This window comes from Salmo salar, chromosome ssa04 (genome assembly GCF_905237065.1).
Source record: "Salmo salar chromosome ssa04, Ssal_v3.1, whole genome shotgun sequence".
Lineage (NCBI taxonomy): Eukaryota > Metazoa > Chordata > Actinopteri > Salmoniformes > Salmonidae > Salmo > Salmo salar.
In genome coordinates, this window is record NC_059445.1 from 70,610,889 (window position 1) to 71,187,604 (window position 576,716).

At 42.2% G+C, this 576,716-nt stretch overlaps 11 protein-coding genes and 1 pseudogene across 35 annotated transcripts in view; 5 read left to right on the forward strand and 7 right to left on the reverse strand.

Moving 5' to 3' along the window:
* The first annotated feature begins 14,483 nt into the window (after window positions 1-14,483).
* LOC123742360 (putative nuclease HARBI1) lies at window positions 14,484-15,780 on the forward strand (annotated as a pseudogene).
* A 60,589-nt stretch (window positions 15,781-76,369) lies between these two features.
* On the reverse strand, window positions 76,370-97,810 carry dtx2 (deltex 2, E3 ubiquitin ligase). The gene is made up of 8 exons (XM_014197867.2): window positions 96,971-97,810; window positions 95,784-96,369; window positions 88,569-88,627; window positions 84,067-84,134; window positions 82,730-82,891; window positions 81,299-81,460; window positions 79,683-79,772; window positions 76,370-78,508 (listed from the first exon to the last, which is right to left on the reverse strand). The coding sequence occupies exons 1-8, from the start codon at window positions 97,281-97,283 to the stop codon at window positions 78,242-78,244; spliced, it is 1,707 nt and encodes a 568-aa protein (XP_014053342.1). The 5' UTR covers window positions 97,284-97,810; the 3' UTR covers window positions 76,370-78,241.
* Window positions 97,811-98,366: 556 nt separating this feature from the next.
* Window positions 98,367-151,653, reverse strand: gtf2ird1 (GTF2I repeat domain containing 1). Of its 4 annotated transcripts, XM_014197864.2 has the most exons (27): window positions 151,334-151,653; window positions 140,814-140,946; window positions 139,712-139,853; window positions 139,204-139,380; window positions 138,758-138,941; window positions 137,776-138,107; window positions 137,350-137,445; window positions 135,695-135,778; window positions 135,126-135,309; window positions 134,258-134,283; window positions 133,700-133,826; window positions 133,318-133,361; window positions 132,819-132,899; window positions 132,008-132,124; window positions 129,823-129,870; window positions 125,956-126,033; window positions 125,486-125,669; window positions 124,850-124,911; window positions 114,441-114,506; window positions 108,933-109,200; window positions 108,746-108,774; window positions 108,539-108,586; window positions 101,304-101,381; window positions 100,866-101,058; window positions 100,611-100,648; window positions 100,386-100,495; window positions 98,367-99,843 (listed from the first exon to the last, which is right to left on the reverse strand). In XM_014197864.2, the coding sequence occupies exons 2-27, from the start codon at window positions 140,937-140,939 to the stop codon at window positions 99,775-99,777; spliced, it is 2,991 nt and encodes a 996-aa protein (XP_014053339.1). In that variant the 5' UTR covers window positions 140,940-140,946; window positions 151,334-151,653; the 3' UTR covers window positions 98,367-99,774. The 4 variants fall into 4 exon arrangements, with proteins under 4 accessions (XP_014053339.1, XP_045573248.1, XP_045573249.1 ...); XM_045717292.1 differs by lacking the exon at window positions 129,823-129,870; XM_045717293.1 differs by lacking the exon at window positions 114,441-114,506.
* An 852-nt stretch (window positions 151,654-152,505) lies between these two features.
* clip2 (CAP-GLY domain containing linker protein 2) lies at window positions 152,506-236,880 on the reverse strand. 6 transcript variants are annotated; one of them, XM_014197855.2, is made up of 19 exons: window positions 236,381-236,880; window positions 230,928-231,132; window positions 208,171-208,712; window positions 184,339-184,463; window positions 180,600-180,813; window positions 179,079-179,276; window positions 177,013-177,116; window positions 174,297-174,357; window positions 173,771-173,866; window positions 170,590-170,640; window positions 169,425-169,808; window positions 168,683-169,270; window positions 168,254-168,311; window positions 167,956-168,039; window positions 167,216-167,372; window positions 160,260-160,419; window positions 159,516-159,707; window positions 154,951-155,013; window positions 152,506-154,161 (listed from the first exon to the last, which is right to left on the reverse strand). In XM_014197855.2, exons 2-19 carry the CDS (start codon window positions 231,049-231,051, stop codon window positions 154,150-154,152), a joined length of 3,213 nt encoding a protein of 1,070 aa, XP_014053330.2. In that variant the 5' UTR covers window positions 231,052-231,132; window positions 236,381-236,880; the 3' UTR covers window positions 152,506-154,149. The 6 variants fall into 6 exon arrangements, with proteins under 6 accessions (XP_014053330.2, XP_014053329.2, XP_014053332.2 ...); XM_014197854.2 differs by having other exon boundaries at window positions 173,762-173,866; XM_014197857.2 differs by lacking the exon at window positions 170,590-170,640 and having other exon boundaries at window positions 236,381-236,879.
* A 5,892-nt stretch (window positions 236,881-242,772) lies between these two features.
* Window positions 242,773-319,206, reverse strand: rasa4 (RAS p21 protein activator 4). 5 transcript variants are annotated; one of them, XM_014197849.2, is made up of 21 exons: window positions 318,829-319,203; window positions 307,317-307,373; window positions 303,141-303,254; window positions 298,447-298,508; window positions 289,301-289,427; window positions 280,255-280,336; window positions 279,981-280,115; window positions 279,239-279,330; window positions 273,087-273,204; window positions 271,010-271,163; window positions 268,300-268,364; window positions 257,823-257,935; window positions 257,260-257,452; window positions 252,651-252,788; window positions 252,322-252,466; window positions 247,525-247,697; window positions 246,835-246,972; window positions 246,011-246,146; window positions 245,253-245,373; window positions 244,871-244,929; window positions 242,773-244,210 (listed from the first exon to the last, which is right to left on the reverse strand). In XM_014197849.2, exons 1-21 carry the CDS (start codon window positions 318,891-318,893, stop codon window positions 244,083-244,085), a joined length of 2,415 nt encoding a protein of 804 aa, XP_014053324.1. In that variant the 5' UTR covers window positions 318,894-319,203; the 3' UTR covers window positions 242,773-244,082. The 5 variants fall into 5 exon arrangements, 4 of the variants coding, with proteins under 4 accessions (XP_014053324.1, XP_014053325.1, XP_014053326.1 ...); XM_014197850.2 differs by lacking the exon at window positions 307,317-307,373 and having other exon boundaries at window positions 318,829-319,204; XM_014197851.2 differs by lacking the exons at window positions 257,260-257,452; window positions 257,823-257,935 and having other exon boundaries at window positions 318,829-319,204.
* A 13,895-nt stretch (window positions 319,207-333,101) lies between these two features.
* LOC106603775 (myelin protein zero-like protein 1) lies at window positions 333,102-352,935 on the forward strand. Of its 2 annotated transcripts, none has more exons than XM_014197847.2 (6): window positions 333,102-333,395; window positions 338,665-338,837; window positions 341,323-341,536; window positions 341,829-341,958; window positions 348,782-348,902; window positions 351,107-352,935. In XM_014197847.2, the coding sequence occupies exons 1-6, from the start codon at window positions 333,323-333,325 to the stop codon at window positions 351,206-351,208; spliced, it is 813 nt and encodes a 270-aa protein (XP_014053322.1). In that variant the 5' UTR covers window positions 333,102-333,322; the 3' UTR covers window positions 351,209-352,935. The 2 variants fall into 2 exon arrangements, with proteins under 2 accessions (XP_014053322.1, XP_014053323.1); XM_014197848.2 differs by having other exon boundaries at window positions 348,782-348,890.
* A 59,224-nt stretch (window positions 352,936-412,159) lies between these two features.
* On the reverse strand, window positions 412,160-420,524 carry klhl35 (kelch-like family member 35). Of its 3 annotated transcripts, XM_014197845.2 has the most exons (8): window positions 420,361-420,524; window positions 420,133-420,230; window positions 418,294-419,186; window positions 417,634-417,818; window positions 416,995-417,113; window positions 416,584-416,772; window positions 413,372-413,560; window positions 412,160-412,789 (listed from the first exon to the last, which is right to left on the reverse strand). In XM_014197845.2, the coding sequence occupies exons 2-8, from the start codon at window positions 420,151-420,153 to the stop codon at window positions 412,592-412,594; spliced, it is 1,794 nt and encodes a 597-aa protein (XP_014053320.1). In that variant the 5' UTR covers window positions 420,154-420,230; window positions 420,361-420,524; the 3' UTR covers window positions 412,160-412,591. The 3 variants fall into 3 exon arrangements, with proteins under 3 accessions (XP_014053320.1, XP_014053318.1, XP_014053321.1); XM_014197843.2 differs by having other exon boundaries at window positions 420,133-420,363; XM_014197846.2 differs by lacking the exon at window positions 420,361-420,524 and having other exon boundaries at window positions 420,147-420,354.
* A 3,745-nt stretch (window positions 420,525-424,269) lies between these two features.
* LOC106603773 (transforming growth factor beta activator LRRC32) lies at window positions 424,270-434,352 on the forward strand. 7 transcript variants are annotated; one of them, XM_014197835.2, is made up of 4 exons: window positions 424,633-425,402; window positions 426,210-426,275; window positions 426,505-426,601; window positions 429,666-434,352. In XM_014197835.2, the coding sequence occupies exons 2-4, from the start codon at window positions 426,226-426,228 to the stop codon at window positions 431,586-431,588; spliced, it is 2,070 nt and encodes a 689-aa protein (XP_014053310.1). In that variant the 5' UTR covers window positions 424,633-425,402; window positions 426,210-426,225; the 3' UTR covers window positions 431,589-434,352. The 7 variants fall into 7 exon arrangements, with proteins under 7 accessions (XP_014053312.1, XP_014053310.1, XP_045573250.1 ...); XM_014197837.2 differs by lacking the exons at window positions 424,633-425,402; window positions 426,210-426,275 and adding an exon at window positions 424,270-424,553; XM_045717294.1 differs by having other exon boundaries at window positions 424,634-426,275.
* Window positions 434,353-461,330: 26,978 nt separating this feature from the next.
* Window positions 461,331-486,767, reverse strand: emsy (EMSY transcriptional repressor, BRCA2 interacting). 3 transcript variants are annotated; one of them, XM_045717296.1, is made up of 21 exons: window positions 486,546-486,765; window positions 486,404-486,434; window positions 481,389-481,497; window positions 481,153-481,252; window positions 480,933-481,007; window positions 478,521-478,696; window positions 477,790-477,939; window positions 477,330-477,589; window positions 476,863-477,106; window positions 476,401-476,625; window positions 476,133-476,282; window positions 475,259-475,432; window positions 472,219-472,355; window positions 471,671-471,847; window positions 470,258-470,447; window positions 469,746-469,919; window positions 468,731-468,889; window positions 466,135-466,292; window positions 463,238-463,780; window positions 462,166-462,594; window positions 461,331-461,989 (listed from the first exon to the last, which is right to left on the reverse strand). In XM_045717296.1, the coding sequence occupies exons 2-21, from the start codon at window positions 486,404-486,406 to the stop codon at window positions 461,792-461,794; spliced, it is 3,831 nt and encodes a 1,276-aa protein (XP_045573252.1). In that variant the 5' UTR covers window positions 486,407-486,434; window positions 486,546-486,765; the 3' UTR covers window positions 461,331-461,791. The 3 variants fall into 3 exon arrangements, with proteins under 3 accessions (XP_045573252.1, XP_014053309.1, XP_014053308.1); XM_014197834.2 differs by having other exon boundaries at window positions 481,389-481,485; window positions 486,404-486,767; XM_014197833.2 differs by having other exon boundaries at window positions 486,404-486,766.
* A 2,599-nt stretch (window positions 486,768-489,366) lies between these two features.
* LOC106603770 (NHL repeat-containing protein 3) lies at window positions 489,367-501,695 on the reverse strand. Its single transcript, XM_014197830.2, has 7 exons — window positions 501,437-501,695; window positions 496,630-496,785; window positions 496,248-496,398; window positions 492,829-493,029; window positions 492,271-492,362; window positions 490,933-491,045; window positions 489,367-490,789 (listed from the first exon to the last, which is right to left on the reverse strand). Exons 1-7 carry the CDS (start codon window positions 501,527-501,529, stop codon window positions 490,534-490,536), a joined length of 1,062 nt encoding a protein of 353 aa, XP_014053305.1. The 5' UTR covers window positions 501,530-501,695; the 3' UTR covers window positions 489,367-490,533.
* LOC106603771 (zinc finger protein 525) lies at window positions 501,688-533,458 on the forward strand. The gene is made up of 2 exons (XM_014197831.2): window positions 501,688-501,948; window positions 532,136-533,458. The coding sequence occupies exons 1-2, from the start codon at window positions 501,756-501,758 to the stop codon at window positions 532,945-532,947; spliced, it is 1,005 nt and encodes a 334-aa protein (XP_014053306.1). The 5' UTR covers window positions 501,688-501,755; the 3' UTR covers window positions 532,948-533,458.
* Window positions 533,459-568,821: 35,363 nt separating this feature from the next.
* Window positions 568,822-576,716, forward strand: part of dcps (decapping enzyme, scavenger) — a 7,960-nt gene continuing 65 nt past the window's right edge. Inside the window, exons 1-7 of one of the 2 annotated variants that reach the window (XM_014197828.2) lie at window positions 568,822-569,112; window positions 569,559-569,709; window positions 574,098-574,243; window positions 574,951-575,064; window positions 575,250-575,360; window positions 575,764-576,064; window positions 576,180-576,716. The exon at window positions 576,180-576,716 is cut by the window's right edge and continues 65 nt beyond it. In XM_014197828.2, coding sequence (XP_014053303.1) covers window positions 568,909-569,112; window positions 569,559-569,709; window positions 574,098-574,243; window positions 574,951-575,064; window positions 575,250-575,360; window positions 575,764-576,030 — 993 coding nt within the window. In that variant the 5' untranslated portion in view covers window positions 568,822-568,908 and the 3' untranslated portion in view covers window positions 576,031-576,064; window positions 576,180-576,716. Of the gene's footprint in view, window positions 569,113-569,558; window positions 569,710-574,097; window positions 574,244-574,950; window positions 575,065-575,249; window positions 575,361-575,763 lie in introns of both variants that reach the window. The other variant, XM_014197827.2, reaches the window with a different exon arrangement.

A 576,716-nucleotide genomic window follows, 5' to 3' on the forward strand; every position in this document is an offset into this window, starting at 1 on the left:
AAGGTGAACCTTCGCCCCAGTCTGAGCGCTCTGGAGCAGGTTTTCATCAAGGGTCTCTCTCTCCATTGCTCTATTCATCTTTCCCTCGATCCGGACTAGTCTCTGCAGCTGAAAAACATCCCCACAGCATGATGCTGCCTTCACCATTCTTCACCGTAGGGATGTTTCCAGGTTTCCTCCAGACGGGACGCTTGGCATTCAGGCCCAAGAGTTCAATATTGGTTTCATCAGACTAGAGAATCTTGTTTCTCATGGTCCGAGAGTCTTTAAGTGCCTTTTGGCAAACTCCAAGTGTGCCATCATGTGCCTTTTACTCAGGAGTGGCTTCCGTCTGTCGACTCTACCATAAAGGCCTGATTGGTGGAGTGCTGCAGAGATGGTTGTCCTTCTGGATGGTTCTCCCATCTCCACAGACGAACTGTGGAGCTCTGTCAGAGTGACAATCAGGTTCCTGGTCACCTCCCTGACCAAAGTCCTTCTTCCACGATTGCTCAGTTTGGCCGGGCAGTCAGCTCTAGGAAGAGTCTTGGTGGTTCCAAACTTCTTCCATTTAAAGAATGATGGAGGCCACTTTGTTCTTGGGGAACTTCAATGCTGCAGACATTTTTTGGTAACCTTCCCCAGATCTGTGCCTCGACACAATGCTGTCCAGGAGCTCTACGGATAATTCCTTCGACTGCATGGCTTGGTTTTTGCTCTGACATGCACTTTCAACTGTAGGACCTTATATAGACAAGTGTGTGCCTTTCCAAATCATGTCCAATCAATTGAATTTACCACAGGTGTACTCCAATCAAGTTGTAGAAACATCTAAAGGATGATCAATGGGAACAGAATGCACCTGAGCTCAATTTCGAGTCTCATAGCAAAGGGTCTGAAAGCTTACGTAAATAAGGTATTTATGTTTTTTATTTTTTATAAATTAGCAAAAATGTTAAAAAAAATAAAAATGTTTTTTCTTTGTCATTATGGCGTATTGTGTGGACAACCATCTCTGCAGCACTCCACCAATCAGGCCTTTATTGATCAGGCCATTTTAGAATAAGGTTGTAACGTAACAAAATGTGGAAAAAGGGAAGGGGTCTGAATACTTTTCACACACATATACAATGGCCTTTATTTTTGTTTGCTTTTTAAATGTGTTCCAGAAGACATTGGGTGAAAAATAGCGCTAATTTAGCCAGAGATAGGTTTCCAGTTCGGTTGGTGAATCAGACAGGGTACCTACTACAATAAGTGCTTTTGAGCCAGCATGGTCCTTCGAGCCAAATTACATCTGAGTATAACCAAATCTCATGCAGGAGTGGGCTAGGTTTCGATGACAATGGCCAGTTCTTACCACTGACATTAAAAGCCAAATTATGGTTGCTCAGGCAATATGATCCGGAGGCTATGTACTGAGGATGTGACGCAATTGCGGAGCCTCCAGAGGCTTGCAGAGGACAAATTGAGCTCCGTACTGCATCGCCGTGCTCCTCCCAAATGTTTTAACAATGTGGAGGGCTCCGTATAGCTCTGTATTGACATGATTGCTTGACGGTAGGTGGGGGCGGGAGGTCCTGTATAAACACAAACTCACTTCCTTGACAACTTCCTTCACAACAGCTTTGCTCTGCTCAGAAAAGCGCAAGAAGTATGAATGAACTTCTGCAGAGGCTGTATCACATTAAATGCTGTATGGCTACTACAGTCATCAGATTGACCATGCAGAGCCTTTTAGATAGGGGTGCGAAAGCATGTACCATTAACGTAAACTAGGCTAATTCAGAAATAGCCTTTCTCAAACCTGGTCTCAAAAATAGGAGGTCCCCGTACTATTTGTAAATGAGAATTTTGTATTATTTTTTACAGAAAATATCTTCCTTCATTTGGAAACAGCCTGCATGGAAGTCTGAAAATATCAATTCTGGTCAAAGACTAAGATCCAGTATGTGCCACTGCCCAATGTCATGGCTCTTGTATAGAGAATCCATTTTCACCCTAACAGATTTATACTAGCCACCGAAGGAGAAACAAAATAATAATTTTGATTTGTGCCAGTGGTCTTTCGGTAACATGCTTAATAAATCTCATAAACCATAATGAAAGTTAACTCTTGCTTAAAAAAATGACATAGACTACGTTTTTTATTTTATGAGGTACTGTTTTATGTTTTATGTCTGCACGATAGTCAGATTTATGGCAAGAGGTAAGAACACTTGATTTGAACAGAAGAAATAACATTATTCAAGAATCACAAATATTAAGGCTTTACTCATATTAAAATGAGCTTTGCCATGTATGTTAAACTAATTAAAATTATCTCTGTGTTTTTTAATAGTTTCACATAGAATAATGCCCCACCAAAGCTTCAACTGCAAGGCTATCCCCCAAAAAACATCCTGATATTATCTGTTATTCACAAACTCAAAATTATAGTCAAAACACAGATTCATTTTTTAGAAACACTTTTTTAAAGCTGATTATTGTTTTTTTATGTTCAAAGGCTGATCAAGTGATCTCGCTGAAAATATTCAGACGTTTCTAACTGTTGTCGCTTGTAGAATGAGGATTTAAATTGGAAACCAAGAAGCCCGGCCATCCATCACAATTACTTGATTTTCCATTGAGAACTTTGTAATCATGATGGATTGCCTTCCCAGCACTCAGTCCATGGTCATGTCGAGAGTGGCCTGTGTCAGACATGTTTGCACTATCATCAATCTGAATGGCTGATAGACAAATTATGTCTTAAACGTTGACCTGTCATGATCTGTCTTCCCTTCTGACGGAGGCAGTCTTTAGACTTTCAAAGACCACACAACTTTGCCCTCAGGGAATTTGCTGGATCAATTGACACGGTTCTGATTTAAATTCAGTGATGTGAAGCTACATAGCAGTAATCATGTCAACCGTCATTTAGCTTCCAAATATCAGAGCTACAAGCCTAAACAACTTGCTTCTCAGGTGTGTGTGCACGCACACGTGCATATGGTTATCCTTTTGGTTATCCTTTTGTTTGAAGGATTTTCATACCATACAGTACACAAATATTCAGTATGCAAGTGTGCAGGACACTAGTCTGCAATTCGAGACAACAGGAGTAAACACTCGAGGAAGCATTGTTATTGCTTGTGACCCCATTATCTTTTATGATGGACATTCTCTTGTACTTTGACTTCAGTGACATTGTGTTTTTTTTGGTTGTTGTTGTGCTGAGTACATCTTTTCCTCATGCATCTTATTAAGATGGCAAGGGTAATGCTTAATTGTACACTCCTGGCATGCACAGTCAAGGCTAGTCCCAAGGGAACAGAACAGTGTGTTTCTCCAAGAGAAAGAGATGCTGAATGGGGGAAAATTCTCCACACCTCTTCTATAGCCGACGACTGTGCTTCCCTTCCTGGAACTTTTCGACATTCTCTCATCTTTCTCTCAATGTTCGATTTCCTAACTGAGAAACCAAATCAAATAGCTCAGCTTGACCCTGTGAGGCATGCAGAGGGGGTGGCTGGGACACAAACATGAACCTCACACAGATAAGCTTTGACCACAGCTTTCGATTCCTGTACTCTGAATGTCATTACCCGCATATACAGCAAGTCTTCACTGCTTTCCATGCAAGGCAAGCAGCCAAGCAACAAAAAGCATATATCCGGTATGCAACAGAGTCTAACACCTTTCCTTGCCACCTTTGGTATCTCTTTAAAAAGGGCCCCATCTGGTCGTGTTACCAGGAGAGATGTAGCCAAAGCATACACTATCGTGTCAGAGCTACGTGACTATCGGGACTGCTTCATGTTGAATTAATGAGGCCTATAACCAGAAGATTCCTCGGGAGGGTGGAGATTGTGCATATGGCACAGCATCCAACCCCTGGACGCTGATCTCGGTCCCAAATGGCACCCAGTTGTCTATATCAAGGGTCTCCAACAGGTAGATCATGAGCTACCAGTAGCTCGCAGCTCACCTACTAATAGCTCGCCAATCATTTCTGAAAGTACATGCATTTTTTCATGTGTTTCATAAACATAAAGCTCCCGGCTACTATCCAATCAAAGGCACATTGACATAATCCCCCCCTGGTTAGTCACTATTGGTTTAAAAAGCCAAACGTAACACAATATATGCCATATGTGGGTAGACAAAGACTTTCCCCAAAAACCTTCTCAATTAAATGTTAACAGCAAAGTAGGCTTACCTGACAGAACTATATCATGATTACTTGTATCAATTGGGTGGCCAATGGATGCCAAGGCACACTGTCATTCTTTATCAGTGGCTGGCTAAACGCCCCCCTGCACTCTGTCTGCTCTCATTTCCATGAATCATTAACTCTCACTTCGGCTGCTGAAAGTCAAGTAACTTGCACAGAGACAGGGGAGGAAAGAGAGAGGGAGGGAACTGGAGTGAGATTTGTCACTTTGGACGCATATCGACTTGTTTTCGCAGCAGAACACAAAGAAAAGGGAGCTTCAGTGTTTTATGTGGAGACAGCTCTTGTAGTATCTCAGTTTTTTTGTCATATTCATTTTTTAATCGACTCTTTGATGGTCCATTCTCAAAATGGGTAAAAATAGGAAAAGTACATGATAGTTGAGCTCAATATTTGGGTGCAGATGCAATGTTTGGTAACAGAATGACAGCACAAACAGTACAAACCATCATTCTGTTCCCAAACTTAGCATCTGTATCTGTTCTTCAAGTAAATATGTTTCTTATAAAATGTTCTGTGGAAATTGTTAAAAGTAGTCCTAGTGCATAGAGTTGGTTTGTTTAACTTTGCAATCATTGGTTTTAGACATACATTTTAAAGTGAAAAAATCTGAGACTCAGTATAATTATTTTATTAAGGATATTGCTCATGAGCGTCTCACACTCAGTTAGGCATCAAGCGTAGCAGGCCAGTTAGTGTATGCATTGTTTTCGCTTAGTCTTCTATTTCATTGCTTGTCTTTGTGTTAAGATCTCTCCACCTATCTAAATAACAGCGGTGTAAGCGTCAACTCTACTCCCCACGTGACTCCCTAGACTTCTTGCTGCTGCAGGGTTGCCTTTAACTGCAGCCATAATTATTTTAATCTTAAGAAATAAAGTAACATTATCTAATTTATTCACAAAAAAGGGCAATCGCCCAGTGTGACTGATGGAGTCTACTTCTCCAGGGACAAGAGGAGGCTGATCCACTGACTAATGGGCATTCCACACGAGATCGGCCCAAATATATTTCTGATGTTTTAGATCTTCAAGAAATGAAATCCATAAAAAGGTCCTTTGGGGGAAGGATGTGTGGCATACCTTTGAAGTCTGTATCCAAAATGATTATTGAGAAATAACTGATTAAAGTTAGAAATGTGTAACATATTTTCTGGAATGCCCCTAAATCATTGTGCTCCACTTAGATCCAGTAATGCCTGGGTAGAAAATGTGTGTCCTAATCTGGACACGATCATAGGGCAAAACAAATGGTAATCCTAATTATTTGTTTAAGGAACTTTATGTTTCTGGCTACATTTTGTTGTCCCAACATGTTGCTGGAGATCTTTACGACTATAATTGATTTTGCTTTTGCCAAGTCACAGCTTTATCTTGTTTCACTGGATCTTTTAAAAGCATAAAGCTATAACACTATGAACATGAAAAGGAGAACTTTCAGTCAAGTTAAGGCGGGAGGAAACAGATGTGCTGGGCAACAGTTGATTGTTGAAAATACTGTCCATTACATTTTCAGCAGGTTTTACATGGGTGGGGCTTTTAAAAAAAATCTAGAACCAATAGAAAATCGTTCACTGCTTATGTTTGCCTGACTAGCCAATAGTATCAGTTTCACTACAACCCTGATGTTTTGCAATTCACAAGTTTCACCTTCACTCTATCTCCAGAGAGTTCAGTTTTTCCAGCACAGACAATGAAAGTTTGAAAGGAGTCAATTACCATTATGCATTGGTCATTAATCATATTGAAAGCCATGAGTTGTGACGGTTCTATCCCTGAGACTGACAGGTCAACAACCCACAGGTCTGACAGGGCAATCCCCCCCCACACACACACGCAAGTTTATCAATAATCCTTAATGCTAACTTCCGTAACTCAAATAAGGTACTGCATTTGGTGCTGTACTGTTCTCCAAGTTCTTGGCTGACTTATAGGGAAGAATGTTTACTATGCATGCACTTACCTGTTAACAATCAATACAAAGGCAGTGGGAATTACTGCAGAAAAAGAGGTAATTCATTAGTAATTTTTTTTCGATCTAACATTCACTATTTACTCTGACTTTCAAGTCCCCCCTCCCATGAGATGCCCATTGCATTACACCTGGAAATACCTTTGTGATTTAATTTGTACTCATAGTGAATTAAGGGGATTTAACATTAGGAATTCTTGCAGAATACTTGATACACAGCCTCTCTCATTCCATTTCCAATTGAATGTTAAAATGTTTATCTCCAGCTTACTTCCCTAAATTAATCAGGATAAGGCTTCATGCTGTTGCCTTGAGGTGGTGACAAGAAGATGAAGTATAGCGGGCTGCTGTGTCAGTCAGACACACCCAACATTGATGTAATAATTTTATATGAAAATCCACTAACTGAATCTCAGAAGGTATGTTGTTGGTCTATGGCAAAACATATCCTATGAATATTTTTTATTGAAACGGGCAGCTTAGAATCCCTACCTGTTCTTTTGCTGTGTATCTTTACACTTATTCGCCTAATACACTGTGCAACCATTTAATTGCAAGGCTGTAAATAATTTGATAATCATGGTCGAGTTGTTGTCCAGTTTGTTGTGGCAGAATGGAGGTTCACTAATGCTAAGGCACATTTCCATCTAATAAGAGCATTTCCAATTTGGTGTCAAATGAAAGCTAAGATTCTATATTTTTGAGAAATTAAGGCATAGATACATTTTTCAACCATTTTCCATTCTAAAATTATGAATAAGCAAGAGCTTTGATTGCTGGTCAAACAGATGGTTACTTCTGTGTGTGTGGGGGGGGGCAAAACAATTACATTTCTCCCATGTCAACATGAAGACAAAGACTATTTGAAACTAAAGGGTTAGGTTTAGGGTTAGGGTAAGTGGTTAGTTGTTAGGTTTAGCGTTTGGATTAGAGTTACGGGTTAAGGTTAGGATAAGGTTTAGGGAAAATCGAATGAATGGATATCAATTTTAGGTCTCCACGGGGATAGAAGAACAAAACATGTGCGTGTGTGTATGTTTGTGTATCCACTTGCCTGTCACAACTTTTCTTAAAGGTGCCTATTAATCCTTAATTCCAGTGCTCTAAACAGAATGATTTATTGAAATCTATTCAGTTTCATAGGACCTAACACCACATTTCAGCAGTAAAGGAGTTGATGAAAAACTATAGCTAATTTTCAGCGCTCTCACTCATCGTTCGTTAGTGGAGAAGAATGACCTGTCCGTGAGCGAGATCTTGTTGTTAACAAAAATATGTAAAACCTCCTGAGTCCCAAATGGCACCCTATTCCCTATATGACCAAATGGGGCTCTGGGTCAAACATAGTGCACTATACAGGGAATAGGGTGCTATTTGAGACGCAGACACTGGCTACCAGAAACAACGCTTCTGGAATCCACTGGGTAAAGATGGGTGATGATGTTGTGGAGAATTAGAGAAGAATTAGAGAAGCCACCAGTGCTGGTGATTGGTAAGTGGTTGGAATAAGCTGTCAGAGCTTTGGAGCTCTTATAATACATCTGTGAGGTTGTGCACCATGTTAAATAAAATAATTTTATAGAACCACGTACACACACATACATACACTGACATCCCAACACACACACTACATACGCCCACACACATAACATGCGCACACATGCATACTGACATCACAGACACACACTTTCACACTCTCCACATACTGTACGCTGCTGCAACAGCTCAGTCTATTATCTATCCTGTTGCTTAGTCACTTTACCCCTACCTAAATGTACATACTGTAGCTACCTCAATTACCTTGTACCCCTGCACATCGACTTGGTACTGGTTCTCCCTGTATAAGCCGTGTTATTTTTACTCGTTATTCACTGTGTATTTATTCCTCATGTCACTATTTAAATGTTTTATTTTGTAATCTTTATCTCTATCTCTGCATTGTTTGAAAAGGACCTGAAAGTAAGCATTTCACTGTTAGTCAAGGGATGATTACAACCTTCTATAAAAGGCTCTGTGTGTGTGTGTGTGTGTGTGTGTGTGTGTGTGTGTGTGTGTGTGTGTGTGTGTGTGTGTGTGTGTGTGTGTGTGTGTGTGTGTGTGTGTGTGTGTGTGTGTGTGCACATGCATAACCGTGTGTATTTTGTCTGCCCATGTTTATGTGTGTGCACATCTGTGTGTCGGTGCACGTGTGTAATCTCCCGCATCTGGGAGCCCAGAGAATGAATAATTCATCGATATGCCAGCCCGTGCATATCCAATGTATTGCAGCACGTGTGCTTATAGCTATGCTGATTTGTTGACGTGGCTATATATTGCACCACCACCAAAGCAGTGAAGTTCTTCACATTTCTATATGTCTCCAGGGCATGGTATTGGATGACAAGAAAATGATTTACCAATTATGTCCATGGGATGCAGAGTTAAATGGATTCAATCAAATGAGCTTAGACTCCAAGCAAAGTAATTAGAGGTGCGGATGAAAAACAAATCATTATGACAGACAATGTACCAACTGCTCCTCAGCATCTTGTGTTGTCCCAGCCAGGTTTGATGACAGAATGCACAATATCATTTTCAAATGCATTATACAAATTCCGACTGTACAAAATGAGCTGCGTTCAGCTGTTTTAGATGTCAAATGTAACATATCTCCATTGGTCAGATAATGTAGAACTGACGTCAATGTAATATCATGACTGGCGCCGAACACGGTTGATAGTGTATTTTGGTTAGAGGAAATACCTGAGTTTGTCCTTCTAAGTTACCTTGAGTTGGTCCATTCTGATCACAAGGTTACACCTTTGTTAATGCACTTTACTGGTTTGAGGTCATTGAGTATATACAATGGATCTCAATTTGTTATATCACATGACCCATTGTCGTAATGTGAGTTTAGACATAAAATACAATTTTAGAGTTAACAATACCAACATTGTGGAGGCCTGGGTAATCTGTAAATATCAATACCTTATAATGGGCATACAGTGAGGGAAAAAATTATTTGATCCCCTGCTGATTTTGTACGTTTGCCCACTGACAAAGAAATGATCAGTCTATAATTTTAATGGTAGGTTTATTTGAACAGTGAGAGACAGAATAACAACAAATAAATCCAGAAAAACGCATGTCAAAAATGCTATAAATTGATTTGCATTTTAATGAGGGAAATAAGTATTTGACCCCATCTCAATCAGAAAGATTTCTGGCTCCCAGGTGTCTTTTATACAGGTAACGAGCTGAGATTAGGAGCACACTCTTAAAGGGAGTGCCACTAATCTCAGGTTATTTTGGGACACCTTAGAAAAGACTATAAACATATTTCAAGCAGGTATATGTACCACATAATGGGCATGGACTCAGACTTATTAAAAAGTAATGTTACTTAAAGACAGATCATCGAAAGGAATACATTTTTGTTCTGTTGCCATTTAGGGATCATACTAACAAAATGCAACAAGCATTCCAGATAGCTCAGCCGGTGCAGTGATTCTATAGGTCAGAACCCATGTGGATTGTCACAGCACACAGCTTTGATATCCACTGAAGATTTGTTTACTGAGGTGGCTATTGTTCCATTTATCTATTCATGTAACGGCTCTCGTTGGTGGTAGGAAGAGTAGACCAAAGCGCAGCGTGGAAAGTGTTCATGATTCCTTTTATTCACAAAACACTAAAACAAAATACCAAAAGGCGAAACAAAAGCGCACAGTTCTGTCAGGCACAGACACTAAACAGTAAACAAGATCCCACAAAAACACAAAAACGAAAATGACAACTTATATATGATCCCCAATCAGAGACAACGATAGACAGCTGCCTCTGATTGGGAACCACACTCGGCCAAAAACAAAGAAATAGAAAACATAGACTTTCCCACCCGAGTCACACCCTGACCTAACCAAACAAAGAGAATAATAAGGATCTCTAAGGTCAGGGCGTGACAGTACCCCCCCCAAAGGTGCGGACTCCGGACACAAACCTGAACCTATAGGGGAGGGTCCGGGTGGGCATTTACTCTCGGTGGAGGCTCCGGTGCGGGATGCAGACCCCGCTCCACTTGAGGCTCCCCCCACTTCGGTGGCGCCTCTGGTGCAGGGATTGTCGCCGGGACCTCCGGACCGTAGATCATCGTCAGGGACTCCAGGCTAGGAACCCCCGGACTGGGGACCGGACTGGGGACGCTGGAGGCTCCGGACTGCAGACCGTCGCGGGAGGCTCCGGACTGCAGACCGTCTCTTGAGGCTAAGTACCATGGATCATTACTGGAGGCTTCATGCCATGGATCACCACTGGAGGCTTCATGCCATGGATCACCACTGGAGGCTTCGGGCCATGGATCACCACTGGAGGCTTCGTGCCATGGATCATCACTGGAGGCTTCGTGCCATGGATCATCACTGGAGGCTTCGTGCCATGGATCATCACTGGAGGCTTCGTGCCATGGATCATCATTGGAGGGTTCGTGCCATGGATCATCACTGGAGGCTTCGGGCCATGGATCATCACTGGAGGCTTCGTGCCATGGATCATCACTGGAGGCTTCGTGCCATGGATCATCACTGCTGGCTTCGTGCCATGGATCATCAATGCAGGCTTCGTGCCATGATTCATCACTACAGGCTTGGTGCGTGGAGCCGGCACAGGGCGTACCAGGCTGGAGAGACGCACTGGAGGCCGGGTGCGTGGAGCAGGCACAGGGCGTACCAGGCTGGAGAGACGTACTGGAGACCGGGTGCGTGGAGCAGGCACAGGATGTACCGGGCTGGGGAGACGCACTGGAGACCGGGTGCGCGAAGCTGGCACATGATATACTGGGCCGTGGAGGCGCACTGTAGGTCTGGAGCGTAGGGCTGACACAACCCGTCCTGGCTGGATGCTCATTTTAGCCCGGCAAGTGTGGGGTGCTGGCACAGCACGCACTGGGCTGTGAAGGCACACTGGCGACACAGTGCGTAAAGCCGGCGCAGGATATCCTGGACCGAGGAGGCGTACTGGAGATCACTTTAGCCTGGCAAATGCGGGGAGCCGGCAACGAGCGCAACGGGCTGTGAATGAGATACAGTGCACATCACTGCATAACACGGTGCCTGACCGGTCACACGTTCCCCACGGTAAGCACGGGGAGTTGGCTCAGGTCTAAACCCTGACTCCGCCAATCTCCCCGTGTGCCCCCCCCCAAAAAAAATTGTGAAAATTCACCCCTTTTTATTTGATACCCAGAGTTATTTACAACGTGACAAAGGTGGTTTTCAACACAACATACCGTTTCCTCATCTTCTCTTTTTATTTTTAGACCCTAATAATATGATGGCTAATTAGCGGCTAACTACAATGACCTAATAATGATGACACCATTATCTATGAAAATACCACTGTACTCTAACTTGAGGTTCGATTTTCAGCATAATCTCAATGTGAAATAAAATCGGAAATGTAAGCCTGTGTGGACTTAAAGTAACACAATGTAACTATCAAGCATTTACTGTTGGCCTATAGGCTAACACTCAACTTAGAAAGGTTCAAAAGCAAAATTAAAATGTCTTGAGGCATCTTTCAAGTTAGTTCTTTCTTTTATTGTCTTTCATTATCACCTCATCCCCAGTGTGTTGAAGGCAACAAAGCCGTCAATATGGGACTCAAAGCAACACAGCCCACGGACTGTAGAGTAGATTACTATTACTGGGCTTTTTGCTCCAGTTACTGGAGCCATCAAATCCCAAACACTTTGATTTCATGATAATATGCAGCTGTTTAAATGGCAAATTCACAGAGGAAACCATAACAAAACAGACACCCCGCCTCTGTTATGGTAAAAAGCTGAGGGTTGGGCCTGGAGAAATGTAACCACCCTCAGATTAATAGACAGAGCTACGGATGCAAGGACTGACCTCCATGATGTCAAAATTATTGTTTTAACCATGTTATGAGGCTATACAGTGTTTGTTTACATTTACAATGTTTACAAACATTGGAGAAAAACAAGATAATATTTTGGGTTCTCATGGAGTGTAACAGTTGAACTAAGCTCACCCCGCTGATCCCCAACACTGGGGCCCCACAAGGGTGCGTTCTCAGCCCTCTCCTGTACTCCTTGTTCACCCATGACTGCGTGGCCATGCACGTCTCCAACTCAATCATCAAGTTTGCAGACAACATTACAGTGGTAGGCTTCATTAGCAACAATGACGAGACAGCCTACAGGGAGGAGGTGAGGGCCCTCAGAGTGTGGTGTCAGGAAAATAATCTCTCACTCAACGTCAACAAAACAAAGGAGCTGATCGTGGACTTCAACAGATGCACAATCGAGAGCATCCTGTCTGGCTGTATCACCGCCTGGTATGGCAATTGCACCACCCTCAACCGCAAGGATCTCCAGAGGATAGTGCGGTCTGCACAACGCATCACCAGGAGCAAACTACCTGCCCTCCAGGACACCTATAGCACCCGATGTCACAGGAAGGCCAAAAAGATCATCAAGGACAACAACCACCCGAGCCACTGCCTCTTCACCCCGCTTCTATCTCAAGGCCATCAGACTGTTAAACAGCCATCACTAGCATAGAGGCTGCTGCCAACATACAGACTCAAATCACTGGCCACTTTAATAAACAGATGTAATAATGGTATCACTAGTCACTTTAAATAACGCTACTTTAATAATGTTTACATATCCTACATTACTCATCTGAAATGTATATACTGTATTTTGTACCATCTATTGCATCTTGCCTATGCTGCACGGCCATCGCGCATCCATATATTTATATGTACATATTCTTATTCCATTCCTTTATTTTGTGTGTGTATAAGGTAGTCACTGTGAATTTGTTAGATTACTTGTTAGATACAACTGCACTCGCGGAACTAGAAGCACAAGCATTTCGCTACACTCGCAATAACATCTGCTAACCATGTGTATGTGTCCAATAAAAATGTATTTGATTCATATTCTTCAATAATCAATGGATATATAATTTGTGTCCAGAAATTGATGTAGCAACTACAGATTGCCCCTTTAAGTCTATCAAAAGTGTGTGAGTTTGAGCAGGTGTCCATTAGGCCTGTGGATACATTTTTTTTAATCAGCATGAATTAGATTGAAGCAATAAAAGCCCCACTTTTATTCCATAGGCTGTGATCCACACTATGCAGCTGTTACAAGAGCGCATTTGTCACAGGCTGTCCATTTGTTTAAAAAACAATGATTGATAGGCAGTTTAAACTTCTTTAATTCAACCATTATTGGGTTCAAATACACATTTAGATTTGTGAACAGCCATCCACAACAACCACAACCCGTAAGGCACAAATAGCTCAATGAGAGACCAGCTGTGTGATTCACATCAATGCGCTACATAGATATCAATAATAAGTCATATCCGTATCGCCATAGACTACACCACTGCTGTCATCCTTACCTCCAAGCGTTTATTCAAATTGGATAATCTTTGGACGCCGACAACAGTTGCACCATTGAAAGACATAGCTTGGACTGTAGCCTACAAATGCATATTCCTGCTCTTTTCCCACGATCCATCAAACACATTTGGTGTGTCATCATAGTTTTCTCTGACTTGTGGTCAGACTTGCTCAGGTGGAACTAATTTAAAATGTGCGCCTTTTTTCAATGCTGATTTGAATGTCATTGAGGAAACAGAGTAGTGCCAAAGATTTTTTTCCGCCAACATACTTTCTGAATTTAAGAGTAATCCTCGAAGTAATCATCTAGTTTTTCACAAGTATCTGTAATCTGATTATAATATATTTGCTGGTAATGTAATGGATTACAGTTAACGTTGTTTTGCAATCCCTTAAATGTAACGGATTATATGTAATCCGCTACTCCCCAAACCTGGATGTACATTATTTTAGTTTGGATGTTGAGTCACAGGTGGAGATGGTTACCTGCGGGGTATTCTAGTCATTAGTGCACACCGTTGCAAAACGTTTTGCAACTGAAAATGTTTTGTAACAAAAATGAGCGTTTCTTAATAGATAAATTCAGGGTTAGTACCTCCCCTTTTTGGACATTTGCTTCTGTTTGGTTCGTAGTGAATACACACTTGTAGGATAACAAGAAGGAACCTGGGCCCTGTTTCAGAAAGCGGGATTTGTGAAAACTCAGCGGTAGTTGACTCAGAATTGAAGGAAACTCTGGGTTTTCGGTTTCACAAAACCAGTTCAGCTTAACTCTGAGTCAGTTATTATGGAAACATACACCGTGAAGCTAACCTGCTCGCTGGTAGGTTTTCTTCAACTAACCCTGAGTTTCTCCTCCTCTTTAGCTGACACCTGCAGACTGAAGGAACTGTCAGACATGTCATGTCCTTTTCTTAAAGAGCCAGTTGATATTGAAGCACAAACACCCTGCAGAAATCTTAGTCGGGAGAGGGTGATCAGACCCTGCTTGGATGTTTTATCATTCCCTGATGATTATCTGTTTGAGCGTTTCTGTTTTTTCATCTGAACAATATTCTCAGCCCTCATATCGTTCATATGACACATCGTAGACATGCTGTCAATTCTTTGTGTTGCACTTCATTTTTTTGCCAACAGGGGTTTTCTATATAACATCGGTGACGCTGAGCATATTTCCAAGGCAGCTAACTGTCTGTCGGGCTGTCAGAAATGTAACTCTTGCACTGAAATGTTTACTGTACACTTTTGTGTGGTCCCAAGTCACAGACCCACAAGACTCATCAAAGAAGATTTCCACAAAATTGCAGGTATCAGTCTAAGCAATAATTAATTAATTTAGTATGATGCTTTGAGACTTGAACCACTAATCAGTTAATTTGATATAGTTTAAGGTTTCCAGGTGTGATTGGCTGCATAGATTGCACTCATATTCCTATCACAGCTCCTTCAGTAATGATGGAGATTATGTGAATAGGAAGTCTTTCCACAGCATTAATGTGCAGGTAGGCCTAAATAGTAGCCTTTAGCAGTCCAAATGAAAGATACTTCACTACTTCCCTAAGATACTTCACTACAGCAGCTAATTACTGTTCTGCACTGTGAAAATAATATGTGATGCAGCCCACATCTTCAGCAACGTGGAAGCAAAGTGGCCTGGGTCTGTGCATGACTCGCACATTTTTCGTGAATGTACACTGAGCGCTAGATTTGCCCGTGTTGAGTTTATAATAGGATATAGCTATATATATATATATATATATATATATATTCAATATTTTGTTTCATCCTATTGCAACTGAAAATGTAAACTGTATCCTCGTATTATCATAGGAGAGTTCGATGGTTACCTGCTCGGTGACAGAGGGTACCCCTGCCAGCCCTATTTGCTGACCCCTTACCCTGATCCCGGCCCGCAGCAATGTTATAACTTGGCTCACTGCAAGACACGAGCCAGGGCAGAGATGACCATTGGGATGCTCAAGGCCCGGATCCAGTGCCTTCGTAGGCTCAGGGTCACCCCAGAAAGGGCTTGTGATATTATTGTGGCATGTCTGATTCTCCACAACATTGCCACAATTAGAGGAGAACAATGTCCTACTCAACCAGTAAATGATCCGGATTACGATCCTGACCACCCCTCTGATGCACGACATGGAAGAGCAGTGAGAGACACAATATACTACCATAACTTTTGATTGACCCATCACCTCCCCAGTATCAAATAAAGAGAATATGCCTTTTCTTTTTATGAAGTCTTCTTTATTTCCTGAAAGTACAAATGTAGTACAGTAGTTAATATTTTTTATATTGTTCAAACAAGTAAAATCATCCACCTGTGGGCACCTCACACACCTTTAACTGATGTTCCAGCAGTTGTATTTCTATTTTTATCTTTTGCATCTGCAGCCTTATGTGGTCAATTTCTAAATTACATTTTTCCATTTGTTTCTCTAAGTACACCTTGTACAACTGTTTCACAGGGAGCTATAGGAACACTAAAAAATGACATTTAATTTCACAGTGCCAGGTGTACTTAGTTTCATTGTAAGTCATGGGCCAATGCTGAACAACATCTTATCACCAAGTTGTGTTGTGGAGGTGGATGGACCCTCTTCCTCAATGTAATTTCCAGCATTGCTCTGTTAGAGAAAAAGAAGGTGCAAGTTTTATTATGGTACAACAATATCATCAACTGTTAGATGGGATTTTTAAGGTGTAAACCTCAATAGGCCTCTCTGTATCTTCCCTCTCTGTGGCAGCTGACAAGATGTCTTCATCATCCTCCTGTAATGAAAATGAACAATTTTGGTGTTCTACTCCAACCCATTATGAAACATCTGTGGAGTATTAAGAGTACATCCAACTGCATGGAGGTCTGTTATGGCAGAAGGCTCCACCAGACAGATTACACCATCAGTAACTGGTAGAAGATGAAGAAAATTAGACAGTTAAATTAAAACTTTACCCAGAAAAGTGCCCCACCTAATTTGACATTTGTTTTTACAACAGTGTGCAGGCCACATCACCATTTTTCAAATATATAACTCTGAGTCACCTTAAAATAGATTATGATGTCTGAAGGACAACTAAGTATCTGAAAAAGTAACAGCAGTCAATTACAAAGAATTATACCACTGCAAGAAAATCAGCGTGCCAAGTTGTGTCTAAGATGGATGTGCAGGCATCACTGAGGTAACACTGGCAAAAGGATGAATGTACATATATCATTAGTTTGAATAACTAACCTCTTGTGTAGGCCCTTGTGTCCTGGGGGGTGGTTGGGTCAGATGAGCTTCCTCCAGACATGCCTTCAGCAATACAGTGAGGGAAAAAGGTATTGGATCCCCTGCTGATTTTGTCTGTTTGCCCACTGACAAAGAAATGATCAGTCTATAATTTTAATGGTAGGTTTATTTGAACAGTGAGAGATAGAATAACACCAAAAAAATCCAGAAAAACGCATGTCAAAAATGTTATAAATTGATTTGCATTTTAATGAGGGAAATAAGTATTTGACCCCCTTTCAATCAGAAAGATTTCTGGCTCCCAGGTGTCTTTTATACAGGTAACGAGCTGAGATTAGGAGCACACTCTTAAAGGGAGTGCTCCTAATCTCAGCTTGTTACCTGTATAAAAGACACCTGTCCACAGAAGCAATCAATCAATCAGATTCCAAAGTCTCCACCATGGCCAAGACCAAAGAGCTCTCCAAGGATGTCAGGGACAAGATTGTAGACCTACACAAGGCTGGAATGGGCTACAAGACCATCGCCAAACAGCTTGGTGAGAAGGTGACAACAGTTGGTGCGACTATTCGCAAATGGAAGAAACACAAAAGAACTGTCAATCTCCCTCGGCCTGGGGCTCCATGCAAGATCTCACCTTGTGGAGTTGCAATGATCATGAGAATGGTGAGGAATCAGCCCAGAACTACACGGGAGGATCTCGTCAATGATCTCAAGGCAGCTGGGACCATAGTCACCAAGAAAACAATTGGTAACACACTCCGCCGTGAAGGACTGAAATCCTGCAGCGCCCGCAAGGTCACCCTGCTCAAGAAAGCACATATACATGCCCGTCTGAAGTTTGCCAATGAACATCTGAATGATTCAGAGGACAACTGGGTGAAAGTGTTGTGGTCAGATGAGACCAAAATGGAGCTCTTTGGCATCAACTCAACTCGCCATGTTTGGAGGAGGAGGAATGCTGCCTATGACCCCAAGAACACCATCCCCACCGTCAAACATGGAGGTGGAAACATTATGCTTTGGGGGTGTTTTTTTGCTAAGGGGACGGGACAACTTCACCGCATCAAAGGTACGATGGACGGGGCCATGTACCGTCAAATCTTGGGTGAGAACCTCCTTCCCTCAGCCAGGGCATTGAAAATGGGTCGTGGATGGGTATTCCAGCATGACAATGACCCAAAACACATGGCCAAGGCAACAAAGGAGTGGCTCAAGAAGAAGCGCATTAAGGTCCTGGAGTGGCCTAGCCAGTCTCCAGACCTTAATCCCATAGAAAATCTGTGGAGGGAGCTGAAGTTTTGAGTTGCCAAACGTCAGCCTCGAAACCTTAATGACTTGGAGAAGATCTGCAAAGCTTAGTGGGACAAAATCCCTCCTGAGATGTGTGCAAACCTGGTGGCCAACTACAAGAAACGTCTGACCTCTGTGATTGCCAACAAGGGTTTTGCCACCAAGTACTAAGTCAGAGGGGTCAAATACTTATTTCCCTCATTAAAATGCTAATCAATTTATAACATTTTTGACATGCATTTTTTAAAATGTTATTCTGTCTCTCACTGTTCAAATAAACCTACCATTAAAATTATAGAATGATCATTTCTTTCTCAGTGGGCAAATGAACAAAATCAGCAGGCGATCAAATACTTTTTTCCCTCACTGTAGATCAGCCACTGTTTTGACTGAGGGCCATCTCTTCAGCCACATGTTTTTCGGGCCTCAGCCTTTTTTCTATTGGCTATAAATGAGGTAAAAAAAACACACATTTGGAGACTTGCATGTACAAAAGGCATTTAGGTGTTACTTTCAAATAGACAATATTAAATACTGGCTGTGTTGGGATGGCTGAAAGAGTACTTTTATTTTGCTTAGACAATTTCACTAACTACTTAAATATATCACATGTTGAATGTAGCCACTGAATGCTGTTTAATTACGTAGGGTAGGCTAAACAACATCACAATTGCTTGTAATGAAATTATACCTTACCTGTTTGAAGTATATTTTTATATTTCATCTTCAGTTGCTGCCAAGTATGTTTTGTGCCTGTTGGGTTGCACCTGCATAAATATTAAACAAGCGCGCACACACACAAACCACACATAGATATATACTGCTCAAAAAAATAAAGGGAACACTTAAACAACACAATGTAACTCCAAGTCAATCACACTTCTGTGAAATCAAACTGTCCACTTAGGAAGCAACACTGATTGACAATAAATCTCACATGCTGTTGTGCAAATGGAATAGCCAACAGGTGTAAATTATAGGCAATTAGCAAGACACCCCCAATAAAGGAGTGGTTCTGCAGGTGGTAACCACAGACCACTTCTCAGTTCCTATGCTTCCTGGCTGATGTTTTGGTCACTTTTGAATGCTGGCGGTGCTTTCACTCTAGTGGTAGCATGAGACGGAGTCTACAACCCACACAAGTGCCTCAGGTAGTGCAGCTCATCCAGGATGGCACATCAATGCGAGCTGTGGCAAGAAGGTTTGCTGTGTCTGTCAGCGTAGTGTCCAGAGCATGGAGGCGCTACCAGGAGACAGGCCAGTACATCAGGAGACGTGGAGGAGGCCGTAGGAGGGCAACAACCCAGCAGCAGGACCGCTACCTCCGCCTTTGTGCAAGGAGGAGCAGGAGGAGCACTGCCAGAGCCCTACAAAATGACCTCCAGCAGGCCACAAATGTGCATGTGTCTGCTCAAACGGTCAGAAACAGACTCCATGAGGGTGGTATGAGGGCCCGACGTCCACAGGTGGGGGTTGTCCACAGGTGGGGGCTTACAGCCCAACACCGTGCAGGACGTTTGGCATTTGCCAGAGAACACCAAGATTGGCAAATTCGCCACTAGCGCCCTGTGCTCTTCACAGATGAAAGCAGGTTCATACTGAGCACATGTGACAGACGTGACAGAGTCTGGAGACGCCAGCGGTGGGTCAGTCATGGTGTGGGGTGGCATTTCTTTGGGGGGCCGCACAGCCAGAGGTAACCTGACTGCCATTAGGTACCGAGATGAGATCCTCAGACCCCTTGTGAGACCATATGCTGGTGCGGTTGGCCCTGGGTTCCTCCTAATGCAAGACAATGCTAGACCTCATGTGGCTGGAGTGTGTCAGCAGTTCCTGCAAGAGGAAGGCATTGATGCTATGGACTGGCCCGCCCGTTCCCCAGACCTGAATCCAATTGAGCACATCTGGGACATCATGTCTCGCTCCATCCACCAACGCCACATTGCACCACAGACTGTCCAGGAGTTGGCGGATGCTTTAGTCTAGGTCTGGGTGGAGATCCCTCAGGAGACCATCCGCCACCTCATCAGGAGCATGCCCAGGCGTTGTAAGGAGGTCATACAGGCACATGGAGGCCACACACACTACTGAGCCTCATTTTGACTTGTTTTAAGGACATTACATCAAAGTTGGATCAGCCTGTAGTGTGGTTTTCCACTTTAATTTTGAGTGTGGCTCCAAATCCAGACCTCCATGGGTTGATAAATTGGATTTCCATTGATTATTTTTGTGTGATTTTGTTGTCAGCACATTCAACTATGTAAAGAAAAAAAGCATTTAATAAGATGATTTCATTCATTCAGATCTAGGATGTGTTATTTTAGTGTTCCCTTTATTTTTTTGAGCAGTGTATATAAAAAACCTTAGCAAATAAACAAAAGTCCTCTCACTGTCAACCGCGTTTATTTTCAGCAAACTTAACGTGTAAATATTTGTATGAACATAAGATTCAACATCTGAGACATAAACTGAACAAGTTCCACAGACATGTGACTAACAGAAATTAAACAATGTGTCCCTGAACAAAAGGGGGGGGGGGTCAAAATCAAAAGTAACAGTCAGTATCTGGTGTGGCCACCAGCTACATTGAGTACTGCAGTGCATCTTCTCCTCATGGACTGCACCAGATTTGCCAGTTCTTGCTGTGAGATGTTACCCCACACTTCCACCAAGGCACCTGCATGTTCCCGGACATTTCTGGGGGGAAATGTCCGGGAACGTGCACCCTCCGATCCTACAAGTCCCAGACGTGCTCAATGGGATTGAGATCCATGTCAGAACACTGACATTCCTGTCTTTCAGGAAAACACACACAGAACAAGCAGTATGGCTGGTGGCATTGTCATGCTGGAGGGTCATGTCAGGATGAGCCTGCAGGAAGGGTACCACATGAGGGAGGAGGATGTCTTCCCTGTAACGTAGATTGCCTGCAATGACAACAAGCTCAGTCCGATGATGCTGTGACAAACCGCCCGAGACCATGACGGACCCTCCACCTCCAAATTGATCCCGCTCCAGAGTACAGGCCTTGGTGTAACGCTCATTTCTTCGGCGATAAATGCGAATCTGACCATCACCCCTGGTGAGACAAAACCGCGACTCGTCTGTGAAGAGCACTTTTTGCCAGTCCTGTCTGGTCCAGCGACGGTGGGTTTGTGCCCATAGGTGACGTTGTTGCCGGTGATGTCTAGTGAGCACCTGCCTTACAACAGGCCTACAAGCCCACAGTCCAGCCTCTCTCAGCCTATTGCGGACAGTCTGAGCATTGATGGAGGGATTGTGCGTTCCTTGTGTAACTCGGGCAGTTGTTGTTGGCATCCTGTACCTGTCCCACAGGTGTGATGTTCGGATGTACCGATCCTGTGCAGGTGTTGTTACACATGGTCTGCTACTGCGAGGCCGATCAGCTGTCCATCCTGTCTCCCTGTAGCCCTGTCTTAGGCGTCTCACAGACATTGCAATTTATTGCCCTGGCCACATCTGCAGTCCTCATGCTCCTTGCAGCATGCCTAAGGCACGTTCACGCAGATGAGCAGGGACCCTGGGCATCTTTCTTTTGGTGTTTTTCAGAGTCAGTAGAAAGGCCTCTTTAGTGTCCTAAGATTTCATAACTGTGACCTTAATTGCCTACCGTCTGTAAGCTGTTAGTGTCTTAATGACCGTTCCACAGGTGCATGTTCATTAATTGTTTATGGTTCATTGAACAAGCATGGGAAACTGTGTTTAAACCCTTTACAATGAAGTTCTGTGAAGTTATTTGAATTTTTACGAATTATCTTTGAAAGACAGTGTCCTGAAAAAGGGACGTTTCTTTTTTTGCTGAGTTTATATATAGCAAAAAAAGAAACGCCCAATTTATATATACAAATGTTATAAATGTTGAATAAGTGGAACACTCGAGATAAAACGTTTTTCAATTAATACTCACGCATTGACTCGGTCAGCAATTTACTGCCACGCCAGCTCACGTTCTTTTACTGCTGCTACTGTATTGCTTTTTTTCTTAAATTTAACCTCTATGGGCTAGGCCTTGACGAATTCGTCCCACCTACGTAACAGCCACTTGAAGCCTGTGGCGCGATTTTCAAAACCTTAAAAATTCTATTACTTCAATTTCTCAAACATATGACTATTTTACAGCTATTTAAAGACAAAACTCTCGTTAATCTAACCACACTGTCCGATTTCAAAAAGGCTTTACAACGAAAGCAAAACATTAGATTATGTCAGCAGAGTACCAAGCCAGAAATAATCAGACACCCATTTTTCAAGCTAGCATATAATGTCAAAAACCCAGAAGACAGCTAAATGCAACACTAACCTTTGATGATCTTCATCAGATGACAACCCTAGGACATTATGTTATACAATACATGCATGTTTTGTTCAATCAAGTTCATATTTATATCAAAAACCAGCTTTTTACATTAGCATGTGACGTTCAGAACTAGCATACCCCCCGCAAACTTCCGGGGAATTCGCTAACATTTTACTAAATTACTCACGATAAACGTTCACAAAAAGCATAACAATTATTTTAAGAATTATAGATACAGACCTCCTCTATGTACTCGATATGTCCGATTTTAAAATAGCTTTTTGGTGAAAGCACATTTTGCAATATTCTAAGTACATAGCCCAGGCATCACGGGCTAGCTATTTAGACACCCGGCAAGTTTAGCACTCACCATAATCATATTTACTATTATAAAAGTTTGATTACCTTTTGTTGTCTTCGTCAGAATGCCCTCCCAGGACTGCTACTTCAATAACAAATGTTGGTTTGGTCCAAAATAATCCATCGTTATATCCGAATAGCGGCGTTTTGTTCGTATGCGTTCCAGACACTATCCGAAATGGTAAAGAAGGGTCGTGCGCATGGCGCAATTCGTGACAAAAAATTCTAAGTATTCCATTACCGTACTTCGAAGCATGTCAACCGCTGTTTAAAATCAATTTTTATGCCATTTTTCTCGTAGAAAAGCGATAATATTCCGACCGGGAATCTCCTTTTCGGCAAACAGAGGAAAAAATCACAAAGACGGGGCGGTCAGGTCACGCGCCTAAGCCCAGAGTCCCTTGATCGGCCACTTGAGAAAGGCGATAATGTGTTTCAGCCTGGGGCTGGGATGACGACATTCAGGTTTTTCCCGGGCTCTGAGCGCCTATGGACGACGTAGGAAGTGTCACGTTAGAGCAGAGATCCTTAGTAAAAGATAGAGATGGCAAAGAAGTTCCAGAAATGGTCAGACAGGCCACTTCCTGTAAAGGAATCTCTCAGGTTTTGACCTGCCATTTGAGTTCTGTTATACTCACAGACACCATTCAAACAGTTTTAGAAACTTTAGGGTGTTTTCTATCCATATGTAATAAGTATATGCATATTCTAGTTACTGGGTAGGAGTGGTAACCAGATTAAATCGGGTACGTTTTTTATCCAGCCGTGTCAATACTGCCCCCTAGCCCTAACAGGATAATATCATATTTTACATTCTCATTCATTAATATTTGTAACTCCACTTGGGAGAAGTAGGAGGTTCCAGCCATTTTTTCTCCTGTTGCCATGATGAATCATGTTGTCTGCGTTCCATTGATGAGGGCTTTTTATCTCCTCATCCACGTGCTTTACTCAGGGTTAACCTAACTCAGAGTTGATTGAACTAATTGTTATCACTTGTTCTGAAACTGAAAACTCAGAGTTTGACAGCTCAGAGTTAGTCAACCCAGAGTTCAGGTTTAAACTCAGAGTTTGTTAACCTGCTTTCTGAAACAGGGCCCTGGTCAAACCTTGACTATTCCATACACTGTTCCTCCTACAATGAATCATGATGGAAGTAAGCTTTTGACATGAGGGACGAAACCTCACGAAACTGGAACAAAACAAAGACATTGTGTATGACAATATATTGACAAATCAGGCAAATCAAACCTTTTCTATTTTCTATATTCATGTTTCTATTTTTCAATATTCATAAAAAATTTAAGAACATTGTTATTGAAATCAAAATACTACTCATATTACAGAGAAAGTGGTAAAGCTTCATTTTGCACATATTGTTTTACTAAAACCCTACAGGACGGTAGCTCTCCAGGAACAGGGTTGGGAGCCCTGAGCTAGAGACTTTTGATAGATACATCATTAATCATTATCTTGAAAGGTGATGAAATGTCCTTTAGTTGCATTAGACAAAACTCAGATGCAAAGCATGGCGACAGGACATTTCTCAGCAATTTAAAAAAAAATAAAGTGTGCTCCAAAACTATTTGACTTCATGACTCCAATATCGGGCGCTTTCGCATTCTCATTTGCACTCCATCACACTCTGGACTATGAATACCGAGGTAGAGTTCGACTGTAGGGGCACACCCATAAGCTTTCTGATAATATCCCTCTAGAGTCTTTGACTGATGGTGTCCGCTCCTGATTCAGAGTCTGATGAAGGTGGTTTGTCAGTTGAGGGAAAGAGTAATCACTTCTGTATGAGAACAGAGTCCTCTCTAAACCTGCCTCTGTGATGTATTATTCTATCCAAAATAGTACATTTCAAACCTTGGAGCTTTCTTTACACAACATAACAATCCTGACAATGAGATGTCCTTGAAGAGAGAATTTTTCCCAAATCGTCTGAGAAATAGTAATTTATCGGTGTTCGTTGATTCCACAACTCCACAATGAACACAGAGAATAGTTAGTATTTCTATGAAGATGCAAGGATAATGTACTGTACAGTACCAACAATTGCAACTGATCTGACAGAGAAACAATGCTTAATCAAACTCTTCTTCAAAATAGAATGCAGAATATAACCCTGCTAAATGTGTTCTTATGACAACATGCAGGACAATAAACTGGAGGGGAACACTAACAAACTTTCATAAACCACAAACTTGTCAGAAATAACTTGCAATAACAGTGTCTTGATAGCAAAAACATAGCGTTTCAACATAAGCTACAAAAAAATTATTAAATCAGCTGAGCGAACAGTCCAGAAAGAAAATCATAAAATGTAAAAACCTTAGTCCTACTAGAACCTATTGTTGAGTCTTTGAATGGAAGACAAAGTCCAAATTTAGCCCTACTGCCGACAGATGGCGCTATTGTTCCTTACGTTGTTTGTCATCTGACATCTGCCAAGCCCGTGATACACTTGGGGAAAATATGCATAATATCCTAATAAAACACACTTTTCCACCACCATGCTTGAATGGCTAATGCTACTTCCGGATGTTGCACACTTCGTTCAGCCAATTAGGTTGCAGCAGTCGGTTGTTTACCCCTGGCTGAACGTGGTGCACAACATCCAAAAGTAGCATTAGCCACTCTAGCATGGTGGTGAAAATGTTTGTTTATTAAGACAGTACACATGATTTCCCTGTTTTTTAAGGTTGGCGCCCCATTAAATCGAGTTAAAGAGGAAACCAACACTTTTACAGCCTGACTGGAGGATGTTTTATGTACGAACCAGTCGGGAGACACGAGTGTATCACCTGCTTGCCAGATTACTGCAGGACGTCAGATGACAAACAACATAAGGAAAAATAGCGCCATCTGGTGGTAGTAGGGCTAAACTTGGACTTGGTCTTCCATTGAAAGACTCAACAATAGGTTCTAATAGGACTAAGGTTTTTACGTTTTAGGTTTTGCTTTCTAGACTGTTGGCTCAGTTAATTTAATAATTCTTTGTTGCCTATGTACGTCAACACATTTTTTTCATAATTTCATAATTTCATAAGTGTTTCACATTTCTTTAGGTGGCAATGTTTCACTTAATGCTTTCATTGTAACGAATGTTACAACACAAGTTCTAATTCTGGGTCTTTCACAGATTTGTTATTTAATCAGAGCCCATGTAAGGAAACCTAGATGTTACAGAATGTCAATCAAATACTGTTTTTTACTAAACCTTTACCCTAAATCTAATTAGATGGTCATTTGTTTCGTTGATTTCACTTTGAATTGACATTAGTTGACCACTAAATCAAATGGATATCGAAACTAGATGTTGAACTGACATCTGTGCTCTGGGGGTAGTCATCCCTGACCTTTTCCAGCACATTTCCTTTATGAAGTTTATACTGAATTAGTGGTTTCCAAATCCTCTTTTGAATATTATTTCATTTCAATGACACTGACATCTGAACCCTACATCAAAATAATTGCAGATGTTGGAAATGGAATACGGCTTCCATTTTGCATAAGAAGCCTTTTAAACGCAAGCAGAATCTTCAAATTTGTAGACCTTATCTGTGATTACATAGAGCAGGTATTCCCAAATAGTACATTTATATTTTCCAACGGGGCTATACATTTGGGTGAGGTTTTTTTCTCGCCTGAGTAGCCTCGTTTCACTGCCAAAAATAAAATTAAACCATCTAGTGTTCAGCGAAATAACATCACAATGTGAAATACAGGTAGCCTTGTCAAATAATTAACATCCAATCACATTAACCGTTACTCTCCCGTGCAAAACCTTCACTCTTGCGCAGACATTTAGAAATAAAAAATGATAATTTGAAAAATAAGCCACAGGAGTTTTTTGAGAGAGAGAATAAAGGTGACTTTCGAGTAGTAAGAAATGTATAAAAGCAACAGATAGCATTAATAAGAAGGGGCTTATATGGTGAGCTACGGAATGGCTAGGACAGGAAAGCCCCATACTATTGAGACACCTGAAACCCCACCTCTTTAAGGAATACCTAGGATAGGATAAAGTAATCCTTCTAACCCCCCCCCCCCTTAAAAGATTTAGATGCACTATTGTAAAGTGGTTGTTCCACTGGATATCATAAGGTGAATGCACCAATTTGTAAGTCGCTCTGGATAAGAGCGTCTGCTAAATGACTTAAATGTAATGTAATGTAATGTAATGTATTGAGGAGGACTTAATTCTTCTTGCTGCGGATATGGCAGATATGGACAATGCTGGGGGAAAAGGCCAAAAAAACTATACAGACAATGTCTTCATCAAACAACACTGTTTCACAATGCATCAGTGACATGGTAAATATACCTCAGCATTTTCCATTTCCATGTAGAACAATGTGCATAAGCCTTTGGAACGTGGCCCCTGCATTTCACAAACCGAACGGAAGACGAAGGTAGGTAAACACCCCATCAGAAGTAATAAAAGCAGACAGCTCTTTGAGGTGTTCAGTTAAAGGTACCTGCCAATATCACTCAATCAGATTGAGTATGCTAACATACTTAGCAGCACTGACACAGTCCACACAATCGTCGACCCTGGGCAAAGGGTATGAGTTTGGCTTAGTAACAGCATTGAGTTTGCGAAAATCTGAACAAAAACACAGAGACCAATTCGCCTCACATGCTGAACCCAACGCTCGCGTCTCACTGTTCTATTACCATATATGTTAATTTATTTACGTATTTTTAACTGTTAGTTTGTTTTGGCAAAATCTTATTTGTTGTGTCCGGTTAAGGTTTATTTTATTTTCAAATATCAGTTTTGCAAAATAAATGTACACATACATGTTATTCAATCATTGCACCCACACTGCTCTCGCGCGCCAATCAGGATCTGCGTTGCCAGGCGCTAAAATAGAAGTTGCTTCTATTGGTGGCTCTGAACATGCAGCAAGTCCTGCATCTCCCATCTCCTCATTGGTTTATAGAAGCAGATACCCACGTGCCATCTCCTCATTGGTTATACCCACGTGGGTGATTGAAAGAGGAACTGAGGTTGGTCTGCGTCATGGTAATACTATTAGATGCCAATCGCCATATAAGGTCCGAAGAAGAAAAAGCATGGAAGGAGGAGAGATGACTAGAAACAATTCGGTTGACCGTTTTATGTGTGGATTAATTGTCAGAGTAGAGGACCTTGTGCATTTCAGGTAAAATAACAACTCAACATTTATATCCCAGGACAAATTAGCTAGCAACTGCAAGCTAGCTAGCTAAATTGCCATAAATGTTTAATGCTTTTCGACCTGTCCCCAAATTAATATAATTGGTTCAGAGTTTGTTTTGATATTTCAACCTGCGTGTCATGATCACATTTGGTGTGGGGGGACAAAATTAATTTGCGTACGATGGTGTACGCGCACAACCAGTTTGGGTACAGTGTTAGGTATAAGCATGAAATCCACCCCATTACAGAGTTTCTCTCTCTTTTCAGGATTTACTCGACAGGCATGCTATTTCAATGGGGCAGATTCCCCAACGTCAATGTCATGCTCTAGTACATTTGTCTGAGTTGGCACATCTGAAAATACACCCAGATATTCTTAAATCTAGACGTTCCGCTAGCGGAACACCTGCTCCAATAGCCAATGATGGGCATGGCGCGAATTACAAATTCCTCAAAAATACAAAAACTTCCATTTTTCAAACATATGACTATTTTACACCATTTTAAAGACAAGACTCTCCTTTATCTAACCACACTGTCCGATTTCAAAAAGGCTTTACAACGAAAGCAAAACATTAGATTATGTCAGCAGAGTACCCAGCCAGAAATAATCAGACACCCATTTTTCAAGCTAGCAAATAATGTCACATAAATCCAAACCACAGCTAAATGCAGCACTAACCTTTGATGATCTTCATCAGATGACACCCCTAGGACATTATGTTATACAATACATGCATGTTTTGTTCAATCAAGTTCATATTTATATCAAAAACAGCTTTTTACATTAGCATGTGACGTTCAGAACTAGCATACCCCCGCAAACTTCCGGTGAATTTACTAAATTACTCACGATAAACGTTCACAAAAAACATAACAATTATTTTAAGAATTATAGATACAGAACTCCTCTATGCACTCGCTATGTCCGATTTTAAAATAGCTTTTCGGTGAAAGCACATTTTGCAATATTCTCAGTAGATAGCCCGGCATCACAGGGCTAGCTATTTAGACACCCAGCAAGTTTAGCACTCACCAAAGTCAGATTTACTATAAGAAAAATGTTATTACCTTTGCTGTTCTTCGTCAGAATGCACTCCCAGGACTTCTATTTCAATAACAAATGTTGGTTTGGTCCCAAATAATCCATTGTTATATCCAAATAGCGGCGTTTTGTTCGTGCGTTCAAGACACTATCCGAATGGTAAAGAAGGGTGACGAGCACGACGCATTTCGTGACAAGAAATTTTTAAATATTCCATTACAGTACTTCGAAGCATGTCAACCGCTGTTTAAAATCCATTTTTATGCCATTTTTCTCGTAAAAAAGCGATAATATTCCGACCGGGAATCTGTGTTTAGGTAAAAAGACGAAAGAAAATAAAGCATGGGGTCGATTCGTGCACGCGCCTAAGCCCATTGTCCTCTGATCGGCCACTTACCAAAGGCGATAATGTGTTTCAGCCAGAGGCTGCCTCGATATCATTCAGCTTTTTCCCGGGTTCTGAGAGCCTATGGGAGCCGTAGGAAGTGTCACGTTACAGCAAAGATCCTCAGTCTTCAATAAAAAGAGCCAAGATGAACAAGAACTTGTCAGACAGGTCACTTCCTGTATGGAATCTTCTCAGGTTTTTGCCTGCCATATGAGTTCTGTTATACTCACAGACACCATTCAAACAGTTTTAGAAACGTTAGGGTGTTTTCTATCCAAAGCCAATAATTATATGCATATTCTAGTTTCTGGGCAGGAGTAATAATCAGATTAAATCGGGTACGTTTTTTATCCAGCCGTGAAAATACTGCCCCCAGCCATAACAGGTTAAAGCAGTGCAGCTATGTTGCTTTTTTCCTCTGGAGACAAGTGTGCAAAATAGCCATCAAGGTTTTCCAGAATCTTTGACTTACTCATTGGCACCACAGGCACAGGCATATTTGGTTTTCCTCGTGCTCCCGAGGAAGACTAGAGTCACAACAGTGACGGCAGTGGCCACGGGCTACTGGCTCCAACAGGCTTCTCCGACCGATCGCAATGGGTGAAGTATGGCTTCAACATGTTGACATGATACAGCCTGGTTTTCTTTCTGTGCTCCGGTGTTGCGATGAGGTAATCCCCCAAAAATATTCTCTACTGGGTAAGGGCCTTAAAAGCGAGATTGCATCGGTGACCCCAGAACGGGCAACAAAACCAGAACTTGTTCACCCACATCAAAAGTGAAACTTTGGCCTTTCGATCATACGAGGCTTTTATTTTAGTTTGCGGCTTCTCCATGTTCTCACTGGCAAACTCACAGGCGCGGTGTAATCTGTATTGAGACGCGCTTACGAACTCCAACAGATTTGTTTTAAAGTTTGACGTGTTGTCCTGTAATAAGCTCTCTCTAAGCAATCTCCATGGACCTCTGTCATAATGGCCAAACACAAGCTTTTTCGGACTTAAACCGAGACTCCTGAACTACCTCCCGTACTGCAAATAGCACTATAGTAACACCTTCATCACGGTCTTTCTGTAACTCAAAGCAGTAAGCTCTCAACAAAGACTTCAAAGTCTCAAGAGCGCCTTGAGAATTGTAGTGGTAGGCACTAGAAGGGAAATGGGTAACATGAAATTACATTTTATTTTGGTCTGATTGCACTGTCCGCAGAACCCCAACCATTGAAAATAATTTCACAAGAGCCGTTAACAATACTGGGAGCCATGATGGTCATCAGTGGAATGTCCTCAGGGAAACGAGTGGCAGCACACATGATGGTTAAGAGAAATTGGTTACCACTCTTTGCTTTGGGCAAAGGACCCACACAGTCCACCAGAACCCTGCTAAAAGGATCACCAAAAGCAGGTATAAGCTGCATAGCTGAAACCGACACAGTTTGTTCGGTTTAACTGTCAGCTGGAAAACACATCAGGATTTACAGTAAGCCGCTACATCCTGTTTCAGACGAGGCCAGAAGAAGTTCTCAAGATACAGTCATACATCTTGTTGACCCCAAGATGGCCTGCCATACTACCATCGTGAGTCAACCTCATTAAATGTTATCGGAGTGTAACTGGAATGACAATTTGAGATACACTGGGCCAGAAGTGGCTTGGGAATGCCATTTCCTCATCAGAACACCATCTCTGTCATAAACTTAATCAAACTCCTCCTCTCAACAAAAAGAGGGGAGAGGGAAGCATGTTTAGCAATCATCTGTTTCCTAGACATCGAAGTGTCAACTGTAGGGACCCTCTCTTCTTTCAGAGGTCCTACCAACTCGCTCACCTTTGGGGTTTTCAAAGGAGAGGTCAACTCAGGAGGTTTACTGAAGTGGACCACACGTAAACGGCCCAGACAGATCAAACATGGTGGGATCGCTGACATCCTCCTCAACACTAGACTTGCTCTCTGCAATCACCTTAGACGTGTAACAGCACACGCTGGGAACACTCTGGTATTTCTCTGATAACCCATCAGGTTCATCTCTTCTGGGCACCAACCTTCCCATCAGTAAAATCGTTGCCCAAAATGAATGAGAACACCTTCACACCTTCCAAAGACCACGGGACCAGGAACAAGATCACACTTGAGTTCCACTTTATACAAAGGAACTTCCATGTAGCCCATCTCCACGCCTTGGACTTACACACTGTAACCAATTGCGGAAGTGTCAGACAAAGGGAAAACACCCTCCAAAATGAGGGACTGGGCTGCCCCAGTGTCCCGCAGTATCTTCACAGGCTGCTTAAGAGCATCATAACCTCTGCAGAGACACAAACCAATTAGGAAAAAAAGGTTAATACAAATCTGTTCCAAAATCTTGTTTAGGAGATAAACCACTCCCAACCAGAGGCGTAATGGGCTGGAGGGCTCCCACAAAAAGAATCAGCTTTTTCCTCACTCTCATTTTTTGGGGTTTCAACTTAGGACACAGAGACAATTATGGCCTTTCTCATAGCAGTAACGACAAACTGGGGAAAAAGACTGAAACCTTGTAAATGGAGGTGGCTTCTCTGGATTATTATTGTTTTTATTGGGATAAGGTTATTTTGAAGGTAGTTATGTGTGAACAAACTCAACTGCAAGGAATGCAGCTTTCTCAAGAGTGAGATCCTTGTGTTCATTAATGTAGGTAGCAACCCTTTCGTGAAGGTAATTTAACTGCTCATGTAGTAGGAGTGTCTTTAAACCCTCAATATCCTTGACCTCTTGAGAAGCACCCCACTGATGAAAATAAATGTTTCCTTGCGAATTTAACATAACTTTATTTTTTGCAACTTATCAAACTGTTGTCGATATGGCTCTGGTACCAACTCGTAAGCTGGAAGGATATCAGATTGAACAGTGTCATAAACTGAACTCTGACCAAGAGATAAAATGGAGTACACTTTGTGCTTTTCCCACAAGACTACTTTGGAGGAGCAGTGACCAGCTCTCGCGTGGCAATCTACTCAGAGTAAAATACACTTCCACCTCCTTTTCATTGAAAGGCAGTAAGAGACAGCTTTCCGACCAAGATCAAACTCTGTTGCGGGGTCAAGATGGCCTGACTTGATTCGGAGTGCTTCCATGCACCCATGCTGGCCTCCATCCAGTACCCTCCCCTGAACTTAGTCACTGTCACTAGTCGGCAACCACCCGGTTACTCAACCCTGCACCTTAGATGCTGCTGCCCTATGTACTGTACATAGACATGGAATCACCGTTCACTTTAATAATGGAACACTGGTCACTTCAATGTTTTCACCCTTTTTTACTAATTTCATATGTACAGTTGAAGTCGGAAGTTTACATACTGGAGTCATTAAAACTTGTTTTTCAACAACTCCACAAATTTCTTGATAAGAAACTATAGATTTGGCAAGTCGGTTACGACATCTACTTTGTGCAGGACACAAGTAATTTTTCCAACAATTGTTTACAGACAGATTATTTCACTTATAATTCACTGTATCACAATTCCAGTGGGTCAGAAGTTTACATACACTAAGTTGACTGTGGCTTTAAAGAACTTGGAAAATTCCAGAGAATGATGTCATGGCTTTAGAAGCTTCTGATAGGCTAATTGACATCATTTGAGTCAATTGGAGGTGTACCTGTGGATGTATTTCAAGGCCTACCTTCAAACTCAGTGCCTCTTTGCTTGACATCATGGGAAAATCAGAAGAAATCAGCCAAGACCTCAGAAAAAATTTAGACCTCCCACAGGTCTGGTTCATCCTTGGGAGCAATTTCCAAACACCTGAAGGGCCCACGTTCATCTGTACAAACAATAGTACACAAGTATAAACACCATGGGACCACGCAGCCGTCATACGGCTCAGGAAGGAGATGCGTTCTGCCTCTTAGAGATGAACGTACTTTGCTGTGAAAAGTGCAAATCAATCCCAGAACAACAGCAAAGGTCCGTGTGAAGATGCTGGAGGAAACAGGTACAAAAGTATCTACAGTGAGGGAAAAAAGTATTTGATCCCCTGCTGACTTTGTACGATTGGCCACTGACAAAGAAATGATCAGCCTATAATTTCAATGGTAGGTTTATTTGAACAGTGAGAGACAGAATAACATCCCAAATAAAAAAAATTAAAATGCATGTCAAAAATGTCAAAAATGTTATAAATTGATTTGCATTTTAATGAGGGAAATAAGTATTTGACCCCTCTGCAAAACATGACTTAGTACTTGGTGGCAAAACCCTTGTTGGCAATCACAGAGGTCAGACGTTTCTTGTAGTTGGCCACCAGGTTTGCTCACATCTCAGGAGGGATTTTGTCCCACTCCTCTTTGCAGATCTTCTCCAAGTCATTAAGGTTTCGAGGCTGACGTTTGGCAACTCGAAACTTCAGCTCCCTCCACAGATTTTCTATGGGATTAAGGTCTGGAGATTGGCTTGGCCACTCCAGGACCTTAATGTGCTTCTTCTTGAGCCACTCCTTTCTTTCCTTGGCCATGTGTGTTGGGTCATTGTCATGCTGGAATACCCATCCATGACCCATTTTCAATGCCCTGGCTGAGGGAAGGAGGTTCTCACCCAAGATTTGACAGTACATGGCCCCGTCCATCGTCCCTTTGATGCGGTGAAGTTGTCCTGTCCCCTTAGCAGAAAAACACCCCCAAAGCATAATGTTTCCACCTCCATGTTTGATGGTGGGGATGGTGTTCTTGGGGTCATAGGCAGCATTCCTCCTCCTCCAAACACGGCGAGTTGAGTTGATGCCAAAGAGCTCCATTTTGGTCTCATCTGACCACAACACTTTCACCCAGTTGTCCTCTGAATCATTCAGATGTTCATTGGCAAACTTCAGACGGGCATGTATATGTGCTTTCTTGAGCAGGGGGACCTTGCGGGCACTGCAGGATTTCAGTCCTTCACGGCGTAGTGTGTTACCAATTGTTTTCTTAGTGACTATGGTACCAGCTGCCTTGAGATCATTGACAAGATCCTCCCGTGTAGTTCTGGGCTGATTCCTCACCATTCTCATGATCATTGCAACTCCACAAGGTGAGATCTTGCATGGAGGCCCAGGCCGAAGGAGATTGACAGTTCTTTTGTGTTTCTTCCATTTCTTCCACTCCCTTTAACCTGTTTGCAATAGGGGGCAGTATTTTCACGGCCGGATAAAAAACGTACCCGATTTAATCTGGTTACTACTCCTGCCCAGAAACTAGAATATGCATATAATTAGTAGATTTGGATAGAAAACACTCTAAAGTTTCTAAAACTGTTTGAATGGTGTCTGTGAGTATAACAGAACTCATATGGCAGGCCAAAACCTGAGAAGATTCCATACAGGAAGTGCCCTGTCTGACAATTTGTTCTCCTTCTAGGGCATCTCTATCAAAAATACAGCATCTCTGCTGTAACGTGACATTTTCTAAGGCTTCCATTTGGTCTCAGAAGGCGCCAGAAAGTGTAATGACGTCTCTGCAGTCTCTGGGCGAAAAACAGCAGGAGTTTTTGTTACTGGTCAGGCAGGGAACAGTGACACTGGAGTGCGTGTGCACGAGACGACTCCATGTTTTTCTTTCAGTCTATGAATGAATATAACGTCCTCCGGTTGGAATATTATCGCTATTTTACGAGAAAAATAGCATAAAAATTGATTTTAAACAGCGTTTGACATGCTTCGAAGTACGGTTATGGAATATTTTAAAATTCTTTGTCACGAAATGCACCTGCGCGTCACCCTTCGGATAGTGACCTCAACGCACAAACAAAACTGAGCTATTTCAATATAACTATGGATTATTTCAAACCAAAACAACATTTGTTGTTGAAGTAGAAGTCCTGGGAGTGCATTCTGACGAAGAACAGGAAAGGTAATCCAATTTTTCTTATGGTAATTCTGAGTTTAGTGCACACCAAACTTGGTGGGTGTCAAATTAGCTAGCCTGTGATGGCCGAGCTATCTACTCAGAATATTGCAAAATGTGCTTTCGCTGAAAAGCTATTTTAAAATCTGACACCGCGATTGCATAAAGGAGTTCTGTATCTATAATTCTTAAAATAATTGTTGTGTTTTTTGTAAACGTTTATCGTGAGTAATTTAGTAAATTCACCGGAAGTTTTCGGTGGGTATGCTAGTTCTGAACATCACATGCTAATGTAAAAAGCTGTTTTTTTATATAAATACGAACTTGATTGATGCATGTATTGTATAACATAATGTCCTAGGAGTGTCATCTGATGAAGACCATCAAAGGTTAGTGCTGCATTTAGCTGTGGTTTTGGTTTTTGTGACATATGCTTGCTTTGAAAATGGCTGTGTTATTATTTTTTGGCAGGGTACTCTCCTGACATAATCTAATGTTTTGCTTTCGCTGTAAAGCCTTTTTGAAATCGGACAATGTGGTTAGATTAATGAGAGTCTTGTCTTTAAAATGGTGTAAAATAGTCATATGTTTGAGAAATTGAAGTTATAGCATTTTTAAGGTATTTGTATTTCGCGCCACACTCTACCATTGGATATTGGTGAGGCGTTCCACTAGCGGAACGTCTGTCCCTAAGAGTGTGCTCCTAATCTCAGCTCGTTACCTGTATATAAGACACCTGGGAGCCAGAAATCTTTCTGATTGAAAGGGGGTGAAATACTTATTTCCCTCATTAAAATGCAAATCAATTTATAACATTTTTGACATGCTTTTTTCTGGATTTTTTGTTGTTATTCCGTCTCTCACTGTTCAAATAAACCTACCATTAAAATTATAGACTGATCATTTCTTTGTCAGTGGGCAAACGTACAAAATCAGCAGGGGATCAAATACTTTTTTCCCTCACTGTATATCCACAGTAAAACGAGTCCTATATTGACATAACCTGAAAGGCCGCTCAGCAAGGAAGAAGCCACTGCTCCAAAACCATCATAAAAAAATGACAGACTACGGTTTGCAATTGCACATGGGGACAAAGATCATACTTTTTGGAGAAATGTCCTCTGGACTGATGAAACAAAAATAGAACTGTTTGGCCATAATGACCATCATTATGTTTGGAGGAAAAAGGGGGTTGGCTTCCAAGCTGAAGAACACCATCCCAACTCTGAAGCACGGGGGTGGCAGCATCATGTTGTGGGGGTGCTTTGCCGCAGGAGGGATTGGTGCACTTCACAAAATAGATGGCATCATGAGGATGGAAAATTGTGTGGATATATTGAAGCAATGTCTCAAGATGTCAGTCTGGAAGTTAAAGCTTGGTCGCAAATGGGTCTTCCAAATGGACAATGACCCCAAGCATACTTCCAAAGTTGTGGCAAAATGGCTTAAGGACAACAAAGTCAAGGTATTGGAGTGGCCATCACAAAGCCCTGACCTCAATCCTATAGAAAATGTGTGGGCAGAACTGAAAAAGCGTGTGCGAGCAAGGAGGCCTACAAACCTGACTCAGTTACACGTTTTGTCAGGAGGAATTGGCCAAAATTCACCCAACTTATTGTGGGAAACTTGTGAAAGGCTACCCGAAATGTTTGACCCAAGTTAAACAATTTAAAGGCAATGCTACCAAATGCTAATTGAGTGTATGTAAACTTCTGACCCACTGGGAATGTGATGAAAGAAATAAAAGCTGAAATAAATCATTCTCTCTACTATTATTCTGACATTTCACAATCTTAAAATAAAGTGGAGATCCTAACTGACCCTAAGACAGGGAATTTTTACTGGGATTAAATGTCAGGAATTGTGAAAAACTGAGTTTAAATGTATTTGGCTAAGGTGTACGTAAACTTCCGACTTCAACTGTATTTACTGTATTCTACTGTATTCTAGTCGATGCCACTCCAACATTGCTCGTCCTAATATTTATATATTTCTTAATTCCATTATTTTACTTTTAGATTTGTGTGTATTGTTGAGAATTGTTAGCTACTATTGCACTGTTGGAGCTAGTAACACAAGCACTTCGCTACACCCGCAAAAACATCTGCTAAATATGCAATACAATTTAATTTGATTTTGATTTTATGCTTTTTCCTATATGTTCTAACTCAAGTTCCTTTCTTTTGTACTCAAATCTAATATATCTTGCTCCAATTTTCCCTTTAGTAACCCCAATGTTGGTTGTTAGTGACAGAATCTCTACAATAAGTGTTGTTTGAACACTCATATCTGGCACAGATAGAGCATCAGAGTAGGTGATCAGAGCCACTACAATAATCCTGAGACGACAATAATTACTATTACAGACACAGCAGGGGTTCAAACTGTAGAACCCAGTTCCTACATTTGAATATAAAAATGGATTTTATCAAACAAAACTATGTTACATTTTATCCCTTGGAACCTTAGGATGACAAATCAGAGCAAGATTACTGAATGTAAGTACATTATTTACCTTCAGAGGTGAATGTATCAAACCAGTTGCCGTAATAAAAGTTTTTTGTTGTTGTGCACTCTTCTCAAACAATAGCATGGTATTTCTCTACTGTAAATTGGACACTTCAGCTAGATTAACAAGAATTTAAGCTTTCTACCCACATAAGACATGTCTATCTCCTGGAAAGTTTGCTGTTACTTACAAACGTCATGCTAATCACATTAGCGCACGTTAGCTCAACCGTCTCGGTGGAGGGACACCGATCCCGTAGACGTACTTTAAATTCCCTGATGTCATACTCAATTCAGGTTGACAACAGCTGATCAATTAGATATGGGGATGGGCAACCACAATCTACGAATAGTGGGAAACAACGCAATAGCGCATGACGCATTCTCAGTATGCGAAAATATCATATTTCATAGTATTGGAATTCTTCTAAATTCGAGTATTGCCGAATAGCGAAGCTTCTGAGGTGGCACCAGTAACTCGGGATGTGGCTGCATTATTGATGTCATGTTTAGCAGACCTTTTGATTTGAACATAGATTGTTTAAGTTTTGTAGGCTAGGCTACCTATTTCATTTTTTTATTTATGGATCCAGCCTTAGCTTGATCTCGTTCCCAATGATCAGTGCTTTAGTTTATTATGTTGCTGTCTAGCAGTTCTGAATTTGCGATGCACCCGACTGTCCACGTTTCTCTGTACAATAGCTATTTGATTTAATTTATATATGTTACAGCACTTTGGTTTCACTAATACTGTAAATATGTTGAAATGGAACCAAATTATCAGTTTCCGTCTTCACTCCTTTTTAAATAGGATAAATGTGCTATATGGGCTATGGTTTAGGTCAAATGTGATAGTCTGTCTATAACCGGACAATAACTCCATTTATATTCTATTCAGAGTTTAGAGAAATTAATCAAATTGGAAAGGAGCTATTATCATGCTGGTTAATGTGATGCATGTCTGTTGAATTTGGAAAAATCCAGCTGCACTCGGCCTCGCCCCACCTACTCAGCCAGTCAGGAGCCACTACTGCGTTGCGGATGTGGCATACCTTTTACTAAACAGTACGTGCTAAATAATATGTGACTATGAGTACATAGTATGCAATTTAAGTATGTAGTACGCTAGTATGGGTATTTGGACACGGATTTGCTTAGAAGAGGTGGCTTTTAAATTATGCAAATGCTGGGGGAATACATACTGTGATGGTAGAGGATTGTTGCAAATGAGTCCAAATTGCCATGTTTTGAATAGGCAAAAGTGAAAACAGCACAGAAAACCTCAGAAACTCACCCTGGATAGACAATGAAAGAGATCTACTTTTTTTTTCTTTGGATGGTCTTTACCTTTTTTTTTTCATCTGATGCCAAAAGGATCCAGTCTTCTTAGCATTGTCTCCCTGCTTTTCATATTTCCATCCACCTTAATTTGTCATAATGCTCTGATAATGGCTCACACAGTAGTCATTGGCACGATAGCAGAGTAGTAACTTCAGGGGGCATCAGGGCTGCCAAAAATGCATCACCTTTGCTAGGAATTAAATCACCAATGCACCATCAATGCCTATTAGCGGTAGTGCCAAAGGATCCAGATCTTTTGCCAAATTCATTATTGGCCACTCTAAGTGTCCAGTGATGATCCATTTCTGTATTTGTGTTTACATTTTGCCCAGCCAATAAATATTAAGAAAGTTAAAGCTTTAAAATTTAAAAACTCTAAAATGCTATTTGGAGAACAGCAAAAACAAGCAAAAATTACCTCAGCCATTATCACATTGGCTGCTGTAGCTTCATTCACCTCAGTTGATCTACAAACACAGTCTATTAGCTATACAATTAGCAGCTACACATTAACTCACATTAACTCAGGACCGGGATTAAAAACTATAATCTAATACGTACAGAGGGATCTGTTTGGAGAAAAAGTTTTTTTTTATGCAGTCATTTTTATCTCAATATCAAATCATTTCTGGGTAACAATTAAGTACCTTACTGTTACATTGGTCAAAAATAAACAAAAATAGCTTCTTAGCAAAGAGCAACTATCTGGGAGGGGTCTAAGTGGGGAGGGAAAAACGAACTGTCATTGGCAGAGAGGTTTGGAACACTGTTATTGGTCTATTAACTAATTTTCCTGTCTAGTGATCTCACCCGGCAGACCCAAACTCCATCCCACCAAAACTGGCTGAAATTTCAGGCAGTCGTTTCAAACAGCTCTTACACTAAAAGGGCATTATCGTCCTTTTCACAATTTCCCAGTATTATTTCAACCTCATAGTGTGTAAAATATATAAAACACAGACAAATCACGTTTTTGACTGCACTTGGACTTTAACAACAGGTAAACAAAAACATTTAGTTTACAGAACTTTATGTTGCAGTTTTACAGCTAATTTCCTCAAATTCTTGTCATTTTGCTATGGAGTAGGGAGAAATTGCTGCAGTTTTAGAAGAACATTTCCTGCAATTCTTCACATTTTGCCATTACTTATGCCATGTTAATATGATATCTGAGTGAGAGTGACTAACAAAATCAATGGGGTCCCCCTGGGCTCATGCCCAGGGGCTAACATGGGCTAATAGACTGAATGTCAGTGATGCACAACCAAGTTTTGAAATTGCACCTTGTGTATTCAAGTCTCAATAGTAAAGTAAGTTGAGACCCCTACTGAGTTCCACCAAAAATAATATACTGTATATATAGATATGCTGTATAAATATATATTTTTATTACTGGTGTCCTCATATGTAGCTATGGCCCTGAGTCGGGCAGCAGGCTCCAAGCAGCAGCACATGAATTGAACATTCCTGCATGTAATCCAACACAAATAAATGACTAGACATACAGCTCAGACACAATCAGACAACAGCCTCTGAGCAAATTAATACCCAATTAATGCATATTTGCCTGGAAATCATGAAGCTAGTTCACAGCAATGATGTCTGAAAATAAGTCTGTCGTCATTGAGCTCAGTATGGGAGCTTTAATAATGCTCAATTTACCATCATGGTTATTCATTTGGAAACCATTAGTCACCAAATAAGACCCTTCAAGTTGATTCAAACAATGCCATTGTCTGCTAACAAGTATTTGTCACATTGGCTGACAGGTTCGCAGCATCATTACACATCATTAAACACACTGCTGATTACCTCGTGCCGTCACCTTGTTTGCATATTAATAACACGTCTAATTATTCGCTAAAGACCTTCCCTCCTGTCCTCTCCGATTCTCATTTGCCTCGTCGCCATGTGTTAATTAGGAACTAACGTATGGCCTGGTGGCACTTGTCCGCGAGTGTTGACAGGACATGAACGCAATCTTGTCGACAGTTGACAGGATCATGGAAAGACGAGGGGGACTTTGGCGGGCCCCGAATCAAGAACCGCCTCAGACCTATTTATGGAAAATGCATATTTAAGCCAATTATGCACTGTGCCAAGTTTAATTAACTTGTTGACAACTATCTGTTGTCAGCGAGGCCCCGAAACAAAGGTATCTTGTGATGGAACAGGGACTAAGTTACTTTTGGCAACATCATTTTTTTTAATCTAGCTTGTGAGATTGAAAATGCAATATATTGTGATGGAAGCAAGAAAGCTGGCAATATGAATACCCCAGAACATCCAGTTCGGTCTGAATGATTACCTGTCAGTTTGAAATGAGGAATATTTCATGAAACGAGGCATGTAACTGTGTAGAAAGTAGTATGATGCCGTGCATGCCGAGGTGCAGGTTTGTCCATGCGAGCGGCTTTTGACTGATGTTATTTAATTCCACATGATGGGTACTACCGTCTCACTGTCGAGTAGTGGTGGAAAGCCAAGCTTTCCCTTCTCCCCTGTGACTGCTCTATTTGTTTATCTTTGCTGCATGCAGTCTGGCATCCGCTCTATCAAAAGTACACATCGCAGGGATTGCTTCCATCACTCAACCTTGTCTAGAGCTGATCTGAATACAGCTATCTCACCAGAAGTGATTTCTCAGATGAGGGAAACCGTAGCCTGAAAAAAATATAAAGGATCATTTTCAGGTCTCAGAACATCAAGGATGGAAGTCTTTCATATTGAAATCATGAAAGACACCCTGACATTTTATTTGTCACTTTGTGGCCTAATGTATTAAACAAAGCTTAAACATTCCAATGTATTGTTGGATCATTGCAAACAGCACAAAGGACTTGATGTAGGTACTGTGCAATATTGTACAGTACTGTATTTCGTTCACTGTATTTGTAATTCTACTCAGTACCACTCAGAAACCCTTAAAGCAAAACCCCAAATATCCTGAAAAAAACAGGGGAAAAATTGTTGTGTGAGGCGGTAAGCATTATACAAGGTCTTTCCGACCCAAAAGGCAGAGAGGCGGATAATATATGGCCCCTCTCCATTAAAACAGCACGATTCACAGTTAGCCTGAATTAATTCATCATGCTGCAGGGTCCTGATCTAAATGCAATTTGTTTTGAGCGGGTAATGTTCCTTGGTGAACATTCATCACTGTAGATTTCACCACGAGTTTGTTTAGCTCTTCTAGGAACTTCATATTTCATCTGGCAGTATATATAACAGGCTTGGCTTATCATTAAGAGAAATAACTCCTAGCCGTTATCATTGATTAAGCTGATAAAAATACAGTAACGCCTCCCCAATGTCCACAGGGGCATAAAAGGAAGAAAGACAGATTACCTGAGAGAGAAATATTTTCTTGTGATGTGCTCAGATCTTTGAAGTGTATGGTTTTCATCACCGTCTGTGAGCAAGTTGCTTCTTTGTAACGATGACTTTTACTTTTGTTTCCCTTCCTCGTAATAAGACAAATATACCTTCCGTTTCGCTTTGTGTAATCCATTGGATAGGCTCCGGAACCGTTCCAGAACTATTCCAAAGATAGATTACGGTCTCTTGAGTTGAACTGGGAATGTGGGCCATAAGTAGTATGACATTTCAGGATCATGAGGAGTCTTGACATTTGAATTTATCATCCTGACATCGAACAATGCATCTCATTACTTGAGTAGGCTATATTTGCCAGGTCTCATGGTATTAACGCTCAACCAAGCTAGAGTTCAGGGAGGTTCAGCCCAAGACTAAATTATAGGGTGGTCGGAGGCCGCATCGGATTCCGTGGGAGCCTACATAAACGTTGACATTTCTTTAAACGAAGTGACCTATGTATGATCGTTGGAGATGACAAATTGATTGAGCCCATACGATCCCATGGAAGGTTGAAAGTAAAGGAGTGCTAATACATTCTCTCAGGGTAGGGATTGTCTCTGTGTTACTTATGGCCTCCAGAGTACTTCCTGTAGCTTCTGATTATTTTAAGTCATACTGTTGGGGTAAACTGTTCATTGGCGTTGTCTCTCTTCCTGCACTTATGATTGGCTACATTTTTACATTAGATCAGATATATACTGAAGAAAAATATAAACGCAACATGCAACAATTTTAACGATTTTACTGAGTTACAGTTCATATAAGGAAATCAGTCAATTGAAATAAATTCATTTGGCCGTAATCTATGGCTTTCACATGATTGGGCAGGGGTGCAGCCATGGGTGGGTCATGGGGACATGATGATCGATGCTTGACTGCCGTTTGACAAGTAAAAATATTCTTGCTATTATCCATAATAATCTCATCATGTAAATAGCCAACACGCATAGCCTACTCGCACTGTATATGCAAACTTTTGGCTCGAGGGCAGGTGCCAAGACCAGAGTAGTCATATTTGTTATTTAACACAACACTTTTTGTGACAAAACTATCGGTAGTGTTAAAAATGCAATGGAAACACATTGAACGTTCGATTTTTATTCGGTACTTGAAAACTTAAGCAGAAAACGACATTTTGTCTCCACTATGTCAACAAGCACTGATTTTTATCTGCAACAAGTCCATTTGGTGAAAACATACAACTGCCGCTGACAATATTTGCATGAAAATCTGTCAACAATTGGATGGAAACCTAGCTACTAATTCAATTATTTGCTATCTATTTATTTACCGGAATGTTGGTTGAAAACATTGTCATTTCAATCTAAAACATGGGCAAAGTTAAGAGTTTGACACTGTTCACATTCATTCTGGAACATTAAAGGACTACAGGGACTTGTCATTGTCCAATAAAAAAGTGCATTTGGTTTGTTTTCGGGGTTTCTTCACATTTTTTGCACCAATGAACCGGTGGTGAAGTACATGGTGAAGAGCAGGAAGCCACTGAAGGTGATACAATTATGTGCATCATCCAGTTTGACGCATGTAGACCACACCTCCCATCTCCAGCTCAAGGACAACTGCATTAGATTTATACTCATAACCACCAGCAAAATCATAATCTTATGAGCAGTGGTGTAAAGTACTTAAATAAAAATACTATGAAGTACTACTTAAGTCGTTTTTTTGTGTATCTGTACTTTACTTTAATATTTATATTTTGGACAGCTTTTATGTTTATTTCACTACATTCCTTAAGAAAATAATGTACTCTTTACTCCATACATTTTCCTTGACACCCAAAGGTACTCATTACATTTTGAATGCTTAACAAGACAGGAAAATGTTCCAATTCACGCACTCAAGAGAACATCTCTGGTCTTCTCTACTGCCTCTGATCTGGCGGACTCACTAAACACAAATGCTTTGTTTGTAAATTATGTCTGAGTGTGTTTTCTTTTTTTTCATGGATTGCCAGGGGCACACACTGCATTTGAGAACATTACACTCTGGTCATTCTTGTACAATTTCACAACAATTGCATCTCTACCACAGAACTTGCAAGCATTGAATCTGAAGTGTAGTAGCGGCCTATCACTGGTGCTGTGGAGATACCTGTCAGAGGAAAAACAATGAATAATGTGTGTAAATGCTTGTGGCAGTCTTCAAATGGCTCATTGCCGTTCTACTTACTCAAAAGTGTTCCCAGGCCAGATCTGCTCTAAGGACAAAATTAATTTGATTGGCTTTATGAAAGGTTGGGCTTTATGAAAGGTTGACCAAGTCCCATGGACCCAGCTATACTGGAGTGGAAGCATTATTAATGGTAGAGGTAAAGCTGAGCATTGTTTGGCATTAGTCTAGAGGGAACAGAGGTATCTTCATTAAAACTGCATCCCAAATGGCACCCTATTCCCTTTAAAGTGCACTACTTTTGACTAGGGCCCATAGGGCTCTCGTCAAAAGTAGTGAACTATATTGGGAGCCATTTGGGACTCACTTTATGTGTAGCCATAAATACAACTCTTCAATCTCAATACGTTTAGCGGCACATCAGTATGTTTGCTCTCTGGTGATTATATCTAGATTAATGAATAAAATCATTGGGGTTTGCAGTTCATTACTCTGGTGAACGTCATTGTGAGGTAAGCAAACATTTGAGAGGTATTTCTATTGGCTCATGAACATGTAATGTATTGCTCTAGCTGCACTGCCATTCCAGTTGTGTTTATAGTACCAGTAATTTTTTTTTTTCACTCTTTATAGTCAATCTGTAGGCACTTCTTGTAAATCAAAAGGCACAATTTGTCTTCCTGGATAAGGCAAAAAATAAAAGGTAAATTGGTTGCTATGCTGAAGCATGGCACCACTTGAATCCAGATTAGTTACATATACACAGAGATTACTCTTGACACCTGCACATAATGTTGAGTCCACTAGGCTGTCTGGTGGCATTTCCAAACATTCTCCTGAAGTCTTTGGATTCGCCAGATGGCAACATTAAAATAACATCAATCCCCTTATCCACTCAATTACCTGTAAGCTACTGGCTTGAGGTATGTTTAGTGTGTGTGTGTGTGTGTGTGTGTGTGTGTGTGTGTGTGTGTGTGTGTGTGTGTGTGTGTGTGTGTGTGTGTGTGTGTGTGTGTGTGTGTGTGTGTGTGCATGCGCGTGTGTGCGTGCGTGCGGAGGTCTAATTTCAAGTATCTTCATCCGGACACAATTTTCATGTCATATTGCATATCAGCAAACAGATCAAATCAAGGCCCGGAAGGTAACATATTTACAGAGCATTCAATTCCACTGGCACAAGGAAAGTGGGTAGAAAAACAAACTACCGCCTTCACAGCAAATCTACTTATTCAGAAGGATGACGCAGAGCGCCAGTCACTTGGCTCGCAATGTCTACAGAGGGTTCCATTACCTGAGGAGCGAGATTAAATGATGGATGCACTCAAGAAGGAGGGCCAGTAACAGTTTAATAAGAGCTTAGAAATCCAGGAGAAGCTCTCAGGGAGAGGCCTTGCTCAGGGGAGACTGACCTCTTAAAGAGAGTGGCTGCCAACTCCAACTGCAGCAGTCCACTATTTTGCCAAGAAGCAAAGTTCCATTTCTAAAAGCCCATGACGCATTTATAAATGCCTGGCCACTTATAGTGTGTAGACCTCATATTTGCTCTCCATCTCCCTCCCTCCTTTTTCTTTCTCCCTCATTTTCTTCACTCCTCAGTTTTGTGGTTAATAGCTTCATCAAAGCGAGGATCAATAAGTTAATTTCATTCACTGCACACATCTCGGAGTGTTAATAGCTTAGTCTGGGCTATGACGGGAGCAGCTGTTTTAGAGAGTCTAACCCGTCTGCTAAACTCTGGTTAAAGGGTAGCACTCCTTCCCCCACAATGGGGTTCGGTTTCCCGCAATTATGCAAAATCCATCACCGCTCTGTTGTGATTTAGGGGATGAGTGAGGGTAGAATAATGCATTGGCTCTTGGCCTCTTATGAATTGCAACTGTGTGATGACCCAGTAGCAGACGAAGCAGTCTGGGTTTATTCTATCGCTAGGGGTCCCTGAAAAAGTACTGGACAATGGATGAAAGGGGGCACACACTGATTATAAAAACAACCACAATTTTGCCTTCCAGAATACTTGAGAATAAATGAACGAACGTGCATATTTTCATGTCAGCTCTGGATGTATAGCTTGGTCAAATATAGGGGGCAAGACAGTGGAGTTATATTATCTTGACAAGATCAACCAACCTTCTAAAAGACGCAATACCAACTACGGCTACCATACAGTTGAAATATACTAGCGACTCGGGGCGAAAGCCCCAGATTCCGAGTTTTCCCCCACACGGCTTACAAGCAATTTACTGTGCCTTCAGAAGGTATTCACACTGCTGTGAAGTTTAATAAATTGTGACAATAAAATAATAATGACATTTATAAGCAATAGAATGGCAAAATTCTTACTAGACTTGATACATATCAATTAAACAGGGTTTATTAAAAATAGACACTTAGAAACAAATACAAGAACATTCAGTTTAAGTTTAATACAATATGCAAAAAAACTAGATATAGATTTATCAATAATGGTTGTTGATGCCAAAAATGATTTAGACCATCTTGAATGGCCTTTTCTATTCAAAAAGTTGGAATCTTACAACTTTCCAGCTGAAATAATAGATTTTATAAAAATGTTGTATAAATGCCCTACTGCAAAAATATACACAAAAAATACATTATCGGATGAAATTGCTTTGTATATGGGCACAAGACATGGATGTCCCCTTTCCCCCGTCATGTTTGCACTGGCAATTGAACCGCTTGCAGAAAAAATTAGACAGGACCAAAACTTAACAGGCATCAGTATTGTATGCTTAATCCAGTTTAAACTAACGTGTAGAATGCATTATACAAGAGACAAAATTCACAAATTCTAAAGCACAACAGCAGAGTCATATCTTAAATGTAAAACGAATAATGACTCAATAATCCATGCTTTCTGAGAATGAAAGTTGTGGGCAGTGCTAGAAAGTTGGCTGTCAGAAGTATTACAATGTAAAATTACTTTGAATCATCTGTCTGCATATTTCAAGACATGGCATATGGGGGTGTAGCGAGATACCCAATGGGTTGGACGATTCTCTTCTCATCCCTCATCTTGTATAAACGTATACTAAAAAGTTGGAAATCAATCAATCCACCACCATTAACACAATGGAAAAATATACTGCTTTATTATTTAAATATTGAAAGTGCATGGGGTATGGAGAGAAACAAAATGGTGCAGTTTCAGGCCATGTGGCAGAAAGTGATGTGGGCTCTGGAGATTGGGGTGTGTGCTAGTGGGTCTGGGCAGGTGTGATGTAGTTGATGTTTGTATGATGTTGTAGTTTGTATGTGTATGTTTTGTATTCTTTATAAAAGATAAAAAGGCCAGTGAAAAGGCCAGTGACAAAAAAATCTCAATTTAATCCATTTTAAATTCAGGCTGTAACACAACAAAATGTGGAAAAAGTCAAGGGGTGTTAATACTTTCTAAAGGCACTGATTCATTGTCCCCCATGTCTGCCCATAAAAAAATGTACTTTAATCCAGGATAGATAGCAATAAGTACAGGACAGAGCAAACTGTTGGTTGAGCCAGACAATTTCAGAGATGACATATCAAACCCAGTGGAAACAGCAGACGAGGAGGAAATAAAATAGAATTATGCATGTGCAATAATGAATGCAGTCATAAAGTTCTAATATTAATTGCTTGAATATAGAGACAATCTCAAGGTGACCCCTCTCCAACTCATTCTAATTCCATGATTAAAGGTAGACTCAGTGAAATAACGTTGCCACGAGCAGCACCGCAGATATTGAGATGAGCGAGACGCAAGACTTTTCGCTCACACAGTCACACACAGTATCTGTGCATGTGCACTGGTTCACTTCATGCTGTTAGAGCGTGGTAGCCAGCGCACCAAAACAGCGGAAATTGACCCACTAGGCTGTTTACTTTCTGTATCTATGTCATTTCGCTGAGTCTCCCTTTAACCCTTTAAATTGGTCCATGTCCTTAGTAGAGCACACAGCCTTAACATTTCTAACGTCGTTTTTTCAATCATTCTAACACGGAACCCAAACCGGCTGCTCGCCTGCACCACTGTGCGCCATCGCGCATAAATGTATTTTGTCCCCCCACACCAAATGCGATCACGATGCGCAGATTAAAATATAAAAACAAACTCTGAACCAACATTTATGGCAATTTAGCTAGCTAGCTTGCACTTGCTAGCTAATTTGTCCTATTTAGCTAGCTTGCTGTTGCTAGCTAATTTGTCCTGGGATATAAACATTGAGTTTAATTCATCCACACATAAAACGGTCAACCGAATCGTTTCTAGTCATCTCTTTTCCTTCCAGGCTTTTTCTTCTCTTGACTTTATATTGCGATTGGCAACTTTCATAAATGAGGTGCTTTACCGCCACTGACCTCGTTCGTCTTTCAGTCACCCACATGGGTATAACCAATGAGGAGATGGCACGTGAGTACCTGCTTCTATAAACCAATGAGGAGATGGGAGAGGCAGGACGTGCAGCGCTATCTGCGTCAGAAATAGAACTGATTTCTATTTTAGCCCTTGGCAATGCAGACGCTCGTTGACGCGCGCTAGCAGTGTGGGTGCAATTATTGAAAAACATAGATTTGAAATGTATTTTGCAATGCTCGCACACGTGGCGCGAGCGGTGTAATCAGCCTGTTACTCAAACCAGTTCAGAACCCTTAAATCAACTGTCTGTGATTGGTTCAATCATTTTCTGTCTGTAGCGTCCGAACCGTTTGGGCTACACACTAATATGACCTCTCTGTACGAAAGTGAGACTCACGAACATGTACATGTTGGTTGTCTTGTCTCACAAGACTCGTCTGAAGGCCCCCGGTACCAGTTGAAAACATTTATGTAAGTATATACAGAGACTGTCTAATGCTAAAAATATGGGTTTAAATTCATGTAAAAAATATATATAATGTTTCCTGATCTTTCTTATATTTCTCAGATATAGGAGAGACACTTCAGAACAAACTTCCTTTTGATAATTTTGGGGACTATCTGTTGTTCCATGTAGTGAATCTTTTACTCAATTCATTTTTATGGGCTAATAGCAGTAAGGCCAAAATAAATATTGTATCAATATTTTTTTTTATATACAGTACCAGTGAAAAGTTTGGACACACCTACTCATTCAAGGGTTTTTCTTTATTTTCACAATTTTCTACATTGTAGAATAATAGTGAAGACATCAAAACACATAAGGAATCATGTGGTAATCAAAAAAGTGTTAAATAAATCAGCATATCTGGTAACTCCTTCAAGACTGTTGGAAAAACATTCCAGGTGAAGCTGGTTGAGAGAATGCCAAGAGTGTGCAAAGCTGTCATCAAGGCAAAGGGTGGCTACTTTGAAGAATCTCAAATATAAAATATATTTAGATTTGTTTAACCTTTTGTGGTTACTATATGATTCCATATGTGTTATTTCATAGTATTGATGTCTTCACTATTATTCTACAATGTAGAAAATAGTAAAAATAAAGAAAAGCCCTGGAATGAGTAGGTGTGTCCACACTGTTGACTGGTGCTGTATATTTTTTGCTACTTTAGGTCTTAAGGTCTGAAAATTCTAAATCAAATAGCTAAATGATCCTTCTTATGACCTTCTTAAAACAATTCCAAATAGCTTAGTAGAACCCCCCTTAGACAGGGCTTAGACTCTGGTGGGTTGACATTGTTTTCTGAAACATCACAATGGATGTCAGCATTTGTTTTTACATTTTAGTAATTTAGCAGGGCGGAAGTTTACATACACCTTAGCCAAATACAGTCGTGGCCAAAAGTTTTGAGAATGACACAAATATTAATTTTCACAAAGTCTGCTGCCTCAATTTGTATGATGGCAAGTTGCATATACTCCAGAATGTTATGAAGAGTGATCAGATGAATTGCAATTCATTGCAAAGTCCCTCTTTGCCATGCAAATGAACTGAATCCCCCAAAAAACATTTCCACTGCATTTCAGCCCTGCTGCAAAAGGACCAGCTAACATCATGTCAGTGATTCTCAGGTTAACACAGGTGTGAGTGTTGACGAGGACAAGGCTGGAGATCACTCTGTCATGCTGATTGAGTTCGAATAACAGACTGGAAGCTTCAAAAGGAGGGTGGTGCTTTGAATCATTGTTCTTCCTCTGTCAACCACGGTTACCAGCAAGGAAACACATGCCGTCATCATTGCTTTGCAAAAAAGGGCTTCACAGGCAAGGATATTGCTACCAGTAAGATTGCACCTAAATCAACCATTTATCGGATCATCAAGAGCTTCAAGGAGAGCAGTTCAATTGTTGTGAAGAAGGCTTCAGGGCACCGAAGAAAGTCCAGCAAGTGCCAGAACCGTCTCCTAAAGTTGATTCAGCTGCGGGATCAGGGCACCACCAGTACAGAGCTTGCTCAGGAATGGCAGCAGGCAGGTGCGAGTGCATCTGCACGCAAAGGGAGGCAAAGACTTTTGGAGGATGGCCTGGTGTCAAGAAGGCCAGCAAAGAAGCCACTTCTCTCCAGGAAAAACATCAGGGACAGACTGATATTCTGCAAAAGGTACAGGGATTGGACTGCTGAGGACTGGGGTAAAGTCAGTTTCACTGATGAATCCCCTTTCCGATTGTTTGGGGCATCCGGAAAAAAGCTTGTCCAGAGAAGACAAGGTGAGCACTAGCATCAGTCCTGTGTCATGCCAACAGTAAAGCATCCTGAGCCCATTCATGTGTGGGGTTGCTTCTCAGCCAAGGGAGTGGGCTCACTCACAATTTTGCCTAAGAATACAGCCATGAATAAAGAATGGTACCAACACATCCTCCGAGAGCAACTTCTCCCAACCATCCAGGAACAGTTTGGTGATGAACAATGCCTTTTCCAGCATGATGGAGCACCTTGCCATAAGGTTAAAGTGATAACTAAGTGGCTCTTGGAACAAAACATTGCTATTTTGGGTCCATGGCCAGGAAACTCCCCAGACCTTAATCCCATTGAGAACTTGTGGTCAATCCTCAAGAGGTGGGTGGACAAACAAAACCCACAAATTCTGACAAACTCCAAGCATTGATTATGCATGAATGGGCTGCCATCAGTCAGGATGTGGCTCCAGAAGTTAATTGACAGCATGCCAGGGCGGATTGCAGAGGTCTTGAAAAAGAAGAGTCAACACTGCAAATATTAACTCTTTGCATCAACTTCATGTAATTGTCAATAAAAGCCTTTGACACTTATGAAATACTTGTAATTATACTTCAGTATTCCATAGTAACATCTGACAAAAATATCTAAAGACACTGAAGCAGCAAACTTTGGGGAAAATCATATTTGTGTCATTCTCAATACTTTTGGCCACGATTGTACATTTAAACTCAGTTTTTCACAATTCCTGACATTTAATCCTAGTAAAAATTCCCTGTCTTAGGTCAGTTAGGATCACCACTTTATTTTAAGAATGTGAAATGTCAGAATAATAGTAGAGAGATTGATTAAATTCAGCTTTTATTTATTTCATCACATTCCCAATGGGTCAGAAGTTTACATACAGTCAATTAGTATTTGGTAGCATTGCCTTTAAATTGTTGAGCTTGGGTCAAACATTTCAGGTAGCCTTCCACAAGCATCCCACAATAAGTTGGGTGAATTTTGGCCCATTCCTCCTGACAGAGCTGGTGAAACTGAGTCAGGTTTGTAGGCCTCCTTGCTCGCACACGCTTTTTCAGTTCTGCCCACACATTTTCTATTGGATTGAGGTCAGGGCTTTGTGATGGCCACTCCAATACCTTGACTTTGTTGTCCTTAAGCCATTTTGCCACAACTTTGGAAGTATGTTTGGGGTCATTGTCCATTTGGAAGAACCATTTGCGACCAAGCTTTAACTTCCAGACTGATATCTTGAGATGTTGCTTCAATATATCCACATAATTTTCCTCCCTCATGATGTCATCAATTTTGTGAAGTACACCAATCCCTCCTGCAGCAAAGCACCCCCACAACATGATGCTGCCACCCCCGTGCTTCATGGTTGAGATGGTGTTCTTTGGCTTGCAAGCTTCCCCCTTTTTCCTCCAAACATAACGATGGTCATTATGGCCAAACAGATTTTTGTTTCATCAGACCAGAGGACATTTCTCCAAAAAGTACGATCTTTGTCCCCATGTGCAATTGCAAACCGTAGTCTGGCTTTTATATGGCAGTTTTGGAGCAGTGGCTTCTTCCTTGCTGAGCAGCCTTTCAGGTTATGTCAATATAGGACTCGTTTTACTGTGGATATAGACACTTTTGTACCGGTTTCCTCCAGCATCTTCACAAGGTCCTTTGCTGTTGTTCTGGGATTGATTTGCACTTATCGCACCTAGGTACGTTCATCTCTAGGAGACAGAACACGTCTCCTTCCTGAGCGGTATGACGGCTGCGTGGTCCCATGGTGTTTATACTTGCGTACTATTGTTTGTACAGATGAACGTGGTACCTTCAGGCGTTTTTCCCATGATGTCAAGCAAAGAGGCACTGATTTTGAAGGTAGGCCTTGAAATACATCCACAGGTACGCATCCAATTGACTCAAATGTTCTCAATTAGCCTATCAGAAGCTTCTAAAGCCATGACATAATTTTCTGGAATTTTCCGGGCTGTTGAAAGGCACAGTCAACTTAGTTTACTTAATGTAAACTTCTGACCCAATGGAATTGTGATACAGTGAATTATAAGTGAAATAATCTCTCTGTAAACAATTGTTGGAAAATGTACTTGTGTCATGCACAAAGTAGATGTCCTAACGGACTTTACAAAACTATAGTTTGTTAACAAGACATTTGTGGAGTGGTTGAAAAATGAGTTTTAATGACTCCAACCTATGTGAATGTATACTTCCGACTTCAACTGTACATTTTCTACTATTGTTGTTTTTTGTACTCGTCCCCCATGGGAATCAAACCCACAACCTTGGTATTGCAAGTGCCATGCTCTACCAAGTGAGCCACATGGGACATAATAAAAAAAAATGTATCTAACTACCGCCATTCAAACAGGCTAAGTAGAAATTAAATTTTTGTCTGGTGAAGAGCAGCAAATATTATGATCAGCGATTGCAAACATATCTAAATGGCTGTTACCGCTGGTCCCAGCCCTGTACATATCTGTTCAATCTATCCCTGGAATGTAATGAAATTACAAAGATCTATAAATCAGCATTTGTTCTACCACTTTTAAAAGGGGGAGATCCAACTCTTTTAAATAATTATAGGCCAATCTCAAAGCTGTCACCCCTGGTGAAAATACTTGACACCCTTGTGAGTGAACAGCTAAAAGAGTTTTTATTTACTAACTCTATTTTATCAATGTACCAATCGGCCTTCAGGAAGAAGCATAGCACAATTACAGCAGCCATGAAGGTTTTAAATGATATCACTGAAGCCCTTGACAAAAAACAGCACTGTGTCTCACTTTTTATTGATCTCTCTAAGGCTTTTGATACAGTTGATCATGCTATACTAAGGCAGAGATTGTCGATTGCAGGTCTTTCGGAGCATGCAGTTGCATGGTTTGCTAACTATCTGTCTGATAGAACTCAGTGCACTCAATTTGATGGGCTCATGTCTGTTAAATTGTCTGTCTGTAATGGTGTGCCCCATGGCTCTGTACTTGGTCCTCTCTTATTCACTATTTATATAAATAATTTAGACTAAAATGTCCAAAATGCGCAACTTCATTTTTATGCTGATGATACTGTTATTTACTGTTGTGCCTCATCTCTTACAAAAGCTTTCCAGAAATTGCAAAATGCTTTTTATACTATTCAACATACCGTGTGTCAATTGAAGCTTATCTTCAATACTGACAAAACTAAACTAATGGTGTTTTCTAAAGCAAGAAATAGACCTCTGAACTTTTCACCTATTATTACCTGTCAGGGCATTGAGATTGAGACTGTAACCTCATATAAATATCTTGGAATTTTAATTGATGACAACCTCTCTTTTAAATTGCATATTCAACAACTTACAAAAAAATTGAAGCTGAAATTGGGATTTTATTTTAGGAATAATGTCACGTCCTGACAAATATTTAGGTATTATTTCTATTATATTTGGTCAGGACGTGGCAGAGGTATATTTGTTTTGTATTATGGGGTTTTGTGTGTGGTGTAGTGGGGTGTGTTAGTTTGGTATAGGTTCTAGGTTTGTTTTTCTATGTGTAGTTTTGGGTGCTGGACTCTCAATTGGAGGCAGGTGTTTCTAGTTGCCTCTGATTGGGAGTCCTATAAGTAGGTGTGTGTTTGGTTGGTTTTCGTGGGTAGTTGTTTTTGCACTGCGTGTTGTGTGCCTGCAAAACTGTTCCTGTCGTGTATATTGTTTTCCAGTGGATACGTTACTCCTTTTTTGAATTAAAACATGAGCATCCATATTCCCGCTGCAGTTTGGTCTATTCAACACGGCTCTTTTTGTGACAAATAAGGCCTGTTTTTTGTTTGAAGCCAGAAGGAGGCTAGTATCAGCTACATTTATGCCTTTACTAGACTATGGGGATATTTTATATATGAATGCTTCCGCTCAGTGTTTGAGATCAATTGACACCCTTTACCATGGCACTTTGAGATGTATTTTAAACTACAAAACCCTTACGCACCACTGCACTTTGTATAACAGGGTTGGCTGGCCTTCTCTAGTCACTCGTAGGCTCAGTCACTGGTATACTTTTATTTACAAAGCCATTTTGGGTTTACTACCTTTTAATTTGGGCATTTTTATTGTTCAGAAATGTAGTGGGTACTCTCTTCGTTTGCTGGACTTTATCCTGCTAACTTTTCCAAATATCCGAACTGAATTTGGTAAAAGGGCTTTTATGTACTCTGCGCCATCATCTTGGAACGCATTACAAAATACTTTTAAACTGGAAGAACTTGTCCCGATTGGTATTTTTATATCACCAATGAATGATCTTGAGACTGATTCCCTGACCTGACCTGTTTTTAATTTGCTGTTTTTGATTTTGTTATACTCTTGTGAATTCTATGGTTTTTACTAGATTACTTGTAGTTTTTCATGTTTGTCTGTAATTTTTGTAATGACTTGGTGCTGCCTATCTTGGCCAGGACGCTCTTGAAAAAGAGATTTTAAATCTCAATGAGCCCTTCCTGGTTAAATAAACGTTTAATAAAAAAAAAAGGTCATTCATTCCAATATCGCCGAGGTAAATATGTGTGATAATAAGTTCAATGTGCCTATATTTGGAGGGAGACCAATTGTCTGAGCTCCCAGGCCTAATCTGTTTGCAAAGATGTTTGAAATCCAATCCAACAGCTATTCAAACTTCCTTCTTTTCCCAAAACTCACGTATGAATTACAGGCCTTGCTCTTCTTTCTGAAGCATCGCTTGTGTGTCGGTTAAAGCTGATCTAGGTCTAATTTATGTATCTTTTAGCGTTCTTTCTACCCCTCTTTGTTTACCCAGTGTTGTGCCTTATTAGCCACTCTCTGGGGACATGGGGTTCCACTGACTGAGGGATTTGATATCAAAGCTAAAGTGGGCAGTGCTCTGTTGAAATGTCGTGTTGAGGGGAATGGGTAAACTCTCCGTTACCCAGTCTTCTCCCACCAGCCTAGAGGGACAGGGAGAGGGAGAGAGTGAGTAAGAGAGACTGAGACTGACAGACAGACAGACAGACAGACAGACAGACAGACAGACAGACAGACAGACAGACAGACACAGACAAACAGACATATTGAGGGAGAAAGGGGAATATAAAGTCTGCGCTGTCCATACTTCTCGGAGGCTACAGGAGAGAAAGAACGACAGACCAAGGGAGAAAATAAATGGAGATATGGTTTCTTTGACCCTCAAGACGTAGGTGGACTTGAAATTGTGCTGAAGGAGCCGGGGGCCTCAAGACAGGATATGATGACAGGATCTGAGTCAAGGTCTTGGAGCTGTCAGAGTGAGGCGCGACAAGGCTCGAAGGAGATGAAACTCTGCTGTCGCAGCATAATGTGTTTAGACAGGGACAGATGTGACGCCGGTCTCCAGAGATTCAGTGACTTTAGTTGTTTGTGGTGCACATTGGCTCATTGGAGAGCATTCCTAGTATAGTAATCTCTAGTTTCTAGCTGGTGATGGGGTCACGAACTCCAAAACAACTCACTTGAATTGGGCTTCTATGTGCGACCACTTACACTTGATCATAACATGAATAAACCATTTTAAATGCTTAGAAATACTTTAGAAATGATTATAAGTTATTAATGCTTATAAATTGTCATGCTTATGTTTATGAATGTTTATACAAATAATGTTTTTTTCTATGTATACCATTAACCAATATTTTCTTAATGCAGCTTCATAAAAGTTATTAGCGTTACTAGTGCACCTATTGGTCTTGGCCCTTTGAGATTATAAAAGGCACATTCAGTAGCTTTTCTTGCCCTGTGGTAGCAGAATAAAATCTACACTATTTAGATCCTCCAGTCCTAAAACTCATACTTCAACCAGGAAGCTAAATAATGATAACTCAGGTTAAAGAATTAATTATAGGATATATGCATCAGGATTTCCATGCACAGCAGGGTGAGTAATGACCAGCTATGTCTTGTGGGAAATACATACTCCTCTAGACTCATCATACCAAACACATGTAACGAGAATCGAAAATAATTTAGGCAAAGTGAAATGTTTGACAGCAGAGGAGTTGATAGCAAATACGATATTCAAGAGCTTGAATATCCTAACTGTCTTCGCTTGCTCCACAGAGTTGCCTTAACCTCACTAAAGCAATGTATTTGACCTTGTTATGAATCAATGAATTCCCTACCTCGCCTAACCTACTCTCCAACTTTAACAGCTTTCTTACCATTGACATTCATGTGTGTGCACTTCAGGAAAAAATATATTTGAAGTACTCTGAGGTTCATGCCACAATTGCAAAGGTCTGTGAACCATGTCAAGAGCACAAGTTCAAAGAGGGCACAATTTCTGGTCTGACTACACCTCCATAGCGGAACACTCCAAACTAAAGTGCCTAGATTGAAGCCACTGAGGCAGTGGAGTATACTTGATGGTACTAACGTTAGTGTTGCTAGCTGTGAATGCAGCATTCCATTCAATGCTGGGAACATGACAACTTATTATTCGAAACCACAAGAGACAAATACCAGCAATACCAAGTCTTCTACACTCAAATTCACCAAGGGTTAAATATAATTGGCATTTCGTCAAACAAGAGGTATAAGCCTATATACAGTATTTCTAACTTGTAAGTTCTTTGAGTTTGACACATTTTGTCACATAGGTGACATGAAATACATGCTCCATGGGGGCTGGCTATGCATATCAAATCTCATGCCATGATGCATGTACGTTGAGGCTATGCAAATATCAGAGGAAGAAAAGCTCCCTATTTTATAACCGGAAGCCTTTGCGAACATATGAAAAGTATAACATGCATCATAAATAAAAAGGAAAGCAACATCAAATGCCTGTTTGTATGATTTTCTACCAGTGCAGTTTCCCTGTAGGGTAAGTGATATCCCAAAACTTAGATTTTTCTATTTTACCCACGGGAGACTAGAAAAGGGGGACATGTCACTTTATGGTGTCTATATGCATCTGCAAACATTGGTTGTTAAAATTATTCACCAATGTTTGCTCTCATGTCTGCTTTTAGTTATTGTAAGGATGTAAAGTTGTGGTAACGCACGCATACATCAATATTGTATATCCTTTCCTTAACAACATGACCCGGGCACTTTGCACCATGTTATCTAAAGTAGTAACATAAAATCCATCATCTCAGGGGAAAATAGAATATAGAATAGCATATAGCACAAGACATGTTCTCTCACCAATACATTTGTGTTTGTTGAGGTAGGAAGTGTCGTATGGGAGGATGGTATGCTTTTTGGTTGGGGGTTAAATGGCGCCATGTGGTAAAGACAAGGGGTGGGTACAAACACTTATTTTTGACTTAAAGAGCCATTTGATATCACATCATAGTCAAGGTCTTGCATAAAATCGCCTAGGCATTTGGATAAAAATGTATCTTTCTGGCACTATTAAAAGAAGATTTGATTCAATATCATAACAGTGAAGTTTTTTTCTCCAGAAAATCACAGATTATTTGTACTGTTATTTTTTTTCCTAGATTTGTAACAGTAATGTGTGGTTCCGCCACAAACAGAATAATTTACAATAAAGATTTGTAACACTTTACAATAAGGTTACATGCATTAGTTAACATGAGTAAATTATTAAGAAAATACATTGACTAAGCATGAACAATACTTGGGCAGAATTTTGTTATAATAATGTAGTAATTATAATGTTGAATTAGTTAATAGTTAGCAAACAAAATGGTGCATAATAACATGAATTAGCATTATTTGTGTATTAGTTAACATTAACTAATGACTCAACTACATTGACAAGACTTACTTAGAATTAGTTAATAGTAAACGGAATGCAATCTCCAAAGAAAACACCTTACCTGGTCATAACTGCAGAGATAATTATGGCATGAGGGGCCCTCTGTTGTGCCTTCTGTAGATTAAGGAATGTGTTGCCATTTTAATTATAACATATTTTGTCATATGTTAGCTGTCAGTCAAACTGTGCAAAAGTGAAACCAAAACTAACCTCCATGGTTAAGTTTAGGTAATAATTCCGAGTGGTTTAGATAAAGGCTAAAGCTGCAATATGTGACTTTTTGGCCGACACAACCAAATTCACATTAATTTAAAGGATGTCTAAGAAGCAGTAGATCTTTTCTATATGGGCCATTTCAATGCTACCCGTTTTTAAGTTTGGTTTTTCTCCTTTTACTTTTGTACACCAGACTCAAACAGCTGAAAATACAATATTTTTATTTATGGAAAATATATTTCACAGCGGTTTAGACGGTACAATACACAATACTTGGTTGTTTTGTCGCATAGGTAAACTATTCGAATTTTGCACCCAGGAAATGTGTCACGGCTGTCAGAAGAATGGGACCAAAGTGCAGCGTGTGTACCGTTCCACATTTTATTTAAACTGTGATACTATGCAAGACATACAAATAAACTAATCAACAAACCGTGACGAAGAGGTGCAACATACACTTACTCAAAATACAATCTCCCACAAACCCAGGTGGGAAAAACAACTACTTAAGTATGATCTCCAATTAGAGACAACGATGACCAGCTGCCTCTAATTGGAGATCATCCCAAAAAACAACATAGAAATACAGAAACAAGAACATGACAACATAGAAAATCTAAACTAGACACAACCCCGTCACGCCCTGACCTACTCTACCATAGAAAATAAAAGCTTCTATGGTCAGGACGTGACAGTACCCCCCCCAAAGGTGCGGACTCCTAATGCCAAAACATCTAACAAAAAAAATTACAAAAAAGGGAGGGTTAGGGTGGGTGTCTAATGTCGGTGGCGGCTCTGGTGCAGGACAAAGAACCCTCTCATCCTGCTTATCCGCCAGCATAGGAGGCGGCTCGGGTGCAGGATGACGAACCCTCTCATCCTGCGAATCCAGTATCATAGGAGGAGGCTCCGGTTTGGGGCGTAGCCCCCGCTTCTCCCGCTGATCCCTCCGCTTTTGTGTCACCAGACCGTGGATCGTCGGAGGAGGAGGAGGAACCGGACTGCGGTTCATCGCCGGAGGCTCTGGACTGCAGACCGTCGCCGGAGACTCCGGACTGGGGGACGTCGCCGAAGACTCCGGACTGGGGGATGTCGCCGAAGACTCCGGACTGGGGGACGTCTCCGAAGACTCCGAACTGGAGTCTAGAAATACAGAAACAAGAACATGACAACATAGAAAATCTAAACTAGACACAACTCCGTCACGCCCTGACCTACTCTACCATAGAAAATAAAAGCTTCTATGGTCAGGACATGACAAAATGGCAGATACATTTCTGCATAGTGCATCTTTTAAGGTTAAGGATAGTATTAAAACAGAAAAACTAAAATTATAAAACAAGTGCCTAGCACTAGGATTAAACCCGTGGTCCTCTGAGCTGTAGTTTACAGCAATCATAGAACTCCATCTTTGGTGGGGAAAAATGAACATCAAATGATCAAAGCAAAATCCAGTGAATGATAACCAAAGTTATGCCCTTAATCAAGTGGGGCTGCCTCAATATTTAGTTTAAATGGATTGTAATAAGCATTTAAACCTCAACCTTGGAACGAGTAGGCATAAAAAAATATTTGATGATAATTTAATTTGCATAAAAACGCTTCCATAAGTGCTGCTCCTCTCTAATTCAATTTTATTTCATGACTCACGAGTCCTTAAAGCATTTCCCTTTCATTGCTGCCTATGTAGCCAATTATGTTGGATTTGTGACTTCTTTAACCTTAACTTACCTGCGTTCTCATAAACATGTCTCAGAGAGCATTGCGGTGCCCAAAAATTATGAGGTTTGCACCAAGTATCTCGCGTCCCACAACAACAGACAGCTCTCTAATGTTGTAGAGCTTCAGAGAATGAGTTTCATTATCTGAATCTACATTTGGAGGGCACTCAACCCAAGTGCAGAGGAAGAATGATTCTGACACTGAAGTACAGGCAATTGTATATGGAAAACCATGTATAAAGTTCCCTTCAGACACAGAAAAGTCCCTCGTATGTAGTTTATTCAACATCAATCTGTAAAGCAAAGACTGAGGAGAAAAGACTGAAGGAGTCTCAATTGACCATACATAGCTAATGTTACAGGTCATATGCAATGCAAACAGTCCCAGTCACATTAGATGAACAATGGCACTTGTCAGGCATGGGAGATAGTTTTTGAACATGAGATTTCTATGGTGCTATCCTAGTGTGTACATCATCTGCAGACAAAGACAGTCTCAAGACAATCCCCAGCGGTTAAGAGGGTTGGACCAGTAATCCAAAGGTTGCTGGTTTGAAGTCCCGAGCCAACTAGGTGAAAAATTATTTTACAAACATTTCGCTACACCCCAAATAACATCTGCTAAATATGTGTATGTGACCAATAACATTTGATTTGATATTACACGTTTTTTTAAATCCCCCAACATGTAATTTTCATGCCAGACTGACAAGTATAGCACTCTCCAATTGAAATAAACTTGACTCCAACTATGCCTCTGCAGAACATTTAAATCTGAAACGGCCAATGCCATATGGGATGCACATAATATGTATATCAGTGTCAATACAATATACAAGACCTTATTAGGTGGAATCATATCACATTATCTCACATCCTCATCTCATCTTGGAACAATCGCTTTGAAGCTTGCATTGCATGCAAATAGTTTTTTCCTAACTTCTCTTGTTTTGACACACGCCTACAGTTGTCACTTGTCAGAGACTGTTCTCACCCTGAATCAAATTGAGGTAATGAGCATTGCAAAGAAAGTTATGGGATAGGCTTACCAGTTGTTAGGGAGGATTGTGAGCTTCTCTAGAGGGAAAATATTGAGTGCCTGTTTAAGAGCTCTGGTCTCTGTAACCATGGTGACATTAGTTTCTCAATGTGGAGACATTGGAGTTGGCATAGACATCGCTCACCTAATTCTTTGAATTCAGATAATTAAATAGAGTGCAGACGTATTGGAAATGGTTCATGGTTTCGCAAAATGAGTTTACTTCTTTATTGGGCTTGAGTCATCATAATTGTTTGGAGAGAGTGTGCACAGGAAGTTACTTCCAGGCCAAATAGGAATCATAATTACTGTATCTCCCACCATAGGGTGCTGATCAAAAGTAGTGCACTATATGGGGAATAGGGTGCCTTTTGGGACAAACCCAAAACACGTCAAATGTACAGTTTCACATGTGAAAACATGTTTTCACGTGTATTCAATTTAGAGTTCACATGTGGAATTGCAAGTTCACGTGAAAATCAGTCATGTGAAAAAAACAAATTTGTAGGTTCACATCTAAGAAAACTCCACATGAAAATCTCCCTTTCATATGTGGAATTGCAAGTTCACATGTGAAAAATAATCAAATGTAAAAATCAAATTTGCAGTTTCATATGTTAAAACTTTCACATTTGAACTTGCAATTCCACGTAAAAGTGAGATTTTCACATATCCGAAAACATGTTCATGTTTTTTTTGTCAGGAAAACCACTGTATACTTCCTCTTGCTCTCCATAGAAACTAATAAGAGATAGAAGTCAGTTCATCCATAGGAGGTCATATTCTACCACTGAATTTTACTTCCCATCATGATGAATGGCCTCTGTATTTTATTTTATTTTTTATGTTAAAGGGGATAGTGGTATTTTATTAGGATCCCCATTAGCTGTTGTGAAAGCAGCAGCTTCTCTTCCTGGGGTCCACACAAAAAATGAAACATGACAAGCAACTGACGTTTAGGGAAAGAGCAATGTAAAATTCCATTAGGGGAAAAAGAAACACAAAAATACATTAACATCCTTGAGAATCCAAGTACTCTGCATTATGAGTGGGAAAGCTATGCATTTGTGCACGGTTAGGTTAACACACGTGCAACCGAGGTGTTTGATTTGTGATGATAAATGGCCTAACGATATCACTCACCGCTGATTCAATGCTGCGTGTCCCGGTACAGAGAGATGAGGTTCTGAAATCAATACCCTCCTAACAACCAAATGAGCAAAAATGTTGGGCAACTCATTTGTCACTGTGGGCCTCCCCTTAATGAACCGCTCAAACACAAGTAGCGTTCCACCCGTGAGTAAAACGCAGGTAAATAAAGGAGCCTGATGAGAAATGAGGAGAGTCAGAGTTCCTCCTCACCAGGCCTGATTGGATTTTCACCCCCCCCCCCCGGCCACCTATACCTGTTCCAGTCGACTGTGTGGCATAAATCACACAATACAACCAGCAACCCACTCTACGATATAGAACTTCAACTGAATAGATTTTCACTCAGATACAGTACATGGGGGATGTCCACAACCAACCACGTCATCAATTATGGACGGGTTTTACCAGGGGACCAGAAGTCAATTACTCTGTTTAAATTCGGAAAGCTTGTTAATTCGGAAAAGAACAAAGTGAAAACGCGAATACACACACCAGCGCTCTGCTCTGTCGACTCAATAACCATGTGGGAACGCAAAGAGTGCGGCATGTTTGATTAATGACTGATCTTTTATTAATAATATTTTCCTTCCTCTAATGGAAATAGGAGGACAAATCTTGTCTTTGCGTGGTAAAATAAAAAAAAGCCAAACGGGCCCCGAGGATCAGTATATTTTTGGGTCCTCGGTTGAAGCTTGTCGGCCATGTCGTCTCTGTCCCGCTGTGACCCTGTGATGGTCGAGCTGGAGAGACTCACAGTCCCTTTGCCTGGAGATGCAACGGTCCCGGCTCAGTGTCCACTGTTGATTTGCTGTCTCTTGGCAGCAGCACTGACTATTGGCAGGGAGTCTAAATATGTCTCTTCTCCTTTGCTGTGTGGATAGAGAAGCAAGACGGCATCTGCAGGAAAGGTCATGGCCACATCAGAGCAGGAGAAACCAAGGGTGTAATACCAGGCTATATACCACATTTTGTCCAAAAATATGCTGTTTTCTATGATTGTATCATTCTATTTATGGATGTTAGACAACTGGGGCTTCAAAATGGCAGGCACACATCTCACTGAAGAGACGACCTAGCTACATAGTAGTATAGAGCCAAAGTTATTATCTTTGCTATTATGAGCAAAAAGTAAAAGATGCAAAGGGTTAAGTGACTGATCAGGCAGGGTTATTTAGAGTTGGGCAGACATCAAGACAGAAGTGGATCATTGACTCAAGCCTGTTAGTAACCTAACCACGATGCCTTATTAGTACCCATATCCCCAACCATAAAATAAATAATAAGCAATTATTACAAAAGGACATTTCTCTCTACCACCAAGAGGGGTGCCATTAAAATGTTTTGCCCGCAAGGTGGGAGGCCTCCCAACCAAATCTCACTTAGGGCCCCCAAAACGCTACAAATGGCCCTGTCTGCTAGATTATTTCCTGAGATGTATTGATACAACAGCATTTGTGATTGCCAACAACAACATGAAATTGTACTTTCAGGGAAGACAGTCCCTGCTTCAGGGGTTGGCAACAGGCTGCCAGCATGCCACAACCACCTTGTGAGTGAGTTTGGGATAAAAAAAAATGTTTAAATCACCAGGAATTTTTTATTTAGGAACTCTGTTCAAGTATTCCCACAAATAAAAAACAATACCCATGTGATCGTGTCTGAAGGTATGAAATAATTGTTATTTTCAAATAGAATCTCTTTTTGGGCTTAGTTGTGGTCAATTTGCAGTGTACATATTATTATAACTATGTTCCGGCCCCAGGACCATCCACTCCAACAAAAATCAGGCTGCGGCATAATCTAGTTTCCTACCCTGCCCTAGTCTATGTGGATGGCAGTCGATTTGACTTGTGTTTGACTCACTGATGCACCATGTCTATTTTTAATGAGTGGAAACCCTAAAGCTTCCTGTATTTGCATATTTGCTATATTTGCATACAGATTGTTGCACTTTTTCGCAAGAGATTTTCATTACATAACGCTGAAAGCCTCAGACGGGAACTTCTGCCATCAGCAATATGACTGACTCCCAAATTGCACACTATTCATGCATTTTGAGATTCTATGAAAAGCACTATAGAAATGTAATAAATTATTATTGTTATTATTATTATTATTCAATATGTATTCCACAACTACCCTATGGGCCCTGGTCAAAAGTAGTGCACTATTTCGGGAATATGGTCCCATTTTGGACACACTATGACTGAGAAAGCATAATGCTTCAAACTGCAGACGGGAATTTCTGCCATCATTAATGAGAATTTTTAACTACCATGTTTTTATGCAGTCCAAGTCATATTGCTTGTGAGTCTGATGTGGGTTACTCCATCATGTTTGATGATGGTTTTAATCATGTTTTTAATGTATGTCTTCTGAGGCAATCAAATCTCACTCCGCAGCCACCAGCTAGACACTCTAATGTGCTATCCATCATTGCAGTGCAGCTATCTAAATAATGTTTCTATCCACCAGCCATCTGTCCATTCATCCATTTTGTTTGATCATTTGGAAATAAGGGGAAAACTAAACAGATTGACTATTTCTATTATGAGCACCTAATGCATCCAGATTCTGTCTAGTTATTCTACATTAAACTTCACCAGAAATAAAAAAAGAGAGAAGAGTAAAATCAACTTGAAACAGTTATTTGAAATGCAAAGCATAGGTCCGATGCTAATTTATTAGTGGATGAGCATCAGACCTCAATCAAGCTCAATCAATCGCAGCTAAATTAGACCTATAAAAAAATGAAACATACCAATGCCATTTGAACTCACGTCTGATTCGCACATATTCTCAAAAGCTAAAAGCCAACCACAAACATATGACCAGTTGTGGTATTCATTCTGTAGTTACAGAAGTTCTATTTTTATTAAACCATCATTGGGGCACCGGCTATCATCACAGCAAGCTGACATTTATCACAATATTTCACCTCCCTGCTCGCTCCTCCAAAGGTCCTGCTCTGGCTCCCTATTTTACCCATTAAAGCAGAAAGACAAGTTAATGCCCCTGCCAAGGATGTCTGAGAAAGGAAGGTTTCTGTACAATTTGAAGATGCCAAGGATCAATAGATGATTTGATGGATGGCTCAAAACAGAGGAAGGTCTAGCTTATTACTCTTCAGGGGCCACTCATTGGAGATGAGGCTTTGTATTTGGGATCGACCTACTTATTACCACTATGGTGGATCAGAAAGACAGAATAAAAAAATAATAAAGGACAAAGCATTTACAGTATACTATAGTAAGAAATAGAAAACTTAAGGAAACTCAAGGGGTCAGTTTCCAGATGGGTGTGGTTTGCACTTTTGTGACTATTGTGTTGGTACATTGCCCAGAAAAGCTCAAACAAGCCCAGATATACTATGTGAAATCATTTAAAATACTTTATGAACCCTGGTTAGGTAGGCTTTCCAGACATTAACCATGGATTATTGTGAATAGCCAACACCGATCAACCAATCAGCATCCAGGATTCAAACTACCCATTTTTTTAAAGTGTAAATATTCTCTTCATATAGGGCTCCAAATGTAGTATTTGGGGAAATCTGAGACATATTACAGAAACTCAGGTAAACCGTAAACTATACACAAGGCTTTCACATTATGTGTAAATGTCACACTCTCTACTGTGCAAATTTAATGAATTCTGCTCAGCCGCACTCAAATGAGCAGCCGAGACCAAATGCATCTGACTGTAGTAATGAGCTGATAGTGGTGGAAAACATTGATTCCATTTTGTGCTCGAGACAGGCTGTTGTAGCCAGCCTGAGAGAGTTGTGAACACTGCTTGCCTATTTGGTTGAGTAGTGAGTCAACACATATACAGATGAAACATGACACTGATGGATAATGCCAAAGTGGCTCAGCCAGTGAAAATGCTTAGTCATGTGGGAAGGTCCTTGGGTTTGTTGACTTGACATAAAAATATGACTCGACAGAATGCTGAGGCTACTTAACAATGGCGGTCCTCATATATTTATGGGAGTCATTCGTCGGCCTTATTTATGACCCTGGATGCCTTCTAGGCCCTTCTAGTCTTTTTACCTTTCTACATCGATTTTTTAGATTTTCAAGAGCCAAATTGATTTAAAAATGAAAATTTAAGACAGAAAAAGACAAGCAAAAGCTCTAAATTATTGGGCTCATAAAATATAGAAAGAGAGACTGGGACATTAGTGTGTGATTTTGTGGTCTCCGGCTAGGATCTCTATGCCAGAGCTCTCACTGTCTTTGTATACAGTGCAGACTACTCACCATAATTACTTGAAATGGATGGTATTGACATTAAAGCTAAAGTCTAGGATTTGTACATCTGCTTCATAACATGGTTACAACTGGTACATCAGCTTCAAAACATGGTAACAACTATCATGTGGAGGTCGTGGACTGTCTATGACAGTTGACAGGGGTTATATGTAATTAGCCCCATCCCTCAGATGCATATCTAAATAAGTGGCGGGCAGCTGATTAGCTGTTTTTCGAATCTTATACAATTATTATAAAAATGTATAACAATTTCCCATGAATGGAGAGCAAAATTAATCCTCTGTGTTTTTGACATGACGTTTCAGTAATGTCCTCATATGAAACGAGATAAAAACAAACCATTCTTCTTTCATATCTATTAAAATAATAATAATAAAACATTTAAATATAGAGAGACAGAGGACATTATAGGATTCTTTAATTAGGGGAGGGGAAAACCTTGAGTCAGCGCTGAGATCCCATCTTAGGCAGATACTGTATGTGCCTCAGGGCCAAGTGAAGTTATCATCATCCCAGCTTTTCATTTTAACTACAGACAACAAACAGCATAGATGTTTCCTAATAAGATAGAGTCAGCGATGTTCTCATCCCAGACTTGTGAACATTTTAATGGGAATGTTGCTTTTTGTTCTATGTTGCTCTGACTGTATGCTATGTCTTGCTTGTCCTATGTTGCTCTGCATGTGCTCAATGATTGTCTATATTGTAATTGTTTTTAATAACCTGCCCAGGGACTGCGGTTGAAAATTAGCCGGCTGGCTAAAACCGTCACTTTTACTGAAACGTTGATTAATGTGCACTGTCCCTGTAAAAATAAAATAAACTCAAACTCAATGCAGAACCTGAGAGGATCCTGTCTTGTGGGCCACTGTATCTCTATATATGTTGGAGGAGCTGGAGACTTATAGGGCAGGGGTTCTCAAACCTCTCCTCAGGGACCCCCAGCTATTCCATGTATTTTAACTATTCCACAGCTAGCACACCTGATTCAAATAGTCAACTAATAATCAAATCCTTGACTAGGAGAATCAAGTGAGTTAGTTCAGGGCTGTAACAAAATTGTGAAACGTCTGGGGGTCCCCGAGGAGAGGTTTTGAGAACCACTGTCATAGAGTATTTAATTTAGCATGACCGCAAGGCCCATAAAGATGGCCCAGTCCATCACCGGGGCCATGCCCCCACCCATACAGAACATCTACTCAAAGCGGTGCCTGAGGAAGACCCGCAACATCATCAAGGACCCTACATACCCCAGCCACAAACTATTCACTCCCTTGCCGTCAGGCAGACAGTATTCGAGCATTGGGTCTTGGACCACCAGGCTCAGAGACAGTTTCTACCCACAAGCCATCAGAATACTGAACAGTTTAACAGGACTCACCATCTGCACTGACTCTCTGCACCTTAGCACACATGCACTCACACACACGCACACAGACATATACAGCAAATTCATGCTATACACACATCGACTGCTGCTACTAGACTTTTATTTATTATTGATTTATACTGCACAATTTAAAACACTTTGCGCTCCAAATCCCCCTTCCCCCGACACGTGTAAATATTGTACTGTAAATTGTTGAGTGAGTAGCTAGCAACGACAAGATATGCCAGATAACAGTCTAAAAAACACTTGAGGCCAAATAAATCTGATTTGACCATTGAGACACAAGTCACATGACCACCTTTGAATATGGTTTGAATCTGACTTGAAGATATTCGATTCCATGTGCTCTCTGGCTCTTCAGACTGCAGGAAAAAATGATTGGATATCACTTCAAACTGCCAGTGTGAACAAGGCTTATGAAGCCTGATCAGAGAGGCTATATACTCTGAATGTATTTATGTTGCATATACAGTATTTCAAACCAAATTGAATTGTATTTGTCACGTGCCAAATACAACAGGTGTAGACTTCACCTTAAAATGCTTACTTTCCCAACAATGCAAAGTTAAAAAGTAAGAAAATTGGCTGCATGGCGGCACACTCACGAAGGAGGATTCTGCTGTCCAACCGGCTGGATGCCCTACCTGTGAGCTACGTGGGAGAACTGTGCTACCAGCTACTGGTTGGTTGTGTGTGTGTATATGTGTGTGTGACTTTTTGTGTCAGTGTGACAATGGAACCAAAGGAGGCCTTTGTAGCCATTTGGCCTGTTCATTGTATTACAGTTTATTATGTTACTTCATTGTAATATTGTTAACTGCTATATCCAGATATTGTATTTCAATTACTAATCATTCCTCTTTATTATGTAATTTCAGAAAACCACACACACACACACACATTTAGAACCCCCACTGAATATACTGTAATTGTCAGTAAACATCATAACTGGAACTGCAGTTGCTGACATCTTTCTTCCCGAAGAATGAGGCCAGATTTTGTATGACTAGCAAAATGTAATAAATGTACACTCCTTTACAAGTGGTCCTTCGAGTAGCTGAATTAGTACATCAGCTGCATACTCCAGTTATTATGATGGACAACAACAACACACAGTGTTCCCGTCCCAGCAGGGCCCGACACCTCTGGAGGACTACGTGTTGAGCTTCAGTCCACAGCACCATGTTCCACCAGCAGTGATGGAACCATCCTACATGACTACAACAGAGGCATCACTTCCCAGTCAGGGGACCTGCATCAACTATTCAACTCCCCAGGTCCGGAAGAAAGAACACAAGGACAAGAGATGGTGATGCATGGAGACATCCATTATAGACATGAGCAAGCAGATGAAGGAACTCTCAGTTGTTATGGGCAACACAGCACGAATGCCCTACCCCCACTACACATATCTCAGCAGCCCATGTCAATACCCCTCAATACAGCAGCCTCCCTCACCTGTAGCCTATCCCCATCCAACCCCTAACACTAATACCGGGAGTCAGCCCAATTCACTCCCCAGTGAGAAATCTTACTGCTGCACAAGTTGAGTTGACAACTAGTTCCAGCTTCTCAGCCAGAGCCCCAGCCAATCCAGCCCGTCCGGCCAGCATCACTGATTAGGCCACCTCTAGGACTAGGTCCAGCTCAGCCTTCCCAGACACCTCCATGTCCTGGACCACAGCACCTAGACCCAGCGCAGCCTGCCCAGTCACCTCAGTACGGGCCACAGCCAGCTCCACAACTCAGACAACATCTAGCTCCACAACCCAGACCACAACCGGTCCCTCAACCTGGGCCACAACTAGCTCTACAGCCACAGACTCCTGCACCATAGCCTGTGCCACTATCCATTGCCTCCTGCTGCACCCAGCATGATGGAGATGGCCATTGCGTCATACTACGGTATACCCAAGCCTAAACTCACCATCTTCAGCTCCGGCTAGGAGAGTGACTGTCATGTTAAAGAAGGGACTGAACAGTGTACTTGACCCACATAGGCACCTAACAGAGGAATAAGAATACCAGATGCTGCTAGATCACCTTCAGCTGCACAGTGCCTACCAGATGGCTAAACGGTATGGGAATGGCCCACACAATATACCAAATCCATGCAGGTTCACAACCTCTTAAGGATCCCCCCCTTTTTTCAATTTTCGCCTAAAATGACATACCCAAATCTAACTGCCTGTAGCTCATGACCTGAAGCAAGGATATGCATATTCTTGATACCATTTGAAAGGAAACACTTTGAAGTTTGTGGAAATGTGAAACTAATGTAGGAGAATATAACACATTAGATCTGGTAAAAGATAATACAAAATAATACAAAAAAACAAGTTTTTTTCTTTGTATCATCATCTTTGAAATGCAAGAGAAAGGCCATAATGAATTAATCTAGCCCAGGCGCAATTTAGACTTTAGCCACTAGAAGGCAGCAGTGTATGTGCAAAGTTTTAGACTGATCCAATGAACTACTGCATATCTATTCAAAATGTTGTATCAAACATGCCCAAATGTGCCTAATTGGTTTATTCATACATGTTCAAGTTCATAATTGTGCACTTACCTCAAACAATAGCATGGTATTCTTTCACTGTAATCGCTACTGTAAATTGAACAGTGCAGTTAGATTAAAAAGGATGTAAGCTTTCTGCCCATATCAGATATGTCTATGTCCTGGGAATTTTTGGGGGTTTCTTACAACCTCATGCTAATCACATTAGCCTACGTTAGCTCAACCATCCCGAGGACGGGACAACGGTCCTGTATTAAGCAGAGGTACGGTCAACCCAGACAACTGGTCCAGGGACAACTAAAGGCTATCCTGAACTCTCCTGCTGTCAAGCTCGGCGACGCCCAGGGGTTTGAAGATTTTGCCTCTACTTCCACACCCAGGAGGAGTAAGTACAAGCCTTTCTGCCCTTACTGTAGTTCTGAGGAGCACTTCCTAAACTCCTGTGCAGAGACTTCATTGAGTTGAACCCTGCTCAACAGGCTACATGGGTCTAGGACAAATGCTACTGCTAGCGGTGTGGAAGAGGCCACAAGCCAGAGGATTGCACGCTTAAGAAATCCTGTCTAGCCTGTGGTGATCCTGACTGTCCTACATGACATGGCCATCACACAGAGCCAAGCCCAGACTGTCGGCACACTCACCACTAGCGTTCACCTCAACCAGTCCAGCCACTCAGGTCGAGTCCTGCTGAAGGTCATCCCAGTCCAACTCTGGAACAACACAAAGTCAGTTGACACCTACGCCCTACCAGATGGTGGTTCAGAGAGAACTGTCATTTTACTGGAGGTGGCCCACCAACTATGTCTATTGGGACCACAAGATAAGTTGGCCCTACAAACAACACAGCAGGACATCGTCCAGCTCAAGGACTCAACTGTGACTTTCCAAATAGCAGCAGCCTTCGACACATCATATCTAAGGCTTTTACAGCGGACAAACCATATCTAGCTGAGCAGTCTTGTCCAGCTGTTGCTCTGAAGCATCGGTATAGGCACCTGAGAGGACTCCGGCTCCAAACCTTTGAAAGGGCCAGTCCCGGCCTTCTGATAGGCTCAAGCAACCCACTTAAATCACTCCTACTTACCAGAGAGTCCTGGCGCAGTGTGCACTGCACTGGCATAGGCTGTCCAAGGCTCTACCGACCACCTCCCTGACTCAAGCCCTGAGCGCCAGCCTCCTCCAAGATGCACCACTGCACTACCTCCGGGTTCCTCCAAGATGCACCACTGCACTACCTCCGGGTTCCTCCAAGTCTTGAGGACTCCAGTGCTGCAGTAAGTGGGCCCACATTCTGCAACGTCATAGTAGCGGTACCATAGCCCAACTACAAGACCAGCCAGCAATGCCATCATCGGGCACCTTCATCCTCTGTTCCTCCCAGCTTCTGCCTAAGGCAGGCAGGAAACAGCGACACCCATGCAGACAGTGTGGACTCCTCCCACTCAATCCCAGACTTCCTAACACTGTTTCTGATGGGGCAGCCGTGTTCCGGAACAAGTCCTCCCCACACAGAGGAATTGTTTATCCCAGCCCTTACCTATACCTGACCAGCTCTTGCGTTGGTTGAGTTAACCATATACAGCCCCTCAGAACTCTGCAACGACTAAGTTTAACTACAAATACGTATTTGGGTCAGCTTTACAATTTTCTCTGCCATTCTGGTTTCTACTTTACTCACCTGTTTCTGGCGGACATATGCATATTCTCTAGTCAGAACCTGCCCGAACTTGTTCAGTGCAGCAGTGCATTTCCCCCTGGTGCCCACATTGCTTTTGTTGTTTCCTTACAATAACTTTGTACACGTGTGTTCATCTAATAGTAAGTACCTTATAACGCATATTTCCTTGTTGTATTTTGTGTTATGTTGTTTCTACTTTAGCAATACATTATGGTATTTTTGCTAGCTATTTTATTTCCACGTGGTGGCATCATGCCAAGCAACTGGTACATGTACAGTATAGAGAAAGTGTAGGCCATATTCTTTATTATAAACCTGGTCATTCGAGTCCTGAATGCTGATGGCTAGACAGGAAAGTCCTGGTATATCAGACAGTATAACACAAGTATGACACAAAATAATTATTCTACTGTTCTAATTACATTGGTAACCTGTTTATATAATAGTAATAAGTCACCTCTGAGGTTTGTGGTATATGGCCAATATACCACGGCTAAGGGCTGTATCTAGGCACTCCGCATTGCAATGTGCCCAAGAACAACCCTTAGCCTTGGTATATTGGCCATATACCACACCCCCTCAGGCCTTACTGCTTAATTATAACTGTGGACACACAAGGTACCAATTTCATAGCCTTTAAATCAAATGAAATTTTATTGGTCACATACACATGGTTAGCAGATGTTATTGTGAGTGTAGCGAAATGCTTGTGCTTCTAGTTCCGACAGTGCAGTAATATCTAAGTAATTTAACAATTCCTCAACAACTACCTAATACACACAAATCTAAGTAAAGGAATGGAATAAGAATATATACATATAAATATATGGATGTGCGATGACCGAGCGGTATAGGCAAGATGCAATAGATGGTATAAAAATACAGTATATACATATGGGATGAGTAATACAAGATATGTAAACATTATTAAAGTGACATTATTAAAATGACTAGTGATCTATTTATTAAAGTGTCCAATGATTTCAAGTCTGTATGTAGGCTGCAGCCTCTCTGTGTTAGTGACGGCTGTTAAACAGTATAATGGCCTTGAGATTGAAAAATAGATTCTGTCTCTCAGTCCCAGCTTTGATGCACCTGTACTGACCTCACCTTCTGGATGGTATCGGGGTGAACAGACAGTGGTTCGGGTGGTTGTTGTCCTTGATGATGTTTTTGGCCTTCCTGTGCTTATGTACATTCCCCACCTAGTTCATTAGCTATAATCTATAAGCTGGTGATGATGGAGAATTGCTAGGTTGTACTGCTAAAACTGCCTCTTCTGAAGTTGCCATGATGGCCCTTTGGCCTGTGTAGCCACCTGGCCTGTTCATTGTATAGGTCTGCCCTGCCACCTTGTGGAGCTTTCCAGTTACTGTTTCCTTTGTAAAGCATTGGTGCATTTATATCTGTTAGTGGCAATGTGATTTATTTACTGTTATAACCGTTTATTATGTTACTTCATTGTAATATTGTTAATTGCTATATCCTGATATTGTATTTAATTACTAATCACGCACACATTTAGAACCCCCGGTGAATATAATTGTCATTAAACATAACTGGAGTTGTATAACTAGCAACAGTGATGGTACGTTCCTTTACAACGTCCAATATTCACTGCAACTGTCATTCAAATAGAACTTTCACTATCCAATCATCAACGAGGTGGTTCACCCATGGCAACCCAGCCAGTGAAATAGCCTAAATATAGTAATTTGCAGTCCGGTCAGTACTTAGGTTGTAATGGAGTCTCCTTCCCCCAGCCTAAGCAAGGATTTGAATTGCTCATGCTGAAGTAGATAACCGCATGGCCGCTGCCAGCGTGATTTGTGCTGCTGTGTCTCTTTGTAACCACTTACTCCTCATGCATAACACGGCCGTGGAAAGAAAACCGATTCGTATTAATTAGGGACAAAAAATTCCTGGAATTTAAAAATAAATTCCCTGGTTTTCCCGAAATTCGGTTGGAGGATTCCCGGATGTCTCCAACCACGATTTCTGGAAAACCAGGGAATTTATTTACATTTCAAGGAATTTTGAAACCCTAGTATAAATGTTTATCTCGAAAGTTTGGGGCTATGATGATAGGGTGGCTTCAAGGAGGGAGCGTCAATTAATTAGCACAACAAGAATGGAGGTGACAGAAAAAGACTGAAAGATTGAAAAAACACCACAGAAACAGCATATTGCATGATTCATTTGAATTGAGAAGAAGCACATACAGATTCGCTAATGATTTTTTTTACATGACTCAGTTTCTCTCTTCAGCCAAACGGGAAGAAAATCTGACGATACCGGTATTCAACAACGGTCTATGTATTTTTGCAAACGTGTAGCGGCAACAACGATACATGGAAAGGTATCCATGATTATCTGCTCGAGCAGCATGTGGTATCTTTGATGTAAGGGAGGGAATTCATGAATGCTCTCATTGCTGGTATATTTAAGTATTTGATGCAATGCTGCCCTCCACAGAAGAAGTAGCACCACATACTAGTTTCATTTCAGAGAAAACAAGATTCACATAGTTTGCATGTTCGAAACACAATACCTGCCGCAATAGTGACATATGAAGTTAGTTAGGATCACAATACCTAGGGTTATATCATGGTCATCATGTGTGCTCTCTGTTACTAATGCCGCGTTCAAAATAACTAACTCGGGAAAAATACGAGTTCAAATCACGATGTCCGTGATCTTCAAGTCGGAGCTCCCGAGTTGGAATACTGTTCAAATAAATATTTCCCAGTCGTTTTGAACGCGGCATAAACATACTAGTCATCCTACGAATATGTCTACTCGCTATGTCTGATTAACTGTTCCATAACCTGTCTGAATTTAACATGAAAAGAGTAAGCGGAACAGATGTTGGATGCAAGTGCCTAGTATCGCTATTAGCGACGCTGTTGTTGACACGCCGATGGTGTCCAGGAGAGACAGCATCTGCGCACCCGAACTAGTGTCCAGGAAGACAGCTTGGCTTTAGCAGGGTCCAGGGTGTTCATTGAAATTCAGTTGATGGTGAACTAAATAATATATACAAAACGTAAAATGCAAAAGCATGCCCAAAAGAAAAGTATTCAAACAAACATGAGAAAGCCCCCCCCCCAGGCAGAGGCAACGAGCCCACCTGTCTCACTGATTGCTTGCCTATCACTCACACCTGTGCGCAATCATCACTTACCAGAACCTGACCCAGTTGCTGCTCGACTCTAGGGATGGGATTTAGAATGGAGCCTTGGCACGAACTCCTTTCCTAACACCTCAAAAAGTAAAATAAATGATTTTCAATCGATTGCTAAAGAATAAGAACCAAAGATAATTTTTTTTATGAAATTATGCTAATCAACACTACAAACGAGTAACATGGGATTCATTTATCAGTTCTTTATTGCGGAGAACATTTTCAAAATGCTTGCATACACCTGAATACTGAGTAAAATGTCACCTAACTGGATGTTGGACAGCAGTACGGTGGAATTGGACTATCCAGGTTAATATACCCAAAGCATGCCGAAAAAGAAAAATCCAGACTGCTCTTGATGGCTATGCTATTTTGACCAGACTGTCAGAGAAAGTGAATTGACCTGTGGTAAAGTCGTTTTCTGTTTTTAATCTTCTAGGGCAAAGCTGAGGGGGTAGGCCTATACTACAATTGAAGTGAGATCTTAGTAGCACTTCCCTTCGTCCGCTTTCTACTAAGTGAGATCTATTCAAGGTTTTTCTAAGGGTGTTTTCACACTTGGTCCCCCCCCCCCTTCCAGGCAATTTTTGTGAACTTGTGTTTGCCTAATTTGTGCATTGTGAACACTCCAAAAGGATCTCAGACCCCTCAAAAGAGCCCCTGAAGAGAATCAAACAGACCATCAAGAGCTGGTCAAAGTTCGGTTCGCTTGAATTCCACAGCCCAGTTCACTTTTTTAGGGCAATGTGAACAGTCTGCCCCGGAGCTGGCTAGTTCTAAAGGATTCGTTGCCATTTAAAAATGTACCTGGCTCAAAGATGAGCCACTTCGTGGTACCTGTTAACCCAAGTTGAACTCAAGAGTTGACCAAAGTTACCTTGCTACCTCCTCAAAACAATGTACGTAGTATAGGGCTCAGGTCAAAAGTCCCTGTAAGCTTTCCAAAATGCACAAACGCTTCCAAAGTTAAAGGTCTCCATACTTTTCTGTAGCTCTAAGTGGGTGTAGCAAAGCATCAGGGTCCGTATTCATGAAGCATCTCAGAGTAGGAGGGGTGATCTAGGATCAGTTTTGCCTTAGATAATGAATAAGATTACATAGGCCAGGGAGGACATGATCGATATCAGCACTGCTACTTTGTGACTACAGGCCCAGCTTAGTCTGCATTACAAACCCACGTGTTTCCCATCAAATTAGGTGAAACTAAAAATATTACAAATGGTTAAATAATGCATTTAAATATTAATATTATGCTGAAACAAAAGCAGAGAAGTTTCTCTTCCAGGTTATGCTTCTTAATGAACTGGCATTTACAGACACATTTCTGTTTCTTTACAGTGCTTTCATTACTGTCAAATATGAAAATTACCAATTAAACAGTTCTCTCCCCCCTCCCATTATAACACAATCAAGCAGGTACTCACTTTGCTACCATTTTGTATAGTATTTAATGTGTCTGTGTATACAGTGATTTGCCTAAGTAGGCCTACATTGCTTTTCAACAGAAATATCACTTTAAAGTATTTGCATAATTTACCAATTTGAAAAACAATCACAGATATTAACCTGGTAATTAATATAAGTGTTAATTAAATGCACAGTCAAAACTAAAGTGCTACCGACGTCTGTTCCCACGCAAGAGCTGCCACCTTTCATTGAGCATGCCAAAAGAGGTGCGACACAGTCTGCTCCCCCCCCCAAAAAAAAGCACAATACTTTTTTCAAGAGAAGGGCTGTGTCTAAAATGGCACCCTATTCCCTATATAGTGCAGTACTTTTGACCAGAACCCTATGGGCCCTGGTGAAAAGTAGTTTACTATATAGGGAACAGGTGACTAAACCAAGAGCTGGTGGAGCGCTACTACAGCAAATAAAGTCCACGACAAACCCCACATTATCAGTATGTGCAGTATTCGGCACACTGCACTTTGACATACCATCTGCTTCGCATTAAATATTTAATAAGATCAACAACAACAAAAAAACATCCAAGTGGGAATGTGAATATGTTCTCTATGTTGAAGTAGTGACGTTACGAGGAAACTGATTCAGGGTCAGTTTCACAGTCCAGAGTTTGACGCTCCTCCCTGGCTTGGGCCCTCCTGTTTGACCAGGCAGTCGTCGGTTACCCCCTGAGAGGACAGCTCGGACAGCACATTTTCCAGATAGTTGGGATCCGGGTAGCCGTGGCCTGACACGTTGGACATCATCTCAGTCTTGTGGTGGATCTCATTCCACACCACCGTGTCGGGCTCGCCCGTGGTGCTAGACGTGCCCACTGTGAAGATGAGGCGCCGCGTCCACGCTACCTTCAGCAGCTCAAGCACCTGACATGAAATTAGAGATGACATGCTCCACATATTTATGATGTTTTGGATCTTCCTGAAATCAAAGCCATGGAAAGGTCCTTTGGGGAAAGGATGTTTGGCATACCTTTGAAGTCTGTATGCAAAACGTTTGAGAAATTGATTGAACTGGGACATTTCGGCATTACCCTGGCCTTATTTAAGCCACTACAATTACATAGATGCTACAAAGCCAGTCTTGGTGTCATTTGAAACCTTAACATGTGCTCTGAAATATGAGTAGTGTTAAGATTAAGAATAGATCATTAAAAATAAAATGTCAAAAGTACCCCTATTGATTGCAAATTTAATGAGAACTAAAAGATGTACAACTAGAAAATATTGTAATTTGACGATCTCCATAGATATCCAACAGCGAACTAATTTTGCCAAGGTCGCACAACCGGCTGAAGCTATTTGGTGAAAGTGCGAGTTAGGCCTAATTACCTTCATTTGCTATGTACATTTTACACATCCCTAGAATATAGTGCTTGGTGAAATAGTGCTGCTAGCAATAGACAACAGAATACAGACAAAGGATTTTATACAAAGTGAGGATATATTATACCCCACAGAAATTGTCAACATATTACTAAGACATTCAGTTATAAAATAAAGAACTTTCCTTTAAGTTAATCTGCATTTTCTATATGTTACAGTAGAGGTATGTGCATTTGATTTCACATTAACAGTGAGAGATCAGATATAGAAATTGATTTACTTTGCAAATATATTGGGATGCATTATCAATATACCCAGCATAACATTTACCTCACTGTACAGTAAATAAGCATTCAATTAATTAAGCCAACAGAACAATTTGGAGTAGCAGATTTGGTTGCAATGAGTAGCAAATCAAATTAATATGGTAATGAGGAATTGGCACACTACATCAAGGAAGACATGTCATTATTAAATCTCTCACTCAGCATTTTTACTGAAACTGCATAATCAGACTTCCCAGACAATTTTTTATCACATACAAGGATTGTGTAAGCAGAGCAGAGTCAGGGGCTATGTTCATTAGAGACCAAATGAAAGAAAGTGGCCTGAAACACGGAGGAACTACGTGGTCTTAAGAAACACTTATTTTTGTATTTGATTCTGTTTTGCAGAGTCTGTCTGTTCTGCTTTTGAGGCTGTATTAACTGCTTACCTTTCTGCCCTTGTCGTTGTCTGGGAGGAAGCAGAAGCGAGGGAAGCCTCTACAGGTGTATGGCTGCCCCGGGTTAGGGTGCTCTGGACCCTGGAGAGAGAAATAATATTTAGTCATTTATCCAGAGCGATTTACAGTCAATGTGCATGCAGTGGCCCCGGAGAGAACAGAGAGAAGCACGAGATTAAAACATTGAGTGATGTTCTAGAGTTTCCCTGTTAACGCCATCAACGTTTCCCTTTACCGTGGCAATTGTGATCAAATCAACGCAATAGCCACTATTAATGCAACATACCGAATCAAAACGAACTACACAAGAGACTCTGTTGTAGGCAGAACGCATTGGAGTAGGATTCTATTGCCCACAACTCCACCCATACTCTACAACCAGTGCGGCATAACCAATAAGAGCTGCAGTAGGGCTATATGCAGAAAGACCATTGGCATATATGGATCTGCGCCATTTACTTTGAACTGGACTGTTTATTTAGCTGTGGTCGTGAGTATATGCGCTTGTTTTGAGATCAAAGCAAGAGCTGCATATAGCCACGTATGCACATTTTGTTCACATCCTTTGCTAGTTAGTTATTAGCCCAGTTATAGCAAAATTTGTAGTCAGCAATAGGGGAGTGATTGCTTCCAACAAGAGTACAAAGCATGTACATTTCTGGACATATTGGAAAAGGGAGTCCGGTAAAGAGCGTTTTTATCATGAAGTGGCAGTGTTGTATTTTGAGACCGGCTTGAATAAGCTAAGTAGCCAATAGGCAGAGGGTAGCATAATGTGTCTCATTCGCTGTAATAAGTGGTATGGGAATAATAATGCATTTTATTTTATAAAGTGGTTTCTTGCGTCAAACACCATAACATTTTCAGTCACCTCCTTGTCTGAAAGACAAGTGGATAAACAGGTTGTCAATCCCTGCATATTTTTTTCTAAAGTCCTATGGAATATAGGACTACATTGGACACCACACATTGGCTGCTACTGTCAGCTCAATGATAGAGCAGCTATTTCCATGTTATGGGATGCATTTTCTCCATTGTTTTTGATGGTAGCCCACACTGTCAGGCCTACATTATGATCTAAAAGCCTACTTGGCCACTGTTAAAAGTAACTTAAAAGTGGGTGCAGCCTCAGTGTTCACAGTAAACATGTGCTGGAAGTTGCACAGAATTTTCAAATTCAAGTTTGCGGTCAGCAGACCTGAAATTTGCTCAGTGCCGGAAAAAAATAGAGGGAACATTGCTTACAGGAGCAATTAGGGTTAAGTGCCTTGCTCAAGGGCACAGCGACATTTTTTCACCTAGTCTGCTGGGGTATTCCAACCAGCGGCCTTTTGGTTACTGGCCCAATGATCTTAAGCGGTAGGCTTGGTGACGTGGAAGATAGATGAGAATACTGACATGAGGGGAAGGCGCAGGTCCAATACCGCATCTGTATCTCTTGGCCCATCTGAATGTTATGGTTTCAGTCAGAAAGAAACTTAGGATAGTGGCAAGCCTCGTTTTTTGTCACTGATTCGGTGGAGCAAAAGCCTGCACGCACACCTGCCCGGAGTAAGATATGCCCACCCCAGACTCAGTGTGTTAATGAGTGGTGTGTGTTTGTCTACCTGTATCCCAGGGGGGATGCTGTAAATTATCTGGATAGTTCCACAGGCTGGGTGGCCGGGGAGGGACTGTGCAATACTATAGATCTCCATCTTGCCCTTGGGCTGGGTCCCCGTCTTCTCCCCGTAGATTGTCTTGCATGACGGGCACTGGAGGCTGCCATCCTGGAAGGGGACAGAGTCAGAATCGCAGATTTTCTTTAAAAATAACCCATGTTAGTGACTGGTTACACTCAAATGATAAGGTACACCAATCTAGTACCAGGTGTGAACAACCATTTCCTCCAGAACAGCCTGAATTCATCGGGGCATGGACTCTACTAGATATGGCGTTCAAACGTTTCACAATTTGTATCAAGGGACCTAACATGTGCCAGGAAAACATTGCTCATAGCATTACACCACCAACCTGTACCGTTGACACTAGGCAGGATGGAGCCCATGAACTCTTGCCGCTTACGCCAAATCCTGACTGCCATCAGCATGATGGAACAGGAGCCGGGATTCATCGGTACAGGCAATGTTTTTCCACTGCTCAGTAGTCCAGTGTTGGTGATCACATGTCCACTGGAGCCGCTTCTTGTTCTTAGCTGGTAGGAGTGCAACCCAGTGTGGTCGTCTGCTGTAATAGCCCATCCTTGACAAGGACCAATGAGTTGTGCGTTCCGAGATGCCGTTCTGCACAACACTTAGTTGCCTGTTTGTGGACTGCCTGTTTGCACGATTCTTGCCATTCTCCTTCAACCTCTCTCCTCAACGAGCTGTTTTCACCCACAGGACTGCCGCTGACGGGATGTTTGTCTGTCTCACCATTCTTGGTAAACCCTAGACACTGTCGTGCATGAAAAGCCCAGGAGGCCGGCCGTTTCTGAGGTACTGGAACCAGCACACCTGAGACCAACGATCATACCATGATCAAAGTCGCTTAGGTCACTTGTTTTGCCCACTCTAATGTTCAACCGAACAGTAACTGAATGTCTGCCTGCTTTATATAGCAAGCCACAGCCACGTGACTCACTGTCTGTAGGAGTTCACCATTTTCTTGAACGTGGCGGTGTACCTAATCAACTGGCCACTGAGTGTATAAGAATATCACCATAAACTAAAATCTTAGCCTGACTTCACCATATGTGAGTGTTTATGATATGTTGTGGGCAACACTTAACTTTTAGCCTGCAGTTATAATGCTTCATCATTACTGTAACGATTCAGTCTTTTTTTGGTGGTTTAAAAATGTAAATAGTCGTTGCTATAAATGAGAATGTTTTCAGTCAACTTACCTGGTAAAATAAATAAAAAGCAAGTACATGCCTTTAGTTCCTTAAGTCTTATTTTACGTTAATGTCTATTTAGGACAATATGTGGGCTCATGTCATCCAAGCAAGCCATTGAATTACATTTGAAAGTCATTATTAGGATCTCTGTGGCGCCCACCTTGGTTCCATTGTTGTACATGGCAAGCATGCAGAGCATGTGCAAGGTGTGTCCACACTTGGTGAACTTTCCCACAGCGCCGGGTGGGATGGATTGTGCTCCCTCGGACGCCACGGCGTAATCCGACGGACACGATAGCCGGTCCATACAGATGATGCAGTCCTAAAACCACAGGGACAATATATTAAGGGATTAAAGTTGATTTAATTTCTTCCCGTTACACGGAGGTCTGTACGCACACTTGCACAGGCATTACATTCATGGTCCTAAAAGTAAAAGATTGGCCATTTAAGAGTTAGATTTAAATGTGGCATAAACAACCAGTCATGTTGTCATCAGTTTGTCAAAAGCATCCAAACATTGTGCAACAGCCATTTGATAAATGGAAAGAGACATTGTTATAAAACATCAAAAAGTGTAGGGCTAATGACATTCAGCGATTGTCATTAGGCCTTCACTTGTAGCCTTAATTGATTGATGCCTCCACTGCTGTCCCTGCTCGCCTCAGTCAGTCGTCGCTGCCTTGGCAAAAAAAAAAAAAAAAAACTATGTTTTGGACAAACCACACCACATTTTGGAGTCCATTCGCACATTTTTCACGTGGTAGTAATACATGAGGGTGTAACAGCATCTTAGTTAATTTCCCACTATTTCATTTGCCGAGAATCTGTACCAGACCATACCTACTTTCACCCCAGGTTATGCTGTACATGTAATTACATGATAACAAGAATGACAGGATCTGTATATGATATTATATCATGAGTCTATAAATTGAGGTTGGGATGACTTGGTGATATGGATGGAGTATTGTTTATTTCTATACAAAACCGCAGTTGGCTTACTCAAACTGCTTTAGAAATAACCTGTGTTCATTTTAGAGCAATCATATTTCTTCCAACTTGCATATTGCACTTTCTCTGCAAAATAAAATGTTTCTTCAATACTAATAAGTGGTTTAGTATTATTTAAAAAAATATATAAACTAAAAATATCACCCATGTCATATGAATGAATCATCTTCACAAAATGGTTTCAAACATCAGATTAACTATACCTGCTTTTGTTTGCATATAGTTTATTTCATGCTTACCGTGATTCAGTGTACCAGAACGAGGAAACATGACTGATTCTCCTGCAAGAGCCCTTCTTCCGTGAGTGATGAGTAAAGAGGGAGGGGAGAAGTTTTCCTAGGTACAGATCTAGTGGAAACCTAACCTTAACCATTAGTGGGGAAAATGCTAAAATGACCAAAGATCAGCATCTAGGGGCAACTTCACCCTACACCAATAGAAAGAGGCGAGGGAGGAGGGTGTCTTTGACATTGAAATGCGTACCTCGTCTTGAGCAGAGGCCACTTCCTCCATGTACCGGTGAATGACATCCTCTGGTTTCTGGGCTGGGGCTGAGGGGATAGCGGACAATGAACAGAGTTGGAGAGACGCCCAACAGACAGACAAAAACCACACTCAGGCCCTCAATTTACAGACAGGATATACGACAACACAGGAGGGATTATAATAAGAAATTAAATAGAAAATGTGGTCTTTAGTATTGCTTTTTTAAACCATTTCAGTGGAAACTAGTGGTAGCCTAGTTATTTTGCAGTTTGCTATTGAACACATTCTGTTCACCCCCCCAAAAAAATTGTGATTATACAGCATATAGTTAATCCTAAAACATTTTAGGTGACAATTCACTTTATTGTATTTTATATTTCTGCAGAAATAACCGACTCATCCTGCAGATGTAGCCTACACACTTCATTGCAGTTCAAACTTTAGGCCGGCTTCGTTGGCAAATCTGTACCATACAAAAGCACTGCTCGAAGATGTAACATGAGTCGACAGATTGAGGCACACAGTGTTAACGCATGACAGTTGTGGATGAATGGGAGAGAAAATGGTTAGAGATTGACACTTATCCACCAATGTACCAAAAGCACCCTCTTCCTTCGTTAGGGGCTGATGTGTCCCAAATGCCACCCTATTCACAACATAGGGCTCTGTTCAAAATTAGTGCACTATGGGGAATAGGGTGCCATTTGGGATGAAGCTTCATTGTTAGATTTGTGAGTATCAGTCTGTTCTGGAACAGCTACAGGGTATGTCAACAACCAGGCGTTGAGTTCAGGGGTTCTGTTTTGAGCTGCAACCTTTGTAACCAAACAGCAAGATTATGGCCTAGTTCACACCACTGTTTGTTAGCTAATGAACACCGTCAACTGCCAAGCAACATCACAACACTGATTTGTGGATAGGATAGGAATGATTGAGTCACAGATTGGCAAATGATTCTTACAGAGACAAGTGAGCATTGGAATGCGATAGAAGAGACCACACGTAAAAGGAAAAATAAAAGGAAGCTATACAAGCCTGCAGAAAATCTAAACACTGCCTTTGATGCCATTCAGGTTAAGAACACAATATTTGATTTTAAAAGGATAAGTTTGATATTTTTACTATTTAGTACTTACCCTGAAAGTAGTGTGAGCCATGAGAAAATGTAAATCGATGGTTCAGGTTTCTTTAAACAGCCACAACAAAACCCAATTTTAGACCCCGCTAGCTGAAAGTCAATGGGAGTGATAGGGACACTGCAATGTCCATGTTTTTTGGCAAATCACCTTTAAGTAAAGTCAAACCCAGTAGATTTCAGTTTCCCCCCCACCACACCCATTGATTCTAAGAATTGTGTATTGAATAGTGAGATCCTAAAACTGAGTGAGAATAGGAATTACTGGCTCGGATGTCTCCAAGGTTTCACAAGGCAGGCATTCGTTTTTAACCACAATACACAAAAAATATCAACATGCATAACAAGCCAAGTATTCCAACTTAGGGATGACAACAATGGAAAGCATTGGATGTGACAAAGCACAGAGCTGGATGCAAGCCAATGGGGATTTGGTGGGGGAAGGTGGCGTAGCTACCTGTCCTGTGCTGCCTCTTTGCCGTCCTAACCGAGCTGCTGCTGTGAGTTTTGGAGCCTGCGTGCCTGCTGGTGCTGCTGGGGGGAGGAGGAGCGGAGGAGGGGTGCGGGAGGGGGGGCACTCGTGAAGCGCACGCCGAGTCCCACTGCTGACATCAAAATGGAGGCCATGCCTGGAGTGAGAGGCCCCGGGGAGACATGCAGAGGGGGTGGGGTCAGTCAGGGGGAGGAGAAACCAAACAGATGAGCCATGGTGGATAAAGCAGTGAGTGACTGGGGGGGGGGGGACTTACTGATGGACAAGAGGGCATTATAATGGGAAGTATGGTAGGCGCTTCCAGCCTCATCCTGCTTGGTATGGCTAGATAACGTCGGATTCAGGAATAATAAGTCATCAGGATTTAGGGTTTGTACAGTAAAGAACATGTGTTGGACTAATAAATGTGGGCTGATATGATAAAGAAGTGCATTTAATGCAGTTCTGTAATTGATTTCCTTTTAAAAAGGCACTATTGTTCGGTTCTGCCTCAATACTACATGGCGCACAGTTGTCCCAGCGTTGTCCGGGTTAGGGGAGGGTTTGGCCTGGGGGAGGGGGGCTTTACATGGCTCATCGCGCTCTAGCGACTCGTGGCGGGCCGGGCGCCTGCAGGCTGACCTAGGTCGTCAGGTGAATGGTGTTTCCTCCGACACATTGCTGCGGCTGGCTTCCGGGTTATGTGAGCAGTTTGACAGGTCATGTTCCGGAGGACGCATGACTCAAACTTCGCCTCCCAAACCCGTAGGGGAGTTGCAGCAATAAGACAATATCAAAATTGGGGAGAAGGGGGTAAAATAGAAAATAAAAATAAAGTAACCCCTTTTCACTAAGCCCCCAAACCCCTGAGACTACATTGGAAAACAAACACCATTGTGGGCTAGGCAATTGACCAGAGCAAAACAGGGCCTGGTCTGTGGAGATGTACAGCGATAGGCTGGCTGTCCAGAGAGACACAAATTACTTTCCCACCACTGACAGGAGCTTTGGTCACTGCCATGAAGTCACAAAAAAAGTTCTGTATCGCTGCTTTAATTTCTTTGGGATCTGGGGGCAGTATTGAGTACCTTGGATGAATAAGGTGCCCAGAGTAAACCGCCTGCTACTCAGGCCCAGAAGGTAGGATATGCATATTATTAGTAGATTTGGATAGAAAACACTCTGAAGTTTCTAAAACTGTTTGAATGATGTCTGAGTATAACAGAACTCATATGGCAGGCAAAAACCTGAGAAAAGAATCCAACCAGGAAGAGGGAAATCTGAGGTTTGTAGTTTTTCAAGTGATTGCCTATCCAATATACAGTGTCTGTGGAGTCATATTGCACTTCCTAAGGCTTCCACTAGGATGTCAACAGCCTTTAGAACCTTGTTTCATGCTTCTACTGCGAATGGGGAGAGAATAAGAGCTGTTTCAACCAGGTGTCTGGAAAAATGGCATGAGCTCAGTCACGGGCGCAGCCGAGAGAGCGAGCTGAGTTCCTTTACATTTCTAAAGACAAAAGGAATTGTCCGGTTGGAATATTATGGAAGATTTATGATAAAAACATCCTAAAGATTGATTCTATACATCGTTTGACATGTTTCTACAAACTGTAATGCAACTTTGACTTTTCGTCTGGACTCAGTGCATGCGCCTACTGCATTTGGAATAGTGAACTGAACGCACAAACAAAAAGGAGTTATTTGGACTTTATCGAAACAAAACAAACATTTATTGTGGAACTGGGATTCCTGGGAGTGCATTCCGATGAAGATCAAAGTGAATATTTATAATGCTATTTCTGACTTTTGTTGATTCCAACATGGCGGGTATCTGTATGGCTTGTTTTGGTGTCTGAGCGCTGTACTCAGATTATCGCATGGTGTGCTTTTGCCGTAAAGCTTTTTTGAAATATGACACGGCAGTTGCATTAAGGAGAAGTGCATCTTTAATTCTATGTAAAACACTTGTATCTTATATCAATGTTTATGATGAGTATTTCTGTAAATTGATGTGGCTCCCTGCAAAAATCACTGGATGTTTTGGAGGCAAAACATTACTGAACACAACGTGCCAATGTCAACTGAGATTTTTGGATATAAATATGAACTTTATCGAACAAAACATACATGTATTGTGTAACATGAAGTCCTATGAGTGCCATCTGATGAAGATCAAAGGTTAGTGATTCATTTTTTCTCCATTTCTGCTTTTTGTGACTCCTCTCTTTGGCTGAAAATGGCTGTGGTTTTTTGTGACTAGGCGCTGACCTAACAATCATATGGTATGCTTTCGCCGTAAAGCCTTTTTGAAATCAGACACTGTGGCTGGATTAACAAGAAGTTAAGCTTTAAAATGGTGTATAATACTTGTATGTTTGAGACATTTTTATTACGAGATTTGTTGTTTTGAATTTGGCGCTAGCGTCCCACATATCCCAGAGAGGTTATTGACTGATAAACAAAAGGTGTGCCTCAAATCTGTCAGGTCTATGAGATAAGCTTACTAAACCACGGTTGCTGAACAGTGCAGTCGAATGTGTAGACCATTTCTGGTGTATCAGCCATCTTTGTTAAGACTTTAGCTTTCCATAGGCCACACATTTGGCTGAAACAATGCATGCTTACTAATATTGATTTTAGAATTGTTCTATTTTTGTCAAGTTTTGCTCCCGAACAGACTGACACTCAGAAGATAACTTGTCAGTGTGAAAACGCAACACTCTTTACTGTTACTTTCAAACCAAGGTGTAAATTCATGGAGCAGACAGTTCTGCCATCACCAAGAAAAACAATGCTTTATCCAAACCACTAGAATTCACATTGATGGTAACTGAAAATAATACAGGCACCATGGAGGATATTTGGATCAATTGCTTGGGACCGCTTTACCTGCAAGGGCTGAGCTGACACTGGTGGATCCATTCCGTTGCAGAGGGATGGCAGGGACACTGCAGCAGAGGAAACAGGAAAACAGACATTAATGAATCCGTACACACCATTGCTTCTGCAATCAAGTGAGAAACTGATGTGGTCGGTTCTCTGAAAGTTTGAAAACACTCTAGATCAGGGGTCTCCAACCTTTTCTTACATGAGAGCTACTTAAAATATACTGCTCCAAAAAATAAAGGGAACACTTAAACACATCCTAGATCTGAATGAAAGAAATAATCTTAAATACTTTTTTATTTACATCGTTAAATGTGCTGACAACAAAATCACACAAAAATAATCAATGGAAATCCAATTTATCAACCCATGGAGGTCTGGATTTGGAGTCACACTCAAAATTAAGTGGAAAACCACACTACAGGCTGATCCAACTTTGATGTAATGTCCTTAATGAAAACAAGTCAAAATGAGGCTCAGTAGTGTGTGTGGCCTCCATGTGCCTGTATGACCTCCCTACAACGCCTGGGCATGCTCCTGATGAGGTGGCGGATGGTCTCCTGAGGGATCTTCTCCCAGACCTGGACTAAAGCATCTGCCAACTCCTGGACAGTCTGTGGTGCAACGTGGCGTTGGTGGATGAGCGAGACATGATGTCCCAGATGTGCTCAATTGGATTCAGGTCTGGGGAACGGGCGGGCCAGTCCATAGCATCAATGCCTTCCTCTTGCAGGAACTGCTGACACTCCAGCCACATGAGGTCTAGCATTGTCTTGCATTAGGAGGAACCCAGGGCCAACCGCAACAGCATATGGTCTCACAAGGGGTCTGAGGATCTCATCTCAATACCTAATAGCAGTCAGGCTACCTCTGGCGAGCACATGAAGGGCTGTTCGGCCCCCCCAAAAAATGCCACCCCACACCATGACTGACCCACCGCCAAACCGGTCATGCTGGAGGATGTTGCAGGCAGCAGAACGTTCTCCACGGCGTCTCCAGACTCTGTCACGTCTGTCACTTGCTCAGTGTGAACCTGCTTTCATCTGTGAAGAGCACAGGGCGCCAGTGGCGAATTTGCCAATCTTGGTGTTCTCTGGCAAATGCCAAACGTCCTGCACGGTGTTGGGCTGTAAGCACAACCCCCACCTGTGGACGTCGGGCCCTCATACCACCCTCATGGAGTCTGTTTCTGACCGTTTGAGCAGACACATGCACATTTGTGGCCTGCTGGAGGTCATTTTGCAGGGCTCTGGCAGTGCTTCTCCTGCTCCTCCTTGCACAAAGGCGGAGGTAGCGGTCCTGCTGCTGGGTTGTTGCCCTCCTACGGCCTCCTCCACGTCTCCTGATGTACTGGCCTGTCTCCTGGTAGCGCCTCCATGCTCTGGACACTACGCTGACAGACACAGCAAACCTTCTTGCCACAGCGCGCATTGATGTGCCATCCTGGATGAGCTGCACTACCTGAGGCACTTGTGTGGGTTGTAGACTCCGTCTCATGCTACCACTAGAGTGAAAGCACCGCCAGCATTTAAAAAGTGACCAAAACATCAGCCAGGAAGCATAGGAACTGAGAAGTGGTCTGTGGTCCCCACCTGCAGAACTACTCCTTTATTGGGGTTGTCTTGCTAATTGCCTATAATTTCCACCTGTTGTCTATTCCATTTGCACAACAGCATGTGAAAATTATTGTCAATCAGTGTTGCTTCCTAAGTGGACAGTTTGATTTCACAGAAGTGTGATTGACTTGGAGTTATTGTGTTGTTTAAGTGTTCCCTTTATTTTTTTGAGCAGTTTATATACACACCACCGTTCAAAATGTTGGGGTCACATAGAAATGTCCTTGTTTTTGAAAGCAAAGCACATTTGACCATTAAAATAACATCAAATTGATCAGAAATACAGTGTAGACGTTGTAAATGACTGTTGGTGGAAACGGGCAATTTTTTATGGAATATCTACATAGGCGTACAGAGGCCCATTATCAGCAACCATCACTCCTGTGTTCCAACGGCACTTTGTGTTAGCGAATCCATGTTTATCATTTTAAAAGGCTAATTGATCATTATCAAGCCCTTTCGCATTTATGTCAGCACAGCTGAAAACTGTTGTTCTTATTAAAGAAGCAATAAAACTGGCCTTCTTTAGACTAGTTGAGTATCTGGAGCATCTGCATTTGTGGGTTCGATTACAGGCTCAAAATGGCTAGAAATAAAGATCTTTCTTAGAAAGCTATTCCATGTGAGAAATTGCCAAGAAACTGAAGATCTCGTACAACGCTGTGTACTACTTAAAATTATAAACTTGGATTAGCTAACACAACAAGCCATTGGAACACAGGAGTGATGGTTGCTAATAATTGGCCTCTGTACGCCTATGTAGATATTCCATTAAAAAGCTGACGTTTCCAGCTACAATAGTCAATTACAACATTAACAATGTCTACACTGTATTTCTGATCAATTTGATGTTATTTTAAAATGGACAAAAAAATGTTTGCTTTTCTTTCAAAAACAAGAATTTCTAAGGGACCCCAAACTTTTGAACAGTAGTGTACAGCCGAGGATTTACAGATTTACTCCCGTGTACACCTGTGTCACGGTTGGGGTCTGCCACTTTTTATGGACCCAATTAACACGACACACGTTCTCTACATCTTTTTTGAGGCACCGCTGGCACCATGGAGGATTGGAGTGATCCACATAACCGTGGTTACATACATAACCTTCATTATGTGTTTCACTATATTGGATCACTCCAATATATTGGTATACCTGTAACAGATTTAGTTGGTGCTAGAGGGACCTGGCCAGCCAGCGGCAAAGTCCTAGCGTGGGACCGAGACGCAGGGGCGTCAATGTGGAAGGGGTGTCCCGGCACAGTCCCCGGAAGGGTAGGCGATGCCCGGGACCGCCGAACCAACCGCAGAGGGAGGTGCCACATTTACCCGATGGTACCTAGCAAAAGGTGCAACATCAAGCCCAGCTGGCCACAGCACAGATATCAGCGAGGGACACTCCTCTCAGTAGAGCCCAGGTGCTGCGCCACCTGGGGATGTAGGCTCCAGTCCCATGCTGGCAGGCCCTCACTCGAGAGCATATTCAGGATGCAAGGTACGTGCGCGTAGAGACGCTAGACGTTCCTGAGCCCAGAGATGGAGCTTCCGTGCTATAAGATGGAGGCAGTGGGACCTCAGTCCACCCTGATGGTTGATGTAAGCCACCACTGTAGGTGTTATCTGTTCTCACCAGGACATGTCTTCACTTGAGATGTGGAAGGAAAGACTGCAGGGCCAACAGTACAGCTCAGAGCTCTAGTGTATAGATGTGCCTGCCGCTCCAAGGGGGTAGCCGACAGCCGACCTGCCCTTGGTCACACCCCCCCCCCAGCTGATCTGGGAGGTGTCTGTGCTGACCGGCACCCGGGGGCACAATCTCAGCATCTCCACCCCACCTGAGAGAAAGGAATGACAGCGCCACCTCAACAACGCCCTGAGGCACGCGTGGTCACTCGCAGCTGGCGGTGGCGCTTCAGGTGCAGCCAGTGGGAGTTGAACCCCCGATGAAGAAGCCGGAGATGGAGCAGGCCCAAGGGAATCAACAACGAGGCCGCCGTCAGCAAGCCCAACAGGCGTTGGCAGGTTAGGGCGGATACCACCCGCACCTGTCGAAAGTGGTCTTGGCAAGATAAGAGCGCCTAAACCCTTCTGGTGGACAGGCGTGCTCTCATGTTCCATACCAATGAAGGCCACCCTCTGAGTGGGCGTCAGACAACTCTTGACGTTTGCAGTAATGCCCAGCCCACCGATGTGGGTCAGGAGCATGTCTGTCTGACAGGACCTAGGTCCTCGTCTGGGCACAAATCAGCCAATCGTCCAGGTAATTGAAGATCAACAACCCTCGATGTGAGAGGTGCAAGGACAGCATCCATGCACTTTGTGAAAGTGCGGGCTGCCAAGGAGAGGCCGAAGGGAAGAACCATGAATTTGTAAGCAGTCCCTTCGAAAGCGAATCGGAGATACTGCCAATGAGCTGGGTGAACAGGAACATGGAAGTACGCATCCCTCAGGTCCAGCGTCACAAACCACTGGTCCCTGGACACGGCCTGCAAAACACAGGCCGGGGACAGCATGTGGAAACCTCAATACCGTCAAGTACCCATTGAGGTTGCAGAGGTCCAGAATCAGTCGAAACCCTCTCTTTTTGGGACCACAAAATAAGTGGAGTAGAACTAACAGCTCACTGGGGCACAACTCCTGAGGGAGCTCATACCCAGCCTGAGCCCGAGCCTGGCTGACCCACTCGCGCATGGCCTCCAATCGCGGCAGGCGCAGGCATTCTGAGAACACCACACAAAACAGGCATCCAGTAGGGCGCTCCACCGCCCTCTCCGCGTGGCTTAAACCCAGGAAATGCATATAGGAGGTATGCGGATCTCCAGGGGGGGATGCCATCACCACACCGGTCACAAAGGGAAGCCATAAGCTCAGCCAAGCCAGCAAGGCCACGGCGCAGGGGTCCGACGCCCTGGGAGAGCTTATGTCGTGACCCACTTGGAGGAATAGGAACCCGGTGAGGGATAAATTACCCAGTACCTCTGCAAAAAACAGTGAAGACCCGTGTGGGAAAAACAGGCAGACAAAATAAAATAAAAAACAGCAACCAGGTAATGGATTTGATTTATGCGTTTTATTTATTTAAATGTTAAAAAAATTCGCCAACTACAATATTACCTAGCCGGTTTAACATCCAAGCAGAAAACAAAACAGCACCATATGATGGAGTAATTCCGTTAAGGAACTCCAAAGTGAATGTCTCAACGTAGTGGAAGCCCACCACGATACCCTTACATTCTGCAGGGGAAGAACAAGAACAAAAAAAACCCTGTAGAGTAATTAGCAGAGAGCCCGGGCATGTTAAAGCAATTCACAACATACACAGAACAAGCCGCTCGGCAAGTTATGTAAGGAAAATACAGTTTGTGGCAGCAAGAGCCACCAATATATTAATGGATGCACAAGGAGTTCTAGTGTAACACTAACGAAATACAAGCACGACAAACCACGGGCGGAGGATACAGATCAACCATGCACAGCGAGTGGAGCACTCAAGAGGGGCTGGCCACGTGGCCAGCTGCTCCAGGCTGCAAACAGCCAGTGAGTATACTTCCACGCAAGATATTACACTTACCAGTGACTTACCAAGCGAACTTCAGAAAGTCTGTACCACAAACCATACAGGCGTCCACCGAGAAAATGAAAGAGAATGTGTGTCGTGGCCATGGGGTGGGTGGGTGGGTCGATAGATAGATGGGACGGACACCAGCCATGACACATGTGTACATGGGAGTAAATCTGTAAATCCTCACCTCGGATGTATCCCTCAGCCGCGGAGTGATACCAACATATAGAAGTGATCCAATATAGTGAAACATTACACACGGAGGGCCTACCGAAGTCACGCACATCCAGTGTCAGACGCTTTCTGTGTGCTTTTTCTCCAAGTTGATAAGGCTTTGGAGTACAATGTGAATGTTACAGTATGTTCAACATTGCTCTATGCTGCCATCTTTTTTCCACTAAAGTTATTTTAGCGCTGTGTGGCATCAGAGCTGCTTTGTTCATCACAAGGAGTGACATAGCTTAGGCCTACTACCATCAGGGACCACATGGTAGCACAACAATGGGAGGAAGTGTGTGAGATGCACCAGTTGATGTAATGTGACCCTTACATCAACTGGCTTATTGACCAAGCAGAGCTTTGGGTCCCAAATCTGGTTTCCTATCCACTGCAAAACAATTCTGCGTATCACCACTTCCTCTTTAGTGGACATCAATCACTGTGACATATTGTAACCAAACCAATGTGTCAATTAGCTCAACATACATTTTAGAACATAAATAAATCTATTCAAAACAACAATTTGGTCTAAGTCTGCATTTACACAAACAGTCCAATTCTGATCTTTGCCACTAATTGGTCTTTTGACCGATCAGATCTTTTGCCAATAACTGGGCAAAATATCAGAATTGGACTGCCTGTGTAAACACAGCCTCAATGTCAGAGCCCCTAACAGTAGGCTATGTTTAATTAGTGCTCTTCAACCAATCGCTGCCCGCACCCACCCAGCATCAGTACTCTGGACGGTTCTGACTTAGCATATGTGGACAACTACAAATACCTAGGTGTCTGGTTAGAATGTAAACTCTCCTTCCAGACTCACATTAAGCACCTCCAATCCAAAATTAAATCTAGAATCGGCTTCCTATTTCGCAACAAAGCATCCTTCACTCATGTAAACCTACCCTCGTAAAACTGACTATCCTGCTGAACCTTGATGTCATTTACAAAATAGCCTCCAACACTCTTCTTAGCAAACTGGATGTAGTCTATCACAGTGCCATCCGTTTTGTCACCAAAGCCCCATATACTACCCACCACTGCGACCTGCATGCTCTCGTTGGCTGGCCTTCGCTTCATATTCGTCGCCAAACCCACTGGCTCCAGGTCATCTACAAGACCCTGCTAGGTAAAGCCCTGCCTATTCTCAGCTCACTGGTCACCATAGCAGCACCCACCCATAGCACGCGCTCCAGCAGGTATATTTCATTGGTCATCCCAAAAGCCAATTCTCCCTTTGGTTGCCTTTCCTTCCAGTTCTCTGCTGCCAATAACTGGAACGAATTGCAAAAATCACTGAAGCTGGAGACTCATATCTCCCTCACTAACTTTAAGCACCAGCTGTCAGAACAGCTCACAGATCACTGCACCAGTACATAGCCCATCCAACTACCTCATCCCCATACTGTTATTTTTTTTGTTTGCTCCTTTGCACCCGTATCTCTACTTGCAAATTCATCTTCTGCACATCAGTCCAGTATTTAATTGCTAAATTGTAATTATTTCGCCACTATGGCCTATTTATTGCCTTACCTCTCTAATCTTACCTTATTTGCACACACTGTATATAGACTTTTCTATTGTGTTATTAACTGTATGTTTGTTTATTCCATGTGTAACTCTGTTGTTTTGTTGCACTGCTTTGCTTCATCTTGGCCAGGTCGCAGTTGTAAATGAGAAGTTGTTCACAACTGGCCAACCAGGTTAAATATATATTTTTTTAATGTAAAACAATCAACGTATAGAGTTACTCAAGAGTGTAGTATAAATGGATAAGCTGCTAAATTAGACGACAATGACTATTCAAACAAAGCCAACCTACCTTAAGCCATTGGCACTGGTAGGGTAAGACAGTGGAGGTCCAGGGAACTGACTAGCGGAGGGTGTCGGGGGCCAGGGACCACCCCACGCCATGCCCCCCACAGAAAGAGGCCTCCTGGGGTAGGGAGAGTACACCGAGGTGGGGTGAGCTCCAGCCGCCCTGCTGGGACCCTGGAAGCTGGGCCGGCTCAGCTGCCCAGAGGAGAAGGAGTGGCGTGAGCGGCTGGGCATGGGGCCAGTGCAGCTGTGGCTCAGACACTGGTGGCAGGAGCAGGCTGGGCCCGAGTGGATGACGGAGGCGCCAGACGCCAGCGGGTAGGGGAAGTTGCCCTGCCGTCGGACCTGCCGCCTGAAGCCCGTGGCCTTGTTGACCTGGGCCAGCGCTGTGAGGTCCACTATGTAGTTATAGCCGTGTGAGGCCATATCCGCCGTGGCCTGCCGTGCCAGGTAGCTGTGTTCTAGTAGAATAGAAGTGCGAGTCTCGTATGGAGTCCATCCTCCTTCGTCATTTGCCCACTCCCAATATACTCCGCTACCCAAGCCTGAGGACTGGGCAAACAATTGACGGCGTACAGACCGCGTTTTCCCTGGAAAGATAACACAGTGAATTCATACTTGGAGGTAAAGGTGCCTTGCACAGAAAATTATGCAGTAGACATCACACATCAGTGAATGTCTGTGTATTATAGTCTAGTACCTAGTGGTGTGCCTTCATAATGTCAGCTAAGCATTATACTACACATCCTGTGCTATTGAGAAGACTTCCTGCTGTTTTTCTCCCTTTTCCTGGACACGTTTGTATCACAGGCTGCAGGTGTCAAAGGACATTTGGACTTGTCCAATCCGCCCCACTTTCCAACCAAGAGACTTGGCTCTATCACTGCCTACTATCATGTCTGTCGTCAGTTTTCGAGTTAGCCAGCTAGCCAACTAGTTACCCAAAGAAAACATTGACATCGCTGGAAAACAAGACTGTTCCCTATAGATGTTAGCAAGATGAGCAACGCTATTATCTTTGGTTTATGGAGGCTAACTGCAACAGCTAGCTAACGTTAGTTAACTAACGATGCGCTAGTTAGGGCACAACAAAGCTCGAAAGCTTCACTTAATTTGTAAATGTAATAACTAGCTACTGTTAGCTAGCTACATCACACACACAGTGCAGTGCCAGTGGCTTAATTCCCTTACCTGTATCTTGGCGGAACTGGTTCAAGCTTGGTATGTCTATGAGATAAGGCGACAAGCTGGGATCTGATTGTCCTAGGCTGATGCTGGTGGAGCCAGGACCCCCACCTCTGTGTCCCCGCGGAGAGGAGAAGTATTGTTCGATATAGCCGCTCACCTGGCCGCTATATGGTCGCCAGAAGCCAAGATCATCCTGCCATTCCCATACAACGACCATAGGCTGAGATTGTCCAGGTGTTACCAATGTCGGTGTGGAGTTAGTGGGTCCATTTCTAGACCCATTTATCCCCACGCAGGAGCTAGAGGCAGTGGCCATATCTTACAGCTAGTAGCGATACGTCAAATTCAGTAAACGATAGAAAAAGCTGATGCTAGCTAATTCAGCTAACGTAGCAAGCTAGGCTAAGAAGCTAAGTCAGATGGACAAAACACGTTTTAACACTTTGCCAAACTACAGGACACCCTGCAGTTACCCTATCAATAAATTGTAGCGATCAAACCTAACTAGGTTAGCGAGCTAGCAAAACATCTTCAATTTACAAGATGTAGCTAAAGTTAGCTAGCTTGGATTATTAAAATGACCCATTTTTACAAGACTGATTCGAGGTCAGGCGGCAAACATTCAAGCAAATTGTTTAAAAGCATTCTGGCAAACCTTGCGAAGCAATAAATCCTTAGATGCAGAAATATATTGAGCTATGCTAGTTTACTAATCACTGCATTCCAACAAACTCAAACTGGCTAGCTACGCAAACCACAGATAAACCAAACAGTCGGAACAATCGTTGCTTGGCAAATGACGACATGCGCACATCATTGTATTTTTAAAGGTCCAAAGCAGCCGTTTTTATCTCAATATCAAATAATTTCTGGGTAACAATTAAGTACCTTACTGTGATTGTTTTCAATTAAAATTGTCAAAAATAAACAAAAATAGTAATTTCTCAAGCAACAATTTAGCTAGGAGTGGTGAGGGGAAAACTGACAACTAGCTGTCATTGGCAGAAAGGTTTGGAACTCTCTTTCTTATTGGTCTATTAACAGATTTACTGCCTGGTGATGTCACTACACACGCCGAAATTCCATCCCACCAAAACAGGCAGACATTTCATGTGGTCTTTTCAAACAGCTTAACACTAAAAGTGCATTATCATAATTTCACAGTATTATTTCAACCTCCATGTGGAAATATATAAAACAAATTGTGTTTTTGACGGCACTGGGGTAGTCTTAATAACTCTGTTGTCCTTTCAAACCTCAATGATTATATACTTTTCATTTATCCATGATACCATGACATTCTGAAGGAAACAATAATACGAAAGTAGTAGGTTTAAACTTTCTATAGAATTATTTTTTTATACTTGCATTCATCACACACAAAGTCACTGCAGTCCTATAAAAGTGCAAGGCAACACATTTTATTTCAAAGGCCTAAATGGCATTAAGGTACAGCATATAAATACTGGTGAATCCAGAGATAGCTGTTACAGGATAACACAGACCATTCTTTCTTTAACACACGTTACATTCATGTTGACTTGAAGAGATATTTTACTTAGCATAGATGTGCTACAAACATAAAAGCCTAGCTGAGAAAATCTCAACTCCACGTACAAGTACTCAGCTAAAGAAAAGCCATGAGGAGTTTTACAAAATATGAAAATTTGTCTTAGATATAGTGCTATCACCTTGGGTTATTCCTACCACGGAGTATACCGGTACGCACACCTGAAGGCGAACATATTTCAGTTGATATACTTTGAGTTACATACAGTAGTAGTTAGTGTTGTAGAGACATTTGATTCAGTACTTAGATTACTGAACATTGTAATTTACATCCCTGCACATGATGTTTGTTTTTAATCTTCAAAATAAATAAATAAATAAATCATACAAACAAATATCTGAATGTTGTAAAGCCAGATTGATCCAAGACATTTGTGCTGTAGTTACACCCCATAACAAAAGTTTATGATAGATCAGACAAAAATAGCCTAAAATGGTGAATACTTCAATGATTGTAAGTTCCATAAGCTTAGTGCCATAACATAACCCTATTCGGTTGGAATCACTTTTCTTTTGTAGAGCATTTTGAAAAAGGTGTATCAAAAAAGTACCATCAGGGCTTGTGGGGATGAACAACTGTATATAAACACTAGATTTCTGATGCTATGTATTGGCCAATGAGAGGCTTTGAAGCCACAAATCGGCCATATTGGCACTCCTCAGAAGAAGCAGTCCTTCATTGGTATTCAGTATTTCAATTAAAATGTTTCAAGGACAAAATTACATGTATTTAAGTATTTATTTTGTTGTTGTAGTGGGGACAGTAACAATGTCTTTCTATATTTTGTTTAGCGCACATAATATAATTTAAAAGTATGCATTAAGTTGTCTATAATTGAATAAACATGGCAAGAATGAATGCAGACATTAATAAATGCATTTATATAGCTTCCAAAATATTTTTTACAATGGTGGGGGAGTAATAAAATGGAGGCGCAGTGGCTTCAAAGCAGCACTCCCTGCCTGTCATCTAGTGTATATAAATCATTGAAGGAAACAAAATCAAAGAAAGCACTTATCTTGCAACAAATTATGCACAGATTCAATTGTTCCTCCTCACATTTCCACCCAAGCCACCATTTAAAAACATATCCAAACCTATATTTTCATTCAGTAAAGTTTTTAAGCAACAGCACTCGGGCAAAGCTGAAACTTGGCAATGCGATTATAAGTATTGGTTTGATAAAGTCCTCTCATTATATCCTCTTCCTGTAGCAGAGTATCTGTTTTCTTCTCTTCTAGTATTTCACCTTCCCAGGGACTTGCCCATTCACTCCACTGTAGTCCACCATGTACATGGGCCATTGCTAAAAGTAGACAGAGACAAAGCAAAAGGAGGATACATTTGAGAGAGCATGAGGGAGATCAGTTATGCCGTTGCAGAAGCAAATGACGGTCCATCAATCACACAACCTTATTAGTGCCTTTTACAAATGCCTTTAATACCTACAAATATAATATGAATCTATAAATAAAGTCAACTGTATCAATGTATCAAATCAGAGCATTTCCGTTATGTATTTTTGATAATGAAGTGAAAGGGGGATACCTAGTCAGTTGTACAACTGAATGCATTCAACTGAAATGTGTCCGCATTTAACACAACCCCTCTGAATCAGAGAGGTGTGGAGGGCTGCCTTAATCGTCATCCACGTCTTCGGCGCCCGGGGAACAGTGGGTTAACTGCCTTGCTCAGGGGCAGAACGACAGATTTTTACCTTTATCAGCTCGGAGATTTGATCCAGCAACCTTTCGGTTACTGGCCCAACGCTCCTACCCGACAGGCTACAATAACCACTAAATACTGTACAACAAACTGTTATATAATAGCTTTATTAGTATCACGTACCATCACTGGAATCTGATTGGTTGATACCCCTGACTCAGAGGGTAAGGACACTCGACTGCTCTCCAGGACTCTTTTGCGCTTGCGTCGATTGGTAGAAACCTCTTTCCCTTCTTAAATCACAAAAACAACACAACCGTTTTAAACGTACTTCTAAAGCACATGTGTCCTTATGGACTGCATTACTTAAAACAAAGAAGAAATTGGCTACTGTTTAACAATCCTTACCTGTGTTACATGTTTGGGTGCATATTTCCGCAAAAGGCCTGTAGAAAAGAAAATGTATTAAATATGAATTTCAGTTCTGTAGATTGACAGAGAAGGGAGCCTGGCTTTTGCCCAAGAGTGAGTCTTTCTACTAAAATTTCAACTCGTACAGTTCTTTCATGTCCTTCTTTCACATTTTAGGCTTTTAATCCAAAATCTAGGATATTTCTACAAACTCCAGATTCATACAATTATTACACTGACAAAGACACTCACTGTAGCTGGCTCTTGATGTTGATGGTGATATCATCTCGGGCTTGAAGGATCTTTTCCAGGCGGACTATGTCGTAAGTGTTGGGATTTCGGAAGAGAATATCATCCGGAAGGCCAATAACTTCAACAGAGTCGGGACTGGCACGGATCAGCTTGTATGGGACTATGACGGAGCGGTCCAGGCCCAGAGCGTCACCTGAACATGAAGCTATTCAGTCAGTTTGGGGCAGATTTTAACTCCCATTAAGTTAGAATTTTAACTTAGTTTGCATTGCATTGCATTGATGTCAATGGGAGACTAAGTGAATATTTAACTTGTGTGTAAATTGGGATTTACCCCTTTAGGAATAAATCACTAGAAGTTAATACTTAAACTCATTTTTTTTTTAGTAAGGCTTATATAGATAAAGCAAACTGTACAAATGGAGGATATACACTGACCATATTTCTGGTTGAAGAGTTCTTTCACTTGCTCACGGAGGATCACTTTCTCCCCCATGCGGTTGACCTCCTCGTCATCTGTCGGTTCAGCAGGAGAGGAGTCAAACAGAATTGGTGGGGACAGTTTAGCAATGTTACAATGCCTTCAGAAATGATTTACACTCCTTGGGTTTTTCAACATTTTGTTGTGTTACAGCCTAGTTTACAATGGATTCAATTTAGATTTGTGGGCATTGGCCTACACATAATTCCCCATAATGTGAAAATGGAATGATGTTTTCATTTTTTTTTTTACTAATTAATTAAAAATGAATAGCTGACAGTGGTGTAAAATACTTAAGTAAAAATACTTTAAATTACTACTTAAGTAGTTTGTTTGGGTATCTGTACTTTACCTTTTATACTTTTGACAACTTTTACTCCCCATCATTCCTAAAGAAAATAATGTACTTTTAACTCCATACATTTTCCCTTACATCCAAAAGTAGTTGTTTAATTTAGAATGCTTATCAGGACAAGAAAATTGTCTAATTCACGCACTTATCAAGAGAACATCCCTGGTCAACCCTACAGCCTCTCATCTGGCGGACTCACTAAACACAAAGGATTGATGTCTGAGTGTTGGACTGTGCCCCTGGCTATCCGTAAATTAAAATAACAAGAAAATCATGGCGTCTGCTTTGCTTAACCTCTCTTGGGTAGGGGCAAGTATTTGACGTCCGGATGAAAAGCGTGCCCGTAGTAAACTGCCTGCTACTCAGGCCCAGAAGGTAGGATATGCATATTATTAGTAGATTTGGATAGAAAACACTCTGAAGTTTCTAAAACTGTTTGAATGATGTCTGTGAGTATAACAGAACTCATATGGCAGGCAAAAACCTGAGAAAAAATCCAACCAGGAAGTGTGGAAATCTGAGGTTTGTAGTTTTTCAAGTGATTGCCTGGGGTTATTTTGCACTTCCTAAGGCTTCCACTAGATGTCAACAGTCTTTAGAACATTGTTTAATGCTTCTACTGTGAATGGGGAGAGAATAAGAGCGCTTGGAATCAGATGACTGAGAAAACTACATGAGCTCAATCACACGCGCTCCTGTGAGAGTTAGGTGTGTTCCTTTTCATTTCTGAAGACAAAGGAATCGTCCGGTTGGAATATTATGGAAGATTTATTTTTATTTCATTTATTTCACCTTTATTTAACCAGGTAGGCAAGTTGAGAACAAGTTCTCATTTACAATTGCGACCTGGCCAAGATAAAGCAAAGCAGTTCGACAACATACAAAAACACAGAGTTACACATGGAGTAAAACAACATACAATCAATGGTACAGTAGAAAAAAAATTTATGATAAAAAAATGTATGATAAAAACATCCTAAAGATTGATTCTATACATCGTTTGACATGTTTCTACAAACTGTAATATAACTTTTTTGACTTTTTGTCTGAACTTACTGCGCGAGCACAGTGCATTTGGATTACTCGACTGAACGCACGAACAAAATAGAGGTATTTGGACATAAAGATGTACTTTATCGAACAAAACTAACATTTATTGTGGAACTGGGATTCCTGGGAGTGCATTCCGATGAAGATCATCAAAGGTAAGTGAATATTTATGTTATTTCTGACTTCTGTTGACTCCAAAATGGCGGGTATCTGTATGGCTTGTTTTGATGTCTGAGCACTGTACTCAGATTATTGCAAAGTTTGCTTTCGCCGTAAAGCTTTTTTGAAATCTGACACCCCTGTTGCATTAAGGAGAAATGTATCTATAATTCTTTGAATAACAGTTGTATATTTTATCAACGTTTATGATGAGTATTTCTGTAAATTGATGTGCTCATTCACCGGAAGTTTTGGGAGGCAAAACATTTCAGAACATTACACGCCAATGTAAAATGGTGTTTTGGATATAAATATGAACTTTATCGAGCAAAACATACATGTATTGTGTAACATGAAGTCCTATGAGTGCCATCTGATGAAGATCATCAAAGGTTAGTGATTAATTTTAGCTGTATTTCTGGTTTTTGTGACGCCTCTCCTTGCTTGGAAAATAGCTGTGTGGTTTTTCTTGTCTAAGTAATGTCCTAACATAATCTAATGTTATGCTTTCGCTGTAAAGCCTTTTTGAAATCGGACACTGTGGTTGGATTAACGAAAAGTGTATCTTTAAAATGGAATATAATAGTTGTATGTTTGAGAAATTTGAATTATGAGATTTTTGTTGTTTTGAATTTGGCGCCCTGCTATTTCACTGGCTGTCGCTAGCGTCCCACATACCCCAGAGAGGTTAACCTCTCTAGGGTAGGGGGCAGTATTTTCACATCCGGATAAAAAACGTACCCGATATAATCTGGTTATTACTACTGCCCAGAAACTAGAATATGCATATAATTGTTTGATTTGGATAGAAAACACCCTAAAGTTTCTAAAACTGTTTGAATGGTGTCTGTGAGTATAACAGAACTCATATGGCAGGCCAAAACCTGAGAAGATTCTGTACAGGAAGTGCCCTCTCTGACCATTTCTTGGCCTTCTATACCATCTTTATCGAAAACAGAGGATCTCTGCTGTAACGTGACATTTTCTAAGGCTCCCATAGTTTCTCAGAAGGCGCCAGAACGTTGAATGATGACTTTGCAGCCCCTGGCTGAAAAACAGTAGCGCATTTGGATAGTGGTCGATCTGAGAACAATGAGACGGGTTCGCGCGTGCACGTGAAGAGTCCATTTTACATTTTCAGTTTTTGAACGAAAAAGACATCTCCCGGTCGGAATATTATCGACATTTTACGAGAAAAATCGCATAAAAATTGATTTTAAACAGCGTTTGACATGCTTCGAAGTACGGTAATGGAATATTTTGAATTTTTTTGTCACGACATGCGTCCGCGCGTCACCGTTCGGATAGTGTCTTGAACGCAAGAACAAAACAGAGGATATTTGAACATAACTATGGATTATTTTGAACCAAAACAACATTTGTGGATGAAGTAGAAGTCCTGGGAGTGCATTCTGACGAAGAACAGCAAAGGTAGTCCAATTTTTCTTATAGTAATTCTGAGTTTAGTGAACGCCAAACTTGGTGGGTGTCAAATTAGCTAGCCCGTGATGGCGAGCTATCTACTCAGAATATTGCAAAATGTGCTTTTGCTGAAAAGCTATTTTAAAATCTGACACCGCGATTGCACCGGAAGTTTTCGGTATGTTTGCTAGTTCTGAACGTCACATGCTAATGTAAAAAGCTGGTTTTTGATATAAATATGAACTTGATTGAACAAAACATGCATGTATTGTATAACATAATGTCCTAGGAGTGTCATCTGATGAAGATCATCAAAGGTTAGTGCTGCATTTAGCTGTGGTTTTGGTTTTTGTGACATTATATGCTAGCTTGAAAAATGGGTGTGTGATTATTTCTGGCTGGGTACTCTCCTGACATAATCTAATGTTTTGCTTTCGTTGTAAAGCCTTTTTGAAATCGGACAATGTGGTTAGATTAACGAGAGTCTTGTCTTTAAAATGGTGTAAAATAGTCATATGTTTGAGAAATTGAAGTAATAGCATTTCTAAGGTATTTGAATATCGCGCCACTCGATTCCACTGGCTGTTGACTAGGTCCAGAGAGGTTAAAACAGTTGCAAAGTTTAATGGCTATGATAGTGTCACGGGTGTCGTAGGGACTGGACCAAAACGCAGCGGGAACGAGTAAACTCATCTTCTTATCTTATTAAAGAAGGAAAACAAAAGAAACACGTATACAAAAGCAACAAACGACACTAAACAGTCCCGTCAGGTGCACGAACAGGAAACAACTACCCACAAAACCCATAGAAAAACACCCCTACTAAATAGGACCTTCAATTAGAGGCAACGAGGAACAGCTGCCTCCAATTGAAGGTCAAAACAATAAACTAGACATAGAAATAGAAAAACTAGAAAATAGAACATAGAAATACAAAACATAGAACACTACCCAAAAAACCCCGACAACACAAAACAAACACACCCCTGCCACGTCCTGGCCAAACTACAATAACAAATAACCCCTTATACAGGTCAGGACGTGACAGATAGGATACAACTGAGGATGGATCAACAACATAGTAGTTACTCCACAATACTAACCTAATTGACAGAGTAAAAAGAAGAAAGCCTGTACAGAATACAAATATTCCAAAACATGTATCCTGTTTGCAACAATGCACTAAAGTAATACTGCAAATAATGTGGCAAAGCAATTCACTTTTTGTCCTGAATCCAAAGTGTAACGTTCGTGGCAAATCCAATCCAACACATTACTGCGAACCACTCTCCATATTTTCAAGCATAGTGGTGGCTGCATCATGTTATGGGTATGCTTGAAATCATAAAGGACTAGGGAGTTTTTTCAGGACAAAAAAGAAACGGAATGGAGCAAAGCACAGGCAAAATCTTAGAGGAAAACCAGGTTCAGTCTACTTTCCACCAGACACTGGGAGATTAATTCAACTTTCAGCAGGACAATAACCTAAATTGGAGTGGCTTACGAAGAAGACAGTGAATGTTCCTGAGTGGCCAACTTACATTTTTGACTTACAGTACCAGTCAAAGGTTTGGACACACCTACTCATTCAAGGGTTTTTCTTTATTTTTACTATTTTCTACTTTGTAGAATAATAGTGAAGACATCAAAACCATGAAATAACACATATGGAATAATGTAGTAACCAAATAAGTGTTAAACAAATTAAAATATATTTTATATTTGAGACTCTTCAAAGTAGCCACCCTTTGCCTTGATGACAGATTTGCACACTCTTGGCATTCTCTCAACCAGCTTCATGAGGTAGTCACCTGGAATGCATTTCAATTAACAGGTGTGCCTTGTTAAACGTTCATTTGTGGAATTTCTTTCCTTCTTAATACGTTTGAGCTAATCAGTTGTGTTGTGACAAGGTAGGGGTGGTATACAGAAGATAGCTCTATTTGATAAAAGACCAAGTCCATTTATGGCAAGAACAGCTCAAATAAGCAAAGAGAAACGACAGTCCATAATTACTTGAAGACATGAAGGTCAGTCAATGCGAAACATTTCAAGAACTTTGAAAGTTTCTTCAAGTGCAGTTGCAAAAACCATCAAGCGCTATGATGAAACTGTCTCTCATGAGGCCCGCCACAGGAAAGGAAGTCCCAGAGTTTCCACTGCTCAGAGGATAAGTTCATTTGAGTTAACTGCACCTCAGATTGCAGCCCAAATAAATGCTTCACAGAGTTCAAGTAACAGACACATCTCAACATCAACTGTTCAGAGGAGACTGCATGAATCAGATCTTAATGGTAGAATTGCTGCAAAGAAACCACTACTAGAGGACACCAATAATAAGAAGAGACTTGCTTGGGCCAAGAAACACGAGCAATGGACATTAGACCGGTGGAAATCTGTCCTTTGGTCTGATGAGTCCAAATTTGAGATTTTTGGTTCCAACCTCCGTGTCTTTGAGAGACACATAGTAGGTGAACGGATGATCTCCGCATATGTGGTTCCCACCATGAAGCATAGAGGAGGTGTGATGGTGTGGGGATACATTGCTGGTGACACTGACTGTGATTTATTTATAATTCAAGGCACACTTAACCAGCATGCCTACCACAGCACTCTGCAGAGATACACCATCCCATCTGGTTTGCGCTTAGTGGGACTATCATTTGTTTTTCAACAGGACAATGACCCTAAACACACCTCCAGGCTGTGTAAGGGCTATTAGGAAAGTGATGGAGTGCTGCATCAGATGACCCGTCCTCCACAATCACCCGACCTCAACCCAATTGAGATGGTCTGGGATGAGTTGGACCGCAGAGTGAAGGAAAAGCAGCCAATGTGGGAACTTCTTCAAGACTGTTGGAAAAGCATTCCTCACGAAGCTGGTTGAGAGAATGCTAAGAGTGTGCAAAGCTGTCATCAAGGCAAAGGGTGGCTACTTTGAAGAATCTCAAATATAAAATATATTTTCATTTGTTTAACACTTTTTTGGTTACTACATGATTCCATATGTGTTATTTCATAGTTTTGGATGTCTTCACTACTATTCTACAATGTAGAAAATAGTAAAAAGAAAAACCCTTGAATGAGTAGGTGTGTACAAACTTTTGACTGGTACTGTAAATCTACTTGAAAATCTAAGGCAATACCTGAAAATGGTTGTCTAGCAATGATCAACAACCAATTTGACAGAGCTTGAAGAATTTTTTAAATAATAAATCGTCAAATGTTGCACAATCTAGTTGTGGAAAGGTCTTAGAGACTTATTCAGAAAGACTCACAGCTGTAACTGCTGCCAAAGGTGATTCTACACAGTATTGATTCAAGGGTGTGAATACTTATGTAACTAGCGCCTAACAGTGCAGCAAATGTCAAACAACTACACAAATAATAAATAATCAAAAACTAGAAACAAGAAATCAAGAATGTCAGAACTAATTAAATTAACAACCCAAATAACACTGTATCTGTAATCCAAATGCAATATATGCGTATATACATGTTTATAAAATTAATACATGTATGTGGTGATAAGTGCACTGTATACTTTATTTTTGCTTGCTCTGGGCATCTGCATGCTCCTATTTAATGGATGCTATCATGACAGTTTCAAACCAAATATTCTTACAGCTGTTACAGGTTTTGGTTTTTCCATTTATGTTTTGGGGTTGGACTTTAGCACGTACAGCTCGTTAGCACGTAGGGCGCACCGATTGGTGTCACATCATTGGTCAGTATGTGTTACACCTGTGCAGGTTGCCATCTGGTTAGTGGGAAGGTGTTTCACTTTGGCTGCCCCAGAGCTCTAGTTGTCTTGATCGATGCGGAGGGTTAACACCTTTAGTTGGCCCTTCGTTTTTTGGTTTCTAGACAAACAATCCTTTATCTGATTTCCCTGATTTTGTTTTGCACCATCTTTTTTATTTGCTTCCTGTGTTTAAGTTTGGAGTGGGTTTTATTTTGTTTGCCTCTTCTTGGGCAAATTTAGTGGGTGCTCATGGTGGCTGTCTTTTAAGTTCTAGTTGTTGCTAGTCAACTTTAGTGGATATCCCCATGAGTGTCTTTCAGAACCCCTCCTAAAACCCCACCTGTTAGTTTTGGTTGTTGGTCAGATTCTTCTGTTTGAGTGACATTTTTGGTTTTCTTGCTGGGGAACGTAACAAAACGTAACACAGCATCAAAATAAACAGGCAACACAATTAGAATGCTCACCACTTATTGAGGCGTAGGCCTTCTTCAATAAAGTGATCCGACGAGGTGCTAAGAGGGAGACAAATTTAATGTCATTTTTATATTATTACTACACTAGTAATATAAAACAAACAGTTGGGCCTGACAAAGAATATTTCCTATCCAATTATGCTCTTTAATTGGAAATTCATAAATATGAATTGAATATGCCAGAAATATAGTGTTTACCTGGTTTAGGGATGAGCCCTTGGAAAGGTCTGCAAGAGACAAAGCTGTAATCTTAACATCAGTAAACCAAATACCAGGGAGAAAAGAAAAGTAGCAGTATTTTGTCCACTGAGGGTCGGTAGTTGAGTAGCCCTGCCGTATGCCTTATTTTCACAATCCCATGAAAAAGTGAAGGAGAACTACCCACCTGGTGATGGTGAAGCAGATCTTGTCAGCCACCGCCAAGATCCTCTCCAGGTTTTGCGAGCCAAAGGTACACGGTTTCCTGAAAGGGATGCCAGGGGGCAGGCCCTCGATGATCACTGAGCCCGGGTTGCTCTTGATCCTCTTGTAAGGCACCTGGACCGGGTATTTTATGCCAAGTGCCTCCCCATACTTCCTGTTGAACAGGTCCTGGACCTGCTCTCTCAGGGTGTTGGCAAGGTCGATCCTGGACAGCTTGGCCTCTAAGCTATCTGTTAACAGAACCACATGACTATATCAGATGAATGGATAAGTTTAATTTATTTCATAATATACACATTTTCAGCTTTTGGTATTTTATTAGGATCCCCATTAGCTGTTGCAATAGCAGCTGCTACTCTTCCTGGGGTCCACACAAAACATGAAACATGACATAATACAGAACATTAATAGACAAGAACAGCTCAAGGACAGAACTACATCAATTAAAAAATAAATTTAAAAAGGCACACATTGCCTACATATCAATACATACACACAAACTCTTTAGGTCAAATAGGGGAGAGGCATTGTGCCGTGAGGTGTTGCTTTATCTGTTTTTTGAAAGCAGGTTTGCTGTTCATTTGAGCAACACATTAATGACAAAGAAATTATCAGTCTATAATTTTAATGGTAGGTTTCTTTGAACAGTGAGAGACAGAATAACAACAAAAAAATCCAGAAAAACGCATGTCTGGCTCCCAGGTGTCTTATATACAGGTAACGAGCTGAGATTAGGAGCACACTCTTAAAGGGAGTGCTCCTAATCTCAGCTTGTTACCTGTATAAAAGACACCTGTCCACAGAAGCAATCAATCAGATTCCAAACTCTCCACCATGGCCAAGCCCAAAGAGCTCTCCAAGGATGTCAGGGACAAGATTGTAGACCTACACAAGGCTGGAATGGGCTACAAGACCATCGCCAAGCAGCTTGGTGAGAAGGTGACAACAGTTGGTGCGATGATTCGCAAATGGAAGAAACACAAAAGAACTGTCAATCTCCCTCGGCCTGGGGCTCCATGTAAGATTTCACCTCGTGGAGTTGCAATGATCATGAGAACGGTGAGGAATCAGCCCAGAACTACACGGGAGGATCTTGTCAATGATCTCAAGGCAGCTGGGACCATAGTCACCAAGAAAAAAATTGGTAACACACTACGCCGTGAAGGACTGAAATCCTGCAGCGCCCGCATGGTCCCCCTGCTCAAGAAAGCACATATACATGCCCGTCTGAAGTTTGCCAATGAACATCTGAATGATTCAGAGAACAACTGGGTGAAAGTGTTGTGGTCAGATGAGACCAAAATGGAGCTCTTCGGCATCAACTCAACTCGCCGTGTTTGGAGGAGGAGGAATGCTGCCTATGACCCCAAGAACACCATCCCCACCGTCAAACATGGAGGTGGAAACATTATGCTTTGGGGGTGTTTGTCTGCTAAGGGGACAGGACAACTTCACCGCATCAAAGGGATGATGGACGGGGCCATGTACCGTCAAATCTTGGGTGAGATCCTCCTTCCCTCAGCCAGGGCATTGAAAATGGGTCGTGGATGGGTATTCCAGCATGACAATGACCCAAAACACATGGCCAAGGCAACAAAGGAGTGGCTCAAGAAGAAGCACATTAAGGTCCTGGAGTGGCCAAGCCAGTCTCCAGACCTTAATCCCATAGAAAATCTGTGGAGGGAGCTGAAGGTTCGAGTTGCCAAACGTCAGCTTCGAAACCTTAATGACTTGGAGAAGATCTGCAAAGAGGAGTGGGACAAAATCCCTCCTGAGATGTGTGCAAACCTGGTGGCCAACTACAAGAAACGTCTGACCTCTGTGATTGCCAACAAGGGTTTTGCCACCAAGTACTAAGTCATGTTTTGCAGAGGGGTCAAATACTTATTTCCCTCATTAAAATGCAAATCAATTTATAACATTTTTGACATGCGTTTTAAAAAAATAACATTTTTTTATGTTATTCTGTCTCTCAATGTTCAAATAAACCTATCATTAAAATGATAGACTGATCATTTCTTTGTCAGTGGGCAAACGTACAAATCAGCAGGGGATCAAATACTTTTTTCCCTCACTGTATCACCCCTCTGATTACAATGAACAGCAAGATGTGCCGCTCTGTTCTGGGCCAGCTGCAGCTGAACTAGGTCTTTCCATGCTGCACTCGACCATAAAACTAGACAATAATCAAGATAAGACACAACTAGAGCCTGCAGAACTTGCTTTGTATATGTTATTTATATATATTTTTTCTATATGTTTTGGCCATGACAGTTTAAGGTAACGCCAAGTAATTTAGTCTCCTCAACTTGTTCAACAGCCACACCATTCATTGCCAGATTCAGCTGGGGTCTAGTACTTAGAGAGTGATTTGTATCAAATTCAATGCTCTTAGTTTTAGAGTTCAGGACCAGTTTATTACTGGACACCCATTCCAAAACAGACTGCAACTCTTTGTTAAGGGTTTCAGTGACTTCATTAGCTGTGGTTGCTGATGCGTATATGTTTAATCATCAGCATACATGGACACACATGCTGTGTTTAATGCCAGTGGCAGGTCATTGGTAGAAAATAGTAGAGGGCCTAGAGAGCTGCCCTGCGGTACACCACACTATACATGTTTGACATTATAGAAGCTTCCATTAAATAAAACCCTATGAGTTCTATTAGATAGATAGCTCTGAATCCACGATATGGCAGAGGTTGAAAAGCCATAACACATACATTTATTCAACAACAGGTTATGGTCAATAATATCAAAGGCTGCACTGAAATCTAACAGTACAGCTCCCACAATCTTCTTATTATTAATTTACTTCAACCAATCATCAGTCATTTGTCAGTGCAGTACATGTTGAGTGCCCTTCTCTATAAGCATGCATTAATTTGTTTACAGAGAAATATAATTGCATTTGGTCAAACACAATTCTTTTCAACAGTTTGCTAAGAGCTGGCAGCAAGCTTATAGGTCTGCTGTTAGAATCAGTAAAGGCCGCTTTACCACTCTTGGGTAGTGGAATTACTTTGGCTTCCCTCCAGGCCTGAGGACAAATACTTTCCTCTTGGCTCAGATTAAAAATAAGACAGATAGGAGTGGCTATAGAGTCAGCTACCATCCTCAGTAGCTTTCCATCTAAGTTGTCAATGCCAGGAGGTTTATCATTATTGATCGTTAACAATAATTTCCCCACCTTTCCACACTAACTTTACAAAATTCAAACTTGCAATGCTTTTCTTTCATCATTAGTTTTTTTATGCATGCGCACAATGGCTCACTTTTCGTTGTTGGCATTTCCTGCCTAAGTTTGCCCACTTTGCCAATGGCAACATCAAATGGTTTTGTGATAAAAAAGCCATCTGACTAAAAGATGGAGTTGAATTTGTCTTTCTGCCCATAATTTTATTTGAAGTACTCAAGTTTTTTTCCATCATTGATCTTGGCTTCATAATACATTTTCTTCTTCTTTTTGTTGAGTTTAGACATATAATTTCTCAATTTTCAGTAAGTAAGTCAGTCAGATGTGCAGCCAGACTTTTTAGCCACTCCTACAGTTTTTCAATTCCTCATCAATCCACGAAGCCTTAACAATTCTAACAGTCAGTTTCTTAACAGGTGCATGTTTATCAATAATTGGAAGAAGCAATTTCATAAATTCCTCAAGTGCAGCATCTGGATGCTCCTTATTAATCACATCAGACCAACAAATATTCTTTACATCATCCACATAAGAGTGACTGCAAAATCTTTTACACTATTTTAGGCCCAGCTTTTGGAACTTTGGCTTTCCTGGATATAGCCACAATATTGTGATCACTCTATCCAATGGGTACAGATACAGCTTTAGCAGTGGTGTAAAGTACTTAAGTAAAAATACTTGAAAGTTCTACTTAAGTAGTTTTTGCAGCTATCTGTACTTTACTATTTATATTTTTGACAACTTTTACTTTTACTTCACTACATTCCTAAAGAAAATGAAGTACTTTGTACTCCATACAGTTTCCCTGACACCAAAAAGTACTTGTTACATTTTGAATGCTTAGCAGGACAGAAAATGGTCTAATTCGCACACTTATCAAGAGAACATCCCTGGTCATCCCTACTTCCTCTGATCTGGCGGACTTACTAAACACAAATGATTTGTTTTTAAATGATGTCTGTGTGTTGGAGTGTGACCCTGGCTATCAGTAAAAAAAAAAAATGTTTAAATGTTGCTGTCTGGTTTTGCTCAATATAAGGAATTTTAGATTATTCATACTTTTACTTTTGATACTTAAGTATATTTTAGCAACTACATTTACTTTTGATGCTTCAGTATATTTAAAACCAAATACATTTAGACTTTTACTCAAGTAGTATTTTACTGGGTGACTTTCACTTTTATTTTAGTCATTTTCTATTAAGGTATCTTTACTTTTACTCAAGTATGACAATTTAGTACTTTTCCACCACTGAGCTTTAGAACAAAGTTCTACATTATTAGTAAAAATGTGATCAATACATGTGGATGATCTTGTTCCTGTAGTGTTTGTAAACACCCTGGATGATTAATAACCTGAACGAGATTACAGGCACTGGTTACAGTGAGAAGTTTCCTCTTGAGCGGACAGCTTGATGAAAACCAGTCACTATTCAGGTCCCCAAGAAAGTAGACCTCCCAGTTTACATCACATACGCTATTAAGCATTTGACACATATTATTTAGATACTGACTGTTAGCACTTGGTGGCCTATAGCCACAGCCCAAAAGAAAAGGCTTTAGATGTGCCAAGTAAACCTGCAACCACAACACTTCAATAACACTTGACATAAGATATTTTCTAAGCATTACAGGCATATGGCTCTGAATATATACAGCAACACCTCCCCCATAAACATTCCTGTATCTTCTATAGATAGCTTGAAGCTGAATTGCAGCATTTAAATAGCACTTCTCTTGTTTTTAAGTGAACAAGCAAGAGGAAAAACAAATCCTAATCAGGACTCCATAAGTACTCGACTATGTATTGCTCAAAGTATTGGAGGGCAAAGTAATCTACTGATATTGGCTCAAGTATTTGTTCTCTGTCACGTGGCAAGGGCAAGGGTCACTATGGCAAGGGTCATTTGCCATAGTAGAATGGTCAGGGTGTGGCAGGGGGGTTGTTTTGTGTGTTTTGGTTTTTTTTGTTTCTAGGGGAATTTGTTCTAGTTTTCTATTTCTATGTTTCGTTTTCCATGTTTGGCCGAGTATGGTTTCCAATAGGAGGTAGGTGTCTTTCGTTGTCTCTGATTGGAAGCCATACTTAGGCAGCCTGTTTTCCTTTGGGTTTTGTGGGTGGTTACTTTCCGTTTAGTTGTTGTACCTGACGGAACTGTTAAGCGTTTGTTATTTTGTTGTTTGAAGTGCATTCATTAAAATCTAAAGATGAGCACTATACACGCTGCGCCTTGGTCTAATCCTTTCGACGACTGTGACAGTCTCCCTGTTACCTGAGAAGCCTGGTCTCTTCGAATCGGCCCCTGCATCTTCTGTCAAAGCATCTTTGGAGTCTAGGTCTGTGGAAAAAATATATCAGCAGAGTTGTCTAAACTTGCAGTGAATACATCCAGTTCACCAGACCTATCTAAAAGCCACATTGAAAAATATGGATCCTAACCACTGGTTCCACCGTGGAATTACCAGTTAATTCTAATTAATTACAGCGTTAATAATATTTAATTACTGAGTCAATTGTAATTCTATGCGCTCAACATTTGTAGGCTAAGGGTTGCTTAAAGATTTGCTCACTGGGGTAATGGACAATCATGCCCCAGTAATTTATTTTTACAAATGTATTTACTGAGCGATAATGTAAACACCCATTCTTCCAAACAAGCTATTGTCCAATAGATTGATGATCATATTCTGAGCAAAAAAAATGCTATTTTAATCTACAAAGCTGTAAGTAGAGGAGGTGTTAACTTCTTAAGGACAGACGTTCCGCTAGCTATTTTACACCATTTTAGAGACAAGACTCTCGTTAATCTAATCACATTGTCCGATTTCAAAAAGGCTTTACAGCGAAAGCAAAACATTAGATTATGTCAGGAGAGAACCCTGCCAAAAATAATCACAGCCATTTTCAAAGCAAGCATATATGTCACAAAAACCCAAACCACAGCTAAATGCAGCACTAACCTTTGATGATCTTCATCAGATGACACTCCTAGGACATTATGTTATACAATACATGCATGTTTTGTTCAATCAAGTTCATATTTATATCAAAAACCAGCTTTTTACATTAGCATGTGATGTTCAGAACTAGCATATCCACCGCAAACTTCCGGTGAATTTACTAAATTACTCATGATAAACGTTCACAAAAAACATAACAATTATTTTAAGAATTATAGATACAGAACTCCTTTATGCAATCGCGGTGTCAGATTTTAAAATAGCTTTTCGGCGAAAGCACATTTTGCAATATTCTGAGTACATAGCCCGGCCATCACGGCTAGCTATTTTGACACCCACCAAGTTTGGGACAACCTAAACTCAGAATTACTATTAGAAAAATTGGATTACCTTTGCTGTTCTTCGTCAGAATGCACTCCCAGGACTTCTATGTCACGCCCTGACCAGTATAGGGGTTATTTGTTATTGTAGTTTGGTCAGGACGTGGCAGGGGGTATTTGGTTTATGTGGTTCGGGGTGTGTGTCTATGTAGAGGGGTGTTTGATTTATGTATTCCGGGGTTTTTGGGCACTGTTCTATGTTAGTGTATTTCTATGTTCTGTCTAGTCTAGTCTATTTATATGTTTAGTTTATTGGGGTTGGACCTTCAATTGGAAGCAGCTGGTTATCGTTGCTTCTGATTGAAGGTCCTATAATTAGGAGTTTGTTTCATGGGGGGCTTTTTTTGTGGGAGATTGTGCTGTGTATAGCTTTGTGCCTTACCGGCCTGTTATTCGTTGTTGTGTTTTTTTGTGTACTTGTTTGTTTTGGTTTACCTTCTTTGTCCATTTAATAAAAGAAGATGAGTGCACATATTCCTGCTGCATTTTGGTCCACTCTACCCTACAACAACCGTGACAGAATCTCCCACCACAAATGGACCAAGCAGCGGGGTAAGGAGCATGAGGAAGAAGGATGGACATGGGCGGAGATGGGCATGGGCATTTCCAGGGCTATGGAGGAGTTAAGGGAGCCCGAGAGGCAGCCCCAATAAAAAAAAAATGGGGGGGCACACGGGTAGTTTGGCTGGGCGAGGATTAAGCCCCAAGCCAAATCCCCGTGCTTTTTTTAGGCAACATATGACTGGACAGGTCCCGTGCTTAGGGGTAATGCGTACTGTGGCAAGGCCAAGTATTTTCAGGCCGGTGTGCGCAGTGCCAGCGCCCCGCATTTGCCAGGGGGAAGTGGGCACTCAGCCAGTACGGGCGGTGCCAGTCCTGCGCTCGAGACCGCCAGTGTGCCTCTACGGTCCAGTGTTTCCCGCTCCTCGCACTAGCCTTGAAGTGCGTGTCTCCAGTCTGATACCTCCAGTACCAGCACCACACACTAGGCTTCCAGTGCGTCAGCCCAGTCCAACTCGTCCTGTTCCTGCTCCCCGCACTAGCCCTGAGGTGCGTGTCCCCAGTCTGGTACCTCCACTACCAGCCCCACGCACTAGGCTTCCAGTGCATCAGCTCAGTCCCGAGCTTCCGACGACAGCGCCCCGTCCAGAGTGTCCGACGACAGCGCCCCGTCCAGAGTGTCCGACGACAGCGCCCCGTCCAGAGTATCCAGCAACAGTATATAGTCCGGAACCGAGTGAGACGGCCTACAGCCCGGAACCGAGTGAGTCGGCCTACAGCCCGGAACCGAGTGAGTCGGCCTACAGCCCGAAACCGAGTGAGTCGGCCTACAGCCCGGAACCGAGTGAGTCGGCCTACAGCCCGGAACCGAGTGAGTCGGCCTACAGCCCGGAACCGAGTGAGTCGGCCTACAGTCCAGAGCTCCCAGAGCCCAGTCCAGGGTCTTCAGTGACTGGCCTCAGGCAGAGGTATGCAGTGGGGGTGGTTTGGTCCGGGAGGGGATTAAGGCCTGAGCCTAAGCCACCTCCACTGTAGGAGGTTTGGGGAGGGGGGGGGTGTAGCACAGGAGCCGTCAGTGACGGCAGCCACCCTCCCTTTAGTTTAGGGGATTTATTTTTATTTTTGTTTTGGGGTGATTTTTGTTTTATTTGTGTGAGGTGCATCCGGGGTCTGCACCTTTGGGGAGGGGGTACTGTCACATCCTGACCAGTATAGGGGTTATTTGTTATTGTAGTTTGGTCAGGACGTGGCAGGGGGTATTTGGTTTATGTGGTTCAGGGTGTGTGTCTATGTAGAGGGGTGTTTGATTTATGTATTCCGGGGTTTTTGGGCACTGTTCTATGTTAGTGTATTTCTATGTTCTGTCTAGTCTATTTCTATGTTTAATTTATTGGGGTTGGACCTTCAATTGGAAGCAGCTGGTTATCGTTGCTTCTGATTGAAGGTCCTATAATTAGGAGTTTGTTTTCATGGGTTTTTTGTGGGAGATTGTACTGTGTATAGCTTTGTGCCTTACCGGCCTGTTATTCGTCGTTGTGTTTTTTGTGAACGTGTTTGTTTTGGTTTACCTTTGTCCATTTAATAAAAGATGAGTGCACATATTCCTGTTGCGTTTTGGTCCATTCTACCCTACGACAACCGTGACATTCTACTTCAACAACAAATGTTGTTTTGGTTCCAAATAATCCATAGTTATATCCAAATACCTCCGTTTTGTTCGCGCGTTCAGGTCACTATCCGAAGGGTGACGCGCGAGCACATTTCGTGAGAAAACATTTCAAAATATTCCATTACCGTACTTCGAAGCATGTCAAACGCTGTTTAAAATCAATTTTTATGCTATTTTTCTCATAAACTAGCGATAATATTCCAACCGGGCGACATTGTGTTCATTCAAAGGCTGAAAGAGAAAAATTGAGAATTCTCGTGAATGCGCCACTCAGTCTCACTGTTCCCAGGCTGACCACTAACAAATTCTCCTGCTGTTTTTCGCCCAGAGACAGAAGACACCCCATTCCACTTTCTGGCGCCTTCTGAGAGCCAATGGAGCCTTAGAAAATGTCACGTTACAGCACAGATGCTGTATTTTCGATAGAGATGCTACAGAAGGACAACAAATAGTCAGACAGGGCACTTCCTGTATGGAATCTTCTCAGGTTTTGGCCTGCCGTATGAGTTCTGTTATACTCACAGACACCATTCAAACAGTTTTAGAAACTTTAGAGTGTTTTATATCCAAATCTACTAATTATATGCATATTCTAGTTCCTGGCAGGAGTAGTAACCAGATTAAATCGGGAATTTTTTTTATCCGGCCGTGAAAATACTGCCCCCTATCCCAAACAGGTTAAACCTATTGAAGCCATTACCCAATGGTAAATCAATTTTTTACTTTGCTATGCTGCTCCCCAGATAGCAGCTCCACTGAAATACAGTGGCAAGAAAAAGTATGTTAACCCCTTGTAATTACCTGGATATCTGCTTAAATTGGTTATCAAATTTGATCTGATCTTCATCTCAGTCACAACAATAAACAAAAATAGTGTGCTTAATCTAATAACACACAAATTATTGTATTTTTCTTGTCGATATTGAATACACCATTTAAAGATTCACAGTGTAGGTTGAAAAAAGTATGTGAACCCCTAGGCTAATGACTTCTCCAAAAGCTAATTGGAGTCAGGAGTCAGCTAACCTGGAGCCCAATCAATGAGACAAAATTTGAATTTGCTATTCACAAGAAGCATTACCTGATGTGAACAAAAGAGATTTCAGATGACCTAAGATTAAGAATTGTTGACTTGCATAAATCTGGAAAGGGTTACAAAAGTATCTCTAAAAGCCTTGATGTTCATAAGTCCGCGGTAAGACAAACTGTCTATAAATGGAGAAAGTTCAGCACTGTTGCTACTCTCCCTAGGAGTGGCCATCCTGCAAAGATGACTGCAAGAGCACAGCACAGAACGCTCAAGGCGGTTAAGAAGAATCCTAGAGTGTCAGCTAAAGACTTAGAGAAATCTCTGGAACATGCTAACATCTCTGTTGACAAGTCTACGATACGTAAAACACTAAACAAGGATGGTGTTCATGGGAGGACACCACAGATGAAGCCACTGCTGTCTAAAAAAAACATTGCTGCACATCTGAAGTTTGCAAAAGTGCACCTGGATGTTCCACAGCGCTACTGGCAAAATATTCTGTGGAAAGATGAAACTACAGTTGAGTTGTTTGGAAGGAAGACACAACACTATGTGTGGAGAAAAAAAGGTACAGCACACCAACATCAATATCTCATCCCAACTGTAAAGTATGGTGGAGGGAGCATCATGGTTTGGGGCTGCTTTGATGCCTCAGGGCCTGGACAGCTTGCTATAGGCTATGGAAAAATGAATTCCCATGTTTATCAAGACATTTTGTAGGAGAATGTAAGGCTATCTGTCCGCCAATTTAAGCTCAACAGAAATTGGGTGATGCAACAGGACAACGACCCAAAACACTGAAATAAATCAACAACAGAATGGCTTCAACACAATACATTTTTCCTTCTGGAGTGGCCCAGTCAGAGTCCTGACCTCAAACCCATTCACACCAGACATCCCAAGAATATTGCTGTACTGAAACAGTTTTGTAAAAAGGAATGGTCCAAAATTCCTCCTGACCGTTGTGCAGGTCTGATCCGCAACTACAGAAAACGTTTGGTTGAGGTTATTGCTGCCAAAGTAGGGTCAACCAGTTATTAAATCCAAGTGTTCACATACTTTTTCCACCCTGCACTGTGAATGTTTACACAGTGTGTTCAGTAAAGACATGAAAACATATCATTGTTTGTGTGTTATTAGTTTAAGCAGACTGTGTTTATCTATTGTTGTGACCTAGATGAAGTTCAGATCAAATTTCATGACCAATTTATGCAGAAATCCAGGTATTTCCAAAGGGTTCACATACTTTTTCTTGCCATGCTACATATTTAACTGGTCACTGGAAAAGGGGACATTTCCAAATGTATAGAAGCATGCTAATCCCGAAAACAGCAAAGAACCCATTCCTGCCAATAGTCAACCAATCAGTCTACTCCCTTCACTCAGTAAGATATTGGAGGGTATTTTGAGTAGACAAATATGGGAGTATATGGAAAAGAATGATCTGATCACAGCCAATCAGCATGCTTATCGCAAAAACCATTCCACTACCACTGCATTGGTTGACATGACTGACCAGTGGCTCAATGCTATGGATAATGGCAGGTTTGTTGATTTACTATTTTTAGATTTTTGTGTAGCATTTGATTTAGTGGCTCATTAAATAATTTAGACAAAATTATTGCATTATGGGTTTAAGGAGGCAGCATTGAATTGGGTACAGTCATATCTAACTGACAGGAAACAATCCACCTATATCAATTGGTTGTTTTCTTCCACTCATACTTTAAGCTGTGGAATACCGCAGGGCAGTTGCCTTGGGCCCCTTCTTTACTTCCTCATGCCTTATCTGAAACTCAAGCTACTATATTTGATGCTACAATTTATACAGCAAGACAATTGGTTCAACAGGTTCAGCAAGCTCTACAAGTAGATCTGGGAAATATCAGGGAGTGGGTTTGCCAGAACAAACTTGTTTTGAAAACCAAGGTTATGTTGGTCTGTTCCACCAGGAAAAGGCCAACACAGCATGGGATAGAATTAAGTATGGGGGGAGTACAAATTGAGGAAGTGTCAGAAGCCAAACTACTAGGGATGCAGCTAGACAACTGTTTATCATGGTCGTCTCACATAACTCATCTATTTAAAAAAAATGCATGCATGCATGATAGCTAAATATTTACTGGGAAAGATTCTTAAGCAAACAACCCAAGCATTTTTTATTTATTTTACCAGGTAAGTTAACACCTTCTCATGTACAGCAACGATCTGGGGAATAGTTACAGGGGAGAGGAGGGGGATGAATGAGCCAATTGTAAGCTAGGGATGATTAGGTGACCATGATGGTATGAAGGATAGCTTGAGAATTTAGCCAGGACACCAGGGTTAACACTCCTACTCTAACAATAAGTGCCATGGGATCTTTAATGACCTCAGAGAGTCAGGACACCCATCCCTGGGGCATTGGGATATTTTTTTAGACCAGAGGAAAGAGTGCCTCCTACTGGCCCTCCAACACCACTTCCAGCAGCATCTGGTCTCCCATCCAGGGACTGACCAGGGTCAACCCTGCTTAGCTTCAGAAGCAAGCCAGCAGTGGGATGCAGGACGGTATGCTGCTGGTATTAACTGGGAGTCAGGTGAACTACTGTTCTGTTGTGTAGGGAAATGTATCAGCAAGTGAAATTAGGAGGCTGCAGATTGCACAGAACAAAGCAGCAAGGATTGTTTTAAGTTGCAGATATGGTTCTTCTGTTGTAGTCATGCACAATGCTCTTGGTTGGTCATCTATCAACAAGATAATTGAAAAAACATGCTTATTTTATTTCACAATGTACACCATTTAAAACGGCCAAACTCCATTCACAACAGTATTCCGTTGGTAAGAGACAGACATTCACTAAATACTAGGAATAGATTGTCCACCATCTATGTTTTATACAGACAGAAGAGACAAATAGGCTAAATAACATTGAGATTCAGAGCAATAAAGAAATGGTATAATTTTAATCTGAGCAAACCAGAAACCTTTCAATATATAAATTCAAACAATACTTTAGAACCATTTAAATATAATAAATTGAAAGGTTGTGCAGGACTATGGTAGATGAAGGAATCAATCTATACATTTCAGACTGTTAAAGTATACATTCTCTCTTTCTCCCCTGACCCATCTGTCTATCTCCTCCTTTGAATCCCATGCTGTCACAGTCACTAGCCCATTCAAGCTTAACATCCTTATAATTTATCGCCCTCCAGGTTCCCTTGGAGAGTTCATCAATGAGCTTGACGCCTTGATAAGTTCCTTTCCTGAGGATGGCTCACCCCTCACAATTCTGGGTGACTTTAACCTCCCTACGTCTACCTTTGACTAATTTCTCTCTGCCTCCTTCTTTCCACTCCTCTCCTCTTTTGACCTCACCCTCTCACCGTCCCCCCCTACTCACAAGGCAGGCAATACGCTTGACCTCATCTTTACTAGATGTTGTTCTTCTACTAATCTCACTGCAACTCCCCTCCAAGTCTCTGACCACAACCTTGTATCCTTTTCCCTCTCGCTACTCACACTGCCCCTCCAACACTACTCCAACACTACTCACTCTGCCCCTACTCAAATGGTACTGCGCCGTCGCAACCTGCGCTCTCTCTCTCCTGCTACTCTCTCCTCTTCCATCCTATCATCTCTTCCCTCAGCTCAATCCTTCTCCAACCAATCTCTTGATTCTGCCTCCTCAACCCTCCTCTCCTCCCTTTCTGCATCCTTTGACTCTCTATGTCCCCTATCCTCCCGGCCGGCTCGGTCCTCCCCTCAAGCTCCGTGGCTTGACGACTCATTGCAAGCTCACAGAACAGGGCTCCGGGCAGCCGAGCGGAAATGGAGGAAAACTAGCCTCCCTGCGGACCTGGCATCTTTTCACTCCCTCCTCTCCACATTTTCTTCCTCTGTTTCTGCTGCTAAAGCCACTTTCTACCACTCTAAATTCCAAGCATCTGCCTCTAACCCTAGGAAGCTCTTTGCCACCTTCTCCTCCCTCCTGAATCCTCCTCCCCCTCCCCCCCTCCTCCCTCTCTGCGGATGACTTTGTCAACCATTTTGAAAAGAAGGTTGACGACATCCGATCCTCGTTTGTTAAGTCAAACGACACCACTGGTCCTGCTCACATAGCCCTACCCTATGCTTTGACCTCTTTGTCCCCTCTCTCTCCAGATGAAATCTTGCGACTTGTGACGGCCGGCCGCCCAACAACCTGCCCGCTTGACTCTATCCCCTCCTCTCTTCTCCAGACCATTTCCGGAGACATACTCCCTTAACTCACCTCGCTCATCAACTCATCCTTGACCGCTGGCTACGTCCCTTCCGTCTTCAAGAGAGCGAGAGTTGCACCCCTTCTCAAAAAACCTACACTCGATCCCTCCGATGTCAACAACTACAGACCAGTATCCCTTCTTTCTTTTCTCTCCAAAACTCTTGAGCGTGCCGTCCTTGGCCAGCTCTCTTGCTATCTCTCTCAGAATGACCTTCTTGATCCAAATCAGTCAGGTTTCAAGACTGGTCATTCAACTGAGACTGCTCTCCTATGTGTCACGGAGGCTCGCCGCACTGCTAAAGCTAACTCTCTCTCCTCTGCTCTCATCCTTCTAGACTTATCTGCTGCCTTTGATACTGTGAACCATCAGATCCTCCTCTCCACCCTCTCCGAGTTGGGCATCTCCGGCGCGGCTCACTCTTGGATTGTGTCCTACCTGACAGGTCGCTCCTACCAGGTGGCATGGCGAGAATCCGTCTCCGCACCACGTGCTCTCACCACTGGGGTCCCCCAGGGCTCAGTTCTAGGCCCTCTCCTATTCTCGCTATACACCAAGTCACTTGGCTCTGTCATATCCTCACATGGTCTCTCCTATCATTGCTACGCAGACGACACACAATTAATCTTCTCCTTTCCCCCTTCTGATAACCAGGTGGTGAATCGCATCTCTGCATGTCTGGCAGACATATCAGTGTGGATGACGGATCACCACCTCAAGCTGAACCTCGGCAAGACGGAGCTGCTCTTCCTCCCGAGGAAGGACTGCCCGTTCCATGATCTCGCCATCACGGTTGACAACTCCATTGTGTCCTCCTCCCAGAGTGCTAAGAGCCTTGGCGTGACCCTGGACAACACCCTGTCGTTCTCCGCTAACATCAAGGCGGTGACCCGATCCTGTAGGTTCATGCTCCACAGCATTCGCAGAGTACGACCATGCCTCACACAGGAAGCGGCGCAGGTCCTAATCCAGGCACTTGTCATCTCCCGTCTGGATTACTGCAACTCGCTGTTGGCGGGGCTCCCTGCCCGTGCCACTAAACCCCTACAACTCATCCAGAACGCCGCAGCCCGTCTGGTGTTCAACCTTCCCAAGTTCTCTCACGTCACCCCGCTCCTCCACACACTCCACTGGCTTCCAGTTGAAGCTCGCATCTGCTACAAGACCATGGTGCTTGCCTACGGAGCTGTGAGGGGAACGGCACCTCCGTACCTTCAGGCTCTGATCAGTCCCTACACCCAAAGAAGGGCACTGCGTTCATCCACCTATGGCCTGCTCGCCTCCCTACCTCTGCGGAAGCACAGTTCCCACTCTGGCACCCCAATGGTGGAACAAGCTCCCTCACAACGCCAGGACAGCGGAGTCAATCACCACCTTCCGGAGACACCTGAAACCCCACCTCTTTAAGGAATACCTGGGATAGGATTAAGTAATCCTTCTAACCCTCCCCCCCCTACCCTCCCCCCCAAAAAAGATATAGATGTACTATTGTAAAGTGGTTGTTCCACTGGATATCATAAGGTGAATGCACCAATTTGTAAGTCGCTCTGGATAAGAGCGTTTGCTAAATTACGTAAATGTAAATGTATTTATCGGGTCAATATGTCAGTGTATTATGTTTGTTTGTAACAGTGTGTTACATGTGAAAATGTAATCGTATTATAAATTGTATTTTAACGTTTAAGGACTCTTGGAAGATTAGTCCAAATTAGGACTAAAATATATCCTTATAAAATAAAATAGGAGGGCTTGGCTCATTTACACTCAGTCAATTCAGGAATGAACTGACATTTAACTAATTTAGTTTGTAAACTTACTATTTTTAACAGTAAATAATTATATTAACTGTGATATAATTATTAAATCAACTGGCATTTAGAATGAAGATGTATTCACCTGAATCACAGGCCGGGAAAGGAGGCGTCTCTAGCTTGACTTGATCTGTTAAAAGTTCTGGCCTGGATAGGAAACCACAACAAAACATGGTTAGAACATCATAAAGAAAGAGTAACCGGTTGTCCTTTATTCCTGCACCAACATATACAACGTTTCACCTATATCCTCTTCATACAACAACAATTCACAGACTAGGGCCATGTTCCAGGCTGACTACACTTTCGATGCCTTCCATATCTCACAACGCCTGGACAGGTGTTGAACATATCAGTTAACTACATCATATTATATAGCAGTCTGATGCCGACTGCGTAGTTGATGACGCAACCTTCGGTTGATGTAATAGAATGTCAGCATTGTAGTCAGCCTGGAACGTGACCAAGACCATGGGCGCGTCACAATGATCCCTCCTTCCTCCTGAAGTGTACACTCGTTCACTACTCCCCACAAATTTAAAAGCATTGGATTGGTGTAGGCATTGGCTTAAGGGTTTCCATATACCAGTCCATTCCCTTCAAATCAATGAAGGGACGTGGACAAGTGCAAGCTTCCGGAGAAACGAGAGATTATTGGGATGCACTCCTTGATTGACTTGCGGAGGTTCTTTCCCCTATGTGACAATGTATGATCTCTGACCTTTTGATGACAAACTGAATCTGACTGCCAACGGCCAGGATCTTGCGCAGCTTGGCCGCTCCGAAACAGTTGGGTCTGCGGAAAGCCACACCGTCCGGTAGCCCTGTGACACACAGCTCCTCTGGGTACATCTGAAACTTGGAGTAGGGCACCTTCGCAGGTTCAAGTAGTCCAAGCGCCTCGGCTACAGAAAGAAAGGGTGGGATGGAAAATGGAGAGAGGAATACAGGTGAATTATTTTATGCAAAAGACTATGCTGCTCAGTACTTAACTATTCCCAGGATGGTCAAATAGATTTTTAGGAGAATCATTGCTTTCTCTGTGACACCTTAAAAATGCTAGAAAATAATGTGGCTGTGTAGAAACGGTTGATTAAGTCTGTGTAATTTATGATTTAGTGCTCGAGTCAGTTTCTCTTGCTTGGCCAGTCTGAACATTGAGCGTGCAGGTAAGTGCATTGGGTAACTTACCGTACTTAGTGCTGAATATGCTTTCCACTTGCCTCCGAAGCTGGAGGATCATTTCACCTATGTCCTCAGCGATACTACCTGTCAGGAAAAATGAAAATGAAGAGAAATCTTTAAGTGGGTTTTATTCAGAGCTGAAAGAAAGAACACGATTAGTGAATGTGTCTGAATCAGTCTGAATCAACAATGGGTCCTGAAAGTGAAAACAGTTGAACTAAGCTAATGAGGCATTTACTCTGAACAAAAATATAAACACAACAATTTCAATTTACTACAGTTAATTTAAGGAAATCAGTCAATTGAAAAATGCATTAGGCCCTAATCTATGGATTACACATGACTGAGAATACAGATATGAATCTATTGGTCACAGATACCTTTTTTTTAAGCAGGGGCGTGGATCAGAAAACCAGTCAGTATTTGGTATGACCACCATTTTCCTCATGCAGCGCGACACATTTCCTTCGCATAGAGTTGTTCAGGCTGTTGATTGTGGCCTGTGGAACACGCTATCATACACGTCGGTACAAAGCATCCCAAACATGCTCAATGGATGACATGTATGGTGAGTATGCAGGCCATGGAAGAACTGGGACATTTTCTTCTTCCAGGAATTGTGTACAGATCCTGGCGACATGGGGCCGTGCATTATCATGCTGAAACATGAGGTGATGGCAGTGGAACAATGGGCCTCAGGATCTCGTCACGGTATATGTGTGCATTCAAATTGCCATTGACAAAATGCAATTGCCCCCACTGCCACCATGGGGCACTCCGTTCACAATGTTGACATCAGCAAACAACTCGCCCACACAACACCATACACGCTGTCTGCCATCTGCCCGGTATAGTTGAAACCAGGATTCAGTGTGAAGAGCACACTTTACCAGTGTGCCAGTGGCCATCGAATGTGAGCATTTGCCCAATTAAGTTGGTTAAGACCCTGGTGAGTACGACAAGCACGTAGATGAGCTTCCCTGAGACGGTTCCTGACAGTTTGTGCAGAAATTCTTCAGTATTGCAAACCCAGTTTCATCAACTGTCTGGGTGGCTGGTCTCAGATGATCCCGCAGGTGAAAAAGCTGGATGTGGAGATCCTGGTTTGGCGTGGTTACACTTGGTCTGCGGTTATGAGGTCGGTTGGATGTACTGCCAAATTCTCTAAAACAAGTTTGGAGGCGGCTTATGGTAGAAAAATGAACATTCAATTCTCTGGCGACAGCTCTGGTGGACATTCCTGCAGTCAGCATGCCAATTGCACACTCCTTCAAAACTTGAGATATCTGTGGCAATGTGTTGCGTGACAAAACTGCACATTTTAGAGTGGCCTTTTATTGTCTCCAGCACAAGGTGCACATGTGTAAGGATTATGCTGTTTAATCAGCTTCTTGTAATGCCACACCTGTCAGGTAGATTAATTATCTTTACAAAGGAGAAATGCTCACTAACAGGGATGTAAACAAATTTGTGCACAACATTTTAGAGAAATAAGCTTTTGGTGTGCATGGAACATTTCTGGGATCTTTTATTTCAGCTAGAGGTCGACCGATTATGATTTTTCAGCGCCAATACTGATACCGATTATTGGCGGACCAAAAAAACACGCTACCGATTAATCGTGTCACGTCCTGACCATTGTAAGATGTTATTTTCTATGGTAGAGTAGGTCAGGACGTGACAGGGGGTGTTTTTCTATGTTTTGTATTTCTATGTTCAGTTTCTAGTTTTGTATTTCTACGTTGGGTTTGTTTGGGATGACCTCCAATTAGAGGCAGCTGGTGCTTGTTGTCTCTAATTGGAGATCATACTTAAGTAGGGTTTTTTCCACCTGGGTTTGTGGGAGATTAGTTTTGAGTAGTGTCTGTTTCACCTCTGCGTCACGGTTTATTGTTTTTTGTCATTCAAGTTTATTTATGTATTGCATAGTTTCACAGTATAAATAAAATGTGGAACGACACACACGCTGCACTTTGGTCTGCTCATTCCTACGACAACCGTGACAAATCGGCTGATTTTAATATATATATTTGTAATAATGACAATTACAACAATACTGAATGAACACTTATTTTAACTTCATATAATACATCAATAAAATCAAATTAGTCTCAAATAAATAATGAAATATGTTCAATTTGGTTTAAATAATGCAAAAACAAAGTGTTGGAGAAGAAAGTAAAAGTGCAATATGTGCCATGTAAAAAAGCTAACGTTTAAGTTCCTTGCTCAGAACATGAGAAGATATGAAAGCTGGTGGTTCCTTTTAACCTGAGTCTTCAATATTCCCAGGAAAGAAGTTTTAGGATGTAGTTATTATAGGAATTATAGGACTATTTCTCTCTATACCATTTATATTTCATATACCTTTGACTATTGGATGTTCTTATAGGCACTTTAGTATTGCCAGTGTAACAGTATAGCTTCCGTCCCTCTCCTCGCCCCTACCTGGGCTCGAACCAGGGACACATCGACAACAGCCACCCTCGAAGCATCGTTACCCATCGCTCCACAAAAGCCGCGGGGGACCCAAGGGGAACAACTACTTCAAGGTCTTAGAGCGAGTGACGTCACCGATCGAAACACTATTAGTGCGCACCCCGCTAACTAGCTAGTCATTTCACATCGGTTACACCAGCATAATCTCGGGAGTTGATAGGCTGGAAGTCATAAACAGCTCAATGCTTGAAGCACAGCGAAGAGCTGCTTGCAAATGCACGAAAGTGCTGTTTGAATGAATGCTTACGAGCCTGCTGCTGCCTACCACCGCTCAGTCAGACTGCTCTATCAAATCATAGACTTAATTATAACATAATAACACAAGGAAATACGAGCCTTAGGTCATTAATATGGTCAAATCCGGAAACTATCATTTCGAAAACAAACCGTTTATTCTTTCAGTGAAATACGGAACCGTTCCGTATTTTATCTAACGGGTGGCATCCCTTAGTCTAAATATTGCTGTTACATTGCACAACCTTCAATGTTATGTCATAATTATGTACAATTCTGGCAAATTAATTACGGTCTTTGTTAGGAAGAAATGGTCTTCACACAGTTTGCAACAAGCCAGGCGGCCCAAACTGCTGCATATACCCTGACTCTGCTTGCACGGAACGCAAGAGAAGTGACACAATTTCCCTAGTTAAAAGAAATTCATGTTAGCAGGCAATATTAACTAAATATGCAGGTTTAAAAAGATATAGTTGTGTATTGATTTTAAAGAAAGGCATTGATGTTTATGGTTAGGTACACATTGGTGCAACGACAGTGCTTTTTTCGCGAATGCGCTTGTTAAATCATCACCCGTTTGGCGAAGTAGGCTGTGATTCGATGAGAAATTAACAGGCACCGTATCGATTATATGTAACGCAGGACAAGCTAGATAAACTAGTAATATCATCAACCATGTGTAGTTAACTAGTGATTATGTTAAGATTGATGTATTTTTTATAAGATAAGTTTAATGCTAGCTAGCAACTTACCTTGGCTTCTTGCTGCACTTGCGTAACAGGTAGTCAGCCTGCCACGCAGTCTCCTCGTGGAGTGTAATGTAATCGGCCACAATCGGTGTCCAAAAATGCCGATTACCGATTGTTATGAAAACTTGAAATCGGCCCAAATTAGTCAGCCATTCCGATTAATCGGTCGACCTCTAATTTCAGCTCATGAAACATGGGACCAACACTTTACATGTTGTGTTTATATCTTTGTTCAGTATATAAATTATATTAATCAAGAATTTATGTAACAATCACAGATAACACCTTTTAAAAATCAATCATTTGAAATGGAGGTTAGGCTTTGTCTATTGTAAGCCTACAGTGAATCCAACAGATAGATCTTAGGGAGAGGTTGCCAATCCTTCTGTACCTTCAGATGATCTTCTGAGGCCTTGCGAAGCTGGTTTAGGTGACAGTGCTTCAGTTTAAAGGAAGAGGGCAAAGAGATGAGTAGGGTTGACAAGTTTCAAAGGTTTCACATAACTACTCTCGGTTCAGGCTACTCTATGTCGAGCCAAGAAATACTGTTTTGAATGAGACAAAGCCCAAACCACAGTAGAACCTCAAAGAATTACGGACTGACCGATCAACCAAACCAGCAATATCAAACCAGGAGGACATGTATTAAATGCAAAAACAGCACACTTCTTTAGGCTACAGACAAACGTAAATGTTGCTTATGTGCTAAAACATATCTACAGTATCTGGCTAAATATTAGAAAACACATGTAAATACGCAATCAATATTTTCTCAATGGCTTTAAGTGAATTTCAAAGTTCCGAAACATTTCAGTTTTTCTGAATGACCACTATTTCCAAGCTGTTCATGTCTCTGAGGTCATATGGTAGCTTATTTGAGTAAAAAAAAAAGAGTAATACCAACAGCCAAAGTATGACTTTACATGTGCCATGGTGATAGGACGTTATCTGTATCTCTGTCTAGCATGACAATTGTGCACATTCATTGTGTCTCTCCATTGATAATAGCTCAAAGATAATTTATACATCTTTCAAAATACTGCAGAAAAAATTGCATGATATTTAACTAAACACTGAAATCTAGTGTCTATTTTCTGCACTTACCCGCGACTGCTTCCTTCATGATCATTGATGGAAAAGAAAACTTTAACAAAACATGAAAGCAACCAAAATAAAACAAACAAAATGTCTAAGGATCTAGACTAGAGGTTAATGTGGACACTTGAGTACCATTCTTTTTCTTTCCTCTTCTCAACAAATCTTAAAATATTGAATAACTGGGTTTTAACTCTAGCCTGGTCCCAGATCTGTTTGTTTTTGACAATGAGTGACACGGAGTTGACATGATAGCACAAACAGACTGGCACTCATGCTAGTATATTTCTACAGCTATAGCACAACTTAGAATTGAGGTTAAGAAAGAGAGTGGTCCTTTGTAGCTCAGTTGGTGGTAGAGCATGGCGCTTGTAACGCCAGGGTAGTGGGTTCGATTCCCATGACCACCCATACGTAAAATGTATGCATGCGTGACTCTAAGTTGCTTTGGAAAAAAGGCATATATTATTATTATTATCACATGTAGTGTACTCAAGTGTTCTTAGTTACCTCGTGCTACTAAACTACAATAAGGGCTTGGGGAAGGGTGACTACGGTAAGGGACATAATTATCTCAGACTACTAAACTGGGTGTTCAGGTGTCTTAAAGGGACTCTAGACAAATCACAGGACTGGTAGAGATAGGGAGCATGAGAAACAGGCTAATTCTATACAGGGTTGGGCTGCAAGGGCTGGGGTTGAGACGAGAAGGTGTGTATGGTGAATATACTATACAACCAAACCTGAGACAGAGAGTCCAAATTTAAAACATACTCACAAACTGGACAAAATAAACCCAGGTTTGGTAAACGCTCCAATTTAAAAAAAAAATACATTGAGGGTTGCTATTGCAGTGTTCTTACAAATAACCTTTAGACTAGAAAACTGAAACTGCTCTAGATGTCTTGGAAAATGGTGTCATATGTTCCAATCCCAGTAAACAGATTCATTGGTGACCAATCTTTCTTTAAGTATGTTTTGTGGGAAAACAGGCTTGACTGTGAAATCTGTGTTTAATCTGAGGTATTGCTTATGGACACCAGCTCAAATATGCACAATCCATCAGATTCTAATGACACAAAAATGACACATCCAATGATGAAAGCCAATTAATATATACCATCAAAAATAGGATTAAAAATTATAAATCAAACTGATGGAAAGTGTCCAGAGCAGGCAGCCTACTACTTACTTAGTGTGCTACAGGTTTGGCAGAGACTCTGTGGGTGGGAGGTGGGACGTAAGGGGTGATACTGGGTACTAGTGACTGGGTGGAGTACGAAGTGTGAAAGGGGGGCAAGGAGACAGGGAGAGGGGAGTATCTGTGAAAAGTGGTTTCATACGTGTACTGGTAACCTAGCTCCCTAACAGAGGGAGAGAGCTTGTTGGCGGTGGTGGACCCAGGGTGGCGCCAGGCCTGGGCTGTCCTGATGCAACCGTGAGGTGGAGAGGACTGGGACGGAAGGTGAGGCTGCAGTTACCTGCGTGGGTCTCCAGGGAGCGGCAAGAAGCAGCCTGGGCTGGGGTGGCCACCACCACCACTGCTACAGCCGGGTCAGCATGAGACTCATTCGGCTCCTCCACTGAAACACTGGCATCTGGGGGAGGAGAACTGAGTACTGGGTATCTTAGGGACAGACAGCACGTTGTTAGGCTACTAGGTATCAAGACAGAGTCACGTGAAGGAGGAGAGAAAGTACCAGCCTGGTCCCAGATCTATTTGTGCTCTTGCCAAACATGTTTAAGACTGGGTTATGGTAAAATGCTAGAGTACTGGGCACAGGGGCAGGGTAACAGAAAGCAACTGTAGAGACAAATTCGGGGAGTGGTGAGTGTATAGGGTCAGGCAGGCTACAGAGTAGACCTTAGGTACATAGCAGGTAAGGGGAGAGGGGAACAGCCTCACAATACAAGGGGAACTATTAGGTCATTGTAAAGAGGAAATAATGTGTCAGGATCACAGCAGGTGCATGCACGCACGCACACACACACACACACACACACACACACACACACACACACACACACACACACACACACACACACACACACACACACACACACACACACACACACACACACACACACACACACACACACACACACACACACACACACACACACACACACACAGTCAAATCCAGTGGTGTTGGATTCCTGCTAGCATGTCGCATCTACTGCCTCTCAAAACACATTTAAATATTTCCAAGATTCACGACTCCCCAGATTTTATCTGGTTTAACAGCTAAAGCCATTTCAAATGTAATATAATAACAGAGGTGCACCACTTACCTGGTACAGTCACCTGGATGATTTCCCCATCTGGAGGCTCCGTTTTAATCTTTTTCAAGGGAATACAATCTCCCGAAGGCCCTAAAGGAGTAAGAGTAAAAACAGTTAATATGGCAAGGCAGCATCTCATATGGAACTCTATTCGCTATATAGTGCATTACTTTTGATCAGGGCCCATTGCGCTCTGGTCAAAGGTAGTGTACTATATAGGGAATAGGGTGTCATTTGGGACATAACCAGATCTTCCTCCCAGAAAGTGACATTTGAAATGCATCTATAAAATCCAATGTCACACATTCTGGGAGGAAGATCGGTTCAGTTTCAGACGGTTTAAGTTTTTCATTTGCAATTCCCAAGGGGTTACAGAGTGGATATGGAACGTGGAACGTATTTCTTGATGTTAGACTACCATAAAAAGGAGTGCCAACTTCAGAGTTCATGTCTTGGGTTCGCATTACAGTATTACTATAGTAGGCCATAGCATTGCCTTGTCACTTACCTGCTCCGAAGTCAGCCAATGGACTCACACAAGAGCTTGTAGATCTAAAAAGAAAAAGAAATCCTTTGAATGCACAAATTCGAATTATGACATTGAAATGAACTGGCATAGATAAATCGTGGTGTGTCACTTATTGTGGTACATCAGGCTATGGCCTTCCATTACAAGTGATGGACACGTAGCATTTACTGAAAGGATCTAGCAATATATCAAAATGGGTTGAAAGGGTTGTTTGTATTGTCTTCTGATCTAATTGTCTTTTATATCTCTGGATGCAGATTGGGTAAGACAGGTGCGGAACAATCTCTGATGATTTCAAATAACATCTTGTGTCACTACACCCTCTACATTACTGACTGAGGCGTAGCCGTTGCATATATACCTGCTGCTGTGAGGATTGGTGACCAGCTCCAGTGCAGCCAACGGGACCCGGAGGTTGTCAGGGAAACCGTCCTCGGAGGTGGAGCCTATGTCATGCTTGCCCTCTTCCTTGGCCACCTTACCAGCAGCTTTGTGACACAACATAACAGAATCAATCAGATCAATCAATCAGATTATCCATGATGCACAGCAAGCTATTACAACTAAACATACATGATATCAAAAGAAAAACAAGGACATGGCATTGTTAAATGGCATGCTAATGGCTCATTATAATCTGGGTGGTTCGAGCCCTGAATGCTTATTGGCTGAAAGCCGTGGTATACCAGACCGTATACCACAGGTATGACCAAAAATAACTTTTTACTGTTCTAATTATGTTGATAACCAGTTTATAATAACGATAAGGCACCTATGGGGTTTGTGGTATATGGCCAATATACCAAAGCTAACGGCTGTATCCAGGCACTCTGCACTGTGTCGTGCATAAGAATAGCCCTTAGCTGTGGTATATTGGCCATATACCACACCCCCTCGTGCCGAATTGCTGAAGTCTTACCCGTGAAAATCCTTTCATCAAACATTCTGGAATGAGAACAGAGATGGTCGTTATTGTTAATCAATGTGATTATTGACATTGGTCACAGTCAAGTAGAAAGGGCCCCTGTAGTAAACAGTTGGTGAACATGTCAACAGGGGAACAAGATCAAACAGACATCTCTACATGGTCTGCAGGGTTCATGTCTGGGCCATCTTGAATAAACAACAATAATAACAACGCATATCAACAACAACACCAGGAGTGTATGACTCTTAGATAAAAATCGAATCTTCAGTCTGCTGGAATTATATTAACATTAATGACCATGTCGCCTTATGTATGAGCCATGCGCTGATGGCGGTGTTGACCCAAACTAAGCCTGTCGCCCCAATCTAAATGTATTTCATCACATGGGTTCAACAACAGCGAGACGTTGGCTCAATATGCCAGAGAGCAGGGGGCACCATACTGTGTGGTTCATGCGGTGGTTACCAGTAAGCGGGGCATTGTCTATTGAAGGGCAGGGAATTTAACCAACAGATGGCCAGGGTTGACACTTTCCCTTCGTTGAATCAGTTTTCCAAATAGGACATTTTAGATAAATGACAGATGCTGTGCTAGCTCTGTAGCTCATAAAACAGTGGTTCTCCTCAAACAGGGTTGTTTTAATTAGGGCATGTTTCTTACTGGACAGCTGCAGTAGTAGTAGTTCTTCCCTGTTTTACTCCGTTTTTTCATTTAGTGCCTTATCACGAAACCCTGGTATGATGTGTTATGCAGCCCTGATATGGGTCCCCTATACACTACAGTGTAATCTCTTATTTCTGGAGGAAAGAATGAGAGACTTTCCCAGTATAATCTCAGACGGATCTCAGATCGTCTTTACCTTTTGACTACAAAGCGGACCCCATGGCGCTCCTCCAGGATGCGTTTGAGTTTGGGCACTCCGTAGGTGCAGGGCCTCTTGAAGGGGATGTTGTCTGGGATGCCGATGATCTCCACGGCCTCTGGGTCACAGGCTATCTTCCGGTACGGCACTGGAACCATGTGGTCCAAGCCCAGGGCCTCCGCTAAAAATACAGGGGTTGTCAGAAATCATTGACGGACATCAATCATGAGACCCTACAATACTGTTTTAATTAGTATGTAATGAATGGATCAATTAATGGATGGATGGGTGGGTGTGGATAGATTAATAAGCAGTCATGACAGCTGAAAACGGACTAAAGACAATCATTCTATAGTAAAGAAATTACATGAATAAAAGTGTTGAGAAAATGACCAATTGTATAAGGGACATTTTCCCAGAGAATCTCCATTAGACGTGCTTTTTGGACTAGGACTAACCTTAATATGGGTCTGGGAAACAGGAAAGTTTTAAAACCCTAAATGTTTTTATCAGCTAATGCCCTACAATAGGAAACCATGCTGAGAAAGAGTGGTTGACCATCTCACCATAGCGACTGTTGAACAGGATCTGCACACATTCTCTCAGTGTGTTTATGTCCTCAGTCTCTCGAATGAACGAGTCCCATTTTTCTGTTGAGCGCAAAAGAGAATAACGTAAACATAAAAATGTGGGTAAAAAAATGGGAGAAAAAAAAAAGTAAGTTCTTCCATCTGTATGTCTACTTTCCACATGTATACTAACAGGTTTTTTTCTGGCTCAAAATAGAGCTTATGTGGTGGGCATCAGGGTTGGGGTCAATTCCAATTTTTATTTACAATTCAATTATTTAATTCACTCATGAAGTGGAGGATTTATGTTGAATTCCATTCGAATTTCAACAATCTTAAAGTTATAGAATTTAATTGGAATTATACTTTTTGTATTGGAATTAAATTTGAATTGTAAAAAATGTATTCTTTGGAATTGAATTGGAATTCAATATTTGCATATTTCCAAGTTAATGATACCCGTGTAAATCTCTATAGGACAAGGTGATATGTACTGTCGTCCTTTGGTCTGGAGTACAAATTGGAGATTTTTGGTTCCAACCGCTGTGTCATTGTGAGACGCGGTGTGGGTGAACGGATGATCTCCGCATGTGTATTTCCCACCGTAAAGCATGGAGGAGGAGGTGTTATGGTTTGGGGGTGATTTGCTGGTGACACTGTCTGATTTATTTCGAATTCAAGGCACACTTAACCAGCATGGCTACCACAGCATTCTGCAGCGATACGCCATCCCATCTTGTTTGGGCTGAGTGGGACTATCATTTGTTTTTCAAAAGGACAATGACCCAACACACCTTCCGGCTGTGCTAGGGCTATTTTACCAAGAAGGAGAGTGATGGAGTGCTGCATCAGATAACCTGGCCTCCACAATCCCCCGACCTCAACCAAATTGAGATGGTTTGGGATGAGTGGGACCGCAGAATGAAGGAAAAGCAGCCAACAAGTGCTCAGCATATGTGGGAACTCCTTCTAGACTGTTCCAGCATTCCAGGTGAAGCTGGTTGAGAGAATGCCAACAGTGTACAAAGCTGTCATCAAGGCAAAGGGTGGCTATTTGAAGAATCTCAAATATAAAATATATTTTGATTTGTTTCACACTTTTTTGGTTACTACAAAAATGAAATAGTAGTAATTTCTCCATCATGTAAAACAACATGACAGTATTGCATTATTTGCTCTGCTCTGAAGCATATGGGAATGCAGCATTAGAATTGTGGCTTTACAAAGGAGAGGAGTCTATAACGTGGGGTAAAATCCATTGCTTGATTGATATGATTGTTGACATACCCCTCCCCTTTAATGAACTGCATTGTGGGATTCAGAGGAAAAAATTTGCAATAAGTGAGCTGACAAGTCATTCTCTTAGACTGAGTCTGTACCCAGAACTAGAGTATATGCATTGTCTGGCAGGGGGGTGAGGTGAGCTGCCTAAAGACTGAACCCTGTTCCACATTAATGAGCTGAGCCAAACTGAGCCAAGCCAAGCTGTACCGGTTACACAACCATCATAGTTGCTGGAACCATGAACAATGTGAATGGAAAATATCTGACCCGGCATAGATGGTTTGGGTCAAAACGATAGTGTGAAAAGGTTATGAGTTTGTGGCCTACAGGTGTATGTCTATCTGTGTCCAGTTCCAGTTCAAGCCTACCTGACTTCTCATGAACTATGGAAAACAGGAGGCGCTTGGAGACGTGGATGCTGGGAGGACTCTGGCCCAACTCCCCTTGGAGTCCTATCCACTCACCTGAACAGACAAAATGGCAGAAATTAAACATTGATAAACATCATACTGATGCTTTCAGAGTCAAATAAATCTTGAAAAATCAAAATCCCAATATCAAAACTGATTCTCTATCAAATAAGTTATGTGAAATGACAGCCAGTAGTACAACCACTCACAAAAATGACAGGGAGAATAGTAATCACTCTCCTGCCAAATGAATAAAATCACAGACAATAATTAATGCATAAACAAGTGACTCAAAAAGGTGAGGGACTTTTCAGAAGTAACCTGGATATCCTTCAACTGCTACCACAGTAGCAGCTTGTTCCTGTGGAGTCACATATCTCTTACCATTGTCGGAACTGTCCTTGACGGCCGTCCCTTTCTCCGCCCCCACCGCCCAGGCCCCCAGGCGGTCTTTACCCAGGTTGAAGAGGGATGTGGGCTTGAGGTCCAGCTTGCCATCGGGGTGTGGCTGGGAGGACATGGGCATGCCATACAGGAAGCTGGAGAGCATGGAGTTGCTGGCTGAGACTGAAGCGTTGGACACTTCCTGGGTGGTGGCGGCAGGCTTGGAGGCCGGGCCATGGTTAGCTAGGCTCTTGGTGGCGCCCGAGGAGGAGTTGTGGTTTCTGACGTCGCTGGCGCTTGACTTAGCCTCCCGCGAGGGCTCTGCTGTTGTTCTATAAACAGATGAAGAAGGAAACAGGAGAAGATAAAGCTGTGTGTCCATGTGAAACCTAATTATGACACACAAATAGCAACTTGTCACAATGTGCCTTATTCTTGGCTATTGAAGAAATCGTCCAGTTACTTTCTGTTGTTCAAAAGTAATCTAGAATCAGGTCTCCTCCTATCGCCTAACCATGAAGTCAACAACAAGACCAGCCCTGTATCAATCCTAATTATGCTGCTACATTTCTGCCATTTATGCACAGGAACAAGTCACGTAAGGGATTATACAGTTGAAGTTGGAAGTTTACATACACCTTAGCCAAATACATTTAAACTCCGTTTTTCACAATTCCTGACATTTAATCCTAGTAAAAATTCCCTGTTTTAGGGTCAGTTAGTGTATGTAAGTTTCTGACCCACTGGAATTGTGATACAGTGTATGATAAGTGAAACAATCTGTCTGTAAACAATTGTTGGAAAAATGACTTGTGTCATGCACAAAGTAGATGTCCTAACCGACTTGCCAAAACTATAGTTTGTTAACAAGAAATGTGTGGATTGGTTGAAAAACTAGTTTTAATGACTCCAACCTAAGTGTACGTAAACTTCCGACTTCAATTGTATGTACGTTATGGTGTACTGTATGGAGTCAGGTCACCTTTTGACAGTGAAGTGGATGCGGTTGCTCTGCTCAAGGATCTTCATTAAGGTCTTGGTGTCGTACTCGGCAGGTTTCCTCAGGGCGATCCCCTCAGGCAGGCCGTGGGCCACCACAGAGCTGGGGTCCTTCAGGATCCACTCATAAGGCACAGGGACCAGGCTACTCTTCCCAACGGCCTCGCCTGGAAAATCATCACATACATACAGCATCAAATGACTAATGACTTGCTTTCAGATGTGAGAAGGTAGAAATGAGAAAAGGACATGTCAAATGATTGTTTGACACGTAGACACTGTAAAAATCTATATTGAATCATATCTGAAATTTGATTTCAGTTATGAGAAGGTTGAAATTAGAATGTTAAACGAGAAATTATAAAGAATTCAAAAGGCGCAGACCTATACAAATTTTATTTGTTCGGTGCTGTATTTTGAAGCCCTTACTGTAAAGCACACTGAATACTTCTTCCACCATTTTCCTCAAGACAAAGATGTTAGAGTGGGCATCTGTTGAGGCCCTCTGTTTGCCGTGCCCGCCCTCTTTGCCAAGCTTGCATGATTCATTTTCCTGGACATTGACATGGGCATTCACTGTGGTCAGCCCTTGTAGACAGGGCATCTCTGAAAGAGTCAAGCATGAGAAACTGAAGGGATTATATTTCTACTTTTCACCCTGTAAGTTTCACTCAAGGAAGGTCTATTCTGGTTCTCACTTGCTTTAGAAGAAGTAACGCTATGGGTAAGAGCATCTGCCAACTGACTCAAATGTAAAACTAAAGATAGTCTTATTTAATTCCAAACCTTAATAGACTCAGATAAAAACTGTTCAGCTCCAAGACAACAGCAGAATCTGTGAGCAAAATGTAGTTGCATTTTTGATCCAAGTGAAAAATCTAACCTAATCGTTAACCTGATTCAGCTTTTTTTGCCCACTACACAGGGAAGCACTCACTGCAAAACTTGTGGAAGTCTGTTTGTATTTCCCGCCGCGAGTTGAGGAAGACTCTTCCCTTCTCTGTTCCCACGGTGATCACGCTGTCCTCGTGCACGGTGACGCAAGCCACCTCGGCGTTGAGCTTTGACATGGCTGTGCACTGGAACACAGGTTAAAGACAAGGTCATAGGTAATCCACCTAATGGTCAGTGAATAAAGACAAAGATTTGCTATGGCTACTGTGAAGCTCAGGGTACATTTATCCATTAAACATTTAGCCTATCATCCTATACAGCGGTTGGTTGTTTAGCAACAAAACCGTTGAGTGCGCAACTATGGGGCAAAACAGACTGGTCTGGCTTAGATTGTTGACAACATGTAAATTATATTTAGTCTCCAATGTTTATTGAAAACATAAATAAATGTGCGAGTCGAAAAAAGCTAAATTAGCATGATACAAGCTGAATTAATTGGAAAAGGCTGTGAAAATAAAAAGCCCGGTACACACTCAGCGCTCTGTTGACATTTCAGAGATACGCTTGTTTTATGTCCTGCGGATTCGAGAAGAAAGATGACAAGTTCAACAGGAAAGTCAGCCTGTCAGGTAGCCAGTAGCCTTAATACTGGCACAGAATCCAGCCTAGCTGACGCAATGCAATTTTCCAGATTTTTGACCACTTTTTTTCTCTGGCCTCCATTCATTTAAGTCACCCTAATTCTGGTCATCCTACAAGGGTAAAAACTCCAGTTTTACCTATTGGTCAAAATATGTGTTTTTGAAGAACAAGATAAAACTAGCTGAAATTAGCCATCTACGATTCCACACATTGCAGCTTCTTGTCATTGTTGCTAGCTATCTGGCCATTCAGACTCACAACAACACAAAGACTTCTGCCCCATTGAAGCATGCGAATCGTTTTCGTGAAGTTGTCAGCTAACACATCTAATAAATTACTCTTCTTCCGGCTTCCTCAGTGGTTCACTTCACAATGTTTTCTAAGGTCAATTTGTTTTTGTAAAGAGTCATCGAAATAAGACTGACTAATCAATCTTTCATATGGTTTTCCATGGCCAGATTAATAATGTGTGTGTGTGTGTGTGTGTGTGTGACTGGTCGTACCACTGAGTCCAACGCAGACACTAGGCTGGTGAGGATCTCCTGTCTGGCTGACACCTGTGGGACCCGCAGCTCAGCCCGGGAGTTAGTTCTTATCCCATCACATCCCGACTTCCTCATCTGCGCCATTCCTCCACTTACGGGACACAAAACAGAGAGCAAAGTTGAGTAATCAAGAAGATGAACTGAAATGGTCATTTGTGTGTGTCTATGTAAATTCAATAAATGTGTATGGTGTCTCATCTGCATTCCACCAGTCACTTCTGGGAGTAGGGTGAAGTTGCCCCTGACATTGATCTTGGGTCCGTTTTGCATTTTCCCCACTGATGGATAAGGTAAAGATTGGGGAGGGGAAACTTCACCCTGGAGCTTGGTCTGAGTATGACAACAAGGAGGATGTGTATACGTGGTCAAAGTAAATTGGTTATGCTTGATAGACAAAGGCATGTCCTGCCATTTAAGATAACTAAAGCCTAGAAATGACTGAGCAGTAACCAAATGCACATGACATTGATCTGGAGGGAATAAGGTGTCACTCTGCCATTCATTGCTACAATAAAACAACAAGTAACCCATTTTGTTTGATTCTGACAACATGGTCAGGCTGCATTTTGAATTGTGATGAAACATGGCAGTTGGAGGGGGGAAGGGTTGTCATTGGGTTGGAGGGGGGAGGTTTCTTCTCATTAAGAGGCTTTAAAAGTGACGGTAATACCCTGCATGTTATGCTAATGCCTAAATCCGTCACACACGTGAAAGTACCTAATTACGATAAGCCTTTGTCAGTCAATTAAAGCTAGCTCAGATTATTTATTTGAATCCCTTCATCCTTAACTTGCTCTCCTTAGACGGTACTCTAGGCAAAGAAATTATGTTCGCCCCCCCATTGGGCCTAATTTCAATGTCATTTGGAAATGGATGGCCGAGTAGGAGCGAACTCGTAATTAGCCTATTTGCAGGGGAGTAACCTAACATTTTCATCACAAACATGTCAGCTGGCCACTACACACTCTGTGTCAAGACAAAGACAAGGAAAGATAGGGTAAATAAAAGAGGGCGGGAAAGATTGGGGCATAAAAATAATAAAATCGCAATCCTAATTCCAGGCCCTGCGTTCTCATGGCAACTGCAATCCGTCTCCTTGGAAACTAATCTCGAGGCATTTGAACAATGCAGCTCTGGCCTTTAATCTCTTCAGACACTGGGAGCCATTATCCTAGCCTCCGGGCAGCCCCAAACCACAGACTCAACACTGGGGGAGGACATAGAGAGAGAGACAGCCTCAGCTGCACCGATATGCCTGTCTGAAATCGGCATCCCCTGAGCCCACAGCAAACATGAACCCCCTCAAACGATTACGCCACCGAAATTGATGGTCTCTTTCACTCGTTATCTTTAAGGCAAAAGAGGCACGAAAAATGAGAGAATGGGGCACCGTCATTTTGTTTGCAGCCAGAGAAAGCCACCAAAGGATGACTTTTTGTGGCTGGCAGAGTTTAGGCTACTTCAAATGCAATGTCACTCAGTCACAAGCACAAATGCCAAAACAAAGAGCATAGACAATGACAAAAGCCACTGATGTTGAGATTGATTAATGCAAATGAACGAATATGGTTCCAGTTCCAATTTAGCTACTGGAAGTCAACACGAAATCTTCCGTTTCTTGGCAATTTCTCGCATGGAATAGCCTTCATTTCTCAGAACAAGAATAGACCGATGAGCTTCAGAAGAAAGGTCTTGGCTTCTGGCCATTTTCAGCCTGTAATCAAACCAACAACTGCTGAAGCTCAAGATACTCAACTAGTCTAAAGAAGGCCAGTTGTATTGCTTCTTTCATCATCACAAGTTTTCAGCTGTGCTGACATAATTGCAAAAGGGTTTTCTAATGATCAATTAGCCTTTAACTGAACAAGTTCCACAGACAAGTAACTAACGGAAATTAAATAATGTGTCCCTGAACAACGGGGGGGGGTCAAAATCAAAAGTAACAGTCAGTATCTGGTGTGGCCACCAGCTGCATTAAGTACTGCAGTGCATCTCCTCCTCATGGACTGCACCAGATTTGCCAGTTCTTGCTGTGAGATGTTACCCCACTCTTCCACCAAGGCACCTGCAAGTTCCCAGTCATTTCTGGGGGGAATGACCCTAGCCCTTACCCTCCGATCCAACAGGTCCCAGACGTGCTCAATGGGATTGAGATCCGGGCTCTTCGCTGGCCATGGCAGAACACTGACATTCCTGTCTTGCAGGAAATCACGCACAGAACGAGCAGTATGGCTGGTGGAATTGTCATGCTGGAGGGTCATGTCAGGATGAGCCTGCAGGAAGGGTACCACATGAGGGAGGAGGATGTCTTCCCTGTAACGCACAGCGTTGAGATTGCCTACAATGACAACAAGCTCAGTCCGATGATGTTGTGACACACTGCCCCAGACCATGACAGACCGTCCACCTCCAAATCGATCCCGCTCCAGAGTACAGGCCTCGGTGTAACGCTCATTCCTCCGATGAAAAACGCGAATCCGACCATCACCCCTGGTGAGACAAAACCGCGACTCATCAGTGAAGAGCACTTTTTGCCAGTCAGGTCTGGTCCAGCGACGGTGGGTTTGTGCCCATAGGCGACGTTGTTGCCGGTGATGTCTGGTGAGGACCTGCCTTACAACAGGCCTACAAGCCCACAGTCCAGCCTATCTCAGCCTATTGCGGACAGTCTGAGCACTGATGGAGGGATTGTGCATTCCTGGAGTAACTCGGACAGTTGTTGTTGCCATCCTGTACCTGTCCCGCAGGTGTGATGTTCGGATGTACCGATCCTGTGCAGGTGTTGTTACACGTGGTCTGCCACTGCGAGGACAATCAGCTGTCCATCCTGTCTCCCCGTAGCGCTGTCTTAGGCATCTCACAGTACGGACATTGCAATTTATTGCCCTGGCCACATCTGCAGTCCTCATGCCTCCTTGCAGCATGCCTAAGGCACATTCACGCAGATGAGCAGGGACCCTGGGCATCTTTCTTTTAGTGTTTTTCAGAGTCAGTAGAAAGGCCTCGTTAGTGTCCTAAGTTTTCACAACTGTGACCTTAATTGCCTACCGTCTGTAAGCTGTTAGTGTTTTAACAACCGTTCCACAGGTGCATGTTCATTAATTGTTTATGGTTCATTGAACAAGCATGGGAAACAGTGTTTAAAACCTTTGCAATGAAGATCTTTACAATGAAGATCTTTGCATTTTTACGAATTATCTTTAAAAGACTGGGTCCTGAGAAAGGGACATTTCTTTTTTTGCTGAGTTTATATATATATATAGCTACAAAGTTTGCAATGTTTTTGTGTGTGTGTGTGTGTGTGTGTGTGTGTGTGTGTATGTATGTATGTATGTATGTATATATATACACACACACACACACACACACAAAAAAACATTGCAAACTTTGACTACTGGCAAGGTTAAAACAAATACAATTAAACTGGTTGCAATAATAGCTTATCTCTCTACTTACGGCCAGTAATTTCAGACTGTAGGCTAAACATAGACCTATAATGCAATGATACCAACAGGCTACAGTACTGTTGCCTGTTCCTTAATTGTAAGATGAACTAGCCTAGACCTAAGAAACAAAAGGAACCACAACAGTATGACTACACTTCAGAACACTTCCCTGGTATGTGAGTACACCCTGATCTTAAAATGATACAAGTCTGCTCTGGCTGCCATGCTTAAATGCTCCAGCTAATGACATCCTAAGTCCTAACCCATTTGAGTCTCCCCTGAGGAAGCCGGCACTGTTATTTTCTTCATGCCATGCAAACCTCTCCAGGCTGCAGGGGGCAGAGCTTATCCTTTACTTGTTGAATAATTGCCCAAGCAGTATTTAGCCAGAGACATTAGGCTACAATGTTCTCAGAAGAAGGGGTATCGTGGTTTTCTGAGCTCATTTTGAACCAAGAGGCTTGTGGTATTCGCTGCTATTGATGCACAATACTTTGCTAATACCCCTTAAAAAGCCATTACGGTCACAGACATTTTGAAGACCACAACTGCATCTACAGTCGTGGCCAAAAGTTTTGAGAATGACACAAATATTAATTTCCACAAAGTTTGCTGCTTCAGTGTCTTTAGATATTTGTCACATGTTACTATGGAATACTTAAGTATAATTACAAGCATTTCATGAGTGTCAAAGGCTTTTATTGACAATTACATGAAGTTGATATTTGCAGTGTTGACCCTTCTTTTTCAAGACCTCTGCAATTCGCCATGGAATGCTGTCAATTAACTTCTGGGCCAGATCCTGACTGATGGCAGCCCATTCATGCATAATCAATGCTTGGAGTCTGTCAGAATTTGTGGGTTTTTGTTTGTCCACCCACCTCTTGAGGATTGACCACAAGTTCTCAATGGGATAAAGGTCTGGGGAGTTTCCTGGCCATGGACCCAAAATATCGATGTTTTGTTCCCCGAGCCACTTAGTTATCACTTTTGCCTCATGGCAAGGTGCTCCATCATGCTGGAAAAGGCATTGTTCGTCACCAAACTGTTTCTGGATGGTTGGGAGAAGTTGCTCTCGGAGGATGTGTTGGTACCATTCTTTATTCATGGCTGTGTTCTTATGCAAAATTGTGAGTGAGCCCACTCCCTTGGCTGAGAAGCAACCCCACACATGAATGGGCTCAGGATGCTTTACTGTTGGCATGACACAGGACTGATGGTAGCGCTCACCTTGTCTTCTCCTGACAAGATTTTTTCCGGATGCCCCAAACAATCAGAAAGGGGATTCATCAGAGAAAATGACTTTACCCCTGTCCTCAGCAGTCCAATCCCTGTACCTTTTGCAGAATATCAGTCTGTCCCTGATGTTTTTCCTGGAGAGAAGTGGCTTCTTTGCTGCCCTTCTTGACACCAGGCCATCCTCCAAAAGTCTTTGCCTCACTGCACGTGCAGATGAACTCACACCTGCCTGCTGCCATTCCTGAGCAAGCTCTGTACTGGTGGTGCCCCGATTCCACAGCTGAATCAACTTTAGGAGACGGTCCTGGCGCTTGCTGGACTTTCTTGGGCACCCTGAAGCCTTCTTCACAACAATTGAACCGCTCTCCTTGAAGTTCTTGATGATCCAATAAATGGTTGATTTAGGTGCAATCTTACTGGCAGCAATATCCTTGCCTGTGAAGCCCTTTTCGTGCAAAGCAATGATGATGGCACATGTTTCTTTCCAGGTAACCATGGTTGACAGAGGAAGAACAATGATTCCAAGCACCACCCTCCTTTTGAAGCTTCGAGTCTGTTATTCGAACTCAATCAGCATGACAGAGTGATCTCCAGCCTTGTCCTCGTCAACACTCACACCTGTGTAACAAGAAAATCACTGACATGATGTCAGCTGGTCCTTTTGTGGCATGGCTGAAATGCAGTGGAAATGTTTTGGGGGGATTCAGTTCATTTGCATGACAAAGAGAGACTTTGCAATTAATTGCAATTCATCGGATCACTCTTCATAACATTCTGGAGTATATGCAAATTGCCATCATACAAACTGAGGTAGCAGACTTTGAAAATTTAAATTTGTGTCATTCTCAAAAGTTTTGGCCACGACTGTACAGTTGAAGTCGAAAGTTTACATACATCTTAGCCAACTACATTTAAACTCAGTTTTTCACAATTCCTGACATTTAGCAAAAATCCCTGTCTTCGGTCAGTTAGGATCACCACTATATTTTAAGAATGTGAAATGTCAGAATAATAGTAGAGAGAATGATTTATTTCAGCTTTTATTTCTTTCATCACATTCCCAGTGGGTCAGAAGTTTACATAAACTCAATTAGTATTTGGTAGAATTGCCTTTAATTGTTTAACTTTAGTCAAACATTTCAGGTAGCCTTCCACAAGCTTCCCACAATAAGTTGGGTGAATTTCGGCCCATTCCTCCTGACAGAGATGGTGTAACTGAGTCAGGTTTGTAGGCCTCCTTGCTCGCACACACTTTTTCAGTTCTGCCCACAAATGTTCTATAGGATTGAGGTCAGGGCTTTGTGATGGCCACTACAATACCTTGTCTTTGTTGTCCTCAAGCCATTTTCCCACAACTTTGGAAGTAAGCTTGGGGTCATTGTTCATTTGGAAGACCCATTTGCGACTAAGCTTTAACTTCCTGACTGATGTCTTGAGATGTTGCTTCAATATATCCGCATAATTTTCCTCCCTCATGATGCCATCTATTTTGTGAAATGCACCAGTCCCTCCTGCAGCAAAGCACCCCCACAACATGATGCTGCCACCCCCGTGCTTCACGGTTGGGATGGTGTTCTTTAGCTCGCAAGCCTCCCCCTTTTTCCTCCAAACATAATGATGGTCATTATGGCCAAACAGTTCCATTTTTGTTTCATCAGACCAGAGGACATTTCTCCAAAAAGTACGATCTTTGTCCCCATGTGCAGTTGCAAACCGTAGTCTGGCTTTTGTATGGCGGTTTTGGAGCAGTGGCTTCTTCCTTGCTGAGCGGTCTTTCAGGTCATGTCGATATAAGACTCGTTTTACTGTGGATATAGATACTTTTGTACCTGATTCCTCCAGCATCTTCACAAGGTCCTTTGCTATTGTTCTGGGATTGATTTTCACTTTTCGCACCAAAGTACGTTAATCTCTAGGAGACAGAATGCGTCTCCTTCCTGAGTGGTATGACGGCTGCGTGGTCCCATGGTGTTTATACTTGCGTACTATTGTTTGTACAGATGAACGTGGTACCTTCAGGCTTTGGAAATTGCTCCCAAGGATGAAAAAGACTTGTGGAGGTCTACAATTTTTTCTGATGTCTTGGCTGATTTCTTTTGATTTTCCCATGAGGTCAAGCAAAGAGGAACTGAGTTTGAAGGTAGGCCTTGAAATACATCCACAGGTACACCTCCAATTGGCTCAAAAGATGTCAATTAGCCTAGCAGAAGCTTCTAAAGCCATGACATACTTTTCTGGTATTTTCCAAGCTGTTTAAAGGCACAGTCAACTTAGTGTATGTAAGTTTCTGAACCACTGGAATTGTGATACAGTGAATGATAAGTGAAACAATCTGTCTGTAAACAATTGTTGGAAAAATTACTTGTGTCATGCACAAAGTAGATGTCCTAACCAACTTGCCAAAACTACAGTTTGTTAACAAGAAATTTGTGGAGTGGTTGAAAAACGAGTTTTAATGACTCCAACCTAAGTGTATGTAAACTTCCAACTTCAACTGTAAATCGTTAGACTCAGTGCTGATCATTGACTTTTAATTGCATTGAATTCTGGGCATGCCAGGCATAATCGCTGAGGCTGTAGGCCTACTAAGCTTTATACATGCATCAACTACGCTATTATGCCTGCGTTGTGGGATAGGCCGAGCCATGAGAACATGTCCTCTGGTTGGGAGATCCAGCTAGTTCTGGAATAGTTCAACTACATGGAACAACTTCAAACCTCTCCTCGGGACCCACAGTCGTTCCATGTAGTTGAACTATTCCAGAACTAGCGCACTTGATTCAATTTATCAACTAGCCTAATCATCAAGCCCTTAAATACTTGAGTCTCCCCTGACGGGAGCCAGCACTGTTATTTTCTTCATGCTAAGCAAACCTCTCCAGGCTACAGAGCTTATCCTTTACTTGTTGAATAATTGCCAAAGCAGTATTTAGCCAGAGATATTAGGCTACAATGTTCTCAGAAGGGGTATCATGGTTTTCTGAGCTGATTTTGCACTAAGAGGCTTGTGGTGCTTGCTGCCATTGATACACAATACTTTGCTAATATCCCTTAAAAAGCCATTCCGGTCACAGACCTTTTGAAGACCACAATTCCATCAGAGCTGATCATTGACTTTTAATTGCATTGAACTCTGGGCATGCCAGGCATGATCCCAGAGGCTGTAGGCCTACTTAGCTGTATACATACATCAGCTAGGCTATTATGCCTGCATTGCATGAGAACATCTCCTCTGGTTGGGAGATCCAACTAGTTCTGGAATAGTTCAACTACATGGAACGACTGGGGGTCCCCGTGGAAAGGTTTGAAGCCGTTTCATGTAGTTGAACTATTCCAGCAGTCCCTGAGGATAGGTTTTAAAAAGGCTGACCTAGAGCCTAGACATAGCCAGGGGTGTCAAACTCATTCCACGGAGGCCTGAGTGTCTGCAGGGTTTTGGTTTTTCCATTCAATTAAGATCTAAACAACTAGGTGAGGGGAGTTCCTTCCTAATTAGTGACCTTAATTCATCAACCAAGTACAAGGGTGGAATGAAAACCCGCAGCCACGTGTCAATCTAGATTCATGTTAGCAAGTATTCCTGCAATTCAGCTAGCTAGGGAAAACATGAGGTGAAATAAAATATTGGGATCATTCAAAAGTAGGAAAGATAAAGGCCTAACAATTGAAATGGACCTGTGGTTTACAAAATACGTTTAAAATCACAGTTACTTTGTTGCAGAGTTTAGGCTAATTATTGGAAGTGACAACCTGTCGCGGGGTGAAGATCTAGCCAAAAGAAGATATGCTCTCTTTCCGGGTCGAAATGTCCTTATGCCCATATTTGCAATTGCACTTTAGGGTACTTCAATTCAATTGAAATGGTTTAAAAACGTGCTTCAACCCAGGAATAGAAGGTGACGTTGTACTCCTAATAATCCCACAACAATTTACGGCAAACGGAGAAGATTGAAATAGGGCTAGTTTTATATTAAACTTTTCCGTCAGCATGCTAGGCTATAGCTAATGTTAAAGCAGCTCATTAGATTCCATGAAAATGTGTCACTATAGTTGGGGTGAGTAGCTGCCAGAAGTGTTGTGGAATTAAATGGGCTGCTTTGGCATTAACTACTAAGAATGAAGACGAAAAAAGCAGTTTAATATTTTTTTATTTATTTCTGTTAATTGTTGTGGCATAAGAGTACAGCACCTTCCATCCCTGGATTGAGGTCCATTTTCATACCATTCCATTTCAAGTTCAGGATCGCCTAGTAGTTAGAGCATTGGACTAGTAACCCGAAACGTTGCAAGTTCAAATCCCCGAGCTGACATGGTAGAAATCTGTCGTTCTGCCCCTGAACAAGGCAGTTAACCCACTGTTCCTAGGCGTCATTGAAAATAAGAATTTGTTCTTAGCTGACTTGCCTAGTTAAATAACGGTAAAATAAAAACATATTGGCATATGGTTGTTTTAACTAGGAGAGTATACTTTCTAGTCAATGTTTTGGCTAGTGAAAATCTGCATAAATGTAGTGCATTTAAAAAAAACTATATATATATATATATACATACTTTAACAAGGTGTTGCAAATGTTGAAGTCTGTAGCTCGTTAAATCAGTGATCAGCTCCCATGGGGGGAAAAACTAGGAAATAAAAGGCACAAGATCCACAAAAATGCTTTTTTTTATTTTAGCGAGCAATTTCAATTGTATTTGATAAAGCTCCTAGCTAGCTACCGTCCTAACGTTACTGGAGAATGAGTAGGCTATATGGAGTTACCGCTTGAAACATTTACTGATACAGCATGGGGATTCACTACTGTAGCTAGCTGCCTTTACACACGTCTCAGGTAATGTCAGAAGACCGTGCATGCATTGGGATGTGGCTCTTAGGTAAACTGCATGTGAAGCTTGTTTCAGGTGAACTTCAGTGATGTATGTGTTCATGACATGAAAATCAGCTACACGCCCAACTCCAGATTAGCTAGCTACATTCATTGGGGAGGTTTGCATCCAGACTGTGTGTTGCTAACTAGCCAATGTTACAGAAAAGTAGAACGCAAGAGTCACGTTAGCTAAATGAGATCGGGATGACCAAACCACAGATGAAATCAATATATTTGACATAATTGAGCATGACAGTTGTGAAAGCGTTTTTCAACCAACAATGAATGTGGTCTGGCTAACGTTAGCTGGCTAGATAATTTTGACATGATTGAACAAAAACGCTTGCTGCTGAGTAACTTAATTAACTAGTTACTGTAGCTAACTAAACTAGCAAGCTACCACCAAAGTAAAATGGTTGACGTGCTCTTGAATAAGGTCTTAATGTATCCTCAAACTGTAATGTGCCATCTGCAGGCAACAAAAAAACGACCGGAGGGCTGGCTAGCTATATTATCTAGCTAGCTTTCTTTCTTGATAATGTTAGCAATCAAGCTAGCTACATTTATCCATCAATGAGCACGCCAAAACAAGACTTCTCGTATCAGTGTGCAGAATTTAGTTGCAGTTGGCTCGCTGCGAATATAACGCTGTAACGTTACACCGTTTAGCTAGCTACAGAAATGTAAATGAGCTCATACCATTTATTTGCATCTAGCTAGATATATGTAGCTAAAGAAATCGCGAGATGATTCAATCGACGAATTAGCTAGCTAGCCACAATAACGGGTTAGCTAACTGGCCCATCTCCTCCCCCAGAATTATAATCTGTAATTTCACAATTTGTACAGTCATAAAGTCACGTGCTCACAAAACACGGTTTTATGTTCGTAGTTAATAAATATTACAATAGCATGAGGCATACTTTACCAAAAACAACGTTTAAATGTCGTTATGCTGTCAATCCCGTAATAGGGTTATTCCCCGTTTAATCCAACCGCAACTGTAGAATTCCCATCTAAAATGTAGCATTATCGTGTTTTCGAAACCTTGTGATCTGAAGCATTATTGCACAAAATCGCTTGCAAAACGTTATCGCCGAGATTATTTGTCCATTTTCCCAGTTTCTCTCTCTTTTCTTTAACAGTGGAGTATGTCCCCTTTCCCCTTTGTTCTGTAATCCAGTAAAATTGAAAGTCATTCGCCTCCGCTAATCCCAGCCCAACTCAACAACAGCATCTATTGGCTGTAATTTACATATAGGATTAAGCAACCTCTGGGAAACCATGGGGGGGAACTACCTCAATGGGGGAAACTCATCCGGAGAAGGACGTGATGCGACAAACAAACAGGATATTTCACTTTTCAGATTTAAACCTCTGGTAAAAACAAATATACCAGTCAGCATTAAACATTTTACTAAATAGCCTTACAAAACATTTAGACTAGACTGCACCGAAATGACTCTAAACACAAATTGACTAATATAATAATATTTATTATAGCGGACAATGTATTAATTGACAGGTTAATAATGTTGGTGAATTATTGGTATTGACTCTCTACAATAGTGAAAAAGGGAACACCTAAATAATGCATTAGGATAGCAATACAATACCTCTGTATGATATCAAGAGTTTAATTGTGAACCATTTTGGTCAGCCACCTGAGCAGTGCCATAACTGTCCCTATGCATGTGATCCTGCTCGCTTTATTGGTTACATTGGCCAAGTACATAAATCATGAATAGCAGTTTACTTTGCCCCTAGTGTTCAAGAGCAGTATTTTACTCTATCAGGTCCCACTTGTAGAAATACATTTCTGGAAACCTTCAAACCATTTGTTGCTACACTTTTTTCACCCCCTCACTTCACAGCCTCTATTTTGGAAAATGTTCCATGAATGCTATACATCACTTCCACAAGTGAGCCAAATTGTTTACACAGTCAGCAATGGGAGCTTAGTGTTTGGTGTGTGCTAATGTGCAACAGTATTTATTTGTGAGTGATTGTACTTAAAGGTTAATAAGTGTTCAATAAAGGCATAACAAAACTTCAGAAAAGACCATCAAATGTCCACTTGAAATAAAACACCACAATCCCTTTCCCACATTGTTAATATTTAATGACTCAATCTCAGAAATCATTACAGCAATAAAGGGTATGAAATGTTTCCCATCTGAAAAAAGGCAATATACATTTTCCAATGACAGTTTGTAACTTCAGTTTCGCTGAGCGAGGGCCAGCCCAACACTTTGTCCATGCAATGTCAATCCCAAGTCTTACATTCCACATTACTCACATCAAGATAATGTTCTCCCAAAGACAATCTGCATTTCAAATCGCACGCTATTCCCTATATTGTGCACTACTTTTGACCAGTGCCAAAAAGTAGTGCACTATATAGGGAATAGGGTGCCATTTGAGACATAACCAGAATGTCAACCAATATCCTGTAAATACAGTAATGGACTACACTTAGTATTTCCCTGTTGGCTTGTTAAATGGAGATATTATTTGGAAGACCATAATATATCAATTCTGTAGGTTATGATTAGGATTTGTTTAAACGTCATCCAGATGTGTGTTCTTCAACCAAGGGAGGGAGCAGTTACAGTAGGGTTGTGTCATAAATGGCACTATATTTCCTATATATTTCACTACTTTTGACCAGGGTCCATAGGGCTCTGGTCAGAAGTAGTGCACTATATTGGGAACAGGGTGCCATTTGGGATACACCCTAGAACATTCCATTGTTTGGATTGTGCTCAAAACAGCCCTTGAGTGGCCTACTCTAATCAAAGGACAAAGTGATCCTATGGTATGGTCAAATGTCTTTAGATAAATGATCAACAATAAGAAGTTAATACTGGTATTTTTTTTAAACCCCTGTTTATGGAAACACTACAAAGTGGTACGGTTTCCCACTATCTAGTGAAGCCATAGTGAAATTAATGGATAACTCAGTTCAAATTAGTAAACCATTAAACTGATAGCTATTTGGTGCAAATACGGCGCCGAGTTGGATTGGTTCAGTTGGCTAAATACACGTTTACAGTATGCACAATTCTGATAATGCAGCTATTTCACAACATCAGCCAAAATCCAGCAGCATAACCGTTTCATTCATGTTCGCTACAGAGCAAGAGTCCTTGAACATGAAGGAGCTTGAGAAAATTGTTCTGAATGTAACTGGCCAAATCAAATCAGCTACAGTGCTCTAAGTAGGTTCAAAAGCAGTGTGGCAAATAAATAACAAAAAGTGGTGGATTGAGGCCAAATTCTTCTTCTTTGCTTTCAATCAGACACCAGAGTCATTCCATTCTCTGGAGTCACAATTAGTAATTCACAAAAGAGTTGCTCATGAGTTGTAGGGTCATGATCTCTAATAAACTACCATAAAAGGTTCTCCCATGTCCAATACCATCCTTGGAGGTAGTCTGCAGGGTAGGTATCAGTTTACAAAGGTCGTACCGATTATTATTCACCTCCATGTCCATTTTACAGTATCTTTGATCTGTCTTAAGATTGGCTAAAGGGTGATTTTATTTTTTGCAATAGATTAAATGTACATATTGAGAGTCATTGTTTTGGTAGTCATTGTTTTGGTGGTAACTGTAAACAGAAAATGGCTTCTGGAGTCCAATGGAGTGCTAGTCCCAAGTCTTAACGTTGTAGTGACTTATTTTTCTTTTAAAATGTAGCTATGCATTTCCCCAATTCAAGATGGGCTCTTCTTCTCCTACATTAGTGTTGTTCCTGGGGAGGAAGCCATGAAGTTGAAGAAGAAAAAGTTCAAATAATCTATCAAATACATATGTCAGAATATTAATTTAGGGCACAGATGAAATGGAGATTCTCTATTGAGCATGCTTTTAAGTCTAGAACGGGTAGGCAACCCTGTTCCTGGAGTGCCGCAGGATTTTGTTCCAATTAGGCACCACACCTGACCAACTGAGCTAATTGATCAGTTCAGTGATGGTCTAAATTCAACACACCTGGTCTTCTAGGCCAGTTAAATCAAAAACATGAATTGCAGGACCAGGGCTGCCTACCTCTGGTCTAGAACTAGGCTTTATCTGTGTTCGGTAAAACAGCCATTAATGTTGTATTTATGTAACTCATTGTGGGAATGGCAATAAAGAATAAAAAAGTGCAGCATGCATTCAGTACATCTCTAGACAGTGAGTCTATATTTAACTGATCTATGGAGCGAAGATAAATGTAATTGATGTGACATATAACATGCGTGATTGATATAGGAGGTGTGGTATATGGCTAATATACCACGACTAAGGGCTGTTCTTATGCACAACGCAACATGCAACATGCCTGCTGGATACAGCACTTAGCCGTCGTATATTGGCCATATAACACAAACCCCTGAGGTGCCTTATTGCTATTATAAACTATTACCAGCATAATTAGAACAGTAAACAAGTCATTCTGCATCATACCCGTGGTATATCTTCTGATATACCACGGCTTTCAGCCAATCAGCATCCAGAACCCAACCTATCCAGTTTATAATGATGAATTAATACCTACATCTTGAGTAAAGGAAGAATCCTGTTGATAAATCCCATTGGCTGAATTTGCACCACCATGCACCTGAAAGAGAATCATGAAAGAAAACAGCTTGTCAAGCTACTGGTGCATTTTACATTACTCAAACTCGTATATCCTGACTTTTGTATCGAACTACCTACTGTACCACTTTATATTAAAGGGATACTTCAGGATTTTGGCAATGACACGTTTTATCTACTTCCACAGAGTCAGATGAACTCGTGGATACCATTATTATGTCTGTGTCCAGTAAGAAAAAAGTTAGTTTCGCGAGCCAATGCTAACTAGCGTTAGCACAATGACTGGAGGTCTGAGTATCTCAAAACAAATAAAAAAATCTAAATCATAATTTATTTGCCACATACGCCGAATACGACAAGCGTAGACTTTACCGTGAAATGCTTACTTACCAAGTAGACTAAAATAAAAAGTAATAATAAAAAGTGACACAGCATCTGCTAGCGACTTCCAGTCATTGCGCTAACGCTAGTTAACAATTGCGCTAGCGCTAGTTAGCAACTTCCTTGTCAAAGTCCCGAAGTATCCGTTAAAATATCACTAAAACCATGTATTTACGGATTTTACGTTTTAGTTACAAAAGGCAGGTACAGTGTAATTACAGTGTTGTTAGTTAGTACTTTATTACATGGTACATAGACTGATACCTGTTTGCCGTAATGTTTTTCACTTGCTAATCAAACTCAGTTGCGGGTACTGCACACACATTGCAGCAACTGCCAAAAACAGAATGCGACCTAACTGCTGGTAAGATTTCTTGACTTCATACATTTTTCCCAACACATGGCTAACCTTTGTTTAACCAGCTAAACCGCTGGTATTAGCGAAAATGTGTTTGGAAATACCATTCTATCTAATAGGCTATGTTATAGTTTACACTTCCTCGTCCATATATTTGTTGCTAATATATGATGGGGTCCCTGGGTCGCCGATTTGCCTGGGCAGGGATCCCTGTGCAAGAAAAGGTCAAATCAAATGCATTTGTCACATACACATGGTTAGCAGGTGTTAATGCAAGTGTAGCGAAATGCTTGTGCTTCTAGTTCCGACCATGCAGTAATATCTAACAAGTAATATAACCTAACAATTCCACAACTACCTTATACACACACAAGTGTAAAGGAATGAATACGAATATGTACATAAAAATATATGAGTGATGGCCAAACGGCATAGGCAAGATGCAGTAGATGGTATAGAGTACAGTATATACATATGAGATGAGCAATGCAGGGTATGAAAAACAATGTCACTTCATATAATGTTAAGGTGGCTAGTGATACCTTACATCAAGATGGCAAGATACAGTAGATGGTATAGCGTACAGTATATACATATGAGATGAGTAATGTAGGGTAAGTAAACATTATATAATATAAATTGGCTAGTGATAAATTGATTACATACATTTTTCCATTATTAAAGTGGGTGGAGTTGAGTCAGTATGTTGGCGGCAGCCACTCAATGTTAGTGATGGCTGTTTAACAGTCTGATGGCCTTGAGATAGAAGCTGTTTTTCAGTCTCTCGGTCCCCGCTTTGATGCACCTGTACTGACCTCGCCTTCTGGATGATAGCAGGGTGAACAGGCAGTGGCTCGGGTGGTTGTTGTCCTTGATGATCTTTTTGGCCTTCCTGTGACATCGGGTGGTGTAGGTGTCCTGGAGGGCAGGTAGTTTGCACCCGGTGATGCGTTGTGCAGACCTCACTACCCTCTGGAGAGCCTTCCGGTTATGGGCGGAGCAGCTGCCGTACCAGGCGGTGATACAGCCCGACAGGATGCTCTCGATTGTGCATCTGTAAAAGTTTGTGAGTGTTTTTGGTGACAAGCCAAATTTCTTCAGCCTCCTGAGGTTGAAGAGGCGCTGCTGCGCCTTCTTCACCACACTGTCTGTGTGGGTGGACCATTTCAGTTTGTCCATGATGTGTACGCCGATGAACTTAAAACTCTCCACCCTCTCCACTACTGTCCCGTCAATGTAGATAGGGAGCTGCTCCCTCTGCTGTTTCCTGAAGTCCACGATCATCTCCTTTGTTTTGTTGACATTGAGTGTGAGGTTATTTTCCTGACACCACACTCCGAGGGCCCTCACCTCCTCCCTGTAGGCCGTCTCGTCATTGTTGGTAATCAAGCCTACCACTGTAGTGTCGTCTGCAAACTTGATGATTGAGTTGGAGGCGTGCATGGCCACGCAGTCATGGGTGAACAGGGAGTACAGTAGAGGGCTGAGAATGCACCCTTGTGGGGACCCAGTGTTGAGGATCAGCGGGGTGGAGATGTTGTTACCTACCCTCACCACCTGGGGGCGGCCCGTCAGGAAGTCTAGGACCCAGTTGCACAGGGCGGGGTCGAGACCCAGGGTCTCGAGCTTAACGATGAGTTTGGAGGGTACTATGGTGTTAAATGCTGAGCTGTAATCGATGAACAGCATTCTTACGTAGGTATTCCTCTTGTCCAGATGGGTTAGGGCAGTGTGATGGCGACTGCGTCGTCTGTGGACCTATTGTGGCGGTAAGCAAATTGGAGTGGGTCTAGGGTGTCAGGTAGGGTGGAGGTGATATGGTCCTTGACTAGTCTCTCAAAGCACTTCATGATGACGGAAGTGAGTGCTACAGGGCGGTAGTCATTTAGCTCAGTTACCTTAGCTTTCTTGGGAACAGGAACAATGGTGGCCCTCTTGAAGCATGTGGGGACAGCAGACTGGGATAAGGATTGATTGAATATGTCTGTAAACACAGCAGCCAGCTGGTCTGCGCATGCTCTGAGGACGCGGCCGGGGATGCCGTCTGGGCCTGCAGCCTTGCGAGGATTAACACGTTTAAATGTTTTACTCACGTTGGCTACAGTGAAGGAGAGCCCGCAGGTTTTGGTATCGGGCCGTGTCAGTAGCACTGTATTGTCCTCAAAGCGAGCAAAAAAGCTGTTCAGACTGGGAGCAAGACATCGTGATCCGCGACAGGGCTGGTTTTTCTTTTGTAGTCCGTGATTGACTGTAGACCCTGCCACATAACTCTCGTGTCTGAGCCGATTGAATTGCGACTCCACTTTGTCTCTGTACTGACGCTTAGCTTGTTTGATTGCCTTGGAGGGAATAGCTACACTGTTTGTATTCGGTCATGTTTCCGGTCACCTTGCCCTGATTAAAAGCAGTGGTTCGCGCGTTCAGTTTTGCGCAAATGCTGCCATCAATCCACGGTTTCTGGTTTGGGAATGTTTTAATAGACGCTGTGGGTACAATATCGCTGATGCACTTGTTAATGAACTCGCACACCGAATCAGCGTATTCGTCAATGTTATTGTTCGCCGCAATGCGGAACATATCCCAGTCCACGTGATCGAAGCAATCTTGAAGCGTGGAATCTGATTGGTCGGACCAGCGTTGAACAGAACTGAGGGCGGGAGCTTCCTGTTTTAGTTTCTGTCTATAGGCTGGAAGCAACAAAATGGAGTCGTGGTAAGCTTGTCTGAAAGGAGGGCGGGCGAGGGCCTTATATGCGTCGCGGAAGTTAGAATAACAATGACAGGGTTTTGCTAGCCCCGGTAGCATAATCGATATGCTGATAAAATTTAGGGAGCCTTGTTTTCAGATTAAACCTTGTTAAAATCCCCGGCTATAATAAATGCAGCCTCAGGATATGTGGTTTCCAGTTTACATAGAGTCCAATGAAGTTCTTTCAGGGCCATCGATGTGTCTGCTTGGGGGGGGGGGGTGTACTCGGCTGTGATTATGATCGAAGAGAATTCTCTTGGAAGATAATGCGGTCGGCATTTGATAGTGAGGAATTCTAAGTCAGGTGAACAAAAGGACTTGAGTTCCTTTATATTGTTATGATCACACTACGTCTCGTTAATCATAAGGCATACACCCCCGCCCTTCTTACCAGAGAGATGCTTGTTTCTGTCGGTGCGATGCGTGAAGAAACCAGGTGGCTGTACCGACTCAGATAGCATGTCTCGAGTGAGCCATGTTTCCGTGAAACAGAGAATGTTACAATCTCTGATGTCTCTCTGGAAGGCAACCCTTGCTCGGATTTCGTCTACCTTGTTGTCAAGAGACTGGACATTGGCGAGTAGTATGCTCGGGAGCGGTGCGCGATGTGCCCGTCTACGGAGCCTGACCAGAAGACCGCTCCGACTGCCCCTTCAACGGCGTCGTTGTTTTGGGTCGCTGGCAGGGATCCGATCCATTGTCCTGGGTGGTAGGCCAAAAACAGAGGATCCGCTTCGGGAAAGTCGTATTTCTGGTTGTAATGTTGGTGAGTTGACGTTGCTCTTATATCCAATAGTTCCTCCCGACTGTATGTAATAAAACCTAAGATTACCTGGGGTAACAAATATATAATAATAATAATACATAAAAAAACAAATACTGCATAGTTTCTTAGGAACGCGAAGCGAGGCGGCCATCTCTGTCGGCGCCGGAAGACCCCTGAAGTCGACTCTTTTTCTAAATGGCCACAATCAACAAAATCAGTCCTGGAAAAGGCAAAACAAGTACTAGCTAGAGCTGATCCTGAGCTTGTTTACCTGGGTCTTGTCTGGGTGCGTGCGCATGGCTTGCACCAGCTGGTCCACTTCCTGGTTGTGCTCCAGGGCTCCCCTCAGGGCCTCCTCGGTGCTCAGGAGCCGCTGGCGCAGACGGGTCACCTCTGAGTCCAGAGCCGACGGGTCCAGCATAGAGTAGCGCCGGTGGTCTGGGGACGAGCCCCTCTCCCTGCCCTGAGAACACACACATATCACGTGTAGGAATCAACTGGGTGTTCATTAGGCACCAAAATAAAGAAAATGGATTGAAACAGGAAGGGGCTACCTTGTATTTTATAGTTTTCTTTTATTGCCCTAATGAACAACACTGTTTAGTTATTAAAGCACTTCCTGGAAAAATGTGGAGGGTTACATCTATCATTGCTAGATCTGCCTTTAGTATAAATACAGGGAGCACATTGTTTTTTTACAGACAAGAATGAAACAATAGCCATGTACTGTATCCACTTTGAATAAGAAACTATTATAATCTTAATCAAGTAGACTTTTCTACTGCTAGACCAGCTTTCATCTGTGTGTGAACAGAAAACACAACAAACAAAACTTTATTAGTGCACACCGGAGCAAAACGTTTTGCAGCGAAAACAAGCGTTCCTCACGGTTTGGTCCTGTTTACTTTCATTTGGTTGCAAATGAATAACCCTGGGTTGATGGACACATGATGTGCTTCAAGACGGGCGGAGCCAGCAATGTGCTTGACATCTCCCAGAACCCCCTCCCTCTCACCAGCAGGAGCAGTTTGTCTCTCAGGGTCTTGATGTCATCCTGGAGTTTCTGCTCCTTCACCCTCCATTCCGCCTTGTGCACCTCTCGGCTCAGGTCTCTGTCCAGGCCAAGCGAGTGGCGAGGGGAGTCCAGCAGTAACACCCTCAGCTCGTTCAGACTCCTGAAACAAGAGGACGATACACTAAAGAATACCATTAAGATTTACCCTTGCCTTCCTGATTCAGGTTAGCCTGGTCCCAGAACTGATTGTGCTCTTGCCAACTCCAATGCTGTCATTGGCATGACAATTCCATAAGGAGTTGGCAAGAGAGCAGAAAGACTGGCACCCAGGCTAGATTAAGAGTTGTTTCATCATCAATGACCCAAACCTATCGACGATACAAGGAACATGCTTTATTGAGCTGTGCTAATAAAAGCGTGTATATATATATTGACAATAAATTTCACATGCTGTTGTGCAAATGGAATAGACAACAGGTGGAAATTATAGGCAATTAGCAAGACACCCCCAATAAAGGAGTGGTTCTGCAGGTGGGGACCACAGACCACTTCTCAGTTCCTATGCTTCCTGGCTGATGTTTTGGTCACTTTTGAATGCTGGCGGTGCTTTCACTCTAGCGGTAGCATGAGACGGAGTCTACAACCCACACAAGTGGCTCAGGTAGTGCAGCTCATCCAGGATGGCACATCAATGCGAGCTGTGGCAAGAAGGTTTGCTGTGTCTGTGAGCGTAGTGTCCAGAGCATGGAGGCGCTACCAGGAGACAGGCCAGTACATCAGGAGACGTGGAGGAGGCCGTAGGAGGGCAACAACCTAGCAGCAGGACCGCTACCTCCGCCTTTGTGCAAGGAGGAGCAGGAGAAGCACTGCCAGAGCCCTGCAAAATGACTTCCAGCAGGCCACAAATGTGCATGTCTGCTCAAACGGTCAGAAACAGACTCCATGAGGGTGGTATGAGGGCCCGACGTCCACAGGTGGGGGTTGTGCTTACAGCCCAACACCGTGCAGGACGTTTGGCATTTGCCAGAGAACACCAAGATTGGCAAATTCGCCACTGGCGCCCTGTGCTCTTCACAGATGAAAGCAGGTTCACACTGAGCACGTGACAGACGTGACAGAGTCTGGAGACGCCGTGGAGAACGTTCTGTTGCCTGCAACATCCTCCAGCATGACCGGTTTGGCGGTGGGTCAGTCATGGTGTGGGGTGGCATTTCTTTGGGGGGCCGCACAGCCCTCCATGTGCTCGACAGAGGTAGCCTGACTGCCATTAGGTATCAAGATGAGCTCCTCAGACCCCTTGTGAGACCATATGCTGGTGCGGTTGGCCCTGGGTTCCTCCTAATGCAAGACAATACTAGACCTCATGTGGCTGGAGTGTGTCAGCAGTTCTTGCAAGAGGAAGGCATTGATGCTATGGACTGGCCCGCCCGTTCCCCAGACCTTAATCCAATTGAGCACATCTGGGACATCATGTCTCGCTCCATCCACCAATGACACGTTGCACCACAGACTGTCCAGGAGTTGGCGGATGCTTTAGTCCAGGTCTGGGAGGAGATCCCTCAGGAGACCATCTGCCACCTCATCAGGAGCATGCCCAGGCATTGTAGGGAGGTCATACAGGCACGTGGAGGCCACACACACTACTGAGCCTCATTTTGACTTGTTTTAAGGACATTACATCAAAGTTGGATCAGCCTGTAGTGTGGTTTTCCACTTTAATTTTGAGTGTGACTCCAAATCCAGACCTCCATGGGTTGATAAATTGGATTTCCATTGATTATTTTTGTGTGATTTTGTTGTCAGCACATTCAACTATGTAAAGAAAAAAGTATTTAATAAGATTATTTCTTTCATTCAGATCTAGGATGTGTTGTTTAAGTGTTCCCTTTATTTTTTTGAGCAGTATATATATATATATATATATATATATATATATATACATTGGGGGAAAAAAGTATTTAGTCAGCCACCAATTGTGCAAGTTCTCCCACTTAAAAAGATGAGAGAGGCCTGTAATTTTCATCATAGGTACACGTCAACAATGACAGACAAAATGAGAAGAAAAAAAATCCAGAAAATCACATTGTAGGATTTTTAATACATTTATTTGCAAATTATGGTGGAAAATAAGTATTTGGTCAATAACAAAAGTTTATCTCAATACTTTGTTATATACCCTTTGTTGTCAATGACACAGGTCAAACGTTTTCTGTAAGTCTTCACAAGGTTTTCACACACTGTTGCTGGTATTTTGGCCCATTCCTCCATGCAGATCTCCTCTAGAGCAGTGATGTTTTGGGACTGTCGCTGGGCAACACGGACTTTCAACTCCCTCCAAAGATTTTCTATGGGGTTGAGATCTGGAGACTGGCTAGGCCACTTCAGGACCTTGAAATGCTTCTTACGAAGCCACTCCTTTGTTGCCCGGGCGGTGTGTTTGGGATCATTGTCATGCTGAAAGACCCAGCCACGTTTCATCTTCAATGCCCTTGCTGATGGAAGGAGGTTTTCACTCAAAATCTCACGATACATGGCCCCATTCATTCTTTCCTTTACACGGATCAGTCGTCCTCGTCCCTTTGCAGAAAAACAGCCCCAAAGCATGATGTTTCCACCCCCATGCTTCACAGTAGGTATGGTGTTCTTTGGATGCAACTCAGCATTCTTTGTCCTCCAAACACGACGAGTTGAGTTTTTACCAAAAAGTTCTATTTTGGTTTCATCTGACCATATGACATTCTCCCAATCCTCTTCTGGATCATCCAAATGCTCTCTAGCAAACTTCAGATGGGCCTGAAAATGTACTGGCTTAAGCAGGGGGACACGTCTGGCACTGCAGGATTTGAGTCCCTGGTGGCGTAGTGTGTTACTGATGGTAGGCTTCGTTACTTTGGTCCCAGCTCTCTGCAGGTCATTCACTAGGTCCCCCCGTGTGGTTCTGGGATTTTTGCTCACCGTTCTTGTGATCATTTTGACCCCACGGGGTGGGATCTTGCGTGGAGCCCCAGATCGAGGGAGATTATCAGTGGTCTTGTATGTCTTCCATTTCCTAATAATTGCTCCCACAGTTGATTTCTTCAAACCAAGCTGCTTACCTATTGCAGATTCAGTCTTCCCAGCCTGGTACAGGTCTACAATTTTGTTTCTGGTGTCCTTTGACAGCTCTTTGGTCTTGGCCATAGTGGAGTTTGGATTGTGACTGTTTGAGGTTGTGGACAGGTGTCTTTTATACTGATAACAAGTTCAAACAGGTGCCATTAATACAGGTAACGAGTGGAGGATAGAGGAGCCTCTTAAAGAAGAAGTTACAGGTCTGTGAGAGCCAGAAATCTTGCTTGTTTGTAGGTGACCAAATACTTATTTTCCACCATAATTTGCAAATAAATTCATTAAAAATCCTACAATGTGATTTTCTGGAATTTTCTTTCTCATTTTGTCTGTCATAGTTGACGTGTACCTATGATGAAAATTACAGGCCTCTCTCATCTTTTTAAGTGGGAGAACGTGCACAATTGGTGGCTGACTAAATACTTTTTCCCAGAATGTATGTATGTATGTATATATATATATATATATATATATATATATATATACACACACATGTATATATATATACACATATATACACACACACACACACAGTACCAGTCAAACGTTTGTACACACCTACTCATTCAAGGGTTTTTCTTTATTTTGACTATTTTCTACATTGTAGAATAATAGTGAAGACATATAAACTACGAAATAACATATGGAATCATGTAGTAACCAAAAAAGTGTTAAACAACTGAAAGTATATTTTAGATTCTTCAAATTAGCCACCGTTTGCCTTGATGACAGCTTTGCACACTCTTGACATTCTCTCAACCAGCTTCACCTGGAATGCTTTTCCAACAGTTTTGAAGGAGTTGCCACATATGCTGAGCACTTGTTGGCTGCTTTTGCATTTGACCCAATTAGTTGTGTTGTGACAAGGTAGAGGTAGTATACAGAAGACAGCTTTGCACACTCTTGGCATTCTATCAACCAGCTTCATTAGGTAGTCACCTGCAATGCATTTCAATCAACAGGTATACCTTGTTAAAAGTTAATTTGTGGAATTTCTTTCCTTAATGCATTTGAGCCAATAAGTTGTGTTGTGACAAGGTAGGGTTGGTATACAGAAGATAGCCCTGTTTGGCAAAAGACCAAGTCCATATTATGGCAAGAACAGCTGAAATAAGGAAAGAGAAACGACAGTCCATCATTACTTTAAGACATGAAGGTCAGTCAATGCGGATAATTTCAAGAACTTTGAGTGCAATCGCAAAAACCATCAAGCACTATGATGAAACTGGCTCTCAAGGAAGACCCAGAGTTACCTCTGCTGCAGAGGATAAGTTCATTAGAGTTACCAGCCTCAGGTTACACCCCAAATAAATGCTTCACAGAGTTCAAGTAACAGGCACATCTCAACATCAACTGTTCGGAGGAGACTGCGTGAATCAGGCCTTCATGGTAGATTTGCTGTAAAGAAACCACTACTAAAGGACACCAATAATAGGAAGAGACTTGCTTGGGCCAAGAAACATGAGCATGACATTAGATCGGTGGAAATCTGTCCTTTGGTCTGATGAGTCCAAATTTGAGATATTTGGTTCCAACCGCCATGTCTTTGTAAGATGCAAAGTAGGTGAATGGATGATCTCCGCATGTGTGGTTCCCGCCGTGAAGCATGGAGGAGGAGGTGTGATGGTGTTTTGCTGGTGACACTGTCAGTGATTTATTTAGAATTCAAGGCACACTTAACCAGCATGGCTACCACAGCATTCTGCAGCGATATCCCTTCTGGTTTGCGCAATGGGGGACTATAATTTGTTTTTCAACAGAACAATAACCCAAAACACTCCTCCAGGCTGTGTAAGGGCAATTTTACCAAGAAGGAGAGTGATGGAGTGCTGCATCAGATGACCTGGCCTCCACAATCACCCGACCTCAACCCAATTGAGATGGTTTTGGATGAGTTGGACCGCAGAGTGAAGGAAAAGCAGCCAACAAGTGCTCAGCATATGTGGGAACTCCTTGAAGACGGTTGGAAAAACATTCCTCATGAAGCTGGTTGAGAGAATGCCAAGAGTGTGTAAAGCTGTCAAGGAAAAGGGTGTCTACTTTGAATAATGTAACGCTTTTTTGGTCACTACATGATTCCATATGTGTTATTTCATAGTTTGGATGTCTTCACTACTATTCTACAATGTAGAAAATAGCAAAAATTATGAAAAACCCTTGAATTAATAGGAGCGTCCAAACTTTTGACTGGTACTGTATATACAAACAAAAGTATGTGGACACCCCTTCAAATGAGTGGATTTGGCTATTTCAGCCACACATTTTGCTGACAGGTGTATAAAATCGAGCACACAGCCATGCATTCTCCATAGAAAAACATTGTAGAGCTCAGTGACTATCAACATAGCACCGTTATAGAATGCCACCTTTCGAACATGTCAGTTTGCTCAAATTTCTGCCCTGCTAGAGCTGCCCCAGTCAACAATAAATGCTGTTATTGTGAAGTGGAAACGTCTAGGAGCAACAACGGCTCAGCCGCAAAGTGGTAGGCCACACAAGTTCATAGAACGGGACTGCCGAGTGCTGAAGTGCGTAGCACGTAAAAATAGTCTGTCCTCGGTTCCAAACTGCCTCTGGAAGCAGTCAGCACAAGAACTGTTCGTCGGGAGCATCATGAAATGGGTTTCCATGGTAGAACAGCCGCACACAAGCCACTGTCAAGCGTCGGCTGGAGTGGTGTAAAGCTCGCCGCCATTGGGCTCTGGAGCAGTGGAAAAGCGTTCTCTGAAGTGATGAATCACGCTTCACCATCTGGCAGTCTGACGGACAAATCTGGGTTTGGAGGATGCCAGGAGAACACTACCGGCCCCAATGCATAGTGCCAACTGTAAAGTTGGGTGGAGGAGGAATAATGGTCTGGGGCTGTTTTTCATGGTTTGGGCTAGGCCCATTAGTTCCATTGAAGGGAAATCTTAACACTACAGCAAATAGATATTATTTTTTATCCATGAAAGGCAGGTGACACGGTCAAATACTGCAAACTTAGGTGACTGAAGAGTCACTGAGGTACCTCATGTTGCATTATTGTCTTTTTAATTCATTTTAGCTTATATTTCCAGGCCTAAATTTACTAAGTGCTGTGCGTAATCTCGCTAAACACCTTAGAGTAACATAGAATTATCAGCCTGTCACGACTTCCGCCGAAGTCGGTCCCTCTCCTTGTTCGGGCGGCATTTAGCGGTCGACGTCACCGGCCTTCTAGCCATCGCCGATCCACTTTTCATTTTCCATTTGTTTTGTTTTTGTCTTACACACCTGGTTTCAATCCCCCAATTACTTGTTCATTATTTAACCCTCTGTTCCCCATGTTTGTTTGTGAGTGATTGTTTATTGTATTGCGGTCCGTATTTGTGGCCTTGGTATTATTGATGTGTATTGTATTATTTATTGAGTAAAATTGCGACATTACTCATATCTGCTGTCCAGCGCCTGACTCTTCTACATCAGCTACACACAGACACATTAAACAGCCATGTCAATGCATTGATTTGAAGGGTAAAAAGGCCTTTTGGCCCTACTTTTAATCAGGCTAATTATCTCCATTACATTAACAGCTTTTAACCTAAGTAGGTTGATCCTCATAAAACAGATGTCTAGTGTACATCTAGTGACTGCATATAACAAAGATGAGTTGCGACTGTTTCGTCAGTCTTTGAAAATGCAAGATTCTAGAAGAAAATTCTGTATATCTAAAGAGTGGGGGCGGTTTCACATGCTTTATCAAACATCTCATCTCCTTCAGAGGAATGTAAGTTCTCTCTTGTAGCAGTGGGTGGGCTGCTGTGAAAATTCTGCGCTGTGGTGGAAAATCAAGTGTTATCTCTCTTTCTCTCTCTCTGTTAAATTACCTCTCCTTCTTCAGTAACTCCTGGCTAATGACGACCAGCTGTCCCGATGCATCATGGGACTTCTTGGTCACGGACTCAAGGTCGGCCTCCAGGCGCATCTTCTCCTTGACCAGGGTGTCAGCCTTCTTCTCACCTGAGCGAACTTTGCCCTCCAAGGCTGGTGGACCAAGACAGGTTGGAGAAGGATTTAGAGTTAAATGTTAAGTTTGAACCAAACAGTGCTGCAGTGTCGGAGCTTTGGATATGTATATTCAGTTGCCAGTCAGTGACAATTTTTATACAAGTTTCATAATTCAGGGATTACATTTTTTTCCATGCAATATGTTTGAGTGAACATTCAATCTCAGGCAACCAAATACTTACTGTACATGTAGTTGACAAATACGACACATTCACTCTTTATCAAGACATTCATAGAGTGCAAAATATCATAAATAGAAAAGAGATTACATACGCACAGAGCAGGTGCTGTATATCAAACAATGTTAAAGGGATACTTTGGGATGAACTTGCAGATAACATTTTCATGTCTCTGTGTCCAGTATGAAGGAAGTTGGAGGTAGTTTCGCGAGCCAATGCTAACTAGCGTTAGCACAATTACTGGAAGTCTGAGTATCTTGTGCATTGCCAAAATCCCACGGTATTCCTTTAACTAAAACTGCATTCAATGCTCCCATGGGAATTTATTTGACAACGTTTGGACCACTCAAATCTTCATCAGTTGTAGCAGCATAATTTACCAGTTATCTGTGATTTGAGGGCATCAAACTGTGACGTGAGAGTGGAGAACTCTTTTTCTCTTTTGGTCAGGTTCTCCATAGTTTCTGAAAGAAACGTGAAACCACCGTTGGTCAAAAACCTTGGAATCTAACTATGCAATGTCCTCAAAGTACAATCAAAAGCCTACAGAGGTCTGACATTTGAAATACTTTACTATAACACGTTTGTTTTAAGGGTCTTTAAAACCATTCTAATTTACATAAAAATATGTGTACAGTAACAACACAACTTAATTAACTAGGTTAACATTTACGATACCTTCAACATTCTGTTTTAGCTTAATCTTCTCCTCTGAGATGTCATTATTTTCTATAACCTGAGTGGGAGACAGAATGGAGAGTTAAAAAGCAAATCCATGACAACTCCGTGCTTCATTTGTTTATTGAGGGCAAAGATGTGGAAACACACAAGGAAGTAGAAATGCATGGATATCATGTGGAAGTGATATTATTTACTAGTGTAAAGAGTGTTTCTAGAAAGTGCTCTCTAATACTGACTGTGAAAAGTGCTCTCTAATACTGACTGTGAAAAGTAGCTAGCATTAGATCACATGAATAGGGGCTTTAGTTCCACTCTAAACGCAACCTTAGTTAATTTTATAGTTGAGTCAAAGGACTCTAATCTCATATGGACCACAGCATAGCATCTACAACTAATGCTACCACAGCTATTCCCTGGAGGACTCACGTTGGCATCTTGTGGCATGTGGTGGTCATCCTGCACCGCCTGCAGTCGGTTCTCAGTCACCCTCAGCTTTTCCTCCAGGCTGTGGAGCTCGGCCCTACTCTGGGCCTCAGCTTTCTGCAGGGCCTCATAGTCCACCATCTTCTTCTCAGCCAGCTCAAGGCGCTCCCGGAGCTCATCCTGGGCCCCGTCCTTCTCTCCCTGCAGCCTCTCCACCTCGCCTACCCGCAGCTGGGCCTTCTGGAGCTCCTCCCGGGCATCTCTCAGCTCCAGGGTCAGCTGGTTGCTCCTGGCTTCCGTCTGGGCCTGGTTCTTCCCATTCTGGCTGCTCTCGCCCAGCTGATCCTTGGCGTCCTGCAGGCGGGAGCGCAGATCCTCACGCTCCTTGGCCAGCACAGCCGCCTCAATCTCGTGCCTGGCCTTGAGGTTCTCCAGCTCCAACTGGTGCTCCATGCGCAGACTTTCCAGGGTGGTCCTCAGCTCCTGAGGGTCCTGCTCTTGGCCCTCAGCCGAGCTGTTCTGGCTGGATAGCGAGGTCTTCAGGTCCTCCAAAGAGCGCTGGTGGTCGTTGACCAGGGTGTCCAGCCTGACCTTGAGGAGAGGAGGGGATACACGATTATTAATACTAAAAGACACACCCATGCACACACACAGAGTAAAAGAGAGAAAAGGAGAGTGAGAGAGGCCAAATTGTTGGTGTGAGGAAGATTTTAATATAAAAATAAAAGAGAACAGTGCCTCTCACCTTCCAGTTGTCCATCATCTCCATATTCTCTGTAGTGGCCTGCTGGACTCTCTGCTTCAAATCGATGATCTCCTGGCTCTGTTTGTCCACCGTGGCTTTTAGTCTGTTTGTCTCCTCCTGGCCCGCCGCCACTGCCGCCTCGTACTTCTCCCTCAGCTGGCTGCTCTCCTTGTGGTGTTCCCGACCCGCTGTCAAAAGCTGCTCCCGGAGCAGGAAGGTCTCCGACTGGGCCACCAGCCCCTGGATGGTGTACCCGTCCTCGGCCGTGTTGGGGTGAGAGTCTGGGTCCCTGAGCTGGACCTGGAGCTCCTCGATCTCGGCCTGCCGCAGGGCCAGCTCCTCCTCCAGCTGCATTACGTGGCTCTTCTCCTCAACTGTGCTTTGCTGTGGAGGGAGAGAGAGAGAGAGCACTTCATTGCCGTAACGTGGTTTGTCATTAACGAAACCGACAGGGGTGTCTTTCCCGTAGCGTGGTGATGTCATTCCAGGATGACATCATTCAAGCATAAATCGTTTCGATAAAATGCTTGACTAGAGCATGCATGCCAAAGGAAAAGAGGCATATTGAGAATCATATGAGCGTACAAGCTGGGCCTGTAGAATACAGATGAAATTCCTTGGTTTGAGGAAATCCTTTGTTCGCAGATGTAAAAAAACAAGTAGAGCTTTTAAATCAGCAAGTGCAGTGCAACATATGAGATGAAGTTTGTAAGGAAAATGAAAGGGAAAGCAAGCCATTCTCTGCAGGTGTCTCACTCTAGAAGCCAGGCAGAAGCACAAAGCCCATAGCAAACCCCAGACATAACACTACACATAGATAGGCAATCACTAGGAGCACACATAGTAATTAAAGTGTGACATTTACAAACATCCAATTAAAATGACTGAACTCCATGTTTGACCAAGCAGACCTGATGGCAAGCAATGCATAGTATGTTAATGTGGCCATTGAGAGAAACGCAACTCTACAGTTGATCGGTTTCTAGGAAAACGAGTTAACAGAAAGTTCCCTAATAGCATTCAGACAATAATTAAGTCCAAGAAAAATGCAAGATTGACTGTGTAAGATCCACGTGGTCAACAATAGACAATTGAGAATCAAACAGTTTAGATAGCTTAGCAGATAAGCAGAGCCGAACGAAACGACGAGTCCATTTTGTTTCACCTTGGTTCTTTTATCCAACCTCAAGGGTGCCGCATCAAGTCTGCGCCTTCCCTGTAGGTATAAGCAGTATTTGTAGCTCTATATAACATTCACGACCCAACTGTGCTGTCTTAGCCTTGTGTCTCACCACAAAACGATTGTATAGTTATACACTCAGTGGCCAGTTTATTAGGTACACCCATTTATACTGAACAAAAATATAAACGCAACATGTAAAGTGTTGATCCCATGTTTCAAGAGCTGAGCCTCCAGCGGGGGTTCCCAGTCCGGAGCTTCCGGCGACAATCCAGGGTCCGGAGCCTCCAGCGACGATCCACGGTCCGGTTCCACGAAAGTGGGGGGAGCCCCAAGCGGAGAGGGATCGGCGTCCCGCACCAGAGATGCCCACCCGGACCCTCCTCTATGGGTTCAGGTTTGCGGCCGGAGTCCGCACCTTGGGGGGGGTGTACTGTCACGCCCTGACCTTCGAGATCTTATTTATTCTCTATGTTTGGTTAGGTCAGGGTGTGACTCGGGTGGGAATATCTATGTTTTCTATTTCTTTGTTTTTGAGCGAGTGTGGTTCCCAATCAGAGGCAGCTGTCTATCGTTGTCTCTGATTGGGAATCATACTTAGGCAGCCTGTTTTCCACCTGAGTTTTGTGGGAGGTTATTTTCTGTTTAGCTTATGTGCCTGACGGAACTGTGCGTTTTCGTTTTTCCCTTTTGTTATTTTGTTTGACTGTTTCATGAAAATAAATAATCGTGTTCACTTACCACGCTACGGTCCACTTCTTCAACTACAAACGACGAGAGTTACAGTTTTGTCACACAACACAATGCCACAGATGTCTCAAGTTTTACAGGAGGATGTAATTGGCATTCTGACTGCAGGAATATCCACCAGAGCTGTTGCCAGAGAATTGAATGTTAATTTCTTTACCATAAGCCACCTCCGTCATTTTAGAGAATTTGTCAGTAAATCAATTTTGGCAGGCCTCATAACCGCAGACCATGTGTAACCACGCAAGCCCAGTACCTCCACATTCGGCTTCTTCATCTGCAGGATCATCTGAGACGAGCCACCCGGACAGCTGATGAAACACAGGAGTATTTCTGTCTGTAATAAATCCCTTTTGGGAAAAACTAATTCTGATTGGCTGGCCTGGCTCCCCAGTGGGTGGGTCTAAGCCCTCCCAGGCCCACCCATAGCTGCACCCCTGCCCAGTAATGTGAAATCCATAGATTAGGGCCTAATAAATGTATTTAAATTTACTGATTTCCTTAAATTAAATAGTTGAAGTTGTTGCATGTTGCATTTATATTTTTGTTCAGTATAGTACTGGGTCGGACCCTTTGCCTCCAGAACAGCCAGAATCCTTTGGGGCATGGAAACGTTGCTCAATTGGTATCTAGGGACCTTACGTGTGCCAGGAAAACATTCCCCACACCATTGCACCACTGCCACCAGTCTGTACTGTTGAAATCAGGCATGATGGGGCCATGGACTGCTGCTTACGCAAAATTCTGACTCTGCCATCAGCATGACGAACCGGGATTCGTCGGACCAGGCAGTGTTTTTCCACTCCTCAATTGTCCAGTGTTGGTGATCACGTGCCCACTGGAGCCACTTCTTTTTATTTTAGGCTGATAGGAGTGGAACCCGGTGTGGTCGTCTGCTGCAATAGCCCATTCGTGACAAGGATCAACAAGTTGTGCATTCCGAGATGCCACTCTACACACCGCTGTTGTACTCTGACGTTATTTGCCTGTTTGTGGCTCACCTGTTAGTTTACATGATTCTTGCCATTCTCCTTCGACCTTTCATCAACAAGCTGTTTTCACCCACAGGAGTGTCGTTGACTGGATGTTTTTTTGTTTGTTGCACCATTCTCGGTAAACCCTAGACAGTGTTGTGCGTTTTTAAGGCCGGACGTTTCTGAGATGTTGGAACCGGCGTGCCTGGCATCGACGATCATACCACGCCCAAAGTCGCTTAGGTCACTCCTTTTGCCCATTCTAACATTCAACGAACAGTAACTGAATGCCTCAATGCCTGTCTGCTTGATTTATATAGCAAGCCACGGCCATGTGACTCACTGTAGGAGCGAACCATTTTCATGAACAGGGTAGTGTACCTAATAAACTGGCCCCTGTGTATATATTACTATATAACTGTATAAGACAACATTTTGGTCCTCAGCAGAACTTCAATGGAAGTGTGACATTTGTGCTAATTCTAACACAAAATTATGACCTCAACAGTGGAAACAAAGCTGACTACAGCTGACAACCGCTCCAGCAGTGCACCCTGAGAAATCTAACAAGATTTTGCGAGTGAGCAGCAAAAGGAATGAGGAAAAAGTGATCGCTGCAGATGAGAGTTGAAAACTCGAGACTACATCCAGGGCCGAGTGAGTGGTCTCCAACACTCTGACACTACAGCTAATGGGAAACCGAGTAGGAGTGGGGCTGAGAGCCAAGCGAGATTAGATAGAGGCTGTGTCTCAGGCACCCTATTTCCTTATAGAGTGCACTGCTTTTGAACAGGGCTCATATGGCTCTGGTCAAAAGTAGTGCACAATAGGAAATAGGGTGCCATTTGAGACGCAGCCAGAGAGAGATGGAGTGGTTTTCCCATTACGATGACTCACACTTTGATAGCAGAAAAATGTGAACATAATTTGTGCAATAGAGACCATGAGGACAATTCAATTAGGGGGATTTACCAGAGTTGACTAATACAGATCTAGTATTCCACAATTTATATATATGTAGCAACATTGTTGTTTTCTCAATTCTTATACCAGAATGTACATTCATTCATTCATTCATTCATTCATTCATTCATCTCAATTAAATAATCGATTCAGGTAACACTTATGCAATTTGTTTCTCGCAACATGAAACCTAATGTCATGTTCTAGGCATCTGTACAGAGCATCCTTGATACATAAATCAGGGCAATGGCACCACATTCTGATTGTAGTCTATGCCGTTTGATGACGTAACAGACATAGTATTTTCTGTATGAGTGACTGAGTTTGGGGACCTTTGGAGACAGGTGCTGGACAGGAATGACAAGGACTTGTGTTCAAGTCCCACTGCAACCAAAACAAAAGATACAATGGAAAAGCGCAAAGTAAAATGGATACAGGCAGGAGCTCTAGGCTGGGCTAGCTTTTCCATTTACCCGCTTCACCTCTAATTCTTTCTGAAGCTTTTCTGCTCTCGACTTTTCGAGGAACAGATTCTGCTCAAGCTGCCGAATACGGGCATGCTCCAATTTCGTCTGAGTCTACAGAGAGGGAGAGAGAAAGGAGAGACAGGAGGTGGAAAAAAAGACATAGAAGGACAGAAACCTGTACAGGTTGAAGAGACGTGTGAAATACACATCACATGGGATTCTCTGTAACAGCAGTCAACAGATTGAAGGATGAGACATTTTACAGACAGAAACACTGAAAATGTGAAATGTCCCTCTGTCTGTCTTTGCTCACTTACTGTTTGACTCGCTAAATGTTTGGCACAGCCTTTTGGTCACTCTAGCATAACTGTGTTGTTATTAGCCTACTACTCTTTAATTAATAGCTTTCACATTGCACTATAGGAAGAGACAAATTTGATCACTTTTGCTAAAGTAATCTTATAAACACACATTCTCATCCCTTCAAAACACGTTTATCAAACTGTTTATCTAAGCTTTTTACCAAACGGTAGACAAATACCTCAAGGTCTCCTTTGGTGATGGACTCCTCCTCCACTCTGAACTGAAGGTCTTCCACTTTCCTGTAATAACACATTGGCCACTAGGTGTCAGGGAAGTGCCACAGAAGAGCATCACAACCCGACAAAGGCTTTCATTCAAAGCAATTTACAGTAGTGACTGCATACAATTTTGGCATTCATATTTGAGTCCTGTGGAAATTAAATCCAACGACCTTGGCTTTGCTAGCGCCACTCTTACCAACTGTGCCACAGGAACACACCTGGGTCAAATATATATGGTCAGTGATTGAAGTGGAACAAAATAGGGTGACACCATTTTGGGTGACAGTACTCATATTAGAGCGAATGTTCTTTAAAAGGTGCCGATACTCCAGCAGTAGAACATTTGAGTCGGATTCAGTACTCTGTACAGGAAAGCATTGGCCCACTTAAAAAACTGCATACAGTATGTAAATTCAATCTCTTGAAGTACACTTGATTGAGGATGACCAGTGCAATGGAACCAATGGAATAGTCCCAAAAGTGCAAAATCCTCCCACCTTGAAAACTGGACAGGCTAAATCAAGCTCACTTCAAGTATGTGAAAGTGTTTGACATACGTATTTGGCCCAGGTCTGATCACAGCACAGACAACCATGGATGCCTCTCAAATGGCTCCCTATATACCTTATTCACAGCTGAACGTTCCATAGACAGCTAGTGCTGCTAGTAGGTTGGGAGATTATACCGTTTATGATTTTCAATACTGTTTTTTGTTTGGGGGGGGGGCACATGCTACGCCACAGCTTATAACTATACTGAACAAAAATATAAAGGCAACATGCAACAATTTCAAAGATTTTACTGAGTTAAGGTTCATATGAAGAAATCAGTCAATTGAAATAAATTCATTAGGCCCTAATCTATGGATTTCACATGACTGGGAGTACAGATATGCATCTGTTGGTCACAGATACCTTTAAAAAAATGGGCCTCACAATGGGCCTCAGGATCTCATCACTGTATTTCTGTCCATTCAAATTGCCATCAATAAAATGCAATTGTGTTCATTGTCTGTAGCTTATGTCTGCCCATACCATAACCCCACCACCACCACAGGGAACTCTGTTCACAATGTTGACATCAGCAAACCGCTCACCCACATGATGCCATGCACGTGGTTTGCAGTTGGGAGGCCAGTTGGACGTACTGCCAAATTCGCCAAATTCTCTAAAAACGACGTTGGAGGCGGCTTATGGTAGAGAAATGAACAATACATTCTCTGGCAATAGCTCTGGTGGACATTCCTGCAGTCAGTATGCCAATTGCACGCTCCCTCAAAACTTGAGACATTGTGGCATTGTGCTGTGTGACAAAACTGCACATTTTAGAGTGGCCTTTTATAGTCCCCAGCACAAGGGGCACTGTGTAATGATCATGCTATTTAATCAGCTTCTTGATATGCCACACCTGTCAGGTGGATGGATTATCTTGGCAAAAGAGAAATGCTCACTAGCAGGGATGTAAACAAATTTGTGCACATCATTTTAGAGAAATAAGCTTTTTGTGTATATGGAACATTTCTGGGATCTTTTATTTCAGCTCATAAAACATGGGAGCAACACTTTACATGTTGCGTTTATATTTTTGTTCAGTGTATAAGAAATCTAAGATACTATGCATTTGGTTTGCTAACTTGCTAGCTAAGTGGCTAGATGTCAAGATCAAGCTTCTTGGTTACAGCAAAGACATTCAATCCCCTCCTGGAGCAAGATCCCTGTTGACTAAACAGTTTTGTGCACATTCGGTAATACCGTTTACCGCGGTATGGTACAGAAACGGTATGAACATCTGGATACCGCCTAACCCTAGCGGCTAGCTAATAAACGGTTGTGTCTTTCAAAAACAGGGCATATGACAATGACAATGAGCTAGAAATGTTCTTCTTAGTACCCCAAATGGATTCTGTTTTAGAGTGTAGGTATTAATCTGTTTCTCTGAAACTGGAAACACTTACCTCCCTCACTAGCTTTAAGCACCAGCTGTCAGAGCAGATCACTGCACCTGTACATAGCCTATCTATAATTTAGCCCAAACAACTACCCCTTCCTCTACTGTATTTATTTATTTTATTTTGCTCCTTTGCACCCTATTATCTCTATTTCTACTTTGCACTTTATTCTACTACAAATCTACCATTCCAGTGTTTTACTTGCTATATTGTATTTACTTTGCCACCATGGACTTTTTTGCCTTTACCTCCCTTATCTCACCTAATTTGCTCACATTGTACATAGACTTATTTTTCTACTGTATTATTGACTGTATATTTGTTTCACCCCATGTGTAACTCTGTGTTGTTGTATGTTGTCGAACTGCTTTGCTTTATCTTGGCCAGGTCGCAATTGTAAATGAGAACTTGTTCTCAACTTGCCTACCTGGTTAAATAAAGGTGAAATAAATAAAATACAAATCTACAGGTCACAGGAAGGTTTTTGCATTGGTTTCAATGACCAAGATGTGAATAAGGTCTAAGGCAATAATAATATCCTGTTGTCATATTTTTATTTTATGACAACAGGATATTGAATAGGAATACCTATATTAAAATAGGATATTAAATTGCTCTGTGAAATGTAGTATTTATATATTTATGTGCCACATCTTGTTCACAAATGATTGCCCTAACAAGGACAAACCAGCCAGATTACTCCATAGAAATCCCCAACATTGTACCTTTTCTCTTCTTCAAGCTGATTGGCTAGCTCTACTTTGTCCTTCTGAGTGCTGGCCAACAGAGTTTTGACTTGATGGAGGTTGCTCTCCGTCTCTGTGACATACTGTAATCAGAGAAAAAACAATATCAGTGATGAAGTGTACCATGCTATCACCAAGAGTGATTTGACAAGTGCTCAGTAAGTAGACAAACACTTACCCCTACTAATTTAGGCCTGGTTCACATGTGCAGTGACAATAGTAACAGAAACATTGATTAAATTAATCATGTTTTCATTGTCAAATTGAGTAGACTTCTTTGTCAAGTCTGTAGATTATACAATAAGGGTCGGTTTCCGGGACAAGTTTAGTCCTTGACCAAAAAAGCCCTTTCAATGGAGAATTACTTGACGCAAATCCCCGGACGAACCAGAGCACATTAGAGATGCTTTCTTGACAGGTAAGTAGCGCTATGAGTCTGGTAAGCAACACTAAGTACAGTAAAGGCTAAGTGTGTGTGTGTGCGCATCATTCAGTTCCAAGGATTTACAGCACACACTACTACAATACCATTCTTTCATTGGAACATCACCATTGAGAATGCTTTTTAGTCCTGGACAATGCTTAATGTACAGTACAGATTCATACTGTGTGTCTGACTGATATGTGAAAAATCTGTCTTTGGCCTTGAGCGAGGCACTTAACCCTAATTGCTGCTGTAAGTCATTCTGGATTTAAATTTAAATATGCACTCTTATTGCAGTCAAGAGCCCAGCCATTGACTCATCAATATGGGCAGACTAATGGCAGACTAATTTAGGACAATTCCCTGGCTGAGCCACAGAGTGGGTGATAGCATGCAGTGACAGTTACAGCATGCATCTGAAATGGTACCCTATTCCCTTTGTAGTGCACTATGTAGGGGAAATGATGCCATTTCAAATACCCCAGTCACTGCACACAACATACTCGCACCCATAGGGCTCTGGTGTAACGTAATGCACCATATGGGGCCTTTTGGAAGCAGCCACACTGTCATCACTGTACCATCGTTATCACACATTCTGAACAAAACAAAACAAAAACAATCTTTGTCAGGCCAACCTACATTACATAACAACATGCTGGTCCCAGATCTCTTTGTGGTGTGCTGCCAATTCCTATGGCCAATGTGCAATAGCAGGTCAAACAGATCTGGAATCAGACTCAACATGCAGTGGGCCCTGGGAAGAGTAGCTGTTGTTGCTAATGTAACATCTAATGGGGATCTGAATAAACCAATAGACCAAATACTTTCCTTGTAAGGCAAAACAACATTCTTCCAGCGCTCTGTTTCACACAGTCATCACAGTTTTAATGTTTTCGTGAATCACGTACAAGAAAGGTTTGTGTGGCATGCTATTTAATGCTTTGCCATTGCCACTGTCTTGCTATGGTCTTTCTAGGGAAAAATATGAAATTCTCTAAACATTCTAGTGAAATAAACGCTAGTTTATTTCCTAGCCGTGTGCCTTTGACACAGCATGATGGGAGACATAAACTTTGGTATGGCTAGCCCAAGGCCAAGATCTTCTCTGTTTCTGCTATAAACACTGTCACCTGATTGGTTCAGAGCACTGGACTTGCTTCCCTTGGCCACATTCGTTTTGCATTAGTGAAATCTCCAACCACCTAGGGCAATGCAAAACGAGTGTGCACCTTGTCTAGCAAAGAGACATCATGGAAGATAACATTCCACTTTGAATTGCTTCATGAATTTGAGGCTCGGGCTTGTTTATGAACGATGCAGATCTCCAGGCGAACCATTATTCACAGGCTAGTACCTCTATGAGTCTAGTAAACAAGGCTAAGTACAGTATAGACTAAGTAAATGTGTATATGTGTGTGTGGTGTGTTTTGATTTATTTGCTTGCATGAGTGTGAACATGTTTGTATGTGTGTGTACTGTACATGTGTACATGTGCATGCAGACATTCGTGTGTCAGTCAGTTCCAGGGATGTACAGCATTACACACCTGCTCCACTACACCCAACTATTTTCAGTCCAAATAAATCCAAAACAGACTGGCACTCAGGCTACTGCCTACCTGCAGGTGCTGGGCCTTGAGGGCGTTGAGCTCCTTCTCTACCTCACAGATGTGGCTGGTGGCCTTGGCCACCTCGGCCCGCTCCAGGTCCCGCTCGGCCAGCAGCTGCTCGATGTGCTGCTGTTTCTCCTTCAGGGCCTCCTGCAGCGCAGTGGTGCCAGAGATCTTGCGGGCATAGCGCGACGACGTCTCCGTGAGCTATGGAGGGGGAGAATAATGGAGTGAGAGAAGGAAGAAGTGAGGAAAGAAGGTAGAGGAAGGGAGGCAGAGAAGGAGATGGGATTAGAGGAAATGTGTCTTGCAGCGGTACACATGAACAAATAGATACATACTCAGTTTAAAAATACAAGGAAAAGGAGTGCTGGCATTACCAAATCACATAAGTTATTTTTATTCTGCATGGATCAGGGATTTCATGATATGGTTAGATTATTATTTCATTCAGGTTGAGGGCTTTCATTTAGTCTTGGAGCATTAGAAAAACTAATTAGGAGAAAACTAAACATAAATACAGGTCTGGACCATGGGTGGGCAACATATGACACCATGCCGGATCCGGCCCACAAGCCAATAAAATGGTGGATGTCTGTTAACCCAATGTGCTTTTTTTTAATAATATATATATTTTTTAAATTACATTATTTTGGATAAAAAATTACTTGAAGTTGACACTTGAAGGTCTAAAGCGAAATAGAAAGTATGTAGACATGATAATACATATTTTTCCCACCCGCAAATTACTTTGATGAACAAAGTCCCGATATGGTCCTCGAATCAGAATTGCCTACCCCTGCCCTGGACACGTGATTTGAACAGATCTGCATTGTGATCCAAATAGTATTTAGGGAGTAAGTGAAGAAGGGGACAGACAGAGGGCCAAACTGGGTCCCCCAGGTGCATGTTAACACACACACACACACACACACACACACACACACACACACACACACACACCACCTGAGGCAACGAAAGGTATAGTGACAGTGTGACTACAGCAGACTCTGTTTGATGACAATAGAGAAGGTGTGTCTGTATTGTACATTAGCCCTAGGGCAAGCACTAAGATGGCCGCCTGAGTGAGAGCATGCCAGACCGTTATAATTAGAGCGTCCTAATGCTGGCTGAGGGGAAACGGTTAATTAACCCAATGTGCTACACGCACATCCTATGCCTACTCTTCCAAATATGTCACCTGACTGACAGGATGGGGAGGGGATTCAGAGTACACAGAGAGACATTTTCATCAATACTCATAAGATACCAATACTATCTCTTTGTTTCTCTTGCGTATGTATGTGCTGTTCCTCAATAGCCAACGTGTTTTTAGTATTCTATGTAATGTGTCTCTACTGCGTTCGTCTGTCATTTTTTTCTCTTAAACACTTTGGGATCGTTGTCCTCTCTGACCAAGAACCTGGGAGACATTTTAATGGATGTGCTCATACAAGCCCATTAGATTTGCAGTTATAGTTATGAAAATACATTGGTGTGTGTGTATACTTGTGCCTATGTATCTCTCACCAGGCCAGTGCGGCTGGGCCGCCCGCCCACCGAGGAAGCCACAGAGCTAACAGAGCTGATGGATGAACTGCTGGGGCTGTGGGCTAACGACGACACCCCCATGGCCATCCGCTTGCTCTTCTTGGCCTTGGCTGGGCTGGTGGAGGGGAAGCCGATGCGGATCACCTTGTGGATGGGGGCGAACAGGCCAAACCTGGGCGGGCACTGGAAGTACCTGGGTTAGAGGAGAGGAGGGAGGAGAGAAGCGATATCTCGGTACCAATTTATTTGGATAGTCCATCTGTAGACTATCAGTAACATTTCAACTAACTATCTACTAACCCTAACCCTAGCTCTAACCCTAACCTTAACCTTAACCCTCAGTTTAACCCTTATTCTAACCTAACTCTAACCTTAGGTAGGTAGTACACCTTTTGGAAAAATACCATTGGCAACACATACACTGCCAGCCCAAATAAATGCTTCACAGAGTTCAAGTAACAGACACATCTCAACATCAACTGTTCAGAGGAGACTGTGTGAATCAGACCTTCATGGTCGAATTGCTGCAAAGAAACCACTACTAAAGGACACCAATAAGAAGAAGAGACTTGCTTGGGCCAAGAAACACCAGAAATGGACATTAGACCGGTGGAAATTTGTCCTTTGGTCTGGATTCCAAATTGGAGATTTTGGGTTCCAACCGCCGTGTCATTGTGAGACGCGGTGTGGGTGAACAGATGATCTCCGCATGTGTATTTCCCACCGTAAAGCATGGAGGAGGAGGTGTTATGGTGTGGGGGTGCTTTGCTGGTGACACTGTCGTGATTTATTTAGAATTCAAGGCACACTTAACCAGCATGGCTACCACAGCATTCTGCAGCGATACGCCATCCCATCTGGTTTGGGCTGAGTGGGACTATCATTTGTTTTTCAACAGGACAATGACCCAAAACACCTCCAGGCTGTGTAAGGGCTATTTTACCAAGAAGGAGAGTGATGGAGTGCTGCATCAGATGATCTGGTCTCCACAATCACCTGACCTGAACCAAATTGAGATGGTTTGGGATGAGTCTGACCACAGAGTGAAGGAAAAGCAGCCAACAAGAGCTCATCATATGTAGGAACTCCTTCAAGACTGTTGGAAAAGCATTCCAGGTGAAGCTGGTTGAGAGAATGTCAAGAGTGAGCAAAGCTGTCATCAAGGCAAAGGGTGGCTATTTGAAGAATACCAAATAGGGCTATCTTCTGTATACCCCCCTACATTGTCACAACACAACTGATTGGCTCAAATGCATTAAGGAAAGAAAGAAATTCCACAAATGAACTTTGAAGAAGGCACACACCTGTTAATTGAACACCTGTTAAAACTTGCCAACTACCTCATGAAGCTGGTTGAAAGAATGCCAAGAGTGTGCAAAGCTGTCATCAAGGCAAAGGGTGGCTATTTGAAGAATCTCAAATATAAAATATATTTGGATTTGTTTAACCCTTTTTTGGTTAGTACATGATTCCATATGTGTTATTTCATAGTTTTGATGTCTTCACTATTATTTTACAATATAGAAAATAGTAAAAATAAAGAAAAACCCTTGAATGAGTAGGTGTTCTAAAACTTTTGACCGGTAGTGTATTACTAAAATGTAAACTTGCGTACTTGCTACGTCTCGACCACTACCTCCGGAGGTAGTGCACGACACTTGCCCGACAGTTGCCCCCCTTGAAGCAGGGCAGTGTAAACAGAATTGTCTAGCTGAGCCAACAGCCCTACAGTAAAAATGGTAATAGCAGAGCAATGTTTTTGAAACAGTTGAAATGTATAGACATTTTCTTAATATTTGAGACTTGTTTTATTAAGTTTTTACCTGAAATTGCAGTAACAGCCTGATATATTCTGAAATTGTTGCAGTAACTGCCGGCTGCACTGAGCCACATAACTGTCATTGTGAGACGCGGTGTGGGTGAACAGATGATCTCCGCATGTGTATTTCCCACCGTAAAGCATGGAGGAGGAGGTGTTATGCTGTGGGGGTGCTTTGCTGGTGACACTGTCGGTGAAGCCCATCCCCATCACCAAAAACATGTCAAATGTAGATCATACAAATAGTAATATTATGTGGTGATTTCAGAGGTGGCACGACAGGTCCCAGAGAGGTGGGGGGGGAATTATTTTCCTGGGGCCCAGAGTTTTTCCTGATCTGGTAGTAGGCTAACCTGACCAACTCTGGATCCTAGTGGTAGTGTATGACATTGTAATAAATCAGCTGTAAAAAAAAAAAAATTATACGGGCTACGATGGGAACAGATTATTTTTCTAATCAGGTCATATGGTAAAAAAAAAAATAAGTCCTGGAAAAACTCCTGGCCCTAGGGAGGATGAAAAATCAGAACCCTTTACACAGAGACAATAACTGCAACTGGACAAAAACGAACAGGTTTCAGCTTGCTGTATGCAGGCTTGCATCGTGTAGGCCTTTCCATTTGTAATTACAAATATTCTCATACAGTATGTCATCACATTTGTGTTGATTGATTAATTCCAGTCAATATTTTGGATTGAAAAGGCCTAGGTAGCCTAGCCACCCGAAGTATGAATATAAACCAAATTTGATCAAATTCTAATTTTCTCAGAACACAAATAAATGTGGCCTATTTTACGCTATAAATATATAGCTTAGGCTATAAAAACATGACGTTACATTTTCCCTGGCTGAGATGGGAGTAAAGCGCATACTGTAGGCTTCTCTAGGCTACCTGCAGCTGTGGTTGTTATCAGTAGGCTACTGTTGATCAGACGGAAGCACAGACTAACTGTGCATGTTGACAAATCATGAGGCTTACATTTTTACATTTTTTGCAGCGGGTATGGGTTTCCATATAAAACAGCTTGTTGTGGTGAATTCACTTATACCGTATTGTGGCATTTATAAAATACTACTGTAAAATGCATTGCAATGTGATTTGTGACAAGTCATGGCTAGTCGTTGTCGAGTATTCCCTTACATCAACAGGTATTTTATTAGAAATCAGTCACTTTAAGGGCGGAAACCATGCTTCTGGTTAAGTGGGTTGCAATATTTGCAGTGGTAAGATCTTTCAAAAGCAGGTTGCAATAAATCAAATATGAAAGTGGAGGGAACTGGAGCATGTTGCCGCTAGCTTATGCCTGCACAGATACTGTTCCATCTCAAAACAGAATGTGACATTCATTTTGTAATTAGAAGAAGAGTGAAGTCATATTCTGGAGAGTGAAGCCATATTCTGTTTGCACAGCGATTCATGTTTTCACCATTTTGAAAATAATTCAGTTGAATATTGTGTTACAGAGGGGAAAGCCTAGCTCTAATCGTCTACCATACAGAGGAATTGTAGCTAAAATTAGAACGATGCCGTCTTGTCTGACACTAAACCACACATGATTGATTTTTGAAGACACTACTAAGCCTACAGCTAGATTTGCCAGACAGGTGTATGTGTGTGGGGGGGTTTGTGTGTGTGCATGTGAGAGTGCGTGTGTGTAGGACAGAAAAAGAGACCGAGTGAGAGACAGAATAATAGAAATAAAGAATGAAAGAGAATGATAAAGGGGGAATAGAGGAGGAATACAGAGAGAGCTTGCAGCAGAGATCCAGCAAGAGAATGAGAGAGTGAACACATGCAAGGGAGTTAAATCAAGCAGGAGAGGGAGATAAAGAGAGACAGACATAGAGGCAGAGGGAGAGAGAGAGAGAGAGAGAGATTGGTGACAGATGGTGTATACCTGGTTCCAGCCACTGCACCGTCGTTCTTCCCCAGGGGCTCGTCCAACTCCACGCCACACCACTCACCCTTGGCAAAGTCAGTCTCCCCCACGTAGCGCACCACTCCTGTCTTAGTGCCCCCCACCTGACAAGACAAAGGAGCATAGTGAACAAGTGCAACATCTTGGTAATGATCATGTCCAAAATACACTGCATACATAGTAAGAGAAATATAGAAAAACTGCAAATGCGGTGGACGTGAGGTTGTCTTTCTTTTTCTTTTTTTTTCTTTTTGCTTGTTTGCTTTTGGCATGTGGCCCCCAAATGTTGTATACTTTAAAAAAAAGTATTATAGTGTGCAACATACTTTTCCTTCTTCTCATAAGCAACTGTGGTAAAGATTACAGGTTTAAAAATAAGGTATGTATACCACAAAAAAGGTAACAATAACCAATAGGCTACTTTCAGTGACAATGGAGTCTTGCCATTTTAGGTGGAAGCGGAGTGTTATGCATTAATACTGTATCCCATAGTGACACTAAAGGACGTCAACACTTAAGGGTGAAATCAGACAGGCATCTTGGTGTCGCGAGGGGAGACTTCGGCGTTGACAACTCGGAGGTGACAATGGAGCGCATGACTGGAAAAGCTGACATGGCCTACATTCCGGAGCCTGAAAAGAGGTCACAGCCAGTTACGCTAGTGCGATCAGACAGATTGAGGGATAGACAGAGAGCAGGTTCAGGGGGTTTGAGAAACACAAAGACCACCATGCTACTTTGGGGGTGATCAGTCTCGGCTCAGTGCTGAGTCTCTCCCATGCCATAACACGAATGACTTCACCTCTAAATTATGCATTGAACGCACCACCACCAAGAGATGCAAATGCAGTAACAGTTCCAAAATATTGCAGCTGAAAATGGAAATGGCCAGTTCAAGTGTATAGACATGATAATTTGAAAACATAAACCCTACTGCTTTACCATTTTTTTTTTCAATTAAATTAGACAACCTTGTACTATGGTCAATAGTCTCAACGTGCCTTCAGACTGAGTCATCTCTTCCCCATCTCTGCTCCAGGAGGGTCAGGAGCAGGAATGGATAGAAGAACTGGAAAGATGATAAAGAAACGTATTCCCTCTAAAGTTCAATCATATACAAACAACGTGGACAGATGCAAACAGAGATCCATTCTCATTGTAAACTGTCTTGGAATGCCATGACGATGACAATATTGCATCCTCTCCCAAACCCCCCAAAACAGAAATAATTTAAAATCTAAAAACAGAAATAATCTAAAATCTAAGATAATCAGACATAGTATACAGTATATTGACATACAACTTTCCAAGCATCATCATAGCACACTTATCCTATCATCTTGAGTCTATTTTCTCCTCATATAGGCTATGCAGTTTCATATAGTTTGATATTTGTATCAGCAAAGAACAATCAATAATACCAAGGTAAACCATAGAAACTGCAGCCCAAAGTTTGATGAAACCAAGGTAGAAGGCAGTAACTGACATGTGTGATGGCAGTTACTGCTTTTTTCCTTTATTTTTACTAACTTTTTGCAGTTAAAGCAAACATGACCCCCCATTTTCTCCATAAAACAGCACAGTGGACGCAGGAGATTTGTCCACATGATAAAGCATGTATTTAATGTATCAAAAAACACATTTTTGATCAAATGTGCAGTTACAGCTCTTTTGCTTGGTAGGGCAATAAAGGCTACCTATGCAGCAGTGAATGTACCTGTCGTAAGAAAAAAGGATGATAAATGCACTGTGCATCGCGCTTCGTACTGGGATGCGCTGTCTGTCACCACGCAGCACCTACAATATGCTTTGGGAACGCCCCACGTGGTGACTGGCTAGAGATTTGCTAGTGTCAAAGGAGGCCGAACCGATGGGAAGACCAGATTCTCCAGGAGAATATGACCCAACCTCATGCAACATGCATCCAACGTGTTCCGAACTCAAATTCACATATAAGCAACGGTACTTAGTTAGAGTGGATTTACTTCTAGTCAACTCTGGCTAACAGTGGAACATCACAGTTAGATCTGATACCACCTCTGTTTGTGACACTGGGACATTTTTTGCGCATCAATATGTCCCTTTTTTATATTTATTTTGTACATTTTAGAGTATGTATTGTAAACCCTCTGTTACCACATACTGTATGTTAACTGCTGATTGTTAAAAGAAAAAACTGAAACATTAAGAGGTTTCGATGACTTGATATCATTTTTTGTTTGTTCTTCTATTGAATAATAGGGAAAAATTTGAGTGATAGAAATGGAATTAACTATTATTACTAATTTTGAGTAATCCAATGTCATATGTTACTAATTACTTTCATTGTAATGTAATCTGTAATCAGTAAAGGATCACATTTCTCAAGTAAACCGCCCAACACTGATTACCCAAAACAATAACCTAACAAACAACCGGCCATATCATTGTCCTAGAGGCCAAACAATGACATATATGCCAGCGTGTATCTCTTACTCAAAGCCCTGCAAGGAGCAGGACAATGAAATTGAGTCTAAATTCACTTGTGTGTGGTTTTAATCTTATGGCAAAAGCTGGTAAAGCTTTCACTCTCTTTTCAATCCCCCGAAGGACTTTCCTGTTCTTTCACAGCCATATTGTTTCGCTTCTAGCTGTGAGAATATATTTTTTCCAAACAGTATGAGATGACAACACAAAGGCAAATAACAAAAGAGATATTGAGATATTGCACCACAAGGCTTACAGTGCCTTGTGAAAGTATTCACACCCCTTTACTTTTTCCACTTTTTGTTGTGTTACAGCCTGAATTTCAAATGTATTAAATTTAAATGTGTAATTGATTAACACACAATACACCCAGAATGTCAAAGTAGAATTTAGTTTGTAGAACATTTTTGAAATTAATACAAAATGAAAAGCCTTGAGTCAATAAGTATTCAAACCCTTTCTTATGGCAAGCCTAAAATAATTCAGGAGTAAAAATATGCTTAACAAATCGCATTATAAGTGGCAAGGACTCATTCTTTGTTCAATAAAAGTTGTTAACATGATTTTTTTAATGACTACCTCATCTCTATACCCCACATACAGATAATTGTAAGGTCCCTCAATCGAGTAGTGAATTTCAAGCAAAGGTTCAACCACAAAGACCAGGGAGGTTTTCCAATGCCTAGCAAAGAAGGGCACAGATTGGTTGATGTGAAAAAACACAAAAAAAGCATGGTGAAGTTATTAATTAGGCTTTAGATGGTGTATCAATACACCCAGTCACTACAAACTCAGTTACTGGAGAGGAAGGAAACTGCTCAGGGATTTCACCATAAGGCTAATTTTAAAACAGTTTCAGTCTGCTTTCCAACAGACACTGGGAGTTGAATTCACCTTTCAGCAGGACAATAACCTAAACCGCATGGACAAAACTACACTGGAGTTGCTTACCAAGATGACATTGAATGTTCCCGAGTGGCCTAGTTACAGTTTTGACTTAAATCGGCTTGAAAATGTATGGCAAGACTTGAAAATGGCTGTCTAGCAATGATCAACAATCAACTTGACAGAGTTTGAAGTATTTTATCCCGGAGTGCAAAGCTCTTAGAGACTTACCCAAAAAGACTCACAGCTGTAATCGCTACCAAAAATGCTTCTACAAAGTATTGACTCAGGGCTGTAAATAGTTATGTAAATGAGATGTTTCTGTATTTCATTTTCAATAAATTTGTAAAGATTTCTAAAAACTTGTTTTCACTTTGTCGTTATGGGGTATTGCGTGTAGATGTCTTTTTTTAATCCATTTTGAATTCAGGCTGTAACACAACAACATGTGTAATACGTCAAGGGGTATGAATACTTTCTGAAAGCACTGTATATACTGGGAAAAATGAGCTCCAAATCACAATTTGGTAACACTTCCTATTGATACCGTCTTCATATGTATTAAAATAATTATGAGCTATGCATAATGCATTTTAAGGCTGTATAATGCCTTATGAAGCAAAATGTTAAAATGCCCTCACGCTGTTCTCATCACGCTGTAATGCAATATAAAGAGGAATAGGGAATTCACAGGGAATGATATTCACAATCATATAAATAATACTTGTTTTTTGTGTGAATGTAGTAGCCTAGAGAGGGAAAATGTCTGTCACTGAAAAAAGTTGGGGAGAACAGCTCTTTGTTCAATTCACAACATCTGACTCATGACTACTACCCCAGTGTTTGGAATCACATCTTCTTCAGACTGACCCCGAAACACAGAGGCCTTTTTGAGAGTGGGCTAGAGAAGAACCTACTGTAATTGCCTTAATGGAAAGAGCAAAGAGCAAAACTTATTTACAGCACACTGCCCTTATGGATAACATGTCAATGTCAGCACAGGGCAGTTTTTATCCAGTGGATTACAAGGTTGTATTCATCAAATGCATACAAATCAGTTGCACTGTTTCAAGAGCTAACTGCAAATGTTTGAGGATGAAAACTGCAGAATTAATGTGGAGGATTGTGAATTGATCGATAAATGTTAATAATAATACATTTTTAAAGATAGAGTGATAGTCATCAACAGTGCCAATGTGAGTCAAAACAGGTTGAATATGTGATGAATGCCACTCCTTCACATCCACAGTAAATCACTGAAAACAGTGAGGCACATATATATCACATATGGTGCGCATTTGTATGTGAAATACGAGTACTGTCACTGGAACATCCTCACTTCCTTGCTTCCTGCCTCTGAGAAGAGAAGCACCATCTTGACAAGGCAGACGGATACATTCATCACCAGTGAATCTACGCAGAGATAACAAAAACACTCCCAGAGAATGTCCAGTCCTTTCCTCCTAACTCACGTTGTTTACGTAAACCTGTACGCACTGCGTCCAAAACGCCAAGGAAAATATACTGCATGAAACAGACCACAACCTAGCTTGTCAAAACACAAGGAGCAGACCTTAGTTTCAAAATAGCAGACCTTGCTGGTTCGCTGTTATCTAGGTGTTCCCTGGTGTTCCAGAACTTCCATCCCTAACCCGTCCATTTCCATGGACTTGGATGAGAAAACCATGAGGGGAAACCGTGAGGCAAAGTCTGAAAGCAGCGAGGTAAAACACAGTAGTGAGTGGCTTGTGGTGCCGGTTGAATGGATGGATTCACATATTACAGCCCGAGTGTGCCTGCCAGCAGTGCCAAGACATAGAGGCATATGTTGCCGAATCTACTTGGCGATTGCTTTCTCTAACTTCCTGTTTATCTGGAAGTTGGCCTGAGACATGACTCAGAGCGACTCAGCTTTAATGCCAAGACACAGAGAGCTTCACCAGAGCCTTAGGCTCTGATATTTTTTATCTATGATTTCAAATGCAGGTTAGACAGATATCTTAGCCCTTATGCTAGTCTCTCTTAAGACATCATATTGAGGATGTGTAAGACCAGTCCTATGAAACAGTTAGTTTGCCTCACAGGTCAAATAAATATAACTTCTTTTAACTGTGTTATTGTGCTATCATAAATGATTCACACCCCTTGATGTTTTCCACATTTTGTTGTGTTACAGCCTGTATTTAAAATTGATTAAATTGAGATTTGTGTCACTTCCTTGCCCAAAATACTCTATAATGTCAAAGTGGAATTATGTTTTTAGAATGTCTTGAGTCAATAAGTACTCAACACCTTTGTCATGGCAAGCCTAAATACATTCAGGAATAAAACATTTGCTTAACAAGATACATAATAAGTTGCATGGACTCACTCTGTGTGCAATAATAGTGAGTGTTTAACATGATTTTTGAATGACTACCTCACTCAAGTTTTTTAGTACTATATCTCTTGAGACATTGATGAAAATAATCATGGCCTCTAAACCTTCAAGCTGCATACTGGACTCTATTCCAACTAAACTACTGAAATAGCTGCTTCCTGTGCTTGGCCCTCCTATGTTGACCATAATAAATGGCTCTCTATCCACCAGATGTGTACCAAACTCACTAAAAGTGGCAGTAATAAAGCCTCTCTTGAAAAAGCCAAACCATGACCAAGAAAATATTTTAAAAACTATCAGCCTATATCAAATCTCCCATTCCTCTCCAAAAATGTAGAAACAGCTATTGCGCAGCAACTCACTGCCTTCCTGAAGACAAACAATGTATACGAAACACTTCAGTCTGGTTTTAGACCCCATCATAATACTGAGACCGCACTTGTGAAGGTGGTAAATAACCTTTTAATGGCGTCAGACTGATGCTCTGCATCTGTACTCGTGCTCCTAGACCTTAGTGCTGCTTTTGATACCATCGATCACCACATTCTTTTGGAGAGATTGAAACCCCAAATTGGTCTACACGGACAAGTTCTGGCCTGGTTTATATCTTATCTGTCGGAAAGATATCTGTTTGTCTCTGTGGATGGTTTGTCCTCTGACAAATCAACTGTAAATTTCGGTGTTCCTCAAGGCTCCGTTTTAGGACCACTATTATTGTTTTCATTATATATTTTACCTTTTGGTGATGTCATTTGGAAACATCATGTTAACTTTCAGTGCTATGCGGATGACACACAGCTGTACATTTCGATGAAACATGGTGAAGCACCAAAATTGCCCTCCCTGGAAGCCTGTGTTTCAGGCATAAGTGGATGGCGGAAAATGTTCTACTTTTAAACTCGGACAAAACAGAGATGCTTGTTCTAGGTCCCAAGAAACAATGAGATCTTCTGTTGAATCTGACAATTAACCGTGATGGTTGTACAGTGGTCTCAAATAAAACTGTGAAGGACCTCGGCGTTACTCTGGACCCTGATCTCTCTTTTGACAAACATATCACAAGACTGTTTCAAGGACAGCTTTTTTCCATCTACATAACATCGCAAAATACCTGAACTTTCTGTCCGAAAATGATGCAGAAAAATGTATCCATGCTTTTGTCACTTATAGGTTAGACTACTGCAATGCTCTATTTTCCAGCTACCAGGATAAAGCACTAAATAAACTTCAGTTAGTGCTAAACACAGCTGCTAGAATCTTGATAAGAACCAAAAAATTGTATCATTTTACTCCAGTGCTAGCCTCTCTACACTGGCTTCCTGTTAAGGTAAGGGCTGATTTCAAGGTTTTACTGCTAACCTTCAAAGCATTACATGGGCTTGCTCCTACCTATCTTTCCAATTTGGTCCTGCTGTACATACCTACACGTACGCTACCGTCACAAGACGCAGGCCTCCTTACTGTCCCTAGAATTTCTAAGCAAACAGCTGGAGACAGGGCGTTCTCCTATAGAGCTCCATTTTTATGGAATGGTCTGCCTATCCATGTGAGACGCAGACTCGGTCTCAACCTTTAAGTCTTTATTGAAGACTCATCTCTTCAGTAGGTCCCATGATTGAGTGTAGTCTGGCCCAGGAGTGTGAAGGTGAACGGAAAGGCACTGGAGCAACAAACCGCCCTTGCGGTCCCTGCCTGGCCGGTTCCCCTATCTCCACTGGGATTCTCTGCCTCTAACCCTATTACAGGGGCTGAGTCACTGGCTTACTGGTGCTCTTCCATGCTGTCCCTAGGAGGGGTGCATCACTTGAGTGGGTTGAGTCACTGACGTGATCTTCCTGTCCGGGTTGGCGCCCCCCCCTTGGGTTGTGCCGTGGCGGAGATCTTTGTGGGCTATACTCGGCCTTGTCTCAGGATGGTAAGTTGGTGGTTGAAGATATCCCTCGAGTGGTGTGGGGGCTGTGCTTTGGCAAAGTGGATGGGGTTATATCCTGCCTGTTTGGCCCTGTCCGGGGGTATCGTCGGACGGGGCCACAGTGTCTCCCGACCCCTCCTGTCTCAGCCTCCAGTATTTATGCTGCAGTAGTTTATGTGTCGGGGGGCTAGGGTCAGTCTGTTATACCTGGAGTATTTCTCCTGTCTTATCCGGTGTCCCTTGTGAATTTAAGTATGTTCTCTCTAATTCTCTCTCTCTTTCTTTCTCTCTCGGAGGACCTGAGCCCTAGGACCATGCCTCAGGACTACCTGGCCTGATGACTCCTTGCTGTCCTCAGTCCACCTGACCGTGCTGCTGCTTCAGTTTCAACTGTTCTGCCTGCGGCTATGGCACACTGACCTGTTCACTGGACGTGCTACCTGTCCCAGGCCTGCTGTTTTCAACTCTCTAGAGACAGCAGGAGCGGTAGAGATACTCTGAATGATCGGCTATGAAAAGCCAACTGACATTTACTCCCGAGATGCTGACCTGTTGCACCTTCGACAACCACTGTGATTATTACTATTTGACCCTGCTGGTCATCTGTGAACATTTGAACATCTTGGCCATGTTCTGTTATAATCTCCACCCGGCACAGCCAGAAGAGGACTGGCCACTCCTCATAGACTGGTTCCTCTCTAGGTTTCTTCCTAGGTTCTGGCCTTTCTAGGGAGTTTTTCCTAGTCACCATGCTTCTACACCGGCATTGCTTGCTGTTTGGCGTTTTAGGCTGGGTTTCTGTACAGCACTTTGTGACATCAGCTGATGTAAGAAGGGCTTTATAAATACATTTGATCTGTACCCAACACATACAATAATCTGTAAGGTCCCTCAGTAGAGCAGTAAGTTTCTAACATAAATTCAAACACAAAGACCAGGGAGGGGTTCCAATGCCTCGCAAAGTAGGGCAACTATTTGGGAGATGGGGTTAAAAAAAAAGCAGACATTGAATATCCCTTTGAGCTTGGTGAAGTTATTAATCAAGCTTTGGATGGTGTATCAATACACCCAGTCATTACAAAGACACAGGCGTCCTTCCTAACTCAGTTGCCGGAAAGGAAGGAAACCGCTCAAGGTTTTTAACGTTGACATTTCTACTTTCTATTTTGACATTCTGGGATATTGTGTGTACAAAATCTAAATGTAATCCATTTTAAAATCAGCCCGTAACACAAAATGTGGAAAAAGTCAAGAATGTGAATACTTTTTGAAGGCACTATGTGTGGGGTATGGCTGTGAGATTTTCACCCCACGTCAATTTGACATTTTTGGATCCTAGTGAAGTGCAGGCCCGTAATAAGGAGGTATTGTTTGGAGTACAGATAGAAAAAGCAATACTGAGGAATTAGATTGCATCCAGTTTAAATGACATTGAGTTGTCCTTGGCGTAGAGCAGCACAGTCAGTCATGGAAATAGGATACCTGGGAGCAGCACTGGAAATTCTACAGGAACAATCTTATTAAAAAAAAAAACATTTATTAGGGGGCAGATCGGCTTTAATATTGCAGATAGATTGTAGCTTCCATCAATGTAATTGTCTGCATCACTTCCAATCCCCCATATATGTAACAGCGTTCGTCGGAAGAAGGGGACCAAAGTGCAGCGTGGTACGTGTTCAAGATTTTATTTATCAAAAACACTCAAACAAAAAACAACAAAATGAAAAGCCAAACAGTTCCGTCAGGTACACTATACAAAACAGAAGACAACTACCCACAAACACAGGTGGGAAAAGGGCTGCCTAAGTATGATTCCCAATCAGAGACAACGATAGACAGCTGCCTCTGATTGGAAACCACACTCGGCCAAAACAAAGAAATAGATAGCATAGAATGCACACCCCACATCACACCCTGACCTAACCAAACAGAGAAAAATGGATCTCTCAGGGCAGGGCGTGACAGTACCCCACCCCCCAAAGGTGCGGACTCTCGGCCGCAAACCTGAACCTATAGGGGAGGGTCCGGGTGGGCATCTACCCATGGTGGTGGCTCCGGTTCGGTGCGTAGCCCCCGCTCCGCCCGCTGATCCCTCCGCTTTTGTATCACAGGACCGTGGACCGTCGCTGGAGGCTCCGTACTGGGAACCGTCGCTGGAGGCTCCGTACTGGGAACCGTCGCTGGAGGCTCCGTACTGGGAACCGTCGCTGGAGGCTCCGTACTGGGAACCGTCGCTGGAGGCTCCGTACTGGGAACCGTCGCTGGAGGCTCCGTACTGGGAACCGTCGCTGGAGGCACCGTACTGGGAACCGTTGCTAGAGGTTCCGTACAGGGGACCGTCGCTGCAGGCTCCGTGCCATGGATCGTCACTGCAGGCTCTGTGCCATGGATCGTCACTGGAGGCTCCGGGCCATGGATTATCACTGGAGGCTTCGTGCCATGGATCATCCCTACAGGCTCCAGGCCATGGATCATCCCTACAGGCTTCGTGCCATGGATCATCACTGGAGGCTTCGGACCATGGATCATCACTGGAGGCTTCTTACGTGGAGCCGGAACAGGTCCCACCAGACTGGGGAGACGTACTGGAGGTCTGGAGCATAGGGTTGGCACAACCCGCCCTGGCTGGATGCCCATTTTAGCTCGGTGAGTGTGGAGAGCTGGCACGGGACGCACTGGGCTATGAAGGCGCACTGAAGGCATAGTGCGTAGAGCCAGCGCAGGACACACTGGACCGTGGAGGCGCACCGGAGGTCTAGAGCACAGTGCTGGCACAACTCGTCCTGGCTGGATCCCCCCATAGCCCGGCAAGTGCGGGGAGCTGGAACAGGCCGCACTGGGTTGTGCTGGCGAACTGGGGATACCGTGCTTAGAGCTGGCGCAGGATAACCTGGGCCGAAGAGACGCACCGGAGACCAGGAACGCTGAGCCGGCTCAATCCTTCCTGTCTGAATGCCCACTCTAGCACGGCAACTGCGGGGAGCTTACACAGAACGGACCGGGCTGTGGCTGCGCACTGGAGACACCATGCTCTTCACCGCATAACACGGTGCCTGACCAGTCATACTCTCCCCACGGTAAGCACGAGGAGTTGGCTCAGGACTCCACCTTGACTCTGCCAATCTCCCCGTGTGCCCCCCCCCACACACATTTTGGGGGGGGGCTGCCTCTCGGTCTTCCGTTGTTGCCGTGACTCCCGGTCTCGTCGCTGTTCCTCTCTCGCTGCTTCCACCTGTTCCCATGGGAGGCGATCCCATCCGGCCTGGATCTCCTCCCACGTCCAGGATCCCTTTCCGTCCAGTATGTCCTCCCATGTCCACCTCTCCTGCTCACGCTGCTTGGTCCGTTTTTTGGTGGGTAGTTCTGTAACGCCGTTCGTCGGAAGAAGGGGACCAAAGTGCAGCGTGGTACGTGTTCATGATTTTATTTATCAAAAACACTCAAACAAAAAATAACAAAACGAAAAGCCAAACAGTTCCGTCAGGTACACTATACAAAACAGAAGACAACTACCCACAAACACAGGTGGGAAAAAGGCTGCCTAAGTATGATTCCCAATCAGAGGCAACGATAGACAGCTGCATCTGATTGGAAACCACATTCGGCCAAAACAAAGAAATAGATAGCATAGAATGCCCACCCCACATCACACCCTGACCTAACCAAACAGAGAAAAACGGATCTCTCAGGTCAGGGCGTGACAATATATTTATTTGCAAATATATATACTGTATATTTATACATACATACTGTAAATACATACATATACACATACATACAAATACATATACACATATACATACATATATATACGCTACTGTTCAAAAGTTTGGGGTTACTTAGAAATGTCCTTGTTTTTGAAAGAAAATATATTTTTTTGGTCCATTAAAATAACATACAATTAAACAGAAATACAGTGTAGACATTGTTACTGTTGTAAATGACTATTGTAGCTGGAAACGGCAGATTTTCAATGGAATATCTACATAGGTGTACAGAGGCCCATTATCAGCAACCATCACTCCTGTGTTCCAATGGCACGTTGTGTTAGCTAATCCAAGTTTATCATTTTAAAAGGCTAATTGATCATTAGAAAACCCTTTTGCAATTAATGAAGGCTATTCTATGTGAGAAATTGCCAAGAAACTGAAGATCTCATACAATGCTGTGTACTACTCCCTTCACAGAACAGTGCAAACTGTCTCTAACCAGAATAGAAAGAGGAGTGGGAGGTCTCAGTGCACAACTGAGCAAGAGGACAAGTACACTAGTGTGTCTCGTCAACAGTGAAGAGGCGACTCCGGGATGCTGGCCTTCTAGGCAGAGTTGCAAAGAAAAAGCCACATCTCAAACTGGCCAATAAAAAGAAAAGATTAAGATGGCCAAAAGAACACAGACACTGGACAGAGGAACTGTGCCTAGAAGGCCAGCATCCCGGAGTCGCCTCTTCACTGTTGACGTTGAGACTGGTGTTTTGCGGGTACTATTTAATGAAGCTGCCAGTTGAGAAATTGTGAGGGGTCTGTCTAGACACTAATGCGCTTGTCCTCTTGCTCAGTTGTGAACTGGGGCCACCCACTCCTCTTTCTATTCTGGTTAGGGCCAGTTTGTGCTGTTCTGTGAAGGGAGTAGTGCACAGCATTGTACGAAATCTTCAGTTTCTTGGCAATTTCTCGCATGGAATAGCCTTCATTTCTCAGAACAAGAATAGACTGACGAGTTTCAGAAGAAAGTTCTTCGTTTCTGGCCATTTTGAGCCTGTAACTGAACCCACAAATGCTGATGCTCCAGATACTCAACTAGTCTAAAGAAGGACAGTTTTATTCCTTCTTTAATCAGAACAACAGTTTTCAGCTGTGCTAACATAATTGCAAAATGGTTTTCTAATGATCAATTAGCATTTTAAAATGATAAACTTGGATTAGCTAACACAACGTGCCATTGGAACACAGGAGTGATGGTTGCTGATAATGGGCCTCTGTACACCTGTGTAGATATTCCATTAAAAATCAGCCGTTTCCAGCTACAATAGTCATTTACAATATTAACAATGTATACACTGTATTTCTGATCGATTTTATGTTATTTTAATGGATACCTTTTTTTGCTTTTCTTTCAAAAACAAGGACATTCCTAAGTGACCCCAAACTTTTGAACGGTAGTGTATATACACATCTTTTTAAAATATATTTTCCTTTATTACTTTCTAACACTACCACCCCTCCCCTAATTGGAGTAAACTAGTGAAGAACAACGCTTAGGCTTCTACTTCCAGCTTATAAATACTATATACATTTTACGGGCACAGCCTATTTTACAATAGTTATATTTTGTTTGTTTTTACTCCTGTCCTTCCTCTAACCTCAACCATCTATTTCTTTCACAAAAGTTCTGAAGCTATATACATTTTACGGACACAGTATGTTTTACATTAGTTACCTTGTTGTTATTAGTTATTATTCCCAACCTTCAGCTCCATTCAACCCCTCCCATCTATCTCTTGACACCATCCATATTGGATTTCTATTTGCCATATATTTTTCCACTGTGCTATGCTGTTTCACAAAAGTTCTGAACCTTTCTATTCCTATCATTTCTACAGACTGTAAATTTCTTTCATTTTTTTGTTGCTAAAAGTATTATTATATTATTGATTGATTGACTATGACTTTTCAGATCACCCAATAGTGCTATCTGCAGAGTTAACTGCAGGTAAATGTTGCAATTCTTCAGCCATTCCTGGACCTGTGACAAAAAACAAGCTACATATGGACAGTACTAAAACAAATTATCAAATGATTCTGTCTCTTCGCAGCAAAATCTGCAGAGCTGGGAAGGTTGTATCCCCCATATTTATAACATTCTATTCTAAAAATTGAAAGCGTGAAAAATCCATATATTAGCCGCGTCATTGTTTACGCCGTATGCTTCAAAGCCTTGGATAAAAGTTGCGGCTTATATTCTGGAATTTACGGTAATAATTTCTGCCAGTACCGTGCAGTATCGAAGAGCCCTCACTGCTGCTCGATAATCCTATTTTTCCAACTTAATTGAGGAAAATAAGAACAATCCCGAAATTTCTTTTTGATACTGTCGCAAAGCTAACTAAAAAGCAGCATTCACAAATGGAGGATGGCTTTCACTTCAGCAGTAATACATTTATGAACTTCTTTGAGGAAAAGATCATGATCATTAGAAAGCAAATTACGGACTCCTCTTTAAATCTGCGTATTCCTCCAAAGCTCCATTGTCCTGAGTCTGCCAGGACCTAGGATCAAGGGAGATACTAAGGTGTTTTAGCACTATATCTCTTGACACAATGATGAAAATAATCATGGCCTCTAAACCCTCAAGCTGCATACTGGACCCTATTCCAACTAAACTACTGAAAGAGCTGCTTCCTGTGCTTGGCCCTCCTATGTTGAACATAATAAACGGCTCTCTATCCACCGGATGTGTACCAAGCTCACTAAAAGTGGCAGTAATAAAGCCTCTCTTGAAAAAGCCGAATCTTGACCCAGAAATTATAAAAAACTATCGGCCTATATCGAATCTTCCATTCCTCTCAAAAAATGTTGAAAAAAGCTGTTGCGCAGCAACTCACTGCCTTCCTGAAGACAAACAATGTATACGAAACGCTTCAGTCTGGTTTTAGACCCCATCATAGCACTGAGACTGCACTTGTGAAGGTGGTAAATGACCTTTTAAAGACGTCAGACCGAGGCTCTGCATCTGTCCTCGTGCTCCTAGATCTTAGTGCTGCTTTTGATACCATCGATCACCACATTCTTTTGGAGAGACTGGAAACCCAAATTGGTCTACATGGACAAGTTCTGGCCTGGTTTAGATCTTATCTGTTAGAAAGATATCAGTTTGTCTCTGTGAATGGTTTGTCCTCTGACAAATCAATTGTAAATTTCGGTGTTCCTCAAGATTCCGTTTTAGGACCACTATTGTTTTCACTATATATCTTACCTCTTGGGGATGTCATTCGAAAACATAATGTTACATTTCACTGCTATGCGGACGACACACAGCTGTACATTTCAATGAAACATGGTGAAGCCCCAAAATTGCCCTCGCTAGAAGCCTGTGTTTCAGACATAAAGAAGTGGATGGCTGCAAACTTTCTACTTTTAAACTCGGACAAAACAGAGATGCTTGTTCTAGGTCCCAAGAAACAAAGAGATCTTCTGTTGAATCTGACAATTAAATCTGGATGGTTGTACAGTCGTCTCAAATAAAACTGTGAAGGACCTCGGCGTTACTCTGGACCCTGATCTCTCTTTTGAAGAACATATCAAGACTGATTTCAAGGACAGCTTTTTTCCATCTACGTAACGTTGCAAAAATCAGAAAATTTCTGTCCAAAAATGATGCAGAAAAATTAATCCATGCTTTTGTTACTTCTAGGCTGGACTACTGCAATGCTCTACTTTCCGGCTACCCGGATAAAGCACTAAACAAACTTCAGTTAGTGCTAAATACGGCTGCTAGAATCCTGACTAGAACCAAAAAATTTGATCATATTACTCCAGTGCTAGCCTCCCTACACTGGCTTCCTGTTAAGGCAAGGGCTGATTTCAAGGTTTTACTGCTAACCTACAAAGCATTACATGGGCTTGCTCCTACCTATCTTTCCGATTTGGTCCTGCCGTACATACCTACACGTACGCTACGGTCACAAGACGCAGGCCTCCTAATTGTCCCTAGAATTTCTAAGCAAACAGCTGGAGACAGGGCGTTCTCCTATAGAGCTCCATTTTTATGGAATGGTCTGCCTACCCATGTGAGAGACTCAGTCTCAACCTTTAAGTCTTTACTGAAGACTTATCTCTTCAGTAGGTCCTATGATTAAGTATAGTCTGGCCCAGGAGTGTGAAGGTGAACGGAAAGGCTGGTGAACGGAAAGGCAACGAACCGCCCTTGCTGTCTCTGCCTTGCCGGTTCCCCTCTCTCCACTGGGATTCTCTGCCTCTAACCCTATTACAGGGGCTGAGTCACTGGCTTACTGGTGTTCTTCCATGCCGTCCCTGGGAGGGGTGCGTCACTTGAGTGGGTTGAGTCACTGACGTGGTCTTCCTGTCTGGGTTGCCCCCCCCCTTGGGTTGTGCCATGGCGGAGATCGTTGTGGGCTATACTCGGCCTTGTCTTAGGACGGTAAGTTGGTGGTTGGAGACATCCCTCTAGTGGTGTGGGGGCTGTGCTTTGGCAAAGTGGATGGGGTTATATCCTGCCTGTTTGGCCCTGTCCGGGGGTATCATCGGATGGGGCCACAGTGTCTTCTGATCCCTCCTGTCTCAGCCTCCAGTATTTATGCTGCAGTAGTTTATGTGTCGGGGGGCTAGGGTCAGTCTGTTACATCTGGAGTATTTCTCTTGTCTTATCCGGTGTCCTGTGTGAATTTAAATATGCTCTCTCTAATTCTCTCCTTCTTTCTCTCGGAGGACCTGAGCCCTAGGACCATGCCTCAGGACTACCTGGCATGATGACTCCTTGCTGTTCCCAGTCCACCTGGCCGTGCTGCTGCTCCAGTTTCAACTGTTCTGCCTGCGGCTATGGAACCCTGACCTGTTCACCGGACGTGCTTGTTGCACCCTCGACAACAACTATGATTATTATTATTTGACCATGCTGGTCATTTATGAACATTTTAACATCTTGACCATGTTCTGTTATAATATCCACCCGGCACAGCCAGAAGAGGACTGGCCACCACTCATAGCCTGGTTCCTCTCTAGGTTTCTTCCTAGGTTTTTGGCCTTTCTAGGGAGTTTTTCCTAGGGAGTTTTTCCTAGCCACTGTGCTTCTTTCACATGCATTGCTTGCTGTTTGGGGTTTTAGGCTGGGTTTCTGTACAGCACTTTGAGATATCAGCTGATGTACGAAGGGCTATATAAATAAATTTGATTTGATTTTGCCCTCCGAATTGATATTCATTATATAAATAGGCCCGTTTAATTTTGTCCGGTTTTGCCGTTCTAAATAAAAGGCAATATTTTTTTCTCATATAATCATTGAAATAACTGTTCGCTAGGTGTAGGCAAGACCGTAAGCAAATAGGTAAACTGGAATATGACTAGAAAGAGTTAATCAGGGTGATTTTTCCACAAATAGACAGGTATTTTCCTTTCCATGGTAGCAAGATTGAATCCATTTTTGTTAACTTTCTATAAAAATGAATTAGAGTGACATCATTTATTTATTTCAGGATCTGTATACCGAGTATGTCCACATCACCATCAGACCATTTTATTGGTAAACTACACAGTAATGTAAAAGTTGTATTTATTTGTGTTCCAATACATATTATTATCATTATTTGGTTTTAATCCAGAGAGGTTACAAAAAGTATCTAGATCCTCTACGAGGCTGTGGAGGGATCCAAATAGTGGACTTAAAAGAAAACATGAATCATCAGCGTACAATGACATTCTTGTTTTTAAGCCTTGGATTTCTAAACGCTTGATATTATTGTTAGATTTTGTTTTACTCTTCTTGACAGTTTAAAACTTTCTGAGAAGTAGCCATTATTTACTATTTTACACCTAAGGTTACTATACATGACTTTAACCCATTTTATAAGGGATTCTCCAAAATTGAAATATTCCAGGCATTTATACACTGCTCCAAAAAATAAAGGGAACACTTAAACAACACATCCTAGATCTGAATGAAAGAAATAATCTTATTAAATACTTTTTTCTTTACATAGTTGAATGTGCTGACAACAAAATCACACAAAAATAATCAATGGAAATCCAATTTATCAACCCATGGAGGTCTGGATTTGGAGTCACACTCAAAATTAAAGTGGAAAACCACACTACAGGCTGATCCAACTTTGATGTAATGTCCTTAAAACAAGTCAAAATGAGGCTCAGTAGTGTGTGTGGCCTCCACGTGCCTGTATGACCTCCCTACAATGTCTGGGCATGCTCCTGATGAGGTGGCAGATGGTCTCCTGAGGGATCTCCTCCCAGACCTGGACTAAAGCATCCGCCAACTCCTGGACAGCCTGTGGTGCAACGTGTCATTGGTGGATGGAGCGAGACATGATGTCCCAGATGTGCTCAATTGGATTCAGGTCTGGGGAACGGGCGGGCCAGTCCATAGCATCAATGCCTTCCTCTTGCAGGAACTGCTGACACACTCCAGCCACATGAGGTCTAGCATTGTCTTGCATTAGGAGGAACCCAGGGCCAACCGCACCAGCATATGGTCTCACAAGGGGTCTGAGGATCTCATCTCAATACCTAATGGCAGTCAGGCTACCTCTGGCGAGCACATGAAGGGCTGTGCGGCCCCCCAAAGAAATGCCACCCCACACCATGACTGACCCACCGCCAAACCGGTCATACTGGAGGATGTTGCAGGCAGCAGAACGTTCTCCACGGCATCTCCAGACTCTGTCACATCTGTCACGTGCTCAGTGTGAACCTGCTTTCATCTGTGAAGAGCACAGGGCGCCAGTGGCGAATTTGCCAATCTTGGTGTTCTCTGGCAAATGCCAAAAGTCCTGCACGGTGTTGGGCTGTAAGCACAACCCCCACCTGTGGACGTCTGGCCGTCATACCACCCTCATGGAGTCTGTTTCTGACCGTTTGAGCATGCTCTGGACACTACGCTGACAGACAGCAAACCTTCTTGCCACAGCTCGCATTGATGTGCCATCCTGGATGAGCTGCATTACCTGAGCCACTTGTGTGGGTTGTAGACTCCGTCTCATGCTACCACTAGAGTGAAAGCACCGCCAGCATTCAAAAGTGACCAAAACATCAGCCAGGAAGCATAGGAACTGAGAAGTGGTCTGTGGTCCCCACCTGCAGAACCACTCCTTTATTGGGGGTGTCTTGCTTATTGCCTATAATTTCCACCTGTTGTCTATTCCATTTGCACAACAGCATGTGAAATGTATTGTCAATCAGTGTTGCTTCCTAAGTGGACAGTTTGATTTCACAGAAGTGTGATTGATTTGGAGTTACATTGTGTTGTTTAAGTGTTCCCTTTATTTTTTGGAGCAGTGTATATAAACTCCAGTCGTACTTCATCAAAAGCTGTTTCAAAGTCAGCTATGAATAGCAGGTGTGGTTTCCCAGTGTTCTATTGTTTCCAGTACTTGTCTTATATTATCTGCAATGTATCGTCCATGTAAAAAACCTCTCTGATTCGAATTAATAATATCCTAAAATACCTTTTTAATTCCATGTGCTATACATTCTGAAGTGTAAGGGGCCTCCAATTTTTTTTAAATGGATCTTTATATTTACTACTTGTATCCTGTTTCAGTAATAATGAAATCACACTTTCTTGTTGAGTGTCCGATAATCTACTATTTACATAGGAGTAGTTAAAACATGCTAATAACGGTCCTCTGAGTATATCAAAAAAGTTTGGTATACCTCAACTGGTATGCCATCTAGCCGTGGACTTAAAGGCTTTTCCAGGATTTAAAGGCTTTAATTGCATCAAGAAGTTCCTCTGTAATTTCGCCTTCACATGAGTCTTTCTGTACAGCTGTTCATTTTACATTATTAATAGAAAAAAAATCCATACAATTAGCTTTGGTTAGAGGATATGGAGGAGACTGAAACAAAAACATATGCTTAAAGTACTTTTCTTCCTCTTTCAAAATATAATTTGGTGAATCATGGGTGACTCCGTCATTTTTAACAAGTTTCAGTAAATTATTTTTGGTAGCATTTCTATGTAGAAGATTTAAAAATAATTTGGTGCATTTTTCCCCATATTCCCTCCAGTTTGCTTTATTTTTTTATAATATATTACACTTGATCTTTCTTGAATAAGTTCCTCCATTCCTTTTTCCCCCCAACTAACTTATTCTGAACCTCTATGGTACAGTTTCTATTGCTACAGCATCTGTCTGTTCTGTTAGACCTTGTATTTCCTTTGTTAATATGCACTCTTTTGACCTAAATTGCTTTTGTTTTAGAGCCGAGTACTGAATTGCATGGCCTTTAAAGGCACATTTAAAAGTGTCCCATACAATGGGATCTGCTGTACTTACGTTATGTCGGAAAAATTCAGTTATACATTCCTCTGTCCTAGTTTAACCTCTTACATCTAGACGTTCCGCTAGCGGAACACCTGCTCCATTATCCAATGATGGGCGTGGCGCGAAATACAAACTCCTCTAAAATACAAAAACTTCCATTTTTCAAACATATGACTATTTCACAGCATTTTAAAGATAAGACTCTCCTTTATCTAACCACACTGTCCGATTTCAAAAAGGCTTTACAACGAAAGCAAAACATTAGATTATGTCAGCAGAGTACCAAGCCAGAAATAATCAGACACCCATTTTTCAAGCTAGCATATAATGTCACAAAAACCTAGAAGACAGCTAAATGCAACACTAACCTTTGATGATCTTCATCAGATGACAACCCTAGGACATTATGTTATACAATACATGCATGTTTTGTTCAATCAAGTTCATATTTATATCAAAAACCAGCTTTTTACATTAGCATGTGACGTTCAGAACTAGCATACCCCCCGCAAACTTCCGGGGAATTCGCTAACATTTTACTAAATTACTCACGATAAACGTTCACAAAAAGCATAACAATTATTTTAAGAATTATAGATACAGACCTCCTCTATGCACTCGATATGTCCGATTTTAAAATAGCTTTTTGGTGAAAGCACATTTTGCAATATTCTAAGTACATAGCCCAGGCATCACGGGCTAGTTATTTAGACACCCGGCAAGTTTAGCACTCACCAATATCAGCTTTACTATTATAAAAGTTTCATTACCTTTTGTTGTCTTCGTCAGAATGCACTCCCAGGACTGCTACTTCAATAACAAATGTTGGTTTGGTCCAAAATAATCGTTATATCCGAATAGCGGCGTTTTGTTCGTGCGTCCCAGACACTATCTGAAATGGTAAATTAGGGTCGCGCGCATGGCGCAATTCGTGACAAAAAAAATCTAAATATTCCATTACCGTACTTCGAAGCATGTCAACCGCTGTTTAAAATCCATTTTTATGCCATTTTTCTCGTAAAAAAGCGATAATATTCCAACCAGGAATCTCCTTTTAGCTAAACTGAGGAAAGTAAACAAAGCTTTCGGTCGACGCGGGCACGAGCCTGAGTCTCACAGTACTGTAACCAGCCACTACCCAAACGCGCTACTTTGTTTCAGCCAGAGCCTGCAAAGCCACGATTCAGCTTTTTACCGCCTTCTGAGACCCTATGGCAGCCGTAGGAAGTGTCACGGGACAGCTAAGATCCTCACTCTTCAATAAACAGAGACAAGAAGAACGACACCTTGTCAGACAGGCCACTTCCTGCCTGAAACCTTGTCAGGTTTTTGCCTGCCAAATGAGTTCTGTTATACTCACAGACACCATTCAAAGAGTTTTAGAAACTTTGGAGTGTTTTCTATCCATATGTAATAAGTATATGCATATTCTAGTTACTGGGTAGGAGTGGTAACCAGATTAAATCGGGTATGTTTTTTATCCAGCCGTGAAAATACTGCCCCCTAGCCATAACAGGTTTAAAAAAGTGATAATTCAAATGTAAATAGGCTTCAATAGTAATTGAGTGTCCATTAAGCTGTACCATGATATTTGCATTGCTACTAAGCAACCCTCCAATTGTTCTCCACTAGTCCAACCGCTAAAGCCCCTCCCCATCCCAAGTTGGGTTGTCATCCCAGTGACCGGCAGGCCATCCCCACAGATCTCTTTCTAATTGGGTTCAAGAGGGCTCCATCCTGGCCACTTGATCCTCAAACATCCCCTTCACATTGACAGCTTCTCTAGCTTTTTGACTGAATGTTGATAAAATAAAATTAGCTGCCATTCATTACAGTAAGAGACTATAGACATATGCCTCTAAAAGTGGGGTTAGTCGCTGGTTAATTGACGAGATAGTGATGTGTGGTCTTAAACAGCAGTCAGGAAAAATTGTACAACCCCGCTAATCCTGCAACTGTGTCACAAATGGATCTGAAATATGTATGAAGTACAAGTTAAACACAACTCTTGTCAGGACGAAGTTCATCAAAATGATTCTACATCTCCGTCTCTGACTAAAGGGGTCGTCTCATGTTTCAGTCAGATCCAAGCTCTGTCTGGATCATTTACGGGTGTGTCAGAAATGGCACCATATTCCCTATGGACCTTGTTCAAAAGCAGTGCACTATATAGGGGAATAGGGAGTCATTTGGGAAGCAGACATTGTTATGACCAAAACACCTGATAACGGGATCCTTCTAACAAGCCAGGGGATGGTAATGCCCATTGTTAGTGACTGAGTGTCCATTAGGCCTTCAGATCCTCTCTACAACCTGAGGGAATAGGCCCTGGTGTGCTTTCATTTTGTGCTACCTTGTCATTAAGGTACTGCTGAATGTCAATGCCGAGGGGACAGCATCCAGCGGTAAAGACTGATTACTCAGGGTGTCAAGGACGAGTTATGAATGCTATGGAGTTTAAGCATTGTGTGCAGCCTCACAGCTTAGGTCCACGAAAGCTGTTAATGGTTGATGAGTAGTTTCAGTGGGTGAAGGCCGTTGAGAATGTTGGGAAGAAAAATATAAACGCAACATGAAACAATTTCAAAGATTTTACTGAGTTACAGTTCATATAAGGAAATCAGTCAATTGAAATTTAATTTATGGATTTCACATGACTGGGAATTCAGATATGCATCAGTTGGTCACAGATACCTAAAGAAAAGTTAGGGGCATTGATCATAAAACCAGTCAGTATTTGGTGTGACCACCATTTGCCTCATGCAGCGCGACTCATCTCCTTTGCAAAGTTGTTCAGGCTGTTAATTGTGGCATGTGGAATGTTGTCCCACTCCTCTTCAATGGCTGTGCTAAATTTCTGGATATTGGCGGGAAATGGAACACGCTGTCGATCCAGAGAATTCCAAACACACTCAATGGGTGACATATCTGGTGATGGAAGAACTGGGACATTTTCAGCTTCCAGGAATTGTATACAGATCCATGCGACATGGGGCCGTGCATTATCATGCTGAAACATGAAGTGATGGAAGCGGATGAATGGCACAACAAAGGGCCTCAGGATATCGTCACGGTATCTTTGTGCATTCAAATTGCCATTGATAAAATGCAACTGTGTTCGTTGTCCGTAGCTTGCGGTTGTGAGGCCGGTTTGACGTACTGCCAAAATTCTCTAAAAAGACATTGGAGGCGGCTTATGCTAGAGAAATGTACATTCAATTATCTGCCAATAGCCCTGGTGGACATTTCTGCAGTCTGCATGCCAATTGCACGTTCCCTCAAAACTTGAGACATCTGTGGCATCGTGTTGTTGTGGCAAGGGCTGTTGTGCACATTTTAGAGTGGCCTTTTATTGTCCCCAGCACAAGGTGCACCTGTGTGATGATCATGCTGTTTATTCAGCTTCTTGATATACCACACATGTCAGGTAGATGGATTATCTTGGCAAAGGAGAAATGCTCACTAACAGGGATGTAAACAAATTTGTGCACATCATTTGAGAGAAATAAGCTTTTTGTGCGTATGGACAATTTCTGGGATGTTTTATTTCAGCTCATGAAATATGGGACCAACACTTTACGTGTTGCATTTATATTTTTGTTGAGTGTATATACATAGAGAGCATAGAAGGTGGAGGCCATGGCAAGTGGTTAAAAACTGTGGTCAAGGATTTCTCTAAAACAAGGAGGTTTTTAGATTACCATTGTGCAATGTGTAACGTGTACTAAATCAGAAAACAAGCTTCAAGATTCAAATCAGTGCACCAAAATACATATCTCACATTGCAAGAGAGGCTGGCGGTTTTGAGACAAGTTTCACAGCTCCCTGCCCAGTATCCATATTGACCAACGCACTCACAGAATAGCTGTAAGTTAGAGCAGAGTGGAGAAGCACGGTAAAATGGTGTCAGCGGTGGGATCTCCTGACAGTAATCCAATGTGATTTACAATATTGACCAGTGGGAAAGCTTTAAGTCCAACAGTAAATGGAATTCGACCCTATTGTTGTTTGGAGATTGTGATTGGGTTGAAAGAACGTTGTGTAAATGGCAGTCCTTGACCTTTTGTGGGAGTGAGGGTCAAAGCAAACAGGCTCTTCATGTGTGTGTGCGTGTGTGTGTGTGTGTGTGTGTGTGTGGGGACATGGACTCACCAGAACACGGTCTCCCACTCGAAGGTCCTTATCCCCACCTTTCTTGACCGAGCCACTGTCGGACATGTTGGAACCTGACTCGTTACCCGTCTTCACAGAGCTGTTGAGCATGCCCTCCCTGAGTGGCATAACCACACGCTGACCAACAGGCGAAGTGCCATTGCCGCCATGGAGTGTCAGGTTCTGAGCTGTCAGCGAATCAGTGGAGTGGACTTCGCTTCCGTCGCCCACCGGTTGCCGGGTGAGCTTGGAGGGGCGCGTGAAGATGCCCTGGTGGGGCTGGCACTCAAAGTAGCGCACGCCGCCCACAGAGCCATCATTTTTTCCCAACAGGTCATTGAGGACCACCCCAGCCCACTGTCCTGGGGCGAACTGGGTCTCACCCAGGTAGGCAATGACGCCCGGTTTGACCCCGTTGACCCAGACACGTTCGCCAACCACGTAGTCCCCAAGGACGTCATCTCCCACCTCGGATGTCTTGGAGCTTGACTTGTCTGAGGCATTGCTGCTGGGGAGTGGGGAGGTCTGCTTGTGTGGGGAGTCTGTGGAGGTAGAAAGAGAGATTATGGAATTCCTATTTACATTCGTTTCTATGGTAGAGATCACAGAATTCCTATATTCATTCAAAATGGCCATCTACAGTATGGTCTTTGATTACAATGCTGTAGAGCAGTGCAGAAGTGGAGAGAGAAAAGGCGATACATACAGGTCTACAAACAAATAATGTGAAAAATAATAAACAAAACAATGTAGCTAGTCTAGAGGATCAATATTTGTGTTGTATGCAGGTTACAGTCCAGTATTCTCATGCATGCAACATAAGCTGCTGAAATAAGGAATTCAGGCATTATAAACACAATGGAACATAAATACGTCGTCATTATTCACTCTAATCCTCAACATACTTCTACACATTTTGTTAATGCCAAATATAGTTGTTCAAGCCAAACCTGAAGTTGAAACCATTCTCAGTCTGAAATAGTCACTTTTCCAGTATCTATTTATCCAATTTCATCACATCAGAAAACGGATCGGCGAAGAATCTGCCGTGCTACATCCAATACAACAGTGGAGTTTATGCGAGGTTAGGCATTGCTCTACTTCCTATTGAAAACTGGGTCAGTGAGACTGTCTCTAATGCACTGATGATTAACGTTGTGATGCTGCACCACAGATGCGGTGCTTTGCTGTTTGGCACATGCTGTTTAGATGAGCACTATCCATCCTGGTGAGAGACACTGGAGCTGTTAACTGTAGCAGGGCGCAGATAGCATGTGATCTGCTGCGCTGGCTGCACTGTAATATGTGTGTGTGTGTGTGTGTGTGTGTGTGTGTGTGTGTGTGTGTGTGTGTGTGTGTGTGTGTGTGTGTGTGTGTGTGTGTGTGTGTGTGTGTGTGTGTGTGAGTACAGTTGGTGCCAGGACTGTCTCTCTGACACCCCAGGAGTGGAGGAGGGGGCCCAATGCCTGCTTTGATGCACCAATTGCTCCCATATGTTGTGAGACTGATAGACATGGTTGCAAAATGGGTACAACAGTGAACAAAATAATGTGTTTTTTAGTTTTACCAATAGGCATGACAATTGAGTTTTTAAACTTAATGGGGTCTTACAATGGCATTTATGGAGATATGTTCTCCAGCAGCAATGTAACATTTACCACTTAGAAACACTTTGTTTTGTACCACATCGGGTTCTACGATATGGGCAAAAAATCGAATTGTGATTTATTTGACCAAATATTGCGATTTGACCTGCGATATACACTGCTCAAAAAAATAAAGGGAACACTTAAACAACACAATGTAACTCCAAGTCAATCATACTTCTGTGAAATCAAACTGTCCACTTAGGAAGCAACACTGATTGACAATACATTTCACATGCTGTTGTGCAAATGGAATAGACAACAGGTGGAAATTATAGGCAATTAGCAAGACAACCCCAATAAAGGAGTGGTTCTGCAGGTGGTAACCACAGACCACTTCTCAGTTCCTATGCTTCCTGGCTGATGTTTTGGTCACTTTTTAAATGCTGGCGGTGCTTTCACTCTAGTGGTAGCATGAGACGGAGTCTACAACCCACACAAGTGGCTCAGGTAGTGCAGCTCATCCAGGATGGCACATCAATGCGAGCTGTGGCAAGAAGGTTTGCTGTGTCTGTCAGCGTAGTGTCCAGAGCATGGAGGCTCTACCAGGAGACAGGCCAGTACATCAGGAGACGTAGAGGAGGCCGTAGGAGGGCAACAACCCAGCAGCAGGACCGCTACCTCCTCCTTTGTGCAAGGAGGAGCAGGAGAAGCACTGCCAGAGCCCTGCAAAATGACCTCCAGCAGGCCACAAATGTGCATGTGTCTGCTCAAACGGTCAGAAACAGACTCCATGAAGGTGGTATGAGGGCCCGACGTCCACAGGTCGGGGTTGTGCTTACAGCCCAACACCGTGCAGGACGTTTGGCATTTGCCAGAGAACACCAAGATTGGCAAATTCGCCACTGGCGCCCTGTGCTCTTCACAGATGAAAGCAGGTTCACACTGAGCACATGTGACAGACGTGACAGAGTCTGGAGACGCCGTGGAGAACGTTCTGCTGCCTGCAACATCCTCCAGCATGACCGGTTTGGCGGTGGGTCAGTCATGGTGTGGGGTGGCATTTCTTTGGGGGGGCCGCACAGCCCTCCATGTGCTCGCCAGAGGTAGCCTGACTGCCATTAGGTACCGAGATGAGATCCTCAGACCCCTTGTGAGACCATATGCTGGTGCGGTTGGCCCTGGGTTCCTCCTAATGCAAGACAATGCTAGACCTCATGTGGCTGGAGTGTGTCAGCAGTTCCTGCAAGAGGAAGGCATTGATGCTATGGACTGGCCCGCCCGTTCCCCAGGCCTGAATCCAATTGAGCACATCTGGGACATCATGTCTCACTCCATCCACCAACGCCACGTTGCACCACAGACTGTCCAGGAGTTGGCGGATGCTTTAGTCCAGGTCTGGGAGGAGATCCCTCAGGAGACCATCAGCCACCTCATCAGGAGCATGCCCAGGCGTTGTAGGGAGGTCATACAGGCACGTGGAGGCCACACACACTACTGAGCCTCATTTTTACTTGTTTTAAGGACATTACATCAAAGTTGGATCAGCCTGTAGTGTGGTTTTCCACTTTCATTTTGAGTGTGACTCCAAATCCAGACTTCCGTGGGTTGATAAATTGGATTTACATTGATTATTTTTGTGTGATTTTGTTGTCAGCATATTCAACTATGTAAAGAAAAAAGTATTTAATAAGATTTTTTCTTTCATTCAGATCTAGGATGTGTTGTTTAAGAATTCCCTTTATTTTTTTGAGCAGTATAGATCAAAACACTTGGGTGAACTGTTGGAATGATTGAAATAGAATGATTTATGTTAAGAAGCAAAGTGGAAAGGAGCATCATTCTTGTTTGAAACAATCTGTTGACTGCATTTGACCTAACAGAACAGCATGCAAAGTTATAGTGAATCTAACAGCGAGGAGGAGGAACTGTGCTGCTTGATTGACAAGGGGCGGGGCTCGGGTGTGTGGGAAGCAGCCGCAAAAGAAGAGGGAGAGAAACGACAAACAGAGTAAACTAAAAGAATATGACATTACACATGGCTTAGTGCCGTTTGAAAATATTTCATGCTAAATGGATCTCTTGTGATATGGATATTGCATGTCAATATTGCGATTACTGGACTGAAACCCTACCAACATCCCAAATGGTAACCTATTCCCTATGTAGTGCACTGCTTTTGGCCAGGACCCATAAGGCTCTGGTCAAAAGTTGTGCACTACTTAGGGAATAGGGTGCCATTTGGGACGCACTCCCTGCTTCTAACAGCTACTCTCTCTGGCCATGACTAATGTGTATTTGTACAGGCTTTAGAAAAGCCCTATTAAATCTCAACTTCCACTATATTTGGGCCTGTTATAGAAAAGGGCATAACAGACAATTTTCAGTTGCTAGTGTCATGTAAATAATATTTTAACCCCAAATACTGTGATTTATGAGATGATGAACGGCACTTGTACCCTTCTTATTTCAAGTAACTATACTGAACAAAAATATAAAGGCAACATGTAAAGTGTTGTTCTCATGTTTCATGAGCTGAAATAAAAGATCCCAGAAATGTTCCATACTCACAAAAAGCTTATGTCTCTCAAATTTTGAGCACAAATTTGTTTATGTCCTTGTTAGTGAGCATTTCTCCTTTGCCAAGATAATCCATCCACCTGACAGGTCTGGTATATCAAGAAGCTTATTTAAAAGCATGACCATTACACAGGTGCACCTTGTGCTGGGGACAATAAGAGGCCACTCTAAAATGTGCAGTTTTGTCACACAGCACAATGCCACAGATGTCTCAAGTTTTGCTGACTGCAGTAATGTCCACCAGAGCTGTTGCCAGATAATTGTATGTGAATTTCTCTACCATAAGCTGCCTCCAACTTCGTTTTAGATAATTTCTCAGTCCAACTGGCCTCATAACCGCAGACCACATGTAACCACGCCAGCCCAGGACCTCCACATCACGTTTCTTCATCTGCGGGATAGTCCGATACCATTCACCCGGACTGCAGATGAAACTGTGGGTTTGCACAACCAAATAATTTCTGCACACTGTCAGAAACCGTCTCAGGGAAGCTCATCTGCGTGCTCATCGTCCTCACCAGGGTCTTGATCTGACTTCAGTTCAGCAACATAACCAACTTCAGTGGGCAAATGCTCACCTTCGTTGGCCACTGGCACGCTGGAAAAGTGCGTTCTTCACAGACGAATCCCAATTTCAACCGTACAGGGCAGATAGCAGACAGCATGTATGGCGTTATGTGAATGAGCGGTTTGCTCACCCACACGATGTTCTGAACAGTGATGGCATGATGGCAATGGGGTTATGGTATGGGCAGGCATAAGCTATGGACAAGGAACACAATTGCATTTTATCAATGGCAATTTGAATGCACAGAGATAACGTGATGACATCCTGAGGTCCATTGTCGTGCCATTCATCCGCCGCCAAAACCTCATGTTTCAGCATGATAATGCACGGCCCAATGTCACAAGGATCTGTATAGAATTCCTGGAAGCTGAAAATGTCCCAGCTATTCCATGGCCTGCATACTCACCAGACATGTCACCCATTGAGCATGTTTGGGATGCTCTGGATCGACGTGTATGACAGCATGTTCCAGTTCCCACCAATATCCAGCAACTTGAAGCCATTGAAGAGGAGTGGGACAACATTCCACAGGCCACAATCAACAGCCTGATCATCTCTATGTAAAGGAGATGTGTCACACTGCATGAGGCAAATGGTGGTCACACCAGATAGTGACTGGTTTTCTGATCCACTTTTTTTAAAGGTGACCAACAGATGCATATCTGTATTCCCAGTCATGTAAAATCCATAGATTATGGCCAAATGAATTTATTTAAATTGACTGATTTCCTTATATGAACTGTAACTCAGTAAAATCTTTGAAATTGTTGCATGTTGCGTTTATATTTTAGTTCAGTGTATAATCTATAGATACAAAAAGATATTATACCTCCAAAACAAATATGATTTTTTTAACCAAACAAAGCTTTACGCATCTGCCTATGACGACAATGTCCCTGTGAGGTCATGTGTGTGTATGCAATGTCAGGAATGTGTGCTTGTGTAGGTAATGTATGTACTATGCAGTATTTCTGTGCTGGTGTTATGTGTGAGGTAATGCAGTAGCAGTGTGTGTGTGTTGTTTGTGTGTGTGTGTGCACACTGCTTGTGCATGCAGGCATGTGTAACATGTGTGAGCTTTGTCAACAGCATGGCCCTGGGCCAACACAGAGAAGACCCCTACCCACCCCCTACCCAAGTCCCAGCAAGTCAAACAAGCGTGCCCCCAAAAGACTGATGCAGTGCTAGGCCAAGTGGCTGGGTTGCCGTGGCAATGGAAGATCGATGGGGAAATGAGGCAGGCAGCAGGAAGAGCAAGAACACAGGCCTCACTTTCACTATTGTGCCTGGCTACCTCCCACAACCATCTGAATCCCACTATTCACCAGCCCCACACAATGACCCCACCACAACTCCTTAGAACACCCCCTCCCTCCCCCTCACACTCCCCCCCTTTCTCTCTCTCTCCGCCTCTCTCTTTTCCTCTCTTTCTCTCTCTCTGAGAACCAAACTCTTTCAGACTTAAGTCCAATAATGTAAAATAAGTTGAAAATAACTTTGGCTTCGCTAATAATATACTGATGTTATTTCCTAATTAAAATAAGACACGTATAGCATTCACTGTTGTGGGGCTGTCACTTCAGATTTCAGGGACAGTCCAAACGGCAACAGAAGAAGATACTAGAACTAGGACTAGGCCTTTAGGGGCGACTCATTCCTAAAAACTTTTGTCTCTGCAATGATGCTTTGTTTCTCGACAGTCCACGAGGACGTGACCTCTAAAGTCAGAACTTTTGGGAGCAGCTATGAGGAAATATAATGTAATTTTTTTCTGCGATTGACAGAAACATTTTAGCAGGGTTGGGGTCATTCCAATTTAAATTAGTCAATTTAATTCTCAAGCCAATTTTCCCCAATTTTTCTCTATGAGAAAAAAATAATTCAAATTTCAGTCTATTTCCTGAATTGACTGAATTTAAATTGAATTTACCACACCCCTGATTTTTTTGTCCATAATATGTTGGTGCACCATCATATACAATCACAACGGATTTCTAAATTGAAAAAGTTGCCTTTTGGTATTGAAATCCAAGGAGGATGAACATAGGGACAACAACAGGACATTATCTAGGCCTACTTTCTTATTGTAAAATCTATTGGAACTCAATAAATGGAAGACCATGTACTGTATTATATCACCAATCAACGACAGAAAACCCAACAATGGTCTTGAACTAAAAGGAAAAAAAGAGCAGGGTTTTTAGTACACAAATGGAAATGTGCTGACCAAACAGCTATTCACTCAATGGCCCTATAGCCCTAACCTGATTCACTACAGGCAGGCGGTTGATGAACACTGTGGGAAATGCTGACAGTCAATTAGTAGGATTAGCTAAATGACTATGACTACCAGCTGTTCCTGAAATGACACTAATCTAGAAAAGAATTATAAAGGCTATGTTTGGAATTTTTTTGCAGGGGGGCCATGGTTCCAGATGTTCAAAACCGTTTTAAAGATCATTCAATGACATTGCTGCCTATGACGCATGTTATAATGGAATGTAGCAGTTATAGAGGTATATGAACGTATACATAGGTTAAGTTTAGAGATTTTTTGCAGTGGGGCCATAGTTCCAGATGTTCAAAACTGTCTTAAAGATAATTTGGTGACATTGCTGTCTATGACAGATGTTATAATGTATTGTGTAGGTGTTGTAGATGTTATAATGTCTAACGTAGCTGATATTGATGTTATAATGTCTTATTCATAAACCTGCATATGTGCGTACGGGGACCTCCTAGTAAAGCGTTGCCTTGACATTCAATAACTAAGATCATATCAAATCTAATTTTAATTTGTCACATGCTCCGTAAACAACAGGTATAGACCAACAGTGAAATGCTTACATACAGGTACTTCCCAACAATGTGGAGAGAAATCAAATATAGAAATATTACAAAAGTAAAAAAACATAATAATAAATACATGATGAGTAATGACAACTTGGCTAGATACACGGGGTACCAGTACTGAGTTAATGTGTCGGGGTACGAGGTAATTGAGGTAGATATGTACATATAACTAGAGATAAAATGACTAGACAACAGGATAGATAATAAACAGTAGCAGCAGCGTACAGTACGTGATGAGTAAAAAAAAAAGGTTTTGCAAAAAGGGTCAATGCAGATAATCCGGGTAGCTATTTGGTAAAAAATGTAACTAACTATTTAACAGTCTTATGTATTGGGGTAGAAGCTGTTCAGGATCCTATTGGTTCCAGACTTGGTGCATCGGAACTGCTTGCCGTGCGGTAGCATAGAGAACAGTCTATGACGTTGGGTGGCTGGAGTCTTTGACCATTTTTAGGGCCTTCCTCTGACACCGCCTGGTAAAGGGGTCCTGGATGGCAGGGAGCTCGGCCCCAGTGATGTACTGGATCTTACTCACTACCCTCTATAGCGCCTTGCGGTTGGATGCCAAGCAGTTACCATACCAAGCGGTGATGCAGCCAGTCAAGATGCTCACAATGGTGCAACTGTATAATTTGAGGATCTGAGGGCCCATGCCAAATCTTTTCAACCTCATGAGGGGGAAGAGACATTGTCGTGCCCTCTTCACAACTGTGTTGGTGTGTGTGTGGACCATGATAGATCCTTAGTGATGTGGACACCGAGGAACTTGAAGCTCTCGACCCACTCCATTACAGCCCTGTCGATGTGAATGGGGGCGTGCTCGACTCTCTATTTCCTGTAGTCCACGTTCAGCTCCTTTGTCTTGCTGACGTTGAGGGAGAGATTTTTGTCCTGGCACCACACTGCCAGGTCTCTGACCTCCTCCCTATAGGCTCTCTCATCGTCAGTGAGCAGGCCTACCACCGTCGCGTCGTCAGCAAACTTAATGATGGTGTTGTGGGTGAATAAGGAGTACAGGAGGGGACTAAGCACACACCCGGAGGTGTTCAGTCCCAGGGTCCTGAGCTTAGTGATGAGCTTGGAGGGCACTATGGTTTTGAATACTGAGCTGTAGTCAATGAACAGCATTCTCACATAGATGTTATTATTGTCCAGGTGGGAGAGGGCAGTGTGGAGTGTCATCTGTGGATCTGTTGGGGCGATATGCGAATTGGAGTGGGTCCAGGGTGTCTGGGATGATGGTGTTGATGTGAGCCATGACCAGCCATTCAAAGCATTTTATGGCTAAAGATATGAGTGATAGTCAATTAGACAGGTTACCTTGGCGTTCATGGACAACAGGGACTATGGTGGTCTGCTTGAAACATGCAGGTATTAAAGACTGGTTCAGGGAGAGGTTGAAAATGTCAGTGAATGCACTTGCCAGCTGGTCAGCGCAAGCTCTGAGTACGCGCCCTGGTAATCAGTCTGTGAATGTTAACCTGTTTAAAGGTTTTACTCATATTGGCTATGGAGAGTGTGATCACACAATTGTCCGGAACAGCTGGTGCTCTCAAGCATGTTTCAGTGTTGCTTGCCTCAAAGCGAGCATAGAAGGCATTTAGCTCGTCTGGTAGGCTCACGTCACTGGGCAGCTCACGGCTGGGTTTCCCTTAATAATCCATGGTAGTTTGCAAGCCCTGCCACATTCGATGAGTGTCAGAGCCAGCGCAGTATGATACGATCTTAGTCCTGTATTGACGCTTTGCCTGTTCGGTGGCTCGTCGGAGGTCAGAGCAAGACTTCTTATAAGCGTCCGGATTAGTGTCCCGCTCCTTGAAAGCAGCAGCTCAAGCTTTTTGCTCAGTGCAGATGTTGCCTGCAATTCATGGCTTCTGGTTTGGAAATGTATGTACAGTCACTGGGGGTACGACATCGTCAATGCACTTGTTAATGATGCCTATGACTGATGTGGTAGCTGTTTGTTTGATGTTTGTAAAGTTACGGTAATTTCTGTTGATGCAATAAAATATGAATAATTATGGCACGTCTTGATTGATGACTGTCTCAGTCAACTAATCCATTCTGGAGCCTGCGGGGATGGCACACCAGTATCATCAGTTTGTACATTTACCATTAATTCCCATAATTTCTACAATGTTTGTTTGGTTACGGTAATTTCTGTTAATGGATTCAATATATTATTATTACAGTCTTATTACAGTATTATTACAGACATGTTGTTTGCAGAGGGCACAACCTAGGCTACACTTAATCATAAAAGTAGGCCTAGGCCACCTGGCCTGCGCAAATGTAGACTAAATGTGCCCATTTGGGGATTTTATAGTATTGTCTTAACTCACCACCACTAATGAGCTGTGGAGTTTCTCAAAGTAATTTTTTCTTCACCTCAAACAGCAAGTAAACTAATTCTGTTTTTACATCCATTGAGAATGACAATAGTTCCACAATGTAGCCTATTTGAAAAATCTTTCCAGCTCTCTCCCTTTCGATAACCAAACCACTCCACTTGAAAGGGAGGAGAAAAAATCATGCTCTGATCTGGTGAAAACGTAATAAAATAGGCCTACCTGATCACTTCTTATGCCTTGAACAAATAGCCTACAGCTGTGTCTGTCCGGAGCTCACAATCACAGGAAACTGAGGGTCCCGAATATTTTATACAATGTTGCAAGTTTGTTAGTGCAAGCTTGTGGCTGGACCAAGTTGATCGTTGTCTTAATTATTTAATCACAGTGTGCTTAAAGCATCATACAAGCTCAGTAGTCAAGAGTGTGCAAAGCTGTCATCAAGGCAAAGGGTGGCTACTTTGAAGAATCTCAAATATAAAATATATTTTGATTTGTTTATCACTTTTTTGGTTACTACATGATTCCATATGTGTTACTTCATAGTTGTGATGTCTTCACTATTATTCTACAATGTAGAAAATAGTAAAAATAAAGAGTAGGTGTGTCCAAAGTTGACTGGTACTGTAGTTGGTTTTATTAAAACACATAGGGTGTGTCTATAAATGGAAAAATGTATGTTTTAACATTGACCAGTCAATTGGTTGAAAGAACAGATGACTCTTGGTCAACCAAGATTTGTTTTTTGTCAGGGACAGCCCTACTAACACTACAAAATAGTGTTTCTGAAGGAGGCCCTCGAAAATAACAGCCATGTGCACTGCTAAAGTGTCATGCCCTGACCATAGAGCCCTCGGGGTTCTCTATGGTGTTTTAGGTCAGGGCGTGACTAGGGGGGTTTCTAGGTATTATATTTCTATGTTGGTGTGTGTGTGTGTGTGTGTGTGTGTGTGTGTGTGTGTGTGTGTGTGTGTGTGTGTGTTGTGTGGTTCCCAATTAGAGGCAGCTGAATATCGTTACCTCTAATTGGGGATCATACTTAGTGTGTCCTTTTCCCCACCTGCTAGGTGGGATATTGTTTTGTATGAGTGCCTATGTGCGCTACGTATTTCACGATCGTTAGATCTTTGTTGTTTTGGAAGTTTCACTATCATTAATATTTGGAACTCTACCCACGCTGGGCCTTGGTCCAATTATTCAAACGACGGTCGTGACATAAAGGTATTACTGTGTTTTTTTCCCCTTTCCTTTCCTCACAGCATTCCACCATCAACTTAAACCATGACATGGTTGCCTCTGATACAACTCTCCCATACAGACTAATGCAAATAACAAGACAGCAAAGGCAGCCCAGACACCCCCCAGACTGTGTTTGGCCTCCTGTAGGCTCATATCAGCCTAGTGCAGCTTGGAGGGAGAGAATCTAGCTGTAATTTAGCGGAAAGCTGCGCCAGTGTAACACATGCGTCTGTGGCCCTAGGGTCCGGGGTTGTCATGTGATCTAAAACCAAGAAAAATAACAGTGGGAAACGTGTTTGGGTGTCCTATTTCTATTGGCTTTGCACAATGTAAACACTTGGGTCAATGGGGAGTAGGTTTCGGATTTGTCATATCAAATATATTTAGCCCAAGTTATTGCGGGTGTAGCGAAATGTTTGTGTTCCTAGCTGCAACAGCGCAGTAATATCTAACAATTCACAAAAATACACACTAATCTGCATGCATATGAAATGAGTAAAGCATTATGTAAACATTATTTAAGTGACCAGTGATTCCATGTCTATATATATATATATATATATATATATATATATATATATATATATATATATATATATATGGCAGCAGGCTCTAAGGTGCAGGGTTGAGTAACCGGGTGGTAGCCGGCTAGTGATGACTATTTAACAGTCTGATGGCCTTGAGAAATAAGCTGTTTTTCAGTCTCTCGGTCCAAGCTTTGATGCACCTGTACTGACCTCGCTTCTGGATGGTAGCAGGGTGAATAGGCCGTGGCTCGGCTGGTTGATGTCCTTGATGATATTTTTGCCATCCTGAGACATCGGGTGCTGTAGGTGCCCTGGAGGGCAGGCAGTGTGCCAGTGAGGCAGTGATGCGTTGGGCAGACCGCACCACCGTCTGGAGAGCCCTGCGGTTGCAGGGAGTGCAGGTGTCGAACCAGGCGGTGATATCACAGGATGCTCTCAATTGTGCATCTGTAAAAGTTTGTGAGGGTCTTAGGGACCAAGCCGAATTTCTGAGGCGCCTTCTTCAGCACACTGTCTGTATGGGTGGACCATTTCAGATCGTCTGTGATGTGTACGCCGAGGAACTTGAAGCATTTCACCTTCTCCACTGCGGTCCCGTTGATGTGGATTGGGGGCGTGCTCCCTCTGCTACTTCCTGAAGTCCACGATCAGCTCCTTTGTTTTGTTGATGTTGAAGGAGAGGTTATTTTCCTGGCATCACCTCCTCCCTGTAGGCTGTCGTCATTGATGGTAATCAGGCCTACAACTGTTGTGTCGTCTGCAAACTTGATGATTGAGTTGGAGGCATGCATGGCCACGCAGTCATGGGTGAACAGGGAGTACAGGAGGGGGCTGAGCACGCACCCTTGTGGGTCCCCTGTGTTGAGGATCAGCAAAGTGGAGGGGTTGTTTCCTACCTTCACCACCTGGGGGCGGCCCGTCAGGAAGTCCAGGACCCAGTTGCACAGGGCGGGGTTCAGACCCATTGCCCCGAGTTTAATGATGAGCTTGGAGGGTACTATGGTGTTGAAGGCTGAGCTATAGTCAATGAACAGCATTCTTACATACTGTAGGTATTCCTCTTGTCCAGATGGGATAGGGCTGTGTGCAGTGTGATGGAGATTGCATCGTCTGTGGATCTATTGGGGCGGTAGGCAGATTGAAGTGGGTCGAGGGTGTCAGGTAAGGTAGAGGTGATATGATCCTTAACTAGCCTCTCAAAGCACTTCCTGATGACAGAAGTGACTGCTACGGGGCGATAATCATTTAGTTCAGTTACCTTTGCTTTCTTTGGTACAAGAACAATGGTGGACATCTTGAAGCAAGTGGGGACAGCAGACTGTGATAGGGAGAGATGGAATATGTCCGTAAACACTCCAGCCAGCTGGTCTGTGCATGCTCTGAGGACGCGGCTAGGGATTCCGTCTGCGAGTGGCTTTTCGTAAAATCCGTAATGATTGATGTATTGTAAGAGGCCCATAATGTGGTTACTAAAGTCAGATATATTTGTCTGTTATCGCTGCATAACATTTTGAAGTCCCTTTTCAGGTTTAGAAGAGGTGACTGCTAAATTGTAACTCCCATTCTTATTAGCTGGTAGCATAGCTCACATAGAGAAATTGGTGGTGCTAGTCAAAGTCATTTTTAAGTAATATAGTTGATTGGTGACGATGACATGAACATGTGTTGGGGTTGGCATCCATACAAGCATTATACTCCGATTTTTACCTCAACGTAGTGTGAAATACTGTATATAAACAATAGCCTAAATGTTGGCTTATTTTTCTGGGGGGCAATGAAGAGATTCGGGATCTTTCCCCCACGGCATTTTTCCTCCACGCATTTCCATGGCATTTCCATTGTTTTGGTCGAGTTCCATTGGCCTCTTTACCGCATCTATGGTGGTACATGAATATGGTTTAGTACTAAGACGTCATCTTGGTGAAGATTTTTTTCTAAATATCTTCAATACTATTATTGATAATCGTGCCCTCATTCATGAGAGAAATGTAGCCTGGGTCAAGACCAGGAACACAGGTTTAGGCCCAGATTGACAATCTTTTAGGCAACTGAACGTGTAAAACTGATTAAAAAAAGTCTAAATCTGATTATTATGTAACCACTGTTTTCTGATTGTAAGGGGAACCCAGCTAAATTCTGTCTAATCTCTAAAGGGTTGCCCTCCTCTCTGCCCCAACAAATTAATTCAAACTCTGGCCCCATTACGGACAAAAATACCATCATTGATGCATTTAATTGTCATTTTATTTCAGCAAGCTATCTTTTTGAAAGAGTGTCTGTCCCTTCTATTGCTAAGAATGGGCTCATCTCTGATTCTGAAATGTTGCAGATTGACTCTGAATATGGTAGTCAAGTTTTTACATTTCACAGAAAAAGATAGGTTAGGGGCTGACCAATTGGAGCAGGGTCTGCTCAAGTGTGCTGCCCCCATCATTGCTGGCTCAGTAACCCTTATCTTAAATCTAACATTGTTATAAGGAAATATTTCAAAAGTATGGAAAACAGCTTATGTGCTGCCACTCCATAAGGGCAGAGATAGTAGTGATCTAAATCATTATCGTCCCATCTCCAGGTTGCCATGTCTAGCTAAGATTCTCAAATCCTTGGTAAATAATCAACTTCGCTCTTTTTTTTATCTGAGCATGGTATTTTAATATAAATCAATCTGGGTTTAGGTCAGGGCACAGCGCTATCACAGCAACCACATTAGTTGTTAATGATATTGTCAATGCTTTGGATGCTAAAATGAATTGTGCTGCCTTGTTTATGGACCTGTCAAAAGCGTTTGATACTGTTGATCATGCTATTTCATTGAACAAGTTGTCCTCGTTTGGCCTGGGCTCTGAACACTGCTCTTGGTTTCATAATTAACTAAGTGACAGAACTCAGGCCATCGTGATTGATGGGGTTAAGTCCTCATTTCTTAAAGTACATAGGACCTGTTATTTTCACTATTTATATAAATGCTATTGATCAATCTGTTAAAATGTACATTTGGCCGCCCGAGTGGCGCAGTGGTGTAAGGCACTGCATCGCGGTGCTAGCTGTGCCACTAGAGATTCTGGGTTCGAGTCCAGGCTCTGTTGTAGCCAGCCGCGACCGGGAGACCCATGGGGCGGCACACAATTGGCCCAGCATCGTCCGGGTTAGGGGAGGGTTTGGCCGGCAGGGATGTCCTTGTCCCATTGCGCACTAGCGACTCCTGTGGCGGGCCGGGTGCAGTGCACGCTGACACGGTCACCAGGTGTACCGTGTTTCCTCCGACACATTGGTGCGGCTGGCTTCCGGGTTAAGTTGCCATTGTGTCAAGAAGGGTTGTGTTTCGGAGGACGCACGGCTCTCGACCTTCGCCTCTCCCGAGTCTGTATGGGAGTTGCAGCGATGAAACAAGACTAACTACCAATTGAATACCACGAAATTGGGGAGAAAAAGGGGAGAAAAAAATGTTTAATACAAGTTGTACATTTAATCTATATAAAGACTATACTATTATGCACGCAATTGCCCGACTGCTGACCTGGCTGGGACAAGGTTACAGTACAATTTCTGCAGCTGTGCAGGAAACTCTAACTGATTTAAAACTCATGCTTAATACGGGCAAAACTAAATGTTGTTTTCAAGTTCTCATAAGATTGTCTCAGATGGATTACATCTTCACGCATCGGATGGTTCTATAATCTAATGAGTCTCTGCATACAAATACCTTGGTATTTGGATTGACAATGATTTATCGTTTAAAACAACATACGAATGAGCTTGTAGTGGCTTCCTTTCCTCTTTACCATATCCATTTCCCAAGCTTGAAGCGGGGTTATTTGGTATGCATACAGTCCACACTCAAGGTTTCCAAACAGCCAAACATTCAATGTGATCCAGGGATATGGTGCAACAAAAATATTTATTCTTCTTATATCTAACAGGAAAATGATTATCCAATCAACTTAAAACAGATTACTTGATATGGAAAATATATAATATGACCTGTTTGTATGTCTGTATGGTCAAAAACTATACCGCTCCCGCGTCTAGACTGAACATACCGAGCTCCATGTATATTTGTGTAAATATATTAAATATGAATGTATATGATGAAATATTAGGTACATTTATATTTACCTGATTGAGATATATTCATTTGTTGTTAGTGTAACTTCGTTTTTGGCCCCCCCTCTTGCCCATTCATTGTACTGTGGTAAGTGTGTTAGGATAAAGGCAGGAAGTTGTGTTTTCGGGGGGGGAGTCCTTGCTAATGTAAAAAGCTGGTTTTTGATATAAATATGAACTTGATTGAACAAAACATGCATGTATTGTATAACATAATGTCCTAGGTGTGTCATCTGATGAAGATCATCAAAGGTTAGTGCTGCATTTAGCTGTGGTTTTGTTTTTTGTGACATTATATGCTAGCTTGAAAAATGGGTGTCTGATTATTTCTGGCTGGGTACTCTGCTGACATAATCTAATGTTTTGCTTTCGCTGTAAAGCCTTTTTGAAATCGGACAGTGTGGTTAGATAAAGGAGAGTCTTGTCTTTAAAATGCTGTGAAATAGTCATATGTTTGAAAAATTGAGGTTTTTGTATTTTAAAGGAATTTGTAATTCGCGCCACGCCCATCATTGGATATTGGAGCAGGTGTTCCGCTAGCGGAACGTCTAGATGTAAGAGGTTAAGGACTGAATAGAGGATCTTTTTCACCAGTCGGAACAACCTCTCCCATACCCCCCCCCCCCCCATGGTGAGCTCCAGAGGGAGGATTGAATGACCATGTCACTCCTTCCTTCAGTAATTCATTTTGAATCTTATTGTGATCCAGCTCTTTCAGAGCTTCTCCTAGCTCTCTGTGTGTTCCAACAAAGTTGGTGCCATTGTCTGTTCTGATACTTGTGACTGGGCCCCTTCGACAGATGAACCTGCGCAGGGCATTGATGCAGGAATCAGTATCCAGATAACTAGCAACTTCTAGATGGACAGCTCGACTCACAAGGCAAGTAAAGATCACACCATACCGCTTCACATGAATGCGGCCTCGCTTAGAAAGTGTCACGTAACAGCACAGATATTGTAATTTCAATAGAGATGCAACAGAAGGAATACAAATTGTCAGACAGGCCACTTCCTGCTTGGAATCTTCTCAGGTTTTTGCCTGCCATATGAGCTCTGTTATACTCACAGACACCATTCAAACAGTTTTAGAAACTTTAGAGTGTTTTCTATCCAAATCTACTAATTATATGCATATTCTCGTTTCTGGGCAAGAGTAGTAACCAGTTTAAATCGGATACGTTTTTTATCCGGCCGTGAAAATACTGCCCCCTATCCCAGACAGGTTAGGAAAAAAAAAAAAAAAGGTATGAAATGAAATGTACTGTAAATCGCTCTGGATAAGAGCGTCTACTAAATGACTAAAATGTAAAATGTTAAGAGGACCGTTCATCACCCATCCAAAGATGGTTTTCACTGCATACGGTCCGTTGCCTTGGCTATTTATAATTTTCCAGGGTTCCATTGCCTTTGGAGCATTTACGCCAATCAGGAGTTCGACGTCGGCATCAATTTCCTTCAACTGAACCTCTGAGGTATGGCCACCTTTTGAGATCTTTCTGAGTGGGAATGTTCTCTCTTGTCACTGGGATCTTATTTTGGGTGTAGACCTTTGGTAATGCAAGAAATGTGTCGCCTTCCACGTTGCCAATCTCTAATCCAGATATCTCAAAGCTCTTGGTAGGACTCTCCTGCCCCATTGTGTGTAGCGGAATTTCAGTCTCACTGCATTTAGCATTCAGCTGCCTCATGAGTCTCTCCGTACAAAAAATGCTGCCGAGCTACCAGAATCGAGAAACGCATAGGTTAACACAGACTTGCTTCCATTTGCCACCTTTACTTGAACTGGCACAATTGCAAGTGCACAATCTGTACCGGCCCCGGTATCGTCACCAGCTTCCAGTGAAACAAGAGCACTGCTGACAGTCTCCTCCCGTTTACTGCTACACCACTCATATCTGCCTTTTGAGATCTAAATCTCTCTCTTCCTTCAATGTGCAGGATAGTGGGGTGCTTTCTTTGACAGCTCTGACAGGTCATCCTTCTTTTACATTCTGTGCTTAACCTCGAGGACCCCTTCGAGATAAAATCCCGTTAACGGGATTGGTTGGACAACAACCAGTGAGATAGCACGGCGCGAAATTTAAAAAAAAGAAATCTCAAAATTAAAATTCAAGTATTATACGGCATTTTAAAGATACTCTACTCGTTAATCCAACCACATTGTCCGATTTCAAAAAGGCTTTACGGTGAAAGCAAAACATTAGATTATTTTAGGATAGCACCTTAGCAAAAAAAAAAAAAGAAAAAAAAAACAGCAATTTTCCAAGCACGGATAGCCGTCACAAAACCAGATATACAGCTAAAATTAAGCACTAACCTTTGACAATCTTCATCAGATGACACTCCTAGGACATCATGTTAGACAATACATGCATTTTTTGTTCGATCAAGTTCATATTTATATCCAAAAAAAACATTTTACTTTGGTGCGTGACATTCAGAAAATGTTTTCTCCCCATAACTCCTGGTGAATGTCCACATCAATTTACAGAAGTACTCATAAACGTTGACAAAATTTATAACAATTATTTAAAGAATTAGAAATAATCTACTCCTTTATGCAACCGCTTTGTCAGATTTCAAAATAACTTTACGGCGAAAGCACATTGTTCAATATTCTAAGTACAGAACTTAGCCTTCAATGCTAAGCTATACAGTTAGCCTACAACCACGGCGTCGACAAATCTCTAAAATATGTACGAAATATTTTCTTACCTTTGCTGATCTTCGGCGGAATGCACTCGGAAGGGCTCTACATTTCTCACTTCCACAAGAAATTTTCATTTGTTCTGCAAAGTCCATCATTTATGTCCAAATACCTCCGTTTTGTTGACCCATCCAGAACACTTTACAATGCCATGAGGCGTGGACGCAAATCCATAGATGAAAAGTTCAAAAGTTCCATTACCGTTTGTAGAAACATGTTAAACGATGTTTACAATCAATCCTTTAGGGTATTTTTTAATGTAAAATTGCGATAATTTTCCAACCGGACAATAGGTATTAATTCCAGAAGAAAAATAACGAACAGCGAACTCGCATGCACACGCGTCACGAGACACCTGTCCTCAGACTGGCCACTGATTGAGTGGGCCACAATTTTCTGCCCGGTAACAGGTGACGGATGAAACCACTTTCTAAAGATTGTTGACAGCCAATAGGAGGTGCAACGTAAACCCTATGTCACTGTAGTTTCTCAAGGGATTCAAAAGAAGAACTACATTTCTCATTTCTTCCACTTTCTGATTCAATTTCTCTCAGGTTTTTGCCTGCCATATGAGTTCTGTTATACTCACAGACACCATTCAAACAGTTTTAGAATCATCAGAGTGTTTTCTATCCAAATCTACTAATAATATGCATATTCCATTTTCTGGGCCAGAGTAGTAACCTGTTTAAATTGGGTATGTTTTTCATCCGGCCGTGAAAATACTGCCCCCTAGCCCCAAGAGGTTATAGCCTCTTCTGGCTTCCATATGCAGACAACTACGTACCAGATCCTTGGGCTGACCAGTGGTGTACTGTTCCAGGTAATAGAGCCTATCCTGGTGACTGCTTGTCTTATCTTCTATACCATGTTCAAATGCACGCATGAATGGCCTAAAGTTTAGAGGATCACCGTCAAACATAGGTATCTCCTTAACAGGGAGTGTGGCCTGTTTGTACTGTAGTACAAGAAGGTCAGCAATTTCATTCTGCCTTTGCATGACAGTAGAGAGGTTATCATGGCTGGTATTATCGCTGATACCCGCAGTGTTGATGCTGTTGGCTGCTGAAGGGTGTGCTTTATGGCTGTTTTCTGAATAGGTTTTGATGGCTTTGTGATCAGTTGTTGTAAAACTCTTTGTAGTGGGGTCTTTGGAACTGCTCCTAATGCAGCAAACTCAACAGGTGATGGTTCAGGTTCCACATAGACCTCAGGTTCCTGGTTCTCAAAATAAGAGTTCATTCCATCTTCTTGGCTTAGTAAATGGGCTGCCACAGCATGGGATTGAGAAGTTGACTCAACACTCTCCAGGACCTTCAGTTTGGCATTATATGCTGCTGTGTCCGTTTCCAGTGCCATTTTCTCCATCCTAACATTCAGTTGAGCTTTCTGTTGTTCCAGTTGAGCTTTTTCCAGTTCTAATGCATGCTTGTCCTGTAATGATGCTTGGTGTGCTAGTAGAGCTGCTCGTTCTGCCTGAGCTTTTAGGTGTGCAGAGGACACTGAGGAAGCAGTCTTAGAATACTTTGTTTTACTTGATGTTTTTGACACATTGGAAATGCTGTCGTGTGGTTCAATGAGCGTTTGTGGCTCAACTTCAGCTTTTTTCCATATTTCCACCTCTTTCAGGAAATGTTCATAAGTTCTCATTCTTGGTTGATAATAGTTAATGCTCTCCTGTTCCTGTTCCTCCTCTGTGACCAGCTCTAGCACAGATTCATGAGCATTCTGAAAGTCATTGAGAACAGCATCAAATGCTTCAAGACTCTCATTCACAGTTTCAATGTTTCCTCCATCAACAAGAAGGACTTTTATTTCATTCATTTTGCGTGTACACACTCCAAGTTTGCCTCTCCGGGCTGCATAGAGTGAATTTAGATGCTCCTCTGCCCTCTCCAGTGGAGTCTTATTTGGGATTTCATCCTCCATCATTCACTTTTAGTTCACTCAATTTACAACGACACAGTTGTTGGTTTGATTGTTAAACGTAATGCCCCTTCAGACCTCCTTTAATGCTTTAAAAACACAGTCATCCATTTCAACAAATTGAACCATTTTGAATTGAACATGTGCAAGTTCGGCATTTTAGATGCGTTTTAAACATTTCATCCCATTATAAGTTGTCACTTTAATGAAGTTTAAACACGCAGTATCTTTAGATCCTTAAGTTGCATTCGTTGCGTGGATGCATTGCATTTCCACGTGAGGCCAAATATTAGACATATGATTATGCTACATTGTGCATAGAATCTGTGTTTCCCAAACTTAAACTTCTTAATTGTTTTCACAGCGCTGTGTTTTGAATTCCATTCCCAAGTTTATCAAACATTCCAATTATAAGCACATTTGCGCTTCCATAATATGCATGATCAACGATCACATTGAACAGGGCAGCTCATTCATTCGCAGTGGTTACTCACGGCTGGCAAATTCTAGGAGTTCAAGTCCTTCCAAGCGAGCTGTCCTTATGGTTCGAATGCAATTACAAATAGAACAATATCCAGCATGTGTCCGAACTGGAGATTTCCTTCCGATAGCAATCCTTCACAGAGTTTTTTGACTTGAATGTAGTGGCTTCCTTTCCTCTTTACCATAGCCACTGCCCAAGCCTGAAGCGGGGTTGTTTGGTACGCATACAGTCCACACTCAAGGTTTCCAAACAGCCAAACATTCAATGTGATCCAGGGATATGGTGCAACAAAAATGTTTATGCTTCTTATATCTAACAGGAAAATGATTTTCCAATCAACTTAAAACAGATTACTTGATATGGAAAATACATAATATGACATGTATGTCTGTATGGTCAAAAAACTATACCGCTCCCGCGTCAAGCAAGGAGTCCCCCCCGAAGGCCCAACTTCCTGCCTTTATCCTAACACACTTACCACAGTACAATGAATGGGCAAGAGGGGGGGGGCAAAAACTAAGTTACACTAACAACAAATGAATATATCTCAATCAGGTAAATATAAATCATAAAGGTACCTAATATTTCATCATATACATTCATATTTAATATATTTACACAAATATACATGGAGCTCGGTATGTTCAGTCTTTTATACAAATATGTCCGAATCGGCTCTAACAGAGCTTGTTAAGAAACTAAGATTTAAAGTGGGATTTTTTTACAGAAATAGATCTTGTCTCTCTCTAGTCAGCAGGAAGCAGATTGTGCAGTAAATCTTTCTACCTGTTCTTGATTATGGTGATACTATTTATCAAAGTGCAACTGCCTCTACTCTTAAACTGCTGGATCCCGTTTTTTTAATAGTGCTTTTCGTTTTATCACAGGAGTTGTATTACTCATCACTATATTCTTTACCAAAAGGTTGGCTGGACCTCTTTGAAGTCACATCATTACACTCTTCTTCTTTTTTTACAAAGCCCTACTCCACAAGCTTCTGACTTAACTTCTCTATTAAGATTTAAAATTACAAGTTATCAAACCTGTTCACAATGGTTGGTTAACTCTGGAGACTCCTTTGGTGTCTTTAAAGTTAGCTAAATCGGCCTTTAGTTTTTATGCTCCGTATGTTTGGAATAATCACCAAAAAACAGTACACATAGAGGCCTTAGTGTCCCTGTGGCAGTTTAGATAGATGCCTTAGTGTCCCTGTGGCAGTTTAGAGAGTGGACAGAGGAATTTTATTATGAAGAATTTGTTTGATTTAGGTGATAGTGTTTTGTGTATTTTGTGTACATTTATGTTTGTCTGTGCAATTTGTGTCGTGCTATATTTTACTTGTTTTAGATTGTTTTACTTCTATGAAATTGTATATGCAGGGCTCCCTTGAAAAATAAACACTGGTCTCAATGCTGACTCCCTGCTAAAATAAAGATAAAATAAATATATTTTTTAAACTCTGACTGGTACCGGGCCTATCCACAAGGGGTTCTTGGAAAGACTCATAAGAATATAGGCCTAATAATCAATTGCACATTAGGGGGTACTTCAGGCAGAGCAAAATGTGATTGGGGCTACATTAACTAAAGAAGTTTGAAACCATTGACCTAAAGCATAATAATGTACCTAGGGCCCTGAGTGTTTACTGACCACATGAGCTGACCAGTAACAACTCAGGGCCCTGACAACTAACAAACAATCAATTACAAGAATCAAGGAATTTCTGGTCATTTCCAATGATGAAATGCCACCAAGATTGATAGGCTAAGTGATAGGAAATCAGATCTCTTCCTGAGAGTCTAGAGGAAGTCTTGAGGAATGAAGAAGTGACTTACTGTCTTTCTGGCTCACAGTGCCGGAAGCGGACCCCCCAGCAGAGGTTCGTCCCACAGGGCCAGGGGAGTGCTTTGGGCCCCTGCCAGGGATCTTCAGTCCACTGGACTTCAGCATGTTCATCATGTACAGGGAGAAGTGCGGGGATTAAGGCTTTCGGTTTGAGGCACTAGAAGTCGGAATGGTGGCAATACCTCTCCATTTTAGCTGTGGAGATGAGTGGAGGCATCAAAATGACTTAGTGATGATGATAGCTTCATCTGTCTGTATATAGGAGGTTGCTTTTTTCACCTTTATTTAACCAGGTAGGCTAGTTGAGAACAAGTTCTCATTTACAACTGCGACCTGGCCAAGATAAAGCAAAGCAGTGCGACACAAACAACAACAACAGAGTTACACATGGAATAAACAAACATACAGTCAATAACACAATAGAGAAAAAAAGTATATATACAGTGTGTGCAAATGAGGTAAGATAACCTGTTAGGGCTAGGGGGCAGTATTGACACGGCTGGATAAAAAACATACCCGATTTAATCTGGTTACCACTCCTACCCAGTAACTAGAATATGCATATACTTATTACATATGGATAGAAAACACCCTAAATTTTCTAAAACTGTTTGAATGGTGTCTGTGAGTATAACAGAACTCAAATGGCAGGTCAAAACCTGAGAGATTCCTTTACAGGAAGTGGCCTGTCTGACCATTTCTTGAACTTCTTTTCCATCTCTATCATTTACTAAGGATCTCTGCTCTAACGTGACACTTCCCACGTCGTCCATAGGCGCTCAGAGCCCGGGAAAAAACAGAATGTCGTCATTCCAGCCCCAGGCTGAAACACATTATCGCCTTTCTCAAGTGGCCGATCAAGGGACACTGGGCTTAGGCGCGTGACCCCGACCGCCCCGCCTTTGGGATTTTTTTCCTCTGTTTGCCGAAAAGGAGATTCCCTGTCGGAATATTATCGCTTTTCTACGAGAAAAATGTCGTAAAAATTGATTTTAAACAGCGGTTGACATGCTTCGAAGTACGGTAATGGAATATTTAGAATTTTATTGTCACGAATTGCGCCATGCGCGCGACACTTCTTTACTATTTCGGATAGTGTCTGGAACGCAACGAACAAAACGCCGCTATTCGGATATAACGATGGATTATTTTGGACCAAACCAACATTTGTTATTGAAGTAGCAGTCCTGGGTGTGCATTCTGACGAAGACAACAAAAGGTAATCAAACTTTTATAATAGTAAATATGATTATGGTGAGTGCTAAACTTGCCGGGTGTCTAAATAAGCGAGCCCGTGATGCCTGGGCTATGTACTTAGAATATTGCAAAATGTGCTTTCACCAAAAAGCGATTTTAAAATCGGACATATCGAGTGCATAGAGGAGGTCTGTATCTAGAATTCTTAAAATAATTGTTATGCTTTTTGTGAACGTTTATCGTGAGTAATTTAGTAAAATGTTAGCGAATTCCCCGGAAGTTTGCGGGGGGTATGCTAGTTCTGAACGTCACATGCTAATGTAAAAAGCTGTTTTTTGATATAAATATGAACTTGATTGAACAAAACATGCATGTATTGTATAACATAATGTCCTAGGGTTGTCATCTGATGAAGATCATCAAAGGTGAGTGCTGCATTTAGCTGTCTTCTGGGTTTTGGTGACATTATATGCTGGCTTGAAAAATGGGTGTCTGATTATTTCTTGCTTGGTACTCTGCTGACATAATCTAATGTTTTGCTTTCGTTGTAAAGCCTTTTTGAAATCGGACAGTGTGGTTAGATTAACGAGAGTCTTGTCTTTAAATAGCTGTAAAATAGTCATATGTTTGAGAAATTGAAGTAATAGGATTTTTAACGTTTTGAAAATCGCGCCACAGGCTGCCAGTGGCTGTTACGTAGGTGGGACGAATTCGTCCCGCCTAGCCCAGAGAGGATAAGGGAGGTAAGGCAATAAATAGGCCATAGTCGCGAAATAATTACAATTTAGCAATTAACCTGTTGGGGATAGGGGGCAGTATTTGCACGGCCGGATAAAAAACGTACCCGATTTAATCTGGTTACTACTCCTGCCCAGTAACTAGAATATGCATATAATTATTGGCTTTGGATAGAAAACACCCTAAAGTTTCTAAAACTGTTTGAATGGTGTCTGTGAGTATAACAGAACTCATATGGCAGGCAAAAACCTGAGAAGATTCCTTACAGGAAGTGGCCTGTCTGACCATTCCTTGAGCTTCTTGACTCTGTTTATTGAAGACTGAGGATCTTTGCTGTAACGTGACACTTCCTACGGCTCCCATAGGCTCTCAGAAGGCGGGAAAAAGCTGAATGATGTAATTCCAGCCCCAGGCTGAAACACATTAGCGCTTTTGGCAAGTGCTCTATCAGAGGACAATGGGCTGAGGCGCGTGCATGAGTCGACCCCATGTTTTTATTTTCTATCGTCTTTGAACCTAAACACAGATTCCCGGTCGGAATATTATCGCTTTTTTACGAGAAAAATTGCATAAAAATTGATTTTAAACAGCGGTTGACATGCTTCAAAGTACGGTAATGGAATATTTAGAATTTTTTTGTCACGAAATGCGTCGTGCGCATAACCCTTATTTACCCTTTCGGATAGTGTCTTGAACACACGAACAAAACGCCGCTATTTGGATATAACTATGGATTATTTGGGACCAAACCAACATTTGTTATTGAAGTAGAAGTCCTGGGAGTGCATTCTGACGAAGAACACCAAAGGTAATAACATTTTTCTTATAGTAAATCTGACTTTGGTGAGTGCTAAACTTGCTGGGTGTCTAAATAGCTAGCCCTGTGATGCCGGGCTATCTACTTAGAATATTGCAAAATGTGCTTTCACCGAAAAGCTATTTTAAAATCGGACATATCGAGTGCATAGAGGAGTTCTGTATCTATAATTCTTAAAATAATTGTTATGTTTTTTGTTAACGTTTATCGTGAGTAATTTAGTAAATTCACCGGCAGTGTTCGGTCGGAATGCTAGTCACATGCTAGTCACATGCTAATGTAAAAAGCTGGTTTTTGATATAAATATGAACTTGATTGAACAAAACATGCATGTATTGTATAACATAATGTCCTAGGGTTGTCATCTGATGAAGATCATCAGAGGTTAGTGCTACATTTAGCTGTGGTTTGGGTTTATGTGACATTATATGCTAGCTTGAAAAATGGGTGTCTGATTATTTCTGGCTGGGTACTCTGCTGACATAATCTAATGTTTTGTTTTCGTTGTAAAGCCTTTTTGAAATCGGACAGTGTGGTTAGATTAACGAGTCTTGTCTTTAAAATGGTGTTTGAAAAATTGAAGTTTTTGCATTTTTGAGGTATTTGAATATCGCGCCACGGGATTACACTGGCTGTTGAGTAGGTGGGACTAGCCCATAGAGGTTAAACTGCGGCGTTTGGAAACACAGTTTTTGTTCTCCTGCGTCTGACTTCTCTGCCACCAGTACTCACTCCTTACACCCGCCTATAAATATCTGGGCATTTAGGTTGACAAAGACTTCATGTTTAAAAAAAAAAAGGATGGATGAGCTAGTTAAAAAGCTATGATTTAGAGTGGGCTTCTTTTTTACAAATAGATCTTGCCTCTTTCTAAATAGCAGGAAGCAGATTGTACAGGAAGCAGATTGTCAACTTTCCTGACAGTTATTGATTATGATGACACCATTTACCAGATTGCAGCAGCCACTACTCTTAACGATGCCGTCTACTATAACGCCTTTCACTTTATCAAAGATGACAGTTTTAACACTCAATACTGAATCCTGTATCAAAAGGTTGGCTGTCCTCATTAAAGTCCTGTAGATCACTTCATTATTCCCTTTTTGTTTACAAAGCTCTACTACGTAAGCTTCTAATTTACCAAACTTCGTTGACAATATATAAAAGAATGAGCTACCAAACTGGCTCGCAGGATTGATTAACTCGAGGTCCCTCTGGTCTTGACCAATTTAGGTAAATACTCCTTTAGTTTTAATGCCCCCATTGTTGGAGTAACCTACAAAATTCCTTGCATTTCGATTCTCTGGTACCGCTAGGGCAGTTTAGGACTATGATATTGAATGAGTTCATTATGCATTGCAGCTGTTTTGATTGATTGTAGTGGTTTATTTGTTGAAAATGTGGTGTTGAGGTTGTGCCTTGTGGTTATTTTCATTCTTCTTGTTTTATTTGAAACTTAATTTATTTTCCTGTTTGTGTGAACAATTTGGTATTCAGGGCACCATTGGTCTCACTTGGGCTACCCTGAATAAGTAAAAGTTATTAATAAAAAATAAAAACCTTTGGGTTGCTAGACGTTCACTATATACGCCCATCCATCTTCTCATACAGGCTTAAAGGGATACTTCAAGATTTTGGCGATGAGGCCCTTTACCTACTTCCCCAGAGTCAGATGAACGTGTGGATACCATTTTTATGTCTCTGCGTGCAGTTTAAAGGAAGTTCCTAACAAGTGCAAGCACAATTGCTAACCACAGTTAGCACAATGACTGGAAGTCTACAGGTATCTGCGCTAACAGTAGTTAACATTGGCTCAAGAAACTACTAACTTCCTTCATACTGGACACAGAGACATAAAAATGGTATCCACGAGTTAATCTGACTCTGGGGAAAGGCCTCGTCGCCAAAATCCTAAAGCATCCTTTTAAGTAACCTTCTGTTTTATGTAACCATACCAAACATAACAAATGATACTAATTTGAGTGTCACTGATTTACATTTACTATGTTACGTCTAGTCGTTGAGGCCAGGCTGCTTGCCCGAAACACTGAGACCTGATCAGCTGTATTCCCAGTTGCATGCATGGCCTTCAAGACAAATATTTTACATATCTCCAACTATAATATATAATTCATGACAACGTTACATCACTATTCTAGCACCACATCTCGCATTTATGCTGGTTATCGAGATGAGATGTCTGAAGAATGCAATAGTGCTTTCACAGTATCAGCACCATTCAGTTGACTCATGTATCGACATCAATTTGTATGTTGTTTTACGCAATAGGCCAAGGCCTAAATCCTTTTAGAATATTTTCTCAGGGCAGTTTTTATGACAGCTCTGCGAGGGGGGCTATATTCTTGGCAATGCGAAGTTGCTACACGTAGCCTGCTATATGACAGTGCAGTAGAGCTAGGCTACAATGTTACAATTTGATGCTCTAAACATAGGACCATTGGGCTATTCAGTTACACATTGTTGTCTGCTAAGCTTGTTGAATACATTGTTACTGTTTACACAATTATATTGCGAATGTATATATTTCCGTGACAGGGAAACATAGGGTGCATCCGAGCACATACACCGCAAATGTTGATCTATTGTTATACCCACTGCAGCGCGGTGTGTATTTCTACTTCAGCTCAACAAATCCCTTAAACGATAAAGATGCAAGAACGAAACGCTTACCTTTTTATGTCCAATTTAGCATAAACGTGTCCAAAAAGCGGCGAACTTATTTTTTTTCCTAGAGGAGAGGGGTCCGCGGATCGGTTGATTTATCAGGTTGCCACTCCCTATACCCCCACACAGGGATGAACAAAAAATATGGATGCTTAGATGGAGCTGGAAGGAAGAGTGTGGCAGGATGCGAGCTGCAGTAGGCTAAATCAGGCGAAGATGCCGGTTTATTTTGCTTCAGTTTGCTGTGAAGATTCAATGTAACTATATGCAAATTCCTCGGTCTCCCTTTTTGTTAGCGGTTTTGGGGTGCAAAGCAGCAATTTCAACCAGCTTCAATCCGCCGTTCAGGACGCTTAAAAACGTTAACCAGTTCACACATGTGGCGTATTGAACACACAGGGATGAGGTTTTCAATGTTTCGCTTGGGGCGCAATGGATGTTCGGTCTCTTTTTTCGCCTCTGTAGAGGATCCTCCCCCTTCGCTGGCTCAGCCAAACAAAGAGTTTAGGAAGTGGACGGTATTGCTGTGAGAATTGTGAATAGAAAGAAGGCTACAATGCCAACATTTAACCCAACCAAGCTATAAAGATACAATTGTGTTCTCTGGTTTGAAAGGCATTCATAAATAGTTAAATATTTTGTATAAAAATGTAAGATGCAAGAGAAAGAAGTATACTATAGGAATCTATCCAGATTATTCACTGGTCCAGCTGTTCAATTTGCTCACAGGAATTAATGTGCATCCGGTGCTGAATCACTGCGAATGAGTTATCCTTCCTGGAAATCCATGGAATGCCCTCACATCATAAATTAGTTCCCATTTTGCAATAGCCTAGTGCCCCTAATACGACTTACATACAGTTCTCACTTTTTTGCAATGCACACTTTAAAGGACTTTCAAATAAACATAGAGATAATAAACTGACTATTACATTGTAATAACACTGACTAATGGTATACTACCATGCAGGCTAAAACCCAATGACTGTATATACACATACTTGTGTTAGTAAAACCTTGCCCTTGCCTATATTTTGTCATATTCATGGAAAAAGAAAAAAAAAATGTATTCAGAGACATTTCAACAACTCTCAATAAGTTACTAATGTAATGTGATTTTGTGTCATAAATTACATGTACACTGGTCCATCAATATTCAACAATACCCCTTAAAGCACTCAACAATCATTCCCTCAGTCATCTCAATGGCTGCCTGTGGCACAACTTTGATAGACTGAGGCAATTTGTCAGTGTCTAATCTTCATTGTGGACCTGAGTGTCAAGGATGAGGTTAGCCCTATTGCATGCTTATAGAAAATGCAATTTACAAGCTGGTAGTGCAGTTGTAGGCCAAAGATCTTGTTGAAGTGATGCCTCATGGTTAGTAATGTTTGGTCTACAAATGACCTTGGCTTAGTGGTGTGAATGATGAACGTAGCAGGTCAAACGGGTAGTTCTCCTCAAAATCAAAGTTTATCAGATGTAAATTGAGCTAAATCCATATTCCAATCCATACCATTGATTGTGTAGACCCCCCTATACATGTGTGTGGAAAAATCTAAAGGTCTCAATTCCAAATGAATGAGAATTGGGAAACATTGAAATAATTGCACACTAGATTACTATTGCATATGAAAATGTCTGACTAACTTAAACCCTGTTCTAAGTGAAAACAAATTGACTTATAGCTGATAACCAGAATCATGAATAAAGCTTATGGATAAAAAGATCCAATGACATTTTCCCATTGATTAAGCTACATTATTGATAGAAAATATATAAAAAATGAATAGAACATCCACATTACAAATTCACAAAAGTAGAAAGTGGATAACCTATCCAAAGTTTGGTTGTGGCATAAACGATTATGTAATATTTCGTAAAATCAGTGGCGGCACCAGGAATTGTTTTGCTTGGTAGTTGCGTAGGGGTGCTTGCCATCTATGGTGTACACATGAATGTACTTATACATTCTTTCATGGGTGTGCTAGGTCTATTCTTGAGGGTGCGTCAGCACCGGCAAGTCCCTCCCTCTGCTTGAGAGGCTTGAGGTCACAACAGGAAGTGAATTCTTTCTGTATGAGCTGAAGACTTCCAATATAAAGGGGTTTCTGTGAATTTGACAGTAATTTACAGGCAGCTAGTGGTAAGTTACTGTATTTCATATTGCAGTACACATACTGTAATATAAATACAGTATAAAAACAAGTACTGTGTAATGACACAGTAAAATAACATTTAGTAAAATACCTTAATTGACTGTATTGTATTGCTACTGTAATTGTAATGAATTGATGAATGAAATTCATTGAGGGGAGATGGTGTTTGTATTTCACAGTATTTTACTGTAATTACATGGAGTTGGCGCAAGCAGGTTGGCTGCTAGGTACTGTGTTTACACATTGCATATCATGAGAATAGCACTGGAGGGAATGGCAGCTGTTTTACGGTCTCCTGACCAATTGTGCTATTATTTATTTATTTTCGCGAATATTAACTTTTTTTTTGTACGTAATGTTTCCGCCATCGTTTCCTATGACTGAAAATCGCTTCTAGACATCAGAACGCCGATCACTAACCTCAATTTGGATAAGGATTTCTAATTCAATGAGTCGGTGGCGAAGGACATACTGTTCATCCCGGACCAGGCCCAAATCCCCGGAACTCAAAAAAGGAAGAGGCAGCTTTATATAGGCCGGTGTGCGGGATATCTGACGAGACAACGTTGGCGAGTGGATAGACCACCTCTGTCCTCCGTTCTATTGGCTAAAGTGCAATCACTGGAGAATAAACTTGACAAGCTCCGTTCAAGACTATCCCATCAACGTGATCTGAAGAACTGGAATATTCTGTTTCTCCAAGTTGTGGCTGAACAAGGACATGGAAAATATATATCTAGCTGAATTTTCTATACATCCGCAGGACAGAACGACAGCGTTGAGTAAACTCAAGGGGTGGTGTGTCATTTTGTTAACAGCTTGTGCGCAATCTCTAATATTAAGAAAGTCTCAAGGTTCTGCTCACCTGAGTTAAAATACCTCATGATAAGCTGTAGAACATACTATTTACCAAGAGTTTATCTATATTTTTCGTAGCTGTCTATTTACCATGACAAACCAATGCTGGCACTAAGACCGCACTCAACGAGCTGTATAGGGCCATAAACAAACAAGAAAAAGCTCACGCAGAGGTGGCTTTTCTGGTGTCCTGTCAGGGATTTCTTCGTCTTCTGACGATATAACGAAATCATCGTCGGAAAAGGTAGACCAATACGCAGCAGGTATATGATTGTTCATTTTTGAACATTTATTCACTTCAAAATGAATACAAAACAACAAACAAGAAAACGAACGATTCACTGACAGTCTGCAAGGCACAAGGCTAACACAGAACAATCACCCACAAAATACAAGACAAACACACCCAACTAATATAGGACTTCCAATCAAAGGCAACACCAAACAGCTGCCTTCATTTGGAAGTCCAACCCCAATTAACTCAACATAGAACCAGACACACTAGACTAAACATAGAAATACCTAAACATAAACCAAAACCCGGAAATACTAAATCAAACACCCTTTTAACAAACACACCACCCCGAACCACATAAAACGAATACCCTCTGCCACGTCCTGACCAAACTACAATACTAATTAACCCTTATACTGGCCAGGACGTGACATGTCCAGTGATTTTAATGCAGGAAAACTGAAATCCTCTACCAGAATGTCACCTGTGCAACTAGATGCAAAAAAATTCTACATCACCTTTACAACACACAGTGACTCACACAAAGCTCACCCTTGCCCTTCATTTGGCAAATCTGACCATAACTCTATCCTCCTGATTCCTGCTTACAAGCAAAAACTCAAACAGGATGTACCAGTGATGCGCTCAATAGGGAAGTGGTCTGATGAAGTGGATGCTAAGCTACAGGACTGTTTCGCTAGCAGAGACTAGAATATGTTCCCGGGATTCATCCGTTGGCATTGAGGACTTTACCACAATAGTCAACGGCTTCATTAAGCCGTTGACTACTGTGCATTGACGATGTCGTCCCTACAGTGACCGTACTTATTTCCCAACCAGAAGCCATGGCATACATGCAACATCCACACTGACCTAAAGGCTAGAGCTGCTGCTTTCAAGGAGCAGGACACAAATCTGGACTCTTATAAGAAATTTCCTACGCCCACCGATGAGCCAACAAACAGGCAAAGCGTCGAAACAGGACTAAGATTGTGTCCTACTGCGCCGGCTCTGACACTCATTGGATGTGGCAGGGCTTGCAAACTATCATGGATTATAAAGGGAAACCCAGCCGCGAGCTGCCTAGTGACGTGAGCCTACCAGAGGATCTAAATGCTTTCTATGCTCACTACGAGGCAAGCAACTCTGAACCATGCATGAAAGAATCAGCTGTTACTGATGACTGTGTGATCATGCTCTCCATAGCCAATATGAGTAAAACCTTTAAACAGGTTAACATTCACAAGGCCGCAGGGCCAGACGGATTACCAAGACGTGTACTCAGAGCATGCACTGACCAACAGGCAAGTGTCTTCACTGACATTTTCAACCTCTCCCTGAAACAGTCTTTAAATACCTACATGTTTCAAGCAGACCACCATAGTCCCTGTGCCCAAGAATGCCAAAGTAAGCTGTCTAAATGACTATCGCCCCATAGCACACACATCTTTAGCAATGAAATCCTTTGTAAGGCTGGTCATGGCTCACATCAACACCATTATCCCAGACACCCTGGACCCGCTCCAATTCGCATACCGCCCCAACAGATCCACATATGACGCGATCTCCACATTGCAATTTCCCACCTGGACAAAAGGAACACCTACATGAGAATACTGTTCATTGACTATAGCTCAGCATTCAACACCATAGTGCCCTCCAAGCTCATCACTAAGCCAAGGACCCTGCGATTGCACACCTCCCTCTGCAACCAGATCCTGGAGGGGTGAATAATTAGTCCCCTCCTGTACTCCCTTGACTGCTTGGCCACGCACGCCTCTCCAACACCATCGTTTTGTTTTCCGATGACACAGGCCTGATCACTGACGACGATGAAACAGCTTATAGGGAGGTCGTCAGAGACATGGTAGTGTGGTGCCAGGACAACAAACCTCTCCAAGACAAAGGATCTGATCATGGAGTTCAGGTAAAGGAGTGGCCGGGCACGCCCCCATTCACATCAACGGGGCTGTAGTGGAGTGGGTCGAGAGCTTCAAGAACTCCCTGCCATCCAGAACCTTTATATCAGGCTGTGTCAGAGGAAGGCCCTAAAAAATTTCAGACTGTGCTACAGCACGGCAAGTGTTACCAGAGCACCAAGTCTGTAACCACAAATACCCTGAACAGCTTCTATCCCCAAGCCATAAGACTGCTGAACAGCTAATCAAGGCTACCCAAACTATTTGCATCGACTCCTGTTTTTGTTTTGTTGCACTGACTCTATGCACACTCACTGGACTTCTCACACACACATACATACTACACTGACAGTGTTTAGACTGTTTAGTGCCAAAAATAAGGGGTTAAATGATGTACAAAAATAATATATAGAACAGACACTTCAGAACAAACTGAAGGGGGGGGGGGTTGGGGGGGGAAACTATCTGTAGTTCCATAGTGAATAAGTGATTCTATGCATTTGTATGTGCAAATAGCAGTAAGGCCAAAAATAATACACTTGCTGTTAATAATACAATTAAGCATGTGCTCTGGTCACATGCAAAACATTTAAAATTGTTAGAATCTAATATACATGGCACTTGATTAAATCTTAAATTAATGCATTGGTTTGTAAATAGACAATATTCTATATGGTTATCTACAGTATATCCACACAGTCCCTATTCAAACCAGCACCATATTGGTGTTCAATGTTTAGGGCTATTTTTCTAGCTGGTTTGAATTACATTTATAATTTTCAAATGATTAGGGAAAAAAAGGAATTTCAAACTGTACTTGCAGGTGCTATATGAAAAAAAATGTACTCATATGCCACATGGAGGTAGATACTGCAGAAAGTCCTCCGGTCCTCTGTAGCGCAGTTGGTAGAGCATGGCGCTTGCAACACGAGGATAGTGGGTTTGATTCCCTGGACCACCCATACGTAAAAGATGTATGCACTCATAAATAAGCTGCTTTGGATCACGTGTCTGCTAAATGGCATATATTATTAAGTACCCTGTACCGTCCAGCTCCAGGTTAAAATTTCACAAAGGATCAGCTTTCCTTCCCCCAATCATAACATGAACCATTATTGGTTAAAATGCTAAGCTGACCCAAGATCAGTGTCTAGGGGCAACTTCACCCTACAGTTTAACATGGCTGTATAGCACTTCACAAGTAAACAAATGAAACTGAGCCACCTAGTGGTTAATAACAATAAACTATTTTAATGGTTGAACATTTTACATTCACATGGCAAAACAGATAGAAAATGCTAACTCAAATGCTCAATATATAAAAATGTACAATATTTAAAATAACATACACACACATTGACATACAATAAAAACCTAACACATAAAAAGGTTAGAATTTACACTGACTGGCAACAAAGGATTTACAATATATTCCACAACACATTTCTGAGAACGTATGAGACTAATCTTTCAGGGGTCTGTCCATTCATTCTCAGTTAACACATGCATTATTATATTTTATACATAAACAATGTATTTTGGTATGCATTTTTCTCCTCGTCTGTAAATTCTTTGTGCATGTCAAAAGTCTGTTTACATTAGATCTTGACAACGTTAACACTGCTGCGCCAGCTGGTTCTTTACAGTATTTCAAGCACATAGTCACTTTGAAATGGCACATAGAACACACAACAACAAAACACAGATGTAGCCCATGGCATTAAAAGCCTGTATGAAAGATTTGGGAACATTACAGATTCACAACTAAGACAAAAAAAACTTTCAATTTTCTGACAATAAATTAAACTCCTGTGACAATGTTGTATTATCAATTCAATCACGCTTAACAAAGAAATTAATAAACAACCACAGAAAAAGAAGATGCACCCTCATGGAGAGAGAGCTACTCTCTTGATATTCTGAATGTCAGTGTTGTCATCAGTTGATATGCTTTCAATAGGCTGATCCTTTTACAAATACTTTAGCGATACTGCTCTTGGTCTCAATCTACTCTTCACTAACGCTGCATTATGCATGTACAGTATAAACCCCTTGTTAACATATCATGTTAAAATTTCCAAGGGTAATATTTACCATACATTCATAATCTTTACATCTGCACTATGGGGGGCGGGGGTGGGGGGGGGGGGTTGAACCTCAAACCCAATGTCAAACACATAAAATCCAGTCCCCATCAGTGCTTCTTAAAGGGATGTTGCTGGTAGACCTGTGAAGTTAATATGAAAAGCAGAACATCGCCCAACACAACTCCTCTCCATGAAGAAGTTTATGATGAACATGGTGTAATGACCAAAATGTCTTCACTGATGTTCCATACAGGTTCTCTTGACAAGGAGAAGTCAAAATTAATTAATGTCAAGAGCTGAGTAAAAGGAGTAACATTGAGACTAGGGCTTTGTCCCTTTATAGCGCAATTACCCTATGTGCCCTTGTCACAAGTAGTGCACTATAGAGGGGATTAGGGTGCCATTTGGGACACTCTAGGCCTGAGAACTGCCTGTTGCATTGACATTCTGTTATGTTTGCAGCTCCAGGAGAAAGTTTCTATTCTTTAACCTCTCCTCCTCCTCCACTGCAGTGTGGGAGTTCTGCAGGTCCTGTAGGACACTGAACAACCTTGTGACCCCGTCCAGCTTCTTCTCACCTGGGACATGAGAGGTCAGATAACAGAATGGGACCAACCAGCACAGAAATACAGACACACATCTTTCTAACACACTTTAGACTCAGCGATATGACGTTGCACGAGCTTCACCGCAGATGAACACGATGCACTCGTATAAACACATGTGCACGGGTAAGCTTCAAAAGCTATTACCTGAAATCTGCAGGACCGGAAACAACAGAGAAGTTTAGCCTCGCACTTCAATGCTCTTAGTTGTTGCAGAAATCAACCCGATATTGCTGTTCACTTGTCAATTGCTGACTCTACCTTTAAACTATAGGGTGGTAGGTAGCCTAGCAGTTAGTGTTGAGCCAGTAACGGTCGCTGGCTCAAATACCCACGGTGAGTAGGTTATAAATCTGGCAATTTCTTTTACTAAGTTAAAACAGTACAGTATATAAAACATTCTAGTTAACCATGACAATCGCATGCCCTCTTCTTTAAGGCATACAAGGGTATAGAAGGCCATATCATAAAAAATGTTTGATTGTAAAGACGAGCCATAGAAGAGGCTTGTGTCTTTCTTTACAATCATTTTTTTTTTATGATATGCATTCAGAATAATAACCATTATCTTGATTATGTATTGTATATTGTTACAGTATCTTTATGAAAAGAAAAAAGCTTCAAGAACCCTACCTTCCAAAGTCTCCCTGTCATCCTCTTCTTCTGGCTTGATCATCTCTTGGTATTTTTTCCTGAAAGAAAACAAACAATCAAACGTAAAATGTGCATCAGCCTACAGTACCAAAACACAGGAACCTGCAATGCATCTGTGAACAGACTTGGGTTCAAATAGTATTTGCTTTCTTTCAAATACTTTGAGCAATTGATTGAGCCAGAGGAGTGCCAGATGGGGGGGGCTTGCACTTTTGGGACAATTCCATTGGATCCATTGCGCCAGACAAGCTTGATCGAGCGCAGCTAAGTATTTGGAAGAAAACAAATACAATTTGAAGTCAGTTCTGTCTGTGAACAAACAAGGGGGATATAGGTTTCTCCAATATGTTGTGAAGTGTACCTCATAGCTTGTCGGACTCCAATAAGGTGCCGATAGATGAGTTGGGATTCCAGATCCGGGTCGAGGGGATCGTACCACTCCTGTAACGTCACCCCGTGTTTGGTCTTGTCACATCCTGGGTCTGGACAGACAAGAGCAGCTATTGACTCAACCCCATAAACATTATTAACCACCTGTCCAGCACTTGCCACTGGTGTGGCCAAACCTCCTCTGTGAGCACTACTATGTGCGCAGAATTTTGTTCCAGCCCTACTCTAACACACCTGATTTAACTTATCATCTGGAGTTAGATTTTCTGAACCAGGTGTGTTAGAGTAGGGCTAAAACCTTGTACTGTATACATACGGTAAGAGATCAATGGAATGCAGACCATGGGCGATTGCACCGTGGGTGGTAGGAGGCGACAACCTAGTGGTTAAGAGCGTTTGGCCAGTAACCAAAAGGTTGCTGGTTTGAATCCCTGTCAATATGCCCTTTACCAAGGCACTTAACCCTAATTGCTCCTGTAAGTCACTCTGGATAACAGCATCTGCTAAATGACTAAATGTAAAATGCAAATGTGACATGAACATATATTGGGGTTGACATCCATCCAAGCATTTTACCCAAACAGTGTGAAATAGACATGAATAGTAGCCTATATTTAAGCTAATTTTGATGCGCGGCAAATGAGGAGATTCTGGATCTATACCCCACTCTTACCTGATCTATTGTAGCATTGTATTGCATTGCATGGCAGACACGCCAACCTGTGGTACCTGCTTTGTCCTTTTGGTGGCAGCAGCTCCATCGATCTCCTTTGTAAATCCCTGGGTGGTAGGAGCTCATAGTGTCTGTGTTGTGGCTGCAGGCTTTTCTCAGGGCCGAGAGCCACTGATTCAGCTCATTCACACTCTACGGGGGAAAGAGATAAAGAGAGGGGGTAGAGACCCAAGTGGGTGCTACACATTGGTGGTGGATGAGGTGAGCTTCCCGCTTACTACAATATGTAAAGTGCTTTGGGTGTCTAGAAAAAGAGTCCAATCAATTATTATCATCATCATCAATTAATTATTAATCCCATAATTCAAATCTGGGCCCGTATTCATAAAGTGCCTCAGAGTAGGGGTGCTGACCTAGGATCATTTCTGCCTTTTAGATCATAATGAATAAGTCTACATGGATAGGTCGGACCTGATCCTCGATCAGGACTCCTACTCTGAGACACTTGATGAATACAGGCACTGTACTACCAGTGACCAGCACCAGTGCTGTATGTGGTATGGGTTGTGTATTGTGTGGTAGTCACGTGTTCATCTTGCATGTGTTACATGATGTATTATGCATTGATGTTTTTTAACTCGTGTGTGTGTGTGTGTGTGTGTGTGTGTGTGTGTGTGTGTGACCATTTCTTGTGAACATTTATGGCTATAATAATGTTTACTGATTCTGATTCTGAAATACAGTTGGCCTGCATGGCTACCCTATTCCCTATATTGTGCACTACTTTTGACCAGAGCCCAATGCTGGCCCTGGTCAAATGTAGTGCACAATATAGGGAATAGGGTGTTATCTGCTTTGGGGGTCTTGTGAAGAAGCTGACCTTACAGTCCAGGTACAGTGTCTCCACCAGGCCGTTGTCTCGGCTGGAGATGATCTGCATGACGTTGGCACTGCCAAAGCTCTTCTCCTCCACCTTCTCCACTGCTCGGATCCTGGGCAGGGAGATGAAGGAGCTCTTCTGTGATAGCAGGGAAAACAATTTAATTCAATTTAACCATCTGTCACCTTACCTTAGAATTACTACTGCCCGAATTCCAGTCTGTTTGTGCTATCATGCCAACCCCTCGTCACTCATGTTCATGCCAACCATGACAAATAACATGTTTGGCTTGACAAAGACAGCGACGAAGTTGGCAAGAGCACAAACAGATCTGGGACAAGGCTAGAATGACTATACTACAGTGGGGTTTCAGACATACAACACACAGGCACAGAAATAGACAATAAGACAAGAACACAGTAATAAAATAAATTCCTCCGTGATAGTGGGAACACAACAGGGGATGTGGGAGAGATTGTGTTTCATGTAGCGTTTTTCACTTAAGAGCCTTGTACTAGCTGCCATTGGACGCCTGGAAACAAATACCTGGGTAGTGTTCATTATAAAGCAAAAGGAAGATAACGGGCCGAAGCAGAAATTCTCCAATAAAAAAAGTCTACAGTATCAATAAATGTCAATGATTGACTTTAACTACAACAGGTGATCTTCTCAAGCTGAGAAGGCACTCACCTTGGAGTGCTGGGTCCGGGCGTAGGACAGGGTGTCTTTGCTGAGGGTGACGTAGTACTTCTTAAAAGGTGATGTCATCAGCATGCTCTTGTCCTTGGTCTTGTGTAGGAGAATGAAGCCCTCCTTCTCCATGGATCCACACTGGAGACTCATCCTCTGCTGCAGGCCCAGGTCTGGAATACACAGTATTGTCAAGCCATAGGGAATCACTTACAACTAGCTAGCATGGCTAAAATCTTAGCATCCCTAAACATAACAGTAGTGTTTGACATAACCTCTACTATAGCTCTAGAACACACAGCAGAGTCATGTCAGCCCATAGGGAATCAGATGAATGAAAAAGGAAACCGCACAATGCTCTTGATAGCGTCACTGATCTTTAATAAGCTTACGTTTCATCCTCACGGCCTTCGTCAGAGCTTTTGTGATAAAAAAAAAAATGGCACCCTTATGTAGACCTAGCCCCACCCACATGGGTGGCCCATAGGGAATCACAGCTAGCATATAAGGATAACTACTTTGTAAGCAGAACTTGTGTTCTGTTATAATCTCCACCCGGCACAGCCAGAAGAGGACAGCCTCCCCTCATAGCCTGGTTTCTTCCTAGGTTCTGGCCTTTCCAGGGAGTTTTTCCTAGCCACCGTGCTTCTACACCTGCATTGCTTGCTGTTTTGGGTTTTAGGCTGGGTTTCTGTACAGCACTTTGAGATATCAGCTGATGTAAGAAGGGCTATATAGATACATTTGATTGATTTAGCATCCCTAAACACACAGCAGTGTCAGTCCATAGGAAACCACACAGCCATCTTAGCAACCCTAAAAGGTAACATACTGTTTGATTTGATCTCTACTATCAAAAAAAGATAGGCCGAAATAGCTGAATTATACTAAACAAAAATATAAAACGCAACATGTAGCGTTAGTCCTATGTTTCATGAGCTGAAATAAAAGATTCCAGATATCTTCCATACGCACAAAAAGCTAATTTCTCTAAAATGTTGTGAACAAATTTGTTTACATCCCTGTTAGTGAGAATTTCTCCTTTGCCAAGGTAATCCATCCACCTGACAGGTGTGGTATATTAACAAGCTGATTAAACAGCATGATCATTACACAGGTGCACCTTCTGCTGGGGACAACAAAAGGGCACTCTAAAATGTGCAGTTTTGTTACAACACAATGCCACAGATGTCAGTTTTGAGGGAGTGTGCAATTGGCACACTGACTGCAGGAATGTCCACCAGAGCTGTTGCTAGATAATTGAATGTTAACTTCTCTACCATAAGACATCATTTTAGAGAATTTGGCAGTACGTCAAACCGGCCTCAAAACCACAGACCACGCATAACCACGCCAGCCCAGGACCTCTAAATCCGGCTTCTTCACCTGCGGGATCGTCTAAGACCTGCCACCCGGACAGCTGATGAAACAGGAGTATTTCTGTCTGTAATAAAGCCCTTCTGTGGGGAAAAACCTCATTCTGATTGGCTGGGCCAGGCTTCCAAGTGGGTGGGCCTATGCTCTCCCAGGCCCACCCATGGCTGTGCCCCTGCCCAGGCATGTGAAATCCATATATTAGGGCCTAATGAATTTATTTCAATTGACTGATTTCCTTACATGAACTGTGACTCAGTAAAATCGTTGAAATTGTTGCATTTTGCATTTATACCTTTGTTCAGTATAATTGTATTAGTAAAGTCAGTGATTCGAGTTAGTGGCATGGCAAACACTTCAAAGCATTCCACATTAAATGACAGTCAAATACATGCTGTTTCTAACCTCCAGCTAACCATATAGAATTAGCTAATAACCACCAGCTAAAAACATAAGAGCATGGGAGAAATCTTGTTGAGTTTACCCTCTGACTACATATCTTTCATTTTGCTAGGGAATTTGGTTACAGCTAGCCACACATTATAAGAGCATGGAGATATGTTGTAGTGGTTACCCTGTAAAGAATAGGAGATCTTAGAGTTTTCCCTTTGAGGACGACAAATATGCTAAGGATATAGCTATTGGCTAACTTAAATTCTGCAAGGAAACATTCTATGTTATCAATAACAGGGAATTAATTGCATAGACTATACAAAAGTACAATACAGGTCAAAGGTTTGGACACTTAATCATTCAAGGGTTTTCTTTATTTTTACTACATTGCAGAACAATAGTGAAGACATCAAAACTATGAAATAACACATATGGAATCATGAAGTAACCAAAAGTGTTAAACCAATCAAAATATATTTTAGATTTGAGATTCTTCAAAGCAGCCACCCTTTTCCTTGACAGCTTTGCACACTTGGCATTCTCTCAACCAGCTTCACCTGGAATGCTTTTCCAACAGTCTTGAAGGAGTTCCCACTTACTCTGAGCACTTGTTGGCTGCTTTTCCTTCACTCTGCGGTCCAAAATATCCCAAACCATCTCAATTCGGTTGAGGTCAGGTGATTGTGGGGACCAGGTAATCTGATCCAGCACTCCATCACTCTCCTTCTTGGTCAAATAGACCTTACACAGCCTGGAGGTGTGTTGGGTCATTGTCCTGTTGAAAAACAAATGATACTCCCACTCAGCCAAAACCAGATGGGATGGCGTATCGCTGCAGAATGCTGTGGTAGCCATGCTGGTTAAGTGTGCCTTGAAATCTAAATAAATCACAGTCAGTGTCACCAGCAAAGCACCCCCACACCATAGCACCTCCTCCTCCATGCTTCATGGTGGGAACCACACATGTGGAGATCATCCGTTCACCTACTCTGCATCTCACAAAGATACGGTGGTTGGAACCAAAAATCTCAAATTTGGACTAATCAGACCAACATTGCTCATGTTTCTTGGCCCAAGTAAGTCTCTTCTTCTTATTGGTGTCCTTTACTAGTGGTTTCTTTGCAGCAATTCGACCATGAAGGCCTAATTCATGCAGTCTCCTCTGAACAGTTGATGTTGAGATGTGTCTGTTACTTGAAATCTGAAGCATTTATTTGAGATGCAATTTCTGAGGCTGGTAACTAATGAACCTATCCTCTGCAGCAGAGGTAACTCTGGGTCTCCTTTCCTGAGTCAGTCCTCATGAAAGTCAGTTTCATCATAGCACTTGATGGTTTTTGCGACTGCACTTTTAGAAACTTTCAAAGTTCTTGAAATTTTCCCGGATTGACTGCCCTTCATGTCTTAAAGTAATGGACAGTCGTTTCCTTTTCCTTATTTGAGCTGTTCTTGCCATAATATGGACTTGGTCTTTAACCAAATAGGGCCATCTTCAGTATAACACCCCTACCTTGTCACAACAGAACTGAATCCACAAACTAACTTTTAACAAGGCACACCTGTTAATTTAAATGTATTTCAGGTGAATACCTCATGAAGCTGGTTGAGAGAATGCCAAGAGTGCGCAAAGCTGTCATCAAGGCAAAGGGTGGCTACCTTGAAGAAGCTCAAATATATTTTGATTTGTTTCACACTTTTTCAGTGTTATTTCATAATTTTGATGTCTTCACTATTATTCTGCAATGTAGAAAATCGTACAAATAAAGAAAAACCCTGGTATCAGTAGGTGTGTTCAAACGTTTGACTGGGACTGTATATGCACATCCCTTCAAATTAGTGGATTTGGCCATTTCAGCCACACCTGTATAAAATCATGCACACAGCCATGCAATCTCCATAGACAAACATTTGCAATACAACGGCCTTACTGAAGAGCTCAGTGACTTTCAACGTGGCACCATCAAAGGATGCCACCTTTCCAACAAGTCAGTTCGTCAAATTTCTGCCCTGCTTGAGTTGCCCCGGTCAACTTTAAGTGCTGTTATTGTGAAGTGGAAACGTCTAGGAGCAACAATGAAAGTGGCTGAGCCATCGTCTGTCCTCGGTTGCAACACTAACTACCGAGTTCCAAACTGCCTCTGGAAGCAACGTTAGCGCAATAACTTTTTGTCAGGAGCTTCATGAAATGGGTTTCCATGGCCGAGCAGCCGCACACAAGCCTAAGATCATCATGCGCAATGCCAAACGTCGGCTGGAGTGGTGTAAAGCTCGCCGCCATTGGATTATGGAGCAGTGGAAATGCCTTCTCTGGAGTAATGAATCTCCCTTCACCATCTGGCAGTCATGAATCTGGGTTTGGCGGACGCCAGACCAGGAGAACGCTATGTGCCCAAATGCATAGTGCCAACTGTACAGTTTGGTGGAGGAGGAATAATGGTCTGGGGCTGTTTTTCATGGTTCGGGCTAGGCCCCTTAGTTCCAGTTAAGGGAAAACATAACGCTACAGCATAGAATCATCTAGAATGTAATTGTATGTTTCCAACTTCGTGGCAACAGTTTGGGGATGGCTCTTTCCTGTTTCAGCATGACAATGCCCCCATGCACAAAGTGAGGTACATACAGAAGTTGTTTGTCGAGATCGGTGTGGAAGAACTTGACTGGCCTGCACAGAGCCTTGACCTCAACCCCTACGAACACCTTTGGGATGAATTGGAACGCTGACTGCAAGCCAGGCCTAATCGCCCAACATCAGTGCCTGAACCCACTAATGCTCGTGCCTGAATGGAAGCAAGTCACTGCAGCAATGTTCCAACATCTAGTGGAAACCTTCCCAGAAGAGTGGAGAGTGTTATCAAATAAAATGTTATTGGTCACATATTTAGCAGATGTTATTGCGGGTGTAGTGAAATGCTTGTTATTGCAGCAAAGTGGGGACCAACTCCATATGAATGCCCATGACTTTGGAATGAGATGTTCGACGAGCAGGTGTCCACATACTTTTGGTCATATAGTGAATGTTATAGTGTTTACCTTCAGAGTTGTCACAGCTGACCAGTCTACTAATGAAGTCTTTGAGCTGGGTGATACCAAGCTGGATGGCTGGCTGCAGTGGCCCCATCCAGGGCTCTTTGGAGCAGCAGGTCAGAGTGTCCAGGTTACCAATGGTCTGAATGGCCTGTAGGGGTATGGCGGATGGGAGAAGAAGAGTTGTACCACTAAAAGTATATTTCTAACACAGATGGCAACCGGGAACTAAATCCACAATTTTGTGCCTACAGTAGCAGCAGTGCGTAGAACCACCATTTTGTGCCTACCTTAGTGAGTTGCAGTAGTGTGCGGCACTACCATTTTGTGCCTACCTTAGCCAGTAGCAGCAGTGTGCGACTGGTGCGGGCGTCCGCATGTTTCTCCCGGAGGTGGAAAAGCTTGGGGGACATGATAGCCGGAGAGATGAAGCGCAGACACAGGAAACTGGTCACGGCTATAAACTTCACCTTCTGCAAACACAGGCCACACAACAGAGATTACACTGAGTGGGGGAGTTATCATTATCATTTTAAGTTTCATTTTGATTTCAACATCCAAGGTATCAAAAATAAACCAACATTTAAAAAAAATGAGTAATCCCTTCAAGGATGGGATTAGGGCTGTGGCAATCAACCAGTGATTGTCATGCAAATAACGGGCTGTTTTACTGTAATTTGCAAGTAATTAACAAACACATTTAGCATCCCCTGGTTTCCACGTATTGCCTACAAACTACTGATTTGGACCTTCAGCACATCTACATTTTAAAAAGTCAAATCCATTTAATATAGCCTACACCCTCACAATAAATCCATTATATATTTTAGACAGGTCTAAAGAAACATGAAATGTAGCCTGTTTCAGAATAACATTACAGCATAATCTGAGTTGTCCTTATGTTAGGCCCTGATCTGGCTATGCCATACGGCTGTGGGCTATACTAGTTAATTTAGCAGACAATATTTGCTTAGAATTCCATGGTATTGTTTTATAGTATGGAGAATAGGCCTATAGTTGAACATAGCTGAATCAAATAGAAAGGATATTTTCCCCAAATTATTTCTGAGGGACTCCGCACATGCGGCTATTTTGTGTTGAGCAGTTAACAAAAGAACAGGTCCTCCTATATGCTCATTTAGAGTTATTCATGCAACTTAAGATGTGATACAAACCTTAGAATGTATCAAAAATCAAAACATAAAGCCCAAGGCTGCATGACGCAACTAATGATGATTTGAAAAAAGTTTGCATGAGGCAAAAGCTCTACTCCGTTTCTTGCTCAGACTACACACTTCAGTCTCTCATTCACAATTTGACAAACACTTGATAATACTCTCATCCATCAGACTATTCTTAATTTAACCTATGCCCTACATATAGGTTACTAATATACACACACAAAGTATGTGGACACCCCTTCATATTAGTGGATTTGGCTATTTCAGCCACACCCGTTGCTGACAGGTGTATAAAATTGAGCACACCGCTATGCAATCTCCACACACAAACATTGGCAGTAGAATGACCTTACTGAAGAGCTCAGTGGCTTTCGACATGACACAACAAGTCAGTTTGTCAAATTTCTGCCCTACTATAGCTGCCCCGGTCAACTGTAAGTGCTGTTATTGTGAAGTGGAAATGTCTAGGAGCAACAACAGCTCAGCCATGAAGTGGTAGGCCGCACAAGCTCACAGAATGGGACCGCCGAGTGCTGAAGCGTGTTGCACATAAAACTTGTCTGTCCTCGGTTGCAACACTCACTACCGGAGTTCCAAACTGTATCTGGAAGCAAAGTCTGGACCAACACTTTACATGTTGTGTTTATATTTTTGTTCAGTATATTATTAGCCTAAATTATGACTATCCAATCATCACATTAAGAATAGTAGGCACTTACATAAGTCTGCAAAATGCAATGATTCATGGAATGCTTTATTATAAAAGGTGCTTTTTTAATGGTGAAAATTTTCTTCCCCAAACTTGAAACTTATGCACCGCTTATGTATCCCAGGTAGGCTACACTGTTGTAAAGCGGATTAATGTGCCTAATTTTAAGAATTTAGCAATAAATATAGCAGCCTGACCAAGCTGGGATCCTCTTTTTTTTTTCTTCTTATTATTTTTTCATTATTTTTTTTTTTTTTTTACATGTCCAGTCAAAACTCACACGCGATTGTGCAATGACGGATTATAAGAACACGTTTCACCAGGCTCTGCAGGCTACATCCTCTCCAATCGTGTTACAGGAGTCCTAGGCCTATAGGCTACGTTTTTTTGTTATTGGGTCACTTTAGTTGTGATACAAACCTTATCAAAACATATAGGCCTATGGGCTAGGCTACATGATGTGTGCGACTATGATATTGAAAAAGTCAACAACAAAAAAAGGCATGCGCTGTTTCTTGCCTTAGACTGCACACACTGAGCACAAATGATAATACATCATTCACAAGTGATAATACTGTCACCCATCAGACTATTCTCAATTTAATCTTGTCTTTACATATACTAAATAATATATACAGTATGTGTGAAATTAGTCTTGATTTAGAATGGACCATAATCATGTATATGTCGTAACAGGGGCAGGAGAAAGAAATACGTAATTTTCATGCCAACAAGGTAGGGTACTTATGTTGTAAAGCCTGTGGTGGTCCTGTGTGGCTCAGTTGGTAGAGCATGGTGCTTGCAATGCCAGGGTTGCGGATACAATTCCTACGGGGGACCAGTACAAAAAAAGTATGAAAATGTATGCACTCACTACTTTAAGTCGCTCTGGAAAACATGCATACGCTAAAATGTAAAAGCGAAGCAATGTGCTTAATATTAGAAAAGTTGAGAAATAGAGGAAGCTGATCGTATCCACTTATTTTTAATAGAGGCCATCAAAACGTTGTTCTCTCACACAATTGTGACCCGATTAAGGAAACTAGGCATATGTCGCAAGTCACGACTTCACAGGAGAGCCGTTTGAATGTAAAAAATATATTTTTTTAATCAAAATGCGTTTTTGGGCAGAAATGCCTTCTCGAACATGTGAACTTTCATGTGCCTTAATAACAAACTTGTATGCCATCTGTAAATACGAATAAAAGTGTTAAATTACAAGCCTTGTTGGTTAAGCCACACAAAAAGACAGCAACCTTCCGACTAGCCATGATTGGCTGAGATAATGAGTGGGCTGGACATGCCGAGAGATGAGTTTGGATTGGTCTGCCATATACTGTAGGACTCTGTCTATTTGAGCTTGTCAGTCCGTGTTGGTAATCCTGTCCAATGTGGCTTTAACAAAAAAAAACGTCTTGTGTAGTGGAGCTGCATAAGAGTTGCTCTCCACTTTCTGGAGGATCAAGTTTTGAAATCAGTGGAATTAGAATATGATAGCTAAAGAGACGCAGAAAACACCTGTTTTCGGATTACATCTTCAAACTAAGGGCAACCGTGGTATGGCATTCCTGATAGGGAGTTTCATCCATCATGCATGATGATGTATACAGGTAAGACAGTCTAGCTTTAGCTAGCTACATTTTCAGATATTACACGTTTCTAATCTTGACAGAAAGTGGTTTCATTTCAAGCTAAAGTGTACTGTTAGCTAGCTAGCGGACATTATTACTCGTATCCCAGAGCCGTATTCATGCTTGGTAGTAACGCCATGATTTTGCACTGTGTTCATTGTTGTTTAACTACCTAACGTTACCTGGCTGGCTTGTTACGTGACGTGTGTGATCTTACACATTGTTTACCTAGCTAGCTTCATTGTTTACGTAGCTACATGTCTTAAGCTAAAGTATACTGTTAGCTAGCTAACGTTAGCTGGCTGGCTCCCTAGCTGACGTTATTATTCGTATCCCAGAGCCATTTGCTTTTCTAGTTGGAGCCTAATGTTAGCTAGCTAAAATTTTACCTGGTCGGTTAGCTCACAGCACTGTGGCATTGTTGGCGCTAATCATTGTTGTTTAACTAGGTAATGTTAGCTGGCTGGTTCGTTATCTAACGTGACGTGTGTGAACATACACGGCTGAAAACACAATCATCGTGGGATGAATGAATGAGTGACGAATTTCTGGGGCAAGGGGAGTCCATTTAAAAATCATTCCTCCTTCCCTCGCCCTGCAAGTGTATACTCGTCAGACGTCATCAGAAGTGTCCACTTAATTTGAGGTCTGAGAGGATAGGGTGTGTCTTAAGTGTTTGGACTGCAACCATTGTTTACCTAGCTAGCTAGCTATACGTCTTTAGCTAAAGTGTACTGTTAGCTAGCTAGCTAACGTCCCTAGCTGACGTAAACAAATCATCGGCCAGAGAGTCAAGTGTGCACTCCGAGAGCGAAATGAGATGTGTGGAGCTAAAGCTTAAGAGGGTGTGAACGATGCTGAATGGGTGTAGACAAAGAATAGCTCTTCACTACATTCCAAAACATTCAAAGGCCATTTCTGCAAAAGTGAGTTTACAAGTTGATCAACTTTGAAAGCAGAATTACTTTCACATTGTTCCACAAATGCAGTGTATGATATACCATTTTGTAGCTCTGAGTCTATACTTTTATCCAATGTAAAAAACTATTTCAAATTTTGCTACATAAGACTGAATCCAGGTCGTGAGTCACAATTGCACAGCCTATAGAAATGTTGCGCAAAATGAGCTCATGGGCTCTCATGAAGTGTTTCATTTGATTTTGGATTTAGTGTGCATTGATGACAGAGTGATTAGAAGGACAATAGAGTTCTGAGTACCAGGCCATTAGCGACTGGCAGTTAGCAAGTTTGGTAGGCTACTAATGACCGTCAGCGTAATCAGAGCAGTTTTGGAGCCTAGTTACCGTGACTGTTGAATTTGACTCAGGTGTGGCGGTAATATGGTGACCATAACAGCCCTAGATGGGATTCATATAGGACCCCACCTATACAATGCTAGGGGAAACACTGCTGTTGTACTAACCCTATACTCAGGCTCAGGAAAGCGCTTGTTGACGCACTGGTAGAGCTGTTGGAAGGCCTGGCAGAGTGCAACAGGGCAGTAGGAGGCTGACTGGACGATCGCATGGAGCAACTCAGAAAGGTAGGACTGCAGGAGGCTGGTGCTCTGCTGGATCACCTCAGCCTCAGTGTGCACCCGGTGGAGGCCCGTACACCTACACAACACACACGCACGCACGCACACAAGTCATCTACAGTAGTCAGACAATGAATAATGAGATGTAGCATGTGTCCCTAAGTATGAAAATTAAGATGCATCTTTTCTTGTGAAAACTAGGAAAAAGTCTCTGCACACTTCCAGTCAGATGCACATTTCTTAAAATTTTACCTGAGCTTTTCGGTCAGTCAACCTTCATCGGAGCATCGACTGACTGAAAGCTCAGCTACAATTAAAGCAATATGTATTTCACGGGAAGTGTACAAAGACTTTTTCCTATTTCTCCAGTTGCCTTTTGCCTCCAGCACCTTCACTAAATCAACACTGGGTGTGAGGTAGATTCTGCCCACATCATCTTGAAATCTTACCCAGCCTCCTTCAACTCCACTTTGTTAGGGTCCAGCTCTACATACTTCTTCTCCTCAAAGATCCTGTTGATCAAGGGGCCAAGAAGCCTGTGCAGATACTGCATTCCTGCCACCTGTGGTAGTCAGATGGCAAAATGGCCACCATGCTACAGTATTTGTGGGAAAACATTTTAAGCATCTGTCCAATGCTCCACTTTTGAATGAAAACATAGCTTATGAATTAAAATCATCGTAAAATGGATATCCTTCAATACACATGTAAAAACACTACCGGTCAGAACACCGACTCATTCGAGGGTTTTTCCTTTATTTGTACTATTTTCTACATTGTAGAAAAATATTAGACATCAAAACTATGAAATACTACATGATTCAGTATTTGTTAACCCCCCCCCCCCAAAAAAAGTGTCAAACAAATCAAAATATATTTTATATTTGAGATTATTCAAATAGCCACCCTTTGCCTCGCCTTCTATTATGTCTTCTACAGTTTTGCACACTCTTGGCATTCTCTCAACCAGCTTCACCTGGAATGTTTGTCCAACAGTCTTGAAGGAGTACCCACATATGCTGAGCACTTGTTGGCTGCTTTTGCTTCACTCGGAGGTCTGACTCATACCAAACCATCTCAATTTGGTTGAGGTCGGAGGATTGTGAAGGCCAGGTCATCTGATGCAGCACTCCATCACTCTCCTTCTTGGTCAAATAGCCCTTACACAGCCTGGAGGTGTGTTGGGTCATTGTCCTGTTGAAAAACAAAATGGTAGTCCCACTAAGCCCAAACCAGATGAGATGGCGTATCGCTGCAGAATGCTGTAATAGTCATGCTGGTTAAATGTGCCTTGAATTCTAAATAAATCACAGATAGTGTCACCAGCAAAGCACCTCCACACCATAACACCTACTCCTCCATGCTTTACGGTGGGAAATACATATGGGGAGATTATCTGTTCACCCACACCACAACTCACAAAGACACGGCGGTTGGAACCAAATATCTCCAATTTGGACTCCAGACCAAAGTACAAATGTCCACCAGTCTAATGTCAATTAATGCTTGTGTTTCTTGGCCCAAGCAAGTCTCTTCTTATTGGTGTCCTTTACTAGTTGTTTCTTTGCAGCAACCATGAAGGCCTTGTTCATGCAGTCTCCTCTGAACAATTGATGTTGAGATTGAACAGCTGCCTCCGGTAAGACAAGGGGTAGAGGTCTGTGTCTATTTGTAAATAACAGCTGGTGAACAAAATCTAATATTAACACCTGGGGGCAGCCCGTTAGGAAGGCCAGGATCCAGTTGCGGAGGGAGGTGTTTAGTCCCAGGGTCCTTAGCTTAGTGATGTGCTTTGAGGGCGCTATGGTGTTGAACGCTGAGCTGTAGTCAGTGAATAGCATGGTAGGCTTGTGTCACTGGGCAGCTCGCGGCTGTGCTTCTCTTTGTAGTCCGTAATGGTTTGCAATGCCAGCTACATCCGACGAGCGTCGGATCCGGTGTAGTACAATTCGATCTTATTCCTGTATTGACGCTTTGCCTGTTTGATGGTTCGTCGGAGGGCATAGAGGGATTTCTTATAAGCGTCCGTGTTAGTCCCGCTCCTTGACAGCAGCAGCTCTACCCTTTAGCTCAGTGTGGATGTTGCCTGTAATCCATGGCTTGTGGTATGTACGTACAGTCACTGTGGGAACGACGTCATCGATGCACTTATTGATGAAGCCAGTGACTGATATGGTGTACTCCTCATTGCCATCAGAAAAATCTCGGAACATATTCCAGTTTATGCTAGCAAAACCATCCTGTAGCTTAGCATCTGACCACTTCCTTACTGAGCGTGTCACTGGTACTTCCTGCTTTTAGTTTTTGCTTTTAAGCAGCAATCAGGATAGTTATGGTCAGATTTGCCAAACGGAGGGTGAGGGAAAGGTTTGTACGCATCTCTGTGTGTGTGTGGAGTAAAGGTGGTCGAGTTTTAGTTTTTTTTTTGTGTTTTTTTTTTGTAACATGCTGGTAGAAATTAGGTCAAATGAATTAAAGTTTGCCTGCATTACAGTCCCCGGCCTCTAGGAGCGCCGCCTCTGAATGAGCATTTTGTTGTTTGCTTAGGGCCTTTTTTTTCTTCAATTTCTGCCCAAAATGACATACTCAAATCACCTTTTAAGTTTGTGGAAATGTGAAATTAATGTAGGCGAATACAACACAATAGATCTGGTAAAAGATAATACAAAACAAAAACATCCGTTTTCTCATATATATGTGTGTGTGTGTGTGTGCATATAGTTGAAGTTGGAAGTTTACATTCTTAGGTTGGAGTCATTAAAACTTGTTTTTCAACCACTCCACAAAATTCTTGTTAACAAACTATAGTTTTGGCAAGTCGGTTAGGACATCTACTTTGTGCAGAATAATACTGTGAAAATTATGATTATGCCCTTTTAGTGTAAGAGCATGTTTTGGTGGGAAGGAGTTTTGGCCTGCTTGGTGACATCACCAGGTGGGAAATTAGTTTATAGACCAATAAGAAAGAGTTCCAAACCTCTCCGCTAGATGTCAGTTTTCCCCTCACCACTCGGACCATTATGACTGTCCTTGATAAATTCTTGCTTGAGAAATTGCTCTTTGCTAAGAAGCCGTTTGTTTTATGTTTGACCGTTAAAAACAATCACAGTATCTAGTTTCCATCCAATTGGCGACAGATTTTCAGGCAAATTTTCAAAAATACGCACATTTTCCACCAGTGGTGTTTCCACCAAATTAACTAGTTGCAGATACCAAATCAATGAGGGATTACATACGGCACACAATGTAATTTTTCGCTGAAGTTTTCATGTACCGAATAAAAATATAAAGTTCAATGTGTTTCCATTGCATTTAACTGTACCGATAGTTGTCACAAAAACATGTGTTAAATATCAAATGTGCCTACTCTGGTCTTGGCACGTGCACTCTAGCCAACTGCTCGCATAGTGTGGGTAGGCTGTGCGGCCGGGTAGGTTAGTCTACGCATGAGATTATTAAGGATAAACGAGAATATTTTTATTTGTCAAACGGCAGTCAAGCGTCTATCATCATGCCACCAGAATAAGACCCTCAATATTTATTGGAAAGGAGCATCAAGAGCACCGTGCACTTTCACCACCCTGTGAAGTTCATCATAATTTATTTAATCTGTAGCCTAAAACTGCATGGTTTTCCGAGTCGTCGTGGAAGGACCACACACACCATATTGCATGATTCCAAATGTAATTCGATATGATGGTTGTTATATCAATATTTGCGCATATAGGTGTTTTCACCACAATTTCTCACGTAATTAATTTTAGAGACAAAACGATCCCACCATGTCCATGTCGGAATTTATAAAGTTGCACCAAAACTTGTTTCCATCACAGATATCGTGACTTTTTTCACATAACTTTGGATGGAAACGCGCTTTGTAAGGTACTTAATTGTTACCCAGACATTTTTTGCTAATGAGATAAAAACAGCTGTATTTGACCTTTAATGCAAGAAATATACTAAATACAGTTGAAGTCGGAAGTTTACATACACTTAGGTTGGAGTCATTAAAACTTGTTTTTCAACTCCTCCACAAATGTCTTGTTAACAAACCATAGTTCTGGCAAGTCGTTTAGGACATTACTTTGTGCATGACACAAGTCATTTTTCCAACAATTGTTTACAGACAGATTATTTCACTTATAATTCACTATCACAATTCCAGTGGTCAGAAGTTTACATACACTAAGTTGACAGTACCTTTAAACAGCCTGGAAAATACCACAAAATGATGTCATGGCTTTAGAAGCTTCTAATAGGCTAATTGAAATTTGAGTCAATTGGAGGTGTGGATGTATTTCAAGGCCTACCTTCAAACCCAGTGTCACTGCTTGACATCATGGGAAAATCAAAAGAAACCAGCCAAGACCTCCGAAAAAAATTGTAGACCTCCAAAAGTCTGGTTCATCCTTGGGAGCAATTTCCAAACGCCTGAAGGTACCACGTTCATTTGTACAAACAATAGTACGCAAGTATAAACACTATGGGACCACGCAGCCGTCATACCGCTCAGGAAGGAGACGCGTCCTGTCTCCTAGAGATAAACATACTTTGGTGCGAAAAGTGCAAATCAATACCAAAACAACAGCAAAGGACTTTGTAAAGATGCTGGAGGAAACAGGAACAAAATAATCTATATCCACAGTGAAATAAGTCCTATATCGACATAACCTGAAAGGCCGCTCAGCAAGGAAGATGCCACTGCTCCAAAACCTCCATAAAAAACCCAGACTATGGTTTGCAACTGCACATGGAGACAAAGATTGTACTTTCTGGAGAAATGTCCTTTGGTCTGATGAAAAAAATATATAACTGTTTGGCCATAATGACCATCTTTATGTTTGGAGGAAAAAGGGGGAGGCTTACAAGCCGAAGAACACCATACCAACCGTGAAGCAGGTGGGTGGCAGCATCATGTTGTGGGGGTGCTTTGCTGCAGGAGGGACTGGTGCACTTCACAAAATAGATGGTACCGTGAGGATGGAAAATTATGTGGATATATTGAAGCAACATCTCAAGACATCAGTCAGGAAGTTAAAGCTTAGTCGCAAATGGGTCTTCCAAATGGACAATGACCCCAAGCATACTTCCAAAGTTGTGGCAAAATGGCTTGAGGACAACAAAGTCAAGGTATTGGAGTGGCCATCACAAAGCCCTGATCTCAATCCTATAGAACATTTGTGGGCAGAACTGAAAAAGCGTGTGCGAGCAAGGAGGCCTACAAACCTGACTCAGTTACACCAGCTCTGTCAGGAGGAATGGGCCAATATTCACCCAACTTATTGTGGGAAGCCTGTGGAAGGCTACCTGAAACATCTGACCGAAGTTCAACAATTTAAAGGCAATGCTACCAAATACTAATTGAGTGTATGTAAACTTCTGACCCACTGGGAATGTGATGAAAGAAATAAAAGATGAAATAAATCACTCTACACTATTATTCTGACATTTCACATTCTTAAAATAAAAGTGATGATCCTTACTGACCTAAGACAGAGAATTTTTACTCGGATTAAATGTCAGGAATTGTGAAAAACTGAGTTTAAATGAATTTGGCTAAGGTGTATGTAAACTTCCGACTTCAACTGTGTGTGTGTGTGTGTGTGTGTGTGTGTGTGTGTGTGTGTGTGTGTGTGTGTGTGTATATATATATATATACACACATACTGCAAAAAAAAATAATAAAGGGAACACTAAAATAACACATCCTAGATCTGAATGAATGAAATAATCTTAAATACTTTTTTCTTTACATAGTTGAATGTGCTGACAACAGAATCACACAAAAATAATCAATGGAAATCCAATTTATCAACCCATGGAGGTCTGGATTTGGAGTCACACTCAAAATTAAAGTGGAAAACCACAATACAGGCTGATCCAACTTTGATGTAATATCTTTAAAACAAGTCAAAATTAGGCTCAGTAGTGTGTGTGGCCTCCACGTGCCTGTATGACCTCCCTACAACGCCTAGGCATGCTCCTGATGAAGTGGCGGATGGTCTCCTGAGGGATCTCCTCCCAGACCTGGACTAAAGCATCCGCCAACTCCTGGACAGTCTGTGGTGCAACGTGGCGTTGGTGGATGGAGCGAGATATGACGTCCCAGATGTGCTCAATTGGATTCAGGTCTGGGGAACGGGCGGGCCAGTCAATAGCATCAATGCCTTCCTCTTGCAGGAACTGCTGACACACTCCAGCCACATGAGGTCTAGCATTGTCTTGCATTAGGAGGAACCCAGGGCCAACCGCACCAGCATATGGTCTCACAAGGGGTCTGAGGATATCATCTTGGTACCTAATGGCAGTCAGGCTACCTCTGGCGAGCACATGGAGGGCTGTGCAGCCCCCCAAAGAAATGCCACCCCACACCATGACTGACCCACCGCCAAACCGGTCATGCTGGAGGATGTTGCAGCCAGCAGAACGTTCTCCACAGCGTCTCCAGACTCTGTCACGTCTGTCACGTGCTCAGTGTGAACCTGCTTTCATCTGTGAAGAGCACATGGCGCCAGTGGCGAATTTGCCAATCTTGGTGTTCTCTGGCAAATGCCAAACGTCCTGCACGGTGTTGGGCTGTAAGCACAACCCCCACCTGTGGACGTCGGGCCCTCATACCACCCTCATGGAGTCTGTTTCTGACCGTTTGAGCAGACACATGCACATTTGTGGCCTGCTGGAGGTCATTTTGCAGGGCTCTGGCAGTGCTCCTCCTGCTCCTCCTTGCACAAAGGTGGAGGTAGCGGTCCTGCTGCTGGGTTGTTGCCCTCCTACGGCCTCCTCCACGTCTCCTGATGTACTGGCCTGTCTCCTGGTAGCGCCTCCATGCTCTGGACACTATGCTGACAGACACAGCAAACCTTCTTGCCACAGCTCGCATTAATGTGCCATCCTGGATGAGCTGCACTACCTGAGGCACTTGTGTGGGTTGTAGACTCCGTCTCATGCTACCACTAGAGTGAAAGCACCACCAGCATTCAAAAGTGAGCAAAACATCAGCCAGTAAGCATAGGAACTGAGAAATGGTCTGTGGTCCCCACCTGCAGAACCACTCCTTTATTGGGGGTGTCTTGCTAATTGCCTATAATTTCCACCTGTTGTCTATTCCATTTGCACAACAGCATGTGAAATTTATTGTCAATCAGTGCTATCTATACACACACACACACATACATACATACACAGGTATATACACACAAATATATATATACACACACACACACACACACACATATATGTGTGTGTATATATACACACACACACACATACATATACGTATGTATGTATGTACACACATACAGACACACATAAATATATTTTTATATATATACACACACACACACACACACACACACACACACACACACACACACATACATATATATATATATATATATATACACACACACACATATATACACACACACATAAATATATGCGTATATATATTTCTTGTAGTTGGCCACCGGGTTTGCACACATCTCAGGAGGGATTTTGTCCCACTCCTCTTTGCAGATCTTCTCCAAGTCATTAAGGTTTCGAAGCTGACGTTTGGCAACTCGAACCTTCAGCTCCCTCCACAGATTTTCTATGGGATTAAGGTCTGGAGACTGGCTAGGCCACTCCAGGACCTTAATGTGCTTCTTCTTGAGCCACTCCTTTATTGCCTTGGCCGTGTGTTTTGGGTCATTGTCATGCTGGAATACCCACCCACGACCCATATTTAAATGCCCTGGCTGAGAGAAGGAGGTTCTCAGCCAAGATTTGACAGTACATGGCCCCGTCCATCGTCCCTTTGATGCGGTGAAGTTGTCCTGTCCCCTTAGCAGAAAAACAACCCCAAAGCATAATATTTCCACCTCCATGTTTGACGGTGGAGATGGTGTCCTTGGGGTCATAGGCAGCATTCCTCCTCTTCCAAACACGGCGAGTTGAGTTGATGCCAAAGAGCTCCATTTTGGTCTCATCTGACCACAACACTTTTACCCAGTTGTCCTCTGAATCATTCAGATGTTGATTGGCAAACTTCAGACGGGCATGTATATGTATTCTTGAGTAGGGGGACCTTGCGGGCGCTGCAGGATTTCAGTCCTTCACGGCATAGTGTGTTACCAATTGTTTTCTTGGTGACTATGGTCCCAGCTGCCTTGAGATCATTGACAAGATCCTCCCGTGTAGTTCTGGGCTGATTCCTCGCCGTTCTCATGATCATTGCAACTCCACGAGGTGAGATCTTGCATGGAGCCCCAGGCCGAGGGATATTGACAGTTCTTTTGTGTTTCTTCAATCTGCGAATAATCGCACCAAATGTTGTCACCTTCTCACCAAGCTGCTTGGTGATGGTCTTGTAGCCCATTCCAGCCGTGTGTCGGTCTACAATCTTGTCCCTGACATCCTTGGAGAGCTCTTTGGTCTTGGCCATGGTGGAGAGTTTGGAATCTGATTGATTGATTGCTTCTGTGGACAGGTGTCTTTTTTAAACAGGTAACAAGCTGCGGTTAGGAGCACTCCCTTTAAGAGTGTGCTCCTAATCTCAGTTCGTTACCTGAAAAAAAGACACCTGGGTGCCAGAAATCTTTCTGATTGAGAGGGGGTCAAATACTTATTTCCCTCATTAAAATGCAAATCAATTTATAACATTTTTGACAAGTGTTCTTCTGGAGTTTTTTGTTATTCTGTCTCTCACTGTTCAAATAAACCTACCATTAAAATTATAGACCGATCATTTCTTTGTCAGTGGGCAAACGTACAAAATCAGCAGGGGATCAAATACTTTTTTCCCCCCTGTAGTCACTTTACCCCTACCTACATGTACATCTTACCTTGACTAACCTGTGCCCCCACACATTGACTCTGTACTGATACCCCCTGTATATAGCCCCACTACTGCTATTTTATTGATGTTCCTTAATAAATTTAGTGTTTTCTTAATTTTTTACTTCATACTTTAACACTTATTTTTCTTAAAAATGCATTGTTGGTTAAGGGCTTGTAAGTAAGCATTTCACTGTAAGGTCTACACCTGTTGTATTCGGCACATGTGACAAATAAAAATTAGATTTTCTTGCCATAATATGGACTTGGTCTTTTACCAAATAGGGATATCTTCTGTAAACCACCCATACCTTGTCACAACACAACTGATTGGCTCAAACGCATTAAGAAGGAAAGAAATTCCACAAATTAACTTTTAACAAGGCACACCTGTTAATTGAAATGCATTTCAGGTTACCTCATGAAGCTGGTTGAGAGAATACCAAGAATGTGCAAAGCTGTCAAGGCAAAGGGTAGCTATTTTGAAGAATCTAAAATATATTTGGATTTGTTTAACACTTTTTTGGTTACTACATGATTCCATGTGTGTTATTTCATTGTTGATGTATTGACTATTATTCTACAATGTAGAAAATTGTAAAAATAAATAAACCCTGGAATGAGTAGGTGTCCAAACTTTTGACTGGTACCGCACCCACGCATGCACGCACACCCCCCCCCCCTTCAGAAAGTATTCAGAACCCTTGACTTCTTCCACATTTTGTTACGTTAGAGCCTTATTGTAAAATGGATTACATTTTCTAAAAGCCTCAGCAATCTACACAAAACACCCGATAATGACCAAGTGAAAACAGAAATACCTTAGCAAAGGGTTTGAATACTTATGTATGAGACTCGAAATTGAGCTCAGGTGCATCCTGTTTCCATTGATCATCCTTGAGATTTTTCTACAATGTGATTGGACATGATTTGGAAAGGCACGCACCTGTCTATATAAAGGTCCCACAGTTGACAGTGTATGTCAGAGCAAAAACTAAGCCATGAGGTTAAAGGAATTGTCAGCATTGAAGGTCCCCAAGATCACAGTGGCCATAATTCTCCAAGGCTCTTCCTAGAGCTGGCCGCGCGACCAAACTGAGCAATCGGGAGATAAGGGCAATGGTCAGGGAGGTGACCAAGAACCCGATGGTCACTCTCACAGAGCTCTAGAGTTCCTCTGTGGAAATGGGAGAACCTTCCAGAAGGACAACCATCTGTGCAGCACTCCACCAATCAGGCCTTTATGGTAGAGTGACCAGAAGGAAGCCACTCCTCAGTAAAAAGACACGACAGCCCGCTTGGAGTTTGCTAAAAGCCACCTAAAGACCCTCTGGTCTGATGAAACCAAGACTGAACTATTTGGCCTGAATGCCAAGCATCATGTCTGGAGGAAACCTGGCACCATCCCTACGGTGAAGCATGGTGGTGGTAGTAGCATCATGCTGTGGGGATGTTTTTCAGCGGCAGGGACTGGGAGACTAGTCAGGATTGAGGCAAAGATGAACAGAGCAAAGTACAGATGGAAACCTGCTTAGGACCTCAGACTGGGGCAAAGGTTCACCTTCCAACAGGACAACGACCCTAAGCACACAGCCAAGACAGGAGTGGCTTCGGGACAAGTCTCTGAACGTCCTTAAGTGGCCCAGCCAGAGCCCGAACTTGAACCCGATCGAACATCTCTGGAGAGACCTGAAAATAGCTGTGCAGCAATGCTCCCCATCAAACCTAACAGAGCTTGAGAGGATCTGCAGAGAGGAATGGGAGAAACTTGCCAAATACAGGTGTGCCAAGCTTGTAGCGTCATACCCAAGAAGACGAGGCTGTAATCACTGCCAAAGGTGCTTCATCAAAGTACTGAGTAAAGGGTCTGAATACTTATGTAAAAGTAATATTTCCAGTTTTTATTTTGAATAAAATAGCAAGAATTTCTAAAAAGCTGTTTTTGCTTTGTCATTATGGGGTATTGTGTGCAGATTGATGAGGGGAAAAAACAACTTAATACATTTTAGAATAAGGATGTAACCTAACAGCAACAACAAAAAAAGTCAAGGGGTCTGAATACTTTCTGAAGGCATATATGTATATAGACATGTTGCTGGAAAGAGGGTTTACCTTTAAAAATGACTCCATGGACTTCGATGCCAAGGAGTTGCTGCGAAACAAGGTGTTGGGTTCACCTGAGGAAAGAGATCAAAAAGAACAGCCAGCAATGAAATACGTAAGGGATAATCAACGAGGGGCTATGCGTACTCAGGAAAATATAGCACGACGTGGATGCTGAGTGGAACTTAATGCAACTCCATTGATGGTATCTTCGAGACAACGCATAGAGTCCTGAGTTTATTATCCCTTTTATACCATGGATATAAAGCTACATTTTCCACTAGAAATGCATTCATTTGCCAGTAGAAATGTGACAACATCCACTGAAGTAGCTTGCAAGTGTACTAGCTACTTCCGTGGATGTTGTCACACTTAAAGTTTACAAGCTAGCTACAGTAGTTGACGTGGTAACCAAACAGACTTGCTAGTTTAGTAAACCAAAGCATCCTCCTTGCTTGCTATTTTGAAAATTTAATTCAACAATGCCAATGTTTTCAATTCGACTTTTGCTTTCAAAAGCAGCTCAAAATTATTAACTTCATAGCCATTGAATTATACCGGGCTTTATACAACAGATGGGTCTAATCCTGTATGCTGATTGGTTAAAACCACATTCCAGCCGGTGTGTATTCCACAAATAACCACCAGCTAAATCTATGACGTTGAAATGCCTATTTACTCTGTTCCATCTGACTGAGCAATCCACTGTCTCAGCTCAGCCAGGCAATTTATATACTAGATCTACACTGTAAAAAGCATCTTGACAGTATCTCCCATTTCTTTAAGACTAGCAATTGGTTTTCAACAGCGGAGATTTGTAAGAACTGCTGTCTGTCTCCCCTACATTTGCAGCATTGTTTCAATAGTGAAAGTTGATCTCCAGCTTTCTGAGACAGACAGGATGGGAGCTTTTCTCAGCCAGTCGAAATCATTAAATCAGCATAATTTTTATGGATAAAATGTATACAAAGAAATGTCAAAAAAAAAATTGTACGTTTGCCCACTGACAAAGAAATGATCCGTCTATAATTTTAATGGTAGGTTTATTTGAACAGTGAGTGACAGAATAACAACAAAATCCAGAAAAACGCATTTCAAAAATGTTATAAATTGATTTGCATTTTAATGAGGGAAATGAGTATTTGACCCCTCTGCAAAACATGACTTAGTACTTGGTGGCAAAACCCTTGTTGGCAATCAGAGGTCAGACGTTTCTTGTAGTTGGCCACCAGGTTTGCACACATCTCAGGAGGGATTTTGTCCCACTCCTCTTTGCAGATCTTCTCCAAGTCATTAAGGTTTCGAAGCTGACGTTTGGCAACTCGAACCTTCAGCTCCCTCCACAGATTTTCTATGTGATTAAGGTCTGGAGACTGGCTAGGCCACTCCAGGACCTTAATGTGCTTCTTCTTGAGCCACTCCTTTGTTGCCTTGGCCGTGTGTTTTGGGTCATTGTCTCTCACTGTTCAAATAAACCTACAATTAAAATTATAGACTGATCATTTCTTTGTCAGTGGGCAAACGTACAAAATCAGCAGGGGATCAAATACTTTTTTCCCTCACTGTAGTTTGCTGTCATTACAGCTTCAGTTTGTGTTAGCGATCTCTTCTGAACAGTGGTCTGGCGAGAGAAAATGTTCAATGCCAGGCGAAATCGGTTATTTGCTCATTGTTATGATGTATCCCCCAAAAAATAACTAGAAAACAGCTTAAACAAATGCAAATGCAGCTAGTTGGAACGTTGCCAGCCATCATGGCAACGGATCATTTCGAACAAAAAACTGTGCCCATACATTTAGAACACAAATAGATAGAACCAATAGCATGAGCTGGCTTGGATAGCAACGCTAGATGTGTGTCGGGACTATATCTTGTGGAAGGACAAATCGTATAAATAAATCCCTAAAAATAATGTTTTTAAAATGAAAATGTCAATCATTATTTGAATATGTTCATAACGCGTTGTATAAAAGTGATAATGCCCTTGAAGCCGGTATTTGGAGGATATGTGTGACCAGTTTCAAGAAGCTAGGCGTATGTCGCACATCATTACTTCACAGGAGAGGCTTTTTAACGTTTTTGTTGTTTTTATCAAGATGTTTTTTTTTTAGCATAAATGCCTTCTGGAACTTGTGAACTTTCATGTGGCTTAATAACAAACCTGTAAAAAAAAGTTAGCCTTCTTGTCAGGACACTCATCAACACAGACTGTTAATTATGAGGAGATCACATTACATTGCATGAAAACAGCTAGTCAAACTAGAAACATGGGAGGATTTGACAGCTTTAGCGGCAGAGGGGACAGGATGAATTCATGCATGTTCGTCACTCACCACGTTAGGTCATCTGATGCTCCCAAAAAATATGTGTCTGATTTGTTTTTGGAATGCTAGCTATCATTTTTTCCCTTGTTGAACATGTTTACAATGTATCCAATTTCAGTTTGTGTGGTTGTTGGTTTACCTTTTCTGTCCTGTTATCTGGTTTTAAATGTTCATTCTATAATGCCCTTCTAGGCAATCAGAAAAGAGTATTCACCAACACTGTGGTATTATTAAGCAATAAGGCCCGAGTGGGTGTGGTATATGGCCAATACACCACAGTTAAGGACTGTTCTCATTTGACATAATATATTTAAATCGAAACATTCCACATTATTGGGCTGTGCTGAACACAAGTTTTGTCCAACTCCAATTTAGCTGTGTGAAGTCTGACTTACTAGTCTTGTCCAACTCCAGCTTGAAGAGAACATCAAGGAACTCCTTCGCCAATCCCTGACCCAGGAAGAGCTTCACCAGGTTGGTGGCCACTTCCTGTCGACTCTCGGCTGTAGTGGTCTCATCGATGAGCATGATCAAATCTGGCCAGTTGCCCTATGATACCAAGCCAAGAATTATCATCACAAGCGCTGGTGGTCCTGTGTGACTCAGGTGGTAAGAGCACGGCTTTGGCAACATCAAGGTTTTGGTTTTCATTTCCTACAGAGGTACACCTACTAAAAATGAATTCTGTACTGTAAATTGCTATGGATTAAACAGTCTGCTAAGAGGCACATTTTATTGTGCCACATACCATGCAGTAAATCAACACAATATAGGATTAATTGAATCAGGATTAACACCAAGCACATTAAACTCAGCAAAAAAAAAGAAATGTCCCTTTTTCAGGACCCTGTCTTTCAAAGATAGAAAAGATACACAGATCACAGATCTTCATTGTAAAGGGTTTAAACACAGTTTCCCATGCTTGTTCAATGAACCATAAACAAGTAATTAACATGCACCTGTGGAACGGTCGTTAAGACATTAACAGCTTACAAACGATAGGCAATTAAGGTCACAATTATGAAATCTTAGGACACTAAAGAGGCCTTTCTACTAACTCTGAAAAACACCAAAAGAAAGATAACCAGGGTCCCTGCTCATCTGCGTGATCGTGCCTTAGGCATGCTGCAAGGATGCATGAGGACTGCAGATGTGGTCAAGGCAATAAATTGCAATGTCTGTAATGTGAGATGCCTAAGACAGCGCACAGGGAGACAGGACGGACAGCTGATAGTCCTCGCAGTGGCAGACCATGTGTAACACCTGCCCAGGATCGGTACATCCGAACATCACACCTGCGGGACAGGTACAGGATGGCAACAACAACTGCCCGAGTTACACCAGGAATGCACAATCCCTCCATCAGTGCTCAGACTGTCCGCAATAGGCTGAGAGAGGCTGGACTGAGGGCTTATAGGCCTGGTGTAAGGCAGGTCCTCACCAGACATCACCGGCAACAATGTCACCTATGGACACAAACCCACCGTCGCTGGACCAGACAGGACTGGCAAGAAGTGCTCTTCACTGACGAGTCGCGGTTTTGTCTCACCAGGGGTGATGGTCTGATTCGCGTTTATCGTCGAAGGAACGAGCGATACACCGAGGCCTGTACTCTGGAACGAGATCAATTTGGAGGTGGAGGGTCCGTCATGGTCTGGGGCAGTGTGTCACAGTATCATCGGACTGAGCTTGTTGTAATTGCAGGCAATCTCAACACTGTGCATTACAGGGAAGACATCCTCCTCCCTCATGTGATACTCTACCTGCAGGCTTATCCTGACATGACCCTCCAGCATGACAATGCCACCAGCCATACTGCTCGTTCTGTGCGTGATTTCCTGCAAGAGAGGAATGTCAGTGTTCTGCTATGGCCAGCAAAGAACCCGGATCTCAATCCCATTGAGCACGTCTGGGACCTGTTGGATCGGAGGTTGAGGGCTAGGGCCATTCCCCCCCAGAAATGTCCGGGAACTTGCAGGCGCCTTGTTGGAAGAGTGGGGTAACATCTCACAGCAAGAACTGGCAAATCTGGTGCAGTCCATAAGGAGGAAGAGATGCATTGCAGTACTTAATGCAGCTGGTGGCCACACCAGATACTGACTGCTACTTTTGATTTTGACCCCCCCCCTTTGTTCAGGGACACATTATTCCATTTATGTTCGTCACACATCTGTGGAACTTGTTCAGTTTGTCTCAGTTGTTGAATCTTATGTTCATACAAATATTTACATATGTTAAGTTTGCTGAAAATAAACAGTTGACAGTGAGAGGATGTTTCTTTTTTGCCGAGTTTATTTAATTTACTTAAAATAGTTTAGAAAAACTGTTCACTCAGTCTCTGGTTAAAATGCAAAGGTTGAAAACCAGCATACATGGCCTGTGGCCCTCGAGGACCGGAGCTGATTACCCCTGATCTTATGCAACCCAGGCGACACTTGAGAGACTGAGGAGTGGCATTGACTTGGTGCTCACATTAAGATGGGGGCCCACGGATTGGCACAGCAGCTCCGTAAGTGGTTGGTAGTGGCCGGAGGGCAGGACCGTCTCATCTCGGAGGCGCAGCTGCAGGCGCAGAGATCCTAGAGTGCCCCTGGAACAGAGTAGAAAAGAACTTAATGGGAAGTCATATCAAAACAAAGGGAAATATTTTGGGGACAAACCCTTGCAGAAAATACAAATAAAATGAATAAATAAAAAAAAATCTTCAAACTTAAATATATACAGTACCAGTCAAACGTTTGGACACACCTAGTCATTCAAGGATTTTTCTTTATTTTTACAATTTTCTACATTGTAGAATAATAGTGAAGACATCAAAAGTATGAAATAACACATATGGAATCATGTAGTAACCAAAAACGTGTTAAATCAAAATATATTTTATATTTGAGATTCTTCAAAGGTGCCACCCTTTGCCTTGGTGACAGCTTTGCACACTCTTGGGATTCTCTCAAACAGCTTAATGAAGTAGTCACCTGAAATGCATTCCAATTAACAGGTGTGCCTTGTTAAAAGTTAATTTGTGGAATTCCTTTCCTTATTAATGCATTTGAGCCAATAAGTTGTGTTGTGACAAGGTAGGGTTGGGTATACAGAAGATGGCCCTATTCGGTAAAAGACCAAGTCCATATTATGGCAAGAACAGCTCAAATAAGCAAAAAGAAACAGTCCATCATTACTTGAAGACATGAAGGTCAGTCAATGCGGAAAATTTCAAGAACTTTGAAAGTTTGTTCAAGAGCAATCGCAAAAACCATCAAGCGCTATGATGAAACTGGCTCTCATGAGGACCGCCACAGGAATGGAAGACCCAGAGTTACCTCTGCTGCAGAGTATAAGTTAGAGTTATCAGCCTCAGAAAATGCTTCAGAGTTCAAGTAACAGGCACATCTCAGCATCAACTGTTCAGAGGAGACTGTGTGAGTCAGGCCTTCATGGCCGAATTGCTGCAAAGAAACAACTACTAAAGGACACCAATAAGAAGAAGAGACTTGCTTGGGCCAAGAAACATGAGCAATAGACCGGTGGGAATCTGTCCTTTGGTCTGAGTCCAAATTTGAGATTTTTGGTTCCAACCACCATGTCTTTGTGAGACGCACAGTAGGGGAACAGATGATCTCCGCATGTGTGGTTCCTATTGTAATGCTTGGAGGAGGAGGTGTGATGGTGTTTTGCTGGTGACAGTGTCTGATTTATTTAGAATTCAAGGCACACTTAACCAGCATGGCTACCACAGCATTCTGCAGCGATACGCCATCCCATCTGGTTTGCGCTTAGTGGGACTATCATTTGTTTTTCAACAGGACAATGACCCTAAACACACCTCCAGGCTGTGTAAGGGCTATTTGACCAAGAAGGAGAGTGATGGAATGCTGGATCAGATGACCTGGCATCCACAATCACCCAACCTCAACCTAATTGAGATGGTTTGGGATGAGTTGGACCGCAGAGTGAAGGAAAAGCAGCCAACAAGTGCTGGGCATAAGTGGGAACTCCTTCAAGACTGTTGGAAAAACATTCCAGATAAAGCTTGTTGAGAGAATGCCAAGTGTGTGCAAAGCTGTCATCAAGGCAAAGGGTAGCTACTTTGAAGAATCTCAAATATAAAATATATTTTGATTTCTTTAACACTTCTTTGGTTACTACATGATTCCATATGTGTTATTTCATAGTTTCTCTCTTCACTATTATTCTACAATGTAGAAAATAGTAAAAAATAAAGAAAAACCATTGAATGAGTAGCTGTGTCCAAACGTTTGACTGGTACTGTATATAAACAATGTAAGGGCTGTAATTTCAGGGTGTGTTAAAAAGACAGTCAGACAATGTTTTGAACACACCCTACTATACAAGTACGTTACAGACTACATTCAGCACGACAACACAGTCAACCTTTATGTGTGGCCAAAAGTCAAAGTGGAAAAAAGATCTGAAAAACACTTTTCCAATAGTGGTAAGAATGGCCCAGACTGTGGAATGTGGTTATTAATACAATGGGTGGGTCTAATCCTGAATGCAGATTGGTTAAAACCGCATTCCAGCAAGTGTATATTACACAAATTTGCACCAGCTAAATCTTCGATGTTAAAATTCCAATTTACTCTATTCCATCTGACTGCGCAATCATCTAGACATCATCTCACATTTCTTTTAAACTAACTTTTATTTTTCAACAGTGGAGATTTGTATAAGCCTTGCTGTCTCCCATAGTAATGAACGTGTAGGGGTTGGGTGTCGGGGCGAGAGAGGCAGGCAGTGTTTCTCAGCCAGTCGAAATCATAAAATCAGCTGGCATCATTTTTATGGATATATACAAAGAAATGTGAATTGAAAAACGAAGTGCACTGAAGCGAAGTGCAGCTAGTGTGCTGTCTTTCCAGCTCAGTTTGAAGTTGTGTTCGCTGTGTTGTTGGCTAGCTCCTCTGAACAGTGTCCTAAATAGAGAGCACATTTTCTATGCCAGGCAAAATCGTGCCTCATTAGTTCATTGTTATGGATGTATCCAAATAAATGTCACTAGAAAACAGCTTTAACAAATGCAGATACTGTTGTTATTCTGTCTGCACTGTTTTACGTGACTAAGTTAGCCGTACTTGGCTAGCTAGCAAGCAAGGTATAAGAACGTTGCCAGACCGTTCTAAATGTTTCATTGCCATACTAACGACTGGGTCGTGTCGGTAGATACAGAACAAAAAGACTGAACGACTGGGTCGCGTCTCTGGCAACCGAACCAATAGAACGAAAGACCAGCCGGTTTGGGAGCAACCTTAGATTTGTTTCGGGACTATATCTTGTGGAAGGATGAAATAGCATGAATAAATTAAATCAAAATATATTTTTCATATAAATATGTAAATCATTATTTGAATATGTTGGTTACCTGTTGTATAAAAGTGATAATTCCCTCAAAGCTGGTGTTTGGAGGATATATTGGCACAGTTTGTCGGCCCTCATACTATTTCACCCTTCCACAAGATATAGTCCCGAAACAAATCTAGGGTTGCTCCCAAGCCGGCTGGTCGTTCGTTCTATTGGTTCGGTTGCCAGAGACGCGACCCAGTCATTCAGTCTTTTTGTTCTGTATCTACGGACACGACCCGTGCTAATATATCCTCCAAACACCGGCTTCTCGGGCATTATCATTTAAATTAGGGAAAGTTACTCATCAAGCCATATGGAACAAAATTGACAGTCTTACTAGCACTGTGAGCAAAACCATCTTAATTTTATAGAAGCTAGGGTGCTTGGTGAAGCTGAGGGAATAGTACAAAGTGGTAAGAAATCAAGAACATAAAGGCTTGTAAAGTTCAGGGGGGAAAAAAAGCTCAACCATTTAAAAGATATCCACAAGCCCACACAGCACTGCATTAGGGTTTCAAAATTTCAGTAACTTTCCCGAAATCCTGGTTGGAGGATGCACAACCCTCTACTGAGGAGCTGGCATATAAAGGATTGGATGAGTGATCCAGATTTGACACTCATAATTTCCTGGCACAAAACACACACGACTAGTCAACAAGACTGCAGGCCCCAGATGGCAACCGCCTGTCAGAAATCTAATCAAGAGGAAGTCCAGAGGTGGGTTTTTTTTTTTTTTTTTTTAAAGAGACAATATAAACAACAGCTTGACTGGCTGAAAAGAGTGGGAAGAAAGAAGATAATTTGAGAAGACAAGGATTACGTGGGCTTAATCTGAGAATTTTACCACAGAGTTGATCAAAGTCCTCTGGTGAAAACCGACTTTCAATGGGTTGCCATGCAGACACTGCCCAAAACGTAAAATTGTTTGTATAAGTTTCATGAATAACCATTAATAAATTATTTAGGAATAGTGTATTATCGGTAAAAAAAATATAAAGCATTTATAACAATGTAATCGCTTATTCATGAACATTATTATATAGTGTAACCACGGTTTGACATCTCAACAGTACCAGTACTCATCATGGCATTTGATTTCAATTGTTGCGATTTCATAACTACGGGTGACATCATGAATATGGAGGTAAATCTTGTTAAAAGTTATTGCTTGGAGAGCAACATAGACACCGCTGAATAATCCTTTGTTTGGGATTGGCATGACATTTTAACAGCCCTCCCTTCTTTCCCGGTTCTGAAAATGGAAAGTGAGAGAGCAGTGACAGACAGATGTCCATCAATAATCGTGACCGGCCAAAACAATGTTACGCATCGCCTGAGAGGGAAATGTAGGATTTTTTCATATCAAAACCTAATTCAATATCCCCAGAATGTATTTAAATCCTTTATTTTCCTTTTGAAATACTTGCCATTACATCATCGCTACAGATTCAACTATACTACTTTTGAGAACCAATTTCATAAATAGAATCCAAAATAGAATGAGCATAAAAATAAAATGAAGACAGAAGACATTAGAATGAGGCCATTGGGGAAATGTTAAGTTGGTGGAGTTATACTGATTAATTGGGGGAGAAGGGATGGTGGTTAAATCACTGTCTGCATTCTAAATGCCACCCTATTCCCACAAAACTACTGCACTATAAAGGGAATAGGGTGCCATTTGGGATGCATACACTATGTTCATACTGTACAGTAAAAGGTTTGGCTTTTTAATCTTACAATTACAACCACTTCCTGATGTATGCAGCACTAAATATATAATACACTGACCTATGGTCCCTGTAACTAATAGCGCATCTATCTGGTCTCCTCAGGTCCTTATTTGGTAGTCATTTCCACAGGTTTCTACAGTGTCGACCAATCTTCTCCTAGTGAAAGCCACTAATTGGTTAGGGGTTAGGGTAGAGAGACCAATATTTTGGATTTCCCTTTATTAATGGGAAACATCAAGTAAACGGTGAGAATGAAAAGCAGCACACACAATCCACCACCAGTCATGCACTGGTCTATAATACAACCATTTATGAAGTACTTACATGCATAACAATTAGCATTTGCTTACAAACACATTAGGGCCAGATCATAAGCTGCATGCTTGTAAGCTGGTAATGATGATTAAAGACGCTTATGGAAAAGCATGATGACATGACATTAGTTATACATAACGTCATTCTTTATGGTGTTCACGACAATGATTTTATGAATGGCTGCACAAAATGACCTAAAGCAGTGCTATGTCCATAGAAATGTACTCCTATGGGTACACAATATGGCCACCAGTTCACCCATTATGGCATTTAAGTGAATGGGAAAGCTGTTCTAGGGTTGTAATTCTACGGCTATGTACTGCACCAGGAAGAGCATGCCCTCTCAAATCGGAGATTCCTTGTCTCTCAATACCAGCCACCAGCTGAAAGAACAACATCCAATGGCCGCCAGTGCCAGCGAGCCATGTAGCCGGCCCAATCTCCCTACATTGCCCTTGTTTCTGGCACTAATCTGGGTTCCCGCAGGGGCATACTGCTTTTGTCCCCTCCTGTCCAAAAAGGATGCATATCCTGCTAGAGCCCTCTTCCTTTTACATAAGCCCCACTCCTCCTCTCCTCACAGTTTCCCTCCCTCCCTCTCTCTCTCTCTCTCTCTAATCCCTGCCCAGAGTCCACATGGCCAAATGATCCTTTATGGAGGAGAAATAAACCAGGGATTTAGCCCGGGAAAAGGATTAGCACTTCCTGTCAGCACATGGACCGGAACAGATGTACCCGCCCACACGCTCGCACATGCATGCACGTACACACATGCGTACATATGCACGCGCACTGACACACTACACTCCCATGCGCATAAAAAGCTAACTGAAGCTGGCTAGCTTCAGAAAACCTTGAATAGATCTAGCTTCCATCTTAGTGTACCCCTTTGGACTGTGAGATACAAAACAAATTACCGGAGCCTGCTTCCTCCACCTAATTTACAACACTACTCTATGAGGATACTACGTACTTGTCACTCTTCTTTACCCTTTGTGTTTCCTTACTTATTTATTGACATTGGCCAATACCAATAATTATTAGATTTCAATGTCCATGACTGCCATGTGGGTATAAAATAAAACAAAAAAACTTGGATAGAGGAGCTTGCATGTCACCAAGCCATTTCTATATTGTCAGCTAACGGTTGTTTCCTTGGTGCAAAAAAAAACTTGTTTGCATTTATGATAATGGTGGCAACCCATTGATACTCACTCATGCTGACTATGTTTGGGCTTATCAGGGACCAGGCGAAACCAGCCCTCCTCCTGGTGGGCTGACTGCAATCTGTGGATGTTGAACAAAACCTGAACAGGGGAGAATAAACATCAACACATTTGATTACAATACATTGTAAACTAATTGTATTCAATGTATATGAAGAGTAGTGTTTATCATGTTGTGATCCTGTGTGTCTAAATCTGACATCTACAGAACATGGCCCGTATTTATCAAGCCTCTCAGAGTAAGAGTGCTGATCTAGGGTCAGGTCCCCCCTGCCTAACAGGCTAAACTCAGCACTGCTACTCTGAGACTCTTTTTTGAATATGGACATAACCAGGGTTCCAATTATCCATTCATATTTAAAACACTTATGGGGGGTGCCCACATATTTTTCACTTTTCAGCTGTGACTGACCAGGCTTCAAACCCCAGGTCTCCTGCACAACATAATACCACTCCTTACAAAATAATCCTACTGAGTTAAAGCCTAGGTATTAGCTTAGGGAGATGACTAAGACCTGACGACCTGTGTTAAGGTTACACGACCAAACCACCTACATTAAAAAGTAAGTGCTTCACACCACTGTTATTCAGACTTGGGACTAGGGCTACAAAATTCCAGTAACTTTCCTAAGGTTATCCTGCTTATTCCTTTCTGATTCCGGGAATCTTCCAACCGGGATTTCTGGGAAACCTGGGAATTTTGGGAAAGTTACCCCAACTGGACTTCTCACCTTTCCCAGGAAGTCATTCTTGCTGACCAGGTCCCAATCCCACACCTCAACACTCAGAGGGGTGTCCAGGGGGGCATCGTCCAGCTCAAACTCAAAGCTCTCGTTCCAGCGCGGGTAACAGGACTTCTTAACCACCTGAAACCACAGAGACATCCATTCGCAGATTCCTATATTCAATTCACAAGTCAAAAGGGCTGTTTCAAAAAGTTTTTCCAATGAATGTATTAAATATCTTAATGTAAGGACCATGGGTGTGGGCAGGTCTTTGGCTTACCGCACTTTCGTGGGTTTTGCCGTTGTATCGTACTCTGACAAAAGGGTCCGACGCTCCATTACGATCCTTTTTTGCAAGGTCTCTGAAGAACAAACCCACACAAAAACGAAAGTTGAGCATTTTACACATTAGTTGACATTGAAGCACATTGCATCTCCACTCTCCATCAGATCTGGGTCACTCAAAACAGTATGTCTTCTTTCAAACACATCAGAAGGCGGTTGATTAAGTTCTCTCCGGTGCAATGGGATCAATGGTATAGTCCCAAAAGTGCAAACACGCACACCAGGCAAGCAAAATCAAGTGCACCTGAAGTAATTATAAGAAAACCAATGTTATATTTTAACCCATCACCACAGGTCTAGTCTCAATCACAAAAAATGCCCTCCCACTCACTATTTGAGGTGAGGTTAGTATGAGATCATTGGGGATGAGCTCAGAGAAAGTAATCAACACGCCTCGTTGTGGTATCTAGAGTCAGCCGGGCGTATGTCTGTCTGTGTGAATCCAGCTGCTCCGGCAGATGGACTGAAATACCCACAGCACAGACGACGCCCCAGGTATTTATGAAGAATGAGTTCACGGAGTTTGGAAGCTGTGTGCCCAATGCACCTAACGCTCAAACCTGTGAACAATACATAGATGGAACTGTATGTTTGTAGTAGCCTAAACCAGACTATCGCTGATTTATCAAGCTATGTTTACAGCGCAAACTCAAAATAAAACATTTAAAAAACGCCCATTGCAGTCAAAAATTTGATTTATCCATTTTATATACTATACAGTGCATATAGAAAGTCCACACCCCCTTGAACCTTTTTCAAATTTTGTTGTGTTACAAAGTGGGATTTAAATAGATTTAATTGTAATTTGTTATTGATCTACACAATATTCCATAATGTCAAAGTGAAAAGATAATTTGTAGAATTTATCTTTTTAATATATATAACTAAAATAGTCATTGCATAAACATTCACACCCTTTGTATTGGCAAGTCTAAATTAGTTCAAAAGTTACATTTGGTTTAACAAATCACTTAAGTTATATGGACTCACTGTGTGTGAAATAGGGGTTGACATGATTTTTGAATTACTACCCCTTTCTCTGTCCCCCATACACATAACATCTGTAAGGTCCCTCAGTCAAGTATTGAATTTCAACAACAGATTCAACTAAAGACCAGGGAGCTTTTCAAAAGCCTCAAAGAAAGGCAGTAATTGGTAGATGGGTAACAAAAACAAATCAGACATGGCCATGCTTAAAGATGTATGCAAAGTTCATAATTATGCTGTGGATGATGCAGTCGTCCTTCTGAACTAAGCTACAGGATAGGAAACTGCTTAGGATGTCACCATGAGGCCACTGGTGATTTTAAGACAGCTTCAGAGTTCAATGGCTGTGACGGAAAGAAAACCGAGGATGGAGCAATATTGTAGTGACTCCACAATAATGACCTAAATGACAGAGTGAAAAGAATACAAATATACAGAATAAAAAGTGTTAAAGCCTGAATTAAAAATGTATTAAATTTAGATTTTTTGGGTCACTGGCCTACAATAACCCATAATGACAAAGTGGAATTGTGTTGAATTGTTTTACAAATTAATTAAGAATGAAAAGCTGAAATGTCTTGAGTCAATAAGTATTCAACTGTTACGGCAAGCCTAAAGAAGTTCAGTAAAAATGTGCTTAACAGGTCACATAAGTTGCATGGACTCACTCACTGCGCAATAATAGTGTTCAACATTATTTTTTAAATGACTACCTCATCTCTGTACCCCACACATACAGATAATTGTAATGTCCCTCAGTCAAGCAGCGAATTTCAAACATAGATTCAACCACAAAGACCAGGGAGGGTTCCCAATGCCTCGCAAAGGCGGCAACCTATTGGTAGATGGGTTAAAAAGCAGACATTGAATATCCCTTTTAGCATGGTGAAGTTATTGTACTTTGGATGGTGCATAAATACACCCAGTCACTACAAAGATACAGGCGTCCATCCTAACTCAGTTGTCGGAGAGGAAGGAAACCGCTCAGGGATTTCACTATGAGGCCAATGGTGACTTTAAAACAGTTACAGAATTGAATGGTTGTGATCGAAGAGAAATGAGGATAAATAAACATTGTAGTTACTCCACAATACTAACCTAATTGACAGAGTGAAAAGAAGGGAGCCTGTACAGAATGAAAATATTCCAAAACATGCATCCTGTTTGCAAGAAGGCAATAAACAAAACATTGGCAAAGCAATTCACTTTTTGTCCTGAATACAAAATGTTTGTTTGGGGTAAATCCAATACGTTACTGAGTACCACGCTCCATAATTTCAAGCATAGTGGTGGCTGTATCATGTTATGGGTATGTCTGTAATCGTTAATGACTGGGGAGTTTCTCAGGATAAAAAAAGAAACAAAATGGAGTTAAGCACAGACAAAATCCTAGAGGAAAACCTGGTTCAGTCTGCTTTCCACCAGACACTGGGAGATGAGAATTCACCTTTCAGCAGGGCAATAACCTAAAACACATGAGCAAATCTACACTGGAGTTACTAACCAAGAAAACAGTGACTGTTCCTGAGTGGCCGAGTTACAGTTTTGACTTAAATCTAATTGAAAATCTATGGCGATACCTGAAAATGGTTGTCTAGCAATGATCAACAATCAATTTGACAGAGCTTGAAGAATTTTGAAAATAATAAAAAAAGTGGGCAAATGTTGCACAATCCAGGTGTGGAAAGCTCTTCGACTTACACAAAGACTCATAGATGTAGTCGCTGCCAAAGGTGATTCTACAAGTATTGACTCAGGGGTGGGAAAACTTATGTAAATGAGATATGTATATTCATTTTTGTATAAATTAGCAAACATTTCTAAAAGCATGTCTTCACTTTGTCATTATGGGGTATAGTGTGTAGATGGGTGAGAAATGTTTACTTTAATTCAAGCTATAAGAAAATGTGGATTAAGGTGTAAGTACTTTCTGAAGGAACAATATATGCGTTTTATTTTTTTATTAATCTAGAAAAATTGTATTGTGTAGATAGCTGACAATTTTCTTACAATTAAATCCATTTTAAATCACACTTTGTATCACAATAAAATGTGTAGAAATCCAAGAGATTTTCTATAGGCACTGTATATTTCCACACTATGAGGTTGGAATAATACTGTGAAAATTATGATTATGCCCCTTTAGTGTAAGAGCATGTTTTGGTGGGAAGGAGTTTTGGCCTGCTCGGTGACATCACCAGGTGGGAAATAAGTTTATAGACCAATAAGAAAGAGTTCCAAACCTCTCTGCTAGATTTCAGTTTTCCCCTCACCACTCGGACCACTCCGACTGTCCTTGATATATTCTTGCTTGAGAAATTGCTCTTTGCTAAGAAGCTGTTTGTTTTTAATGGTCAAACATAAAACAATCACAGTATCTAGTTTCCATCCAATTGGCGACAAATTTTCAGGCAAATTTTCAAAAATACGCACATTTTCCACCAGTGGTGTTTCCACCAAATTGACTAGTTGCAGATACCAAATCAATGAGGGATTACATACGGCACACAATGTAATTTTTCGCTGAAGTTTTCATGTACCGAATAAAAATATAAAGTTCAATGTGTTTCCATTGCATTTAACTGTACCGATAGTTGTCACAAAAACATGTGTTAAATATCAAATGTGCCTACTCTGGTCTTGGCACGTGCACTCTAGCCAACTGCTCGCATAGTGTGGGTAGGCTGTGCGGCCGGGTAGGTTAGTCTACGCATGAGATTATTAAGGATAAGCGAGAATATTTTTATTTGTCAAACGGCAGTCAAGCGTCGATCATCATGCCACCAGAATAAGACCCTCAATATTTATTGGAAAGGAGCATCAAGAGCACCGTGCACTTTCACCACCCTGTGAACTTCATCATAATTTATTTAATCTGTAGCCTAATAAACTGCATGGTTTTCCGAGTCGTCGTGGAAGGACCACACACACCATATTGCATGATTCCAAATGTAATTCGATATGATGGTTGTTATATCAATATTTGCGCATATAGGTGTTCTCACCACAATTTCTCACATAATTAATTTTACAGACAAAACGATCCCACCATGTCCATGTCGGAATTTATAAAGTTCCACCAAAACTTGTTTCCGTCACAGATGTCGTGACTTTTTTCACATAACTTTGGATGGAAATGCAGTTAGTAAGGTACTTAATTGTTACCCGACATTATTTGCTAATGAGATAAAAACAGCTGTATTTGACCTTTAATGCAAGAAATATACTAAATACAGTTGAAGTCGGAAGTTTACATACACTTAGGTTGGAGTCACTAAAACTTGTTTTTCAACTCCTCCACAAATTTCTTGTTAACAAACCATAGTTCTGGCAAGTCGTTTAGGACATTACTTTGTGCATGACACAAGTCATTTTTCCAACAATTGTTTACAGACAGATTATTTCACTGTATCACAATTCCAGTGGGTCAGAAGTTTACATACACTAAGTTGACAGTGCCTCTAAACAGCCTGGAGAATTCCAGAAAATGATGTCATGGCTTTAGAAGCTTCTAATAGGCTAATTGACATAATTTGAGTCAATTGGAGGTGTACCTGTGGATGTATTTCAAGGCCTACCTTCAAACCCAGTGTCACTGCTTGACATCATGGGAAAATCAAAAGAAATCAGCCAGACCTCAGAAAATTTTTTTTTAGACCTCCACAAGTCTGGTTCATCCTTTGGAGCAATTTCCAAACGCCTGAAAGGTACCATGTTCATCTGTACAAACAATAGTACGCAAGTATAAACACTATGGGACCACGCAGCCGTCATACCGCTCAGGAAGGAGACGCGTTCTGTCTCCTAGAGATAAACGTACTTTGGTGCGAAAAGTGCAAATCAATCACAGAACAGCAGCAAAGGACTTTGTGAAGATGCTGGAGGAAACGGGTACAAAAGTATCTATATCAACAGTAAAACGAGTCCTATATCGACATAACCTGAAAGACCGCTCAGCAAGGAAGAAGCCACTGCTCCAAAACCTCCATAAAAAAAACTGACTATGTTTTGCAACTGCACATGGGGACAAAGAACGTACTTTTTGGAGAAATGTCCTCTGGTCTGATGAAACAAAAATAGAACTGTTTAGCCATAATGACCATCATTATGTTTGGAGGAAAAAGAGGGAGTCTTGCAAGCCAAAGAACACCATCCCAACCATGAAGCATGGGGGTGGAAGCATCATGTTGTGGGGGTGCTTTGCTGCAGGAGGGACTGGTGCACTTCACAAAATAGATGGCTTCATGAGGAAGGAAAATTGTGGATATATTGAAGCAACATCTCAAGACATCAGTCAGGAAGTTAAAGCTTGGTCGCAAATGGGTCTTCCAAATGGACAATGACCCCAAGCATACTTCCAAAGTTGTGGCAAAATGGCATAAGGACAAAGTCAAGGTATTGGAGTGGCCATCACAAAGCCCTGACCTCAATCCCATAGAACATTTGTGGGCAGAACTGAAAAAGCGTGTGCGAGCAAGGAGGCCTACAAACCTGACTCAGTTAACCCATCTCTATCAGGAGGAATGGGCCAAAATTCACCCAACTTATTGTGGGAAGCTTGTGGAAGGCTACCCGAAACGTTTGACAAGTTAAACAATTTAAAGGCAATGCTACCAAATACACTCAATTAGTATGTAAACTTCTGACCCACTGGGAATGTGATGAAAGAAATAAAAGCTGAAATAAAAATCACTCTACACTATTATTCTGACATTTCACAATCTTAAAATAAAGTGGGGATCCTAACTGACCTAAGACAGGGAATTTTTACTCAGATTAAATGTCAGGAATTGTGAAAAACTAAGTTTAAATGTATTTGGCTAAGGTGTATGTAAACTTCCGACTGTATATACACACAAAAGTATGTGGACACCCCTTCAAATTAGTGGATTAGACTATTTTAGCCACACCCGTTGCTGACAGGTGTATTTTTTTTTTAATTATATATATATATATTTTTAAATCACTCACACAGTCATGCAATCTCTACAGACAAACATTGGCAGTAGAATGGCCTTAAGAGCTCAGTGACTGTCAAAGTGGCACAGTCATAGGATGCCACCTGTCCAACAAGCACATCAAGTTTCTGCCCTGCTAGAGCTGCTCCGGTCAACTGTAAGTGCTGTTATTGTGAAGTGAAAACGTCTAAGAGCAATGAAGTGGTAAGCCACACAAGCTCACAGAATGGGACCGCCGAGTGGTGAAGGGCGTAAAAATAGTTTGTCCTCAGTTAAAACAATTTACCGAGTTCCAAACTGCCACTGGAAGCAACGTTAGCACAATAACTGTTAGTCTGGAGCTTCATGAAATGGATTTCCATGGCCGAGCTGCCGCACACAAGCCTAAGATCACCATGCGCAATGCCAAGTGTCGGCTGGAGTGGTGTAAAGCTCGCCGCCATTGGACTCTGGAGCAGTGAAAACACAATGACATTCTAGATGATTCTGTGCTTCCAACAGTTTGGGAAGGCCCTTTCCTGTTCCAGCATGACAAGGCCCCAATGCAAAAAGCAAGGTCCATAGAAAAATGGTTTGTTGAGATCAGTGTGGTAGAACTGTTATTTAACTAGGCAAGTCAGTTAAGAACAAATTCTTATTTACAATGACGGCCTACACCGGCCAAACCCAGACGACACTGGGCTAATTGTCCGCCGCCCTATGGGATTCCCAATCACGGCCGATTGTGATACAGCCTGGCCTGCACAGAGCCCGGACCGCAAACCTAATCGAACACCTTTGGGATTAATTGGAATGTCGACTGCAAGCCAGGCCTAATCGCCCAACATCAATGCCCGACCGCACTAATGCGCTTGTGGCTGAATGGAAGCAAGTCCCTGCAGCAATGTTTATCTAGTGGAAAGCCTTCACAGAAAAGAGGCTGTTATAGCAGCAAAAAGGGGGATCAACTCCATATTAAATGCCTGCGATTTTGGAATGAGATGTTTGACGAGCAGGTGTGCACATACTTTTGGTGATGTAGTGTATATAACATCCAAAACATCTGAATTATTCATAAACAAATTGGTTATACATAGAGAAGTGGTAAAAGAAAATGTATATTAAATGTATACAGTGATGGTAGACCCCACCTCATCCACTACCAATGATCAGCACTGGCCTTGTGTGATGTAGTTGCTATACAAAGCGATGCCGTCGGCATATCTAGAGTAAATCCTGATAAGTAGGTCCACCCTAGAGCCCACGGGTAATTTGTCACCTTCTAGGTAATGAATGTGTACAGTGGGGGAAAAAAGTATTTGATCCCCTGCCGATTTTGTACGTTTGCCCACTGACAAAGAAAGGATCAGTCTATAATTTTAATTTTAATAGGTTTATTTGAACAGTGAGAGACAGAATAACAACAACAAAAATCCAGAAAAACGCATGTCAAAAATGTTATAAAATGATTTGCATTTTAATGAGGGAAATAAGTATTTGACCCCTCTGCAAAACATGACTTAGTACTTGGTGGCAAAACCCTTGTTGGCAATCACAAAGGTCAGACGTTTCTTGTAGTTGGCCACCAGGTTTGCACACATCTCAGGAGGGATTTTGTCCCACTCCTCTTTGCAGATCTTCTCCAAGTCATTAAGGTTTCGAAGCTGACGTTTGGCAACTCGAACCTTCAGCTCCCTCCACAGATTTTCTATGGGATTAAGGTCTGGAGACTGGCTAGGCCACTCCAGGACCTTAATGTGCTTCTTCTTGAGCCACTCCTTTATTGCCTTGGCCGTGTGTTTTGGGTCATTGTCATGCTGGAATACCCATCCACGACCCATTTTCAATGCCCTGGCTGAGGGAAGGAGGTTCTCACCCAAGATTTGACGGTGCCTGGCCCCGTCCATCATCCCTTTGATGCGTGAAGTTGTCCTGTCCCCTTAGCAGAAAAACACCCCCAAAGCATAATGTTTCCACCTCCATGTTTGACGGTGGAGATGGTGTTCTTGGGGTCATAGGCAGCATTCCTCCTCCAAACACGGCGAGTTGAGTTGATGTCAAAGAGCTCCATTTTGGTCTCATCTGACCACAACACTTTTACCCAGTTGTCCTCTGAATCATTCAGATGTTCATTGGCAAACTTCAGACGGGCATGTATATGTATTCTTGAGCCGGGGTACCTTGCAGGATTTCAGTCCTTCACGGCGTAGTGTGTTACCAATTGTTTTCTTGGTGACTATAGTCCCAGCTGCCTTGAGATCATTGACAAGATCCTCCCGTGTAGTTCTGGGCTGATTCCTCACCATTCTCATGATCATTGCAACTCCACGAGGTGAGATCTTGCATGGAGCCCCAGGCCGAGGGATATTGACAGTTCTTTTGCGTTTCTTCCATTTGCAAATAATCGCACCAAATGTTGTCACCTTCTCACCAAGCTGCTTGGCGATGGTCTTGTAGCCCATTCCAGCCTTGTGTAGGTCTACAATCTTGTCGCTGACAACCTTGGAAAGCTCTTTGTTCTTGGCCATGGTGGAGAGTTTGGAATCTGATTGATTGATTGCTTCTGTGGACAGGTGTCTTTTTTACAGGTAACAAGTTGCGGTTAGGAGCACTCCCTTTAAGAGTGTGCTCCTAATCTCAGCTCTTTACCTGTATAAAAGACACCTGGGAGCCAGAAATCTTTCTGATTGAGAGGGGGTCCAATACTTATTTCCCTCATTAAAATGCAAATCAATTTATAACATTTTTGACATGCGTTTTTCTGGATATTTTTGTTATTCTGTCTCTCACTGTTCAAATAAACCTACCATTAAAATTATAGACTGATCCTTTCTTTGTCAGTGGGCAAACGTACAAAATCAGCAGGGGATCAAATACTTTTTTCCCCCACTGTATGTACTAAGACATTTAGTAGGCAATTTTATCCAACTTCCTGTAGTAAATGCATACATTTTGGTATGGATGGCCACTGCGAGAATTAAAGCCACAATCCTGGCATTGTAAGCGCTATGCCCCAACAAATGAGCCATACAGGACTAGCCAACATCCATGTCTTACCTGGCCTCCAGTACTTGGCAGCGCAGTATCCTGGGGACGTCCCCTAACACTGATATCTGGAGGTGAATCTCCCCTTGCACCTCCTCATCTGGGTCAATCTCAGTTAGGTTCACCCAGCCATCCAGCCCTTCAACACACAGGAAAGTTAGTGTGGGGACACGTGAGATATGGTCCTATAGCAAATGCACTTTACACGCTCATAACCAAAGGTTAAATAAATAAATAAAACCCAAAATATATATAAGAAAACATGCTCATAAAACACACTTTCCTGTTTGAGATGGCTTGTGTATTGCTCTGATGAGATAAGGTAATTCGTGAGGGGAATACAGTATGTCGTACACACACAGTGAATAAATCCCACCAATAACATCCTTTCTCTGCGTCTCAGGCTTTTGGAGGCTTTATGTAAAATACCTAAATGCCTGTGATGCAGTCGGTTCTGCGCGAGTAGATCTTGAACCCGGTTTAAACCTGCATTCAACAGCCTCCGAACTGGAACAGATCTAATACATGCACTGCAATTTGGACTCAAATATACTGTACTCTGAATTAATATCCGACCTGGAAAACCTCTGGATAATACCAATGACTAAGGATAATAACAGATTTAGTCAACCAAGCACAAGCAATAAATTGTAGATTTATCGGGAAATAAACCACAGGCAATAAGTTCCTTGATTAAAAGGAAAACATTAGGACAGTCTCAGTCTCACTAAATCTGTTATTATCCTTACAATCATTGGTATTATCCAAAGGTTTTCCAGGTCTGATATTTCAGAGTACAGTAGCTATTTCACATTTATTTCCTACATATGGCCCAACTCATGTATTTTGTCAGAATTCAGCTCATCATAAAGTCAATGCATAAAATACAGAAGCTGAATGAAACAACCAGTGAATTGACTCTTCATCCCTCCAGATAATTTCCAACTACATTCAACCAGTAGGCCTATTTCTTCCAGCTTCCCAATGATTTATGAAGTGTCCTATCAAGTCGGAAAGATTTCCCAGAATCGTTCTGTGTTTACCCTTGAAAGAAGTGTTTTTTCTCCTGATTGATATTCCAGGGTGTCTCTAGTCAAGCAACATTATTCTTTATTGCCGGCTGAGTGAGGGACAAAAATAAATCTGGCTACAACCACAGACGTTTCCACAAAGCAGGACGGAAAAAAAAGCTTTGAGGCTTTTTTTTTTTATTAGGCTGTCTTGTTTCTAATGCAGATACAGATCATTGGTTCAGCGGACTGTGCGTGGGTTACAAACAGTCTGATCATTGGTTCAGCGGACTGCGCATGGGTTACAAAACAGATGGAACATTGGTCAATGATCTGTGCTGATAGCTACTTGTGGCCATGAGGCGATATGGGACCCTATTCCCTACATATTACACTATTTTTGTCAAAAGAGGCACAATATAGGGAAAAGGGTACCATTTGGGACAACCATGGAGGCCTTAAACTTCAGACTGACAGCAGTAGTTTCATCGCCTCTATTTTGAGGGCTGTCTTGATTATCAGTTATTTTTCAATCTCCATCTTAGAAGTCAAATTCCCGTTGTGCTGAAAATGTACAATTAACTATCTATTCAAGAACAAACAGTGAGAGGAGTAAGTTGTGTTGATGACAAAGGCTTTTCTCTGAACATTGTGAAATGTTGGCTGGCATTCAGCCAGGGAACAGAAACTGGAGGAAGGGAGACTCCTGTCTACAATGGGCACAACATTGATGAAGTAATTTCAGAATAAGTGAACTGAAACAAGGAGTCGGTCAGTTTCCATTTCGAGCACAGCATGAAAAGTAATGTCAGTGGTTTTAGAGTAGAAAAATACACCAGTAACACTGAATAGTTCATGTACGGTCTCTGGCCCACAAGTCCCTTTATAGTACGCTACGTTTTACCAGAGTCATATGGACCCTGGTCAAAAGCAGTGCACTATAAAGGGAGTAGGGTGCCATTTGGGACAGAGACCATGTGAAGACCATTCTGAGGAAACGTCGCCGTCCTGTCTGGTATATGCCATCTCCTAAAACATGTACAATGAGGGAAACTGAACTAAAAAAACAAAATGATATCAAATATGGATGAGTACGAGTTGACTCGACTTAAAATGTTTTATAAAATAAATGTGATTGATTTTAAAGCCCTTTTTACATCAGCAGTGCTTTACAGATACCCAGCCTAAAACACCAAAGAGCAAGCAATGCAGGAGCAGTGGCTAGAAAAGAAAATCCCCAGAAGGCAGAAACCTAGGAAGAAACCCAGAGAGGAACCAGGCTCTGAGGGGTGGCCAGTCCTCTTCGGTCTGTACCGGGTTGAGATTTAAGAATATCTGTTAAGGCCAGATAGTTTTTCCAAGACGTTCAAACGCACAAATGTTCTCCACAGCATTCTGTTTAGGATTAGTATACACTTGACCAAACCTTGGCAGAGGGCAGTCGGCATCAGTGAAAGGTCTCATCCATGAAAGTGTTCAAACCGTGACTGGCAAACACACACACACACACTAGGGGTCTCTAACCTTTCAAGCTTTGACCTGCCTGCTTCAAAAGGTGATTCATTGCTCTCACAGTCCTCTCTTTTCCACCCCCTTCCTCCTGCTCCCACCCCCTTTCTCAGAGGTCCCTCTCCATACAGCCTGCTTCTCTCAAGGTTATTTCCACAGTAATCCCCCAGACACCTCAAGTGTGAGCCCCCTAGCATAGAAGCACATTCACACTGTCAAGCAGTAGAACATGGCCTGACATCACACAAAAGGGATCTATTTTTGTGGTGGTTTTCAAACTGGAATGATTCTCATTTAATTATGTCTTCAGAAAAAAAAGTAACATGTTGAAGGCTCTGATGGTGTAGCAGATAAAAGGGTGAGGGGTGATGACTGTTCGTCTCCTTTAATGTTTGGCCTACCGTTTAAACAAGGATGACAAATGAAGTCACTGTTCATCCCCTTTAATTTAAGCCTTGGTCTCCCCTTTAAAACTTGTCTCTGACCAACCAGGCGAAGCCTTTGTTTCCAAAGCAACGCATCTGCAATGGATTACAATGCGGAGACAAGAGGGTATGAATATGCTTGCCCGACTTATGTATAAACACTTCCCTTAATCATAACAATGAGAAAGCAATAGACCCCTGGAAAAGTGCTCCATCTAGCCTTTGTGATTATGAGTAAGAGATGTTCTTTCACTGTTTGTAAATGATTACCAGTCCACAAAACTGAGATCCAATGACGTACTGTATACAGGAGATGCAATATAAAGAAGCTAACGTTTATATGTTGTCTTGTAGTGTACAGTGTTTGGTAAAAATGTTTGATCATAACAGACTACACCAAACTGGTATATCATTGGCCTGTCTTAAGCATGCATGATGCCCTACAAAAATCCTGTATAAACAACATATTATTCATATTATTGGAAGTAACAAAGCATTATACCAGTTGGCTTGCTACCATGTGAATCATAACAGAGTTGATCAATCAGCTCGTAATTATCTAGAAGTATCTTGGGAATTTAAACAAGCTGCCACATCTTACAAATACATAATGCTCATTGGAGTTATTAGCTACACCTTCAGCAAGTACCAGCCACCAAGACTAATGAGTGATCCCGCCCTCGTCTTCGTGAGTGCCAGAAAGTCACCATCATCCCTGCATGGGAGAAAACTGAGTAAGACTACCCCCCACGACCAGCATCAGTGTCACGACCCTACTGTGCAGTGTGACTCAGGCCCCTCACCCACATGCCACTCTCTTCACGAAGCTCTGTAGTCACCCCTGTGTTTTGCCCAGTGAGTCAGCCTGGCAACACTAAGGTAAGCCAGCAGGTAGAGACGATCAGACAAACAATGGCTCAAAGCAGCGTTGGTGGGATAAGTGTTATTCTAACCATAAGTCTGAGATTGCACTGGGAAAAGGCCCACTTCATTTTTATGGGCCGGTTTCCCATACAAAGATTAAGCCCAGTCCTGGACTAAGAAGTTATTTCAATGGATATTGATCATGCTTTTTAGTCCAGGACCATGCACAGGCTTGATTCTCTGTCCGGGAAACTGGCCCATTAAAATCCAGTGGGCCTTTTCTCAGTGCAAACCCAGACTTATGAACCAAGTGAGTAAGACCTCATTCAAGGAATATCCACTTGTGAACCTATGTGATTGTCGTGTCAGTTATTTAGAAAACAAAAGTATGCTCTAGGGCTATGTGATGACTCACCACACCAGCGTCATGACTCACCACACCAGCGTCATGACAACAGTGGAATGCAGGGATCCTTGAATCAATAGTCCAGATAATGACTAAGCACACAAGATGACTTTACTCCTGAACTCATCTGATCCCTTTTACTCTTACAGAGTAGAGGGAATTCCTTTACTGGAAGGACGAGTTGAGACATAACTACCGGTCAAAAGGTCTACATTGTAGAATAATAGTGAAGACATCAAAACTATGAAATAACACATATGGAATCATGTAGTAACCAAAAATGTGTTAACCTGTTGGGTCTAGGGGGCAGCATTTGCACGTCTGGATAAAAAAAATGTACCCGATTTAATCTGGTTACTAATCCTACCCAGTAACTAGAATATGCATATACTTATTATATATGGATAGAAAACACTCTAAAGTTTCCAAAACTGTTTGAATGGTGTCTGTGAGTATAACAGAACTCATTTGGCAGGCAAAACCCTGAGACATTTTCTGACAGGAAGTGGATACCTGATGTGTTGTATTGAGTTTAAACCTCTCCCATTGAAAAACACAGGGGTTTAGGAATATTTTGGCACTTCCTATTGCTTCCACTAGATGTCACCAGCCTTTACAAAGTGTTTTGAGTCTTCTGGAGGGGAGATCTGACCGAACAAGAGCCATGGAACGGTGATGTCCCATTAGACACCTGGCGCGCTACTTCATGTTGGGTACCCTCGTTCCAATACGTTATAAAAGGCTATGCATTCGTCCACCTTGAATATTATTCATGTTCTGGTTAAAAAGGCCCTAATGATTTATGCTATACAACGTTTGACATGTTTGAACGAACGGAAATATATTTTTTCCCCTCGTTCATGACGAGAAGTCCGGCTGGCTTACATCATGTGCTAACGAGACGGAGATTTTTGGACATAAATGATGAGCTTTTTTGAACAAAACTACATTCGTTATGGACCTGTGATACCTGGAAGTGACATCTGATGAAGAGAATCAAAGGTAATGGATTATTTACATAGTATTTTCGATTTTAGATCTCCCCAACATGACGTCTAGTCTGTATCGCAACGCGTATTTTTCTGGGCACAGTGCTCAGATTATTGCAAAGTGTGATTTCCCAGTAAGGTTATTTTTAAATCTGGCAAGTTGATTGCGTTCAAAAGATGTAAATCTATAATTCTTTAAATGACAATATAATATTTTACCAATGTTTTCTAATTTTAATTATTTAATTTCTGACGCTGACTTGACTGCCGGTTATTGGAGGAAACGATTTCCTCAACATCAATGCCATAGTAAAACGCTGTTTTTGTATATAAATATGAACTTGATAGAACTAAAAATGCATGCATTGTCTAACATAATGTCCTAGGAGTGTCATCTGATGGAGATTGTAAAAGGTTAGTGTATCATTTTAGCTGGTTTTATGGTTTTGGTGACCCTGTCTTTGACTTGACAAAACATTACACACAACTCTTGTAAATGTACTGTCCTAACATACTCTAAATTTATGCTTTCGCCGTAAAACCTTTTTGAAATCGTAAAACGTGGTTAGATTAAGGAGATGTTTATCTTTCAAATGGTGTAACATAGTTGTATTTTTGAAAAATTTGAATTTTGACATTTATTTGGATTCAAATTTGCCGCTCTTGAAATGCACCTGCTGTTGATGGAGTGCACCACAGGTGGCACGCTAGCGTCCCACCTAGCCCCAAGAGGTTAAACAAATCAACACATATTTAAATAAAATGTGAGATTCTTCAAATAGCCACCCTTTGCCTTGATGACAGCTTTGCACACTCTTGGCATTCTCTCAACCAGCTTCATGAGGTAGTCACCTGGATTGCATTTCAATTAACAGGTGTGCCTTGTTAAAAAGTACATTTGTGGAATTTCTTTCCTTCTTAATGCGTTTGAGCCAATCAGTAGTGTGGTGACAAGGTGGGGGTGGGGGTATACAGAAGATAGCCCTATTTGGTAAAAGACCATGTCCATATTATGGCAAGAACAGCTCAAATAAGCAAAGAGAAATGAGTCCATCATTACTTTAAAACATGGTCAGTCAATACGGAAAATTTCAAGAACTTTGAAAGTTTCTTCAAGTGTAGTAGCAAAAACCATCAAGCGCTATGATGAAACTGGCTCTCAAGGGGACTGCCACAGGAATGGAAGAGGCAGAGTTACCTCTGCTGCAGAGGATAAGTTCACTAGAGTTACCAGCCTCAGAAATACCAGCCTAAATAAATGCTTCGCAGAGTTCAAGTAACAGACACATCCCAACATCAACTGTTCAGAGGAGACCACTACTAAAGGACACCAATAAGAAGAAGAGACTTGCTTGGGCCAAGAAATACAAGCAATGGACATTAGACTGGTGGAAATGTGTACATTTACATTTACGTCATTTAGCAGACGCTCTTATCCAGAGCGACTTACAAATTGTGTACTTTGGTCTGGACTCCAAATTGGAGATTATTGATTCCAACCGCCGTGTCTTTGTGAGACGCGGTGTGGGGGAATGATTATCTCCGCATGTGTATTTCCCACCGTAAAGCATGGAGGTGGTGTTGTTATTATTGTGTGGGAGTGATTTGCTGGTGACACTGATTTATTTAGAATTCAACGCACACTTAACCAGCATGGCTACCACAGCATTCTGCAGCAATACGCCATCCCATCTGGTTTGGGCTTAGTGGTACTATCATTTGTTTCTCAACAGGACAATGACCCAACACACCAGGCTGTGGAAGGGCTATTTGGCAAAAAAGGAGTGATGGAATGATGGAGTGCTGCATCAGATGACCTGGCCTCCACAATCCCCCAACCAAATTGAGATGGTTTGGGATGAGTCAGACCGCAGAGTGAAGGAAAATCAGTCAACAAGTGCTCAGCATATGTGGGAACTCCTTCAAGACTGTTGTAAAAGCATTTCAGGTGAAGCTGGTTGAAAGAATGCAAAGAGTGTGCAAAGTTGTCAAGGCAAAGGGTGGCTATTTGAAATATATTTTGATTGAACACTTTTAGGGTTATTACATGATTCCATGTGTTATTTCATAGTTTTGATGTCTTTACTATTATTCTACAATTTAGTGGGTGTTCTAAAACTTGTGACCGGTAGTGTACCGTTGTTCAAAAAACATGGGTCCATTTGACCAGACAACATGCGAAGATCAACTAGCTTACTCCAGTCTCCTCTCTGTCATCATTTCTGAGAACATGGAAGTTGCTAAAACTCAAAGAAATTGGTCAGTGTTAGCGTAAAGGAAAGTGCACATGGCTAAATAAATTGGACATGTTTTGGGCCAAAACACAGCTTGTAAGCTGCTCAAAAAAATAAAGGGAACACTTAAACAATACATCCTAGATATGAATGAAAGAAATAATCTTATTAAAATACTTTTTTCTTTACATAGTTGAATGTGCTGACAACAAAATCACACAAAAATAATCAATGTAAATCCAATTTATCAACCCATGGAGGTCTGGATTTGGAGTCACACTCAAAATTAAAGTGGAAAACCACATTACAGGCTGATCCAACTTTGATGTAATGTCCTTAAAACAAGTCAAAATGAGGCTCAGTCGTGTGTGGGGCCTCCACATGCCTGTATGACCTCCCTACAACGCCTGGGCATGCTCCTGATGAGGTGGCGGATGGTCTCCTGAGGGATCTCCTCCCAGACCTGGACTAAAGCATCCGCCAACTCCTGGACAGTCTGTGGTGCAACGTGGCGTTGGTGGATGGAGCGAGACATGATGTCCCAGATGTGCTCAATTGGATTCAGGTCTGGGGAACGGGCGGACCAGTCCATAGCATCAATGCCTTCCTCTTGCAGGAACTGCTGACACACTCCAGCCACATGAGGTCTAGCATTGTCTTGCATTAGGAGGAACCCAGGGCCAACCGCACCAGCATATGGTCTCACAAGGGGTCTGAGGATCTCATCTCGGTACCTAATGGCAGTCAGGCTACCTCTGGCGAGCACATGGAGGGCTGTGCGGCCCCCCAAATAAATGCCACCCCACACCATGACTGACCCACCGCCAAACTGGTCATGCTGGAGGATGTTGCAGGCAGCAGAACGTTCTCCACAGCGTCTCCAGACTCTGTCACGTTTGTCACGTGCTCAGTGTGAACCTGCTTTCATCTGTGAAGAGCACAGGGCGCCAGTGGCGAATTTGCCAATCTTGGTGTTCTCTGGCAAATGCCAAATGTCCTGCACGGTGTTGGGCTGTAAGCACAACCCCCACCTGTGGACGTCGGGCCCTCATACCACCCTCATGGAGTCTGTTTCTGACCGTTTGAGCAGACACATGCACATTTGTGGGCTGCTGGAGATCATTTTGCAGGGCTCTGGCAGTGCTCCTCCTGCTCCTCCTTGCACAAAGGCGGAGGTAGCGGTCCTGCTGCTGGGTTGTTGCCCTCCTACGGCCTCCTCCACGTCTCCTGATGTACTGGCCTGTCTCCTGGTAGCGCCTTCATGCTCTGGACACTACGCTGACAGACACAGCAAACCTTCTTGCCACAGCTCGCATTGATGTGCCATCCTGGATGAGCTGCACTACCTGAGCCACTTGTGTGGGTTGTCATGCTACCACTAGAATGAAAGCACCGCCAGCATTCAAAAGTGACCAAAACATCAGACAGGAAGCATAGGAACTGAGAAGTGGTCTGTGGTCTCCACCTGCTGAACCACTCCTTTATTGGGGGTGTCTTGCTTATTGCCTATAATTTCAACCTGTTGTCTATTCCATTTGCACAACAGCATGTGAAATGTATTGTCAATCAGTGTTGCTTCCTAAGTGGACAGTTTGATTTCACAGAAGTGTGATAGACTTGGAGTTACATTGTGTTGTTTAAGTGTTCCCTTTATTTTTTTGAGCAGTATATATTGCCTCCGGCCATGATTTGAGGAAAACACAGCCGCAGCGAGGTCTCACCTTGTGGTTTGGCAGCCAAGGCTTCCTTATTGATGGATACCTTCCCGATGACGTCATCACGGCTGGAACGACAAGGGCGACAGGTTAGGTAGATTCCACTGAACTTGCTCTTCAAGTTTGTACCACTGTCAATAATAAATTCATATGAGTCTGCAGTGTGTATGTTTACCGCAATGCAGGCTAGCCGTCACAGGTTTTTCTTGCACAATAATGTAGTTTTAGCAACTTCTCATGTTCAAAGGTCTTATGATAAGACAATGGGTCACTTGTAATCAACTTCCTGGTTTTATACCGGCGCAGCCGTTTTTTGCACACCGCAACTGATTGCAAGCCCAGGGAGAAGAGGACGCTAAATATCCCAGAAATTTGTTAAGACAACTAAATTATTATATTTTTCTTTTAAATATAGGTCTACAATACAGTCGGAAAGTATTCAGACTGCTTGACTTGTATCACATTTTGTTACGTTACAGCCTTGTTCTAAAATGTATTAAATTGTTTCCCCCGCTCATCAAAATCTACACACAATACCCTGTAATGACAAAGCAAAAACATGTTTGTATAAAAAATAAAAAAAAGAATTAATATCACTTTTACATAAGCATGCAGACCCTTTACTCAGTACTTTGTTGAAGCATCTTTGGCAGCGATTACAGCCCCGCGTCTTCTTGGGTATGACGCTACAAGCTTGACACACCTGTATTTGGAGTGTTTCTCCCTTCTCAGCAGATCCTCTCAAGCTCTGTCAGGTTGGATGGAGAGCGTTGCTGCACAGCTATTTTCAGGTCTATCCAGAGATGTTCGATCGGGTTCAAGTCCGGGCTCTGGCTGGGCCACATAAGGACATTCAGAGACTTGTCCCAAAGCTACTCCTGCATTGTCTGTGTGCTTAAGGTCGTGTTCTTGTTGGAAGGTGTACCTTTGCCCCAGCCTTTTCCCCAGAGGTCCTGAGCACTCTGGAGCAGGTTTTCATCAAGGATCTCTCTGTACTTGGCTCCGTTCATCTTTGTCTCGATCCTGACTCCCAGTCCCTGCAGCTGAATGGTGCCAGGTTTCCTCCAGATGTGACGCTTGGCATTCAGGCCAAAGAGTTCAATCTTGGTTTCATCACACCAGATAATCTTGTTTCTCATGGTCTGAGTCCTTTAGGTGCCTTTTGGCAAACTCCAAGCGAGCTGTCATGTGCCTTTACTGAGGAGTGACTTCCGTCTGGCCACTCTACCATAAAGGCCTGATTGGTGGAGTGCTACAGAGATGGTTGTCTTTGGTTGTACTTGTTCTTGGGGATCTTCAATGCTACAATTTTTATTGGTATCCTTACCCAGATCTGTGCTGAGACAATCATGTTTCGGGGCTCTACAGTCAACTCCTTCAACCTCATGGCTTGGTTTTTGCTCTGAAATGCACTGTAAACTGTGGGACCTTAAATATAGACAGGTGTGTGCCTTTCTAAATCATGTCCAATCAGTTGAATATACCACAGACGGACTCCAATCAAGTTTTAGAGACATCTCAAGGATGATCCATGGAAACAGGATGCACCTGAGCTCAATTTAGAGTCTCATAGCAAAGGGTCTGAATACTTATGGGGAAAAATGTTTCAGATTTTTTTACTTAATACATTTGCAAAAATTTCTGAAACCCCATAATGACAAAGTGAAAACAGGTTATTGTGTGTAGATTGATGAGGGGAAAAAAACAAATTTAATCCATTTTAGAATCAGGCTGTAACGTAACAAAATGTGGAAAAAGGAAAGGAGTCTAAATACTTTCCGAATACACTGCATGTTTCCACGTAGCAGACGTGACATGGACACACCTACTCATTCAAGGGTTTCCCTTAATTTTTACTATTTTCTACATTGTAGAATAATAGTGAAGACATCAAACTATGAAATAACACGTAGTAACCAAAAAAATACGTCTTATTTTAGATACTTCAAAGTAGCCACCCTTTGCCTTGACAGCTTTGCACACTCTTGGCATTCTCTCAACCAGCTTCATGAGGAATGTTTTTCCAACGGTCTTCAAGGAGTTCCCACATATGCTGAGCACTTGTTGGCTGCTTTTCCTTCGGTCCAAGTCATCCCAAACCATCTCAATTCGGTTGAGGTCGGATGATTGTGGAGGCCAGGTCATCTGATACAGCACTCAATCACTCTTCTTCTTGGTCATATAGCCCTTACACAGCCTTGAGGTGTGTTGGGTCTTAGTCCCACTAAGCCCAAACCAGAAGGGATGGCGTATTGCTGCAGAGGGTTATGGTAGCCATGCTGGTTAAGTGTGCCTTGAATTCTAAATAAATCACTGACAGTGTCACCAGCAAAGCACCCCCACACCATCACACCACCTCCTCCATGCTTCACGTGGGAACCATACATGCAGAGATCATCACTCACCGATTATGGGTCTCACAAAGACATGGCGGTTGGAACCAAATGTGTACTCAGACCAAAGGACAGATTTCCACCGGCCTAATGTCCATTGCTCATGTTTCTTGGCCCAAGCAAGTCTTCTTATTATTATTATTGGTGTCCTTTAATAGTGGTTTCTTTGCAGCAATTCAACCATGAAGGCCTGACTCACGAAGTCTCCTCTGAACCATTGATGCTGAGATGGGTCTGTTACTTGAGCTCTGTGAAGCATTTATTTGGCCTACAATTTCTGAAATTGGTAACTAATGAACTTATCCTCTGCAGGAACGGTAACTCTGGGTCTTCCATTCCTGTGGCGGTCCTCATGGGAGCCAGTTTCATTCATAGCGCTTGATGGTTTTTGCAACTGCACTTGAAGAAACTTCCAACGTTCTTGAAATTTTCCAGATTGATTGACGTTCATGTCCTAATGTAATGATGGACTGTCATTTCTATTTGTTTATTTGAGTGGTTCTTGCCATAATAAGGACTTGCTTTTTACCAAATAGGGCTATATTCTGTATACCACCTCTACCTTGTCACAACACAACTGCTTGGCTCAAACGCATTAAGGAAAGAAATTCCACAAATGAACTTCTAACAAGGCACACCTGTTCACCGTAATGCATTCCAGGAGACTACCTCATGAAGCTGGTTGAGAGAATGCCAAGAGTGTGCAAAGCTGTCAAGGCAAAGGGTGGCTACTTTGAAGAATCTCAAATATATTTAGATTTGTTTTAAACCGTTTTGGTTACCACATGATTCCATGTGTTATTTCATAGTTTTGATGTCTTCACTATTATTCTACAATGTAGAAAATAATAAAAATAAAGAAAAACCCTTGAATGAGTAGGTGTTTCTAAACTTTTGACTGGTACTGTACCTCCTTGAAAAAAAGCAGAAGACAACTTCTTCATGTAACTTATTCCTTAACCTTTTGCACTCATACCTGTATAGTGGTTGAAACTGGCAGATTTTGACACTGATAAGGGCCTAAATTGGAACAGAGTGACTTTACAATAAGATTTTATAAAACAAAGTCAGAGTTCAAGCTCTGCGCTTCACAGTTCTGCATGGGTTTTGATTGACAGTCGTTCTGAACTTCAGCACCGCACGCGACAAGTTGCCGCCCCCATCTCTCCTGCTAATTGGGCAACGTATGCAAATGTTTTGTTATCTTAGTGAGGGAAATGGTGTAAATTAAGAGGACTCAATGTATTTTGCAAGATCAAATGTCATACAAGCAAGCCAAACACCCAAGCACAAATGTGCACTTCACATTTCCATATCATAAAACTCATGTCATCTACAGTGTCAATGTTTTTGATCACTATGCTTGATGTACAGTTACAAGATGACATGGTGTCGTACCCTCGGTTGTTTTCAACAGAATGAGCCTGTTTGTCTATTGTGAATAACATTTGCTGCAGAACACGCACCAAAATTACAAATCGGTTTCTCTGAATTGCCTTGTTAAAGTCTAAAGATCATATTTTATAACTTAGCTAGTCATGTTAGCAATAGAACAAGCTTTCAGATGATGCCCACCTGACCCAGATTGCAATTTATAAAAATGGGCAGTTTTTGGATTGCTTAAACAACAGTAATTGTGTGATAGCAGGATGCAACTACAAGTGTGCTTGCTCTAGTTCCTCAACGGCACAGCTAGCAGAGCCCTTTGAATCATAAAAGTGTATTGAAATTACTTGAGAGTTGTGAGGCCACTTGGAGACACCAGTTAGTCCTCTCACTCAAACCCTTGTAGTTTATTTGTCTTATTTTGTACCTACCCCACATTTTCCAGGAATATTCTTACCATGTTACTGAATGTATCCAGAATATTTTTAGATTAACAAATGTGGCGATAAGTATAGTAAAAAATCAACAGCGTAATGTTAATATTCAGTCTTGTGTCAGGTAAACTGTTGTGTCCTCAACTTTGGTCTAATAATGTTCCCATAATCTCAAAACTGTTTTTCAATTTCCACCATGCTTATGCTTTTCATATTTCTTCTGTAAGAAACATTTAAATTTAGTCCTATCCATATAGGCCAACTCCCATGAGTGTAAAGGGTTAATGTACTGTACTGTTTTGAATTGAGTATTAAAAAAAAGGACCTAAATATATTTGAATAGGGTCCATCATAGATATAAATAATATCAAAATTAAAGTACAGTACTGCATAGGACTTGAAAGGATTGTTTACTATTGCTGTAGTAAAAACCTTGTGTGGCAATGATATAAAAGCTGACTTTAAGAAGAGACAACCTCCTCATTACCTCAGTGAGTCCTCATCCAGCACATGGAAGGAGATGGTATGGAAGGACGGGGGCAGGTGAACGTTATACTCCTCCCCCCAGAAGGGAGAGAGCGTCTTCCATATCGTAGCCGTCCTGGGAGAGAGAGATAAGGTCATACCATTATCAACATTGAAAGGCATATTGAGATAAGGTCATAAGACAACACCATAAAGGCATATTAATAACGTGATGCATGCACAAATAATACACAATAATCTATACTAGTCCCCATATTGATCTAGTAGCACATCGGAGTCATTCAGGAGCCCTGAATTTGAGTAATGATTTGTGTTTTCCAATGACAGAGATTTATCTTAGTTTGCGTCATTGACCAAACACAATAAACCTTGATTGTTTGTTGCTAATAGGTATCCATCAAATAGTTTGACTGTCATACATTCTGCTGGCTAGCCAAGGATTTACATTCCTGCTAAACGTCTTAAAAACAACAGGACCATCCAACGTTAAGAATGGCTGAGGTATTAATTTATTTCCAAAAGAAAAGGCATTACATATATCTTTAAAATAACTGTCCAGTGTTTCCAGATTTCTATGACATATGACCTAATAATGAATTACACTATGAGTGAAATAGTTTTCCTTCCAAATTCCCCAAAAAATCTAATTAAGAATATTAAAAATCAGCTTTTCTGTTCTGGAATGGTGTGGGTATATGCCATGGAATGGTGTGGGTCATTACAAATATTAACGTGAGTATAACACCGATTGGCTAGCTCAGCCAATGAACCAACATGACATTATGTTCTATGAGGAAAGAGAAAGGATTTTTTAATGATCTTTCCTTTAACATGATCCTTCCTTAACCCATAGGAAGTCCCACCCAGTTGACTACTCCAAAATGGTGAAAGTGCTCAATGTTTAAACAGGCTTTTGCTGTGAGGAGGCAGAGTCATTAGATAATTTATTTTGGCATCGTCCATATATAGCTCGTTTTTGGTCACAGGTCCAGGAATGGCTGAAGAATTGCAACATTTGCCTAGAACTAAACGCTGCAGATAGCAATACTGGGTGATTTGAAAAGCCATAGTCAATCAATTAATAATAATAATTATTTTAGCAAAAATGTTTTTTTTTTATTTACAATCTGTAGAAGCTATGAGAATAGAAAGGTTCAGTACTTTGTGAAGCATTACAGCACAGTTGAAAAATATATGTCAAATAGAAATCCAAAATGGATGGTGTTGAGAGATAGATGGGAGGGGTTGAATGTAGCTGAAGGGTGGGACTAATAACAAGATAACCAATGTAAAAGATACGGGGTCTGTAAAATGTATATAGGTTCAGAAATGTTGTGAAATAGCACAGTTACAAATAGAAATCAAAATGGATGGACATCAGAAAAAAGGGGAAGGACTAAAAACAAACAAAATATAACTATTGTAAAATAGATTATACATCTTATACACATTTTACAGATAAACTGAAGGTAGAAGCCTAGTGTTATTGTTTATTAGTTTACTCCAATTGGGGGAAGGGTGGTAGGGTTTGAGGGGAACAATAAAGGTATATTCTAAAAAAGTTTGTATATCTATATACAGTGGGGCAAAAAAGTATTTAGTCAGCCACCAATTGTGCAAGTTCTCCCACTTAAAAAGATGAGAGAGGCCTGTAATTTTTCATCATAGGTACACTTCAACTATGACAGACAAAATGAGAAGAAAAAAAATCCAGAAAATCACATTATAGGATTTTTAATGAATTTATTTGCAAATTATGGTGGAAAATAAGTATTTGGTGAATAACAAAAGTTTCTCAATACTTTGTTATATACCCTTTGTTGGCAATGACACAGGTCAAAGGTTTTCTGTAAGTCTTCACAAGGTTTTCACACACTGTTGCTGGTATTTTGGCCCATTCCTCCATGCAGATCTCCTCTAGAGCAGTGATGTTTTGGGACTGTCGCTGGGCAACACGGACTTTCAACTCCCTCCAAAGATTTTCTATGGGGTTGAGATCTGGAGACTGGCTAGGCCACTCCAGGACCTTCAAATGCTTCTTACGAAGCCACTCCTTCGTTGCCCGGGCGGTGTGTTTGGGATCATTGGCATGCTGAAAGACCCAGCCACGTTTCATCTTCAATGCCCTTGCTGATGGAAGGAGGTTTTCACTCAAAATCTCACGATACATGGCCCCATTCATTCTTTCCTTTACACGGATCAGTCGTCCTGGTCCCTTTGCAGAAAAACAGCCCCAAAGCATGATGTTTCCACCCCCATGCTTCACAGTAGGTATGGTGTTCTTTGGATGCAACTCAGCATTCTTTGTCCTCCAAACACAACGAGGTGAGTTTTTACCAATTTTTTTTATTTTGGTTTCATCTGACCATTCTCCCAATCCTCTTCTGGATCATCCAAATGCTCTCTAGCAAACTTCAGACGGGCCTGGACATGTACTGGCTTAAGCAGGGGGACACATCTGGCACTGCAGGATTTGAGTCCCTGGCGGCGTAGTGTGTTACTGATGGTAGGCTTTGTTACTTTGGTCCCAGCTCTCTGCAGGTCATTCACTAGGTCCCCCCGTGTGGTTCTGGGATTTTTGCTCACCGTTCTTGTGATCATTTTGACCCCACGGGGTGAGATCTTGCGTGGAGCCCCAGATCGAGGGAAATTCTCAGTGGTCTTGTATGTCTTCCATTTCCTAATAATTGCTCCCACAGTTGATTTCTTCAAACCAAGCTGCTTACCTATTGCAGATTCAGTCTTCCCAGACTGGTGCAGGTCTACAATTTTGTTTCTGGTGTCCTTTGACAGGTCTTTGGTCTTGGCCATAGTGGAGTTTGGAGTGTGACTGTTTGAGGTTGTGGACAGGTGTCTTTTATACTGATAACAAGTTCAAACAGGTGCCATTAATACAGGTAACGAGTGGAGGACAGAGAGAGGAGCCTCTTAAAGAAGAAGTTACAGGTCTGTGAGAGCCAGAAATCTTGCTTGTTTGTAGGTGACCAAATACTTATTTTCCACCATAATTTGCTAATAAATTCATTAAAAATCCTACAATGTGATTTTCGGATTTTTTTTCTTCTCATTTTGTCTGTCATAGTTGACGTGTACCTATGATGAAAATTACAGGCCTCTCATCTTTTTAAGTGGGAGAACTTGCACAATTGGTGGCTGACTAAATACTTTCTTGCCCCACTGTAGGTATGTGTATGTATATGGATACATACATATACCCCAAAAAATATACGGGGGACTGGAAATGATGCAGACAATTACATTGATGGAAGCAACAATCATTCCACAATATTAAGCTGATCCACCCCTTTATAAATAAAAAATGTAAAAAGAAACAGGCCACTACAGGCCTCGATCATTCTCTATGGGTAGGTTTTTCTACAATTCATGCGTTGTCCACAAATCCTAGTATAGGACAAGTCAACAACATTTGGGTTTGAGTAAACTAAAAACTAAAAAAATACTTTTTTTAAAGTGTGATTTTTACAAGACACTTAACTCGCCTAAGTAATTTCCCCATCACCCTTCCACCTCCCACTGAATCCCACTATGGTGACAGGCAGGCTCAAATTCCACAATTATGGGTTTTACTAGCGAGAGAGCATACACCCATTGACTTCAGCTTTTTGCAGTCAGCCCCCATTCAGCGAGCCAGACGAGAGGTCACACAGTTAAACATTAACAAGCAAAGCTGGCCTTTTCTTACTTTACTGTTCGGTCTACAGCAGATTGTCAGGCTGAAGCAACCAACTGACTTAACCAGCAGATTGCTCATAACAAACGCTTGGTTAAAGATAATGGCCATATTGTCCTAATCCTTTTGGATATGACGGTCCTAAATTAAAGGCATTTCTATTATATGCAGACAAACCTCAGCTAAAAATGATTTTTGTTCATCACAATCGACAAAGATATTGTAATTCTAGATATAATACGTTGATTAAAACACACTCTTGGCTTTCATCAAAACACACCCAGGTGGATCTAAATACAAAGCTTTAGCCAGCTGAGATGTGCCAAACTAATTGAAAGTAAGCGGTGCGCTATGGAAATGATGATCTAATTAATCAAAAGCGGTAAAATGTATGATAATCGCCTTAGCGCAAACAAAGCAGGGCGGCAGAGAGGATCTTCAGCCGGCTTAATAGGTCTGCCAGAGACAGGACTCACAAACACATACCTAATGATGGCCTCATTGTCAATCCTCACGATGCAATATGGATCACTGCTTCCAGTTCTGCAATGGAAATCAGAGAGAGCATAACAAACACATTCACTGATGAAACTCAGAGAAGATGACAGTTACACGGTAAGGCATACCTACATAAAAACTTCATAAAATATTATTACTATCCCAAAACACATTCATAAGCAGTACTAATGCTTATGCCAACAACCGCATGTTGAAATGTCATAGCCTGTGTCAGTAATGTCACTTATAATGCGGACATAATATATTAAATGCTTATGTACTGATATGTTTGTTAGGAGAAATGAATGTAGAATGGCGTCCTTATGTAGGTACCCTTCAAGTAAAAAAAAAGTGTTGCCCAAATGTCCATAGACACTCAATGGTCTACCCGAGGCAGAGGTTACATATAACTTTAGAAATGTTTAATTCTAACAAAAATAACATTGCGGATGGATGGATAAGCCAAGTTCTACTGATGCTTAGCTTTACAACCACAAGGTGTGAGGGAATATTAAAACAAAGGATTGAGGCAGCATAGACATTTTTAACATGCTTTTTTTTGTGTGTGTGTGTGTGTGCACGTGCACTTGTGTGTTCACGTGCATTTCCTTTGGTGTGAGTCAAAGCCTACGGCGAAAGGGCACCAGATGCGTAAACAGCATCTCTAGTCTAGCCTTTGCAGCTTCCCAGTTCAAAAGAGCCATCCCGGGTACCAGCAGACATCACAACCGGTCCGAGTCTGCTGCCGGCCTTTAAAGCCTCAGGCTGCGTCCCAAATCAAATAAAAAAATCTAATCAAAAGTTTATTGGTCACGTACACAGTTTAGCAGATGTTATAGTAGATAAACATTTCGTTGTGTGTTACTAGATCCTGACAGTGTAGTAAAAAATGTCAAACTAAATAATTATTAAATAATAGAAGCTAGACATCACAAGTCAGGACGAAGTAAAGAATCCAAATAAACACCATCAGTAATCTAAATGCAATCTATGCGAATATACAGTGCCTTCAGAAAGAATTCACACCCCTTGACTTTTTCCACATTTTGTTGTGTTACAGCCTGAATTTAAAATGGATTAAATTGAGATTGTGTCATCAGCCCACATGCACAATAATGTCAAAGTGAAAATTGTTACGAATTAATAAAAAAATTAAAAGGTGACATTTCTTGAGTCAATAAGTATTCAACCCCTTTGTTATGGGAAGCCTAACTAAGTTCAGGAGTAAAGAACTGCTTAACAAGTCACATAAGTTGAATTGACTACATGAACAATAAGTGTTTGACATTATGGACTACCTCATCTATGTACCCCACACATACAATTATCTTTACGGTCCCTCTGAGCATTGAATTTCAAACAAATTCAACCACAAAGACCAGGGAGGTTGTCCAATACACCCAGTCAGTACAAAGATCCTTCCTAACGCATTTGCCAGAGAGGAACGAAACCGCTAAGAGATTCCACATGAGGCCAATGGTGACTTTAAAACAGTTAGAGTTAATGTCTGCAAAAAGAGAAAACTGAAGAAGGATCAACAATATTGTAGTTACTCTAAAATACAAACCAAATGAAAGTGAAAAGGAAGCCTGTACAGAATATAAATGTTTCAAAACATGCATCCTGTTTGAAATAAGGCACTAAAGTAAACCCGCTAAAAAAATGTGGCAAAGAAATTTACTTTATGTCCTGAATACAAAGCGTTATGTTTGAGGCAAATCCAAAACACATCACTGAGTACCACTCTTCATATTCTCAAGCATGGTGCTGGCTACATCACGTTATGGGAATGCTTGTCATTGGCAAGGACTAGGGAGTTTTTTGGGGGGATAAAAGGAAACAGAATAGAGCCAAGCGCAGGAAAAATCCTAGAGGAAAACCTGTTTCAGTCTGATTTCCAATGAACACTGGGAGACAAATTCACCTTTCAGCAGGACAATTACCTAAAACACAAGGCCAAATATACACTGGAGTTGCTTACCAAGATGACATTGAATGTTCCTGAGAGGCCTAGCTACAGTTTTGACCAAAAATAATAATACATAAAAAAAAAATTGAATAAAAATAAATAAATAAAAAAAAAAAACATAATTCGGCTTGATAATCTATGGCAAGACTTGCAAATGACTGTCTAGCAATGATCAACAACCAACGAAGAATAATGTGCAAATATTGTACAATCCATGTCTGCAAAGCTCTTAGAGACTTACCCAGAAAGACACAGCTGTAATCACTGCCAATGTGACTCTAACATGTATTGGCTCAGGGGGTTGAATACTTAAGTACAGTTGAGGTCGGAAGTTTACATACACCTTAGCCAAATACATTTAAACTCAGTTTCACAATTCCTGACATTTAATCCTGGTAAAAATTCCCTGTCTTAGGTCAGTTAGGATCACCACTTTATTTTAAGAATGTGAAATGTCAGAATAATAGTAAAGAGAATTATTTATTTAAGCTTTTATTTATTTCATCACATTCCCAGTGGGTCAGAAGTTTACATACACTCAATTAGTATTTGGTAGCATTGCCTTTAAATTGTTGAACTTGGGTCAAACGTTTCAGGTAGCCTTCCACAAGCTTCCCACAATAAATTGGGTGAATTTTCCATTTTCCATTTTAGTCATTTTGGCCCATTCCTCCTGACAGAGCTGGTGTAACCGAGTCAGGTTTGTTGGCCTCCTTGCTTGCACACGCTTTTTCAGTTCTGCCCACAAATTTTCTATGGGATTGAGGTCAGGGCTTTGTGATGGCCACTCCAATACCTTGTCTTTTGTTGTCCTTAAGCCATTTTGCCACAACTTTGGAAGTATGCTTGGGGTCATTGTCCATTTGGAAGACCCATTTGCGACCAAGCATAAAACAATGACTGCACAAAACAAATAAACACTGAGCCATATTGTATGCTAAACAAAATGTGGGAAATCACATTCCTTGCTTGTCAGATCTAGACTAAGAGTGTCTGTGGTTTGAGAAGGTATCTCCTGAAACAAGACTCTATTGCAAAGTTATCGGCTCTACAGCTCAGCTCACCACCCCTTAGCACTAGCAGCCGGGCCAAGCCAGTTTGTGGGTAGCAGTGGGTGCTTCCCAATAACATAAGTGTACAGCTGTATGATACATGGCGAAAAAGTAGTTTACTACTTCCCACAAATCTAAAAGTATTGGATTGGTGGAAGGCGAGGCATGTTCTAGTGGGAGTTTATCATATTTCTTATACCAGTCATTTCCCTTCCAATCAGTGAAGGGAAATGAACAAGTACACATTGTTGGAGGAAGGAGAGACATCTCTCCTTCCTCCAATATTCTGGACATAGCCTTTGTTTCTCTGAGTCAGATCACATCCTTCTAATTTTTCCAAGGAAGGAACACACAGTCAGTCTTCTAAGAGCCTATGTTATCTAAGGGGTCGTGGCTGGATAGAAATTGTGCAAGTCTCAAATATAGAGCACTCTGGTCACTGTATAGAAAATAGGGTGCCATTTTGGAACAAAACCAGTGTGTGTATTTCTAATATGGTAGATGACCTGATTAAAATGTTTGGACTAGTACGCATGCCAAACAGTGTCAACAAGAGGCTGTAGAGCCAGGGTGGGCATCGTTTTAGATGTTAGGTCGGATAACACTTTGGCCAAAATGGTGATGTGATATAAAAAAGGTACTGCAAATTTCTACCAAGCCAGCCATATGACTGGAGGATAGGCTCCTTCTCTTAAGCTATACCGAACAAAAATATAAACAACATGTAAAGTGTTGGTCTCATGTTTCATGAGCTGAAATAAGAGCTCAGAAAATGTCCATATGCACAAAAAGCTTATTTCTCTCAAATGTTGTGCACAAATATGTTTACATCCCCGTTTGTGAGCATTTCTGCTTTGCCAAGATAACCCATCCACCTGACAGGTGTGGCATATCAAGAAGTTGATTAAACAGCATGATCCTTACACAGGTGCACCTTGTGCTGGGGACAATCAAAGTGCACTCTAAAATGTGCAGTTTTGTCACAACACAATGCCACAAATGTCTCAAGTTGAGGGAGCGTGCAATTAACATGCCGGCTGCTGGAATGTTGCCAGAGAATTGAACGCTAATTTCTCTACCATAAGCCACCTCCAACAATGTTTTAGAGAATTTGTCAACCGTCCACACAACCGCAGACCACACCAGCCATGGACCTCCACATCTGGCTTCTTCACCTGAGACCAGCCACCCTGACAGCTAATGAAACTGAGGAGTATTTCTGTCTGTAATAAAGCCCTTTTGTGGTGAAACTCATTCTGATTGGCTGGGCCTCTTCCCCACTGGGTGTGCCCATGCCCTCTCAGGCCCACCCATGGCTGCGCCCCTGCCCAGTCATATGAAATGCATAGATTAGGGCCTTATTAATTTATTTCAATTGACTGATTTCTTTATATGAACTGTAACTCAGTAAAAAAAAATATTTTAAAGCATTTACATGCAAAAATGAAAATATAAAATCGCTGAAATTGTTGCATTTATATTTTTGTCCAACATAGTTCCTCAAGGTTTCTTCCTACTGAAGGAGTTTTTCGCTTGCCATTGTCGCTTCTGTGTGCCATTTGGAAACATTAGTTTTGGCTTGCGGCCAAAAGTGTAACAAAACAATTGGACTCTCCTGCTCAGGTAAACAACGCTAATTAAATAAACTATTTTATTCTCCAGGTCTTGCCATTTTGTTTTGTGCCATTTGGCTCTTGTATCACACCATCCAAAGGAAAATGGTTTATCTAAGACACCGTGAGATAACAGTTTCTCACCTTGAATTTTTTTTTAGGTTGTTTAGTTGAGAGAATTTAATTATCTGTCAGATGCAGGATTAGTGAATCGTAGTACGGCAATTAGCGGGCTGCGGCATCGTTGAGCGCTGAATACAGCTGCGGGTGATTTATTTCAGCACGCCTTTATCTCTCTGTGATGGAGCGAAGCAGTGTCGTCAAGCGAGACATTTTTGCGCAAACGCTTCCACCACGGCGCTCTCTCACCGCAGCTACCTCAGAGCGCATGCAAATGCGGTGAAACAGTTGTACACTAATTTGTGTTAAACACACAAAAAAGGTTACATTTACCCAAAAATCACAATTTAATCAATATAATTAACTAGATAGCAATCCACGTGGTGGTTCCTGGGCTCTATTGTTTTATTTATTATGCAAATGTAATTATTTCACACCTTTGTCTATAAAAGAAAATCTGATTTAACAAGTCAAAGGAAGCATGAGCTGCATACAGTGATGGGGAAACTGGGGACTGTCGGAATCAGGTGTTACATTAAACATGGCTCTACTTTTGTCAGTTTAACCATGTAGGCAACGTTTAGTGTGAACCACCTGCAGTACTGTGATAGTCACTGGTGCTAAGGAAACGTTTGTTGGTTGTTGTTTTTTAACCATGAGCCTCTTACAAATAGCTTCTTCCATTGTGAGGTTGACACTTGTGTATTTAGAGGATGTGTCGTGGGTAAATGTGGACAAGATAGTTGCTAACCATGGTCACACACAGAAGACATTAGTCACGCACACAAAAACAGTGTATATTGATAGGAAGAGGATCTGTGTGTTTTAGTGGCCACCTGTTCCCCATGAGAAATAGACAGGGTTCAAAGTAATTTCATGTATCATTTGACAGACAAGCAGTGTAAGTCCACTCACCGTCTGTTTATGTAGAGTGAAGGAGTGAATATTCTCTACCTCCATCTACTTTACTGTAGCAGCACTTAAAACCCATTGGAAAACATGCATGTCCAAAGAGAAATTCTCCCCCTCTCCCTCTGCCAAATACTGAAAAGTTGAAGTAAAAATGGAATGACATTTCTCATGACACACTTAGTCTAATCAAATTGGGGCATTTGAGCCACAGATCTTGAAGACACAGTCATGTTGTTATTCAGGTTGACCATCTTAAAAAGGAGTTGACCTCAAATCATGTGAAAAGAGTGCAAACAAGCCGTCAACACTTTACACAATGCCCAGCCAATGAATATGTCAATAAACACATTAAATCCAGGATGTGGAGGCAGCTCTTGGTTTTCACTCTCCCACACATCTGTATGTGACAGACCAGGGTTTGACTTTGTACCCTGATCTCCTGTAAACCACAAGACTGTTAGCCCTCTGAGTTAAAGCCTGGGCATTAGTTCAGAGAGCTAATGCAAGTCTCCAGGTCTCAGGGGAATGTTACTCATCTCACAAGTGTTGTTCACCAAACCACCTGTGTACAGCACTGAGGTGTCAAAATGGAGTCAGTGTAGATACTTGACACCACAGCTGTCTAAGCATTGGAGAGCTAATGCAAGACTCCAATCCTCTGGGAAGGTGTTAACAATAAAGTGAATTCAGTGTACATACTAGACACAGCAGCTGTGTATCCTAGTGAACCGGTGGTTACCACCAGTGAAGAAAAGGACAGAATTAGCATATTAAAGTGTCATTCTGAAAGAACTCCGGTTGGCCAATTTCACAATTAATTAGTATGAAATACCAGTCTTTCTATCAACACAGCACCAGAAAGGTCACACTATAAACAAGCAAAAAAAACCTCCTGTCATTACCTGGATTAATCATTCTCACATATATTTTCTCATATTCCTGTATCATGACCACAACCTAGCCCTTTATCATGACTCTCAGTTCAGTTACATTACACGAGTCATTGGACAAAGGTCTTTTTGTAAGGGGGAGTTTTGTTAAGTGCCCCAACGCTAGGTCTTAACTTTAACACACATCACTTGCGGTACAGTTTTGGAAGCATAAGGACCTTATCTTTCATATCTGTGAGAATGTTTTTTTTATTAAAAACAAAAAGGTTAAAATTGATAATAGTGATGCACCGATGACATTTTTGGCCAAATACCGATATCCAATATTTTCCTTGCCAAAAAAAACACGATACCAATATTTAACATTTTAGCGTCCTTTTAAGCATTCTAGTACAGTTAAATTGTTAACACACACGGACGCAGCGGTAAGGCACTGCATCTCTGTGCTAGAGGCGTCACTAAAGTCCCTGGTTCGAATCCAGGCTGTATCACATCCAGCCGTGATTGGAGTCCCATTGGGCGGCGCACAATTGGTCCAGCGTTGTCCAAGTTTGGCCGTCATTGTAAATAAGAATTTGTTCTCAACTGACTTGCCTAGTTAAATAAAAGTTACACACACACACACACACACACACACACACACACCAAAAAGTTATTTTGCTGTGCTGTTTCGTTGTTCATTGGTTCAGACATTTCATTCTCAACCAGGATTTCTATGGAACGCCGTTTGGGTCCTTCCGTGTCAAAAAATATACAAATAACACTATTTGACGTGTCAAATAAGCTTGTTGACCAATCAGGACCTGAATATGACTGCACGTCACAAAATAATTTAACACGTTCATTTATTTTTTGAGTAGTAATTACACATTGATTACACTATCACTCGTATTTCATATGTCACAACGATATGTATGCTATGACGCTGGTAAAGTTGTCTCGAGCACCTACAGTGCTGGTCAAAAAAAAAAAAGATAGCTAACTCATGGATGCAAACAATGTTCTTCCCCAAAAACATAGCAGAATGACAATCTGTTTCAGTAGCTATAGTTAGCTAGCTAGCTATATAGCTAGGTGTCATCTAAAATAACCCTATTTGATTAATGGTGGTCGGACCAATCTATGTGAAGCTAGTCACAATAAGGATTAGCCTCAATAGCGGACTTTGCAGTTAGCCTTCAAAATAAAAGTATGTCATTGACAGTGATGCAAATTAATACAAATAGAATTATGCCATAATTGAATAGATCATGCTAAACGAGGTTGGAATGTTGTTATATAAAAAATAAAATAAATAAAAAATAAACAAAACACAATTTGTTAATTTCACAAAAATCTGTTGAAATCACCCTGGATGTATTATACTTTAGAATTGCATTGGGGCATACTTATTTCACCGTACAGCCTTACCTATGGATTGTGCATCAATGACATGGGGCATCAGTCTACTCAGTGACACCCAGAGAACATTAGTGTCGTAGCTCTTATTGCGTGATTCAAACAACTGTGAATTGAGCCACATTTATTGTCAACCTGTGTATTGAACACTATTCCAGAGGGAAAACAATACTGTTTGGATGTTTTGGAGTTTGATAACTCTGAGGAGGTCATTGGGGAAAAATATCTTGGGTATTCGACTAGACTGATACCCCATTTCATTGATCCCCAATCCTTAGGTAAAGCTGTAGTGCAATAGCTATGTCAATACACACAATAGGCTGACTGGGGAGGTGATTTCACAGTCCCGCGATAAGAGCTACATTGCTAATATTTGCGTAAACTCTTCACAGTTGTGTTCTGTGGGTGTCACCGAGTAGACTGATACCCCATTTCATTGCTTCACATGCCAACCTTGTTTAACATTATCTAGTCTAAATATGGCATGATTCCAACAATTGTAACCTTCTGTACCACTTTCAAAGAGGTACTTTCATTTTATAGGCAAATCGCAAATTCCACTATTGTGCCTAATCCTTATTGTGGCTAGCTTCACAACACAACCCGGTCGAGCGTCACTAGCCAAATGAAGCTAGCTGGCTGCTTATAACGTTAGCTTTGGGCAACAGGGTTAAGTAGCTGGCTAGCTATTTATTTCCATTAACTTAAGTTCAATTTCAATAGGTGAACAATACTTACTCACAAGCAATCCTAAATCATTTCTAGGAAAAATGAAAATGACTGCAGTTTCTACTGCTCATTGTTTTCAGGCCGGTTGTATTGGTGCTAGCTATGTACCAAGCTAAAGCTAGCTAGCTGCCCCAGAAGTTGCGGTCGAACAAATAATGCTTTATTACCAACGGGGTATTGTAAGCACATCGTTCGTGGCCGGTGTTTGCAGACTTTTTTGTACAGCTTTAATAGTACTACTGATAGTAGTGGTGGCGCTTGGCTTGCACTTGCAAATTCACAACACTCTACAATAGAACTGTGTTATTTGACATGTCAAATGAAAAGCTTATTTAATGCCTCAAATAGTGTTATTGGACTGTATCTTTTTTGACATGCAAAGACCCAAACGGCGCTCCATAGTATGTCGTGAAGGTAATATAAGTGATGGTATTACTGTCAAACTCCGGTAGAGCAACATCTGAAAAATAACACACTTTGTAATGTGTACCGGTGCTCGAACAGTCGCGAAAGCCAACATCACCCACGACAGAGAACGGTTGATTGTCAAGGGCAATGAATTCCATTATCTTGGCTTTAAATGGATTTCGCCTTTGAGTTGTCTCGCTGAAATTTTCTTACTCTTTCAGATGACTGCTCGATCCACACAGCAGACATTGTGGGCTAGGTTAGGAAGGCTGTGTTGCCCGTGTAGCGCAAAATTTTACATGGCGTCATATAAGTATGCACGTCAGCTTTGACATCGGTTTTGCACATCGGCGTTAAACTAGACAGATATCGGGCTGATACCGATGTTGGCATTTTAAGCTAACATTGGCCGATGCCGATATGTTCACCGATATATCATGCATCCTTAATTGATACACACCTTTATAGGGTTAGTGTTCCCACACGGCCATATCTCCATGTTACTGCGCGTTTCCGTAAAATAGACGGAGTCGACTACCTGTGCTAATTAGCCATCTGCGTCTCCTAACAACTGTGTGTAAACGTAAGACGGGGGCCACAAACGTGTTGTCACTGAAAAATACTGTCGGCTGTAAGTGTTTAAAAACAGTGAGTGTATATTTTGTATTTTTGAAATTATTTCTCTGATGTGATATTAAAGTAGAGAGATTCATGTTTCTAGAAATATTCCATAATTGATCATCGATTCACGTTTAGATTATTTGGCTGTTTCGGCTTCCAAAGACAATTTACATTTAAACAGAACATGTAAGGTCCTTGGACTATAAGGAGCAACGTAAGGCTCCTTCAGTCCATTACTGGGTTAGACCACAACCATGGTTCTGTCCCAAATGGCACTATTCTCTATGTAGTGCACTACTTTCTTTTTACCAGAGCTCCATTCAAAAGTAGTGCACTACATAGGGAATAGGGTACCATTTGGAAAATGCCATATTGGAGTATAAATGAGTGACAGTCGGCAGGATTTTCAGAGGCAAGAATGTTTAGAATACTTGCAATGGAAAAGCAGAGTTGATGAAACCCCAATTAGTTTAGATTTGATATCAAATCCCAACAATACAGAGAGAAAAAGTAAATAGAAAAATAATAGAAAGTAAAACATGTAATAACAAATACTTAATGAGTAACGATAACTTGGCTATATATATCTCAGAGTAAAGGAAGACGTGGAGCGAAGAATTGTAAATCGGGGAGCACAGAGCAACAACTTCGTTTGCCAATTAGCAGTGAGCTGAGTGGGAGAAGCTTCTGTTTTTTTCAATTGTCCAATGCACTGTCAATCTGTGTTTAGTTCAGCTTCAGAGTCTGCTTGTTTCTATCCAAAGCATGGAATTCTGTAAACAGATAAGCGATGTGATGAGAGATAAGAGATGATACACTTCACTATTGGACTCTGGAGCAGTGGAAAAATGTTCTCTGCAGTGATGAACCACACTTCACCATCTCGCAGTCAGATGGACGAATCTGGGTTTGGCGGATGCCAGGAGAAAGCTACCTGCCCGAATGCATAGTGCCAACTGTAAAGTTTGGTGGAGGAGGAACAATGATCTGGGGCTGTTTTTCCATGAGTCGGGCTAGGCCCCTTAGTTCCAGTGAAGGGAAATCTTTACACTACAGAATACAATGACATTCTAGACGATTCTGTACTTACAACTGTGGCAACAGTTTGGGGAAGGTCCTTTCCTGTTTCAATCCCATCTAACACCCTTGGGATGAATTGGAACACCGACTGCGAGCCAGGCCTAATCGCCCAACATCAGTGCCCAACCTCACTAATGCTCTTGTAGCTGAATGGAAGCAGTTCCCTGCAGCAATGTTCCAACATCTAGTGGAAAGCCTCCCCAGAAGAGTGGACGCTGTCATAGCAGCAAGGGGGGGGGGACCAACACCATATTATCTATATCTCTATCATTTATTTTTCTAATGGCTTTCCTTTGAAGTCATGTTTTCATGGTAGAGCAGGTTCTGTTTGATGTGATTGTTGATTGACATACCGCATAGTTCATATTCATTATCCAGGGCTGTTTGATGGGTTTTGTATTATAATCATATATTTACAAAATCAAGGATACGTGTTTGAGGAAACAACTTTGTAGTCTACACAATGAACCCATTTGTCAATAATGAAAATATACCAGCGTTTTTTTTTTTACAGCATCAAAAGGTTGGTTCAGTCTATCATTGTAATACCCTAAAGTAGTTGATTCAATTCACATTTAAATATCAAAAACAGATGAGACGCAAAAGTCTATCAATTAAGTCCTCTCCTAAGCAAATTGACAAGCAAAGTCTGGTAAATAGGTGAACAAAAAACAGGAAGAGTAAAACATGTACAGTAACAGTACTTACATGTCCTTAATTGGCAAATTTTTCCCCTCCACAATTCTGATAAATAAAGTGTTTCGCTTTGCCATATTTCCAAGTCCCAGCGCCCAAACGGTGATGACTCCGCTGTGATATCACGCGCAGATTGTTCCTCCTCAAAAACAGCTGTCAAACAGAATTTGGGGGTTTCGCGCCTGACAGCAGTAAATTGAACAAACAGACAAACCTCGTCAATATTATTTTTGCCACGTATCACACACCTGTCTGCAACTCATTTCACAAGACAGGTCGGTGGTTTGTATATATCAATGTACTTGTGACCCACTCGCTCGTGGTTGGAAAGAAAGCGATTGTGAGTATTTGATAGTAGACTACGGTCTTCTTCGTTGGTTGTACGGAAAGACCACATCCAAAAGTTATTATTGCCGCCACCTACTGTGCGGGATGAAAATTAAAGAAACCGAAAGACAACAATTATGTGCCTAAAATACAGTAGTAGCTGTAACCCTGAGCTGGATACGACATCCTGTATAGCATCCAGCTCAGAGTTACATCCAGCATCCAGCTCAGAGTTACATCCAGCACAGAGTTGCATCCAGCAACTGGCACAGTTAAATCCATCTTTAGGCTCAGAGTCACATCCAGCATCCGGCTCACTTACATCCAGCAGGATGTAATAATGAGCTGGATGTAACACTTCAAACTAAGAGTCCCTTCTGTAACCTGTGTCCTCCCGTTCATCTACACTGATTGAAGTGGATTTAAAAAGTGACATTAATAAGGCATCATAGCTTTCACCTGAATTCACCTGGTCTGTCTGTCATGGAAAGAGCAGGTGTTCTTAATGTTTTGTGTACATTAAACACAATGTCATGCTGTTAACGTCTTATGGATCGGACCCCATTATTCCCATTTTCGCCTAAAATTACATACTCAAATCAAACTGCCTGTAGCTCAGGCCCTGAAGCAAGGATATGCATTTTCTTGGTACCATTTGAAAGGAAACACTGAAGTTTGTGGAAATGTGAAAGTAACGTAGGAGAATATAAGACATTAGATCTGGTTAAAGATAATACAAAGAAAAAAATAACTTTTTGTACCATCATCTTTGAAATGCAAGAGAAAGGCCATGTCTTATTCCAGCTGCAAATTAGATTTTGGCCACTAGATGGCAGTAGTGTATGTGTAAAGTTTTAGACTGATCCAATGAACCATTGCATATCTGTTCAAAATGTTGTATCAAGACTGCCCAAATGTGCCTAATTTGTTGATTAATAACTTCATGTTCAAAACTGTGCACTCTCCTCAAACAATAGCATTGTATTCTTTCATTGTAATAGCCACTGTAAATTGGACCGTGCAGTTAGATTAACAATCATTTAAGCTCTCTGCCAATATCAGATATGTCTATGTCCTGGAAAATGTTCTTGTTACAACCTCATGCTAATCGCATTAGCCTACGTTAGCTCAACCGTCCCGCAGGGAACCCACTGATCCTAAAGAAATTTTAACTTACCCATTTGTTTGTGTTAGCCCAACTCATGTTATGTTGCCTCTGACCAGTACGGATGCATCTATGTCATGTCGCTGACTCTACCTTTAAAAGTGACATTGTCTGAAATAAATTCCACAAAGTTATTCCAGTCTCAGCTTCTTCCCTGGGTGAAACAGTGTGCGCTCCCACCAGATCTGTACTGTATTAATAGGCAGAGCGCCCCATGCTCTTGTTTAAACTTGCGGTGGCATGGTCACACACACACCTCGACTTTTTCAACATTTTGTGACGTTACAGCCTTATTCTAAAATGGATTAAATAAATTGCTTTCCTCATCAATCTACAGTCAATAACCCATGATGACAAAGAGAAAGCAGGTTTAGTAATTTTTGAAAATGTACTAAATATAAAAAGTATCTAGACCTTTTACTCAGTACTTTATTGAAGCACCTTTGGCAGCGATTACAGCCTTGATTCTTCTTGGGTATGACGCTACAAGCTTGGCACACCTGTATTTGGGGAGTTTCTCCCATTCCTCTCTGCAGATCCTCTCAAGATCTGTCAGGTTGGAAGAGGAGCGTCGCTTCACAGCTATTTTCAGGTCTTTCCAGAGATGTTCGATCGGGTTCAAGTCCAGGCTCTGGCTGGGCCACTCAAGGACATTCAGAGACTTGTCCTGAAGCCACTGCTGCGTTGTTTTGGCTGTGTGCTTAGGGTCGTTGTCCTGTTGGAAGGTGAACCTTTGCCCCAGTCGGAGGTCCTGAGTGCTCTGGACTAGGTTTTCATCAAGGATCTCTCTGTACTTTGCAAAATGTTTTGGTACCCTTCCCCAGAGCTGTGCCTCAACACAAGCCTGTCTTGGAGCTCTACGGACAATTCCTTCGACCTCATGGGTGGTTTTTGCTCTGACATGTACTTTCTACTGTGGGACCTTATATAGGCAGGTGTGTGCCTTTCCAAATCATGTCCAATCAATTGAATTTACCACAAGTGGACTCCAATCAAGTTGTAGAAACATCTCAAGAATTATAAAAGGAAACAGGATGCACCTAAGCTCAATTTCGAGTCTCATAGAGAAGGGTCTGAACTCTTACGTACATAAGGTATTTCGTTTTTTTATTTTGAAAACATTTGCAAAATTGTCTAAAAACCTGTTTTCCCTTTGTCATTATGGGGTATTGTGTGTAGATTGATGAGGAAAACAATGTATTTAATCCATTTTAAAATAAGTCACAAAATGTGGAAAAAGTCAAGGGGCCTGAATACTTTCCAAATGCACTGTACTGTGAATATTTACATTATGTATTCAATAAAGACAAGAGAAATACAATAATGTGTGTGTTATTAGTTTAAGCGCACTGTGTTTGTCTATTGCTGTGACTTAGAGGAAGATCAGATCACATTTTTTTACCAATTTATGTAAAAATCCAGGTTTGAATAAGTATGTGAATCCCTAGGCTAATGACTTCTCCAAAAGCTAATTGGAGTCAGGACTCCGCTAACCTGGAGTTCAATCAATGAGATGAGATTGGAGATTTTGGTTAGTGCTGCCCTGCAATACAAAAAACACTCACAAAATGTGAGTTTGCTATTCACAAGAAGCATTGCCTGATGTGAACCATGCCTCGTCAAAAGAGATCTCAGAAGACCTAAGATTAAGAATTGTTGACTTGCATAAAGCTGGATAGGGTTACAAAAGTATCTCTAAAAGCCTTGATGGTCATTATTCCACGGTAAGACAAATTGTTTATAAATGGGGAAAGTTCAGCACTGTTGCTACTCTCCCTAGGAGTGGCCGTCCTGCAAAGATAACTGCAAGAGCACAGCACAGAACGGTCAATGAGGTTAAGAAGATTCCTAGAGTGTCAGCTAAGGACTTAGAGAAATCTCTGGAACATGCTAACATCTCTGTTGACGAGTCTACGATACGTAAAACACTAAGCAAGAATGGTGTTCATAGGAGGACACCACAGAAGAAGCCACTGCTGTCAAAAAATAAATATTGCTGCACATCTGAAGTTCGCAAAAGAGCACCTGGCAAAATATTCTGTGGATGGATGAAACTATAGTTGAGTTGTTTGGAAGGAACACACAACACTATGTGTGGAGAAAAAAAGGCATAGCACACCAACATCAAAACCTCACCCCAACTGTAAAATATGTTGGAGGGAGCATCATGGTTTGGGGCTGCTTTGATGCCTCAGGGCCTGGACAGCTTGCTATAGACGATGGAAAAATGAATTCCCATGTTTATCAAGACATTTTGTCGGAGAATGTAAGGCTATCTGTCTGCCAATTGAAGCTCAACAGAAGTTGGATGATGCAACAGGAAAACGACCCAAAACACAGAAGTAAATCAACAACAGAATGGCTTCAACAGAAGAAAATACGCCTTCTGGAGTGGCCCAGTCAGAGTCCTGACCTCAAACCGATTGAGATGCTGTGGTATGACCTCGGGAGCGGTTCACACCAGACATCCCAAGAACATTGCTGAACTGAAACAGTTTTGTAAAGAGGAATGGTCCAAAATTCGCTCTGGATAAGAGCGTCTTCTAATGTAAATATGCAACTACAGAAAAAGTTTGGTTGAGGTTATCGCTGCCAGTTATCACATACTTTTTCCACCCTGCGCTGTGAATGTTTACACGGTGTGTTCAATAAAGACATGAAAACGTATAATTGTTTGTGTGTTATTAGTTTAAGCAGAATGTGTTTGTCTATTGTTGTGATTTAAATGAAGATCAGATAAAACTTTATGACCAATTTATGGAGAAATCCAGGTAATTCCAAATGGTTCACATACTTTTTCTTGCCAGTGTATATATATTATACATCCTTTGATTTCCTCTTCATCAACAAGTAATATTATATAGAGAGAACCTTGCAGAGTACACAACTTACAGTATGATGTGCGAACTGGTACCTACTCCAAAATCAAATAAATAAAATGTATAAATACATTTGTAATGCTTGTTATTTTGACCATTGCCAATGTCAACACAGAAACAAATACCACAATGCAGCATACAGACATTTCTGTAAATAATTATTGAGGTACACATAATGAAACAGCATGGGAATGGCAATGTTTTTGGGGCAGTATTAGCAATGCATTCAGCTACAAGTGTTTATGCCAGAGAAGACTAACCTAGAGACTGCAGTCAGGATTTATAAAATCATATCAGGAAAGGGTAACAAAATATGTAGTCAACATGTAATTAATCATTAATTTATGATAAAAACTGTTTCAATCAAACAATCACTTTATTCACTGTTTTTAGTCCATCTTGTGAGTGATAGTGTTCTGGTGGTTTCTGTTTGATAAACACCTGTCAAACAGACAGCCTCTTATGTAATTATGCCATTTGAAGCATTTGGGTTGGGCAGGACCCTTCACAGCCCTGTTTGTCTTTTCCTGTCAGTGTGGAGATGGTTGTAGACATAACATGGACCATAGCTACAGCCACCTGCAGCAGTTCAGCTTGAGTTAGTGGTGTGGCATCCATCCAGCTCACCCATCCATGCAAAGGAATTTAAAAAGCAGTATAAGTCAACACATGTAAGACATTCAGTGATACTGAGAGCATCGACATGTTTTGCAATATTGTCCAGATAAACAATATTGTGTTTTTGGTTGTCTCAGACTGGATTCTCGCAGACTGGGCTTCGATGTCCCCTCCTTTATCCAGCAGAATCTTCACCTCAACACGACCCGCTGTAGCAGCCAGGATTAGAGGATTGAAACCTGGGGACAGACAGTTAGATGACTCTTTAACACCATCATACACTTCCACTTCTACACACATATTATCAAGTTCCCTGAAAGATGGACATATAAACATAAAAATGTAGCTACGTTGTGTGATGTATATGGAGGGTGGGGACACTGTGGTAACGGACCACTGTGCTGTAGGTATGGGCGAGGTTGTAATGTTCAACATAGACACTGCTCACCGCTACTGTCACAGGGGTAGATAGAGCTGTTAATAAGAGTCTACCTTCAAATTATAACTACATCATATTACATTCGAATTTGAGATAGAATTTAATACCAGTTGTGAATTATGGTGAAAATGTATTGAAACCACGTTCAGTATTACGAAAAGGATGGGGGACTGAACACTGTCTCTATTTTTTGTTATTAGAAGAGTTAAGGAACCAGCTTCTACTGTAAATGCTCACATACCTGCCAAGATGTTGTCCTGAGCAGGGAAGGCAACTATGAGTCAGTCGGGGGCCTGGGTGAGAATACCCGGTCCCAGGCCTGTCAACTGCTGCCACAACATCTGCTGCTGGCCCACCATCAACCTCGGCAGGTCAGGGCTGGAGCTGTCAGGGTACTCTGCCGTACTAATGTCTGGATTGCTGGGTGGCCAAGGTGCAAAGCTGGCCTGCAGGGGCTGCCATAGGTTATCCTTCAGGCCTTTGGCCTTCATTTACTCTTTGGTGAACTTCTCCTTGAGGATCATCTTCTTATTATGCAGCTGGGCCTTCTCTATGGCTGAGATCCTCTGGCCCAGCTCATTCAGCTTGCCCTCCATCTCTTTCACAAACCACTCCAGGGGCTGGTACGGGTGAATGGGCCTGTCAGGGCCAGCAGGCCTGTCTGGACCGTCTACAGCAATGGGGTTATCCTGTAGATGGCTCAGTCTCTGCTTGGAGCTGCCTGAGACAGCCACACGTGACAATACAACCAGTTAGCTACAAGGCTGTACCATAATACTGCAGAGATAGCCTGCAGAGTTCTGTCCTACGATCCAGGTCTGTACCCAAACAATTTGAACTTCTACTTTTAAAAATCCACCTCTCTAAAAACAAGTCTCTCACCGTTGCCACCTGCTATAGACCACCCTCTGCCCCCAGCTGTGCTCTGGACACCATATGTGAACTGATTGCCCCCCATCTATCTTCAGAGCTCATGCTGCTAGGTGACCTAAACTGGGACATGCTTAACACCCCAGCCACCCTACAATCTAAATTTGATGCCCTCAATCTCACACAAATTATCAATGAACCTACCAGGTACCACCCCAAAGCCGTAAACACGGGCACCCTCATAGATATCATCCTAACCAACTTGCCCTCTAAATACACCTCTGCTGTTTTCAACCAAGATCTCAGCGATCACTGCCTCATTGCCTGCATCCGTAATGGGTCAGCGGTCAAACGACCTCCACTCATCACTGTCAAACGCTCCCTGAAACACTTCAGCGACCTTCTAATCGACCTGGCCCGGGTATCCTGGAAGGATATTGACCTCATCCCTTCAGTAGAGGATGCCTGGTTATTTAAAAAAAATGCCTTCCTCACCATCTTAAATAAGCATGCCCCATTCAAGAAATTTCGAACCAGGAACAGATATAGCCCTTGGTTCTCTCTAGACCTGACTGCCCTTAACCAACACAAAAACATTCTGTGGCGTTCTGCATTAGCATCGAACAGCCCCCGTGATATGCAACTTTTCAGGGAAGTTAGAAACCAATATACACAGGCAGTTAGAAAAGCAAAGGCTAGCTTTTTCAAGAAGAAATGTACTTCCTGTAACACAAACTCAAAAAAGTTCTGGGACTTTGTAAAGTCCTTGGAGAATAAGAGCACCTCCTCCCAGCTGCCCACTGCACTGAGGATACGAAACTCTGTCACCACTGATAAATCCACTATAATTGAGAATTTCAATAAGCATTTTTCTACGGCTGGCCATGCTTTCCACCTGGCTACCCCTACCCCGGTCAACAGCACTGCACCCCCCACAGCAACTCACCCAAGCCTTCCCCATTTCTCCCAAATCCAGTCAGCTGATGTTCTGAAAGAGCTGCAAAATCTGGACCCTTTCTTTCTAAAATGATCTGCCGAAATTGTTGCAACCCCTATTACTAGCCTGTTCAACCTCTCGTGTCGTCTGAGATTCCCAAAGATTGGAAAGCAGCTGTGGTCATCCCCCTCTTCAAAGGGGGGGACACTCTTTACCCAAACTGCTACAGACCTATATCTATCCTACCCTGTCTTTCTAAAGTCTTTGAAAGCCAAGTCAACAAACAGGTTACCGACCATTTCGAATCCCACCGCACCTTCTCCGCTATGCAATCTGGTTTCAGAGCTGGTCATGGGTGCACCTCAGCCACGCTCAAGGTCCTAAACGATATCTTAACCGCCATCGATAAGAAACAATACTGTGCAGCCGTATTCATTGACCTGGCCAAGGCTTTCGACTCTGCCAATCACCACCTCCTCATCGGCAGACTCAATAGCCTTGGTTTCTCAAATGATTGCCTCACCTGGTTCACCAACTACTTCTCTGATAGAGTTCAGTGTGTCAAATCGGAGGGCCTGTTGTCCGGGCCTCTGGCATTCTCCATGGGGGTGCCACAGGGTTCAATTCTTGGGCCGACTCTTTTCACTGTATTCATCAATGATGTTGCTCTTGCTGCTGGTGAGTCTCTGATCCACCTCTACGCAGACGACACCATTCTGTGTACTTCTGGCCCTTCTTTGGACACTGTCTTAACTACCCTCCAGACGAGCTTCAATGCCATACAACTCTCTGTCACGACACCGACGGATGGTGGCGCTCGGCGGTCGTCGTCGCCGGCCTACTAACTGCCATCGATCCTCTGTTTCACTTTCTGTTGGTTAGGTCTAGGTTAGGCACGCACCTGTTTTGTTTTAGTTGTTAGTGGGGGGGGGTATTTAGTCTAGCTAGGTAGGTTTGTGTTTTGTGCGTGATTGTCAGGACTTATGTCGTTTGAGGAACAAGTGTTTTCCCTCTGCCTGTGTTTTTGTTTGCCGCAGAGGTTATTGTGGGATGCGTCCCTGCTTAGTGTTTAAGCTGGGGTTTTGGAGCATTTGTTTGTATGCGCCCTGCCCTACCGTGTTTGGACATTGTGGATGCTCATTAAAAGTGTGTTCACGGATTTTCTGTCTCCTGCGCTTGACTCTGCCTCTCCTGCTTCCTTGAGCCAACCTTGACACTCTCCTTCCGTGGCCTCCAACTGCTCTTAAATACAAGTAAAACTAAATGCATGCTCTTCAACCGATCGCTGCCTGCACCTGCCCGCCCGTCCAGCATCACTACTCTGGACGGTTCTGACTTAGAATATGTGGACAACTACAAATACCTAGGTGTCTGGTTAGATTGTAAACTCTCCTTCCAGACTCACATCAAACATCTCCAAGCCAAAGTTAAATCTAGAATTGGCTTCCTATTTCGCAACAAGGCATCTTTCACTCATGCTGCCAAACATACCCTCGTAAAACTGACAATCCTACCGATCCTCGACTTCGGCGACGTCATTTACAAAATAGCCTCCAATACCCTACTCAATAAATTGGATGCAGTCTATCACAGTGCCATTAGTTTTGTCACCAAAGTCCTATATACTACGCACCACTGCGACCTGTACGCTCTCGTTGGCTGGCCCTCGCTTCATACTCGTCGCCAAACCCACTGGCTCCAGGTCATCTACAAGACCCTGCTAGGTAAAGTTCCCCCTTATCTCAGCTCGCTGGTCACCATAGCAGCACCCACCTGTAGCACGCGCTCCAGCAGGTATATCTCTCTGGTCACCCCCAAAGCCAATTCCTCCTTCGGCCGCCTCTCCTTCCAGTTCTCTGCTGCCAATGACTGGAATGAACTACAAAAATCTCTAAAACTGGAAACACTTATCTTCCTCGCTAGCTTTAAGCACCAGCTGTCAGAGCAGCTCACAGATTACTGCACCTGTACATAGTGTCACGTTCACTGTCTTCAAACTCCCTGTCATAAATAAGCCAAGGCGCATCGTGCATGGAATTCCACATCCTTTAATCGAAGTGAAACCAAAACAATACAGAAAGGAAACGGAATGTGACGTTCTGGGCTGCTCGCAGGCAGCTACACAAAAACAAGATCCCACAGGTGGGAAAAGGCCTGCCTAAGTATGATCCCCAATCAGAGACAACGATAGACAGCTGCCTCTGATTGGGGACCATACCCGGCCAAACAAAGAAATAAGAAAAGTAGATTGCCCACCCAAATCACACCCTAACCTGACCAAATAGAGAAATAGAAAGGCTCTCTATGGTCAGGGCGTGACACATAGCCCATCTATAATTTAGCCCAAACAACTACTTCTTCCCCTACTGTATTTATTTATTTATTTTGCTCCTTTGCACCCCATTATTTCTATTTCTACTTTGCACTTTCTTCCACTGCAAATCTACCATTCCAGTGTTTTACTTGCTATATGGTATTTACTTCGCCACCATGGCCTTTTTTGCCTTTACCTCCCTTATCTCACCTCATTTGCTCACTTTGTATATAGACTTATTTTTCTACTATATTATTGACTGTAGGTTTGTTTTACTCCATGTGTAACTCAGTGTTGTTGTATGTGTCAAACTGCTTCGCAATTGTAAATGAGAACTTGTTCTCAACTTGCCTACCTGGTTAAATAAAGGTGAAATAAAAAATTCATAAAATACATTATTACAGTAATAATTACCTTTAACGCTTTGAGGCTTTGTGATGTCAACTGGTGTCTAGTTATCTTCTTAGTCAGGGAATTAACAAAGTTAGACCTATATTTACTGTTGGACTGACCTTTTGTGGTGACTGGTGGAGTTGTTGTGATATTGGAGGCTACTCTGTCTAGCTTTTGTGGAGGCACCATCATTCGAATGAAAGTCATGGAGCCTGATTGGGTTAGGTAAGATATTGCAAAGGTATATTTGGTATCAATATTTGGTATCAAGTTGCTATCACTACAACTCCATCCAGACAAATAAACAATCATGCTTGTAGAAGTATAGTAGTTGTTTGTCTGTTAGTAAACCAGCTGTCCCTAACTGAGAAGTGTCATGGGGGGGTGAGCTGAGACAGGTCTGGTGCGGGGACCGACATGATGTTGCTGGGGTAGTCGAGGAGGTAGAACACCACACTCTCCTTTCCTTCCGTGTCCTCCTCGTCGCTGCAGGATGATTCTCAAATCTCGCTCATCTTCCAACTGTCAGGGACACCCTTTGAGGAAATGCACTGCCCCGTCCAACCCTGGGAGTAGCCAGAGCAAGTCAAGAGTTTCAGATGAATTTGATCTCAATTTAGTTGACTAAGACATTTCAGTTCTCCATAAGAATGCCCATTCAGGTCCTGAACTAAGTGTAATTGTGAGTGTAGAGCTCCCTAGGTGAGCCATCCTTACCTTTACTTAACCAGAACTCAAGCTGAGAGTGATCCATGTTCACTTCATGGATCTATTTTCCTGCCACAGTGTGACTGAAAAAACAACAACCGCGACCCGTCTGTCATAGTCTGTTATTAGTGGACAACGGGTCGCAGTCATAGGAGTTATTTAGTTACATAAAGGAGTTATTATACAACCAATGTATTATCTTTGTGTATGCCTATGTATAGTATTTAGGTTGTTATAGCACATAAGTGTACCTTTTCAGTATATTAGTCCTGTTATGAGAGTTAGTGATTATTAGTTAGTTAAGCCTAAAATGGCGCCAGTGCATGTTACTTCAGTATTATGCCCCACTCTTTCTGGTGTCTTGTGGGATTCATGAGATTCCATTATTTAGTTATGAAGTAATGCACTATTCATTAATGTGTTGCTACTGACACCTAGTGGTGCTTTAGATCAGGCCCTTTACATGTAGTAAACTTTAAAGTTTATATTGTAAGTGGTGTCAAGTAATGTCATTCTATACAATGGCTTGCAAAAGTATTCACCCCCTTGGCATTTTTCCTATTTTGTTGCCTTACAACCTGGAATTAAAATAGGTTTTTTGGGGGTTTGAATCATTTGATTTACACAACATGCCTACCACTTTGAAGATGCAAAAAGTGTTTGTTTGTGAAACAAACAACGAAATAAGACAAAAAAACAGTCAACTTGAGCATGCATAACTATTCACCCCCCAAAGTCAATACTTTGTAGAGCCACCTTTTGCAGCAATTACAGCTGCAAGTCTCTTGGGGTATGTCTCTATAAGCTTGGCACATCTAGCCACTGGGATTTTTGCCCATTCTTCAAGGCAAAACTGCTTCAAAACTGTGGCACCCCCATGTTTGCTTATTTTTTTCTGGCCACTCTTCTGTAAAGCCCAGCTCTGTGGCTTAAAGTGGTCCTATGGACAGATACTCCAATCTCCGCTTCGCTTTGCAGCTCCTTCAGGGATATCTTTGGTCTTTTTGTTGCCTCTCTGGTTAATGCCCTCCATGCCTGGTCCGTGAGTTTTGGTGGCCGCCCTCTTGGCAGGTTTGTTGTGGTACCATATTCTTTCCATTTTTTAATAATGGATTTAATGATGCTCCCTTGGATGCTCAAAGTTTCTGATATTTTCTTATAACCCAACCCTGATCTGTACTTCTCCACAACTTTGTCCCTGACCTGTTTGGAGAGCTCCTTGGTCTTCATGGTGCCGCTTGCTTGGTGGTGCCGCTTGCTTAGTGGTGTTGCAGACTCTGGGGCCTTTCAGAACAGGTGTATATATACTAAGATTATGTGACAGATCATGTGACACTTGCACACAGGTGGATTTTATTTAACTAATTATGTGACTTCTGTAGGTAACTGGTCGCACCAGATCTTATTTAGGGGCTTCATAGCAAAGGGGGTGAACACATATGCACGCACCACTTTTCTGTTTTTAAAATTATTTAGAATTTTTTTAAACAAGTTATTTATTTAATTTCACTTCACCAATTTTGACTATTTTGTGTATGTCCATTACATGAACTCCAAATAAAAATCAATTTAAATTACTGTTTGTAATGCAACAAAATAGGAAAAATGCAAAGGGGATGAATACTTTTGCAAGGCACTGTAATTGCTGTATATTATTCCTGATATTAACGGCACTCTGCTTCCTCTTATAGGACAACCACACACAAGCACTATCACCTTTCCACATACTCAGTTATGGATCAGTGGTACAAGCAGTAGTGATCAAGCCATAGCCCTGTACATATTGTGCTGTTATTTACTGTCTGTTCCTGTAAACTAGAACCAATCGTTCTCTGTGTATTGAGATCAGAGAGAGAGAGAGAGAGAGAGAGAGAGAGAGATCAGGATGTCCGGTCTGTCCTGGTTTGAATACTGGCCACTTTACCCAGAAGGTCATCATTTAGCCTCCTCCTGTCCCCATCATCATCTTCACTGGAGGATGACTCTTTATTATCATCAGCACTGAGGGATTGAACAAGAGGGGCCCCTTATTCACAAACTCTACAGTTCAGAAGCTACAGTCTTGGTCAGAACCTTTATTCTCAGTATAGAGCTCTATACAAGCTCAACGCTATATCAAACGCAAAAGCCTATATTGGATCCAGTTCCAAATGTTCAACCGTAAACAGTCATTACATTTTGTTCATTGTTATCATAATTGGTCATGGGAACATGTGCATCTATTTAACTATGTTGTTGTATATAATGACTGTGTTTGAATGTACGCAGGCAAAGCATCTAAAGAAGCATGCTTGCTGCAGACAAAATGCATAGTGTAAAACCTTAAAAGGTTACTGTATGCTTGTTAGGTCATAGGACCTCACATCAAAGCTGCAGGTCAGCATTCAAAGGCACTTAAATATTTTGTCCTGCCCATTCACCTCTGAATGGCACACATACACAATCCATGTCTCAATTGTCTCAAGGCTTAAAACCCTTCTTTAACCTGCCTCCTCCCCTTCATCTACACTGATGGAAGTGGATTTAATAGGTAGGCTACAATGGCGATTTTAGCATGTAAATCTTGGTGGGGCAAACTCAACAACAAAAAATGGGGATGCATGCCAGCAAACCACTACACAACACAACACTAAACAATACTTTAATTGCACTATAACGGTGACAAACGGTGCCCACAAACTGGTAAGGCCTACATAAAGCTGTCCCAACAGCAGAGCTTCGTTTTCAACACCATGGAGTGAATCATTACCACCGCTACACCTGGCTATCAGCGGGGGTCTTGTTTGGCAGCGAAAAAGTTAATTCAGTCTCATTTACTGCCTTTAAAAAAAAACTGCTGATATGGCTGACTTGCTTAAACAAATGTGGTTTCTACTGACAATTGAGATGTACAAACTATGGAATAAGGGAACGACGGGCGGATAAGAGACAATCTGTAATTTCGATTAAGAAATTAGCGAGCTAGTATGGACGTAGTCAATATAACTATTTGTTCAGCACCTTTGAAATGTATCATTGGACATAAACATTACACAAAAAGTTGGAAATCGCAAATTCAACAATGAGTGGTTTGGAAGGAATCGGTGGCTAACTGTTTGTCACCGTTATAGTGCAATTATTGTATTGTTTAGTGTTGTGTAGTAGCTTTGAGTTTGCACCACCATGATTTACATGCTAAAATCGCCACTGAATATACAGTATATTGCAAATCAATGTAAGATTCCAGAGGTGCCTCGATCGCTGCAGGCTTGTTGAGGCCACTGGAAACTGGATGGATGTAACGCATTTGTCCCGACAGGATGGCAGTTTTACCAGAGATTTCATTTAACACGTCAGGAAAACGATGTAATGTCGAACTTCTTCCATGTTCTCGAACTTGATTTTCTTTAACTGTAATTAATCAATGATTACATCGTTTCATCATTGGAACTGAGATGACTGCCAATAAGCTGTGGTATGGCAATAGAGATCTATTACAGAGTCTAAACAAAAACTATATCAGCATCATATTAATTTTCTTCGCTTTGGCTACCTCGAGCTAGATATGCAAGTTCGGAAAGCCACCAAAAAACGCAGTGGACATGAATGTGGGAGAAGGTGAACTCTATTTACTTCAGATCACGTGCGAATGGGGTGTTTCCACTTTGGTGCTTGGGATTTTAAAGCAACTTTACCGTCTGGTGCTCCGCGTGAGATAAATCGAGTGCACATTATATGTCATCGTCTTTCCAGTCATGCTAGTGCGTTTTCCTGTGTTTTTTTTTTACACACAGGAGGAGGGTGCATTGAGCAGCTGGACGTTGGCTAATGTTGGACCAAAAAACAGGGAGGGGGAGATATTGATGCGTTCTAAGTTATGGAGCTAAGGAGGACAAACCTCGCGTGCAATTGTGTTTTACTATGTGGAATAACGTTATGTCTCTTTTTCGGTAAGTAAGTTACTGTCTACCTTTTTAAAGAAGCTAACATGATCGCTATAGTTGTTAGCTAGCCAGTAGCTATAGTAGTTTGCATGCTAACTAGCCGCTAGCAAATTATGCTTTAGTTAACTGGCTAGCTGAACAGACGATAGTTAGCAAGTAGTGCGTGACTTGGTACGATAGTCGTATTTCAAATCAAGGTGTGTGATGTATATATGAACTATAGAGTGCCAGTTAGTTAGCTAGTTATATGGTTAGCTAGCTAGTTACATTCTTGACTTATAGGGTCTGGTTAGCTTAGTTTGTTGGTAGCTAGCCAGGAATGCTAACCTAGCTACCTAACATAAAACCAAAGAATATCAAAATACACAGAGACGTGAGGAAGCGCCTGTTGTTGTGAAACGTGTCACGTGTTGTTCACATAATTAACTAAACATTTCTGAATCTATTGTTTTGTCATGATGCGTAAGAATTGACCAACTTATTGGTTAAATAGGACGGATTCATAGTATGTGGACAGGCAAGTAAAACATATTTTACTTAGCTAATTTCATTTTTATAGAAAGTTATAATAAAATCTGTTAGACATGATTATTGTAGCGCATCATTTGTGGTCTACTACACTTTTGAGATACAACAATAATATTGCTTCCAATGGACTTGGTTTCCATTTGTGTGTTGCTTGCCCAGTCTGTGTTGGGTTGAAATTCAAAGGCTTGAAGGGAAAGGGTCCACCTGTTTTATTATTGCATTCTGTGCCGTCAGCATGTTTTTGTCACACTGCATGCATTCGTCCCTGACCTGGCTCTTTCTAAATGGAAAAGATGTTGCCAAATAGGTACAAAACTCTGAACAACTCGCATTTACCTATGCCAAACTAGTTAACAAGAGAGCTTAAGAAGCAAATGTCGCGCAGACAGAAATAAACATCTCTCTGGGAAGAAGGGCGGGGGTGTATGCTTCATGATTAACGACTCATGGTGTAATCGTAACAACACACATGAACTCAAGTCCTTTTGTTCACCTGACCTAGAATTCCTCATAATCAAATGTCGACCATATTATCTCCCAAGATAATTCTCGTCGGTTGTCGACAGCCGTGTATATCCACCCTCAAGCCGATACCACAACGGCCCTCAAGGAACTTCACTGGACTTGATGCAAGCTGGAAACCATATATCCTGAGGCTGCATTTATTGTAGCCGGGGAATTTAACAAAGCAGATTTGAGAACAAGGCTACCTAAATTCTATCAGCATATTGATTGTAGCACTCGTGCGAGCAATACACTGGATCACTGCTACTCTAACTTCCGCGATGCATACAAGGCCCTCCTCAGACGAGACGTATGTGGCAGGGTCTACAGGCAGTCATGGACTACAAAAAGAAAACAAGCCACGTCACGGACACCGACGTCTTGATTCCAGACAAACTAAACACCTTCTTTGCCCGCCCTGAGGATAATACAGTGCCACTGACGTGGCCCGCAACCAAAGACTGCGGGCGTCTCCTTCTCCGTGGCCGACGTGAGTAAGATGTTTTAAAAGTGTTAACCCACGCAAGGCTGCCGGCCCAGACGGCATCCCTAGCCGCGTCCTCAGAGCATGCGCAGACCAGCTGGCTGGAGTGTTTATGGACATATTCAATGTCTCTCTATCCCAGTCTGCTGTCCCCACATGCTTCAAGATGGCCACCATTGTTCCTGTACCCAAGAAGGCAAAGGTAATTAAACGACTATTGCCCCGTAGCACTCACTTCTGTCATCATGAAGTGCTTTGAGAGACTATTCAAGGATCATATCACCTCCACCTTACCTGCCACCCTAGACCCACTTCAATTTGCTTACCGCCCCAATAGGTCCACAGACAATGCAATTGCCATCACACTGCACTCTGCCCTATCCATCTGGACAAGAGGAATACTTATGTAAGAATGCTGTTCATTGACTACAGCTCAGCATTCAACACCATAGTACCCTCCAAGCTCATCATTAAGCATGAGGCCCTGGGTCTCAATCCTGCCCTGTGCAACTGGGTCCTGGACTTTCTGACGGGCCGGCCCCCAGGTGGTGAAGGTAGGACACAACCAAGGTGTGTGGTGAGTCTCCTTCTGTACTCTCTGTTCACCCATGACTGCGTGGCCATGCACGCCTCCAACTCAATCATGAAGTTTGCAGACTACACAACAGTGGGCTTGATTAGCAACAATGACAAGACCACCTACAGGGATGAGGTGAGGGCACTCGGAGTGTGGTGTCAGGAATATAACCTCTCACTCAACGTCAACAAAACGAAGGAGATGATCGTGGACTTCATGAAACAGGAGAGGCAGTACCCCCCACCTATCCACATCAACGGGACAGCAGTGGAGAAGGTGGAACGTTTTAAGTTCCTCGGTGTACACTTCACAGACAAACTGAAATGGTCCACCCACACAGACAGTGTGATGAAGGCACAATAGCGTCACCTAAAACCTTCACAAACTTCTACAGATGCACAATCGAGAGCATCCTGTCGGGCTGTATCACCGGCCTGGTACGGCAACTGCACCGCCCACAACCGCAAGGCTCTCCAGAGGGTGGTGCGTTCTGCACAACACATCATCAGGGGCAAACTACCTGCCCTCTAGGACACCTACAGCACCCGATGCCACAGGAAGGCCAAAAAGATCATCAAGGATAACAACCCCCTGAGCCACTGCCTGTACACCCTGCTACCATCCATAAGGCAAGGTCAGTACAGGTGTATCAAAGCTGGGACCGAGAGACTGAAAAACAGCTTCTATTTCAGGGCCATCAGACTGTTAAACAACCATCACTAACACAGAGAGGCTGCTGCCTACATACAGACTTGAAATCATTGGCCACTTTAATAAATGGATCACTGGTCACTTTAATAATGTTTACATATCTTGCATTACTCTTCTGTTATGTATATACTGTATTTTATACCCTCTATTGCATCTTGCATATGCCGCTCGGTCATCGCTCATCCATATATTTATATGTATATATTCTTATTCCATCCCTTTACTTAGATTTGTGTGTATTAGGTAGTTGTTGTGGAACTGTTAGATTACTTGTTAGATATTACTGCACTGTCGGAACTAGAAGAACAAGCATTTCGCTGCACTCGCAATAACTTCTGCTGACCATGTGTATGTGACCAATAAAATTTGATTTGATTGGAAATGTGGCTTTCCTTTTTTTCTGATAGCTGAAAATGTCTAAAGCCTAGCAACTATAAAGCATCAAAGCTATACATTTAAGTGGCTATATAGTAGAGGTCGACCGATTTCAAGTTTTCATAACAATCGGTAATCGCCATTTTTGGACACCGATCATGGCCGATTACATTGCACTCCATGAGGAGACTGCGTGGCAGGCTGACTACCTGTTATGCGAGTGCAGGAAGGAGCCAAGGTAAGGTGCTAGCTAGCATTAAACGTATCTTATAAAAAACAATCAATCTTAACATAATCACTAGTTAACTACACATGGTGGTTGATATCACTAGTTTATGTAGCTTGTCCTGCGTTGCATATAATCGATGCGGTGCCTGTTAATTTATCATTGAATCATATCCTACTTCGCAAAACGGGTGATTTAACAAACGCATTTGCGAAAAAAAGCACTGTTGTTGCACCAATATGTACCTAACCATAAACATCAATGCCTTTCTTAAAATCAATACATAAGTGGTATATATTTTTAAACCTGTGTATTTTGTTAATATTGCCTGCTAACATGAATTTCTTTTAACTAGGGAAATTGTGTCACTTCTCTTGCGTTCTGTGCAACAGAGTCAGGGTATATGCAGCAGTTTGGGCCGCCTGGCTCGTTGCGAACTGTGTGAAGACTACTTCTTCCTAACAAAGACAGCCAACTTCGCCAAACGGGGGATGATTTAACAAAAGCGCATTTGCGAAAAAAGCACAATCGTTGCACGAATGTACCTAACCATAAACATCAATGCCTTTCTTAAAATCAATACACAGAAGTATATATTTTTTTAAACCTGCATATTTAGTTAAAAGAAATCCAGGTTAGCAGGCAATATTAAACTAGGGAAATTGTGTCACTTCTCTTGCGTTTGTTGCACGCAGTGTCAGGGTATATGCAACAGTTTGGGCCGCCTGGCTCGTTGCGAACTAATTTGCCAGAATTTTACGTAATTATGACATACATTGCACAACCTTCAATGTTAACAGGAATGTTTAGAGTTATGGATGCCACCCGTTAGATAAAATACGGAACCATTCTGTATTTCACTGAAAGAATAAACATTTTGTTTTCGAAATGATTGTTTCCAGATTTTGACCATATTAATGACCTAAGGCTCGTATTTCTGTGTTATGTTATAAATAAGTCTATTTGATAGAGCAGTCTGACTGAGCGGTGGTAGGCAGCAGCAGGCTCGTAAGCATTCATTCAAACAGCACTTTCGTGCGTTTGCCAGCAGCTCTTCGCTGTGCTTCAAGCATTGAGCTGTTTATGACTTCAAGCCTATCAACTCCTGAGATTAGGCAGGTGTAACCGATGTGAAATGGCTAGCTAGTTAGCGCAGTGCGCGCTAATAGCGTTTCAATCGGTGACGTCACTCGCTCTGAGACCAGAAGTAGTTGTTCCCCTTGCAGAGGCTTTTGTGGAGCGATGTTAACGATGCTTCGAGGGTGGCTGTTGTCGACGTGTTCCTGGTTCGAGCCCAGGTAGGGGCGAGGAGAGGGACGGAAGCTATACTGTTACACTGGCTATACTAAAGTGCCTATAAGAACATCCAATAGTCAAAGGATTATGAAATACAAATGGTATAGAGAGAAATAGTCCTATAATAACTACAACCTAAAACTTCTTACCTGGGAATATTGAAGACTCATGTTAAAAGGAACCACCAGCTTTCATATGTTCTGAGCAAGGAACTTAAATGTTAGCTTTTTTACATGGCACATATTGCACTTTTGCTTTCTTCTCCAACACTTTGTTTTTGCATTATTTAAACCAAATTGAACATGTTTCATTATTTATTTGAGGCTAAATTGATTTTATTGATGTATTATATGAAGTTAAAATAAGTGTTCATTCAGTATTGTTGTAATTGTCATGATTACAAATAAATAAAATTGGCCGATTTAATCGGTATTGGCTTTTTTTGGGTCCTCCAATAATCGGTATCGGCGTTGAAATCATAATCGGTCGACCTCTATATAGCCCCAATGCCCTACCAGCTTTTCAATTTTGAATACATTAAGCAACAAACTAAATGTTGGTTCTTTATCAACAGGTACAAATCTAACAGCGGCCATAGAGTTGTATGCCCCGGCAGAGGTGCTGGTTGAGAATGGCACCACGGGGATCCTCAAGTGTTCCTTCAAGTCCAGGGAAGTGATCAGCAGCGCAGCCACAGTCACCTGGTCGTTTCGTCCAACGGGATCCGACCCCGGAAGCGCTGTTTCCGTGAGTGATTTCTTTCTCTGGGTCCATGAACAACTCCCAAGAAGTTTCTCTCAGATCTTCCACGAGGAGTGTTCGAGCACAACATTTTCCCTCTTATTTAGGCCCACTGCCACAGAAAAGAGCGAGGGAGTATGTGTGCGTGTGTTTGAGACTGGTCCAATGGAAGGAGATTTAGCCTGAGGGTTGTTATGTTATAGGCAACTTCTTCCTGACCATCTGCCTCCTTCCAGTTCGTTTCTCCAAACTTAACCCCAAAACAATTATTTCGTATTTGTTTCATTAGTCCGTTGTTGATATAGTCCCAAAATGTTTTGCATGTCAGCAATAAAGTTTAAAAGATACAACCTTTTGTATTTCTGTATTTTGAAAGTTATATATTTTAAACTTGATTGTATTAAATTGAGGTTTTGTGTCACTGGCCCACACACACAATAGTCCATAATGTCAAAGTGAATTTTTTTTAAAAGATATTATTTTACAAATTAATTAAAAATGAAAAGCTGAAATGTTTTGAGTCACTAAGTATTCAACCCCTTTATGACAAGCCTAAATAAGTTCAGGAGCAAACATTTGCTTAACAAGTCACATAATAAGTTGCATGGACTCGCTCTGTGTGCAATAACAGTGTTTAACATGATTTTTGAATGACTACCTCATCTCTGTATCCCACATGCAATTATCTGTAAGGTCCATCAGTCGCGCAGTGAATTTCTAACATAGATTCAACCACAAAGGCCAGGGAGGTTGTCCAATGCCTCGCAAAGGCGGCCACCTATATTAGGCTGATCCACCCCTTTAAAAAAAAATTTAAAAAATTAAAAAAAAGCGGCCACCAATTGGTAGATGGGTAAAGAAAATTACAAAAAAGCAGACATGGAATATCCCTTTGAGCATGGTGATGTTATTAATAACTCTTTGGATGGTGTATCAATACACCCTGTCACTTCAAAGATACAGGTGTCCTTCCTAACTCAGTTGCCGGAAAGGAAAGAAACCGCTCAGGAATTTCACAATGGTGACTTTTACAGAGTTTAAGGGCTGTGATAAGAGAACTGAGGATGGATCAACAACAGTTGATCGACAGAGGGAAAAGGACACCTGTACAGATTAAAAAACATCCATGTTTTCAATGAAGCACTAAAGTAAAATTGCTAAAAATGTGGCTAAGAAATTAACTTCATGTCCTGAATATAAAGCGTTGTTTGGGGAAAACAACACTTCACTGAGTTCCCCTCTTCATATTTTCATGCATGGTGGTGGCTGCATCATGTTATGGGTATGCTTGTCATTGGCTAGGATAAAAAATAAATGTAATAGAGCTAAGCACAGGCAAAATCCTGGTTCAGTCTGCTTTCCAACAGACACTGGGAGACATTCACCTTTCAGCAGAACATTAACCTAAAACACAAGGCCAAATATACACTGGAGTTGCTTACCAAGATTACATTGAATGTTCCTGAGTGGCCTAGTTACAGTTTTGACCTAAATCGGCTTGAAAATCTATGGCAAGACTTGAAAATGGCTGTCGCGCTATGATCAACAACGAACTTGACAGAGCTTGAAGAATTGAAAAAAGAATAATGTGCAAATATTGTACAATCCAGGTGTGCAAAGTTCTTAGAGACATGCCCATAGACTCACAGCTGTAATTGCTGCCAAAGGTGATTTAATATATATATTGACTTACAGGTTTGAATACTTTACAAATTCTAACATTTGTAAAGAAAAATGTTTCTTCCACTTTGACATTAGAGTATTTTGTGTAGATCGTTGACAAAAAATAAAAATCCCATTTTTAATTTAACACATAATGTGGAAAAAGTTAGGTGTGAATACTTGCTGAAGGCACTATTTTTTGCATTGCTGGGATTTGTATGGAAATGGAAGGAACAAGCATAACTATTACCCCTATTCCCATTTCCCTCCCCTAGAGACCTAGCTAGCTGGCTCATCTTGCTCGTAATGATGCGCTTGTGTTTGGCCTCGTAACAGTGTTCAGTTGGAGAGGGAGTCACCGACACCCACACTAGTCCACACAGCTATCTGTCCCTCCCATCTTTTAAACAAATTGACTATTGAGGATATCTGCCTGTCATGTACACGCTAAACAAAATTGGCCATCAGTTTTGTACAGTAGCAGATACTCTGTATTATGTTCGTATCAGGGGAAGATTTGCTGTTGCTTGGCAAAAGTGCCCAGTGATGTAGGTAAGCCATAAGCTTACAATGGTTAAACCTGTTTGTTTGTTTGTCTTTCCCATTTCTGTTATGAGTCCTTAGCCAATGACTATGTCCCAAATGGCTCCCTATATAGCCTAGTATAATACTTCTGACCAGAGCCCCATGGGCACCGTCAAAAGTAGTGCACTATAAGGGGAATAGGGTGCCATTTCGGACGCTGACATTGTGTGCAATTCTTCAACGATATATTTTCTCTTCAGTCATTCTTATATCGTTTTTTTCTAATGTCTTTTTTTTTTTTTAGATTTTCTATTACACTTCTGGCAAGCACTACCCAGGGAGCGTGGCTCAATTCAAAGACAGGGTGAAATGGGCGGGAGATCTGAACAAAAAAGACGCCTCTGTCCATTTAATTGAGGCGCAGTTCAACGACAACGGCACCTACTCGTGTGCCGTGATTAACCCGCCCGACATATCTGTCACCCCCGTTCAGACACAGCTCAAAGTCGTCATCAAAGGTAAACTTGCAAATGGATTCACAACAGTACAGCAACACAAGTCAATTTTAAGCAGGAAGTGACCATGCTCTCTCACATTGAAGGATGACTTGGAATAAAAACTGCCAACTGAGCGATTACCAATATCTTAATAACCAGGGGTTGAGAAACACTCATACAAGAGATTAACCGTTTTAACACTGATATAATGCCTCAAACATTGAACTGGCAGTATTGGCACAGCTGTGACTTTGTCATACAACGTTACAATTATGTTACAATGTTTCAATGCTTACGTTGCCTTGTTTTGCAGAGTCTCTCCCTCAGAACAGCACGGCTGTCATAGTGAGCGCCGTGTGTGGCGCTGTCATCGGGCTCATTCTCATCGCTGTTGTTACCTGCCTGATCATCAAGAGGCATCAAACCAGTCATGAATACGAAGGGTAAGGCATCCTCCCTTGTATAACCATCAGGGTAGTAGATAGCTTTAATAGTACTTTAATATCTGGACTTTGGTCAGTATCAATCATTACACCTGACCATCAGTATCTGTAGAGTATTTTATGGGGCATCAATAAATGCAATATGAAATATTTGATGAAACAAATGAAATCACACCGGAAACCTTTCTATCGTTGTGATATGTTTTGTGTGCAAAGACTACTCTGCTCTGTCAAAAACCAATTTACTGCATGCAGTTAATGGCTCTTGATGAGGTCAATCAAAAGGAACTGCATCTCAGAAATTACGTATCAAATGTTCATAGTTGTCTTTTTTCTGAAAGCAACCCTTGCAGTGAATGGAGCTCTACTTTCAACAAATGTTTTCATGGCCTCTGGTTGTTGGGCCTGCCTGAATCTCTCTTCTTCCTGACCTCCCCCTGGCATGTCTCTGAGTCACCAACTGACACACACTAACGTTCTTAGTCATCAGACCTTAACACTTAGGGATAACTCCGCTGCATTGGATATGGGGGTTGAGTTACAATGGCTGCGATTGTCTCTTGTGTCCTCTCTCTTGGAATAGAAAATAACATAACGGGTTCGATTCCCGGGACCACCTCTACGTAAAACAATTTATGTGCGCTTGACTGCAAGTCGCTTTGGATAGATGCGCCTGCTCAATGGCATTTGTTGTTGTTGTTATTATTATATATTAATGAAAACTCAGAAGAAAGACGCGACTGGATTTTCCTGTGCATGTGGGGTTAGACTGTACCAGCGGTACTTGTAAATGCCCTATTACCATGATGAATTACTTACTGACCTAGTATGTGTCAGATCTGCTTCGCTCAAATGGGTGCTCCAGGTTTACCATTAGAGACCTGATTGGAGGAAGTCATGCTATCTCCGACAAGGAGGTGTTTAGAGGGTGGCTAAATGCCAAGCGTAGACACTGCTCTCTCTTCTCTCTGATTCAGATGATTAGTTACAAGGTTTTTCTTGACCTAGGCCTAATATAAAGCATGAGTTGACGCACACCCAAATAAGTTGGGGTGCTGACTAACGGAATAGTACAATTATGAAAACACTCTTAAGATAGACATGCAATGATTTAATGGGTATAAAACTTCAAGGTGTTTGATATTTTTTTTGATATCACATTATATTCAAACAGATAGTTTTGATTGCAGTGTTAAAACAACTATCCATCTTCTAGACTCAATTTGAGAGAGGAAAATAGTTGATCATCCAAATCACCATAATTGTTGACAACAATGTCGCACGTCGAAAGACCAGACATTTTGCTTTCCAAGATCTGTATGTCAATGCCCACAGTGACGGATTAAAAAAAATAGGGGCGCCATTAAGCTTGGCTTGTCATCTAACGTTCATGTCGTTGTCTGCCACTCACATGTCACTCATCCATTACTGACCACTAACCCCTTCCTCTTCTGTTTCACTGTCATATGGCTCTCCTGTTTCCTCTAACGCTACCTCCTGAACAATATACATTGCCTTCAGAAAATATTCATACCCCTTGACTTATTCCACAATTTGTTGTTTCAGCATGAATTCAAAATTGATTAAATTGGGGGGGTTTCTTACTAGGGCTGACCCCATTTAGTCGACTGGTCGATTGTTTGGTCGGCCAAGATTTTTTTATTTATTTTTTTTTAAGTCGAGCAGTGGCAAATATATGTAAAAACAGTTATGGGACATGAGACACCTGTCTCAGTGGACTAATCCATTGCGGAGGCCTCGGGGATGGCACACCAATATCACCAGTAGTACATTTATCGTAAATTCTCAATTTCTCATCAACACTGTGTTTGGTTACGGTAGTTTCTGTTAATGCATTCAATATATTATTATTATTATTATTACTGTTACCGTTGTCATTGTAAGAGTGAACACATTGTTTGCGGAGCGCACAACCTAGGCTACACTAGGTTTATTTCATTTCATTTACGAGTTGTCAATTTATTAATTGTCTTGTTTGGAGCGCTCCTGTCGATCTTGAGTAAGGACACAAACCTGATTACGCATAGAAGTAGGCCTAGGCTACCTGGCCTGCGCACAAATGTAGGCTTATAAATGTGCCCATTTTGGGATCTGATACTATTTCTGATTATCTTAACTCACCATCACTGTGGAGCTGACAATAGTTCCTCAATGTAGCCTATTTGAAATATCTTTCCAGCTATCTCCCTTGCAATAACCACAAAAATGTAATGCTTTGATCCGGTGGAAACGTCATAAAATAGGCCTACCTGATTACTTATCCCTTGCGCAAGTAGCCTACAGCTGTGTCTGTCCCGAGATCACTGGAGTGAAGAAGCATGAGCTTCTTCAGCTGGATCAAGTTAATAGTTGATACAATGTTTCAAGTTCCTTGCAGACAGGCCATGCGAAGCCAATGTGATTGAAAGGATATTTATTTTTATCATGATATTTTATAGCTGCAGGCTGCAATGTTTTTATTTGTTGGCTTTATGTAGGCTATTTTTACATGTTGGCTATAGAAGTTACTATTAGAATTGTATTTTCATTTAGATAGAATTTTGATTAACCACATGATATGAAGACTTTATTATAAATGAAACTGTTCCATGAAAATGTGCATATGAAAATCATAACTGACACGCGGATCAGTAGAAATGGTACGATTTACTTTCCAACAGCTGGTGTTGCCTATTACCGGTAACTTCAGGAGCGTCGGGTCGGGAACAGGTTTTTTTTCTTCAGGTTAGGCTATATTAGTCTCTGCTGCCCTCTTTAGTAATTTGTCTTTATTTTTAATCGCTGTGCTTAAAGCAAGCAGACAAGGTCAGTAGCCTACATATAGTTGCTTATATTCCAACATAGGGCGTGTCTATATATGGAAAAATACACTCTTAAAAATTTTGACCAGACTCGGTTAACCTATTTTTTTTGTTTTTTTTGTTTTGTTGTAGTGAACAGCCCTATTTCTCACCCATCTACACACAATACCCCATAATGCAAAGTGAAAACATGTTTTTAGATATGTTTGCCCTATTTCTAATTTTATTTACATAAGTATTCACATCACTACATGTTAGAATCTCCTTTGGCTGGGATTACAGCTGGGTAAATCTAAGAGCTTTTCACACCTGGATTGTGCAAGATTTGCACATTCTTTTTTTTATTATTCTTAAAATATCAAGTTGTTTGTTGATCATAGCTAGACAGCCATTTTCAAGATTTGCCATTTTTAATCCAAAACTGTAAATAGGCCACTCAGGAACATTCAGTGTCCTCTTGGTAAGCAACTCCAGTATATACAGTTGAAGTTCACATACACTTAGGTTGGAGTCATTAAAACTTGTTTTTCAACCACTCCACAAATTTCTTGTTAACAAACTATAGTTTTGGCAAGTCGGTTAGGACATCTACTTTGCATGACACAAGTCATTTTTCCAACAGTTGTTTACAGACAGATTATTTCATTTATACTTCACTGTATCACAATTCCAGTGGGTCAGAAGTTTACATGCGCTCAGTTGACTGTGCCTTTTAAATAGCTTGGAAAATTGATGTCATGAAAATGTCATGGCTTTAGAAGCTTCTGATAGGCTAATTGACATAATTTGAGTCAATTGGAGGTACCTGTGGATGTATTTCAAGGCCTACCTTCAAACTCAGTTCCTCTTTGCTTGACCTCATGGGAAAATCAAAAGAAATCAGCCAGACCTCAGAAAAAAAATTGTAGACCTCCACAAGTCTGGTTCATCCTTGGGAGCAATTTCCAAATGCCTGAAGGTACCACGTTCATCTGTACAAACAATAGTACGCAAGTATAAACACCATGGGACCACGCAGCCGTCATACCGCTCAGGAAGGAGACGCGCTCTGTCTCCTAGAGATGAACGTACTTTGGTGCGAAAAGTGCAAATCAATCCCAGAACAACAGCAAAGGACCTTGTGAAGATGCTGGAGGAAATGGTCGCTCAGCAAAGGAGAAACCACTGCTCCAAAACCGTCATATAAAAGCCAGACTACGGTAGGCAACTGCACATGGGGACAATGATTGTACTTTTTGGAGAAATGTCCTCTGGTCTGATGAAACAAAAATAGAACTGTTTGGCCATAATGACCATCATTATGTTTGGAGGAAAAAGGGGGATGCTTGCAAGCTGAAGAACACCATCTCAACTGTGAAGCACGGGGGTTGGCAGCATCATGTTGTGCGGGTGCTTTGCTGCAGGAGGGACTGGTGCACTTCACAAAATAGATGGCATCATGAGGATGGAAAATTATGTGCATATATTAAAGAAACATCTCAAGACATCAGTCAGTTAGTTAAAGGTTGGTTGCAAATGGGTCTTCCAAGTAGACAATGACCCCAAACATACTTCCAAAGTTGTGGCAAAATGGCTTGAGGACAACAAAGTCAAGATATCGGAGTGGCCTTCACAAAGCCATGACCTCAATTCTATAGATAATTTGTGGGCAGAACTGAAAAAGTGTGTGCGAGCAAGGAGGCCTTCAAACCTGACTCAGTTACACCAGCTCTGTCAGGAGGAATGGGCCAAAATTCACCCAACTTATTGTGGGAAGCTTCTGGAAGGCTACCCAAAACGTTTGACCCAAGTTCAACAATTTAAAGGCAATGCTACCAAATACTAATTGAGTATATGTAAACTTCTGACGCAGTGGGAATGTGATGAAATAAATAAAAGCTTAAATAAATCATTCTCTCTATTATTCTGACATTTTACATTCTTAAAATAAAGTGGTGATTCTGACTGACCTAAGACAGGGAATATTTACATGGATTAAATGTCAGGAATTGTGAAACTGAGTTCAAATGTATTTGGCTAAGGTGTATGTAAACTTCCGACTTCAACTGTATTTGGTCTTGTGATTTAGGTTATTGTCCATCTGAAAAGGGAATTTGTTTCCCAGTGTCTGTTGGAAGCACACTAAACCAGGTCTTCCTCTAGGATTTTGCCTGTGCTTAGCTATTCTGTCTTCTTTTTATCCCAAAAAACTCCCTCATCCTTGTTGATGACAAGCATATCCCTAACATGATGCAGCCACCACCATGATAGAACATTTGAAGAGTTAATCAGTCATGTGTTGGATTTGCCCAAAGGAACACTTAGTATTCAGGACATAAAGTTAATTTCTTTGCCACATCTTTTGCAGTTTTACTTTAGTACCCTATTGCAAACAGGATGCATGTTGAAATAATATTTTGGGGAAAACCTCCCTGGTCTTTGTGGTTGAATCTGTTTGAAATGTACTGCTCAGCTGAGGGACCTTAAAATGATCTGTATGTGTGGGGTAGAGAGATGAGGCATTCATTCCAAAATTATGTTAAACACTGTTTCCATGCAACTTATTAAGACTCCATAAGCAAATGTTTACTCCTGGACTTATTTAGGCTTGCTATAACGAAGGGTGGAATACTTATTGACTCAAGACATTTCACAATTCCACTTTGGCATGGGGTATTATGTGTAGGCCAGTGACACAATCTCAATTTAATCAATGTTCTATTCAGGCTTTAACACATCCAATTTTGGCAAAAGTCAAGGGGTGTGAATACTTTATGAAGTCACTCGACACATGCTCTTCAAATCTCACAAACTAAATGCTAACAGTTTTAACTTTCATTTCTATCACATTTTAAAAAATCTATTAATTTATATTTTGGAGTCCTAGGCTGATATTCATAAAGTGTCTCGAGTAAGATAGCTAGTCTAGGATCAGTTTTTACACTTAGACCACAATGAGTAATATTACAGGGGGGACCTGATCCTAGATCCCTCAAACTCATCTCTGGACTTCGAAACCAGTTCCACTGCATTTTTATCATTGTTCCATTCGAATCAGGGACTCATTTAATTATCAGGTAGAATGGAAAACCAGCAGGCTCCGGACCTCGTAGGATAAGAGTTGAATATCCCTGTCCAAGATCATCACTCCTACTCTGAGATGGTTAATACAGATCCTGGTTAGATGTGAACCAAGAGATCTTGTAGATAGTGAACAAACTGACCCTATTATATAATACGCTACTATTGACCAGCGCCAACATTTGCTTCCGGGGAGTGCCATGTTTGCTCTTCAGTTTTGTTTATTAGGATCCCCATTAACTGTTGCATAAAACATAAAATACATGACTGAAGTACAGAACAGTTATGTACAAGAACAACATAAGATAGTATTACATTGACAATATTACTTTTTATAAAAATGTTAAACAACCAAGAGACCCAAAAATACGTGTTTATTGGACCACTGACTGACGTTGGTATGACTACCATACAACACTAATCTTTCAAGTGGGTGATCACATCGTTATCTCATTGGGGTGGGGAATGTTGTTTTTCCCTAATCCACTTCTTTATTTATTCTCTTTTATTGACAAATTGATTGTCGCATAGGCTATTAGATATAGTAACTGTTTTTAAGTCAGTGTTTTTTTTTGTTCCGTTAATGCTGTTTCTTAGTTTTTTGGAAAGCTGCAGTAACTGATCAATTGTCTTTATAAGCATCAGCTCCTTGTTCCCATACAGATCCATGCCTTGTTAATCTTCCAGTACTGTGTCTCTGCCCATGTGTCACTCCTGCCAACCTCTCCTCCCAGCCACTTGGAGCAGTCATCTCAAAATGTGCAGCATAACTCATGTGGAATCTGCTCAGCTCTCATTTTGCATTTGTATCTGTCTCCCATGTCTTCTCCTGTGTCTGACTGTATGTGTCCATGTCGCCCATTTCTCTGTGCGCCAACGCTTCCTGAACTGCACAAAACAAACCTCCGATTCGTAAACCCCTCCCGCGGTGCAAAATCTAGCTGCACTTCAGTGGCGAGTGTGAGCTCCCACGCCACACGCCCGGGAGGGAAGAAGCACGAATCCAGCTCAGAGGGCTCCAGGTGTAGCAGCCCCTCCGCCCCGGTCCAGGTAGGCGCTACAGTGAGTGACTTAAACCAACCATCCACACCCACTGTCGCCCAGGGGACACGAACAGGGGAAGAGGGATCTAATAACTAACTAGAGCTGAGATGCACAACAGCATTAGCCTTTTCCCAGATCTATTTGTGTTCCTGACAACTTCATTGCTGTCATTGTCAAGTCAACATTTTGCACGGTTATTCCATAAGTAGTTGACGAGAACAAAAACAGACTAGTACCTAGCTACTACAGCATAGGCCAGGGTTTCCCCAAACTCCGTCCACAGCTGATTCAAATAGTCAACTAATCATCAAGCTTAGATCATTTGAATCAGTTGTGTAGTTAGGGCGAAAACTAAATGTGCATACCTTGGGGTCCCGAGGACTGATTTTGGGAAACGCTGAAACAGGATTTCAAGCTGATCTCTTTGATGGCTTTAGTGTCTGGTTGTCTACATTTAGTTTTTCATCCTTCTGACCTTGGAAATCAGGGTTGTGTTCGGAATCAGAACATTGTAACAAAATGTTGACTTTTCAACCTACTGAATGTGACCCAGGTTGACACACTCCCTAGCATACTAGCAGATACCCATAGACTTTCAGTCATTGCGCTAACGCTAGTTTGCATTGGCTCACGGAACTACCTCTAACTTCCTTCATACTGGACACAGATACATAAAATGGTATCCACAAGTTCATCTGACTCTGGGGAAGTAGATAAAGGGCCTCATTGCCAATATCCATTTAAAGGGCCATTACACTCAAATCCAAGTTTGTCACGTTTTTTTGCCCTCGAAAGTAGTCTTAACGTTGAGATTAGTCCATGTCCCAGACCATCTGTTGTGTAGGTCCAGCTATATGCCTCTAACCAAAATTAATGACAAACATAATTGCCATTAAAGTTCCAGATTTGCTGTACTTATTTTTCCCATTTGTTTGGGGTTGAAGCATAGCTGGACCTGCAAAACCAATAGCAGGGGATGTGGACTCATCTTGATGTTAGACTTAAAGGGACATTACACGCCAATGCTTGTCAGATGTTTCCAGACCTCAAAAGTTGTCTACGGGAGAGACCCATAGACATTGCGGCCATCAAGTACTGAAGGCGGATACCCTTGCTCAACAGACTTACTAAATCAGTTGTCACCAACCCTGGGCCTGGAGCAGGCTTTTGTTCTAGCCCAGAAGTGACCCACCTGATCCAACTAATCATCAGGACCTTGATGAATGGAATCAGGTGTTTTGGTGCTGGACTGAATCAAACGTTTGCACGTCCTGTAGCTCTCCAGGACCAGGATTGGTGACCACTGAATGACATAATGCGTGGGATCACTATTATTCTGGTGAAGCCCTAAATGCTTATGTCAACAACTGGATGGAGGGTCACAGCATCCCCTTTAGCAAAGCTGCTGTTGCTAACATAAGCATGTATAGATGTTCATGTAGTGCCTATGAAGGTGTCATGCATTGCTTATGAAAGTTGATGGGAGTCCTCTGATGACCTTATCAAACACTATTGTAGGCCTATTCCTGGAAAAGGAGAACCTTTTAATCTTTGTCTCTGAGAGGCTTTTGTTTGCGGTCGACTGGTTTAGTTTGTTGATCTTGTGCGGGACAGTCTTGAAATGTGCCTCTCGCTCATTACATTAAGAGACGTGTTAGGTCGGATCTGTGGTGGCTAGGATAACGCCACCACATCCCTCTGTCAGTCAAAACATGAAGCTGTACTGTACTTGGCCGTTGCATGTGTTGTTTTTTCCCCCTATCTATGTTTCAAGTGAGTGTTTATTTATTTATTTATTTATTTTTTTTTTTGTGATTTCTTTGATCCCAGTGGTCGGTAGAAATGACACCCTGAAGATAAGAAGAAAATGGCGCCCTCTTCTTCTACACACTCACGCAGCCCAGATGTAGTCCCAAGCTGTGCTAGATAGGAGAAAAAAAACACATTTTCTTTTGTGCAACAATCTGGCATTGTTACAGGCTTTTATCTTTATCTGGCTTCATTCAGAAGCAATGGGCCAAATATCTTCCATTTAACAACACTGCTTTGATATGTCTTTGTTATCTGCAGTTGTCCCCACTTAAATCCCACGGCCATTTACGTTTCCCACGGCCATTTGAACTTGACAGCTAAACCAGTGTAACAAGTATTGTTACTAACACCATTTTTCCTCCTTCCCCTTTGCCATATCTCCCCACCCATCCATCCACTCATCACAACAGGGGCCGGTGATATACGCCCAGTTGGATCACTCGGGCACCAAGAACCCCAACTCATTCCACAAGATGGAGCCAGTGGTCTACGCTGACATAAGAAAAAACTGAAACGGGGTTGGGGGGAGAACTGGAGACCAAAAGGGAAAGGCCACCATAGCTCGCTGCTTTGGGGTGGGTGGGGAATGTTTAAATACAGGGGGGGATTGATGCGGTTTAGAATTATATATTTTTTGGCTCATAAAAACCCTTGTCTGCTGAAAGCATTTATTGCATGTTCATGTGTGTGATACAAAATGTATGCTACCAATGCTTTCAATACAACACAGAGATTAGAGAAACACTTTAATACATTAACTGCATGCTTAGTAACTGTAGGTTCAAGTCATTGCTTTACAATACAGGTACCATGATAACATGTTAACAATCATCTCAGTCCAACATATTGGATATTAAATTGACTGTTTAGACATAGGGTTTGGATATAGAATAGGATACCTGAAATACATTGCCGTTTTGGCTGCAATCATGCTACCTTCATCTAATCATGTATAAATGTTACCTTGTAAACAATCACGTTAACACCATATAATATCACTCTGGTACACAGCCATGGAAAGCCTCTTGGTGAAATTACTTCAGTGTACAGTTTGTGTATTGTGCTGTAGAATTTAACATTGCATTGTTATATCTATGACTAAAACACTGCCTGCCACTGGGTTCGAAACTGAACTGTTCAGCTGAAACAATGATACAAAACAAATTTATATTTTTTACATTGTTTTTATTGTACAGAAATGTATACACTGTTTGCATGTAATTTATTAACTAACCACAACTAATCATGGCAATACCACATTTGACACATTTTAGATTTAACATCCGTTTTAGATTATGTAGGTTTGACGTGATCATGTGAGCTAGATAATAATATCAAATCTTCTCTTCCGTCTTTCAGAAGCAATGGACCAAATATCTTCCTTTAACAAAACTACTTTGAAATATCACTGTGCTTTAATATACAAAGTTGACATTCCAAGTCTTATTTTACGTTAAAAAGCCAAATGTTTCTGTTCCAATGACTCACTCTCAATCATGTTTGATTGAAGTGATGCATTAATAATCAGTTTAAATGCTGTTTTAATCCCTTCCATATTTGAATGCAGTAGTCTTACCCCATACAACATTTATGCATATGGATAGTTAACTATGTAAGATCTAGAGCTTGTTACTGTAATTCATTCCTTTCTGGTCAATGGTAGTATCTCTTGGTGTTTAAACAAAATAATCAATTATGTGTTTCAGAATTCCAATTTGATATTGTCATTTTTGTCAAATAGTTTGAAAAAGCATGGCTGGTGCTCTGTCTTGATGCTATACTTCACACTGTCATGTCTTAAAAATCCTTTAATTCTTTACCCTCTGGGCACACTGGTTGAATCAATGAAATTACATTGAACCAATGTGGAATAGACGTTGACCTGACATCTGTGCCCAGTGGGTAGCGCTTTAGTGTTTTTAACTGTATATTTTCGCAGTTGACAAAATGGTTCTGATCATCCAAGAGAGCTAGAGGTGTCATTCCTGTTCTCCAAAGCTGCCTCATCCACTAGTCCTGCAAAAGTAATTGTTAGTCAACATTCCTAAAAATGAATCAAATGCTGGCGCTTATCTTGCTGTCTCGTGCTTGTGCAGTATTAGTATATGTGTGTAGTAGTTGTTGAGTAGCGATATTAGCATGTGTAATTTGGTGCTTGTTTATATAATATCTTATGTTGCAAAACATGCACTATGTCCTGCGTATCAAATACCACATGCACTATATGATTTAATTTGTCTTCTCCGTGTCCTGTGCTTCTTTTCGATGTCTCAACTGGAATGTAGTACATTAGTGCCTTTTGAATTTGATCTACTAACTTGAACACCTGCTCTCTCTCATTTATACATACATACAGTTAAGTCAGAAGTTTACATACTTAGGTTGGAGTCATTAAAACTAGTTTTTCAACCGCTCCACAAATTTCTTAACAAACTATAGTTTTGGCAAGTCGGTTAGGACTTTACTGTGTGCGTGACACAATTCATTTTTCTAACAATTGTTTACAGACATTATTTCACTTATTTATTTCACTTGTATCACAATTCCAGTGGGTCAGAAGTTTACATACACTAAGTTGACAGTGCCTTTAAACAGCCTGGAAAATTCCAGAAAATTATGTCATGGCTTTAGAAGCTTCTGTTATACTAATTTACATAATTTTAGTCAATTGTAGGTACCTGTGGATGTATTTCAAGGCCTAGCTTCAAACTCAGTGCCTCTGCTTGACCTCATGGGAAAATCAGAAATCAGCCAAGACCTCAAAAGAAATTGTAGACCTCCACAAGTCTGGTTCATCCTTGGGAGAAATTTCCAAACGACTGAAGGTACCACATTCATCTGTACAAACAATAGTACGCAAGTATAAACACCATGGGACCACACAGCCGTCACACCACTCAGGAAGGAGACACTTTCTGTCTCCTAGAGATGAACGTACTTTGGTGCGAAAAGTGCAAATCAATCCCAGAACAACAACAAAGGACCTTGTGAAGATGCAGGAGGAAACCGGTACAAAAGTATCTATATCCACAGTAAAACGAGTCCTATATAGACAACCTGAATGGCCGCTCAGCAAGGAAGAAGCCACTGCTCCAAAACCGGTTTGCAACTGCACTTTTTGGAGAAATGTCCTCTGGTCTGATGAAACAAAAATAGAACTGTTTGGCCATAATGACCATCGTTATGTTTGGAAGAAAAAGGGGGATGCTTGCAAGCCGAAGAACACCATCCCAACCCGAGAAGCACGGGGTGGCAGCATCATGTTGTGCGGTGCTTTGCTGCAGAAGGGACTGGTGCACTTCACACAATAGATGGCATCATGAGGGTGGAAAATTATGTGGATATATTGAAGAAACATCTCAAGACATCAGTCAGGAAGTTAAAGCTTGGTCGCAAATGGGTCTTCCAAATGGACAGTGACCCCAAGCATACTTCCAAAGTTGTGGCAAAATGGCTTGAGGACAACAAAGTGAAGGTATTGGAGTGGCCATCACAAAGCCCTGAGCTCAATCCCATAGATAATTTGTGGGCAGAACTGAAAAGCGTGTGCGAGCAAGGAAGCCTACAAACCTGACTCTGTTACTCCAGCTCTGTCAGGAGGAATGGGCCAAAATTCACCCAACTTATTGTGGGAAGTCTGTGGAAGGCTTGGGTCAAATGCCGAAACGTTTGACCCAAGTTAAGCACTTTTCACACCAAAGTACGTTCATCTCTAGGAGACAGAACCCGTCTCCTTCCTGAGCGGTATGACGGCTGCGTGGTCCCATGGTGGTCATACTTGCGTACTATTGTTTGTACAGATGAATGTGGTACCTTCAGTCGTTTGGAAATTGCTCCCAAGGATGAACCAGACTGGTGGAGGTCTACAATTTCTTTTGAGGTCTTGGCTGATTACTTGACGTCACGGGAAAATCAAAAGAAAAGAGGCACTGCGTTTGAAGGTAGGCCTTGAAATACATCCACACCTCCAATTGACTCAAATGAGGTCAATTAGCCTATCAGAAGCTCATAAAGCCATGACATCATTTTCTGGAATATTCCAAGCTGTTTAAAGGCACAGTCAACTTAGTGTATGTAAACTTCTGACCCACTGGAATTGTGATAAAGTGAATTATAAGTGAAATAATCTGTAAACAATTGTTGGAAAAATGTCTTGTGTCATGAACAAAGTGGATGTCCTAACCGACTTGCCAAAACTATAGTTTTGCTAACAAGACATTTGTAGGGTGGTTGAAAAACGAGTATTAATGACTCCAACCTAACTGTATGTAAACTTGCGACTTCAAGTGTGTGTGTGTGTGTGTGTGTGTAATTCATTTATTTACTTAATTGTATGTACTTTTTATACAGTGCCTTTAGAAAGTATTCATACCCCTTGATTTATTCCACATTTTGATGTTACAACCTGAATTTAATATAGATTAAATTAAAAAAAATCTCAACCATCTACACACAATACATCATAATGACAAAGTGAAAACATGTTTTTAGACATGTTTGATAATGGAAATGAAATATTTCATTTACATAAGTATTCACACTCCTGAGTCAGTACATGTTAGAACTTTTGGCAGCGATTGCAGCTGTGAGTCTTTCTGGATACGTCTCTTAAGAGCTTTGCACACCTGGATTGTACAATATTTGCACAAAGTTATTTTTTATTTTTATTCTTCAAGCTCTGTCTAGTTGGTTGTTGATCATTGCTAGATTTTGCCATAGATTTTCAAGCCGATTTAATTCAAAACTGTAACTAGGCCACTCAGGAACATTCAGTCTTGTCTTGATAAGCAATTCCTGTGTATATTTGGCCTTGTGTTTTGGGTTATTGTCCTGCTGAAAGGTGAATTTGTCTCCCAGTGTCTGTTGGAAAGCAGACTGAACCAGGTTTTCCTCTAGGATTTTGCCTGTGCTAAGCTCTTCTGTTTCTTTTATCCTCAAAAACTCTTTAGTCCTTGACGATGACAAGCATACCCATAACATGATGCAGCCATCACCATGCATGAAAATATGAAGAGAGAAACTGAGTGACGCTTTGTATTCATGACATAGCGTTAATTTATTTTTGCAATTTTACTTTAGTGCCTTGCAAACTGGATGCATTTTTTTTATTCTGTACACGCGTCCTTCTTTTCACTCATTTTGGTTAGTATTGGGGAGTAACTACACTGTTGTTGATCCATCCTCAGTTTCTCCTATCACAGCCATTAAACTTTGTAACTGTCACCATTGGCCTCATGGTGAAATCCCTGACATACCATCCAAAGTGTAATTAATAACTTCACCATGCTCAAAAGGATATTCACTGTCTTTTATTTTTACCCATCTACCAATATGTGCCCGTCTTTGCGAGGCATTGGAAAACCTCCCTAGTCTTTGTGGTTGAATCTGTGTTTGAAATTCACTGCTCGACTGATAGGGTAGTTATTCAAAAATAATTTTAAGCACCTATTATTGCACACAGAGTAAGTCCTTGCAATGTATTATGTGACTTGTTAAGCACATTTCTACTTCTGAACTTATTTCAGCTGGTCATAACAGAGGTTGAATACTTATTGACTCAAGACATTTCAGCTTTTAATTTGTAATTAATTTGTTTTAAAAAATCATCCAAAAAATTATTCCACTTTGACATCATGGGGTTAGTCTGTGTAGGCCAGTGACACCAAATCTAAATATAATCAATTTTCAATTCAGACTGTAAAACAACAATGTGTAAAAAGTCAAGGTGTGTGAGTACTTTCTGAAGGCACTGTAGTTATACAGAACACTCTGGATCTGATGGTCTAATTTTATATAAAAGCTATTCCTGATTAAATGTCTGTGTGGTTGTTTACAAAGATTGTATTTTGGGTTGTTTATCAGATGGAATGCTGCTGACTGCAAGTCAAACGTGTCATTCCAAACTTGCTTTACCCATGCACTCCAGGGTGAAGTTTCCACTAGGTACAGATCTATGATCAGCTTCCCGTACCCCAATCCTAACCGTAACAATCCTACTCCTACACAAGGACATTTTCAATGTTCTGCATGTCATTTACAGAGGTCAGCAGCCAAAGGGGTATCCTACGAAGCAAGCTAGATCTACTCAGGGTTTTCTAAAGCTAACCAGCTTTGGTTAGCTTCACATTTCAGCTCAGGCTTCTTCTGTACTACGACAGTGGGTATTGCTCCTCCGTCTGCTGGTAACTCTAGCAGGCTTGCGAGTGCGTGAAGTTCGAACGCCGAACTTCATTGAGACAATGCTGAAATCAAAATTGTTAAAAATGTATCTGGCAAATTCAGTAGGCTATGGTGTGAAATAGTCTTAGAAATGCAGTTTTAGAAATGCATTTTTTTTAAACTTATCATCAATGCCATCTTTGGTGTGCTTATCGATGCACAAGCACCTTTTTTCCCCACATCGGAGAAGAAAAAAAATGTCATACATTTCAAATGGGAAACTGGGCCCAGGCTAGTTCTGATGGATTCATTGCCATATACATTTAGGTGGCTAAAAGGTGAGCCACTTTCATATGACTGGTTATCCTGAGTTGAACTCAGAGTTGACCAAAGTTACCTCGCTAACTACTCAAACCTGCTTTGTAGGATACCCCTCAGGTCACAGTAGCGCAGCCACTGTATACATATAATCAGGTGTTTTAAACATTGACAAGAATCCAAGTATCGGGAGCCCAAATCTCCATTTAACTTAGAATGGCATGGAATAACATTAATTACGGCAAATTACCTGGTTGGGATGGTATTTGTGATGAGGTCTATTTAAAATTTCGGAACCAATTAGGTCCACTGTTGCTTGAAATGATTAATCACAGCCGTTCACAAAGGTTCATTTGGGAGGGATGTAAATACAGCACAAATGTTGCTTTTATTAAAATAAGGTGAAGACGCCACCCAGTGTTCTCACTGTCGCACCCTATCTTTGATAAACACAGATATAAAAAAAAATACATTCTGTCGTCTGGTCTAAACTTATTTACCCAAATTGGTACATCTGGACCATAGCGGGTCTGTTAAAAAACTATTCTCCTCAGATAACCTCAATCTATTACATATCTTACATGCTTCGTCAGAAACCAAAGCTCCTTGGGCAGTTATTTCTCTCGACACAGAAAAAGCTTTTGAGAGACTAGAATGGTCATATCTTTGTTCAGTTTTTGGAACATATGGCACTTGGCTCCAATTTCATTAATATGATTAAAATACTATATGCCAATCCCTCAGCCATAGTAATACCAGGCAATACCTGCTATTGTTCTGTCAGAATAACTGCATGTTAAATAAAAAAATAAAAGTGGCAGGCAAGGTGATCCCATCTCACCTCTGCTATGTTTATAATCTAGGGTGCGCGGTCGTGCAGACTTCAAATGTGGGGCACCCAGCCGAAATCCGCTGACCTAAACCCCTTAATCTCATCCCCTACGTGTGGGGTAACTGGGGAGGGAGGAGCGCACGCAATCCATATTATTGTCTATGGAGCCTCTGGTCCAGGCAATATCTCTCAATTCTACAGATCTTGTCATCTCATTATACGCCTACATTATGTTACTTTTTGTAGACAATGTATCTCAATCCCTCCCAAACACTTTGAAGATCATAGACAAATTCAGCTACATCTCAAGTTATACAATGAATCTAACCAAATCTGCCCTACTGCCTCTCCGGACCCAGATGGAGGACTACATCTCTATTTATGGAATCCCAATCGTTTCCCATTTTAAATATTTGGGAATAGATATATTTCCTTTCTTAGATAAAACCATTGCTAGAAACTGTAACAGAACGCTCAAATCAATTCAATCCAACCTCAGTAGATGGACTAACATCTACTGATGCTTTAAGTGGCAAAATATCTATTGTCAAAATGAAAATATTGCCACACCTGAATTTCTGTAGTTCAATGCTTCCCTTGTCTCCCCCTTCTGGCTATTGGAAAAAAAATCCATAGTGCAGTTTTTGAACGTGAACTCAGCAAAAAAAAGAAAAGTCCCTTTTTCAGGACCCTGTCTTTTAAAGATAATTTGTAAAAATCCAAATATCTTCATTGTAAAGGGTTTAAACACTGTTTCCCATGCTTTAATGAACATGCACAATTAATGAACATGCACCTGTGGAACGGTCGTTAAGACACTAACAGCTTACAGGCGGTAGGCAATTAAGGTCACAAAACTTTGGACACTAAAGAGGCCTTTCTACTGACTCTGAAAAATACAAAGAAAGATGCCCAAGGTCCCTGCTCATCTGCGTGAACTTACCTTAGGCATGCTGCAAGGAGGTATGAGGACTGCAGATGTGGCCAGGGCAATAAATTGCAATGTCCTTACTGTGAGATGCCTAAGACAGCGCTACAGGGAGACAGGATAGACAGCTGATCGTCCTCGCAGTGGCAGACCACGTGTAACAACACCTGCACAGGATCGGTACATCCGAACATCACACCTGCGGGACAGGTACAGGATGGCAACAACAACTGCCCGAGTTACACCAGTAATGCACAATCCCTCCATCAGTGCTCAGACTGTCCGCAATAGGCTGAGAGAGGCTGGACTGAGGGCTTGTAGGCCTGTTGTAAGGCAGGTCCTCACCAGACATCACCGGCAACAACGTCACCTATGGGCACAAACCCACCGTCGCTGGACCAGACAGGACTGTCAAAAAGTGCTCTTCACTGACGAGTCGCGGTTTTGTCTCACCAGGGGTGATGGTCGATTCGTGTTTACCATTGAAGGAGGGAGCGTTACATCGAGACCTGTGCGCTGGAACGGGATCGATTTGGAGGTGGAGGGTCCGTCATGGTCTGGGACGATGTCCCACAGCATCATCGGACTGAGCTTGTTGTCATTGCAGGCAATCTCAATGCTGTGTGTTACAGGGAAGACATCCTCCTCCCTGATGTGGTACCCTTCCTGCAGGCTCATCCTGACATGACCCTCCAGGATGACAATGCCACCAGCCATACTGCTCGCTCTGTGCGTGATTTCCTGCAAGACAGGTATGTCAGTGCTCTGCCATGGCCAGCGAAGAGTCCGGATCTCAATCCCATTGAGCACGTCTGGGGGCTAGGGCCATTCCCCCCAGAAATGTCTGAGAACTTGCAGGTGCCTTGGTGGAAGAGTAGGGTAACATCTCACAGCAATAACTGGCAAATCTGGTGCAGTCCATGAGGAGGAGATGCACTGCAGTACTTAATGCTGCTGGTGGCCACACCAGATACTGACTTTTACTTTTGATTTTGACCCCACTTTTGTTCAGGGACACATTATTCCATTTCTGTTAGTCACATGTCTGTTGAACTTGTTCAGTTTATGTCTCAGTTGTTGAATCTTGTTATGTTCATACAAATATTTACACATGTTAAGTTTGCTGAAAATAAACGCAGTTGACAGTGAGAGGATGTTTCTTTTTTTACTGAGTTTATATGGCAAGTTAAGCAATCACTGATAAAATTAACAAACTTACAAAGAGCGAAAGACGAAGGAAGATTATCCGTACAATACTTTAAATTGTATTTCCAGGCACTAGCATTTCCTCCCATCCTAAATTGACTAAGTGAATATTACGGAAGCCCTGAAGTCCAAGGCACCAAAAAAATAAAAGTGTACTCTTGGAATGATCTTGTTCAAATTACTTACTATCTCGTTTAAACAACTTAGTATCTTGTTTATTTTTTACTAAGTCGTTCAAACAAGATAGTTGTTATTTTGTCTAATTAGGCCTCATTTGTTATGCAGCTTGTCAGACCATGTAATGGTTGCTGCAACCATTCACTGATTCCGTCCATTGATATGATTGACAGTTCTTCGATAGCTAAAAGCATGCCTGCTTTTGAATGCCAGAGCACATGAGTGGGCGAATGTGTGGAGTGAGGAACAGAACATAATTAAGCAGATAAAAATCAAAAATTGCCTTCTCTCCGGCTCCAGTTTTGGGTCTGGTACTGCTCAGCCACAAGCTTTGGGCATGCTCTGCCTAGAGTATTTCATTTCCATTATCACTATTCACATAGGCCTATTCAGTTGTAATTATTTAGCCTACCACACCCACAGTAGCCTATATATAGTTTATAAACCTACTTTCTAACCGAGTATGTATTTTTTATTTTGAATGACTTCAAATATATTAACAGATGTTTTAGATAGCTTAATTAAAATTAGCCTAAACAAATATTAAAGGCCAGTTTCAGGTTTTCATAAGTAAAAACAAATAAATAAGCTCATTCTCCAGCAGTGAAATGATTTGCGCACAGAAGTAAGCCCCAACAACTTTCACATGTGTATTGAGCATGGGAAATGTCACTATGTCACGTCCTGACCATAGAGAGCTCTTATTTTCTATGGTAGAGTAGGTCAGGGCGTGACTGGGGGGGTTATCTAGTTTATTTAGTTCTATGTTGTTTGGTTCTAGTTTCCTTTTTCTATGTTGGAGTTTTTGGCGTGATCCCCAATTAGAGGCAGCTGGTCATCGTTGTCTCTAATTAGGGATCATATTTAAGTAGTTGTTTTTCCCACCTGTGTTTGTGGGAGATTATTTTTGAGTTAGTGCATGTTGCATCTCTGTCGTCACGGTTTGTGTTTTGTTTATAGTGTATTGTTTGTCTTGCAAAGTTTCATATTCTAATAAAAGATGTGGAACGATACTCACGCTGCGCCTTGATCCGTTCCTACACACAAGCGTGACAGAATCTCCCACCTCAACTGGACCAAGCAGCGTGCCCGGGAGGAGATGGCATCCTGGTCTTTGGAGGAGGTTAAGGAGAGAATAGACTGGACTTGGGAGGAAGTATTGGAGAGATACGAAAGCCTCCCGGGGAAGCAGGTGGAGGCAGCGAGAGAGGAACGGCGACGAGACCGGGAGTCACGGCAATACACATTTTTTGGGGGGAGGGCACACGGAGAGATTGGCAGACTCAGGGTTTAGACCTGAGCCAACTCCCCGTGCTTACCGTGTGGAGCATGTGACCAGTCAGGCACTGTGTTATGCGGTGATGCGCACTGTATCTCCAGTGCGCATTCATAGCCCGGTGCGCACACTGCCTGCGCCCCGCATTTGCCGGGCTAAAGTGAGCATTCAGCCAGGACGGGTTGTGCCGGCTCAGCGCTCCTGGTCTCCAGTATGCCTCCTCGGTCCAGGATATCCTGCGCCAGCTCTACGCACTGTATCGCCAGTGCGCATTTACAGCCCAGTTCGTCCTGTGCCAACCCCCCGCACTTGCCGGGCTAAAGTGAGCGTTCAGCCAGGACCGGTTGTGCCAGCTCTACGCTCCAGACCTCCAGTGCGCCTCCACGGTCCAGTATATCCTGCACTGGTTCTAGCCACCAGGTCTCCAGTGCGCCTCCACAGCCCAGTACGTCCTGTGCCGCCTCCTCACACTCTCCCTGGAGTGCGTGTCACCAGTCTGGTGCCACCTGTCCCGGCTCCACGCACTAGGCCTCCAGTGCGTCCTGTGCCTGCTCTCCGCACTCGCCCCGAGGTGCGTGTTACCAGTCTGGCGCCACCTGTGCCGGCCCCACGCATCAGGCCTCCAATGCGCCTTCCCGTTCCAGAGCTTCCGGCGACAGTTCCCAGTCCAGAGCTTCCGGCGACAGTTCCCAGTCCAGAGCTTCCGGCGACGTTTCACATTCCGGAACCTCCGACGACGGTCCACAGTCCGGAACCTCCAACGACGGTCCACAGTCCGGAACCGGTCCACAGTCCGGAATTCAGTGCATATATGTTATTTGTAAATTAACAAATAAAATGTCATAGTTAACTGTTTGAGACTGCAATGACAACAAACACTAGCAAAAACCAAACTTGACAAAAGTGCTGGAAGAAACATGTCTTTCCTCCCAACTATACAGGCATGTTCAGACATACCCTCTTTCAACGTTGTTAGTGCTCAAAACTAGGATTTGTTAGGTTATTGGGCCTTCATATAGGAAGAATAACAGTGCCAGTCAGCTAAATTACCAAATGTAAAATGAGCTATTGTAGAACAGTCTCACCAAAAAGGAAATAGCCCATATAGGGCTTGAAGCTATGGCTGTGAGAGAGCAATGTCAAGTCATTATGCCTACAGAAGGTTTAGTGCCAGGCATTGCCCATCAAGGATGTTACAGAACTCACGGTGGAACTCCGCAGTGGCTTGTATTGGCTAGTATTCATAGATGCCAAGGGAAGCCTGGCTTCCCCAAAACATTTACCAATGGATACCAAGGGAAGCCTGGCCTTCCCTGTGGCTCAGTTGGTAGAGCATGGTGTTTGCAACGCCAGGGTTGTGGGTTCGATTCCCACGGGGGGCCAGTACAAAAAAATGCATGAAATGAAATGTATGCATTCACTACTGTAAGTCGCTCTGGATAAGAGTGTCTGCTAAATGACTAAAATGTAAAAATGAAATGTAAATATAAGAAAAAAATACATAATTTTATATCTTTCGTCTCTCTGTGTTTAATCATTTTCCTTCAATTCGCAGGAGGCTGAATATATCTCACCGGAGAAAGCATCTGAGCAAGTGAGACAGCGCCCCCCTGTCTCAGAATGTGTAGGTCATCTATCTGATGCTGTCTGGCCAAAAAGAGTATGACATTGTTACTGCCCATAGCATTGAATGCAAAGGAAGCCAAAGAGCATTTGGCTTCCCTTGATAAAATAATGAATAAAATAATAACCAATCAGCGTTGAGTTAAACTTAGTGAGCTCAATTGTGAATGGTCCTTGCGCACACAAAAAAAACTGTCAAGGGAAGCCAGTTTAGCTTTGGCTTCACCCCAAACACATCAAATCAAAGCACACGTAATTTACAGAAAAACTTTGCGTCGTCCTCTGGTGGCTGGATACGGTGCATTCGGAAAGTATTCAGACCCCTTCACTCTTTCCACATTTTATGTTGCAGCCTTAATCGAAAATGCATTAAGTTAAATGTTTTCCTCACCAATCTACCCACAATATCCAATAATGACAAAGCGAAAACAGGTTTGTTTGCAAATTTAATAAAAAATAAAAACATACCTTATTTACATAAGTATTCAGACCCTTTGCTATGAGACTCGAAATTGAGCTCAGGTGCATCCTGTTTCCATTGATCATCCTTGAGATGTTTCTACAACTTGATTGGAGTCAACCTGTGGCACATGATTTGGAAAGACACCCAGCTGTCTATATAAGCTCCCACAGTTGACAGCGCATGTCAGGGAAAAAAAACAAGCCATGAGGTCGAAGGAATTGTCCACAGAGCTCCAAGACAGGATTGTGTCGAGGCACAGATCTGGGGAAGGGTACCAAAACATTTCTGTAGCATTGAAGGTCCCTAAGAACACAGTGGCCTCTATCATTCTGAAATGGTCAAAGTTAGGAACCACCAACACTCTTCCTAGAGCTGGCCGCCTGGCCAAACTGAGCAATCGGGAGAGAAGGGCCTTGACAGAGCTTCAGACTTCCTCTGTGGAGATGGGAGAAACTTCCAGAAGGACAACCATCTCTGCAGCACTCCATCAATCAGGCCTTTATGGTAGAGTGGCCAGGCGGAAACCATTCCTCAGTAAAAGGCACATGACAGCCCGCTTGGAGTTTGCGAAAAGGCACCTAAAGGACTCTCAGACGATGAGAAACAAGATTATCTTGTATTTATTTAACCAGGTAGGCCAGTTGAGAACAAGTTCTCATTTACAACTGCGACCTGGCCAAGATAAAGCAAAGCAGAGCGACAAAAACAACAACACAGAGTTACACATGGGATTAACAAACGTACAGTCAAAAACAATAGGAACAATAGAAAAAGCTATGTACAGTGTGTGCAAATGTAGTAAGGTTAGGGAGGTAAGGCAATAAATAGGCCATAGTGACGAAATAATCACAATTTAGCATTAACACTGGAGTGATCAAACCAAGATTGAACTCTTTGGCCTGAATGGCAAGTGTCACGTCTGGAGGAAACCAGGCACCGCTCATCACCTGGTCAATACCATCCCTATGGTGAAGCATGGTGTTGGCAGCATCATGCTGTGGGAATGTTTTTCAGCGTCAGGGATTGAGAGAGTAGTCAGGATCAAGGGAAAGATGAATGGAGCAAAGTACAGAGCGATCCTTGATGAAAACCTAGACCAGAGCACTCAGGAGCTCAGACTGGGGCAAAGATTCACCTTCCAACAGGACAATGACCCTAAGCATACAGCCAAGACAACGCAGGACTGGCTTTGGGACAAGTCTCAATGTCCTTGAGTGGCCCAGCCAGAGCCCGGACTTGAACCAGATCGAACATCTCTGGAGAGACCTGAAAATAGCTGGGCAGCGATGCTCTCAATCCAATGCCGAGAGATGAGTTCGGATTGGTCTGCCATATAGCACGCTTCTGTTTTACGTTGATACACGTACAGAATAATACGAAATGCTCTGATACTAGGTTGAGTATTTCCTGTCTCAGTCTCAAGTATAAAGCCCTGTCATCATCTGTGTTGACTGGTGGATCAAGGCCGTTTGCTTGCAACAAAATACGGCAAAGCTCAAATACAGTTCCATTACAGGGGTCAACGCGGTTGCAGCACTCTTCCTCAGCAGTGCAATGAAACAAGAAATCCTGTACACCGTGTACATTATGGCCAACCATGTGGCATTCTAATGTTGCTCTGCATCCTGATGTGGTGACTGTTAAATGTCTGGACCATGGTGTCAAGCTCTTCCTGTTAATATAAAGAAAGGCTAAATGTTAACATGTCCTAAGGATATTTAGAAATAAAGTGTGAAAAATACAGAGGACTTCTATAGAATGTTCATATTTTTTAACAAATATTTGCGCCTGAATGTTTTATAACACAGAAGATGCTGTGCATTTTGGAGCAAGAGACCGGCTGTAGCAAAATCACTAGCAAAAATGTATAGGCCTATAGGCCATTTGACTCCAGACTCTAGAGACATTTTATATTACGCAAACAAACTTTGATTGCGACAGCATACCTGGACTATTTGCATGAAGGGGAACTGTATGAGTGACCGATTAAAGAAATCCCCAGAGAAATATCCATCCTGTTTAAGCACCTCGAATAAATCAACATAAAACTGCACATTCTCCTTGCAAAGGATACCCCTGAAGCTTTAGATTTTTTGATTGTGATTACTTGATCTATATAAAACACTAGTTTGAAAGGCAAATTCATCAGTGCCCAGTAGCGGTGCGTGGGTAAAATCACTGGGGAAGACAAGACAGAAAAAAAAGCCATATTATAACCTATGATAATTGTGTTGTTTGCTCTATAACCTGTTAGTTAATATGCCTTGCGACCATGATATATAGGCCTAAGTAGTAGTAGAATAAATATTTTTATTTGTCACATGTGCCGAATACAACCGGTGTAGACCTTACAGTGAAATGCTTACTTACAAGCCCTTAACCAACAATGCAGTTTTAAGAAAAATAATTGTTAAGAAAGTATTTACTAAAATAAACGGAAGAAAAATACAAAAATAACAAATAATTAAAGAGCAACAATAAAATAACAGTAACGGGGCTACATACAGGGGGTACCGGTACAGAGTTAATGTGCGGTTAGTCGAGGTAATTGAGGGAATATGTATACTACTGGTCAAAAGTTTTAGAACACCTACTCATCAAGGTTTTTTTTATTTTTTTACCTTGTATAATAATTGTGAAGACATAAAACCCATGAAATAACACATATGGAATCATGTTGTAACCAAAAAAAAGTGTAAAACAAATCAAAATATATATTTTATTTTGAGATTCTTCAAATAGGCACCCTTTGCCTTGATGACAGCTTTTCACACTCATGGCATTCTCTCAACCAGCATCATAGGATAGTCACCTGGAATGCATTTCAATTAACAGGTGTGCCTTGTTAAACCTGTCAAGATATAGGGGGCAGTATTTTCGATTTCGGATGAAAAGCGTGCCCAGAGTAAACAGACTAATACTCGGGCCCAGAGTCATATTATTAGTAGATTTGGATAGAAAACACTCTGAAGTTTCTAAAACAGTTTGAATGGTGTCTGTGAGTATAACAGAACTCATATGGCAGGCAAAAACCTGAGAAAAATTCAAGCAGGAAGTGGAAAGTCTGAGAATTGTAGTTTTGATTCTCTATCGAAACTACAGTGTCTGTGGGGGACGTTGCACTTCCTAAGGCTTCCATTGGCTGTCTAAAGCCTTCAGAAAGTGGTTTGAGCCTTCTCCTGTCACTGGGCAGATAATAGGAGCTCAGTTACTGAGTGGTCTGCCTGGCAACAAAGGGATTGGATATGCACAGTCACACGTGCACGCCGTTCCTTCTTTTTCTTCTTGAATGAATATGGTATTGTCCGGTTGGAATATTATTGCAATTTTACGTTAAAAATACCATAAAGATTGATTTTAAACAGCGTTTGACATGCTTCTAAGTACGGTAATGGAACATTTTGACTTTTCGTCTCTCGTTCCGCGCTCGCGCGTTATGCCTTTGGATAAGTGATCTGTACGCACGAACAAAACAGAGGTATTTGTACATAAATATGGATTATTTTGAACAAAAACAACATTTATTGTGGAAGTAGCAGTCCTGGAAGTGCATTCTGACGAAGATCAGCAAAGGTAAGAGAATATTTCTAATACTAATTCTGAGTTTAGGTTGCCCCGAACTTGGCGGGTGTCTGAATAGCTCGCCGTGATGGCTGAGCTATGTACTCAGAATATTGAAAAATATTTTAAAATATTTTAAAATCTGACACAGCGGTTGCATCCAGGGGTAGTCTATCTATAATTCTTAAAATAATTGTTATATATTTTGTCAACGTTCATGATGAGTATTTTTGTAAATTGATGTGCACATTCACCGGACATTTTGGTGGGAATACATTTTCTGAACATCACGCGCCAATGTAAAATGGGGTTTATGGATATAAATATGAACTTTATCGAACATAACATACATGTATTGTGTAACATAATGTCCTAGGAGTGTCATCTGATGAAGATCGTCAAAGGTTAGTGCTTCATTTAGCTGTGTTTTGGGTTTTATTGACACATGTCCTTGCTTGGAAAATGTCTGTGTGTTTATTTTTGTCTATGTACTCTCCTAACAATCTAATGTTTTGCTTTCGCTGTAAAGCCTTTTTGAAATCGGACAATGTGGTTAGATTAACGAGAAGTTTTCTTTAAAATGTTGTAAAATAGTTGTATATTTGAGAAAGTTGAATTATGACATTTTATTGTTTTTGAATTTTCCGCCCTGATATTTCACTGGCTGTGTCCCGCAGGTGGGACCTAGCCCATAGAAGTTAACAGAATGTGACTGGCAGAACAGGTGTTATATGTGCAGGATGAGGGCTGCAGTAGATATCTCAGAATGGGGGGAGTGAGGCCTAAGAGGGTTTTATAAATAAGCATCAACCAGTGGGTCTTGCGAAGGATATACAGAGATGACTCGTTTACAGAGGAGTGCAGTGATGTGTCCTATAAGGAGGATTGGTGGCAAATCTGATGGCCGAATGGTAAAGAACATCTAGCCGCTCGAGGGTACCCTTACCTGCCATCTCCATAATCTAGCATGGGTAGGATGGTCATCTGAATCAGGGTTAGTTTGGCAGCTGGGGTGAAAGAGGAACATTACGATAGAGGAAACCAAGTCTAGATTTAACTTTAGCCTGCAGCTTTAATATGTGCTGAGAGAAGGACAGTGCACCGTCTAGCCACACTCCCAAGTACTTGTATGAGGTGACTACCTCAAGCTCTAAAGCCTCAGAGGTAGTAGTAACATCTGTGGGAAGAGGGGCATTCTTCTTACCTAACCACATGACCTTTGTTTTGGAGGTGTTCAGAACAAGGTTAAGGGTAGAGAAAGCTTGTTGGACACTAAGAAAGCTTTGTTGTAGAGTATTTAACACAAAATCCGGGGAGAGGCCAGCTGAGTATAAGAATGTATCATCTGCATATGAATGGATGAGAGAGCTTCCTACTGCCTGAGCTATATTGTTGATGTAAATTGAGAAGAGCGTGGGGCCTAGGATCGAGCTTATTCCTTAGCCGGCCCACAAGAATGGAATGGTCTACCGTATCAAAAGCATTGGCCAAGTCAATAAAAATAGCAGCACAATATTGCTTAGAATCAAGGGCAATGGTGACATCATTGAGGACCTTTAAGGTTGCAGTAACACATCCATAACCTGAGCAGAAACCATATTGCATACCTAAGAGAATACTATAGACATCAAGAAAGCAAGTCAGTTGATGATTGACAAGTTTTTCCAACACTTTTAATAACCAGGACAAAATAGAAATAGGCCTATAACAGTTAGGGTCAGCTTGATCTCCCACTTTAAATAAAGGACGAACTGTTGCTGCTTTCCAAGCAATGGGAACCTCCCCAGAAAGGAGAGAGGTAGGCTTGGCGATGATAGGGGCAGCAACCTTAAAGAAGAAAGGGTCTAAACCATCTGACCCAGATGGTTTTTGGGGGTCAAGTTAAAGGAGCTCTTTTAGCATCTCGGACTCAGTGACTGCCTGCAGGGGGAAACTTTGTAGCGAGGCAGGGGAAAAAGAGGGAGAAACATTGGGGATAGTCACATTAGAAGGGGTGGAAGATGAGGAAATGTTGGACGGGCAAGGAGGCATGGCTGAGTCAAATAGGAATCCTGACTTAATGAAGTGGTGACTAAAGAGCTCAGCCATGTGCTTCTTGTCAGTAACAACCACATCATCAACATTAAGGGACATGGGCAGCTGTGAGGAGGAGGGTTTATTCTCCAGGTCTTTAACCATTTTCCAGAACTTCTTGGGGGTAGACCCACAGAGAGAGAACTCTTCCTTAAAGTAACTAACTTTGGCCTGAGTGCACTTATTTCTCATTTGCCTGAACGATAGCCAGTCAGCCTGAGTATGCGTGTTCCGAGCCTTTCGCCAAATTCAATTCTTGAGGTGGAGTAACTCTGCAAGATCACGGTCGAACCAGGGGCTGAACCTGTTTTTAATTCTCATTTTCTTTATGGGGGCGTGTTTGTTAACAATACCACTGAAAATATAAAAAAAGAAGGACCATGCGTCTTCGACAGAGGGGATGAAGCTGATCTTATACCAGTTTACAGAGGTCAGCTCATGAAGGAAGGCTTGCTCATTTAAGTTTTTGAGAAATCAGGACAGGTCGTTTCACTGAGCAGCGATTACGAACACAGACTGTAAAACAGTGATCACTAAGGTCGTTACAGAAAACACCAGACTGATACCTATCAGGATTATTTGTGAGGATCGAGGAGAGTAGCCTTTTCTGGGTGTTTGGAGTCATCATTTTTGGGATTGGTAATAATCTGAGAAAGATTTAGGGAGTCCCATTGCTTTAACCTCTTACATCTAGACGTTCCGCTAGCGGAACACCGCTCCAATATCCAATGATAGGTCGTGGTGCGAAATACAAACTCCTCTAAAATCCGAAAATTTCAATTTTTCAAACATATGACTATTTTACACCATTTTAAAGACAAGACTCTCCTTTATCTAACCACACTGTCCGATTTCAAAAAGGCTTTACAACGAAAGCAAAACATTAGATTATGTCAGGAGAGTACCCAGCCAGAAATAATCAGACACCCATTTTTCAAGCTAGCATATAATGTCACAAAAACCATAACCACAGCTAAATGCAGCACTAACCTTTGATGATCTTCATCAGATGACACTCCTAGGACATTATGTTATACAATGCATGCATTTGTTCAATCAAGTTCATATTTATATCAAAAACCAGCTTTTTACATTAGCATGTGACGTTCAGAACTAGCATTCCCACCGAACACTTCCGGTGAATTTACTAAATTACTCACGATAAACGTTCACAAAAAACATAACAATTATTTTAAGAATTATAGATACAGAACTCCTTTATGCAATCGCGGTGTCCGATTTTAAAATAGCTTTTCGGTGAAAGCACATTTTGCAATATTCTGAGTAGATAGCCCGGCCATCACAGGCTAGCTATTTTGACACCCACCAAGTTTGGTACTCACCAAACTCAGATTAACTATAAGAAAAATTGGATTACCTTTGCTGTTCTTTGTCAGAATGCACTCCCAGGACTTCTACTCCAACAACAAATGTTGGTTTGGTTCCAAATAATCCATAGTTATATCCAAATAGCGGCGTTTTGTTAGTGCGTTCAAGACACTATCCGAAGGGTAACGAAGGGTGACGCGCCGGCGTGTTTCGTGACAAAAAATTTCAAAATATTCCATTACCGTACTTCGAAGCATGTCAAACGCTGTTTAAAATCAATTTTTATGCGATATTTCTCGTAAAATAGCGATAATATTCCGACCGGGAGTCGTTGTTTTCGTTCAAAGACTGAAAATGTAAAATGGCCTCTTCACGTGCACGCCCGTCTCATTGTTCTCAGATCGACCACTATCCAAATGCGCTACTGTTTTTCAGCCAGAGACTGCAGAGTCATAATTCAATGTTCTGGCGCCTTCTGAGAGCCTATGGGAGCCTTAGAAAGTGTCACGTTACAGCAGAGATCCTCTGTTTTGGATAGAGATGACAAAGAAGGCCAAGAAATGGTCAGACAGGGTACTTCCTGTACAGAATCTTCTCAGGTTTTGGCCTGCCATTTGAGTTCTGTTATACTCACAGACACCATTCAAACAGTTTTAGAAACTTTGGAGTGTTTTCTATCCAAAGCTACTAATTATATGCATATTCTAGTTTCTGGGCCGGAGTAATAACCAGATTAAATCGGGTACGTTTTTTATCCGGCCGTGAAAATACTGCCCCCTATCCATAACAAGTTAAGACTTGGTCAGGTGGTTTAAGCATGTCCCAGTTTAGGTCACCTAGCAGGACAAATTCAGACTTAGTGTAAGGGGCCAGGAGAGAGCTTAGGGCAGGTAGGGTACAGGCCGGTGCTGATGGAGGACGATAGCACCCAGCAACATTCAACAAAGAGTTATTTGAAAGTTTAATGTTTAAAACCAGCACATCAAATTGTCTGTGGACAGACTTGGTGGAGACAACCGAGCACTTAAGGTGATCCTTGGTAAAGATTTCCACTCCCCCACATTTTGAAGATCTGTCTTGCTGAAAAAGGTTATAACCAGAAAGGTTAACGTCAGTATTCAAAACACACTTCCTTAACCACATCTCAGTAATGACCAACACATCTGGATTGGAGCTGTGAACCCACACTTTCAATTGATCCATTTTACTGTAGGTAATACACTTCTAGTGTTATGATGAAATGTGGAAGATGAAATGGTGCGTGAATAGTGGAGGCAGCCCCTGTTTTCTTTGCGACTTGTGGCAACTCTGTGGTTCTAAATCAATAGTTGTTTAGTAGCCTGAAAATGTTGGAAACATTAACTTGCTCGACCATGCTGTAGGTCATGTAACTGTTTGTTACATGCAATATGCTTTGTGGACTTCACCGTACAGAGGTTGCTCTCCGGTTTTGTGATGAAACAAAGGTGTGGTTGCGGTACGGAGTGCTAAGTCTAGGTCCAAAAGACTTCTTAACAGCTTCTACCCCCAAGCCATAAGACTCCTGAACAACTAATCAAACGGCTACCCGGACAATTTGCATTGACCCCCCCTCCCCCCCACCAGTAGTGTAGTGTACATGTACCTACATGTACAGTACTGGTCAAGAGTTTCAGAACACCTATTCATTCAAGGGTTTTTCTTTATTTTGACTATTTTCTACATTGTAGAATAATAGTGAAGACATAAAAACTATGAAATAACACATTCAACATAACACACGCAATTGTAAATGAGAACTTGTTCTCAACTAGCCTACTTGGTTAAATAAAGGTGAAATAAATGAAATTTAAAATAAATTAAAAAAGCATTTATTTGGGCTGCAATTTCTGAGGCTGGTAACTCTAATGAACTTATCCTCAGCAGCAGAGGTAATTTTGGGTTTTCCATTCCTGTGGCAGTCCTCATGACAGCGAATTTCATCATAGCACTTGGTTTTTGCGTTTGCACTTGAAGAAAAGGTTCAAAGTTCTTGAAATGTTCCGTATTGACTGGCCTTCATGTCTTAAAGTAATGAGGGACTGTCGTTTCTCGTTGATTTTTTTTAGCTGTTCTTGCCATAATATGGACTCGGTGGGACGCTAGCGTCCCACCCACCGTGCAGCCAGTGAAAAATCAGAGCGCCAAATTCGAAAACAACAAAATGTCATAATTCAAATTTCTCAAACATACAACTATTTTACACCAGATTATAGATAAACATCTCCTTAATCCAACCACATTGTCCGATTTCAAAAAGGCTTTACGGCGAAAGCATAAAGTTAGATTATGTTAGGACAATGCATAGACAAAAAATTACACACAGCCATTTTCAATGCAAGGACAAGCGTCACCAAAAGCAGAAAACCAGCTAAAATTATGCACTAACCTTTGACAATCTTCATCAGATGACACTCCTAGGACATTATGTTAGACAATACATGCATTTTTTGTTCTATCAAGTTCATATTTATATCCAAAAACCCCATTTTACATTGGCGCGTGACGTTCAAAACTCCCGGTGAATCAGCACAACAATTTACAAAAATACTCATTATAAACGTTGATAAAATATTAAACTGTTATTCAAAGAATTATAGATTAATATCTCCTGAATGCAACCGCATTGACAGATTTCAAAATAACTTTACTGGGAGAGCACACTTGCAATAATCTGAGTACTGCACTCAGAAAAATACATCAGGCAATTACAGATACCCGCCATTTTGGAGTCATCTAAATGCATAAATAGCATTAGAAATATTCACTTACCTTTAATAATCTTCATCAGAAGGCACTCCCAGGAATCCCAGGTCCACAATAAATGTTGTTTTGTTCGATAAAGTTCATAATTTATGTCCAAATATGTTGTTTGCGCGTTCAGTGAGCTACTCAAAATGTAGGACGCGCGAGGAAAATGTCACGACGAAAAGTCAAAAAAAGTTCTGTTTACGTTCGTTCAAACATATCAAACGTTGTATAGCATCAATCTTTAGGGCCTTTAGAACGTGAAAATTCAGTAATATTCCAATCGGACGATTCCATTGTCTTGAAAAACGTTTTGGAACAGAGCTACCTCCTCACGTGAATGCGCGCCAATGAACTGATGTCCTTCCCTGGGTCACCAACTTCCCCACCTTCTTGTTCGGTCTCTGTTCATCATAGATGCCTCAAACAACTTTCTAAAGACTGTTGACATCTAGTGGAAGCCTTAGGAAGTGCAAAATGAACCCTAACTCACTGTGTGTTCGATTGGCAATGGCTTGAAAAACTACAGGCACCAGATTTCCACTTCCTGCTTGAATTTTTCTCAGGTTTTTGCCTGCCATATGAGTTCTGTTATACTCACAGACACCATTCAAACAGTTTTAGAAACTTCAGAGTGTTTTCTATCCAAATCTACTAATAATATGACTCTGGGCCCGAGTATTAGGCCGTTTACTCTGGGCACGCTTTTCATCTGAAATCGAAAATACTGCCCCCTATACCTTGACAGGTTTAACAAGGCACACCTGTTAATTGAAATGCATTCCAGGTGACTATCCTATGATGCTGGTTGAGAGAATGCCATGAGTGTGAAAAGCTGTCATCAAGGCAAAGGGTGCCTATTTGAAGAATCTCAAAATAAAATATATATTTTGATTTGTTTTACACTTTTTTTCGGTTACAACATGATTCCATATGTGTTATTTCATGGGTTTTATGTCTTCACAATTATTATACAAGGTAAAAAAATTAAAAAACCTTGATGAGTAGGTGTTCTAAAACTTTTGACCAGTAGTATACATATTACTTCAATTACCTCGACTAACCGCACATTAACTCTGTACCGGTACCCCCTGTATGTAGCCCCGTTACTGTTATTTTATTGTTGCTCTTTAATTATTTGTTATTTTTGTATTTTTCTTCCGTTTATTTTAGTAAATACTTAACAATTATTTTTCTTAAAACTGCATTGTTGGTTAAGGGCTTGTAAGTAAGCATTTCACTGTAAGGTCTACACCGGTTGTATTCGGCACATGTGACAAATAAAAATATTTATTCTACTACTACTTAGGCCTATATATCATGGTCGCAAGGCATATTAACTAACAGGTTATAGAGCAAACAACACAATTATCATAGGTTATAATATGGCTTTTTTTTCTGTCTTGTCTTCCCCAGTGATTTTACCCACGCACCGCTACTGGGCACTGATGAATTTGCCTTTCAAACTAGTGTTTTATATAGATCTGTAACGGTTGTCTTCATGAATGGACCAAGGCGCAGCAGGTATGTGAATACTCATGGTTATTTTATTACCAAAAAAAGAGTAAAGCATCCACTTGAAAAAACAATGACGGTGACAACAGTAGCAGTTTTACAGGCTATACACGCAGTGTAAAAACAACTACCCACAAACCCAAGTGACAAACATACTCCTACATATATGACTCCCAATCAGGAACAACGATCCCCAGCTGTTCCTGATTAGGAGCCACAAGACCAACACAGAACACAAGACTGCCACGTCCTGACCCCAAAACTACAACAACAGCTCCATCTGCTGGTCAGGACGTGACAGTACCCCCCCCTCAAGGTGCAGACCCCGGAATGCACCTAACAATGAAAAAACACCAACAAACAAAATCCCCAACAAAACCCATAAACAATAACCCCTAAACAATAAGGGAGGGAAGGGAGGGTGGCTGCCGTCAACGACGGCACTGTGCTACACCCTCCCTCCCCAACCCACCTATCCTGGAGGTGGCTCCGGTGCAGGACGTGGACCCTGCTCCACCCTCGGCGTCGCCCACTTCGGTGGAGCCGATAGCTGCGCCAGGCAGACGGACCCCTCGAGCCGGGCCGGAGGACAGGAGGGCCCCTCGGGCTGGGCCGGGGGACAGGAGGGCCCCTCGGGCTGGGCCGGGGGACAGGAGGGCCCCTCGGGCTGGGCCGGGGGACAGGAGGGCCCCTCGGGCTGGGCCGGGGGACAGGAGGGCCCCTCGGGCTGGGCCGGGGGACAGGAGGGCCCCTCGGGCTGGGCCGGGGGACAGGAGGGCCCCTCGGGCTGGGCCGGGGGACAGGAGGGCCCCTCGGGCTGGGCCGGGGAGCAGGAGGGCCCCTCGGGCTGGGCCGGAGAGCAGGAGGGCCCCTCGGGCTGGGCCGGAGAGCAGGAGGGCCCCTCGGGCTGGGCCGGAGAGCAGGAGGGCCCCTCGGGCTGGGCCGGAGAGCAGGAGGGCCCCTCGGGCTGGGCCGGAGAGCAGGAGGGCCCCTCGGGCTGGGCCGGAAGGCATGCGGGCCCCTCGGGCTGGGCCGGAAGGCATGCGGGCCACTCGGGCTGGGCCGGAAGGCATGCGGGCCACTCGGGCTGGGCCGGAAGGCATGCGGGCCCCTTGGGCTGAGCCGGAAGGCATGCGGGCCACTCGGGCTGGGCCGGAGGGCATGCGGGCCACTCGGGCTGGACCGGAGGGCATGCGGGCCACTCGGGCTGGACCGGAGGGCAGGAGGACCACTCGGGCTGGACCGGAGGGCAGGAAGACCACTCGGGCTGGACCGAAGGGCAGGAGGACCCCTCGGGCTGATCCTGACAGGCCGGGCACCCTGGCAGATCAGGGCAGGCGGGCACCTCTGGCAGAACCGGGCAGTCCGGCCACTCTGGCAGAACAGGGCAGTCCGGCCACTCTGGCAGAACAGGGCAGTCCGGCCACTCTGGCAGAACAGGGCAGTCCGGCCACTCTGGCAGAACAGGGCAGTCCGGCCACTCCGGCAGAACAGGGCAGTCCGGCCACTCCGGCAGTACAGCGCAGTCCGGCCACTCCGGCAGTTCAGGGCAGTCCGGCCACTCCGGCAGTTCAGCGCAGTCCGGCCACTCCGGCAGTTCAGCGCAGTCCGGCCACTCCGGCAGTTCAGCGCAGTCCGGCCACTCCGGCAGTTCAGCGCAGTCCGACCACTCCGGCAGTTCAGCGCAGTCCGGCCACTCCGGCGACTGTTGACTGGCGGGCAGCTCCGGCGACTGTTGACTGGCGGGCAGCTCCGACGACTGTTGACTGGCGGGCAGCTCCGACGACTGTTGACTGGCGGGCAGCTCCGACGACTGTTGACTGGCGGGCAGCTCCGGTGACTGTTGACTGGCGGGCAGCTCTGATGACGACTGTTGACTCCTGATGCGTGGGGCAGGTATTGGACGTACCAGCCTGGAGACACGCACCTCCATGCTAGTGTGTCTAGCGGGAAACACCGGACCGAAAGGGCGCACTGGCGGTCTTGAGTGCAGGGTTGGCATCACCCCTTCCGGCTCGATGCTCCCCTTGCCCTGGCACCTGCGGGCGCTGGTACTGGGCGCACTGGGCTGTGCGTCCGTATAGGCGAGATGGTGCGCACCTCAGCGTAACATGACGCCCTCCACCTCGTACGCACCTCCCTGTAGTCACGGGTAGCTGGCTTACGGCTCTTCCCTGGCCTGGCCAAACTACCCGTGTGCCCCCCAAAAAAAATCTTGGGGCTGCCTCTCGGGTTCCCTCAGCTCCCTTAACTTGTCCGCCCAGAATTGTCTCTCGTCCTGCCAGGTCCATTCTTCCATTTCCTTCTCCTGTGGCTTCCTCCTCTTCTGCTGCTTGGTCCTTTGGTGGTGGGTAGTTCTGTAACGGTTGTCTTCATGAATGGACCAAGGCGCAGCAGGTATGTGAATACTCATGGTTATTTTATTACCAAAAAAAGAGTAAAGCATCCACTTGAAAAAACAATGACGGTGACAACAGTAGCAGTTTTACAGGCTATACACGCAGTGTAAAAACAACTACCCACAAACCCAAGTGACAAACATACTCCTACATATATGACTCCCAATCAGGAACAACGATCCCCAGCTGTTCCTGATTAGGAGCCACAAGACCAACACAGAACACAAGACTGCCACGTCCTGACCCCAAAACTACAACAACAGCTCCATCTGCTGGTCAGGACGTGACAAGATCAAGTAATCACAATCAAAAAATCTAAAGCTTCAGGGGTATCCTTTGCAAGGAGAATGTGCAGTTTTATGTTGATTTATTCGAGGTGCTTAAACAGGATGGATATTTCTCTGGGGATTTCTTTAATCGGTCACTCATACAGTTCCCCTTCATGCAAATAGTCCAGTTATGCTGTTGCAATCAAAGTTTGTTTGCATAATATAAAATGTCTCTAGAGTCTGGAGTCAAATGGTCTATAGGCCTATACATTTTTGCTAGTGATTTTGCTACAGCCGGTCTCTTGCTCCAAAATGCACAGCATCTTCTGTGTTATAAAACATTCAGGCGCAAATATTTGTTAAAAAATATGAACATTCTATAGAAGTCCTCTGTATTTTTCACACTTTATGCATATTATAGTTTCTGGGCCAGAGTAGTAACCTGTTTAAACTGGGTACGTTTTTCATCCGGCCGTGAAAATACTGCCCCCTAGCCCAGACAGGTTAATGGTCCCCAAAGCACACACATCCCTGGGTCGCTCCTCTTTTCAGTTCGCTGGAACGGGCTGCAACAAACACTCAAACTGGACAGTTTTATCTCAAGCTCTTCATTCAAAGATTCAATCATGGACATTCTTACTGACAGTTGTGGCTGTTTTGTGTGATGTATTGTTGTCTCTACCTTCTTGCCCTGTGTGCTGTTGTCTGTGCCTTATAACGTTTATACCATGTTGTTGTCATGTTGTGCTGCTACCATGCTGTGTTGTCATGTGTTGCTGCCTTGCTATGTTGTTGTCTGAGGTCTCTCTTTATGTATTGTTGTGTTGTCTCTCTTGTTGGGATGTGTGTTTTGTCCTATTGTATTGTATATTGTATTTTTTTTTTTATCCCTGGCCCCCGTCCCCGCAGGAGGCCTTTTACCTTTTGGTAGGCCGTCATTGTAAATAAGAATTTCTTCTTAACTGACTTGCCTAGTTAAATAAAGGTATAAAAATAAAAATAAAATATATATATATATATCATTCTGCGTTGTGTAATTTAATGAGGACACTGCCACAACTGGAGGTCTGCTTGTTGGATTTTTATTTGTCCTGCGCACGAAGAGACAATGTATAAGATGTTAGCCCTTGGCGCAGTCACAACTCCCAGGCACCTCGCTAACTGAAGGTCAGGCAAGAGAGAGCAATCGAAAAGAAATAACAGGTGCTGCGTGCACACATTCAGTGCACAACAGCACACAACAATACAAGTAAAATGATATACAACATAATTCTGACAAAATAAAATGCATAACTACACACGAAGAGACATCGTACAAGATGTTAGTCCTTGGCGCAGTCACAGCTCTCAGGCACCTGCGCGAGCACATGGGAACTCACTCAAACACTGTCCCAAGTACCCACAAGTTACAATAGGTACCCTAGCTAGCGAGCCCGATAAAACTTTTTAACATACAATATGTACAATATAAATATTTAACAAAACTTATGCAACCATAACTGCACATTGTGTAACATTACCACAATTTTCCATGGAAAAATAGCGGAGCCAAAGACAACATACCTCGCTAACTGAAGGTTAGGCAAGAGAGAACAATAGAAGGGTATGGTAACACAGATACACCACAATGAACCAAACCAAAATAAACACAACTTTTACAGTCAAGTGTATTTACAATATAGATATGAAAAAGTGTTTGCACACAAAAAATAACATTAGCTATGCAGCTGTAATTAAATAAAAAGCACACTCTGAATTGTTATTATTATTATCAAATTATTAACATCCCCTCTTGACCTGACCTATTTGAACTGGTCCTTGTGTACAACTTGGTGCATAATCTCGGGGAACAACATCACACTGCTACATTCACCCCCACTGTTTTACACTAGATTATAGGCACACAACAAAACACATTACCTCGAAGGTAACAAAGCAAAGAAAAATAAAATAATTTCACACCCACAGGGCGACAGAGTAACCCAGTGTAGTCCCTTAATTCTAGACCCAGAAATGGTTGACAAGGTGAAAAACTACCCGGTGAAGGATTAAGAAAGATAAGGGGTAGCTAATCCCTTATTCAACCATATACGAAAAATGCCATTTACATTTTATGCTGATGGATTACACACAAAGTTACATGAATTGTCCGATATTGTAGACAACCCTAGAAATTATTCAAAGACACACTTACAAGATCCTACCGTCACTGAGAAACCATGAACTGTTTCATTTTCTGTGTAGAGATAGTTTGGATTAACCTATTCACTGGCTTAATAAATCTACCTAGTCTAGTCTGGACACCCTCACCCAAAAACCTAGCAGGAATGTCACGGACAGCACTAACCATGCTCAGAGATCTAACATCAGGATGGGGAGTACTACAGATAGGCATATCCAGAGCCAGCACACTTTCAGATTCAGATTCAACACTAGTAGTGTCAGACGACTGATCAGAATCCTGGTAGATTGTTATAGACCACACTGACGATACATCTTCAACCAAGTTAACATCTGTATGGAGTTTCACTGTCTGAACTCTTGTAAGCTTCGGATGTCTCTGGTCCACTTCTGCTGAGCACACCTCACTCAAGGTGACCTCATACGGTTGTTCTACTTTACTTCACTTCACTTCAACATCTGAGGCCATTTAGCCTTGGACCTAGCTGGCAGAGCTCAAATCATACCACCCAGTGTGCGATTCAGACGTTCTGCTTGACCGTTACCCATGGGATGGTAAGGTGTGGTGTGGGACTTTTCAACACCAGATAACTGAAGTAATTCTGAAATAAGTGAACTCTCAAAGTTAGCACCCCTGTCAGAATGGATACAATCAGGGAACCCATAAATGCAGAATAAATTATTCCAGAGAACACAAGCAACAGTCTTAGCAGAATGGTTTGGACATGGATACGCACAGGCCAGCTTAGTAAAGTGATCATTCACTACTAGCACATCAATAGACTTGTTGTTTGAATCTTCTGCAGTCCAGAAATCAATACACACAAGTTCTAAAGGTGCCGTTGTCACAATGAAAACGAGTGGAGCTCTTGCTTCAGGCTCAGGTGCTTTCCTCCAAGATGGTGTAGCAGTGCAGACGTGGTATGTCGTCCTCTCGTTTACTTTTTGTATATTTCGTCTTTTTTGTATATATTTCAATTTATTTTGAATCTCTTTTCCATTTTTAAATTAAATATACCTTCCGGTAACCCGCATCACCCAATGTGACACGGATCCGCAATTCTTTTAGACCTTTTAGCCAGAACCTCCATCAGAAGCTAGCCATCAGTAGTTAACCAGCTAATTAGCTACTAGCTATTTAGTCATTGTTAGCAACTGCTAGCGGCCCTTCTGCACAGACACCAGCCATTGTTTTTGCCTGGATAATACTTGCCAGCCTGCCTGTATTGGACTGTTTTCTCCACTACAACGCTGGATTCCTGCCGTAAACTCTGGACCATTACTCCTGATCATCACAGCTAGCTAGCTGCCACTGAGTGACCCAGCCCCGAAGCTATCCCTGAGCCAGGCCCACCTCCCAACCTAATCTGTGATCACTCGGCTACTCAGCCGATGCCTCCCAGACTCTAACCCCAACACGGCTAGAATCCACTACTCCACCGGATCCTTGCCGTAAGCTCTGGACCTTTGCATCGGATCATTGCTGCTAGCTAGCTGCTACCGAGTGGCTATGGTGGCTAATGCCCCTGCCCCGAAGCTGGCACCAGTTAGCCGCGAGCCAGGCGCATCTCCCGGCGAGCAAACGAAATCACTACAACTACAACACCTCTTTCGCCATCTGGCCTGGACCCTATGTCGACATGGCGCCCCGCCGTACCACCACGACTGGTCCACCGACGTAACTCCATCTGCTGTGCCCTCAACTGGCCTTTGCCGGATGTCGGAGCACACTCTTCTACTTACCCCGGCCTGCTAACTTTAAACACTGTGTCTCCCGCGTGCTAGCGTAGTAACGAATACCCCGCGGCTTCCCTGTTCCATCTATTGCTGTTCACTGGACCCTATGATCACTTGGCTACATAGCAGATGCCTGCTGGACCGTTCATTAATCACGGTACTCCATTTTGTTTATTTTTCGTTTATCTGTCGGTCCCTGCCTCGAACTCAGGCCCTGTGTGTAGTTAACCGACCCTCTCTGCCCATTCATCACCATTTTACCTGTTGTTGTTGTCTTAGCTGATTAGCTGTTGTTGTCTTACCCGTTGTTGTCTTAGCTAGCTCTCCCAATCAACACCTGTGATTGCTTTATGCCTGGCTTTATGTCTCTCTCAAATGTCAATATGCCTTGTACACTGTTGTTTAGGATAGTTATCATTGTTTTAGTTCACTGCGGAGCCCCTAGTCCCACTCAACATGCCTCAGATACCTCCTTTGTCCCACCTCCCACACATGCGATGACCTCACCCAGTATAACTAGCCCGTCCAGAGATGCAACCTCTCTTATCATCACTCGGTGCCTGGGCTTACCTCCACTGTACCCGCACCGCATCAGACCCCTGTCTGTACATTATGCCGTGAATCTATTCTACCACAACCAGAAATCTGCTACTTTTATTCTCTGTCCCCAACGCACTAGACGACCAGTTTTGATATCCTTTAGCTGTACCCTCATCCTACTCCTACTCTGTTCCTCGGGTGATGTGGAGGTTAACCCAGGCCCAGTGTGTCCCCAGGCGCTCTCATTTGTTGACTTCTGTAACCGTAAAAGCCTTGGTTTTATGCATGTTAACATCAGAAGCCTCCTCCCTAAGTTTGTTTTACACACTGCTTTAGCACACTCCGCCAACCTTGATGTCCTTGCCGTGTCTGAATCCTGGCTTAGGAAGGTCACCAAAAATTCTGAGATTTCCATACCCAACTACAACATTTTCCGTCAAGATAGGAGTTGCAATCTACTCCAGAGATAGCCTGCAAAGTTCTGTCATACTTTCCAGGTCTATGCTCAAACAGTGCTTCGAGCTTCTAATTTTAAAAATGGATTTCTCCAGAAATAAGTCTCTCACCGTTGCCGCCTGTTATAGACCCCCTCAGCTCCCAGCTGTACCCTGGACACCATATGTGAATTGATTGTCCCCCATCTATCTTCAGAGTTCGTTCTGTTAGGTAACCTAAACTTGGATATGCTTAATAACTTCTTGAGTGCCGGTGGTAGTATTCGGTAAATTGGATGACTGACGTGCCCAAAGTAAACTGCCTGTTACTCAGGCCCAAAAGCTAGGATATGCTTAATTGGTACTATTGGATAGAAAACACTCTGACGTTTCTAAAACTGTTAAAATAATGTCTGTGAGTATAACAGAACTGATATGGCAGGTGAAAACCCGAGGGGAATCCATCCGGAATTTAAACATTTTGAGGTGTCTGCCCATCCAAATCCTTGTTTATGGGAAAATCAAAGGAATACCTCCCAGATTGCAGTTCCTAGGGCTTCCACTAGATGTCAACAGTCTTTATAAAGAGTTTCAGGCTTGTTTTCTGAAAAATTAGCTAGAATTTGTAGTTTTAGGTGGATAGGTGGATCCCATCTAGGTGGATCCCATTTTGACTGTAGTATTGTGGCGCGCATGGATGAGGGCATGCACTTCGTTATTTATCTCCGGTAATGAACATACTATTCTCCGTCTTAAATTTGATCGTTTATTTACATATTAGGGTACCTGAGGATTGATTAGAAACGTTGTTTGACTTGATTGGACAAAGTTTATTGGTAACTTTTGGGCATCATTTGTATACATTTTGAACGAGGGAAACAGGCGTGCCAACTAAACAGACTTTTTTTGGTATATAAAGAAGGACTTTATCAAACAAACGACCATTTGATGTGTAGCTGGGACCCTTGGGATTGTAAACAGAGGAAGATCTTCAAAGGTAAGTGATTTATTTGATCAATATTTCTGACTTTCGTGACACCTCTACTTGTTTGGAAAATGTTTGTAATGCTTTTGTACTCAGGGTGCTGTCCTCAGATAATCACATGGTATGCTTTCGCCATAAAGCCTTTTTGAAATCTGACAAAGCAGCTGGATTAAGAATAAGTTAAGCGTTTAAACGATGTAAGACACTTGTATTTTCATGAACGTTTAATATTACGATTTTGTATTTTGAATTTGGCGCGTTCTGATTTCACCAGATGTTGTCGAATTTGATCCCGTTAACGGGATTTCCGCGCTAAGAGGTTAACACCCCGGCAGTCCTACAATCTAAGCTAGATGCCCCCAATCTCACACAAATTATCAAGGAACCCACCAGGTACAACCCTAAATCCGTACATTTGGGCAACCTCATAGATATTATCATGACCAACTTTGCCCTCCAAATACACCTCTGCTGTTTTCAATCAGGATCTCAGTGACCATTGCCTGCATCCGCTATGGGTCCGCGGTCAAACGACCACCCCTCATCACTGTCAAACGCTCCCCAAAACACTTCTGCGAGCAGGCCTTTCTAATCGACCTGGCCCGGGTATCCTGGAAGGATATTGACCTCATCCCGTCAGTCGAGGATGCCTGGTCGTTCTTTAAAAGTACTTTCCTCACCATCTTAAATAAGCATGCCCCTTTCAAAAAATGTAGAACTAAGAACAGATATAGCCCTTGCTTCACTCCAGACCTGACTGCCCTCGACCAGCACAAAAACATCCTGTGGCGGACTGCACTAGCATCGAATAGTCCCCGCGATATGCAACTTTTCAGGGAAGTCAGGAACTAATACACGCAGTCAGTCAGGAAAGCAAAGGCTAGCTTTTTCAAACAGAAATTTGCATCCTGTAGCTCTAACTCCAAAAGGTTTTGGGACACTGTAAAGTCCATGGAGAATAAGAGCACCTCCTCCCAGCTGCCTATTGCACTGAGGCTAGGTGACACTGTCACCACCGATAAATCCACGATAATCGAGAATTTCAATAAGTATTTCTCTACGGCTGGCCATGCTTTCCTCCTGGCTACCCCAACTCCTGCCAACAGCTCCGCACCCCTCGCAGCTATTTGTCCAAGCCTCCCCAGCTTCTCCTTCACCCAAATCCAGATAGCAGATGTTCTGAAAGAGCTGCAAAACCTGGATCCGTACAGATCAGCTGGGCTAGACAATCTGGAACCTCTCTTTCTAAAATGATCCGCCGCCATTGTTGCAACCCCTATTACCAGTCTGTTCAAACTCTCTTTCTTATCGTCCGATATCCCTAAAGATTGGAAAGCTGCCGCAGTCATCCCCCTCTTCAAAGGGGGTGACACTCTAGACCCAAACTGTTATAAACCCTTATTCATCCTGGACTGCCTTTCTAAGTTAATAAACAGATCACTGGTCATTTCGAATCCCACCGTACCTTCTCCGCTCTGCAATCCGGTTTTCGAGCTGGTCACGGGTGCACCTCAGCCACACTCAAGGTGCTAAACGATATCATAACCGCCATCGATAAAAGACAGTACTGTGCAGCCATCTTCATCGACCTGGCCAAGGCTTTCGACTCTGTCAATCACCGTATTCTTATCGGCAGACTCAACAGCCTTGGTTTCTCAAATGACTGCCTCGCCTGGTTCACCAACTACTTCTCAGACAGAGTTCAGTGTGTCAAATCGAAGGGCCTGTTTGTCCGGCCCTCTGGCAGTCTCTATGAAGGTACCACAGGGTTCAATTCTCGGGCCGACTCTTTTCTCTGTTTATATCAACGATGTCACTCTTGCTGCGGGTGATTCCCTGATTCACCTCTACGCAGACGACACCATTCTGTATACATCTGGACCTTCTTTGGACACCGTTTTAAAAATAAAAAACTTAAATATCACATATGCAGACCTTTTACTCAGTATTTTGTTGAAGCACCTTTGGCAGCAATTACAGCCTTGAGTCTTCTTGGGTATGACGTTACAAGCTTGGCACACCTGTATTTGGGGAGTTTCTCACATTCTTCTCTGTAGATCCTCTCAAGCTCTGTCAGGTTGGATGGGGAGCGTTGCTGCACAGCTATTTTTAGGTCTATCGAGAGATCATCAATCGGGTTCAAGTCTGGGCTCTGGCTGGGCCTCTCAAAGACATTCAGAGACTTGACCCGAAGCCACTCCTGCATTGTTTTGGCTGTGTGATTAGGGTCGTTGTCCTGTTGGAAGATGAACCTTTACCCCAGTCTGAGGTCCTGAGTGCTCTGGAGCAGGTTTTCATCAAGGATCTCTCTGTACTATGCTCCGTTCATCTTTGCCTCTATCCCGACTAGTCTCCCAGTCCCTGCCGCTGAAAAACACCCCCACAGCATGACGCTGCCACCACCATGCTTCACCGTAGTGATGGTGCCAGGTTTCCTCCAGACATGACGCTTGGCATTCAGGCCAAAGAGTTGAATCTGGTTTTCATCAGACCAGAGAATCTTGTTTCTCCTGGTCTGAGAGTCTTTAGGTGCCTTTTACTGAGGAGTGGCTTTCCGTCTGGCCACTCTACCATAAAGGCCTGATTTGTGGAGTGCTGCAGAGATGGTTGTCCTTCTGGAAGGTTCTCCCATCTCCACAGAGGAACCCCCGATTGCTCAGTTTGGCCGGGCGGCCAGTTCTGGGAAGAGTCTCGGTGGTTCCAAACTTCGTCCATTTAAGAATTATGGAGGCCACTGTGTTCTTGGGGACCTTCAATGCTGCAGACATGTTTTGGTTCCCTTCCCCAGATCTGTGCCTCGACACACTGGATGTGAGTATGACGAAGAGGAGCTGCTAGATGTGCTTTCTCAAATGGGAAGCCATTCCCCATCCGAACTTAGGGAAACATGGAAGAAGCCATATTCCAGGTGGCCCATAAGCAGCTGATCCAAGAACCCAAGTATGCCCTGGACATGACGGCCACCACAGTCCGAACCACCATGAAGACTGCTCTACCAAGTGTAGCTGACCTACAACACATGTATGCATTGAAAAAGCTCACCAACAAGAACGTGGTCGACCCACTCTCTGCCGACGTAAAAGATGAAGCTCATAATCCCTCAATGCAGTGTCTTAAGCTGTTTGTCAGATCAGTGAGAGACTGACCAAATTTTGGGATTTATGTCTCTGGCTCAGATGTGGTGTGTTTCAACAAGATCCGTGTCGAATTCACGGACCTGAAGGGACTGGAAAGATACACTGTGGCCCATACCTGCGGGCCAATCCTGCAAGTGCCATGTACCTACATAAACTACACAGTGTTCCACTGTGAATTCTGCAACCTCCTTGATGGGAAATGCATGGCACTAAACATTCTGTAGGCGTAGTGACTTGGCATTGCTCTCTCACAGCCATAACTTCAAGTCCTATGTGAGCTATTTCCTTTTTGGTGAGACTTTATGTTCTACAATAGCACATTTTTGACATTTTGGTAATTTAGCTGACTGGCACTGGTATTCTTCCTGAATGAAGGCACAATAACCACATGTTAAGTTACAGTGATGGAGGCTAAACCAGGCCAAAATGTTCAGGGGCGAAAATCTGATATCCACTTTGGAGGGGGCAATTACATGAAATTTTCTCAAGAGCAATTCCTGAGGGGGACACCAAAAGTAGTGCTGTAACACATAGCCTACATTGTAATATGGTAAATGTATATTGAGGAACCAAAGAAATAAGGTGTTTGCCGTACTCCTAACTACCGGTACACAAAACTACACAACTAATCACAACAGCAATACCATTGCCTTTAACAAATCTTAGTTCAGTCACCAGTTTAAGTTGAGAGTGGGGGGTATCCATGGCATTTTCCAATTATGTTCCTATTTTACAAGTCAAAAAAATTGAGAACCTTTCATAATGTTGCCAAACAAAGACTCAACAAACTTACCTGAGACTCCCTGTCTCTGCCAGTCTGTCCCTGCATATCTGTCCCCAACTCTGCTGTCTGTGTGCCATCTGTTGCCTGCTCTGCCTAATGACATCATTGTGAAACATTTCCATTAGAATTTCATTTCTTTCTTATGAACATTTTATCAACTAGTCTTTGAGATATTAGGCTACTAGGGTTCTTACTATGCGTTTTGGTGTATTGAAAAATACTCTGATGTCCGTCTTTTATTTTTCAGCCATTTTTCTACCTGGCTGGCTGGCTGGCTACACACACAGTGTGTAGGTTATTTACAGTAGGAGATGGGCTTCTATCATCTTCAATCATTCTATTTGGGCTTCGATCTAAAAGGTAGCTAGCAAATGTGAAACGGATTAAAATGAAAAGAGATGACAGCTGTATGAGTTCACCATTTACACAACATATGCTGCAACCTTTTGTAATTTTAATAGTTTGTTTCATATTGGCTGGCTTCCAACAATAGCTGAATTTGCAAAGCTAGCGAGCACCAATTCAGTTTCAGTGGTGTTTGCTATAATCTTTGCTACCCGGGTTAAATAAAGGTGAAATAAAATAAATAAATAAATAAAAGTTCCCTTGCGACAATTTAGCTTTTGCAATGAGACCATTAAATATATTTAAGACAATGGTAGAAGAGAGTGTAGTTCTGTTCAGTTTGGACTTCAGTTTATCGCTAACCTTATCACAGGGACTTTGAAGCACTAACTTACATCATCTGCATGCTGTTTCCATCTTTGACGATGCCACATAAATGGAATAGGTACTAGCTAGCTTAATAGTTAATATTTGCGCGCTAGCTCTGCATATTCAGCTAGTGTGTGTGTGCGCGATTGACTGGATGATCCTCACGGCAGTTATGTGCAAACTAAGGAACTGGCAGTGGATCAAACCATTGTGAGGCAAAGGGCGGGGGGGTCGCAATCTTTTGAAACTTAAAAACGCGCTATTAAGTGTCTATAATCAGCACAATTGCTTTCATTGCGTATTATTAATATTATTTAAATTACATAGTTATGTTTCAGTGATATATTGGGGGGGACAAATCATATTTTTCCCAGGATGGGGGGGTCGTGTGTCCCCCGTCCCCCCCGGGATTTCCGCCCCTGAAAATGTTACAATCCTGGTTTTGAGCACTGTCAACGTTGAAAGACTGTGTGTCTGATTATGCCAGTATAGTTCGGAGGTAATCCCATTTTTTGGTAATTTAAAAACAATCTCTATGTCCTGTGGACATTATTCTTCATAAAGTCATACACGGATGGAAAGACATATTTCTTCCGAACACTTTTGTAAAGTTGCGTTTTTGCTACTGTCTGTTGTCATTGCAGTCAAACAGTTAACAGAGGTCATTATTTTTATTTGTTAATTTAAAAATAACTTCTATGTGCACTGAATGTTCTTCTTAATAAAGGCATACGAGGATGGAGAGACTTATGTTCTGACACTTTAATAAAGGTATGTTTTTGCTTTTGTCTGTTGTCATCGCTGTTTTAACAAGTAAACCATCTGGTTTTAATTTGATGTAGGTTATTACTCTAATCTCATGTTATTATCATGTCACAGCTATTCTAATCAAATCAAATCAAATGTATTGGTCACATACACGTGTTTAGCAGATGTTATTGCGGGTATAACGAAATGCTTGTGCTTCTAGCTCCGACAGTGCAGTAGTATCTAACAAGTAATATCTAACAGTTTCACAACATATACCCAAAATACACATAAATCTAAGTAAGTAATGGATTAAGAATATATACGCTACCGGTCAAATTTTTAGAATACCTACTCATTCAAGGGTTTTTCTTTATTTTTTACTATTTTCTACATTGTCGAATAATTGTGAAGACATAAACTATGAAATAACACATATGGAGTCATATAGTAACAAAAAAGTGTTAAATAAATCAAAATATATTTTATATTTGAGATTCTTCAAATAGCCACCCTTTGCCTTGATGACAGCTTTGCACACTCTTGGCATTCTCTCAGCCAGGTAGTCCAGGTAGTCCACTGGAATGCATTTCAATTAACAGATGTGCCTTGTTAAAAGTTAATTTGTAGAATTTCTTTCCTTCTTAATGCGTTTGATCCATTCAGTTGTGTTGTTACAAGGTGTGGGGGGGGGGGGATGACAGCAAAGAGAAATGACAGTCCATCATTTCCTTTAGACATGAAGGGCAGTCAATACGGAAAATTTCAAGAACTTTTAACGTTTCTTTAAGTACAGTCACAAAAACCATCAAGCGCTATCTTGAAACTGGCTTTCATGAGGACCACCACATGAATGGAAGACCTAGAGTTATCTCTGCTGCAGAGGATAAATTCAGTAGAGTTACCAGCCTCAGAAATTGCAGACCAAATAAATGCTTCACAGAGTTCAAGTAAAAGACACATCTCAACATCAACAGTTCAGAGGAGACTGTGTGAATCAGGCCTTCATGGTCGAATTGCTGCAAAGAAACCACTACTAAAGGACACTAATAAGAAGAAGAGACTTGCTTGGGCCAAGAAACACGAGCAATGGACATTAGACCGGTGGAAATTTGTCCTTTGGTCTGGAGTCCAAATTGGAGATTTTTAGTTCAAACCGCCATGTGTTTGTGAGATGAGGTGGATGTGAACAGATGATCTCTGCATGTGTATTTTCCACCGTAAAGCATGGAGGAGGAGGTGTTATGGTGTGGGGGTGCTTTGCTGGTGACACTGTCTGTGATTTATTTAGAATTCAAGGTACACTTAACCAGCATGGCTACCACAGCATTCTGCAGCGATACGCCATTCCATCTGCTTTGTGTTTAGTGGGACTATCATTTGTTTTTCAACAGGACAATGACCCAACACACCTCCATGCTGTGTAAGGGCTATATTACCAAGAAGGAGAGTGATGGAGTGCTGCATCAGATGACCTTACCTCCACAATCCCCCGACCTCAACCAAATTGAGATGGTTTGGGGTGAGTCAGACCGCAGAGTGAAGGAAAAGTAGCCAACAAGTGCTCAGCATTTGTGGGAACTCCTTCAAAACTGTTGGAAAAGCATTCCAGGTGAAGCTGGTTGAGAGAATGCCAAGAGTGTTGAAAGCTGTCATCAAGGCAAAGTGTGGCTATTTTATAAAATATAGAATATATTTTAATTTGTTTAATACTTTTTTTGGTTACAACATGATTCCATATGTGTTACTTCATAGTTTTGATGTCTCCACTATTATTCTACAATGTAGAAATAGTGAAAATAAAGAAAAACCCTTGAATGAGTAGGTGTTCTAAAACTTTTGACCAGTAATGTACATATATGTCAGAGCGGCATTGGACTAAGATGCAGTGGCATAGTATAGAAACAGTATATACATATGAGATGGGTGATGAAATATTTACACACAATTAAAGTGACTAAGATACCGTAGAATAGTATAGAGTACAGTTTATACATATGAGATGAGTAATGCAATATACGGAGACATTATTAAAGTGGCTAATGTTTAATTTCCTTATATGGCCAGTGATTCATAATCTATGTCTATAGGCAGCCACCTCTGATGTGCTAGTGATGGCCGTTTAGCAGTCTGATGACCTTGAGATAGAAGCTTTTTTTCAGTCTCTCGGTCCCAGCTTTGATGCACCTGTACTGACCTCGCCTTCTGGATGATAGCGGGGTGAACAGGCAGTGGTTCGGGTGCTTGATGTCCTTGATGATCTTTTTGGCCTTCCTATGGCATCGGGTGCTGTAGGTGTCCAGGAGGGTGGATAGCTTACCCCACTGTATCTCAGCAATTCAACAATATGTGATTTGTCACACCCTGCACACTTCAAAGAAAGAGTCTTGTGCACATTTAGAACCAATGCCAGTTTAATTTTATTGTAAAGCTTTCAGTCTAGCAGACCTCCATTAGAATATACAGCATACATGCAGCCTACACTGCACACTGCCACTTTCCCTGGACTCTAGAACACCAGTGGCAATTTACTTTGTGTGTTTGGGATCAGTTTGAATGTGATATATTACTATATATATCTTATTAGTATAGTAAAAAGGCACAGGTTATTCCTTTTTGGAAGTTTATTCCATCAATGCACTGGGCGTCACCTGCAGGGTCTCATTACAATCCTGCAGATGGCAGGATGGAGTCATGACTCAATACTGCTATCTGCAGGAAAATAACGAGATTCCACCATGCCATAGTACTATATTGCATTTAAATTGGGCCCGGCTTAGAGTCCAGTAGGAGGACAGTGTCACAAGGCTACACAGTCATAGGCCTACACTTCACCAATGCTGGAGGGAATACACAGCCAACTTTGATTGTGAACTAGATTGAAATGTTGAATGAAATGTGCACGACACAAATGGTGAACAACGGTTTTCCATCCATTGAATCAATGTAGGGAGGTAACGTGATATCATAAGGGAATTGATTAGACCGCACTTACTGGTAGGACTAGTTATCTCACCCGCTCTGGCAGAGAAGTAGCCTATGTGAGCTCTTTAACAGTAGCCAAAAACGTACAGTTAAAGTATCCATCACCAATAAATGAATGAACTTCATTAATAATAGGCTGGTTTATGCTGCAAACAACAGGCTTTAATTAACCTACCAGAATCGTCTACAAAAATAGGTTTGTGATAGGCCTTCAATTAAAAGGTAAAACTTGTTCTGAACTACAGTAGACAATAACAGGAAAAAATGTATTTAATCACAAATAAAATGAAGAGGTAGTACATTGTCATGATGACACTTAATTTAATCGTTGAAGTGTTGACTAATGGTTTACTGAAACACAAGGAAGCTATCCGATTTTCAATAGCACCGATGACAACAACCTAATAATTTGACGATAAAAGAACTGTACGTAATGGATGGATTTGGCGGACGGGTTGCAAAATAAATCGTTGCATTGCACGGATAAACTTGCTGTAGCAGTTTTATTAACTCATGCAGTAGTAGCAGTAATAATAACGATTACTGCCTTACTATTATGCTCAGGCTGACACAGACCTATTAGGCTATTTCAAATACTTCAAGCTATAGTCAAAAGCCACCTACTTGGCAAAACAAATTTTGAGGTCTACATGGATTATTTGGATAATAATGTTGTGTGGAGTTGTTTTAATTAGCGGGAAGAAGTTTAATGTACAGTGGCAACCCTGGTTTTTGTGGCTTGCCTGTTTTGCATGTTATTTTGGCATTAATGCGTGTCACACATCAGTTTGCAAACAATATAAAAATAAATATATCATTGAGTTGATAAAGCCAAGGTCATGTTTTCTTGAGTAAGGCAGCTCCAAAATGCAGGTGTTTCAGCCTTGCTCAGTGCTTTCTGTAGTGGTGGGGCAAGTCAACAGAAAATACGGAGCGGTGATCCGTGATTGGCTCAGTGTTCTGTCACTCATGGGGACACTATGTCACCGCCAAGTCTAAGTGTATTGCTTGAAAATTCAAGCACCTTGGGTGCTGCCATAGAGTTACATTAGAAGTGTCCATCCAAGAAGGCTCAAGGTCATTGGCCACAGATAAAATGATGTCAAATCACGTTATATCTACAGTACTTTGATCGGACTGATCATGTCAACATCATACAACATCAATCTTAGCTAGCAGTCATCATCATGAATTAAGTCAACAATCTACTGGCAAATCCTTTTTAATCCTTGTCATATGAAGATAAATAATTAAGAGAAATTATAGATAAAATGTATCAGTGCTCATCGGCCATTGGACATAAACATGACACAACAAGTTGGAAATCGTAAATTCAACAATGAGTGGTTTGGAAGGAATCAGTGGCTAAAAGCAATCATTAGCCTGCTATTCAGTGAAGTCACTGTGTGGTCCCAAGTCTAAAATTAAGGGTCTCTTTTCCTAGTTTAAAATTATAAACATTCAACATTGGCCAAGCTGTCAATGAAGAATGATTTGTGCCGCGCTCAAAACAACTGTTAACTCGGAACTGCAAAATCTGACTAGTGAATTCAAGACAACTGGGAGCACTGGGAAAACGAGCTACGACTGGGAAAATACGTTTTGAACTTTCATCCAACTCGGAATTGTAAATCGGGAACTTGGGCCTCTTTCTAGAGCTACTACCTGAAGGTCACTGACGTCATCATGATTCAACCTTTTTTTCCCCCAGAGGTCCCAGTTGTCTTGAAAGCACCATACATCCATAGAATGCCAGACTTTGATGACAAAGTTTGATGACAGAATTTGCCCCACGAAGGAGCTCCAACTTCCTGTTCAAGTGAGCTCAGCACAACAAGGTGAGTCCAAAAATGTCTTGCATGCTGCTGCATAAATTATGTAATATGCCAGGGAGATATGTATACTGTAGCTAAGAAAGTAATACTAAGTGTATGTTGTGTAGTAAGCTGTTAGTAGCTCATGCTGTTAGTAGCCCATGTGCCTCACTCTAATAATTGTGTCTATTTTCACCTCATAATTCCGCCTACTGTTTTGACTTGGTGGTGCACATGTAGCCTATAACCTGTTTGTGAGAAATGTAATCATTGAATATTGTAAGAGCTTTCATTGTCTGCTTATATGCCCCCTTTATTTATCATACAATTCTGACTTGGTGTACAGGGAGAACACTATAAGAATGGCCCATGTTCTGAATTCTGGCGCTGTACATTTCAAAATTGCTGAACAAATAGTTATATTGACTTTGTCCGTCCTAGCTCGCTCATTAATGTCTTAATCGAAATTACGGATTGCCTCTTATCTGCTTGTCGTCCCCTTATGCCATAGTTTGTACATCTCAATTGTCAGTAGAAACCACATTTGTTTAAGCAAGTCAGCCATACCAGCTACGTATTTTTTTTTTGTTAAAGGCAGTAAATGACGCTGAATTAACTGTTTCGCTGCCAGACAAGACCCCCGCTGATAGCCAGGTGTAGCAGTGGTAAGTTGTTGGGACTTCTGTTGGGACAGCTTTATGTATGCCCTAACAGTTTGTGGGTACCATTTGTCACCGTTATAGTGCAATGAATGTATTGTTTAGTGTTGTGTTTTGTAGTGGCTTTGCTGGCATGCATCCCACCAAAATGTACATGCTAAAATAGCCACTGCTAATGTCTTATTGTGGGGTCTTTGGTTAACAAAGTTTCACAATACATAGCGCCGTATTTATCAATCAGGGCATTTGAAGACGAGCAGAGATCTTTGCCTTCTGCCAAACCTGGTCTGATATCACATCTTCCTGTCCCTTTGGGGATTTAGATAATTAAACAGATCTTTAGGGAATGCAGATTACTGGCGTGAAGCTGTTTTCACGTACAAATAATCTGTGTTCTCTTTTGGCGATATCATCATTGTGCATGCCCTTGGTGACAGTCTGTCCAGTTACAGACAAAAGCTGTTTTGTGGGGTTTGTAGTGAGTGTTTTATAGAAAGTCTGATCAATTAGTTGCCGGACCTAAATCTTATTGGCAGTGTAGTATTGTACTGTACAGTAACAGTGCCTCCCTTGTCCGCTGCGCAGATGACTATAGAGGTGTCACTCTGGAGATTTAAGGGCTTGCTGCTTGCTAATTGTAATTCATAACATACAGTATCATACGAAATGCGTGATGAACATTGTTGCTCTCCTTGCCTCCTTCTCTGTGTTTGTGCTTTTATTTGCTGATTGGGGACAGGTGGAGCTGATTGGGTTGCTAAAGTGACAAGTTGCACCTGGGTTTGGGATCAACTAGGAGATAAAAGTTCCTGGTGCCCAGTCCTGGCTTTCTATCTCCTTAAGCACCATTTTGTTTTGTGATCTGGTTGATTATGTTTTATGATTAGGTGCATCTTTCAACACTTACACATTTTACCTTCATCCATGCATCTCCATTATACCCCTCACATGCCTACTTTCACACTTCACAGGTTAGTTTTCCTTTGTAGTTTTATACTCTGTTAGTTATTTAATACATATTTTTGTTACTCCTTAACTGCCAACGTGTAGACTCCCTTGTTTGTCACCATCTAAGAGCAAGGTTGTGACCACATCCAAAAATGAATACATACCATACGAAATGTAACATATACTAAATGGAGTGTCTCAGCGTTACGTATAGAATAATACAAAATGCTCTGAGACCAGGTTACGTACTGGCTGCCTACTTGTTTTATTTCTCCACTCCCCCCATAAATAGCACAATAAACACTAAGAAATATCAACCTTTTTGAGAAATAGGATCCACACGGTGGGACGGCTTGATCTCAATGTATTTTATAATTTTAGTATTTTTCAAACACTAATATCCTTTATGTAATCAAGCTTTTAGATGTGTATTTTTCTGTCTTTATAATATTAATAATATCTCATTTGTAGAGCAGTTTCCCATGCTCAATGCACATGTGAAGCTTGTTGGGGCTTACTTCTGGGCGCAAATCATTTCACAGCTGCAATTTGACTTATTTATATTTTTATTCATGAAAAGAAGCCTTTATTATTTACGATTTATTTATGATATTTTAGCTTAATTAAATACATTTATATTATAGTGTTTCTATTCCAAGAAAAACAAAAATGAATTTTACAGTAGCCTATGTATTGCCTACCTAAAACATCTGTTAATACATTCAACATAGAAACTACATATCCTAATGTTAGAAAGTAGAATATAAACTACTGTGGGTGGGGTAGGCTAAATCATTACAACTGAATAGGCCTAATTAAAAGAAAAGTGATAATGGAAATGAGATGTTTTAGGCAGAACATGCCCAAAGCTTGTGGCTGAGCAGTACCAGAGTGAAATTGGAGCTGGAGACAAAGCCAACATTTTTGTTTTTATCTGTTCAATTACGCTCTGCTCCTTGCTCCACACTCACCCACTTACATGCTCTGGCATTCAAAAGCACCCATGCTTTAGGCTATCAAAGAACTGTCAATCATATCAATGGATGGGATCAGTGAATGAATGGTTGCAGCAACCATTGCATGGACTGAAAAACTACATAACAAATGAGGCCTAATTAGATAAAATAACAATTATCTCGTTTGAATGACTTAGTATGTAGTTCAAACGACTTAGTATCTCGTTTTTTACTAAGTCATTCAAACGAGATACTAAACTATGCAAAAGTATGTGGACACCAGTTAAATTAGTGGATTCTGCTTTTTTTCTGCCACACCTGTTGCTGACAGGTGTATAAAATCAAGCACACAGCCATGCAGTCTCCATAGAAAACATTGTCAGTAGAATGGCCTTACTGAAGAGCTGACTTTCAACGTGGAACCAACATGTCAGTTCGTCAAATTTCTGCCCTGCTAGAGCTGCTCCAATGAACTGTAAGTGCTGTTCTCTCAGCTGTGAACGGCTCAGCTGAGAGAACGGGACCGCCGAGTGCTGAAGTGGGTAGCTCGTAAAAATGGTCCGTCCTCGGTTGCAACACTCACTATCGAGTTCCAAACTGTCTCTGGAAGCAATGTCAGCACAAGAACTGTTTGTCGGGAGCTTCATGAAATAGGTTTCCATTGTCAAGCAGTCACACACAAGCCTAAGATCACCATGCGCAATGCCAAGCGTTGGCTGAAGTGGTGTAAAGCTCACTGCCATTGGACTCTGGAGCAGTGGAAACACGTTCTCTGGAGTGATGAATCACGCTTCACCACCTGGCAGTCCGACCAACAAATCTGGCTTTGGCAGATGCCCGGAGAACGCTACCTGCCCTAATGCATATGGGCAACTATAAAGTTTGACGGAGGAGGAATAATGGTCTGGGGCTGTTTTTCATGGTTTGGGCTAGCCCCCTTAGCTCCAGTGGAGCGAAATCTTAACGCTACAGCATACAATGACATTCTAGGCAATTCTGTGCTTCCAACTTTGTGGCAACAGTTTGAGGAAGGCCCTTTCCTGTTTCAGCATGACATTGCCCCCGTGCACAAAGTGAGGTCCATACAGAAGTTGTTTGCCAAGATCGGTGTGGAAGAACTTGAGTGGCCTGCATAGAGCCCTGACCTCAACCCCATCAACACCTTTGGGATGAATTGGAACGCCGACTGCGAGCCAGGCCTAACCTCCCAACATCAGTGCCCGACCACACTAATGCTCTTGTGGCTGAATGGAAGGAAGTCCCCGCAGCAATGTTCCAACATCTAGTGGAAAGCCTTCCCAGATGAGTGGAGGCTGTTATAGCAGCAAAGGGGGGACCAACTCCAAATTAATGCCCATGATTGTGGAATGCGATGTTCGACGAGCAGGTGTCCACATACTATTAGTCATATAGTGTAAGTCGTTTAAATGAGATACTAAGTCATTTGAACAAGAGAATTCCAAGAGTGCATTTTTTTTTTTTGGGGGGGGGGATTCAAGGCCTCCATAGAATATGAACAACCCTTTAACCGGAACAGAATATGGAAAAATATGACCTTGGCATCCCGTAATCTGAACCATCAATTTATACATTTAAAATTTGTTCACAGACTATATTTAACACCAAGGAAACGTTTTACGATGACATTTGCCCCAACTCCCAACTGTTCACTGTGTCCCCTAAATCAGGTAGGCTCATTCCTTCATATGATGTGGGAGTGCCCTGCAGCTAAATGCTTCTGGGACAAAGTTACAACATTTATAATGTTATTTAATGATCATAGCTCATTGAATCTCTCAATAAATCAGAGACGATTACTGCTGGCAGGCAGCACTGTTGCAAAAAAATATGTTGGCTCTTGGAGTGCAAGCACCTCACTCTCTCCCAATTCGCCAGTGGATACAGTTACTATTAGAAGTTCTAACATTAGAATTATCAACAGCGAGAATGAATGGAGCTAGTTAAGATACAAGGCCTGGACAAATACTTGATCTGTAAAGAACGATCTCAGCTACAGCGCAACACATTCAAATAAACAATCAATTAAGCCCAAACATACAAACAAAATATATATACACTGAGTATACCAAACATTAGGAACACCTTCCTAATATTGAGTTGCACCCCCCCTAACAAGTTGTCAAAAGCGTGACACAGGCATGCTGGCTGGATGTCTGGACGGAGGTCCTTTGGGTGGTGGACCATTGTTGATACACACAGGAAACTGTTGAGCGGGAAAACCCCAGCAGTATTGCAGTTCTGGACACAAACCGGTGCTCCTGGCACCTACTACCATGCCCAGTTCAAAGGCACTTAAATCTTTTGTCTTGCCCATTCACCCTCTGAATGGCACAAATACACAATCCATGTCTCACGGTTAACACAATCCATGCCTCCCCTTCATCTACACTGATTGTGGTGGATTTAACAAATTACATCAATAAGGGATCAATATAGCTTTCACCTGGATTCACCTAGCTAGTGTATCTCATGGAAAGAGCAGGTATTCTTAATGTGTTGTATACTCAGTGTATTCTTTGCTTTTAGGCCCAAGGCCCAAAAGTTGGAGGGAGACACGTTGGATAGGTGGGGTTAAGGGAATGGGGTGGGAGCTTATAAAATATATATATATATATGTTATATATGTTCACTTGGCTCCCTCTAATATCAATATGCCTCGTCCATTACTGTCCTGGTTAGTGATTACTGTCTTATTTCACTGTAGAGCCTCTAGCCCTGCTCAATATGCCTTAACCAACCATGTTGTTCCACCTCCTATATATGCGATGACATCACCTGGTTTAAACGTCTCTAGAGACTACATCTCTCTCATTATTACTCAATGCCTAGGTTTACCTTCAATGTACTCACATCCTACCTTACCTTTGTCTGTACACTATGCCTTGAATCTATGCTATCGTGCCCAGAAACCTGCTCCTTTTACTCTCTGTTTCGAACGTGCTAGACGGCCAGTTCGTATAGCCTTTAGCCGTACCCTTACCCTACTTCTCCTCTGATCCTCTGGTGATGTGGAGGTCCTGCAGTGCCTAGCTCCACTCCCACTCCCCAGGTGCTCTCATTTGTTTACTTCTGTAACCATAAAAGCCTTGGTTTCATGCATGTTAACATTACAAGTCTACTCCTTAAGTTTGTTTTACTCACTGCTTTAGCACACTCTGCCAACCCGGATGTCTTAGCCGTGTCTGAATCCTGGCTTAGGAAAACCACCAAAAACCCTGAAATCTCCATCGCTAATGAAAACATTTTCCGCCAAGATAGAACTGCCAAAGGCAGCGGTGTTGCAATCTACACCCCGGCCATCCTACAATCTAAGCTTGATGCCCTCAATCTCACACAAATTATCAAGGAACCTGCCAGGTACAACACTAAATCCGTAACCATGGGCACCCTCTTAGATATCATCCTGACCAACTTGCCCTCTAAATACACCTCTGCTGTCTTCAGCCAGGATCTCAGCGATCATTGCCTCATTGCCTGCGTGCGTAATGGGTCTGTGGTCAAACGACCATTCCTCATCACTGACAAACGCTCCCTAAAACACTTCAGCGAGCAGGCCTTTCTAATCGAGCTGGCCAGGGTATCCTGGAAGGATATTAACCTCATCCCGTCACTAGAGGATGCCTGGTTGCGCTTTAAAAGTGCTTTCCTCTCCATCTTAAATAACCATGCCCTGTTCAAAAAATGTAGAACTAAGAACAGATATAGCCCTTGGTTCACCCCAGACCTGACTGCCCTTGACCAGCACAAAAACATCCTGTGGCATTCTGCATTAGCATCCCCTGCAGCAACTTGCCCAAGCCCCCCCACTTCTACTTCACCCAAATCCAGACAGCTGATGTTCTGAAAGAGCTGCAAAATCTTGAACCCTACAAATCAGCTGGGCTAGACAATCTGGAACCTCTCTTTCTAAAATTATCAGCCGAAATTGTTGCAACCCCTATTACTAGCCTGTTCAACCCCTCTTTCATATCGTATGAGATCCCCAAAAATTGGAAAGCTGCCGCGGTCATCCCCCTCTTCAAAAGGGGGAGACACTCTAGACCCAAACTGTTATAGACCTATTACCATCCTGCCCTGCCTTTCTAAAATCTTCGAAAGCCAAGTTAACAAACAGATCACCGACCATTTCGAATCCCACCGTACCTTCTCCACTATGCAGTCTAACCAGACACCTAGGTATTTGTAGTTGTCCACATATTCCAAGTCAGAACCGTCCAGAGTAGTGATGCTAGTTGGGCCCTTCTTTGGACACTGTGCTAACAAACCTCCAAACGAGCTTCAATGCCATACAACACTCTTTCCGAGGCCTCCAACTGCTTTTAAATGCAAGTAAAACTAAGTTCATGCTCTTCAACCGATTGCTGTCTGTACCCTCCCGCCCGACTAGCATCACTACTCTGGACGGTTATGACCAAAAATCTCTGAAGCTGGAGTCTTATATCTCCCACTCTAACTTTAAGCATCAGCTGTCAGAGCAGCTTACCGATCACTGTACCTGTACACAGCCAATCTGTAAATAGGCCACTCAATTACCTCATACCCATATTGTTACTTATTCTCTTGCTCTATTGCACTCTAGTATCTATATTCTCTACTTGCACATCATCATCTGCACATCTGTCATTCCAGTGTTAATGCTAATGTAACGTCCATCGTTAGAGGTAGACCAAGGCGCAGCGTGAGTTGGGTTCATCATACTTTATTTTAAATGTGAACCAGCAAAAAACAATAAACAATACAACGAACGAAAAGCTGTGTGCGCAAACACATGCAACACAAAGACAAGATCCCACAACTGACTGTGGGAAAAAGGGCCGCTGATCCCCCCGTTTCTGTGTCGCCGGAGGAACCAGACCGTGGATCAGCGCCGGAGGCTCTGAACTACCGACCGCCGCTGAAGACTCGGGGCTGCGGACCGTCGCTGAAGACTCTGGGCTGCGGACCGTCGCTGAAGACTCGGGGCTGCGGACCGTCGCTGAAGACTCTGGGCTGCGGACCGTCGCTGAAGACTCTGGGCTGCGGACCGTCGCTGAAGACTCTGGGCTGCGGACCGTCGCTGAAGACTCGGGGCCGGGGAGCGTCGCTGGAGGCTCCGGGCCGGGGAGCGTCGCTGGCTGGAGGCTCCGGGCCGGGGAGCGTCGCTGGCTGGAGGCTCCGGGCCGGGGAGCGTCGCTGGCTGGAGGCTCCGGGCCGGGGAGCGTCGCTGGCTGGAGGCTCCGGGCCGGGGAGCGTCGCTGGCTGGAGGCTCCGGGCCGGGAGCGTCGCTGGCTGGAGGCTCCGGGCCGGGGAGCGTCGCTGGCTGGAGGCCCCGGGCCGGGAGCGTCGCTGGCTGGAGGCCCCGGGCCGGGAGCGTCGCTGGCTGGAGGCTCCGGGCCGGGAGCGTCGCTGGCTGGAGGCTCCCGGGCCGGGGAGCGTCGCTGGCTGGAGGCTCCGGGCCGGGAGCGTCGCTGGCTGGAGGCTCCGGGCCCGGGGCGTCGCTGGCTGGAGGCTCCGGGCCGGGGAGCGTCGCTGGCTGGAGGCTCCGGGCCGGGGAGCGTCGCTGGCTGGAGGCTCCGGGCCGGGGCGCGTCGCTGGCTGGAGGCTCCGGCCGGGGAGCGTCGCTGGCTGGAGGCTCCGGGCCGGGGAGCGTCGCTGGCTGGAGGCTCCGGGCCGGAGAGCGTCGCTGGCTGGAGGCTCCGGGCCGGAGAGCGTCGCTGGAGGTTCCGGGCCGGAGAGCGTCACTGGAGGTTCCGGACCGGGGACCTTCGCTGCAGGCTCCGTGCCATGGATCATCATTACTGGTTCCGCGCCATGGATCATCACTGGAGGCTTTGTGCCATGGATTATCACTGGAGGCTTTGTGATATGGATCATCCCTACAGGCTCCGGGCCATGGATCATCCCTACAGGCTCCGGGCCATGGATCATCACTGGAGGCTCCGTGCCATGGATTATCACTGGAGGCTTTCGGACCATTGGTCATCACTGGAGGCTTCCTACGGGGAGCTGGAACCGGTCTCCCCAGACTGGGGAGACGCACAGGAGACTGGGTGCGCAGAGCAGGCACAGGGCACACTGGGCCGTGGAGGCGCACCGGAGGTCTGGAGCTCAGGGCTGGCACACCCTGTCCTGGCTGGATGGTCACTGTAGCCCAGCAAAGGCAGGGCGCTGGTACAGGACGATCTGTGCTGCGCTGGTGAACGGGGGGTACCGTGCGTAGAGCAGGCGCAGGATAACCTGGGCCGTTGAGACGCACTGGAGACCAGATACGCTGAGCCGGCGCACTTCTTCCTGGCTGACGGCCAACTCTAGCATGGCAACGGTGAGGAGCTTGTACCGAGCACACCGGGCTGGGAGTGCACATGGACGACACAGTGCGCATCACCGCATACCACGGTGCTTGTTCAGTCACTCGCTCCCCACGGTAAGCACGGGGAGTTGGCTCAGGTCTTAAAACCGTCTTAGCCAATCTACCCGTGTGCCCCCCCTCAAATGTTATTTTGCTGCTGCCTCTCGGGCCTCTGTTGTTGCCTTGCCTGTTGATCTCGTCGCTGTACCTCCCTCGCTGCTTCCACCTGTTCCCATGGGAGGCGATCCCTTCTGGCCTGGATCTCCTCCCACGTCCAGGATCCTTTGCCATCCAGGATGTCCTCCCATGTCCAGTCCATGAGTTGGGTTCATCATAATTTATTTTAAATGTGAACCAGCAAAAAACAATACAACGAACGAAAAGCTATGCGTGCAAACACGTGCAACACAAAGACAAGATCCCACAACTGACTGGGAAAAAGGGCTGCCTAAGTATGATTCCCAATCAGAGACAACGAATGACAGCTGCCTCTGATTGGAAACCATACTCGGCCAATAAAGAAAAAACAACATAAACATACAACACATAGAATGCCCACCCCATGTCACACCCTGACCTAACCAAACAGAGAAAAACGACTCTGTCAGGTCAGGGCGCGACAGCTAAATTGTAATTATTTAAACTCCATGGCCTATTCTGCCTTACCTCCCTACACTTCTACATTTGCACACACTGTACATAGATGTTTCTATTGTGTAATTGACTGTACGTTTGTTTATGTGTAACTCTGTGTTTTGTCGCACTGCTTTGCTTTAACTTGACCAGGTCACAGTTGTAAATGTAAACTGGCCTACCTGGTTAAATAAAGGTAAAATAATAATAATAATAATAATAATAATAATAAATATATATATATACAGCACCAGTCAAAAGTTTGATCCCACCTACTCATTCAAGGGTTTTTCTTTATTTTTTACTATTTTCTACATTGTAGAATAATAGTGAAGACATCAAAACTCACGATTCCCACGTGAAGCATGGAGGAGGAGGTGTGATGGTGCTTTGCTGGTGACACTGTCAGTGATTTATTTAGAATTCAACGCACACTTAACCAGCATGGCTACCACAGCATTCTGCAGCGATACACTTAGTGCTACTATCATTTGTTTTCAACAGGACAATGTCCCAACACACCTACAGGCTGTGTAAGGGCGATTTGACCAATAAGCACAGTGATGGAGTGCTGCATCAGATGACCTGGCCTCCACAATCACCCGACCTCAACCCAACTGAGATGGTTTGGCATGAGTTGGACCGCAGAGTGAAGGAAAAACAGACAACAAGTGCTCAACCAATGTGGGTACTCCTTCAAGACTGTTGGAAAAGCATTCCAGGTGAAGCTGGATGAGAGAATGCCAAGAGTGTGCAAAGCTGTCATCAAGGCAAAGGATGCGTACTTTGAAGAATCTAAAATGTATATTGATTTGTTAAATTTTTTGAACTACATGATTTAATATGTGTTATTTCATAGTTTTGATATCTTCGCTATTATTCTACAATGTAGAAAAAAGTATAATAAAGAAAATCCCTTGAATGAGTAGGGGTGTCCAAACTTTTGACACGTATTATACATACACACTATACGTGCTTGCACACACACACACACACACACACACACAAACACACACAAACACACACACACACACACACACACACACACACACCCTCCCTCTCTCTCTCTCTCTTTCCCTTTCTCTCTCTTTCTCTCACACACACACTCACATATATGCTCTGTGTTTTTGAATACCGCTGATTAATTATGTACGAGTAACCGTAACTATGCAGAGTAGAACAATTACATGTTATTTACGTATGATGGCTATCTAGAGAAACCATGGAGAATGTTGGGCAAATGCCCTGCTCTGCTCAAGTGGAATGCATATTTTCAAATATTGTGGTGGCAGTATCATCAAATCAAATCAAACTTTATTTGCCACATGCGCCAAATACAACAAGTGTAGACTTTCTGTGAAATGCTTACTTACAAGCCCTTAACCAACAGTGCAATTCAAGAAGAATCTGCACTGGGTCCCATGTTATGTGGCTCAGTTGGTTGAGCATGGTGCTTGCAACGCAAGGGTTGTGGGTTCGGGTGACCAGGATGAAAAGGTATGCAAATGTATGCACTCACTACTGTAAGTCACTCTAGATACAGTAAGAGCGTCTGCTAAATGACTCAAATGTAAAATGTCTTGTCAGTGGGAGGGCCTGGGGAGTTTGTCAGGATCGATAGGAGCAAGGCCCAGGTAAAAATGTAGAGGTCAACCTGCCTTCTGAAAACCTAACCCTGGGATAGAGTTTTATTTTTCAGCTGGACAATTACACAAATTGTAATGCCAAAGACACACCAGAATGGCTTTCTAAGAGGTGTTGAGTGTTCCTGAGTGGTCCAGTCTAAACTTAGTTTGAAAATCACAGTCAAGGTTTGAATATTGCTGTCCAGTTGGTAGAGCATGGCACTTGTAACGCCAGGGTAGTGGGTTCGATTCCCAAGACCACCCATACGTAAAATGGATATACACTGGAGGGAAACATGTTGGATGGGTGGGAGGTTAGGGGTGGAGGCTCATTTTATTTTTCATTCTCTTTACATACTCAATTTATTGTTACTTTTTGGCTCTGTAATGTGAGCTAACTATTAAATTATGAATTTGTGTATTGTGCATGTGGTCCCCTCCCAACCTCAACAAGAAAATGTTTAAAAATTATAAAGATTTGGTCACAAATTATCCTAGTATCAAGATCTTCTTCCTGGTGATTCATTGTAAGAAGTAGTGGGGGGGAAATGCTTTTGCCCATATGACGTGATGAAAGTGATGCCTATTTATCGCCATCATCTCTGTTCTGGAGAATGAGATTAGCGTTAGTATCTACAACATCTCAGTCCTGACTATTCCGTGGAAGAGGCATGTTGACAGCACTGTGACGTTTTCAGTAGCAGTGTGTGGGTAGAATCACCGGGGAAGCCAAGCCAGGAAAAATAAGCCATAATACAACCTGATACTTGCGTTGTTTGCTCTATAACCTGTTAGTTCATATGCCTTGACACCGTGATACAGTGAGGGGAAAAAGTATTTGATCCCCTGCTGATTTTGTACGCTTGCCCGCTTACAAAGAAATGATCAGTCTATAATTTTAATGGTAGGTTTATTTGAACAGTGAGAGACAGAATAACAACAACAAAAAATCCAGAAAAACACATGTCAAAAATGTTATAAAATGATTTGCATTTTAATGAGGGAAATAAGTATCTGAGGGAAATAAGTATCTGACCCCTCTATTTTTACATGTTGCAATACAATTGACTAAAGTAGAAGTTCTTATTTTGTTTGTAGGTATTTTCTATTGGTAATGAGTAATTATATAGAAATGTATCATAAGTAACTATAAAGTTACACTTCACTTTAAATAGCTAAATCCTGTGTAAGAACTATCGACAACTTTGTACTTATTACAGATATGTAAGTACACCTCAAGATACACAGGATTTGGCTAGTTAAAATGAAGGGTAACACTTAGTAATTACATTGTACTTATGCAGATATTACGTGTACTCTCTGGTGTACTTGTGGGTTTATCCTCTGACTCGGATGGCAAGGAGGTTCAGGTTGTCATAATGGGTAATCTAGATTAAAAAACATGAGCTGGCGCACACCCAGAAACATTTGTTTGTGTGGAGGTGCTGACTAACGGCGAATAACGGTAATCTACACATGAATTATACATTCGTTTTTAAATTATAACCTGTTATGACACCCGTATGGTAGACCCCAGTCAGTGAGGTTTACCTATGTCTGATCTGTTATTGTAAACCCAACCAAATTAACCCAGATGGTACACTTTTTGGGGGCAAGGGCTAGCAACCACAGTGGAGATTTTGAAGAGTGCACATTCACGGGTAGGTAATTAAAGCCTATTGATCTGCCAACCTTTGTAATCTTGGACACCCAGCACATCTGTCTACAAGAGATTACAACCTTGTGACAGTTATTACTGAATCAGATGCAGCTGAGAAGAAACTACACACTGAATTGGAGATTTCAGGGGAAACTTGCCCATGTGTACAAGTATTTGTTACTCCTCTGTAATTACAGACCGCAATAACCACCAGTTGCATGTTGTTATTACAGTGTAACTATGAGCTATTACAATTAACTACAATACTTGTTACAGTGTAATTAAACATGCAATTACACTGTAATAAGGACCCCTTAAAATGAAGTGTTACCCTACTTTCTTAAGAAGACATTCCTATCTACAGTACATGTGAACATTTTCAATTTCACCATTTCAGGTCAGTTCTCTAAGGAAGCTTGAGAGGGATGTTGCCTTAGGTTTTCTGAGAAACTTCAAAGCTGATCGGATGGTGACTTGTTTGTTTGTTCCCGTACATCAGTCCCACAATACCAGAAGAGTAAAGATAGATATCTGATACCACTGTGCCGTCACTGGAATGTAACCAGACGCTTCCATGAAAAAGAGAGGATGAAGATAACAGATGATATCACAACAGCTCTTACAGCAGAAAAATACTAATTCTTATCATACTCAAGCGTCAGTGGTAAAAGATTTTGGCAAATGCAATGACCACCTTAGGGTTTCTGAGGTGAGGACCCTGGCGGTTGACGAAATTATTTCCAATTGCTGTTCCTCTCAGTTCCAATTAGTGTTTAAACACATTACATGAGATCTAAATGATTGTTAGTAATAATAGTAAAAACGTCCAATGGCATGTTTTCATGGATGCCAAGGGAAGCCAGGCCTCCCCAAAAATCTAACTGAAAACTGTCTGAGTTTTTAGCTCACCATAACAGCACTGTTGCAGACTACAGGGAACATTGTCAGTTTCAATTATCTGATATCCATTTATCCAGAAATGTATTCAATACCTTCACTGTAGGAAAAACAGCTTTATTGGAATCTCACACTTAAATTAGTAATAAATCAAAAATACTTAACCTAGTCAGCCAAAATGTAAGCAGAAAACACTGGAAAACAATATTGGCATGTCAATCACATTGTATAGGTATGAGCTGGAAAGTTTGCACAGTGATTCCTTCATTCAAATGGGAAGTTAAATCAGCATTAGAATACAATAAAAAAAAGTGATTGGGGAGTTCAGGTATGTACATCATACACATACAGTATGTTTCATATTGAAGTATGGGATTTCCTGTCTGAAAGTGTCGTTCAATTCAAATTGTGACCTAGTTTCTTCATACACTACATTTTACATTTACATTTTTGTCATTTAGCAGACGCTCTTATCCAGAGCGACTTACAAATTGGTGCATTCACCTATAATATCCAGTGGAACAACCACTTTACAATAGTGCATCTAAATCTTTTAAGGGGGGGGTTAGAAGGATTACTTTATCCTATCCCAGGTATTCCTTGAAGAGGTGGGGTTTCAGGTGTCTCCGGAAGGTGGTGATTGACTCCGCTGTCCTGGCGTCGTGAGGGAGCTTGTTCCACCATTGGGGTGCCAGAGCAGCGAACAGTTTTGACTGGGCTGAGCGGGAACTGTGCTTCCTCAGAGGTAGGGAGGCGAGCAGGCCAGAGGTGGATGAACGGAGTGCCCTTGTTTGGGTGTAGGGCCTGATCAGAGCCTGAAGGTACGGAGGTGCCGTTCCCCTCATAGCTCCGTAGGCAAGCACCATGGTCTTGTAGCGGATGCGAGCTTCGACTGGAAGCCATATAGTTTCCTTTACTAAAAGGAAACTATATGAATACATAAAACGGACCAGGTTAAAGTGAAGATAAACGTTTAAATAAGTTTTATCTACAAAATAAGTATTGTTACTGTTAAAAAATAATTAATTTGTGCTATGTGGTCAGTGTTCTGTCGTGGAAATTCAGTACTGAGAGAGACTTGGTCATTTCGTCAAACAATCATCTTTATTTAATATCGATTAATTATTGCAATAATGAAACCGTCGGCTGAGAGCCTAACTGATAAGGAAAAAACAGATATTATATAGGCCCTAAAAATGCTTAGTCAGTCATTTCTAACTTTCCCATAAGCCCCCTTGGTTCATGTCCTGGTTATCTGCACGGGATGTTGTTTAACTTCCAACCCACCTTAGCTTCCCAGAAGCCAGGAAGATGAGACAATGAGGCATTGTTCTAAACTCTTCCAGGCTATCTCTATCTCGGGCCTCACACACCACATCTTGGAAAACTTTCCCATAAGCCCCCTTGGTTCATGTCCTGGTTATCTGCACGGGATGTTGTTTAACTTCCAACCCACCTTAGCTTCCCAGAAGCCAGGAAGATGAGACAATGAGGCATTGTTCTAAACTCTTCCAGGCTATCTCTATCTCGGGCCTCACACACCACATCTTGGAAAACAATACTGGCATGTCAATCACATTGTATAGGTATGAGCTGGAAAGTTTGCACAGTGATTCCTTCATTCAAATGGAAAGTTAAATCAGCATTAGAATACAATAAAAAAAAGTGATTAGGGAGTTCAGGTATGTACATCATACACATACAGTATGTTTCATATTGAAGTATGGGATTTCCTATCTGGAAGTGTCGTTCAATTCAAATTGTGACCTAGTTTCTTCATACACTAAAACATTTACTAAAAGGAAACTATATGAATACATAAAACTGACCAGGTTAGAGTGAAGATAAACGTTCAAATAAGTTTAATCTACAAAATAAGTATTGTTACTGTTAAAAAATAATTAATTTGTGCTATGTGGTCAGTGTTCTATCGTGGAAATTCAGTACTGAGAGAGACTTGGTCATTTCTTCAAACAATCATCTTTATGTAATATCGATTAATTATTGCAATAATGAAACCGTCGGCTGAGAGCCTAACTGATAAGGAAAAAACAGATATTATATAGGCCCTAAAAATGCTTAGTCAGTCATTTCTAACTTTCCCATAAGCCCCCTTGGTTCATGTCCTGGTTATCTGCACGGGATGTTGTTTAACTTCCAACCCACCTTAGCTTCCCATAAGCCAGGAAGATGAGACAATGAGGCATTGTTCTAAACTCTTCCAGGCTATCTCTATCTCGGGCCTCACTCACCACATCTTGGAAAACAATACTGGCATGTCAATCACATTGTATAGGTATGAGCTGGAAAGTTTTCACAGTGATTCCTTCATTCAAATGGAAAGTTAAATCAGCATTAGAATACAATAAAAGAAACACATCACATCTTGTCTATGAAATGCCAACTTTAGGTTTTTATCAGCAAGCCATTGTCAGCTCAAGCAAAACCCATTTTCCTTGGCCATACGCCCAGACTAACTGCAGGTAGCTAGAGTGGAAACCATCTCTTTAACAGTTGCCAGCCCAAGCTTCAAAAGACTCCTCTCAGTTAACTCAGAAAGGAAGAAAGAGAGTCCTAAGAACCTTACTCTATTTCATAAAACAACCATTTGGTGCATAAACATAACATAATCTTGTAATTATGCTATCACAGTTCTTAAAAGTACTGTTCTGTTTTCTCTTTTGATAACTTGGTCATTGTGATCTGTGAGCATCACTGAAAGTTTATGGGCTCTATTCAATCCGTATCGCGGAAGTTCAGCGTTATAGCGTGATTGAAATTTAAAGGCAACATTCCTGCGTTAGCGGAGTCTGTATTCACGCGGTAAACACTGCAAATGCCGGCTCAATCGGAAATTACCTTTACATTTCTATTACGCTTCAGCACTACAGATTGAACAGAGCCCTGAATGTATGCAAGTCTCCCATTTACATCAATAAATGATTAAATCCGAGTTATGCATGTGGATCTCAAGTTAGGATTCATGTCTGAAGTGCTTGTTGATCAATGTCAGTTCATATGCTGTCAGTTATGAGGCAATAATGACTTAAAATGCAGGAACTGAAGGACCTGTCTGCTATATTAAGTGCTGAGGGGTGAATCCTGACTTCAAATTTTCTAAGTCAAAATCATATTTGAGTGGAAATTAGAATTTTCCCCTTAGACTGTGTATAAGCAATACATACAAATAGACGTGGCCACTAAACCATCACAAACATTTGTCTCAGATCATTTAACTGAACCTGAGTCTAAATCAAAGAGTAAGTAAGGGTGGCCAGAAGCCTACTCTTCTCACGCTTCAAATGACAGGAGACTACGGGTAGTGATAATTCATCAGAACACTAGAAGTCTCTATTTAGTTCATAAGAAGTCTTGTTTCACTATCTGTTTCTAACCAGTAATTACAGGCCATCAACTGTGGAATGTAAGCCTTGATGTGATTCTATCATGTCTCATCTGCACTTGATATGGAATCTCCTCCCTCTTTGTATCTGTGTGGTATACCTGTCACAGAGCACACTGCATTGTGCAATTTTATATCTCCAAAATGGCACCCTACTCCCTATATAGTGCACTACTTCTGTTCAGAGCCTTGGTCAAAAGTAGTACACTATAGGGAATAGGGTGCCATTTGGGACACAAGCACAGAGTTGACAGTGAGGTTCCTCATATGACAGTCTGGTTGAGGTCATTGTCAGGATCGAGGCCAAATGGAAGTTAAGCAAAAAATGCAGGCTGGCAGGTTCCTAAAGGTGCCATTTATAAAAAACAATAGGCACTCACGGAAACCTTCCATTGAAGCAAGGTCACTAAAGTGAGCAAATGTGTAAGTGTACAGTACCGTTCAAAAGTTTGGAGTCACTTAGAAATGTCCTTGTTTTTGAAAGAAAAGCAACATTTTTGTCCATTAAAATAACATCAAATTGATCAGAAATACAGTGTAGACATTGTTAATGTTGTAAATGACTATTGTAGCTGGAAACGTCAGATTTTTTTATGGAATATCTACATAGGCGTACAGAAGCCCATTATCAGCAACCATCACTCCTGTGTTCCAGTGGCACGTTGTGTTAGCCTTTTAAAATTATAAACTTGGATTAGCTAATTGATCATTAGAAAACCCTTTTGCAATTATGTTAGCACAGCTGAAAACTGTTGTTCTGATTAAAGGAGCAATAAAACTGGCCTTTAGACTAGCTGAGTATCTGGAGCATCAGCATTTGTGGGTTCGATTACAGGCTCAAAACGTCCAGAAACGTGTGCACTCCTCTTTCTATTCTGGTTAGAGCCAGTTTGCGCTGTTCTGTGAAGGTAGTACACAGCGTTATACGAGATCTTCAGTTTCTTGGCAATTTCTCGTATGGAATAGCCTTCATTTCTCAGAACATGAATAGACTGACAAGTTTCAGAAGAAAGGTCTTTGTTTCTGGCCATTATGAGCCTGTAATTGAACCCACAAATGCCAACGCTCCAGATACTCAACTAGCCTAAAGAAGGCCAGTTTTATTGCTTCTTTATTCAGGACAACAGTTTTCAACTGTGCTAACATAATTGCAAAATGGTTTTCTAATGATCAATTAGCCTTTTAAAATGATAAACATGGATTAGCTAACACAATGTGCCATTGGAACACAGGAGTGATGGTTGCTGATAATGGGCCTCCGTACGCCTACGTAGATTTTCCATAAAAAAATAGTCCGTTTCCAGCTACAATAGTCATTTACAACATTAACAATGTCTACAATGTATTTCTGATCAATTTGATGTTATTTTAATGGACGGAAAATTTGCTTTTCTTTCAAAAACAAGGACATTTTTAAGTGACCCCAAACTTTTGAACGGTAGTGTATGTTCTGGCCCTCTTCCTCAATGAAATGGCATCTAATAACATATTACATAAATACACAACTGACAAAGCATTGAAGCAACGACCTCAAAACGTGAGGTCTGAGGCGTCTCTTGTCGCCTCTTATCATTCTTGTGGTCTATAGATGGGGGAGGGAGTTTAAGTACTTTCATCCAATTGTAGCAAGCTATGGGAAGATGATTCAGTCAACTGCCTATCATCAGGCAGCAGCCCAGGTTCTGGGGTGAAGTTTCCCCTAGGTACAGAGCTAGGATCAGCTTCTCCTCCCCCAATACTAACTTTAACCATTAGTGGAGAAAATGCATAACTGACCCATGATCAGCGTCTAGTGGCAACTTCCACCTACACCTCAGTGGGTCCTCTTTGGTGGCCACTGGGTGACAGTGACACAACCGTGGTAGCTGAGACTGCGTGACATGGGCTTCTCGTCTGTCAGCTTGCCGCTCTCAGGACAGTAGGCCCAAACCTGGTTGGTGGCCGAGGCACAACTATCTCTCCCTCCGACGATGTAGACCTTCCCCTCACACACAGTCAGGCCACAGCTCTCCTGATAGACAGACACAGAGACATAAGGGTCAGGGGCCTTATTCATAAAGCGTCTCAGAGTAGGAGTGCTGATCTAGGATCAGGTCGCCCCTGTCCCTGTGATCTTGTTCATTATGTTCCAAAAGTTAAAACTGATAGTAGATCAGCACACCTACTCTGAAAAGCTTAATGAAAACGGTCCCAGGTTTCCTTTTCTTGGATAATATGTCATTTGGAACTTCCTGACTGAATGAATTTCAACCCATACAAGCCAAACTAATATGTGACAGGCAGCTCCAGAGTCATGTGGCTTTAGAAGCTGTACACCCCACAAATTATAAATGAATGGCCTACTGCTCCTCAACTCCTGTTTCTTCTCATATGTGGCCAAATCAGAAATTATAATCACATTCGCTGTACACGGGTGTCTACATGGGGGTTGTTTTTGTTGTGATTTCAACAATTGTGATTGTAAATCCTTATCTGGCAATTGACAAACAGGAGTTGTCAAAAGCAATTTTATGTAAAAAAAGCTATTTTATGTAAAAGCTATTTTATGTAACCCACTGGTTACACCTACTAGTTTTGTATCAAATTCACTTACCAGTTTCATTGGCAAGTCCACCACTTTGCTCCAGGTGTCTGTCTTTGGTGTGTAGCTGTAAATCTGGTCCAGGAGGCCTCCCACCACATAGATGGTGTTATTGTGTGCGGTGGCATTGATGCATCTCTGAGAGAAGGGACAGGATGACACATACCGCCATTGGTCCTCTTCTGTGTTATAGCACTGAACCTGCATGGACCATAGAATTACATTTAGAACATACACTATGACCAAAAGTATGTGGACACCTGCTTGTCGAACATCTCATTCCAAAATCACTGGTATTAATATGGAGTTGGTCCCCCCTTTGCTGCTATAACAGCCTCCACTCTTCTGGGTAAGCTTTCCACTAGATGTTGGAACATTGCTGCGGGGACTTACTTCAATTCAGCCACAAGAGCATTAGTAAGGTCGGGCACTGATGTTGGGTGATTAGGTCTGGCTCGCAGTCTGCATCCCAATTCATCCCAAAGTTGTTCGATGGGGTTGAGATCATGGCTCTGTGCAGGCCAGTCAAGTAAAATGTCTAAAATGTAAAATGTAAGTTCTTCCACACCGATCTCGACAAACAACTTCTGTATGGACCTCACTTTGTGCACAGAAAAAGGGCCTTCCCCAAACTGTTGCCACAAAGTTGGAAGCACAGAATCATCTGGAATGTCATTGTATGCTGTAGTGTTATGATTTCCCTTCAGTGGAGCTAAGGGGCCTAGCCCGACTCATGGAAAAACAGCCCCAGACCATTATTCCTCCACCCCCAAACTTTACAGATGGCACTATGCAGTTGGTGATCTTAGGCTTATGTGGGGCTGCTTGAGCATGGAAACCCATTTCATTAAGCTCCTGACGAACAGTTCTTGTGCTGACGTTGCTTCCAGAGGCAGTTTGGAACTTGGTAGTGAGTGTTGCAACTGAGCGAGGACAGACTATTTTTACTCGCTATGCACTTCAGCACTCTGCGGTCCCGTTCTGTGAGCTTGTGTGGCCTACCACTTCGCGGGCTGAGCCGTTGTTGCTCCTAGACATTTCCACTTCACAATAACAGCACTTACAGTTGACCGGAGCAGCTCTAGCAGGGCAGAAATTTGATGAACTGATATGTTGGAAAATGGCATCCTATGACAGTGCCACATTGAAAGTCACTGAGCTCTTCAGTAAGGTCATTCTACTGCCAATGTTTGTCTATGAAGATTGCATGGCTGTGTACTCGATTTTATACGCCTGTCAGCAACGGATGTGGCTGAAATAGCCGAATCCACTCATTTGAAGGTGTGTCCAAAGACTTTTGTATATATATTGTATAAAAAAAATAGGATCTCTATGGTATGGACAGCACAAGCAGGGTTGTTTATGAGAAGGGTAAACATAAAATTAGGTGTGCTAGAGATACAGAGATCACATATTAGGCATTACATTTTTTTTTTACGTATGCATGTGTATATAAATAGCACATTTTCCCTTTATTATGTATTATTAGACATTTAGTATGCCTTTAAAGGGTTTTCTTATAATATATTACTTTTGGGGATGGTTTCCTGATTACAGATTAAGGCTAGTCTAGGAGTAAAATGAATTCTCAATAGAGAATCTCTATTGAAACTGCTTTTTAGTCCAGGACTATTCTGTGTCTGGGAAACTGGCCTAAAATGCACTGAACCTCTATGGACAGTAAAAGTAGGGTCTTGTAAGAAATGGCTAAACACTACATTTGACTAATACTACAGTATTGTGTGTGGCTTCCACATCAGCAGAACAACAGCAGATCCACTCAACACAAATAGTGTGTCTGTTTTGTATGCAAATACTAAATGAGGGAGTTCTTAATGGAGTATGATAGTGTTGACAGTTTGGAATGCTGCTGGTTTCCTGGAATCCATTCTAAGAATCGTGTTAAGGCAAGCCCGAAGGCACAAAATAAAAGCATCTTTTGATCTTTAGAATTTGGTTATAGCCTACAGTCCAATGAGCATTACAGTATAGAGAACATCTTCAAATGGACAACAAGATGTGACATGAAAGTAAGTAATGTGATTCTGAAGGTGTTCTTTGGAAAAGGTCACTTCCATGACCACTTCCACAAAACTTTCCAAGAAATTCCACAAAAGCAAAGCAAGGCTCTCTATGTCAGAATTTAAGAACCTTGGTTGACATTTAATATATCTACATCGGGAGTACTTGTCATTCTATAATCCAGCTATTGTTTGTTTAAGCCGTTGTCTAAGTGTGGTGTAGACTAGAATATTTATTTTAATTTTATTTAACCTTTACTTAACTAGGCAAATCAGTTAAGAACAAACTCTTATTTCACAATGACGGCCTACCCCGGCCAAACCCTCCCCTAACCGGATGACGCTGGGCCAATAATGACGCTGGGCCAATAACAACAACACGTGCTGCTAGATGATGAAATGTCAACTATATTGCTATTCTGTTCTTAAACTTTAATCGTGATTTCATGATATGTGTGAAGTAAAGCAAATAGTTTTAATGTAATAGCTTACCTCAACTCTCAATACCCTTTTTACACTACCATACCACCCAAACCGTACTGTGCTGGCTCAGGTCTTTTATTTTCTTTTCACACATGATTCCAGCAACTATGGTGGATGCGTAATTCAGTTCACCTCAGTTCAGTATTCTGAAAAGGGTAAGCTAACCTCTACTGTATGCCTGACCCGTTTCGGGGAGAAATTTCCCATAGGAACAGATCTTTTGCCCGTGCTACAGATGCCTATAACGGTCCATTAATACAGGACTAGTAAAGGCCCAGTGCACAAATTTTGTGTGACATTTTTTTTCTTTGAAAAATTTAAAATACATTATTAATGTATATTTTTTTATTCCGATATTTCACGGTGGCTGCAGCATCCTCAGCACCCCAACTTCCTGCAGCTATGTCCAGGTATGTCATGAAATTGCACAAGTCGGGGCGTGGGCATTTCCTCTTTTGTTCTCTATTTCTCCTCTATTGTTCCTCAAGCGAGGAGGCCGATGGCATAACGGAATCCCATCAGACTAACTCCTTGAATACCCTACTCCTTGAAGTTTGCAGTGTACTTTCATGTATTTATATTTGTGATATCGCTTCTCCAACATTAAAAAGTCAAAAAATTGCTGGAGGGGGTCTTTAACCATTAGTGGGGGAAATGCAAAACTGACCCATGATCAGCGTCGAGGGGCAATTTCGCTCTACACCACAGATTCCAGCTCACCTTGTTGGTATTGCAGTCATTGTTCACGGCCCCACCAATGACGTAGAGCTTGCCAGAGCAGCCCACAACAGCCGCTGAGCTCACGGCCAGCAGTAAAGGGGCTACAGTCCGCCACTGGTTGTCGTAGACGCTGTAGCACTCCACATTGGACAAGCGCTCCAGCCCATTGAAGCCTCCCACTGCATACAGCTACAACCACAAACACACGCACACAGCTTAACTCAGTACAATTCTTATTCTACCCAGTCTATGGTCAAATTGCAAACCAGCTGCTCGGACTCCACAAAGATTCATTATGGGAGAAATCCTAAGCGCTCACAACGCTGACTTTGACTTAATCACAAATGGATGTCAATTATTATGTGGCTTTGTATCCACAAAGGGAGGCAACTGGAACAAAGGCAGGCTCACCTTTCCAAGCAGAGCAGCCATCTTGTGCCTCCACCTGGCCTTGGCCAAGGAGGCGACTCGAACCCAGTGGTCCACCTGGGGCATGTACTTCCACACATCCGAGCTATTCAACTGGCCTCCTGCAGGACGATACAATCAAGTCAGGGTCAATATGAAGGCTATCAATGAAGGCTATTTTCTTATAGGCTTTGGACATGGTTGTCTGGGTAAATAAATCTAGAGCAGAGATGCTATGGAAAAGCAATTAAAGACAAACCACATTGAAGAAAAACATGCATTTCCCTTTGAATAAGCAGAAGCTCTGTCGGTTGACAGTAGAACTGACGTAAGGTGTAAAAACAGGTTTGACAGAAATGTGCTTTGCACAATAACAAACATGGCTTGTTCACAGCTATTGCCCTGATAAAGTATGAATAGCTTATTATCTAGGGGACAGTTCCTAAACATCTACCATTACATAATACAAATATTTTGGTAGCACTTTACATTACAGCATGGGATAAAGTTGTAATAACAATAACATGGTAATGGTATGTTCACAAGTAATTGTCAAAGATAAAATACTAATATAAACCTATAGTAATATGCACCATCGTCTCATCTTGTGACGATCAACATTTCCTTATAACAGTGGCACACCTGACACGTATACTTCATTCTGCAGCTCACAACTGGCAAACTCGGACTTAGAGTATCCTGGGATGGTGGCACCGGGCACCCAGTCTTTGGTGTAAGGGTTGAGTTTCTCAGTGAAGGACAGTCTGGAGAAGCCGTTTCTGTCACAGCCTCCGATCACCACGATCACCTCCGCTCTCCCCATGCACCTGAGCACAGACAGACCGACAGACAGAGTGAATATATTTGAACTGAAAAACTGAGAACAAACTGGACAACAATACAGACTTCCTGAATATGTACTAGTACTTTTACAAATTAATGTGACTATTAGTGATATGAGTCTACAGCAGAGACATACCACAACTGTATTTTCGCTCATAGAAAAATTCCCTCTTCTCTCTCCTTTACTTTGTTTTGTTTTCAGGTTAGAAAAAGGGTAGCAAAATCCTGGTCCTGAAAGAAGTTATGTTCCAGCCTAGCACTTGATTTAACCAAATATCTTATCATCAATACTTTCATTAGCTGAACTAAATGTGTTTGCATTGGGCTGGGAAAAAAGCCTCCACACCCTGTAGCTATTCAGGACCAGTGTTAGCGACCACTATAGAGCATTTTTGTACATACATACATACATACATAAGGCTGGCTGATGTTTTTGACACCAATGGCTTTAATACTGACTTTCTCGGTCTGGTCCGCACAGAGTCCACTTCCCTCCCCAGGACATGGTACATCCTGGCCTCCTGCAGCAGTGGCCGGCACTCCCTGCAGTCCTGGACCAGGTCGTCCGACTCTATCACATTGACGAAGAAAACAGGGTCCACCAGAGGCAGACGCACCAGTTCCAACAGCTCCTGGAGGGCCCCTTTCCTTTCTGCAGGCACGTGGTGCACCCATTTCAGCACTGCCTCCACCAACGCCTCCTCCTTGTCCACCTGGAGTTGTTCGCTGGTCAGAAGCTCCACCACACGCTCTTTGGCTAAGCTCAGGAACTCTTCGTGCTTGTAGACCTCCACAAAGTCCCTGTACAACATAGTCTGGCACTTGTCTGCCAGAGGCGTGATGAGGTACGAGCTAGCGAAGTCCATGATGCTTAGGCAGTTGGAGTGGTCCATACGCTCCTCCAGGAACTGCACACACGCCTTGCTGAGCACACTGACACCCAGCATGTCGGCGGCGCCGAACACGATTCCCACGTTGGCCTCATCCAGCACCGCCTTGCCCTCATACACGAAGTTGAGCACCGTCTCCATGGTGGAGGCACCTATGCCCTGGATGCACACCAGCTGCTGGCGGCTCTCGCGGAGCTGCCCGTTGAACATCGTGCGGAAGTAGATGCTGCCGGCGCTGAGGATGGCGCGGTGGCATGGGAACTCACTGCTGTCCACCTGCAGGACCATGTCGGTGAAGGTGCCGCTGCGGCGGTAGATGTTGAGCACCTGGAGGATCTGTTCTGCGTGGCGTGGGCCCTCGCAGAAGCTCATCTCTTTCCACTGGGGTTGTTGGTCGCCCTGAGGCAGAGGTTGAGGCTCGCCATCTCTTCCAAACCCCATGGTGCGGAATGGACGAGGGAGCTGGAGGGAGGGAGAGAGAAAGAGTGAGGGAAGATGAGAGTAGAGAAAGGCTTAAAAGTCTTGGATTAATTAATGTTGTACAGTTCTAGGTCAAATCTATTTTTTTTTCATTTTGGTGTTAAGGCTTCGACATTGAATAAAGCTGATTTTAACATTTGAATTAAAGTGAAATCTGACTTTGATTTTATGGTGAACTATCCCTTTCATTGCATATGCTTAATAATTAAAGTCACTTTTGCAATGTTTAAAAAGAATTGTACACAGAATAAGACCAGATACCCCATAAGAAAACTATTTCCACTGTAGCATACATTTTATGGTTGCTCGTTTTGAATTGGTAGACGATTGCGCACCGATAACACAATAATAAGCCCTCTACATGCACAGGCGGCACAGCATGACATTTGATAGCCATGCACTGCAGCTGCTCCCTGCACGATAATATCACGGCGGGGACAGCCAATCAGCCTTCCAGGCAGCATGCGCTGTTATGGTTCTGATCCACACCCTTTGTCAATCTATTGAGAAAAAAACGTGTATAGGCTATACAGCATTCACAACCTGGTCGTTGGCTTTTTTTGAATGTGGTATATAAAAAGTAAAAATCCAAACGGAGTGTTTTCTTTATTTTGTACTATCATGAAATAATAGGCTATTTACTTATTGACTGGAACAAACGTATTACTTGAATACAAATAAGATTAAACATACACTGCATAATACGAAACTATGTTGTTTGTTGTTCAGATAATTAACATTTTACATTAAAAAAATAACATTAGCCTACAATATAACTGTTTTCGAAATCAGTGTTTCTTTGGTTAAACTAGACACTCACATGCAAACTTATTTTCTGGAAAAAATAGGCTAGTCCTAAATGAATACAATAAGGTAATAAACGAACAATCAGCCATGCACAATAGCACAACATATTATACAAATGTACCTTCAAGACTTCACCTGGCATGAATGGGAAATTAGGCTATGTTGCCTAAAACCAATAACGGTCGATCATTCACCGACAAGAGCAACTGTTCAGGTATCCTGCAAAGGAAGTTACACACTAGGCTTTTTATATGATTGCCGACAGGGAAGATGCGAATACAGAAAATAAACAATAACCTGGAAGTTCACGTGAGGTATACTGTGCAATAATAACCGTAGCCTAGCCTACCTGTCTCGACCACTGAGGTAGCGACTGAAAGAAAGGGGGAGGAGCGTAGACAGCATCAGTTATGTCCAACAAACACAAAGGGGATAAATTAGTGGCTATGCCAGTAGGTCTACTGTGGAATCAGACGTATATTCATTCCCCCACCCCCTTGTTACCCAGACCCAGTGCTTTTCACAGCCTCCACAAAGCAGATGATTTCAGGTTTGTCTGAACGGGGCCATCAGGTAGGCCTATTCCTGTTTTTTGGTTGCAAATCACATTTTCCTATGATATAATAAAATATTATATGATATTCGTTTTCATTCCATTATATTACATTCTTCTACGACCTGAGTAGGGCTCCGTGGAGGTGTTTTATTGATGTGTGCCTCTCCTCTGATCCTGTGCCCCTATAGGCATACAAAATAATAATAATAGTAATTGTATTTCATTTGTATAGCGCTTCTCATTACAAAAATAATGTCAAACTGCATGAAAAGTAAAAAATACAAAAAACAAATATAAATTGATAAGATGGAAATTTAATGTCTCTGGTCAGCTTCAGATGATGGAAAGGGAGTTGATGCAGTTTGGGTTGGAAAGGGTTTTAAATAGTTTAAAAAGAGTTTTAAGTGTTATTTAAAACTAAAATCACATTATTGTACAATAACCATAATGATATCACCTCTATAATATCACTAGATTTTTTTGCAAAAATAAATAATAATTAAAAACAGATACCTTATTTACTTACGTAAGTATCCAGGCTCTTTGCTATGAGACTCAAAATTGAGCTCAGGTGCATCCTGTTTCCATTGATCATCCTTGAGATGTTTCCACAACTTGATTGGAGTCCACCTGTGGTAAATTCAATTGATTGGACATGATTTGGAAAAGCACACACCTGTCTATATAAGGTCCCACAGTTGACAGTGCATGTCAGAACAAAAACCAATCCATGAGGTCGAAGGAATTGGCCATAGAGCTCCGAGACAAGATTGTGTCGAGGCACAGATCTGGGGAAGGGTACCAAAAAAATTATTCAGCATTGAAGGACCCCAAGAACACAGTGGCCTCCATCATTCTGAAATGGTCAAAGTTAGGAACCACCAAGACCCTTCCTAGAACTGGCCGCCCGGCCAAACTGAGCAATCGGGGGAGAAGAGCCTTGGTCAGGGAGGTGAACAAAAACCAGATGGACACTCTGACAGAGCTCTAGAGTTCCTCTGTGGAGATGGGAGAACCATCCAGAAGGACAACCATCTCTGCAGCACTCCACCAATCAGGTCTTTGTGGTAGTGACCAGACAGAAGCCACTCCTCAGTAAAAGGCACATGACAGCCCGCTTGGAGTTTGCCAAAAGGTACCTAAGGACTCTCAGACCATGAGAAACAAGATTCTCTGGTCTGATGAAACCAAGATTGAACTCTTTGGTCTGAATGTCAAGCACCACGTTTGGAGGAAACCTGGCACCATCCATACGGTGAAGCGCGGCGGTGGGGGCATCATGCTGTGGGGATGTTTTTCAGTGGCAGGGACAGGGAGACTAGTCAGGATCAAGGCAAAGATGAACGGAGCAAAGTACAGAGAGCTCCTTGATTAAAACCTGCTCCAGAGTGCTCAGGACCTCAGACTGGGGCAAAGGTTCACCTTCCAACAGGACAACGACCCTAAGCACACAGCCAAGACAAAGCAGGATTGGCTTTGGGACAAGTCGCTGAATGTCCTTAAGTGGCCCAGCTAGAGCCTGGACTTGAACCCGATCGAACATCTCTGGAAAGACCTGAAAATAGCTGTGCAGTGACGCTCCCCATCCAACCTAACAGAGTTTGAGAGGATCTGCAGAGAAGAATGGGAGAAACTCCCCAAATACAGGTGTGCCAAGCTTGTAGTGTCATACCCAAGAAGACTCGAGGCTTTAATCGCTGGCAAAGGTGCTTCAACAAAGTACTGAGTAAAGGGTCTGAGTACTTATGTAATATTAAAGTTTTTTATTTTTAGTACATTTGAAAAAAAAAAATAACTGTTTTTGCTTTGTCATTTAGGAGTATTGTGTTCATACTGATCAGAAAAAAAAAATGAGTCAATTTTAGAATAAGGTTATAACGTAACAAAATGTGGAAAAAGTGTGTACTTTCTGAATGCACTGTAGGTGTTCCTTTTGTTCATTGTTCAAAGGGCAGTGTGGAGTGCAATTGAGATTGCGTCATCTGTGGACACAAAGGGTATAATGTATTAGAGATCTTACCTGAGGGAGAGCAAATTATGGAGGGTATATTGTAGTTGAATCTGTGGCTGACTGGCTGTGTTTGTTTCCATATTTCCTAGCCTGATGTTTGGCTGTTTATTAAAGCCACAATCTGTAATTAGTTTTTCAGCCAAATGGGAGCTCCACCACTTTAACTTTTGCTTCAAAGCTAACTTGTGCTTTAGAAATGTATGTAGCTATGGATGCAAGGACTGATAATCCATGACATTAATATGATGGTTTTTAACATATTCTGAAGATAACATTGTTGTGTAGGCTGACCTCATATTTTTGATTGTGATGGGGTAAGAGTTGTACTAAGTTCATGAGGCATTTCTAAGTTAGTCTTCAAGAATCAATGGATACGAATCAATCATTCAAATGACCATTGAGAAGCATGAACTATTTCAGATAAAGCAGTCATTTTCAAAGTGAAGAATTTGCAATCAATTTATGTGCAATCAATTATTTTTGGCACTAGGGGGAGACATAGACCTTGATAGATAAAATAAACATAAACCTGACAAAGAAAGGGCTGGTATAAAAACTATAAACCTGAAAAAAGCTGGTTTCGACCTCAAACCAACAGTGTGCAGCTGCAGCCCACAATTTGGGGAGTTCCTGCATGTGGGCATTCCTGCACCCTTCTTGAACACTCCCCTCAAGAATCCCATTGGTTCCTGCATGAACGCCCCCCCGAGCACGATATCTTCTTGCTTGTGTAACACTTTTGAATGTGGGTCAAAAGGGAAATTAAAGTGCTATCTGAGTTTTGCTGTGTACTGGAGTCATCTTGGCTAACTAGCTAGTGGTAGACAGTGTCGTTGGCTCCTGCCTGCTGAACACCTGCCCTTACCATCGTTAACAGAACTGCGGTATTGCCCCCGCCTCCTGTGTATCTGAGAAAACCGTGCCGACAGGCAGGCCCCAAGGACACTGTCTACCGGAAGCCCCCGCCTCCGGCTAGCACAGCAGGCGGGAGGCTGGGGCAAGCTAGCACACGGTGTCACCTCCTACCTGCTGTGTACTGGAGAAAACCGTGCCCGACAGGTGAGGGTGAAGTACACTGTCTACCGGTGTCGGCCCCGGCTACCACTAGCTGGTCCGGTACACAGCAGGCGAGAGGCAGGGGCGACACCGTGTGCTAGCTAGTCTGCTGTGTACCGGAGTCCTCCTTAGGACTAGCTGGCTAAGCTAGCACGCAGTGTCCTTCGCTCCCGCCTGCCAATCACCCGACCTTGCTATCATTAACAGAACTGCTAAACAGAACTGCGGGAGAACAGTGCCCGACAGGCTGGGGCAAAGGACGCTCTACTGGTGTGTACTAGCTATAGCTAGTTACTGTTGATTCCCCCGCCTCTTCTTCTGTTGGGTTTATCGGAGGTTTCCATGCAACGTTATGGTGCATTACCGGCATCTACAGTACTGGAGCGTCCCTGCTTCCCGCTTATGTACTGAAGATATAGCCTAAAAATGGACCAATAGAAGTATAAAGAGGGGTTGATACAAATGCAGGAATGCCCACATGCAGGAACCCTGTGAATTGCAGGCTGTAGTTGCACCCTTCTCACTCAAACAGGTGTGCTCACAAGGTAATATACCTATCCAGAACGGCTCACCCTTTCACATTTAGTGGAGCTAATTCAAAGACGGAGTTAAGTTAATGACAGATATTGACGAAACTTTGTAACATGTAAACTATGGATAGAACTGAATAGACCATTGTTATCGAAGTTAGATATTATCTAGTTGTATCCCTTGGGATAGGCATACCATGTAATGGGATTCCCCATTGTGCTCAATATAACTGGATCGAGGAAGCTGCAAAGGGGACTGCCACAGCTGGACATTCACTTCACTTAATGTACACCTCTGGATGAACTAGGGGAGAGAGGAACATATTTCTGAGATTCAATTCTGGAATGGTACAACACCTCAGAAGACGTCGCCTTTTTGGATGGAAAGGGTGAGCGTTTGTGCGAACGTGCATGTGCATTCGTGTGTGTGCGTGCGTGTGTCTGTGCAATGCGCATGTGTATCTTTCACATCCCCAGTTGAGGCTTCAACAGTATTTGAAAGTTGGCCAATGACATGTTACTTACCAAAGTGTACATCTTGTGAATATGTATGTTTGTCTTTCTCGGAAGAATAGGATAACAATCTGGTTAGTTTATGATAACTTGGCTGGCCACGGAGACTACCGAGACCACATAATAAATAGCCTCTTAGCCGAGCGCTTTTTGAACTTTATATGTTTGCATGCCTAACTGTTTACAGAAAGATACAAGGAATTTATAACCTCCCTATGTACACAGCTGTTCCAGAATGAGCAACTGCCAGCATGTGGGAACGACAAGCCACGAAGAATTAAGACCCAGTTCTTCTGACTGATGAGCGATAGATGAAGAGAGGGAGGGGAAGATAGAGTGATAAAGAAGAGAGAGACAAAGGAAGTGCGAGGGAGAAGCGAAGAGAGGGAGAACGAGATACAGAGTGAGAAAGAGATTGATAAAGAGAGAGAGGGAGGAAAGATACGAGAGAGAGAAATTAGTGTGATATGGGATGAAGTACAGAGAAAATGGACTTCCAAATCCCATATAAGGTATTTCCCAAAAAAAAAGGGAAGGGGGAAAAACAACAATGATGCAGGATATTCTCACAGGATGTGTTAGCCCGGGACCAGCGCTAAAAGGTGCGGGGTAGAGTCTGCTGTGTGTGAGAGTGTGTAGGAGTGTGTCAGTGAGGATGTGAGAGTACCACAGCAGCAGTAGCATGAGCAGAAGATTCTGCATGGGAAAGTAACCATTTCGAAGAGGTAAACACCAATGGACGACTTTGGATAATATCTCATTATGATGTGCGTGGTTCCTGTTGCTTGCTGGTTAGGGTGAATGGTAAGAATGTATTGGAAAATGGTAGAATGGTCCTCAGCTGTACAACAGAGGGAAGAGGATAGGAGAATGATACACTTAGCAGTGGAGGTTGTGGAGTAGGGGAAGGAATGTTCTATGTAAACGTGTAAAGAAGATAATGAGAAAAGAGGTGGATGGGTGTACAGATTAATATATGAGAGCAAATGTGTGAAATGTTTTTGTACTTGCTGGGTAGGAGTGTTATGTTCTCGTGGGCTATTGTGGAGTCTTGGAGGAGAGTATCATTCACTGAGAATTTAGAAGGTATTTTCCTATGGTACCTGAGTGATGTGGACAGCATTGTGTTCAGAGCAAAGTAAAGTCATGCAATAAAAGTCTTAATTTTTGCTGTAGGTACAGTATGACAGACATATCTATTCATTTCTACTATTTGTGGTGAGACAATAAAGATGCATGATATGCAATGTCAGCTCTTCAGCTGTAAGAACCAAAACAAGTCCTTGTTGTTGGTTAAAGACTATCTTTGTTCCTATAGTAATTAACCTTTTAGATCTCGGCTTGAGGGATCAGTGGGAGTTTCCTTTTGCGTCACTTAAAACTAAAAACAAGCCTGAGAGGAACAAGTACTAAATATAGTAGCATGGTAGCATGTTGTATGTGTCCACTGCAATTACACTTATTGAGCAAACCAATTTTTCTCTTACTCTCATTCTTTGTAATATTGTTTAGTATTCCATATTCTCATGTAGGGTCATATTGTGATTGATGAAGTTTGCAAATGTTATTGGCGGTCAGTGGACACCAGAGACATTGAGGTAACTAACCAACAAAATAATTCTCATGATTTAAGAAATAATCACAATTTAAGCCTTGCATGTGCAGACCTACCCAAATGAACCAGGACATGCATGGTTAAGCTCAGTCATGAATTCTTAGTAGCAGCGATATGACGTTGCAAGTGGAATAAATGACAGGTCTCAGTTCATGTCATAAACCCATCAGTGTGTTTCCTGCACTCATGTGTGCTCTCTCTCTGTGTCACAGCACCATGGCAGCCTACCTCTGGCTGGTCCTGGCCATCGTCAGTGATGTTGCAGCATCCTTGTTACGTCCCCCACGCCAGCTCTCCCCCTGCCAAGTGGTAAGTGAGTTGCTGCATCAAAAGGCTTTTGGAATGTTTTCATAGTATACTAGTATGCCAACTAGAAGTATTTCAACTATGTGTAAAATATGTAACTGCCATGTAATAATAATAATAATAATAATACATTTATTTGTAATGCACTTTTTTGCAACATTTACATTTAAGTCATTTAGCAGATGCTCTTATCCAGAGCGACTTACAAATTGGTGCATTCACCTTATGATATCCAGTGGAACAACCACTTTACAATAGTGCATCTACGTTTTAAAGTATGTGCAATAAAACAAGTATTATGGGCCACTTATTTTATGGGGTTTTCATTTAAAGTGAGACCCCTGATTTTAGTAACATAGAGAGGAGGAATAGTGTTGATAATTGCTGATAACTGATATTTCTGTAATCGGTTTTGATAGTGTATCCTATGTTTTATTGTCGTTTTGAGTTTGACCAAGAATAGTTGAGTATTATTATATCTATATTTTACTATAGCATTTGCAAAACTGTGCTTTTAGCGTATCCACTGGGCACACACTTGTAGAATCAACGTTGTTTCCACTTAATTTCAAGGAATTTACCTTGAACCAACGTGGAATAGATGTTGAATTGATGTCTGTGTGCAGTGGCTAGTGTGTACCTTGATGATGTTATCTGAGAGTTTTGGCAGTTTTCTCACAAACCTCTCATGTATTGTATATCCAAAGTACAGTATATCAGGTACTTTCGAATTGTCCAGGGGCATAGAACGTTTCTATTGGAGTCTTGTGATATTAAACCAATCCTTTTTGTTATTCTAGCCATGCTGTTTCCTCCTGCTCTGAACCGCAGATAACAGAACATACAGTTTGACCACATAACCCATGAGTAGTCACACCTACACTGTTTCATTTTGAGATGGAGAAGAATAAGTAGATGTACCCAGGCAAGATAAAAGCAAGCTATGGTCTTAGAGGAGGCACGTGTGCCATTACCTCACAGCTCTGCACTGTGATTGTGATGTCTCAAATCACTTGCAGACAGTGCAGTGTATTCAACTCTAATCGTCCAAACACTTACATTAATGTGGGTGTTTAGACATAGCTGGACTTAATGTCAGACTCTTCTTGGCATCTTGGGTATACTGACTGACTTCCTCTGCCTGTTGTTGTGTTGACAAATGTGTAATCTCGGTCTAGCTCTGTATTTGGATGAAGCATCTCTATGTCTACAGCCAAACAGATCAAATTAACAAGCTGAAAGCCTCAGGGCTGCTTTCTGTAGGGTGAATGTTTCTTCTCTCAGGTACTATCAATCTGGACCTGATGTTACACAGTGTCCTTTGTTAGTCCTTTACTAAAAGAGGCTCAGGCATTGCTTTCTGTCCATAGAACAGCCCTTTGGTGTTTTCCTTCTCTCCTTATTCCACCATTTGCAGAGATCAGCCAGGTCACACCAGATCCACTTCAGTATTCAACATTTGTCCATGTCCCGAGGACATCGTGAGATGCCTTCATACCGTCCACTAGGGCCAACGTGAGCACCTATTACCATCTACTAGGCTCGCAGCTTGCTAGGGTGGTGTGGATGGGGATAGAGGAGGGACTTGAACCGCAAACTATGGCTCAAAGGATTGCGGGTTCAATCCCAGTGCTAGGCACTCGTTAAATTTTTTTCCTGTTTTAACCCCATCCCAAACCTTAACCCTTAACTTAACCAATCGTAATTGATGCCTAAATATAACGTTGAGTTGTTTCTATTTCAACCCTATCCCAACTTAACCCTTAACTTAACCAATCGGAATTAATGCCGAAACTTAACCGTCAAGTTTGACATTTATCCCCCCTTGACAAACATTGTATGCTGAAGTCAGACATGAGATCTTGTTGGCAAAGAAATAAGAAAACAATATCTGATATGAAATTCCTATTGCTGTAGTCCTGGGAATGTATCGCATTCCTGACTACTGACGGGAAAACTGTATAAACAGGCAGGATGATTTGGAACTGGGCAGGAAATTGCCTCTTTAGACTGCAAGAACTGATATCAGTGTGCCAGTTTGAATGGAATAGATTAGAGGGAGATGGTGTTTTCATTTTTTGAGGCAGTGTCCAGAATAAGAATTAGAATCAGAATCACCTTTATTCGCCAAGTACATTTACACATACTTTTACTTGGTGATATGGTGCTACTAGTCATAGACAATATTTAGAGACAGAATACAGACTAGGGACTTTAAACAAAGTTTGCATAAATTATATACAACTAGGTAGAGTGAGCATAGAGCTGTAAGAAAATGAACAATGGATATACGAATATACAGTTGACATACAGTGGATGTACAATGTACAGTATCAGTATGAATATATCTAAATGCAGTCAATTGTTTGTGCATTCACTTTAGTTTATGGAAACAAACTTGGTGGTTTACAGATGTGCTGTACGTACCTCACTTTCTTTCCCTTTCTATAACAGTATTACATTCTGTTATAACATCTTTAGATCCTATGATGATATACAGTATGACTTGTGATTTGCAAGTTCTTTTAAATGCATATTAAGTTATTAAATCAAAAACATATAGGTGAACACTTGTTCATAAAAGCCAGAAGAAATCTTTCAGGAAAGCTTGTCTTTTAGACAAAAAACTAACTAAGGAATGCTTACTGCTGACTTCAAAACCACAAGTATGCCAAGAACCTAAATCCACTTTGTTTTATGTGAGTGTGTGTGTGTGTGTGTGTTTTATGTGTTGTATTTAGAGAGGGCTCATGCCATATGGTTTCAATTACCAGCCACACTGATAAGTGAATAGTTGAATGTTTAAAATAAATATGGAAAAATACTTTGTCCACCAGGCGTTCTGAAAATCCCGAGGTAATAAGAGCTTGTTTTATGAGGTGAAATCCCCACAAGCCTCACAGTCTTCCTGACTGCCAAGAACACAGATACAATGGCCAACAACTCTCTGGTCTGTTTGGTCTGTGATAGTGTAAACTGTCAAGGTGACTTGTGGTCTCCTGGGAGTGTGCAGTTGCGCTGTGAAGGTCAAAGCTCATGTAGTTATCTTTCCTTGTTCTGTCCACAGGTCCAGAATGACGTGTTCTGTAACGATCTGAACCTGAGGACCGTTCCAGCCAAGCTTCCTCATGGCATTCAAAAGCTCGACCTGTCTCGTAACTTTCTACAAAACCTTACTCAAGAAGTTCTAGCAATCTACACCACCGTTCATCATCTAAACCTCCACTCCAACAAGATCCAGTTCATCCAGCCAGGTCTGTTCAAAGACATGACCAATCTGCAAGTGCTGGACCTCTCTAGTAATTACTTGGATGTTTTTGCTGTTTCGAAAACCAGCATTGGGCCTCTTACGGCTGTGGAGAGGCTTGACCTCTCAGGCAATGGCCTGTACACGGGGATGACCGACTTTTTTCTCAGTGAAGCCCCAGCACTAATGAACCTTTCTCTGAATGGCAACAGTATCACCAAAGTGGGCAAGGAGACCTTTTGCGGATCTTTGGCCTTAAGAAACATTGACCTTCACAACAACGTCATCTTAGAGATTGAGGACGGAGCATTTGACTCGTTGCTCCATCTGTCCGAGCTTGATTTGTCCATTAACTCCATCACTTGCATCACTGACTTTAACCTTTCCAAACTCAAGGTGCTGAACCTCAGTAAGAACAGCATGGAGTGCTTCCAAACCACAGATTCAGACCTAGAGTACGAGCTCCTCTACCTCGACCTGAGGGAAAACAATATCCACTACTTCCCCGTTCTCCCCAGAAGGAACAAGCTCATGTACCTGGACTTGTCCAGGAACCGCCTGCTGAGTGTCAATACCACAGGAACAGCCGATGAGCTCGAGCACTTCAGAGACACGTTCGTACCTCACACGCAGTCAGGTGGAATGAGCAGACACCAGGACTTCTCAAGGCTCAAGTACCTCAACATGAGCTACAACCAGATAAAGAGCATACCGACGTCTTTCTTCTGCAGCATGGTGTCCCTTGTGCATCTTAATGTAAGTAATAACTGTATTGGGGCCTTTTCTATAGACCAGGAGAGCCCTCTGAACTCTCTGAAGACCCTGGACCTGAGTTACAATGCCCTGCAAAACCTCTCATTTGGGGAGAACACCCTACGGTCACTGCAGGAACTCTTCTTACAAGGGAACTTCCTCAACATAATGGACTCTGGAACGTTCCAAAGACTGCCCAGCATCAGAGGCCTTCACCTCCAGCAGAATTATCTGAAAGTCTGCCCTTTACAGCGAAAATCACCCCAGACAGACCACAACTCCCAGGATCCTCCAGCATGTGTCTCCTTTACATCAATACCAAGCCTGCACTTGTTGTACATTTCTGGAAACAATCTTGAGGTTCTGCCACCATATGCCTTCAATGGCACCCCACTCAGGTTGCTGGACTTGTCCCTAAACCCAGGCTTGGACATTCACCAGAATGCTTTCTCTAGTCTGGAGACCTCCCTAACTAATCTCTCACTGAGAGAAAACCACATCCCAGAATTGAACACTGACCTTTCCCTGCTAAGTAGTCTGAAATTTGTGGACCTGTCCACCAACAAGCTGACCACTCTCCCCCTTTGGAACAAGGTGTCCTCCATCGAGTCCCTGAACCTGCAGAACAACAACCTGGTGACCCTGGAGTACAACACAGTCCTGGTCCTGGAGCGGACGCTCAAAACCCTCTATATGGGCTCGAACCCTCTCAGTTGCTGCAGCAACCCCCGCTTCCTCAACATGCTCCAGCACTCCGATGTGGTCATCCCGGACATCGCGACAGTAACCTGCCAGTACACAGAGAACTCGGAGCCAGTGGAGGTGAATGTTGGGAGTGTGAAGCAAGAGCAGTGTCAGAAGCTGGACAGTAAGAGCGTGAGCATTATCGTCATCGTGGTGACAGCTTTGGTGCTGATTGCGGTGCTGGTGGTGCTCTCCAAGGTGTGCCATCCCAAAAGGCGCAAGCTCAACATCAGCTTCAGGGCCTAAAAAAGGTGTCCTGTGATTGAGGACAAAGAGATGCTGGACATGTCTCCTCGCAGAGACTACTAGGCTGAGAAAACCAGAGCTTGTTGGTGCCTTTCAATGTGAAGTGTGCACTATTTCCAAATTGTATCTCATTTTTGGAGGGAATGTGTTGAGTTCTGGAACATGGGAGCCAAGTCTTGAAGGAAATGGCTCCATTAGATATTTTAGCTCACCTGTGAAGTTAAAGAAAAATAACAATTACCACAACAATAGGACTTTATTGGAGTGAGGAAAACTATGTCAATGACAGTACAGATTTGATCAACCAGGAAGCACAGTGACTCATTTGGGGTCAGATTGGTGACATGTTGTGGCTTATAGAAGTTGCATAAATTGAAAGTGTTGTTCTCTTCTTTTCTTCTTCTAGTTAATAACATACAGTTATGTGAAACACAAGAGGGTGAATGTGGTCACTTTTTATATCATTATCATGTGCACATACAGTATATAGAAATGTAGCCATTTCCACCTGGGAAAAATATTTAAATGACTGCACAGGGTCATCTGATATGCATTAGATTTGCTGGGCCAAACCTACGGCCATACACCAACACCTCTCTTTCTCAATGCAGTAGTTTGCACTTTAATTGTATTGTATTTGTATTTTATTATTATTAACCTGCTTTTGACTAAGGTATTTTCGTTATATAGACTAAATTACACTAAGTGGGGAGCACATAATGCAAACATGCCCATCAGTGCCATGTAATGGCAGAGTGGAGAGCTCTCTTCAATTAATCTCAATATCAGCACATCATTATGAAACCACAGGGTGTGAAGGTCATGGCTGCAGTTCTTTAGAATAGATGACTGTGACACTACTTTAGTATTCAATCAGTGTTTTGTAGAATTTACAGATCCTATTTGTGGGACATGAATAGGATGTACTGTATAGACGTGAATCATTTCTCCTCCTGTGGGTAATTCCTATAGGAGGAGTTGCAGTGAATATTAATTTCGTAGCTGTATTTTTGTATTTTCACTGGTAGAGATAGGGGTGTTATGGGGGAACCAAAACAGGATTGAAGCAATAACTCCAAAGGAAGCAGTACTGTCGGAACACCGACAGAAAATAATGTAGCTTGTTTTCACAGCTTGTAGGGCACTGCAGATACCTTTCCTGTTATTGATAAACTCACTCTTGCAAAAGCCCATACTAAATAATAATTTGCAATTTCACAATGCTGGGTTTCCCTTGCTACGGGCATTAGTCGAAAATACATTTTCCCCAGAAATCCTCTCTGGTTGTTACCATACATAGAGAGGCTGTCAAGTCAAATTACCGGTTTGATAAGTTAAATGATACAGTGGATTAGTGAGGCTTTAACAGAAAGGAGGACTTGTTTTGTTTTACTGAAACAAAAGCCTTGTTTAATGCATTCTAATCTGGCCCTTGGCTCGAGGTTTTCTCCCTATGTCGGTTGAATGACAGAGCAGAGTGAGAGGAGCAAACATCAACCCCACGCTTTCGACACAGGGAATTTGGATAGGCTTGGTCTCTTAATCATCGTTGCAGTGAACTCATGCCAGACTGAAATCCTTGACTGCGTAACATTCAGGTTTTTCCACCAGCATCTCCATGATCAACTTCATATCAATCAAAATCACGTAATTGCATGGATTTGAGACAATCAATGTCATTTTGAAGAAAGATTGCTTTGTTATTCACAGGGAAGCTATCCATGTTGCATTTGTTCTCGCAGAGATCTTGGCCTCTTTATCTGCGTAGGCCTTGCCCACAAGACCAATCATGAACACTAGAGATTCCCCAGACTAGAATTGTCCTAAGCCTTACGCAAATGGAACACTTGCCCCAACAGGTCAGTGATGTAACAAAGCAAAGTAACAAAGCAGTGACAAAGTGACAACCAAGGACAGACCAAACTGTGTAGAGAGTTCATTGCATGATGTGTTTGCTTTCTGCCTTTTACATAGGGCATTGTTGCATACATACTGAAATCATTATTATAGTGTATTTCTAAGTTGGATGTGATAGAAGGAAGGATATGGTTCCTTACTTATTTTCTTGTTAATGGTAGGACTATTTTAAACAAGAAAAACAAGCCAAGGGAAATACTTGGTGAGGGAAATATGACCTGAACCATATTTATAGATATTTGTTCCAGAGATAGCACTACAAGAAGAGTTATATCCTGTTTCTCACTGTTCATGCAGAGTCACAGTACTGCATTTGGGGTAACCCTCTTGCTGCTTTTGCTCGCTCACATGACTGAACTTCAAGTGAAACCGTCAAAGGTCAAACTAATGTATATGACAAAAGAAGTAATCTGCTGCTTGAAGTGACATCCACCACAGACAACAGTCAGTGATCAACATTTTACATAAATTGACAATAATATAATGTCATGAATATCTTAAGCCACACGTGTGTGTAGCAAAATGCTAGACTGGCGGTTCAGTTTGGATGCTATGCTTATACAGGCTAATTAAAGATATGGCTGTGTATGTTTTGCTTAATAAAGAAAGGATATTAGCATAAATGGAGAATGGTTATGATGGTGTTATGTCACTTTCATGACAATGTTACATACAGTTTAATGCAATGTTAAATTGAAGTTGCACCCTTGCTTCTGTTTTATCTATCCACTGTGTTTTACATGTACAGCATATGAAGGATATTACAATGAATCTATTTTGAACTACTGTAAAAATATATATTTATATTGTTTTGTATTTTCTTAAGTAAATGATCTGTGAAACAGAATCTGTTGTCTTTGTTTTCAATATGAGCTTCAGGAGCTATTCAACTAACCAGGATCATGTTCATTTGACACTAAATGGAGAGAAGAAAAAAACCCAGAAATAAAAAAAATCCCAGTTGTAAAACATTGCCTGTTGCATGCCCTAATGAACATGACCCAGGTAATTAATTTTCCTGAGCAGATAAGATTGGGGCATTAAATGTAATCCTGCCATAGTTCTGGGAAGATGCTTAATTATAGAACTTACACTCTTGCAAGTAAAATTCTCTCTGATTGGTCTCCCTGGGCACAATTAGCACAGTGTATTACTATTCTCCACCAAGAACACTGCTCTATCATCTTTCTTTTTAACTTAAGGGACTGAGATTTTCTGAGATGGCAGCCATACAGCAGCCCCCTCTGACCCCTCATAACAGGATGCAGGCTCACAGGAAAGACCTTAGGACACAGATATATAAACTGACAACTTATTGGATGCAGGCTGACGCATGCAGGTCTGGCCGGAATGACCAACATTTCCAAATGGACCGACCACTATAGATCTGTTGTGCTGTTTTTGTTTTGGGTTGCTTCATTCTTTTGATGTGTTCTTATTAAACCCTCACTGTGGTTTACTGTGGTTTTAAGCCTGGTGAAAAGATGTGGTGCAAGATTCCATTTCTAATAGGGTGTTTAGAGCCTGTCATGATCAAAAGCGATCATGATTACCCAGCAACACCAGGGGTGTGTGTGTTAAAAATGCACCACTGTCTCTGAGGTATTTGTGAAACAATGCACGTGTTCATGAATGTGACATGCACAGGGATCATCCCAGTAACATTATCCTCTTTTATCCTAAACCCCAAATGAGCACTGTGCACAACTTATTTTGTGCATTCTCTCAAAGCCCAAGGTGAATGTTGAACTTTAGGGCCTACACTTTGAATTAAAATAAATTCAACCAACTCCTATGTTAGATTTTGGAGGTCAATTCCAAACTGTGGGCCAGTGAAAGGTACAAAGAAACAAAAGTGGTTCTTATATATGGTCATACTTTATTTGGATAGTCTAGATTTTCTAGATGGTCATACAATCAACAAACTATCTGTTGATAAGCAACTGCTTGCTAAGGTTACAGTTAGGGTTAGGTTTAGAATAAGGGTTAGGGTAAGGGTTAGGGTTAGTAGATAATTGAAATGTTACTGTTAGTCTGTAGAGCATCTACCAATTGACTACCTAAATAAAGTGTTACCCTATTTATTTGGTTACATATACTCTCCCATTACCTCACCAATAGCCATTTGATGATTTATTTGAACTATACCTTTCTTTCAACATGAGCACTACAAGGGCTTGACAGCTCTATGTCTGATTGGGGCTAAGTAGTGTGTTTAGGCGAACACAAACTGCCTCCTTCTTTCCACTCCTCTCCTCTTTTGACCTCACCCTCTCACCTTCCCCCCCTACTCACAAGGCAGGCAATAGGCTTGACCTCATCTTTACTAGATGCTGTTCTTCCACTAATCTCATTGCAACTCCCCTCCAAATCTCCGACCACTACCTTGTATCCTTTTCCCTCTTGCTCTCATCCAACACTTCTCACTCTGCCCCTACTCGGATGGTATTGCGCCGTCCCAACCTTCGCTCTCTCTCTCCCGCTACTCTCTCCTCTTCCATCCTATCATCTCTTCCCTCTGCTCAAACCTTCTCCAACCTATCTCCTGATTCTGCCTCCTCAACCCTCCTCTCCTCCCTTTCTGCATCCTTTGATTTTCTCTGTCCCCTATCCTCCAGGCCGGCTCGGTCCTCCCCTCCTGCTCCGTGGCTCGACGACTCACTACGAGCTCACAGAACAGGGCTCCGGGCAGCCGAGCGGAAATGGAGGAAAACTCGCCTCCCTGCGGACCTGGCATCCTTTCACTCCCTCCTCTCTACATTCTCCTCTTCTGTCTCTGCTGCTAAAGCCACCCTATCCCCTCCTCTCTTCTCCAGACCATTTCCGGAGACCTTCTCCCCTTCCTCACCTCGCTCATCAACTCATCCTTGACCGCTGGCTACGTCCCTTCCGTCTTCAAGAGAGCGAGAGTTGCACCCCTTCTGAAAACCTACACTCGATCCCTCCGATGTCAACAACTACAGACCAGTATCCCTTCTTTCTTTTCTCTCCAAAACTCTTGAACGTCCTTGGCCAGCTCTCCTGCTATCTCTCTCAGAATGACCTTCTTGATCCTAATCAGTCAGGTTTCAAGACTGGGCATTCAACTGAGACTGCTCTTCTCTGTGTCACGGAGGCTCTCCGCACTGCTAAAGCTAACACTCTCTCCTCTGCTCTCATCCTTCTAGACCTATCTGCTGCCTTTGATACTGTGAACCATCAGATCCTCCTCTCCACCCTCTCCGAGTTGGGCATCTCCGGCGCGGCCCACGCTTGGATTGCGTCCTACCTGACAGGTCGCTCCTACCAGGTGGCGTGGCGAGAATCTGTCTCCGCACCACGTGCTCTCACCACTGGTGTCCCCCAGGGCTCTGTTCTAGGCCCTCTCCTATTCTCGCTATACACCAAGTCACTTGGCTCTGTCATATCCTCACATGGTCTCTCCTATCATTGCTATGCAGACGACACACAATTAATCTTCTCCTTTCCCCCTTCTGATAACCAGGCGGCGAATCGCATCTCTGCATGTCTGGCAGACATATCAGTGTGGATGACGGATCACCACCTCAAGCTGAACCTCGGCAAGACGGAGCTGCTCTTCCTCCCGGGGAAGGACTGCCCGTTCCATGATCTCGCCATCACGGTTGACAACTCCCTTGTGTCCTCCTCCCAGAGTGCTAAGAACCTTGGCGTGATCCTGGACAACACCCTGTCGTTCTCCACTAACATCAAGGCGGTGACCCGATCCTGTAGGTTCATGCTCTACAACATTCGCAGAGTACGACCCTGCCTCACACAGGAAGCGGCGCAGGTCCTAATCCAGGCACTTGTCATCTCCCGTCTGGATTACTGCAACTCGCTGTTGGCTGGGCTCCCTGCCTGTGCCATTAAACCCCTACAACTCATCCAGAACGCCGCAGCCCGTCTGGTGTTCAACCTTCCCAAGTTCTCTCACGTCACCCCGCTCCTCCGCTCTCTCCACTGGCTTCCAGTTAAAGCTCGCATCCGCTACAAGACCATGGTGATTGCCTACGGAGCTGTGAAGGGAACGGCACCTCCATACCTTCAGGCTCTGATCAGGCCCTACACCCAAACAAGGGCACTGCATTCATCCACCTCTGGCCTGCTGGCCCCCCTACCTCTGAGGAAGCACAGTTCCCGCTCAGCCCAGTCAAAACTGTTCGCTGCTCTGACACCCCAATGGTGGAACAAGCTCCCTCATGACGCCAGGACAGCGGAGTCAATCACCACCTTCCGGAGACACCTGAAACCCCACCTCTTTAAGGAATACCTAGGATAGGATAAAGTAATCCTTCCAACCCCCCCCCCCCCTTAAAAGATTTAGATGCACTATCGTAAAGTGGTTGTTCCACTGGATATCACCAATTTGTAAGTCGCTCTGGATAAGAGCGTCTGCTAAATGACTTAAATGTAAATGTAAATTAATGGAGTAACCGCTTACCACTAGAGTAGAAAGCAGGGTAAGTGTTCTATGTTATTATTCATACTGGCCCCGATCCAAAGGGCCCCTGTGGATTGCACTGCAGGGCCACTTTTATAGACTGTGGCCATAGAAACATGTGTATGTGTTTGTTTGTGTGTGAGGCCTAGGTAGGCTCACCATCAGACTAATGAGGGCCTCCTCCCCTCGGCCCTCTTGCCTTGTGACTCATAGGCCCCCCATGAGTAGGACAGGCAATTAGGTAATTTACTGTCTGAGCAAGCATTTGGTACAGGAAGCTATCAGAGGGAGCAGTATTTGATGTTGGAAGGAAAATGCCAGTGCATCTGTGTCACAGATGGAGTTAGTGGTGTAAAGTACTTAAGTAAAAATACTTTAAAGTTCTAATTAAGTTGTTTTTGGAGTATCTGTACTTTACTATTTATATTTTTTACAACTTTTACTTTTACTCCACTACATTCCTAAAGAAAATCATGTACTTTTAACTCCATACATTTTCCCTGACACCCAAAAGTACTCGTTACATTTTAAATGCTTAGCAGGACAGGAAAATGCTCCAATTCACGTACTTATCAAGAGAACATTCCTGGTCATCCCTACTGCCTCTGATCTGGCGGACTCACTAAACACAAATGCTTCATTTGTAAATGATGTCTGAGTGTTGGAGTGTGCCCCTGGCTATCCGTAAATTTAAAAAACAAGAAAATGGTGCCATCTGGTTTGCTTAATATAAGGAATTTGAAATGGTTTATATTTGGGATACTTAAGTATATTTTAGCAACTACATTTACTTTTGATACTTAAGTATATTTAAAACCAAATACTTTTAGACTTTTACTGAAGTAGTACTTTACTGGGGGACTTTCACTCTTACTTGCAACATTTTCTATTAAGGTATCTTTACTTTTATTTAAGTATGACATTTGCATACTTTTTCCACAACTGGGAGTTAGGACCCCACAGTCGATGACCAAAATTATTCACATATTAGCGAGGGTGTTAAAAATATTGAAGCCACACGAAAGCTTTCACTTTCTGCCAAGTGACCCCAAATGTATATGTAATGGTGAGTGTGTATATAACAGATGTAAATAGTGCCTTAATTCAGATGTTACTCATAAGTCAGATGTAATGTCTCACGATAGTTCCAGTTTTGGGGTCTTGAATAATGCTTTCCTTAACAGTACTGTACTGTTTCAAGAACAGCAGAGAGAGGTGGGTGGATAATGCTATGCTGCAAAGCAGACAATTCATTTCTCAAACACAATAGCTCATTTTACATCTATGCTGCTCTAGTAAATGCCATGTCATTATCTGCCCAGCAAATACCAGGATTCCGTGGTTTTTCCTATCCAACCTAAACAATGTGAGGAATGCCAGTGAAATGCCAACACAAGGGGATTTCATGGCATATTGGTGGACTTCTATGTTTCTTTCAAACAGACAATCTACATCCTAGCCTGCTTCAGAATCCAAAATCTGATAGGCAGGAAGATCCAAACAACCATTCCAGACTCTATTTATTGGTATATGGGAAAATTGTGTCTTCCGTTCACCCAATGTGACATTCCCAATTCCCTCTGCTGTGTAGCGGTCCCACCATGGGGACTTAAATCTGTTATGTAGCCAACAATCACCACTCTGTACGTGCATCTCACACCCCAACCCTTCATCAGAAAGACCTCGGGTGAATCTTAAAAGTCCTTTCTCAATTCCTTACGTCCATGATTCCTTGGCTTCCTTATTAAAACACATCTCCTTCAGGAGAAGGTCGAAGAGTCAAGGAATCCAAAACAGGAATCGAGTAAAGACTTTTGAATTTCACCCCTTTGCTTGATGACCATTGGAGGTCTGTCGTAGAGTTGAAGTTCTTAATACTCTCTGGAATTGGTGGTGGAATTGGACTGCTAACCTCAGATGTTAGCCATGTTCCTGGCACCAATACAAATTGCTGCCACACTCCATAGCTTTTTTATATTTTAATAATATTCAAAACCCTGAAAGGATAAAGACTTCTTAGAGAGCACTCAAAACCAGAGAGACATTTGACAAGTGCCTTAAATCAAGACCTGTACTGTTGTTGCAGCTTGTACCTACAAAGGCTCGTGCTTCTCCAATGCTGGAACTAACGTAAAAGGCTGACATTGTGAACTTCCTCTTAGTAATCCAAAGCTAAATCACACCCATTCAAGAGCTAGTCCAGACAATAATGTCAGATGGATGTTATTCTTGTCAGCCAATTCAGAGTACAGTGAACTCTCATACTATGAGATAGCCATTGGATTGTATTTGGCTTGTGTAAATTTAGGTTTACCTCCTTGTGCACAGTGTCAAAGTAAGGCTTTTATGTGTCCGGTGAGGGAGTGAGACAGTGGGGTTGTGGCCCTGGCCAATATGTCCCTCATGGTTGAGCTCATCCAGCTGACATTATTTACGACCCTGCGAAGGTCTCTTATCGTTTAAAGACCCACAGTCCACAGAGCAATTTCTTTTTTTTTTTTTAACAGACAAATTATTAAGATGTGTGGTCCAAAGACATGGATCAAATCAAATTTATTGGTCATATATACATGGTTAGCAGATGTTATTACGAGTGTAGCGAAATGCTTGTGCTTCTAGTTCTGACAGTGCAGCAATATCTAACAAGTAATATCTAACAATTCCACAACAAATACCTAATACACACAAATCTAAGTAAAGGAATGGAATAAGAATTTATAAATATATGAATGAGCAATGTCAGAGCGCATAGGCTAAGATGCAATAGATAGTATAGAATACAGTATATACATATGAGATGAGTAAACATTATTAAAGTGACTAGTGTTCCATTTATTAAAGTGGCCAATGATTTCAAGTCTGTATGTAGGCAGCAGCCTCTCTGTGCTAGTGATGGCTGTTTAACAGTCTGATGGCCTTGAGATAGCTGTTTTTCGGTCCCAGCTTTGATGCACCTGTACTGACCTCGTCTTCTGGATGGTAGTGGGGTGAACAGGCAGTGGCTCGGGTGGTTGTTGTCCTTGATGATCTTTTTGGCCTTCCTGTGACATCGGGTGCTATAGGTGTCCTGGAGGGCAGGTAGTTTGCCCCTGGTGATGCGTTGTGCAGACCGCACCACCCTCTGGAGAGCCTTGTGGTTGAGGGTGGTGCAGTTGCCGTACCAGGCGTTGATACAGACCGACAGGATGCTCTCAACTGTGCATCTGTAAACGTTTGTGAGTGTTTTAGTTGACAAGGCAAATTTCTTCTGTCTCCTGAGATTGAAGAGGTGCTGTTGCGCCTTCTTCACCACACTGTCTGTGTGGGTGGACCATTTCAGTTTGTCAGTGATGTGTTCGCCAAGGAACTTAAAACTTTCCACCTTCTCCACTGCTGTCCTGTCGATGTGGATAGGGGGGTGCTCCCTCTGCTGTATCCTGAAGTCCACGATCATCTCCTTTGTTTTGTTAACGTTGAGTGAGAGGTTATTTTCCTTACACCACACTCCGAGAGCCCTCACCTCCTCCCTGTAGAAGAACATCAGTCAAGTTTTTTTTAAACAACTTTCATTTTGGCGGCAAACCAACAGCTAACAAATGCGTTCCCTGGCAGATGAAAGTATTAGCCATTCCTGATCATGGCTTGATCCCTATTAATTTACAGTGCCTGTTCTGTTTTTCTCCCAGAGGCGTTTGATATACTGTGAGAGTTTGAGGGAAAAACAGGCCCCTATATGGTTGACTGTCTAAATTCTATTCAAATGACACTGTGTTACATAAAAGGTCCCCAGCAGGTCAGGATGTAAGCCGCCTCATTGTTTGCCTAAACTCAAAACTCATATTAGTTGATATTTAATAAAGCAGAGAGAATGTCTTGTGTTTCGCAATTCCATGAATTCAACATTTCCCTTGATAACAGAGGGAAAGGAAATCAATCGGCCAGACTAACTCACAGTACAAAACTCCCCTCAGGCTCAAGTTCTCTCACTTGTTTTTCTGGATTTAAAAGTGGGTCCACTCTGGCCCGCTCTATGTTTGCCAGTTCAAATACACAGTGAGGCAGAGGCTCAGTAGTAGTGTGAGCTCCCCCTCCAACGCCTCTCTCAAAGATAGCAACCCCTTCTCGTGCCCCAGACGAGTTGACCCCATTCCACGTTTGACCCTAAAGCAAAACTCCTCTCCAGACAAAACAACATGGGGCCCCAGGATATTGTTTTTGTTTACTGGGTGAATCTTGGGAAGCTGAAAGAAAATCAAAGCCAAGGCGGCGGGGTCATCTTCTGTTTGTTGCTTCATACGGAGGTGTTTACATGGCCATGGGTTGTTCATTACTGCGTCCCCAAGACCTCCATGCCTGTGAATTAGTTAACCTAAATTTGTTGTTTATCCCTCAAAAACTGCTGTCATGTGACTGTGAAAACTCTGTCTGCATCCTCAAACAACTTCAGTGCTAGAGAACAGAGGCTGGACAGACACTGTGGTTTGTGGCTACTTTCTGTGGAGAGCAAAGAGGTTTATCACTCCTTAACATTTGTTTTATTCCGCTTTCATCCCAAAACAGATGTTCTGTGTGTCATCATGCCACAGCCAACCCACACTAATTCGTCTGGAACACGTATGTATGTATGTATGTATGTATGTATGTATGTATGTATGTATGTATGTATGTATGTATATATATATATATATATATATATATATATGCATTTGATAAAGTGCATACCTTTAAAATAAATACTGTTAATAAATATTATATATATATATTTTTTTTTTCTTCTTTTTTTTTTTACATAAATCATGTTGTGGATAACTTTCAGATCACAGTTCGAAAAGTAACTTGAATTACATTTTATTTTAACGTTTGGAAAAGTCACCATCTATAATTTCCACAAAATATTTTAAATTATCTAACCATTTGAAAACTAATATTGCCTACTTTTGATAGGCTTTAGGAATGAGGTCTATTTTTGAATTACTGGCTTAAACTGCAAGTGGAGGCAGATTCGGTATATTCATCAATTCTACCAGTTAATAGGCACTGAAAATTGCTGGAGGACTTCAGCTATTTTTAACTATTGTATGTGTTGAAACAAACAAGCTCAATTCCAATGTTGTTAGTAGATAAAGGAAACCCTCCATAACCATCAAAATGACATTGATCAAGTCTACGGCTAGAGACGATAAGAGACTCCATTGAACCAACATTTCAGTGGACACTTTCCAAATCTCAGTCTTAGGCTTCTGTTATAGTTCTTTCCTTTGTCCTGTAAAAATGTAATAGATGAACCAGTTCTTCTGTGCTCCCATCTCCCCCTACACTACAGTAAGGCCTAATAACAAGCACAAGTGGAATCAATTATAGACTTGCCACAGCAGCCTGATTTGTTTTTCTTCCATGACATGACCTCCCCAGGGCTGCGCTCAGACAGACAGACAATAGAGGGCCCTTTCTCCTTGCCTCCCCTTAAGATGAACACAAATTCCTCAGGACCCTCTGTTTTGACAGGTGTCCAGCGCTAAAGCATGTGCTAAAACGTAATCTTGTTCTTCTGTTCACGGCTAATATAAAGGGGATGTCACACACAGACTTTTCGCCCACTCGCCGCCACCATTCTTAGAAGGCATTTTGGTATCTGCAGAACTCAGTCCCTTGTTTTGACTGTCTCACAGTAAGTACAGCCAACGATCTATGCTCGACTGTTGGCTTGCCAATTGAAATATTCCCCACAATTCCGATTCATTTTGGTGTCTCTCACACTCTTGAATGTCATTCTCTTGGCTAGCTTTGGAGAAAGAGAGGACAGACCAGATGACACCCCAGCTCAGCAGAATTAAGCAATCTTTAATTAAATACTACAGGAGAGCGTTATCATGGATGGAGTATTAAAGGCCCAAGGCCAGAGCAGAAGAATTGTTTCTCGTCCCTCACATGGAACAGGCATAGCCCCGTCATAGGGGATCCATTACTGTAACTACACGTGGAGTGGTCAGCTGTTGCATAAGGAGAGAGCAAACTCCACAAACAACCCATGGCTCAGATTCCTTTTCCATCTGTCTGAGACATCTAGGGAGTGGGAGGGTTTTGAGCATTATTTAAAAGGCCCTCCACTGCTCTTTTCACACTTGTACTGGACCTATGAATAAAGTGAGGGTTTCCCTTTCACAATATGATTGACTCTCTCATTGAGTGCTTAAGATAGACAAAAAAAAAATCGAATCAATACGACATCTATGCTTATTATGTCATATCTATGTAACTCAAACACATTTTTGTTGAAGTGACTTAAATAGCCTAGGGCTATGTATTGAAATTCTCCTCATGGGCTGTAAAAATAAGTACCAAAAACTATTTTTGAGGCTCACACATGTACCAAGTGCACAACACTCACACCTTGTTTTCCTGTTCCTTTACCAGACAGATGTTGTTGGCAATTCCATGCCAACCCGCCTAAAGGCATCATTTCCTTTGACACAGATTTCCTGTCTTGCTTTTTTGACCCCTCCTGCAGTATTTTGACTTGTTTATGACACAGTCAGAGATAAGAGCGGAGTACAGGAGATGCTTACAGTTTCTTAATTGGAAGCAGACCTCAGTCACTTTCCTCTTTGGCCGTTACTCAAGTAGTGTTGAATCACTGAACACTGGTCACCACTGAGTCACGGGAGAGAGCCGTGTTTATGTCAAACTGCACCACAGGGACGGACTGGGACAAGAAATCATCCCGGGCAGTTCTAACACACCGGACCATTTTTTTCTCCCCTCAAGACCCCATTGTTAGCCAAATAATAATATTTCTGCACTAAAGATGGACCAGTCCCCCTGGCATTTGCCAGAATTGCTCTATGGCCAGTCCGTCTCTGCCTCTATACCCAACTTAAGGATGAGCAGCCCACTGAACAAAACTTGTTTCTAATAATACTGTGTCATTATGATACAAGTTACATTCAAATAGTGAGCTCCACCTCCTTATAAAAGTCCTTTATATAAATTAGTTTTAGACTTTGTAACGACCCGTTAACAAACTGTCCAGACAAGTAATATACTATTCCCTGAAGAGGGGACCTGGTCTCCATGGGACGCAAGGAAATTCCAAAACCACGTCAAAGTCGATCTTTTTGTGGCCAACTGTGTTTACAAAAGGGAAGTATGAAATTCCAAGACTATACGGCAGGGATCATCAACTAGATTCAGTCGCGGGCCAATTTTGCCTTGTGGGGATGGTCGGGGGGCCAGTACATAATTACAAATAATTTGTAGACTGGAAATTGACCGCAAGAAGCCCAAACAGATATAATGTTTGACTAAAACAATCATTTCAAACCTTGCTTACATTTGTATACGATCACATCTCTCTATTATGCCTAGGAATACTTGGAAACGGATTCCTTAAATTAATATCACTTGGAGCTGATTTCCTGGTGTCTTTACAGTCTTTTATGTCCAACAATAAAACATTAAAATAAAACATATTTTGCTCAGAAAACTTTGGGGGCCAAATAAAACCACCAAGTTCGGCCGTGGGCTGCCAGTTGTGGAAACCTGGTATACGGACTATAGCTAACCACTCACATAGAGTATATAAATAATGATGTGATTTATGAATAAAAAAAATAGCGTCTTTAAGAAAGACTTATGGACGATTTTGATTAGTCCCGTTTCTTCCAAAAAGCGACTATTAAATGAAATCCTCATAGGCTGTGTTATTTGGCAAAAGATTTAGTTTATTTAGCAGGCATCACTTTCCTAACCCTGGTAAATGACTATAAAACGAACTGCAAACAATGAAAAGACCGACCCACCCTGGTTTTCATAACACCTCAAAGTGAACAAGCCAAATGTTTGTAATGGTGTTATGTTTTTCATGCAAACAACTGATTTATCAAGGAAACTGAGCAGCATATGGTTTGATTCCATTGTCCTGAGTCTTTTTGTTTGTGTTCTGTTCTCATGTCCACCCTCCCATCCCGATGTTTGAATACGGACGTGAGACACAACAGCTGTCCCCTAGTAACTATAGTCTCAAAGATGCAGGGGTTTCATTTTTTCAGATGGAGTTTAGAATAAAACACTTCATCTTAGTTATACAAGTAAAATAGTGTTTTCAGTGAGCGGGGACAGAGATTACACCATACTGGTCACCCTTGACCTCTCCCATGCTCCTCAGAGATAAATGGGGTGAGGATGGGGGAGAAGGTATGGGAGCAGTGTGATAGAATGCTATGAGGAGAACTAGGATTGCGCTGTGAGAATAATGTGAATCTGTATATGCCAAGCCAACCTTATGAGGGAGGGAATCAGAGCCAGGGGGCCGGAGAGCAGAGAGCCAGACACAGCCAAAGCTTAGCACACATGCACACACACTTTCCTGACGTGAAACAGAGTGGTGGTGGACCGAGTCATTATCAGTCATGGACTCAGAACCTTCTCCCAGTCACGCACTCGTAAGTATACTCATATGCACGCACACACACTCCTGATCAAGACCACTTTGTCCTCTATGGTTGCCTAGCTCACAGAGCTGTGATGTGTGTATTTCTTCCTAGTCCTCCCCCAGGTCTGGAGACCAGACCTCCCAGGAAAAGAGACCTACAGTAACAGAACCCAACCACCCAGATAGGCTGTGAAAAGGGGTACTACTTACCATTTCATTATCATCGGCTGCTTCCCAAATGGCACCCAATTCCCTATGTAGTGCACTTCTTTTGACCTGGGCTCATAGGGCTCTGGTCAAAAGAAGTGCACCATATAGGGAATAGGGTGCCATTTGAGATGCAGACATTATCTCCCCCTATAAAACCCTATTAACTTTTCACCAGAACTCATATTCTCTCCCCTTTACTGTATTATGACGACTTGGAGCTGTAAACAGGAAACAGATGCTGTCCTGCTCCATGAAACAATTTGGCAAGGACAATTAATACCAAATAGGGCGGACAACTGACCGACTGAAGATAAGTAGGTCCATAGCAAAATGTTGCCTAACATGGTTACGAAAACAAAGGTTCAGCAACAGGGAGCTTTTTTTTCCTTTTCATTTTGCGATGGGGATCTTAGCGGGTGACAGCATGTAAGAAGCGCATAATCGCTTTTCTGAAGGTAGCCCAGTGTCTGTCAGTTAATGCTGGAAATTAAGCTTGTAATCCATGGAGTTCAGCAACGCCAACAATTGCTTTGCGGTTACAGGCGAAAACTACATTTGGTCTGCTTGAGACCATGAACATTTACATTGCTGCACTGGCTGATTACATTTACTAGAGAACTAGACCATGTCTCAACAAATTGAGCTAGACATCCTTTTGTTTCAGTCATTCGAGCCAGGAAAAAAACATAATTAGTCAAAAAAAATGGCCCTCAGAGTTGCGCTCCACAGCTCTTTAGTGATCTAGGAGGGTCCCTGGTCAGAGATGAGAGTTTATGGAGGGCAGAATTTCAAAAGTTTGCATATGTCAGACAGAGGTTGTGTCCCAAATGACACCCTATTTCCTATTGACCAGGGCCCATAGTGCAAATTAAACCTACGTAGTGCACTACTCTTGACCAGGGCCCATAGGGTAGTGCACTATGTCGGTAATAGGGTGCTATTTGGGATGGAGACAGAGCCTTGTTTTCTCTCCAGGATGACCAATACATTTCCTGTTCTGAAGAATGTTACAGAAGTTTCCCATGAAGTCCTTTTGAGTTTTAACTGGTTTCATGTGCGGTAGCTACATATCTTGAGTCAGCCATTGCTGTTTAGTGTGCACCATTAACCCATGCTGACAAGAGTGTCAATGATCCTGAGAATGTACATGAGGATTACGCTGCCTGTTTAAAGCCAGACTCAGTAAGTCTCATTTACGTCATTTGTGATTATGAAATATCAACCTGTCAGGGCGACAAAACAAACCCAGGCAAGACATAACGTAAACAAACCCAAAATGTACAAGTGGAGTCAGCTATGAACGTTACAGAATTAAAATGTAATTCTATATAATTTACATAGACAAGTTCAACAATATAGGTAATTACTGCGGTGCAACGGTAGCGCCATTATCGGCTTGTGCTCTTGCAGTGGAAACACCTGCCTGGAAAAGAAGACCCTCAGCAACTATAAGATTGAATAAATTTGCCATCAAAAGGTTGCAATAGTAAACTCCATATCTAAGAGAAAACAATTAGCCAGCTAGCAACTCCAGCAAAGTTCGCAAGTGCATGAACGTTTATTTGGCTGTAGGCTAATCACCCACCGGTAGGCAATGCACATGCGCAAACAACGTGTGTGTGTGGATCTAAATGGATGTGGACAAGTCATGGAGAGTAGCGTAGCTAACGATAGCCAGATGTTGCAATTTAGAGAGAGTTTGTGAGCAGCACTGTGACATACTTATAAAAACAGTGATGAAGGGTACTAAATATATATATTTACAACATTCTGTGAGGAGCCGGCTGCTAGTTAGCTGGATAGTGTTTACATTGGCAGCTGACAGAACAAAGTTTGAATACCACCTTGGAATCGGCCATCTTAGATCTGCCTAGACAGGGTGGAGGATCGTGGTAGGTTGGTTAGGCAGCTCAGATAGGGTAAGTAGCAGTAAGAGACCAAATAGTTGGGGCCCTACTGTATCCTCCCTTTAGCAGGTGTCCATAAGTCCTTGGACATAAGAGAGAGACATGTAACATTAAAACCAAAGACACGTAGTTAACTCCTTTTCACATACAGTCAGGGTTCCCACTGGATGTTGGTGTGTTCAGGGTTTCACGACTAGTGCCAGTCTAATTTGAAAAGAAACAAAAAATGTAAAGATGCACTACGCAGAAATCACTCCGGCATTTCCTGGTTGCTAAAATTAGGCAATAGTTTGAAGCTAGGCCTTGAATACATCCACAGGTACACCTCCAATTCTCTCAAATTATTTCAATTAGCCTATCAGAAGCTTCTAAAGCCATGACATCATTTTCTGGAATTGTCCAAGCTGTTTAAAGGCACAGTGAACTTAGTGTATGTAAACATCTGACCCACTGGAATTGTGATACAGTGAATTATAAGTTAAATAATCTGTCTGTAAACAATTGTTGGAAAAATTACATGTGTCATGCACAAAGTAGATGTCCTAACTGACTTGCCAAAACTATAGTTTGTTAACAAGAAATTTGTGGAGTAGTTGAAAAACAAGTTTTAATGACTCCAACCTAAGTGTATGTAAACTTCTGACTTCAACTGTATCTACTTACGCAAAGCTTCCCAGTAAAGCAATGAAATCAAGCAACCATGTCAGAAAAGTGAACAAATTTTTTTTGTCTACGTTAACATATGTATTGAAATTAATATCTTGCCAGTAACAGATGACATTTATATTCTCTCTCTGAAACTCACTTAGACAATACTGTTGATGATACAGTGGTAGCAATACAAGCTTATAAAATGTACAGAAAATACAGAAATACTAATGGTGGAGGTGTTGATATTTATATTCAGAACCACATTCCTGTAAAGATTAGAGAGGATCTCATGTTAAATACTGTTGAAGTAATATGGCTACAGTGATCACAATATAGTAGCCATATCTAGGAAAACCAAAGTTCCAAAGGCTGTGCCTAATATAGTGCATAAGAGGTCATACAATAAGTTTTGTAGTGATTTCTATGTTGTTGATGTAAAGAATATGTGTTGGTCTGTGGTGTGTAATGAGGAGCAAACAGACGTTGCACTTGACACATTTATGAAATTGCTTATCCCAGTTACTAATAAGCATGCACCCATTAAGAAAATGACTAAAAATGGTTAAATCATTGTGGATTAATGAGGAATTGAAAAACTGTATGGTTGAAAGGGATGAGGCAAAAGGAATGGCAAATAAGTCTGGCTGCACAACCGATTGGCAAACGTACTGCAAATTGAGAATTCATGTGACTAAACTGAATAAAAAGAAGAAACAACTATACTATGAAACAAAGATAAATGACATAAAGAATGATAGTAAAAAGCTTTGGAGCACCTTCAATTCATTTTGGGGAAAAAAGGCAAACTCAGCTCCAACATTCAGCAACAAACGCTGACACGACACATATCTGACGAAATTATCAAAGACAAGAATTGTAATTTTTAATTCCGTAAAGTGAGTGTGGAAGAGGTGAAAATATTATTGTTGTCTATCAACAATGACAAGCCACCGGGGTCTGACAACTTGGATGGAAAATTACTGAGGATAATAGCGGACAATATCGCCACTCCTATTTGCCATATCTTCAATTTAAGCCTACTAGAAAGTGTGCACCCTCAGGCCTGGAGGGAAGCAAAAGTAATTCTGCTACCTAAGAATAGTAAAGCCTCCTTTACAGGCTCAAATAGCTGACCAATCAGCCGGTTACCAACCCTTAGTAAAGTTTTGGAAAAAATAGTGTTTGACCAGATACAATGCAACAGTAAACCAACTGACAACAGACTTTAAGCACGCTTATAGGGAAGGATATTCAACAAGCACAGCACTTAAACAAATGACTGATGATTGGCTGAGAGAAATTGATGATAAAAGATTGTGGGGGCTGTTTTGTTAGACTTCAGTGTGGCTTTTGACATTATTGATCATAGTCTGCTGCTGGAAAAGCGTATGTTTTATGGCTTTACACCCCGTGCTATATTGTGGATAATGAGTTATCTGTCTAACAGAACATAGAGGGTGTTCTTTAATGGAAGCCTCTCCAACATGGGGTGGCAGGTAGCCTAGTGGTTAGAGCGTTGGGCCAGTAACTGAAAGGTTGCTGGATTGAATGGCCAAGCTGACAAGATAAAATCTGTCGTTCTGCCCCTGAACCCACTGTTCCCCGGTAAGCCGTCATTGTAAATAAGAATTTGTTCTTAACCAACTTGCCTAGTTAAATAAAGGTTACATTTAAATTTTATCCAGGTAGAATCAGGAATTCCCCAGGGCAGCTGTATAGGCCCCTTACTTTTTTCAATCTTTACTAACGACACGCCACTTGTTTTGAGTAAAATCAGTGTGTCTATGTATGTGAATGACTATACACGTCAGCTACTACAGCTACTTCATAAACTGAAATGCCTGCAACACTTAACAAAGACCTGCAGTTAGTTTCAGAATGGGTGGCAAGGAATAAGTTATATATATTTAAATATTTAAAAACCTAAAAGCATTGAATTTTGGACAAATCATTCACCTAAACCTCAACTAAATCTTGTAATAAATAATATGGAAATTGAGCAAGTTGAGGTGACTAAACTGCTTGGAGTAACCCTGGATTGTAAACTGTCATGGTCAAAACATATTGTTACAACAGTAGGTAAGAATGGGAGAAGTCTGTCCATAATAAAGCATTGCTCTACCTTCTTAACAGCCCTATCAACAAGGCAGGTCCTACAGGCTCTAGTTGTCACACCTGGACTACTGTTCAGTCGTGTGGTCAGATGCCACAAAGAGGGACTTAAGGAAATTGCAATTGGCTCAGAACAGAGTAGCATGGTTGGCCATTGGATGTACACAGAGAGAAAACAATAATATCCATGTCAATCTCTCCTGGCTCAAAGTAGAGGAGAGATTGACTTCATCACCACTTGTATTTGTGCGAGGTGCACCCACTACATGTTGAAAGCACCGAGCTGTCTATTTAAATGACTAGCACACAGCTCAGACACCCACGCATACCCCACAAGACATGCCACCAGAGGTGTCTTCACAGTCCCCAAGTCCAGAACAGACTATGGGAGGCGCACAGTACGACATAGAGCCATGACTACATGGAACTCTATTGCACATCAGGTAACTGATACAAGCAGTAGAATCAGATTTTTTAAAAACAGATAAAAATACACCTTATGGAAGAGCAGGGATGTGAAGCAACACAAAGCTTGGCAGACACATGCATACACAAACATGATAACATACGCACTATACACACACACACACACACACACAGATGTTGTGTTGTAGATATGTGGTAGTGGAATATGGGCCCGAGGGCACACACTTAGTGTATTGTGAATTCTGTAATGAATGTATTGTAATGTGTTTAAAATTGTATAACTGCCAAAAGATTTCCGGACCCCAGGAAGAGTGGCAGCAGCTAATGGGAATCCATAATAAATACATATACAAATACTCAAACAGTTACACACATGACAGCAATGGTTAGACTGGTGGAAAAGTACTAGAAACTGGATGGTTCGGTAAATTTAACTTGCTCTTAAATAAATACTTGGCAAAAGGTTTATGCCACCTTTGGCAACATTGTAGTGCTTATGAAGACTATGAATGCTGCATAAAATATTTTTATGTTGTTATCATTTAAACTGGGTCCCTAATGTTTTTGATACCAGTGTTGAGGCATACAGAGACAACGTGGAAATAACATGACATCAGTACTCATCGGCAGATGGAGATGTGGTAAAAACCGATATAGAACAAACACTCTTTTTGCTCTGTCATAGTTTACAGAAGCGCTGCGTCACTGACATTTTGCTTATCTTTCGCTGGTACTGCCCCTGACTTTGTTCCACTAGGCTATTCACTAAGTGAAATGTACACCCACTATCTGTCTAAGTAGAGTGTACCGCCCCTCTGTCTGTGGCCTTTATTGAGTGTGTGGGAGAGGGGAACCTGATAGTGTGTGAAGGGTACTTCTCACATAGGGATGGACTACAGATGCTACAAGGGGACTTCCTCATTGTTAAGAGTGGGTGCAATGTCCCAAATGGCACCCTACACCCTATTCCCTACTACTTTTTAAAAGTAGTGCACTATGTAGGGAATAGTGTGCCATTTGGGATACAAATAGGGTATGCTGACTTGGTGGACTAAACTCAATTAAATGACTTATTCTGACAATTGCTACCTCTTTGGCAGACATCCGCCACCTGCCCTCAAAACAATGATGGGACACTTGAGAGAGTTGAGGACGTTATTCCAGTATGATCGTTCTGAAAGATAGCAAATAACACAAAATGCACATTACCAGAGAGGGAGGAAATCATTCAATATGTTCTGTTTCTCAAAAATTCAAGGTTAAAATCTGCCAAAGACCTGAAATTACAGACTACGGCATTTTGAACACATTTTCACAGTAAAACAAGTTAGAGACAATGCGATATGATGGCAGCATTTATTATGACAAAAACATTGAAAATATACACTGACATTTATCAAACACTGCTGACTGTCTGACCTCTTACATTATGGTCTGTGTATGTCCAACCTCATTGGTCAGAGGGAACCCAGGGTCAAATTCAATAGCGCACAACGTAGAAAAGCGCTTTGCAACAGAAAACGAAAACATGCGTTTCTCATTGGACAAATTAAGGTAATCCCTCCATGTTTAGGTCTGTTTGCTACAGTTTGGTTCCTAGTGAATATGACCCAGAGTTGGATTACAACACACATGAGCCAACATTGGCGAACAATAATGTGTATGAAATTAGGAAACGTTAGCAATAATTAGGAACATTTTGCAATTAATCATATACTGACACCATAGGTTTTTATTTCTTCATTGCTTCCTGGATGTTTCCAATGAAGATGAGTCATGTTCAAACTCTGACAATCTCTGTGAGGAAGGCTGTGTTCAGTAGGCACGAAACGGAAAGAAGACGCTCTGAAATGGAGTCTAGGTAATGTCTAAACTTAGTCCAGTAAGAAACGCTAAATTCCGTTTTCCATTGCAAACTGTGTCCCAATGAACACAACCCAGAACTGATACTCCGGTCAGAGGTTTTGCACAGTCTGTCTCTGAGAGGGAACATGAGAAACCGAGAGATCAAAGGTGACCTTCAGCCAACATTATTTATGTCCTCTGCTCCTAACATTCCCAGGCAGACTCACTTTTTTTTTGGGGGGGGGGGGTCTTCAGCTAAATGCTTTCCAGAGGTCAGTCTACCCCCATACTATCTACAGTACATCCTTCTCCTCCTCATCATCCTCTTTACCCCCTGCTCCTCCTTTCATCTTGCACCTTCTCTCTCTTACCCTATCCTCTCCTCCATTTATTCCTCTCCTCTTCCTGCTCATCCTCCTCTCCGTCCTCCTATCCCCTTCCTGCTTCCCATCTTCCTCATCTCCCCTTCCTCTTCTCTCCCTCCTAAACCTCATCCTCCCCTATGCTCCTAACCAACTGGTGGTTGTGGTCAGAAGTTCAAAGTCCAGCTAAGACATCTACCATAGGGATGAGCACAGAGCTAAGCTATCTGTCTCTCCATGAGAATCAACATAAACAGCCTTTAAGCGAGCAAAATCCCCTCGCTCGCAAAACAAGTGCCCCCCCCTTGACAGCGGAGTGAAAAAATAAAGGGGTACTTTGGGATTTTGGCAATGAGGCCCTTTATCTACTTCCCCAGAGTCTGATGAATTAGTGGATACCATTGTTATGTCTCTGTGTCCATTATGAAGGAAGTTAGAGGTAGTTTCGCAAGCCAATGCTAGCCAGTGCAATGACTGGAAGTCTATGGGTATCTGCAAGCATACTACTGTTGTTGGGGATGTAGATAAAGTAGATAAAGGGCCATAATCCAGAAGTATCCCTTTAAGTTTTAAAGTTTCCTGCAATTCTACACATTTTGCCATTGGGGAGTAGAGAAAGTGTTGCAGTTTTTAAGCGAGCTTTCTGCAATTCTATACATTTTGCCATGGGGAGTAGAGAAAGTGTTGCAGTTTTAAAGCAAACTTTCTGCAATTCTATACATCTTGCCATGGGGCGGAGTGAAGTTTAGCAATTTAATAACAAAATTCATGCAACTCTACTGGACGTCTACTGGATTACTACAAGTTTAGATACAGTAGCTGGCTAGACTAATTTACCAAATAAAAAATTGTTAGCAGACATAGTTAATTTAGTGACTGTCAGTGACTGATAACAGGAGAAAAACTGCTGCTGCACAACCAAATTCAGAAATTGCACCTTGTGTATTCTAATATTCTAACTCTCAACAGTAAGTTTAGACCCCAAATGTTTTTTCTTTGGCCGGGGCCCCCTAGCGGCCGTGGACCATAAGCGACCTCTTACGTCGCTTATGCCTGGAGCCGGCCCTGAACATAAACCAAGGATTTCACTGTGGGAGTACGGCATAGCACAGCCTCTTTCCTGGCCAACCAGCATGCTCTCTCTCTGACCAATCCAGGGCCGTATTCAGCAGGGCAAAACCAATGATTTATATACACTACCGTTCAAAAGCTTGGGTTCACTTAGAAATGTCCTTGTTTTTGAAAGAAAAACAAATTCTTTGCCCATTAAAATAACATCAAATTGATCAGAAATATAGTATAGACATTATTGATGTTGTAAATGACTACTTTGGAAACGGCTGATTTTTTATGGAATATCTACAGCATCCTGGCGACTCTGGGATTCTGGCATTCTAGGCAGAGTTGCAAAGAAAAAGCCATATCGGAGACTGGCCAATAAAAAGAAAAGATTAAGATGGACAAAAGAACACAGACACTGGACAGAGGAACTGTGCCTAGAAGGCCAGCATCCCGGAGTCGCCTCTTCACTGTTGACGTTGAGACTGGTGTTTTATGGGTACTAATTAATGATGCTGCCAGTTGAGGACTTGTGAGGCTCCGTTTCTCAAACTATACACTCTAATGTACTTGTCCTCTTGCTCAGCTGTGCACTGGGGCCTCCCACTCCTCTGTCTACTCTGGTTAGAGCCAGTTTGCATTGTTCTGTGAAGGGAGTAGTACACAGCGTTGTATGAGATCTTCCGTTTCTTGGCAGTTTCTCGCATGGAATAGCCTTCATTTCTCAGAACAAGAATAGACTGACGAGTTTCAGAAGAAAGGTCTTTGTTTCTGGCCATTTTCAGCATGTAATCAAACCCACAAATGCTGGTGCTCCAGATACTCAACTAGTCTAAAGAAGGCCAGTTTTATTGCTTCTTTAAATCGGGACAACAGTTTTCAGCTGTGCTAACATAAATGCAAAAGGGATTAATAATGATCAATTAGCCTTTTAAAATGATAAACTTGGATTAGCTAACACAACGTGCCATTGGAACACAGGAGTGATGGTTGCTGATAATGGGCCTCTGTACGCCTATGTAGATATTCCATACAAAATCAATCGTTTCCAGCTTCAATAGACATTTCCAACATTAACAGTGTCTACACTGTATTTCTGATCAATTTGATGTCATTTTAATGGAGAATAAATGTGCTCTTCTTTAAAAAACAAGGACATTTCTATGTGACCCCAAACTTTTGAATGGTAGTGTAGTCTAAAAGAGCTGGCTACAGAGAGGCTCAATGTTGGACTGATGTGGATTTGAGGCCTTTAAACATTAGAAGCATTGACAAACTGTCTGATAATGCTTAGCCGTTGATAGATTGTGTTATAAATGGGCATTATAATAACTGTCTTCGCTGATGAGGTGTAAAACATTTCACTTTATCTCATCAGATGCCTAGCACATGGCTTTGGCTACTCTGTCCGGCACGTGTCTCATTCACTTGTAATCGACATCAATCAGAAATTATAACAATAAATTGTTATTTCAGTTGCAGCAGTAAAGTGCTGAAAAATCCAGAAAAGGCGCTGATTTTAAAAATGCCCTACCAGATGCAGTATGCTTACCTCACCAGCGCAGTCCATATTGGTGACAGATTTTGACACACACTTCACATGTTGACAAGAACCTCTGTGGTGTTCTACTGCTTTCTGATGTTATACAGGAAAAGATGGGAGTTGTCATGTAGCAGCATACACACAGAAATACATAAATATGGAAATACACACACACAGACACACACCTGCACGTCTCCTTGAAGTTCGGGGGGAGAGCGTCAGTGACATGACACCTGGCTGTAATCTACACTCTACTCAGAAAATTGAATGCAGTCTATCACAGTGCCATCCGTTTTGTCACCAAAGCCCCACATACTACCCACCATTGCGACCCTGTATGCTCTCGTTGGCTGGTCCTCGCTACATATTCGTCGCCAAACCCACTGGCTCCAGGTCATCTATAAGTCTTTGCTAGGTAAAGCTCCGCCTTATCTCAGCTCACTGGTCACGATAGCAACACCCACCCGTAGCACGTGCTCCAACAGGTATATCTCACTGGTCATCCCCAATGCCAACACCTGCTTTGGCGCCTTTCCTTCCAGTTCTTTGCTGCCAATGACTGGAACGAATAGGGGGAAAAAAATAAAAATTAAATCACTGAAGTTGGAGACTTATATCTCACTCACTAACTTCAAGCATCGGCTGTCAGAGAAGTTTACCGATCGCTGCAGCTGTACACAACCCATCTGTAAATAGCCCATCCAACCAACTACCTACCTCATCCCCATATTTGTTTTTTTCTGCTCTTTTGCACACCAGAATTTCTCCTTGCACATCCTCATCTGCACATCTATCATTCCAGTGTCAATTGCTAAATTGTAATTACTTCGCCACTATATAGAGCCACAAATAGAGCCACATATCCAAGGGCCACGTCCAAATACGTCTGGGCTGCCGGACAGATCTCAGCCTGAGGAGGGCACACTCAACCCAGGATATCAATTCCAAAGCAGGAGAAAGGCAGACCAAAAGCAGGCCAGGTTGATGAATACAGGAATACCCAGAGGCCCAGTCACTGAAAAAGGAGTCGGAGTGACCCTTCCACCTCAACTAAGCCCGGTCAGACATCGATAGCAGGGTAGAAAAACAGATGACACCCCCGAATCTACCAGCGAGTGAGCCACAGCATAATGATCTAGAAACAGATTCACTCTGTACTGATCTAGGATCAGATCCACCCTGTCCATGAAGTCTTATTCATTATAATCTAAAAGGAAAACCTGACCCTAAATCAGCCCTCGTATTCTGAGACTTAATACATATGGCCCCAAATGCCCATTCAACACCCTCCGTGGACACCACAGTGAGTATTAAAGTGAGGGATCGGGTTAACCAGGAGTCTTACCACAAACCAGATTCTGGCTGGATTCCACTCCGCACACACTGAACTGATGTACAATGCTTTTGGCACAATGGTTGTGATACAGTGCAATGTTTCTGTACAAAAACAATGACACAAACATTGGTTGGACAACGGTTTTATCACAAAAAAATAGCACAACCATTGTGTGAAAATTAAATCGATTGTACATCAGATGTACAACCCGAGTGTGTATGTTAAAGATTCTTCTTCTAGTGATGCCAGTAGACGTCTTAGAAGGAAGGACATGTCCAACAACAAGAGCAAGAATGTATCCCGTTTTAATTAACATATAAGGTATACACTATAAGGTATACACCTTATAGTGAACCTAAGTTAAATGATCTGAACTTAAGAAAAATGATCTGTGTGTGACTGAAATAAATGCACAAGTTGTGATTACTTAGCTAAGCCAAACCAATTGGACTGGGCTGGGTATGCAGCCACCAGAGTAGCTGGAATAGTAATGGAAAGGACATAGTGAAAGGAAATGATCTGAGCCAGTATAGTACGGTTCGGGTCAGCACGGTTGGGTAAAAAGAGTATTCCTATATTGAGGCACAGACTTGCTTGCTCCCATGCTGAGGTGGGTAGCGGAGTTGGATGGCTGTGTTCTAGTTGTGGTTGCGCTGGTCGATCTGTGGTGGCAAGGTCTAAACACACACAGAGGTTTGGGAGCCTGAACCACAAGCCTGGCAGTGAAAGTTCTCCGTTTCTCTTTTATGAAGTTACATTCAGCAATTGAGACTTCTCAAGTAGCACTACGCACATTTTTGTTGGGGATTGCAATTGAAAAAGGTTGTATTCAATGGAATCAACTAGCACAGGTTTCAGATACAGTAGACCCAATTCAAAATGGGGTATACTAAGCTAACATATGACATTTTTTAAGATGGTCATAACAATGATCATTTAGCGATTTGATGTAGAATTTTAAGACACCTTTAGGCATAATTTTTTTACACACATATACATTTGATGAAACATTGAATTTGACCTTTCTGCTATAGCCCATAGAAACACATTGAATAAAAGACTCATACATGGAAAAACTTTTGTTTGGAAGAGTCTGTCCTATATCTGAGAGATAAGAACGATCAGGGGACAATATAAAAACCCTTTTTTTGTTTTAGGCACTAAACTACTTCCATATATATACTCCCATTCATTTTTTTAAACTGGTACCAGGCTACCTTCAGTCTTGTGAGGCGTCCAAGTCAAAACACTTACATGTACGTGTTCGTGAGTCTCACCTTTCCAAAGATGGGTCATATTAGTGTGTAGCCCAAACTTTTCAGACGCTACAGACAGAAGTTGGCAGAACCTACTGGACGAGTCGGAGATCGGATAGCAAAACAGAGGACGTGTTCGTGAGAGTCTCATCTTTCCACAGAGGGGTCATATCAGTTTGGATGCTACAGACGTTTTCGTGAGAATACCAATTTTCGTGATATTTCATGGTCTGACAAACACACTATAGCCCTGCAACTTTTCACCGCAGTTGCGCATGGCCGACAACCGTGGATGCGGTGGATTGCAGCACATGCAAAAAATATAGTTTAAACAGATATTTTTATGGGGATTTTTTTTATTACGCTAATTACATTTCCGCGGGGCGCGGACAACGTCAAGGGGTTTTTAAGGTCGATTTAGAATTTAAAGAGAATCTATTATTCATGGAAATTCTAGCGTAGAGGTTACGACAGCTTTTGCTATGGTATCCCACAAGGGGCTTCCCGTGTGACCTCACTTCCTTATTTCTCTAATTGTACTAAAATGGAAAGAGAAAGCCGGGGGTGCATTTATTCATGCATTTATTAATGCACACCGTTGCAAAATGTTTTGCAACTGGAAACATTTTGCAACAAAAATGAGTGTTTGTTGCAGTGGCGGTTCTAGACCATTTCAACTGGGGGGGGCAAGCTGGGGCCAGTTGTACTGTTAGAGGGGCCAGTTACATTAGACGTTATTGTTGTCATATCGTTTTCTTCACTGCATTGTAGGCATTAGCAGGCAAAAGACCATGTTCATAATCATTAGTGTTCCGCGTTGCCACTGTCTACTAACGGATGTGATAGCAAAAATGATTTCATACTCCACATTTAGGGGGGCCACAAGGGGGTCCAAAAGTGTTGTCACAGGGGCACTGCCCCCCCCCATTAGCTGTAATGGGTAAATACAGTTATAAAACAGGTGCAGCAAACAAGACGGCCAGTTTGCACGGTGTCAATGATATATATACAAAGGGATTTTCAAATGGAAATTTGTGGAATAATATTATGAAGTACATTTGTAAATAGTGACTGATAATGGGTTATAAACACCTTGTGCATGTAATTAGGGCAACATACAAAACAACCAAAGGCTAAATAAAAGGACAATGATGATTATGTCTGTGGTCCCCCATTGTTACAAAACACACCTGATTTATTATGGTATGTGCGGCCATGCTTACATATTTTCAGTTTTACAAAGGCTTTGAGGCATGATTTAGAATCCATGTGAGTTGAAGTATCACTTACAATTTCAATTAACAAAACAGGTGCTTGTCACATGTTCAGCCAGAAACAACCACAAAGCAACGCCCAAAATGTCCAAATCTGTATCCAGAAAGATTGCGAAACGAACCGTTGAATCATCTTTTGGCTACTAATGTGGTTTGTTAGTACACAATGCTAACCACCCAAAGTAGTAAATGAGGGGAGAGCTAGTTGTAGGTCTACATCATCCTCCCTTGGGCTTGGGCATACTCCTGGCTTTAGCAATAGCCGGACACAGAAAGTCCCTCTGTGTGGATAACATGAGAAGATTCGCCAAAGACCAACGAGAAGGCAAAAGCACCCTATAATGAATGACAGATTCCCCTTTCAGCCAGTTCAGTACACGGATGCTCTGTAGGCAAGTTAGCACAATGGCTAGCCTCCATCTCCATCGCTGACTACACAGCAGTTAGACCAACCACATTGTGTAAACACACACATAAAATCTGTATAGCCTCAGTTGGTAGAGCATGGTGCTTGCAAAGCCAGGGCTGTGGGTTCAATTCCCATGGGGGACCAGTGCAAAAAAAATAATCTACACACTCACTACTGTAAATTGCTCTGGATAAGAGCATCTGCTAAATGACAAAAATTTAAATTATACAACCCAGACTTATGGCACTAACAAAAGGGTGCTGGTATTCACAGAAACTTCCCAACACACACACACACACACACTAGCCTAGCTTACATCTAGCCCTCACATAAAGCCTTTCTTTTTACCCCTAGGATTTAATGCAAATAATAATTTGGTGGAAACATTGGTGATTTCCTCATGTTGAAAGGTCAATTCATTAATATGGACTGATCGGTCATGTACAAAACGACATTCACCAAATGCCAAATTGTGTGCAGTCCTGTAACAGAAAAACAGTTGTAAGCTGTTGTATAAAAGTTTAGTTAAAATTCTAAAAAGTTACACAGAGAGAACACAAAACAGAAACCCCCATCAAACTAACAAGGTTGAAAGTGTATTTATTTGTTTGCATTTCTTTTTTTCTTCCAACAATTGTTCTTACCAACTGTTTCAACTTCAAAGTGCTAATTCCTCAAGGGTTACTACAATCCCTTTATGGTCAGCCATTATTGTCTGTGACAAATCTTGAATCACTGCACTGTATGTGCCCACTTTAAACAAACTGAAGTGATCTGAAGGCTATCAGACTTATTTATTACAAGTCAGAAACTCAAACTGTACTATCATGTATTCAAATTTACATTGTCGAAGGAGACCAAATCAAAAATGGTGTTCAACAATTGATCTAATCAAATACCGTTATGCAAATACCGTGAAGTCATTAGGGTTCTAACTCAGTCGGGAGGTAACCACAAGTCACTGTGATGACCGTAATCACCCTCATCTCTGCATCATCCCTGTCACACATCGTGTGTGATGTGACGGAGTTGACATGTGTAGTGGTCACTGGGACTGGTCGGCGCAGCCCTCCATGGGGCTGACAGTGGTGGCCTCGTCATTGCTGCTGTCCACCTCTTGCTCCATGACGCTCTCCTCGTCCAGCCGCTGGCTGGTGTAGTTGCTGATCTCCAGGAAGCCGCTGGGCTCCACCACCACGTTGGACTGGCTGGAGTCTGGCATGATAGAGTACCGAGGGATAACCTGGGGAGGGGAGTAACGGATGTTATTTAGCTTTTATTGTCTATAGATGTTAAAAGCTTAGATGACTGTTGTCCTATATAATAAGCAATGTTTAAGAAATGTTAATCATATGGCTCAGAATATGTAATTGGTAATGCTTTGCTATAACATAAATCATTGAAATCGCAGAAATGTACCTCAATGACGTCCAGGTCTTCTTTGCCCTTGGCCACTAGGCCCTGGATGCGGCTAAACTGGCTGTGCTGGGGCTTGGAGTGGGATGAGTGGTGCAGGGAGGCCCCCGAGCTGCTGATGACCGGGCCTGAGCCCCCCAACACACCTAAATTTCCCCCTGCCCCCACACCCTTCCCGTAGGGGCTGCAGTCGCTGGACGAGTCCACCACCATTGGCTCGGCGCTAGGGTCGATCTCCGCTTCCATCATGGAGATCTTGAGGATGTCTGAAACGGAAGGCTTCTCGCTGCCGGATGGGCCCGAGCTGCTGGGCTCGGCGGGGACCAGCTTCGCTGTGGCCTCGCCACTGCTGGACACGGGCGGGGACTGGTGGCTGCTGCTACCGCCGAAGGTGATCTTGGTGATGCTGGCGCCCTGGGTGATGATTGGCGGCTGTGTCGGGGGAGAGAGAGGGGAAAAACTAATTTGGTTGGAACTATAGAAATGAATAGAACAGACGTTGCCATTCAAGTCAATGTTCTGTAATATGTAGACCAGCGGCCATATTGAATGTACCCATGAGTGTTAGTCAAATTGCCATAGTCTGAAAGGGCTTCCCCTTCCATTTCTATGGTTGGAACTAGTGTAGGGCATGGGGAAACTCTACAAACCCAGGTGCCACTTTTTGAATGAAAAACAATGGTAATTTATTTTCAGGTTGTCATACAGGGAGGGCTGTGAAGGTTTTGTCAGGCTCCCTGTGCTACTGTACAAATTACACTGATCTGATTGGAACGGAATTTGTGTCATGGTGCCCAGAGCTTTGTCTTATCTCGTTGATCTTAAAAAGGCCCATCAAGGGAGAAGTGCTATGAATCAGAACAAGATTTACATGTATGGAATGTGTACTCGGTGTAAATGCTTTTAAATGTGTAAGACAAAATCCATCTAGAGGGCAAATAAAGTTTAAATTAAGTTCTATTCTAAAGCATTATGGCACAGTTAATGATTCACTGTGTCAACCTGATCTGTCCCGGACCAATAAATAAAATAGTCACTGGGCCCTGGAGGTCCATCAGAGAGGGATGATGCTCACCAGGCTTGCGGAAGGGGTCTTGTCTGCACCCACCGGGTGGTGGGCCTGCAGGGGTGGCGGCTGGGACAGCTGTGTATGGATGGGCCTGTGGTGGGAGGTGGGTGCCTGCTGCAGCTTGGGGAGCTGGGGGGTGAGGGAGGGTGGCTTTGTAGGGGTGCCCAGGCCCACCAGCTGGGGGGATCCCGAGGCAGAGGAGGGCCTCTCCTTCAGGCTCTGCCCTAGAGCCTGGGGCTGGTACTGCTCATGGAGCTGGGGTGGCTTCTTCACCAAGGTGGAGGAAGGCTGGCTCATCTGGGGCTTGCTGTGTAGCTGTGGGGGTTGGGTGGAGTGGGGGATGTGTCTGCCCTGCTCCGACTGGGGCTCAGAGTGTGACTGGCTTTGGGGTTGGGGGAGTGTGTGGTGCTGAGGGGCAGGGGCTGCCGCGAGTTGGATGGAACGGTAGAACAGGCCCGTCTGGGGGTCCAGGGTGTCCCCTTCTAGTTCGCCCTCCTCCATCACCATCTCCTCCACCTGCTTACTGTGGATAAGCTGGCCCTCCGACGCCTGGAATGACATTATACTATCATTGACAATAGTGGTATATATGGAAATACAGGTAACTGCTAAAAATAAAGGAAACACCAACAAAGTATCTTAATAGGGTGTTGGGCGACCATGATCCAGAACAGCTTCTATGCACCTTGGCATAGATTCTACAAGTGTCTGGAACTCTACGCAACACCATTCTTCCATGAGAAATTCCATAATTTCGTGTTTTGTTGATGGTGGTGGAAAACGCTGTCTCAGGCGCCACTCCAGAATCTCCCATAAGTGTTCAATTGAGTTGAGATCTGGTGACAGACGACCATGGCATACGGTTTATTAAGTTTTCATGCTCATCAAACCATTCAGTGACCACTCGTGCCCTGTGGATGGGGGTATTGTCATCCTATGGAGACATAGCCATGGTAGCCAAAATAATGGCCTGCCCAGCATTTTTATACATGGCCCTAAGCATGATGGGATGGATGTTAATTGTTTAATTAACTCACACTATACCTGTGTGGAAGCACCTGCTTTCAACACTATTTGTATCCCTCATGTTTCCATTATTTTGGCAGTTACCTGTATATTGGTGCATATTGACACAGTTGAAGTTGGAAGTTTACATACACTTAGGTTAGAGTCAATAAAACTCGTTTTTCAACCACTCCACAAATTTCTTGTTAACAAACTATAGTTTTGGCAAGTCGGTGAGGACATATACTTTGTGCAGTAATTTTTCCAACAATTGTTTACAGACAGATTATTTCACTTACAATTCACTGTATCAATTCCAGTGGGTCAGAAATTTACATACACTAAGTTGACTGTGCCTTTAAACAGCATGGAACATTCCAGAAAATGATGTCATGGCTTTAGAAGCATCTGATGGGCTAATTGACAACATTTGGGTCAATTGGAGGCGTACCTGTGGATGTATTTCAAGGCCTACCTTCAAACTCAGTGCCTCTTTGCTTGACATCATGGGAAAATCAAAATAAATCAGCCAAGACCTCAGAAAAGAAATTGTAGACCTCCACAACTCTGGTTCATCTTTGGGAGCAATTTCCAAATGCCTGAAGGTATCATGTCCATCTATACAAACAATAGTACGCAAGTATAAACACCATGGGACCACACAGCCATCATACCGCTCAGGAAGGAGACGCGTTCTGTCTCCTAGAGATGAACGTACTTTGGTGCAAAAAGTGCAAATCAATCCCAGAACAACAGCAAAGGACCTTGTAAAGATGCTGGAGGAAACGGGTACAAAAGTATCTATATCCACAGTAAAACGAGTCCTATAGCGACATAACCTGAAAGGCCGCTCAGCAAGGAAGAAGCCACTGCTCCAAATCCTCCATAAAAAAGCCAGACTACGGTTTGCAACTGCACATGGGGATAAAGATCGTACTTTTTGGGGAAATGTCCTCTTGTCTGATGAAACAAAAATAGAACTGTTTGGCCCTAATGACCATCATTATGTTTGGAGGATAAAGGGGGATGCTTGCAAGCTGAAGAACACCATCTCAACCGTGAAGCACCGGGGTGGCAGCATCATGTTGTGGGGGTGCTTTGCTGCAGGAGGGACTGGTGCATTTCACAAAATAGATGGCATCATGAGGTAGGAAAATTATGTGGATATATTGAAGAAACGTCAGTCAGGAAGTTACAGCTTGGACACAAATTGGTCTTCCAAATGGACAATGACTTCCAAAGTTGTGGCAAAATGTCTTAAGGACAACAAAGTCAAGGTATTGGAGTGGCCATCACAAAGCCCTGACCTCAATCCTATAGACTATTTTTGGGCAGAACTGAAAAAGCGTGTGTGAGCAAGGAGGCCTACAAATCTGACCCAGTTACACCAGTTCTGTCAGGAGGAAATGGGCCAAAATTCACACAACTTATTGTGGGAAGATTGTGGAAGGCTACCCGAAACATTTGACCCAAGTTAAACAATTTAAAGGCAATGCTAGCAAATACTAATTGAGTGTATGTAAACTTCTGACCCACTGGGAATGTGATGAAAGAAATAAAAGCTGAAATAAATCACTACTATTATTCTGACATTTCACATTCTTAAAATAAAGTGGTGATCCTAACTGACCTAAGACAGGGAATTTTTACATGGATTAAATGTCAGGAATTGTTAAAAACTGAGTTTAAATGTATTTGGCTAAGGTGTATGTAAACTTCCGACTTCAACTGTACACTGGTACACTTACCTGATGAACAGTGAGATCCTATGCCAGTGAGATAGATAATGCAGTATAACATGCACTATAAGATTTGATAAAACATAGGAAAAGAAGAATTCAAAAGACGAACATGTATGTGATTTTTAAGTTCATATACTAGGTAGGCGTTTGTCTCACCAGTTGGACAATGCGTGTGACGGTGACCGCAGAGGAAGTTGGGATGGACTTGACCACCATGGGGGTGTGACCTGTGCTCTGTGAGGACGCCACCAGTTGCTGGCTAGCGGACATGACCATGTCGCCTCCAGAGGATGGTCCGGCCCGGCTGGCTTTAACTGCACAAAGAGAGATCATCATAAGTTAGGTTCCCATCCAATTGGCAACAGATTATGCATGCGAATATTCTAAAATCCACTTAAAAACAAAATGCGCATTTTCCCACCAGAGGGGTGATTCCATTAAATTGACTTGTTGCAGATAAAAGGCACGTGCACTCCAGCCAACAGATACAGTACAGTGTCCACAGATAGCACTGTTGGCTAGAGCGCACGTATAGCCTACATGATGAGATCATTATGGACAAAAGAGCGAGATTATTTTTATTTGTCAAATGGCAGCCACACATCAATCATGTCACCAGAATAAGACCCTCGATATTTATTGGAAAGGAGAATCAAGCTCGTCACCTTGTACTTTCACCACCCTCTGAAGTTCATCATAACTTACATTTACATTTTACATTTTAGTCATTTAGCAGACGCTCTTATCCAGAGCGACTTACAGTAGTGAATGCATACATTTCATACAACTCATACATTTTTTAAATTTTTTTTTTTTCATCTGTAGCCTAATTTTTTTTTTCATCTGTAGCCTAATAAACTGCATGCTCTTCCGACGAGTCGTTGTGGGAGGACCACACAGCATGTCATCGGGTGACTCCTACTTTAATTCAATATAAGGGTTATTATATCAATATTTGTGGATAAAAAAATTGTTTCCACCATTTATCGCATAATTAATTTTCCCGACACAAAAATATCCCACCTTGTCTATTGTATTTTGCCTATCATTAAAATGTTTTATCTGACATACTTTACTCGCATAAAAAAGGTTGGATGGAAACCCTGTTTTTAACATGGAATTGCTCTCAATTACTCGGAACGGCATTATTTCGAGACCTTCTTTAGTGAGTACAGCTAAGTATAGAACAGCCTGCTGTTTTTTCACTTTGCTTATTTCTGCGTGGTTAAGGGCTACGATTGTGTGTAAACCCCTGAATACATGAGTAGGAAAGTGTATAATTTTCCATCCAAGGTGTAATATCATTAAGGGGTGACGAACTATGATATACAGTACCAGTCAAAGGTTTGGACACACCTAGCCATTAAAAGGTTTTTCTTTATTTTTAATATTTTCTACATTGTAGAATAATAGTGAAGGCATCAAAACTATGAAATAACACATGGAATCATGTAGTAACCAAAAAAGTGTTCTTCGAAGTAGCCACCCTTTGCCTTGATGACAGCTTTGCATTCTCTCAACCAGCTTCACCTGGAATGCTTTTCCAACAGTCTTGAAGGAGTTCCCACATATGCTGAGCACTTGTTGGCTGCTTGTCCTTCACTCTGCGGTCCAACTCATCCCAAACCATCTCAGTTGGGTTGAGGTTGGGGGATTGTGGAGGCCAGGTCATCTGATGCAGCACTCCATCACTCTCCTTCTTGGTCCAATAGCCCTTACACAGCCTGGAGGTGGGTTGGGTCATTGTCCTGTTGAAAAACAAATGATAGTCCCACTAAGCGCAAACCAGATGGGATGGCGTATTCCTGCAGAATGCTATGGCCAAAGGACAGATTTCCACTGGTCTAATGTCCATTGCTCATGTTTCTTGGCCCAAGCAAGTCTCTTCTTCTTATTGGTGTCCTTTAGTAGTGCTTTCTTTGCAGCAATTCGACCATGAAGGCCTGATTCACGCAGTCTCCTCTGAACAGTTGATGTTGAGATGTGTCTGTTACTTGAACTCTGAAGCAATTTCTGAGGCTGGTAACTAATGAACGTATCCTCTGCAGCAGAGGTAACTCTGGGTCTTCCTTTCCTGTGGTGGTCCTCATGAGAGTCAGTTTCATCATAGCGCTTGATGGTTTTTGCGACTGCACTTGAAGAAACTTTCTAAGTTTTTCATGTCTTAAAGTAATGATGGACTGTCATTTTTCTTTGCTTATTTGAGCTGTTCTTGCCATAATATGGACTTGGTCTTTTAGGCCCATCTTCTCTATACCACCCCTACCTTATCGACTCAAAACGCATTGAGGAGGAAAGAAATTCCACAAATGTACTTTTAACAAGGCACACCTGTTAACTGAAATGCATTCCAGGGGACTACCTCATGAAGCTGGTTGAAAGAATGCCAAAGTGTGTCCAAACTTTTGACTGGTACTGTACATCAATATATTTCACAATGAAACAGTATGAAAAGAAAGTGAACACCATATCACTTTGGGGATCTTTTTAGGTGTCCTCCTAAAGTGATGACAATACAGTGTTATATGACAATTGATCAAATCTGAAAAACTAAAAAGTAAGACAGATTATAGTGTCTTGGCTGTGTGTAATGCCCAAGGAGAAATGTTTCATTGAGCTCGCTTCCCAAATGGCACCCTATCCCTTATATAGTGCACTACCTTTGAACAGGGCTGGACCTCAGTGAAAATTAGTGCACTATATAGAGAATAGGGTGCCATTGGGAGGCAACCTGAGTGGTCAGTTCATGTACCAGCAGTGATGTATTCAGTGGATGGTTCAGTCTCTACAGTGGATGTCCCAGGGGAGACTGGATCCTGCTGCTTCTTGTCCTGGGCCATCTGAAAGGGCACAGCCATCTGGCTCAGGTCTATGGTGTGCTGCCTGGGCTTCGCCTCACCCTTGTCCTTCACTGTAAAGGCAACAGAGACTGTCACCATCAGTCATCTAATAAACAACTACTCCATTCATATTTGGAAAGACGCGGGACGACAAAGTACCGTCACTTACATGAGAATTAGAGTTCAGAGCAATCTGACCCCAACGACAAACACTTTTACATCCGATTCTCCCAGAATCAGGTCCCAGAGAGTCCAGTCACTTGACCTGCTATCAGGCTGTGTTTGTGTGCGCCACAGGCCTATTAATCACACCGGTAAGAAATTGTGTGTCGGCCATGTGTGGAAAACCTGAGGTGTCGGAAGCTGGGGCTTTCTTCTCAAGTCGTTTGTATTAAATTTCATGTTGTTTTAGGGGCTGCAGTGTCAGGATATTCGCACAGCACCTAACACACCTAATTCAACTAATCTGGTGTACAAATTAAATATCTATATTATTTTAAAATCAGGTCTGGTACAAAACCCTGCCAAGATTAGCCAACCCTACCACTATAGCAAGGACTAGATAGCTGCAATATGGCAATGGCTCCATCTAGTTTCTATCTGCAAACACTAAAAGGGGGATGTTTTTGTATATCAGGCATCAGTTGCACTCAATGACCATATCAAGCAACAAACAGCATTTTACAAGAAGTCAGTGAACAGTCCACAGCAGTAAAGATTACAAAGGGGAAGTGGTTTGGAAAACCCCCAGAGTTCTTCCACTGACTCTTGGGATAGAATCCGAGCCATAATAACAAGCACTATTAACAGGTGACTAGCCTTGTTGCCATGAAGATTACTCCGTTTCTGAATTAAAATGGAATTGACCCCAACCCTGGTAAGTGGTGTGGTAGTTGTCATGGTGACGGTGGTCAGTCTGTTAGTCACCTGTGGTTTGCTGCAGCTCCAGCAGGGCCTTAATGGTTGAGGTGGCCGACTGGGTCACGTTCCCCGTAGACACGTCCTGGTAGATGATGGTGGGGCCGGACTCCACCGACACTTCATGCTGATCGGCCCACTCCTGCCCTCTGGAGGAGATGATGTGCACTACGGGCTGGGAGTCTGACCAATGACAACAACCAAAACAAGTCATATGGAATTGTGCGGATTCCCTTTAGATTACAGTCGATGTGGGAATTAAATTGGACATGGCATTCAAGTAAAAGGGAATTAAAATAATTATATTATGCGAGTGGAGTTTATACCATTTGAAAGTGAAGGGAATTGAACTTAGCTGGATACTTGTGAAAATAGATACACTTTCATACTACAGATGAGGTAGTGAATAGCTGTGTGAGACTACAATACACAGTTTTAACTTGAGTGTCCTTTTTGTTCTTGTAGTTAGGCTGCAGGCTATATCATGTACTCTTGCTGATATGTGGAGTGCCACAACGTACCGTGACTGCTGCCATGGGAGCCTTCGGCGGGTGGGAAGCTGCCCTCGGCTATGCCACCTGACTCATCCTTCAGCGCCCCCTCCTGTGCGTCAGCCACCCTGGACGCCTGCTGCAGTGTTTCGCTCACCAGCTGCCTGGTCTGCTCGCTCAACACTGCAGTCTGGAAGATGGGCTTGGGCTTGATCAGCACCTGGACAGGAAACAATGTTTAAAAAACGTTATATTCGATATTACACACCTAGAAGAGCTCAGTGAATGGCACCAGAGAAATAGTTCTTGTTGCTCCATAAAGTACAGCACAGCTGAGACCAATGTCAAGTGTACTGGTGTTCCTTTTTTTGCATCATACATTTAACTAATGTGCCTATTTAAAGCGGTATGGTCTTGCAATCCTAAAGTTACACTGACCTGATGCATTGGTAATTCAGGACAGAAGTTAAAATATACAGTGCATTCAGAAAGTATTCAGAAACCTTCCTTTATTCCACATTTTGTTACGTTACAGCCTTATTCTAAAAATGTATTATTAATGTATTATTAATATATTTTATCTACACATAATAACCCAGAGACAAAGCATTTTTTTTTATATATATATTTTTTTAATTGTAATTTTACCTCCCTTGTCCTCCCCAATTTTGTGAAATCCAATTGGTAATTACAATCTTGTCTCGTCGCTGCAACTCCCCAACGGGCTCGAGAGAGGCGAAGATCGAGTCATGCATCCTCCGAAATATGGCCCGTCAAGCCGTGCTAATTCTTAACACCTGCTCGCTTAACCCGGAAACCAGTCGCACTAATGTGTCAGAGGAAACACCGTTCAACTGACGACTGCGCCACACCGGAGGCCACGAAAACAGGTTTAGAGATTTTAGCAAATGTGTTAAAAATAAAACAAACACCTTTAGGTACATAAGTATTCAGACCCTTTGCTATGAGACTCGAAATTGAGCTCAGGTGCATCTTGTATCTATTGCTCATGCTTGAGATGTTTCTACAACTTGGAGTCCACCTGTGGTAAATTAAATGTATACATTTACAAAAAAATTCTAAAAACCTGTTTTTGCTTTTTCATTATGTGGTATTACGTGTAGATTGACGAGGAATTATTATTATTTTTCAATCCATTTTAAGTTAAGGCTGTTACGTAACAAAATGTGGAAAAAGTCAAGGGGTCTGAAAACTTTCCGAAAGAACTGTGTCCAAGACAAAGAGCTTTGAGTTCGAAATGATCTCGTTCACACTACTCGTTGAGTGGCTGAGACGCTCCGGGGTGAAGTTTCCCCAGGGTACAGACAGCTCTAGGATCAGCTTCCCCAACCCTAACCATTAGTGGGGTAAAGGCAAAACTGACCCAAGAGCCAGCATCTAGGGGCAACTTCACCCTACAGACAGCATTGGACTGTTACTGACCTGGGTCTTGCTCTGCTGGCCGTACACTATTTTGGTGGGGATGATTTTAGTGGTGTTGTTGGGCTGCACCCCTGAGCCCATGCCTTTCGGCTGGGTCACGATCATCTTGGTGATGGGTCTGGAGGCTGTGATGATGGCTGGCTTGGACCCCGGCACACCCTGCAGGGTCTTTTCACCCTATGGCACAGAGGCATTCATATTTTGGTTCTGTAACCAATGGCACCCTATTCCCTATATAGTGCACTACTTTTGACCAGAGCTTAAGATTAATGTACTAATTGTAAGTCGCTATGAATTAAGAGCGTCTGCTAAATGACAACTGAAAAAATAAACATGTAAATGCATAATATGGAGCTGAAAGCAATAGACTGATCAGACGGAAAGGCTAAACTATAACTACCAAAAAAATTGAAAATACGTTTTAGGGTCAATACATTTGAACACTTCTGAAATATAATTACTTAGAATCTAGATAAATAAAATCTAACATAAAAAAAAAGTCTTAATTACAATGGTTTCATTTATAATAACAATCATGTTGAACTGACCCCTGCATTCAACAGTGTGGTGACCACATTCTTGCCAGGCAGGCCCTGGATGGTCGTTGCTTTGCCAGTGGTCTTTTGCACCACAATAACATTGGGCTTGGACGTCATAGGAATGGTGGTTATCTTAGTTGTTGTACCTGCAATGGAAGGGGGAAAGAACATCTAAAAGGTTCGCCAAAACACAACATTTGAAGTCACTATAATTCGACAATTCTGCAACTAGATGTTCAGTCAAAAATTCGTAACACTTAGGGTTGCAAAAGTAAACAGAATAATTGTTTTGGTAATTAAATTGGTAATTTTGCTAATCTATGTAAACTGTATTAAATGTATACTGGATTAACTACATAGCCAAAAGTATGTGGACACCCCTTCAAATTAGTGGATTCTGCTATTTCAGCCACACACAGCCATGCAACCACCATAGACAAACAGTGGCAGTAAAATGGCCCGTACTGAAGAGCTCAGTTACTTTCAACGTGGCACCATCATAGGATGCCACCTTTCCAACAAATAATTTTGTCAAATTTCTGCCCTGCTAGAGCTGCCCCGGTCAACTGTAAGTGCTGTTATTGTGAAGTGGAAACGTCTAGGAGCAACAACGGCTCAGCCGCGAAGTGGTAGGCCACACAAGCTCACAGAACGGGACCGCTGAGTGTTGAAGAGCGTAGTGTGTAAAAATAGTCTGTCCTCGGTTGCAACACTCACTACAGAGTTCCAAACTGCCCCTGGAAGCAACATCAGCACAATAACTGCTTGTCAGGAGCTTCACAAAACGGTTTTCCATGGCCGAGATCACCATGCGCAATGCCAAGCGTCGGCCTTTAGTGGTGTAAAGTTTGCCTCCATTGGACACTGGATCAGTGGAAAGGCGTTCTCTGGAGTGATGAATCACACTTCACCATCTGGCAGTCCGACAAACTAATCTGGGTTTGAGGTATGCCAGGAGAACGCTACCTGCCCGAATGCGAGGATGAATAATTGGTCTGGGGCTGTTTTTCATGCTACGGGCTAGACCTGTTAGTTCCAGTGAAGGGAAATCTTAACACTACAGCATACAATGACATTCTAGACAATTCTGTGCTTCCAACGTTGTAGCAACAGTTTGGGGAAGGCCCTTTCCTGTTTCAGCATGACAATTTAGATTGGTGTGGAAGCACTTTATTGGCCTGCACAGAGCCCTGACCTCAACCCCTCTGGGATGAATTGGAACGCCGACTGCGAGCCAGGCCGAATCGCCCGACCTCAGTAATGCTCGTGGCTGAATGGAAGCAAGTCCCTGCAGCCATGTTCCAACATCTAGTGGAACGCCTTCCCAGAAGAGTAGAGGCTGTTATAGCAGCAAAGGGGGGGGACCAACTCCATTTAATGCCCATGATTTTGGAATGAGATGTTCGACAAGCACGTGTCCACATACTTATGGCCATGTAGCGTGTGCTATATATAAGTACCAGTCAAAAGTTTGGACCCACCTATTCATTCAAGGGTTTGTTTTTTTGTACTATTCTACATTGTAGAATAATAGTAAAGACACCAAAACTATGAAATTTTGCTGGTGACACGGTCTTTGATTTATTTAGAATTCAAGTCACACTTAACCAACATGGCTACACAATCCCATCTGGTTTGCGCTTAGTCAGACTATCATTTGTTTTTCAACAGGACAATGACTGACAACACACCTCCAGACTGTGTAAGGGCTATTGGACCAAGAAGGAGAGTGATGGAGTGCTGCATCAGATGACCTGGCCTCCACAATCACCCGACCTCAACCCAATTGAGATGGTTTGGGATGAGTTGGACCGCAGAGTGAAAGAAAAGTAGCCAACAAGTGCTCAGCTTATGTGGGAACTCCTTCAAGACTGTTGGAAAAGCATTCCTCGTGAAGCTGGTTGAGAGAATGTCAAGAGTGTGCCATCAAGGCAAAGGGTGGCTACTTTGAAGAAACTAAAACATATTTTGATTTGTTTAACACATTTTTGGTTACTACATGATTCCATGTGTTATTTCATAGTTTTGATGTCTTCACTATTATTCTACAATGTAGAAAATAGTAAAAATAAATAAAAACCCTGGAATTAATAGGTGTCTAAACTATTGACTGGTACTGTACTTAAGTATCAAAAGTAAATGTAATTTCTATAATATACTTAAGTATGAAAAGTACAAATTATTTCACATTCTTATATTAAGCAAACCAGACGGCACCATTTTCTTAAAAATAAATAAATGAACAATTAGCCAGGGGCACACTCCAACACTAAGACATAATTTACAAATGAAGCATGTGTTTATTTTGTCCGCCACATCAGAGGCAGTAGGGATGACCAAAACGTTCTCTTAAGAAGTGCGTGAATTGGACCATTTTCCTGTCCTGCTAATCATTCAAAATATAATTAGTACTTTTGGGTGTCAGGGAAAATGTATGGAGTAAAAAGTACATTCTTTTCTTTAGGAATGTAGTTTAGTAAAAGTAAAAAAATATAAATAGTAAAGTACAGATACCCCAAAAAACTACTTTAGTACTTTAAAGTATTTTAAAGTAATACTTAACACCATTGTATATATTCATATACATTTTTATATCCGTGTCCATGTTGTCTATGAGTTTCTAGTAGATAGACAATATGGTTTAGGAGAAAATAGCCTAATTAATTTAAAAAAAATTAAAACAAATCTGCAATTTACTCTGCAACGCTTCCAACCATTCACTTATTTCACAACTTCCACCAGTTCAGCCCCAAAGTATTTACAACAAAGATACATTGACATAGTAAAATAACAAATTTAATCCAGACAGAAACCTTCATATTAAACAGCAACGGTATTGACTAAGTTGATAGGTTATACTGAGGATGTTTGACAGCTTTGTGATTCTATTTTTCATATGAAAAAAAAAAAAAAACATTTTGTTATGTAAATTATTTAAAATCCTTTAAAGTATAAAAAATTCCAGTAGTTAACTGGTAAATGTAAACATCACTGGTAAATTCCCCCCCCCACCGAAACCCTAGTAACACTACAGAACTGTCAAACTCACCAGACACAATGTTGCTGCTGATGATCTTGCCGCCCAGTGTGGCTAGAGACTTGGGGACCACCGTGATGATGCTACCACTGGTGGTCTTGACGTAGGTGGCACCACTGGTTGACGTCGCCATCCTGGCGCCAATGGAGGGGCTCACAGTGGGCCTTGAGTATGTGGCCTGGGTGCCTGCACAAAATCAATGTTTTTTTCCTCAACTTAAAGAAAAAAAATTGACAGAGCTTCGCTAAGTATTTCTTCATATCAATATCTAGTTTCAAGTTTTAATGTCACATGCACAAGTACAGTGAAATGACTTTCTTGCAAACTCAAAACCCAACAATGCAAAAAATCTATAACAATGTATTACTAGAAAAAAGCTAACGAGAAATAAGAAACACACTAAGTAATAAAGGATTAAAACACAGATTATCCAAACCAGTGCAGACATGTACTGTCCTTGTGTATTATTTACATGTTTGGACAACAGTTGTCTGTTTTGTGAGTTTACTGTTGGTGCATTTACACTTGAGGATTTACCTTGGTATTTTACCAAACAGCCTCAGACTTTTGTGTTTCCACCTCCACAGCCTGGCTCCTGGGACTCACTGGGCCATGGCCTCGGTGGACCTGCTCTAACCTGGGACCAAGAAAGCCACTGGGGCTTTTCTGGCAGCATTTACATAATGGCTAACTGAACATGGGTTTACGCCATCAATGGTTAATACCTCCTCACAAAGCAACTGTTTAGATTATGCAGAGGTTGTTGATTTTGTTCTTCACAAGTCCTCACTGTCAGCCCTAGCTTTGGAAACAATGTTTACCTAGTAAAACATCCGTGTGTATACACTAGTGTAACAGTTGAAAAGCAGTATGTGAGAAGGCACACCTGTGGGCTGAGACACTAACTTGGTGGTCATGATGGCCCCGTTGCTACTGACAACCATGATGGGGGAGGAACTGCTGCTGGACATGCCTACAGAGGAGGGCTTGGGCAGGATCTTACTGGGCTGCATCTGCTGGGTGATGATTTTCACACCTACAGGTACAATTAGACAAATCATTAGTTAAATACATGATTAACACTTTCTGTACACTTGCACACTCAGGGTAGAGTACTAACACCAGTAGATTTGGGTATCACGCCCTGTACTCACCTGACTCCTGCTTAATCTGGATGGTGGGTTTGGAGCCGGGGAGAGTGGTGGAGGACTGGGCCTGGCCCATGGCGCCGGCCCCCATGGAGGAGCCCTGCTGCAGCTGCTTGGGTGACTGCTGGTGCTGCTTGGGGAACTGGGCCAGAATCTGGGTTGGAGAGCCCACCATGGTCTTAGGAGAGGGGAGCCTGGCGGAGGCCACTTTCATGCCCGTCAACGAGCCACCTGGCACAGGGAGAGGAGGACAAGCAATAGTGGTCAGTTTCAAGGACCAATCAGATACACACAATTCAGTACAACTCCAGTTTCAATAAAATGTTGTATACATGAAAGGTCTTAGTAGCTAGAACAAGACAATCTTTGTCTAAATTGGGCGAAGGCCGGTAATAAATCCTGAGTAAACAAACTATTTGAAAACACTGCAGGAAGTGGGACATTCTATTGTGGGACATTCAAACCTACCCTGCGCTATTGTCGACATGACCACAGACGGGCTGGAAGAAACCATGGTGGTCACAGCGACCGTGTTTGGGGCCGAGGAGGGACTAGAGCTGGCCGGGATGAACACTGTCTGCTTCTGGTTAGCCGAGGTCAGCATGGAGGTGGACGCCAACTTGGACATGGCCGCCGCGTAGTTGTGTGAGTGAGACTTGGACAGGATGTTGGGAACGAAGTTGGAGCTTGGAGAGGTCGTCACAATGATCACCTGACAAAACATACATTATACAGTAAATTACACAGCCACTTACAATCAAGGTCATGTACACAATCACTTACAATCGAGTTTGCAAACAGTATGCAATCACTTACGATCATTCAAACATATCCAACCATTCCTATATTATCTGGCTCACACCTCACTATATTGACTCTTTGCCTATAGAACAAGAGGCTTTATACTGAACAATAGTCAGTTCTGTCCTGCTCACCTTCTGCGTGGTGGTGTTAGTTGTCTGGGTGGTGGGCTTGGTGAAGGTGATCTTGACGGGGGACATGTGCGGTGGCAGGGAGTTGGCGATGCTCTGCATGATGTTGCTCATCTTGGGGCTGCCGCTCACCGGCATAGTGATGGTCTTGGACATGGGCGGGGCCACCTTGGCCACTTCCTTCAGCACCACAGGGGAGGAGCTTGAGGAGTTAGTCCGCCTCCGCTTACGCGGCTTCTCGTCCTCATCCGAGCAGCTCACGCCTGGGGGAGAGAGAGAGAGAGAGAGAAACATACAGACGGAGACAAAGAATGCAGAAAAACATTGACAGACTTCAGGTTCTGTTTAGTGAGTGTCACACCGGAGACTCCTTATTAACCAATGCAAAATTCTTAAATAACACTTATTTTTCTTTCCAAAGTAAAATAATAAACAAACATGGAATCTCTGTTCTGACACTCACTTTTCACATAGACGGTGCTCCCGCTGGGCAGCACCACCATGTTTGAGGCGGGGCTGGCCGGACGGGGGGATTTCACCGTGGCTGCTGCACTGCCACTGGGCACCGTGGCACTGGTGGAAGTGGTGCTTGTGTAGGAGTAGCAAACAACCACTGCAAACAAATAACAACCATGCTTCATATAAAAATACACTATAAGGAGACATAAGTGATTAATCATTTAATGTCTTCCTCCCTCTTCAGTTGATGTTGCAGGTAGAAAGTTACTCCTAACTACTGACAGGGCCAGATGACGTAAAATAGGGTCTAAGCTACAACATATGGTAATATTTTTTTTAAAGTCTGAGTTTACACATTTTTAGATAATTGACATTTAAGTTAAACTTTTAAATTAAACAAATTCTAGAAATTATAAAATATTTTGACAACCCTGTTCGTAAGCTTTTAAATGATATCATATCTGAATAGTTTATCTTTTCCAGTGAAATGGCGGGAGCATGTAAAATAGGTCAAGTATGAGCACTTTTATCTCTTAAATACTTTGGCATTCAGGTTCAAAAAGTCAATTTAAATGGGCAAATACATATGGAAGGTTTAGTTCAAATCAAAAGAGGTGCTGTCAAAAAGTGATTGAATTCAAATGGATTAACCCTCAGGTTAAGATTAGGAGCAAGGTAATGTGATCCTAGATCTGTGGTTAAGAGCAATTTCCACCTTGAGCTGTCTGATCGTACCTTCTTTATTTCCTGTTTCGGCAGGCAGCAGAAGCGAAGCGTTCTGATTGGCTGTGGCGCTGGCCACTGCGTTGGCCGTCACAGTGAAGGCAGTCTGGGGGACCAGTCTGGGCATCAGTGGGACCAGCCGACGCCCCTCGATGGACCACTCTGAGGAGCTGTTGGGACCTGACATGCTTGACAAGACAAATACAATTGTCATCAAATCAAAGTTTATTTGTCACGTGCGCCAAATACAACACCTTACAGTGAAATGCTTACTTACAGGCTCTAAACAACAGTGCAAAAAAGGTATTAGGTGAACAATAGGTAGGTAAAGAAATAAAACAACAGTAAAAGGACAGGCTACATACAGACACCGGTTAGTCAGGCTGATTGAGGTAGTATTTACGTAGGGTTAAAGTGACTATGCATGAGATAAACAGAGAGTAGCAGCAGCGTAAAAAAAGGGGTGTGGGGGGGCACACATTGCAAATAGTCTGGGTAGCCATTTGATTACCTGTTCAGGAGCCTTATGGCTTGGGGGTAAAACTGCAGAGAAGCCTTTTTGTCCTAGACTTGGCACTCTGGTACCACTTGCCATGCAGCAGTAGAGAGAACAGTCTCTGACTGGGGTGGCTGGGGTCTTTGACAATTTTTAGGGCCCTCCTCTGACACCGCCTGGTGTAGAGGTCCTGGATGGCAGGCAGCTTAGCCCCAGTGATGTACTGGGCCGTACGCACTACCCTCTGTATTGCCTTGCGGTCAGAGGCCGAGCAATTGCCGTACCAGGCAGTGATGCAACCAGTCAGGATGCTCTCGATGTTGCAGCTGTAGAACCTTTTGAGGATCTCAGGACCCATGCCAAATCTTTTTAGTTTCCTGAGGGGGAATGGGCTTTGTCATTCCCTCTTTACGACTGTCTTGGTGTGTTTGGATTATTCTAGTTTGTTGGTGATGTGGACACCAAGGAACTTGAAGCTCTCAACCTGCTCCACTACAGCCCCGTCGATGAGAATGGGGGCGGTCTTCCTTTTCCTGTAGTCCACAATCATCTCCTTAGTCTTGGTTACGTTGAGGGATAGGTTGTTATTCTGGCACCACCCGGCCAGGTCTCTGACTTCCTCCCTATAGGCAGTCTCATCGCTGTCGGTGATCAGGCCTACCACTGTTGTGTCGTGTGCAAACGTAACGATGGTGTTGGAGTTGTGCCTGGCCATGCAGTCGTGGGTGAACAGGGAGTACAGGAGGGGACTGAGCACGCACTCCTGGGGAGCTCTAGTGTTGAGGATCAGCGTGGCAGATGTGTTGCTACCTACCCTCACCACCTGGGGGCAGCACGTCAGGACTTCCAGGATCCAGTTGCAGAGGGAGGTGTTTAGTCCCAGGATCCTTAGCTTAGTGATGAGCTTTGAGGGTACTATGGTGTTGAACGCTGAGCTGTAGTCAATTAATAGTATTCTCACATAAGTGTTCCTTTTGTCCAGGTGGGAAAGGGCAGTGTGGAGTGCAATAGAAATGGCATCATCTGTGGATCTGTTTGGGCGGTATGCAAATTGGAGTGGGTCTAGGGTTTCTGGGATAATGGTGTTGATGTGAGCCATTACCAACCTTTCAAAGCACTTCATGGCTACGGACTTGAGTGCTACGGGTCTGTAGTCATTTAGGCAGGTTGCCTTCGTGTTCTTGGGCACAGGGACTATGTTGGTCTGCTTGAAACATGTTGGTATTACAGACTCAAATCAGGGACATGTTGAAAATGTCAGTGAAGACACCTGACAGTTGGTCAGCAAATGCCCGGAGCACACGTCCTGGTAATCCGTCTGGCCCCGCAGCCTTGTGTATGTTGACCTGTTTAAAGGTCTTACTCATGTCAGCTACTGAGAAAGTGATCACACAGTCGTCCGGAACAGCCGATGCTCTCATGCATGCCTCAGTGTTGCTTGCCTCGAAGCGAGCATAGAAGTGATTTAGCTCGTCTGGTAGGCTCGTGTCACTGGGCAGCTCGCGGCTGTGCTTCCCTTTGTATTCTGTAATAGTTTGCATGCCCTGCCACATAAGACGAGCGTCGGAGCCGGTGTAGTACGATTCAATCTTAGCCCTGTATTGACGCTTTGCTTGTTTGATGGTTCGTCGCAGGGCATAGTATGATTTCTTGTAAGCTTCCGGGTTAGAGTCCCGCACCTTGAAAGCGGCAGCTCTACCCTTTAGCTCAGTGCGAATGTTGCCTGTAACCCATGGCTTCTGGTTGGGGTACGTACAGTCACTGTGGGGACGACGTCCTCGATGCACTTATTGATAAAGCCAGTGACTGATGTGGTGTACTCCTCATGGTAAATGTATGATAAATTGAGGGGCTGATGCGTGTACTAGTAGGTCATAATGTGTATGTAGTTTTAGTATTGATCATCTTAAGAGGGTAACTTGACTTACTGATAGGCAATGGTGGTAAGGCGCTCATCATTGACTGCCCTACGGACCTCTGCACGATGACGCTCTGTTGAAATGCTGTAGGAGACAACCATACAGTATTAGCAAAGAAAGTATGAGCAATTAAGTCACAAGCCAAGTTTGTTTTTATTAAGAAAAAGGCCCCATATTTCATAGGTTCCTCTAGCTATGAGAAAAATATACAGTGACATTGCTGGTTTACCTGAGGACTTTAGTGAGTTCTCCAAGGAGATCCTTCTTATCCTTGGTGAGGTCGCCTTGGGCTCGCAAAGCACTGATAACACCGGCATACGCCTCCAGCTCTGTTGAAACAATATGGTTAATCATTAAAAACAACTTTTACTCTGAAATAGCAGTAACATTTGGGGTTCTTTGAAAGTGACAAATCACTTCATGCATCAGGCAAGCCAGAGGCCGGATAAGTTGAAAGGCACTTACCAAGTTTACGGAGGATTCTCTTACACTCATCCCTGCCCAAGTCAAGGAGGGTGGGCCACACCACAGGCATGGTGCCGGCCAGCTGCGGTTTCTCCTGCTGAATCATCAACTACATTAAGAGTGAGCAGAAGAGAAGAGGACATGTCAAATATGTAATCTTCTAGATTATCCATGCACTACAAATACTTTATTTGAAATATGAATATGTTTCTCCAACTCTTAGTGTCAGGGTACCTTTCATGTACAAAGTAATGGTGGAAGAAGGTCTAGCACTGTGTACCGATAAGTCATAATATATCAGAACTGGATAATGCAATTTGGATGTCAGTAATAGAAGTTCCATATCTGAACATGGATATTATTAAACCATAAACAAGTATTGCCAGCAGCTTCCAAATCAGGATTGATACAAGCTAGTTAACTAACATAAGCCACCGGTCTATTGTTATTAGTAAGCTTATTCCCTGAGTTGGTACCAATTATGTGTATAAACCCTGGATTACGGATGTTATGTAATGGCCAATGAGAGGCTTTGAAGCCACCTGTCGGCCATATTGGTACTCCTAAGGCGCAGTACTCAATAGAAATGAATGGAATACTACAGTATTTCAATCAAATGTTGCAAGGACAAAATTACATGTATTTAAGTATTTATTTGTTGTAGTGGGGACAGTAACAGTATTCTCTAAAAGAAAAACTGCTTTAAGTAGTATGTTTTTATACATTTTTATGTTCAGTTAACATATCATTTTGAATTATGCATTAAGGTGTCTATAATGGAATATACTTGTCAAAAACAAAGTGTAGAATAAAAGCATTTCTATAGCTTCCAAAATCCTTATATATATATTTTTTTATTATTATTATTATTATTATCATCATCATCAAAGTTTGTCACGCGCGCCGAATACAACAGGTGTAGACCTTACAGTGAAATGCTTACCGTAAATTCCGGACTATAAGCCGCAACTTTTTTCCCCACGCTTTGAACCTCGCGGCTTAAACAATGACGCGGTTAATATATGGATTTTTCCCGTTTTAAATGTTTTTTTTAAAACACATTCTGTGACGTGCTTATGGCGGCATGAAGCTTTCATTAGACCAATGAAATTGCCGAACGGGTTAAGGTCAAAAACTTTTTTGTTTACTGTTTAGATTAAATCGAGCGCTCCCAAACTTCCCATCATTCTGATTACGGTAGTCATTTTGTCACCCTCATCATGGCAAAGACACGGAGAAATGCATATGATGCAGCTTTCAAGTTGAAGGCGATTGATCTGGCTGTTGGAAAAGGAAATAGAGCTGCTGCACGGGAGCTTGGTCTTAATGAGTCGATGATAAGACGTTGGAAACAGCAGCGTGAGGAATTGACTCAGTGCAAAAAAGACAACTAAAGCTTACTGCAAATGTTTTATTACAAGCCGTGTTTCGTTAAAGCCTGTGCAAAGTTCATTTGTTTCAATGTACCAGTAGGCACCTGCGGCTAATAGACATGTGCAGCTTATTTATGTTCAAAATAATAAAAAAATTAAAAAATTCAGTGGGTGCAGCTTATATTCAGGTGTGCTTAATAGTCCGGAAATTACGGTACTTAAAGGCTCTAACTAATAGTGCAAAAAAGGTATTAGGTGAACAATAGGTAAGTAGAGAAATAAACAACAGTAAAAAGAGAGTGAAAAATAACAGTAGCGAGGCTACATACAGACACCGGTTAGTCGGGCTGATTGAGGTAGTATGTACATATGGTTAAAGTGACTATGCTTATATGATAGAGTAGCAGAAGCGTAAAAGAGGGGGTGGTGGGTGGTACACAATGCAGATAGCCAAAATGCAGGAGCACGGGTTGGACGGGCCAAATGAGGTAGTATGTACATGAGTGTTTTGTTAAAGTGACTATGCATATATGATAAACAGAGAGGTGAAGCAGCATAAAAGAGGGGTTGGGGGGGCACACATTTCAAATAGTCCGGGTAGCCATTTGATTACCTGCTCAGGAGTCTTATGGCTTGGGGGTAAAAACTGTTGATAATCCTTTTTGTCCTAGACATGGCACTCCGGTACCACTTGCCATGCGGCAGTAGAGAGAACAGTCTATGACTGGGGTGGCTGGGGTCTTTGACAATTTTTAGTGCCCTCCTCTGACACCGCCTGGTGTAGAGGTCCTGGATGGCAGGCAGCTTAGCCCCAGTGATGTAATGGGCCGTACGCACTACCCTCTGTAGTGCCTTGCGGTCAGATGCCGAGCAATTGCCGCACCAGGCAGTGATGTAACCAGTCAGGATGCTCTCGATGTTGCAGCTGAAGAACCTTTTGAGGATCTCAGGACCCACGACAAATCTTTTTAGTTTCCTGAGAGGGAATAGGCTTTGTCATGGCCTCTTCACAACTGTCTTGGAGTGTTTGGACCATTCTAGTTTGTTGTGGACACCGTGGAACTTGAAGCTCTCAACCTGCTCCACTACAGCCCTGTCGATGAGAATGTGGGCGTGCTCGGTCCTCCTTTTCCTGTAGTCCACAATCATCTCCTTAGTCTTGGTTATGTTGAGGGATAGGTTGTTATTCTGGCACCACCCGACCAGATCTCTGACCTCCTCCCTATAGGCTGTCTCGTTGTTGTCGGTGATCAGGCCTACCACTGTTGTGTCATCTGCAAACTTAATGATGGTGTTGGAGTTGTGCCTGGCCATGCAGTCGTGGGTGAACAGGGAGTACAGCAGGGGACTGAGCACGCACCCCTGGGGGGCCCCTGTGTTGAGGATCAGCGTGGCAGATGTGTTGCTACCTACCCTCACCACCTGGGAGAGGCCCGTCAGGAAGTCCAGGATCCAGTTGCAGAGGGAGTTGTTTTGTCCCAGGATCCTTAGCTTAGTGATGAGCTTTGAGGGCACTATGGTGTTGAACGCTGAGCTGATGTCAATGAATAGCATTCCCACATAGGTGTTACTTTTATCCAGGTGGGAAAGGGCAGTGTGGAGTGCAATAGAGATTGCATCCTCTGTGGATCTGTTTGGGCGGTATGCAAATTGGAGTGGGTCTAGGGTTTCTGGGATAATGGTGTTGATGTGAATCATTACCAGCCTTTCAAAGCCCTTCATGGCTACGGACGTGAGTGCTACGGGTCGGTAGTCATTTAGGCAGGTTGCCTTCGTGTTCTTGGGCACAGGGACTATTTGAAACATGTTGGTATTACAGACTCAATCAGGGACATGTTGAAAATGATATTGAAGACACCTGCCAGTTGGTCAGCACATGCCCGGAGCACACGTCCTGGTAATCCGTCTGGCCCCATAGCCTTGTGAATGCTGACCAGTTTAAAAGGTCTTACTCAAGTTGGCTACAGAGAGAGTGATCACACAGTCGTCCGGAACAGCTGATGCTCTCATGCATGCCTCGGTATTGCTTGCCTCGAAGTGAGCGTAGAAGTGATTTAGCTCGTGTCACTGGGCAGCTCGCGGCTGGGCTTCCCTTTGTAGTCTGTAATAGTTTGCAAGCACTGCCACATATGACGAGCGTCAGAGCCGGTGTAGTATGATTCAATCTTACCCCTGTGTTGGCGCTTTGCCTGTTTGATGGTTCGTCGCAGGGCATTGCAGGATTTCTTGTAAGCTTCCGGGTTAGAGTCCCGCACCTTGAAAGCGGCAGCTCTACCCTTTAGCTCAGTGCGAATGTTGCCTATAATCCATGGCTTCTGGTTGGGGTATGTACGTACAGTCACTGTGGGGACGACGTCCTCGATGCACTTATTGATAGAGCCAGTGACTGATGTGGTGTACTCCTCAATGCCATCGAAAGAATCCCGGAACATGTTCCAGTCTGTGATAGCAAAACAGTCCTGTAGTTTAGCATCTGCTTCATCTGACCACTTTTTATAGACTGAGTCACTGGTGCTTCCTGCTTTAATTTTTGCTTGTAAGCAGGAATCAGGAGGATAGAGTTGTGGTCGGATTTACCAAATGGAGGGCAAGGGAGAGCTTTGTACGGGTGTGTGGAGTACAGGTGATCTAGAATTTTTTCCCCTCTGGTTGCACATTTAACATGTTGATAGAAATTAGGTAGAACTGATTTAAGTTTATCTGCATTAAAGTCTCCGGCAACTAGGAGCGCCGCCTCTGGGTGAGTGGTTTCCTGTTTGCTTATTTCCTTATACAGCTGACTGAGTGAGGTCTTTGTGCCAGCATCTGTCTGTGGTGCCGAGTGTGCTGTTCTGTCTTGCCGGTGCAGCGTATATCCATGTCATCATTCAGCCATGATTCCGTGAAACATAGGATATTACAGTTTTTGATGTCCCGTTGGTAGGATATTTGTAATCGTACCTCTTAATTTTTTATTTATTTCTCCCCCCCAACAGAGGAGCACCAAATGGGACACACTTTTAAGAAGTGATTTTCGTAGCAGGTTAGGAGAGCACTAACCCTTTTCCTATTTTTTACGCTAACCCTTTTCCTAACCTCAGTCTCCTAGCCTGCTGCATAAATGATCCTAACCTGGAATGGAAGTGGCGTGAAAAGAGATGATCGTACCAGAATGCCTGCGCGGTAGCTTCAAAACAACGCCCCCTGTCAGTCATCTAGGGTTAATACATATCATTGGTTGATACCTGTTGACATCCTTTCATTACGAGGTTTAAATACTCCTTCAATTCTACCGTCCTAATATCATTGACATAGGAAGAAAGCGCATTTAGTTGCGTGGCTAAACAGTGACACTAGATAGTTAGAAGCAGCCTACGGGTGCCAAATGACTTACTCTGGTTTGCAAAACCAGCGTTAGCCTGCACAACAACATTAGCGAGTTAACGCGTTAAGTACTAAATTGAGAGTGCATGACACTCAAAATACAACATTACAGCAAATAAATATATATTTGTATAATATGTAACACTAAGATAAACTGTTTGCATAGTTCTAGCTACTATCAAGCATGTCAAGTTGTGCAAACATCCCCCTGGGAGTAAGTTAACGACGTTTGATAGCTAGCTATTCGGCTAGCTGGTAGCTTTCCTTCTTCCAACTTACCATGCAGTGTTGCAACGTCGTTATGACAGTCCTGATTGAAAAGATCAATACATTATTACATATTAATCCAACGGAAGTTGCACACACCAAAATATGAAAAATATGTTTTTCTTTACTGAGGATCCACCTCAGTTCCAAAGACCTTCAATTCCGCCATGATTGAATAACGCCGAAACACTTGGGCCTGAAATAATGCTGTCCAAAAATAAACCTGGATTGGATTGACAAGAATTTGAAAAGGTAAGATCTAATATTTATAATTTTGCGATCTATAACACCCTTATTTTGTTCACATATGGAATAATAATGAAAAACGGTTAAAAAAGAAACCCATACATGTATACCCAGTGACATAAATCCAAATAGGCGGTTTTTCTATCACTTTTTTTAGGACCCAATGACGTCACTGTTGACATTCTTTGTGCACGGGCTTTGGTCGTCACTAGTTACTACAGTCACAAGTTATAAATCCCGCCCATTCATACCGTTTCTCTCAAATGTCATTTTTAAACAGAGGTTGGGTTGGAGGAAGGGAGATGCTCAACTCGGCGGAAAAATTGGTCTCCCTCCAGCAGTTGGCGTCAAAGTCAATCAGTGTCGAATTTGGTCAACAACAAAAATGAATGGTTTATTTGATCGAATAGGAGTTTCGTAAATCTTAAGTTGTTACGAGTGTACTAATATAATGTAACGACCCTGGGTTTATAAGCGCGGATATCGACTCTGCCGCAAAAGCATGCTCGAGCGGCAGAGTCGATATCCGCGCTTATAAACCCATAGGCGTTACACTACTCCTTTCAAAGAGCACGTCCTCGCGTTAGCTTGCGACTCTACGTCTTACAGGAACGCGCTCTCCGGCCAAGCACACGCACTGTCGTGGATGCAAGGTCCGATCCCACTTCTGACACCAGTGTATTGAAACAGGCAGGGAGCAAAGAGAGGGTAGGAGGGAGCAAGACAGCCCGCCATGCTCCTTTGTGGACAACGACTCCCATTGTGTGGAGAGACATGTATATTGTCAGTATATCCATCACAGGAGGTTGGTGATAACTGCTTACAAGCAAAAACTAAAGCAGGAAGCACCAGTGATGAGATAAATAAAAAAGTGGTCAGATGAAGCAGATGGTAAGCTACAGGACTGTTTTGCTAGCACAGACTGGAATATGTTCCTGGAATCCTACGGCATTGAGGAGTACACCACATCAGTCATTGGCTTCATCAGTAACCATACGTACATACCCCAACCAGACGGATTACCAGGACGTGTACTGCGAGCATGCGCTGACCAACTGGCAAGTGTCTTCACTGACATTTTAAACCTCTCCCTGTCTGAGTCTGTAATACCAACATGGGCACAGACCACCATAGTGCCTAAGAACACTAAGGTAACCTGCCTAAACGACTACCGACCGGTAGCACTCACATCTGTAGCCATGAAGTGCTTTGAAATGCTGGTCATGGCTCACATCAACACCATTATCCCAGAAACCCTAGACCCACTCTAATTTGCATACCGCCCCAACAGATCCACAGATGATGCAATCTCTATTGCACTCCACACTGCCCTTTCCCACCTGGACAAAAGAAACACCTACAGTTGAAGTCGGAAGTTTACATACACCTTAGCCAAATACATTTAAACTCAGTTTTTCACAATTCCTGATATTTAAACCGAGCAAAAATTCCCTGTCTTAGGTCAGTTAGGATCACCACTTTATTTTAAGAATGTGAAATGTCAGAATAATAGTAGAGAGAATCTTTTATTTCTTTCATCACATTCCCAGTGGGTCAGACGTTTACATACACTCAATTAGTATTTGGTAGCATTGCCTTAAAATTGTTTAACTTGGGTCAACCGTTTCAGGTAGCCTTCCACAAGCTTCCCACAATAAGTTGGGTGAATTTTGGCCCATCCCTCCTGACAGAGCTGGTTAACTGAGTCAGGTTTGTAGGCCTTGCTCGCACACACTTTTTCAGTTCTGCCCTCAAATTTTCTATAGGATTGAGGTCAGGGCTTTGTGATGGCCACTCCAATACCTTGACTTTGTTGTACCAAAGTGCGTTCATCTCTAGGAGACAGAACGTGTCTCCTTCCTGAGCGGTATGATGGCCGTGTGGTCCCATGGTATTTATACTTGCATACTATTGTTTGTACAGATGAACGTGGTACCTTCAGGTGTTTGGAAATTGCTCCCAAGGATGAACCAGACTTGTGGAGGTCTACAATTTTTTTTCTGAGGTCTTGGCTGATTTCTTTAGATTTTCCCATGATGTCAAGCAAAGAGGCACTGAGTTTGAAGGTAGGCCTTGAAATACATCCACAGGTACACCTCCAATTGACTCAAATTATGTCAATTAGCAAGCTTCTAAAGCCATGACATAATTTTCTGGAATTTTCCAAGCTGTTTAAAGGCACAGTCAACTTAGTGTATGTACAATTCTGACCCACTGGAATTGTAAATAATCTGTCTAAACAATTGTTGGAAAAAATTACTTGTGTCATGCACAAAGTAGATGTCCTAACCGACTTGCTAAAACTATAGTTTGTTAACAAGACATTTGTGGAGTGGTTGAAAAACAAGTTTTAATGACTCCAACATAAGTATATGTAAACTTCCGATTTCAACTGTATTCTACTAAACCAGAGTTCTAACAGCATTTTGAGAGCAATTACTGTGGATTGATAATCTAATTAAATTTGTCACTCAGACTGTAATTCCTGTTTTTGGTCTGTTTTTCTTTGCCTTGCTGTTTTCAGAATCCCTTTACATGAAGGGGTTGTGGATTCATCAGTGTAGGCTGCTGAGGACAGCTCATAATAATGGCTGGAATGGTAACAAACATGTTTTGGATACCGTTCCATTCACTCCAGTCCAGAAATTATTATGAGCCGTCCTCCCCTGGTATTCATGCATCAAAATAATGAGACAAAAGCCAGGGGAAGCTTTATCATGATGACAAAATTGGTTTTCAAAAAGTTTATTTAGATGTTATTTCTGTCAATCTTTACCCTTGAAAATGAAAGAACAACAAGCAACATAAAAAAAAATGATGCCGAGCATGACTAAGATATGGCACAAATAAAAAGCAGCAGAAACAAATCACAGTACATTCATACAATCAAAATATGATATGCATATAACCACAAACAATATTCAGGGGCAAGCAATGTAAACATTTCCCCATAAAATAAGATTTGTTCCCCAGAGTAAAAACACAAAAAAGACAGTATGATATGACTTGTAATTCCAATGAAACCATATGCACACACACGCATAATAATGTTATGCTTTGCATTGAAAGCTTGTGTTATGCATTGAAAGCTTATGTTATACACTTTCAATGCAAAACCACACATTTCATATATCACGACACTTCCCCTGGCAAAAGATATACAGGCTAGCGGATGAGACCAAACCCTTTCAAATCTAATCTGAATAGCACTGGTCATATTACTGTGATCAAACATACTGCAAGTAAGAAAACAAGTTTCTAAACTTGATAGTAGTAGTACCTCATACAGCACAAGTCACTTTGACGCTTTTAAAACATAGCTGCATTAAAGAAATTCAAATTATTGTTCTTACAACCATTTCTTTCATGCAATTAAGTAACAGGATCATGAGGTTTGGTTAACATCAAGCCGCTAACATAAGTGACCGGTGAGATTGGTTAGTTGGACATGCAATACTTTTCTATACCTCCATAAGAACTAAACAGTAAACATAGAGCTGGTTAAGAGTTCCTGATTGGCGTAGCACGTTACATACAAAGGACTTTATGCCTTAGTGAGCCTGGGGTAAATAAGTATTCAAATGAGCAGTATGGGGAGAAAATGGCATCTTTGATTTGTCCAATAAATGCTTGGCTTGGCTCATTTGAATCTATTTAAATATACATGTTAACTTCTCATCAAATGATTATGGTCGTGTTCCAGGCCAACTACATTGCAGACGTTGTACTGCATCAGCCAGTGGTTCTGTGCCCACGTCATAGACTGCGCAGTCGGGCATCAGATTGCTGTCATATGATGTGGTTAACTGATATGTTAAACACCAATCCAGGTGTTCTGAGATCTGTTTTGTGTCTGCAATGTAGTCCGCCTGGAACACGGCCTATAATAAAGTGCATCAACCATCCTGCAGGAAGCCAGTACCCAGGCTGAATGGGGTAAACTTCTGAGCCTGCTGGGCACCAATCTCAGCCACATACAGAGCCCCCGTCTTCAGGTCCAGGTCCACTAGGTGGGGCTTGACGTCTTCAGCCAATTGGATGACACTGACCACCTGGCACTGACCAATCACACCCACAGGTGGAGCCTCCAGTAGGGAGATCTGATTGGTGTTCAGCTGCACCACCACAAAGTACTTCTGGTCTGGTGTCAACCTATGGGGATAATTACTTACACTGAGTGTACATAACATTAAGGAAACCTTCATAATATTGATTTGCAGTTAGCAAAACCAGTTAGTCCATGAAAGAAAACAAAATAGGACTGACAGGTAAATCTTGGGACTATCACTACCAACCTAACAGAGTAGGGTGCGTCCTCATTGAAACAGCTTCCCCATGTTCCAAGCCAGTCTCCAGTCACAGAATTAAACACCTGGATTCGCTTGTTTCCTCTGTCAGCAACCCACACCTACGCAACACCACAACACACACTTACCATAAAATCCAAAGCTTACCATAAACCTCATAATCTGGCAGTGTGATTTCATTTGACATTTTTCTTAAATAATATGCATTATAAAGAGGAGACTACACTGAGTGTATAAAACATTAGAAACACCTTCCTAATATTGAGTTGCACACTTTTCCCCCTAGAACAGCCTCAATTCGTCGGGGGATGGACTATAAGGCGTGGAAAACGTTACACAGGGATGCTGGCCCATGTTGACTCCAATGATTCCCACAGTTGTATCAAGTTGGACAGATGTTCTTTGGGTGGTGGACCATTCTTGATACACACAGGAAACTGTTGAGTGTGAAAAACCCTGCAGTGTTGCAGTTCTTGACATACAAACCGGTGTGCCTGGCACCTACTACCATACCTCGTTCAAAGGCACTTAAATCTTTTGTCTTGCCCATTCACCCTCTGAATGGCACACATACACAATCCATGTCTCAAGGCTTAAAACTCCTCCTTTAACCTGTCTCCTCCCCTTCATCTATACTGATTGAAGTGGATTTAACAGATGACATCTATAAGGTATCATAGCTTTCACCTGGTCAGTCTATGTCATGGAAAGAACAGGTGTTCCCAATGTTTTGTACACTCCGTGTATTTATGTAATGCCCAGCTTACTAAACTCTACTTAAATTAATCGCCTCCTTATTTATTTTATTTCACCTTTATTTAACTAGGCAAGTCAGTTAAGAACAAATTCTTATTTACAATGAAGGCCTACCCGGGCCAAACCAGGACGACGCTGGGCCAATTGTGCGCCGCCCTATGGGACTCCCAATCACAGCCGGATGTGATGAAGCCTGGATTCGAACCAGGGACTGCAGTGACGCCTCTTGCACTGAGATGTAGTGTCTTAGACCGCTGAGCCATTCGGGAGCCCATATAACGCATATAATTGAAGAAAAGTTTCACATTAAATTACACTGCAAAATTATAATGTTTACAGTATTTCTTGCACTTTGCACAATTCGTTTGCACTACGAAAATGTCACCATCAATCTGTATCAGGTACAGTTCTATAAAGTTGAGTGAGATGAGACTTCAGCTTGTGAAGCATTTCAACCACGAGCTGCCTGCTTAGACATCACTTCACAATATTGGACAATAAGGTTTTGAACTTCAAGTTGTCTTCAACACAGCACTGCTTGTACAGCAGAGTCCTGCACAATGCACCTACCCTTTGATAGTTATCTACTGCCACACTATGGGGGATGTAGAACTGTGCAAGGCCCTGGCCCTTCTCTCCGTGCATCCATTGCACCTCCAGGTCTGTAGAGAAACCATATAGAGGTTATAACATGGATCACACCATGGCTATAGCATTATGTTATTTCAATGGGTAGTATCACCATTTTCTATGAATGGCCATACAAATAGAATTATCAGAACCTTAATGGGAATGTCCATTCTAGAAATTATATTTCTATGTAAATGGCATTTTGGAAGTGTGGCTCTGGCACAGAACGTAATGTTATAACCACAGAATGACATATAGAACTCATAACTTATTCTAGGCTCTCTGTGGTTAGAATGTCATCATCATGGCCTTCCCTGTAGCTCAGTAGGTAGAGCATGGTGTTTGCAACGCCAGGGTTGTGGGTTCGATTCCCACGGGGGGCCAGCACAGAAAAACAAAAATGTATGAAATGTATGCATTCACTACTGTAAGTCGCTCTGGATAAGAGCGTCTGCTAAATGACGTAAATGACGTAAATGTAAATGTAAATTTAATCACCTTTGGACAGTTTGATGAGGCGGTTGTTAATCCCTCCGTCCCCGTCCACTATGTAGATCTCCCCAGAGCTGTGGACAAAGATTTCAGCGGGCTGGTCAAACTGGAGCGGGTTGACCCCAGAGCCGGCTTCCCCCATTGAGCCCAGCACCTGGAGCAGCTTGCCCGAGGGAGAGTACTGCTTAATGGAGTGACCATACGGGCCTACAACAGATTGGATAGGAAAAGTACAGTAGTCACTCAAAACACAGACTACAGCAGCGTTCTAAGCAATGAGATAGCAGACAGGTCAAGGAGGCTCATATTTTGGGAAATAGATGAGGTTGTGTAAAAACTGTTTTCTATTAGGCAAGGTACTTTAGCTGGATCCATTGTTTATCAACCAGATGTGTGTATGACTAACAAGGTAAATACACCGTATTTTGTCAATACTAACGTGTTTAGTACATAGAATACGTTCACAATAGCGCTTATTTTAGTTTTCCGTTGCAAAATGTTGTCCATTGCGTGTCCTAATGAACACGACCCAGGGCCCGGTTTCCCAAAAGCATCTTAAAAAGCATATGCCTTTAAAAAGCAACAAATCCCTTTGAAAATGGCCTATGTGGCATCGATATGAGTCAGTTATTTTAGAGTCAAAATTGACTACAAAGTGTAAATAGGATGATTTTGGTCATGCAGTCAGTCTCGTCTAAAACAGAGTTTGGAACATCTGTGTGTCACACCGGTAAATTAAGGTTAAGTTTTGATTTGACAATGTCCATTTGCCCACTAACATAAGGTGAATACCTGGGATAGGATAAAGTAATCCTTCTAACCCCCCCCTTAAAAGATTTAGATGCACTATTGTAAAGTGGTTGTTCCACTGGATATTATAGGTGAATGCACCAATTTGTAAGTCGCTCTGGATAAGAGCGTCTGCTAAATGACTAAAATGTAAAAATGTAAAAAATGTGAACATCTGCGGTGATTGCTCTCTATCCAATAGCATAGACAGTGAGACAGATCTGCCCAGCAGCTCCGACTGTTTACATAAGACTACACTTCGTAAATGTTTTTACTTGAGAAATACTGCACCAAATACCTTGGTTAGATGCAAAATTGTGCATCTAAAACATCCTCGGCCAAAATGTAAAAATGTATTACAGATTTCATGAGTTCTTAGATTAATTCTGGGAATTTTGAGGAAGTGAAATAGGCTTCTGCATCTACAGTGTCTCATAGGGAACAAACATTAACCAAATGCGGAATCGGTCAAGAAACACACCTCTAAGACCGAAATCTAGTTTTCTAATGAGCGATAGAAAAACACGTGCAAATCGCCCTGTTCAGTGGCTCTTTATGGCTAAGTTCATCGTTAGAACCTTCGTAGGACCATCGTTAAATCTCTGAGTGGTTTCCCAAAACTATCGTTAACGTTGCACTTGAAAACACTCGTAATCTGAACCCTACATTAGACCACTTGTAGAACAGCTAAATGCGTTGTTAGATGCTTTTTTGCCCTCCCGCGTCACATACACAGAAGATCTCCGCTAAACATAGAACCACATGGTTTATCCTTCTCTCTGTGACCTCAATAACTTCAGAACAAAGTTGACTACATAAACAAAGTTGCCAATGTCTTTGCAATTGATACAAACAAGCAACATATAAAAATATGCTTCAAATACAAACCGAGATGACTGCATTAAAAGATAAACAAGTAAACTATGTTCAATCAATTGAGTTCTATTTGCTACTTGTAAGCTACGATCTGTAATTTGTCAAAAAATATTTAATGGTGCAGCCGAACATGTGCGCAACATGCAAAATCTGTGATTTAGAGCATTTTTATTGGGTAAGCATTAGAATATTTGCAGCCGTAGATAGTAATATCTCTATAGGAGCTGAAACGGCATCAGTATTGTGAAATACAGCGTATTCGGAAAGTATTCAGACCACTTCACTTTTTCCACATTTTGTTACATTACAGCCTTATTCATCAATCTACACACAATATCCCATTACTCACTCAGTACTTTGTTAAAGCCACTTTGGCAGTGATTACAGCCTCGAGTCTTCTTCGGTATGACGCTACAAGCTTGGCACACCTATATTTGGAGAGTTTCTCCCATTCTTCTCTGCAGATCATCTCAAGCTCTGTCAGGTTTGATGGGGAGCGTCGCTGCACAGCTATTTTTAGATTCTCTCCAGACATGTTTGATCAGGTTGAAGTCTGGGCTATGGCTGGGCCACTCAAGGACATTCAGTGACTTGTCCCGAAGCCACTTCTGCGTTGTCTTGGCTGTGTGCTTAAGTTCGTTGTCCTGTTGGAAGGTGCACCTTCGCCCCTGTCTGAGGTCCTGAGCAGGTTTTCATCAAGGATCTCTCTGTACATTGCTCCGTTCATCCTTGCCATCGACCCTGACTAGTCGCCCAGTCCCTGCCGCTGACAAACATCCCCACAGCATGATGCTGCCACCACGCTTCACCGTAGTGATGGTTCCAGGTTTTCTCCAGACGTGACGCATGGCATTCAGGCCAAAGACTTCTATCTTGAGATGGGAGAACCTATAAGGACAACCATCTCCACAGAGGAACTCTGGAGCTCTTTCAGAGTGACCATCGGGTTCTTTTTTAGGAAGAGTCTTGGCGGTTCCAAACTTCTTCCATTTAAGAATGACAGAGGCCACTGTGCTCTTAGGGACTTGCATTGCCTCAGAGATTTTGGAGTTCCCCAGATCTGTGCCTCGACACAATCCTGTCTCGGAGCTCTACGGACAATTCCTTTGACCTCATGGCTTGGTTTTTGCTCTGACATGCACTGTCAACTGTGGTACCTTATACAGACAGGTGTGTGCCTTTCGAAATCATGTCCAATCAATTTCATTTACCACAGGTGGATTCCAATCAAGTTGTAAAAACATTTCAAGGATGATCAATGGAAACAGGATGCACCTGAGCTCAATTTCAAGTTTCATAGCAAAGGGTCTGAATACTTATGTAAATAAGGTATTTTTTTAATAGATTTTTTTTATAGATTTGCAGACATTTCTAAAAACCTGTTTTGCTTTGTCATTATGGAATATTGTGTGTAGATTGATGAGGAACATGTTTTATTTAATCAATTTTAGAATAAGGCTTTAATGTAACAAAATGTGGAAAAAGTGAAGGGGTCTGAATACTTTCCGAATGCACTGTAATTACAATGTTGAGGAAAGAGCTGAATGAAGCTGATCCGAAAGCAGCACTCCCTTCCTTTTGATCCTATCAGTATCGACACATACTCCAACGACACACTTAGCAACCATTCTCTCTGCATGGTGTTTTGGGAAACGCATGCTACATCTTCAGCCGCTGTAGGAAAGGTGCATCGTTACACTCATAAGCTTAAGTTCCATCTCTATCGGGAAACCGGGTCTAGGTCTGCTGTGAGGCCTCACCGTTTCCTACGTCCGTGACCCACACGGTGGGGTTGGTGGCGGCATCGGCCAAAAAGATCCCATGGGGCATCTCCAGGGTGCTCGTGTTCCAGGCCTGTAGGAACTCTCCGTCTGTTGTGAACACCAGCACCTTTGGCACCGTCTCACCTCTCTGTGACATAGAAGTTTGGTTATTTAATACCTAATAGCCTACATTGCCATCTATTTTGTACAGCACATCTGTACTCAGCACTGTTTTTACAATGATAATGTTATGTTAATCTGTTTTTTTAAGCCTTGCTTTTTCTTTTCCCTTTGTCTCTTTAAGTTTTGTATCATAACACCATTGGTTATAAATCAAATACAGGACATCAAATACAGGACATCAAGATAACATACTGACCTGTGCAACATATACTACACCGGCATACTGGTTGACAGCCACTCCAAATACCTCGCCGCTGAAAAGCTCGGGATATTTGGGCCAGTTGATATCCAATTTGTACAGTGGTCGCCCAAGAAGTCTGTAATCTGGTTTTAGGCCAGATGTTTCCAATTGCTGCCAAAGAAACAAAAAACATTGCCTTATGCATTCTAATGGGAAATTATTGATTAGGCCTAATTATTTTGCTGTATTTGATTTACTGTTGATATGGATTGATATGTAATAAACTTGATGGTACAGTGCCTTCAGAAAAAGCATTCACTCTGCTTGACTCTTTCCACATTTTGTTGTGTTACAAGGTGGAATTAAAATGGATTTAATTGTCATTTTTTTGGCAACGATCTACACAAAATACTCTAATGTCAAAGTGGAATATATATTTTTTATACATGTTAGAATTTATGAAAAATAAAAGACTAATATATATTGATTAAATAAGTTAAATCAATACATGTTATAATCACCTTTGGCAGCGATTACAGCTGTGAGTCTTTCTGGGTAAGTCTCTAAGAGCTTTGCGCACCTGGATTGTACAATATTTGTACATTATTCTTTTTTAATTCTTCAAGCTCTATTAAGTTGGTTGTTGATCATTGCTAGACAGCCATTTTCAACTCTTGCCATAGATTTTCAAGACGATTTAAGTCAAAACTGTAACTAGACCTCTCAGGAAAATTAATTGTCGTCTTGGTAAGCAACTCCAGTGTATATTTGGTCTTGAATTTTAGCTTATTGTCCTGCTGGAAGGTGAATTTGTCTCCCAGTGTGGGAAGTAGACTGAACCAGGTTTTCCTCTAGGATTTTGCCTGTGCTTAGCTCTATTCCATTTCTTTTTATCCTCAAAAACTCCCTAGTCCTTGCTGATGACAAGCATACCTATAACATGATACAGCCACCACCATGCTTGAAAATATGAAGAATGGTACTCCGTGACGTGTTGTGTTTGCCCCAAAGATAACGCTTTGTATTCAGGACATTACTTTGCCAATTTTTTTGCACTTTTACTTAAGTGCATTATTGCAAACAGGATGCATGTTTTGGAATATTTTTATTCTGTACAGGCTTCCTTCTTTTCAAGCTGTCATTTAGGTTAGTATGGAGTAACTACAATGCTGTTGATCCATCCTCAGTTCTCTCTTATCAGTCATTAAATTCTGTATCTGTTTTAAAGTCACCATTGGCCTCATGGAGAAATCCCTGAGCGGTTTCCTTCCTCTCCGGCAACTGCGTTAGGAAGGACGCCTGTATCTTTGTAGTGTCTGGATGCATTGCTACACCATCCAAAGTGTAATTAATAACTTCACCATGTTCAAAGGGATATTCAATGTCTGCTTTTTTTACCCATCTACCAATAGGTGCCCATCTTTGTGAGGCATTTGGAAACCTCCCTGGTCTTTGTGGTTGATTCATTGCTTGAAATTCACTGCTTGACTGAGGGACCTTCCAGATAATTGTATGTGTGGGGTACAGAGATGAGGTAGTCATTAAAAAATCATGTTAAACACTATTATTGCACAGAGAGTGAGTCCATGCAACTTATTATGTGCCTTGTTAAGCACATTTTTACTCCTGAACTTATCTAGGCTTGCCATAAAAGGGGTTGAATACTTATTAACTCAAGACATTTCAGCTTTCCATTTTGTATTAATTTGTAACAATTTCTAAAAACAAGATTCCACTTTGACATTATGGGCTATTGTGTGTAATGACAAAAAAAAATCTAGAATTAACCCATTTCAAATTCAGGCTGTAACACAACAAAATGTGTAAAAATTAAAGAGGTGTGAATACTTTCTGAAGGCACTGTATGTGCGGGGAGATGCAGACAGATGCATTCCATTGGGGGTAGGAAAACAGGATTTACCGTGTGTTTAAGTACCATATTTAATTAAGTTGTTTTCTATCGGTTGTAACTAAGTACTACCTTTGACCTGTTTAGCTGCCAGTATCAAATGTCTGCCAGTGTTGAATAACAGATAAAGAATCTGTGACACTGTGTGATTCTGTAGCAGCTGATATTGTGACTTCCTTCAAGCCTCTCAGGCTGGTGTTTAAAGAACGTTCTGTAGTGTATGGGCCAGACATTTTCATTAGTACTGTTCTGGAGGTGTCTCCTTGTTGCAACTTGTAATAAACCGGACAGATTTTTTATTGATATTATCAACGACTGCTTTCTTTTTTTATTCACCTGAAAATCCCCTTTACACATTCCAAGATAAAAAAACATGTATTTATTCAGTTTCATGATGGTTCCCACAAACAAAGTTTCTAAACCCAGAGGCGCAACAAAGCAAAACTTCCGGGGAATGCTTGAGATCAGAACAAGCCGGGGTTTGGGATTTGAGAAGTCAATGACAGAAGTGAAATATTCTTCCTTAGTTGTTAATTCTCTCAAAATCTAAAGGCACAACCTAGATTCGAGCCAATATCCTAAGTAGCTAAACAAGTTATTACTCCAACCTTGTGAAATTGACACGTTTTCATTTTGGTCAAAAGCAATTTTATATCGAAGGAGTGTCTTTAATTTTTGACGGCCTGCACATTCGCAGTTCGGCGCCAGACAACCTTTAGACCCGATGATGTGTTTCTGCATTAGCTTATCACAGACAGAAGGGGTAACCCAGACACGTCACAAGGCTATCAAGCTGAAGCATCCGTTTACAACGTTTTCTCACCACCAAATGTGGTAGTGAGTGGAAGTCCAGTCGCAGGTAGTGGGAGAGGATGACACTAGGTGAAACTGGGCCGACATTCTGCACATTTTGTCATCTATGAAAAATCTGATTTCAATCAATTTTTCTGTTCCCAAAACTAAAAACTCTGTTCAGAACACAGTGTACAAAGTTTTACGGAGTCTATGCTTTTCCAAAGTTGAAAAAAAATGTGTTTTTAGGAGTGCAAGGTCGAATTGAGTTTGTGCAGTTTTCATACTTCACAGGTGGTGTTCCCTAATGGAAATATACAAATACATGCTCAAACCTGCCCTACCTCCTTGCTTGTTCTGCCCACTATGCTTCATTTGCTCCCACTGTAAACGACACAGATTAACTATTTTTGGTTTAGCTAGCCAACGTCACCATAACATCGCCAACAAGCGTGATCGGGGATTTATATTGGAGAAGCAGTTTCTGCCTATCTTCACAGTACCACAGTATCAGTCATAATACCCATAAAACCTAGCGGTCAAACAGGGAAATGGTTCCCATCAAACAAGTGTGTTCGCAATACTCCCTTAATAAAAGACCTTCGCTTCAGAAATTAGAAAAAAAGCTTCAATATTACTGTATGTCCATTTTGAGATGCTGTGGTGAGTATACACTTCCTGAAAATAGTCAGAATTAATCAAAGATAAAATTAATGACAGATTTCTTGAGTTGACATTTTTTCAGAAGAGATCTTAGTTGCGCAATTTTACATCTAAGATGTTTGGTGCAGTAAATTAAAAAATGTGCATGAAAACGAGTCGTCTCTCATTGAATGACAACAAAGTCTTAATTGAAGAATCCCTACTGTTGACCAATCACAGACAAAGGGGTGTAGACTTCGGCTTGCCACTATAAAAAAATGGGTGCCCAAACAGCCGAAAAAAACCTCACCGAAGTCCAAAACGTCACAAAATATTGTCATATTATATGTACAAACTCTACCAAACTGTTTCGTCTGGAAAGCAAGCGGTCACCTTTACCCTGCCGTGACGTTTTGATAACCGTTTAAATCTCTCTAGTACAAGGTGATTTATCAATATATTCACCTGTACCCCCCCCCCCCCCCCAAAAAAAAGAACTACTGATTAGCTGCTAATGTGGCTATCATAAAGAACCACAAATACCATGATTGGAAGAGACTGCTGAATTGAGGCAAAGGTAACAATGTCTGAATTAACTATCTAATATCTAAATATAGTAATGAATAAATTAGCTACATTTTTTTAAATTGACAATTCTGTTAACTGTCTTGCGCAAGTTTTAAATTGACATAATACCTGTTAGCAAAGGTGTCAGCTAGAGATGACGTGCAGGAGCTTGTAGGGATTTGTAGTTTTGCATGATGTCTACTTTGATGCTAATTAGCATTTAAGAATTTGAGATTAAATAGAGCCGAATATATTGATAAAAATCACCTTGTCCGAGAGAGAGATTTACATGGTTATCAAAACGTCACGCCAGGGTCAGCCTACACAAAACACAGTCCTTACTTGAAGTGTTTCTAAAATCCCCAAAGGGTAAAATTAATGCTAGAAATCAATTGGAACCATTTCCCTGTTTGGCCGCTAGGTTTTATGGGTATTATGACACTTCCACTGTGGGGTTTTATACTGTACTGTCTTTGGGCTTGTTCTACATTGCATCCGACTGATTCATCTCCAAATCATTTTGCACAATAATGAACTACTCATTAATATTTGTAGATCAGTCAGTCACTATTTACATCATGGATTTGATGGTCTCAAACAGGGCCTTTACCACAACCCATCCCGTTGTTCAACTGATCGTTCAGTACAAAGACGTACTGAATGCAGCTCAGTATTTTGACAGGATATCTTAACAGGACAGACAGGATCCTGTTCTAAAACAGACAGTTTGTTCTGAACAGGGTTTTAAGTGAGAAATAATTTTGTAATCTATGTATTAGGGCACATATGACAAGTAACTATTGATTCTGGCAACTGTTAGCTAACTCAACAAGGGCAAGGAAGGACATGATGCTGACAGTCAGCAAAACAGGTAAGTCAATACCATAAAAACAATTGAAAGGAGCTACGTACCTGTGAATTTATTGAACCATATAATACCACCATAAGCAGAAAAAGTGTCCCCATTGTCGTCACTATCAAACACAAATGATTTCGTCTTTTCATGGGGAAACCTTGAAGGTTAACAATCAAATATATCGGGCGCTTCCACCCAACTAAGTCTTTTCGTCTGATTCAAAGGTGCTAACGCCACTTCCTATTGTGATCACATGACGATGTTCGCGGATGAGGTCACGTGGTCTTGGGTACATTTTGTCTGAGAGGTTATTTCCATACGTAGCGAGTCTGCTAGCTAGAAGTGGTCAAGTCTTTTACATTAGGTCTTGCAAAAATGTCCAAACTACAGTTGTTGAATGTGTTTCTTACCAAGCGACTAACCGCGGTTGCTGTGGAGATATACGTAGAAGTGGAAAAAACGATAACAGAATACCAGGACGAAATTTCCAGTTCAAAGGAGGAGATCAAGCGTTTACGACGGCTGCTAGATTTGGTTTTCAGTCCGGAGATAAAATTACATCGAGCAGGTTTGTAGCAACTACTGTGTCGAGTCATGGTTTGAAGCATGTAATGTAGGCTACGACCCTAATGGCCAAAGTTACCGTTCATCGTGCGATGGTTGCGGCCATGGGGAGAAAGTGGGATTGGGAATAAGGGTTTCCCAAACATAGTCCCTGTAAACCGAGGTAAAGACAGTTTCAGGTTGGATATTCGCCTGCAGTTTTCCTTGCGTCAACCAACAGTAGTTAGGGACCGTCAACATAGTGACAAATCAAATTGTTCAAATTTCAATAGCTCTTTAACCATTACTCCTTACACTTTCAAAACTGGTTGTAGCTAACCCGATGGCATAGGCACACATTGCACATTCTTTAGTTTGTCCATTTTCAGCTCATGGTTTTACATACATTTTTCTAAATCTAACATTTCAATAGCTCCTTGGTCATGTGACCTAATGTCTGCTGACTACCCTTCTATATTGCACACTCTTGTTTGTGTACTGTAAAATCATGCAGTGTAACGTACATTTTTCATAGTTTCATATTTGCAATAGCTCTTTGGTCATGTCAATTACACACCTAAGAAGCATGCAGTGGATATACACCCATATTGCATAACCTCTAGTCATGTATCTTCTATATTGTTGTAGATTAATATTCGTTTGACAATTAGGGGGTTCAGTCCAGTGTTGTGTTTACCCATTTCTTTATTTATCTACAATAATTGGTAGTTGTAAGTACTTATTTTCCCTGTTTAAAATTTTTCCACAGTATTTAACAGTGGTACACAATAGGAGAGAGACAGATAATATCTCCTTTCGTCGTTAATATCAACCATAAAGGAAAAGGGCAAAGTACGAGAGTCATGCTATTAATTGTCCAAATCAGGGATGGAGAGTGAGCTAGTGAGGTAGGCTGCAGTGGGTATGCTGGTCAATACAGTAAATAAATGAATAAAAATGTAATATTGACAAATTAAACAAATTGTAGACCTTTAATCTTTTCCAACATGTCAATAGACACTTAATTAAAGTTAAGTATGAAACTTAATTGATGTACATTTCAGAGCCTCTTCAGTGTGGATTGGGTATACCATACATTTTCAACAACAAAGACTGCACTTCCAGTTTGTTCTTTACTCTGAACTCTTTTGTCTTCATTCCTAGGCACAGCACATGGAACCACCGTTGGCATGCAAAACATTCAATCAAAACAACAAAGCGTAACACGTTATAAATAATATCAAATATCAATGCAGAATGACGAATTAGTCATCCATTGTGTTATATCATAAATTGTCTTACATGCCGTCACTGTTGTCAAAAGATTATAAACATGTTTAAAAAAGTTACTAACCCAGTCAGTCTTTGGGCCACATCCAGGTTCTTTATCAGTGGCACACATGAAGCAGTTGTTGGCTTTGTTGAACTTTGAAATCATAGGCATGAACTGAACATATGGCTGTCCCACACAACTACATAAAAATAAAGAATTTACATTTACTTTGAATTAAATGTCATTACATACCAGACATTTTTAGTATATCCTCAGCCATTTATTTTCGCAGTTGCTCCATGTGTTTTTGAAGGTTCCATATCAATTTGGGAGGGGATGTTGGGGAAGTTCTGTGCAACTTCATTGGCCATCTACACCAAAAAATAAAATGGGTCAAAACTCTAATTGTCACATAACAGCTAACAATTCATTATTTAAAATATAACTATCAAACCTGCATTACAAAGACCCCACAGCTGAAGGTGTCCTGCTGCATGGTGTGAGTTATTTCCCCTCCTTTCCACTTTATGTCCGCCCAGTCGTCTTTTCCATGGCAGGATCTTCTCATTTTGAAGTATTCTCTTTTTTTATGTAAAAAAGAATGGAATTATGATTACTTATAGGCAAATGAATACACAAGCCAAATTTGTATACTGTTTTCCTTATCACTATAATCTAGTAGTAATTTATTAGTAGAGGTAATTTCCTTTTATGCCCCATTCTACACACAGCCTAAATTATAGGCACTGAACCTTTTACAGGACAATAATAAAAGTAGCATATAGGATCCAACCCTATCACAGAGTGAATAAATGTAGAGCGTTTGTAGACTTTAAAAAATATATATTAAGTGACAGTTTCATCAGTATGTGCTTAAAGAAAGTCATATCACAGATGACAGTGCCCACCAAATCTATGACAATAGAGGATGAATTGTAAACACCAAAGTGTGTTTGTCAAAATAATATCTGAAAATGTCAGTTGTTGAACATAATACTTCTATTTGCAATGGCAATTTATGATATATGCAGTTGAGGAATATTCCATGTACCAACACTACATGTAGGATGGACATAAGACATTTCCACATACAGTATTTAAAAAATAAAAAATAATCACCTTTTATTCAACCAGGTAAGCCAGTTGAGAACAAGTTCTCATTTACAACTGCGACCTGGCCAAGATAAAGCAAAGCAGTGTGACACCAACAACAACACAGAATTACACATGGAATAAACAAACGTACAGTCAATAACACAATATAAATGTCTATACAGTGTGCGCGAATTAAGTAAGATTAGGGAGGTAAAGCAATAAATAGGCCGTAGTGGCGAAATAATTACAATTTCGCAAATAAACACTGGAGTGAGATGTGCAGAAGATGAATGTGCAAGTAGAGATACTGTGGTGCAAAGGAGCAAAAAAAATGTATATATAAAATAATTAACAATATGGGGATGAGGTAGTTGGATGGGCTATTTACAGATGAGCTACGTAAAGGTGCAATGATCTGTAAGCTGCTCTGATAGCTGATGCTTAAAGATAGTGAGGGAGATATGAGTCTCCAGCTTCAGTGATTTTTGCAATTCGTTCCAGTCATTGGCAGCAGAGAACTGGAAGGAAACGCGGCCAAAGGAGAAATTGGCTTTGGGGGTGACCCGTGAAATTATACCTGCTGGAGCGCGTGCTACGGGTGGGTGCTGCTATGGTGACCAATGAGCTGAGATAAGGCAGGGCTTTACCTAGCAAGGACTTAGATGACCTGGAGCCAGTGGGTTTGACAATGAATATGAAGCGAGGGCCAGCCAACGAGAGCATACAGTTCGCAGTGGTGGGTAGAATATGGGGCTTTGGTGACAAAACGGATGGCACTGTGATAGACTGCATCCAAAGTTCTGGGACAGTGTAAAGTCCATGGAGAATAAGAGCACCTCCTCCCAGCTGCCCACTGCACTGAGGCTAGGAACACTGTCACCACTGATAAATCCACTATAATTGAGAATTTCAAAAAGCATTTTTCTATCGCTGGCCATGCTTTCCACCTGGCTATCCCTACCCCGGTCAACAGCACTGCACCCCCCCACAGCTACTCGCCCAAGCCTTCCCCATTTCTCCTTCTCCCAAATCCAGTCAGCTGATGTTCTGAAAGAGCTGCAAAATCTGGACCCCTACAAATCAGCTGGGCTAGACAATCTGGACCCTTTCTTCCTAAAATTATCTGCCGAAATTGTTGCAACCCCCATTACTAGCCTGTTCAACCTCTCTTTCGTGTCGTCTGAGATTCCAAAAGATTGGAAAGCAGCTGCTGTCATCCCCCTCTTCAAAGGAGGGGACACTCTTGACCCAAACTGCTACAGACCTATATCTATCCTACCCTGCCTTTCTAAGGTCTTCGAAAGCCAAGTCAACAAACAGATTACCGACCATTTCGAATCCCACAGCACCTTCTCCACTATGCAATCTGGTTTCAGAGCTGGTCATGGGTGCACCTCAGCCACGCTCGAGTTCCTAAACGATATCGTAACCGCCATCGATAAGAAACGATACTGGGTTGCCGTATTCATTGACCTGGCCAAGGCTTTCGACTCTGTCAATCACCAAATCCTCATCGGCAGACTCAATAGCCTTGGTTTCTCAAATGATTGCCTCGCCTGGTTCACCAAGTACTTCTCTAATAGAGTTCAATGTGTCAAATTGGATGGCCTGTTGTCCGGGCCTCTGGCAGTCTCTATGGGGGTGCCACAGCATTCAATTCTTGGGCCAACTCTTTTCTCTGTATACATCAATGATGTTGCTCTTGCTGCTGGTGAGTCTCTGATCCACCTCTACGCAGACGACACCATTCTGTATACTTCTGGCCCTTCTTTGGACGCTGTGTTAACAACCCTCTAGACGAGCTTCAATGCCATACAACTCTCCTTCCGTGGCCTCCAACTGCTCTTAAATACAAGTAAAACTAAATGCATGCTCTTCAACCGATCGCTCCCTGCACCTGCCCGCCTGTCCAGCAGCACTACTCTGGACGGTTCTGACTTAGAATATGTGGACAACTACAAATTCCTAGGTGTCTGGTTAGGCTGTAAGCTCTCCTTCCAGACTCACATCAAACATCTCCAATCCAAAGTTAAATCTAGAATTGGCTTCCTATTTCGCAACAAAGCATCCTTCACTCATGCTGCCAAACATAACCTCGTAATACTGACCATACTACCGATCCTCGACTTTGGCGATGTCATTTACAAAATAGCCTCCAATACCCTACTCAATAAACTGGATGCAGTCTATCACAGTGCCATCTGTTTTGTTACCAAAGCCCCATATACTACCCACCACTGCGACCTGTACGCTCTCGTTGGCTGGCCCTCGCTTCATACTCGTCGCCAAACCCACTGGCTCCAGGTCCTCTACAAGACCCTGCTAGGTAAAGTCCCCACTTATTTCCGCTCACTGGTCACCATAGCAGCACCCTCCTGTAGCACCCGCTTCTGCAGGTATATCTCTGGTCACTCCCAAAGCCAATTCCTCCTTTGGCCGTCTCTCCTACCAGTTCTCTGCTGCCAATGACTGGAACGAACTACAAACATCTCTGAAACTGGAAACACTTATCTCCCTCACTAGCTTTAAGCACCAGCTGTCAGAGCAGCTCACAGATCACTGCACCTGTACATAGCCCATCTATAATTTAGCCCATACCTCTTCCCCTACTGTATTTATTAATTTATTTTGCTCCTTTGCACCCCATTATTTCTATTTCTACTTTGCACTTTCTTCCACTGCAAATCTACCATTCCAGTGTTTTACTTGCTTTTTTTGTATTTACTTTGCCACCATGGCCTTTTTTGCCTTTACCTCCCTTATCTCACCTCATTTGCTCACATTGTATATAGACTTATTTTTCTACTGTATTATTGACTGTATGTTTGTTTTTACTCCATGTGTAACTCTGTGTTGTTGTATGTGTCAAACTGCTTTGCTTTATCTTGGCCAGGTCGCAATTGTAAATGAGAACTTGTTCTCAACTTGCCTACTTGGTTAAATAAAGGTAAAATAAATAAATAAAAAGTGTGAGATTGAGGGCATCTAGCTTTGATTGTTGGACGGCCGGGGTGTTAAGCATATCCCAGTTTAGGTCACCTAACTGAAAAAACTCTGAAGATAAATGGAGGGCAATTAATTCACATATGGTGTCCATGGCGCAGCTGGGGGCTGAGGGGTTCTGCAACAAGCGGCAACAGTGAGAGGTTTATTTCTGGAAAGGTCGATTTTTAATTTTTCAGCTTTGATTTTACCACTCAGAATCCAGAATGGATATGTCAATGAGGCCAGCACAGGATGTAATACACCCTTACAACAATCTATTTTTTGATCTTCTTGACTTCTTATCTGGTAAACTGCTGCTATGTGTCAAGAAAAGAGCCACAATTAGGGGTTCGTGTACTCCAGTAAAAAAGGGCTGGTTTAGATTCAAAACTATTGCCCTGTGTCCCCGTTCATAGGGGCATGAGAGGCTAGTCAGTGGTAGAATTGAGTTGGCACTTTATTGGCCCAAACACCCATAGACCCACAAGGTTGAGGTTACTCATGGACGGTAATTAGTAATATTTTTTTTTAATGCATTGTGTCTTCTAACTGTCCAAGAATAGGATCCAAAGTGTTAGGAAATATTTGATCCCATAAATACAAAGGAGGATGTCTCTCCTCATATCTCTGGCACTTCAGTCTGACTGTCAGACTGTGCACCACAGAGCCAATCAGAAGAGAATACATACAGGTCAACGGTGCCAATTGAAAGTCATGGGGTGTGTCTGTGCCTTTTGGATTACTCTCTCTTTACAGGGAACCCCTGTGGTTCCAGTCTGCTCTGCGCATGTCTGAAAGTGAAAAACTCTTGGCTGCTGGCTCTTTCACAGTATGTCATACATTCATAAGTGTAATACTTATTTATGTAAAATGCTAGTATTTATTAGATCCAGTACAATGGAATAACTAAGACCTGAATTTGATTGCAGCGTGTTCCGATTCCTTCTCTTTCTGTCCAGCAGGGTCAACCAAAAACACTTGGCCTGATGGTTCATGCAGATACTGGGGAAGCAATATAGAAATGTATTGATCCCTTAAATGATTTTAATATTAAATGACCCATATCACAACCCTCATACCTCTTCACAAAAAAGTACCTAAATCAATTTTGGAAAAAGGATTTTACTCACAAAAGACGTCGGAATTTATTTTCCCAGTTAGAAATAGTAGGCAATGCATCAAATAACTATTTTCATCAGAAAAACGAACCCTCGAATGCAATATTGCATTTTGTAAGTTGTCTGCAGGTGGCTTGTTGTGAATACACTCAAATATCAAGTCAATATCAGGTTATGGAAACTGCGTTCTAATACTCAACGTAGAAGGATTTGTCTTAATGTACAGTATATGAAAGTAATGGTATGAAAATGATTCTTTCACGTTATCAAGCTCACTGTGACCTTCAAATCACTGTCTATTACTGTGATTAAAAAGAGCATATGAAACATTGTTTTTCATGAGGCCTACCTGTGCGCCTTCCTTTAAGCACCTCTGTTTGAACACCTCTACTGTCCTTGATCCATACCACATACAGCCATTTGTGGATCTTTTCAGTGTCCATGTGAAAGATAGTTATTGCGAGGATGGAACATTTGTTGACTTAAATTTTTTTTTTTTTTAACACCCATGTAAAATGAAGGCCTGCAAAGCTTACAGATTTAAGTCTAATAGCATGAGATGAAAGTAGACAAACATCAGGGTGTGTGATATGAAGGTATAGTCAGTAGACATTCTGAACCTTGTTTGAGGTCAGTAGGTCACATGACCAAGGAGCTATTGAAATTCTACATTTTGAAAAATTAATGTAAAACCATGTGAGATGAAAATGAACAAAATAAAGGGTGTGTAATGTGTAGGCCCACTGAGTGGACATTCTGAACCCTGTTTGAAGTCACTAGGTCACATGACCAAGGAGCTATTGAAATTTGAATGTAAAAAAAGTTTGTACTTTGTTTACGCTCCATAACTAATTCAACTTGGAATACAAAATGCTGCTCACATTTCCACGTGTTTATTAGCTTTGGAAAGCGAATGAATGTCCGAATCGTGAAAATAAGACCTGTGCAATGTTGTACGCAATTTTTCCAACATCATGAGTCTTATTTGGAGTCTGTGGCTCAAGTGGTTTGAAAGCGCAAATATCCATCGAATATCCAACTTGAAACTGTCTTTACCTCAGTTCCCTGTAAATACCATTCTTTCCTTCAGAAAATCGCTCATCTGACACTGTAATTTAACATTGTTTTCACCAATGTTTTCCCCTATATCCACTAATTTACAGATTACCTCATGTAAGGGAGGAACTCATTTAGCTAGCACAATAAATTGAGAAGACGTATTTTCAACCAAAACATGTACCAGATTGTGTGGGACAGTCTTGCATTTTATCAACAAATTCAAATGCAACTAATTTAGATGTTTTGTCCAGTATTTCAGTCAGACATTTCGTTGCTTGCAGTCATGTTGTGTTTATGAAAATACATTTCTAATGATGTGGTAGCATGAAGCCCTACTGGTGATCAATGTTTTCTCGAAACTGGGCGTGCAGTTCCGCTGGGACTGCAGCGCAGAAGAAATAACAACCTGCACAGAGAAGCACGAGATTTAATTGAACTCCCCCTTAGTTAACAACGTTTCCCTTTACTGTGGGAGTTGTGATCGAATCAATAATATTTGACACTTGCAATGCAACATTCCGAAATAAATAAAATGATATTCAATAGGCTACATCTGTTGGTACAAACGTTGAGAAATGAAGAGGGAGTTTGCCAAAAGGCACCTAAAGGGCTCTCAGACCATAAGAAATAAGATTCTCTGGTCTGATAAAACCAAGATTGAACTCTTTGACCTCAATGTCAAGCGTCACATCTGGAGGAAACATGGCACCACCCCTACGGTGAAGCATGGTGGTGGCAGCATCAGGCTGTGGGGATGTTTTTCAGCGGCAAGGACTGGGAGACTAGTCAGGATTGAGGGAAAGATGAATGGAGCAAAGTACAGAGAGATCCTTGATGAAATCTGCTCGAGATCGGCCCAATCTGAGATCGTGAGAGAAGGTTCACCTTCCAACAGGACAACCACCCTACCCACACAGCCACGACAAGTCTCTGAATCTCCTTGAGTGGCCAAGCCACAGCCCGGATTTGAACCTGAACAAACATTTCTGGAGAGATCTAAAAACAGCTGTGCAGCGATGCTCCCCATCCAACCTGACAGAGCTTGAGAGGATCTGCAGAGAACAATGGGAGAAACTCACGAAGTACAGGTGTGCCAAGCTTGTAGCGTCATACTCAAGAAGACATGAGGCTGTAACCGTTGCCAAAGGTGCTTAATCAAAGTACTGAGTAAAGGGGCTGAATACTTATGTAAATGTGATATTTCTGTTTTTATATTGTTAATACATTTTCAAAAATTTCTAAAAACCTGTTTTTGCATTGTCATTATGGGGTATTGTGTGTAGATTGAGGGGGATAAAAGCAATTTCATCAATTTTATAATAAGGTTGTAACGTAACAAAGTGGAAAAAGTCAAGGGGTCTGAAAACTTTACAAATGTACTATACGTTTTTATTTATTTTTTACAAGTTCTCATTTACAATCACGACCTGGCCAAGATAAAGCAAAGCAGTGCGACAAAAAACAACAAAAGAGTTACACATGGGAGAAATGAAAGTACAATCATTAAACAATAGAAAAATCTATATACAGTGTGTGCAAATGGAGTAAGGAGGTTTGGCAATAAATAGGCTAATAGTAGCGAAGTAATTACAATTTAGCAAATTAACACTGGAGTGATAGATGTGCAGATGATGATGTGCAAGTAGAAATACTGGTGTGCAAAAAAAATTAATATAAACCATATGGGGAGGAGGTAGGTAGTTGGATGGGCTGTGTACAGCTGCAGCGATCGGTAAGCTGCTCAGATAGCTGATGCTTAAAGTTAGTGAGGGAGATATGTCTCCAACTTGAGCAATTTTTGCAATTCGTTCCAGTCATTGGCAGCAGAGAATAGGAATGAAAGGCGGCCAAATGAGGTGTTGGCTTTGGGGATGACCAGTGAGATATACCTGCTGGAGCGTGTCCTATGGGTGGGTGTTGTTATGGTGACCAGTGAGCTGAGATAAGGCGGGGCTTTACCTACCAAAAACGTATAGATGACCTGGAGCCAGTGGGTCTGGTGACGAATATGTAGTGAGGGCCAGGCGACGAGAGTGTACAGGTTGCAGTGGTGGGTAGTATATGGGGCTTTGGTGACAAGATGGCACTGTGATAGACTGCATCCAGTTTGCTGAGTAGAGTGTTGGAGGCTATTTTATAAATGACATCGCCGAAGTCGAGGATCGGTAGGATAGTCAGTTTTACGAGGGTATGTTTGGCAGCGTGAGTGAAGGAGTCTTTGTTGCTAATAGGAAGCCAATTCTCTATTTAATTTTGGATTGGAAATGCTTAATATGAGTCTGGAAGGAGAGTTTACAGTCTAGCCAGACACCTAGGTATTTGTAGTTGTCCACATATTCTAAGTCAGAACCGCCCAGAGTAGTGATGTTAGTCAGGCGGGCGGGTGCGGGCAGCGATCGGTTTTAGAGCATGCATTTAGATTTACTTGCATTTAAGAGCAGTTGGAGGCCACGGAAGAAGTGTTGTATGGAATTGAAGATTGTTTGGAGGTTTGTTAACACAGTGTCCAAAGAAGGGCCAGATGCATACAGCATGGTGTCGTCTGCGTAGAGGTGGATCAAGGAATCACCCGCAGCTAGAGCGGTGACATTGATATATATATACAGAGAAAAGAGTCAGCCCGGGAATTGAACACTGTGGCACCCCCATAGAGACTGCCAGAGGTCCGGACAACATGCCCTCCCATTTGACACGCTGAACTCTATCTGAGAAGTAATTGGTGAACCAGGCGAGGCAGTCATTTGAGAAACCAAGGCTGTTGAGTCTGCCGATAAGAATACGTTAACATGCATGAAACCAAGGCTTTTACGGTTACAGAAGTCTACAAATGAGAGTGCCTGGGGACACACTGGGCCTGGGTTAACCTTCACATCACCCGAGGAACAGAGGAGTAGGATGAGGGTACGGCTAAAGGCTAACAAAACTGGTCTCGTCTAGTGTGTTCGGGGCAGAGAATAAAATGAGCAGATTTCTGGGCGTGGTAGAATAGATTCAGGGCATAATGTACAGACGGGTATGGTAGGGTATGGGATCAGTGGAGGTAAACCTAGGCATTGAGTGACGATAAGAGGGGTTGTATTTCTGGAGGCACTAGTGCTAGGTGAGGTCATCGCATGTGTGGGAGGTGGGACAAAAGAGGTATCTGAGGCATGTTGAGTTGGGCTAGGGGCTCTGCAGTAAAATAAATCAATGATAACTACCCTAAACAACAGTATACAAGGCATATTGACATTACAGAGAGGCATAAAGCGAGGCATAACGCAATCATGGGTGTTGATTGGGAGAGCTAGCTAAGACAACGGGTAAGACAACAGCTAATCAGCTAAGTAAACAACACGTAAATGGCAATGAATGGGCAGAGAGAGTCAGTTAACTACACACAGGGCCTGAGTTCGAGGTTGGAGCCGACAGATAAACAAAATAAATAAAAATGGAGTACCGTGATTAATGAACAGTCCAGCAGGCATCAGCTATGTAGCCAGGTGATCATAGGGTCCAGTGAACAGCAATAGCCGAAACAGGGAAGCCGTTAGGTAGTCGTTACTACACTAGCAAGCGTAGTACTACGCTATATAGTACTTGCTGTATACATATAGCACCATTGAGGCATATAATTAAAAACCCACCCAAACTAGGCCTATCTGAAATATGAAAATGATAAATGAAATCACCAGGAAACAAGTGCTTTCTGGTCGCTAATCAGGATATCTGAGCGTGCCAATGCTGATGATTGGTCTACAGTCAAAACGCACAACTTTTTGGGGGGTTCTGAAGCTCAGATGAGATGTTTAGAAACATTATTTTAAAAATGGTGCAAGTCCGTAGGCCTATGTTAGTGACCAGATCGAATGAGCAAAGGTATAAATATAAAATACAAATGGTAGGCTATACACTGAGTATACCAAACATTAGGAACACCTTCCAAATATTGAGTTGCACCCCCCCACCTATTTTGTCCTCAGAACTGCCTCTATTCGTCAGCGAATGGAGTCCACAAGGTGCCAAGCATCCTACGGAGATGCTGCCCCACGTTGACTCCAATGCTTCCCAAAGTTGTGAAGTTGGTTGGATTGCCTTTGAGTGGTGAAACATTCTTGATACACACGGAACACGGTTGAGTGTGAAAACCCCAGCAGCGTTGCAGTTCTTGTAATGCTGGGCGATATGGCCTAAAAATAATATCTAAATTTTTTTCAAACTTGGGTGTAATTTTCACGTGTACTCTATATCTCAACTTAAAAATTTTGGTGGAATAATAATAATTCTCAAAATAAGCATTGTTGTACTATTAAAGGTCAAATACACAGAATTTCAAACAGTCAGCAATAACCTAATGAATTCAGGACTTGTGATGAAGTTATACCTAGGCTAAATATAAGCCTTCCCCAACCAAAAGACCCAATAGTTTAAGCAGCATTTTTTGTTGTTGTTGCAATAATCACTAATCTGTCTTTCAAGTCATTCAGTGAAAATGCCCTTTTTTTGTTCCAAATTAACTAGAACCATACATAATGCACATTCACTAATAGTGAATAACTTATTGTAGCAGGTATTAGGCTATATAAAATTGACACAGGTCTCATCAACAATCTCTCAATCCCACATGCTATTAGTGATTAGCCAGCTAATCTTTATATTTCAAGTTTAGCCAATTTGGATATCGTCAACCACCAACTTACCATCATAAGACAAGACCAAGTATAGCCCACAAAGAGCTCCCCCACGGCACGAACCCAAGGGGGGGCGCCAACCCGGACAGGAAGATCACGTCAGTGACTCAACCCACTCAAGTGACGTACTCCTCCTAGGGACGGCATGGAAGAGCACCAGCAAGCCAGTGACTCAGCCCCTGTAATAGGGTTTGAGGCAGAGAATCCCAGTGGAGAGAGGAGAACCAGCCAGGCAGAGACAACAAGGGTGGTTCGTTGCGCCAGTGCCTTTCCGTTCACCTTCACGCTCCTGGGCCAGACTACACTCAAACATAGGACCTACTGAAGAGATTAGTCTTCAATAAAGACTTAAAGGTTGAGACTGAGTCTGTGTCTCTCACATGGATAGGCAGACCATTCCATAAAAATGGTGCTCTATAGGAGAAAGCCCTGCCTCCAGCTGTTTGCTTAGAAATTCTAGGGACAGTAAGGAGGCCTGCGTCTTGTAGTATACGTGTAGGTATGTATGGCAGGATCAAATCGGAAAGATAGGTAGGAGCAAACCCATGTAATGTCAAGGACAGCTTTTTTTCCCCATCTACGTCACATTGCAAAAATCTGAAACTTTCTGCCCAAAAACGTAGGTTAGCAGTAAAACCTTGAAATCAGCCCTAGCCTTAACAGGAAGTGTAGAGAGGCTAGCACTGGAGTGATATGATAAAATATTTGATTCTGGTCAAGATTCTAGCAGCCATGTTTAGCTCTAACAGAAGTTTATTTAGTGCTTTATCTGGGTAGCCGAAAAGTATAGCATTGCAGTAGTCTAACTTAGAAGTTACACAAGCGTGGATACGTTTTTGCAATGTGACGTAGATGGGGGAAAAAAAGCTGTCCTTTATATGTTCGTCAAAAAAGAGATCAGGGTCCAGAGTAACGCCGAGGTCATTCAGTTTTATTTGAGACGACTGTACAACCATCAAGATTAATTGTCAGATTCAACAGAAGATCTCTTTGTTTCTTGGGACCTAGAAATAGCATCTCTGTTTTGTCCGAGTTTAAAAGTAGAACATTTACTGCCATCCACTTCCTTATGTCTGAAACACAGGCTTCCAGGGAGGGCAATTTTGGTGCTTCACCATGTTTCATCGAAATGTACAGCTGTGTGTCGTCCGCATGGCAGTGAAAGTTAACATTATGTTTCCGAATGACATCACCAAGAGGTAAAATGATATAGTGAAAACGATAGTGGTCCTAAAACGGAGCCTTGAGGAACACCGAAATTTACAGTTGATTTGTCAGAGGACAAACCATCTACAGAGACAAGCTGATATTTTTCCGACAGATAAGATCTAAACCAGGCCAGAACTTGTCCGTGTAAACCAATTTGGGTTTCCAATCTCTCCAAAAGAATGTGGTAATCGATGGTATCAAAAGCAGCACGAAGGTCTAGGAGCACGAGGACAGATGCAGAGCCTCGGTCTGACGCCATTAATAGGTAATTTACCACCTTCACAAGTGCAATCTCAGTGCTATGATGGGGTCTAAAACCAGACTGAAGTGTTTTGTATACATTGTTTGTCTTTCAGGAAGGCAGTGAGTTGCTGTGCAACAGCTTTTTCAATTTTTTTGAGAGGAATGGGAGATTTGATTATAGGCCGATAGTTTTTTGTTTTCTGGGTCAAGGTTTGGCTTTTTCAAGAGAGGCTTTATTACTGCCACTTTTAGTGAGTTTGGTACACATCCGGTGGATAGAGAGCCGTTTATTATATTCTACATAGGAGGGCCAAGCATGGAAGCAGCTCTATCAGTAGTTTAGTTGGAATAGGGTCCAGAATGCAGCTTGACGGTTTAGAGGCCACGATTATTTTCATCAATGTGTCGAGCTATAGTATTAAAAAACTTGTGTCTCCCTTGATCCTAGGTCCTGGCAGTGTTGTGCAGACTCAGGACAACTGAGGTTTGGAGTAATACTAAGATTTAAAGAGGAGTCCATAATTTGCTTTCTAATGATCATGATCGATTCATTAAAGAAGTTCATGAATTTATCACTGCTGAAGTGAAAGCCATCCTCTCTTGGGGAATGCTTTTTTTTTAGTTAGGTTTGCGACAGTATCAAACATTTTTTTTGGAATGTTGTTATTTTCCTCAGTTAAGTTGGAAAAAAAGTGATGATCGAGCAGCAGTGAGGGCTCTTTGATACTGCATGGTACTGTCTTTCCAAGCTAGTCAGAAGACTTCCAGTTTTGTGTAGCTCCATTTCCGGTCCAATTTTCTCGTAGCTTGCTTCAGAGCTCGGGTATTTTCTGTATACAAGGGACCTAGTTTCTTATGACAAATGTTTTTTGTTTTTAGGGGTGCGACTGCATCTAGGGTATTGTGCAAGGTTAAATTGAGTTCCTCAGTTAGGTGGTTAACTGATTTTTGTACTCTGACGTCCTTGGGTAGTTGAAGGGAGTCTGGAAGGGCATTTAGGAATCTTTGGGTTATCCGAGAATGTATTGCACTGCTTTTGATGATCCTTGGTTTGGGTCTGAGTCTGAGCAGATTATTTGTTGCAATTGCAAGCGTAATAAAATGGTGGTCCTATAGTCCAGGATTATGAGGAAAAACTAAGATCCACAACATTTATTCCAAGGAACAAAACTTGGTCCAGAGTATGACTGTGGCAGTGAGTGGGTCCGGAGACATGTTGGACAAAACCCACTGAGTCGATGATGGCTCCGAAAGCCTTTTGGAGTGGGTCTGTGGACTTTTCCATGTGAATATTGAAGTCCCCAAAAATTTGAATATTACCTGCCATGACTACAAGGTCCAATAGGAATTCAGGGAACTCAGTGAGGAACGCTGTATATGGCCCAGGAGGCCTGTAAACAGTAGCTGTAAAAAGTGATTGAGTAGGCTGCATAGATTTCATGACTAGAATCTCAAAAGACAAAAACGCATTAAAAAATGTTTAAAAAAAAAATTGTAAATTGAAATTTGCTATCGTAAATGTTAGCAACACCTCCGCCTTTGCGGGATGCGCTGGGTATATGGTCACTAGTGTAACCAGGAGGCGAGGCCTCATTTAACACAGTAAATTCATCAGGCTTAAGCCATGTTTCAGTCAGGCCAATCACATGAAGATTATGATCAGTGATTAGTTAATTGACTATAACTGCCTTGGAAGTGAGTGATCTAACATTACGTAGCCCTATTTTGAGATGTGAGATATCACAATCTCTTTCAATAATGACAGGAATGGAGGAGGTCTTTATTCCAGTGAGATTGCTAAGGCGAACAGGTGTTTAGTTTTGCCAAACCTAGATCGAGGCATAGACACGGTCTCAATGGGGATAGCTGAGCTGACTACACTGACTGTGCTAGTGGCAGACTCCACTAAGCTGGCAGTCTGGCTATCTCATTGTGGAGCTTGGGGAGTTAGAGCCCTGTCTAAGTTCGTAGATAAGATGAGCAGCCCTCCAGCTAGGATGGAGTCTGTCACTCCTCAGCAGGCAATGCTTGGTCCTGTTTGTGGGTGAGTCCCAGAAAGAGGGCCAATTATCTACAAGTTCTATCTTTTGGGAGGAGCAGAAAACATTTTTCAACCCGCGATTGAGTTGAGAGACTGCTGTAGAGCTCATCACTTCCCCTAACTGGGAGGGGGCCATAGACAATTACTCGATGCCGACACATCTTTCTAGCCCGATTTACACGTTGAAGCTATGTTGCGCTTGGTGACCTCAGACTGTTTCATCCTAACATCGTTGGTGCCGACGTGGATAACAATATCCCTATACTCTCTACACTCGCCAGTTTTAGCCTTAGCCAGCACCATCTTCAAATTAGCCTTTACGTCGGTAGCCCTGACACCTGGTAAACAGTGTATGATCGCTGGATGATTCGTTTTAAGTCTAATGCTGCGGGTAATGGTGTCGCCAGTGACTAGGGTTTTCAATTTGTCAGAGCTAATGGTGGGAGGCTTCGGCGTCTCAGACCCCGTAACGGGAGGAGGAGAGACCAGAGAAGGCTCGGCCTCTGTTCATTGATACTCTCGTTTTAGTAGTGTCTGCTCTGCATGTGATATGAGTAGTTGAGACAACTTTTCTAACAATATCCTTTTTATCTTTTCTATTACAGTAAAATAATGTCTCAATGTGTTTTGATGTCCGTATGACCGATTCTGTTGGACCAAACCTCAAATGCAAATAGCGAGTTGAAACTGCTGGTTAGAGAGGAAGATGTGGTCTCAACTTTGTTGGCGTGAGATGCAGGAGGAGGAGCTTGGTGTGTGTGTGTAAACCATAGAGGAAGAGGCGACGGGAGAGGTTTCACTCTCACTAACATCTGTCCAAAATAAGGCAAATGCGTTTCTATTGGCTTATTTTGGACCTAAACTTGTCGCCTGCCTTTGGGACAACGACTCCCATTGTTAGGGCGGCGATGTGCATCTCATCATTATATACAGATCTCTGGTATAAATGGGAAGATGCACACAGCACAGGGGAGCGAAGGCGACAAGACCAAAAATTCAACATGTGAACATAAACACTCATAAAAACAAAAAATTTAGGCTTTTGGAATATCGCGCAAAAATATACATTTGAATTCTTTAAATTCATTCGATATCGCCCAGACCCAAGTTCTTAACACAAACCATGCCCTGTTCAAAGGCACTTGAATCTTTTCTTTCCCATTCACCCTCTGAATGGCACACACAATACATGTCTCAAGGCTTAAAAACCTTCTTTAACCTCTCTCCTCCCCTTCATCTACACTGATTTGAAGTGGATTTATCAAGTGACATCTAAGGGATCATAGCTTTCACCTGAATTCACCTGGTCAGTCTGTCATGGAAAGAGCATATGTAAAATATGTATTTTCAGTTTCACATTCGCGACCCACCAAAACCTTCTCACTGTGCTAGCTCACCCGACCTGTGTTGATTGACAGTTTGCTGGTCCAATCAGAGGGCAGAGTGTGTGTTACACTAGCCAATCTGTTTTTCTGCAAGTGCGATACTGTCTGGCTGCGTGGAGAGCAGCTTAATCCATGGAGACTCTGTCCACGAAAGACCACAAGATTAGTGACAAGACGTTTCAAAACCTGGCCAGATAATTTCAAGTCAGTCTAGTCCCAAGTCTTGAGGCTCTAAGTCTCAAGTTATTTTATTTTCTATCAAGTCTAGTCTCAAGTCCTTAACTCATTTGACTTGAGTCCACTCCTCTGGTAGCTAGTGTAAAGCATAGCAGGCAAATGTTCCACTAACCTGTTCTTGGTGATACACTTTCTTCCGAATCGAGAATGAAAAAGTATCTAATGGCCGTGTCCAGTTGCAGGTGATTCTCAAAACAATTCTGAAAAATTAAATCCACATGTTGCACCAAGTGAGGAGTTCCTTTGCCATTTTAGCTCCCAGACATCTTGTCAGTTTAGCTCCCAGACATCTTGCATTTCCCAACATCTTTGCAGAAACTATCATCACATATCACGGTTACAATTCTGTAGCTTGGAATAATGCTGCTTCGAAACGTATTTGAGCAGGGCCTTCTACCTGGGGCTTGCGGATTCTCTCCTAGTCGTAATGAACATAGCTCAACTCGTGCACCTGGGTGAACTATGAGTCAAACGGTTATGAAAACGTACCTCAATACAGGTGTGTATTCATTAGTCGAAGACAGTTGTGAAACGTTTTGCAACAAACTGTTACAATGAAAACGAGTTTCTATTGGACAAATTCCTTTGGGTCTGTTCCCATGTCATTCTGTTTGCTTCTGCTTGCTTCCGTTTGGTTTCTAGAGTAAAAGGCATTTTGCAACAGACAAAATATTTTGCTACGGACTGCGACTAATGAATACACCCCAGACAACGGTAAATCTCTAAGATTGAAATAGTGCTTGTTTTGAATTAAACTGCCCTTTTCGTCCTCATGCTAGGTAGCCAATGCTAAAACAGTTACGGCAGTTAGGCTACTCAATCCTAAAAAGCAGTTTAATTAAAAAGTAGCATTATTTAAATAATGCATTTTATTGATAACTGGTACAGCGACACCTTTCATCCCTTTTTATACCTGTTTGACTCATAGTTCGAGGTGCACGTGTTGACCTTTGTTTGTTATTAGTAGGAGAGAATCCCTTCTAGTCATAATGTTATGTCTAACCTGGGGTGTGTTCAGTTTAAACAACAGTTTGTACTGAACATGTTTTCTCACAATGGTGTGCACTGTTCTTCAATAGTCTTCGAGTGATGTTTGGTGGATGTAGTGCTGAGCGATTAGTGCTTTTTTTAGGTCTTCCACCCCTTCTAATGCGACTATCCCCGATGCTTCTCCCTCTTTTTCCCCTGCAGGCAGTCACTAAGTTCGAGGTGCTAAAGAAGCACCTTAAACTTGACACCCCCAAAACCATCTGGTTCAGATGGTTTAGACCCTTTCTTTAAGGTTGCTGCCCCTATCATCTCCAACCTTTTTAACCTCTCCTTTCTGGGGAAGTTCCCATTGCTTGGAAAGCAGCCACAGTTCGTCCTTGATTTAAAGGGGGAGATCAAGCTGATCCTCACTGTTATATGGCCTATTTCTATTTTGCCGTTTATCAAAAGTGTTGGAAAACTTGTCAGTAATCAACTGACTGGCTTTCTTGATGTCTATAGTGTTCTCTAAGGTATGCAATCTGGTTTCCGCTCAGGTTATGGATGTCACTGCAACCTTAGTGACTGGAATGAGCTGCAACAAACACTCAAACTGGACAGTTTTATCTCAGTCTCTTCATTCAAAGACTCAATCATGGACACTTACTCACAGTTGTGTCTGCTTTGCGTGATGTATTGTTGTCTCTACCTTCTTGCCCCTTGTGCTGTTGTCTGTGCCCAATAATGTTTTTACCATGTTTTGTGCTGCTACCATGTTGTTTTGCTACCATGATGTGTCGCTGCCCTTGCTATGTTGTTGTCTTAGCTTTCTCTTTATGTAGTGTTGTCTCTATTGTCGTGATGTGTGTTTTGTCCTATATTTATTAATAAAAGTGCCGTGATAGTAGTGACATATATGATTTTATTCCAAGTCATGTCTTCTCTATAGAGCTGCAGCCTATACTGTGACAAAATCAATATTTTGTAGTTCTTCAAAGTAAATGATGTGTACTTCTTGGACGGCTGAATACCAACTATCAATCACTTAGATCATGTATTTTCAGGTAGAGGTACAGTTGAAGTCGGAAGTTTACATACACTTATGTTGGAGTCATTAAAACTTGTTTTTCAACCACTCCACAAATTTCTTGTTAACAAACTATAGTTTTGGCAAGTCGGTTAGGACATCTACTGTGTGCATGACACAAGTAATTTTTCCAACAATTGTTTTACAGACAGATTATTTCACTTATAATTCACTGTATCACAATTCCAGTGGGTCAGAAGTTTACATACACTAAGTTGACTGTGTCTTTTAAACAGCTTGGAAAATTCCAGAAAATGATGTCATGGCTTTAGAAGCATCTGATAGGCTAATTGACATCATTTGAGTCAATTGGAGGTGTACCTGTGGATGTATTTCAAGGCCTACCTTCAAACTCAGTGCCTCTTTGCTTGACATCATGGCAAAATCAAAAGAAACCAGCCAAGACCTCAGAAAAAAATTGTAGACCTCCACAAGTCTGGTTCATCCTTGGGAGCAATTTCCAAATGCCTGAAGTTACCACGTTCATCTGTACAAACAATTGTACGCAAGTATAAACACCATGGGTCCACGCAACCATCATACCGCTCAGGAAGGAGACGCGTTCTGTCTCCTACAGATGAACGTACTTTGGTGCGAAAAGTGCAAATCAATCCCAGAACAACAGCAAAGGACCTTGCGAAGATGCTGGAGGAAACAGGTACAAAGTATCTATATCCACAGTAAAACGAGTCCTATATTGACATAACCTGAAAGGCCGCTCAGCAAGGAAGAAGCCACTGCTCCAAATCCTCCATAAAAAAGCCAGACTACGGTTTGCATAAGGGGACAAAGATCATACCTTTTGGAGAAATGTCCTCTGGTCTGATGAAACAAAATATTACTATTTGGCCATGATGACCATCGTTATGTTTGGAGGAAAAAGGGGGAGGCTTGCAAGCCGATAAACACCATCCCAACCATGAAGCACGGGGGTGACAGCATCATGTTGTGGGGGTGCTTTGCTGCAGGAGGGACTGGGGCACTTCACAAAATGGATGGCATCATGAGGTAAGAAAATTGTGGATATATTGAAGCACCATCTCAAGACATCAGTCAGGAAGTTAAAGCTTGGTCGCAAATGGGTCTTCCAAATGGACAATGACCCCAAGCATACTTCCAAAGTTGTTGCAAAATGGCTTAAGGACAACAAAGTCAAGGTATTGGAGTGGCCATCACAAAGCCCTGACCTCAATCCTATAGAAAATGTGTGGGCAGAACTGAAAAAGGATGGCCTACAAACCTCACTCAGTTAACCAGCTCTGTCAGGAGGAAAGGGCCAAAATTCACCCAACGTATTGTGGGAAGCTTGTGGAAGGCTACCCAAAACATTTGACCCAAGTTAAATAATTTTAAGGCAATGCTACCAAATACTAATTGAGTGTATGTAAACTTCTGACCCACTGGGAATGTGATGAAAGAAATAAAAGCTGAAATATATCATTCTCTCTACTATTATTCTGACATTTCACATTCTTAAAATAAAGTGGTGATCCTAACTGACCTAAGACAGGGACTTTTTACTAGGATTAAATGTCAGGAGTTGTGGAAAAACTGAGTTTAAATGTATTTGCCTAAGGTGTATGTAAACCTCCGACTTCAATGCAACAGCTGTTCTTTATATCCCCTCACGATCGCGTATTCTTCTGTCTCTTCTGTAGCAGGCGTAAAAGAGAAACAGACTGGACAAGTAGATGCGCAATGGATTATGGTCATTGTAGTTAATTACCAGTTTTATGTGCAAACCTGTAGAATATTGGCCTGTTGGAAACTACTACTCCCTACTTTATTGCACAGTTCAGGCTGGATCTGATTTATCTCTAGAGAAATTGTGTAGTGTGCGCATTGAGCTCACAGAAAAATATAAAAATAAATGGAATTCAAATAATTTAACCTACGTCGGTCAATTAGTTGTTTTAAAAAAACAAATTACAGACATTTCGGTTTATTGCTCAGCGCTAGGAGGATGTGACTGCGTGTGTGACCTGATCAATGTGTGGCCATTTTTGAAATTTCAAAATTCGTGCAGCAGCCCTCAGCCAAAGACACGTATTACTAAGATGAGGAACATTTAGCATTTCACATAAGAAAACGTCAAACTTCACCACCATTCTAATATTTAACTGGGCATGCACAGAACTGTGTACTGGATAGCTACAATAGTGCCACTGATGAATAAAAACAGCCTTACAGAAGTATCTGCCTGTGTGCACAGGGGTTTCCCCCTCCCACTCTAAAATGTGTATTTTGCCAACAATGATGATGATATCCATGAACTTGTAAGTTGTTGGGTATAAAAATGTTTTATATCTTAATGACAAAGTATATATTTTGCTGACGAGGTCAAGCTCAACTGTGAAGCGTCTTATTCGGTTGGATGTGGGTACAGTTGAGAGCCACCTATCTTGAATACGTGTCTTGAAACATTACAAACAGGTTGTATGTTATCTTCATGAATATCACATTTTAAGCAGAGTTGTCTATTTTACTTGCTGGATTCACTGTAGCTAGTTAGCTACTACTACTAGCCCCATCTAGAAGGGATGCAGCTTCTGTCAAAACTGTCATACTGCTGCTTGTAACAGGAGTCTGAATCTGTCTGCAGATGTTGGGAGAGTGTTAAGCGTTAGTTTTGATTGGAGTAATGCTACATTCATAACATCTCGTTAATTTGTAAATACCAGTATACGACTGGGAAAAATCTAATTCAACGCCCCTCCAACTAGTAATTACTAGTGGGAAACTTGTCTATCATCTCTGAGCTCTGACTTCTCCCACTTGCTAAATTGTGATGTCACATACTAAGGAAATTACTTCTAACAGCGTTTGCACATACAGCGAATTCAGCAGGTGTAGACTTTACCATGAAATGCTTGCTTACGAGCATTTCCAAACAATGTGGAATTAAGAAATAGTAACACGAAGAATAAAATACACAAGGATGAAGCTATATACAGGGAGTACCAGTACCAGATCAATCTGACTAGACATCAGAATAGATCATAAGAGTAAGGAAAAAGAATAGAGGAGCAGGTGTGTGTGTGTGTGTGACCTCCAGAAAGTATTCACACCCCATGACCCCCCCCATTTTGCTTCAGTTTAAAATTGATTAAATTGAGACTTTTTCACTGGCCTACACACAGTGCTCCATAATGTCAAAGTGGAATTGTGTTTTTGGAAATGTTTACAAATTAATTAAAAAAAGAAAATCTGAAATGTCTTGAGTCAATAAGAATTCAACCCCTTTGTTATGGCAAGCCTAAATAAGTTCAGGAGTAAACATTTGCTCAACAAGTTGCATAATAAGTTGCATGGACTCACTGTGTGTGCAATGATGTTTAACATGATTTTTGAATGACCTCATATAATTGTCTGTAAGGTCCCTCAGTCGAGCAGTGAATTTCAAACACAGATTCAGGGAGTTTTTCCAATGCCTCACAAAGCAGGGTACCTATTGGTAAATGGGTAAAAAAAAATCTAACTTTGAATATCCCTTTGAGCATGGTGAAGTTATTAATTACACTTTGGGTCTTGTACCAAATGCACCCAGTCACCACAAAGATACAGGCGTCCGTCCTAACTCAGTTGCTGGAGAGGAAGGACACCACTCAAGGATTTCAACATGATGCCAATGGTGACTTTAAAACAGTTACAGTTAATGGCTGTGATGGGAGAAAACGGAGGATGGATCAACAGCATTGTACTTACTCCACAATACTAACCTAAATGACAGAGGGAAAAGGAAGCCTGTACAGAATAAAACATATTACAAAACATGCATCCTGTTTGCAACAAGGCACTAAAGTAATACTGCAAAAAATGTGTCTCAAAGCTAATTTTGGGTCAAATTCAACACAACACATTACTGAGTAAGGACTGGGGAGTTTTTCAGGATAAAAAATCTACGGAGTGGAGCTCAGCACAGACAAAATCCTAGAGGAAGACCTGGGTCAGTCTGCTTTCCACCAGACACTGGGAGATGAATTCACCTTTCAGTAGGACAATAGCCCAAAACACAAGGCCAAATCTACGCTGGAGTTGCTTACCAAGAAGACAGTGAATGTTCCGAGTTACAGTTTAGACTTAAATCTGCTTAAAAATCTTTGGCAAGACTTAAATGGTTGTCTAGCAATGATCAACAACCAATTTGACAGAGCTTGGAAGAATTTTTTTTAAAGAATAATGGGCAAATATTGTACAATCCAGTTGTGCAAAGCTCTTAGAAACGTACCCAGAAAGACACACAGCTGTAATCGCTACCTAAGGTGATTCTAACGTATTCACTTGGGTGTGAATACTTATGTATTTCATTTTTAATGAATTTGCAAACATTTCTAAACATGTTTTCACTTTCTCATGATGGGATATTGTGTGTAGATGGGTAAAATAATATACATTTTGAATTCTGTCAAACAACAAAATGAGGCACAAGTCAAGGGGTATGAATACTTGCTGAAGGCACTGTGTATAATCTTGTGAGTGTGCAGAGTCAGTGCAAGATAGTCCGCACAACCCTATAGCGCTTTGTGGCCGAGGGCAGTGCAATTGTCATACCAAGCGGTGATGCAGCAAGTCAAGATGCTCTCAATGGTGTGGCTCGATGCTTGGAAGGGGCTATGGTGTTGAACGCTGAGCTGTAGTCTAGGGCTGGACCTCATGATACGATACTATCATGGTACTTTCATTCCGATTTGATATGTATTGCGATTCGATGTTCCAAACATATTACTCACCATATGTCTGTTGCAGAGGACAAGAGAGCCATGAGAAAACAAACGTTTTGATCAGTCCTGGAAATAATAGTGCTCAAAACAAATTGGCTCACTATTTAAAAAGAAGATGGGAAAACAATCAAATAAAGGAAAAATACTGGAGTTTTGGTGCAGGTACAGCCAACTAGCGCAAAAATCATATTGCGATATTGGTCAAACGATACGATATATTGTCAAATAATAAACTCAGCAGAAAAAAGAAACGTCCCTTTTTCAGGACCCTTCTTTCAAAGATAATTTGTAAAAATCTAAGTAACTTCACAGATCTTCATTGTAAACGGTTTAAACACTGTTTTCCATGCTTGTTAAATGAACCATAAACAATTAATGATAATGCACCTGTGGAACAGTAGTTAAGACACTAACGGATTACAGACGGTAGGCAATTAAGGTCACAATTATGAAATCTTATGACACTAAAGAGGCCTTTCTACTGACTCTGAAAAACACCAAAAGAAAGATACCCAGGGTCCCTGCGCATCTGCGTGAGCGTGCCTTAGGCATGCTGCAAGGAGGCATGAGGACTGCAGATGTGGCCAGGGCAATAAATTGCAATTTCCGTACTGCGAGATGCCTAAGGCAGCGCGACAGGGAGACAGGATGGACAGCTGATCGTCCTCGCAGTGGCAGACCATGTGTAATAACACCTGCACAGGATCGCTACATCCGAACATCACACCTGTGGGACAGGTACAGGATGGCAACAACAACTGCCCGAGTTACACCAGGAACGCACAATCCCTCCATCAGTGCTCAGACTGTCCGCAATAGGCCGAGAGAGGCTGGACTGAGGGCTTGTAGGCCTGTTGTAAGGCAGGTCCTCACCAGACATCACCGGCAACAACGTCGCCTATGGGCACAAACCCACCGTCGCTGGACCAGACAGGACTGGCAAAAAGTGCTCTTCACTGACGAGTCGCGGTTTTGCCTCACCAGGGGTGATGGTCGGATTTGCGTTTATCGTCGAAGGAATGAGCGTTACACCGAGGCTTGTACTCTGAAGTGGGATCGATTTGGAGATGGAGGGTCTGTCATGGTCTGGGGCGGTGTGTCACAGCATCATCGGACTGAGCTTGTTGTCATTGCAGGCAATCTCAACACTGTGCGTAACAGGGAAGACTCCCTCATGTGGTACCCTTCCTGCAGGCTCATCCTGACATGACATCCCTCCAGTATGACAATGCCATCACGCACAGAACAAGCAGTATGTCTGATTTCCTGCAAGACAGGAATGTCAGTGTTCTGCCATGGCCAGCGAAGAGCCCGGATCTCAATCCCATTGAGCAGGTCTGGGATCTGTTAAATCGGAGGGCGAGGGCCATTCCCCCCAGAAATGTCCGGGAACTTGCAGGTGCCTTGGTGGAAGAGTGGGGTAACATCTCACAGAAAGAACTGGCAAATCTGGTGCAGTCCATGAGGAGGAGATGCACTGCAGTACTTAATGCAGCTGGTGGCCACACCAGATACTGACTTACTTTTGATTTTGACCCCCCCTTTATTCAGGGACATATTATTTCATTTCTGTTAGTCACATGTCTGTGGAACTTGTTCAGTTTATGTCTGTCGTTGAATCTTGTTATGTTCATACAAATATTTACACATGTTAAGTTTGCTGAAAATAAACGCAGTTGACAGTGAGAGGATGTTTCTTTTTTTACTGAGTTTATATGCTTCCCACATTTGTGTCAAGTTTGCTGGATGTCCTTTGGGTGGTGGACCACACACGGGAAACTATTGAGAGGGAAAAACCCAGCAGCGGTGCAGTTCTTGACAGAAACATGTGTGCCTGGCACCTACTGTACTATCATACCCTTTCAAATGCACTTAAATATTTTGTCTTGCCCATTCACCCTCTGATGGCAAACATACACTATCCACGTCTCAGTTGTCTCCTTTGACTTTCATGCGTTTCCCAAAACAGCACCTGGGAGAACTTTCAATAAGTGCGTTGTTAGACTTACTGATAGAATCGAAAGAAAGCCAGAGGTCCTCTCGGATCAGCGTTCACCAAATCTTACCTTTAACATTCAATAGAGACGACGAATCAGCTCCTAGAAAGAAATTATCACCTATGGCTGCAAATATTGAGGCGTCTTATTCTAATGCACGAAATCAAATGTTTGGCACCTCATTGAGCACATGTTGTTAGGCCTACACATCATGAAATTGACAGTAGCCTACAATTAGCAAAATAGAAGAAAATGGATTTAAATATGATTGAAATATATAGGCCCATGTAGCCTACTGTATTTTATATTTTAATGCAGTCTTCTCGGTTTTCATTTGAAGCATATTTTTACCCTTTGCTTGTCGATAACAATTGCAAAGACATTTGGCTACTTTGTATTGTAGTCAACTTTGTTCTTAGGTTATCGACTGTCACAGAGAGACAGATAGAATCAAGGTGTTTATGTTTAGAGGAGATCTTCTGTGTACATAGTGACACGAAAGGGCAAAAAAGCTTCAAAGACCCAGGTATCTCTTCTACGAGTGGTCTGAGGCAGTCGGTAAATAACAAGTGTTTTCAACTGTGACTTTAGTAACAATGTTTTTGGGGAAACATCTCTGAGATTTAACGATGTGCCTATGAAGGTACTAACGATTAAATTAGCCTAAAGATGCTTTTGGGAAACCGGGACCTGGATAATAATTGTGAGACAAAACACACAGATTTAAGAAAAAATAATAAAAAAAATAATAATTTGGAAGCGCAAATTTCATTTTTGAAAGACATCTTTTGCAAGTCGAAATGTTGTATAATTTTGTATAATCACCTTCTGGTGTAAAAACCATGGAAATTAAAAACATAAAACTTCAAGTGAAAAGTTGGGCGTTGGTCTGAAGCTCTAAAGGAAATTCACGAGCACCACAATGCCTATTCCACCCATGCTCTACCAAGGTTTTCCAGCACACAGCTACGGTAGCTACGCTGGTTTATAGTACTTCAAACAATGTGTATGCAGGTTGCTTAGGATTCAAACCTTCTCAAACAGCCTAAATCACACTCTTCCTTCCTTGAATATCCTTTCTTTAGACCAATGCGTACTTCACACTTAGAATTTTGTTTAGAATAATATATTATTACAAGTTATTTCTCACTCGCCCGTCAAAATTAACATAACTTTCTAACTAGCGCCCAGCTGTTGTTGTTGCATGCTAACCACCATGAACTAGCTCTGGTGGTTAAGGTTATATCCCCTATTAATTTGTACATGGTGGTGACCCCAGCACCCCCCACACCTTTGCCACCGCTGCTGATAAAAAATACTAGGGGATTTTGGTAAGTATGATGTCGGTTTTGACAGACGTTGCATCCCTTCCACCCATGACCCTGCTTTGCCTGGCTGGCTAGTTAGCTTAGCTAGATGGATAATTGTAGGTAACATAGCTAGCTAGTCATTGTAGCTAACTAATTATAAGCTAGAAATGTATGTGTGTGTGCGCATCCGGGAACATAACATGATAATGGCATTTTTTTTTTTTTTCTAATGCCATGACTTATGCTGACCAAACCGGCCATGTTGCAAAATACATTTACACATACATGTTATTCAATCATTTCATCAATGGGTGTCTGCGTAGCCAGGCGTTAAAATAGAACTTGGTTCAACACAGAACAAAAATAAAACGCTGCATGCAACAATTTCAATGATTTTACTGAGTTACAGTTCATATAAGAAAATCAGTCAATTTAAATAAATGTATTAAGCCCTAATCTATGGATTTCACATGACTGAGAATACACATATGCATCTGTTGGTCACAGATACCTTAAAAAATAAGTAGGGTTATGGATCAGAAAACCAGTCAGTATCTGGTGTGACCACCACTTGACTTATCTTGGTAAAAGAGAAACATCCCTGTTAGTGAGCATAAATAAATTTGTGCACAAAATTTGAGAAAAAAAGTTTTCCTGTGCGTATGGAACATTTCTGGGATCTTTTATTTCAGCTCATGAAACATGGGCCTAACACTATTGCTTTTCTATTTACGTTCAGTATATTTTAGACGCTTGCTGTGCTGAATATCCCGCCTCTCCCACCTACTTATAGATTTTTAAGAGCATATACTAGAGGTCGACCGATTATGATTTTTTTTACACCGATACCGATTTATTGGAGGCCCAAAAAAAGCCGATATTTACTATATATATATATATAGTAATAATGACAATTACAACAATACTGAAGGAACACTTATTTTAACTTAATATAATACATCAATAAAATCAATTTAGTCTCAAATAAATAATGAAACATGTTCAATTTGGTTTAAATAATGCAAAAACAAAGTGTTGGAGAAGAAAGTAAAAGTGCAATATGTGCCATGTAAAAAAGCTAACATTTAAGTTCCTTGCTCAGAACATATGAAAGCTGGTGGTTCCTTTTAACATGAGTCTTCAATATTCCCAGGTAAGAAGTTTTAGGTTGTAGTTATTATAGGACTATTTCTCTCTATACCATTTGTATTTCATAATCCTTTGACTATTGGATGTTGTAATAGGTACTTTAGTATTGCCAGCCTAATCTCGGGAGTTGATTGGCTTGAAGTAATAAACAGCGCAATGCTTGAAGAACAGCGAAGAGCTGTTGGCAAATGCAGGAAAGTGCTGTTTGAATGAATGCTTACGAGCCTGCTGCTGCCTACCACCGCTCAGTCAGACTGCTCGATCAAATATCAAATAATAGACTTAATTATAATATAACACACATAAATACGAGCCTTAGGTCATTAATATGGTCAAATCCGGAAACTATAATTTCGAAAACAAAACGTTTATTCTTTCAGTGAAATACGGAACCGTTCCGTATTTTATCTAACGGGTGGCATCCCTAAGTCTAAATATTGCTGTTACGTTGCACAACCTTCAATGTTATGTCATAATTATGTACAATTCTGGCAAATTAATTACGGTCTTTGTTAGGAAGAAATGGTCTTCACACTGTTCGCAACGAGCCAGGCGGCCCAAACTGCTGCATATACCCTGACTCTGCTTGCACGGAATGCAAGAGAAGTGACACAATTTCCCTAGTTAAAAGAATTTCATGTTAGCAGGCAATATTAACTAAATATGCAGGTTTAAAAAATATACTTGTCTATTGATTTTAAGAAAGGCATTGATGTTTATGGTTAGGGACACATGGGTGCCACGACATGTGCTTGTTAAATCACCCGTTTGGCGAAGTAGGCTATGATTCAATGATAAATTAACAGGCACCGCATCAATTATATACAACGCAGGACAAGCTAGATAAACTAGTAATATCATCAACAATGTGTAGTTAACTAGTGATTATGTTAAGATTGATTGATTTGTTTTTTATAAGATAAGTTTAACGCTAGCTAGCACCTTACCTTGGGTCCTTGCTGCACTCGCATAACAGGTAGTCAGCCTGCCACGCAGTCGGCCTTTCCGATTAATCGGTCGACCTCTAGCATACTCATGTGGGTGATTTAAAAGATGAACAAGGTCCACACTCCAGTCCAATGGGTGGCTGTAATGCACCTTTAAAGTTGGTGCATTACATTTGATGGGGATAGACAAAATCAACACTCGCACGATGACGCACGTGCGGAGCCGGTTTGGTAAGCATATTAGTAATTTTGTCAACATTTGGACGCTGAAAGTAACATTAGCTAGCCATCAGCAAGCCGCAGACTAGGCTAGCAACAGCTGGCCCATGGCACTTTCCAGAAAGAGCATTGGGTTGTGGATTTTGTAATTGATTTGAGCGCCAACAGAGTTTCAAATCTTTTTTCAAAAGGTTTTTTCCCAAGCTTATTACAGTAAAGAAATAAAAAGTGGTGTTCACGTATTAGCGTTATTTAACATTGTAAATCGTAGGACTTAGTCGTTTTGAGTGTAGAATGATGGAAGATCAGGCAACAGAGGCTTCAAGGTTCTCTGGAAGAATCCGATAAAAAGGCATGCGGTCAGACTGCTCCCAACTCAAAGCAACCATGCGTCTATCCAGTATAAATGGACAATAAGTGTACCAACTAACCATGTAAGACAATGGTTAAGGAATTAATAGTTTTTGAAAGATTCTTCTTTCCTATTCTTTTCTCCAGACCTCCATCAGCTCTGTCTCCCAGAAGAGGTCCCCTCTGAACAGCAGCAGTGGAGCCCCAGTCTGAAGCAGGAGAATCCAGAGCCCACACAAATTAAAGAGGAACATGAGGAACTCTGGACCAGTCAGGGGGGAGAGCAGCTTAAAGAGCTAGAGTCTGATACCAAAGAATTCATATTTACTCCTGCTTCTGTCGAAAATCAGGGCCCACCTCAGCCCTCACATCTTTTCCAAATGCAAATTGTGGAGTCCCCTACCAGTACAACTAAAGGGATCAAGATGAAACCAAGTCACATTGGTGAAAACCCTTGTCTTGTTTGTGGCAAATGTTTCAACTGTAAATCTGCTCTGGAAAGGCATATGAGGGCCCATACTGGGGAGAAACCTTATTGCTGCAGTGAATGTGGCAAATGCTTTAGTCAGATCGGACATCTGACAGTGCATATGAGGGGACACACAGGGGAGAAACCGTTTAGGTGTAATATTTGTGGCAAACTGTTTTATTGGGAATCTGATCTGAAAAGGCATAAGAGGACCCATACCGGGGAGAAACCTTATGGCTGCAATGAATGTGGCAAATGCTTCCGTCAGATCGGACATCTGACTGTGCATATGAGGCGACACTCAGGGGAGAAACCACACAAGTGTCCTCTGTGCAGAAAATGTTTTACCACAGCATTTCAATTAAGATTACATACAGCAAGTCATACAGGGGAGAAACGCTATTGCTGTCAATATTGTGGTAAATGCTTCAACCAGAAAATAAGTCTGACTAAACATTTGAGTGCACACACAGGGGAGAAATTACAGTAGTGCAAGGAATGTGGCAAATCCTTCAGGAAGAAGGGAACTCTGAGCAACCATATGAGGCATCACACACAGAAGCCAATAATGCAGCAACTTTTTCAACCTGAGTGGAAAACTGACATTTAGATTTTTCACACTGGAGAGAAACAATATACAGTGGATATAAAAAAAGTATTCACTCCTTTTGACTTTTTCAGATTGTTTTGTTATAATGTAGGGTTGAAATGCTGGCCTGCCGCCCCATTTGTTGCCATTTGTTCCATTGTTTACGTTTGTTCTTGGTGTCTGTTTCTTTTATGGTATGCACGCTGTACAATGTAAGCTCACCACTTTGCTGTAATCAGATAACTGGACATGTATTTATTTCCTTAATGAAATAATCTTTCCTTTTTTCTCTCTGATGATGTTAAATGACCATGCTGAAATATATTCAAGCTGTGAAAGTGTAAGGACATTTTCTGAGTGATTTATAATAATCAATAAATGTACCGTACCATATTAAACATTAAGGAATACATTTTTTGTGAAAGATAATTTTCCTATCCTCCTCTGTAGACCTCAAGCAGGTCTCTCTCCCAGTCTCTGCAGAGGATGTTCCCCCTTAGCATCAGCACTGTGAGCAGGAATGAAGCAGGACTCAGACCCCACACAGATTAAAGAGGAACATGAAGATTTCTGGACCAATGAGGCGGGCAGAAGAGCAGCTGGAAGGGCTGAAGTCTCATACCAAAGAGTTCATATTCACTCCTGCCTGTGTGAAAAGTAAATGTGATCAGGAGGATCGAAAACCTCAGCCCTCAGATATGAATCAAATCCAAATTGGTTAATATCTTTATCCCACCAACACAACTGAAGAGTTTAACAGAACCAGATGGAGACTGCAATGGTGTTTCAGAATGTAGCCGTGTGTGAAATTTAATTTATTTTTTATTTTATTTAACCAGGTAGGCAAGTTGAGAACAACTTCTCATTTACAACTGCGACCTGGCCAAGATAAAGCAAAGCAGTTCGACACATATAACAACACAGAGTTACACATGGAGTAAACCAAACATACAGTCAATAATACAGTAGAAAAATAAGTCTATATACAATGTGAGCAAATGAGGTGAGATAAGGGAGGTAAGGCAATGGTAGATTTGACAGTAGATGAGTGTGCAAAGTAGAAATACTGGGGTGCAAAGGAGCTAAATAAATAAATAAATACAGTAGGGTAAGAGGTAGCTGTTTGGGCTATTTATAGATGGGCTATGTACAGGTGCAGTGATCTGTGAGCTGCTCTGACAGCTGGTGCTTAAAGCTAGATTTGTGGTGGTCCAGATTTTGCAGCTCTTTCAGAACATCAGCTATCTGGATTTGGGAGAAGGAGAAATGGGGAAGGCTTGGGCGAGTAGCTGTGGGGGGGTGCAGTGCTGTTGACCGGGGTAGGGGTGGCCAGGTGGAAAGCATGGCCAGCCGTAGTAAAATGCTTATTGAAATTCTCAATTATAGTGGATTTATCGGTGGTGACAAAGTTTCCTATCCTCAGTGCAGTGGGCAGCTGGGAGAAGGTGCTCTTATTCTCCATGGACTTTACAATGTCCCAGAACTTTTTTGAGTTTGTGTTGCAGGAAGCAAATTTCTGTTTGAAAAAGCTAGCCTTGGCTTTTCTTACTGCCTGTGTATATTGGTGTCTAACTTCCCTAAAAAGTTGCATTTCACGGGGGCTGTTCGATGCTAATGCAGAATGCCACAGGATGTTTTTGTGTTGGTTAAGGGCAGTCAGGTCTGGAGAGAACCAAGGGCTATATCTGTTCCTGGTTCTAAATGTCTTGAATGGGGCATGCTTATTTAAGATGGTGAGGAAGGCATTTAAAAAAAATAACCAAGCATCTTCTACTGACGGGATGAGGTCGACATCCTTCCAGGATACCAGGGCCAGGTCGATTAGAAAGGCCTGCTCGTTGAAGTGTTTCAGGGAGCGTTTGACAGTGATGAGTGGAGGTCGTTTGACCGCTGACCCATTACAGATGCAGGCAATGAGGTAGTGATCGCTGAGATCTTGGTTGAAAACAGCAGAGGTGTATTTAGAGAGCAAGTTGGTTAGGATGATATCTATGAGGGTGCCCGTGTTTACGGCATTGGGGTTGTACCTGGTAGGTTCATTGATAATTTGTGTGAGATTGAGGGCATCAAGCTTAGATTGTAGGATGGCCAGGGTGTTAAGTATGTCACAGTTTAGGTCACCTAGCAGCACGAACTCTGAAGATAGATGGGGGGCAATCCGTTCACATATGGTATCCAGAGCACAGCTGGGGGCAGAGGGTGGTCTATAGCAGGCGGCAACGGTGAGAGACTTGTTTTTAGAGAGGTGGATTTTTAAAAGTAGAAGTTGAAATTGTTTGGGTGCAGACCTGGACAGTAGGACAGATCTCTGCAGGCTATCTCTGCAGTAGATTGCAACACCGCCCCCTTTGGCCGTTCTATCTTGTCTGAAAATGTTGTAGTTAGGGATGGAGATTTCAGAGTTATTGGGGGTCTTCCTAAGCCAGGATTCAGACACAGCTAAGACATCCGGGTTGGCAGAGTGTGCTAAAGCAGTCAATAAAACATACTTAGGGAGGAGGCTTCTAATGTTAACATGCATGAAACCAAGGCTTTTACGATTACAGAAGTCATCAAAAGAGAGCGCCTGGGGAATCGGAGTGGAGCTAGGCACTGCAGGGCCTGTATTCACCTCTACATAGCCAGAGGAACAGAGGAGGAGTAGGATAAGGGTACGGCTAAAAACCATGAGAATTGGACGACTTGTGAAATTAAATGACTTGTGTCTGAAATCTGGAAAGTCACATTTGTGACCCTCCTCGTGTGGTAAATGTTTCAAATGGAACTCTTATGGAAAGTCATACAAGGGCCCATACTGGGGAGAAACCTTACTGATGCAGTGAATGTGGCAAATGCTTCAGTCACAACTTGCATAATATGAGGGAACACACAAGTGAACAACAGTTCAATGTTCATGTTTGTGGCAAACGTTTCGATTGGTAATCTGATCTGAAAAGGTGTATGAAGGGGCACACGGGAGAGACCATACAGATGCTCTTCGTGTAGAAAATAATCAAGGCATCCCAATTAAAAATCCCATGGTCATTCACACACAGGAGAAAACAACGTGTGTGTGTGTGTGTGTGTGTGTGTGTGTGTGTGTGTGTGTGTGTGTGTGTGTGTGTGTGTGTGTGTGTGTTCTGGTAACAATCTAGAGACTAGGGAAAAACTGTCAGTGCAAGGAATGTGGCAAATCCTTCAGGCAGAGGAGTAGCCTGATATGGCATATGAGGAATCGCACAGGAGCAGTTAATGCAGCAAGTACTTCACCCGGCGTGGAAAACGGACATTTTATGATTCACACCGAGGTTGCGAGGCGTATGTATTTACAGATGTCCTCAAACGTAACCGGCATCCAACCGTCTTAGTGTTCTGGGACAGACAATGTGTACATTGTAAAACAAATGTATGTTTTAATAAAGTTTAACATCCTTCTTGGATATTTTTTGGGGGGCATTTTGTTTTTAAACTCAGCAAAAAAAGAAATATTCTCTCACTGTCAACTGTGTTTATTTTCAGCAAACTTAACATGTGTAAATATGTGTATGAACATAAGATTCAACAACTGAGATAAACTGAACAAATTCCACAGACGTGACTAACAGAAATTGAATAATGTGTCCCTGAACAAAGGGGGGTCAAAATCAAAAGTAACAGTCAGTATCTGGTGTGGCCACCAGCTGCATTAAGTACTGCAGTGCGTCTCCTCCTCATGGACTGCACCAGATTTTCCAGTTCTTGCTGTGAGATGTTACCCCACTCTTCCACTAATGCACCTGAAAGTTCCCAGACATTCTGGGGGGAATGGCCCTAGCCCTCACCCTCCGATCCAACGGGTCCCAGACTTGCTCAATGGGATTGAGATCGCTGGCCATAGCAGAACACTGACAATCACACACAGAATGAGCAGTATGGTTGGTGGCATTGTCATGCTGGAGGGTCATGTCAGGATGAGCCTGCAGGAAGGGTACCACATGAGGGAGGAGGATGTCTTCCCTGTTACGCACAGCGTTGAGGTTGCCTGCAATGACAACAAGCTCAGTCTGATGATGCTGTGACACACCGCCCCAGACCATGACGGACCCTCCACCTCCAAATCGATCCTGCTCCAGAATACAGACCTCGGTGTAACGCTCATTCCTTTGACGATAAACACGAATCCGACCATCACCCCTGGTGAGACAAAACCGCGACTCGTCAGTGAAGAGCACTTTTTGCCAGTCCTGTCTGGTCCAGCGATGGTGGGTTTGTGCCCATAGACGACGTTGTTGCCGGTGATGTCTGGTGAGGACCTGCCTTACAACAGGCCTACAAGCCTTCAGTCCAGCCTCTCTCAGCCTATTGCGGACAGTCTGAGCCCTGATGGAGGGATTGTGCATTCCTGGTGTAACTCGGGCAGTTGTTTTTGCCATCCTGTACCTGTCCCGCAGGTGTGATGTTCGGATGTAGCGATCCTGTGCAGGTGTTATTACACATGGTCTACCACTGTGAGGACGATAAGCTGTCCGTCCTGTCTTCCTGTAGCTCTGCTTAGGCGTCTCACAGTATGGACATTGCAATGTATTGCCCTGGCCACATCTGCAGTCCTCATGCCTCCTTGCAGCATGACTAAGGCACGTTCATGCAGATGAGCAGGGACCTTGGGCATCTTTCTTTTGGTGTTTTTCAGAGTCAGTAGAAAGGCCTCTTTAGTGTCCTAAGTTTTCATAACTGTGACCTTAATTGCCTACTGTCTGTAAGCTGTTAGTGTCTTAACGACCGTTCCACAGGTGCTTGTTCATTAATTGTTTATGGTTCTTTGAACATGCATGGGAAACAGTGTTTAAACCCTTTACAATGAAGGTCTGTGAAGTTATTTGGATTTTTACAAATTATCTTTGAAAGACAGGGTCCTGAAAAAGGAACATTTCTTTTTCTGTTGAGTTTATATAAATAATGGGTGGGCCTGGCTCCCAAGTGGGTGGGCATATTCCCTCCCAGGCCCACCTACTAGGGAGCCAGGCCCAGTTTTTCCCCACAAAAGGGCTTTATTACAGACTGAAATACTTATTTTGTTATGTTACAGCCTTATTCTAAAATTGATTAAAATTGCTTTTTTCCCCCTCATCAATCTACACACAATACCCCATAATGACAAAGCAAAAACAGGTTTTTATTACAAATAAAAACCAGAAAAATTACGTTTACATAAGTATTCAGACCCTATACTCAGTACTTTGTTGAAGCACCTTTGGCAGCGATTACAGCCTCGAGTCTTCTTGGGTATGAAGCTTGGCATACCTGTATTTGGGGAGTTTCTCCCATTGTTCTCTCCAGATCCTCTCAAGCTCTGTCAGGTTGGATGGGGAGCGTCGCTGCACAGCTATTTTCAGGTCTCTCCAGAGATGTTTGATTGGGTCCGGGCTCTGGCTGGGCCACTTAAGGACATTCAGAGACTTGTCCAGAAGCCACTCCTGTGTCGTCTTGTCTGTTTGCTTAGGGTCATTTCTTGTTGGAAGGTGAACCTTCGCCCCAGTCTGAGGTCCTGAGCGCTCTGGAGCAGATTTTCATCAAGGATCTCTCTGTACGTTTCTCCGTTCATCTTTCCCTCCTGACTTGTCTCCCAATCCCTGCCGCTGAAAAACATCCCCACAGCATGATGCTGCCACCACCATGCTTCGCTGTAGGGATGGTGCCAGGTTTCCTCCAAACGTGACGCTTGTCATTCAGGCCAAAGAGTTCAATCTGGGTTTCATCAGACCAGAGAATCTTGTTTCTCATGGTCTGAATCCTTTAGGTGCCTTTTGGCAAACCCCAAGTGGGCTGTCATATGGCTGCTGTCTGGCCACCCTACCATAAAGGCCTGATTGGTGGAGTGCTGCAGAGATGGTTGTCCTTCTGGAAGGTTCTGCCATCTCCACAGAGGAACTCTGGAGCTCTGTCAGAGTCACCATCGTGTTCTTGGTCGTCTCCCTGACTAAGGCCCTTCTCCCCCGATTGCTCAGTTTGGCCGGGCGGCCAGCTCTAGAAAGAATCTCGGTGGTTCCAAACATCTTCCATTTAAGAATGATGGAGGCCACTGTTCTTGGGGACCTTCAATGCTGCAGAAATGTTTTGGTACCCTTCCCCAGATCTGTGCCTCGACACAATCCTGTCTCGGAGCTCTAAGGACAATTCCTTTAACCTCATGGCTTGGTTTTTGCTCTGACATGCACTGCCAACTATCGGACCCTATATAGACAGGTGTGTCCCTTTCCAAATCATGTCCAATCAATTGAATTTACCACAGGTGGACTCCAATCAAGTTGTAGAAACATCTCAAGGATGATCAATGGAAACAGGATACACCTAAACTCAATTTCGAGTCTCATAACAAAGAGTCTGAATACTTATGTAAATAAGGTATTTCTCTTTTTTATTTTTAATTCATGTGCAACAATGTCTTAACCTGTTTTAGAATTTGTCATTATGGGGTATTGTGTGTAGATTGATGAGGGAGAATAAGTATTTAATCAATTTTAGAATAGAATAAGGCTGTAACATAACAAAATATGGAAAAAGTCAAGGGGTCTGAATACTTTCGAATGCACTGTATATATTTTGTTGCCTTAGTATAACCATAGGCCATAGGGTCCCATTAATTCTGAAAATATGTAAAAAAAATAAAAAAAATGGTAAGATTCTTAATTCCCTATCCTTCTCTCCAGACCTCCAGCAGCTCTCTTTCCAAGTCTCTGAAGAGGAGCTTCCAACTGAGCAGCAACACTGTGAGCAGGAGTGCAACCCCAGTCTGGGGCAGGAGGACCCAGAGCCCACGCAGATTAAAGAGGAACAGGAGGACCTCTGGACCAGTCAAGGGGAACAGCTGCTTGAAAGACTGGATTCTGATAACAAAGAGTTCATATTCACTCCTGCCTCTGGGAAAAATCAGGAACCACCTCAGCCCTCTCATCTTTTCCAAATCCGAATTGTGGATTCACCCACCAACACAACTGAGATAAAAACAGAACCTGATGGAGACGGCTACAGAGTATCAGATAAAACATTTACTTGTCAAATTTGTGGCAAATGTTTCAAGCGGAACTGGGATCTTAAGAGGCATATGAAGAACAAGATTCATATGAGAAAGGTGCTTATGGTTTCTCACAATACGGAGAAACCATACAGGTGTCATGTTTGTGGCAAAAGGTTCAATTGGGAATCTTTTCTGAAAAGGCATATGAGGACCCATACAGGGGAGAAACCTTATTTCTGCAATGAATGTGGGAAATGCTACGGTCAAATTGGACACCTGCGAGTGCATATGAGGAATCATACAGGGGAAAGACCATATAGATGTTCTTTTTGCAAAAAAGGCTTTACCACATCATTCCAGTTAAAACAACATAATTGTCCTCCAAATGTTGGGAAATAAGAGATTTTAAAGATATAGGGTTGAAAGGATAAAAGAAAAACGTATTTTACCGAATCATGGCGCTCTCTAGATATCTGCAAATTCCCATAGGAACACAGCCATTTTAAAAGTGCAGGGCTTGGGTCATGCCTTCATTTTTTGTCTTACAGGAATGAAAAAGAAGTCTCTACCTATGTTTCAAGCGGAACTGGGATCTTAAGAGGCATATGATGTAAATGGTGTAAATGTAAATACACATATATATATATATATATTACACACACACAATAGTATGTGGACACTAGTTCAAATTAGTGGATTCGGCTATTTCAGCACACAGCCATGCAATCTTCATAGACAAACATTGGCAGTAGAATGGCCCTACTGAAGAGCTCAGTGACTTTCAACGTGGCACCGTCATAGGATGCCACCTTTCAAACAAGTCAGTTTGTCAAATTTCTGCCCTGCTAGAGCTTCCCCGGTCATCTGTAAGTGCTGTTATTGTATTATTGGCCGCGACGTGGTAAACCACACAAGCTCACAGAAAGATACCGTCGAGTGCTGAAGGTAAAAATTGTCTGTCCTCAGTTACAACACTCACTACTGAGTTCCAAACTGCCTCTGGAAGCAACATCAACACAATAACTGTTAGTTGGGAGCTTCATGAAATGGGATTCCATGGCTGAGCAGCCGCACACAAGCCAAAGATCACCATGCGCAATGCCAAGCGTCGGCTGGAGTGGTGTAAAGCTCGCCGCCATTGGTCTCTGGAGCAGTGGAAACACGTTCTCTGGAGTGATGAATCACGCTTCACCATCTGGCAGTCCGACGGACGAATCTGGGTTTGGCGGATGCCAGGAGAACGCTACCTGCCCTAATGCATAGTGCTAACTGTAAAGTTTGGTGGAGAATGAATAATGGGCTGTGGCTATTTTTTATGGTTTGGGCTAGACACCTTCATTCCAGTGAAGGAAGATCTTAACTCTACAGCATACAATGACATTCTAGATGATTCTGTTCCAACTTTGTGGCAACAGTTTGGGGAAGGCCCTTTCCTGTTTCAGCATGACAATGCCCCCGTGCACAAAGCGAGGTCCATATAGAAATGGTTTGTTGAGATCGGTGAGGAAGAACTTGACTGCCTGGCACAGAACCCTGACCTCAACCCCATCGAACACCTTTAGGATGAATTGGAACGCCGACTGCGAGCCAGGCCTAATCGCCCAACATCCGTGTCCGACCTCACTAATGCTTGTGGCTGAATGGAAGCAAGTCCAGGCAGCAATGTTCCAACATCTAGTGGAAAGCCTTCCCAGAAGAGTGGAGGCTGTTATAGCAGCAAAGAGGGGACCAACTCCTTATTAATGCCCATGATTTTGGAATGAGATGTTCAACGAGCAAGTGTCCACATACTTTTGGTCATGTTGTGTATATCTCCTGATTCCCAGTTCATCCACAAGATAGCAGTAGAAGATCACATGACTTCTCATAGCTACATGAAACCAGTTGCATCTGGTTTGGGTAGTGAGTCACTGTGCCAAAATGGCTGAACTGATATTAAAGCTTACCATCCCAAAATTACTTTAGCAATGGGGGCTTTCAAGTTATGGAATTTCTATTTTATTTGAAATAAGACAGAGAGCTGAGGAAACTTCAAACTTATTTTCCCATTCACCCTTTCCATGCATACTAAATGTTTGCATATTGCCCAGCCCTTATTTGGTCCAGAGGGAGGAAGCATGACAATGTCATTTGTGAGAAATATGTCAGAGAATAGGAAGGACATACCACTCTAGTCTCTGGCCCTTCGAATCGGTATGATGTGACGAATGTACATTTTCTGAAGGCCTCATTTGTTGTTTTTGAAGATATATTAAGGATTTCTTAGCAGTCTCCAGCAACTTTCTACATTCAATTTAGTTTGTAGACAAAGTTGTAATTTGTATTGAGAAATGAAATGTGTCGATCTAATACATTACCCCACCGCGGCATTCTAGAACATGGCATTTGTGGAACATTATATTTTGCTGTGTGTTAAAATTACCATTGAATCTGCCATTTTAAACCTGGGGATAATCACTGTCCCAGTAATTCCCATCAAAATTGATCATAAGTTTGTGTCTGTTTCCTTCATGCAAACTCCATTATCCACTATTAAGTTGTGAGGCGGATGTTATGTTCAGTATCCAACAATCACACAGGATTCCCTAAAAACATGCCACTTCGATACAGCTACGATCGGAAGGGACTTTTCATAGCAGTTTAGGAGAGCATTTTACCTAACACTTTTATTAACCTAATTCTCCTAACCTGCTACGTTAATTCTCCTAACCTGCTACTTAAGTTCTCCTAACCTGCGACGAAATACTCACTTGCAGTCGTAGATGTTTTAATTTTTTTATTTTTTTTATTTCACCTGTATTTAACCAGGTAGGCTAGTCGAGAACAAGTTCTCATTTACAACTGCGACCTGGCCAAGATAAAGCATAGCAATTCAACAACACAGAGTTACACATGGAATAAACAAAACATACAGTTAATAATACAGTAGAACAAAAGAAAACAAAAAGTCTATATACAGTGAGTGCAAATGAGGTGAGTTAAGGCAATAAATAGGCCATGGTGGCGAAGTAATTATAATATAGCAATTAAACACTGGAATGGTAGATGTGCAGAAGATGAATGTGCAAGTACAGATACTGGGGTGCAAAGGAGCAAGATAAATAAATACAGTATGGGGATGAGGTAGGTAGATAGATGGCCTGTTTACAGATGGGCTATGGACAGGTGCAGTGAGCTGTGAGCTGCTCTGACAGCTGGTGCTTAAAGCTAGTGAGGGAGATATGAGTCTCCAGCTTCAGAGATTTTTGCAGTTCGTTTCAGTCATTGGCAGCAGAGAACTAGAAGGAAAGACGACCAAAGGAGGAATTTGCTTTGGGGGTGACCAGTGAGATATACCTGCAGGAGCGCGTGCTACGAGTGGGTGCTGCTATGGTGACCAGAGAGCTGAGATAAGGTGGGGCTTTACCTAGCAGAGACTTATAGATAACCTGTAGCCAGTGGAATTGGCGACGAGTATGAAGCGAGGGCCAACCAACAAGAGCGTACAGGTCGCAATGGTGGGTAGTGCATGGGGCTTTGGTGACAAAACGGATGGCACTGTGATAGACTGCATCCAGTTTGTTGAGTAGAGTGTTGGAGGCTATTGTATAGATGACATCACCGAAGTCGAGGATCAGTAGGATGGTCAGTTTTACGAGGGTATGTTTGGCAGCACGAGTGAAGGATGCTTTGTTGCAATATAGGAAGCCGATTCTAGATTTAATTTTGGATTGGAGATGCTTAATGTAAGTCTGGAAGGAGAGTTTACAGTCTAACCAGACACCCAGGTATTTGTAGTTGTCCACGTATTCTAAGTCAGAGCCGTCCAGAGTAGTGATGCTGGACGGGCGAGCAGGTGTGGGCAGTGATCGATTGAATAGCATGCATTTAGCTGTACTTGTGTTTATGAGCAGTTGGAGGCCACGGAAGGAGAGTTGAATGGCATTGAAGCTCGTCTGGAGGTTAGTTAACACAGTGTCCAAAGAGGGGCCAGAAGTATACAGAATGGTGTCATCTGCGTAGAGGTGGATCAGAGAATCACCAGCAGCAAGAACAACATCATTGATGTATACAGAGAAGAGAGTCGGCCCTCCGATTTGACACACTGAACTCTGTCAGAGAAGTAGTTGGTAAACCAGGCGAGGCAATCATTTGAGAAACCAAGGCTGTCGAGTCTGCCAATAAGAATGTGGTGATTGACAGAGTCGAAAGCCTTGGCCAGGTCGATGAATACGGCTGCACAGTAATGTCTCTTATTGATGGCGGTTATGATGTCGTTTAGGACCTTGAGCGTGGCTGAGGTGCACCCATGACCAGCTCTGAAACCAGATTGCGTAGCGGAGAAGGTACGGTGGGATTCGAAATGGTCAGTAATCTGTTTGTTAACTTGGCTTTCGAAGACCTTAGAAAGACAAGGTAGGATAGATATAGGTCTGTAGCAGTTTGGGTCTAGAGTGTCACCCCCTTTGAAGAGGGGGATGACCGCGGCAACTTTCCAATCTTTGGGAATCTCAGACGATACGAAAGAGAGGTTGAACAGGCTAGTAATCGGGGTTGCAACAATTTTGGCAGATAATTTTAGAAAGAGAGGGTACAGATTGTCTAGCCCGGCTGATTTGTATGGGTCCAGATTTTGCAGCTCTTTCAGAACATCAGCTATCTGGATTTGGGTGAAGGAGAAATGGTGGGGGCTTTGGCGGGTTGCTGTGGAGGGTGCCGGGCAGTTGACCGGGGTAGGGGTAGCCAGGTGGAAAGCATGGCCAGCCTTAGAGAAATGCTTATTGAAATGCTCAATTATAGTGGATTTATCGGTGGTAACAGTGTTTCCTAGCCTCAGAGCAGTAGGCAGCTGGGAGGAGGTGCTCTTATTCTCCATGGACTTTACAGTGTCCCAGAACTTTTTTGAGTTTGTACTACAGGATGCAAATTTCTGTTTGAAAAGGCTAGCCTTAGCTTTTATAACTGCTTGTGTATATTTGTTCCTAACTTCCCTGAAAAGTTGCATATCACGGGGGCTATTCGATGCTAATGCAGAACGCCACAGGATGTTTTTGTGCTGGTGAAGGGCAGACAGGTCTGGAGAGAACCAAGGACTATATCTATTCCTAGTTCTACATTTTTTGAGCGGGGCATGCTTATTTAAGATGGTGAGGAAGGCACTTTTAAAGAATAGCCAGGCATCATCTACTTACGGGATGAGGTCAATGTCATTCCAGGATACCCAGGCCAGGTCGATTAGAAAGGCCTGCTCGCAGAAGTGTTTTAGGGAGCGTTTGACAGTGATGAGGGGTGGTCGTTTGGTCGCAGTCCCATTACGGGTGCAGGCAATGAGGCAGTGATCGCTGAGATCTTGGTTGAAAACAGCAGAGGTGTATTTGGTGGGTGAGTTTGTTAGGATGACATCTATGAGGTTCATTGATAATTTGTGTGAGATTGAGGGCATCAAGCTTAGATTGTAGGATGGCCGGGGTGTTATGCATGTCCCAGTTCAGGTCACCTAGTAGCACGAGCTCAGAAGATCGATGGGGGGCAATCAATTCACATATGGTATCGAGGGCACAGCTGGGGGCAGAGGGAGGTCTATAGCAAGCGGCAACAGTGACTTGTTTCTGGAAAGGTGAATTTTTAGAAGTAGAAGCTAGAATTGTTTGGGTACAGACTTGGATAGTAATACAGAACTCTGCATGCTATATTTGCAGTATATTGCAACACCGCCCCCTTTGGCAGTTCTATCTTGGCGGAAAATGTTATAGTTAGCGATGGAGATTTTAGGGTTTTTGGTGGTTTTCCTAAGCCAGGATTCAGACACGGCTAAGACATCCGGGTTGGCAGAGTGTGCTAAAGCTGTGAGTAAAACAAACTTAGGGAGTAGACTTTTAATGTTAACATGCATGAAACCAAGGCTTTTACGGTTACAGAAGTCAACAAATGAGAGCACCTGGGGAGTGGGAGTGGAGGTAGGCACTGCAGGACCTCCACATCACCAGAGGAACAGAGGAGAAGTAGGATGAGGGTAGGGCTAAAGGCTATACGAACTGGCCGTCTAGCACGTTCGGAACAGAGAGTAAAAGGAGCAGGTTTCTGGGCACGATAGCATAGATTCAAGGAATAGTGTACAGACAAAGGTAAGGTAGGATGTGAGTACATTGGAGGTAAACCTAGGCATTGAGTAATAATGAGAGAGATATAGTCTCTAGAGACGTTTAAACCAGGTGATGTCATCGCATATATAGGAGGTGGAACAACATGGTTGGTTAAGGCATATTGAGCAGGGCTAGAGGCTCTACAGTGAAATAAGACAGTAATCACTAACCAGGACAGTAATGGATGAGGCATATTGATATTAGAGAGAGGCATGCGTAGCCAAGTGAACATATGGGTCCAGTGAGTGGTTGGGCTGACTGGGGACACGGCGATTCAGACAGTTAGCAGGCCGATGCTAACTAACAAGCTAACAGTTAGTAGGCCGGGGCTAAACAAGCTAGCCATTAGCAGACCGGGGCTGGCAAGCTAGCAGTTAGCAGACCGGGTTAGCAAGCAAGCAGTTGGCAGACCGGGGCTAGCAGTTAGCAGACCGGGGCAGGCAAGCTAGCAGTTAGCAGACCGGGGCTAGCAAGTTAGCCTTTGGGGGACATCGTGATGGGTGTAAGTCTGTTTTTGCCTCTTCGCACGGTGACGTTGATAGACCAGTCGTGGAATTAGTAGGGTTCCAAGTAGCTCTAGGTAGCTAGTAGGCCGCGGTTAGCAGAATGGGCCTTCAGCGGACGTCGCGCCTGAGGGGCCTGTTGGAATCCTCGGGCAGATTATGTCGGTATTCCAGTCGTAGAGGATCGGCGGGATTCCGTGCCCCGTACCGGCAGTAGAAGGGGTCCGGATATTGTAGCCCAGGAGTGGGCTTCAGTGGTAGTTCAGGGGCCCTGGCTTGGCTAGCTTCAGGCTAATTGGTGCTTGCTCCGGGATGGAAACGCTAGCCAGGAGTAGTCACCCGGGATTGTGGTTAGCTAGTTGCGAAGATCCAGATGAAAATGTTCAGGAGTTTGCGGTAGGAATCCGGGGATTTAGGGGGAAAAAAATAACAATAATAATAGGTCCGTTATGCTCTGGTTTGAGTCACGTTGTACGAACTGGCGAGAGCTTGCCGAGCTAAAGGTTAGCTGATGACCGCTAGCAATGGTTTGCTGACTGATAGCTGGTAGGTAGTTAGCTGGCTAGCTTCAGTTGAGGGATTCCAGATCCGAAGTAAATATAAATACTTTAGGAAAAAAACAGGTCCACGCCACATTGGGTGAGGCGGGTTGCAGGAGAGTATTTAGAAGTTGAGGTTTAGTAAAATATTTTTAAAAGATATGCGAAGAAAAAGATGTAAAAAGATATATACAAGGGACACGACAGGACAAAGACAAAGACGTCTGACTGCTACGCCATCTTGGATTCGATGTATTGAAGTGGCGTGTTTTTAGGGAATCTCCAAACTCACAGTTTGTTCTGGGACAAACATTACTTATAGACATTACTGTGTAAATTGTAAAACAAATGTGTTTAAAAGTTTTTTTTAATAGATTTAACAACAAAAAATGTACTTTGTTTACACTCTGTTTCCCAGATCCCAATTTAATCTTCTGGTCCTAATTTCTTTTCACAATAACCTACACTAAAGTTATTTGTGCAAGAATGGACTTTCTACCATTCAATTTATACAAGAAACCTTTACACAACACATTTCTACGTATATTGTGTATTTATTTGCACACATCAACACCAGTGGAGGCTCCTCAGAGGAGGACCATCCTCATTGAATTTCATAAAAATAGTAAAACATTTAAAATGTATCCTTTTTAGATAAAACTATACTAAATATATTCACTTGTCACCAAATAATTGATTAAAACACACTGTTTTGCAATGACAGTCTACCGTAGCCTCAACAGCACTCTCTAATGTAGCACTGTAGTGTAGCCGGAGGACTGCTAGCTTCATTAACTTCAATACAAAACCTAGAAGGTTCATGGTTCTCACCCCCTTCCATAGACTTAACCGTAATTATGACAACTTCCAGAGGACGTCTTCCAACCTATCAGAGCTCTTGCAGCATGAACTGACATGTTGTCCATGCAATCAAATTATCAGAGAATGAATCTAGTACTGAAAGCATAAGCTACAGCTAGCTAGCACTGCACAGTGCATAAAATGTGGTGAGTAGTTGACTCAAAGAGAGAGAAAGACGATAGTTGAACAGATTTTAAGCAATTAATTTCTTCAAAAATGAAGGAGAAGCGAGATATATTTTGTCATTTTTTTCGCTTTCGCTTACTTAGCTAGCAAATGCAGCTCGCTAGTTTAACCTACTCAAACATCTGGCTCAAACAAAGGGATGCTTTCTAGCTAGCTGGCTATGACTATCCAACACAACACTGGAACTCTTCCAAGTCAAGGTAAGCTTTAGGTTTTACTAATTTATTGCCACCGGGGCCCGCCGGTGTAACTGCTAAACTGCTTACTAACTGAACGCTGTAACGTTACTGCTTGGAAAGTTTTTTTCTCCTGGTCACATACAGCTGATGTGTTGTGCATTGAAGTCCATAAGCGAAGGGAAAAGGGGAGAGGAGGAGAGAGCATAGATGCGAGAAGGAATACAACATGGCTGCTATGAAAGTGAACTGTGTTTACGTGTGATCAGGGGTTTATTCATTCCGCCGATTTGTGTTAGACCGTTTAAGAAACGTTTTGTCTGCCAATGTGTCACTGTCACCCTAAAATGTTTTCTCGGCCTGTGTGCACCTACGTTGTAAACTTTAATTCATAGTGTAGGTTGTAGCCACCTCATAATAGGTATAGGGAAAATGTGAGTATCATGTAGTAGCCTAAACCTATCGATGTTACATTGAACTGGGTGAATGGAATATGAATGACAGTCATCCAGTATGCTGTAATATAAATAAGGCTATGCTCATAAAACATTTAAAAAAAACGTTCTCGCTCATCTTATACGGCACTGACCGCCATTGATCAACACACAGTACAAAACCTGTTGTCCACAATAGACAGGGCTATAGTGGGGCGGGTTGAGAGCTTCAAGTTTCTTTGTGTCCACCTCATTAAGATGGTCCACACACACCAACACAGTCGGGAAGAAGGCACGACAACGCCTCTTCCCCCTCAGGAGACTGCAAATAATTTAGCATTAGCCCTTGGATCCTCAAAAAGTTTGACTGATGCACCATTGACAGCATATTGACTGGCTGCAGCACCGCTTGGTATGACAACTGCTTGGCATTCGACCGCAAGGTGCAACGGAGGGTAGTGTGTACATCACTGGGGCCAAGCTTCCTGCCATCCAGGACCTCAATACCAGGCGGTGTCAGAGGAAGGCCCTAAAAATTGTCATAGCCTTTGCTCTCTGCAACCGTACGGCAAGCGGTTCCGATGCACCAGGTCTGGAACCAACAGGACCCTGAACAGCTTCTACCCCAAGCCATAAGACTGCTAAATAGTTAACCAGACCATCTGCATTGCCCCCCCTTGCATTGACATGCTGACCACACCGGCCACATCGCATGCGCGAGCGTCGCAAAATAAATGTACACATACATGTTATTCAATCATTGCACCCACACTGCTCGCGCGCACCAACGAGCGTCTCCGTTGCCAGGCGCTAAAATATAAGTTGCATCTATTTGTGGTGCAGAACGCGCTGCAAGTCCTGCCTCTCCCATCTCCTCATTGGCTTTTAGAAGCAGATGTCCATGTGCCATCTCCTCATTGGTTATACCCACGTGGGTGATTGAAAGATGAACTGAGTTCAGTCGGTTGTTGTGGTAACGATGAAAGTTAGATGCCAATCCCCATATTAAGTCCAAAGAAGAAAAAGCATGGAAGGAGGAGAGATGACTAGAAACTATTCGGTTGACCGTTTTATGTGTGGATTAATTGTCATAGTAGAGGACCTTGTGCATTTCAGGTAAAATAACAACTCAATGTATATATCCCAGAACAAATTAGCTAGCAACAGCAAGCTAGATATCTAAATAGGACAAATTAGCTAGCAACTGCAAGCTAGCTAAATTGCCATGAATGTTTAATGCTTTTTGACCTGTCCCCAAATTAATATAATTTGTTCAGAGTTTGTTTTGATATCTCTACCTGCGTGTCGTGATCACGTTTAGTGTCGGGGGATAAAATAAATTTGCACACGATGCGCACACGCGCATCTGGTTTGGGCATGGTGTAACTCTTTTGACTCATCACACACGCTGCTGCTACTGCTTATTATCTATCCTGTTGCCTAGTCACTTTACCTCTACCTATATCTACAGTACCAGTCAAAAGTTTGGACAGACCTACTCATTCCAGGGTTTTTCTTTATTTTTACTATTTTCTACATTGTAGAATAATAGTGAAGACATCAAGACATCGAAACTATGAAATAACACATATGGAATAACCAAAAAAGTGTTAAACAAATCAAAATATATTTTATATTTGAGATACTTCAAAGTAGCCACCCTTTGCCTTGATGACAGCTTTGCAAACTCTTGACATTCTCTCAACCAACTTCATGAGGTAGTCAGCTGGAATGCAATTAAATTAACCTGTTATGGCTAGGGGGCAGTATTTTCACGGCCGGATAAAAAACGTACCCGAATTAATCTGATTATTACTCCTGCCCAGAAACTAGAATATGCATATAATTATTAGCTTTGGATAGAAAACACTCCAAAGTTTCTAAAACTGTTTGAATGGTGTCTGTGAGTATAACAGAACTCATTTGGCAGGCCAAAACCTGAGAAGATTCTGCACAGGAAGTACCCTGTCTGACCATTTCTTGGCCTTCTTGATTATCTCTATCCAAAACAGGGGATCTCTGCTGTTACGTGACACTTCCTACGGCTCCCATGGGCTCTCAGAAGGCGGCAAAAAGCTGAATCGTGGCTTTGCAGGCCCTGGCTGAAAAACATTAGCGCGTTTGGATAGTGGCCGGTCAGAGTACTATGAGACTGAGGCTCGTGCACGAGTCGACTCCATGTTTTTATTCTTTCGTCTTTGAATGAAAACCACCACTCCCGGTCGGAATATTATCGTTTTTTTACGAGACAAATGGCATAAAAATTTATTTTAAACAGCGGTTGACATGCTTCGAAGTACGGTAATGGAATATTTAGAAATCTTTTGTCACGAAATGCGTCGTGCGCATGACCCTTCGTCACCCTTGGATAGTGTCTTGAACGCACGAACAAAACGCCGCTATTTGGATATAACTATGGATTATTTTGAACCAAACCAACATTTGTTATTGATGTAGAAGTCCTGGGAGTGCATTCTGACGAAGAACACCAAAGGTAATCAAACTTTTCTAATAGTAAATCGGAGTTTGGTCAGGGCTAAACTTGGTGGGTGTCAAAATAGCTAGCCGTGATGGCTGGGCTATCTACTCAGAATATAGCAAAATGTGCTTTCACCGAAAAGCTATTTTAAAATCGTACATAGCGAGTGCATAGAGGAGTTCTGTATCTATAATTCATAAAATAATTGTTATGCTTTTTGTGAACGTTTATCGTGAGTAATTTAGTAAATTCACCGGAAGTGTTCGGTGGGAATGCTAGTTCTGAACGTCACATGCTAATGTAAAAAGCTGTTTTTTGATATAAATATTAACTTGATTGAACAAAACATGCATGTATTGTATAACATAATGTCCTAGGCGTGTCATCTGATGAAGATCATCAAAGGTTAGTGCTGCATTTAGCTGTGGTTTTGTTTTTTATGCTAGCTTGAAAAATGGGTGTCTGATTATTTCTGGCTGGGTACTCTGCTGACATAATCTAATGTTTTGCTTTCGCTGTAAAGCCTTTTTGAAATCGGACAATGTGGTTAGATAAAGGAGAGTCTTGTCTTTAAAATGCTGTAAAATCGTCATATGTTTGAAAAATGGAAGTTTTTGTATTTTTGAGGAATTTGTAATTCGCGCCACGCCTATCATTGGATATTGGAGCAGGTGTTCCGCTAGCGGAACGTCTAGATGTAAGAGGTTAACCAGTGTACCTTGTTAAAAGTTAATTTGTGGAATTTCTATCTTTCGTAATGCGTTTGAGCCAATCATTTGTGTGTGACAAGGTAGGGGTGGTATACAGAAGATAGCCCTATTTGGTAAAAGACCAAGTCCATATTATGGCAAGAAGAGTTCAAATTAGCAAAGAAAAATGACCGTCCGTCATTACTTTAAGACATGAAGTTCAGTCAATCCGGTAAAGGAAGACCCAGAATTACCTCTGCTGCAGAGGATAAGTTCATTAGAGTTAACTGCCACTCAGAAATTGCAGCCCAAATAAATTCTTCACAGAGTTCAAGTAACAGACACATCTCAACATCAACTGTTTAGAGGAGACTGCGTGAATCAGGCATTCATGGTCAAATTGCTGCAAAGAAACCACTTCTAAAGGACACCAATCATAAGAAGAGACTTGCTTGGGCCAAGAAACACGAGCAATGGGCATTAGAACGGTAGAAATCTGTCCTTAAGGTCCTTATGGTCTGGTTTGCGCTTAGTGGGACTATAATTTCTTTTTCAACAGTACAATGACCCAACACACCTCCAGGCTGTGTAAGGGCTATTTGACCAAGAAGGAGAGTGATGGAGTGCTGCATCAGATGACCTGTCCTCCACAATCACCCGACCTCAACCCAATTGAGATGGTTTGGGATGAGTTGGACCATTGAAGTCAGAAGTTTACATACACCTAGGTTGGAGTCATTAAAACTCATTTGTCAACCACTCCACAAATTTCTTGTTAACAAACTAGAGTTTGGGGAAAACTACTTTGTGCATGACAAGTAATTTTTCCAATAATTGTTTACAGACAGATTATTTCACGTATTATTCACTGTATCACAATTCTAGTGGGTCAGAAGTTTACATACACTAAGTTGACTATGTCTTTATACAGCTTGGAAAATTCCAGAAAATGATGTCATGGCTTTAGAAGCTTCTGATAGGCTAATTGACATACTTTGAGTCAATTGGAGGTGTACCTGTGGATGTATTTCAAGGCCTACCTTCAAACTCAGTGCCTCTTTGCTTGACATCATGGGAAAATCAAAAGAAATCAGCCAAGACCTCATTAAAAGAATTGTAGACCTGCACAAGTCTGGTTCATCCTTGGGAGCAATTTCCAAATGCCTGAAGGTACCTGTAAGGGCTTTGGTAGTCGCGTTGCAGGAATGAGGCGCAGGAAGCAACGAACACAGGGAGTGGTGTTTTTAATAACACTTGAAGAAAAAACAAAGTTCCCAAGCACAGGGGAATAAACACAATGAGCGACAATGCAAAGCCAACACGAACAAGAAGTCGACATACAACAATCAATCCCGCACAACAAGGAGCAGGCCAGCTAAACTAAATAGCCCCTCTAATGGCTAATTGAACACAGGTGTCCAAAACCAAAAAAAGGGAAGAGCAAAAGGGAATCGGTGGCAGCTAATAGGCCGGTGACGACGACCGCCGAGCGCCACCCGAGCAGGAGGGGGCGCCACCGTCGGTGGGAATCGTGACAGTACCCCCCTCCTGACGCGCGGCTCCCGCAGCGCGCCGACACCGGCCTCGAGGTCGACCCGGAGGGCGAGGCGCAGGGCGATCCGGACGGAGGTGGTGGAAATCCCTCAACATAGATGGGTCCAAGACGTCCTCCGCCGGCACCCAGCACCTCTCCTCCGGGCCGTACCCCTCCCAGTCCACGAGGTACTGCAGGCCCCTCGCCCGGCATCTCGAGTCCAGAATGGCCCGTATGCTGTACGCCGGGGACCCCCGGAGCGTCCAGAGGGGGCGGAGGGACCTCCGGCACCTCATCTTCTTGAAGGGTACCAGCTACCACCGGCCTGAGGAGAGACACATGAAACGAGGGGTTAATACGGTAATAGGAAGGGAGTTGCAACTGATAACACACCTCGTTTATCCTCCTCAGGACTTTGAAGGGCCCCACACACTGCGGCCCCAGCTTCCGGCAGGGCACGTGGAGGGGCAGGTTCCGGGTCGAGAACCAGACCCTGTCTCCCGGTGCGAACACGGGCGCCTCACTGCGGTGGCGGTCACCACTCCTCTTCTGCCACGCACTGGCCTCCTTTAGTGAGTCCTGGACGGCTCTCCAGGTCTCCTTGGAGTGCTGGACCCAGTCCTCCACCGCAGGAGCCTCGGTCTGGCTCCGGTGCCATGGTGCCAGGACCGGCTGGTAACCTAACACACACTGAAAGGGTGATATGTTAGTAGAGGAGTGGCGAAGTGAGTTCTGGGCTAATTCAGCCCAGGGACTATATACCTCGCACACTCCCCTGGCCGGTCCTGGAAATACGACCTCAGGAACCTGCCCACCTCCTGGTTCACCCTCTCCGCCTGCCCATTGCTCTCTGGGTGATAACCGGAGGTCAAACTGACTGAGACCCCCAGCCGCTCCATAAACGATCTCCAGTCCCTGGATGTGAACTGGGAACCTCGATCAGAGACAATGTCCTCCGGCACCCCGTAGTGCCGGAAGACGTGGGTAAATATGGCCTCAGCAGCCTGCAGGGCCGTAGGGAGACCGGGCAATGGGAGGAGACGGCAGGACTTAGAGAACCGATCCACAACCACCAGAATCGCAGTGTTCCCCTGAGAGGGGGGAAGATCTGTCAAGAAGTCGATGGACAGGTGCGACCATGGTCGTTGTGGAATGGGGAGGGGCTGTAACTTCCCTCTCGGTAGATGCCTTACTCTGGGCCTTACTCTGGGCACACACCGAACAGGAAGGGACATAGGACCTCACGTCCTTAGCCAAGGTGGGCCACCAGTACTTCCCCCTTAGACTCCGCACTGTCCTCGCCACACCAGGATGACCCGCAGTAGGTAGCGTGTGCGCCCACCGAATCAAACGATCACGAACACCGAGCTGCACATACATGCGCCCCACGGGCACCTGCGCAGGCGCAGGTTCCAAAACCAATGCCCGCTCGATGTCCGTGTCCACCTCCCATACCACTGGTGCCACCAGCCTAGACGCTGGAATGATGGGAGTTGGATCGATGGGCCGGTCCTCCGTGTCATAGAGACGGGACAGCGCGTCGGCTTTAGTATTCAGGGAACCCGGTCTATAAGAGATGGTAAACCTAAACCGGGCGAAGAACATGGCCCACCTTGCCTGACGTGGATTCAGTCTCCTCGCTGCCCGGATGTACTCCAGGTTTCGGTGGTCGGTCCAGATGAGAAAGGGGTGCTTAGCCCCCTCAAGTCAGTGCCGCCACACCCTCAGGGCTTTGACCACCGCTAGCAACTCCCTGTTCCCCACATCGTAGTTACGCTCCGCCAAACTGAGCTTCTTCGAAAAGAAAGCGCAGGGGAGGAGTTTCGATGGCGTACCCGAGCGCTGTGATAGCACGGCACCCACCCCAGCCTCGGATGCGTCCACCTCCACTATGAACGCTAAAGACGGGTCCGGGTGCGCCAACACGGGTGCGTCGGTGAACAGCGTCTTCAACTTCTTGAAGGCTCCGTCCGCCTCCGTCGACCATCGCAAACGCACCGGGCCCCCCCTTCAGCAGTGAGGTAATGGGAGCCGCTACCTGGCCAAAACCCCGGATAAACGTCCGGTAGTAATTGGCAAAGCCTAAGAACCGCTGCACTTCCTTCACCGTGGTTGGAGTCGGCCAATTACGCACGGCCTTAACGCGGTCACACTCCATCACCACCCCCGTGGTGGAAATGCGATAACCCAGAAAGGAGACGGCTCGTTTGGAAAACTCACACTTCTCAGCCTTAATGTATAGGTCATGCTCCAGCAGTCTACGAAGCACCTTGCGCACCAGGGACACATGCGCGGAGCAGGTGGCGGAATATATCAGAATGTCATCAATATAGACAATCACGCCCTGCTCGTGCAGGTCCCTGAGAATTTCTTCAACAAAGGATTGAAAGACGGCTGGAGCATTTTTCAACCCATACGGCATGACGAGGTACTCATAATGGCCTGATGTGGTACTAAAGGCGGTTTTCCACTCATCTCCCTTCTTGATACGCACCAGTCTCCGGACGTCCGCCCGGAGACTGCAGCGGTAGTGGTCTATGAGGGCCCTGTCGTTCCACCCCGCCCCAGCAGCCAAGGTCCTGAACTCCAGCGCGAAGTCCTGAGCACTCCTCGTCTCCTGCCTGAGGTGGAACAGCCGTTCACCCGCCGCTCTTCCTTCCGGAGGGTGGTCGAACATGGCCCGAAAGCGGTGGGTGAACTCTGGGTAGTGGTCCCTCGCTGAGTCTGGGCCGTTCCAGACCGCATTAGCCCACTCCAGAGCTCGGCCCGTCAGGCAGGAAACGAGGGCACTCACGCTCTCCTCTCCCGTGGGAGCAGGTCTGACGGTGGCCAGGTACAGCTCAAGCTGGAGCAAAAATCCCTGGCACCCAGCCGACGCCCCATCGTACTCCCTTGGGAGCGCCAAACGAAGCGCGCCAGAGCTAGACGTCGTGGGAGGCGAAGATGGCTGTATCGGGGGAGGTGGAGAGAGGATACCACTTCTCTCCCATCGGTCCATCCTCTCCATCATCTGGTCCATTGCCGATCCGATGCGGTGTAGGACCGTCGTGTGGTGGAGCACGCGTTCCTCCATCGAGGGCAGAGGAGTGCCCGCTGCTCCCGCTGATTCCATGCCTTTTCAGAAGGTGCGGGATTCTGTAAGGGCTTTGGTAGTCACGTTGCAGGAATGAGGCGCAGGAAGCAATGAACACAGGGAGTGGTGTTTTTAATAACACTTGAAGAAAAAACAAAGTTCCCAAGCACAGGGGAATAAACACAATGAGCGACAATGCAAAGCCGACACGAACACGAAGTCGACATACAACAATCAATCCCGCACAACAAGGAGCGGGCCAAACTAAATAGCCCCTCTAATGGCTAATTGACCACAGGTGTCCAAAACCAAAAAAATGGGAAAAGCAAAAGGCAATCGGTGGCAGCTAATAGGCCGGTGGCGACGACCGCCGAGTGCCACCCGAGCAGGAGGGGGCGCCACCGTCGGTGGGAATCGTGACAGTACCCCGTTCATCTGTGCAAACAATAGTACGCAAGTATAAACACCATGGGACCATGCAGCTGTCATGCCGCTCAGGTATGACTGTCTCCTAGAGATGAACGTACTTTGGTGCGAAACGTGCAAATCAATCCCAGAACAACAGCAAAGGACCTTGTGAAGATGTACGAAAGTATCTATATCCACAGTAAAACGAGTCCTATATTGACATAACCTGAAAGGCTGCTCACCAAGGAAGAAGCCACTGCTCCAAAACCGCCATAAAAAAGACAGACTACGGTTTGCAACAGCACAAATTTCTCCAAAAAGATTGTACTTTTTGGAAAAATGTCCTCTGGTCTGATGAAAAAAAATAGAACTGTTTGACCATAATGACCATCATTATGTTTGGAAGAAAAAAGGGGAGGCTTGTCAAGCCAAAGAACACCATCCCAACCGTGAAGCACAGGGGTGGCAGCATCATGTTGTGGGGGTGCTTTGCTGCAGGAGTGACTGGTGCACTTCACAAAATAGATGGCATCATGAGAATGGAAAATTATGTGGATATATTGAAGCAACATCTCAAGACATCAGTCGGGAAGTTAAAGCTTGGTTGCAAATGGGTCTTCCAAATGGACAATGACCCCAAGCATACTTCCAAAGTTGTGGCAAAATGGCTTAAGGACAACAAAGTCAAGGTATTGGAGTGGCCATCACAAAGCCCTAACCTCAATCCTATAGAAAATGTGTGGGCAGAACTGAAAAAGCATGTGCGAGCAAGGAGGCCTACAAACCTGACTCAGTTACAACAGCTCTGTCAGGAGGAATGGGCCAAAGTTCACCCAACTTATTGTGGGAAGCCTGTGGAAGGCTACCCGAAATGTTTGACCCAAGTTAAACAATTTTAAGGCAATGCTACCAAATTCTAATTGAGTGTATGTAAACTTCTGACCCACTGGGAATGTGATGAAAGAAATAAAAGCTGAAATAAATAATTCTCTCTACTATTATTCTGACATTTCACATTCTTAAAATAAAGTGGTGATCCTAACTGACCTAAGACAGGGAATTTTTATGAGGATTAAATGTCAGAAATTGTGAAAAACTGAGTTTAAATGTATTTGGCTAAGGTGTATGTAAACTTCCGACTTCAACTGTATGTGGGAACTCCTTCAAGACTGCTGGAAAAGCCTTCCAGGTGAAGCTGGTTGAGAGAATGCCAAGCATGTGCAAAGCTGTCATCAAGCAAAGGGTGGCTACTTTGAAGAATATAAAATATATTTTGATTTGTTTAACACTTTTTTGGTTACTTCATGATTCCATGTGTTATTTCATAGGTTTGAAGTCTTCACTATTATTCTACAAGTTAGAAAATAGTAAAAATAAAGAAAAACCCTTGAATGAGCAAATAACCCGTATCCTTGCACATCGACTCAGTACTGGTACCCTGTGTATATAGCCAAGTTATCGTTACTCATTGTATATCTTTTCATTGTGTTATTGTCTTTCTATTATTTGTTCTCAGCATTGTTAGGAAGGGCCTGTAAGTAAGCATTTCACTGTTAGTCTACATGTATTGTTTTCAAAGCATTTGACAAATGACATTTTATTTTAGAACACTCAGCTTTGCATTTAATGAATGATTGCCCGTAAAAAGCAATTTCTCATTTTGAAAATGACCTATGTGTCATCAATATCAATCAGAAACATTTATTATTGTGTAAAAATTGACTACCCAGCTGAAATAGGTTAACTTTGGTCATAAAGTTAGTCTCGTCCAAACCTGAGATTTGTGCAATGATAGGAAATAATGTATGTTACGGAATGAAAGGCACTGTAACAGTTTTCTTTAGGTTGGGTTTATTTCAATTCTGGCCACATTTACTCTTGAGGTGCTGACTTGTTGCACCCTCGACAACTACTGTGATTATTATTATTTGACCATGCTGGTCATTTATGAACATTTGAACATCTTGGCCATGTTCTGTTATAATCTCCACCCGGCACAGCCAGAAGAGGACTGGCCACCCCTCATAGCCTGGTTCCTCTCTAGGTTTCTTCCTAGGTTTTGGCCTTTCTAGGGAGTTTTTCCTAGCCACTGTGCTTCTACACCTGCATTACTTGCTGTTTGGGCTTTTAGGCTGGGTTTCTGTACAGCACTTTGAGATATCAGCTGATGTAAGAAGGGCTTTATAAATATATTTGATTTGACATTGCCACAGCTGGAGGCACCTAGCAATGCATTACAAAATGGCCTGTAACATGTTATACCAGAGTAAAGGGTTATGCTTGCATCTTATCTAACTCTCCGACGTGAGTTATTCTGAGGAACTTTGATTGTCAGACAAATTTGATTGGTAGAAAAAAATAGCTCTTTGAACCGCTTGGATCACCCCTCATAGGTCTGGATGACGCTAACCTGGACGATGCTGGGCCAATTCACTGCAACACTCTCCTCATTGCAACACTTCGCCGAAGTCGTGACAATAAGTATTTAACTCCTTTGTTGTGGCAACATGATGCTGCTGTTCATTTTGCTGGTGTCTACCCTTGGCTTTTACAATGTTGGCGATACATTTGGAGCCCGTTGCACTGTGAATGAGGAAATATATGATTGTTTCTCCTTCAAGTATTGTGAGAAACCCCATGCTTGCTCCGGAAATGCACATGAGAACTACGCACATTTCTCCCGAGCAATATGGGAGAAATCAGACTCTTGCGCTTACATGTCAGGACTGTTCTCTTGGTACTTAACCATGTCTCTCGACTTCACACATCTCCTGAAATATGCGGCGTTAAAGACTCTGGTGACTATGGATTCTCGTTCAAGTGCTGTCTGTAACTCCAAATGTTGTAACCCTCGATCTAGACTTGCCATTATCTTGCTGCTACTTTTGTCTGGAAATGTCCAGTCTAATCCAGGTCCTGACATTCTTACCCCTGCCGAATTAAGTAGTCAGAGTGGCCTGAAGTTTTTGCATATGAATGTAAGAAGCCTTCTGCCGAAGCTTGATTTTTGTGAATATATGGATAAAAACTGCCGACCCGGATGTATTTATGCTTTCTGAAACCTGGCTTAAAAAATCTATTACAGACAAAAATATTGGCATAAATGGTTACAATGTTTTTTGTACAGATCGTAAATCTAAGGGTGGTGGTGTTGTTGTATGTGTAAAAGACAAGTTCTCTGTGGTCATTCTCAACAGTGTAACTAGGTTGAATATAAAATATCCTCTGAAATCCTCTTTGATTGATTTGATCTTAACCAATACTCCTCATTGTTTTAATGCTTCTGGTATTTTTGCAAATGACATAAGTGATCACTGTGCTATTGCCTGTGTGAGAGATGGTAAAATTCCTAAGAAATCTCCACGTGTTATTACGAAAAGAAACTGGAAGCAGTTTGATATTCAAGGGTTTTTACATGATGTATCTAGCATTGAATGGAATAGAATGGAATTAATCCCTGATGTAGAACTAGCCTTTTCTTACTTCCACAACGCATTCCAGGATGTATGCAATAGGCATGCCCCTTTTAAAAAATGTAGGATTAAGGGCAGAGAGAACCCTTACAAAAATCATAAGGGAACGAAATGCTATGTGGGCTAAAGCAAGAGGGACTGGTTTGGCAGATGATTGGATGGCTTTTAAATGTCTTCGAAATATGGGTGTGGCTATGATCCGTAAATTGAAAGCAGACCACTACCTGAAATCTACTTCACAAAATTGTAATAATCCATCCAAATTTTGGCAAGTAGTAAAAGGTTTTGAGTGCAGAAAAGATACACAGCTTCCTAAACAATTGTTGGTCGACACTCAGATTGTAACTGAGAGAACCTCCATTCTGAAAGCCTTGAAGCAGCATTTTTTAGATGCAGGCAGTTTATTTAAAAAGGACAAAGCTATAATTGAGCCCCCTATAAATTTACCTGACACCCCTGTGCACTCCTTCACCAGGTTTTCCTTTTCATCCTTCTCTGTTTCGGAAGTGTGTAAAGCCCTGAAAGAAATTGATTTAAAAAAATCCCCTGGCCCTGATGAACTAGACCCCTGCCTCCTACACCTAGCCACTGACATCATTGTTCCCCCCTTAACATGTATTTTTAACCTTACGCTTGATGTTAAGGAAATCCCCAAGTTATGGAAATCTGCTTTTGTACTGCCTCTCCTGAAAGGTGGAGATCCCTTGCTACTTGACAACTATCGACCCATTTCAAAATTGTCTGTACTATCAAAGGTACTGGAGTCCTTAGTTAGTAGGCAGCAAAAGACCTACTTCCAAGAAAACAATATCTTAAATGGAATGCAATCAGGTTTTAGGTCTGGCCACAGCACTGTTTCAGCAACATTGAAGGTTTTAAAGGACATCCACTGTGCTCTTGATAAGAACTTACATTGTGTGTCTGTTTTTATTGATTTGTCGAAGGCTTTTGACACCGTGGACCATGCTGTGTTAGTGCAAAGGTTAAAATGTTGTGGAATTACTGGTCATGCTCTAGATTGGTTTATAAATTACCTATCAAATCGTACACAATGTGTAATGGCGGATGGTTGCAAATCTGAGTCTATAGAGGAGTGCTCAGGTGTTCCGCAAGGTTCTATTTTGGGCCCACTGTTGTTCATTTTGTATATCAACAACATTGGGGATCTTATTGAAACAGCGGATGTTCATTTTTATGCAGATGATACTGTTCTTTATTCAAGTGGTAGTAGTTTATCTTTAGCTTTTGAAAATGCCCAAAAAGCATTTAACATCATACAATAGAATCTGTTTGATTTAAAGCTGATTCTAAATTCGGGTAAAACAAAATGCATGGTATTTTCAAATGCCAGGCATGTTACAAATCATGTCATTGCTACATTGGCTGGACATAATATAGAGCAAGTTAAAGTGTACAAATATTTGGGTGTGTGGGTTGATGATAAGCTGAGCTTCACTGTGCATGTAGAGAACTTGATAAGGAAGCTCAAGCTGAAAATAGGATTGTATTACCGGCATAAGGCTTGTTTTTCTTTTGTGGCCAGGGACGACTGGTACGATGTACATTACTGTCGGTTTTAGATTTTAGTAATGTTATATATATGCAGGCCTCAGCCACTACCCTGAGAGCACTTGATTCAGTGTATCATGCAGCCCTCAGGTTCATTACAAATCAGAAACGTCTAACACATCATTGTGATCTCTACGGCGCTGTTGGCTGGTCGTCATTGACCTTGCGTAGGCTTATACACTGGTATACACTGATTTATAAGGCCATATTGGGTAAAATGCCATTTTATCTCTGTTCTTTTTTAGTTAGGTCAGTAAATAAGTATCAATTACGGTCCCATTCTGATTTGCTTCTAACAGTACCAAAAATTAGAACAGGTCATGGTAGAAATAGTTTTAGTTACTTAGCACCGTGGTCCTGGAATTCTCTTTTGAACATTTTAAAATGTGATGATCTAGTTTCGTTGGCGGAGTTCAAACACTTGATCGATGTATATATTATAGAAGAGTGTAATTGTTTTTAGGCCAGCTGTTTTTAGTCAAGATATGTGTTTTTAAATGTAATATGTTTTTGTTGTACTGTATATGTGTTTCTAGTTTTGTTTAATGTTGTGTGTGAGTATGTAATTTGGTTTGTCTGAAACGTTGTTCCCCTTGCTGCTATTGGACCAGGTCTCTCTTGGAGAAGAGATATTTATCTCAATGAGAATAAACCAGTATAAATAAAGGTAAAATAAAAACATAAAAAATGCAGTATCTGCAGTTTTGCCACAAGAGGTACTGCTTTTGAAGTCGAGTGATTGGCTACCCAAAGAGCAGAAGAAGTAGGCACTAAGGCTCCACGGACCAGGGATCTAGTGATGTTTGATGACATTCTCCCTGCAGATGTAATGCTGGGGTATATTAACCCAGCTAACTAGGGTTAGGATTAGTGTTCCCACATGGCCATATCTCCATGTTACAGTGTTTGTTTATGGAAGACAGACGGAAGGCATAGGTGCCAACTTGTGCTAATTAGCGATCTAGAGTTCTCTGAACACATGGCTGTGTGTTAGCATAACTAGGAAGGAAGTGTAGTTTCTTCAACTGGAGGCACACATAGTGTATTAATCTGTGCAAAACTGCTACAGTAAGTGTATATTTTTATTTAAAATGTTATTTCTTGCTGATATGAAAGATAAGGGGCATAACAGCATATGTTTCAAAAAAAAAATGTTTGGCAAGCAAAAACCCTACAGAGAAGGGTTTTCGAGAGATGGGGTTATATTTGTAGTTATTATGGATCCCCATTAGTTGCTGCCAAGGCAGCAGCTACTCTTCCTGGGGTTTGGCAAAATTAAGACAGTTATACAATTTTAAAAACATTAGAATATGTTCATAACAGATTTCACAACACACTAAGTGTGTGCCCTCAGGCCCCTACTCCACTAACACATATCTACAACACAAAATCCGTGTACGTGTGTGTATAGTGCATATGTTATCATGTGTGTGTATGCATGTGTCTGTGCCTATGTTTGTTGCTTCACAGTCCCCACTGTTCTAGAAGGTGAATTTAAAAAAAATAATAATATCTGATTCTACTACTTGCATCAGTTACCTGTTGTGGAATAGATTTCCATGTAGTCATGGCTCATATATAAAATATGTGGTGAGAGCATATGTGCAAAAGCCACTACAACGTTGCAAGTGTAGGAAGTTTGGATTCCTGGCAAGTGTCTACTTTGCTGTTATTCTGGCTGCACTGTTTGACGTGACTGTAAGTTAGCCGTAGTTAGCAAGCTAGCAAGCAAGGGATAAGAATGTTGCCAGCCAGTATGGCAATGGAACATTTAGAACGAACGACTGGGTGGCGTCCATAGATACAGAACAAAAAGACTGAATGACTGGCTTGCATCTCTGACAACCGAACCAATAGAACAAGTGACCAGCCGGCTTGGGTAGAAACCCTAGATTTGTGTCGGGAATATATTTTCTGGAAGGGTGAAATGGTATGAATAAATGAATCAAAATAAGTGATAATGCCCGCAAAGCCGGTGCTTGTAGGATATAGTGGCACGGTTTGCCGTCCCTCGACTTTGTCTCGGGCCTAACAACACCCATGCCAATATATCCTACAAACACCGGCTTCGCGGGCATTATCACTTAAGTAGAGTCTAAGGATCAACGATGTTAAAAAAGTAGAGGGAATCATGTTCCAGGAGTGTCCCGTTAGGATGAAGGAGATTGAAGTAGTGGCGTGTATTCATGGATACCAAGGGAAGCCAGGCTTGCCAACATTTTTTTTACCAATAAAATAATAAAATAATTTATCTTCTCTCTCTTTGTTTTCTTAATTTTCATGAATCTCACCGGAGAAATCTTCCGAGTGAGGGAAACAGCGCCCCTCTTCTGTCTCAGTATGTGTAGCCCAGGTATCTGATGCTGTCTGACCAAAAGAGTACAGTACATAACATGTTGCTGTCGTAGCATTTGATTGATTGATGCCAGCAAGCATTTGGCCTCCCTTGATAAAAAAACATATATATAATTAGCCAATAAGCATTCAGGTGAGCTCAACTTAGGGTTGTCCTGGTGCAGCAAAAACACCCACCAAGGGAGGCCAGTTTGGATTTGGCTTCAAACCAACCAAATCACTTCCTAAGCAAAATGTCATTTTCAGAAAAACTTCTGTTTCTGGTCTACTTGTGTTAATGTCCTGCAATAGCTAGCTTGCTAAATCTGCCCTTTCTACGCCAAGGATGGAGATGGGGATTTGGACTTGTGGTTTTGACTTAATTCTCTGTACAGGCCAATGATTATGATGGCAATTTTGATCTAACCATAAATTAATGTTGGGCCATGGACCTGAGACAATTTAAGTTCTATACAGTATGTAGCCTAGATTTAGCCTAGTAGGCTCATGTTAACTAGCTAGCTAGCTGGTTCTGTGGTTCATTGTTGCCCATATGATGAAGTTAGGCTAGCAAGCATTTTAGCAGTGATGGAAAAAGTATTCAATTGTCATACTTGAGTAAAAGTAAAGATACCTTAATAGAAAATTACTCAAGTAAAAGTGAAAGTCACCCAGTAAAATACTACTAAAAGTATTTGGTTTTAAATATACTTAAGAATCAAAAGTAAATGGAATTGCTAAAATGTACTTAAGTATGAAAAGCAAATGTATAAATAATTTCAATTTCCTTATACACTGCTCAAAAAAATAAAGGGAACACTTAAACAACACAATGTAACTCCAAGTCAATCACACTTCTGTGAAATCAAACTGTCCAGTTAGGAAGCAACACTGATTGACAATAAATTTCACATGCTGTTGTGCAAATGGAATAGACAACAGGTGGAAATTATAGGCAATTAGCAAGACACCCCCAATAAAGGAGTGGTTCTGCAGGTGGGGACCACAGACCACTTCTCAGTTCCTATGCTTCCTGTCTGATGTTTTGGTCACTTTTGAATGCTGGCGGTGCTTTCACTCTAGTGGTAGCATGAGACGGAGTCTACAACCCACACAAGTGGCTCAGGTAGTGCAGCTCATCCAAGATGGCACATCAATGTGAGCTGTGGCAAGAAGGTTTGCTGTGTCTGTCAGCGTAGTGTCCAGAGCATGTAGGCGCTACCAGGAGACAGGCCAGTACATCAGGAGACGTGGAGGAGGTCGTAGGAGGGCAACAACCCAGCAGCAGGACCGCTACCTCCGCCTTTGTGCAAGGAGGAGCAGGAGGAGCACTGCCAGAGCCCTGCAAAATGACCTCCAGCAGGCCACAAATGTGCATGTGTCTGCTCAAACGGTCAGAAACAGACTCCATGAGGGTGGTATGAGGGCCCGACGTCCACAGGTGGGGGTTGTGCTTACAGCCCAACACCGTGCAGGACGTTTGGCATTTGCCAGAGAACACCAAGATTGGCAAATTCGCCACTGGCGCCCTGTGCTCTTCACAGATGAAAGCAGGTTCACACTGAGCAAATGTGACAGACGTGACAGAGTCTGGAGACGCCGTGGAGAACGTTCTGCTGACTGCAACATCCTCCAGCATGACCGGTTTGGCGGTGGGTCAGTCATGGTGTGGGGTGGCATTTCTTTGAGGGGCCGCACAGCCCTCCATGTGCTCGCCAGAGGTAGCCTGACTGCTATTAGGTACCGAGATGAGATCCTCAGACCCCTTGTGAGACCATATGCTGGTGCGGTTGGCCCTGGGTTCCTCCTAATGCAAGACAATGCTAGACCTCATGTGGCTGGAGTGTCAGCAGTTCCTGCAAGAGGAAGGCATTGATGCTATGGACTGGCCCGCCAGTTCCCCAGACCTGAATCCAATTGAGCACATCTGGGACATCATGTCTCGCTCCATCCACCAACGCCACTTTGCACCACAGACTGTCCAGGAGTTGGCGGGTTTTTAGTCCAGGTCTGGGAGGAGATCCCTCAGGAGACCATCCGCCACCTCATCAGGAACATGCCCAGGCGTTATAGGGAGGTCATACAGGCACGTGGAGGCCACACACACTACTGAGCCTCATTTTGACTTGTTTTAAGGACATTACATCAAAGGTGGATCAGCCTGTAGTGTGGACTCCAAATCCAGACCTCCATGGGTTGATAAATTGGATTTCCATTGTGTCACAGTTGTCATTGGCAAAGGAGGACCAATATGCAGCAGGACTGTGTATGCTCATCTTGACGTTTATTTAAACTATAATCAAGTGAACACCAGAACAACAAACAAAACGAACTTACGATCAACGAACAGTCTTGAAAGGCTCACTCACGCTAAACAAGAAACAATCTCCCACAAAATACAAACACACCCTAATATATGGGACTCTCAATCAAAGGAAAATAGACCACACCTTCCTTCAATTGAGTCTCCACCCCAATTACCTAAACATAGAACCAGACTCACTAGACTAAACATAGAATTACATGAATATCAAACAGTGCCCAAAAACCCTGGAATACATAAATCAAATGCCCTCCTAAATAACACACCACCCTGAACCACATAAAACAAATACCCTCTGCCACGTCCTGACCAAACTACAATAACAATTAACCCTTATACTGGCCAGGACGTGACACATTGATTATTTTTGTGTGATTTTGTTGTCAGCACATTCAACTATGTAAAGAAAAAAGTATTTAATAAGATTATTTCTTTCATTCAGATCTAGGATGTGTTGTTAAGTGTTCCCTTTATTTTTTTGAGCAGTATATTAAGCAAACCAGACGGCCAAATGTTCTTCTTTTTTTTATTGACGGATAGCCAGGGGCACACTCCAACACTCAGACATAATTAACAAACAAAGCATTTGTGTTTAGTGAGTCCACCAGATCAGAGGCAGTAGAGATTTTCTCTTGATACAGTAAGTGTGTGAATTGGACCATTTTCCTGTACTTTTGGGTATCAGGGAAAATGCATGGAGTAAAAGTTGCCAAAAATGTAAATGGTAAAGTACAGATACCCCCAAAAACTACTTAAGTAAAAATACTTTAAAGTACTACTTAAGTACTTTACACCACTGAATTTTAGCTAGGTAGCCTATGACAACACAAACTAAAAGTGTACTGTATGACAGAGCTATAGACCGTTTCATTTTTTTTTTTTTAAACACACAAAGGCACAGACAGAAATCATGGACAGCCACATGATATTTAGCAACATTGATTGCACTAAATAGTTTTTGGTATCTTTAAGTTTATTTTCAGTGTATTAAAGTAAGCATATATAGCCTTGTTGATTTGATTATGTTTAACTGTTTAAGTTGAAATGGTGCTGGAATAGCGGAGGCAGTGCTCCTGTTGTCTTTGTGCTGACTTGCAGTAACTCCGATGTTCTAAATCAATAGCTGTTTAGTAAACTGGCGAAAACATGAACTTGTTTGACCATGCTGCAGGTGATATACCTGTTTGTTACATGCAATATTTGCTATGTGGACTACACCGGACAGATGTTGCTCTCTGGTTTTGTGATGAAACAAATGTATGTGTAGTTTAATTTATTCCCCTACTGTGTGACTGTTGTCTTTTTGTTGTTACGACCATTGTATATCATGATGGCTTATGAACAAATGGGTTATAGAGCAAACAATGCAATTATCACAACAGGTTGCAATATGGCTTTTTTACTGGCTAGGCTTGTGATTTTACCCACGCACCGCTACGCACCGCTACGCACCGCTACTGGATCGAAGTACCAAGTATCAGGGTTGTCCAGCATGTCTCCTATGCGGAGGCAGTGGACATAGTTAGACCAAATGAAGATGAGGAAGACATGGCAGTGAATGCAACAAAATCCACTTTCCTCACGATCATTAAGGCCTATATCAGGAACGCAACTGTTGAACAACATTCTCAGCACACAGTAGGCCTTAATGATCGTGAAGAAAGTGGATTTTGTTGCATTCATTGAGCAGGTGATACATTGAACTGGCCAAACTAGTACAAATTGGAAATCATTGTGAGGGTCTAAAAGGTTTTTGGATCTACATGACTTATCAGCTGAAATATTGCAAGGAATATTGTCCAAATAAGTTCCCCCCTCTCAGGCCCCAGAGCCTGTGTAGGGATCTGAGTAGACATGAATCATTTTTTTTACCTTTATTTTACTAGGCAAGTCAGTTAAGAACACATTCTTATTTTCAATGACGGCCTTGTTCAGGGGCAGAACGACAGATTTGTTCCTTGTCAGCTCGGGGATTCGGTTACTAGTCCAACACTCTAACCACTAGGCTACGCTGCCGCTATATTGTTTTGGGCTGTTTGTTTTGGGGGGATATGAGTGTTTTTTCACCCTTCGTTCATTTCCTATATTAAAGTTTCTCAGTTTTCACCCCACCCAGTAGGTCGCGGCAATAAGCATGTAGAGTCTGCCGTAAAACCCCACCGAAGAAGAAGTACCTCAGAATAAAAATGGCGGAGTCTGGTAAACGTGAAGTTGATTTTGCGGACAGAAATGAAACTGATGCTGCAAAGGCCAAACGTCTAAAGAATGACCCGAATAGTGACCAAGATAATCACAATAATTCAGCATCTGAAAATCCTTTGTTCGGATTTAAAACAACAACGGTTCTGCGGGACTCTGCACGGGAGAAAAATATGTTCGTACACGGAAAGGTGACTAACGTTACTGGTATCTAGCTAGTTAGTCAATGTTGGCTAATAGTTAGCTAAAATAAAACCAAAAAGCTTATAGATGTTTATAAGTGGTAACGTTAAATAGCTATATCTTATAGGTTGGAAAGTTGTGGTTGCAGACACTTAAACTGCAAATGTTAGTAGCTTGGTAGAAGTTCGCATCGCATAATTCGTCTTGCTTGCCTGTTGTCAAAGTGACCAGTCGTCAGTGTACGAACCAATTTAGCGATGGCCTCCTACGGCCGCGAGATGTCGTTTGTTGAATAAAATAGTTTATTTGTATCATGCATGTCCTGTGCAACTAGATGAGAACAATACATGTAGTTAAATACTTAACCTTGTTAACGTTCGATTGTCTAGGTAGCTAGTTAACAAGGTGGACTGTCCATTGAATCTCAAACAACAATGTATTATTTCCCTATCAGTTGAACGACCAGGATGCGGTCATCATTCTGGAGAAGACCCCTATCAGGGAAGACACCCTGTTGGAGATTTTCAATGGCTCCAGACTGAAGTTGGACATGAGGAATGATATCTACAGCACGTATCAACTCCAACCCCCTGCTCATTTGAATGGTATGCCCCAGGATACATAGGCTAGATCTGCTCCAAAATGACATGAACATTTATGATATGAAAATTCGTGATTCCCTTGAGGGAGCTTATTTGCATATAGGTCCTACTGTATCTCTGATTGACTATGGCTCACTGGTCTGTGTAGAATCCGGGCCTGGACAAGACAAATGTGTTATTTACTGCAGTGTCTATTAATTGTCCAAACGCACGGCCGCTTTCCCACTCTATATTGCTATCTAATTTTCACAAATCCTTACTATAAGTAATTTCCAAACATATGAATGTGAAAATGACCATATCTAAGTGCTCGCTTGTCAGAAAATGTAAAAGTGTCAATATTCCTGGGGATATATATGAACATTTGATATCTTATTAAAATCTGATATGTTACATGTGCCGAATACAACAGGTGTAGACATACAGTGAAATGCTTACTTACAAGCCCTTAACCAACAATGCAGTTAAGAAAATACTTTAAAAAAGAGAGAGAAATGTCAAATAATTAAAGAGCAGCAGTAAAATAACTATAGCGGGGCTATATACAGGGTGTACCGGTGTCGAGGTAATATCTACATGTAGGTAGAGTTCTTAAAGTGACTATGCATAAATAATAACAGAGTAGCAGCAGCATAGAAGACGAGGGTGGGTGGGTGGGGGCAAATGCAAATAGTCTGGGTAGCCATTTGATTAGCTGTTCAGGAGTCTTATTGCTTGGGGGGTAGAAGCTGTTTCGAAGTCTCTTGGACCTGGACTTGGTGCTCTGGTACCACTTTCCGTGCGGTAGCAGAGAGAACAGTCTATGACTAGGGTGGCTGGAGTCTTTGACAATTTTTTGGGACTTCCGCTGACACTGCCTGGTATAGAGTTCCTGGATGGCAGGAAGCTTGGCCCCGGTGATGTACTGGGCTGTACGCACTACCCTCTGTTGTGCCTTGTGGTCGGAGGCCGAGCAGTTGCCATACCAGGCAGTGTTGTAACCCGTCAGGATGCTCTCGATGGTGCAGCTGTAAAACGTTTTGAGGATCTGAGGACCCATGCCAAGTCTTTTTAGTCTCCTGAGGGGGAATAGGTTTTGTCGTGCCCTCTTCACGACTGCCTTGGTGTGCTTGGACCATGTTAGTTTGTTGGTGATGTGGACGCCAAGGAACTTGAAGCTCTTAACCTGCTCCACTATAGCCCCGTCAGTGAGAATGGGGGTGTACTCAGTCCTCCTTTTCCTGTAGTCCACAATCATCTACTTTGTCTTGATTACGTTAAGGGAGAGGTTGTTGTCCTTGCACCACACGGTCAGTTCTCTGACCTCTATAGGCTGTCTCGTTGTTGTTGATCAGGCCCAACACTGTTGTGTCGTCAGCAAACTTAATGATGGTGTTGGAGTCGTGCTTGGCTACGTAGTACAAGAGGGGACTAAGCATGCACCCCTGACGGGCCACCGTGTTGAGGATCAGCGTGGCAGATGTAGCATTGCCTACCCTTACCACCTGGGTGCGGCCCATCAGGAAGTCCAGGATCCAGTTGCAGAGGGAGGTGTTTTGTCCCAGGGTCCTTAACTTAGTCATGAGCTTTGTGGGCACTATGGCGTTGAACGCTGAGCTGTAGTCAATGAACAGCATTCTCACATAGGTGTTCCTTTTGTCCAAGTGGGAAAGGGCAGTGTGCTGTGTGATTGAGATTGCGTCGTCTGTGGATCTGTTGGGGCGGTATGCAAATTGGAGTGGGTCTAGCGTTTCTGGGATGATGGTGATTTGAGCCATAACCAGCCTTTCAAAGCACTTCATGGCTACCGACGTGAGTGCTTCGGGGTGGCAGTCATTTAGGCAGGTTACCTTCGCTTTCTTGGGCACAGGGACTATGGTGGTTTGCTTTAAACATATAGGTATTACTGACTTGGTCAGGGAGAGGAGGAAAATGTCAGTGAAGACACTTGCCAGTTGGTCCGCGCATGCTCTTAGTCACGTCCTGGTAATCTGTCTGGCCCCGCGGCCTTGTGAATGTTGACCTGTTTAAAGGTCTTGCTCACATCGGCTACGGAGAGCGTGATCACACATTTGTCCGGAACAGGTGGTGCTCTCATACATGCTTCAGTTTTGCTTCCCTCAAAGTGATCACAAAAGGCATTTATCTCGTCTGGGTGGCTTGCGTCACTGGGCAGCTTGCGGCTGGGTTTCCCTTTTGTATTAGTATTTTTTGTTGTTGCCTATTTAACTTAACCCTTCCTGTGTACTAGATCGCAAAGCAGCATACAACTGACCTAAACGTTTGGAAATGATAAGTTCACTTTCGCAAGCATAGCCTTAAACGCATCTCAAGTGCAAGTGCACCGTTTACCTCACATCTGAAGTCTAGATAAAAAACTCCAGGCTTCCATCATAACTGTCAATTCATTTAAAAAAAATAATTACATGAGGCAGTTTGGAAAATGTAACCTTTTATTTAACTAGGCAAGTCAGTTAAGAAAAAATCTTATTAACAAATACGGGCTACCTGGAATAATGGACATTCTGGGGTAATAATTACATAACCAACATTCTCTAGTAATACTAGTCCCGTGCGAATAGGGCTTAGCCTAATTGTCTACGAAAATTGAGGAGAGCACAAACCAACTTAAATTATGTCTATAATCAATAGCCTAACTGTTAAATGTGCCTGGCTTTATAAATCATCCACGTATATCTACAGAAATAAGACAGATGTTGCCTGTTTGAGTGTTTGTTTAATAGCCTACTGATTCCGTGAGCACCAAGCCTCATGCAACGGCAAAATGTCAGATAAAGCAATTTCACAGATTTGTCTGTTTTTTAAAAAATATTAAAAAATAATCATCTTTGCTAAGCTGTAATAAAGGCTTTACAGTTTTTCGTTAGAACAGACTAGTATTACTTATTTATTTAGTGGGGTTTCTACTGTTGCAAACAGCGGAGAAATAATATTGTAATCTAATAGCAACTGTTTGTCACACACACTATGCACGCAGCTCTCCTATACCGTCCTTTTTCTTGATCTCCTTATTATTACAATTATTATGATCATCATAATAAGTAATGTCATTATCATTAGTAGGCTTTGCATAGTAGCCTTGTATAACACCATCGAGCTGTAGGCCTAAGAACGCGTCCTGTTTAGTCTTAATACCTTAGCCTATATTTCAATATATAGGGTACTGTGTCAACCAGTCATTCATTCGTTCATACCATCACACAGCAAACGAGACATTCATGCTTTGAAAAGCAATCAAGCGTTTTAGTTTTAAAATGTAATAACAAAGGGAGCTTTGAATGATTAGCCTGAACAATAAATCAACTACAAGTCACGAATGCATTCAACTGTTTTTAGTCTGCTGTAATAAAGGCTTTAGATATCTTTTTTTTTTTCTCTTTAGAACAGACTCTCTGGTACACAAATGTATTTACCGTTTACACTGTTCCAAACGGTCAGAAAAAATAATATTATATTCTAACAGCAACTGTTTGGCACACAATACTCATGCAACGCTTGCTCCTATACCCTCCTTTTTCTAGATCTCCAGTAGTTTCCACAACTTAGTCAAATGTCTTCCACAGATCTGACTTCCTCCTGAGCAACCTGTAAACATTTGCCCATTACAAGTTCATTTTTCACGTCCTCCGCATCCATTTTGCTGTCGACATTACTGTGTTTGGAGTTTGTTATAACCAGTTTATTGATGTGATTGATTGGCTATAGGTCAGGCCCTATTGTTCACATGCATGCAATGCTCACATGTTTCGAGGAAATGTCTTTACTCGAAACATGTGAGCATTGCATGCATGTGACCAATAGGGTCACATGCAAGGGTTGAGGGAATAGGGAATGTTTTTTTCCTAAACAAATTAGGGATTTCGGTAACAGTTTTTTTTATTCAAAAACAAGAAACTAAATGGCTGAAATTGTTGCAGCTTCAACACAGACAGTGCAATAAACACTTGCTGTGCTGTTGTGCATTTTCCGCTGCATTGAGGAGAGCGAGAAAACGTGAGCCAGTCACACGGGCACTCGCTGTCATTTTTTAAAACTTTGTGTGACCATCAGGCTCTTTCTTGAGTCGTGTGTGTGTGTCCTAATTATTTAATCAAACAGTGTGCTTAAAGTATCAGACAAGCTCAGTGCATATGTAGTTGGTTTTATTCAAACACATAAGGTGTGTCTGTCGATATATGGAAAAACAAGTTTAAACATTTTGACCAATCGATTGGAACAGAACGACTCTCTGTCAACCAAGATTTGCTTTAGTCGGGGACAGCTGTAGATTCAATACATTAGACCAAATCAAATAATTCTGCAATGCGAAGTGGCAACATTATCATTTCCTAATGGAATTCAAATCTCTGACTGAAATCTGATGTGATATTGATCCTTGTCTTGTTCCAAAGAGATCAAGACCACAGTGGTGTGTCCGGCCACAGAGAAGCATGTGAAGAAATACCTGCGCCAGGAGACCTACTTGGTGCAGGAGACTGGGGAGGACTACCGCTCTATCACCCTACCTTACATTCAGAGTCAGAGCTTCAGTGTACAGGTAGCATTTCATTGCTTTCAAGGTGAAAATATTAGTCCCACAGTATCCCACTACACAGTCTCCCACTCCACATCCGGAGGCCTTGATTGTCGACTCTTACAGGGGATCATCCTCAATCTGGGATTACAATACCATCCATATAGAAGAGCCAGATTGGGCAATGTGTCACGGATGCTTGAGAGGTCATTAGTAAGGGCTTTCCTCCGATCTTAAAGGGTTAACGTGATGCCGCGGTCATGGGCGGACTAGTGATTTGGAGGCCTCCGTCAGAGGCCAGTCTGAGGCCCCACCCATGTTTAACACAATCATGGCTACTGAACAAAAAAGTGTTTGGAGCCGGCTCTTTTAGGTGAACAAAGCGGAATGGAAAGGCTAACTGAAAAGACTTGAAATGCCTTTCACTAATAAAGGTCTTTGCATCACCACATAGACCACGAGTGGGCAATTTTCAACAAATGGCAGGTATTTGAAACAGTGTACAGTAACAGTACATCGGCAAATGCGCCCTTCTGCTGCTTGACAAGCAGAGTTCACAAAGGATGGGGAAATTAACCTAAACTTCTCATACTTGTCAGGTATAGTTTACTTTAATATCACTCGAATATCCAGTTAATGGTTGCCAATATTGAAAGACTGTCATTTGTAAACCTGCACTTCTATGATTTATGTGGCAATGATTTTCTTGTCGCTGTGTTTTTCCCCTCTAGTGGGTGTACAACATCTTGGAGAAGAAAGCGGAGGCAGAGCGCATCGTTTATGAAGACCCAGATCAGGACGTCGGCTTTGTCCTGCTCCCAGACTTCAAGTGGGACCAAAAGCAGGTGACATACCTTGTTTGATCCTGTCCAAGTAGTCTTATTCATTGTGATCTAAAAGTCTAAACCTATCCTAAATCAGAACTTCAACTTTGAGACACTTTATACATAGGGCCAAAGTGGACAATGGAGATGCCATTCAAGCCTCCTATTGAGCACATGGTTACTTTCCCCTTCCCCCCTCCCCCTAGTTGGATGACTTGCATTTGATTGCCATCGTTCATCGAAGGGACATCAAAAGTTTGCGAGACCTGACAGCGCTGCATCTGCCATTGCTGACTAACATCCGCAAGTTGGGAGAGGTGAGAAGGATCCTATAATCCATACATATTTTCGTATTTAAATTTAAATCTAGGAATACTGACTGTTTATTTAGCAACCTTCTTGTCATCAAACCATTTACTTTTCCTGTCAAATACATTCCGGGGTGAAGTTTCCCCTAGGTACAGATTAATGATCAGCATCACTACTTAACTCTTACACTACATGGTCTGTAGCCTGCTGGTTTTCTGTTCTACCTGATAATTAATTGCACACGCCTGGTGTCCCAGGTCTAAATCAGTTCTTAATTAGAGGGGAACAATGAAAATCTGCAGTTGAACTGGCTTTGAGGTCCAGAGTTGAGTTTGATGGGTCTTGGGGCAAGTTCTCCTTACTCTGTCAAATAGTTGTGCTTGTTTTTCATGGTGCTTTCCCCTATCACAGGAGAGCATTCTGAAGAGGTACGGTGTGGCAGCCAGTAAGCTGAAGGTGTACCTCCACTACCAGCCGTCCTACTACCACCTCCACATCCACTTCAACGCCCTGAGCTACGAGGCCCCGGGCTGCGGGGTGGAGCATGCCCACCTGCTTTCGGATATCATCCAGAACCTCCAGGCAGACTCCCAGTACTACCACAGTCGCTCCCTCTCCTTTCCCTTGCGGGCTGACGAAGGCTTGCTCAGCAAGTTCAAGGATGCCGGCAAGCTGTAGTGTCTAGACGCCTAAACAAGATAACACTACTATGGTAGGACCTCAGAGGGATAGTGACTGTGTTGATACACCATCCAAAGTGTAATTATTAACTTCACTATGCTCAAAGTGATATTTGATGTGTTTTTTTTTTACCCATCTACCAATAGGTTCCCTTCTTTGTGAGGCATTGGAAAACCTCCCAGGTCTTATTGGTTGAATCTGTGTTTGAAATTCACTGCTGGACTGAGGGACCTTGCCGATAATTGTATGTGTGGGGTACAGAGATGTAGTCATTCAAACATCATGTTAAACATTTATTCCACAGAGTGAGTACATGAAACTTCTGTGACTTAAGCAATTTTTTTTACTCCTGAACTTTAGGCTTCCCATAACAAAGGAGTTGAATACTTATTGACTCAAGACATTTGAGCTTTTCATTTTTAATTCATTTGTAAACATTTCAAAAATCAAAATTCCACATTGACGTTATGGGTAATTGTGTATATGCCAGTGAGCCAAAAAATCGATTTAATCCATTTCAAATTCAGGCTGTAACACAATGTTGAAAAAGTCAAGGGGTGTGAATACTTTCTGAAAGCACTGTATCTGTTTCTCTGTAGCCTATAGATTATTTTGTTTCCGAGGGTTGAGGTTCAACTGTAGTTGTACTGTATTGCCTTGGTGGATTCAGAATTTGCAGTTGC

Bases quoted from the DNA above. Each gene is read 5' to 3' on its own strand.
- gtf2ird1 (XM_014197864.2), bottom strand. From the start codon at position 140,939: ATGGCGCAGATGAGGAAGTCGGGATGTGATGGGATAAGAACTAACTCC. The intron at 132,125-132,818 runs GTAAGTGGTGCA...CTCCTCCCCCAG, and splicing joins CATCCAGGTGACTGTACCAG to ATGCCAGTGTTTCAGTGGAG. The intron at 100,649-100,865 runs GTGAGTGTCTTT...TCTTTTCTACAG, and splicing joins AACATCAAGAGCCAGCTACA to GCCTTTTGCGGAAATATGCA.
- dtx2 (XM_014197867.2), bottom strand. From the start codon at position 97,283: ATGGCCACTGCCTCTAGCTCCTGCGTGGGGATAAATGGGTCTAGAAAT. The intron at 84,135-88,568 runs GTAAAGCGGTCC...CTATCCCCTCAG, and splicing joins TGTCAGCTCAGCCCTTGCAG to CCCCAGCCCAGAAACCAGAG. The intron at 81,461-82,729 runs GTGGGCGCCACA...GTCCCCTTCCAG, and splicing joins TGTACAACAATGGAACCAAG to GATGGCAGCCTCCAGTGCCC.
- emsy (XM_014197833.2), bottom strand. The intron at 477,940-478,520 runs GTACGATCAGAC...ATTTGTTTGCAG, and splicing joins CGAAACAGGAAATAAAGAAG to TGGTTGTTTGCTACTCCTAC. The intron at 466,293-468,730 runs GTACATGAACTG...CTCTTTGTGCAG, and splicing joins CACTGAATACATCACTGCTG to TTAAAGCCAGCCGGGCCGGA.
- LOC106603770 (XM_014197830.2), bottom strand. From the start codon at position 501,529: ATGAAAAGACGAAATCATTTGTGTTTGATAGTGACGACAATGGGGACA. The intron at 496,399-496,629 runs GTCAGTATGTTA...TCTATGTCACAG, and splicing joins GTGTAGTATATGTTGCACAG to AGAGGTGAGACGGTGCCAAA. The intron at 490,790-490,932 runs GTTGGTAGTGAT...TTATCCCCATAG, and splicing joins GACGCACCCTACTCTGTTAG to GTTGACACCAGACCAGAAGT.
- klhl35 (XM_014197845.2), bottom strand. From the start codon at position 420,153: ATGCCAGGTGAAGTCTTGAAG. The intron at 419,187-420,132 runs GTACATTTGTAT...CCCTCCCTCCAG, and splicing joins TGCCAGGTGAAGTCTTGAAG to CTCCCTCGTCCATTCCGCAC. The intron at 412,790-413,371 runs GTAAGTGAATTT...TCTGTCTATCAG, and splicing joins TGGACTTGCCAATGAAACTG to GAGAGCTGTGGCCTGACTGT.
- LOC106603773 (XM_014197835.2), top strand. From the start codon at position 426,226: ATGAAGTTTGCAAATGTTATTGGCGGTCAGTGGACACCAGAGACATTG. The intron at 426,276-426,504 runs GTAACTAACCAA...TCTGTGTCACAG, and splicing joins TGGACACCAGAGACATTGAG to CACCATGGCAGCCTACCTCT. The intron at 426,602-429,665 runs GTAAGTGAGTTG...TTCTGTCCACAG, and splicing joins AGCTCTCCCCCTGCCAAGTG to GTCCAGAATGACGTGTTCTG.
- rasa4 (XM_014197849.2), bottom strand. From the start codon at position 318,893: ATGGCAAAGCGAAACACTTTATTTATCAGAATTGTGGAGGGGAAAAAT. The intron at 279,331-279,980 runs GTGAGAAGTCCA...TCCCCTGTTCAG, and splicing joins AGAATGACTTCCTGGGAAAG to GTTTTGTTCAACATCCACAG. The intron at 252,467-252,650 runs GTAGGCACAAAA...ATACCCCTACAG, and splicing joins CACTGCTGCTACTGGCTAAG to GCCATTCAGACCATTGGTAA.
- LOC106603775 (XM_014197847.2), top strand. From the start codon at position 333,323: ATGGAGCTAAGGAGGACAAACCTCGCGTGCAATTGTGTTTTACTATGT. The intron at 341,537-341,828 runs GTAAACTTGCAA...CTTGTTTTGCAG, and splicing joins GCTCAAAGTCGTCATCAAAG to AGTCTCTCCCTCAGAACAGC. The intron at 348,903-351,106 runs GTGAGTGACTTA...TCATCACAACAG, and splicing joins CGGTCCAGGTAGGCGCTACA to GGGCCGGTGATATACGCCCA.
- LOC106603771 (XM_014197831.2), top strand. From the start codon at position 501,756: ATGTCCAAACTACAGTTGTTGAATGTGTTTCTTACCAAGCGACTAACC. The intron at 501,949-532,135 runs GTTTGTAGCAAC...TCTTTTCTCCAG, and splicing joins GATAAAATTACATCGAGCAG to ACCTCCATCAGCTCTGTCTC.
- clip2 (XM_014197854.2), bottom strand. From the start codon at position 231,051: ATGATGAACATGCTGAAGTCCAGTGGACTGAAGATCCCTGGCAGGGGC. The intron at 184,464-208,170 runs GTGAGTCCATGT...TTGTCTTGTCAG, and splicing joins GAGTGGGAGACCGTGTTCTG to GTGGGGGGCACTAAGACAGG. The intron at 168,312-168,682 runs GTGAGTCCTCCA...TCTCCCACTCAG, and splicing joins ACATGCCACAAGATGCCAAC to GTTATAGAAAATAATGACAT.